The sequence below is a fragment of the Dermacentor andersoni genome, chromosome 3, assembly GCF_023375885.2.
Source record: "Dermacentor andersoni chromosome 3, qqDerAnde1_hic_scaffold, whole genome shotgun sequence".
In the NCBI taxonomy this organism is placed as follows: domain Eukaryota; kingdom Metazoa; phylum Arthropoda; class Arachnida; order Ixodida; family Ixodidae; genus Dermacentor; species Dermacentor andersoni.
Window position 1 is genome coordinate 40,772,839 of NC_092816.1, and position 559,707 is coordinate 41,332,545.

At 47.1% G+C, this 559,707-nt stretch overlaps 4 protein-coding genes and 4 long non-coding RNA genes across 10 annotated transcripts; 5 read left to right on the plus strand and 3 right to left on the minus strand.

The window, feature by feature from the left end:
* Positions 1 to 118,948: 118,948 nt before the first annotated feature.
* On the plus strand, positions 118,949 to 350,984 carry LOC126517357 (uncharacterized). Its single transcript, XM_072286816.1, has 125 exons — positions 118,949 to 118,994; positions 194,423 to 194,633; positions 206,261 to 206,362; positions 207,241 to 207,357; positions 244,272 to 244,403; positions 252,125 to 252,247; positions 254,044 to 254,298; positions 256,157 to 256,279; positions 257,245 to 257,367; positions 257,471 to 257,593; positions 258,124 to 258,243; positions 259,180 to 259,311; positions 260,675 to 260,794; positions 261,727 to 261,849; positions 262,452 to 262,721; positions 264,247 to 264,392; positions 264,922 to 265,012; positions 265,119 to 265,241; positions 265,727 to 265,855; positions 266,050 to 266,184; positions 266,817 to 267,074; positions 267,173 to 267,301; positions 267,389 to 267,526; positions 268,188 to 268,292; positions 268,594 to 268,707; positions 269,253 to 269,390; positions 269,488 to 269,568; positions 270,417 to 270,542; positions 271,730 to 271,852; positions 272,605 to 272,670; positions 272,763 to 272,873; positions 272,998 to 273,114; positions 274,185 to 274,310; positions 275,158 to 275,280; positions 276,258 to 276,446; positions 277,127 to 277,395; positions 278,328 to 278,385; positions 278,504 to 278,587; positions 279,645 to 279,767; positions 280,501 to 284,007; positions 284,651 to 284,815; positions 285,289 to 285,489; positions 286,048 to 286,179; positions 286,744 to 286,806; positions 286,916 to 287,029; positions 287,675 to 287,803; positions 287,975 to 288,064; positions 288,229 to 288,348; positions 288,591 to 288,653; positions 288,828 to 288,944; positions 289,703 to 289,771; positions 290,079 to 290,141; positions 290,263 to 290,328; positions 290,429 to 290,509; positions 290,918 to 291,043; positions 291,999 to 292,061; positions 292,687 to 292,929; positions 293,093 to 293,185; positions 293,792 to 293,920; positions 294,030 to 294,098; positions 294,803 to 294,928; positions 295,037 to 295,099; positions 295,645 to 295,764; positions 297,396 to 297,467; positions 297,567 to 297,629; positions 298,583 to 298,645; positions 298,820 to 298,882; positions 299,727 to 299,921; positions 300,493 to 300,618; positions 300,775 to 300,837; positions 301,293 to 301,412; positions 302,303 to 302,371; positions 302,483 to 302,545; positions 302,665 to 302,727; positions 302,824 to 302,886; positions 303,881 to 304,063; positions 304,607 to 304,789; positions 305,032 to 305,100; positions 305,792 to 305,860; positions 306,624 to 306,806; positions 307,889 to 307,954; positions 308,093 to 308,161; positions 308,719 to 308,898; positions 309,079 to 309,147; positions 309,597 to 309,869; positions 310,039 to 310,104; positions 310,245 to 310,427; positions 310,540 to 310,620; positions 311,279 to 311,458; positions 312,773 to 313,027; positions 314,051 to 314,122; positions 314,515 to 314,697; positions 315,864 to 315,944; positions 316,381 to 316,563; positions 317,001 to 317,075; positions 317,795 to 317,977; positions 321,979 to 322,053; positions 322,885 to 323,067; positions 324,016 to 324,090; positions 325,125 to 325,307; positions 326,582 to 326,653; positions 326,894 to 327,076; positions 327,648 to 327,719; positions 329,251 to 329,457; positions 330,541 to 330,660; positions 330,983 to 331,087; positions 332,144 to 332,272; positions 332,784 to 332,906; positions 333,466 to 333,549; positions 333,991 to 334,110; positions 335,136 to 335,243; positions 336,219 to 336,347; positions 336,914 to 337,132; positions 337,786 to 337,902; positions 338,516 to 338,623; positions 339,273 to 339,401; positions 340,187 to 340,309; positions 340,478 to 340,561; positions 340,996 to 341,115; positions 342,127 to 342,189; positions 343,021 to 343,324; positions 343,791 to 343,933; positions 344,812 to 345,050; positions 347,033 to 347,210; positions 347,747 to 350,984. The coding sequence occupies exons 1-125, from the start codon at positions 118,956 to 118,958 to the stop codon at positions 348,010 to 348,012; spliced, it is 19,197 nt and encodes a 6,398-aa protein (XP_072142917.1). The 5' UTR covers positions 118,949 to 118,955; the 3' UTR covers positions 348,013 to 350,984.
* On the plus strand, positions 318,240 to 321,063 carry LOC126517401 (uncharacterized). Its single transcript, XR_007596182.3, has 2 exons — positions 318,240 to 319,570; positions 320,955 to 321,063. It is a non-coding gene; the product is annotated as an uncharacterized lncRNA (long non-coding RNA).
* Positions 350,985 to 359,673: 8,689 nt separating the features above from the next.
* On the plus strand, positions 359,674 to 363,166 carry LOC140216344 (uncharacterized). The gene is made up of 2 exons (XR_011892988.1): positions 359,674 to 359,818; positions 363,000 to 363,166. It is a non-coding gene; the product is annotated as an uncharacterized lncRNA (long non-coding RNA).
* Positions 363,167 to 404,176: 41,010 nt separating this feature from the next.
* Positions 404,177 to 407,669, minus strand: LOC140216345 (uncharacterized). The gene is made up of 2 exons (XR_011892989.1): positions 407,525 to 407,669; positions 404,177 to 404,343 (listed from the first exon to the last, which is right to left on the minus strand). It is a non-coding gene; the product is annotated as an uncharacterized lncRNA (long non-coding RNA).
* A 7,178-nt stretch (positions 407,670 to 414,847) lies between these two features.
* On the plus strand, positions 414,848 to 457,911 carry Cpr (Cytochrome P450 reductase). 2 transcript variants are annotated; one of them, XM_050167062.3, is made up of 14 exons: positions 414,848 to 414,979; positions 424,101 to 424,305; positions 426,589 to 426,643; positions 427,548 to 427,676; positions 430,801 to 430,950; positions 438,896 to 439,020; positions 439,699 to 439,887; positions 442,157 to 442,270; positions 443,136 to 443,254; positions 445,757 to 445,938; positions 447,090 to 447,239; positions 448,334 to 448,598; positions 451,378 to 451,609; positions 452,337 to 457,911. In XM_050167062.3, the coding sequence occupies exons 2-14, from the start codon at positions 424,103 to 424,105 to the stop codon at positions 452,479 to 452,481; spliced, it is 2,058 nt and encodes a 685-aa protein (XP_050023019.1). In that variant the 5' UTR covers positions 414,848 to 414,979; positions 424,101 to 424,102; the 3' UTR covers positions 452,482 to 457,911. The 2 variants fall into 2 exon arrangements, with proteins under 2 accessions (XP_050023019.1, XP_054920378.1); XM_055064403.2 differs by lacking the exon at positions 414,848 to 414,979 and adding an exon at positions 421,520 to 421,615.
* Positions 450,467 to 465,551, minus strand: LOC129381518 (uncharacterized). Its single transcript, XR_008609694.2, has 3 exons — positions 465,321 to 465,551; positions 461,776 to 461,831; positions 450,467 to 450,711 (listed from the first exon to the last, which is right to left on the minus strand). It is a non-coding gene; the product is annotated as an uncharacterized lncRNA (long non-coding RNA).
* Positions 465,552 to 465,971: 420 nt separating this feature from the next.
* On the plus strand, positions 465,972 to 501,970 carry Fbxo42 (F-box protein 42). Its single transcript, XM_050167060.3, has 12 exons — positions 465,972 to 466,195; positions 466,836 to 467,072; positions 468,081 to 468,184; positions 469,795 to 469,970; positions 473,106 to 473,202; positions 473,927 to 473,983; positions 474,512 to 474,637; positions 475,983 to 476,119; positions 478,103 to 478,269; positions 482,488 to 482,695; positions 487,739 to 487,958; positions 492,843 to 501,970. The coding sequence occupies exons 1-12, from the start codon at positions 466,069 to 466,071 to the stop codon at positions 492,936 to 492,938; spliced, it is 1,752 nt and encodes a 583-aa protein (XP_050023017.2). The 5' UTR covers positions 465,972 to 466,068; the 3' UTR covers positions 492,939 to 501,970.
* A 17,922-nt stretch (positions 501,971 to 519,892) lies between these two features.
* On the minus strand, positions 519,893 to 553,428 carry LOC126517178 (high-affinity choline transporter 1-like). Of its 2 annotated transcripts, XM_072287127.1 has the most exons (9): positions 553,087 to 553,428; positions 543,688 to 543,795; positions 538,111 to 538,266; positions 537,154 to 537,302; positions 533,946 to 534,095; positions 532,013 to 532,142; positions 529,291 to 529,508; positions 526,165 to 526,363; positions 519,893 to 522,700 (listed from the first exon to the last, which is right to left on the minus strand). In XM_072287127.1, the coding sequence occupies exons 1-9, from the start codon at positions 553,307 to 553,309 to the stop codon at positions 521,790 to 521,792; spliced, it is 2,244 nt and encodes a 747-aa protein (XP_072143228.1). In that variant the 5' UTR covers positions 553,310 to 553,428; the 3' UTR covers positions 519,893 to 521,789. The 2 variants fall into 2 exon arrangements, with proteins under 2 accessions (XP_072143228.1, XP_072143229.1); XM_072287128.1 differs by lacking the exon at positions 538,111 to 538,266.
* Positions 553,429 to 559,707: the final 6,279 nt, after the last annotated feature.

Here is a 559,707-nt window from a genome sequence, read left to right on the forward strand (position 1 = left end):
CTTCGCCGCCGGCCTAGCCGAGCGCGAAGTCGTTAGTCGTATGGCCCGATCCACGCCGGCACTCTCTCTCTCTCTTTCTCTCTCTCTCCTATTCATCCTCCCTCTTTTACTCGACCGGCCGATTATGTTTGATCTCGCTTGCAGGCATTCCGGCATTTCCTATCGGGCCGAGTTTTACAACCTGACCGCAAGCTCTCTCTCTCTCTCTCCGTCTTCGCAAATTCTTTCTTTCTTTCTGTTCCTCTTCCGTTTACGAACGCGTTTCCCGTCATCTGCCTCTCCCTTTGCCTCAACTTTCTCTGCAGTTTCTTTCTTTGCAAATACTTTCTACCATTGCGTATGTTGTGGTTACATATTTTCGTGAGCTTCCTTTCTTTCTTTTTTATTCCCCCTTTCCCCTCCCTCTGCGTTTTGCAGTCTGAGTACACGCTCGCTTTCGCTTGGCTCGAGTCCTCAATGCGCTCGCGCGTAAGCCCATGGAATGCGTGCGCTTGAACTTGGGGCGGAGAAAAAAACTGGCTCGCTTCGCGTTTGGTCCCTCCGCCGTTGTGTGGCGTTTGTGTGTGCGTGTGTGTGTGTGTGTGTGTGTGTGCGTTTGTGCGTGTGTGTTCGCGGCGCGAGCTTTCTTGTTGAGGAGGACTACCGGCTTTGCAAGGGGAAGCGGAGAGAATTGAATGCACAACGCGGAGCGAAGTAATGGAAAGAGTGAAAATGTGGTTCCCGAAAAGGAGGGAGCGGTTCGACCCGCTCTTCGGCGAGGCAGCAAATGAACTAAACAAGGAATAAAGAAAGAGCCTTCGTGGATCGCGAGCATGTTTCTTGAGGAGGTAAACCGGGATATTCCGGAGGTCACAAAGAAGTCGCTTTTGCTGTCAAACTTGGGTCTTTTCTGCCGCTCAGCTTCGTCTTTCGTTTTATTATTTTGTTGCTGTTATTTCTTTTTTCTCCGGAGCTAGTAATCGCTACTCAGGTTCAATCCATTTTCCTTCCTATATACACACGTTCCGGCCATAATGACGATTCAGGCGACCCGGGTGGTGCAATCTGTTTTCTCTGCTATGTTTCATCTCTGATGGGGTTCCAGACGAGTTTCTTCTCTCTTTTCTGTTTATTTTCTTTTTCAGGAATGAACGAAGTAAGCATGAATAGAGAATAAAGTCGGTAACACGCGCAGTTTCTCGATCATCATCCTCACATTTTTCTCGGGCAAATCGGCCATCGTGTTTTCATTTACATGAAGCGCACATTTCCGGAAGCTTATGCTTTCGGAACTGTTACCATTAACTTACCTCGCAGAGTTAGAACGTCACCTTTGGATCGTTGCTCCCTTTGCTGGCCGCGTTTACATTTGACCCCATTGGTGACGGTGCAGCGAACGCACGACTACCCCGAGCAAGTCGACTGACAGTAAACAGAGAGAGAGACGGAGGAAAGGGGAAAGGCAGGGAGATTAACCAGAGGGAGAGTTCCGGTTTGCTACCCTACGCTGGGGAAAGAGGGGAGGTAAAGTGATAACAAAGTAGAAATAAAGAAAGAAAGGAGCACAGACATACAATCACAGTCGGTCACTGTCGCCGCATACTGTCACCGCACAGCACAGTAGCATTTGCAGCACTATGAACCATCTGTTCATGCTACACATTCGCGACACATTTGCGACACATTCGCGCGCACAGCGCCTGCTTGTTTGGCCGGTGTCACATGGTGCACGTTTGCTCGCTTGTAGCAGTTTTACGTTGCATTGCATTCCATCTGTCCTTGCAACTGAAACGTTTTTAGTTGCACTACAAAACTTCCAACCTAAACTTAGCCAGACTATCTCAGATTTCGGATTTTCAAATTTCATATTTATTTCAGTAGATTACGTGAAATATTTAGAAAAAAAGTCACATACAGTAGGAGGTCCCATGGTTCAAGAAAGGTAGGCAAGACCTCCTGGTAGAGCGACGATATGAAAATAAATACAGTGTACGTTAGCTTCGAAACGTTAGTGAATGGGAAAATACAAAAGAGAATTCCATAAGATCATAAAATAACAGATCAAAAAAGACGAAAGAAACAACTATACGTCAAATAAAAACGATCTCAGTTTAATCTTAAACACTGTTATAGATGTTGCGCTTTGGCATTAGAATCTAAGGACTTTACAAGAGATTGTTGAGCCTCGATATCTCGTAGAATATGTTCAAGCTGAAAACTAAGGCGCTCGGATTAGAGGAAGCCGCTTCGGTGGCCAAGCTAGGCACGTAGTACATGTACTATGACGATCCTCCGGCGTTCACTGCGAGATCCGAGTTCGTATCCAGGAACAGAAGACAGGCAACCCCACGAGAGTATGCTTACTACATCCGGATCTGCCCTCACCATACACAGTCAGAAAGCACGCGATTTTCTCCCATCTTTCCTTTTCTTTTTTTCTTTCACATTTTTTTCTTGGCGTGCGTTTCTTCTTCGCTCTTTCGTTCCGTCGCCGCTTCTTCGTCGGTCGCACGTCCGACCCTCGCGATAGCTAATTGCCGCGACCGCACGGCTTGCTCGGGGTGTCGTCTCGTCTGTTCCCTCTGCGAGCGAGCCGGCGCGGGAAGACGATGATACCCCCTTCGCGCAGGACGCGCCGTGATCATGCAGTCCGTCCCACCGCCGCGCCGATAGTCTCAGAGTTGGCCGATGCGCAAAGCACGCCGGCCGGCCACGTTTGCGCGCCACTTCTGCGTGCGTGTGCGCGCACCCTTTCTAGTCGGGGTGGGGCGGGGAGGGGGGGAAGGGGGGTGCGTACAGCCTTCCTTCTCTCTCTCGCTCTCTCTCTCTCTCTCTCTCTCTCACACACACGCACGCACACACACACACACACACACACACACACACACACACACACACACACACACACACACACACACACACACACACTTTTTCCTCTCCGGTTTCGGACCGGCCCGAGACTTTTTCGTGCGAACGCGGGAACCCAGAGGTTACACCGCTAGCGGCAGCGGAGGCCTTGCCGGTCCGAAAGTCAGCCCTGGCCTACAGGTGCTCATTTGTTATGTGGGATAGTGGTTGTTGTCCGGGCGGAATGATTGGCGGACTCGAAGAGAATCCCTGCCGTCCCCCTCACTACCCCCCCTTCCCCTAAAAAAAAAAAAAAAACCGTTCGCCTCCCTGCTTCTTCTGCCGCACGCCATCTTCGTGTTCTCGCCCAGTTCCTTCTGTACTGGTCTGTCTCAAAGGGCCACGCGCCACCAACATACCCATGCCTACCTCCCGCGAGCTGATCGAACTCAACTCCCTCCCCCCCCGCCGAACTCCTTGAAAAAGAAAAGAAAGAAAAACGATAAAGGGAACAGAACGGCAAGGACGTCAAACTGAATACTATGGCGGCTGCAGCAGCACCACCGGTGGGAGAAGGAGGGAGAGGGCGATACATGGCGAAAGGGTGAAGGAGAAGAAGGGGGGGGGGTGAGATCCCTGCGTGTGTCCATTTGTTTCTCGGAGCACTTCCGGCAGGCAGCTTGCGATTCCAGTTCGTTGCCGCCTTGGCGGCGCGGCGCGCTTTTGGCAGAGCGGCTTCTTTTGCTTTCTCTTGGGGGGGGTTTGGCCGTCTTTTAGTGTATTTTATTGCTTCTTTATCCTCTCTGCGTTTCATTACGTCTTTTCTTTTCCATTGTTTTCTTTTTAAACTTCGTTCCTGATGTTCATTTTCTTCTTGCTGCGGTCATGTTCGGTGACCAGCCCGCGCTCCTAGAGCGCTTTTGTTCTAGCCGGGACCCTCCGTATATGTAGTCCGTAGGGTAAACATGTACACCGTGTAAGCGGCTCGCCGAACGGGGCTCGGTCGTCCGTTATTAATTCTAGCGGGTGCCAGTGGACGTAACAACCCGAAAGCCATTGAGAGGCCGAGAGAATGTGTGCGTGACGATGTAGCTTCCGCGTACGTGTCTCGTCTCCGGGACCCGTGTGTTGTTTGCTCGGAACATTGCGACGTCATCCTGTGTCTTCGCATTGCTTCGCGCCTCACGCTCGGTTGTGCTACGGCTAAACAAGACGTACTACCGAAACTCAAAAGTGTTCGAGGAAACTCGATAAACTTCGAGTGCGATGTCTTTCGGCTTTCCTTGCGCCGCCCGCTGCTGTGAGACGGGAGCGGGTGACGGGACGATGCACTGGGTGTCTCAAGGGTCGTCGACCTTCTTCGTCCTAGACGCATGCGCAGCTAAAATATTAATACCGTAATGCTTTGGGTTTGTTTTGCGCGCAAAAGTATAGCCTATGCCAGCGGTGCATGCTTTCGATAATATATATTGATTTCGAGCTTATGCGATTGCATTCCAGTGATGCCCAATCTGTTCTGATGTCGAAGGCACACGTCAGATGCTTGTGCTTGCTCGTTACGCAACGAAAGCCCGACTTCCGTTTATCATCACGAGATGGACGCACTCCCGGCCTCGCCGTCTTGAGTGATCGGTTTTGATGTGCCAAGGTCAAAGACCTTTGTTTTCTTTAATTGGAGAAAGCTGCAGTCGATATTAATATGCACCACTTCTTCGTACCTCAGTCCCCACAAAAGTATCCATGCACTGACGCCCTTTGCATGTAATTTTCTCTGTAACATAGTGAAGCTGCTGTCACTGCAGGGAATCGAACTAGCGACCATCTTCTAAGCATCAATACACGGCGTCGCCACGATACTACCACCGTGGGATCAGCGATGCAGTCACCAATCAGATAACAGTGTATATATACTATGACGGCGACTAATTCTGAACGGTATCTCGGTCTATAGGTCAAGTATAGCTACAGGAAAGCCAGACCACGTAGTAGGAAATCTGCAGATGGATTAAAAATTGCGTTGGAGCACATTTGCCAAGTACATCTAACTCGTGAAGGAAGCTCACTGATATCCTAATTTACAAAAAAAATGTGTATAACCAGTGTTTTCTGCAACGCCTTCTCTATGCGGGCCTAAGGACCACGCAAAGAGGGATGGAACAAAAATGATCGGCGTAACGTTTAGAGACAGGAACGACAGCAGCGTAGAACAAAGAACAAATGGCAATAGCCAATATTTCAGTTGAGATTAACAAAAAAAAATAATAATGTAGTTAGGTAGGCCACCTAATGCGTGGAGCAGGTAACCGGTCGCCTATATTGGATCTACAGAATGGGCGCCAAGGAAAGCTCGGTTGGAAGCGGAAGATAATTAGCCGGAGTGAAGGAGGTTGATGAAAGTTTCAAGTCTACAACAGAGTCTGTTGATTGGGGACAGGAGTGACTGGAGATCGCTGGGAACGACGGCCTTCGTCCGGCAAGTGAACGAAAATGTGATAATGATGATGACGAATGAGTGTGACTGCGAAAGTCGGCAGAGTCGGCGTTGCGCAAAAAGTCGGTGAGACAGTTCGGGGTCTGGCGAATTATCGACGCGGGGGCCCACGGCTTGCCGCACTTCGGAACCTCAACTCCAGCTGCCTGCCTTCGTGGCCAATGAACCGCCCAGTGGCCGCGAGTACGCGCGCAAACGCAGCGGTTCTTGGGGCTATTCGAGTTTTCCTTTTTTTTTTTTTCAGTGAGGACAACGACACTGCGTCGGGCGCAGCGCATACGCGTGCGTGCACTCGCAAGAGCGCGGTAAGCGACGTCCGCTGTTTTTTTTTTTTTTTTCGTTATTTATTTTGCTTCACGCAGAGGTCTACTATATAGAGCTGCCGTACAGCTCGGCGACGTTGTCTTTTCTGCCTCCTTCCCAGTTCTTACGCCATTTTCTTTTTGACCGTCGGCGGTGCTCTCGTAGTATCTACTATGCGGCACAACGGCGACGTCGCAGCAGCAGCAGCAACAACAACAGCGTTGACGGAGAAGAGGAGAGGAAATGAAAGATCCGAGGCACCGGCGTCGTGATCGGACCTGACAGGGATCGTGAGCTGAGCACGAACTCCTTCCTCCACGCTTCCCTCGCAGCCTTCTTCTTCTTTTCTTTTCTTTCCTTCTTTACGCAACGGAAGCGATTGTTGGAAGGAAGAGGGAGAGGAGGAGCGCGGGGAAGAGGAGGGGGTGAATGGGCGGACGAGGGCGACGCGCGGAGGAGCGTCCTGCGTAAGAAGGGGGGTCGCTCGGCTTTTCCAGAGGCTTCGTTCGCCCCATCCCCTCCTCTCTCGCACGGTTTCCGCGCGGCGACCGTGACAGCGAACGTAGAAAGCGCAGCACGCAACCGACGGCGGCAGCGTCGTCAAATGGCAGACATCTCCCCTCCCTGTCGAAAACGAGCGAGAGAGAGAGAGTGATGGTATCCTCACAAGTCAAGGCAGGGCCCCCGGAAGGCAATCTGAGCAGCGCAGAGACAGAGAGAGAGAGAGAGAGATTGAAAGAAAGCCTAGTCACGAAGACAGTGGAATGGAAACTGCGGAGGAATGGCGGAGGGGATATGGGGTTCGGAGGACTGGGAAAGGGGGGAGAGGAGGTTTGAAGAGAGATGCGCAGGTTGCGTTACGGCCACTGTTTCTATTTCGCTGCGCGTGTCTGTCCAACACCACCTAGACTGTTGGTCTGTCTCGCTTGCCATCCCTCTCTCCCCTCTCTCTCACTTTTCGCGGCAGGTAGGCAGCGCCGCGCCACCCCCACCTCCTCGTCTCACTCACTCACTCACGACCACCTTGGTCTTCGTGTCTTGTCATCTCGACTCTTCTTCGTTCCGAGAGGTTTGTCTTCGGCGCGCGAGGTTTGTTCCGAGACCGGAGGAAGAGGACACGATGCACATACGGCGAGCGGGCGGGCGAGCGAGGGTGTTGTTGTTATTGGATGCCTGTCCCTCCGCCTGCTTTTGTCTTTGCGGTTGTGCCGCCTGTTTCGTAGTTGCGTATGTACCTGTGGCACGGGAAATCGAATCGTGACGGTACTTCCACTTTCGTCGGCACCGTGTCTGCCACCTTGTTTGAACGTTGTCATGGATCGACAGAGGGTGGTCGCGGAAATGGGGGGAGGGAGTTATGGAGGAGAGGCAAGGACGCTCGAGGGAATAGAAAGGATTTCGAAGCAAGAATTACGATATTGTTCTTCCTGCCTTCTTCGTTCACCGAAACGGCATGTCTGCCCTTCGTTCGTCGTGTTCTCGAGTGCGTGTGTGCACATATATGCAAATACGCCTGCCATTGCGTCGAATGTTTATACCGGCGTGGATCAATGTTGCCTGTCACGCCCCTATCCCGCCGTATAGCGATCGCTTTCGGCGGTAGGGGGTCCTCTTCATCGATTACGAAGCCCGCTTTGATAAAAAAAAATAATAACCAAGAGAGAGAGAGAGAGGATCGTGGTCAACACTGCGCGCCTGTCAAGGCCAATTCTGGTTGTGTGTAATGCGGCTGGCGGTTGTTTCAATCCTTGGCGTGCTCCATGACATGCCGTTTTCGTTTTGATGGTCACGTTCAGACGGCGCTAAATGATTGTCATAGCTGCCGTTGTTGTCGTTATTTCTCGTTTTACGTGCGCAGATTTCTTTCTTTCTTTCTTTCTTTGATAACATTGCGCGGGTGCCAAGTGAAGGACGGCGTCACTTTCTTTAAGCCCCACGTTGCTTCAGCTTATGTTTCGCGTCCTACCGTGCATGCTTCGCAAGAGAGAACGTGGCGCCGCTTTTTGTGGTGCACTTGCGTATGCTTAATATATATATATATATATATATATATATATATATATATATATATATATATATATATATATATATATATATATATATATCGCACTTACATATTGTACACCGCCTCTCCCATTCCGTGGACGTATATCTCTTACCCGACAGTCTATGCATACACGGGGACATAGCGTTGCTGGTCGCTCCGCAGTGACACGCTGCGTTGGAGGTATGCGCGTAGCCCCTCCCCCACCTCCCGCGAACTGAACTGCGCGCCCGTCAGCCTGGTCAGGTCTTCACTTTCCAGTTTCCGGCTTCACGCTGCGCTCGCTTTCGCCGCCCTGTTCTGTTGGAGGACGACAGCGAAAGGCATTCCTTCCCGTTAACGGCGTCCTTCGGGGCAGTGCGTTTTCGTTTCGGGAGGTTAACGCCCTCCGTGTGCGCCGATTGCCCGACAGTTGGAAGTTCATTTACCGGGCGTGGTATGTGACCGGTCGGGGCTGGAGGAAAGAAAGGATTTCGCGGACAAAAGCTCGTTTTAGAGAACGCGAGTCTTCGATATGAGCACGCCCTTCATTCGGTTCGCTCAGCGACGGAGAAATGTTTCGCTCGCACGTCGTATTCATCGGAGGATGTTATAATGACCCGCGTCCCCGTGAAGCCAGAAAGCGGAATAAAACTTACTTTTTTTCTTTTTCAGTTGATTGCGTTTCGTTCACTCATCCAAAGCGTTCGGTTCACGTTTCACGTAGGTGTTACCCGGCTCCTCGTTCAGTTAACGCGTTGAGATATTCATTACGCAAGACCAACTGGCCCTGCGAGATATTCTGACGAAGGCAATCGTTGCTGACGGACGCTTGTGGCGTCTGGATGAGAGCGATCGCTCGGAGATATGCGGTGCGGGAAGATGCAGCGGAGGAGACGGGATGGCGGGAAATGTGGCCGAGAGTTCGTGTACGACAGAACTGGGCGCATCTTTCGCGCACGACTTCCTTCGTTGATAATTACTGCAGCCGTCTCCTGTCATTCGTCAGACGATGCGGCAAGCGGTGTCCTTGCCCTTCGGCACCCAAAGCCAGACTTATATAGCATCTCGCGCGTAAGCTAATAGCTTGTTCTTCCGAGTGCCTCTCAATGACAAATCAATACGAAATGGAAATATCATATTGCGCATAAGCGTCGAAACATTCGGCGTTTATTTGTTCATTTGTTTTACTCGTTACTCGTTAATTACTGCGCGCCTGTTGTCATCCGTTGCACTACATGATGTAGGGTTCGTCGGCTTCTCAGCACCCAGAGCCACGGTGCCTATGGGCATCTATACGCTTGTAGCCAAGCCGCATCTAACCGACAGATACCTCAATGAAAAAATCGATACGGAAGGCAGGTGTCGTATCGAAAGCGAGTGACGACACATTCGGTGAGGTCTAATCCTCTCCTGCGAGTCGCTGGCGCTAGCTGAAAGCTTTGTATAAGGAGAAAATGGCCATAGGATGCTGTACCGAAACAAGGGTGACAGACTTCGCTTCGTGTGTAATACTGGACAAAAAAAAAAAAAAACACACGCACACATTGCGATTCGACGGGATTCTTCCGTGTAACTCGACCTCTCGCATTCTGCGTACCAAACGCAGACGCTGCACGTTAAAGAGTTCGTAATAACTCGCAGCGTCGTATAATGAAACTGCCGTTGAGAGAGGCGTATACGATAGGGCTCCGACAACGTGGCGCTTGATCGAGAGCCGTCTCGTATATTGATGGATTATTTAAGCAGTAATTAACTCCGTCTCAATGTCCCCGTGATCGTTCCGCTCTTTAATTGCGATCGTGGCGTCGGTGTCCCGCGTGAATGCGCGATAGCACGCTCCTTCGATCGACACATACAACACGCTCCGGGTATCGCAAGTTCCGTGCAGTGCAGCGTACGCTAAGGGGGCCGGCGTCACCCAATCAATATAACGAGGTCCTGCTGCATGTTCACGATGCCTGCCACGGCGGTTTAGTGGCTGCAGTGCTGCGCCGCTGTGTACGTGGTCGCGGGTTCGATTACGGACAACCGCATTCCTGATTGCAAAGACGCCTCGCGGGTTCCGTGCTCTTTTCTTTTCTCTTTCTTTTTTTTTTCGTGTGTGTGCACGCTGAAGAACCTCAGGTGGTGTCCCACACAACCCCACGCACTGTGCGACTGCTTTGAGGCGTAGAACATCGCAATTTATAGTTTGCGCTAGAAGAGGAACAAAGGGGGACTCGCCCATTGTTGCGCTACTGTAATACACTCGTTGAAGTTTGAACAGTGTCAAACGGGACGCGCGGACTTAAGAAAAGGACGCGCTGATCTGCAGTTCTGCTTGGCGCTGTTTTTTTTTTTTTTTTTTGACGCTGAACATTGACCGAACCACAAGCCCGAATTCTGAAGCCTTCAAGATGTGTTACTAATCCTTCCGCGAAGCTTCCGTGAAGTCGGTGTACGTAGCGCGGCGTGCGATCAAAGGCGGGCAATGGAAGATCCCTGTTCTTCTTGTTTTCACAATTTTTTTTTTTAAATTTCAGGTTGGCTAATACGGCCCCGTTATCTTTCTCTCTCCCTGTTATCTTTGCTTCCCCCTTCCCCATTCCCCCGGTGTAGGGTAGCCAACCGGACGTTATTCTGGTTAACCTCCCTGCCTTCTACTTATCTCTTTCCCTCCCTCACGGCGCCGCACAGAGCCGGTGAGATGCGGTACAGATTTGCGCGATCTAGAAAGCACGTCAGAGCTCTGCTATCATATACGCGCCGCATTTCCGGCCAGCCAACGCGTGGGTCTCGCAGGGTGATTAGCGCCAAGGTTGCTCTGTGCGCCGCGGCGGAGAGGCCCCAATTATCCATTGCCCGTCGAATGGTCCTTGCCGGGCGGGAAAAAAAAGAAACAATAAGAAAGCAAATCGAGGCGTTACGTGAGCTCTGTTTTCTTATCTTTATTTTTATTTATAGGTTGTTTTCTCGCTTTCATCTCGAAGAACGAGATACCTCTTCTTTGGCGCTTCCCGAATGTGCGGAGTGATTGTGAAAGTTATTTCACTGATCTCGGGCATCAATCACCCTTCTCACGATACAGATACGCCATCGGCAGAGAAAAAGGTGTGCTGCAAGATAGTTCGCCTCAGTTGAGTACTTGAGAAATTTGGCGATTACTGTATTCAGAGAAATAACGCACCAAATGCTACTTGTGTTACCAGCAGCTTCAGCACCCCTGCAAAAAAGAATGCGGGCACGCCTTCGAAGGATTGTCTTTATTACGTTAGAGGAATTGTGGGTCGCAATCACGACCATCGCAAATCCACCTCACCACTTTACACGATTATATGGCCGAGGTTTCTTATTTATTTATTTATTTATTTATTTATTTATTTATTTATTTATTTATTTATTTATTTATTTGCACCCTTTGATCACGCGTCTGCGACAACAGAAACGAGTATTTGTTGACACGTGTGTGTGTGTGTATAGCGAAGGGGGGAGTGGGAGGCGCAAGGAGTCGCAACGGAGCGTTCTGTTTTCGAACCTCCGCATGTATCCAAGCTCCACAGTACGCACTACACAGAACAGTCCGTACAGCGCCATGTCACCGATATCGAGTCCCGCGCAGCTCACGTGACCGGAGTACTCTATCGGTGCTCCCCCCCCCGCCTCTCCTCCCCCCCCCCCCCCCCAGAAATCGCCCCACATCGGTGCTCCGAGGCATGGCGGCGAAAGTCTCCGCCTCGAATTAGAAGCCGCCCAGCTGTGGGTGCAGCCTGACTCCCGCGCGACAGCAATCTGTAGCGTACATGCACGGAGGCTGGATTCCGCGCCGTCGAGCGCGTCGAAATAAATAAATGAAGAAGTAACAGTAAAAAAACAGTCTCCGAGACACTCGCCACCGACTCATGGGTGGCTGGCTTGCGCACGCTCCACTTTTCGCATCGCCCCCGGGTTTGCGGCCGAGCCGTTTCTTCGCTTTCGGTTGTCTCTCGCCTTGTTTCTTATTTTTTTTCTTTATCCTCTTCAAGAACAGCTTGTTACAGCTTTAGTGACCACTTCTCCTCCATCTTGTCACGAGCTTCCTTTCGCTGTCACTTTCCTCTAATGGCTGGCTTTATTTTGTGACACTTTTCGGGAGTTTACATTCATTCTTCGGTGGCTCTCTGTCTGAGTTCAGAGCGACCGAAGCGGCCCATCGTGTTGCGTTCCCCATTTCTTTTGCGGTTTCTCGCTCTGGTGGAACGAACACCTGCGTAAGCTGGCTCGGCTCGGCTTGGCTCTCTTATCTGAGGCGGATACTTTCTTTGGTCTTGCCCCGGAGCGGCTCTCGCGTGGGCTCGCTCTTGTGGCCTGTGTGTGTGATCGCATCTGTTCGCCATCACTTTTTATTGTCTGCGTTGCTTTATTTTTTTTCTCTAGTATGTGTGTGTTCGCGTGCGTAGAGCGAAAGTCAACCTCCTGTGCGCACACTTTGTACGGGGGCCTTCCCTTAGCCGTGCGCGCATTTTGGAAAAAGAAAAGAAAATTTAATGGCGGGGTCGTCGTAGGCCATTTTCAACACAAACGTTCTTTTCGCTCGCTCGGTTCATATGTGAAGTCGCGTGCGCTTCTCTCTTTTTTTTTTTTTTTTCGCGAAAGGAGATGTTGCGGCTTGCCAGCGGCGCTCGCATTCCACGATGAAACGCAGGAGCGCCGCGATCGCACAATTTGGCAGGTGTGCGTCTCTTGTGCAGACGCACCTTGGTGAGTCGCCGAAGACATTCAAACTTTGTCTTAAAGCAGTCGCGCCCCCTAACGCTGACCATAACATTGACCAACAGTCAGCCTCCGGCTCTCCTGGAACAGTCAGTCGCGTATATACGCGCGACTTATCCAACTCGGACGGCCGTGTAACAACCGACCGCGCGTGGAGCGCGACGTGAGGACAACCGAGGCAGTGGAGAGCGGCGAAGGATTGGCCGCGTTACAAATACCCCTGGTGCAGTCCCACCCCGGGGGCCGAGCTACAGAGCAGCTCTTTCACTACACTCGTCGTGGGAGCGTCCGCAGGCTACGAGTGTGCGCGTCTCGGGGCCGCGCATACTCTCCAAGGGCGCCCTTCTTTGCGACACAGATTTCTTCGTCTCCGCCTGGAGGCCTTGTCGAGCGTATTATGCGCAGCTGTGGGCCGCACACTGAGACTGGCGGGCGTCTACGTCTCGTAGCTGTCCATCCGAATGGCATATCGGATGTTCGCGCACGAGCGAACACCCTTCTCAAGGAGAGCTACTGACTCGATGTTCGGTACTGACTCGATGTTCGGTGTACTGACTCGATGTTCGGTACTGACTCGATGTTCGGTACGAGAAATGGGCACCGTGCGACGACCGTATGCGCAATAGCCGTATACAAATGAATCACTACGAATAGTCACTGCACCGAGAGGAAGCATTGGCGATGACATTGTTTTTAGGCGGCAGGTTTTCAGATTGTTCGTAACATCCAAGGAGAAGAGGTACCAGCTGATGAGGGGTCGAACATTGGAGGTCTGAATCAGTGGAACATGCCTCGCAGCTGCCGTCTTTCGCTGTTTCTCGGTTAGCCCTCTTACTGTGGCAGTGGCCTCGTTGGCTAGTGTACTTATGAATCTTGTGTGTTTATATATATATATATATATATATATATATATATATATATATATATATATATATATATATATATATATATATATATATATATATATATATATATATACATATATATGCAGTGTTATATCACAGCATCTTTGTGAAACCGTTGCTGAACTGGACTCACCAACGCAGCGCGCAGAGCCCACTCCTACGCGTGGGGAAACATACGTTGTGTTTTTTTTTTTTTTTCGACTTTTCGTACAAGTTCCGTGTACAGTAACCTTTCCCTTTTAATGTTATCAGGTGACTACTAACTTTGCCAGTTTCAGTGATAAACGTTAAAGAAAATATTTTGGATGCTGGGTGGCGACGAACATCAGTTTGCAAGACAAGGCAACGCATTATATTTACACGAGAACACGAGAATTGTAAGCTAAAGAGCCAAGAATTTGTTCTTCTATGCACAACAAATACAAAATACCATTCCAAACCACGAAGAATTATTCGAACGACAAGCAGAAAAGCAGAGTGTAAATACTTATAACCAAGGTCACTTAACCAAGGACGAGAAATCGTTAGAAGAATTACTACGACAGAAGGCTGCAACCGATTCCATTCACGGATCTGATTTTTAAAATATTTGATTTTTAATATATCTTCTGCAGCTCTTTCAATTATTACGCTTGTAGTAAACTGCAGAATGATTACTCGTGTGCATCATTCTTCCATCTATCAATGGCTGGTAATTATTTCTTTCTTATCTTTAGTTTTTTTTTTGTATGTCAAGTTCTTGTGTCTGTACGCGTGTGTGGCTTTGAGGTTAATTTTTACACTTATCAAATGCGTTTATGCAAAAGAGGTTCCCCTGTAACCAGCTTTATAGGGGGACCTCTTTCTGCATACCTTTATACGTAACACCATTGATGCGATAAGAACGATGTTATTGTAAGAAGAACGGAAGCGCAACATGATGGGGTGGACGCGCGGACACGATGCTTGTTAGCAGGCGTTGTTCAGGAGTAGGAAATTCGACAATATGGCATAGTTAGAAAAAGAAGAAAAGAAGAAAAAGACACTTTAATGAAACGTTGGAATAATGAGGTATATTGGACGCGAAACGACGTGTCATTCTCGTTCTCTGTAACCAGCGTCTTCAGGAGGGACATTTCGGTCCAAGAAAAAAAGAAGAGAGAGAAGGATGTTTTTGCGCTGCGACGCTCAAAAGTACCGGGACTCAAAAATAGCTCACCGAGAGCTTGTATGCTAATAAATAAGGAAGAGCCGAGAATGCCACCACTGTTTCTTTAGCTTCTTTTTGCTTTTCTTGACCAATTTCCTTTTTTTTTTTTCACCGTCAATGCGCTTGTGTCTGCACAGGCGCGCGCGACAGTTCATATTCAAATCAGCTCGGGACGAGAAGAGGGAAGTGCGGCCGCTAGGACCAGCACAATCGTTTGTAGTATGTAGTCTATACCTACATATACTTCTCCACCGTGGTGGCTGCGGTGGTCGCAAGGCGCTTGCTGCAGCAGCTCACGGGCCCTGCGCTCTCTCTCTCTTTTGGCGGTGGGCCATGCATGCATCGGCGGGCCCAGGCGCGTTCGCTTTGGCTCGACGCGAGAGAGCTGCCTCTGACGTGCCTCAAAGGAATCAGTTCACGGACGACTGAGCGGCCGTTCCCATTAGCAAGGCCGCGGGCGCGCCAACAATGAAGCCTCTTTAAGGCGCCGGCCACCAGAAAATTAGGTTGTGTGCCACCCACTTGCCCCACTCACTCGTTCACTCGGCGTGTATACACATCGGTGCGCGTACGTCCGCCGCTAGAAGAAGAAAGTTCGACGACTGCCGCAGGCAGCTGGAGAACCGTATGGACCAGAGTGGAGGGCAGCGGGGGCGAGCGTACAACGTTCTTTGCTGGCACTATATCTGTCTTAAAGCGACTGTGAATTAGAAGAAATCGAATGGTGGAATACTGGACGGGTGGAAAGCGGTGGAGAGTGATAAAAGAATAATGACTTGTGGGGCCTTCTGGTTTCACAGTAGTACCGACCACCGCGGATTCTAACAGGTTCGGAGTGAAAAGGGGTGAGGCGTACAGGGACGGCGGAACAGGTGAATGCGGACGGCGGAACAGGGACGGCGGAACAGGTGAAACAGGCCTGCGCAATGGCGCAACGGATTCCCAAATCCCCACAAACAAAATTAAATTATGGGGTTTTACGTGCCAAAACCACTTTCTGGGTTCTTTAACGTGCACCTAAATCGAAGTACACGGGTGTTTTCGCATTTCGCCCCCATCGAAATGCGGCCGCCGTGGCCGGGATTCGATCCCGCGACCTCGTGCTCAGCAGCCCAACATCATAGCCACTGAGCATCCACGGCGGGTAAATCCCCACAGACAAAAGCGGCACAAGTGAGCGACAACATTCCAGCTTAAAATGCATTTCGCACTAAAAATCGCGCTGCCGATGGCGTCGGCGGTGACGCATAGCGGATTTCACGGAATGTTGAATGGTTCGTCCTGTTTAACGTCTCTATGGCAACGCGTGGGCTTCTGAATCATTTTGACCGCCACCTCGGTTTCCTTAAGGTGCGCGCAAAGCTCACCGCACGATAATTTCTAGCTAAACGAGAGTCGATGGGCAAAAACGAAAAAACAAAAAACGCTCAATGACCAGCGTTTAACAAGGACGTATGCCCATGTGCGCTGTCGCAGACGTTAGACGAGAGGCCGCCAAGAATTCTGTCCCTCGGGGATTTGCAGGATGCTGACGACGACGCGGGGCGGTCAGTGATTCGTTTACCCTGCAGAACGTGCAGGAAAGACCGGAGCCGCGTATAGGCACGATCGCGTGTTCGCAGCAGACACTGCACTCCTACACACACACACCGGGAAAAGCAACTCTTGGGAATGGCAATGTTTGAAGCCAGTAATTTGAGTGCACGCACGCGGCCATCACTCCGCCTACAATGCGTGTGCTTCCTTGTCTTCGCGATCGCTGGCCATCGCTTTTATTTTTATTTTTTCTCGCGTCTTGTTTGCCTTTTCCTTTTTTTTTTAATCTTCGACATGCACTCGAGTGCGGACGACGACAAGCGCATTGTTTTCGACGAACAATACCCGGTAGGGGCCATATAGTCGCACGAGAAGAGGAGCTTTCCTCCCTCAAGGGAACAGGCCGGCGGCCGCCAAAGGCACGGCGGATTCTTCGACAGTCCAGTCGGTCAGGGTCGCTCGGCTGCCTGGCGTCCTCTTCCACACGGCGGCACGCATGCGAGAACGCGCACGCATGCACGTCAAAATATGAGCGGCTTCGAAGGAGCTTGGAAAACCGCTCGTTCGAGTCGCTTGATTATGTGCTTTTTAAGTTTTCGCCTTGAACGGTCAGCGGGGAGGTTGTAGGGGGGGGGGGGGGGGGGGGGAGGGGAGGTAGATACGTGAGCAGCGGTGAACGAAGATGACCCCCCGCCACGTATCGCGTGGCACGAGGTCATGGATGCGCTTTCACGAAGGCGATCTTCGACATAAAGGGGGCACGACATCAGATGTTCCTTCGCAGCAGCACTGTCACTCGAGCATATTGTTCCTCGCAGGACGTTCATGCTATAATCGAGCGAGACTCGAAAGTGGTGTTGCGAGAGCTACTACAGTGGAACCTCGATATAACAAACAAGTTTGGATATAACGAATTATCGGCTTTATCGGGTAAACCTCAGATGCTTCCCGCCGACGTCAGTGTGTAGCGGATATACGCTTGTAATGATTATCGGATATATTGAAGGAATTTCCGTGTCGCTTGCAACTTCGTTATCACGAGGTTCGACAGTTTATAGCTATATAGCTATGTTTTAGATCGACTGAAACTGCTCGGAAACGGGCTCCATGCGCCGGCTTGGACGTTCGAGTATGGTCAGTTGCCGCCCGATAAATAATCGCATGCAATAATGCATCTACCGGCTAGTCTTCTTTGTACACGATTCTCAGTAACTTTTTATCCTTTCTCTGCTTGTGACAGCAGACGGGTAAGCTAATCTTCCAGGACTATACAACACTGGCAAAACGTGACGCTTTTTTCCGAGGAAAGGCCGGGCATTGAATCTCGTCGAGCTCCTTACTCAGTCGTCGTCTTGACTTACGGCGGCGTCACTTAGACGTTTACGCTTGGAGCCAAGACAGTATACGGATACGCTGTGCCGCGCAACGCTTCTATACACGCTGTTTACGCGGCAGGCTTCGTAAAACGATGCGTTTTGGACATGCCACCCCTTTTGATGACGTAGTCCACGCGTTGCCTATACAGCGTAAACCTTTTCTAATGTATGATTTCATACTTTATACAGAGCATGTCCGCCGGCACCACGCCTTCAGCAAGCCTTCTGGCCTGTGGGTCAGACGCGCGGCTTGTCGTCTGTTCCGCAGAACACGCGCACATACCGACGAAAAACAGAAGACGCAACAGACGAACGAAGGGGCCCGGGTATCGTCCGTTAATTGGCTTTTTCTTTTAATGAGCCGCTGAAGAGCTCCCCCTCCCCCCCCCCCCTCCACTTCCTCGCCTTCTTTCGAGGGGGTGCACTTTAGAACGCCACTTGTCAAACCGCATGAAAGAAAGGTGCGCGTGAAAGACGCGCAGAGAGAACGAGTAAGAGTGATGCGCGCGCCATGTAAAAACTATAGGTTCTTCATGGTTGGGGGGAGTTCAGCGCACCATGATAGACGCATTGCAGGGGGTGCTGCTGGCCGACCTCCCGCTGTTCCCTTTCCTCCTGCGGGTGACGCGGAGAGTTGCAGTCCGTCTTCGCCTCTTATTTTTGTTCCCCCTTCTCCTTTCGTTCGCTCCACGGCTGCTTGTTCAGCCTTTCGCGCGCGTTGTTTTTGCGGATTGCGAGTTGCGAACGTTCACTTTCTTCGCGTTGTACATATGCTATGTAGGAATATACATGCACCAGCGAACAACTCCGAAGCGCGCGGGCCGCCCTTGAGAAACAGTCTGGGCGCCCGGTTGTCAGTTGTCTTTCTCTTTTTTTCTCAGGGTCCACGCACTTTTCTTCAGCGGCTGTCAGCACGCCGGACGTCCGTGGGGCGCCGACGAGAGGTGTACGCGAGCAGTGCGTAGCGAGTTGTTCGCATTCGCGCGCGGTTGCAGCTAGCCCGGTGTTTTTCGAGCAGGCGAAACCATTTGCGGAGACGAAATCGGAGAGAAGACGGCGAACGCTGAGAAGGCAAATAGGTTTGAGCATGTTTGGTTATTCATCGTAACACAGAGAACGTGGCGCAGTGTAAGGACAAAGGACGAGTCGAGACAGGACAAGCGCCGACTTTCAACTGAAAGTGGGCGCTTGCCCTGTCTCCACTTGAACTTTGTCCTTATACTGCGCTATGTTTTCTGTATTACGATGAGTGCTGAGAGTGGCGCTTCAGATACACGAACTGTGTGAGAGTATAGTGCTATGAGGTTTGCGAACTATGAGGGAACAACTTAGTGGGGTGAACTAGGTTCGCATATAAGATGAGGTAAACTATCGGGGGTGAACTCTGAGGCAATTCTGAGAAACTGTGGAACAAACTCTGAAAGATGATAACTTTCAGAGGCTATACTTACTACACTATGACAAATGAAATGTCGTAAGAGACGCAACCTGAGAAACGAATAAACCGAATGTTTTGCTGTGAGATGCGAAAAATAACAGATGGACTATGAAGGACGATCTATGAGGGTCGAATACTAACGGCTAACAGAAAGGAGGAGCGAACTCCGAGATATGCAGTATGTGAGGGACGACAATATCTCGTGTGAGAGCCGATACTGAATGAGAAACGACGGACGATGGAATGAGAAACGGACGATGGAAGAGGAACTATGTGAAGTAGTAATCCGTGCCAGAACGCCGAAATTCGCATCGCATATATGCGATGCGAATTTCGGCGTTGTGGTACGGATTACTATCCCTGAGCTATGGAAGGAGCAACATTTCGTGCTGAAAGCGCCAGTATGCTTGTGGTATTACCGAAGCAAAGTCATGTTATGCTTGGTTGTACCTTGAGAGGGAGACCTCCTGAGAATATTGAAAATTTCCTTGGGCCACGTGGTCATTCAAGTCTGTCCTTGAGCCTGACATGAGTGATTACGTCACTCGCTCTGGTCTATAGAGCGAAACAGTTACCGTGCCTGCGGCAGAGTCTATATATAGTCTATACCACCGTGCCGTATCCAGGACTGGGCAAAGATACTTTGCAATTCTATCGTGACACGATACAAGATACCCGGGCAATAAGTAATTGAGATGCAGATACAGGAATCTACCGGAATTGTTGTATCCGATACGATACTTTCCATTTGTATCTTAAGATACTTCGGTGCATTCGCAAATTTCTTGTTATTATAGATCTATATAATGTAGCAGCAAATGCGTATGCCCAAAAAATGTTTGCTTGGAAATTTCCCCCAAGGACCACCCGAGTCTAATCGCCTGGTCGCCCACGGCAACGCGGGCGACCAGGCGTCCCCGAACATGAACGAGGTAGCTCACTGCAGAGGGCGAGAGCTGACGGACCGCGTCCAGCCGGCCTCTCGGCAAGATCATCGAGCCGAACCAGACAGACCGACCAGATGCAAGTACATCACAAAGATGTACCAACAAGTTAGAAGAACATTCCCACCACCACACAAAGACCTCAACGGGGGCCCAAGCAGTGGCCCTAAGCCAACTACAAACAAATTACCTTCCCGAACCCGTTTCACCTTAAACGGATATTCCCCAAACTACACAAAGAAGACACATGTAAGAATGCAGACAGGACACAGCTACGCTCAAACGCGTGCTGTGGGAATGTAAGGCCCAACGTAAAAACGAGGTAAACTCCGAGACCCTATCGCTGAGGTAGGCCGCCGCTCTGCGCAGCTCCTTACCTCGGCGACCAACTCTGGGCCGTCCAGCAAGCCCGTGAGGCGGCGTTGGGGCAAGATCTCGACGTCCCGTTGTGGGAGACCTGAGCCCGGGTCGCCAAAAACCTGCAGGACAATTCAGAAAAGTTATGGCCAACCAACCATATTTCTTCACTCCGACCAACCTTGCTCGATTTGAGTGAAATGTCTGCTGGTATCTCAAAATTTTAGTCTTTCTTGCTCAAAGTACAATATTTACATTACGAAACAATTCATTTGGGTTGCTTTAGCTGCATAAACATGAAAGATCTTTATAAGCTGCGCTGTCAGCGGTTTTTGCTTGTCGCTTTTGTACAGTATGGTGGCTATGTGCAAATGTCATGGCACCGACGCAACTTAAAAAAAACAAACAAACAAAAAAGAAACAAGATACCAAAAGGTTGGCTACGCGCAGACGTTCGCGCGCTTGTTTTTGTCGAGACGGCGCGAGCGCCCCCACGTGACTCTGGTCGACCAATAGGGACGCGCAGACCTCGTCGCCTGCTCTCGCTGGAGAGCTCTGGCAGAAAGATAAAAGAATATGTCGCTGCCTTTAGTTTTATTCAGGTTACTTAGCGACTACAGTATCGGCTTGAGAAGCGGAGTTCAGCCAACATTTTAGTATCGCACGGTGATGTTGCGATAGCAATATCTCGTATCCTAAGATACACGATGTAGATACACGATGTATCGGAAATACAGGTACTGATGCTCGTCTTGCCAGACGTACCATTATACAGGTACAAGATGTCCAAAGAGTATGCAAGGATTCAAAGAACGCCACTGGGGAATCTGAAGATAAATTATACGGGCTTTCCAAATTCACTTCTATGTATACAGTACGCCTTCCCCTCCTATAGAAGGTGTAAGGCGCCGAAGGTTGCAGGTAAGCGACTTCAGACGCGGTCTCCACAGCGCTTCAAGAGAGTTTCTTTCGTCCGTCTTCGACCGCGGCAGCAAGTGCGTTAGCAAGACCGCGGCTCTTTTGCCGCGTATTAAACGAGGCGGTGGCACACGCGACCGTGGCTTTTCAACCTCGCGGTTGACGCAACGCGTATCGCTCGCTTCGCGCAGTCGCGAGGCGCGTTTGCGCAAATGTCAGCGCGTTTCTGCCCCGTCGAGGGGGTCGACCGCGGAGCCCACCCTGCCCCGTGGCCTGCCGCACGGCGCAGAAGAAAGCTGCGCGCCCGGGCAAACAAAGCCGACGCGACGCGGCGCTGTCGTCTTCGTCTCGTCGTTCGCAAACCGTGACGCTGAACTTTTTGAAGCGCGATGCTTGCGGAGTTGGGAAACGCGCGCGTTTTCACGCCCCGACGAAGGCGCGAAGGCTGTATGTAAGCAGCCGTTTCGCGTCGACTCCGGTTTGTTTTCCTGCTGGATGATATTGTTCGAGAGAAGGGGCCGGTAGTCCAAGCGACAGCGTCTGAAGTAAGGTACGTGTGTACCTTTAACGCAACCGGAACAGTCCGCGCCATTGTGTGTGCACGCGCAAGCGTTTTCACCGTTGTGTGGGCACATTCAGCTTCTTGGAATTGGCAAACTGATGACGATAGCTACGAGATTACAGGGGCTCTTGTTCTTGCGAGTAGCTTGTAACAGTGATCAGTGGCTTAACTAAGGCGAGTTTCTCTGCGATATAGGAACGATGAAAACTCGAATACAATTGAACCTCGATAAAGGAACGTGGATATAACGAATTTTTTTTCCGCCACGAGCGCGTGTACCGAGTACATGCTTATAACGAATATTGCATATAACGACATTTTTGTGTCGGATGTGACTTTGTTGCACCGAAGTTCGATGGCTGTAGTTGATCCTGGATCTCATTTATTTATTTATTTATTTATTTATTTATTTATTTATTTATCTATTTATTTATTTATTTATTTATTTATTTATTTACTTACTTACTTATTTATTTATTTGATTATTTATTTTTTATTTATTTATTTATTTGATTATTTATTTATTTATTTATTTATTTATTTACAGTACCTACAGCGCCCGAACGGCCATTATTGTAGGGGCGAGTACAGAAAAGCGGGAATCACATTAATCCGCACATGCATACATAAAAAAAAAACGTTTCCAGACACCGCGGACTCTGACAGTCAACAGCACTCTTCGTTACACATCTTGGAAAAATACAAGAATAGGATATTATTATACATATTACTATGCAAACTCTGAAAGACATAAGAAAATGCTGGATGATGTTGGATTGTCGTGACGTACTAGGATTGTCCTCGTACCCTTACCTAGCTTACACAGTGTGCTTACTCATTCAGACGATTCAGGGACAAATGATTGGGGCGAAGATTATGCTCGGCGCTGCAACCACATCGCCAGTTTTCCGAGGAGGCGCGAGTTCGAGATTGCCTGGGCTGCTCTGGCTGAAACGCTGCCAACGCCGCTTGCTGCTCTTGGATGAGAGGCCAGAAGATGTACAAGTTTCTGAGGTCTTAAAAGAAAAAAAGAGGATGGTTCTTTTCTTGAGAGACTGTCACGTACGCACTCTCGAGGCTTGTCCAAATAACGGAATCATTAGGAGCAGGGCTAACCAGAAACCGCGTCAGAAACGATAATCGGTTACACGTGAGCGGTTGACAAAAAAAATTCCCGCACATGCGCGTTCGTCTTCGGCTTTAACTTTGCAACGCGCGCAACCGCACAGCCAGCTCACGTTGCAAACGCAGACCGAAGGTAACACGAAAACTAACACGAGCAAAAAAATGAAAAGAATAAGGAAAACGATGGGAAGCGGCAGGTGGGGAATGCCCGCGTTGGGTCAGCGGTTGACTGTTTCGGGGTCGCCGCGGTTAGACGTCGTCTCCTTTTCCTTTTGCGACGTTGAAAAGGCGGGAGCCGATCTGGGCGCCGATTAGCTGCCGGCGAAAGCGAAAAAACAGGGGAACACGAGAAGTGTGCCACCATTGGCAGGCAGGCGGGCAGGCGCCGTAGAGCACAGTGGAGACGTAGTCGTCGTCGTGCTACCGAGCTGCGACATTATTTACGAGCTGCTCACGACATCTACGACACGCGACAACCATTTCGAGCGCGACCTATAGCTCGGTGGAAGGGCCGCGCTCGCAACGTGAGCACAGCTGGGGGAGAGACTTAAGACGAAGATAAGCTTCACGCGATTATTAAAAGGCTCGCGGGAAGGCACGGGGTCAGTGCACGAGGTGAGAAAAAAAGAGACACGTTGTAAGGCAGTGTGGACCGAGAACATCTTTTGACACCCGCTACATTTATTGATGACGATGTTTATTGTGCGCCTCGTTTCGATGCACTTGTATTCCTGCCCATGTTGCTGCGCGTATACGAACTCTTCGCGCTGCACCTCGTTTTTTAGAGAGTCAGAATTACTTTACGCACGAGGAATGTTGGACGTGAAAGAGCGCTATTTCTCGAATTCCGCGCATTCACGTCTTTCAGCTGTCGCGATCCGTGATCACGCGCATCCCCTATAGAAACTTTAGGTAATCTATGAAAGCTTCGTATTTTACTTGACGCTTTGCACGGAAATTGGAAAGGCTCGCAGATGTTGCCACCATCAGCCTACACGTGTTCGTCACACGCTGCAATTTCAATAATCGTTAGATAGTCATTAGATAATTAGGTTATTATGTAGAACGTAACCTCGACGTCGGCCGGTGGGTACACCCTCACCGATACGACAGGAAATATTTTGGTATTATAGCATGCCAACGCTGGCCCGACGCATTCATTATTGCGGAGAAGCTTGGAAAACGTGTCATGGCTATAGTCTTTGGTGGCAGGGAGTGTCAAGTGAATCCAAGTTTGATTAACTTGACAAGTCCGCGATTCCGCCGTCTTGAATGAGTCTGAGTCCGTGATTCCGTGAGTCTGAGTGGGCCAGAAAGCGTGATTGAATCCAAGTGAGCCTGAATTGGACCTGTGAATTTCTGGTGGATATGAGTCTGGCTAAGCCCAGCCAAGTCTGAAAGCCTGAAATTTAGTCGGCCCTAAGCTGAAAATATATTTTCGTCAGCGAGTCCCAGTGATGTCTGCTTATTTTACCGGCCTATATACTGGCCAGGACGCAAGTGAATTTACCGCCTGTACACCTCTCCGGGTCCCGATAGACGCTTCGGGGCAGTCAATACACCACTGGCCTGAGGACATCGGGAGTCTTGATCATCTGCATCGCGGTACATTCCGTGTGTTGAAAAGAACAATCCCCTAGGCTTATGCAAGCTGAACGCCAACTACACTCCGCTCGGCCTGGGAGGCATGCGCTCAGGGCTGCGCAAACCGCCGCCGGCTTACCTTGGACTGTATGTAGCAACCTCCGTGCATGTATTCTGGCCGCTTGGCCATGGACAGGAGTTATTCGTCGTTCAATCCACAGGGAGCGGCTGTACGCTATTCCGTGTGGTGTATGTCAGGCTGTACGCGGCAATGGGTCTTGGATATTCGAAGCGAAGTCTGGACCGGTGGCAGATCTGCATTACAAAGGACGACGAAATGGATAGCTTGACGATATTTCATCTGGCCGAGAAATAAATTCCTATCGTTGCAGAAGGAATTAGAAGCGAATTGAGGGAACCTCTATTACTATATTCACACGATTCACAGAGACAAATACGCAGCAGGCCAGTCGTACGTTTAGTAGTATGTACATAAATGTAGATTCTTGGGAAATACTGGCACCTATATACCAGCTCTAGGGGATTTCAGTGCAGCGTCGTCGTCTTCAGCACCGAGCTCGTGCTCTCTTTCCTCGTTGTTGTGCACAGCGTTTTAGCATTGTTAAGGGATGGAAAGACAGAACGCCGACCAAAGGGGTACGGGTAAAGGGTTTGGAAGACATGTTAAAGATTGGACAAGGCTTCCGTGCGGAAACCAAAACGTCATGTGCAACTACTTCAACCATACCACGGCGTCCTGCCTTTCTTTAACGGAACTATACATAGATGACTAATTAACGTTGCCTTCATCTTTTCCCGAGCTGATCCGACATCTTCATTCTCTGGCGTTATGGTTAGGGCGTTTGCTTTTATTTATTTCTTTCTTTATTTTTCTTAAGAAAAGAAGCGAATGAAACTCTTGCATCAAATAATCATGCTCGTATTGTGATACTGTTCGTCGATACACTATACCGAGTGCAACCGCTTACAAGGCGCTGCAGCAGCGCCAATTTCTGTCTCGTTATATGCGCGCCGATAGCGGCAGTGCAAGGTCGCACCGATCTGCGCACTATGCACACTCGAGGGTTAACGTGTACGCGAGCTCGCGTAGATGGAGTCCCCAAGGGAGAACCGTTCGGCCGTAGCGCCTCCGGGGCAGGGTAGGGTAGGGTTGGTCCCGTGGGCGCGAGCGGTATGCCGCCGCCGCCGCACGACCTTGGCACTGCCGGCACAGATTTCGTGCGCCCGCTCGGCTCGCGCCTCCTCCGTACGCGCCGCGTGTATAGCCCACGGACTGATGAACCATCGCGCAGGCAGCGAAGGTGTCTCGACCCGAACGCGCGGTGTGGGACGAGGCGATGGCATCCATTCTCCCTATATACGGACGGGACACGATGCGTTGTGTACTCCTCGCGAGGTCGACCTCGCCTTCGAACACCTCCGGCTCTTGGATCGATATGCCCGGGAATACAGTTTCTTTTTTTTTTTTGCTTTTACTTACGTTACGCATTCGTAGGAGTATAGTGTCCTAGAGTCCGTTACGTTTCGCGTGCCCGAGCCTCGTCATCTTGTGAACTGGTTTCTCGCGAAGCGCTCCGCAAGTTTACACCTTGACCTGAATGGAAAACGTAGACGTGATCGCGGGGAAGTTGAAGCCGCGGAGTGCGTCATCACTTACTGGTAGACGTGAGAGCAAATAAAATGCGCTTTTAATTTCGTAACTAAGTGGTAGTAATTCTCTCACTCATTTCAATGTGCCAGCGTTATGCTGGGGCTATCAGGGAGGATGTCATGGAGAGGGGTGGATGAATTAAGGTGGCCTTCGCGACTCGCGGTCGACGCCTGTCGAAGTTATGTTGCCTTAGCGCATGGCCAAACGCTTAGTTTAGTTCTTGGTTGATTAAAACTTTCTCTTCATCTCTCTGTGTAGTGGATTTTCTTGGCGGGATATTTTCGGCTGATGAAGAAACTTGCACAGTGTATTTGTTCGCGCGGAGTGCAACTTTGCACTTTGTTTCATCTTCCGCAAACAGCGGTCGTAGCCAATGATCGTCAGTGTTGGTTGCCTCTGAAAGTTCGAGCAGGTGGCATAGAACACGTACCGCTGTAGGAGACGCGTATAGCCATCGTTTGCAGAAACATATTTGGAGCTGCTCAGTGAATTTTGAGAGGGCTAGAGAAGCTTACTCGGGGTTGCACTCGCTGCAGTTTCATATAACGTTTCCTCTCTCCTTGAGGCTCGTCCTAGTAAGTTTTCCGTCACAACACGTTCAAACAATGAGCGAAATCACAACTGGAATCACCGCGCGTTATAGGTAATCACGCTGAATACACGGTCCTTTCATTTACGCGAGTCTGCGATGAAAGCGTTCGTCGCCGCAAACCAGACACATTAAGCCGCGTGCGCGTTTCGAACGCTGTCTACCGGCAATCAAGCCAAACATGAACGTTCCGCATCACGTAGCGAGCATTCCCGCTGTCGACAACGGCTCTGTAATGGAGTGCTCTTCGACTTATTATCGTGCATATAAAGCCAAAGACGGATTAGATTCGCTGCCCCGTTGGCCCGACCGCGGTGACCTTTTAACCGGCAGGGACAAGTTCATTATCTCGCCCCCTCCGTTCCCAAGATGAAGACCCCATCCTTCGCATCGCTTCCGGTAGCGCCCTCAAGGAGGTCCTCATCATGGCGGCGCCAACGTCAGTCGTCCGGATTGATAAGACGGATTAAGCGTTCCCCGCTTTCCATCATGAAGCGCCTTACAAGTCGCCGCCGGACAGCCGTTCCCTCCGATGGGCAATTGTTTCCGGGACAGTTTATCCCGTTACGTCAACGCACGACGGCCGCTTGCTTATTTGATAACTGTCCCGCCGAATACGTATACGTTCAACGCTGTCTGTATATTATTTTGCTGCCAGGATGAAAGGTGGAGGGGAGAGGGCGGCATGCAGGCACGCACACAGGCGAACGCATGCATTACACGTCTGAGCGCATGTACAGGCATGTACAAACACACACACACACACACACACACACACACACACACACACACACACACACACACACACACACACACACACACACACACACACACTCTCTCTCTCTCTCTAAACACACACACGCAAACACGTCATCAGCTGGAGGGGAGGGGTAACGTTGGTATATTCCGGCGGCAGTCCATGACTGCCAAGGACCTGGGCGTCAGAAGTCCATCTTATTTTGAATGTGGCAGGAGCGTCTGAGCTTTCGACAACTTTAGCAGCTGGTCAAGTCTGTAGTGCGTCACTGCTTATAGCAGAGCCGAAGGAAACGTTCGGGAAGAGCGCGCGAGCCGGGCAGCCAGCGCACCGCCGCTCAGCTGGCACGCAACAATCGCACTCGAGATCCGTGTGTGGAGGCAGCGCGCGACGCCCGCTTCTATCCCACGCGCCCTGGCGCGCGCGAGCGCGCACTTGAAGGTTGACTTCCCCGCACAGCGTGGGCCGCGCGCGCGCAAGGTAACGAGGCCGCGTCGCCCTCCCTCAACCTTCTCGCGCCGCGTTCCGCTGACGTCACATGGGTGCACCGGCAGCGGCGGTGGCGGCCGAAGGACCACGCCCGTGCAGCCGTGTGCCTAAGAAGGACAACTCCCTGCCCCCCTGCTCAATATAGCCACCCCCTGCCCCCTCCTGCCACCCCCTGCCACCCCTTGCCGGGTGGGCCGAGGGGGGGGGGGGGGGGCGGAGGGAGGCTGTAACGAGGCGGCGGCTTCCAGTACAGCCAAGGACAATATGAAACGGATGTGTCGCTTTCCATGCAGCGCCTTTGAAATCCAAAAATAGTACCTATCTGGGTCCCTTATTCGAAAACGCTTCGTGTGTTGGATTGTAGTTAGTAAGAACTAGTGCCAGGCAGTTATGATGGCACCGGCTAGGGACATACGGGTCTCGCAAACGAAACGCTTTGTGAATTGGGTCTCCAGTTCTCCATCACCAGCTCCAATTAGTAGCTATCAGTGAGGTGAGGCACCCAGGAGCTCCCCGATCCTGCGAGCAGCACTGTGTAGCGTTACGCGCAGTCCGAGGCCTGTTCTGGCGTTTGGCCCATCTGCATACGTGTGGGTAGTCAGTCACTTTCTCACCAGAGGATCTGGATACATCCCAGACCAAGTCTGTAATTAAACATAACTGCTGTATCTTTTCTGTAGCTGTCTTCGTAGACGGGACGGCCCGCCGTTGCATTCCTTTCTAACATTATTCCTTTGCCTCGAATAAAGAAAGGCAAGCGGCATCGATCGTCACGGTGTTTCCTTCCTTTACTTTCACTGCAGTGTACGCAAACACACGCACAGGCGCGGGCAGCAGCAACGGGCCTGTCGCCGCGGACACCGTTCCGCCCGGGCGTCTAAGGGGTCAATGCGAAGCGCGCAATCGCAATGTTTCTGCCCTACTGGCACGTTTATCCGTACCTTCCCTTTCTTTTTTCCTTTTCTCCGCGCTTCGACCCTCCTAACGATTCCGACGAAAGCGTGGAGCGTGAGGTGCCCCGTGGCATCAGCTTCGCGAGCGCGGTTGCCTCGAAGCGGCGCGACTGTCCTCGGCTGGCACCAGCACTTGTGTCGCTCGGAGCTTCGTGAAAGTGACGCAATCGGCACTCGGCTGCCGTGAGGACTGCGCGCAGCTAACGTCAACGTTGGTGTCGCTTTGTGCATAGAGAATCATCTCAAGTACCTCTTAGCTCACTGCAGCGTAAACGCTTGTGTCTGGTAGGTTTTATCTTGCAGCATATATAGCGGACCTATGTAGCGACGGTTTCATGTTCCCGGCACGCATGTACTTATCTGCGAGTCGCTGGTAAATGTGTTACATTACTTGGGAAGAAAAGCAAGAGGCGAAGCTTATAGATGTCGGGTTAACCGGAGCTGCTCGGTTCACAGATGTGTGGTACAGCACACCGCAGGAAAAAAGCAAATTGAAGCACAAAATTTGTAACAACAACAAAACGTTAAACTTTCTGACGGCTTCGCCACGAAGCCTTGAAGATTCACAGACGTGTGTGGTCGTTTTGCGGTGAAGTACCGTCGCGTAGAGTAACAACGTGGTTTCACTGTATACACATACGCTTGCTGTGGGGCTAATTGGTTAGTAGTGACTTGCCATGGCGTAAAATGGCGCGAAGTAACGGCAGGTCAGTCCTTTCGTACTACGCATGGGCTCGCGTCTTTCTGCAGCATAGCAATTTCACTGTTCAAGTTCGTGCGGGGAAGCATTCACTGTGGCATTCGAGAGCGGGTTGGTTGTCTGCAAAGAAATGACGCAATCTTTTTAAAAAATATTATTCTGTGCTTCGAAAAAATTAACGATTTCTATTATTATTGATGCGCATGAAAGCGCGAAGCAACGGGAATCAAACGGCGACAGCACTAAGAGACGAACATGCCTTCTCTGTGTGTTCGTCTGTTCTGCGCCGGTGGTAAAGATTGAATCAAATTATAATGTCATGAGTAGCCAACGCGGGGTGCACATGCCACAAGTATGCGATGCGGCCTTTAGAGCTCTGTCAAGCGACCTGTCCGGCGCTTGTTAGTATAGTATAGTCACGGTGCACGCACGCACGCACGCACGCACACACACACACACGCACGCACACACACACACACACACACACACACACACACACACACACACACACACACACACACACACACACACACACACACACACACACACACACACACACACACACACACACACACACACACACACACACACACACATACACACACACACACACACACACACGCACACACACACACACATCACCAGATCCTTTCTGTAGGTAGCTTGCCTTCTCTTGCCAGTGACGTTGCATGCTGGCACGCAAGTCCACAATTACTATAGGACGCAATCATTCATATCGTTTGCCCAACCTCCTGATCATACTCTCTTTACTTTGACGGAAGCGCTAAAGAACAAAAACCGAAACAATGCAGCTGCAGCTGCAGCAGCAGCAGCAGCAGTAAGAAGCAATCATGGAGGATCAAATGCATTCAAGCGTGAGTATGCATATATGTACGCCTGCAGAAAGCGTTTGGAGCGAATCCTCACATTGCGTCACATCTTTACCCCACAGAGGCACGCGCGCCTCAGATAGTCGCCAGGCGGGGGGGGACATCACGTTTGCACGCTGTGCTCCACAGCGTCGTGCTCAATTCGGCGCGCTGCAAGCGGGTCGTCCCAGCCACATGCGCCGCTGCGAGCGGCTCGCGCGTCGCCACGCGCCTTGGCGACGGCGGCGCGCTGCATGGAGTCCGATCGATGGCGCGTGCATGTGTGTGTGCGCGCGCGTGGTTGCTACAGCTTGCGCGGGGCCTCGCGGTCGCGCCTGAGCGGCTATCGGAAACGCATACGCGAGTGCCCACTTCCTATATCGGCGTCGGTTCGAGCGTGCTGCGAAGGCGGCCGCGACGGCGATTGCGCGGGTGACGAGGCACGTATACCGCGTGTGACGGTCATCCGACGTGACGACGGCAGAGACAGCGCGCGGCCGGTTGCGACGACGAACACCTGCGAGCTGTGTGTGCCTGCGGATAATGTGTGCTGCTGCATATTATGTGCAATCGGTCATTCGTTTGTCGTTTAGTTAACACGGGCAGGTGCAGTTTGCCGGGAACCCGCGCGCCTCTCGAGCTGCGTTCATCGAAACGCCAATATATACCGGTTGGAAATGGGGCCGCATGCAAGCGCCGGAGCCAGCCGGTGACTATATATCTATCCATCGGTAGGTTTACGGTACGCACTATAGTTGCCTATATGCTGGACTGTATTGAGCAGAACGAGGTGTACGTAACGTATGCATACACATGATCCGCCACCCGTTTCACTCCGCAGGTCAAGCGACGGAATTAAATAGAAATGTTACTGCCAGGAAGCATCAAAAGTTCCAGCTCGAGTACTAGTTGCAGCAGAAAGTGGTCAGTGTGGCCCAAGCACTCATGTGGAAACATCTGAATAGTACGGCCACATTTATTTGTTTATGGATAGTTTTCAGACATCAGGTACGTCCACCTGATCGCTCGGTAAGGTCTGTCATGGTGATAAAGGTCACTTGATCATGCGAAGCCCCCATGCAGCCCCCACCCTTGCGTTGCCTCCCACTCGCGTTCCCCTCTGGTATTTCCCATACGGATGAATCGCTCATTATATATACGGAGAAACGGATATATTGCTGTCTTCTTCTTTCGCAACATTATAAAAGTACGGAAACACTTTTTTTGGCCCACGAGCGACCACCGAGTGCCAGTATATAGCCGTAGAAATAACCTCGCGCGATTGTGACCGAAGTGAAGCCGTCTAATCCGGTCCGGTGCAATACGAACGCTCGCAAAGTGCGGCCGTGGACGTTCCCATTCTTAATTGCTCGCAAGGGAGGGAGAGGGGGAACGTTGCGCGGCTTCTACGCCGCCCTTCGCGTTCCACTTCCCTCCTCCAGCCCTTCTCGCGCTCGCTTTCCCGCCTTGCCTCGCTCTCGCAGAAGGCGCAAATTTCCGTCATCTACCGCGCTCGCGGAATCCCAGTTTAGCAACTGCATGAAAGCCACGCGCGCAGCGCTTCGTGCCCTAATCCTCTTCTCCTCCCCCCCCCACCTCTTTTTGCGTTTCTAGCCACCCGTTGCTTACCTCTCGATTGACCACAGAAAAAAAAAAAAATACTTCCTCTAAAGAGAATGCGCGCAAGCTATCCACGGTGCCAGATACACTGTGGGGGAGGAGATGGATGGCACCGCAACAAAAGCCTCCCGGTGAAGCTCATACATAGCCGTTCTTTCTTCGACGTCTCCTCCCTTCAAGCGACGAGAGCGCGCAGCGGCGACTCCTTTTGTTTTTCCCCCGCTGCGGCCCGAACCGCAAGCCGCGCCGTTTGAAAGGAAGGGGGAGGCTCGGCCGTGCAAGGCAGCGACGTAACGTCGAAAAAGGGAAAGAAAGAAAGAAAGAAAGAAAGAAAGAAAGTTGAAGACAAGAAGAGGAACGGAGAGGTTATAGGCGGAGAGAAAGGCGTTGTGGCCTAGTTTTAAAGGCGTCCTTCCCCGACTCTATTTCGGAGGTCCGTTGTAAGCGGGCGTCTCGTAACGCCGCTGCCACAGCCGTCGAGGCGGCGATTATGCACGCTTAAGAGTAACCGGAATAACCCTCCGCTCAGGCGCGCGCGTTCGTGCGTGCGTCAGCGTAGTGTACGTGCCGGCGTTCCGGCAGCAGGTCCCGCCGTGCGCGGACCGTCACGTGTGTGAGTGCGCGAGCGTGATCTTGGAACGGTGAAGGATAACGGGATTGCGGGAAAGGAAGCGGGCGATGATGACGTGTAAAATCGCGTGCGCGCGGTTTTCCTTGTTTTTTTTTTTTTAACGGACATTATCTACGGCGCGGAATTTTTACCTCTGGGGCCCAGAAGCTGTCGCCGTTTCTTCCTCTAGCCATGCTACTGCAGCTGTGTGCCATGGAGGGGGGGGGGGGGGAAGAAAGATACGCCCCGACGGGGACAGATCGCAGGAATGGCCTACTGTAATCCTGTAGTCCAGACTTGCACTGTTTAAGGAATTAAGAAATGCCCGGATGGACTGAAAACCAGTTTTAATCTCGCCAAGGACCTATACATACAGATAGCCTCCTCAGAAGATTTTTGAAAACGCACCACCAAAAGCCAACTTCTGACTGATCTTAATCGCATAGATGGGACCGGTGACTGCTTAAAGGAAAATGATATGAGGTGAAACGAACGCATAATTACTTCCCGCGTTCCCTGCAGTGAGGTTGCAGTATTCTGCTGACTGCGAAGTCGTGCGTTCGACTTCCGACAGCCTCCGCTGTATATGGCAGTCCGACTTACAAAAAGAGGCCGTCGGATGGAGACTTGGAAGCACGCTGAAAAAGCTCCGCGCGATCAAATTTAATCCTGTGCTTTTTGGATACGGTGCTAGGCATAGCTACGGCTATAGCTATCAGTTTACTCGGGTACAGTTATACCTCGAAGTCTTCAAACTCAATCAGTTAATAGCATCACGAAATCGCTGCGTGGACGCCTCCGTCTCGCGTTCGCGCCATACCGGAAAACCCTGCGACTGTCTTGTTCGCAATTACCGGGGCAACGAGAAAGGGCAGCTAGCTGGCCCGTAGAGCAGCGCTACAGCGACGACGCCCAACGGTCCCCCTAATCTAGACAAAGTGAAATTCCTTCACGACGCTATAAGGCATGCGGGCTCAATGAGCGGAGGACAGCGGCCACTCGTGAGAGAGGGGGGGAAATGTAGAAGCGCGCCATTCCTTGCAAAGCAAGGGCGAGAAAGGGGGAAGGCCAGGCGCGGACCGAGCAATGCTCGCAATGCTCGCGGCGGGACGCTCCGGTACACTTCGCGTGGCGCCTGCCTTGCAAGCACCGGCGCGTGAGCAAAGGCGAGGAGACGACGACTACGAGGGGGCTCCCCGGTAATGTTGCGCGAACGGCGGCGGTCGGTCGGTCGGTTGGTGCGCTGTGCGCCGTTCGGAAAGCGAGAGCGGGTGAACGTCCGGCCTTCCCTTTGCGCTTCCAAACCCGAGGAGAGCCGGCGAGCACAGCACGGCGTCGGCGGCGGCGCTCTACACAGCGCGACCCCCTTGTCCATCGGCCGCGGCGAGAGGACGTCGTAATTGCATGCACGGACGGCTGAGGAACGCCGGGAGAGCCCGTTTCCTGTTTTAAAAGAAAAAGAAAGCGCAGAGAAAGGGTAGTGCGTGAGAGAGAGGAGACCCCCGAAGGCAGCCGAGCAGAGTCTTCTTCTTCCTCCTTCTTCGCGTGCCGCCAGGGAAGTGAGTGACCCTGCCAGCGAGCAGTCGGTCCGCGCCAAGTTCATCGACTCCGCAGCGGCGGCGGGCGGCCCGCAGGCCGACCGCTCTCCTTGTCAGGCTGCGGCCGCGGTTGCGCACTCGAACACACGTACACACACACACGGCCAGGGGCAGAGCACGGCAGTCCCCGCCCGCCCGACGCTGCCGTTGTGTTCTTACCTTCCTTCCGACAGCGGCACGCGGGAATACCTGCCTGCGTTGCCGGCAGCAAGCAGCTAGCTCCCTGTGAGAAAAAAACAAACACACACACACACAAAGAAAGAAAGACGCTGACGCTGACGACGCCACAGCATAGCGCGGCTTCTTACCCGCTCGGCGGCTGGCACCCTTTCCTCGGAGGCTTCTGTGGGCCGGGCAACAACCGTCCTTCTCTTTCACTCCAAAGCGCGTGGCCCTTTGCCCCGATCACTTCTTTCATTTCTTTCTATTCGCGCGTCATCCCCCTCCCACCCGGTGATGCTGTCACTAGCCTCCCTCCGAAACGTGTTGTCACCGAAGAAGGAAGCACCCATCGCGCACTGGACGAGCGTGCGTGTTCGGACATTGCGGGTGACGCAGCAGCTCCGCGTAGCATCTCCATCCCCTCGTCCCCGGCACACCCTTTCACTCCTCCGTGCCGGAGACAATATGACGCCTAGTTCTTGCCGCGCGCCAAGCCTTCTTGTTCCTATTTCGCTCCGGGGCGATCGCCGTGCTGTCCAGGTGTCCGTAACGGAAGCACGCGCGCGCCTTGTGTGTGCGTTCACGCGCGCGTTGACCGTTGTGGACGTTCGGTTGGTAACCTGCGCGCGAACCGGAAGCGGCGTGCCTGCGCGTCCTCCTTGGCTCCCGTGGAGCTTTTCCGAGCCTGAGAGGCTCCGACGAAGAAAGGAAAGAAGGAAGAGGACCTTCCCCTCACCCACGCTCAGCGTTCTCATCCCGTTTTGCGGATCCTGCCATGTTATCTTTATGTGATAGCACGTGACAGAGAGAGAGAGAGAGTACTTTGCTTTCTTTTTTACGATGCTGAGAAGGCGGACGCTATGTAGCGGTTCTCAGCCGGCAGAAGCGACGGCTCTGCAAAGGGGCCCCACGGGCAGCCCGGACTGCGGCGGATGCTTCATCTAGTGGTATCGTGGTGAACGATAACGTAACCTCGACGGGGGCTACTTCGTGAAGCGGTAATGGAAAAGGGTTGCCTCCCACCGGGATGCGTGAGATGATAAAGAGGAAAACAACCGCGGAAGTGCCCTCCAGACAGGCGCAGGACAAATGAAGTCGTTCGCCTGCAGTTGAAGGGCTTCATTTGTCCTCCTCAAAGAGATTCGGACGGCACCGTTCTTTTCTTTTTCCAGCTCTGCCGGCCTAGTGCGCACACATATCCGCAACGAAGACAGCCGCTGTTAGCGCTCCGCAGAAACAAATGCTATGCCTTTTAACCCGGCACTGCAGTGAAGAGGACCTGCGTTGACCTCGCCTATGCAGTCGTCGAGCTCGCGGAGGGCGAGCGCCTTCGTCTACGTAGACACAGACTACGGCAGCGGCCGCGTGCGGTGCGGAACACGAGGGGTCGCGTAATATCGCTGCGTCCTGGCGACGCCTTTGCGCCCGCGCTACACATTTTGACCCTGCGGAGCGTTTTCTGTTTGTAGCGCAAACACGCGGTCGGTCGGTCGGTTCCGTTCGCGTCTTGTCACTTGATCAAAGTCGAACGCTGCGGAAGAAGAACACAGCGCTGCCGGCCGCGATAATCGCTGATCTGGCCTGTCGGCGACCTGTCTTAATCGCAGGAACAGGACACATAGTATATAGTGCCTGTAGAAAGACGACGTACCTTCCTATTCAGGCTCGCATGAAGCACCGTCGGAGGGGGCGTGTGTGTTTACCTGTTTATTCTCTACTCCAGGGCCCTAGACCTCCCACGGTGCTTTGTGTAGACGTAACGCACCCTTCGCTACACGCCCCTTCTATATCGTACATATTGCTGCCTGTCTCGTCGAATATTTTCCGGAATGAAAGAGGAAGGGAGGCTCAAAAAGGCTCTGGAATGTATCGATATGGTTACAGTCTGAGCTCGCTTTGCTTGCACATCTTAGTGGTGGTGTGTGGAAGACGTCTGGTGGAAGCGTGCCTGCTTCATCACCATTATTAGCTTGTTAAATATGGGAATTTCAGCCGCTGGGAGAGCCCGCCGTCCCCATAATCTTAGCCAAGAAATGCAACGAGAAGAAGGAAAAAAGAAAGAATTAATGGGGTAACCTTGAGGGATGGCAGTCGTTTTCAAGATTGCCGCCATTTACACATCTGTCTGAGTCAGGAGGCAACGTCGCCGTGAGGCTCTTCAGTCACGCCACTAAATCCACTCTGCATCGATCGCCTTCGATTTCGTTTGGCGCTGTTGGTTCGGTGATTGCTTCGGTTTTATTTTTTGGTGCACACGGCACAACTCTCGTATGTGCCACCAGCTCTGCCGCGACGACGACAATACGCACGTGTAAGTTCAGAATCGTGTATCATAACGCAAGCAACAATATTTCCAAGAATTTCGCAGGCGAATATCAATTCAGCGTGTATTATGAAACAGCAAAGAAGCAGACACGCCTAAAACATTCCTAGCGGTAATTTTTTCACCCTTTCCCCCTCAGTTTGTTGGTATTACGTTATCGCTGGCACATTCCTGCTCCGAACGATTCGTTTTCCGCTCTTCGGCCGTCCTGCTCTCTATTTGTTTCTTTCTTCTCACCGAAACTATAATCTATACAAAGCATGAAACCGACGTGACTTGGCGTCCCGCCTCGCTCATCCCTTCCTACACTGATATCTTAATGCCCGGACGCTTCGTGTGGGGCTAAGTGATCCGTGACCGTTGGCTTTCAGAAAGAAAGAAAAAAAAAGAAAGAAAAAATTCAGCGCCCGCAAACCGGCACCTCGGGAAGAGCATTAGGCGCTATCAAAAAGACCGAACAGGACAGTCCGAATACCGTCGCTGATAAGAAGCGCATATGACTAGGGCGAGGGTGAACCGAATGAAGCGTCGCACACGCGGCGGGCTAAACGGGGGTTCTGTCCTGCAGGATGCCTATCTCTTTCGGCCCGTCCGGTCCTCTTCGCGCACCCGCTATGCAGGCATGCGCTCGGAGACCTTTTCTCGAGCGACGTGCTCGAAGCGGGCACCGCTATGTATCATCAGCTTTGCATGAGGAACGACGGAGCCCGGATTATACGAAACCGGTGGATGGCTTGCGCGGCCTTCGCCTTGTAGATACGGTGGAACCCCTCTCTCCCCTCCGCACCTGTTTCTCTATCTCTCTCTCTCGCTCACTCGTCTATAGGCGACACCGCTATATATGCACCTCTTCCGTTGCCCGAGCCTGCGACAAGTATTCCCGGTACGGGCCACTCCTGCACGGCCCCGTCGCGACAGTTTTTTTCTTTTTTTTCGCCCGCACTCTTCCGGCACGCGTGCGCTTTCTTCTGCTTCGACCGCGTCTTCATCTTCTTCCGCGCTGATGCCGATCCTTGTCGCTCCTTATAACCGCTCGGCGCCCTTTACAGACCGGTATTCCGTCCACGTGGCTCCTATTCACTGCCCGGTCCCATTGGGAGACGAGAAAATTCGGACACCCGAGCCACACCGCGCGCGACGCGTATTCGGTTTAGGCGAACGCAGCGAACCAGCGGTGCACGCATCTTCCGGAGAAAGAGGCCTGAAGCGTGGTGCCAGTCCTGTGTGAAAATGCTTGTAACGTGGGTAGCAGGTTTTTTTCAGCCCATGCAGCTCTCGCAGAATCTCGCCGATGTTGAACGACGCTCGATCCGACGCCGCGTATCCGCCTTGCAGAGTTGGCTGTTGCGCGCGGGCTCTCGGGGAGAGATGCAGGTCCGGCGCCTTGCGGCTTCTATGGGACTGCCCTGATGCGGAATACGGCATCGTTTCCTGGAAGATTTCAGAGAGGGCATAACGGGGTTGGGGTTTTCTCAGTGGTGTGTTCTTGCCCGGCGTTGGTCCACAAAGAAAGTTCCGTAGCATGGCAAAACAAGAACAAAATTATCGCTTGTTCCTTACCGTCGGCTCAAGGGGAATAAAAGCTACACCTAACGACATGGAGCTGGCGGTATGCTGGCTGCTGTCAAAGAAGTTTACAGTAAAATTTAAGAAAGATGCGAGGTGCGGCAAACACCGGCTCTTCCAATATGCGATACGTTTTGCTTTCGTACGCTTAGTAGTACGTGTAGGATCCAGACAATGAAGAACAAGATGGCGGGAAATTGTGAAGGTGGTCACTTTTTCACCCACTCTACACACACTCCGCCTTTTCTTGTCTTTACTATATATTGACGCAACTGCAGAAAGGCTTCGCGAGTCCGAACACCGTGTCGCGCGTCCCGGAGGCGAAACCGCTAATCGTTTCGTCCTCCCTTGTATACGCGGTCTTCTGCACGCCGAGGAAACAAATCTCAACGGACATCCGAGGCACTCTCGTCTGCGCACATATCCAATGTGCACGCAGTTGACCTGCCACGGCCCATTACCCTTTCCCGCATAACTTGCGAGGCTCGGACGCGCCTCGCTAGCTGGACCACCCCGCGGTACACGTGTGCTGTCGAGGTGATCATCAAGATGGCCGATCGGACACGAGCACAATAACGACCATTGTGCACGGGCCCGGGGACACAAAAAAGCGGCCTCAATGTCGCTTACGGAATGTATGTGCGGGCGCGCTTGTGAGCTGCACGTCCGCCAGTGCGGAGATGTGCAGTAAATGTGCTACAGTTATAGGCGGCTTATGCGGCTGCATGCATGTTACGTGCGCAGTAATTCTTTCAAGCCTTTCCGCCAGCTCATGGGGAGGGTAGCAAACCGGTAATCTGGTTTTACATTCCCGCGTTTCCTCTTTCTTTCTAGCTACCTCTCCCACCCTCCTCGTAAGCTTTGTACGCATATCCTTAGGCTGCAGCCTCGCAGCATTTTTTTTTTTTTTAAATCTCCTCTCCGACGCTGGCAGATACATATCCTTGATCAACTGGGTCGCCAAGCAGGTGACGACGTGAAAGGACAAAGGAGAATAAGACAGCGGTCGTGTCGCGTACCTTCTGTGTTCTCTCGACTTCGCAGTTCACTGACAGTTTTTCCATAAATACACATTCCTGCGTGCTGTACGAACCTGCGAGGCCGTTGTGAAGCGTGCGACTTTGAGAGTGGTAACTCGGCGATTCCACCAGATGGCAGCTCGCGATCGGCGACACATTTTGGACTCTGCATGGCCTCCCTATTAGCTGTAAGGTCACTTTATTATGGAGCTGCATGCATCATATAGGCAGGTGGAGCCCGCGAAATGGCCGCCGTAATCGGTCAGTGTAATCTAGAGCACATACTTGAGAAAACAAGGGCGATGCGTGGGCGAATCTCTTTCCTTGGCCCGCCAAGTACACCGCTTTGTACCGGAAGGCACGCAGCCCAACTGCAGCACTATCGCCTGAGGTTCTATACGAACGAACCCGCTTACGGTCACGGCGTTTTCCTATGCTCGACAAAAAAAAAAAAAAAAAAAGTTATAAAGCAGCAAGCAACAAAAGGCGGATCGCGCGATTTCGGAAGTGTCTTTTTTTTTTTTTTGAGTCCGGGGGAAAAAGGGTGGCGTGGGAAGTTGTCGTCGCCAGATCTTTGCGTGTCCCCGGATACGCGTCCTTCGAGTGAGCACGAGTGCGAGCAGTAGCGCGCATATTTTAGGTGCATGCGTCGGTGGTGTCTCGCGTGTGCGCCAGTGGATGTAGAAGGGAATTAAAAGGGAGGGGGGGAGGGGGAAATAAGTGTAACGATAACGATGCCAGTCAAGTCTGCACCTCTGACCTTGACGGATGCAACGTAACGAGGTCTCCCCGGCGAGATTCATTTTGCCCCGAAAGACTTGTCAGCTCGCAAGCGCAATTAATTACGCGCGCTCATTTTTCATTGGCAGCGCGGCCGCTGCTTGAAGCTTCTTTTCAACTCCGGCAGTGCAGACACTGTGCGCGTGGCGGCTGCTGCTAGGAACAAGTTTCGCGTTTTCCTTTCTTCAGATCCGTGCAGTGAAGCCTTTCTTTCTTTCTTTCTTTTTCGATTACGCGCACGCGCTGACTCCTGTTGTGGTTCATATGCATATGCATGAACGCGCGCTGCTGCGCAGAGTCACCCATATGCCCGTCACGTCGGCTGCACCTATCCTACCTAGTTTAATTCTTGCTTACGGATCGTTGAGAGTGAGCTTTCTGCGCGTCGTATAACACTGTGACAGCCGAATGCTGACTCGGGAAGAGAGTCACTTATTAACTAGTTAACTAGTCACGAGACGAAGGCGTCTGCATTGAACGAAGACGTGCACAAACTAACTTTCAAGGCGATACCCTTTTTCCGCGTGATGGTCAAGAAGGAAATAGAAAACGAAAGACCGACGAGCCTAAACCGAACTGATACCGGTTGGCCACCTTACAATGGGCGAGCTAGGAGGAAAGGGAAAAGGAGAGGGATGAAGGTGATGAGATAGAACAGGATTTCAGTGTGCTGCAGACGCAGGCGAATTGGAATGTTAGTCACGTGATCGACGGTCGAAGCTCTCGAAGAGTGCCCACTCTGGAGGTGCGTCAGCAACGAGACTAACTTTGCACCATCTTTCACGATTTTTCTGGACCTTTCCATTTCCCCGCCTTCATTGCGCACTGAGATATGTGGACGGGGTGTTAACCTTGCAGAAATTTCAAAGCGCGCACTGCAACGCACTGCTGACGACCAGTGCCTCCTTGGTCATCACAGGCAACTTCAACGTGCATCACCAGCTATGGGGAAGCGCCAAGATTGGCTTCGCACAGCAGAATGACGGCAGCCCAGTTTATCGGTGGGGCGGTCGCTTGGACTTGACTGATTTCAAGGCGCTTTGCTGCGTGCACAGACAGTGTTCACTCTATCCCGCTTTCCTCTTTCTGTTCCCCTTTTCCCTCAGTGTAGGGTAGCAAACCGGACGCTCGTCTGGTTGACCTCCTTGCCTTTCCTCGCTTAGCTCTCTCTCTCTCTCTCGAAGCACGCGTAGCCGTCGCGTAAATACGATGTAGAAGTGTGTTCCGCACGACTTGTACTCTATATGCCAAATGGGGCTGAAGACAAAACGAAACAGAACACCCTGTGCTTCGCATGACAGACGAAACCAAATGCCGAGTGAGACGGAATACAAATGGCCAATGATATCGTCAGTTCGCCTCGTCTTCAAGACGAGCCGTAATGCCCAGGAAGACGAATGACTGCAGCTGGACCTAAATGTCCGAGGAGTCTAAACACTAAATATCGCACTATAACTGGCATGTCTAAACGAGTCGAAAATACCGAACCGTCTACATAGGCCTCCAAAAATGTTTAACGTGCCGGATTATCCAGCCGTTCTCGACATCCAATCCTTCGGCTCCAGTGGACACTTTTGGACACGCGGAGTCGCCCTGCTCCGTGTAGCGCCTCTCACTTCTCCCGCGAAAGTGTACTTAGTTACCGAAAACATCCTTCTCGGTGCCCACGGATAGTTGTGCGAGTCTGTGATGCATAATTAGACGCACAGCGCGGGGAACACGAGACGGACTGGAGGGCCACTCTGCCGCACGCCTTGTGTTCGCGAGCTGTGCATCCAATTATGCAGCGGAGACTCGCACAACTTTCCGCTCTCCGAAGGCACTGAGAACGATGCGCTCGGTGACTCGGGGATGGAAGGAAGCGCAGAGGCGTGAAGGTCGCGAAGCCACAACACCTCGGCACGCACGAACGCGAAGGTGTCAACGCTGCCTGGCAGTGTGTGCCGTCCTCGAAAGACCGCGCGCGGTTGCGGCACCGCCGTGCGAAGAGGACACAGCATGCGGCGGCGGCTACACAGAGGCGTTGTCGGCGAGATCGCGGGGGGCCCCCCTTTGGGTCAGCAGGCCAGCCGACCGGACACCAACCGCGCCGCGCGCGTACCACCGCCACCTCCACCACCACCTCGAGAGTACCCCTGTGGCACAACAGCGCACCAACTGCCGCACCCTCCACACCACTTCCATCCCCCCCCCCGTACACCTTTTGTCGGCTCCCACCTCCCCGTCTTTTAAAAGGGAGCGGTGATAGTGGCCGCGGCGGCCCGTACGCTACGCGCACGCACGCACGCACGCACACACACACACACACACACCATCGCGCGCGTCGTGTCCTGGTAATCGCGGCTCTAATTGCTGCTCGCTCTGCCCCTGTTGCTGCCGCCTCGCAAGCCAACGGCAGCCACGACCACTGCCGCAGCAGCAGCACACCGAAGTTCTGTTTCCCGCTGCCACTCCTCCACGAGCCCCACACTCTGCACCGCCGAGCGGGGCTTCCTTCCTTTGCCCTGTTCTCTTATTAATCTTTCCTTTTTCCTTCTTCTGTTTCCATGGGCCTCTTGCTTCGCACCTTCCCTCCTCAGAGTCCCCTCGGTTCCTCGGCTCACAAGTTACCGGACAGCGCCGCTCCCAGCGCTCTCTCTCTCTCTCTATTCAGCCTGTGCGCCGCCACCTTGCGGTGAACAGGAATGCGCGGTACGCGGAGCTCGTATACACACAAAGCAGTGGTGTTTGCAGCGTTCGAGAGTGCGTTCCTTCCGGTTTCGCTCTCGTCCTTTCAAACGTTCACTTTTCCTTTCGTGCCCGGCAAGGCCTGTGGAATTTTACCCTCCGCACCCTCCCCCACACCAACTTTCCTAAGTTCTTCATTTAATTGATAGCTCCGCTAAGGTATACTTAGTCCAAAGTTCTTAGCTTCCGTCGCACTTATCATCATTACGTTCATCATCATTATGTTCGCTCGGCTGAACGTAAGCCACCGAAATAAAGACTTATATTTGTCCTCGCGTTCGCTTTTTTGATGCGAAGGAACCCTCGTGCCGTCGTCGACGTCGTTGTCTTAGTCGTTTTTGCCATCCTTGTCGTTGTGATCGTCGGGCCAGATAGCTGTCTTGGGGGTCACTTCATTGGCGTTACTTCGAGAGGCAGACTCCGATTATTCTTTTTTATTTTTTTTACACAGTATAACCATATAACAGCATACGACAGTGTCAGGACATCGAGAGCGGCGATAGTACAAGAGCTACATTGAGCAGCTAGAGAGAGAGAGAGATGGTGTTTTCAGGAAAGGCAGAGAGGTCGACCTGATCTTGTGCGCTCTAGTCTGCTACTCTGCACTGGGGAAGAGGAAGGGGGAATCAAAGTATACAGGGATGAACGATGAACTGATGCAGCTAAGTTACGGCGCGCTAAGTCAGACTACAAGCAGCTGAGCAGCAGCAAGTATATAAAAGATTCGGCAACCGCGCGCGTATTTGTAAGCGAAGCACTTATTAACCGGTGTCGCCGCAGGCATGCGTACGGATCCGGCTTCATACCGAAACGCCGGTCAACCTGGTCACGCGATCGCGAAGCACGTTTAATCGTTCGAGCCCGAGTCGAGCCTGTTGCATTTCTATGACCCACCAATAAATCCCTAATCTTCGGTTTTTCTGTCTATGTTTAGAAACACGGGAAAAAAGTTGCTGCTATCCATTGAAGTTTCCGTGGTTAACCGAGAAGGCGCATTATACCTTGCGACGGACATTAGCATGAACAAGCTCTGTGGCTGTGGCGAGTCTACGCGGTTTCCTGCTTTGATGGCCGCACCATCACCTCGCGGCTAGTGCGCAAGTCGAAGCTATGTAAGTCTCCGACGCATGCTGAGGTCCCGAAGCAGACTGCGGACCATTTCCACGCCCTCGATGCCAACTGAGGAATGTTCCCACTTCGTTCGCACGCTTGTATCGCTAGACAGCGTATCCGTCGACCGAGCCGCGAAATGTTGGGCACAGTCGCCTGGCGACGTTCCATCGCGTTGGGGAGTCGTTGCGCTGGAAGAGGTTTGCGGCGCGTATAATATTGGACGCACTTCGCTGGCCCCGAATCGTAAGCTGTGCAGTTATTCATGTAGCAGGTGGCGAGGTTTATACTTCCTTGCATGTGGTTTGGGTAATATACAAGATACAGACCGAGGAAGGGCAGGCAAGTGAGAGCATGTATCGCACGAGATGGCTGAATGACACGTTTTTTTTCTCTCTCTCAGTTCTTCGCTCATCGCCGTTTTGTTTCGGTTTGGGTAGCGTAAGCTCACGTAGCGCCCGCGGAACGGAGAACGCGGAGTTGAATGTGGCTTCGGTGCTGCGTGAAGGTGTGTTGCAACGGGGCTTCATTCTCATTTAGGAAAAAAAGAAAAGTGCAAACGAGTATCGCAACACCACTACAGGGAGTTCTTCGTACTAAGCGGTGTTTATAGCATAATTGAGTAGTTTCATTTATTGGCGGCAAGTTGCGCGCTGTATCATTGTGCCAGTTTTGTATCTCATTTAAGTGCGCAGACTGAGCGCGCACCAGATAGCAGTGCTCGCGGTTGGAAACGTAATCACCCGGTAATCTGAGTAATCGCTCTTTCCCCTCTTTTATCTGCAACCATGAAACGCGTGTTCAATAAACGCCAATGGTTCAACGTTCTCTCGAGGCTTGATCGAGTCGCCGCACTTCTTTCGGCCAAACCACGACCGATACAAGTCCCCAGATGAAATACGCAACGGTGACAATAGGAGCTTCCAATGCGTCGCCTGCACTCTCGCTTTGTGCACAACGATAGCTCACGACAAAGTGATTTCGTCTTCGGTGAGGTTCACGTGACTTCTATGGCCATTCCATGTGTAGGGTAGATTTCACCCATACAGTGCGGGGCGCAGCAAAGGCAAACGAATAACGTACTAAGGTAGCTAATTTACTCGCGCACATCTTCTTGTAACAGTGCAAATCAGTGGCATATGCAACTAAGTGACAGTTTTGCTCCGGTAGTTCACCGCCAGAACGTGTCCGAAGAGCCGTGGACCTTCGGCAAGAGCAAATGCTCGGTGTCGCAGCTGTTGGGGATGTGGCTTTTAGAACGCTTTCAATCACGGCGTAGATGCCGAGGAAGGCCAGATTGAAGCCGGACGGGCCGGACAAATTCCACAACCGTTGGGTGACGGACAAGTCGCTACACGATAAAGAACGACTTTGTTTTTTTACTTCTTTGTATTTCTTTCCTCATTACGTATTGCAACTAACCACGAGGGTTGCAATGTAGGCTTGTTGGTAATGCATCTTCAAGGGGTGTACGGTAGCGCGATTACCGCGCTACCGTACACCCGTACAATCGCGCTACCGTACAATCGTACACCGTACACCGCGATTGTACACCGTACAATGGCGCTACCGTACACCCCTTGAAGATGCAACTAATCGCCCGAATGAAAAGGAAAAGGGGGGGAGGAGAGGAGGAGTAAATTTCGCAGTTTGCCTAGCTGTCAGCGCGACGAAGAGTGACGCGATTTAGGGGTGCGCAAGGTAGCAAACACTTTGTAAGCGCTACAGATTACCGAGAAGCAATCAAGCCCTGTCTCGAAAAAAGTAATAATAATAAAAAAAATTGAGAAAATAAATAAATAAATAAATAAATAAATACATAAATAAAAGGCAAGAGGAGAAGTAATGGAGAAATGCCCCGAGGTTGACGCGGTCAGTAATATAGTTCGCATCCTTTCTCCGCTTTCCGGTTTTCCCCTCGCTCCCCGGATGGACGACGACGAGGAGCGGGCGGGGGGGTTAGAGGCCTTTGCACCGCCGCGCCAGGAGAGAGCCAAGGCACCGGCGTCGGCCTGAATGAAAGCGAGCTCCTCGGCGGCGCGTTAGTATAGCGAAAGAGGGACGAAGATGAAAGCGACGGCCTCGAGTGATGGTCGGCCGAGAGACTGCTTGACCGGTGCATGTGTATGTATGTATACACGAGCGTGATGATCGAAGGGGCACCGGAGTACCAGTGCACACGGGCATGCTCGCGCATAATGGGCCGCTGCCCTTCTTAACATCCCGCCACTGTCCTCTTCACCAACAGACCTCGCTGCCTCGCTGGCCAGTCGGCGCGGCGGCAACGCCAACATCCATCCGTTCGCTCGCTGGCTTGCTTGCTCGAGTAATAGGAACCGATCCGTCTCCTGACAGCCGCCGCCGCGATTCGCGCTGGAAGAGCGCGCTTTCTTGTTCTGCGCGGAAGCAAACGGCCGGCACACGCAAGGCCTCGCGGGCCCGGAACACGAGGATTGCCCCCGCTGCTGCTATTTTCCACTCTGGCTTCTTCTGCACGTCCCTGCTGTTGCATTGCTCGGCGTTTGGCTGAAGTTACGGGTCGTTTTTCTCTCCGACCGCCGGCGCGTACGGCAAGTTTCGAATGGCCGAGCACGCAGGAGGCAGTGCCCGAGAGCGAACCTGCGCGCCGATTCTTCTTTGTTTTCTTCGTCTAGTTGCTGTCTTCTCCGTCGTGTTCCTCCACTTATGCTTTCTTTTTCTTGTTTCATTTCTTGACGTCTACTTCACGCACGTTACGCAACTTGTTCCGTTCAGGTCCTTGTCTTCTTCTTCTTCATGTTCTTCGTTCTGTGGCTGTCTTCTACTTCATGTTAGTCAACGTGTTCTCGTCTTGATGTCCTCATGTCCCGCAAATGGTTATTTTCGGCATCGTCATCATCGTCTTTTTCATCGCCTGTTCTCGTACTGTTGTCGTTTTCATGTTACGCAAGTTGTCTCGTTTATCGTTCATCGCCTTCGTCGTGATCGTCACCTTCCTGCTGCTGTCCCTCGATTTCTCTTCTCCGTCATGTTCTTCAACACCTTCCTGCCTTTTTTTTTCCCTCGCCTGCTGTCTTCTTCACGGTACGCAAATTGTTTCGATCATCACGATGGTGATTGTCATTGTTTCCTTCGTCTTCGTCTGGAAGGCGCTGCCTTTTGAGGCAACACATTCCAACAACAACAACGACAACAACAACAACAAGATACCGACTGAACGATAGATAGACAGCGCCAGCAGCCCAGCGCGGCGTCGTCATAAAGGTCGCCTGTCGGCCGACGACCGCCAACCGCCTCGCGGCACCCACTGTTGCACGCGCATAACAGGCATTTTAATTCGCGCCGCGGAACCGTGGTTCGGGCGTGTTTCTTTCGGTTACGAAGCGTTTCGTGGCCTCGACGCAGTATAGCCATTTATACGCGGCTGTAAACCAGAAGGGAACGTAATATAGAGACGTACGGGCATACAGAGGGGAGCGACACAGATCACAGCGTAATAGAGCGTGCTGTCGTCGGCTTGCCCGCTCTTTTAATCGTATACTTGAATATGCCCTGTACCGCTTCCACTGTATCAGCCAATCAGACCGCGTTCGCCGGGGATCGTAATCGGAATACGGCCCCCTATACCGTCCCCTCTGTTTAATGTTGCTCTCGCACTGGTATACAGCTTCTTCGCCAGTCCGCTGACACGAGTAATACCGCGTGCTCGTCGTGCATGGCAGACAGACGCCCTTCACTCCGATCGGCATCGCCAATATAACAGCTTTAATCGCCGTGCGCTCCCAGAAGAGAAAAAAAGGACCGACGCGCACTGAGAAGGGGCTCGATCGCTCGCCCGCGCGGACAGCTGTGTGCCCAACCGCCCGCAGACGTGGCATAGATTCCCCGCCGGAGGCAGGCAAGGTCGTCGCGCCTTTCCGAATGCTCGCAGCCTTCAGGGTCGGCGCCCGTCAAGTCTTCACATCGAGGGGGCCCCCTCGCAGCGCAGTGTCAAATCGACGTCCCGCGAACTGGACGACTGCGAAGGGCGCGGCGATTGAAAATGAATATGGGAAATCGGGCCTCGGTCAGAGCTGCTTCGACGCGCCACGTCTTGGAGCGGGACGGGACGTGCGCGCGGGAGGTCAACTTCTCGCTCGTCTTTCTGTCAACGTCATCCGGAGGAGACTCGGTTGTGGCGGGATTTCCTTAGCATTCGCGAAAATGCTCGTGGCTTTTTCCATTTTGAGTGCTGCGTCGTTGGAACATGGCCCGGCCCGTCGTCAGAAAAATTGTACTTACGCTAGAACTGTTCGAGCAGATGCTGCCGACAAACGGTGAGGTTGGACACAATATTATCGAAGTCAGCCCGGTCAATTGTTGGCCGCACTTACGAAGAGCTTTGTGAATTCCGCCCCTGAAATCCTCGCAAGGGTTTTTATGTCCAACGCGCTGTAAGCGCGGAATGCTTATCAATGTGCAGCGAAAATAGACTGCAGCAAGTCTATACAATAGAGGAAAAACCGCGCTTTTTATACAAACATGCCGTTCGCGGCGCATGTGAATAGCTTTCATATACGTGTATAGCCTTTCTAGACTTTGTGTTTAACTTATTCTTTTTTTTTTTGCCATCGTGAAAGGGTATTGTTACTTCTTTATATATTTTTGTCTTTATGCTTCGTTGAAAGTGCGATTTTGGTATAACGGGCTCTCTAAACAGCCAAATTTCTCATTTTGCCACGGTTATTAACAACAACCGATGCGACAGTAGATACTGTCTCCCCAAAATAAAAAATAAGAAACGAGAAAGAAACGAGCAAAAAAGGAAAGGATCGAGATCGCGCAAACGTCGCGAAGAGATCTGCTCTCAAACCTTTTAGCGACGTCAAAAGGTGGGTAACAGCTGGCGTGACAGTATATACATACAAGCCGCGTCGCCAAGAGAAAAGAACGTCGCCCGCACATATAAACGTTGCGAATACGTCCGCTCCCGGACCTCTTAGCGATGTCAGGAGGTGGGGGCCAAGTGCCCGTGCATTCCGCCCCTACGCCGCCGACGTTCTCCTCCGGTCGACGCGTATCCCAATGGAGCGAGAGACCGACCGACCCCTCGTCGTCGAAGGGGGTCAGGGTGACAGCGACGCGGCGGCGGTTCTCCCCCTCAGGCAACCCCGTTCTCCCCGAGCAATCACGCAATTGACGTCGCTGCGAACGAGGGTGGCAGCTGTTGCCGTACTTGTTGCTGTTGTTGCTGCTGCCGTTGTTATTGCAAGCATCGCTATATGGGTTCGCAACATCGACGCGCATCTCGTCAATCGCGCACGCGCATCGCGTGGACAGCAGCGCGGCGGCGCTTTGTGAGGTTCCTCGCGAAGGGGAAGCACGCGTTTCGCTCTCCGCGGTGACCCCGTTGACCCCGGCTGTCAAAGGGAAGGAACGTTCTCCGACTCCTCAATGTCGTGCACACACCGCGCCGCGGTGCGGGCGAAAGAACACGCGTACTGCGGCATGGATGGAGCCGAATATTCGAGCACCTGCTGATTCTTGACACCACTTCCTGCTGCTGCAGCGGCCGGCATCCTTTCTGACACGTCGCTTTCTCTGTTCGATGCGTCCCCCACCCCCCACACCTCTTCCCTTTGCCGCTTCCAAAAGCTGTTAATGGAAGGTTCATAGAAGAAGAAGGCGCTCAGGCATTAACCCTCCTCTGTACAGCGCGGCTTTTCGTGCCAAGTGTTGAGAGTTGAAGCAAAAATGTAGCAATTCTGGGCGCGTGCGTTGACGTCGGGCGCTGCCTCGTCCCGCGTGCAAGCTCTTCCGAGCGCCAGCAAATGCGGGGCGTGGCCGGATTTAATTCTAAACCGGGCCCGAGTTCCGGCACGAAGTATAGGAGGAGGCCTTCGAGGCACGTCGGGGTTATAGGCGTCAAGCTTAGCTTGGACATGAGGTGCGCGCTGCTTGAGGGATCATTCAGCTTCTGGGAAGCTTAGAATTAAGGTCCGGCCGGGCCTCGAACCACGGCGTGAACGAAAATAGGAGCGTCCGCGTTCCGTCCATTGCTTCCTTCAAAACCTTCACATGCGGCGTGCAGCCATCAGCTGCCCGTTGACAGGAGATGACTGGCCGCAGGAATCTGAATGAAGCTTGCCTCTCTGCATATATCTGCACACCTCGATGGCGTGGCAGTTATTACACGACGCGCAAAATACGCGTTTCCGTCGAGGTCGACGAATAGCAAAAGTTGTACGTGAGAGCTTCGCGTAGACGACTGAGACGAAGCTATAGAGCCGGGCGGGAAGGGACTAGCTTGGCTAGCCTTCAAAGTGAAAGCGACATCGCAGTTAGTCGGGGTTCGTGACTAAGCGTCGGCACCGTTTGGGATTAGTTATACGATACTATCTTAACCGCACCCCCTTGCGTGTTGCCAAGAAAGTGTACGCTGACGTCGTGGCGAAATTGTCTGCAGACTTCTCGTCGCAAATCTTCCGTAGCTCGCGAAGCAAACATTCATCGTTCCCACGCAGTGCGTCCAGGATGTGAATTAAGGTGAAGGGTTTGAACAAGCTGTCGAAGCGAATTTGCTTTCCATCGAGGTACATCGTATTCGTGACTATAGAGGCGTACGGTGGCTCTTTGGATTAGCTAAGATACGAACCTTAACTACGCTGTGTCTGCTGCTGTATAATATATACGAGCGTAGACGTTCACGTTTTTACTAAAGCGCGCAAACTGTCACTGCTATTCGGGTAACAATGTCGCGCACGCAAGTGCTTTAAGTTAAGTTTAAAGGGTTGCGACAAGAAGTTTGAGAGCGATTTACGCTCTCTGTCTCAAGCTGGGGCACGTACGTTCAGAAATTGAATCGCCTTTGAAAGCTCATGACAAACAGACGAAGCGGATTTTCCTCCCGCTTAAGGGCGCATAGTATTCGCTACGTGTATAGTAAGCGTCGGTGACTGCTTTTGGTTTTCTTTCTTTTAGGCAGGATACGGATCCTACGGATGTAACAACCCCGTGTGTTGTCAATAGCGAAGATAGTATAGACGTCGACGCTATGTGATGAAAAGCGTCTAGACTATACGGTCGGAATCCGCGTTGCAAACACATTCGCACGCGAGCGTTCAGTCGAGTCGAAAAAATTTGACAGTACTTGTGGGTTCTGTCGACAGCCCTACGGGGATTTCCCATCCCCTGTCTCAAGGTGACACCGCTAGCCCACGGCACTTCCACGGAGTAAGCCGAGTTTGTTAAGCCGAGAAGTATCGATCGCCATACTGCTTTGCGTGTGTTCATGTCTTCGGGATTATGCCACCCATGGAAACGATTCCACTGTACGGTTATGCTTGCGCAGTGGTTTCCCAGAATGGTTAAACGCATGTATCCGGCTACGCGTATACTTTCGCCGTGACTGAATGTCCTGGCAATTGCGTCACATACCTTTCTTTCGTTTGCATATTCGTTCGCTAAGCTCGCTTCACTGGCTCTTGCTGACTTATTACACATTCACAGGTGCGCGGACGTCTCCCGTTGTCTGGGAGCAAGCTTATCGTCTGGGTAATGATTTGTAGTTTTCCTCGTAGGTTTCTTTCTACTCGGAATGTATCGCGTTGCAGACAGCTTGCATGATTCAACGTCGCGTGTGTATATATATAGAAGGCCGCGTAGCGGTGATGATATACAACTCAATCTTTCCTCCGACAGCGCGTGTAATCGTGAAAGCCAACGGACGTCTGCCGTATAGCAGAGATGGAGCTGCAGAGTTTCAGCGATTGTCGTTACCCGTTGTTATTAATTGAGAGGTGCGGGACTGCAGCGCAAATCCTGGGGGCAGGAAAAGGTACTGCGAGTAAAAAATCAATAAAGCTTTCTTTTTCTGAAGGAGCTTACGGAAAACAACCTATGCCACTTGCGACTTTTGCTTGAGCAGTCACGAAAGTGCCCTTTCCTCGATGTATGCCGCAATTTCAAATAAAGCTTTTTCTGTACCTAAGATCTTTAAGAATAGGCCCGCAGACTTCATTATGCGACACTTTCTGGAGTATACGACATACGTGCATGCCTTGTCTTCCCTGTTCTATCGGTTTTCTTACACGGTGTGAATGTTTCCATCGTAAATTCGGCCCCTGGTAGCTGACCATTCGCTATAAACAGCTGCAAAGTAGGCTGTAACGTCGTCATCCCTTTCGACCCGAAGAGGGCCTTTAGTTACGCCTTCCTTTGACCACTAGTAGTGAGTCAGATGGGGCGGCGTTTGGCAGAGACCGAACGAACCGTCATCGAGTGAGAGAGCTCTTCGAACATGTCCCCGCGGGGCATATAGTGGCGTTTCCGCGTTACACTAGTAATTGACGCCTTGTATTCGCTCACGGGCCTTTCCGCGCTCCAGGCTGTGAAGAAAGCAAAAGGCTCCTGGAAGGGTCGTTAATCGCCTCGTCACGGCCTTGAGGCGGGAAAAGCGAACAGCTTACACACGACGCGTTGCAGGGCAAAACAAAATCGCGCCGTTGTTCGCCTTCCCATTACACGGACGATCAGGGAGCTATTTGTGTTCCAGCGGAAGGCGACGAAGCCCGTAAACGGAGTTCCGTACGACGCGTGTAACGTACTGATTCATACAGGAGGATGGGGGGGGGGGGGGGGCTGTATGTGTTGACCTCAGCCTGTCAACCCTGCCTGCCTGAGCGTAGCGAGGTAACAAGGCGGTGACGCATTGTGCGCGAAGAAGGAAAGTCGGGAAAATGGGGCAGCGGGACGGGGGAGGGAGGGGGAAATAGTTTGGCTTGCCGAGTTCGCCCCCCCCCCCCCAACGCTCAACGGGACACATTGTCCCGGTGTAATGCGTTCTGATCCCTAATTATCCGCTATGAAAGCGCTCGAGCGACAAGCAAGTGGAAGAGATAAATAAAACACCCCGTATAAACTGGAAATTGTGGTGTCTCACGCTGCATCATTGGAGCGGTTGGCCAGTATCGCGCGGAACAACTGATTTAGCCTCCGCGGTGATTCGGCGGCTGTGGCATTCCGCTGCTGAGCACGAGGTAGCGGGTTCGAATCCAGGCAGCCTTGGGCCATAGAGCGCGCGTTTAAGTTTATCGGACGTGCTACAGAACCCCACGTGGCGGGCCGTAGTTTATTGTGAGTCCCCTATAAGACGGCTTCTCTCGTACATAGCACGTGCGTGGCGTTGGAACGTTAAACTCCATATTTGACGTTTGATTTAACTTGAAGCCAAAACGTAAAAAAAAAAGTTCCTGCTTTTTTTCCTACTTAGATTCATACAGTAGAGAAAAAGAAACCGAACTTTCTTTCGGCATATCAGGCAGCCATTTCTGAGACCATGAGGTTTGAGATTTGGGTTTGGGATTTCGTTGCTTGGGGTTTCCCTTTCGGATTCGCGCCGATAACGGTGGAGCATATACCTTCCTGTGGGTGGAGCCACTGGACTCAGCCGACTCACGCCCTACGAGCGCAGTTGAAAGTCCGTTAAAAAGCGCAAGTCATTCAATTGTCACATCGGCGAAGCGTACGCCTCGTTTTATTTTTTTTTTCTCATTCAGACGAGTATTGCGTGCCTAATGTGACGTCATGTTACCCATAGCACTACTTATGTTGGGAAGGATGTAGTTTCACAGTACATATATTGTCGCATACCCCTGTCGTCAGCGTGAAACAGCATTTTTTTCCTTCACTTTCTCGCCCCCTTTTTCTTTTCCTGCATGTTGTTCGCGCTCTTCCCGCCCACGCAGTGTAGCTCTCGTAAGCGTCACACATGTATACGTTCTGGGCTTTCCCAGAGCAGCACACTTTCCCAAGCGCAGCTTCTGCACATGTCGCACACGTATAATGCAGGCGCCCCCCATCCGGAGACGGGCTTCTTTCTCCGGGAGGAAAAAAAAAAAAAGAATTGCGCCGACTCGCAAGAAACCGAGTTGACGCGCGTGCTCAACATCGTTTGCGCGGGAGAGAAAGTGGTGGAAGTTGCGTTTTCTTTCTTTGTCTTTCTTTTTCGCCCCTCCGGCATGCAGGCGGGCACCAGAAAGCAAGAGGTATCGCGCGCGAATGAGCGACGTCTTTTTTTTCCCACCAGAAACACAGCAGCTCCAACCCTCGCGCACTTTCCTTCCTATGCAGTGCGTATACGTCGAGCTTGGTCGGAGAAGCGTCGTCGGCGCGAAATTGCGGCTGATGGACGACGCGTCATAATTCCGCGCGCGCGCGAAGAACGCGGTGAGTGCACGGAAGAACTCAACAGTGTCTAATGTTCCAGATGACGCTAAGATTGTCCACGTGGTCCTCCTCCATTCTTTTTTTAATTTTTTGGTTTTCATGGAGGAGGCTACGTATTTGGCCTCCAGCGTCCTTTAGCCAGCGCCACGACGTCCTAATGATGCATCTTCGGGACGGTCGTTTTCGAGCGCTCTACCGAGCACTGATCCGCGATGGGTCTCTTTTTGAAACGAAGCGTTCGAAATGCATTCGCCTCGTGCACTCGACGTAATCGACCCAGAGAGAGAGAGAGAGAGCGCTCCGACAGATAATGGCGTCTTCGACTGATCGCTTCAGAGAGCTCCGCGGTGATGTTACAAAATAAAGACAGCATCGTCATTTCCACACGAAGGACCGGAAAGTGACACTCAGCCTTCGTCATTCGAAGAGAAGGTCCGTCCCCCCCCACCCCCTCCACCCTTTCTTTGTTTTTGTTTTCCGGCGGAGGAGGCCAGACAAGTAGTGAACTCGCTTTGAATATCCGGACGCGTACAACAATCCGAGCGTGTTAAATAAAGACTATGCAAAGGCGTTGTTCAACCTCCTGTATACTATACTTTACGCGTAGGTTTGATTTTCACAGTTGAGAAACAAGTAAGGCGTCTCAAACTCGCACTTGATTTCGCTTCATTTGCCGTCGTGCATATCTGCACCCAGAACCGCTGCCTGCAAAAGTCCTGTATGCTTGCATTTCCCAGTATCTCCCCCGCGAGCATGCACGACGTCCTTTTTTACTCCTGTCGTGGCTGCACATTCGAGCTCTTGCTTTCGGTCAAGCTTCCCAGGTTTCGGTCCGCAAACTTTCCACCATTACGTGGCTTTGACGTTCTAAGGACCAATTTCGGCGTACGCACTCGCTTCCTCGAGCAGACGGACACATCGCACGCCGTATAGCTTCGTTTACAGCGTTCCTTCGTCAAGGATCGCACAACTTCCAGCCGAGCAGGCGAACCCCTCCCTCCTTGCCTGCCATCAGCTATATACGCGAGCAACGCGAAGAGACAAACCCCGAGGCGACAGGAGCACAGGAGTCCGAAAGCAAAGAAGAAGGGGAGGGGGGAGTGACCGTTTGGCAACGCTTGGGCACCCCCCCCGGTGCGCGGTAGCGTGAACAGCGACGCTGCCAGCGAAGGTGATTAGGGCGGCCACGACGAGCTCGCGACTTCACCGGCCTGACCGGCGACGCATGCTCCTGTTGCAGCAGAAGCGGTAGGAACAGCAAGAACGCTCGAGGATTCGGTCATTCGCGGTTCTTTGTTTGAAGAATGGGAGAGAGTGGAATTGCGGCGATACTCGTAAATGTCGATCTGCGGTGAGGGCACTCTAAAAGCGATGCGAATAGGTGACTATTTATACAAGTAAAAGCCGGCAGCAGTCGAGAGTACATACCCGGAGCACACGAGGCAGCGAGCATTCCTCTGCCGTTAGCACGAGTATCCCGAAGAGGCGTCACGCAATCGTTTACTGAGTTGGGAAGACCTGCAGCATGCTCGCAGAGATAGAGAGATGACATACGAATTCTGCCAATCCGCTTTCCTTTTTTTTTTTCGTAATAAAGGATTTTGACGTTGGAAACAACACGATGTTCATTGCTGTGCGCAACAAATGCTCCCTTTCCCACATTCCACGTACTCGCGATTTCGGTCTTCACTTTCACGAAGTGTGCGGGTTTAAGAGGACTGTGCGATGCGCGCGAGCTGACAGACACTTCTATCCTCTGCGCGTTTCTGAGCAACCGCAACCTACGAGTCTCTCTTGCAACACCCTTTATTATATCTATACGGTTCAGATTCTCGAAGTTCGAAGATCCGCAGGCGCTATTGCGGACAGCTGCAAACCGCAAATTGAGCGAATTAATCGCCAGTGCTCACAAAATAATTCGTAGAAACCCGAAACCACCAATGCCCTCGGCTCGCCGCATTCGCCAGCGTCCTGAAGAAGCACCGCGCGAATTCGAAGCCGCATGCAAATCCAAAATGTTGAACATCGCGTTTTAGTGTACGGTGGAAGAAAAAGGGATATAATAGAGAGTTTTAGAATAGGGGCCCCAATATTTTGGAGCCCCAAAGAGCTTTGCGGGTGTTAGCGTTGGGGCACGCAGGAGTGAAGAGTTTTAGAATAGGGCTTTGCGTTTGCAGATAGCGTCTTGCGCTGACAGCGCCACTACGGCGTCTAAGAAAAACGATTAAAAATAATTAAATAAAATATACCATCTTATGATATGAATAGTAATTTTGACTTGCGTGTATTCGCGTTTAATTACAATTTAGAGGTTATTCTTCGAGCAGCAAACAATTAGTTGTGCTTAGTTTGGAGCAACAAAACCAACTTTACGTGCCTTCACCAGCCAAGCTTAGCCGTGTTAGGCCTACGAGCCATAAAATCCACACTCGAATTCGGAATCAGTGGCGTCTAATGAATCATTCTTCATAACACACGCTAGTTGAGAGAAAGCGATAACTGCAGTCACTTCTCCTAGCTTGCGAACTTCACGCATTACCGCGAATCGAACCCAGTTTGGTGCTAGGTTAGAGCCGTCGCTTCGATGGGTGCTGCCATGTTTGTTGACGCAAGGCTTTTTGGGAACGCTATTTGAGCTCCCGCTAAATCGGTGAAATAGCGTTCCCAACGCAAAACCCAAACGCAGTTTGCGTCTCGCGCATGCGCAGTGGCTTTGACGCTATTTCTTTGGGGCCCCAAACGTTTGGGGCCCCTATTCTAAAACTCTCTAATGTGGAGTGTGTCACGTCACGGGAGTTCAGTGTCTTTGCATGGTCACGTGTCATTGTACAGCAGCGGTGACCAATAGAAGACAAGGATATCGACAAGGGCACTTTTTCAGCGACATTGGCGCTCCACGTGACGGTGATAAAGAATTACCATGCAGTATGTCTTTAGTCCCTCGCTGAGCGGACCATCTGTGAAATGTACTTTTCCCTTTTTCTTTTTGCCACGTTTCTTTAGCGGCTACATTTGTACTTTCACGGGCAAAACGTATAAGACGTGAGAGTTTGTTTAGGAGGCTTCGATGGGGGCGGCAACCTTGGTGTCTATAGTATACAGCTGCTGCGCAATATAGACCTATAACACAGCGATTCAAAATGCAGATTGCACAGTGCATGCAGGCGTTAAGGAGGCATTGCACCTTAAGAAAGTGACCAATATTGGCATAAAACCAAAAGAAAAGAAAGAGAAAAGAAAGCTGAGCAGAGGGGCAGGGTGAGGGACGAACGAGGGAAGACATAAGGAAGAAGCACAGCGGGTTGTTCGATGAGCCACATAAAACCTCGCTCGAGTATCTATAAAACAGCCTGCTATCCGTGAAACAGCCCTTACACATATATAGCGGTGCTGGTCAAACGGGCTAGGAATATTCTAACGACTCATCAAGTGTCGAGGGTCAGAAACCGCTAAGCTCGTTAAACGGGACCAGTAAAACAAAAAAAAAAAAAAAAAAGACGCTCGCAGAGAACCGTGATGGACTTTGCCCACTCTTGTTGCGCAGTTTGGATCCGCGAGACGTTTGAACCGACCTGCGCTGCAAACTTTCTCACCTCCCTTCTCATCCTCCTCATCCTCTTAGGGGTGAAAGGGGGAGGAGAGTTAGGGGTGTCTGAACTTGGGCCCAGTGTGCGCCTTCCTTGCTACGCGCGGCTTTTCCTTGCTCACGTCGTTCGGTCGTAAAAGCCGTCACTGGCCGCGGCGGTGGTCGGGTCGGCCCCCCGTTACGGCGCAAACCAGCTCAAGTTCGTCTCTTCCTTCCTTCCTGCTTAACTCGCCCACCGGCTGCACGGTGCACGTCGTGGACGGGTGACGCGGAGGCAGCGAGTGCTGCGCGTGCTCTTTAAAGAAAAGACGGGTGGACCGTTCGCTGCTTCAAACTGGTCGGAGGGAAAGTTTCGCAGCACGCAACGTCTGTGCGGTCCCGGAAGAAGGGAGTTGGAAGGCGAGACGGGAGCGTCGCCACCAGCTGCGCGGTAAAGGTTATAACACGGCGCAGAGAAACGGAGCGCAAAGGCTGCAGTCCTCGTTGTTGTCCGGCCTCTCGACCACACACTGCTCGCCTTGTCCAAAGTGCGATGCGAGAGAAGGGCCGCGGACAAACGGGCGGATCTTCTTCGGCCCGGGCGTTGATAAAGGTCTTTAGGGGATTCCTCGGCGTGGCGGCGGCGTGCAACGGCGCCGTCGGTCGACATTCCGGTTGCTTCGCCCAATATCCTGAGTGCGGCTCTTTTTGCGTTTCCTTCTTTTTGCAAGTATACGGCGGTCCGTCCAACGTCGTTTCGGGCCTCGAATGAAGCGAAAGGGGAGGGCCGGGCAGACTTGATATGTCTTCCCCCCCTTCTCTCTCTCTTTTTCTCGCTCGAAGACTCTCATCAAAAAGAGAAAGTGTTCGGTTTCTTTCCTCTCTCGCCCATCACGCTGCCCATGCACTGATAGGGGAGACGGAACGGGCGCGACGGGTCCCGTAAAACGGCCGTGACGTCGGCGTGGCGGCGTCGACGGTGTTGGAAAGACGTGCCCCGGGCGGCGTCAAGAAATTCCCGTTTGGCGAGAAGAGGGCCGTATGACGGCGAGAGCCTCCGATCGCAGGCTGCTTGCTGCCGAACCGGCTCCCATACCTAGACGAAGACGCGTGTGTGTCACGTCACCCTGGAGAAAAAAAAAGCCTTTTCTTTTTGTCTTTCTTTCTTTGTTTTTTCTTCTATCTCGTGGGACCTGATTCGCGAAGGCGATGAGTGAGAGCTGAGGAGGAAGTGGACAGGATGGTCGGTCGCGGCAACAAGCTTATAGCACGCTTACCCTCACTCCCCTATTCTGTCTCGCGTTACAAAACGTGCCGACAAGAAGACTCGGCGATGGATGGGCAACGACGTGAACGGTTCGACCCCCTCCCTCCTCCCCTCCTTTCTGAAGTCGCCTCGTTCGAGCGGTTCGGCCCGCCCGCCACCACCTAGACGACGAAGACGGCGACGTGCCGTTCACGACCTCGCCCATTTCCATCTCCTAGCGGAGCGTTTTTTTTTTTTTTTTTTCGGACGCCTTATCGGTCGAATAGCCGGGGCCGACTTGTGCGACGGAGACAGCTGCGCCTGCCCGTGCGAGGTATCTGCACATCCGTGTACAACGGCTTTCGGCCATTAAATGAGAGAGAGAGAGAGAGAGAGAGAGAGAGAGAGAGAGAGAGAGAGAGAGAGAGAGAGAGAGAGAGAGAGGGGGCTGGAGATATAAAAGTTTCGGGAACGGCAACTTTCGCCTCCACGTCGTTCTGCAAGCGGAAGAGGTGTAGAAGCCGAGAGGAGAAAACGGGTCCCATCCTTATCTGGCGACCTGGACAGAAAACCGCTCGCTGGCCGCCACGATGGGAGCACGGAGAAACGGACACGACGCCTCGGGAGGAAGAGCCAGGCACGTCCGCCTGGTTCCCCTCACAATCGCGGTCCGCGCCGCGCATCGAACCGCGCTGCGCGAAGCAAGAAACCAAAGAAGCACGCATCTCTCTGGGGGTGACGCTGTGCGTCCTCGTCTTCCGCGGCACGTACTGAACGGCGACCTTCTTGTTAGTGCGAAAGGCATTGACCTCTTTGGCGCGTCACCTGTTTGCGGCGATGCGACGACTCCTTTCGCACACGCTCTCTCGCTTTCTCCCGTTAGGTTACGGTCTGAACGGTACGTAACGAGACTCGGATATCCACTGGCCAATTCAAGCAGGCGGTACTGTAGGAATCCCGGTTCTTCGAGCCACGACCCGACTTCTCGTGGTGGCCACCCGCGTCTTTCTTTCGCTCTCTGTATCATCGATATCGGCTCTTCCTGCGTCTGCAAAGAGTGATGTAGCCAGCCCGATCCGTCCTTAATGCACTTGCAGTTTTGCACCGCAGAAATGGGCAGTGCGACCTCTCTGAGTGCACGGCAACGTCCGATTGCAACGGGATTCTCTGTGACGTGGTCTGAAGAAGGGTTGGTGTTAGAAAGTAACAGCGGGATATGGCACGTACCTACGAAGATTTGCGACCAAAGGAGATAGAGAACGAAAAGTTGCTTGAGCAAGTCTCACGGCTATCTGCTTCAACTCTCTTGTTTTGCCTTTCTGAGAGATTTCAAGGTCACTAACAGTGTCCACTTTTGGTGGCAGTTATCTGTGACGTCCTCATAGACTGTGCAGCGCTATATCGGTTCCGGTTGTCCTTAGCCACAGCAGGACGATGCCTTTATGTATAACTGCTGCAAGAAGTACTTCTGACTTTAATTTACTAGCAGGTTCCCACGCTGTTTGACTATTTTTGTTTCTCACTCTTGGATCTATACACATGGATGTAACTTTGGAGCGTGAGATAATTAAGATATGAAAAATGCTGGCGAAGTTTGCGGGAAATTCCAACCAAATAGAAGAGACACAAGGAATCCAACTTGTGACATTGCGCCCCACAACGTAATGCCGTTTGCTGTCGAATAACAGTATAAGTCTATCTGCATGAGAATGGCAAATCGCTGCCGTTATACTCTTTCTGATGCCCAAAATTTCAGTCTCGGCTAGTGTTGACGCCGGGCACATCGTATGGAACAGTGCTGAGATCTTGCTTATATTATTTAGTTAACCACCACCGAGAAAGCGTTAAGAAAGTCAGTTAAGAAATCATCAAGAAATCAGTTAAGAAAGTCAGACAGAAAGAAAGTTAAGAAAGTTATCCACCGCCCCCAACCCCCATTCTTCTTTAGCACGATAACATCCACGCTGTGTTTCAGTAAGAACTGATTGGCGTAGAGAGATGCGAACTCTTCGGGCGGATATTAACTTGTGCTGCGCCGTATTGGTATAGCGCCATGGGCAGATTATGTCATTTTTGCAGATTTGTAGTTAGCGGACATGTATACTTACCGTGATAATATGATTACGCTTCCAGATTCACCTATAATTACGGCGTGCTAAAGACACAGTCTGAGCACAGAAACGCAGTTTGAAGCGATGCCAGAGAAGACGCGTAGCCGGTACTGAGGCGGTGCGCGCGAGGTCATGAACCGCGAATCATGAACAAATACTTCAGGATTGAACTGACATTATTGCACCTCGTTACTAAGCTTCTTACCCTCTTTCACCTGCGCAAGACATGGTAAACTCTATGCTTCATTTACGACTGGGATGCGAGGCTACGACGAACACAGGGACAGAGTCGCACTCGCGTAGCCTGTAGAGCCCACCGTTCGGACGCCGACCGACGGGTCACGAGTGACTGCGCTCGCTGCGACTCTCGCGTTGCCAACGCAAGCAAGCACGAAGCGGAGGAGGTTTCGCGCACTTCGGCGCGGAGAGGTGTCGACCGAGATTGCCTTTCCTGCGCCTTTCCGCTTCATCAGGCCGGCATCGCCGTTTCGGCGAAGCGATTACGCATGCTTTCTTCACCCCCAACTCAACAAGGATCCATTCTCCTCCCTCGGATGCAATGGCACCGCGCGGTCAATGTGGCAGGGTGTCAGACCCGCCGGGCGCCCACTTCACGACCCGAACTCACGAGCTCTCCTCTCCCACTTCGACTGCGGCATTCAGCTATATACAAACGCACCCGCACGAGCACTCCATTTCCACCCCTCCGACGCCGGCATCAAGACACTCCTGTCGCCCGGCCGTAGTATATATATACGGATCCCATATTGCACGCCTGCAATAAACGAGCAGCGCCGGAGAAGACCGGCTCGGCTCTCGCCTTATCGTCCCTCCCCGATGGGAACCGTAGTGACCGACTGCTCGCCGCTTCGCATGGCGCATGTCTGTGCTTCTGCCGCACTAGTTCTGTGCACTGGCTCTTTAAGGCTGACGCTTGCTAGCGTTCACTTGCTCTTAGGGGTGATATTGTTAGAGAGATAGTTGGATAGACTTCGCAAGAAAATAGATTGTCTGAGGTAAAGTTCCCTTATCCTGCTTCTGTGGGCAGAAAGAAGGAACATGAAATATGACGTATCGATGAGGAGAAGCTGTATAGAGCATGAATATATACAAAGTTGGGCCCGAAACGCCCGTTCACATGATCTGATTACACATAATCTATACTTGGAAGTTGCTAAATTAAAATAAATTTTACCAAGCGATGGCTCGTCGAGTTGCCCTAAGGCACAGGACAAGGTCCCATGGCACCTTAAGTCGACCTACGGTAAGTTGCGAAATAGCGAAAGTGGAACTGCGAATGCCTGCCTTCCAACAATCTCGCGTGCTCCGCGGCCTCTTCGACTCAGTGCTATACAGCTTAGGGACGGAGGCGGAATGAGGCGAAAGTGAGGAAAAGGCCCGAACCCTCTAGCAACCCCTGCTGTGGAAGCGACATTGCGCGTACTTTGTTTAGAAACGCTGCGAGATTGCATGGCGACCTGACTTCTCTCTCCTTGCAAAGAAGCGTGTCTTTCGCGTGACACAGCAAGGGCCTACACAGGTAGATTAAAGTATGACGCGTTTCGCACGCGGGCATTTGAAACTGTTGTTTCATGGTTCATGTACGAGAAACAGGCGGAAAACCAGCAGACACGCCATCACTGCGCTACTGAGTATATATTTAGTGTGCAGTGTGAGCTCGTCCTCTAGTTCCACCGGAAGGTGTGTCGGCTACGTCGGCTCTCTCTTTCCACACTGCACGGAACTTCCTTACCAGGAGCGTGTGCATGTCAATGCCCGGCGACTCATCATAGTGGCAAGCGCTGTTGATGGGCACGTGTATGTATGCGCGTACATACGTTATCAGTTACATGCGCGCCTCCTGGTGCTGGAAAGTGCATGCCCCTATGCGCGTGTACTAGGCGCCACATAGCTGGGTTAGCGTTGGATCTACGTGTGTGTGTGTGTGTGTGTGTGTGTCGCTAGTTTTGTTTCGCTTGCTTCCGAGACAAGCTACATGCGATGGTCGTGGTGTTGGCGGTAGGGGTCACGCCGAGATTGGGAGGCGTTATTTATCGGCTCGCGCTCCCGGATCTCTTCTGGCGCCGCCGCTGCGAGAGCCTGGCGCTGCGAGAGAGGCTTGAGAGCGCACCCGAGGCTTGTGACGCAATCGACTTGTGCCGCGCGCCGCACCGCGGCGCAGGCCATTTCTCGTGTACGAAACAGTGTACACACCTGTATAGGGCTGGGAACGCTCACGCCTGTAAATCTGCGCACCGAAAGTGGGCAGACACGCCGGTAATGAAGTTTACTTTATTACTACGTTTTCCAACTCCCCAGGCCCATACTGCAACTCTGCTCGCAGTATCAATGGTCTACACGTGTATAAGTAGGCGTAATTAAGGGCTATCTAACTAACTGCCTCAGGGTTCCCGAAAAGAATGTTTGTCTCGGGGTCGCTGAAAATGTTTCAAGAGCCCTCGGAGCACCATTAGGTAACGTCGCTATCGCGGTGTTCAGGCATGCATGGCATGCATTCCATCAAGGAATGCATGCCTGCGTTTGAGCGTTCACTCCACCGGAACGCTCGGTTCAAGCATTCCTGAGCGTTCGGGCAATGCTGAACGCTCAGCAACGCAGGAACGTTCGTGTCATACAGCACGGAAGGGGTCACTAAGGATGCTTAGACCTGCGCTATTTCAACCGCAAGATGCAGCATAAGCAGCTATATAACCACTTTAAAGAAGCCTGGTTGCTGCTTCCACCACCCTGGTCGCTTTGGTCGCTGTTACTGACGGGGACTGACGATCACGTGGAATGAAGGGCGCCTTTCACTCAATGGGCAGGCCAAGAATCCGGTTCGAGTGCTACGCGCAATAAGTGGCTCATGTGCAGTGGCCCCGGACTATAGCACCGAAACCGAGTTCCCGGTTCGCTGTAGAACACTCCCGATGCTCACCGCTATGGCGACTACCAAGTGTTATCGCACCTTTCTCCAAAACAACGACGGTATGTGCCTGGATCCGTATACAAGCCGACTGCGATTGGAAACCTTCCGTGAGCTTTGAGCATAACGAAACCGTCTTTGTGTGATATCCCCCCCCCCCCCCCGCACACACACACAACGAATGCGATGCAGCTGTTGAGACACGCGCAGTTTATGCTGCTGTACTGCTTGGAACGATGATCCATGTCCTCGTTGAAGGGTGCGTTCTGCATCGTGGCATCGTATTTCGTACAGGTGTGGTGAATCCTCACAGTCTGCTGTTTCCACTGCTCTATAATGTTGCCCCTGCTGTCGGTGGGCGTACACGAAGCGAAGAAAAGCTCGCGCACGGCTAATTCATGTCATCGCAAGTGCTCGAATTTGATTTGTAATATATATATTATACATATCGCGCGCGCACGCATATCTCTACATGCATTGCACACTGCTCGCGGGCGAGGGCTATACGCCTCTCAACAACACAACCGTATACGTATACCTTCGCCTACGTTCCGAAACTCTCCCTCTCTCTCTCTCTCTCTCTCTGTCGTCTCGCCACGCATTCAATTTCGCGTGTCCTTCCTTTCTCGGAACGCGCGAGTTGTTGCACTGCTATAGCATTCAACAGCCTCGAGATTCCACGTGTTTCTGGCGGGGAGGCTGCGGCGGTCATGCCCGATCTTGTGGATTACAGCTATTGCAGTGTGTTACTGCACGCGCGTCGGGGGTCCCAATGCATACGCGGCGGGCGGACGCGAAGCGCGCATCCTGCTTAGCCTGGCGGTGGTCTTGCCGACGAAGCCCGCTCGCCCTTAAAGAACATCCAGTGCGCACTGGAGATACACACCGCGCAGCTCCGATGAAAGGGTGTTACAAAAAAAGTGCAATAGCCCGCACCGTCGTGACGAGTGATGGAGAACGTCCGCACCGCGGCGCATTGCTGGGAGGATTGGGTTTGAAGTTTCTTGGCGTTGGTCGAGGAGGGGGGGGGGGGGGGGGGGGCGGTGGATACGGAACGTGGAGGGTTCGGCCGTCCTAAGTGTGATTGAGCTTCCTATACGCGAACACGGCTCCGATGTTCTCGGGGTATGCGAGGGGCGGTCTCGGAAGTCGTGCGGCCGAGAAAGGCTGTTTGGTCGCGCTCTCGTCTGTACCGCGCGTCTTGACGGAGGAGTTGTTGATGCCACCGCGAGGGACTGCACTGACCCGTGGCCGAGACGGTGTGTACCCGAGACGCGCTTCGTTCCTCGCTTTGTGGTTTGTGTATGCGCACGTCACGACTTTACAGTGTATGCCGCGCAGTACTACAAATACCTTACAAAGTTCCCTTTAACTTATTACTTCTCTAGTATACTACAGCGCCGACCACAGCTGAGTTTCGGCCGGAACAATCCGTGAACCAATTGCTGTTCACGTAAAGCAGTATACGAAGGACTTTTTCTTTCGCTCTGCAATTGAAAAAGCGCTGAAGCTGTACGCGGGCTTGAACATTGATGAGGTGAACCCCCTAGGAGTCGTCCATACATCGCTGTATACACAGTGAACAACACTATACAATATATGTAGCGTAGAGCTACAGCTATGCATCGTGCGCATGCCACACGACGGGCCAAACAAAGTCACCGCAATTCCAGCGAGTCGCGAACTAATCAGTTACGAAGTGTTTCGAGCTATTACCCACTCTCGATGCGTCCAAACTGTAATGTAAATGCAGTATTCATAGCCACAGCATACATTGTTGCACGCGCGACAGCGTCACCTCACTTTCTGCGCCGGCTGCTGCAGTATAGGGCGAGACAACCATTCTCCGTTCTTGTCACTACAGTTTGAGGAGAGAAAGCCGTGCAGTGAAACTTCTTACCGCGTCTCGAAACTTCCGTTTTATTTTCCTCCTTGCCAAGTATAGCGCTTTGCTGGGTCCATTACGGTTTACGTGGTAAGTTGGGGTTAAGAATTTTCCAGTTTCTATACTATTGGAAAGCTGCGCGCGAAGACGTGACAAGAAAAAAAAAACGAACCAAAAAAAAACAAAAATCACCATTTCGCTCTCTCTCTCTCTCTATTTATTCCTTTTCCTCTCACGCTCACCTGCTCTCGACGCGGCAGTCACATGTGTGCCGGAACAAGGTAATGGAGGAACCGTGCACGCAAGGAAAAGAAAGAAAGAAGTAAAAAAAAAGAGAGGGGGAGAGAAAGAAACAATATGAAACACAAGGGCGAGTGAAAACTAAGAGTAGATACAGAATGCAGACAGGAAGGGGGGAGCAGGAGAAATAGCCGAGAAGGTAATAACGAGCGAGATGGTTTGAACGCCACGTTCAGAACATTGCTTACATTTTTTTTTCTTGTAATTATTCTTGTTGTTTGCGATTGTGTTGGAAAATGGGGGAAAGGGGTGAAGCAGTGAAGGGGGAGGAGCGTCAGCTGGCTGCAGCGAGACAGTGTTTGCTCTACTAGTCTAGTCATCGTTTCTTTTCTTTTCTTTTTTTCGATGGCACGATTTCGCTGGGCTCGGCACAGCTAGGTTTCTGGACCCATGCGCACGCCGCACTCATCGCTCAAGAGCAAAATCCCTTTTCCTTTCCGTTTCGGCTCGTTTGGGGGGCACGCACCCACCAATCTGGCCAATTACGTCGCCCCTTCCGCCCCCGCCTACCGTCCATCAACCCGTTGCGTCGCCCCTCCCCCCATGTATAACCCCCCCTCCCTTCCACGACGAATGCTTGAGTGCGGCGTGACAGCCAGTGCTGCTAACTGCTCTGAGAAAATCAACGGGCTCGCAGGGAACGACAAACACGAAGAAGTGTGCTTCACGAAGGCAATAAACGCGCGTGAACAAAAGAAAAAAATACGCAAATTGCGTTAGGCAGAAAAGATGGCGCGGAACAAAGAGCGACTGCGCATGCTCTGTAATCTGCTCTCTTAACCGCGCTGTTTTCTTGCACGTATATATGCGGTCGAAACCCCTCAATCAGCGTCTCCCCTTCCTATCCAGATAAAGCCCTCCCTCCATACAAGCTCCCCCCCCCCCCCTTTATCGTCTTCCATTCTGTCCTATATACATATATATACTCTTCCCTTCCCACTGTTTCGTTCTGAGGTATTCTTGCAGAGGCTCAGGAAACGTCCCGACGTTTCGGCCGGAGAGCGGAAACTACGTCCCTCGAGTTGCGCCTGCGAGGAACGTAAAGCGCCTTCGCATTCGCCGAGAAGCGAGTCGGGGCACCGAGTCGGAATCCCCGTGATCAGTCTTAATTTCTCGGTCACGCCTCGCCGGTACACGTGCCGGCAGGGTGCGCTGGGGCGAATTTTGGTCCTAAACGAGGTTATGTATCCAGTTACTTGCGCATAACAAGAGGGGGGGTCATTTGCGAAATGGCGCCGCGTGTGAATAGCTGTCGCTTCTCTGTGTGTGATGTGGGTTTTCGCCTCGTCTACGTAATGTCAACGTCTTTTGTGCGTATTGTACGAGACGAACATTCATTGCCGTGGGTGTTGTGAGAAAGCGCTGTGTACGTAAAAGAAGTGCACAGCAGTTAGGCGAACAAGTTCTCAGAAAATTGCCAGGGTGACGTATACGCTTCACGCAAAGATACACTGTTGTCCACTTATCTCGAGCTCATGCATTGCTACCGAGGGAGGCCATTCTCGCAGATGACGGGCTCTTTGTTCAAGTACCAAGCCTCAGAGAGGGCTAGAACCCTTGCTTTGGTAAAAGGCCGATCGTCCCGTGTCTTTTCAAGGCAAAGCTTGCGTACTCGGAAGCCTTTTCGGCTACACTCCTTGGTCGCTCGTCGCCACGCTACAGGGAGCAGTTCTTGTCCATTACACGCAACGCAGGTCACTTTTCCTTTCTATGAAAGTTTGTATTAACGCTTTCACAAAATGAGATCTATAGAAATCTTCAAGGTATATAGACAAAGTTATATATAGAAAGTATATAAACAAGTTGAGAAAATGTGTAAAGCTGTGGGAAGTAAGTACCAGAAGAATTGAAGTTCGCCGGTGGAAATATAGCCCCGACAATGGTTCCGAAAATTCTCAACCTCTATCACGATACGCCGAAATCAGGGCCACGTAACGGATTTTGGCCTACTTACAACAAGCTCTGAAGGTGACATACGTGGCCAGGTACACTCGAAGGACCACAACTGTAACACAACCGCACGAAGTAGTCATCTGGTTTCATCGAGAAACAAACTTCGTATGTGGCAAAGCGTTCCTCCTCAGCCCGTAATCGAGCCAAAGATAATTCTCCTACCAAATGAAGGACCGTGGGCGTTTGCAAGTCGGGTTGTCGGTTCCCTAACTCTGCGGGATAGGTTCGTGGAAACGCCAGCAGGTCGGACCAGGGGAGGTTCGGGTCGGGTTGAGTCAGCCCGACTGCTAAGGGTGGGTTGGTTCGTTCGGCCCGCCCATCGAAATTCATCTGAACGCGGTCGGATGAGCCCGACTTCGAACTCGACCCACTCGTGTCTAGTTTATGTAAACGAAGTTTATGTAAACTTCTTTTAGCGCATTCGGGTAGAGCGACTATTCTGGTCAGGCGGTGACGTTATATGTGCACGCGTGCATCACTTCCGTCCGTATCCCCTTTGATTTTCGCTTTCTTCCTCCTCCCCCAGAGAGAGAGAGCATATTTAATGAGCCTAAAAACAGGTCCAACCTAGTAAACCTCCCTGCCTTTCCTTATCTCTTTCTCTGGTCAGGCGGTGATGCCTCCTCGTATTGGTCGCAGCATTCTTATTTTCAAGCGGATGATTCTTTCTTTCTTTCTTTCTTTCTTTCTTTCTTTCTTTCTTGTCTGTGTGCTCGGACAGAACGTCGTGCGCATGTAAGTGTAGCTGAATGGAGGTCACCATATGTAAATAGCGCTGAAGAAAAAGAGAAACAGAACTTTCAATAACCGCAGGCCCTCTCAAAATGTCGTTTGCCCCTGCAGCGTTTGTTCATCGTGTGTGCCGGTTACATCTAGGAACAGTAACTATCCCAGCCCTTCCGATGGCAACATCTGTTCATAAACGAAGAAGTAAAGGGCTGTAAACATTGTCCAACACTGCGTGAGAGCAAACGCATTATGCAGCTTCATTATGAATGATCAACCTGCCAACTACTTGCGTTGGCTCAGAGGCACATACATTTTACAAAGCACGCCTGCAATGAGTATACCTGGGCGAAGCTAATCCGCTCGCGTTCACTTCATCACCTCCCCCCCCCCCCCCCCTTTGGCTTTCTGTTCTCTTTCAGCATTAAGTACGGAAAACTTTGAACACTAAAAGAAAAATGAAGTGCACCTGAAACAGATAGCGTTGTCGTAACGCGGTGGAAGCGGAGCTGAAAAAGAAAGTGTAGCCTTTTCCGAGAGTGTGAGCCAAGATGATTATGATGATGAACTCCTGTCCTTCACGCTCTGTCTGGCGAATGTTTATTCCGCTCCGCTATTTCCCGCCCCGACGAGGACGATAGCGAAAAAAAAAAAAAAAACAAGAAAAGACGTAGGAAGAAGAAAGTCGGAAGGGGCGTCCCCGAAGCGAGCAAGAAGAGCTGACAGATGCGGCCAAACGAAAACCCCTCCTGCTCGTTACGCTCCCTGGTCGTGCCCTGAGCCAACACGGAAGTGAGCCGAGTACTACTGATACGTACCGCCAGGGCTCTCTCGCCGCTCTGGTATCGGTGCACACAACGCTCGTGAGATCGGTAGAAAACGAGGCGGGCGCGAAGTGGGCGGCAAGTTGCGCCGCCGTAGCTCCGCACTGTGCGCCAGCGCGAGCCATCTTCGATGACCGGCTTCACCAAAGCCAGCTAGGTGTCAATACTCTCATCAGCGCGACCTGGCTCGCGCGCGCGCAGGCGCTCGACGCGGCGCGACGGTCGTACGGGCCACGGCGCCTCCTCCTTCTCCTCCCTCTTCGTCGTCGTGTCGAGGCCGAGAGGAAGCGACGCGTTGCCGCCGGGTCTTCTTACAGGCGTGGAGCAAGGAAGCGAGCGAGGAAGCTGAGAAGCACGTGACGCAAGAAGAAGAAGAAGAAAAAAAAAAAAGAAAACGCGGAGAGAGCGTCTGAAAAGCCTCGCGTATACGTGCCGCCGGTTCCGCCGAAAACCGCGGCGGCTGGTCTGAAAGACAATGACGATGACGGCACGACGTGTATACGATGACAAGGTGAAGAAGACGCTTGCGACGCGAAGAAGGCGATGACGGCTTGGCGAAGATGCTAGCCGCATGACGATGAGGTCAAGACGAAGTCGACATGAAGAAGAGCAGAAGGGCGTGAAGAAGGTGACGCCTGCATCACGAAGATGCTAGCGGCATGACGGAGACGACGTGAAGACGATGACGGCAAGAATACGATGACGGCGTGAAGGAGACGATGACACGTGCGAGCCGTGGTCGGGCTGTCTCCAGTGTTATTGGTGTTGCCATCGCCATGTAAGCTTCGTCATGCTGTCGGCGTCTTCTTCGTGCCTTCGTCACCTTCTCTATACATACTTGCTGGATCAAACACGGCACGAATGGCTTGTGTCCGGGCGCCCGCCACTGGTGATAGCCATCGGCGTGATGACTGCGCGATCACCGTGGCGATGGGACCAAATGGCACTTACGTAAGATACGTTAGGCGACTTCTCTGGCGACTCCATCGGCCGAGCAAGCGTGACGCTGTGCATCGGTGACAGACGTCGTGAAGGATTGTTGACTGTAAATACAACTACACCACTGCGAAAAGAAGCGTACTCGAGGAGGCTGGCTAGGTCGTCCAATACACATTGTCGAACAGATAAAAGCGAGAGAAACGTGAGTATAACCCCTTTCTTTTTGAATCCAGCTTGCGTCAGTTTCTTCTTTCTTCTACACTCTCTTCTTCCTCTTGTTCGTCACATATACGGAGGCTTCGGGCTTCGCAACAAGCTCTATAAAAGCTACGCTGGTCGCCTACTTCCTCTTCTTTCCTTGCTTTCATTTTGCTTTTCCTTATTTCTCTTTCTCTTTTCTTTTCCCTGCAAGGGTCGTTGGTTTCGCGAGCACTTTGCGGATCAGCGAGTATCGGCGCTCGTTTGCAATTTTCCTCTCCGCGGCCAGCCGACAGACGGTAAGGGGGTGGATGTTGGGCTCGAAAGAAACCACACAAAAATTCCTCGTTTCTTCTGTGTTCTCCCCTTGAAACAACAAAGTTTATGAAAGCAAGCAATAAAGAAAGAAAGAAAGAAAGAAAGAAAAAAGATGAGGCCGACAACAACAATAAGAAATATTCTCGAGAGAGGCGGACGGAGAGGAAGAGCGAAAGGCCGCGCAGCTCTGAAGAAAATTCCAGAAGACGAAGGAGAAGATGATGATGATGAAGTTCAGGAGTGTTTTGCAAGGTTGACTCGACATCCAGCGCTTACGGCGTCACGCCGCGCAGTTTTTCACTGGCTCGCGTCGTTCTCTCCCTCCGTCTCCGCGCGCTTCTTTTCGCGCCATTTCCCTCTCCACCTCCTTCACCCCGACTATCCCAGCGTTGCGCCGGCATTGTTTCCCTCGTCAGAGGAGAGAGACGTCGTCGGCCAGCGTCGAAAGAGAGGAATGCCTCCAAAACGGCGGCGCCGTCCGTCCGTGCGCTTCGGTGGCTGGCTAATCGAGCCTGCCCGGTAGTAATCGAGTTGGCCGAGCCGAGGGCCCGAGCGGCAAGAGCATTGACACCATCAGCGCTGTTGGTGTCTTCCTGACGCCGAGAGAGAGGGGGGGGGGGGGGGTTGGATTGGAGAAGGAGTGGGGGTGTGATGACTGTTCACCAGGGCTTGGAGCGTGTGTGTGTGTGTGTGGGGGGGGGGGGGGGGGGGAGTGCGTGCTTGTGTGCGTGCGTGCGTGCGTGGAGGTCCGCACAGATGTACGGATATGTGCCGGTTGGGGGTTCTTGCTCATAGAGGTATAATTCTGTGTTTGTGTCCGCGCGCGCGCATTCACGAAGCGCGAAACTATGAAGGCAGTAAAATGTGTTGACTCTTCTCGCGTAGAGAATGTGTGAAACGAGGAGACGTAAGGAGGTAATGCGTGGTGCGCATCGCGCGACAGTGAACTTTCAACCCTGGAAAGAGCGGAGTCGTGGCAGGGGCGGCTCGTACTTGCGCAAAAAAGCGGCTTTAAGCGACGTACAGCCGCCCACGGAGATCCCGCGTCGCCGCTACGAATGGCCTGCGTGACCATGGATTTTGCAACGCGCGTTTATTTCTGTATTGGTGGCGCGCTAGAGCGATAAATTTATATTGTCGAGCACATTCGGCCGCTCGTATACTAAAGAAACTTACGGGGGTCTTCAACGCGGTTAATCAGCGCCATGGACAAATCGTCTGCAGAACTGCTTTCCGACCAAGGTCGCACTTAATTGTGAGACACGGCTTACTTTGCTTTCAAGCGAATCTCGTAAATCGCAGCTAGCTTTGGCATGCACGCTGTAAACGTCGGTAACGAAAATGAAGGACACTTTTTTTTTATCAAGCTGCAAGTGATGAACTGTAAATTTGCGACGTGGTTGTCTTAGAGGAAGCGTGAATCCCCACACCAGCTTGTATACATAGTGGCATTGCACGGACCAGCGCGACGAATTATTAGTTTAACTTGTTGGGCATGAGAACGTTTACGAAACACGCGAGATGATTAAAAATGGCTGCCGCGCACGGCTGCTTCGGGGCCCTAATAACAGACCCGAGAGACATCAATTTGCACGCATTCAGTTTTTCGTAGCCATGTCGCAAACGTAGAGGGAGCACTGACTTCTGCGATTTCGCCATCACAGCCTCCAGCACCAAGTATCGCTGAGCGGCAGCAACTTCTTTCGCCGCTCGATTCACTAGAGGATCGAGAGCAAAACAGCGAAAGCGAACCACCTCCACCACTTTCGACGTCGGTGGGCATGCGCTGTCGTCGCGGTCTGTCATTTTCCGCTGCTTCAGATTGTATGGTTGTCTGCAGACGACGAGTCTCGGTGATGAATGTCGTCTGCTGCGCCACGCGCTTGTCTCCGCACCTGTAGACTTATTACGGTCGCTGCTACAGTTAGGCCTAGCGGGAGGGTGTAGCGTGTGCCATCAATTATCGCCATTTGGGATCGGACCGAGCTCACCCCCACTCTGCACGGTCAGTCATCAAACGCAGAGCCGCGCAATTAAGCTGTCGCCATACGCGTTCGAGCTTCGTGGCATTCCTCTGCGCAAGGGCAAGCGCGCTCGTGCGATCACATCGGGACGAACACGGGGCTTGATTTGCTTTCCTCACGCTTTCGTTTCGCCGCACAGCTAGCCAGCCTGGAGCTCGGTCGTTTGTTACGCGCAATCAGCATCGACGACGAGTGCTTCTTGGCGCACCTGCGGTGTGTGCGAGCTGTAAGGAAGAGTTCGGGGTTCCTCACCGCCCTCTGGCGAGGGCTTTCGAAAGCGATAGGTTGGCGCGCCGGCGGTGCGCGCTGACACGCCTGTGATGTTAAGTGCAGATTTGTCCATGGCTTCGAACAGGCATCGCGCTGCCCGTGGCGTGGCTTCCCCGGCGAAGATGAACGCTCCTGAGAGGGAACTTGAATGACGTTCTTTTCCCGCATGGATCGCAGAGTCGCTCTGTAATGGCAGCATACCTTCAGTTACCCGCACTCTTGCACCGCTTTTGATTGGCGCGGTGCTTCAACACGTTATCGCCTGAGCTATAACTCATCCCTGGAACGACTCAATAGGGATCTCAAAGTCTTACGTTTGGTTCCTTTAGATATATACACCTTGATTAGCAGGGGATTCGGTGCTTTGCTCGCGATGATGCAGCGCCCTCTGCGGCGTCGTTCGCGTGTGAAGCGCAACCTCCGGTTGCCTTTAGCCGCTCTGAGTGTCATGGATGGATGAATACGCAAAGAATAACTTCTCTTGCGCCCGCTGACGATCTCCCGTTACTCGCCTCAGTTGCGAGTCGCAGCCTTCCGTAAGTACAGGTCTTATACAACGCACACGCATTGTGGTTTAAGTCTGATGAATCGCCCGCGCCGAAGGCATCGTCACGTTTCTCATGGGTGAACGTCCTTGTTATAGACGAAGCATCGCGGCGTCTATGCATCGTGGCGTGTATACGCCCGGCTCGGATGTGTACTTGTGAAACCGTACCGTGTCTCCTGTCTCGTAGATAAACTGTTCACTTGCGCTGGTCTCACGCAAATGACGAGGTAGAAACAGATAAAAGCAGGGAGGTTAAGCAGTGGATATCTCCGCTTGGGTACCCTGTGCTGGGGATGGGGGGGGGGGGGGGGCAAGGGGTAGAAATGTGAGAGAAAGGAAAAGAAGTGAAGTAGATCCGGATGAGCAATAACAAGATTGCGTGGGCGCGTGTCGATCACACACTCTGTCGACACTCTGTCATCGTCACACACAGTGTCAGTGTCAGATAGACACTGGTGCAACTATGACAATGTAACGCGTGCCGAGTTCGTGCCTACATTTCCCGTTGAGAATGCATGCAACCCTCAAAGTTCAAGCGGATTTGCCAGACGAGTATTCTCTCTCAACGACACGGTCTGCCTTCTGGCTGGAACGGTGCCGTTAGCGACTTAGTACAAACGCTCGCACAGTTGGGGATGCTGGGACAAGCGGATTTAGCCTGGATCATCCGAGGCCGGCAATACTATGTATTGCTTTTTCATTACTGCACATCCTGAATAGGTGTTTCTTCTGCGTTGTCAGGAATGTACTACATGAAGAAATGGTGTGTAAGCTTTAACCATTATTTAATTGTTTCGTAGTTGGTCGCGTAATTTTTTCTTGCGCTCGATTTCTTCGTTTCACCTGCTCAGATTTTCATGCGCTGTGCACCAGTTGTGAATGTCTGGAAAGGGAACACCAGTCCAATCAAGCTGGCGTATGGCGAACCTTCTGTTCCCGTTCGGTACATTTCTGCCGTTTTCGTAAAAACCTGAATAAATAAATATATTGGGAAAGCGCACCAGTTGGTCGCCCTCTATAGCGCCTATTTCAGTACGTGCGAATAGTTTATCGTCACGTGTCTGAAACTCCGCTGTCGAAGTTCGAACACCCGTGCTTAGTTTCGTGCGGCGGCCACATTGGACACCGTTTGAAATTCCTTCGCATATATGCGTGCTGACAGGGCGTTCTGTGTTGTGGTGCAGGGGGCACGGGCGCGCGCACGAAAGTGTCGGGGCCAGGTGAACGCGCCGCGTGCCAAAGGCGAGGGCTGCGGGTTTGACAGGAGGGGGGTTTGGCGTTTGAAGTAGGCGTGGCGCCAGGGGGCGCCCGTAATATCTAAACCGGAAGGGCAGGGTGCGCGTTTGGGGCCGCCAACCGCGCCTTTGCAAGCAGCAGCAGCAGACCCCCCCCCCCCTCTATCCTCCTGGTTGACTACGGATCGGCGACCTGTAGCTTCGGCTACTCGCGCGCGAACTCTCGGCTCTACACACGCACACACATACTCTCTCTCTCTCTCTTTCTCTCTATCTCTCTTTCCGAAGCCAGCGACTATTCCCGCGCATTTCCTGCCCGGCCCGCCTGAAGACTCGGCCCTGCCGAATTCCGACCCGGCGGCATTCCGATACGCATTTTTGCTTTTTTTCTTGCGACGATTGCGTGCTCGAGTCGCATGCAAATTTTGTTTCGATCGAGTTGAACTCTCTCGCTACGCTTTCCGCTGAGTCATCCTGGATGACTTCTAGAATCTTGCGTTCCTTCCGTAACCCTCCCTCCCTCCTCCGTCCTTTTGTTCACCAAAAGATGATCTATTGTTCGGATTCCACGTCCGCAAAGGTTTCTTCTCCAACTTTCCCAACGCTCTGAAAACAATCCATCGAACGAACGTCGAACTCTGTATAATACGCTCTACACGCTGTGTACGTGACGCAAGCCAAAGTTCTGTGTTTCTGCATCGGCTTCAGTGTCCTTCGCTGCGCAATGTCATGCTTGTGTCGATCCAGCTTAGCACGACAGCGTCACAAAGAGGCGATGCCTATATATATGACTACATCATTGCCGACGTGTAACTAACATGACTTCTAGGTTCGGTGCGCGGTAATTTCGTATCATTGTCTGCTTACAAATATAGTATGCGTCTTATCGTAATATAAAGGTAAGTCTTCTTTTCGCCATAAAAAATTTTTCCGGAGCGGCAGATTATTGCTTCCAGCAAGTAAAGTGGCTTCAGCAGACACAGCTGCTTATACAGTTTTTTCTTTCTCCGCGCGTCCGCGCTTCAGTGACGTCCCAGCGCTCTTGTTTACAAACACCAACGAAGTGAACAGTCTACGTGCGTGCTTTCGCGTTCTCTCTACCTGTAGACTACTCTATTAAGCGACAACATTCCCCGTAATGCCTGTTTGATGTCAGCAGTTAGGAAAATAAATTTGGACCATCTATAGATTGTCTATCGACTTTTCTTCGTTCTCTTCGATATGTTATGCCTATGCACTCTATCTACACTGCTCAGTTTTCTAGTAATTTCCTTTGGCCTTTGACCCATGAACAAGCCGTTTGCAAAAAAGAAAAAAAAAAAGGCTTAGACATTATCCGACGAAAGTTGCCGCCACGTCATGAGATTCGCATGCTTTGGAGACTGTCTAGGGAGAGGCTGGTCTCTTTCTCTCTAGGAACCGTCCACGTGTATTCTTTCGGGAATTACTTCTGCGCAAGCTCCTCCTCACTGAATGTGGAAAGAGCAAGGCGCAATAGACGAGCACAGAAGAAGAACACAAGCGTCAGGACCGGGCGCCGGTCCTGTCGTTCGTGTTCTTCTTCTGCCCTGTTCTATTGCGCCTTGCTCTTTCCACATTCAAGCATGAACCAACTAGCCCGAGCAAGAGTTTTACTCCTCACTGACGAGCCGCTGGAGTTTCTGGTTCGCAGAGGTCCCCGCAGCGTTGAGGTTCACGCCGAGCACCGCCCTGAACTGGCACCACCGAAGCACTTGGCTGCCAGACGCGGTTATCGCAGGTGAAGCAGCAAGGAAAACGAAGCCGCGAACCCGAAACGCCAATACGTTATGTAGTGTAACGTGCTCGCGTCCCTCCAATCTCCCTTCGCGCCGCCTCTGCGGGGTTCGAATTGCATTTGCATGCGTGCTCGAGGCGTGACGCCTCGTCGCCACTCGTGAGGGGACGGATGTACTTACACGCGGGCGCGTGGAAAGAAGCCTTCGTTTATGCAAAGTAGCCGGCGGCTTGGCTCGAGGAAAAGACGCGATGGACGCGGGCGCAAAGAAGAAGGCGAGACGTTAAGCGTGGAAGAGGGAAGACAAGGGCAAGATGAGAATGAAGAAAGAAAGAAAAAAGACAAGAAAAGAAAGACAAGACAAGTTAGTGAAAGCAGCCAGAAGGACTGAAATAGGACAGGGAAGGAGAAAACAAAGAAGAAATTGAATGTGAAGCCTAGGAAGACGAGGAAAGAAACTGGGACGAGATCGTAACGCGAAAGAAGAGAAGTTCGACGCCGAGCAGAACGGAGACCACGACAAGAACAAGTTGCGGAACACGGCGAAGGAGACCAGAACAAGACGGCAAATACAACTTGCGCAACCTGACGAGGAACAAGGCAATAACGTGGCGATGAAGGCAATGAGGCGACTATTCTGAAGAAAGAGAAGACATAAAACGTGATCGGAAGAAGCTGATGAACGTGGGCTGAGAAGGTCATAAGACTAAAAATTTAAGAGAGAAACAAGAACAAATTGACGAACATAGCAACAAAGAGAGCAATACGAGGAACGCAAAGGAGAAGAACTAGATTGGAACATGAACAGAAAAGAAGACGAGTAGCAAGAACAAGATTAGAAACAAGAAAAGCGGTAGAGAGAAAGAGCAAAACCTTTTATCAAAGCCCTCGGTCCTGGGCCAGCAGACAGAAAGGTTGAAAAAAAAAAAAAATAGAGGTGGACGGACGCGAGGAAGATCACAGATTTGGCCCCTCGATACAAATGACCAAGCGAGGAGCAGACAGAGGCCAAATGCTCGCGCAGCCTTGGATTCGTCACAGTGCGAGCCGCCACGCAACAGGTGGCTGCAGTTGCAGCCAGCGTCCGCGGTGGCGGCTCGCACGAATGCCTGTACGCCACAAGTGCTCGGCCACCTGCGTGCTCAGTCTAATGTTGGAAGCGATCCGATGGCCGTTGATGGTTTTGCCTGATTAAGACGCCCGGCTCACGGTTTGCGGCCGACCGCGGAAGGGGGGACCGAGAGCTGGCTGAAGTCGGCGCGGCCAAAGTGCCGAGTCTAATGGAGGGAATCCCTTCGCTGCGCGTGAGACGGTCACGGCGTTTTCTTAGCTTTCTTTTTATACGCAGAAATTCGAGGTTGAAAGGAACATACAGAGTAACTCGACGTCGTGAATGGATACGCTTCTTTTCTTTTTCTGGTTATTTATAGAAGTTATCCCTGAGTGTCTATAAAGGCGAGAAGTAAAGCGCAGAATATGGCGAAGACATCGTATTGATATGCGAGTCCTTGGAAAAACACCTGCCACTTGAAAGCAGCATTAGCGCTATTGCGGGGCTCAGCGGGCTCGCCATTTTGCTTTTTAAGGTTTTATTGTAACTATAGCTTTCGGGTATACGGGTTATCTAGACAAATACGTACGACCGTGTAGGATGAGGCCAGAACTTCCTTTGATGGCATCTATAAACAATGATGCGAAAGTGAAGGTTAATGAAGCGGAATGATAATTATAAGGGAAAAGCTGAGTGGTTCACTGAAACCTGTCTACTCTGGTCACCTTATACTTGGTGCTTAATTGGTTAAGGGGAGAGGATAACGCAAGGAAAAGTAGATAATTAATTAAGGAGATAGTGATGACGATTATTACGAGAGAGAAGTTTAGGCTCGCGAATATAACGAACAGCTAAAAAAAAGACACTTTTTATAATTGCACATCATGTTCATTCTCTCAGAAAAACTGCAGCAGCCTTCATCGCCTGACAAGCGAAGTCAGGGACCCAGGATAAACGCCTGTAGAGAAATGAATGTTCGTCAACACGCGCCAGGTATGCACTCGTTGGCTGTCTCTCTTATGGGTAACGCGTAACGCACAAAAGTAACGCAAGCATCACAGCTACAAATAGAATTACAGCTTACAAACAAGTGAACGTGCAGTACCTGTTCCGAATTCGCGCAATCATCCCTAACCCTGTGTCGCAGCTTTTTCCGCTTACCCTCTTCGCTTTATTATATCTGACTCGTTTCCGGGAGCTGTCCGAGGGGTTGCTTTTGTGTCCCACCTTGTCTCCACATGTGCTCAGCTGCGATCGCGTCTTTAGCCAGAGGCGATTCATCAACGCGAATGAGCTCTCGCCATCTGCGTTTAGTGTTTCATTCGACATACGTAAGCTTTAACATTTACATCGCTCGTTCGTTCGAAAAGAGCCATTGTCCAACAACAACAACAACAACGAAAGTCGAGGACGTTGATTGAGAGGAGAACGCTTTTCACTGGCCTCGCGGGCCGATGTTGATTCGACCCACAGCAGCCTCGTATCTGCGTTAGGCCGTCGCGCGATTCAGAATGCAAAACGGGATTCCAGCCCTGCCGGGGATGATGTATCTGCTCGAATTCGATTGCACGGGAGTCTCGACGATGACCGACACCCCGTCCCACGAGATTGAGTCCGCCTCTCAACGGAGCCGCTCGACAATGACGCCTATATAGGGGAATCAATCGATCACTCGCGTGTACGAATCAATTGTTCGGCGGCGCCGTCTGACGGCGTGTTGAAGTGCGTATTCTTATCAAACGACAAGTTCCCTTACTACCTATAACGCCTTATTTGTAAGTTTTAGTTTTTGAATCAGACAATCGTGGTTCTATAATAGCAGTTACACATTGTCTTGGCTTTTAAAAAAAAGCAGTGGTTGCGAACCGAGTTCGCACGGGATTTCTTTCGTGAGTGCTGTTTGTCCTTGGCCAACCGCATTTGCCAATAATTATGTCCAGCACAACGATTAATTGGCTGCCGCATGTGTACGAGAAAAGTTGGTGGAATAACTTTTATGTTTCTTTCTGAATGCTGTCCTTCAAGCCGCGCATACCTGATATTGAATGGCGAATTATCTGTTAACTCGCGAAAAAGTGCAACTGTCTTGGTTGAAGAAGTGCCTTTGAATTGATAAGATAAAAGTGAAAGCAGCGGAAGCGACACCAACAAAGACGAAGAAAAGGCCGAATATACCAAGCTCTGTCGCGTCGCCCATGTCAACTATACGCCCTGAAAGTGTTTATTAATCTTCAGTACTTTTAATTTAAGAAGATTATTGTGGTTACTATAAGTTCATAGAGCCAAACCCTGTTCAATAATGGATTGTAAACAAAGAAAATTGTTTCTCATTCAGCTGAAGTAACCTTATGTTTTCAAAGGGGGACCAAAAATAAAAAGCCTACCTGTTAGCTGCGCATTTGTATCGTAAACAAGTTTTTTTAGTAACTCGTGTGCTATAGCATCGAAAAAAAAAATAGCAGTAAACAACTACAAAAAAATAAGAATGGCCACACACACACACGCACACATAAACGCACACACACAAATGCAAATAATAAATTAAAGAAACACGTAGAACCACTCTTCGATTCATCATCCCAACTGCTCAATTCCTTCATACATAAGTAACAAATTACAATGCCGGAATAAAAGGAATATACACATAAATAATGTCCGAGAATAAAATTCCAACGTGCCTAGTACACCTGCATAGGAGCCAGGCGCGTGCATTTAATCTTCAAAAAGGCTTCGATCAAAACGTCAGATTACGGCATTCAAAGCTTACACGCTTCCTGCTTTTCGATTCTTTCTTTTTTTTTTAGCCTTTGTTTTTCTTCGTCCTTACAAAAAAAAAAAAAAAAAGAACGAGCCAGCAAGGCAGGCACTTCATTAATCATCGATGAAACCTGCATATGTGCATACGTTGAAGCTTGTATACGCACTGAGCTGATGCGCTTTTACAGGCAGCCACCGCACTCATACATTGGAGGCAGGGTTATGCAGTGGATACTGTGTCTGCACATAAGGGCGGCCACCGCCAGTTGCGGCTGCAGCATGCGCCAGTCATTATGTACTAAGAAGACGGCGAAACCGATCGAAATCTCTCTCCCATTCCTCCTTCGTTCTTTTTTTTTTTTATCGCCCGTAATGACCGCAACGCATGCATACAGTGCGGCGAAAATGATGGGCTGCCTGAGACACCCATTCGGGATCCGAGCTGCTCCGAACACATGATCAATCGCACTTTTGCGCCCGGGCTGGACGCTGCTTCCCAACGCATGCTGTGTGTATATGCAAGGGCTACGCAGTATGCATCGACGTGCTCCTACCGCGGTACTCTGGTGTGCATGCGGAAACGCAAGATGCGGTTACGCGTATTAGGGAGAAAGGGTTGGCTTTTGCGAGCGGCCAGATCTCTTTGAAGACGGCTGACTCGGCCGCATGGTTTTTCTCATCGAGCAAAGTGGGCAAAAAAGCGATTCGTGGGAGGTTATTTATCATTAGTGATGTTTATATTTTTTTTTAATGCGCTTTAAATTGTTGCCGAGCAGCACAAACGACCGCGAGAGCCCGAGTATATTTATGCTGGCGGTGAGCGAACGCACAGTGATCGGCGATCGAAACGCGATACTATAGGGCGGCATGGCGGCCAGTACCTTCTTTTCTTGCACCACCGGAGGAGGGCGTTGGCGACACTGAGCTGATGTACTGTTGTATCGCATGGAGGCGAGAGTATTTCTGATGCGTCGTGAATGCATTCGGCTTCCTGAGCGTTCGCCCATCGCTCACCGGGGGCGCAAAAAGCGCCGGCCGCCATGTTGTCCGATTGTCCCGTTTCGATAGCGAAGCACTGCGCACGCGCGCAACCACGGACAGCGCTGGACAGTGAACCGGATCCTGCATTCACAATGAAGTTCTTACGTTAGAACTATTCTTAAAGAACAGATGCCAGCCAGTTGTGATGTCAGGCACATCGTTACCTATGGCGGCCAGGCAAGAATACGTACGAAAACCTTTGGGAGTTACAGGCACCGGGTTCATACGTCTGGTAGAATGTTCGGCTGCGTACGTCTGTTCGGGGTCTCCGATGTTGGAAGCGGTCTGCATGCCTGCCTTCCTCACCGAAGCGACAGACGTGCCGTCGGTGAACTGGAAACTATGAGACGCCGAAGCAACGCTGACAGCTTGCCTGTGTTTTTCTTTCGTCTCGTGCACTTACTCCGCGGGTTCAGCCAATCAGGGGGCGCCGAAGGCACCATTTCTCGCTCTCGTCGTTCGAACTCCGGCGCCACGTTCCGCTCTCCGTCGTGGCAATCAGGAACAAGTCCTGACCTCGGACCCCTTGACATTGCTTGGTGCCCTCGGAAACTTGTATTCTCGGTCGCCCACTCTCAGTGATTTCTCTTTCGGTGAGCAAAAATATATTGCACAAGCCGGCGCGGACTCGTTGCTTATCGCTCCCATGAGACACGGCGCTGGGCATTAAGACCATTCAAAACTGAAAGTGTCGCTGAAAGCAATCGACCTACAGAACATGGTCCCAGGCAGCGGTCGATAAATAAAGAGCGTCCTATTCAGGTTCGTATTCCGTTGCGATACAACCACCGTATCGCATAAGCATAACATAGACGTGATCATACGCGTCGCCCATATAAGATGACATTTATATCTCGAGTACCCATCTATAGATACCATACCGCGAGGCCCAAGCGTATGGTACAGCTGCGCCTCGCAGGCGTTACAGATGACGCTCACGCCCGCGCGCCCTCTGTTATACGGCGCGGCGCGGTTCTGGAATTTCGGCCACCCTCGCGTGGCTGGCTGACACGATTTGAAATATCAGACCCGGTGCCCCTCTCTCTATTCCCCGCCCCGGTTGGCGAATAAATAACGCCCCATGCGAGCCGGAACGACAGTTTATATCCGCTCGGCCGGTTGGAGGCGCCACTGTCGCTTGCCCGCAGTTTGACAGAAGATGAACGCCGCGAAGGCCCGTTACGCAACGAGAGGAGACACGCTCGGCCACGTCGCACCGTTAATCTTTGCCGGGGAGCATCCGGAATGCCGCCGAAGGGCCGAGCGGTGTATTACGCGCCTTATAAAAGCTATGCGGCGCGCCCCGCATGACCGACAGCGCGACGTACGCCGGGCCATAAACCACGCGCGCAACGTGGCGGCGGAACGGGGCTGGTTTTCGCTTTTCTCTTAATGGTGTTCGATTGTGTTCCTTAATAGCTTTGAAACGTGTTGGCGTGATAGTGTAGAGAGGTTAACTCGAGAGCGTCTTGCTAATCACGCGTATTATGCGTTCAACAAAAGAAACAAGGTGGGGTGGGGCAGGGCAAAGGGGAGCGAAAGCGTCAGTGAATACTTTATCATATTTTCCTCTCGCAAAACGTGAGTGAGAGCGCGATTCATCGGCGAGAATTTCTTCTGCGATTAGTTTTTGACAGCACTGTAGGCAGATAGTCACAAAACAACCCGTGCCATATATGGTGACATACTTCTCGCTTCATACTTCTTTCCGGTTTAGACCAGAAATGAAATAATGACGCTTGTATATGCACCGTTGTACGTACAGTCGGCCTCAGGAATTCGCGGGGCTCGGGATTCGCGCGAAAGTTAGGTTTGTGTTGGGTTCTGGCACGGCAGTATCGAAATGAATGAAACACTCTGTGAGCTTCGCTATAGATCCTAACTACGAAATGTCAAGCTGAAATTCGAGGCTGCATGCACGCGGGCGTCACTCAAATTCGGCTTTCTTTTTTTTCGCAGATCCCGGCGTCCCGCTAAGCTTTCGGCGCTGTAGCTGGGATATATCTGCGTGCACTGTGAGGAGCCCGAATCTCGTGCTTGTCCAATGGCGGCCCTGGCACCTCAAGTGCCACTAAAGAAAATGAATTAATTGCGAGACAAAAGGGGAGAGCGATGAACTGTCATTTCTTATCACTCGGGGAAGAAGGCAATAGGCCTCCTTGTCGAAACGTCGGCTCCAGGACGATGCTTCCCAAGTTCGGCTATGGTTGTCGACTTGAAGTCTTCCGCGCGAACCCTTTGCAATCTTTGGATCACTACCCGATGGTTGTTTACGGGGAAATGGGAGGGAAAAAAAAGCGAATATGGATCTTGGAAACTAGGCGCCACCGGTTTGCCTTATCCAGGTGGCGTCAGCTTGTCATTCCCCAAATTGTGGTTACCGTAAAGTGCTATTTAAATAGAGGGTGGTGGAGGGGGCAGTTGCAAGCTGCAACCGTGGCCTTTTCTAGGTACCCTTCTCTCGGCTAGACGTCTCCATCTGTGATAAAACAAAAAAGCCATACGGATGTGCAGAGTTCATCCAGAGGCAATACTCTTTTGCTTGAGAGAGAGAGAAAGAGAGAGAAAGAGAGAGAGAGAGAGACGGGGGAGGGAGGGATATGTCTGGCGTTGCACGGAGCAACGCGGTCTACACGCACATGCCGCCGGCTGGCTGGCCGGCCGGCTGGCGTCAGTCTTCATTCGCATTCACTTCTTCCGAGCGGCGTGGCTTATGAATAAGCCACATTCTCGACGGCGCCGCAAGAGAGTCGCGGTCATTTTTTACGCGCGCCAAGTTCCACGACACGCGCAAGGAGCGTCGCCCGCCCCTGGTTCCTGCAACCTTTCTCCGCAGGGGATCCCTATAGCTGGAAGCCCTCGCCGCCGCCGCCGCCGCCGCATAAGCGTGTGCCTGCAGAAAAGTACGATGCCCCGCATGCATAACCAGAAGCCATACTACGCGTCTGGGAGTCACTGACCAACCGTCCTCTTCTGGGCTGTGCCGGAGACGCTTCCGTGTTTATGGTTTAGGCCCGCGATGTCGCTGTCTGCACAGCCGTGGACGCGCGGGTGCCTCCTATAGCGGACTCACTGGACACTTGGTGGTGAACCGCCAGTGTTTGCCGTCGTCGAGTGAACTCTGTTCGCGCCTATATTTGGGGCACGGGACAACACGGGCCGTTTAGTTAGTAAACGAATGCTTACTGCTATTTATACTGCCCTTAAAGAGAACGAGCTTTACCTCGTGTAACGGTCTAATACTTTGCTGCCGACGTCAAAGCTTCGCCTTTCAGGCGAAACGGTGACTTTCCGATACCGCACCCCTCTTCCTCCCTCATCGCTGCGCCACTGATGATACTTGCACGTCGCAGTACTTTTCGAACTAGAAATGCAGTTGTTTCAATCTCGGTTCTCGTCTGTTATCTCTTCCGAATGTAGAATATCACAGAACTTTTCGACACCTGGAAGTCACTGAACTGATATCGCTCAGCGTGTTTGCGTTTAGTAAACCTTGAACGATACATGGGCATGTGAAAATCACCAAGCACACTCGCGCTTTAATTTCAGTAAAGGTCCAGTGTGCTCTATATCGCGTACACTCATGGCCAGGGAAGTTGCGCATCGGTGCATCGGCACTTCTCTCATTTGTAGTGATTCTTAATTTCTCTATAGATCACCATGCGGGGTCAACTCCAGTTGACATCTACGTAAAGTGAAGCATTCTTGGTGTGGTTGGCCCAGAAATCATATATGTGCGTGCGTATGAAGTGTTGTTAATTGTCGAGGTATAAATATTAGTATTAAAGAGCAGCAGGTTATTCGAAGAAATGATATTATTTCCAGTGAATTATAGACAGGCTGCATAGTATACACGCATATTTACGTGCAGTGCGTCATACATACATCATTTGTTTAAATTTTCAGTCGAAATTCGTAGTCTCGCGTTGCACGCGGGGTGCTTGCGATGCGTCCTTTTTTTTTTTTTTTTCTACTGCAACTGCAGATTGAAACGCGTCAAGCGTCTCAACGCGCTCGCTTGCCCGTGAGAAAGGATGCTCCATGCCACTTGTCCAAGCATGCGTACGTGGCGTTCGGCGGTAGACATGTACGAAAAGGTGCCTGGAGCTCGGCAAGAAAGCTTCGCTTTAAAGAAGTGGAGCAGATCCGCGGCACTGTGGGAATCGATGTTACGAGAAGCGTTTTGCTGGTAGCCATTGGCCATGGCTACCCAGCGCCGTTTGGGATTACGCCGCGCGTCACTAGGTGGAGCGCCATGTTTGCGTAAGATAAAGGGCTTTAGCGTAAGACGAGCAGCTATGCTTCCGACGCGGGCATGCGTATGCGTGACGACGTCAGCAAGATGACGATGAACATGATCGGGTGACGGCGATGGCGCGATTTCAACTCCGGCTGTTCGGCGCGAGCTTGTACGACATGCCGATTGATGGGTCCTATATACATGGCTACTCGACGAACGTAAGCGAGAGAAACGCCGATTGCGACGTCATCAGCAACTACGTTCTGTACAATCGTACGCACCTACATCTATGTTTCTGTGTCAAAATAAGGGCGGCATTTGTACTCCGGCGATGAAACGCTGAATCCACCTGAACAGATCATGACGGCGGTGCAACGTTGCACAGCTTGAACATATAGCGTTAGCTGCAACGAGGGAAAGCATTGAAGGATGTGTGGGCCGATCGCGAAGACGGCGCAGTATGACACAGCGTCTGAAAGCGCTGCCTGTCACGACCAAAGAACACTATAGTATTATAACTGGCACGTGACGCATTCGTCAAGCGTCTCAAAGCGTCTATCTGGCACGAAAGAAAACGTATCCGTGCTATCGTGACCTAGTGGTTAGAGCATTGGGCAGCTGTGCTTGAAGGTACAGGATCGATTCCACTGTCGGTTCCGAATTTCTTCTTATTGTAGAGGTCCGAAACGAGGCGAGTCAGCAAATACCTACCGACCCGGCCAACCGCAATGTTCCTCAAGTGACGTTTAAACAGTGTTACGCATTAAAAGAAAGGCTTGTTATTCTTCCTGGAAAATGTAAATACTGACCCTGTTTATCCTGATTTGTGAGTGGCATAGTGCGTAGAGAGTGCGGCATGCAAGTTTTTTCGACATCATTGAAGAGTTGCGTGGGAGAATTGAAGTAATCGATCGAAGCAGTCAGCGCGGAGAGCTCTTTAAACCGGAGCCATTCACCCAGAATAATGCGGTGTACTCACGAGACGTGCTGAACCACGCTCGAGCCCTTTGAAATAAGATGGCCAGGACAAGCCACAAAGCAAGCTAAGCGAGTCACTAAATCCTTCAGCAATATGAGGACGATGACCTTTAGCGCATCATACATGCTAGCGACGATAGAGCAACAGGCGAAACCATTACGTAATGTCAACAGCCGGTTACAATGACAGTATACTATATCACCTTGCTCTGTTCGTAAGACTTAAAGGGAGATTATTCGCTACGGCAAGGCCGTAAAGAAAAGTCTCGGCACATAATACACACCTATTGACAGGGCCGGCGCGGTTCGCAGCCTGTCCATATTATGCATATACAACATCGCGAATGACGTCCCGAAAATAGCGAGCGCAGATGAAGAGTGCCGGCTTCAGCGGAAGAAGCCTTTTGTGGCCGCGCTGTTCACTTTGAGTAGTCGAAGACCTTTGCATTGAAAGGTCTAACTGCGGCGCGTCGTAAATAAAAGTCGCTCGGCGTCCTCTTAGTCGGCGTTGCCGCCCCAGCCAACGCCATGCTGCGTTCACCATACAGCACAGAATGCAGGCATACGAGGCGCGAGTGTGTTAGTACAAGCGCGTGCGCTGAATGCAACGTGTTCTGTGAGACCCATGCTGGCGTTGTGCAAGCGAAGAATGATGGGGTCGTGGTACAGAGCGGCATCGTATACGTCTACGCGCTATATATACCTCCGTGGACGCTTGCTCCTGTCACGTGTAGTTGCGCCATGCTTGGTTAGTGAAGGAACGAATGAGGTGTTTCACCGTGGGATAACGACATTTACGGCCTTGCCAGCCACCCTGTTTCATCCACGAGCTCAACTGGGCTTGTTACGAAACTTTCGGCGCGAATCACGGTATGCGCAGTTAGCCTCGTTCGGAACGGAAAGCTCATCCGAGCACTACTGCAGACAACGAAGTGATAATTGCGCGCAGTAGTAATTGTATCTCTCTCTCTCTCTCTCACTGCGTCATGTTATATCTGTTTCTATCCCTTTATTCGCATTCATCAATGTAAGGTAGCAAACAGGAAGCGCCATAATTGGCCTTCCTCTCATCTCTCCCTATCGCTGTCGTTCTGGAATTTCGTCGTAAACTCTCCGCTGGTTGCTTTTCCAACGCTTTACGCGTAGCTTTTGGCGCGACATATAGGTAGAGGCAACGCCCACTACGAACTGAGTAGTGTAGGCCTAACACAGGCGCCCAGTACACACGCATAATAACCAAAAAACATGGGCCGTTATACACAACTCTTGGCAGTGTTGATGCCGGCTTCCCCAGCGGGAGCCTTCTATTTGCGAGGCTTGTAGCCGCAGACAGGATGCACTCGGCGTGTCTGCGTCACTATACGCCAGGGCGTCGGCTCGTTTCCGACGGTGCCGGGGCAGACACACAAATCATGAACCTTCATTCCCCTCCCAACTTTCACGCGACGCGAACGGTGGGTTGGGGGACGGGTGGGGTTAGCAGAAGGGGGTCCCATATATGACGTGGATCCCCCCTTTCCTCCTGGCTGTCGCTGCTGGAATGTCACCGTAGCCGCAGCACAGAGTTGGCAAGCAACAACCGCCACCACCCTAAGTGCTGCAACTTGTAGCTTGTGCACACGAACAGACGACAGCGGAAAGTTGCAGAAGGCAGCAAACGGAAGCAGAAGGCAGCAGAAGGATGTCGGCGGGTCGCCTTGCTTCTACAACTCTATATTGTACACTCAGTCACTCTTGCTTTGGGCACTCGAACTGGATAGTACTATATAGCAACTGCCTCCCGCGGTACCACCACCAACCTCAACACCCTTCCACTCACCTTCTCCCCTCCTCCCTTCCCCTCCGATGCCTTAGAAGAGGCAAAAAATGAGGATGTGTAAAAAAAAATGAAAAAGACTGAACAAATGAAACGTGGCTCTCTCACTCGCGAAACAAGATGGCGTCAGGCGTCGGCTGCTTGCGAGGGCGGAGATACGGTTCGTATGTAGGGCAAAACGGAAATAAATGCGACTTGGTTTGGGGGTTGAATGAAACAGAAGGAATGAAAGTGTAGGGGATATAGGAGACGGACACTCGCGGAACAGCTCCTTGTGCGGTAATTCGCCTCCGTGGTGCATACGTTCAGGCTTGTCGTATAGGCGTGGGTACACCACAAATTCGGCGTTCTTGAAGAGGGCGACCACACCTGCCGCTGATAGGCGACGACGCGGGGTGTGGGCTTGTTGCTGGCTGCGACGAGCGTTTCGGCTTCCTGAGAAAAGTTGCAGCCAGAAATATGCGTCATGCAGTCTCTTGATAAAAAGGTTACACGTTACAAAAATAAACAAAACAAAAACTTCTTACTGGATCCCTACCCTTCTTTCTTCCCCCCCCCCCCTTTTTTTTTGATGGAAGAAAGTATATGTAGACGGAGAAAGGGTATCACGTGATGAGCTCAACCGACGCTTGACTGAATGAAGCGGGCTTGCATCTCTGAAAAGGACTCTACTAGACCATTGATTGTGCAAATAGAGCGTAACGTTTACGGAGTCGGCGGTAGTAGTTTACGGAGAAGTTTACGGAGTCTGTCGGTAGTAGTTTACGGAGTACTACTACTACCAACCTCAAGATGAAGTTACTGTTGATATCACGACGCTTTGATACTAGTCGTGGCGCCGCGCACTTCATCGCGTCGCCTGGCAGTCGACGGAAGCCCAGATCTCTCGGATTTGCACGCATACCCACTGCTTCGATCGACTCTGATCTGTATTTCCTCTTATAAAGGCAGCCATTGCCCTGTGCACGGGCGAGTTCATAAACAAGCACATCTTACCAGGGCACTTGTTCGAATAGAGACGTGACGTCTCGTTTCTAGGCAACGCACTTCAAACCGTAAGGTTGCTGCTGCAGAACGTTTCTTCAGCACGTTGAAGAGGACAGGCCCGCGGGCAACGCTGTTACTGTATTAGGCCCTCTGCCGAGCACTTGTTCTTTTTCTTTTTTTGTCTTTGTCTTGCGTATATCGCGTTTGCGCGATAACATTGCACATTCGGAGGTCTTCCGAGACTCCAAATGAACGTGGCTATGCAGACGCATATATATATATATATGTTACTGTACTCTGATGAAGGCTGGTCCACCAGCCAAAAACCGTTTAGTAAATAAGCCATCAAAAAAAAGATATATATATATATATATATATATATATATATATATATATATATAGAGAGAGAGAGAGAGAGACAGAGAGAGAGAGAGAGAAGCATATATTATATATAGAAGCAGAAAACAACGTTATAGCACCACCGAATGGGTTCCGAGTAGTTACACGAGTTGGTGCTATTATATAGAAGATCACACGGAATGTGCGGAAGCGTGTTTCGTGAGAACAAGAGAAAAAAAAAAGGGGGGGGGGGGGTTAATTGCAGGAATGCCGCGCCAGGTGGCGGTGCTATTCGCGTATAATCAACGCAATACGTTATACACGCCTGCGCGGGAGCGATCACGCAGTGTAAAGAGCTGCAGCTGTCTTAGTTGTTTAGCGGGAGACTGCACAGCGTGCGAACAGCGTCATTAGGAAGCAATTTGAATGTAACCGCTTCCGGGGAGAAAAAAAAAAAAAAAACGCCGTGCAGTCCTGCGAGACGCAGGCGAGGTTGCTGTGTCAGCGGCGAAGACGTATACGGTATACGGCTCGTTTAAAGTTTGATTTAACGCACGCGGGTAAGTATTTAGTGTGCGTGGGTCCCACCGCCAATCTGGATAAATGAACACGCGCTCAAGCGCATAGCGAAACGTACACACACCCGTAGCTGGCTCGCGCATTTATTGTATACGTCGGCGAGGACAGAGTTTCCTTCAAGAATGGTTAAACAGGCGACTCGGAGTCTGCGATCTTTCATCTCTGTACAATAAGGGTCATATTGTATCACATTGATTTGTGTAACCTCCGTACACTGTAATATAATTTACAGCCTCGAAAGTGAAGAAGTGGTGTAAATGTGTCTGTAACTCACACGCTTAGAATGTCGGTTATGGACACATTTACACCCCTCTTTTTTTTTTTTTTACTTCTTAGGGGTGCAAATTATTTTACAGTGTGTGTCAGTGGCTTCACACCTTCTTGTGACGTTGTTTGTTACGCCTTACTCTTTCTAAGTTTTCCAAGAACTCGTACTTTACGAAAGCAAGCAAGGCACGAAGTCTCTGCTAGCGCGCATATACGTATAACCATGGCGAACTGTCGTGTTTTCAAACCCAATGCGCGTATTGCTGAATATTATCAATTTGCAAAGTCACAAGGCCGTTTGAAGCCAGAAGGGCGAAGTTTAGCCAAATCCACGGGGTACTCATGATTTACATTGTTCACTGAACCGTCATACCCCCCCCCCCCTCCCTCCTTCGTAAACTTAATAGCGCCAGAGTTCGCTCTTGTAATTTTTGTAGTTAACTCTGGTGCCGAGAACAGAAAAAAAAAAAAACTGAAACGTGCAGTAGCACACACGGGACACCACGCACTGCCTGTCTTCTGCTGGCAGGGCTTGGTTCTGATGACGTCATCCAAAGTGGCATCGCGTAGCATTATCTAATTACAATTTAAAGTAAAGGGAGCGGCTTTACTATCAAGTATATACGTATAAGAACCGGCGTAAGAAAGAGGGTGCGCTCCCTAGCCGCAATTATACGCATAAAAGAAAGAAAGAAAGAAAGAAAGAAAGAAAGAAAGAAACCGTTTGTAGCTGTGGGAGAGGTCCGGTTATAAGGACTGCCCTATTATAGCGCACTCTGGCCACATTCATTGGTGCGCGGGAACGGAGACCTTATACACAGACACGAACATGTACAGATACAAACAGAAAAAAAAAACGCTCCCTGTACAAAAAAATACAAGAAAACGCGCAAAAGCACCGCACGCACACACACACAAACGCACACAACACTCACCTGAACGCACCACTCATACCAACGCATACAAAAAAGCAATCACACGCGCAAACGCATGCACACACATACACGAACACACACAGACACACACAGACATGTAACGCACACATACAAGCGCACGCACGCACTTAAGTACAAACACCCAGGCTTGCACACCGGCGTATGCATATGCTTTAAATTATACATACACGCACATTCGCACGCATAGTAGAGAGAAGAAGGATGCCGCGGTCTCCGACGCAGCCCGTTCCGTGGGTCTCTGCGCTGAGAGCGGCGCTGCGGTGAAGCGGGCCGCAAACGAAGGGGCGCCCGCGAATGCAATTACGCGGCCTCATGCTCACCCACGGCATCCACGCCAACGACGAGGGTCGGTACGCACAGCAGGGAGACCCTTGGGCGACGCACTTAATGTCCGACACTCGGGGTCGTCATTATTATTATACGCAGCGGCGGCCAAAGGGTTGTGGCCAACTCGGGGTGGTGGGGGCACACGCAGATTGCGGATGGCACCGTGATAACAGGACGCTCTCGTAATTGAGCTATACGTGCCTGGGACCCTTCCGAATACCTATACGTGGCTCCGATGATGCCGGCATTAACGGCTGTCTCGTAATAGATAAGTCGGGGTTACTCCAGGGCATTTCCTTTCCTTTTCGAATCGGACGCCTGTTATAGCGGATGCGAGGGGGGGGGGGGGGGGGCACGCCGATACGTACTCCTATATTGATTTACGAATCAAGACATTCGCAGTTTCTCCGCGGCCGTTCAACTCGCGACCGCGCTGGTCGGAATGTTTATCAATCTGATGTCTTGCCGCGAGCGCTACACTTTGGCTCCTTGTAAGACGCGGCTCTGTTTCGTTTTTTTTTTTTTTTTGCTGCGTGCCATTTTCTATTGCCTGCATTTTTGTTTCTTATAAGGCATCGCATCGACGGAGCGCTGCAGCGGCTCTTTGGATTCGTGACGCACGAGGCGGACGACAGGGGCACCGCACCGTTAATTCGCTCAGATTCATTAGCAATCGCTATAGGCCAATTTCTTTCTTTCTTTTTTTTTCATTTTCGTGCTTCGTTATTGCTCGTTACTATCGTCATCAATATGAGGTAGGCGTGTGCGCTGTGGCGCGGGAATTCCGAAGCATAAGAATGTCGATTTGCGAGTGAAAGTGACTGAAAGTGACAGTCAAGATTATGGTGATCGTTAAAGCTCACACACACACACACTCAAAAACGATCTTATGCATGCGCGCCCTACGCACGTGTGTGTGCGGCTGTGTGATGATTATGATGATGATGATGATGATGATGATGATGATGATGATGATGTGGCTTTCTCCTTTGTATCGGGTGGGTGCAAGTTTTGCACCCTAGTTAGTGGATGGATATATGGATGCTATGAGCGTCCCCCTTTGTAACGGGGTGGTGCGTTGCCCCACCAAGCTCTTGCTATTATACTGCCTAATGTACTACCTATGTTAAAAAGAAAAGAAGAAAAGCAAAGAAACCCACGATAGATTGCCATAACCAAACTTTGTGAAGGCCTATTGTGAACTTTCGTCTTACACGCCTCCGTTCTTTGTCGTTCCCCTACTTTTCTTCCACCAATCTTCACATCGCTGCTTACTAATCTCTACTGCGGACATGTTTACTTTCCCCCTGCTCTCGCTGAACCCAAGGGCTTCAAGGAGGCCAGAGATGCCTAAATTGACCGCTTGAGTGCGGCCATGGTATAACGACCTTCGTAAGGGCAAGAACGTCAAGAAGCCCCTGTCATTAAATTGTGGGGTTTAATGTCTCGAAACCGGGGGGTGGGGTTTGGGGGGGGAGGGGCACTGTGGATTATGAGGTACGCTGAGGTATAGTGGAGGACTTCGAATTAATTTCGACCGCCTGGTGTTGTGTCGCGTGCACAGAAATATAAAGACACAAGTTTTTTTTTCTTTTTTTAACATTTCGCCCCAATTGAATTGCGGCCGCCGCGGCTATAGGAATAGAACACGCGATCTCGTGCTGGGCAGAAGATTAACGCCGTAGTCACTAAGCCACGGCGGGGGGGGGGGGGGGGGGGGGTGTTATAGCGCTGTCATTGTCACTCCAGGCTCAAATGATATTTTGCTGCGAACGCATATACGAACAAATAGCTCGCTGTGTCCCCGAATCATTGGTTCGGGCACACTGTCGCGGAAGATTCGTCACACGAAACAGTTGGGAGCATGTCCAACGCCATCTCGGGTCTTTCTTGCGTGTAGAAGTCGGCGTATATATGCCACACTATTCGTGCAGACGGCGGTTTCGCACTACCACCTCAGTCGTCGGCACTTGCAGACGTTCTCCTCGCGACCGGTAATCGGGCGCAGTTGCCGCAACCTTTCCGAGCCTCTCTCGCATATCTCTATACGCATACGAATCTACCCGTCGAGCGCCGGAAAGCGAGCTAGGCCCGATTCGTTTCGATGGCCACAGCGTGGCTCGCCTCGCTCTTTGAAAGACCGCACGCATGGAGGATCGTGTTCCTTCTCTTTCGTCTCCAGACGGCGCGGTCGGCTCGGCGCGAGCTCTACGAAGCGCGTAATCTCATTGTATTCTTGACCAGCAGCGGGAATGAAAGGCGCAGGAAACCGGAGAAACCTGCAAGCTTCTCGAGCAATGGTTTGCAGCCGAGAATAAGCCACTAAAATGAATAAATAAAAAAGAAAGAACCAGCCAGTCGCGGTACTTCGGGGAGGACAAGAACAACGCCGCACGTAGCAGACGAAAGATGCCCCACGCTGTCTTTCACGCAAAAGCGTGCATCACTGCGGAAGCATATGCAGGTGACGGCACTTCTATACCCGTGGACTATAGACTGTCGTAGCTTTCCGTGTAAGCGCACACGTGCTAACTTTTGATTGGTTATCAGGAATGTTTCGGCGACCAATAGTGGTAGCCATTCGTAGAAGGTCAATCACGAATTGTTCTCGCGTTCTCCAGCGCAGCTGCGGTTTAGGCTCGCGATTGGCTAACGCTATAGCGCTAGCCTCCACGACGCTGCACGGATCTCAGCGCAACGATCAAGAGCCCAGCTCTTGAACTTGGCGCCGCGCTGCCAGGGAAAGGGTAAACGGTGATGGTCACTGCGCTCTGGAGCGTCAGCTCCGCCGCCACAGTTCTCCACAAAACGCGATATTAACCGAGAAAAGATGCACGTAGTAGGAGGGGGAAGGAAGAAGTGGAAGAGGCGGAACGAGAAAGTTGATCAAGTCTGCAGTTCTGTTCCACCGCGCCGTGAATCGTCGAAAGCAGCGTCGGCGTGTTCGGCTACCTCGATCCTCCTGCGCGCCGCTTAAATCGCGTCCGAGACGCGGTGACCTCTGGCCTGCCTCCTCATCTTTTCTTCGGTCGCTGGACTCCTTCCCTCAGCGCCTCCCTCGCCTGCTGACTTCGTTGCCGACCGCCTCTTCTCTGTTACGCAGCTCTTCCGGCTCCCCGGCTCGCCTTATTATTATCCTTTTTTTTTTTCTTCTCTCGTCCCCTTTCGTAATATGAAAGAGTGGCGTTGTCATTTGGCTCTACCTCGACCGGCTTAGTGAATGCCGCCGCTTCTTGCCTGCTCGTTTCCTTCCATTTTGCTTCCTATGTACGCTCGGTGACTTGCGCCATAGGGTTATGCGCGCGGCCACTGTGTGTTTGTGTACGTGGGACGGGCCCTGCGAGTTAGAGTATACGCGCGCAGACGCACAGCGCCGCGTTGCGAATCAGACGCCGGGATAAGTAGCAGTCGTGTGCAACGGATGACCCCCCCCCCCCCCCCAACCCACCCCTGAACGTGGTGGCACATGCAGATGTCCGTTCTCAGTCCGAACTGCAGGGAAACCGAGGAGACAGAGGCCTAACGTTTCGTTCTGGACTCCTCCTCCCGCAGCCACAGCATCGCAGCAGCGGCAACGGGCTTCCGATTCGCGTCAAAGCTACATCCTCCTGCGGTGTCCTTTAGGACCGAGACAACCGTGACCATATGCGTATATATACGACTACGTCTAGGCACTATAGGCGTAGTACACATTTGCATGCCCGCCGCATACCCCCAGAGTGCCGCATTTCTCTCTCTCTCTCTCTCTCTCTCTCTTTTATGCTTGTGAAGGGTTTGGAAAATCCCGCCATTCCTTCCTTTCTGCTTCTCCGAGACTTCGTGGTCGCGGAACCACGGTGAGCGTGTGGTCTTTCTAGGAACAATGCGAGACCACACGTGTACCGACGCGGGGACGTCCTGGCTCGAGGCTTCTTTTGACCACCAGGGCGGCATCACAAAGACAAGTTCAACTCCTTTCGGAAATACAGCCACGCTATATATATGTACGTGCGGCGTCGCGAATTTCGGCGCATTGCGAGACCGTCGGCCCAATACTGTGACGACGAGAGAAGCGCGACGACTCATCTACGTGACCGCGTAGACCAAGAAGGCCAGCAAGAGTGCCTGAGCAAGAGGTCATCAGACGTGTCCATCAAGCGCAGATGTCTACGGCGCTGCAGGTGGCTTTGCGAGAAGACCTACCCTTATGGCGTGGCCGCTATACAGAAGGAAACCTCCCGGAGTCCGATCCACAACGTGTGTGTTTCCAAAGGAGGAGTGGGGACAATAGAACCATCGGGATGTCACGCGATCTTGAGTGTGGCAGGCCGACAGACGCCGTGGCACGTTGTATATAGAAAGATGAACGAGTGAAAGCGCACCGCCTCTCAACCGTCGTCTGGACGAATGAGCGGCTGGTCAACGTCACGCGTTTGCCTCGACGTATATTTCTTCATTTCTCTTTTCTTTCTCCCCGGCGCTCGAATGCAAGCTTGCTTCGCAATTAACCGAAACGTTTGCCGTTGTAGTGGCGTCTGGCGTCTGCTCTTTAACTAGCGGGTTCGGCGACACTGTCCGGCTGTCTCTGCGCCTTTGCTGGATGATGTGATAAGGGGGGGGGGGACTCGTTGGGCGACACTAATCGAGGGCCGCATTGTGTCTCCTTTTGAGGGAGCACGCAATGCAGGGGCCGCGGACTGCCTAAGATGAAAACAAACAAACAAACAAACCTAAAAATATAAATTGTAAAAAGAAAGCAGGGCGTTGTCTTTTCTCTGTTCGCCTGCCGGAGAAAGCTCGCTGAGTCGGGCTAATCGCCGCTGTCTTTCTTTTTTTCCTTTTGCTGCCGTGATTACACCGCGCGCAGTTCTTCAAAGTCAACTTCACTGAAGAGAAAAGGCGCAGGCTCCTTTTGTTGCGACGATGTCTGGGGAGTCGTCACGCGGGCGCGGACGGTATGTAGTAGACTGGAGGGCATATACTATACAGTTCAAAGTAGCGGGGTCGAGATGCTCCTTGCTTGCAACTCGCGGTCTCTTATCAGTGTCAGAAGTGTGCATATACGCGAATGGATGGACGCACTCGGATGACCGCGGGCCCAACAGTGCGGGTTATCTCTTCACGAAAGGCGCCGCGCCTTGTACTCTATATACGCCGTGACAGAGTGGGTTAAACAGCCCACTCAGAGAACGCGTAGAGTGCGAGGTCGTATACGTATACGCTGCAACGGAAGCATACCGAAGGAAAATTCGAGGAGTGTACAAAGCACAGCTTTTGCCCTTTTGTCACGGTAAACGAGCATAAAGCGATTAGAACACGAAAACCGAGAAGAGAGCGGGAAATGCCTGTAAGATGACTTTGGCCATCTGACCGCTTGCTTACACTTGTGGCTTGCTCTCTTGCTGGCGGAGTCAAAAATAGATGGCACAAATTCGAGCGCTGCGTTCAAGTTTATTTAGATCGTTCTACATTGGGTGCATGAAAACGAACACGCAGTACAGAAGGAGGTCCGATAAAGAACGGAAGTGGGGCGGGGGGGGGGGGGGGGGGAGGGGAGGATGTCTCGCAGATTAACGATAACGAGAATCGAAATCGTCGTCATTTATGCGTAAGTGAATGCTTTCTTGCTTCGACGGTTGTCGCTTGTTGCTACGAAACTGCGTGGCGTCAACGGCGACAGCCGCTGTCATGCATTCGAGAAAGTACGCAGTGGAGGGACGGCCTGTATATATAACGACTTGTCAGTGCATAACGTTGCGGCGACGTCGAAGGCGCAGTAAACAATGCGAAGTTGTCTCCAATCGCGCTTAATTTTCTCCGAAATATAGCAGAACCGGTTAAGGAGTGAATGACTCGTGAACCGTGTTTGTCCCAACACTGAGTGGCATTGTCATTCGCTCCCTTTCTAGAAGAAACTATATGGGGAACTTTCTTGCTTAGCCGGGAATTATGGACGTCCCACAGAAGAGCTTTCTATTTTTCCCTATGTCCCGTGCGCCTTTCTCTTCTATCCTCCCTTCCCGTCTTTTACTTCCCTTCCCTATTCCTTTCTATCTGAGCACCCGTGACAGGCTTCCGAAGTTTAGTGAGACCTGCAGTTACACCGCGCGGTACGTGGAAATTTGTTCACTTCGCTCTTTCCCATATTTAATGAAGATTAGCGATTACTGTTGCGAGTGTACACGTTAACGCGCACTACCAGCAAGTTCTCTCTCTCTCTTTCCTCGAGAAGCCGCGACAGAAGTCGTCGGCGATGGTACATATACTGCTGGCAAGTCGGCTCGCTCTGAAATCACGGCCGTCCGCATTAGCTGTATACTACGGCCGCCGTATTCCCACGTCTTGTAGAGCGATCGTGAGCGGCCTTCGAGCGGGGACGTCCGGCGCATATACCAGCGGTTGCGAGCTGCTGTGCGGCGCGGATGAAAGCACGTGCTCTTCTTGTGCAATGCAGATGAAAGCAGACTGGAAACTGCAGCGGAGCGAAAGGGGAAGAGGGGGGGGGGGGTAGCGATCGCCCCAGGAGAGAACGGGGGGTTCGGCGGCAATGAGTGTGTCCGGCGTTCACTTCTTTTTTTCTTGGCCGCCGCCGCCGCCGCCAAGGCGGGCGAACGTGACGGGCAAACCAGTCGGACTGCCCGGCTCGTCCCGAACGGGGCCATGGAGCGCAAGGCCGAATATGCTTGCGCGCTGCTCTGATCTCGCTCGCTCTCGCTAATGTGAGCTGGGCGGTACGGCTCTCCTGCTTCTCTTCGCGTTCCCTTCTTTTTTTTTTTTTGCCGCTCGGTAGTGCTCATACGCGAAGCTGCCTGTAGTTCTGTGGTGTAGTACTACACCGACGTTGCGCATTGTTTCGAACGAAATGACGGTGCACGGATCTATCTGGCAGAGTTGAATTAAAGCTTACCATTGATCGGTACATAAGCAATGTTGTGTCCTTTCTGTTTATTGCTATTTTCTTTTCATTATTATTATTGATTGTTACCTATGTTTAGGAAGACGTTGACGAGCCGGCTACCTCTATTCCCTGGTTTGACTGACGTGCACGTAACGATTCAGACGTCTCAAGAAAAGAGAAACAACAGTACGGCGAGACCAGTTCCAGAGTTCACATATACGTACACGTACATAAATACCCAAATGCGCACGAACAAGTGTTCCAGCGCAATTAAGAAAAATACACATGCTCCTGCGGATGTGCGTACAAACGAAGTCTTTCGTGAGTGCTACATTTCCAAGCAAGGTGTCCCCGCGGACGCCGGCATAGCCGGGAAAGCAAGAAAAATAAAGTGAAACAGGGAAGCGTGCATACGTGCCAGTTCCAGAAGAAACAGAAATACATCCACGAATACCACGCTTCAACTCGTTAATGAAAGGCACAGTAATCCGATTCGGTAACCTCCAGATATTCCAGGTTACTCAAGAAAACTGTATGCTATTCGCCTTACTTTTGCTTTTTCTCTCGTAAGTGCTCTTTGCCATTGGCCGGCGGCCTTCCCTAATAACACGTCCGGCATCAGAATCGCCTGGCATTTGCTCGTACGAGCAATTATAGCGTAAGTGCCTTTTTTTTGTGTGTGTTTGTGAATACGGGTCCAGAAGTCTCGCATTAGGTATGGGAGAGGAGGAGAGCAGCCCCCTGCGTCCCGTATGCAGGCGCCAGTTCAAAAGCAAACGAGAGAGAGAGAGAAAAAAAGAAATAAATAAACAAAGAAAGACAGGCAGAGAAAGTACGCCAATCTGATATGCGCTCTCGTCTTTACGGGTCTTCCCTGTGCACCGTGGAGCTTGTTCGCGTCAGGGTCAGAAGTGGTTTGCTGGGTTTGCAGCAGACGGTGTTCGTCGGGGCAGGGTTTTCCGAAGGCCGCTCGTTATCTTCTCGTGCGATAAGAGGGTGCTTGCAGTGCAGCTAACTAAACGTTTATATCTCAGTCACGGTATTGTTCAATTACGATAGTGTTCGATATTGTTCGGCGTGTACGTACGCGGCCGCTCTCAGGCGGTGGCGTATTGCAAAAGCACTCGTGGGCCGCGCTTCGAGCGCACGTTATATGAATCACCGATAATTTGCAAACATACCCGGAGCCTTCCTCCACTCTACACCCTGTCTCTCGCAGCCCACAAGATGCTTTGTGACGTTAACCTGGTTAAAAAAAAGAAAAACGTGACTGAGTTTTTTTCTGCAAAATTTACTAGGGTGAATTCCGGCTCTATAGCGTATATGGTGAGCTGCAATTGCGGGGTTTAGCTATAGCATGGGAATTATGGATAGTATGCATGGATATGCCTCCACTCCGGCCTTTGGCTTTCGTAATGCTTTCTGGCCTCGCAAATTAATCATTTTTCAACGATCCTTATATTGCCCTACATACGCGAAAAAGTCGTGAGTATGCATCTCCGCCTGAAATTATTGCCTTCTTGCGTTCATAATGATATGACTGCGTGGAAACTCTGGAAGGGGGCAAAGCGTATGGCGTGGCGTCCGTATCGAGCCTTCGCTACAGCTTCCCCGCTATATTAGCACAAACCGATCTCGAAGGCTATGATTTTGCGAGCTGCGTGCGCCAGAAGCAATTGCATAGCTGGGAACACGTCATGACCACCTTGTTTTCGGCGTCACTTATACCAAATACCACGGCAAGAACTTCTGAAGACACGGGTACGGCGATTGGACAAATCCGTATACTATGCGGTTACCTATGGTAATTTTAATACGCAACTCTATGGGCGAAAGCACTGATCCCCACAATGTACACATCAGATCAGCAGGTGGTGAAACCCGATAACACAGTTACTGTTACTTGCAGGAGGGTAAAATAACGCTCTTAACACTGGTTCACCTGGCGTCAGCCTGATCGTATACATGTATGCGATACATGTATACGAAAGTTATCCTGCAGAATCACTCTCCTTACGATCGCGCGATACACTTTCTGCAGGAAGTTAGGGGCACAACGCCGACATCGTTCTCGACGCGTCACGAGCAGTAATGTCCGGGACGCGTGGGTGTATACCCGACGAGTGACTCAATTTTTTATCGACGATCGGGTTGTGACATCGGGAGCCCCCGCTGCCGGGGTAGCCCACCTGCGACGGCCCTAAAATTTCGCTGGGGGGAAGTTGGGGGGGGGGGGGGGGGGGGGGTGAGGTTCGACGGCATGCATGTGTATACCGCCGGCCTTATTTGCGAGAGTCCGTATACGTGCTTACAAGCCCGAGGCGCGCAGGTACGCAACGGCCGATTGTCTCACTCGTGCGACCCGTGCGAGTAGAAGGAAGGGGGGGGGGTGCAAAACGAATGGCTTCATTGTTCCGGCGTCTATAGGGGTGCGCTTGCCGCGTAACGCGATTTTTCCTTCCGCCGCCAGTGCAGTTGTTGAGCCCGCGTGGGCCGCTTCGTTCTCACGTGCACTGCTCGACCGGCTGGCGTGTATAACGTACAGAATTTCGCGCGCTTGTAGCGGACGGCGATGGGGGGGAGGAAGGGGTGTCTTTTTTTTTTCTTTTCTATTCGGGGTGGTTATAGAGTGTGGCTCGAACAAGACGTACCCCTTCAGTGCGTATACGCACCCGCGAGGCAGCTTCTCGTTCGGTGCGTATTCTGCGTGTATGCCCTCAGTTGAAGGGCCGTCCCGACTGTGCGTTGCTGGTTCGTGCTAACGCGAATAGTATTTTTTTTTTCGTGAGAACAACCACCCCTGTTTGTTCTGGTTACCTTCATGCCACCCATCGTGGGATCTCTGGCTGCAGCGAGTGTTGACTATAGGATTACTTTTCTCACCGTCTCAATAGAGGTATTCTTAAGCGGGGATGTATGCAGTACGCGGGTCAATCTGTATACAGTACAGACCGTTAACAAAATGTACTTAGCATTTGAGTGCTGAATAGAGCTCAGATAAGACGTGAAAGTTTGCTAATTTGACATTTCCTTTGTCGGATCACAGTCAAACGCCCATCAATAGCCAATTACTGTCTAATAAAACAGGTGATAGATTGCAGTAAACTTAGCTGGAACACTAAATTCGTTGTATCTTGTGGCCCGTATACTTATGCAGTGTTTAGGCGAGGGACAGAAGGGAAGAATAGAAATGAAAAAAGGTGTACAGACAGTAACCTAGAAGCGCATTCAGCTGGCTGCCCTATACACAGGAAGAAAAAGAAGAAAAAAAGAATGTAGAAATATGAAAGATAGAAAGTATATTACGAGAAAGGGAATGGTGAAGAAGAAAGTTCAGGCGTGCGAGAATAAACACAAGGTATACACCTCCAAAGACGAACATTTACATTCCTCTTCCGGTGTTGCTAATAGTTAGTGAAGGCACACGCGGTGTTTTCTTTTTTCTTTCTTTTCGCGTTTCGTCATCTTCTTCGGACGGGAACGCCCATTTGCGGCTTCGGCAGCTTGTTAATGAGGCCTGAGTTGCTGCATTTCTTTCCCCTTGCAGCGAAAAAAGAAAAAGAAAGGAAAACAAGCACGAAAGATCGTAGCAACGATAAAAAAGAAAGAAAAGAAAGCAGGCGCAGGAAGCAGGCAATAGACAATTTGTCCTGCGCCGTGCCGTGAGCCTGCCCAAGGGGCATCAATCAGTGCCCACGTGGGGTGCGCTCTCCACAAGTCACGTCACCCGAGCTACCTCGCGCGTAAGCAGTATAGGTAACGCTACTATATAGGAAGCGGCCGCACCACTCTTCGCTCTTGGGGCAAGCTGGCTGCGTACTCGCTTAGCAAGTGCGCAGGAGCATCCACGAGCAAGGATTTCAGGAACAGCAACGTACGGGCACCTTCGTGCCTTTGCCGCAGTGTCTGTCCCTTTGGTTACGACTGGCTATACCGGAGCGTTATTTTTTTTTATTACTTTTTACGAAGCAGTCGTCGACGTGCGCACGGGCAACGAACGACTCGGCATGCTCATCACGATTAATTGACCCTTACGAGTCCCTTGTAAGGCATTACACATGGGGGTTCGCGACTATACTTTTAACGGAAGAACTCGGTACTTTACATTGTCGTTTAGCAAATGTTAAGTCAAGGGCAATGTCCTATTACTGCAGCGTCTGCTCTTTATTTATTAGTGCCTCTTGAAGCTTGATATCACCGCTTGAAAAACAAAACAATAAAAGATGGCGTTAATGTACGCAAGGGCAACGGACTCCTCCACCTCTCCTCACTGAAGTTTGTGGTCGGTTCTACAATCTGTACGTTTTGTTTTTTAATATGCATTTGCTTATTAAGCGAGGAGGCGTGTCCGTTGCCGATCTGGGATGACAAACACTGCTATACTTATTTCAGAAAGGTGGCACAACAGTGGAGGCAACTAACACACTCACGCCCCCCAAAACATAATTACTAATTGGCAAAATTTGGAAATTAAGTCACTACGTCAATGTAAGCAAAAGCTGCGCGCATCACTTTTGTCTTGCGATCCACCGCGGTTAACTTGTCGACGCCATATGTGGAGCCGCACGCGCGGCACGGTACTTCGTGACCTCAAAAGGCTATAGATGGGCACTCTCTTCGGCGAGTGGAAAACAACGCACCGCTTCTCCGGTTGGCTCATCGGTCCTTTGGCACGCTATCGGGCCTGAGGCGAAACCGACGTTGCTTTAAAGCCGAGCCGCGGCGTACACGTCGTCACCAAGCGCCGGCGCCAGCGCGCTACACAGTTTGGCCCGCGTGCCAGCCGAGATTTATTAAACGCGGCTATAGTGGGAGGGGCGGCAGCTAGGGGGACGCTGCGTGGGGGGGCTGCGTGGCCTTTTTTTTTTTTTTTGGCTCCGGGTCTCCACCACGCCATTGTGTGCTTAAGCGCGCGCGTGCGACTAAGGCTACCGCGCGAAACATTGTCCCGCCGCCAGCTTGTCGAAGCCGAAGCGTGCGCGACAACCGCGGACCGACGTGTACGCAATTATACGCCGGTTCGACGCATGAAATTACGCGCACGCAATCGCACGAACGCATGTGAACGCCCACGAACGCACACAGACGCACACGGACGCACACGGACGCACATGAACGCACAGATGCCCAAGAAAGCGTGCGTGTTATAAAATACGTGTGAACGCCTTTGAATGGAAGCTGCGAGCCAACTTTGCGGTACAGGCGAAGAAGCAGTTCTTTATACCCTCGCGCTCTTTTCTGTATGTATAATGTGCCCTTTGCTTCGCGATGCAGCTGGCGTGCGTTTCATTTTTGTCGCGTCCGTGTGCACGCGAAGAGCTCGCGCGCTAATTAACCGTGCAGAGACGGTGATGAATTGCTCTGGGAACTGGCGACGATGCTGATGGACTCTCCCCCGAGGTTAATTCGCGACTGCGACGCGACGCCTCCTTTAAATGAAACTGCATATAATTAAGTTGCTAAATTATTAGTTTTTTCTTTCTTTTTTCGAGCGGCAAGCTGCACGCAGAAGCGAACAGTGCGGTCGCGCTGAGTACCCGGCGGTAAGTGCACACGCCACACACATGAAATATGCGTTGAGAACCACAATTCCGGTCCGGACGACGGTGGTTTAATTACGCGCTGTGAGCGGGGCGTCCCCCTTGACATGTATACTCAGAAGTGCTACACGGTTTTAGTGCATTCGCGGAGCTTACCGTGCGTGATTGCTTCTATAGATTCGCTGCGTTAAACAGCAGTGAATTGAGCAATTATTGACAATGCTATAGGGCAGAGGCTACATTAGGGTGTTCCAGCGACGTTAACACAGTGGCCCCTATACTTGAAGAATGCATCCCTTGTGTACTTTTCTGAATGTACCTAAACGTACGCAAGCAAGATCTTTTCACTGTGCTTCCGGAGCGTAGCGAAGAGTTTTCGGGCCTATAAGATCGTCCGCTACGGCACAGATTCTCACACATGCAGTTCACGTAAGTACCTATGCTGAATCTACGGTGTGGGGATCAATGGCACATCCACCGCGTCCATCGGGAGCGAAAGCGCTGTGTGGGTTCCGCACAGAGAAGAAGACAAGAGAGAGCGGAAGCTGGTTGGACTTCCGCGCGAGGGAGGTTGACAAGACGAGAAGAGCGCGCGCGACAGTGACACGCGGCGCCGAGGGGGAAGGACGCCGTCAAAAAAAAAAAAAGAAACGAAGGGCGCGCTACTTCATCGGAAGGCGTTCTTCAGGCGCCGAACAAAAGGAGGAGGGCGATCGCGACGTCGGCGTCACTGCTGTTGACCCAGATGCGGACGCCAGGAGCGTGACCCTCTGAACGGACCGCGGAGCGACGCCGCACTTCATGCACCGCTCGCGTAATGCGTTGCGCTGGTCGGGACCGTGTCTCGCTGCCCCTAACAAGAGACGGACCTGTGAGAAGAGAGGAGGAGGGTGCGCGGGTAACCGATTGACGCCTCGCTTAACCGGTCCGCCACCGGAAACGGTGCGCGGGCGACCGACTGGCGGGGCACTGAATCAGACGTCTGCGGTGCTGCGTAATGTACGATACGGGGTGCCGCCTGTTAGAGACAATCAACTTCATTAACCGACGTGTTCTTTCTCTTTTCTCTCTCTCTCTCTCTCTCTCTCTCGCTATATCTGCCTATTGCGTGGGAGGATCTGACCTGTCACGCTGGTGTTGTGCCGACATGTCCGAGCGTTTGACGCCGCTTTTAAGCTACGTCGCCTGCTGGCGAACAGAATGGATGAGTTAAAGAGAACGGCCCGCTGTTGTTTTCACTTCCGACCCGAAGTAGGTGGTGAATGTGTTAGTCGGGCGACATCCAGGGCGTCGTCCACGGCCTCTTCCCCAGTGTCTAAGGACGCTTTTCGAGCTGATCACCCACCTTTCCTTTACAATTATTTTTTTCTCTTTACTGCATGTCAGCTCTACACCTTTCTTATATAGTGTGTGATAGGTGACCTTGCAGTTGGATAAACGTAGCGACCTCCCACACAGTTGTGATTAGATCACGTCAAATGTATGCTCGATTTGATCTGCTTTGTCTCCGCTGAACGCATTAAATTGCGCAAACGTTACGAACTTGTGCCAAGATTCCTTACGACGAGGCCCCGCAGCTATACTGTGGTATTCGCGGGCCGCGGGACGCCCTGCATGCATGCGTGACGAATTCGGCGCACCTGTGGCCGATAAAACGGAAATACGTTGCAAGCGTGGCACGTCGAGTTTGGAATTGGAAAAGAACCAGCATAGCGATACCTGTATGCGTTGACTGCTGTGGCTGCGAAAATAAAACAGAGTCGTTTGTGAGACTTTTGAGGGCCGCTGTCGACGCTCGGGAATGCGAAACTTGATTACCCCCAAGGCACGAATTTTCAGTTTACCAGCATCGGAAGGAGAGAGAGAGAGAGAAAGAGAGTATGCAGAAATGAAGGGAGGTTAACCCCCGAGGTAGTTCTAGTTGGGCTACCCTGGCTGGGCGGATGGGGCCACGGAGGATAAACAGTGAAAGTAGCCGAAATAAAGTAAACTGCATAGCCAATCTCTTTAGACTCAAATTTTATTATGCATAGGCACGTCGACTCTAGGAATTTGACGAGCGGAGACATCACCTTCTGTGCGGGCGCAATCGGCTAGAACTTTTTGTTGTGATAATGGACGCTTGTCCAGTCAGTCTGTCACAAGCCACGCCATTGTCAGATGGCTATGCGACGCTACCTAAATGACGTCTCAGTACAAGATGTATTGTTGCAATATTGAATTATTATGTTATAGAGACACGTTATCATATGGTAACGACATGATGATGCATCAAACGATTGAGAAATCCTGGAGAGTACGACATTGGATATGCTACAGAAGGCTCCAGTTCAACAGCTTAACCCTGCTGAAGAATAGCAAGATTAATGGCTCGCCGATGCGTAATCTGGATGCCCTTTGTTTACCACCGCCATCGTAAGAGCGTCCTTCGAGCTTCTTCGAGATATGCGCGTTGAATATGCGCCATAGAAATAGCTGCTACGAGAGGCATAGGGCGACTTTCAGGCAGCCACGCCGCATGCATTTAGGCAACGATCGTTTTTCACGCGATGGCGCCATCTCTTCATCTCGGATGTGTCCTATGCACGCGAGCCGCGCGTCGTCTCATCCGGATATTGCGCGGTGCCAAGGTCACGTGACCTCCGCTATGAGAAATGATATCGATCAAGAAGAAGAAGAAAAGGAAGCAGGTGAAATTTCGTCGATATAATCAAAATTATTCGACTGCTATATGCTTCTCTAAAGGAGAATTAAACTGCGCATTGTTTATTCTATCGTACTATCTATGCTGTATCGAATGGCGAATGGCGCTGCAATGCAACGGGGCACTCAAGAGCGATGTGCCCCGAATTTTATTGCATTCTGTGCGGTATTGAGAAGCAGCATTGACCCTCTTAAGTGTAGCTAGTCGTGTGGATTACGCGCTACCGTCTTCTGCGGCGGATAACATACGACCAGACGTTCGGCGCACAAATGCACTACGGCAGTCTCAAGTAAATGAAAACGGCGTCGACGCGTAAACGTAAAAAAGAAACAAGAAAGAAAGAAAGTTCCACGTGCGCCTGACAACGAAACGAGAAAGTATAGACACCGTCCGTGCCCGCTATGTGAGAGGAGGAAGAAGAGGTTTTAATGAAGGTCGTGCGATCTTTTAATGCGGGTCGTGTGACCTACGGCCTATCGATGAACGCGATTTGAGATGCAATCGTACGCTCGGCGATGGCAAGTGATACTGTCGCCGACTTTTTGCCGCAAACATGGTGAGGGTCGAAGTCGTTGTGTTTACTGTTATAACGAATCTGCAGCAGTGGATGCGCAGTATCATATGCGAAAGAAAGCAGGAGGAATAGACTGAACAACGCAAACGAGCAATTAACGCTGCATGTCTGCGGAAACCGCTATGTGGAGGAAGCTTCACGAAAGAAAAAAAAGAAAAGAAAAATGCAATCCACTCGAGAGTAGCACGAAGCTGTTCCATATAATTTATTCTGTATTAGCCCCGAGAGAAAGTTTGCTTCTGATCTACAATTTGGAAGGGTACCGTAGGAAACCCACATGGAATTCTCAGAAAGAATCCTTCGCACTTGAGAAGAAAAATTGGTTCTAGTATGGAAGGCAGAATCTGAGACCAACTTAGCAACGACGAAGTTTTGGGTGTTTTGGGCTTAACGATAAAGAAAGCGTAACAGCTAGACTCGGGACAATGACAAAACCAGAAGAACGCTTTGTCTGCTCTTCGCTATTTGTACTTGTCCAAAGTGGCACTGTACGACATTTTGGGCCGCGACCAACGCCTTTGAGAGGCAGTCGCTTTACCACGTCAATTAACCGGAAGGCCGAATCAAATGGACAACTCGAAGCGCGGGAACAGCTATAGTGAATGCAGCAAATCACTTCTCTGGAAATGCGCGCGGTGGACGAAGTTTCGTGAAACACGGCGCACCGCGCAGAGGTCTATAGAGTGCGTCTTGAGCACAATTTTAATGCACATAAACATGTGAGGGCGGAGCGGAAGTGTGGATGAGCGAGAAGTGTAGGCGAGTGTGGGGAGCGAAATCACCATCCCCACAACATTTGACAACGTAGAGCCAAGGAGGGCTCTGTAGGATGCGTGTGCGAACCCTATAGCGTGCACGCATCCCATTGTGGCTGATTGTCGTGTCTATTACGTCCTACCCCGCGCATGCGGAGACACGTCGTTGTGGGCTTATGGTGCGAAGCCCATCCGTGGTGCCTCATAAGCGCCTTCGAAAATGACTCAATTCAGCACGCAATTCGCTACCTTGACGCTATAGCGGAAAACAGAAGAGAAGAAAAGAAATACGGGGTAGGGGGGTTAAGGGGGGTATTTTTAATGGCTTTTTTGGAGGCGCGGAACACATCAAGGCTTGGACATCATACTTCGTGGGGCACGCGAGCCTTGTGATGGAGTAGTGCGGCGAAGACGACTTGCGCGTGCTATTGAGAGAGCTTCCAGTATATATTATAATCGCGGTCTTCCACTGTATAGTGTATGCCGAGGATGATATAAGCAAGGGCCTTCTATTCTCGGCTTTTGGGCGACTGCTCCTAAGTCGACGCCTTGGGCACGAACACGCGCGTGCTAGCATCTCTGACCACGACGCACTCTCACGCTTCTCACTCATTCGTTTGTTTTGTTCGTTTTGCGTTTGTTTGTTTGCTTCCCTTCAATATACTTCCTTGTGTTTCATTAAGTTTAGCTTTGTTTTATACGCTTGGATTTAAAAATAAATCCCATAATCGAGTAGCAACAATCAAGGAAGAAAGTAAGGGCTTTCAACCTCTACGTGGTCACCCACGTGATCTACGTGGTCACCCAGTTAACCATACTGATATAAATTCTCATCCCCCCCCCTTTTTTTTTTTTTGACGTTCGGTGTTCACAGACCGTATTCAGGAGACCCAGTATTCGCGTCCGCTCCGCATTCGCATTGAAGACAACGAGAGAGAGAAAGAGATTACCCGTTCTCTCCTACTTGTATCGTACGTCGCGAACCTGAACAGCATGTCCATTGCCGCACCCATGGCGACCACCCACCGGCACCGAAACATTCGTCTTCATGCCCTGCCAACCGTTTTCGCGACAAAGCAGCAGGTCGACCTGGATACATGGCGCCATGGGGTGCCTTGTCCACTTCGCCTTCTCGATGTCATTCGAACGAGGCTAATCGCTTCGTCAAAAGGTACCCCGCGCAACAGCAGCAGCCAGGGTCGCCACTGTAACCCACGCCTCCTTGCATGCGCGCGCATAACTTTACGTCGAAATCCTTTCGCTGCCACTGCTCCCACGTATTCCAGCTCATTTTGCCGTGCCCCTCCTCTCAGTGTAATTCGGTGCAGCAACGCAGAAGGGGAGCTGGCTCTCTTGACCGCTGTTTCCTGAAGAAGGCACCTAGAGCATTTGCGTCTTCTGTCTGCTTCGGGGGGCGTCCTCTTTGAGAAACGTGCCGTGTTTTCTTTATTATTATTAGGTTTTGTACGGCCATGCATGAAATCACGTGGATAGAAAGGGCCAGGTATTCGCTGATTAGGCATCTAAAACCAATGACCATTTTTTTTGCCGGTGTGGAGACCCGAGCTGCCCGCACGTACGTAAGTGCGTCTTCGAGCATGAGTGGTAGAGCACGGAATTGTACAGTCCACCAACATTCGGCATCGTTCTGTCTCGATGTCGTGTCTAGCGGCGAGACAAGGTGTGTTGGGCATCTGCCTCGCGGACGCTGCAACGGAAGCAGTGAGCCTGCGAATAATGACGCAAAGAGGTCCCGGGAAAGGTCGGGCAGCTGTGAGAATCGGCGAACGCGTTGTCTCTGTAGTTCATGGTAATCTTACCCCGCAGTGATGTCGATCAACCCCCCCCCCCCCTATCCCCCCCTCCCCCGCAAATATATTTGAGTATTTAGAGCCAGTTTTGTGCAGCCATCGCACGGACATCGGAGACGTGATACTAGGCACTGGCGTGTCTTGCATGCTGTCTGGAATTTCCTTCGCTCTTTGATTATTAACGCATAGAAACTGAATAACTAGTTTAGTTTTACGTTTCCGCTTTCTTTACCGCTGCATTGAACCAGACAGTCATCGGCGAGGCACCATCGAAAAGCTTGATCGTGTTCTTCCAGCAAAAAATAATATGCGTGCCAGTTATGAGTTGATTGTTAACTGCGACAGTTCAGTATGCCGCTCACACATCCCGCGTCACTCACAAGGGGAGAGACAACCGTTCAGCCTACAAAACTAATAACAGTGTTTGATTACACGAACTCATCCACGTCATGGCGCGATTAATTCTGTCCTGTCCACTTCTTCTTTCATCAGTCCACGTACACTTCAAGGCACGAACTTCTTGTTTACTCGTATTAACGTTCTCTCCTTTTCAAGATGGCTGCGTCAATAAGCTGAAACTGAAGCGGTCTCTCGCATGTTGCGGCCTTTCCTTTGCGTCCGGGTCGCAAGAGAACTATGCTCCTATGACGCGCGGCGTGCAGTGACTGCCACGGCGGTGGGCAAAGCAGCCGGGCGGCCGAGCCCACTTCCACGCCAGCCCTGTGTATAGGGTTGTGTATACGCCGTCGTCTTGCACGGTGCGTATAACCCGTGCAAGACAACGCCGGCGTGCTCGGGCTGCACCCACGAGCGCCGTACAGTGCAGAGAACGTGTTTGCGAGGCGGCAGCACGTCATACGCAATCAGCCTAGCTTGACGTTCGGGAGAAATGGATTGCCCCCCGCCAGTCTGTATAGGCCTATACCTTTCGCCCGTTTCGCAGCCAGCTCGGTTCTCCCTCGCGTTCGCTTTTTTTTCTTCCTTTATCGCCGCTGTTGTTCGGTCCGGGGCCACTGGTGTTTCGCCCGCCGCGGCGAAAGGAAACGATTTTCGGGTCAGCCCGTGCCGTACAACGCGCACACGTGACCTCTCCTCGTCACCGGCTATTGTTCTCCTCGCGCGTGCGCGGAGCGTCGTGGCGAAGCTAAAGCTAATGTAACACAGGGAGAGAGTGCGTGCGTGCGTGTGTGTGTGTGTGTGGGCCGTGGCGGGGGGGGGGAGGGGCATATCTAACGAGCGTGTGCATCATTACGAAACTATAGCACGGCACGAAATCGAAAAAAAAGCGATGAAAGAGAGAAAGAAAAGGAGCTCATGAAAAGAAAAAGAAAGCAAATAAGAAAACTGAGAAGGGCACTCAAGCGCTAATGAAGTGCCACCATATAAAGCTGACGACGATGACGTCACAATGGCTCGTCGCACGGCAATCGAATCCATAGTGGGCACCCGACGGAGTGTGTTCGTTTTTCCTACAGCTTATTCTGCAGAGGAAAAGAAACAAGAACATTAAAGACATTATAGGGTTTTCCGTGCCAAAACCACTTTCTGAGTATGAGGCACGCCATAGTGGAGGACTCCGGAAATTTCGACCACCTGGGGTTCTTTAACGAAACAACAACGTTATGATGACAAATCTGATGCTGGCGTACCTCCGCCGGCAGACGCCACACATATTTGCAGAAGCATACTGTATATAGACCATCAACAGCTGTCAGCGTGATAATTTCTTCGCGGCTATTCTTGACGCGGTATTCTTTTCGGGTCGCCAGAGAGCGATCGAGACCCACCCCGGTGGCTCCCTGGTGGCGGGGAGCTGCCGCCCTTGGCCGGCGCCCCGGTGCCGTCCTTGCGGCGTCGGGCGCGATCGGCGCGTGTCCGGCGCGGTGGAAGCCGACCTTGGCCGTCTCCCCCTACGCGCGGCCGACGCGCCGTCCGTCCTTGCGCCCACGTCACACGCGCACTCACGTTTACCGCACAGCTGCGCGCACGTCGCCTCTGGGGGCTTGCTCGCTTCCTCACTTTTTTGATCGTAGCCGCTTTCCATTTTATTTTTTTTTTCTTTCTTTTCCTTTCGCGTTTGTCTCGTTTTACTCAACTTTCTTTCTTTCTTTCCTTCTTTCTTTCTTTCTTTCTTTCTTTTTGTTTTTCGCGCTGTGCCTCCCACCTCGTCATCTGCTGGCTCCGAGGTGCGACCGATTAGTGTGGGATGGCGGCGCGGCTTTAATCAGATCGCCGATGACGACGTTCTATACGAAGAAGTAGAGGAAAAGCTTTCCGGAAAACAACAAGGGGGGCGATCGTCGACAATTAAAACGCTGCCGAGACGTTGCGCGACAAAGGCAGCGAGCTTTCTCAACGCGTAGTCGCGGCCATCGAGGGAAGCTCTGTACGGACGAGTCGGTGGCTGGCGTTACGAAGATCTCACAGCCGTTGCTGCATTTCCAAAGTCCCCTCGCTGACAGTTACGCACCATGCCGGTTAAGCTACAGAAGCGCACCAGTTATCATAGCGGAGGTTTGCCGTTTATTGGCTGCGTTCCTCTCTTCTCCCTTTGTTTTCTCACTTCTTCAGCTTGACCGTTTGTCTGTCTCAATTTGATGCATTTTACTCTTCTACTCAACCGAAGTAAGTTTGAAAAAGCAGCGGCTCCGTTTAGGTTGAGGACTGCGGTAAAGAGGAAGGGGTGGGGAGGGCGCCTAATAGCCGCATTTCGCTCCCTCTGATCACAACACCGATCCAACCGCGGCGAGACAAGTATACTCACATTAGAACCGACAAATGCAAAACACCAAATGCTGCGTAAATCAACAGAAACCAACGAGAAGATGTTAGTAACCACTAAAGAAGGCAAGAAAGTTAGTTCCCGCCTCTGAAGTCAATTTCGGGACCTTCACTGCAGCTGCACGGAACAGCAAATCGAGCACTGCGTCGCGGCAGAGCAGCTGCAATGCAGGGGGCGCCGCTGAGTAACGCGTCTGGGTCTTCGTAGCCGACCCATTGCACTCGATTAAAGATTGGGGCAGGGAAAAAAATAGAAAGAGAGAACACCACCACCGAGTCTCGCAGCGTGCGATGCGAAAAGGGCGCGAATCCTTTAATGGATGCGCTTTGGCACGCACTCGTATTCGCTTCTCATCGGACGGGCATCCCCTTGGCGAGCAGCCACCGACTCCGCTGTCTTCGCTGTTCGATTGAGAACCAGACGCGGTTTCCCCCCCACCACTTCAACCAACGAACCGGTTCTCTGTAGCCGAGTCGCGTTGTCGGGATAGGAGGCAAACGATGCTAAACTCGCGGCCTGCAAAGTGGACATCTGGTCGACTTTCTATCGCGTAATGTCACGCGAGACACGCTGCGCCGTTGCTTTAGCGATGTCAAAGGGGGCGCCGGCTGAGAAGATGCGACGTGTGTGCTCTCTTCGACGAGTACTCGTCTGATAAGAACGTGGGATGTATTTGTGCAGCCCGTCGTTACCGTTCATATTAGGGCACTGTTTCGTATAAGGTCCTATCGCACTTTACGCGGAGTGTGCTGTTTCTACTTCTATATTTCTATGTGCTGGGTGTACTCTGTGTCGCTCGTCATAGGGTTCACGTCGCAACGCCCGTCATGATTTCACTGGCACAACAATTTACACTCGAAGAGAGGGTAGCCGACATATTTGTTGCCAACGTTTCCGATATCGTAATAAATAAATAAATAAATAAATAAATAAATAAATAAATAAATAAATAAATAAATAAATAAATAAATAAATTAGAATACATGTCTGGACGATGAGAAGTTAATTATTAAAGGTCGTAAAAAGAGCTCTCGGGGTGCAGATATGACGTGTATTCCGAGACAGATGTTCAGAGAATCATAGTAACTGATTAATGATTGCAAACCAAACACCGCGATCTCGCACGAGGAACGCACTCTGCTGCCAACACTGTTGAACAGGCAATCAAAGCACGGGAACAAATTTAAAGGCAAACGTCGCATGAATACCCGTAACTTCCTGATATCATCGGCTAAGGGTCCGCACTAGGCGCGTCCACCCAGTTTTCAACTTCAACCCGCGGACCAAAACGCGCGCGCTTATTCGTGGCGTACGACGATCGTCTTTCCGCGGTGTAATCATCGTCATACGACTGCGCTCGCGCCTGCAGATTCAGCAGGCGCGTAGCGAAGAAAGCTTGTTTGGCCAGCGAAAGCTTTGTGCTGCTCTGTCTCCATCTTGAAGGCATACGAGCGTGAGGTTTGCGGTACCGTCGCGGTCGTGGAGGAATGCCGTCACGCGCGTTGAGCCGGGAAGGACGGCGCGGACACGAGCAGCACGCGCTGCCTGCACCTTCACGACTCACCTCGTCTGCGCGCTCTCCCGGTGGGGGCGGGGGTGGGGGCAGGTCCCTCCCTCCCTACGTGGGGAAGCCGCTTGGCCCAGCAGCTGCCGCTTCCGCATAGTATAGCATATGGCGCGCACGACGAGAGGCTCAATTATGACGAGTCTCAACGAAACGCACGACGCCGTTGCTGGCAAGCAGTGTTGCGCAGTGGCTACTATGATCACTCGTACGAGGGGTTTGAACATAATTCGTCTTACGCACGCGGGCACCTTCTCATCAGAGCATCTGTGCTACGCAGTGAATCGCGCACGCCCTCCCGGTGCTGCTTTAGTTTCGCGGTTCAATATTTAGGCAACTCCCTCGGTTCTCTTCATAGTCGCGGTGAGATTTCCTTTTTTTTGTGGAAGAAGCTTCATGTGTATAGGGGTGATCTCTGGAATCGGGTCCAGCAGAAGCCATAAACAGGGATGGTAATGAGTTAACATGTGTCCGGCCAGTAGACCCAAGGTTCGCTTGCTTTCTTCTTTTTTCTTATGAATGAGTGTACGAATCTGTGTCACGATGACCAAGAACAGAAGTCAAAGGCGCGCGTACGACAGCAAAAATAGGTTTTGTAACAAAGCAGCGAATCGGCGCGGCCGCTGTCGTCACTATCCGCGTCTCGGTGTAGCCTCCTAACGCTCCTCTTCCTCAGACTTGAGCTGGCACTTACGAACTAGCAAGAAACAGTCGAGACCCGGCACCGCCCGCAAACAAATTACGCTCGCACGCTTCTCGAAGACGGCGCTCTTAACAAAACAGCCTTTAGTTCCAAAGACGATAATTGAATAAAGGTTCCACCACCAAGCTTGTTTGAGTCGGGGTCAGCTGGCAGGAACACAAAGCTACTTCACCTGCCTGTGCACTCGACGCCAGCTAGTTTCAGCCGGCTGTATTAATTAACGACGGAGACCGACACGCACCTCGTGCATCAAAGCGCAACAATCGGTCGCCTCGATAGGCCACGCGCTCATTAGCATATAAGCGCAGTCAGCAACAACGAACAACACCGAGGGCGTGCCAACGTCAGACACCTCACGAAACCTTGCCGATTCGCTCCCCAATCACTCGGCCCTCGGAAAAGGCTAATACCAGCCGCCTTTCTCAAAGGAGGTCTCGGTCAGCAAACGCACGAGCCCAGTGTGAATGCGTATGTACACGGGCTGTGCGCGTCTCTCGTGCGCTTTGTGACCGAGACCCCCTTCGCGAAAGGAGAAGGTGCTATGTACGGATAGGCGCATGCAAAAACGCACGCGATACGCCTTGTACGCTACGCGGACAGCCCGCACGAATGTGTATAACCTAACCTAAACATCGTGTCCACGTCAGCAAACTCACGAGTCGCATGCCACGTGTGCATCGTATATATCTACAGGGTGTGCGCGCCTGTCGTGCGCTTTGTGGCCGAGACCCCCTTGGAGAACGAGAAGCTGTGCAATGCACAGACATATATACATGTGACACGAGCTGCACGCACACAACCCGGAGGATGCATATTATAACCCAACATAAACAACGTGTCCGCTTACTACACAGAATTAACCCGCGGCAACGCTTGTAAGCCCGCCAGATGGTCGCGCCATCCTCGTGTTTTGACCGGTGGACCTCTTTCCGCTGGCGCTATTGTTGCAATCACGCCGCTTCCCCTAGGCACTCACGTAGCAATAGTCACTGCGTTGTTCCATGGTGAGAACGAAAATCAACCTAGACTTCTTCCCATTAACGTCCTCGCGTGAGGACACTGGACATTTTGGAGAGATGTGGTGTTTCGGCTTTTCCTCAACCATACGCAACACATATCCCGAGCGCTAATGGTGTAAAGCGTGTGTGGATGGAATAGGAGGCCGACGTGGAGAGGATGGCGCGCAGCCTGTTTCGCCCTGGTTTAAATACATCCTCGTCACTGTAGTGTTCCCTTGTGTATACCAAGTCTAATGTGACGGGCCATCACACCCTGTACTGCTTTTCATAAGTGACGTCCGGGTAAAACGATTGCCGGCAGGTTTTGCAAGACTATAGGGCCGTCTGCAGCGGGCAATTCTCCTCCTCCTCCTCCTCCTCCTCCTCCTCCTGAAACGTGAGCAAAGCGGTAATTCGGGCTATAATTTGGTCTCTTACATTGCGAATCTGAGTAGCGCTGAAATGACAAGGACGGACGTCGTGTATTGTCACATGTTATGTCTGCCCTCGCCGCTTTACTATATAGCGCTACTCAGAGGTCAAATTCACCAAGCGTTTCGTTCATGAGCGCGGTTTGCCGTTGGCCGGCCGCCTTCGCTAACGATATCTCTAACATCACGATCGGCCGATATCTGCTGTTGCGAACAATCTTGTCTTAAGAACTTTCTCGTGAGTACGGGTCCAGGGGCCGGATTCACAAACCAGTTGGTTCGTAACTCTTCGTTGTCATTGGCTGGCTGCCTTCGCTAATAATACGTCCAGCCTCTGGATTGGCTGGAATTTGCTCTTGCGAAAAAATTACAGCGTAAGAAGTTTTATGAATACGGACCCACATTCCTCGCACGTGTGGCGCTTCCGCCGTTTAGTTCCTATGAACATTGGCTCCGACGCCGCAGGCGTTTCGCAGATACGCGGCGTGTCCTGCGGCAAAACTTTCTCTGCCCTCTTCCAGCTGGTATACCGCGTGTGTGTTTTATGCTATACATGCACATGCGCCCGCCTATGTATACATACATGTGTGTGTACGCACACACACACATACGACGCGTCTTCGTGAAGGTCGCGGCCGGCTTCTGCATGGGGGCGAGTGGGCGTCCCAAAAGGCGGCAAATCGCGCGCACTCCGCACAACATGCGTGCGGGCGCAGCCGCACCGTGACTTCCGAGTTGTACACGCTTCGAGTTAGGAACGAAGGGAGGGCTGGTTGTAGCAGACGTCGTACGTCTGTTCCCAAACAGACGCACGCCAGCAGACGGCGTGCGTCTGTTACGCGCGGCGTACGTGAGGGTACTTCGTGCGTGCGCGTGCGTGTGTTGTATGTATACACTGTATGCGCAAGTGCGGCCTTGGCATACGGGAAGGACGCGAGCGCGCCCGCCGGGAGGAAGCCTGTCTTTTTTTTCTTTATTTCTCTTCGTCATTGCGCTAATTAGGGGGTAATTATGCATACGGCGAGCGCCGTTGTGCTTCAGGGAAAAGCAGATGCAATTTATTTATTTTTTTGTGCCTGGTCTCTTCCTACATGTAGCAATGTTTGCGCATTTCACCGTGCTTCGTGCATCGTGGGCGCACCGTAGCTAAGTGGGTGAGATTGAGTGTTAGTTGGTCAGTGTCGACTGTCAGTCAGTGGAACCAATTCACCCACAAGGCCCGGCTAGAGCCTTCTTCGAATGGGGCCGCAAAATGGAGTTGTGTCTGGGCGACTAACTTAAGCTGACTGTGCGGCAAGTTGGGAGGCCTGTGGCGCTGCTTGAGTTTGTGAACGTGTAATTTTGAGACGCTATGTCTTCTTTATTCTCCAACTGTTCTTTTCTTGTCGTCTGTGAGAATAGCATTTCTTTTTCGTGCTGAAATAACGTACATGCAGTGGGGTCTTATGTGTCTGAATTACTTTCCTCGCTACAAGTTGCTCGCTTAAAATGCTGTTTTAAACAGAGCGTATTGGCCGGTCATTTGAGCCTTTGGGGTATTAGTAGCTCTTTGAAGTTCAACGGGCCAGTGTGATTGTCTTTGACCATGAGTGCGACATTTGCCTCGCGCGCGCATACGACATGTGTTTCGGGGACCTTTTGTCTCTGTGTTACAGTCCTCCTCCTCCTCCTCCTCCTCCTCCTCCTCCTCCTCCTCCTCCTCCTCCTCCTCCTCCTCCTCTTTCCCCTAGGTAGGGTAGTAAGCCAGGTGCTGATCTGGTCGACCTGCGTATGGTTGACCTGCGTGCAGTCCTCTCTTCGCATTCTCTCAGTGTCTAGTGAGCGTGGAAATATTACTATCACTGTTTTTGACGCGCGGCAATCTTGTATGCCCCTACAGGCCTGCCGAAAATTCGCAGTCGTCCTCGCTGCGTGACGGCGCTCTCTTGCAAAAGCATGCGATGAAACGAGAGCCTGCGTATAAGGTCGCTGTTCATGAACGTTCTCTTCTTTTGCTCTCTTGCAGCGCCCCGAGCAGCATGACGGGCCTTGTCCTGGTGTTGGCACTCGCCACATTGGTAAGTCGTCTGTCCATTATACCTCGGTAACTTGTTCTCTATAAAGTGACATAGCTTTAAGTAGGCGCAGTTGTGTGTCACGCCTGCCGTATATTGGGAGACAGAAACAGCATTAGAAAAGTAATTTCTAACGTATTATGCATCGCGTTGAGGCACTGCAGCGTTGTCAAAGCTGCAGATGCCGGTGTTTGCACCTAATCAGGAATTAAATCTACAATGTTACGAGGCACTGCTTATCACTGGCTGGCCTTTTGACACTGTATCGCTGGCTACTGTTCTTGGACGAAACTATATATATATATATATATATATATATATATATATATATATATATATATATATATATATATATATATATATATATATATATACTAGCTGGTCAGTGAGGAACTGCAGGTGACGCGAGTTCTACCCCCCCCCCCCCCCCCTAGTAAGCAGGGCCCCATTGAAGGAGCCTTTCCTGCGGGGATCAGCAACCAACGATCCCAGCTCAGAACTCTGCCCATGAGAAAGTTCGTGTGACAGTGACAGAACTATAAAAAAAGGAAGAAAGAGGGATACAGATGCTAGCTAATCGTCATATTGGGCATACTATTAGCAAGAGCGACCAGCCAGCGACAAACAGCTGCTACGAACGCGCCCGCTGCCAGTTATAGCCTCATCAATAGGTGGAAGTTCCATTTATGTACGCTCAAGTCTACTGAACTCCTTAGTATCAGTCAAGGTAGTCGATACTTGAAGTCCTTGCTGTATGATATACACGTGTGCTGCACAAAAGGCTCCTTGATAAAGATGAAAAAAAAAAAATGTCCGCTTCGTCTGCGGTACCTCTTTAGAGCTGGACCAATGTATTTCCAAGTTGGTTCGAGAGGAACACTCCACCGGTACTGACACGGAAGCCACGTTCTCGACTTCTTGTACCTCTGTTCAGATTGTGCGTGCTCTTGATTGCGTGATGACGGAGGTCCCGCCATATGAAAGAGAAAAGGTGTCATCCACTCCAGAGTAGCACGAATCTATACAAAGGAAAGTCATACGGGTTTCTGAGAAGCAAAGCTTCACAGTTGAAGAAAGATTGGTCCTGGTCTTGGGCATCGAACCGGGGACCAAAGGTTTTATGAGGCGGTCGCTCTAAAGTTTGAGCTAACCAGGAGGCTAGCATATCGCCAGAGCAAGGCCGTATTAGTCGACAACTCGAAGCGCAGGGACACAAAATATGACAAATCGGCTCTGCGAATCCGTGTCATAACGGCGCCGTAGTCGGCAGGGCGGTGGCGCTGTATAGCACTCTCAGGGCTACGTAGCTGCATACAATATACGTAGATAGGTCCTGATGAGCAGAAGAGGGGGATGTCACGTGACTGCTGCCCCCTCTGTACAGCGGCTCAGTTGGCGAGGCACCGCATATACAAGGGGCGGATGTTGTCGGTTCGGACCACACCGGTGGCCTGTTGTCAGTTATTTCTACTTTCATTGTCGTTCTTTCTTTTCCCTTTGATTATGAATATGAACTACAAACGATCTAATACAAGAAAGCAAATGCCCGTGGTCCATCCTTCGCAATTAAACGCTCTTCGGTTTCCTCCGTGCGCTTTTCTTTGGTTTCGGTGAACGCTGCCCCCCCCCCCCCCCCCCTTCTTCGGCAGTTCTGAGAAACCGTGACTTGCATGCCACTCAATCATAGAACGACACGTCTGGGCGTGTTCTTCACGCTCGCGAACTCGAACACAGAGATACGATTATCTCCTCGGCCTCTTCGATCGCTTCTGTGTCCGGAGGAAAGAAACAAGCTATATAGCCGCCACTAAGCGGAGCCGACTGACCGGCCGACCGACCGAAGGGGCCGCACCCGTTTCTGCATGTGTCAAAAAAAGGAGAGCGCCCTTCCGGAGACAGTCTCGTCCCCTCTTAATTCGCACACAGTCGCCCATCTCGCAGAAATACCAGCCCCCCAACGCGCTTACCCTCTCTCTCTCACCTACCTCTCTCTCGCCTCTCCTTTCTGCCTTTCTATCAAAATACAGACTCACCCTCTTCATTCCTATCCGTGGACGCTTCCTTGTTGTACCGTTCTCTCCTGACAGCGATTTCATTCCTGCTTTCTTTCTTTCTTTCTTTCTTGTTTGTGTGCGTGCTTTTCGCTATCTCAACTCTCAGGTCATCGCTAATCGAAAACTCGTTTTCTGCTATGGGCGCTGCGCTTGCCTATATATATGTTTACATGCACTGCAGCAGCAGCAGCAGCAGCAGCAGCTGGTAACAGCGCTTTGGAATCGTGTTTCCTTTCGCGGGCCTGGCGGCCGTTCTTTCGAAACGGGGTGCGCGTACACCGAGCTCACCCAACCCTCGGACGGTGCAGAGAGAGGACGCTGCTGGTTCGGCAGAAGGAATGCAATTAGAAACCCAAGTCAGGCCCCTCTCCTCGGAACGTCGGCGAACGTACACACGAACGCGCCGTTTCGTAAGCGAGCAATCGCGTTTTGAGCGCCTCGCACTTTTGAGTCCCACGTCTTCCATGCCGCCGTTTGGCCTCGCATAGTTGACTGGACTGTGTCGCTCAGGAGCAGGCGATTCCGGACGTTTAAGAAAAGGACGGGCGTTTTTTTTTTTGTTTTTTTTTGCCCTTTGGGCTTCAGCTTGCAGTCGCGTGGCTCTGGCGAAGGTCCCCACTGTCATTGCGAAAAACAACAATAGTGCGCAACAGCGCACTTCGATCTTCCTTACTTCTCTACGGTCTCCAACCGGTCTCTATACGTTGCCTAGCAACCACGAACACACGGGTAGGTGTCGTGTTGCTAAGTGTTTAAACACATTTGTCAGCGAACATTTGCTGTTCGAGAGCCGGATGAAAGAAACAACGAAGACACAATGCAACAAAGACAATGAAGACACAAAGCAACGAAGAGGCACAATAATTGGTTGGGTCCATAATGTGGTTAAGTATGGTCTCATATCTCTAAGTCTTAGGGGAGATTGGACGTGGTTCTAGTTATGTGTTAGGCGACGTTAGGCATGCTCTGTGATTAGTTTTGATTGGAGGCTATAAGGCTAGTGGGTAATTCGTGATCTGCTGCACACAGTGCACACGAAATATGGGATACAGAAGAAAGAATGGCGCGCACACGTACGCAGACGATCTTGAAATACCAACTCGTCCAAATACTCCACGCTAACCTAATCACTGGCAATGCCTATTTAGCTAGGTGGAAAATTAGTTGATGTCGTCTTTGTGGCGTTTCTCAGAACACAATTGTTGTTCAATTACGGTTAGGTGTGCTTTGAACCAACCGGGTAGAGGCGCAAGAACTGTTTGGCGATGTCCGCCATTGTGGTTGGGTCAAACCAGACGCGCGGAATATCTTGCCTTCGTCGCTCTGTAAAGCAGGGTGTTTTTAGCAGTAACACACACACACACAAACACACACACACACACACACACACAATATATATATATATATATATATATATATATATATATATATATATATATATATATATATATATATATATATATATATATATATACCGCACGCCGTCGCCGTCGAGCATACTCCACGCACAGGCCAGGACAAAAGCCTCCACTGCAAGGTTGTACGAACACCCCACCGCGCGTTCTCGAGAACGACAACAACAACAACAAAAGAAAAAGTCAGCACCACCGATCTCGGGCGACCTTGGAATAATCGATAACGTGCTGAACGACGCTCTGGCCGGTTCAAATCGCCCGTGGCCCAACAGTCGCGTCGGCCTGTCCGTTATTATTTTGCATGCTCCGCGACTCACGACTGCACGAAAACGAACGCGTCGGCCGTGCTCCGTCCGACACCGGGCGTTCTTATCTATGCGCGCGCTTTGTGAATTACGCGATTATGCCAGTTCGCTGCTCAGTCGTATGCGCACACATGGGCGCTGCGTGCAAAAACGCGCGCTCAGATCGGGGTTACGTTCGCGCGCGTTCATTTTTAATGGCTCGCTCCGGTCATCGTAAACGAAACTGTGTGGGACCACCGCGGTCTCGCGAGGGGGAGCCTAATTACGGGGTTTCTATCGAACATGCGGGTCGACGATAAAATATACACCTATATATATTTTTCAGACAGCGGGTAATTGGGGCTGTATATCATAGAGAATGCTGCAAAAGTATGTCCATAAGCGAGGAATCGCTCGCGAGCCTTCTTCTTTCTTTTTTTTAAAACCTCTTTGGGTAGGGAGCGATGCGATGTGGTCGACAACCACGGAACATTAAAGACATAGTATATGGTGCATCTTAAATCAAATCCACGCTAATCTCGCAGATCTTTATAGCGTCCGGTGTAGGTGATGGAGGCGTGACTTCGAGGTAAGCTCGTATTATGGACAGAATTTATCACGTGATTTAAAGGAAACTCATTGGCATCTTTAAACGTTCTCCTTCTTTTTCCCCTTTTTCTATAGCACGCTGATGACGCGAGCAGTGTGACACATAAATAATTCTTGCAGCACTAACGCACATTTACCGCATTTCTTAATCAGAAGCCCTCCTTGTGATTTAAGGCCCAACTATGTGCCCTAGTCTACCGTACGCGACTGATGTGATGTACGTAGTGTTGAGCATTGCGACAAGTGTGGGAGCCGCCGCCATAATATATATATGGCAGAGTCGAACGGATGGCTGATTGACCGATTATCCTTTCGGCTTATCCGCCAATGAACGTAATACCGCGATAAATTTTCTTTCTTCATACCAGTAAATGCGTTTAAGCCAAGTGAGTCATAGGCAGGGGCGTAGCCTGCGGGGTGGGAGAGGGGGGGGAGGTATTTTCGTGTTGCAGAATGTCGCCTGCCCAGCCGATTAGTTGATTGCGCATTTAGATTTACCGTGCGATTAATGTCCGCATTTTCGAGTGGACCAGCTCAAGGACTAGAACTGTGCTATTTGTCACAGCCCATTAAAAGAAACTGCCTAGAGAATTCGTAGAAACAGCTGGCAATAAAAAAAAAAAAATACGTGATTTTAAGTGCTGAAACCGCGATCATATCATGAGGCAGGCCGTAGTGGGGGACTCCGAAAATTCGGGCCACCTGGGTTTCTTCAACGTGCACCTAACCCGAAGTACACGAGTGTTTTCGCATTTCGCCCCCATCGCGATGCGGCCGCCGTGACCGGGATTCGATCCCCCGACCTCGGGCTTAGCAGCCCAGCACCATAGCCCCTAAGCAGCTACAGCGGGTGCGGCTGGTACATAACGACAGTAGTGTTTTTTTTTTTCGTTCTTATCGATTAAAACGTGGGATTTATTAGGAGTGCTGCATGAGCGGCACGATAAATAAGTGCGCACCGACACACGTTGAAGGTCGCCTCCCACTCGAGGCGCTGTTAGCGTCCGCCGAAAGCGTACGCACGTTGGTGGACGCGCACTTGTCGTAAGAAAAATGCACGACGCTTTAGCAGTTCACCTTCAAGCGGGCCAACAGCTGAGGCTTCGAACGGGTTGTTGCTTCCCTAACGAACGCTATAAGAAACACAAGTGATGTCAGAGTGCATCAGCATACACTCTGTAGCAGACTTGAGTGAGTCTTTTCCTCTTTCTATTCCCCTTTCCCCCCACCCCTAGTGTAGGGTAGCAAACTGGGTGCTCATCTGGTTGATCTCCCTCTCTTTCCTGTCCTTGCTCTCTCTCTCTCTCTCTCTCTCTTTCTTTCTTGGGTGAGTGAGTGGCAATTTATTTCACTCTTTCGGTACCACGGCAAATTAAATCAATATTTTTCAGGCGTAGTAAGAAAAACGTACTCGATGCCACAGGGAATGTGTTGGCACATAATTCAGCAATATAAATTGTAGAAAACGAATGCTATTTCAAACTACATACTAGGTTTCAAGAAAAAAAAGCTTTATTAAATCATCTTTAATTCTCTTTAAATTTGCGACGCCGAATTATTTGTGTGTTCTTGTATAAACATTAAGAAATGGACACATCTGTGCATAAAACAAAGGTCGAAATAAAATCAAAATTTGCGCTGCGCAAATAAATGAACCAAGAACGCTATTGTGAAAAAAAAAAAGATATTCGGCGCACAACTGTTGTTCGGGTACAAAACACAATAAGTTTTATCATTCCGATGTCCATGCCATGCAGCGAAGCAGATCCTCTACTTCGCGAGGCGGAGGGAGACTGTCGATTTCTGGCAGCAAATATTCGTTTTCTATTGGACTTCGCGCTATAGATAGCAGATCTCACCAGTGCCTCGCATCTTCTTCATTTTCTTTGGTCGATGCTGAAGTTCTGGTACTTCTGCCTGAGTAAACAGTTCGGAATCTTCTTCGTGGAGCTCCATGCAGCTGCACAATCGGCTGAAGTTGAGCGCCTCTTCGAAGCTGCGATTATTCATCGTGAAAAGACGTGCCGAGTTTGACCAGAATCGGCCAACGCCTGCAGCACAGAGAACGTGGTGCACTGTTGCATGCATCGAGTTTCCTACGAAAATCGCCAGAGGGCGCTGTGGTGCTGCCAGGTGGCGCGACATACCGCCCCGTTCCAAAGGGGACGCTCATAACATCCATCCATCTATCCATCCATCCATCGTGGGTGCAATCTGTACTCGATGGCAACCAGAGGTCAGTTGGACGCCTCGCCTTGGGCGCTCACGGGAAGACTACAAATGAAGCTGCGCAGGGTGATATGGGCTGGACAAGTTTTGAAGCGAGGGAAGTTCAGAGTAAAATTGATTATGCAGAACGACTGAGGAGTATCGAAGAAAGTAAATGGTCGGGGACAGTGTTCAGATATTTGTACAAAAAATAATTGACTCACAGTGAAGGAAAAGAACTAGGAAGCTTGCCAGCAAGTATGCGACCGGTATCATGAGCAACATGGCAACAAAGAACGTGAAGCGGAAAGTCAGAGAAGCCGAGATGATCTCATGGGTGGCGGCAATGAAGAAAGGAACCTGCTATGAGTAACTACTTAAGAGGAAAAGCGAAATCAGGAAAGAAACAATTTACGATAGCTCAAAGGGAAGCTCATTGCTTTTCGAAGCGCGATCAGCAAGCCTGCTTTAGAACAAGCACTTATAAAGCGAGATACAACAAGGAAGAAGAAGCATGTGCTTTCTGCGGTAAAGTTAGGGAAACGATGGAGCATGTTTTGTTAGAATGTGAAGATATCTGCCAAGCGGTCAATTTAGGCATCTCTGGCCTCCTTGAAGCCCTTGGGTTCAGCGAGAGCAGGGGGAAAGTAAACATGTCCTCAATAGAGATTAGTAAGAGGCGATTGGAAGATCGGTGGAAGGGAAACGACAAACAACGGAGGCGTACAAAAACAAACTTCCCAATAGAGGTTCAGAAAGTTCGGTGATGGGAATTCTTCGTGAGGTTCTTTTTTCTTGTTTTTTTTAAACATAGGTAGGACATTAGGCAATATAATAACGAGCTTGGTGGCGCAACGCATCGCTCCGCTCCAAAGGGCGCGCTCATAGCATCCATCCATCCATCCATCCATTCAGCCACCATGGAAACAACGGGCAGTGTATGAATTCGTCTAATCTTCGCGCTTGTGAGCTCGCATGTCCTTGCGACGATATTTCTTACGCCATACCTTCCCAATTTTCCAATAAATCGTGCTTTTCTGAACATGGCAAGGCAATAAACATGTGCGCATGCGCACAATAATTGCGAACTGTCGCATTTATAGGAAAACGTTTTCTCGAAAATCCCCAATTTCGTAAATCGAAATGAGAAACTGTTTGACACCAAAGTGACAAAATTTCGGCAATTTCCTGTGCGGATCAGGACTCCAATGCTGGCTTAACCTTCATGCTTGCAGCTGCCTTAAGCTCCAGTGCCAGAGTTTCCTCTAGTGACCTTTGTAGGAAACTCTACGGTTAAAGGGCTGTCACAGCTATCAAGGACAGGAAGAGCAGCCACGGTGAAGCAGATATGCGTATACACTCTTAAGCGAAATTACACCCTTTGGGGTGTATATCTGCCACACAACGATAATCGCCATCTGTCTTGCTTGCGCTTCCTTTCTTGAAAATGCTGCGCTCGTTATTCTTTCCTGTCGAGAATGCTCTGTCACGCTGATAACTCGCATGCCGTTCGTGACTTGGAAGTACCGAGGTCGCAGCGTTAAGGAAAGGAAATGCGGACAAGACAGATGACGATTATCGTTGTGTGGCAAGATACGACCCAAAGGGTGTACATTTGTTTTAAGAGTGTAGTTTGGTAAGGGCCGCGCCTGTAGTCTTGGTCTGTGAACAATGTGCGCACGATTTGACCTCTCTTTATAGTGGGATTATAGCTATGAACAGTCATTGCACTCGCTAATTAGTTTGCGCCTGTACATGATGTGAGGCACTGCTGTTCCCGCTGCAGGAACGCCGCCGAGATAGGCGAGCCACATGTGTCAAACGGACTGCCCAGTGGGCGCCATGCATGCGCTGCAGCGTGCAGAGGGCGTGACGCGTGGCGAGATTTTAAATGAACTTCCGTGCCGATTCCACGTAGCCAGCCGTACACGTTCGGGCCTTCATCTCGAGTACAATTGTACGGAGACGTCGTTACGCACTCGCGCGATAAAAATCGCGCCTCTGGACGTTTCGCTCGTAAACGCGCAGACTTTATCAGACAGTAGTACCTGGCACTTATACTATGCGATGCGTCACTATCCCGAACCTCAGCGTTCGGCGATCCCGCTTGTATAAATTATTCAGCGACCAAGGTCACGAAAGCACATCATGATAAGGCAGCCTTAAAGAGGCTTTTCTAATCTCGCGTTCGCTTCTCCGTAGATTGTGCGCAGCCTTTCTCGTTAGAATGCGTGCAGGATATATGTTCATTCTGTCTTACGCGTGCAAATGTTCGTGAGCTCTAGCTCCTTGTTGGTGGTTGCCAGCTATGCTTGAGTTTGAAAAGGACTTGCTCCTAGGATAAATTGTAAAGGTGTGTCCAAGAAACTGTCGTGTAATTCGGACTTACTATACTCAACCAGCAGCGCGATAAATTGTGTGCATTCAAATATGCACACTAGCGCAAATCATGTGTTTTCGGTTCGCTTCGTGCATTAATCGCCATTCGTTAACATTCCCGCAACTCCCCTAAACCTCGTTCGTCCTGTCTTCTACCTTGGTGTCTCGTCCCTAGCGCAGTTTAACTTAACAAAATAATATGTCGTGCCAACTAGCCTCCCAAACACTCTCCTTGAATCCCCTAAACCTGCCTGCTCGTCTACAGCGGAGTGTAGCAGTATGTACAGTGCGCAATGCACCAGTTCTGGCCAACTACACCGCCGTTTTCTGCAAACAGATTCTCAATTTGAGTAAGTTTCTTATCAGGCACTGGCTAGACGCCTGCATGGTCAAGCGCGTTTCCTGACCTCCCTGACGTTAGTGAGCTCAGGTCTGGAAAGAATGCTGACACATCCTCGCCTTTGTGTTTTGTGCATCAGATGCGAGGATTCCGGGACCGCGCATGTGCGCATTCGTCGCGGGCGCAAAAAGCGATTCGCACGCTCTGGTATACTGCTCTCTCTCTCTCTCTCTCTCTCTCTCTCTCTCTCTCTCTCTCACTCACACACACACACACACACACACACACACACACATTTTTTTTTTTTTTTTGAAGTGTTCGTACCGGCCTGTGCGTCCACGGGTGGGTTGTTTTGACTGCCTTTATTCCACTCTTCCAAACCGCACGTATAGGGTAGCAAACCGAACGCTCGTCTTGTTGACTTCGATACTTCAGTTCTGCTGACTTGGTCTTTGTCACTAGCTCATTCATTGGCCAACTAATGAACCAGCAGCGAGTGCAGCCTATCCAGCCCGTTTCCTGTCGGATGGTGCATATCTAAAGCTTCAGTTCCTATAGGGCTTCGTTGCGCAGATATGTCCTATCGTGAAACCTCCGCCGCGCAGCGGCCACCTTTATTGCCTCGGAAGCCAATCGCGCTATCCACCCCACGCAATCTTTAATCGCCTTCTCGGCAGCTTCCACAGCGAATCACGCTTTATATAAGCAGGAAAGAGCTTCGCACAGCCCCTTTCGGGGATGTTCTCTCGGTGTGCGGCAGCCAGCGCCGCGGTGCGGCGCGAAGCCGCGATCGACGAGCCTCCTTAATCGACTCGTGGCCGAGCGAGATGGCAATCGCGCGTTTCAGCCTCGAGAGATTAAGCCACGGACGAAGCGATGAAAACAGCAGCGAGAAGGAAGTGCGCGTATACCTCTCGCGCTGCGCGCACGCGGTCATCCGTGGAAAGCGCGCAAATGCACATATATATCGCGCTTAAGAAGACCGCGCGTGCGCTGGCGCAGCCGTAACGACCTATTCGGCTGCCTTTATGTGACGTAACGAACGACTGCACTGCTGCAGTCTCGCCTACGACGCAGAAGAGACAGCGAAGCGCGACGCCTAATGGCGGTCGCGTTGTTTTCCACGCGGCCAAGGCGAAGAGGGATGAAGAGGGATACGCTGCAACAGTGCGCTCGTTGGATCGTCGCGCTCGTGACGTGTGCATTCGCGGACGCCCTCTATTAGCGCTTTCGTAAGCGCTCTCGCGAGAATGGTCAGCCGTCCGGAGGTGGGTACACGTTGGTTGAGTTAGTCGGCGTGGGTAGGTTATAACGCGCGGGTGCCGCGTGTGGTTAGGGACTAGATGCGAGCGTCTGCGTAACGCCGTTGACAGGTCGGTGGTTTGACTCGGAAAGTGTCCACGAAGCGCAGTTTGTTGGAGCTGGGAGGTCCTTCTCGATTGTCTCCGAGACTTTCCTCCCCCCTTCGTCGTTCCAACCAAGCTGGATCGTATAGAAGAAAGAGGAGAGATTTGTGCTGGGTGTTGCTGCGCACTCAGCGCCTGTTACGCTTGATAGTTCACGCGTAACCGAACCGAGCTTTTCTGTTCAAAGCGAATAGCTCTTCTCTTTTCCCGCCGCCCTTTCCCAAGCCTCTCCCCGTATGGCGGCTGCGAGAGAGGGCTCTGACGGCGGAAGAGGAGGATAGCAGTCGTCTATCCTAAGACATGCAACGCACGCATGACGAGCTGGTTAACGGTTTCATTCTCTACAGAAGTAAACAATGAAACGACAGACGGTACCTAAGTATCACCGCTATTAATACGCACCTCCAAGCTCATCATTACTTTATTGAAGCTAACAGCTTTCCAGAAGTGTTCGGGTGTTCGCTTGCAGTGACAATAATCGCCATTTGTTTCTCCACAATATTTTATCTTATAAACACCAGTTATTATGCAAGAGCGCTCCGTTCTATAGCATTATCAGCAAGGGATATATCTTCAGATGGCGCTTTTTAATCTTCGCTTAACACAAGGTATGACATCGCAGCGCAAGCGAAGAAACGCTGCAAAAGAGGGAAGAGAGCGTTTGATGGGATCATTTGTTCGTTTTATGCGCGATCTCGCACGCACACTCGAAATACTTTTCAGTGCTCAATACGACGTCTTTATCAACTGTGGACGTCATGCGCACGTGACAATGCGCGGATAACGGTGCGCTAGAGCTCGCAAGGAGAAAGTTCGAACCCACCGATACCTCAATGGGGATCTCGCATGAACTGAGGTTGAATGTCATGTACCATTCCAGCGATACGAAAACTTTCGTGGAGACCGAGAGGCATCCTTCACAAAATACCACACTATCCATTTAACCTGCATACCTGAGTGGCCTGCTAAAGGCTATATAGCAGAAATAAAACACTTCGTTATGGTCGAGCGAGGCCGAGCCTTAGTATCGTCGAGGGGAGCAAGGTTGAAGACGTGCAGAAACGAAGACGAAACTAAGCGATGGTGAAGAACTGTGTTGACTTTCCTAGCTATGCCCGTTAGATGCGATTGGTTGAATCATCTCGTTACGTTGCTGGCATAAAAAGGATCTCCAGTTCGTCAACTCCATCAGACCGATGCAATGTATTTGACTGAAATGCTCGCACGTTGTCCTTCATTCCTGGCTCTGCCTCCGGCCTCCTTCGTTGTAATGCCCCAATAGAGAGGATCCAGCGAACGACAGCGTCGGTGGGCGGCAGGTAAATTACGCGAATACATGGTGGCGCGGCATTGGCCCATTTGGGAAAACGAGCGATCGCGACGATCTCCGAGGAATTATACACGGCTTGTCGTCTTCGTTATTGCCGCCGAGACGGAGTATGGGATTGCGACCCCGTCGGCAATGTATACCCTGCCATTGGTCCACCACGAGAACACACGTGTGCGCCGTATATGTGCAAATCTGGGTCGTCTGCGCAACGTCACGCGTCACATATATACATAATGTGTACGTACATCGCAGAAAGAGCGAGTTAGTGACGGGCTATACCTTCCAGCGGCATGTATAGAGCACGCTTCGCTCTGGCGTGCAGTTCTGTGCAGCAGTGTTTTTGGATGGCGTGATTTCTCGACCGGTTCCGTGGCCTCGGCTAGCTTTTCTTACGGTTCTCCTTTCCTAAAGGCAGTAAATTTTCAGCGCCGTTCGATCGAAGACAGGAGCCGCGTCTATGCTGCTGTTAAAACTGCAAGGAAAGAAATACTCTTTTTTACTCGCGCCTCTGAAAACTGTATAAGCTGTTATTAGCAGAACTTTCTTACTTGTCGTGTGGTGATTTCACGTTGATGCTCATAGAGCGTCACACTATCGCACACGCCACCGATGTGACTCGTTATAATAATCTTAAACACTGCACTGAGCAATACAAGTCCTTGGGCCGCCATCAGAACACAGGGGCGTCCGCTTAGGAGGCTACGGATGTGCAGCTTCGCTTCTTGAAATCTATGACAGACCTATACGCATGATAGACATTGACAATGCTGCGTGCACTGGTCGGCGCGCTTTGCATTCTCTTTCTTTAGTGCCCTGCGTGGGGTTGTCAACCGTAACTATCTCTAGTTAAGCAAGACACTTCATTATAGCTTCTTCCTCGCTGTCCTACTCAAGGTGTTTGGTGCTTTAGATAAGCTCTCCCTGGTTTTCGCTAACTTATGACAGTGAAACTGACGGGAAGCACCACTACGCATATATAACTAATGAAGCCCAGTGACCTGACGTAAGTTTGACGCGACGTCAAGACCGCTGTACGCAAGTTCAACTCCAATACTCCCGAAATACTCGATCGTCACTCGCGAAACTGTCATGGACATGGCAGTTTGGCAATATGGCTCCAGTAACTCCGCATTAATGGTCCAACCTCGCGGTATCTCTTCGCTTCATGAAAAGTCGAATACGCTTATGTCTGTGTCCTCATCATCATCACCAGCCTGTCTTATGTCCACTGCGAAGACGAAGGCCTCTCCCTGCGATCTCCAATTACCGATCTCAATTACTTCTTTCAATCGAAAAAAAAAATATTTCAAAACACCGATACGCCCCTATAAATATAGTGTCGCAATTACGCCGCGATTAGAAACCGTATACGACCACACCGTCAGCCGAACGATCAACGTGCGTGTTACGTACGCATACCGCTCGTCGCACGTTGCGGTCTAGCGCCAAACGCGTGTGTACGTTCTTCTTTTTTACGTAGAATTCAGCTTCGTCAGCACTGCGCGTTACTTCGTCGCGTATAGTCGAGCCTTCCCACAGCTCTCTCGATGGACGGACGTCCTTGGACGCACCCACATACGCACGCATGCACTCGCGTGTCATGGGCAGTGGTAAGTAGCACATGCATTCATGCCTCTCGATGCCGATTCGCTTTGTTTGTTCAACCTTTCCACATAACGAGTGCGCCTGGCAGTCACGTCCACAGGAGGCGATTTGGCGCTTGAAGCCGAGCGCCCTGTGATTAACCGCTTCGTTGTGTATCTAAGCGCGACGATCACCGCTCGTCTGTCTCTCTCTCTTTCTCTCTTTTCTATAGAGACAGCCAGAGGGGGAAAAATGATGAGAAAGGTGCCCGTGCCACGTGATGTATTTATCCAATTATCCATCCCAGGCCGTCGTGGCAGATCCTTTCGTTGATTACGACCGTGCCTTGACAATCGGATGGGGCCCTTGTTATTAATATGACATCCTTTAGGCTCTCTTGCATAGATTCGTACGCCCTTACCTCGTTTGCTTAAGAAGCAGCGGAGACTCCTCCTCGACTTATACGCCTACCTACCTACCTAAAAATAGCTCTAACAAAAGTTCCGCTGACGTTTTGAAGTAGCTGCTGTCCGTTCAACGTCTTGCGCGGAATGGTTTCCTAAACTCTCCGTCAGCCCGTATCGAGAAAGTATATGGGCTTTAGCTTCCTTCAACAGTCAGCTATACGCATGCTTTCCGGCTTAACGTGAGTCATGGCCGAACACGATCGCCTGGCAACCTGATCTGGCATCTTTCTTGCTCGGGAGTGTGGCGATGCGTGTAATACTTTACTGTACAGAGCCCGCGTGATCTGTCGACAAAGTTTATTGAAAGAGGATGCAAAGGAACGTATCTCTCGCTATATATAGGCAGGAAGAAGGGCATGTATAATGCGGCAAGAAGCGGCATTGCTCCACCGCGCATCGACCAAGTTCCTTGTATCTTTGGTCTGAAGTCACGCATCTTGAGCACACATATACTCTCGAAACGATGTTATTATAGTTTCCAGCTTAAGAGGCAAATTTGCTGCGAGCGAGGTAAGAGAACGTCAGAGAACACCTGTGAAGTGTCGACAAGGAATGTTTTAGTAACTCAAGACTCGTCGGCGCGCACGTCAGCGATGAGCTTTTTCGTCTGTGCAACGCGTAATGATATAGGCATTGAAGGCTGTATACAGCGGGTGAGGAAACGCGGCGTGACAGGCATATTAGACAGAAAGACAGCGTTGTGCGCTATAGGTGACTGAATAGGTGGCACTAAAGTTATTGAATGAGGTGGCAGGAAAAGAATACACTCGTGATGGCAATAGATGATTTTGATGGAATGATGAGATGAGGAAATTTGAGAGCAAAGGGTGTTTCTACGGCTGACGCATAACGGGGATAATTGGAGGTGTTTTTGGGGAGCGACATGCGCCTGCACGCGGGGGACGTGACTGTTTGTGACGAAAAATGCCGACTACCGAGTAAATTACGACGCGACATCATTCCTCGTACGCGGAAGCTATATATAGTGGCCGATGAGAACAGCCTTTTTTTTGTGAAACGGAATCGACGACGGACGTGGCAGACAGGAATGTAAACAAAGCGACTCTTCCCGGGTCGCTGTATTTGCGTACTCGAAGCTCACAAGCGTGCGTCTGGGGTACACGTATATATAGGTGGGTTGGCGAGAGAGTGCTGGAGACCAGGATGTAAGTTGAGGTGTGCAGGCGGATGTTTGCTTGCGCAAACGGCGTTTATTACACCTCCGCTTTCTTAAGCGCCAAGTTAGGGGCGTCACCAAAACTGACCAGCCATTGCACTTCCCTCTTGTAGCTGCTGTCTTCGCTTCTCGAGAAGATTTTTTTTTTCTTCCTTTTCCGCGTTTTCCTATTCGCCTGTACGCCACGCGTTTGCGTTAATGTTGCGAGAGATAGGATCGAGCTTGGATCCGAAAGCAGGAAACAAAGCTTGGATCAAGGCTGAAAGGATGCGCGAGAAGATGACGGAGGCGTCATCTCGCCGCCCTGCATGACTTGATTGCATTCGCGTAACCATAATTGCGGCGTCGACTTGACTTAATCGCACCCTCGATTTGGCAAGCGGCTGACGCTCTCTGAAATTCGGGGCGGTGGCCAAAATTGGCGTCTTTGTAATCACTACTATATTAATCATAGCTATCAACACTGTATAAAGGCGTTGTAAAGCTACGACCAACAGGTCCTTTCTCCACTACCCCGTTTTCTTATGTTTCTTTCGTTTTTTGTTTTTGTTTTCTTCGCCGAGAATAACCAGTCTGCATAGTGCTGTGTAGCTGCACTGATGCTTTTTTTTTTTCGTGTTTTAGTTTCAAGATTGACGTTGTATGGCATCCATGCCGGACCGCCGTATATGAGACTGTTTTGTAGGTGTGTTAATTTTCTGCGTGCCTATACTGATACGTCCTAACAGAATATGCATTTTGTTCATCTGTTTCTTTTGTAGCGGGAACGTCTTAAACGTTTCACTGCAGTTTCATGAGTGTTGTGCCGCGCACTTAGATTTCTCTCTGGTTCCCTTTAATGTGTGTGGTTGCGCCTGCGGCAAGTGTTTATACGCTTTCCCAGCTCGTTCGGTGAAGTCTTAGTTACACTTTTCTTGTTATGATCTTCCTATGCTTTCTCACCTTAACAAAGCTCTCGTAGCACTTATGGGAGTTTTTATACGTTCATGTTGCTAAACCTTCCTTTGGGACAAACGGGATGTCTTGACTTTTTTGTTTCGTACTTGCATAAGGTACTTCACTTCCAGCATTTCTTGCAGCAAGCTCGCGTTTGACAGACAGGTCGTGATAAAGCAGGTCCATTCAAGATATCGCAGTACGCTCAGTGCGTTAATGCAAAAACTGCAGTCCATTCGGCGCGTGATGTATGTGCATGCGGCAGGCGTTCAGCCAGACGCGGATCCCTTTTCTCTATACCGAAACTAAGCTGTATATGCACTACTAAATGACCAGACCAAGGTCGCCGCGCCATACGCGCGTGGAAGACACCCTTAGGGAAAGCAGCGCTCAGCAATGTGATGGAGACGTGTGCCGAGGCCATTAATTTCGAAGCGGAATTCGCCTTTCTTTTATGTCTTTCTTCGGACATTCGTTTGCCCAGTGGACACCACTTGGTGTTTGTGTTGCCGAAGCTCCTCGACGGTCGCGGACCAAGAGACGTACGCGCAGAATGCTTCGCGGTGAATGATCGCCCTTTCGCGAGATCTCGCCACATCAGTTTTGCTGGATACGGCAGACACCTGTACGTGGAATTTCATAGAGAAGGGGGGGGGGGGGGGTGCGAAGAAGGGGAACGTCCTATGCCGTCTGCGCTCTCGACTGGATCACTAACCCGCGTTACGCAGAAAGGGACGTCGCTTAGCGGTTTTGCATAGACGACCTTGTCTAATAAAGTAATGCATATAGCCAGGCGCAACGATAAGAGCGAGAAACAAAACGACAAAATTATGAAAAAAAATTATAAACAAGCCTTTTTTTTTTCATTTACGCATCGCATGTCTGTCGTGCATGAACCCTGCGCGCCTTGCATTTAAGGCAAACGTTTAAGGACGAGGAACCTGCACGAAAAAGAAACTCGGCTCGGTGCAAGCGAACACATATGAAAAGACAAAAACAAGACAGAACGGAACGAAGAGAGAGAGAGAGAGAGAGAGAGAGACCGAATAGTCTCCGAGCGCCGCCGGCGCCACGTTAAAGATGCACGCGCTGCAAGAAATCCGGACCGCATGCATGCGTGCCCGCGGTGGGACGTCCCGTATAGGAACAACAACCCCTGAGAAATGCGAGGCCCCTGTGCTTGTGCTTGATTGTGCTCGCAGAGCCGTCAAGAGTTATGTAGCGCGGCATCAGGACGGAGCCCCGGAAAGGAATCCGCATTACGCAAAAGCCTTCCTGCGCGCTCGCCCCCAACTCTTTCCATTTCCTTCTTCCCAACATTGGCGTCTTTTGCGTTGCCTCTTCGCCTTCACGTTCTTGCCCCCCCTCTCTCTCTAGGGCGTATTCAATAAATGACTCTAGCATCTCTCCAGGATGCTTGCTTCTCGTACGTGAGGTCCAGCCATGCATCAAACCGCGGCGCCATGCGTGGACCTCGGGAGGCAGAGGAAGAGGCAGGCTCAAGCGGCGTGCGTGAGGCTGACTTCTCCTCTGGCTAAAGTATTATATAGCCGAGCCAAGCCCTGGGAACAGGCTGAATTGCTTAGGGCAGCGAGATATAGGTATAGTCTATGCAGAAGCGTTTGCGCGCGCACGCATTGGAGACGTGCTTTATATGCTGCGTGAGTACGCCCGGCCGAAACTCGGGGAGTATGCTGGCGCCGACCGACCGACCGACCCACACGTTACTCGCTGCTTTGCAAGCCTTTACGTGCATGCTCGTCCAGGCGTCTCCGTCTGAACGTCGTGTGCTAGCCTGTCGTCTGTGAGGCCACCTCCCTGACCCCCAGCATCACCACTCACATTTTCATGCGCGTCCAGGTGTATTTATCTGCACCGACACACTTTCTCCTTTCAGTCCTTTATTTTTCTTTTAAGCGTACCGTATTCGCTCGCGTAGGATACGCACTTCTTTTTTTCGTTTGGGCACTTTTGACGGGACATAGATCTTACGCGAGCCATGACTCTCTGCCGAGCTTTGTTAAGCTGCGTCTGCTGCACAGAATGTGCAACCCGTGATGATCCCACTAGGAGAATTTTTATTCATTGTCTTTCGTCCATTTAGTTGTCGCTTTCGCTCAACTGAGCGTGCCATGGTGCAGGCGTCGATGCGATGTGTCCTTTGACACGAACTTAGTTGCTTCTCTTTCTTCTTTATTTTCTTTATTCGCAAGCTCTTCGGCTGCAAACTGGGCAGGGGCCGGGGGCCTCACGCGAGCGTTGGCTTTACGCGAGGAAAGGCGGTAAATGTGGCTCGAAGTCTCCGCCTGCCGTGGTTGGCGGGAGCCCCGGTGAATGCGCTCGTAGGAAGTCCAGGCTGTGTTTGCGCCTGGTCAATAAATCTGTCCACCGGTCGCACGCGCCTCCGTGTGCCTAGCAGGCTATACGCCGTGGAAGCAGCAGCTATAGACTTTGCGCGAGGGAGGGCGAGGGGGCCGGCGAGCTGCCGAGTGTAAAGGTACAAGTGAAAGAAAAAAGGAAAGAAAATAAAAACGCGAAAGGGTCGCCGTAGGGGATTCAATGCGTTAGCTTCGGCTGCTGAGACTGCAGCGTCTTGGCCCACTCGGCTATTTACTTGGAATCGAGTCTGTCTTTGCTGACGGTGTGTTTGCACAAGCTCGCGAGTGTACGTCCTGTCCTAATGGCCGAGTGTCGTTGTAGCTGTAAATCACGCTTACTCGGAGACTGCGTGGGAGCCTTAAATCCTGAAGAAAAAGAAGACGTTAAAGAAACAAAGTGTGGAAAGCGATCTGCACCCGACGCGTGAGACCATCCCGAAATTACACACGCATAAGAACTATATATATTACGTGCCTATAACTCGAACGGAAGTGAAAGGAAGCGATTTATCGCGCCAGTTCAAAAGTGACTCGTTTCCCATCTTTATAGCTTGTTTCACCCTGTGTCGGCGCGTTCGTCTTCAACAGCATCCCACGGTGTCGTAACGTGTACGGGCTACACGTGAGGCGTGGCTCGTATGTCAATTCGCACGTCTGCAGCGAGCGAAGAGACCGAACCTCAAAGCGATATTTGAAGAAATACAGAAGAGGGAAATTTGCATGAAATATGCTTCCGGGCGTCTTCATATCTCATGACAGCAAACATATACTGGAGCAGACGACAAAGAAAAATTGAATAAAAAATATAAAGAAAGCATGGGAGAGAGAGAGACAGGACAAGCGCCTTGTCCTGTCTGCTTGATCGTCGTCTGCTCCGTTTTGTACGTTCCGTCCCTAACATCTACCAACTTATGCCTTATTCTTTGTTTTCTTTGTTTTGATATGTGCCGGCTTTTGATGCTGCCAGTGCGGATGGCTTTGTGTCCCACAATAGTGTTAATATACAGCATATCTTGAGAAAAGTAACGTGTTGCACTTGCTATTGCAAGATACTTCCAGGTGCATCCCTGATGCGCAAAACAAAAGCGGTGTGAGGCCACTCCTTCTCGCTTCCGATTTCCCTAGCTGTTGCGCTTGCGTGATGAATGCTGCAAGCAGACGCGGACCACCGACGACGGAAGTCGATTTCCACAACAAAGCGCGCCCTCAAGAGACAACTTCCTCGAGAAATGTCACGGCTGCTGATCCGTTCTGAACGAGCGGCTGTCGGTCACGACAATCGCGGCGCCTGCCACTGGTGGCACGACATCCCCGACTCGTCACTGAAACGTTACCAATCGCGGTTCGCTGTATTCTCGTATACGACTGAAGACGTTCTTCTCTGCGCTGTAACCGCGTCATATCGGTGATTATAACCTCGCGACTTCATGGAACCAGTTATGATTCCCGACGAGAACCAACTGTGTAAGACAAAGATGAAGAAATCGTCGAAAATCTTATCCTTCGCAGCTGATAACGTACAGTGCGCAGGAGAACGTGAGAGATGGGAACGCAAGCAATCTCAATTGTCTCAATCCGCGCTGTTCCTGTCGTGTCGATTTCACGAGGAAGCTATAGCAACAAACTTAATCCAAAGCGATTGAAGTGCTCGCCTTGTGTCTCGGCGGGAGAAGCCCCTATAGTCATTTCCGAACAACACGAAGAAGAAGAACACACATCTGCAATTTCGCATTATACTTCATCGGCTTCGCTACATCAAAGTCCAGCCCACGGTTTCGTCCCATCCCACTCCCCCTCCCCCTTTCTGATATATATATATATATATATATATATATATATATATATATATATATATATATATATATATATATATATATATATATATATATATATGTATATATTAACCGCAAGAGGCACTGCTAATCGCTCGACAGGTGAACGGGCCAATCTTCGCAATTTTCCTAATGTCCCAAAGCCCTCTCTCGCCGCCCGTACAAACAACGCTGGCTTTCCTCTTCGTCGCCAAGACACACACGCGCCCAGACGCTGGCACACCGAGCCTGCGACCGTGCCGAGGGCATCAACGACCAACGGGCAGGCGACGGTGTCTTTTGGTCGCACACCGCCGGGCGCTCCGATATATACGAGGCATAATGAGCTTCCTATCTTCCGCTGGGCGGGACCGAAGAGACACGACGCAGCTCAGCGCGCATTTGCGCGCCTTCGTGCTTCCTCTCCCTGCTCCCGAGAGAGGCGCGCACAGGAGCATGTGTTCCGCGCAGCAGCAGCAGCAGCAGCGTGTGTTTTGTAACCGGCCGGGCGGGCGTCGCCATTAACCCAGATACTGGCGCCGGCTTGCGGTGCAGGCAGGCAGCCCGCGAACCCACCCCTTGTACCCGCTTTGCTCGCTCGCATGCACTGCCGTCGGCGAGAGCTGCGGCCAATTAGGAGCGGAGAAAGTGGTCGAGCTGCGGATGCGGCTGCTACACATTTCGTTCCCGCGCTTGCCACCAGAAGGCGCGCCTTCTGCCCCCGCTTCAGGGCCGTCTGCACTCCACTCTTCTGCTGGTCTAGCGGTTTCGTGCGGAGGGGATCAGGCAGCAACGAATTCCACTCCAGTTCCCTCGGCAAAGCGAGTATAGGTATAGTGTTGCGTTTAATTGTGTGAACCTTTTGTTGCGTTCACAATGCTTTCTGCTTAAATGTGATCGAACGGCATTTGCAAGGTAAACGTTAATTTTCCGTCGACTCCGCCACCATTCGAACTTGAAGGGACTAGTAGAAACACTGACACAATTTACACCCGTGTATGACTGTTTCAAAACAGAACTGGCATTTCATTTTCTAGAAAAATAAATAAACTGCTAATTTTGAATGGAGAAATGTGTGGCGAAGCTTCTGCTCTTGAATTTCGTGATTTAAACGGGGCACCAATGACGTCACTTTAACTTCACGGATTTCATTATTTCCTTGGCATACGTCGCCACTTTTAGTTCAGGAGAAGTCCAAAGAAGCGTAGAGAATTGACTCACTTTGGAGTCAAATTTACTATTTGCAGTTTGTATTTGCAGTTAATGAAAAGAAGAACGAAAGTTCTTGTGCGCCAACACAACTGCAAGGGGCACACACAAGACGGAATGTACGAAATGAAAGAAGGGCTTCATTTTACCGCACTAAGGAGCAAAACATAAAAGAAATACTTACTGCGCTAGAAATGAGCCAGTAAACGAGCTATTTCCCTCGCAGCTGACGTCATTACGGTTTCGTCCTTGGCCGGCGTCCCAGCGCTTTGATCGCAAAGAATGTACGCGTTTACTTCAGGAATATGCTGCTTCTGCGCATCTTTATGTAATGTACAGCTGCTTTTTTGGTTCGTACAGTCACAAAATATAGCGAAACGCATATATAGCCTGGCGTATAGTGCGTATACCACGGCAACATTAAAAGCCACGCAAGGTCAATGCGAAGGTATACGGCGAAAGGAGGCATTTTAACGACCGATGAATTTCGTTGAATCACGAGATACCTTAAAAGGCGCCCAGCTTTGGCAGAGCTGCTCTGTCCGCCTGCAGGGGCGTGCTATAAGTGAACGACGAATGCAATCTGGTGGACGTCGTGCTGTAAGGCGTATAGAGCACAAGCGGTTCAAGTGACGAAGCATTAAGTGGCCTGTGTACGCTTTACCATCAGATACGAAGGGGAAAAAAAAGAAGTCCGAAACGAGGTTTTGCTGTACACATGTTGTGTAGGCGCCGTAACTATACCTCTACGTTAACTTCACGGTCGATAGTTCTTTATCAGAGACACGTCGAAAACAAAGAGAAAGAAAGAACAGAGAGAGAGAGAGAGTGCGTGTGTGAGGAAAGAAACAAGAAAAACAAAAGAGATAACGAGACATTTTTGACCGAAGCTCAAGACCTAATTATAGTGGGCAGAATTTGTTCGTAAACAGATCGCTGATCAAACGAGAATTACCTCGCCTTTTAGGGCAAATGTAATGGTGCGCCTTCCGTTCGAAGACCTTGCTAGAACTGCTCTTAAGGAAAAAGAAAATGAAAGAAAGAAAAACAAACAAGGAAAGAGAAGAAAGAGCACACGCTATAAAGCGAGAATTTCGGATCAAAGTTCAGGTATGTTTACGATCGCTAAATCATTCCGCCCGCTTAGGTTTGCCTCCAAACCAAATGTCCCATACATTTTTATTCTCGGCTCGCCCTATCTCCCTCTCACGGTCGGACTTGTTTTCATCACGAAAACCGAGCGCACGCGGCGCCTGATGAACCGGACGCTAATTTGCGCCGACCCGGCCTCACTTTCTCTTCCTTCATTCTCATCGTGATTGTTTTTTTTCTTTGCTCGTCGCATTTCAGCGCGGCAGATGCGCTGGGCTTGCGTGCAAGGTCGCGCGCGAGCGTTATGTAATGTAGAAGCAGCAGCAGCAGCGAAAGCGGAAGCCGAAAGCGCAAATTAAAAGAAGGGCACCACCACACACACACACACCGGCAGCGGGGCTGGCATTACGCTATAGTTGGGCGAACATCGCCTTCGCGGTCGCCGCGGCCTTGACACCGCGTGCGCGGACACCTTTCGCTTTCTATGCACTTACAAAAAGGCTCGCGCGCGTTGCGCCACCGCCAAGGGAGCCGAGCTCGATGAAAACACACGCACACGCACACACACGCCCCGGCGATGCCTGCCCGCTCGTCGCCTTCTGCCGGACGCGAGCACACCCACACCCACGCGGTGCATGTTTGCGCTGCGCCGCTGTCCACCCTATACACGGCTTCGTTGCAGAACTTCCGACGTCCTTTTTTCAAAATTGTTATTGAGTTTCTGACGTCATCGTAAGACATTGTTGCGTTGGTGCGGAGTTTCTGCCGACGTCAATTAACTACCCGACGTGTTTTTTTTTTATTATTATTTTTTATGCGTAAGCCTTTCGGTGCTTACGGAACGAGAAAAACCGTCCGTCCGTCCGTGCCGTAAGACGATCGCTTTCGAGATCAGGGCCCGCAGTCAACGAGATAATTGACCTTCGTGCTGCCTCTCGCTTCAGCGCGAACTGGGCGGCGAGAAAGCAGCGCGCACGAAGCTATCAGCGGTCGCCGCACTGTGCCCCCATCGCAGATCGCTTTCAAGATAAGACCCGCGCATATCTCGCTTCAACGCGAACTAAGCGGCGGGAACACAGGCCCGCGCGGCAGCGCCATACGCGGCCGCCGCCGGAGTACGGTTGGCGGCGGTTGATAATGGTTCGACGCGGATGGGTAAGACGATAAAGGGCGATAACGGCTTATAATGATCGGAAAGTCATCAGTGCACCTTGTGTCGCCGTGTGCAGCAGTTCGTATCGCTGCAACGCTGTCGTTTATGCTAGTTTATACTGGTCGAATCAAGTTTCGTAACATTGATAATGACACCGGGCTACGTGGAGGTGAGCAAGCGGCACAATGCTTACGCATGCTTCGACAACTACCAGAGGGATTTTCGCGTGAATTTATTTATTGGTTAAGTAGTAACCGTATTCGACTTCCTCTTGGTATATACTTGCGTTTCTTATTGTGTGTTCGGTATTTTTCAGTCGAAATCGTCTTCAGTACCACGGCACGGTTATTTTGCGAGGGTAGCTTCCCTTGGGAAGTTGAGCAGCGTTTTGAGTTAGGCCTGTTGCTTCTTCAGCAACCACAGGGGAAGAGCACAGGAATACGATGTTAAGGTGATGCCCCGAAGAAGACGCATGCAGCGTCACGTGTGTCTTCTTCGCGCCTCCCGCTGCCTTCGTCGTATTCCCCAGCTGTTTAGAATTTTTCAGACCGTGCGTATAAGGTTTATAGACGTATTCGATCGCGATGCTTATGTATTTCGATAGGCGGGCTGTTAACGTACGCCATGTGTACTTTCTGCAAGCGGGGACGCGCTCGGAAGTCTATGCAAGGCAATGGACCAAATGAAGTAGCCTCGCTCACAACATGGATTTGTAGACAGGACATATAGAATTGATTGAGTAAAGGTACTTTCTTGTAGGCGGGAGGAAGGGGCTTTTGTAGAGAGAGAAAGAAAGAAAGAAAGAAAGAAAGAAAGAAGTTGGGAGCGGGTGCAGCTCTTTCAAACTGTACTTGATTCGGCTATGCTTCACGTGGCAGAAAATGCATCATTACACCTACAGACCTCATCACCCATTGCAACCGCTTCCCACAATCTCCTCATCTTGATCATGAACAATTCGCTTTTCGAAACCTCGCCTGTAGAGACAGACGTCCCTTGTTCGACCACTTATCACTTCAAGTCTCCACTTTCCTGCGAGCCTGTGCATCACGTGGGTCCTTCTCCCTTTAGTGTTTTACTTCAGACAGAAAAGGAAAACATATTAAGTTCATCGATAAAAGCGTGCTTTGAGTGTAAGCGCCTTCCCAACAGCCTCAGAATCTTCGTTCTTGAAAGGAAGACACAATGTCTGTATATGTACAGACGGTCGCGAAGGTTTGGGGACATGGGTATTGCGAAAAAAAAGTGAATTCCGCTGAAGAGTGAGAACACAGGCTCGAATTAAGAGTTTCAGTAGTCTTTACGACATACGCAGTGATGAGAAGCGCCATGCCTTCTCAGTGCGAAAATTTGCACTCGCCGTGGAACCCGTTTCTCGTAAACCTTTGTGGCCAGCAGCACGTGCGCTTGAAAGGGAACACAACAAAAGAGGGGCTTACATTCGAATTAATGTGGCATATATCAATACAGTCACCGCGCCACCTACACGAGAACGGCGGCAACCCTTTTTTTCCGGGTGTCCGCAATGACGGTGTTTTTGCGGCCCTTGTTCATACCGCGCGACCTTGATTAGCCGCGTGAATTCGCCCTTTCATTCATCTTTCATTCAGCTGCGCCCTCTCGTCGCGCTCGTGAGGCATGCGTGTTCGAGCAAAGCAAAAGCGTCGTCGCTGCTTGTAGCTCTTCGATCTTGATGCGCGTGACCTCTAATAGGCATGCCCTGGCGATGCCCTTATATGCCAAGCCGCCCCGGCTTTAATTGGCCGCGCGTGCTTAAGCACACATGCGCGCGAGTGGCAACAACATCGCCCGCCGCGCCCCCTTGCGGAATATGCGCGCAACCCTTTCCCCATGGGGTGCTCGCGAATTCTATAGTGATGGGGGCGGCGTCTTGCCCTTGTTTGTTGCTCGCTGAGCGGCCTTCAGAGGTGACCTTCATTATCTGTCCAATTCATCATCTTGCGCGAGCTCTGCAGAACGGTGCTTCCTTGAGGCATCCGTCGGCTTCCGAGGCGCGCCGTCGCGCATGCGCTTTCGTGGGGCGGAGACGAGCCCAGCGTGAACGAAGGGGCGATTGCGTCGGCCGCGAATTATAATACAGCACGCGACATCGCTGTTCTCATTAGCCTAAGGAGCAGTTTATTTGGCGGAACTCGCAAGGAAATTACACGGGAGGGAGCGTCTCTGGCAGCGCAATTTTCAGTTTTTGATCTTATTTTGGGTTCGCTTCGAGGCACTGCTTGAAAACTGGCGGGCGTGTCCGTATGTCGCTGCGAAGCAAGTTACAGGCTGGAAGCCGGCGGCGACGTACCCTGGCGGCGATTTTAGCTTGTGACGAGGAGCACACTCATTTGCATTGAGAAAGCTGTATGAAGTGACTCAGCGTCTACATGCGGATCATAAGAGTCTTGTATCGGACAACAACGTTCAACGGGAGAGCTATACTTTGTAGCTTATTCATACGTGACGTTCAAATCGACATATTACAAGTAATATCGGTTTGGAAACAGACTGTACGATTATTTACGGCACAGCTCAAGTTGTATACGTGTGCCCTCTCCAGGCCGCTCATAAGTTTCCATTAGCCATAGTAGTAAGTTCTTTATCGCCAACCAAATCGACTGAGTGTAACGCCATTATTGCTTTTTTTAGCTTTCACTCCGATGGCGTCCTTCAGAATGACGGCTTGTGAAAGCGAAGTTAGAGAGTTCTCTCTTCCACGAATGCAGCGTTAGTTTTTCAGCGATGTGTTAGATATCAGGTCAATGTGCAAGGCCTTGCTTGTCATTTAGCCGAAACATCCACAGTTCAGCGAATTCACGAGTGTTTTCGTTCTGAAGTGCTTTCGTTAAAGTGCAACCGTCCAGTTGGGAATTATATGCCCAGCTTGACGGTTGGCTGTCATCTGTTCTTACGAACAACTCTATAGCGTTAAGAAGTTCATTGGGAATACGGGCACACGTGACCGTGTTGGCAAACCAGTTCGTACGTTCGAACTGCTCGTGATTCGATGCACAACGGTCAGTCATCGTATAAAACATATTAGCGAACGCGGTCATCCAGTGACAGACGCTATTCATGAACGAGAAATCGCTCGATTTGGCATCCATTTAGCGAAGTAGTGCAAAGGCAAGAATGCGCGTGCCTCTTGATTTGCTGACCACTACGCAAGCGCAGTGTTGGAAAGCCCGTGAGAACCAAGTGTATACCTCTTAAATCTCGAACTGTTCGCACGTGCGAACGACCGCCTGCGCAAATCCGGCCGGCCGCATGTGTCACCATGACCTTGCCTTTCCGAGTGTCTTTCACTTCGCCGTTACCGTCTTGCTTCTCGGGAGCATTTCCTAACAGCGCTGCTAATTAGGCACATGTACTGGCGGAATCGTGTCGGGTGCAGTTAACTCACGTATGCAAAGAAACCGTTTCTGTTTCTCTAACTCTCGATGTCTATCAATATCTTTCATCCATTGTTCGGTTATTGGTGAGTTCCTCTTTGCTTGCTTGTTGTCTGTCTGTCTGTCTGTCTGTCTGTCTGTCTGTCTGTCTGTCTGTCTGTCTGTCTGTCTGTCTGTCTGTCTGTCTGTCTGTCTGTCTGTCTGTCTGTCTGTCTGTCTGTCTGTCTGTCTGTCTGTCTGTCTGTCTGTCTGTCTGTCTGTCTGTCTGTCTGTCTGTCTGTCTGTCTGTCTCTCTCTCTCTCTTCTTACCAATCCTCGATTTGAGCATCCAGGGAGGAAACAGGAGACGTTTTCACGACATGTGCAAAGCGAGAAACAAAGCCCTCATATACAAATACAGAAACACGCATACACATGCTACATACATATACACGAATGCAAATACTATACAAGCACACATACACTAGGCACTCACTCACTCACTCACTCACTCACTCACTCACTCACTCACTCACTCACTCACTCACTCACTCACTCACTCACTCACTCACTCACTCACTCACTCACTCACTCACTCACTCACTCACTCACTCACTCACTCACTCACTCACGATGTTCGCACAAGCACATACACTACGCACACGCCGAGGAAGCGTGCATGCAATGAACGGAAGCGCCCCGTCGTGAGAACAAGGCCGCGGCAATAAACAGTACGCGCCATCTCCCGTATGCTGCCTTTGACCCGAAGAGGTTTTTAAGCAGGGAGATGCCAAACAGACGCCGCTCTCGGTGGTGCTGCCGTCGATGGCTTCGACGACGACAACAATGAGAAGGCGACAGCGCGGAGCCGAAGGAAGAATAAAGTACACGCTGCGTGCATCGAAGAAATAACAAGCCGAAAAAACAAAAACAAAAGAGAGATCCACAGATCTTTATTTTATTCTTGCCTTTCCTATCTTTCGCGATATCTGCTAGGCGCACTCTTCCCGCATGTGCGCGCACGCACACACACTCACTCCGTGTGACACGCATGCTGATGTGCGTAACGGGACTCAAGTTCTTAAGTTTCCCCGCAATTCGTCCTTTCTCTCTCTCTCTCTCAACACACACTCTCTCCCCGCGCGTCCGTTCCGCGGCGCCGCATTTCGCGCGGAACGCGAGGCGAAATCGCCCCAACGTGCCTTTCAAACTTCCAGCAGTCGAGGACACGGCAGCACACACACACACACACACACACACACACACACACACACACACACACACACACACACACACACACACACACACACACACACACACACACACACACACACACACACACACACACACACACACACACACACACACACACACACACACACACACACACACACACACACACACACACACACACACACACACACACACACACACATGCAAGCGGAGCGTGCCCGGAATCGCAACGCTCGGGTCACTACTCACATGGTCGCTTCCAGCAATCCCGCGCAAGCGCGTGTGATTAGGCTGTGCTATAGCCAACTCGCCACTTCTCGCAATCTTGTTTCTTTTGTATGCAGTCTACGTCCGAACGAGAGTCCCTCGCATTTTGGAAGAGAGGCGCGATTGCCTGTGTCGCTGCCGGCTGTCTTCAGGACGATCTCCGCGTATTCCGACGGGCCCTATGCAGGAACTGCGCATATAATTGAGTGAGCCGAGCGCGAATAGCGTATGAAGAAGAGCCCGAGTGCTGCCGCTGTGGGCTGGTGTATAGCTATTTCCCGATGGACGCCTCCGATAAGGACTTACGCTGGTGTCCTTTATAGAGACGCGGCGGATGTATTCCTTCTGGCGTCTATTCCTTTCTTGTTCTTTCGTTTTAAAGACAGTCGCAGTTCATTTGAACAGTTGCCCGTGAGTCTTGCGTCGGGAGATGTTGGCGTGGCTGGTTTGGCAGGCTCCTTTATTCAGGCATCCGCGGCGCACTGAAGTGAAAAATCCTGGCACTGCACGATATACTTTCACCGCGACGGCTGTGGATGCTGGATATAAAACCTGCCGAGCTGGTGGGAGTGCTCGCGCGACATCCGGCATTTCTATTTCCTTGTATAACTGTGTATTATATATGGTAAGGCGATGGGGTAGGTAATCTTTCGTGGTTTGAGCGTATTGGATGACATAACCAACGCCTCCTTCGCGCATTCTTACAAGTCGAACTTTCGAGACCTTGCTGAACGCTTTCTGTTGACGCACCCAAGCTACCGCGATGGAAGGGACGCTCTTCAAGAGGACGTGTAGAAGAGAGACCTGCATGCGTCCCTGCAGTACCCCGTGTTTCCACAGTTGTCTGTTATAACCCGCAAGGCAAACTTCATGTCCTCTTGTTGCAATCTTAAGAGACACTGATTCGCTGGACGTGTGGTGACACCTATACCCAGTGACACTGCGAGAGACGCTCAGGTGTAGAAATTGTCGGCCTTGATCGCGTGGCTAAACCCGCCTGCTGCTACAATCCACCGCCACCATCCACATCTTCAAACTTCATCGAAGTGTACATACGCTCGAGAATCATAGCAAAAAACTGGATTTCGCGATGACTCGCTTTCGCAAACGTCAAAGCAACCGAGCTTGCCCCCTCTTTTAGCTTCTTCGATCCCCCTTAAAAGCGATCGTCAGTGCGGCAGTTTCTCACTGCTGATAAAGGAAAGCATGTTCGCTAAGAAAAATGCGTGGCTTCCGCCCAGTGGCGTAGCTAGGTCGTCTGGCACCCGGGGCCCATAGGTCTTCTGTCACCCCCCCCCCCCCCCCGGTTGTAGCCGGCGGAAAGGGTGTCTTCAGACGTATATGACACCCCCCCCCCCCCCCCCGCCACTGGCCCCTTGCACCCGGGGCCCACGGCCCCCCGGCCCCCCCTGTTGCTACGCCACTGCTTCCGCCCCCGTTTGGTGTATGTGATGACCATATAGTTCACTTTCGACGATACTTCAAACTTTCCGGATTGTACACATTTACCGTCCGCATGCACAAATATTTGGCCTCCTGCACAACTTCCACAGTCGCGCTATACACTGAACCACTAAAGCAACTCAAGTCGATCATAGTGCTGCATTTAACTACGCATTTGCTTGAATGTAGCATATACCGGGCGGGGCTCAAGAGTCTCCTCGAGGGTGCGATTTGGCTGTATCTAAATTTGCACCGCTCTCCCAAATGACCATTTCCTCTGGAACCAGTTATCCTGCAGATGCAGATCAAGCTTGTGAAGTACAGCGGACGCTCTTGTTTTCTTTTCATACGCGTTCACGGAATAACTTCTCTTTTCATCTTCGTGGAGTAAGCACTGTGTCGACGCTCGTTAGCGACCGTATACTACAGGCAGTGATGTTCTTTTTTTCTATTGCTGTCTGATTCTGTTCTATATAGGTGGTCACTGTGGAGCACCGAGAAAGAGAACAGTGGTTCTTCCGCATTTTGCTGTTGCGGAGCCCCCGCTTGAAGCTCAAGACTACTGCGTTCGTTTAGCCCATTTAGCTGTATACCTATATGCCCTGTACACGCGGCTGTCTGCAGTCATCCCGTTTCTTTTTTCTATTCTTTCCGTGGCCTTATTGAAGTTTACTCTAAGTGATGCTAAAACGAAAACAAGTCTCTCCACTTCCCTGCACGAAGTGTTCATCTTCGTCCGCATCTTCGCGCTTTTTTTCTTTTTTCTTTTACACGTCACTCCAGAAGGCGTGAACTTTCGTCTCATCGCGTCTGTGTACAGCAGCGCGGCCGCTTATATATACCCTCGCGATCTGCGCGCCAGGCACCGCGGCGCTCGCTCTTCATCGCCCTCCTTGACTTACGGACCTGCCAGAAAAGACAAAGCCTTCTTTTTTTCTCCAGCTTGAAGGGCTGAACGCCCGCTCGCCGCCTATCTTCACGTCCGTCCCTTCGTTCCTCGGAACAATGAAAGAAGCGCTCGCGCCAGAGGCTGACCTGCGCGGAAGCACCGCTATGTGATGATGAAGAACTAGGTGGGCTCTCTTCAAAGCTCCGGTTGCTTGAACCGCTTAATTGCCAGCCCACGGCCGCCTCGCGGGCCACCGCCGTCCCGGTGAGCGGAGTTATAAGGCGTTTATAGTGCCGCCTGTAGCTGCTGCTCGCGTTGTACGTGTTTGTATAGCTCTCTCTCCAAGATGTGCTGCGCTTATGCGGAAGCGCTTCGCCGACTTTAATAACGCGGAGCCGAGGTGTACGAGTTCGGGCACTTTCGGTTCGGAAGGCACCGTAGCCCCGACCGCGTTCTCTTCGGGCCGGCCGAGAGAGCGTCGTTGAAGGGCTGTAGGCCGCTCGTTCCCAAGGTCACGGGTTGGCGTGCCGGCGCCGCGGCCTAACAAAGCCAGATGAGGTGCAGTTCGCCCCGGCTCTGTAGGGCAGTACGCGCGGCTCTGGAGGTGAGCAGGCCGAGTTCGCATGGAGGCGGTTATTATAAGCGTTAGTCGACTGTCAGTTCGCCGCGGACGTTTAGGGAAAGAAGGCTCGCGGTAATCGGCGCGCGGTGTTTCGGGGGGAGGAGGGGAAGGGGCGAGAAGCTGGCTCGAGCAACGTGCGGTCAAAGTAAATGAGTGCGTGTGCTTTGTGCCGTACGAGCAGGGCTTTCTTAGGCGGCTTCCTAGTTAGTATAGTTGCGTTGGAGTGTTTGTTTTTTGCTGGTGTTGACAAAACCTTAGACGCTCTTGCTGCTGAAACTGTGTAGCGCTTATACGCTTCACGAAATTATCTGTGTCCTATGCACTGGATATTCTGAGGCTTTAACCTACGCCGAAGAAGAGCGCTAAAGCAAAGATCGACTGGTAAAGCATTCTGTCAAAACTCGATTCTCATGCATCCGGCGAATAAAGGTTGATCACTAGATGCAGAGATCGAGTCACGACTCCTCCGGCCACGTTTCTTTTCTTAAATTTCGCGTCAAATGAAACCGACGTTGAGTTGGTATGACGTTGCGGATCCTAAAGTAGTAATCTTTCTTTTTTTTCGTATTTGGGCCGTTTTAGTCAGATGAGAAGTTCCAAGAAGTTGCTATTTGGTTCCATCACAATCCAATGTAATGTTTCTTTATCGGCATACGATTAATCAGATGCGAGCAGACCACGTCAAAATCATGATGCCACGAGGCGCTAGTGCGCTGACTTCGGGATGGCGTCGCCACCTGTCAACTTATTGCTGCGTCTTTTCTGCCTTACCAAGCATACTATTAAAAACGACATTTATGGTATCGCTGAAGCATAATTTAGTTATTGTAGCTTACCATACGTCCCTCTTAACCCCATTGGAAGTTCGACCACGAATCCCTTTTGCATTTCGGTTGTTCAGGACTATACACGGTGACCGCTGCGTAAGCAGGGTGAGGCAGCATTATTTATCGCGTTGTTACACCGTGCATTCAACTGCTAGCCGCCGACGAAGGTTACCTGTTTGGTATATTCCGAAGCCTAAAGCACTAACATATATCGATCCACAGTGTTCGAGTAACAGGTGTCGCTGGAGCCATGTCTCGAGCCAGCTGGAGCCAGTCAGGAGCCAAATCCTCTTCTCTAAGCGTTGGCATCAGCGACGTCCCTCGTCCGACCACTGCTCGTCACATCAAGTATCCGTCTTCCCGAGAACCGCTGTCTTGTTTGGATAACATATCCTACCACGTGACGATGTCACGTGGCGCGGATTATCGAACGCCACCACCGCTGCTGGCGGGACCTTACAGGAACGGGCTGCCACGCGGATCCCGTTCGACGGCGACTGCCCGGTTCCTCGTTGTTTTGGGTGTATACTCGCGCAGCTTGCAGCGCCGCAAGCGCTTATAGCGTTCGCCCTTGGAGCTTTCTTTATTTCTGTAGCGTTTCGTGTATAGCTCTCGCCAGGCCCCTTCGCGAGCGTGGGCCTCGCACAGAGGCTGCGCGCATAGCGGCGACGGGCCGGACCGCGCTCTCGGTGATCTCGAAACGAGATACCGAAGGCCCACTCGCACGCACGCACGCACCCTCCTCATTGCATAGCCCCTGCCGTGTAGCCACGTATACATACATATATGCAGCGTATACACACGCTCCTATGTGGCTACCATTTTGTGTGTTGTGCGCTTATGCGGCAGGAAGGAAGCGAAGGCCTTCTCGGCGCCCTGCATGCGCCGGGCCGATAATTAAAGGCAGCCCCGTTGTTACGCGCGCTCCCGTTATCTGTCGAGTGGCATTTTAAAGCGCGCCGTATTATGCTTCCTCTTTCTTTCTCATCTATTCTTCTTCTTCTTTTTTTTTCTATCTTCCATTCTTTTCGGTCTCGTGACGTTCGATAATATCGCCTTTCCCTCGCCAATGCCGGAAGAGAAAGTTAAGCTGGCAGGCTATGATTTGCCGCCGCAGTCTTTTATTACAACGTGTAATACAGTGTATGCGCCGGTAGCGCAATTATTCGGCGTTGCTTAATAACTTTTTAACCGTCATTTTCGCCTTCGTCGAGGATGTCTGGTTCTCCGTATACGCCCCTTTAATCCGCAGGTGCGTGTCTTCTTTTGCGTCTTGTTTTCTTACGGCAAACATATCTGTTAGGCCCAATATTTACGTCACGGAAGTTGTCCTTCCCAACGTTTATAGATACTTTTTTAGTTCCGGAACTGCGCCTTCCCAGGCGGGCGTGATTTCTTCCTAGGCGCTGAGAGGGCGCTGCGGTCGCGGGTTGCGCGGTGCCGGCGGCAGCATTGACGGCGTGTGCCGGTCGGCTGAACTAAAAGTTGCGGCACAGTTGCGTGTTTTCTGTGCACGATTCTTTTAGCCTGCGTTTGTCTTCACCCCTGTGCGAGAACCTTGACCTTGCAGTGCGCTCGGTTTGTGGGGCTATCGAACAGTGCGGCCGCGGACGGAAGCATTTCGTAACTCTGTCGATACGCTGTGTTTTCTCTGATGTGCTGGGCTTAGCGCAATGCCGACCTGCTACGCACCTGGCTGCACGAGCGGGTACAAAAGCAACACTCAGAAGCGTCACTTTTTTGCACCGCCATCGGATCCGGAACGTCTCAGCAAATGGAAAAGAGCTATTCCCCGCGCGGACAAAGAGCTGAGCAAAACGTGCAAGGTTTGTGACCTTCATTTTGACGAAGCGGACATTTCGAAGACGTTTAAGCATATTATCAACGGTGAAGTCGTCGAGATCGACCGGGCGTACTGGGCATTGAAGGAAGGTGCAGTCCCCGTTAACTTTCCCAACCTTCCCAGTTACTTGTCGAGAAAGCAGACTCGGCGGCGGTCTCCGAAAAAGAGAGCTGCAGCATCTACGCACGATGTGACCACAAACGAAGCACACTTGCCCACGGAGCGACGAGAGGAGCTGACTAAGCAAGAGGCGCCTGTTCCCCTGCAGTGCACCGATTTTGCTCAGATTGTCGAGAATAGTGCGACAGTTCGGCTCCCAGCCAACTGGACAACAGCAGTACTCGAAGAAGAACCAGGGCAGCGTCGGCAGATTGTTTTTTACGTGGCCGGAATGAAAGCGGGGGCGTACACAATCCTGAAGAGCGTCGTTGTGCGGGACGATATCACCTATGTTGTCCACGCAAACGTGGATCTCTGCGCGTATCATAAAGAAAAGAGTTGTTCCGCACGGCTGTGAGGAAATATCATACGTGCTGCAATAGATTCGCGCGATTGGCATGGGTAGCGAATTCGTGTGCACGCTTGACAGCCACTGATGCGCGAACGTTTATTTAAAACGCTGTTATTCTTGATATTTCCGCCACCGCTCAAAATACCTGGGCGTACACATTACTCCTTGCACAATACGGCCCGTTTCAAACAAATCGCGAACTGGAATAGCCGCAAAAAAATGCCGAGCAACTTCCCGAGAACAGTTATTTCTTCTGCAGTAGACTGCCAGAATTGGTGAGAACCTGAGATGCCGCAGCGGAACGCTGCCTGCTAGCAGACGACGCTCACTCTCCTAGCGCAACCCGTAACCGCAGCGCCACGGTGGCGAGAATCGCGACAGGCCGCTTTTTCTCTATGGGCGAGGCGGAGAGATACGGAACTAAAAAAGTATCTATAAACGTTGGTCCTTCCGTTGTCGCCACACATTCCAGTGACATTAAGACGTTCGTGATAACCACAAACCTTGGTGGTCAAGTGTAAGTTTACGTACCCATTACGCGCTAAAAACAATGACTCTCGGGAGTTACTAGACTCCATTAAAAAGTGCCGATATCTCGCTGTCGTCGCACCGATTTCAGCCGCGTACTTTTGAAATTAAGAAATTGGGAACGAGTTAAGGCAGCAGAATGACATTAAACAAGAGGCAATTAAAGATGTGTCAGCTTGTGCAATGCTTATGTAGACCAGAGGCCGAATTCACAAAGCTTTTCGTTCGTAAGTGCCTTCTGCCACTCTGCCATTGGCTGGTGGCCACCGCTAATGATATGTCCAGCGTCAGTATTGGCTGAAATTTTCTCTTACGAACAATTAAAGCGTAAGAGTGTTTTTTGCATGCGGACCCGGAGGGAACACGCTTACGCTAGAATCGTTCGTAAAATCAAACGCGAATAAATTATTCGCGAACACGCCTACGGTAAATAGCAAAACTGTACCAACGAAAGAAAGACTGTAAATTCGGGCCCTAATCTGAGAGGGGGAGTGGGGGGTGGGGGGAGGAGGTGCACCTTATCGCTCCAGGACAGCTCTGGCGGCGGGGATGTAAAGCGCATAGATTCGTCTAAGCTTTGTGTTCCTCGCCTCTGTCATGCCAGGTTTTTTTTTTCTTTTTTTTTTTTTACTCTTCCAGGAAACCCTGGTCGCCAGAGTCGCTAAGAGGACAAAGTTTAGGGGGCTAATCTATGCACCACGACCCCGTGAATGTCGCGTCGCTTCTATAGACGTATACCGGCGGCCCGACGCAGACGCCCTTTGGCTGGAGACTTTTTTTCCCCCTTCCAGTAATCCGCGTGTTGTCTTGCAGCGGTCTATACATGGAGCTATAGACGTCGTCGCGCGCTCCCCGCCGCACGACGCAACACAGTCAGCGTGGGCAAAGCGCCGGCGAGCGCATGTGTGATCTCGAGGCCTTCTCTCCCTGTGGCGTTGGCGCCAGCAGTGGAAGAGGGAGGGAGGGGGGGGGGGGTAGTCCGAGGTGTTCCCTGGCCGCATTTTCACTCCTACGCCGCCGTACAGCGTAGTATATAAGATAGGGAAAGAACAAAAAAAAGACCGGAGCAAGACGGGACACAGCTCGACCCCCCCTGCCACAGCTGCCCTTGGCGCCAGTTGCGAACGAGTTCAGTTCTGCTGCTGCTGCTGCTGCCACTGCGCGAGCGCCAGGAGGTCTCTCTCTCTCTCTCTCTCTCTCTCTCTCTCTCTCGGGCGCTCGCGTGGGACGTCCGAGGCCGGAAAGCAGTCTGACTACCTCCTTTCGTTGGCCGCGGTGGGCCGGCGCGCTCGCCAAGTGTCGCAGGGGGGGGGGGGGGGGGGGGGGTGCTCGAAGTGTGGTGCACTGCGGAAACTGGGGCCCCCGAGTGACGTGACGTGTGGTACACTGTGAATATCCTAACCCTTTAAATACTTTAAACCTTCAAAAACCCTTCAATACTTTAAACCTTAAACCGACTTGACTGGAGACCGTTCTCCGAGTCAAAGGTATACCCGGACCATGGCCGCGCCCGTCACTGGCACGAGAAGCCGGCTTGTAAGAGACCGTTTATAGTGTCCCCTTGTATCATCCCGCGTGCGCTCAGTGGTCCCTCTTTCTATTCCCTTTCCCACACCCCCAGTGTAGGGTAGCAAACCGGGAGCTCGGCTGCTTGACCTCCCTGCCTTTCCTGTCCTTGCTCTGTATCTCTGTCTTATCTCGGTTGCAACCTTTATACCACAGTGTGCTACTCCATCTGCCAGCCCCATTCTTGATTTGTGATGCACAGTATGTATGCAATGGTTGCCCTCAGAAGGGGGGGAAGGGGGCATCCGTGAACAGATATAGTGCGGCTTGGCTTAAGTCTTCAAGTTTACGAGCGTCGTTGCTGGAGTCGATTTGATTGATTTGGCGGTAAGTGGCCATCGCTATTAGTAAATGAAAAATGAAGGTCAAAATTTAGCTTCTCGAATTTTGTGACCGAACTGCAGCCGTTCGTGACGTTCGACCTATTACTAGCGAAGTGGTCAAACAAAAAAAAAAAACACTTATGAAACAAGCGCTTTGTGAACGCACCCCCAGGGCCCGTAGTCGCACACGGCTTTTACGCAAGAACTTTTCGAGAGAGAGCAATTGTCAGCCAATCCTGACTATGGGCATAACACGGGTTGCTCGTTTTTCAGTTTTCCGGAATTTTTAATGATCGCCTCTCGCAGATAGCGTAATTATTGTCCTTCAGCTGAATTATTCGAAGAGGAGTGGACGTTACTAGCGCGACAAATCGAGACACGTATTCAACAAATTAACAATAAAAATAAATAATTAACTTCCTAATTAATTACGTCAATACGGCACGTATTGCAATTTACGAATTCAAGTCAGTGAGCTTGCAAGACGTATCTGCGTGAAATTAATCTCTAGGATGACACCAGTGTCGAGATGTTCACAACGAGTTTCGGGAGAGAGCCCTGGCCAGCAACGGCTGATTGCGAGAGCCCGGGACGCGGCCCGAGCTCAAGGCACTTTGGAATGAGGACGTCTCTCCACAGCTTCGTTTGTGTAATAAACATTTTTATTCTCTCTCTCTCGCTCCCAGTGGGACGAAATACGTGGGGCGTTGCAATTGATAAATGTTCCACTTACTTTTGTGTTTCGATGCATGAAAGAGCGTTTTGTTAAGAGTGTAAGTGAAGCAAAAATGCATTCTTACGGGGCGCATATCTCCAACTTGGTGTGACTGTGGAAATTTATTCCAAGCTCACCGGCGATATGCAATATGTGCCGTGAATTAATTAATTAGGATAGAAATTAGTGATGTTTTAATTAGTGTTATATGCGTTTCGATTTCTCGCGCACGTGATGTGCGCCTCTCCGAGTAATCCAGCTTAAGGACTAGAATTATGTGATCTGCAACAGGCGATTTTCGAAAATTCCGCAAAACTTAAATGATGACCCCCCCCCCCCCCTCCATATATATACAGCGAAGTCAACGGGCCATTAGAAAAGAGCACTTAGGAACGGAAATCTCTGTGCATGCGGGCCCAGGTGAGTGAAAGGGTCTGCTCTCTCAACTACGGTATGGATGGGCGAGCAAGTATAACGTTGCCGGCTTTCGCAAATCGTCGATTTCGAGCGATTCGCTAATCCCGCGACTTATCGATTGCCACACGTCTTCACGACGAACATTTCACGCGTGGTTTCTTTCAAGACGTCTCAAGTTTCTCTTCTTTGTAGGCTCAACCTAGAAACCGGTTGCAGGAGGGACCACCGCTTTGTGCAGGACTATATATATAGGAAACAAATCTCTCAGACTGCACATATATGCCAAGCACATCCTCATAGTGTCGCAACGCTTTGCAAAGCTGCTTGCCCGCGAAGCCAACGGCAGGTAGTCACGCACTATTTTCAGCGGCGTATCGCAATCCAGCCGTGCGATGTCTCGGGCAAACTCAGCATGCGTCGCGGAAAGCGTGGACGTTTTGTATCCGCTCCTTATAGCACGCGCGGTCGCACTAACGAAAGGAAGCGCTATGTGCTTCGTCACTAAGAAACGAAAAAAGAAAAGATATTCCCTCGAAAGCTTATGTCAACCACGAAAGCAAACGGCGTTTAGAAACCGTTGGTAAGCGCTGACTCGACGATGGAAGGATCCGCGTTCCGTTCTCACAGCGTCTTCGTATGTACAGAGCCCACCCCAGCGTTTAGGAAAAACCGAGTATCGAAATAAGAAAGAAATGGAGAAGCGCTAACTGCAGCCATAGGTATATACGTAAACGATCCAATCTGCGTGGGATACGTGAGCGCGCGCCTCTCGCGTAACATTCGGCGCCAGCGTCGCAGCCTTTCTGCCCACGTAGGCTTCTTGTACACACGGCTGCCACGGTTTCCCAACCACCGTTGCGTCAGCGCACGCCGCACACTTAGCGCGGCCGCGTCAACATTGCTTCGCCGGTTTTCATCCCCGGCTTCCCGCATCCGCCTGTCTCTTTCATTAGCGAACGTTCGCAATGCCCGAGAAGGTTTCTTCGCGATGAGGAGAGAGCTTTTACGTAAGACGAGTAACATCTGTCTGTGTATAGAGGCGGCTATATGAGAATCTTTCGCGTCGTTTGTTGGCCGTCCAAACGATGGGAGTTGCTCAAGTTCGTACGTATCGCCGCCTCGCGAGTGGTTGCGGTTTAATCGAGGTATCGCGCCGCGGGTCCCCCCTCCCGAAACGTCCAGTCGCGATTCGTGGTGGACGCACGAGTGGCCTCAGCGTGTCGCGCAACCCCGCGGGGTCACCTCCTCGTGGCAGCGGGCCAACAGCTGTTTGTCGCGAGCACCACGCGGCGGGGCGTCACAGCTAAACTTAGAAACACGACTTTCGTGTGCCGCGTGCTCGTGTTTCTTCATAGAGGCCTGCTGTATAGCGCTCGCTGCACGGTTATAGTTTTCACTTTCGGACACTCGCGTATACTTCCGTGTGAGAAGCGGAAAACGAGAATGCGAGTTATAATGGACTTTATTTTCCCCCACACTCTCTATGTGTTTGTGTGTGAAGCTCGGGCTTATTCTACACAAATGAGCGCTTAGTTTTGGTGCCGTAGAGAGCGATTGGTGCCCGGTCGCGTCACGGTAACGCATCGCGATTCCTTATATATGATTAAGCATAAAAGTGTTCTATACTTCGTTTCTTCCATTTCGCTGTTTTTTATCCCGACGTGACGTTAGTGCGCGCACAAACACATGGACGCACGCGCGCAAACACACAAGCACGCACGCACGCACACGCATACACGCGCATAAACACATACACGAGTATAAACACACGCACGCGCGCACGCACGGACACTCACGCACGCACAGTCATCACCTGCATCATCATCATAAAAACTTTATCGCACAGACTGAAGAGTTTGGGGCACGCGCAAAACACCCTTATTGCGTCGTCGTTAAAACGCGCAGCGCCGATTGCGAACAAAACGAATTGCGCCCGAGCCAGCTGAATGAACGAAAAGCGGCGAACGTTGAAAGTGAAAAAGCGGCAAGGACGACGGACATCCCTCGCACAGGAAACGCGCGCTCTTTTGACAGCCGTTGGCGTCTCCGCGGTGCGCGGAGGATACGCCCCGGGCTCGGCACCTCCATGCTCGGACGTCGCGTCGCGTAGTCTCGCGGATCGCGGCGTTGAGCCGCGAATGCTCGAGCGAGGCGTGGCCCTCGCGCGTCTGTGTATACGTACGCCGTCGTGACGCTCACGTTTTTTGGCATGCCGTGGCGCATGCAGCAATAGCTCGACCCCTCCCCGTCGCCGACATGCCCGTTGACGTTTCTATTGCACGACAAACGCGTCGGACACCGATTGCGAGTGTCAGTTTTGGCAGCGAGCCGCTATACACTCTAAGCCAAAAAGGACTAAAACGGGTATGGCTGTTAGTCTCTTGAGGGACTAAATGACCTGCCACAGATTTTGAACCAATTTTGGACTAACTGCGGGAGCAAATGCAGCGGCCTAACTGGGAGAGCAACTACTGCAGACTAAAAGTGAGGGCAACTTTTAGACCCTCCCAGTTAGTCCCTAGAGGATCAACGGTTAGTCTGTTAAAGTTAGTCTACAGGAGTAACTGCAGGAGCAACTTTTAGTCCCTCCCAGTTGGTCCCTAGAGGACCATTAGTTAGTCTGTTATGGTTAGTCCACAGGGAGTAACTGCAGGAGCAACTTTTAGTCCTTCCCAGTTAGTCCCTAGAGGACCAACGGTTAGTCTGTTCAGGTTAGTCCACAGGGAGTAACTGCAGGAGCAACTTTTAGTCCTTCCCAGTTAGTCCCTAGAGGACCAACGGTTAGTCTGTTCAGGTTAGTCCACAGGGAGTAACTGCAGGAGCAACTTTTAAGCCAGGGAGGACCAATGGTTGGGCTGGTTAAATTAGCCCAGAGACTATCTGTTCGCCCTTCTCCGGAGAAATGTTCTTCCTTTCAAGTACTTCCACTAAACCAACAGTTGTTCCCCCAAGATTAAATGTTGCCCACCATAAAGGTAATGGTTATACCACCTTAATGTTCTTCTAAAGGCTAACGGTTCAAACAGGAATGATTAACATTCAATCCGAAACAATGTGTTTCTGATTGAATATAGTGTTTGGAATAAATCATACTTTTCAGTCATGCACCGAAATCACTTTTCCAATGATTCCAGGTTGCCATAGCTTTTCAAGCAAAAACAATGATCGAACTCAAGTAACCCATGTTTATTTTTGATTACATATTGCCACCGTCATCTTGAGCCACAATTCACAAAACAAAAAAAGGAATACTAGCATACAAATGCCAAGTCCTTGGTATACAGTAATGACATATAAATACAGGAGATAAAAAAAATGACTGAAAATATGCAGCAGTTCAAACAAAATAAAACAACTCCAAAGTATACAGCAGATGAAACGTGTCATAGCCAGAGTAAAATCATGAAAATAAAATTAAGTCAGGAGCAGTCACAGTCAAATATAAGTTAGAAGCACTCTACAATAATCCCCGAATGCAGAGATCTAACTTGGCTCGAACTTGACATCTGGCAGTCTCAAGACAGCTTCGCCGCGCGTCGTAAATCGTGCTTGATCTTGAGGACGACTTGGGAACGACTTGGCTCTGTCGAAGTCCGCTCAAGTTTGAAGTCTGCTCCCGGGCTAGCTTGAAACTGACTTCGTGTGTTATTCCAACATGGCAGCCTCCCGAACGGACGTCGCGCGGAGGTTAGCTGCTTTCGAGTTTGCTTGCTACGCCATGGATACAGCATTTTCAGAGGCGCAGCCCTTGCCGAAAATTCCGCGACCTACCCTACGTGACCGAGGGAATTCGATGGAGCTGTACGACGACAAACAATTCCTCGGTCGCTACAGATTCACGAAGAACGCCGTGCGACTTCTCGCTACGTTGCCTATCCGGGTAAGCGGGGACAATAGAGGACCGACTGTGTGCCTCCCATGCTGCAGTTGCTGATGGCTGTGATGTTTTACGGCGCTGGCACGTTTCAAACAGTCATCGGAGGTCCGGTCCGCATTCCTCAGTCAACAGTGTACCGCGCAGTAGGAAAGGTGACTCTGCTCATCGCGAAGCACCCGCGCCCGATGCTGGTGCGCTTCCCGCAGTCGCGGAAAGATTGATTGCGAGCGTATTTTCTCATCTCCTGTGGCTACACATAATAAAAAGTAGCCCAAATAAGTCAGTCATGCAGAACATGTGCGCTTACCAGTTTTGTGGCGCTTTCCCTTTTCTTCCGCAGCTTCCTCTTTCCGCTTTTGCTTCAGGTTGGTCCAGCATTTTTTCAGTTGCAGGTGATCGCGCCGCGTAATCCTATGGTTGGCATTCAAATGTTTTGCTATTTCTTTCCATGTCTGATTCTTCTTGGTCAACGACGCGACGCCAGTTTTCTTGCATTCCACAATATGCTTGTAGCCGTTCAGGAGTGTCGTCGGCAGGCTCTTTTCGTCTTCTTTAAAACGGGCTGCCGTCTTACGTTGCGGTGCATTCTCTTGGGAGGAGACCGTACGTGAGTGCGACATTTCAGCGTCAAAGCCTGTTGACAGAACAGCAATTTCGTACCAAATGCAGCGCGCGGCCGTCGCGCGAGCCCCACAACTTGTTTTCCTAACAGACGACACTTTCCTAGCAGACGACACGCACTGCCAATTTGCGATGTCTACGACGGTGCCGCACTCTCCCTCTCGTTGTTCTCGACAAACCCTCCATGCGAAGCAGACAAATCGTTTGCACGTGTCATTTTATTTATTTATTTTGTTTTTTATCGGGTGTTGTCACCCATATGGGTCCGGGCAGGGGACTCAACGGCGCTCGCTACTCTTCGTTCGCAGCACATGTTGCAGTTTTTTTCTTGTTTGTGACTCCGGCCTAGTGCGTTCGAATAGGTTGGCTTTTTCTTCAAAGGGCCACGTAGCCCGAGCAGAACACGGGCCGTCGCCTTCCTTCTGGAATGCCTATAGGCGAAAAGGGAGCGAGCTCCCTCAGAAACCGACCGTATGCCTCGTCTCGGCCTCTTGTATCCGGTTGCCGGCCCAGACGGCGCATGAACGCCTTGCGGCAATCGAGAACAAAAGCCGTTTAAAGACCACCATATGAACCAACCATTTCGTTCGCTTCTCTACGGCAACAAACATGCAACAAGACCTCTGAGTTAAAGATAAACTAAAACCAAAATATATGTGACGATAAAATTGATTTGCACTCAAATACACTGTCGCCTAAAAGTGTAGCGGCGACTTGAAAAGATGGTGAAACCTGCAACTCAAAAAGCGCGCCAAAACACCGAAACTTGAAGACCACTTAAATCCGCCGGGAACGCGCGCTTTCCGCAAGCAACACTACCCATCGCAGCGGCGGACGTAGCCAGATAGAATAAGTTTACGCAAACTATACTTCAGCACTTATGCCCTGGTGGAAATTTGGAAAGATACACACTTTTTTGCTGTACAACGTGCCTTACGCTAATAAATTTATTGTTAACCTCGAACACAGACGAGCAACCTGCTTTTGTATTGAAGCACAGTCTTGACTTGACGAAGCAAGTCAGCTTGAGCGTCTATGAAACGCGAAAGCCGACTTGGGCGTTTCGAAGTCCGCCTTTTGCTTCGGGCCGACTTCGTCAAGTCAAGTCCAAGCCCGATCCAAGTTAGATCTCTGCATTCGGGGATTAATATCCTGGTCAGATGGGCAAACTTAGGGCACCTTGAGTGAATTTAATTTACTTCGTTGAGTGTCACTTCAGCAGCAGGGTGCTAGGTGGCAAACCAAAGTGCTATTCAGGAATACTGAAAATGATGCTACAGTGAAATCTTAATATAGTAAACTTCAGGGGACTACAATAAATTGTTCGTTAATATGAAAGGTCATTATAGCAAAAGCCCCAGAATTAACAATTCCGTGCATCAAGCCATAAGTGTGTAAGTTTTGACTGTGTGAGCCATCCACAAAAACTTTATAGTTGGCCCTCTGCCTATTCTGTTGCTATTTTCCATTGACTCGGCCACCATATACCACCAAAGCACCGCGGCGCACATGAAAGAGACGCTGTCGACAAAACCACAGACAAGCTCCCAGACGCCTCCAAAGCACAATGTTCTTTTTTCTTCTTTTCTTTTTTGTCACTTTCATTGCCGCATGCGGTCACAAAACCTATTATGTCGTCACCTCCAGAAAGAACAAAAGAAAAATTTGTGGTCTCCTCGCTACGCTCACGGCGCGCACGCTCCGATTCCGCGCGCGCCGGACGACCACCGCGGGTTCGAGCACTCCGAGGCGCCATGCGTGCAGGGCACCGCGTCCGCGCCTGCTCCGGCCCGCTCCGTGTGCCGACGCGCAGCTGCGCGCGTACGCGCCCCGCCGGCCCCAGCTTAGGGGGAAGGCGAGACCGCGCGCGCAGCAAGGGAGACCCTAGGCAAAGCTCTCGAGAAGCCAGAAAGTACATTTATTAAAGTGGAAGTCAATACAAACATCAATTTTAACGTCCCGTCCGAATCTGAAGCTAGTTACACAAAACATGGCCGAATGGTCGCCGGTGGCCACTATCGGCGCACCGCGACAGAGAGAGAACAAAGAAACGAGGAACAAAGAAAAAAGAACCCCAGCAGTAAGAAGTTGCCTATCCTTCGGTGAGCGCCTGCCATCGCGCGCCCCACAGTAGAGAAAAGGGAAATAGAAAGAAACGACAGACGAACAGACGGGGGCACGATCGGCAGACGCTGCCTCAGGACATCGAGACGACGGAAGAGTGCGCGTGCGCCCGCCGAGGCCGGGACCCCGACGAGCCGAAGTAACCATCGGCCGGCGGCGGACAAAGGGGGCCGCCGCCGGCAGAGAGGAACACGTACGCACCTTCAGACGCCCCGATGTGGTCTCCCCGGGACCCGACTTGCGCGCGCTTACCCGGAGTGCACGCAAGCAGGGCCCGAATCCCGCCAAAATGCTAGCCAATGGCGAAAGCCTGTTGACCTTAGTGTGGGCGGGATGACAGCAGAGCGACAGTGTTTTATGACCCGCTGCCACCCCGTCCAGGCAGGGAGGAGAGGGACACGGAGCCCCCCTCTCTAAAGGGACTAAAGTCAAAGGACTAAATTGTGCCGTTGATCCCCACCGTCGACCGTTACCTTGCAAGGACGAACATTTAGTCCCACAAATTTGCGCACGACACTTCGCCTCTTCACACGGCACGCACGGTGGATTAACCGTTGATCCAAAGGTCCAACGGCTGCCGTTAGTCCCCTTTTCCCCGTTTTCGGCTTAGAGTGTAGCTTGCGAGCCGCTATAGCTTCCTTCCCGGCCTGTATAGAGCTGCGCGACAACGTGCCCCTCGGCGGGCGTTAGAATAGATGTTTCTCTTCGCCGTGTGGTGGCCTGCCGAGGTGTTGCTCGCCTCGTGAGACTTTTTTCCTAGACCGATTTTCCCGGAGCCTTGCGAGGTGCCGGTGTATGTCGTATACGTGACTGTAATGCGTCGCCTGTACGTAATGTGACGGAAACTATATGCGTATGACGGTATCTTCTGTAGGCGCTGTACATGTATAGTCTTTCATGTGGTCAGTGCGCGCATGTTCGCAAGCGCACCTAACGCTGCAGTAGCGAATCGCTCGGATTGGGATATAACTGACCTATAAGTTGTGTATATCTAAAGTAGAGTATAAAAAAGGTCTGCTGTATACAGTCCCTTCCCTTCTTTTTCGTGGCTTTCTTCAATAAGGCGAGAATGCCTGTCACGTGAGAGGAAAGGTTGAAAGTGGGGAAAACGAAGGCAGCCTAGAGAAAGTTTGACATAATTGAAAAAAAAAAAGAAAGTGGTTTGACAAGAATACGAGAACACACAACTTTACGCTCAACTTCGTTAATTCCCCATATATATATATATATATATATATATATATATATATATATATATATATATATATATATATATATATATATATATATATATATATATATATATATATATATATGAAATGACGTCAAATTAGTCTCATTTCCTTCTCCCAACGACTGTCTCGATACGAAACTTCTTCCGGCTTGCGTGGAGACCACTCGTGCTTGAGCTCACTCGCCCGTTCACCGTGAATCAACGGCATCAGCAGCAGCAGCACCCACGGCGGGCCTTTCATCACACACACCACATATATACATACCTCGTCCGAAACTCGTCGGCTCATCAACGTGGTGCTCGTCTTCGATGTGCCGTCGATCGCTGTTGCGCCATCAGTATGTACGCGCACACACGTACGTGAACCGATTGCCAGCCCCCACGACTGCAGGCTCACCTCACGCGCCCGACGTTTACGTAAAGCAGCGGCCACTTTCGCCCTCCCCGAAAAAAATAAAGCGAGACTACGCTGAAGGCGCGGAGGGGAGCAATCACACAGACTGCATGGGTGGTCTCGCCGGAAGGCACTTCCGCGGGCTGCGAGGAATCTACGCCGCGCTACGTACATACCGAGAACTGCTGCCGCTGGAGGGATCCGCGCTCGAATCTGTGCGCGCGAGAGCGGATCACGAAGCTGCCATCCGCGACACTCCATCCGGCTTGCGATTGCCGCTGCTGCGTGCGCCATTAAGCGTGTATTGCGCCACGTGTGTGTGTATATGCCCTGTACGTTAAATACGCGCAGTGCCATTGAAGCTAAGCATGTCGGCCAGCCTATCGGTTCACTGACGTATAGAGAGGAACTTAGGAAGTTCTTAAGAGCGGATTACGCGATTGGTCGAAGCGTTTGACGTTGAGGTCGTTCCGTTGCCCCGCGAGTCTGCAGTTCACGAACAGCTACGATACGCGAATTTAACAAGAGAGAGAGAGAGAGAGAGAGCGTAAACAACTTTATTTACGACTCCGTAACGAGGAACGAAATTCAGAGCAGAAATGACGAATGCCCGAAATCGTAAACATTTTTCGTTCTTAAGAGCTATTTTTCTGATTTGCCTCCTTGGCTAATAATAAGTTCGTTGTCACTATTGACTGGTTCTTGTTCTTGAAGTGAACATAACGAACTGAAGTATAGCGTGATAACACCTTCGTGAATATGGGCTGAGGAAAATCAACGCAGTACAAAGGACGAGCGCTGGTTGTGCGCTCGTCGGAGAAGCGCTGGTCTCTCTCTATATATAGTTGTGGATTTCATAGCACTGCACGCTATTGATTGAACACCAGAACGCGAGCACGTATATATACTATAATACGCAACTTGCGGGGCAATGGAAGGCAGGAAGAAGCGATTCTTCATACCTTCGGATTGATATAGAAGGAAGAAGAAAGAAAATCTCTGATGCGAAGAGAGAGTTCGGAAGAGGTGAATCCAAGATCGAAGGGAACGCGAGCGGAGTGCGCGCGGAGTTCATTAGCAGCGACCGTTCACCCCCAGGCACGGGGCGACCATGAAGCGGCAACGGTGGTTTCGGGAACGGTGGCGGCAACCGCGCGCAAAAAAAGACGGGGAATCGGTGCAAGCGCGCGCGCGCGCAATCCACGGCCGCGTCGAATTACGATCCATCAAGAAGAAGACGCCACCATCAGACCGCTGGGCCACGCAGGGAGAAACTCCCGCTGGACACGAGTGCCGGCCCATCGCCAACGTCGGCCAGCCGTGGAAAAAAAGTGAATCTCTCTCTCTCTCTCTCTCTTCGTCCATGAGAGAGGAGCGATCGCTCACTCCCTGTGGAAAGGGAATATATACATGCATGCGTCGTGTGTATGTGCGTACATGTTTGCTTCTACGGGGTATGTGTTGCCGCCAACAAAGCTTCCCTCCTTCCTTTTTTTTAATCTTCCCGAAGAGTGATCGCAGTTTCGCGTATCTGAAAGAAAGAGACAAGAACGAGAGCTTCCGTTTCGACGATGCAGAGGAATACTGCATGCGGCTCGCTATATCAACTCATGGTCGAACGAGGGACGACACAGCTTATCCCTTGATCGCCAACTGTTGATCGGTTCGTCTCCGGCTTCTCGTGAATTCTTCGTTTTGTTTGGATTGCGGCGACACGTGATAATGACGAGGGTAGAGTGACGAGTGTACATCTTACATCCGTGTCGTTGCGTTCTTGCGAAGCCAAAGCTTGGCGAAAACGCAGCGTTCATCGCTGCGTTCGATGTCGACCTTTGCGCTGCATTCCTGAGCAAAGTGATGCCTCGAGCTCCTTGTTAGTTATAGGTTCGCTATCGGAAGCAGCGCAAATAACACGTGCGAGTCACAAGTGAGACAATGACGTAACGCTCGTGTCGTCTTCTCACTCGGTGCGTCTTTTGGGCTTTTATTCGACGTGGAACTGCATGCTCGTGCGTTAATGATTGGAACAGTCGATCAGGCCTGGCCAGATGCGGTCAAAATGACCGTATACAACCAGGTAGGTCTCATCGACTGTTGGAGTTCGGCAATCAACTGCTACGTTTTCTTCCGCAGCAGCAGATTTCGAACGTGGCATCTTCAGTCCTGTATCTTGTTTCGCACGTTCCTATTCCAAATTGCGTGTGGCAACCACTTCATTCGTGTCATCCGCACCCTCGTTTACCCAAGCCGCGTGGTTGCGCAGGGCAAGTGCATACCACGAACTGCTGTCATTGACTGCTTTATGCAATGGCTGCGACGGAAGTCAAAAGCTGAAAAAATGGCCGACACCCAAGAAAATCATCAATGTATACATACGTTTGCACCGACATAGGGCGTTCGGGACAGTGCCAGCAATTCAAAGTGCGTGACCTCATCCAACTTTCTTACAAAACCGTTTGTCTGTCGGTTTGTGCAGGGTTCTTTTTTTCTGTCATTTGTGCGTGGACAGTGAAAGCTGGTTCGAGCGAGCAGTCGGTCTTCCCACGGTCTTTTAACGGCGGCTCTTTAGCAGGCACGCGCAAGGGGGGATGAAAAACGCGAGCCGCGTCTGGCATACTTCCAGGCCGTGACCTTGCCTTAGAAAAGAAGGGCGGCAGCCAAGGCCGAAAGGGCCACGGTTCAAGTCGTGCATGCTTTCCTTTCTCGCAGGGCTCGAACACACAACAAAGGCTTTCGGAGACTCTTTCCGAGCCAAGCAAGCCTGCCCTCGCTTTTCGTGATTCTTTCTCAACTTAAAAAAAAGAAAAGGAGCGTCAATTCTCTTTAGGGAAGGCCGGAGGAGTACCCATGGTCGTCGAGTCCACATGGCCAATATAGTTCGTTCGCTAATGCCGGCGAATGCATCCACTATGGCATCTGGTGCTGCGGAGTCTCTTCCTCTGGCCACGGCCAGTATAAGAAGAGCCTGCGCCGTCTATACAGAAGCCAGAAAGGGTATATGGGAAGCGCGCATATACGCGACCTGTTCTATAGTACGTAGGCGTTGGCCGTGCGACCTCGGGCGCACCGCCCGAATCCTGCAATGGCTCGTCATCAAGGGCACCATTCTCTTACTGGGTGGAGTCTCGTCCCCGCGCACAAAAGCACGATAGAGAGAGAGAGCGTGCGAGATCATTCCGCGAAACGTTTCTTCGCGCTCACAACTGTTTCGCACGGGCGCATCTGTAGCACGCGCCATGGGACAGCTAGCCGGCTTGACTCGGGGCGACTGTGTGCCAGTTCCTCCGACGTCTTCCGGTCAACATCCGTAGGCTGGCGTCCTTTCGCGCTCCTTTTGTTCGCCGAAGAAAGAAGCTGGACTGTCTCGTTGTGCGGGCCCGCTGAAGAGAGAAAAGAGGAGCGGGCGAGAAAAAAAAGCGAGAAAGAGACATCCGCAGTGCAGTTTCGGTCTGCGGAGAACAATCGGACGAGAGGGACATCTCGCCGCCGTCGGCAGTCACGAAGTCGCGCTTGTCCTATAAGAAAGAAAGGAAAGACACGAAGATCGAGGCGACCGGCATCGAACGGATTGGTCTTTCGTAATTCTTTCGTTACTTTCTGTTTGTTTCTTCGTTTTTTTTCGCAATTGGCGGGTGCCACCGCAAGGCAGTGTGCTAGTGGACAAGGGGGGCAAGCTAGAACGTCCCATCGGGACGAGCTCCGGTGACCGGCTTCGGGGTTGGGGGAGGCCTCCCCCTTTTGTCCTAATGAGACAGCGCAGTTGAGCAAAAGCTTCTCGAGCCGAGGCGTGGTCCAAAGACAGCCAAGCGAATCCGGGAGTGGCCGGGCAGAAGCGCACGCCACAGCGCGCTATTTGAATAACTCTCCTTTTCGCGACGTCACTCGCAGTGGACAGCCTTCCACCGGCCGAGGCCCGCTGCACGCACACCTTTTAGCTCCGAGAAAACAATAGGTCGTGTCCGCCTTTCTCTACATCCTCGCGACGAACATGCGCATACGTGCAGCGCAGTATAGACGTCGCTCGCAACGTCCGAAAGACGTGAAGACCTCGTTGCCCCAACGCACTGACGTCGCTAATCCATCAACTTTTATTCCCGAGCGAGATACAATCCGGTCGAAGAAGGGCTTGCTCGGTCATTTCCAAGGACGCATTAGCAAACGCGTACACGCACGTCGCATCCAAGGCCCCGGCCCAGGGCAGTTCGTAAGGTCGCCAAATCTTTCTTCTTCTTCTCGGTCACGTGGTCATCGCCTGTCACTTCTGCGAGCGCGAGGTGCCGGGCGCCACCTCGCCCTGTATACGGCGAATGCGAAACTGGCCGAAGCAGTCCGACCGCGCTGCGGCGGCGAATCCTATTGGCAGACTAATTCTACGTGTAGCGGAAACGGCAGCGCCGACCTTTCACGCGCAACCAACCGACGTGTGTCGGCTACTGAACGGCACGCCTCGTTCTTTGCCGAGGAGGACGCGCGCTCTGCCCCCGAGTTGACCGACCGCTCAGGGCAGATCGCCGGATACGAAGATGAACGAGCTCCGTTTGCCTTGCTTGGTATACTCGGGGCTCCCTCTACTCCTGGCCCGAAGTTTTCTCCGTGCCCTTTCAGCGTTAGACCCGTCTTATAAATGCGCGACGGTTGCCGGGCTTCCACGAAGACGGGGACAGACCGCCGAGAGCGGAACGGAACGGATTGGATTGTCAGGAGGCGGCCAGAGCCCTCGTCTCCTGTATGCACGAGCGGGGTCTCGCATGCGGGGCGCGTCACAGCCGAACCGCATGTTCGACAACTCCTCGTTATTCGATGCGCTTCTTATCCTCTCTTCTCTCCCGTCGTGGTTCTCTGCGTTGACTTGTCTCGCCCGGAGGCTTAGGGCGATGCGCCTACCGCGACGTGCGTGGATGAGAACATTTATTATCGTTAGCGCGAAGGACTGGCCAACCGACCGACCGGCCGGCCGACCGACTGACTTACCTCACGAGTACTTTGCGTTTTGATTAGTCGGCCGAGGCCACCGCTGCCAAATGCTTATCGAAGACGCGCCTGTGCCCGAGAGCTCAACGAGGGATCGTTATCAGGTCTAGAGACCCGTGGGTGGCAGTGTTGGTTTCCCGCTGCGGGCGCTATTTGCAGGAACTCGATCGACTGCATCTGCGGCAGCCCAAACGGGCGCCTAATTTGCCTCGAGTTGGCGTCAGTGATTATGGATGACTTCTTCACGCACTTCAGTCGATGTTTGCAACGTCGCCGGCCCCGTACGCAGCAAGAAGTGCACTCCATAACATGAATGCATAAGCTTCTCAGAATCTTCTTTTTTCTCTCTCGTGCGCACGAAGTGAGAGAAAAATCACACGGAAAAAAGAACGTAGTTCGAAGGCAGTTCAAGGTCGCACTTGATTCCTCGGAATTCGCGCATGGTGGCACGGGCTGTAGAAGTTTGGGTCGAATTCTAGGACGGCTGAATCTGCTCGTGATTGAAAACTCTTGTCACCTTCCCTCTATCCTCGGCGCTTTTGGGCACGTACTGCACACCGAAAATAGCACACCCTGAAACGTAACGGCAATCACACTGTCTCCATCTCAACCTTCACAATGCGATCGCGTTAAGATGCCATGGACCGAATTCACAAAGCTTTTTATTCGTACGCGCTCTTTGCCATTGACTAGCTGCCTTCATCATATGTTGAGCATCAGGATTGGCTGGAATTTTCTCTTACGAACCTTTTGTTCGTGCCCCTACGTGGTTGTCTCGTGTCTCTTTCCTTCGTCCGTTGTCTTATTTGCGCCTTCGTTGTAATCTTACGAAGAATTGTAGCGTGATAGTTCAATGTGAATACGGGTCTAATTAAACTTTGTACGCTTTCCCACATTTTTTCCCCTAAAGTACTGGCTGCGAGCAAGCCTAAGTTAAGCCTCGTGCCTTTTGCAAAACCGACGCGGATGAGCTCCAACTCCTGTGCACAGAACCCCCCCCCCCCCCCCTTACTTCGCCCATGCCACCGGCTTACACGCCGTGTTTTAATACCTCTGTCTTCTTCCCTAGGCCTGCGAGGCCTTCATTTTATAGACATCAATAACGAGCCCTTAACATGCGCGTGGTCCCAATACTCCTGTGCTGAATATATAGGCATTCCACTTTCAGGCTGACCGACAACTATATGTTTTTTTTTTTTTGCGTGGTTTTCGTATTTGGATGAAACGGTCGTTCGCTGCTAAGCGAGACGCCTGATTAATACTCAGTGTGGTACCACAACGTTATCATTTCTGCCGATTTATGAGGCAGAAGTGGCCGATATGACGCTTTAAGCAGCTACGTATCTGCTAATGAAACATCTATATTTGTTTCCCCACGTTTTCCTCTTGGTTTCTCTCTCTCTCTCTCTCTTGTCTTTGTTCTTCTTTTCCTTTAAAGTTCAGACATGCTAATGAAGTGTCCCTTCTTGTGTGAGTTCAATGTCCTGTACGTGCGGTTATTCACTGGGGCTTATTTTTTTTGCCTCACTTTTCTTTCATCTTATTTATCTGCAGGAAAGAGGGAAGGATGGTTTTGGATTGCCACGTTGAGCGAGAGCTCGAGATCCCGCGCGCATAGCTTTCTCCGTGCTCGAAGCCGCCACTCTGTAAAAAAAAAACGCGGTAAAGGATCTGCGTATTATACTCTTCCTTCGGCGACAGGGTATCGCGAGAAGGAAACCCAACCGTTATACAACCTCGAACGCGGGAAGCGACGACACAATCGAAGGTTATCTATCGCGCGCGCATAATCGACCCCGGCGAGAGGCGATCGGGCGGACGGACCACCTTTGCGTCCAACTCACCGAGCGCCTTTCGGCACCCCCGAGGAGCCTTTCTTCTTGGACCTCCCTCCCTCCCCTCTCGCCCTCTATCGCGACCGCACGGGGGGCGCGCGCGATCGCCCCGGAGTCCTCTAATTACGTGCCACCACGTACATACGCCTCGTGCCCGCTCGGCATCACCGTTGTTCTTGGGCGCCCGAGCCAGGGCGCATTCTTTGACGCGCAGTGTAATCAGAAAGTTAGGAAGAAAGGACGGACGGCTGCGAGAGATAAAAGAAAGGCTGTCCACTCGATCTCTCCCCCTCCCCTTCTCCGTAATAACGGGTTCCCGTGTGGGGTCCGCATGGCCTCCTCCCAGTCGAGCGGCGCCAGCATGGAGCGCGCCGCCCTCTTGTGCGCACTGTTTCGTTAAAGCTATGTAATGCAGGATTGCGGAATGCAAGCGATGGGCGTCCGCAAAGACATTAGCTGTGGGCTCTCTCAAAACTGCTCTCGTATTTTTATGACCGATTTCGTTATTCGCTGGCGGCCCGCGCATTGGCAGGCACAATAGCAAGTTTGAGGCGCCGGGAAGTCGCTGACCGTTCTTATTATGCGTCGGAATACCTCGGTGGATTTCGACCTCTGACAGCGCCACCTAGACACGTGAGCGCCTTATCTAGTGAAAGAGAAATTGTTTTTCTTTTTCTCGCAGCCTGTTTTGTCTTACTGTATTCGCCCTCTTTTCATAGAAAAACAATGTATCGTAAACCTACAAGTCACGAAGAGGTAAATTTCGGCCTGTTTGTCGTACACAAAATTCTGACGGTGTCTTTCGTAGACTATCAAACAGGCGATGGTCGGCGAAAGTTTAGGTACCACGTGTCCTTAAGATGTCCGTAGGTGATCTGTAGACTCGGCGGAAAACTGCCCGTAAGATCTTTAAAACAGGCTTTGAAGGCGACGTTTTCGGTACAAACAAACTATAGCGACAGAAAAATCAATCCGCTGCCTCGGTGTTTGCATGGCGGAGTTCGCTTTTGATTGGCACGACCTCTAGGCCACTGAAAGTGACGCCGTATTTGCGAGCATTATGGACTTGCCTCACCTTTAGGCACGGTTTCCCTTGGACTATACCTCACATCAGTCGTCTGTGTGGCAATCATCACAACTCTATTTACTGTAGTGATTAGGTGGCTATAGTGTGATACTGCTGAGTGTAAAATCGACGGTTACCATAGCCCGTCTCAGTGACTGCACGATTATCGGGGTGGAGTAAAAAATGTGCCTTTGTAGGGATTTCGCGGTGTGTCCAGGAATCATGGAATCAGATAAAACCGGAAGACCCGCAACATTGCGCGCACATAGCTTAGCTTTGAAATGTAAAACGTCGTCGCAATCGACAATATCAGTGACGACAACGAGAAACGTTCAGGATGGTGACTAGTTTTGTACATGGCGCGCGGTGGCGTGGCAGCGACGTCCCTCCTTTTACTCCCCCCTCCCCCTCCCCGCGCAGTGCTCTTGAAGTGACCTCGCCCGAGAGTCAGTTACGGCGCTGCACTCATCTCTTCGCGTTTCCACTTAAAGATCACTCACACGCATGGCCAGAGCTCGAGCCAGTGTTCCAACGCACACCATACGCTCACGTACGCACACACACACAGACACGTAAGCCGTGGCACACGTTGCAGCGCGACCTCTCGAGGAAGAGACAGAGGGCGCGACGCGGCGTTGACACCGGTGGCACCCTGGTGTCAGCGTCGACGTCTATAAGCGCTGCGGGACGGCGAACGAGCGAAAGCTGGGTAACAGTTGCCCCCTGGCGGTAGACGTCCTGTCTGCCGTGCAGTCCTGGCCGTCCGCGCGTTTCCTTCCGGGTTTTCTTTCTTTTTGGCCGCGTCTCTCTAAGACGGACCAACCGACGACTTCCTGGAAATTAGCCGCTGCCACGTCCCTTTTGTCTTTCCGCAGCGGCTGCTAGCTTCAGAGTGCGTGTGTGTGTGTGCGCGAGAGAGCAGCAGCGAGATAGACAATGGCCCGAAGGAACGGCGGTGTGCGGGAACCGCTCCCACGAGGGCTTTCCGAGCTCCTCCGCGACCCGCAGTGCATGTGCGCGATTGTAGTTCGTGTGTGCGTGCTTACGCGAAGCAAAGGAGTAAGTAAGAAAGGAATTGGATGGAGTGCACTGCAAGCTGTACTGGCCGTGGTTTGCGTTTGCATTGCTCTGGAGCGCGAACGGCAGCCTCCTCGCTAGTATACCGTGCAATGGTTTTGGAAGTTGGAGATTCCTTAGCGAATCGGGGGGACCGGATTTGAAAGATCTCTGGTTGTGCGTTGGAGAGGATTCACCCTTTGCTGCAAATGTCTCCCCAGAGAATATTAGAATGTAACAATCTGCAGGATGTCTAGCAGACGTCTTGTAAACTAATTTGTCTTCCTAAGGATGTTATTTTTTTTGTGTGTTTATGATCAACTTATTGGTCTTCTACAGGTAACTGATTACCAGCGTGAGAGAAGGATCCATACTTCTCTCCGCATGTCTTTCCAAACAAAGATATACTGATACGCCTTGTAAGTTGTCTAGCAGACGTCTCGTAGACTACCGTGTCTCACAGGGGACGTTTTTTCTCCTATACACGTAAGCTGTAGATACTCTGTAGACGAAAGTTGATTACCAGTGCGAGGGCGTTGTACCTAGACCACACGAAGACCTTTATTTTGTGCCACTCGATGACATATAGTGACGATAGTCTAGACACTTGTTATAGACTTTTTTTTTCTCTTACGTAAGCATAACGTATACGTAGGCATTCTGCTAACAACATTACAAAAAAGAGTGTAAGCCCAATGTTCCAGGACTAAGCAGTATGCACACGCATAAACAAAATAAACAACCATAAAAGTGAGCAGTTTCGACGCCTGTTACCGTGACAGGGCACCGCAATGCAAAGTGAACACGGCGGCTTGCCAGGAACTTGCGAGCGGATTTGTGAATTGGGATCATCAACTGGTTAGGCCGGAGATTTGGGAGGAGGAAGGGGGGAGGGGAAGCCGGCCCTATAGCTTCCGCGGTAGTGCACGCTTTTAGCGAGGCTGGCAACAACGCAGGCGAGCGCGTCAGGGTTCCATAGCGGAAGGTCAGCAGCCGGCCATGGCTGGCAGGGGGGCGCCATTGGTGGGGACACGCGCCCCCTCGGAAGACGTCGTTTGTCTCGAGCACTTCCCGGCGAGGACGCCGAGGGTCGCGCGTGCTTTTGGCGAGGGACCTTTTTGCTCCGGGTCTCGGCTTCGTGCCCCAGAGGCAGTCGTTTAGTGCAGGGTGCGAGAATGTTATTGTTCGCCGGGCCAGCACCCCCATTTAGTCGCGTGCCCTTGGTAAGGAGCGAACCTTTCTTTGAACTCCCTATAGCGGAGAACTGCCTCACTTCCTTGGCCAGCAGAAAAAGGTGAAATAATAAACTAATTTTTGGTAAGAATAATATGTCTAATTATTTATTCATCATTGTGTGTGTGTGTGTGTGTGTGTGTGCGTGCGCGTGTGCGCGTGTGTGTGTGTGCGTGTGTGTTGATCCTATGTTGGGTCGCATTAACCCCGCAGGGCCTATATTGGACTCCGCTCTGGTGCTATACCGATTGCAATCAAATGCCTGCTAACACGTTCTACCATAAAATCGTGGTACGAGGAGCATTTAATACACGTTGATGACAACCTAATTCATGTGTGCGTTTTATGTGTGATCGTCAGTATACCTACAAAACTCGCTACATGCTGTACACGAAGAGCCGCGTACAGTGAGTTCTCTGCGTTGTTTTCATAGCTGCCCTCGCGATGAACGTAAACGTTCGTGGCATAGCTCATGCCGCGCTGTCCGTAGACTTCTTCCCGCGCGCTCGTATACCTGCACGCAAGCACAAAACACACGCGCGCGGTATTAGGCCAGTCTATCGGCGGCGACGTAATTAACTTCCGGAACAGTGGAAGGCTAGCACACGGTGGCAGCCGCTATATCGGCGGCTTACCCGCAGAAAGCAAGGAAAGAAAGATAAGGAAGAAGAAATCGAAATCCCTCCGATATTGCGGGGCGCCCCATTCAGCTAGAGGCGCAACCTCTTTAACGGAAGAGCGCGCGCCAGCCTGGGGCAAAGGGTTGGGATCAAGGGCGAGCAGCTTCGGCCGCAGTGTGCTCTAGCGGCTTATCGAGACTGGCGCAAGAGGTGTGCGAAGGGAGCCAGGAAAGCGGTTCGGCGACGACGAGTATGCGAGGCGTCCACCTTGAAGCTTGCATATGGGGTGCTCTCGACTGCGGCGCTTTCCCAGAACGACTGGCAAAAGAAGAAAGAGATACGAAAGCCGTGTACGGTACGGATTCTGTGCGTCTCAAATAAACTTCAAGAGAGAGAGACAGAGAGAGAAGGAGCAGCAGTGGCGTGATGCGAAAAAAATCTACGCAGGATCGGTCGTCTTCATATCCCGTTCTATAACCGAGCAGCGTGAAATAAAGCAACGCAGGAACAGCGATAAACAGACGCGGACGAAGCGCCGATAATTTCCAAACAAACGGTGAATTCGGGGTATTTTACGTGCCAAGAAGGCGTGCCGTAGTGGGGGAACTCCGGGTTAATTTTGACCACGGGTTCCTTAACGTGAGTGCTGATGCACGGTGAAAGCGTTTTGTGTATTGCGCCCGCTTCAGAATGCGATTGGGATCGAACCCGCGACCTCGTGCTCAGCAGCGCAACACCATAGCCACTACGCCGGCGCGGCGGGTGAATTTCCAACAAACGCTCGTTTAAGTCGCGATTCGTGTACACGAAGGAAAGAAGTCGTAAGTTCCGCCACGCACCCTTATTTATTTATTTCAGTATTTATTGCTTGCATTCAATTTCTTTCTCTCGTTCTTCATGTCTTTTCCTAAATCTGACATTTCCTTAAAGACCCACGCTGGAAACTGTGCAAAAGACACGAACAAACAAGAGGACTCCTCACATGTACGTTGCGTCATTTTCAATGTGGCACCTGACCAACTAGACCAAGTCAACATCTTACTGAATTCTCTTATGAATATTTAGCGAAAGAAAAGAGTAAAGGAGCAAAGAAAGAAAGAAAGAAAGAAAGAAAGAAAGAAAGCAGAAGGAAGTGAAGCGCACTGGGCATGGAGAAACGTGTGTGACGGTATATGTCGAAGAAGCCAAGGCGAAAAAAAAAAATAATAAGCTCGTCTCACTTCGACGCCTTCATCCGCATTGTGCCCGGCATGCCATATATATAACCGCTCTGCTGTGGCGCGTATGGGCTCCCGTCGAACTGCGCATGCGTGCGTGCCAGACGTCCGCCGAGATCGTTACGAGCAGAGTCCGCTCGCCGTGCAGGCTTTCTCAGCGGCACCCGCTCCGCCCCCGGCAACGACTGATCTGCATTCCTGTGCATAAAGGAAAAAGAGACCGGATTGCGCCTCCCTCCCCCCCTCTCTCACGCCCTTGGACACAGACGGTGACCGCATACGCCAGGAACATGGCGCGTGTGTTACTGTGTTTCCTTCGCATGATACAGACCGCTCGGGCAGATGCTAATGTGCGCTATACTTTTTGCCAAAACGTCAGCAGCAGCTTATTTCTTTCTTTCTCTATCTCTCTCTCTCTCTCTTTTCGTATTGAATGTAATAATGAATGAAGCAATGGGTGATTATCAGAACTAGAACTTAAGATACCTGTTAATGCGCACAATGCTTGGTTACTGCAAGGGCTGCTTATGGCGGCGGTGCATGTGAGTTCGGCTTCGACTTGCATACAATGAGAGCTGTTTTGGGTATAGTTCATTCAGTTGTCGTGACGCATGACGCAGGTATCGACGTCGTGTTCACCTTCACTTCTTCTTAGGAGGAACAACAGGTCTACATAAAAGGGAGTTCTTTGTAGTGAAAACAGCAGCAGCAGCAACAACAACCGCAACAAGCGCTTTGTTAGTGTCTTTATATGTGCCCGTTGCCTTGTGCGACTATACCTATAGCGACCGTCGTGTAAGTATATATATACAGATAAATCAAATGAGTGCACCAAGTGTAGTAAGGACAAGGTACACTTAGAAACACGCGCTCGCGTTGTGTGCAGTATACCTTTCTCCTACACCGACCGAAGCATCTATAGGCGAACCTGTGGAGGTCGATAATTATCGTGAAAAGTACCATCTGACTATTTGCCTTTCCGTGCGCGTCCCATAGGCATTCGAAGAGGCACGTTCCGTTTGCCTTCAAGGAGAAGCGATTTCGGCACCGCTCGAAGGTCGCAGTTTGCCACGTGCCCCAATGCGGCCATGCACTGCTCGGCGGGTGTTTCGTGTCAGAGCGAGAGGGAGAATAAATTTTATTATTATTTTGCAGCATGCAAGCTTTCGTTTCACATCAGGAGCGAATATGTTAATTTTGTATTCAAACAAAAAAAAATCACACGATAATAGTGACACATCCTGCTCGCGAGAGAGAGAGAGAGAGAGGGAAGTGTGGTGCAGAATACAGGGAAGTTTACCAGCAGACATGCACCAGGTTTGCTACCCTACACTGAGAAACGGGTAAGGGGAGACAGAAAGATGAAAAAAAAAAAAACAGAATATGCACCTCTATGGTGCATGCGTATCCTGCTGGAATAAGGCATGTAGTATGTGCGCACGGCTGGGAAGCCGAATGATCAGTAAAGCATCAGTATACCGGCACACTTCTAGCGTATAAAAAAATGATAGGACCCATCCTAATTTGAAAAGCTCTCCTTCAGAATGCATTTTCGTTGTACCCGGTAAAGCGGGATTTCTTTTTCTAAATATCTTCGGAAAAGCCGTGTTGGTTAAAGAACGAAAACCAAATTTCTTTTTTTCATAAGCTGTTGGATAATGTTTGCCAGAAGAACCCCAGGCGTCACAAAAAAAAAAAAAAAGCGCGCACTCCAACACAATAAAAAAAGAGCCCCCCCCCCCCCCCCCCCCCGGCACGAGTCGGCCAAGCCGACAGGGAGAAAAAAAAAAGAACACTAGAGGAATTGGTAAACCAAACAACAATAACAGCAACGCTGTTGACAACGAGTATTATTACACCAGTGCGTTGACTTTTCCGGCCGCGGCGCCGCGTCTAGATCGTATAATATACGTGGCGCCCCGCGTGAGTGACCACATTTTCCGGTCGTTCACTGCAAAACAAAAGTCAGTCCAGCGGCAGCAATGCGGCCGCAGAGAACTAACCTGCGCCCGTTGTCAACACGGCAGTGAGATACTCTTAACGACAGCGCGCTCCGACGCCGACCACGTAGCAATGAGATCTCGGTCGCTCGCCGCAAGGCTTTAAAAACAACAAACACGCGTGAAGGCAGCGGCGGAATACGTTTACTGACTTTCTCTTGACTTTGCCGGGACATGTTGACGACTTTACGTATGCGTTTTTTGTTGTCTTTACTTTTTGTTCACTTATCTCAGGCGGTGTCTCGTTAGACGTGTTTCCGCCCGAACGACTTTCTGTTGATACTTTGTTGAGTGCTTGTTAACCTTATGCATATGTTTTGTTGCCTTTTGGCATACTTTACGTTGGCCGAGAACGCTATCGCCGGACGGCGGAACATTGGATGTCCCCCCCTCCGGGTAATCGACATAAGAAACACGGTCGCATCAAGACATCGTCGCGCCGGAGGGAGGGCACGCCACATTTGCATGGCTGGCACTGCCGGACCTACTAGCCTCCGGCGACACTGCATTCAAACCGGGTCGCGGCACTCGGTCCGACACGAGGTCGTTTCATGGTCTGCTTGCTTTGCATCGATGCCGCAAGTCCAAGGATGCGCCGCTGTAAAGATAAAAGTCGGACTCTTCCTGCCAGGTTGTGTACATTTTGTGACTACGGCACGCGCGGCGTTTATCTATGAGGGGGGGGGGGGGGGGGGGGAGGGGAAGAGAAGGGTGCATAAGAACACCCTTCAGGCAGCAAGGTCACTCAGTGGCCGGCTTCGCGAGAGGGAGGGGGTCAGTAAGATGAGCACTCGAGAAAGAAAAAAGAAATGCTTTTTTTCGCGTGGTTCAACCGTATGCAAAAGAGCAGGACGCGGTAAACGCCGAACTTGGCGAACGCGCAAGATTTGTTTGGTCACGCTCGGAAGAGGAGGAACGCGCTGCCGTCGTTAAAACCTTTATTTATTTATTTTTTGGCTCGTTTTGAATGAAAGCGCAGCAGTCTCTCACGGCCCTGGACTGTATGCAGCGAGGTCCGCCAGCTGCCCACATTCAAAACGAATTGCGTTGCTACTGCAGTTTCCGCGCGCGTGCATACACGAACTCGACGAACGCGCGGGTACACACTCGTATATTTCGCCTTCTCGCTGGAAGAGGCACAAAATGTGAGGCCGGTTAAGGAAGCGTACGTGTGAGTTTAGCGGCGTATGCCGCTGCCAACTGTGCACAACCGTTACCGCATATAGTGAGTGGTCGACGGAATCGCAGTTGCTTTTTTTTTGTTTCTCTTTACCTTGGGACGAGCTTTAGGTAAACGAGTGTTGCGCGCAAGCTTGACTTATGGGTGGCGTTGATGTGGCTAAGGGCGGTGTTAGCCTTGCGAGCCGGGCCGGCGATTTCCAAAGCAATCTTGGCTTATCGCGAGGGGGGTTCACTTATAGGTACCTTACTGACGTGGGGGCTTCCAGTCCTGAATTTGATATATCTGTGTCCGAAATGCAAAACGTGAGTGTTGTTGACTGGCTACAAAGCGCATTGGCATCATGACGCAGGTTACCGAAACTTGTGGCCTGTTGCGCCTCTTTTTTAGGTGCAACCAAGTCGAATAACGCGCATCGGCTGCAGACGTGCGCATACGCATACTCTACTGTATGAACTGTTCGTGCTGCCGTCTGTCCGATATCAGTAGCTTATCTGGTTGGTAGATTCGTACTTTACAGCGTTGACGTCTTCCCCGTACGCGGCTTCCTTTCCGAGCCTTGCATGTACATCATAAACGAAACGTAACGATAGAAAAGTGAAAAAGAAAAAAAAATTAAAATTCCAGCTCACTGAAAGCGCGCTTGTAATTCACCCGCGCCTCTTCCGCGCAGACATCCGCGCTTCTGGCGCCTTCGGGGTCGCTCGAGCACGCTCGAAATCTCACGATGCAAGTCATACACGTGCAAATACGCACGAACGCATTCTCACTCATTCACACATGCAGAGAGAGAGAGAGAGAGAGAGAGAGAGAGAGAGAGAGACGCCCACGCGAGGCAGATGCACATGCACACAACGAGACCCGGCTGATCTCCGAAAAAAAAACAATAGGCACAGATGTAGACGCTAGCGCACGTTTTTCTTCCTCTTTTCTTCTCGTTTATTATTTTGTTTGTTTTTAGCGGACGAGAGAAAGCGGACTTTTACTATGCGTGGAGTACCCTGCGTGCGCACGGAAGCCGCAGACCTCAATACTTTTCCTTTCTCGTGACGTCACAAGCGCCGAACTCACGGCGTGTCCTCGTCTAGGCGACACCTCAGCCAACGCGGTCCCGGCACCCACGGACCTTGCGGCGCCTCCCGTGCGCTATGTGTATTCAACGCGTGGGCAGAGCGGGCAGATTTGCGGCAGTCGTGGTGCCACTGCCCGCGTGCATGCAGGTCAGCCTCCTGTCCACGGTTGTGCTATATATTCGCATTGATTTGTGGCGCGCGGCTCCACACTCGCTTACGTCGGCTACGCGAAGCACCTCGGTGGCCTCTCGGTGGCCTCAGCCACGCCGTATGCGTAAAGAAAGGCGTGGCCCGAACAGAGCAGCGTCGTCAACGCGGACCCGGTTTCATCTAAACGCGATTCGCCTCTCCGCAGTGCGGGAGAAGGGTGATAACTTCGAGTGGGCATCAGCTCCTTTCGGAATGCGAAGCGAGCTGTGCGTGGGGAAACGTCATAGGTGAGGAAATGCAGGGGTATCTCGGGCGATATCAGTATAACGCAGAACAGTATAGCATCGCCGCGCGGTTCGTACACGTGTCTAAGCTCAACAGTAAAATCGAAAGCCAAATGATGTCGAGCATTGCAGTGTGGTTCGAGGAAAAAAAAAAGAAGGACAGGACGAAGGGAACAAAGAGGTCGGAGACGCGAGATTGCACGCAGTCGGCTCTGATCTGCCGAGCGATGCAGACATCTGCGAAGCAGAGGCTAAGCAAACACAGCACTGCGTATATGTACGATGTGTCGTGCACGCCCCGACGATTGGAACGGCAATAAAGCCACGGCCAGCCACAGCAATCTACGTTTTTCTTCTTCTTTTGTTGCTTTACGGCGGCCATATCGGCTACGCTCACTGGCAGACAAAAAGTCGTTCCGTCCCACGAAGCTTCGAGAGAACGCAGTGCCTCGCCCTCCGAATCATCAACGCGCGCGTACTCGGGTGATCGTGACTGCACGGCTATCGCGAATTGTATAGATCACCACTTCTCGTCGTCGAATCGAGATCGTGTGCGCCGCTCCCGAGCTGTACGTGTGTGCGTCGCGTTGTGTGCGCCACATGTGTAGTGCACCACTGTACGAGGTGTGAGTACACCATGCGCGTGCGCGGGCGGAGATTCCAGCCGCGCAAGGGGTGAGCTGGGAGTGAAGTACACCGAGGGCGGCGCCGAGTCACCGTCGTGGGTGCGCGATCACCCCTCCCCTCCCCCCTTACGGCTACCTTCCGTTCTTTTCTTTAATGGACGTTTTCGTCCGCAAACACACGTAGTCAACGCCTGCGCGTCGTACTCTCATTGAGGCGCGAAGTTCGTGTTCCCTGTGCAACCCTGACGAAAACTGCAATGTCCATCCGGCGCCGACGTAAAGTCAGGTGAAGAATGGGTGAAGGAAAAGCCTCTCATGTACTGTTGGACTGTATATTTTTTATTGATCCGGTGTTCTACTGAGTGTTATATTTAGTGTCGCTATTCTCCCTTTTTGCGCAAATTTGTTTCGTCAGCCAAGTGACAAGGAGTAGCCGGTGCCACCACATAAAGGCGCCAACCTCTCCTAACATTCACTTCAATAAAAAAAAAAGCCTCTCATTTTGGGAGCTCTTTTCGTGTCATTTCTTCAGCCGTTCTGCTCTGGTTTCGTTTCTGTTTTTCGCGTCAAGGTTCAGGTCAGCGTCCTAGGTGTCGATTAGGTCGCGTCCACGGGGAAGTTTATCGACAGTTTTGCTCCAAGCTCCTAAGTGGTCGATTGGTCGGTTACGTCGGTTCACAGCCACTAGGGCAACACTGCACGTACACTATGCATTAAGCGGCAGTCACGATACGTGCCTTTCAGACCGCATCCTCGACGTGGCATCGACGCGTCCGTTTAACGCTGTGCGCTGGTCACGCATCAGTCCTCGCCTTGACGTTTAATGCGACTACTGCTTGAATGTACAGCTTACCCGCAGCATTTTTATACGTGACAGCAGCGCGCTGCTGCCACCTGGTGGATGCGCCGACGTCGAGTCGAGGGGAGTAGTGTGACGCGCTCGCTTTTCGCCTTCGACGTTTCCGTTGCGTCACAGTAGTGTGTGTCCTTCCTTCTGTGACGTCACAAAAACGGACTGCACTGCACTCGCCGGAACTTCCAATGGAGAGTCGCAGCCAAAATAGGTCCAGCATAGAAGAAATGGCAGTCTACAGCCACGAGGACGACGGCCTGTATTCTTTTGCAGCAGACTGCACAGCCTGCGCGCTCGTCGGCTTACCCGCTGCGTCATTATTTCTTGCTTTCGTTTATTCTTTTCAACCTGTTTGTCAGCACCCCGGGGGGTGCTTGCAAGCGGACCTGCAGGCGAATGTCCTCGCGTATACGAATAACGCTATGTGGTAACACCTGCTGAGGCGGCAGACACGCGCATGCGCGGTCTCCAACTCGGCGAACTAATGGCCGCCATTCGTCTCTCCGCGAACCGGACCCACTGTGGCGAAGCTCGCGTGCGAAGTCGCGGTTATCATAATCGGAACGAAACGGAACAGCGCGCTTCGTGCGGTGCCTTCTTCACACGTACGCGAGCGAAACAAAAGTGTGATAAACAAATAAAAAAAGAGGAGAATATTATAGGTGGAGCCGGTCCGCATGAGTGCGCTGAATGACCTCGTATTGCATGGGCAACACGTATGCAGGTGAAGATAAGGAGGGAGAGAAAAACGAGGCCCTCTGCGAAACAGAAACATAATAGTCGATTAATCCCTGCCGCCCGGGTTCGCGCTCTCCCGTCGGACACAATTTTTTGCCAAAACTCCAAAGGCGGGAAATTTTAGCTCCGTAGAAAGGTCAGCAGACGCGTTCGAGTTTACAAATACTCGCATTGCAGGTATCTTCAAAGCGCGAGCAGTTCGCTGCTACCTCAGATAAGACTCGCACCTGTGCACGTGCTCAAGTGGGGCGCTGCGATCGCATTACGTTTGTATCCGCTCCCGAATGTGAGCGCCTTGCACACACGCGCACGCTCTCGAGGAACCAAGTATACACAAACACGTGCGCACGTTGAACTAGAGAGGAGACCGCGGTTTTCACGCGTCGCTGGACCTGCGCAACTTGTGTCCTTAACGCTACGCGGTGAATGGCACTCGAGTCATGAGAAGAAGCGGACTTCTTTGCCTTTTCCCCCTGTTTTGCTCGTTCTCGCTCCTTGATGATCTCTGGGAGTTCCTGTGCGCTCTCCCCTATTGTCTGTCTACGTCCAGCGTCCGCGGATGCCCCAGCATGCCTCGTGCGTCCCTTTTTGCGCGTCCCGCGAAGGGCTCACTGAAGTGGCACGAAAGCTTCACTTGTGGCGCGGCGCGAGTTACGCCCGAAGGCGTCTACCTGCACTCTATAAACAAAGGAAGTGCAAGTAACTTGCCCTTGTTACTTTCTTATTGTTTTCTTCTTTCTTCTTTTGTGGGTATAAATGCTTATCTTGTTTTCATCGCTTTTTACTTTAGAGCTCCGCACTATACACTGACAGAGTACGTTTGCTTTCGCGCACATGCCGAGTTAAGTGTATCGCACAGGGAAAGTGTAGTTAGAGAGCGAGATGCATCGAACTAAAGGAGAGCCTGGATAACGGCCAGGCTCACACAAACGCACAAGCAACACATATGTATGTGCACGCGCGTATACCCAGCGAAGCTATTCATACAGCTACTCTAACTAGTCTTTGTGGATTCAGTACAGAAGGCATTTCTTTTATAGTGCTGTTAACCCGTTTCTCGTTTGTTCTTATTGCTTTCTGGCCAACGCTAGAAGCCAAACGATGCCGTTTGACTTTAGGCGTATCGCCTGCGGTAAGAAGGCGTGTATAGCTCTCAGTCACCGGCGCAAACGTTACGACCGCAATACGAAACTCGGCACTCGCGCATTATAGAATTGGTATGCCCCAACATTGCAGCGCGTTCGGCGCATTTCAGTCGCGAAGCCGATCACGAACCTCCTAGCTACCGACACGCACGCATTCCCACGCTCACAAACTCGAAAGCTTCTACGGTCATTTTGCTGGGAGGGAAAGGTCGGAAAAACAAAGCGCTGTTCTGTAGGCGCCACGCGACTGAGACTGTATAGTGTACGCTCTCTCCGATTCGTCCGCGAAAGAGACGAAACATTCATTCGACGGCGACACACAACACACTCGCGCGCACGAAGACGCTGGGCTATAGTCATGCGGCCAGGTGCAAGCGGTAGCGCAGCCAAGTCAAAGAACACGGAGAAAAAGAAAAAGAAAAAAGGATGGGATGGATGGATGGATGACTAGGAGGTGTAAGGACACGCGGTCGGTGACGTCAACACAAATATACACAAATACACACAGACACGTTCGCGGAGCGTGCGCCACGCCCTTCTGTTTCCAGAATACTTTTCTTTTTTTTAATGTTTTCCTCTCTCCAACACTCTGGCGCTTGCTGTAGGAGCGAAGACGCGAGGAAGGCGACCCAACGGACGCGCCCATGGATGAAGAACAGCCGAAGAAGAAGCGGCACAGGAGGGGGTGTTCCGCAACGTTTTGGGCTGAAAATTGGGGGGGGGGGTGGGGGGGGGGGCGAAGCCATCCGCCGGATATGGCTCAGTGGCGTCCGTCGCAGCGCGCGCCTCGTTTAACCTCGGTCGACGACGTTCGCAAAGCCTGCTTTTTCACTCCGCCGTTGGCGGCACACTCGCAAACGTCGAAGAAACCAGCAACGAGAAACGACAGCGCTTTGTAACGCTGAGGTTGCTCACTGTGTTTGTATTTACACGCGCACTCGCCCACTGCTGCTGCTGTCACGTTTGTGTTTCTTTGAAACGTTGCAGCTACGCGAAAGCTCGAGCAGTTTGTCTTCTACACTCAGTTCTAGAATTGTGCATAAGCTGGGTAAGAATTCCATGTAATATACGACAGTTCTCGTGAGGATAAGCTGCGTGGCGCTCAAGAATTCTTAACTCATCTCCGGCCTACTGCATTGGCGTTTACTATATTCACCTGGCCGTGAAACACCGCTTGATCGAAGAGAGAGAGAGAGAGAGATATCGCAACACGTGATTCGGTGGCCTTTACATTGCCACACATTGCTTGGCACGCAACGTCACTTTGAACTAACTATTTATATTCACGTTCGTGAACTATCTCAATATCCCCGCGCCGAGACCATGCTCTAACTTGAATGAAACTTCGCGTGAACAGAGTACTCTGGCGTGAGGAACGAGTTTCTTGCGGCCCCTTGCAGTGCATTTACATCAAGCTTTTACTGTATCCTTGACTGACCATCCCACACACGTGTGGGTGTTTTATATTATCAGCGAAGCCTACGTTCTTTCTTCCACGCATTTCCAACTCGGGATTCACTGCTGTGGGTGACTCTGAGCACAATGTTCGCACAACAACGTCTGCTGAAATTGGTGTTTGCTGCTGCGACATCCTGCCTGCAATTTCCAGCCCCTATATAGTGAAGCTCGCCACTCGTAAAATAAGTTGCAAAATACTTTCCTCGCGGTTTCAGTTTATCGCACGTGATCACCTTCGCAGATGCGGTGAACGCATAATAATTTGCGCCTGCTTTCGTCACAATATCTCCCACAGCATTGCACGTTTTGGGATAGACAAGAAGAGCACCGCACTTTCGCTGCTTCTTGCCTGTGGCAGCGTCACCGCGTTTTCCACTCGCGCCAGCGTGAATAGGAGCGTCGCCAGCTGCTGCCGCTGCATGCTACCGTACCACAGAACACCTATACCGTACGTCGTCGTCGTGGCGTTAATCTTGTGACGACTTGGCGTGTAATTTCTTTCACTCTACTTTCCTTTCTGTTCCCTTTCATTAGCGACGGAGACACGGCTGAGGGAATTACTCTTTCTCCGACAGCGCTTTTCTTCCGCTTAAACTGAGACCCCATGGGGGAAGCCACATCCGCCGTATACGGATTGCGCCTCCGGGCTTCCCATTTCCAGACCATGTTCCGTACAAGCGTTGCTTGAGAAGACGACCGCAAAAGCAAGTCGCGCCGTGACTTTCCTTCCATCGCGGCGGAGAGAGAGAGAGAGAGAGAGAGAGCAAGGACAGGGAAGGCAGGGAGGTCAGCAAGAAGAGCACCCGGTTTGCTACCATACACTGGGGGAAGGCGAACAGAAAGATGAAAATAGGGAGAGAGTAAGCACTGAGTGCGTGTGGTAGGGACACTGTACACAGGGACACTATAAACGGTCTCTTAAGCCGGTGCACTTCAAGTATTTTACTAGTGCACGAATCGCTTTCCGTGCCAGCGAAGGGTGTAGCCACGGTCCGAGTATCTTCGACTCGGTGAATGGTCTTGAGTCTTCATCTCCCCTGTGGTGCCTGCGACAGCCGCAACTGAATCACGGCGGAAGTGCGTACTATATATGCGGAGAATGTGGAGAACGCCGCGGATTACGTTTCGGCAGTGGCTGTATACGTACAACACGGCAATCGCGCAGCATAAAACGGACGTTCCGATCAAAAGCGGGCGACGCGATCGACGGGCAAAATACGCTGGAAAGGAGCTCCATGTGGTTGCCGCCATGCGAGCGACAATGTGAGGACCCGTGCTCTACGGATTGTGCAGAATTGTGTGCGTAGGAGTTTTGGCCGAAGGGCAAAAAAAAATCTACTCTCTTTCGCTCTAGCACAACTACGGACCGCGTTATATTCAAGATCGTATGCTAAATTGGCGGTAACAACAACAACAACAACAAAAAATAAGGTACCCAATTGGCTGCCCCACATTGAGTGCCAGCTTTAGGGAAGCCGCGGCCCCGGAGGTTCGTCCAGCAGGCCCCATGCCGTGCCGCAGAGCGTTCCTCGACTTTGTTCACGTCCCAATTATGCAACAAGGGCTGTGTGCCGTCTTAGACTTAGCTCTGAATCCTAAAAAAAATCAAAGTGATAATGCTTAATGCGTGTGGCTGCGCTTCGACGCAGCCACACGCATTTTGGGCAGCACTGTTTGAAGAATAGGTCAGAGCGGAGTCCCCTCTAATCGCAAACTCATCAACCCCACCTTTGGAAATTAATTTTTCCGCCTGCACAAACTGCTTCAGGAGCGTACCAAGGACATTTCACACGCACGTGAGCCACTCAACAAGGGGCGCTCGTCATCGTAGCGTTGCCAACGAATCTTCATCCTGGGAGAATTGGGTCCCTTTTTCACCAAATCTACGACGGCAAGCCATAGTGATCCAAGTGTGCTCATGTCGAAGATATTTTTTTTTTAAATCGGACGATGACAGGAGAGTTAGAAAGAGGGAACTAAAGCAGGACAAGCGCTCGTAACGTTTAATATTCATCTTCTAACCTTCTTGTCTTTGTAGTTGCGCTGCTTCAGAAAACTTCACAACATGATACGCCAACCAGCTGTCTTTCTTTACTAACTCACTAGTACAAAGTTTTGTTCTTTCGTATACTGAGACACGACCGCGCTGGAACGCTACGTGGCAAAGAAATCCCAATCCATATCGTGAGAAGCTGCATATATACACTTTCTAAGCGTGCAAGGCCTAAAGATGATATTGTACCGGGTGTTTCAGTTAACGCTTTCAGAAATTTTTAAAAATTGCCTGTGGCAGATGCCATAATTCTAGTGCATGAGCTTGTCTACTCAAAGAGGCGGCCATTGCTTGCACAAATAATTGAAATGCATAATCAACTAATTAACAAGAAATTACTAATTTACTTTTTAACTCATTACCTTATGGCACATATTGCAATTTACAAATTGTAACCGTGGAGTTCGCAAGGCGGATCCACTTGGAACGTATTCTCAGGATGACACCCCTTTCGAGATATTAATTTCCGAGCTTTGCGAAGAAATGCATTGGCCTTCCAGTTACTTTTGTGCTTCAATGCATAAAACTACGTTTTGCTAAGAAAGTAAGTGGAACGACAGTGCATTTTTACCGCAAGTTTGATGGCACATCCCTCCTAAACGGTACCATGCACACAATTATATTCAAGTGGATGTGACTTTCAGTCTCACCCGCTGGAATGTGTAAATTGCAATATGTGCCATAAGGTAATTGGATAAAAGCTTAATTAATGTGAATCCTGGTAATCAATTAACATTTTTGTGCAAGTAATGTCCGCTTCTTCGAGTACACCAGCTCATGGACTAGAATTGCGCTATCTACCACAGGCGTTTTTCTTTCTTTTTCTCTCTTTTTTTTTCTTTTTTGAAAGCGTTCGCTTAAACACTCTGTATGCGCTTATGGTATACGTGCTCTTCGGCCGCGTTCTTCCCCCCGGAACAAGTCGCCAGAAAGCTCAAACAACGCTTTACGTCGCGTTAGCAGCGATTAGTACGTGCTTACGTGCAGCGACGCACGTCCTCCTTGTGGGGAAGCAAACAACAAAGTACGGAAGGAAAAGAATAAGAATAAATAAACAAATACGAAAACTAACAAAAAGTGTAGGTCGCAGGCCTGTGAAGAAAGCACAAAGGAGAAGAAAAAAGAAAGAGAGAGCATCGAACAATGATAAGAGCTGTTGTCGGCCGTTAGAGGACGTTCAAAAGATAAGAACGGTGGGGTAGTGGTAAACTACAAGCAATCCAGGCGGTTGAGCCGCGTCGCGCGAGCGACACGCGAGCGAATCGCGGGTGACACGGAATGCGAACGGGACGTGTCAAAAAGAAACTACTACACACGGAGAGGGAAGCGGAGAGAGTCAATTAGATAGTAAACTGGAGAGGTGGGGAAGCGTGCGGAGGTTTAGGAATGGTTAGGGGGGGGGGGGGGGAGAAGAAGGAGGAGGCGATCGGGAGGAACGTGCGCGAGACTTGTAAAAAAAAAAAAATGACGCAAAGCAAACAGCTATAAAGAAGGAGAGGCGCGGAAAGCACGGACGTCGAGGCAGGAGGGGGACGTATCGCGACGACGCGACACGGCGCGTATCGGGGTGGGCTGGCTGTCTCCCTCGTCGGGCGACCCAGGGGCGACCGAAGCCGCGGAGTCACCGCAGATGGACGAACACGTCCCCTCCCCCCGCGCACCTCAAAACCGCGACGGACGCGTGTAAACTGTTGCGTCGGTCGGGGCGTCGGGGCCGAGGTGAGATAAGCGGCGGTCGCACCGCGGCGATCCCCCCGGTGAGGTGCTGGCGAAGTGGTGTGCGCGAATGGAGACGCGCGCTTTGGTGTGTGTGTGCGTCTGTGTGTGTGTGTTCGTGGCGGGCCACCACCTATGCACGGGAGGTTTGTGCGTTCTTCGCCGATCCTGGGGGGCGATTGCCGAAACGTCAGGTCTCGTCTATCCGCTCGCTGCTGGAAGCGCTAGAAACGCTTATTCCGGAGTCAGCGGAGCCCCTGCTTGCTCTGTGCTCTTCACAGCGAGACGTGCATTGTTCGTTAGCGAACGAGAAAGAGTACGTGTGTGTGTGCGTGTGCGTGTGCGCGCGCGCGTGTGTGCGTGTGTGTGTGTGTGTGTGTGTGTGTGTGTGTGTGTGTGTGTGTGTGTGTGTGTGTGTGTGTGTGTGTGTGCGTGTGTGTGTGTGTGTGTGTGTGTGTGTGTGTGTGTGTGAACCCCTCTCGGCGTATATGACGTACGTTTACAGAGATTCCCTGCCATATATCTTCAACGCACGCACGCGCGTTCCGTATACAAAAAAAGGAAGAAAGGACGTCAAGTGCACTCAACAAGTCCGTTCGCATTTCGTTCGCATGCCGCCAAAGCGATATTTATCTCAGAAGAATGGCGCACGCGGTCCGAACCTAGTCTTCTTACGGACGCACGCAGAACAACTCGCCCTCAGTGCACACGATTACCAGCTGGTTTACGGAACGCAAAAAAAAAAAAAAAAGATTTATCTTCCTAAAGGGACAGTAAGAGGAGAGTCGTTCGCCGCATAGGCGAAACGCAGTGTCATCCGCTTCAGACACAACGTGGGCCCAACGGACATAAATTAAGAGGAGCGCGGCAAGGAGAGTTTGCATGAAGAGAATCTTATTGCCATGCGCGTATTCGAAACCCCCCCTCCCCCCCTGGTGTGTTGTAGGTCAGGGCTCGCGGTGCACCGCGTAGGCAGGCAGCATACGTGGGCGACGCACCGACCGGTGATGAACGGCGCCATCAATACAACGCAAACGCGATCTCGAGGGCAAGGCCGACGCGGTTCGGCGTTTTTATCGAAGCCGCTCTCACTTTTAACCGTGCCGCCGCCTGTATACCTACGCATACTATACGCGTATACGCCCCAGCAGTTGCGGGCCCCTCGCTTTCTATGTCACGGTAATGGATGTAATCCCTCCGATGCGACCGGCACGCCAAACTATTACAGCGCGGTTACGCATCGCAGCGAAACGTGCACCATCACTGCGCATAGAAAAAAAAAACCAAAAAAATAACAAGAGGAGTATCCCTCTTTTATTCCGCGAGAACTCGCTTTCGTGCAAGCTATTAAAGAGAGGCGAGTCGAAAAGGCTTTCCGTGGCCGTGACCTCACATCTCGGTTTGTCTTTGCATTCGTTTACAGTTCGCGTGCTCCACTTCGAAAAAATGTGCACGTGGTTCGTGGAAGCAGGGAGAACAAGTATGGATGCCCTTTTCTGGCCATCCAGCAGTGTGCACTGTATTGGGTATAACCGCGGCCTTTTCACCGGCCGTGCTTTTAATCTGTGTTAAAAGAGCACTGGTTTAGCATATTGGGCGACGTTAACGCGACCACTGTGAGAGGCGTACATCATCTACAGCATACTGATCGAAAGTCTGTTTTTTTTTTTATCCTCCACCTTCGCCAGCGGCAAACTTGAAAGCTGTGAAAAGAGCATCGACATTACGTCAATGATATTTCGTCCGTGACGTCACGTGGTTAATCCGTATGCGTACCTTGACTTGCTATAGACAGTTTACGCCGTAATAGAAAGCCCCGAACTAAATTTTGATTACACTCGCGATCATTTAACGCGCTCCTGCGTACACGTGAACAACTTTGACGTACTGCTTTCGTAGTGTAATGGGGCGGCCGGGATTCGATCCCGCAACCTCGTGCTTAGCTGCAAAACGCCGTATACCTACTGGACCTCTGCGATGAACGGAGCGAGTAAGCCGAGCCGTTGGAAGGAAAGTGCAGCACACACTCGCAACTGCGTGTACCATCGTACGAACGATTACTTATACGATGCGTTAGCAGCAAAGCTGTTAACGCCTCGTAACGGTGTCGACACCGAAAGGAGTCGCTAGTGGCGCCAGTTAGGAAGTGACTGTCCTCAAAGATACTGGATACACATCTGTCTCGAATCCGAAAAGAACCTCGACAAGAACGCGCGCGTACCAAATCTGGATCTCTCTTGTATACAACCCACGGCACTCGGCTGACAATGGTCGCCATGCGAAGCACACACCGTGTATGCACGTATCGACGCATGCACGCTGTGCACGCTGGCCGCATCGGATACATCGGTGCATGGGAAGAGAGCATCGGTTGACGGCGGCGCAACGACCGACGTCGCGCGCTGTTATCCGTGGAGCGGCACCCGCATTCTGCACTATACAGGCCTTGGGTCAGTGCCTTCGGAGGGTGGCACCGCTCGTGGCGTGCCTGATGTATGGTGAGAGGCGCGGCCACCAGAGATTACAAGGCGGCGCCCCGCGGGACCACCGAAGGCTTCCGTCGTGGCGCCGAGGAGATCTGATTGAAGCTAATCCCGGCCCCCTGATATCCGTGTATATCCCGCCACACACACACTCTCTCTCTCTCCAACTTTGCACCGGCCTTTTGTTGTTGTTGTTGTTGTTGTTGTTGTTGTTCGCGTCCCGTCTCAGACGTATGATCATCGTTATTATTTCACCGTATGACATGCACGTGTCCCCGGCGCACGTCAAAAGACTCGCGCTGTTGTCCCGGCACGTCTTGAGTGCTACCGGAAAAGCGGGTACCTCGCCGGCTTTTTGTTCGATGCTCCTACCTGCGCCGACGGCTGGAGGTAACGGCTGTATAGGAAACAGCAGCAAATGACGACTGGGACGGCGAATGGCGCGTGTCTTGCTTCGCTAAACGTCGTCATTTCCTCTATCGTGTCGAGTTCTCGTCGCATAAAACTTGACCATATGTGTTGTCCGTTTTTTGGACGACTTCAGTGGCCAGGACCAGCAGTGGTCTCCACCGACGTCTATGGTATTCCAGCGCTGACCGTAACTCATATGCCAAGCTGCATCGAAATTGCGAGCTTTCACGATAGCAAGACCAGCGCGTTCGAGGACAAAAGAACGCTGACTTTCTTTTGTCCCCCGATACCTGTTGTTGTTGTTGTTGTTGTTGTTGTTGTTGTTGTTGTTGTTGTTAGTGTATGGTCACGTTGCTTCTGCTTTCATGACGACACATTCATGCATGCTTGCAAACATCGCGAGTATAAATATATTCACCATACGAAATATCGTTAGCCTTTTCTTTATCAACGGAAACGGACGAATGTGGAAGTTCTAAGCTTGACTTGAATACTGATCATGTGTCTTCTCTAATTTGTGCCTACGCTGCATACGTAAACGTGGCATGAATCTTATTTTCGCTTCCGTACTTCTTGGAGTACTCGTCTCAAGTTTCTCTCTTTCTCCCTCTCCTTTTCTCCAGGCGAGTGGCCAGTACCGGCCCAAGTTCCCGAGCCCGTACCTACAAAAGGAGATATTCGTGCTGAACCTGGAAGACGGCTTCTTCGGCTGCCAAGTGAACGAATCCACGGAAGTGCTACAGCTTTTCGAGCTGTCGCAGCTGTGCGATGGCGTGCCCCAATGTTTCCAGGGCTCGGACGAACTGGCCAGGGACCTCAAGTGCACAGACAGGAGTGAGTGTCGCAAAAAAAACTCGGCTATGTATTCTCCCTTATAGAATGAGCCTCTTTTCGCAACTGTAAAACAAGCTTTCCCGCAAGACAGGCTTGCAACGCTAATGGCAGCACAGTCACTTTACCGATCGGGGTTATGCATGATGAGGGCAATTCGTGCATTTTATGACGAGGGGAAAGGTACACGCACGTGGCTCGCGTGATTGTAAACAATGTGCTGTACACAAGTCTGGGCAGCTTCATTTTAACCGCGACCAATGACTTTTCTTTTTCCTAATCGTAAAGCTAGCTTTCGTAATTGTGGTGCAGTCACCACGCACTTCCGCGATCAATGTGGTGTACGAGCGTAGCTTGGGCAATTTTTATGACGCGGGAAGTGCAGATGTGTCTGTCCTGATGAAAACTGCGTGGGACAAACAAACAAGCACCAGCATGCGCAGCTAGCTAGAACTTAGCCTTCGTTTGAACCAAAATATGAACCATTGGCCAATGCCGCCATTCTTTGGGGGGGAAATTCACGATGCAGAGAAGCGCACTTGAGAAATTGAAAAACGGCTCTAAATGACAACGTCTCGTGTACAACTTCCTAGCTTTTAGGACATGTTGAATCACTGCATGCTCGGCGTGGCGAGTTTTTCCCAGGTAATCGTCACTACTCATAACGCCTTTCAAAAATCAAGAGAGAGGGCACAGGAAGGAAGGAATACAGGGGGTACACGTGCACAAAAGTATATACCAGTCATGGTGCTTGAAACACAAGAAAGCTTGAAATGCGGTATTAGTTTGACAAAGCTGTCACGACAGCCGGTATATTGGTTTCAAGGCACATGCATTCTGTAAACGTGGCAGAACATTCAGCAGTCACACTTGTAAGTATCAATCCCGTAAGGACGACATGGCGTAAAGTCAGGTGCGTGTGTCCTATACGACACCTTAAGGTGGTACCTATACTTGCAGGCAGAAGACAGCGTCAAACTTTTGCGGAGACATCCTGTAATACAGCTTGTTGCAAGAAAACTACAACCAAACATGCACACAGCATCTATCAGCCAGACTTGTATACGCCTGACTCAGGTTGTTGAAACCCGGTATTTCCACGTAATCTCACGCGTGGTCTCACCGAGATTAAGCTTAAGTTTAAACGCTAGGCGTGTCGTGTTGTACGTCTCATGCCTGTTGCTTTCGAATTCACCGTGAGCACAGTTAAAAGCTTGAAGCGTTATTCAACGGCGGCGTAGAGTTCCAACTACTCCATGCTTACGGCGTTGGCGTATACAGACGCCGAGCTGCTGTGGGAGCAACGCATTGTTAAACGCGTATCGGGAAATGCTTCCTATCATACTTTTTAAGGGCATCACACACGCATAGCAGCACTCCTTTCCATACGACTATCGCGCAGCAGCTTGCGATGAGATACCATGATGGTATTCGGGCATCAAGCAGTAATAGTGCGCTTTCGAAATCAACCGACTCGTGGCTGTTTCGAGGACGATTTCAAGAGTCAACGCCCATCCGAAAGTCCGGCACTCAACTCGTGCTCTCCGTGCTGCTTCTTCTTAGTATTTTTCTTTTTTTGAGCGGCTGGCGCCATTTAAGCAATAAAAGCCTACCGGCGCTGGCTTTACGACCTCAAATCAAGCGCCAACTCGTTCTGGCACGACGATATAAAGCTACTTTAATATTAAATTCGTGGGCCAGAGATAGAAATAAGTCGTTTCCCGAAATAGATTGTCTCCTGCAGCAGCAGGCTGCCTCTGCCTGGAGTTCCGAGTGTACCGCAGGATAAGCACTCTCTAAAAAAGCCTCCCCCCCCCCCCCCCCCCCTGCGCCGTAAATACAATAACGAATAAATAAATAATAACGCTTGGCGTAGCTTTGTAGCACACACGACACATCTGCCGGCCGTCAAGCGCAGAGTAAGTTTCGCATACATGTTATGGAGTTCCGTCGATGGCCGCGCACGCTATCTTTCAGCTTTTGCGATGTCCACATTGGCGGTGTGTTGTCCCTGAAGCTCCGCGACGTCATTTTCCATTCAGAGTGGGGAAAAAAAGAAGCCACAAACACCATCTAGTAGTTCTTGCTTCTTTACATAAAAGTATACAGTATATAAAAGGCATACGGCAGAGATAATATGCTTTACGTAATGCTGGAAATTATTCTCGCATTTCACTTTTTTTTTTAACGGAACTTCGCCAACACCGAAGAAGAAGCTTGAGTTCCGGTGGTGCTCTTATTTATTTTACTTTTTGTTATAGGTACCTGCCTGAACACGGAGTTTCTAACTGTACAATTTTACCCGCGTTCGGCTTTTATCAGCCTGTCGCAGTAATTGGTCCAGGAAACGAGCTCGAAATAGTTAAGTGTGTACGTAGCCAGTTTTTGTCAAAGTATCTTAAGCCATTTCTTGCTTATTTATCTACTCTCGATTACGGGAGAGCCAGGATTTTTTGTACAAGTTAAGTTCCCTTCTAGCAGATAGTCACTTGCACATAACCTTCACCTGCTTACATACATTCAGGAACATCTATATGTATGTTGCAATTAGATTATGTGTAGAAATATACCGATCTAAGCGGAGCATGCCGTAAACGCTCAGCTATGCAACTCTCCACTGTGCTTGTGATCTCTCTTGGCCTAAGCAGCAGTGTTATAAGGTCGCGTGTATACTCGGACGCGCACCGTGTATGTAGTTCTCACGTGCTCGTATAATATCGTCCTTTTGTTCTTGTGCCGTCATCGTGACCCACAAAGTGCGTATCGTCATTAGTCTTGGGGGTGGGTAGGGGGGGTGGGGGGAGTGCGAGTCATTTTCTAAGCAGCAGAGAGCCTCGTTTACTTTTTTTCAAATCGAACTCATTGAGAGCGAAACTAACGCTTACGTGGTTCGCTTAGCGGTCGCCACTTTCCCAGTGGTTGGTCCGAGATTATGGGGCATGGTTAAGGTCGCGTCGACGTCATGGTGTGATGCGAAGTATCGAGCTCGGAGCCCCATCAGCTGCCGCATAAAGTTGGCCACACTCTAGCAACGACGGTTGAAAAACTGGGATCGTTGTGCCGTCGCTGTGGACCGCTGGCCCTATACACTGCGGAGCGACTATGCAGGCATCGAAAAAATACAGGACGATATAACTTCACCAAGCTGCAAACAGGCGTGGTACCTGGGGGCCTAGCTCTGTACATATTGTACACACAAAATGAACAGACTGCTACTGTTCTTCCGAGCTGTGCACGCTTTGAACAATAACCTCTGCCAAGAAACTATTAACAATTCGATCAAGTTTATGAAAGCATTGCCTTAGGAGAAAAATTCACGCCATTCGAGTCCCCAGACAAAGTGTAGCAAACGAAGTCGCAAGAACGTCTGAAGCCAGACGCACGAAGATTAGACAAGTCCAAGTTCTACTCATTGTTCCCAAGATCGTTACCACGACAGTCGAATGATCGTAGCTTCAGAGTTCCGTTTAGCAAATTTTTGCGGGCAACCTAATGGCACTTCAGCCTTAAATGCGCGGTAAAACCCGTCCGTCGCACCAGGCGTGCCCGTAACGTCGCGCTCGCGTCACATGACCTAATCCGCCTAGACTACGAGATGCGCGGCTTGGCTGAGACCACTTTTATTTACTTTTTTTTTTTTAATTCTTCTTACCAACGTGTCTTTCTCAAAGCTGCCAACTTTATAGAGAAAGCGGCATTTTGGGATTTCCGAGGACACCCTCGATGCGCCATTAGAAACTTCGAGACGACTGCACAAAAGGGGGAGGCGATCTCTGGCATTCGTCGCGGCAGGCAGGAACCGATAGCGATCTCCAAGCAAACTCCGCGGGGCGCAGAGCAAATAGTTCGTCCATCTTCATATGTACGAAGAGCCGTCGTTTAACAAAGCGGATCGCTGGACGCGGGCTTCGCGGAAGACGCCGAGGGGGCACCGCCTGCGATTTATGGTCGCCAGCCCGGGCTACGCACGCTCGCCGCTCCATTTATCACAAGCCTCGCGAACCCCTTTCCGATCGACGTTAAAGAACGGGAAAGAAAAGAAAAATCTGGAGGGGTGGAAGAGAGAGAGAGAGCGTGATAGCGATAGCAGCAGCAGCAGTTGTTTGGTCGGATGTCGACCCTTTGATGCACGACTTGTTTAGGAGCGAAATAATCGGAACTAAAAAAAAAAAAAAAAACAAAGCAAGAGACACGACAAAGATTCAGCACGGTGTTACCGGCTATGCTTTCTACCTGCGTCCGAGTGGCGGCGGGGGAGCAAATGGATGCTCCCAGCAGTGCATTGAGTAGGGAAAAGAGGAACAAAACATCTTGTGTTGTTGTTGCGTGTGTGTGTGTGTGGGGGGGGGGGGGGGGCTTTGTATACCCATGTGTACGTATGTACGCGATCCGGTATGCCAGGTATGCTCGCTCTCCCCTCGATTGCCATAGTGAACCGGGGAGAGGGGGGGGGGGGAGGATGTTCCCAACAGCGCTTAGCTGCTATTGCTCGCTAGTTTCTTTATCTTCTTTCACTTAAAACACGCCGCCTATATGTAACCGTACCCGAAGGCATGCCATCCCAATTGCCTCATCTCCGCCGCCTGTCGTGAGGGCAACGATATATATATCCTAATTAATCGCATTCCCATCCGTTGCGCAGTGACCGGCGGTTCTTTAATGCGCTTGCTTTCCCGCGCCAAAAAAAAAAAAAAAAAAGAAAAATGAAGCCTATAACGCTTTAACGATGACGTGCGCCGTGGCCGGAATCAAGCAGTCACCGGGACACACTACAGTATTCTTCACCCGGCGTTTTCTCCTAAATTCCTGACCCCTGGCGGAGCTTCGCTCAGTCGCAGGGTCAATGTGCATGAACCGTATACATATGCAAGGACAAAATAGGATGTCTACATTTTCCAGCTAGCATTCTTCCAAGAAGACCCCCGCAGGCTCTTGCAATCTCGACTTTTCTTTTTCCGTTTCTTTTTCTTTGTTTCTTTTTTCTTTCTATTTTTAAAAACGTGGGCTGGAGCTGACTCGCTGTCTTTCTGCATTAACCTACTACACGCCTCAAGTGCGCGGAGGCAGGCTTAGAACGTGTAGTTTTCATTCCCTTCGAAGTCATTTTTCTTCGCTCACCTTAGCTTAGGCCTCTGTATATGAGAAAGCGATCTCTCCAGAGGTGGCGGCCTTATTGCGAAGATCGTTTTTCACATCGCGGAGTCAACCGTTCCTTTCGCCGACTCTCTCGGGGAACACGGAGTTGGACTGACCCAAGAATGGCGTACTGACCCCGCTGCGGATTTAGTAGCGTGCGTGGTATCTGTACCATCGTATAGGCAAGTAAAAGAAGATAGTCCAATTTGGCAATGCCTGCAAATGCAAAGGGTGTGCGATAACGCACGACACACGTGACTCGCTCACGTAAACACACGTGACTCGCTCACGTGTCTCTCACTTCACGGCCCACTATATTTTCTTTCGGTAATGTTGCTTAAGGTCCCGAAACTTGTTGAAGTTAACGAACTGTAGAGCTATACCAATTTACGTAGATCTTCCCGAACGTTGTGTGACATTTCGAATCGCACCAGCTTCTTTTTGACGCCCTTATGCAACATGTATAGTGGCAGTATATATACGGAGTATAGAGTACCTGTTGCCCAATCGATGTCAACAGCAAATACAGATTTCTATTTTCTGCGCACTCTGTGTGGATATCCTATACGAATTAATGACCTTACACATTTAATGAACTATGGCTATATCACACACGTGCGCTATCATTAAACAAAACAATAAAATGTACAGGGAGACGAAGCTTTCTGCGAGACGTTTATAAGCTGTGGAAATGTAATAACATTGAGGAAAGGCATGTCGGGGTCGTAGCTTCGCCAAAGCCTTAATATATCGGCTGTCGGGGCGCGTCAGCGTGGCATGCTATATATGCTCTGCGACCACGCTCAATAGTTACCGCGATAGCGTCATATCGCGGACGAACGCGCATAAAGTCAGACCTCAGCTTGGTACACAACGGTATCTGCAGGTGTAGCCGTATCTATGGTTCCAATCTTCAGCAAACATGGTGGTTTGCTCAGTTTGGTGTTGCGTTTTCTACAAAAGAGAGCGCAAGACAAACCTGGACCAGAGAGTAAGACGTATTTGCACACACACTTGCACGGGTCTTCTTATTCCTATGACCTTACGCAGTACTTAAACCGACGGACCGAATGATTGACATGTGAAGATGCAGCAGCGACCTTGGTGTTTACAGCTTTGTATCGGCGTACTAAGTCACGATGTTCTTAGCGACGGGCCTGTCGCTTCAACAACACTGTACGTCGCGATGGAAAGGCATCGAAGGAAGGGCACTGACCACGCATTAGACTTTCTTTTTCTCCATAAGGTGAAAAGAAGAGAGTCACATACAGTAGCCCATCTCCCAACCTTTCATTATTCCCATTCAAGGCATCTAACTCGGCCTAGTCAAACATATATCTCCATGTTGTGTCACCTTAAAACGTAGATGAAACTGTTCATCGACAGACAACTCGGCCACAAGGCACCACTTTGTAGCAACATACATGCGGCATCAGTGTCAGGCAGTCATGGGAGAGATCCCTTTGGCGACGCGATTGTAATCAGCGATTGTAAATTTCTTACCTTTGAGCGTATTCCTGTTTCTACGCGACCTCTCTAAAAAGGCCACTGGTATCAACAGACCCCCCGCACTCTGGTTGGCCTGTGGAATTTGCTAACGCACCTTCCCTGCAATTACGCTGTTGAGCGCTGTAATTTTCCTAACGATGCTCTGAGAGCCGGTCTGTACACGTATGGTATAGCCGAATGCCCGCCGGTATAGTAGTGTATACGATGTACATCGCGACTCGGAAAATCAACGTAAGCAGCGACGAGCGCGAATACATCGAAGGTCGGGGACATTAGCCCTAGTAAACTGATTACACCGGTATTTAGGTAATTGGGTGATAACGTATTCTACGATACCTCCTACTTGAAAAGAAAATAAGTGCGCTAGTGCTATAAGTGGTAACCGAACCAAAAAAAGAAAAGATGTCGTCGCCGCGGTACAACAAGCACTTCGCGATATACTATAGGTTCTGGCGCAAAACAGGTTTTAAATTGCCCAATTATATGCCCCCACCATCGGTTTATTTACCGCAAGATTAATCACCAATTAGCGTTCTACAAACTGACGAGAAGGAAACAAACCAACAGAAAAAAAAGAAGGAAAAAGATGTGCACGCTATGCAAACGCGGGAACCGTGGTGTAAGAAATTACCGGCTGCTTGCTCGCCGAGGTCTGGCGTCAGACCAAGCTCGGAGGTCCCGGCCGGTTAGGCTGGTCGGCTAACCCTTCGACGCCGCCGAGGCCCTCTGTGGCAAGTTTGCGAGTTACCGGCTGAAAAACACACACGCGCACAACGTGAAACGAATGTAAAGTTACTTCTGCTGTCACTGGCTGGTATTATTTGGCGTCTATACTGTTGGGCAAAGCGTGAAGAAATGGTCGTAAAGGAATATAATAAAACTTCGTGTGCAATTTTACGTTCATTTGCATGCGAACGTTTGTACGTGACTCCGCTAGCTTGCAACGCATTTATTCAACGTATAATCGTCTGAAAGCTACGCGAAACGTGACTCAATGCTTGTCTCAAACCCAGCGTTCCTCTTTCTCAAACCTTATTTTCTTAGCCTGAGGGGCAAAAGCTTGTTGACCTGACTTCTAGCACGTTCTTGACTAATGTGTTTGCCAATGCTCACTGATGTACGTAGTATCTATCTATCTATCTATCTATCTATCTATCTATCTATCTATCTATCTATCTATCTATCTATCTATCTATCTATCTATCTATCTATCTATCTATCTATCTATCTATCTATCTATCTGTCTGTCTGTCTGTCTGTCTGTCTGTCTGTCTGTCTGTCTGTCTATCTATCTATCTATCTATCTATCTATCTATCTATCTATCTATCTATCTATCTATCTATCCGCCCGTCCGTCCGTCCATCTGTCTGTCTGTCTGTCTGTCTGTCTGTCTGTCTGTCTGTCTGTCTGTCTGTCTGTCTGTCTGTCTGTCTGTCTGTCTGTGCCGTTCAATACTCTTGCTACCTTCTTTTACTCTTACTCCATTCTTACTCCCTTCTTTACTCCCTTCGAATACCTGGCTAATTTCCAAGCGTGTCAGGCTCTCACTCTCCGTTCTGCTCGACAGTGCAATGCTTCTCGACCTGCCAGGAATTTTCATCGAATCGCTCCCGGAAAATTGCTCTCCTGGGCCCTTGCCTTAATGGGTTGCGGTGATCCATTATTGGCGCGTGTATGTATACGTTCGCTCAGGCTAAAGCGACTGGGTGCCGTGACGTCGACATCGCTCCCTCTCCGGCCTAAATAAACTCGATTACTTGTTGATACACGAAAGTGCGCACTCCATGCAGGATACGGTGGAACGGCAACGCCGCGTGGCCAGCTAGGCGTATCCGTCGCAGCTCGTATACGCGTAATGAGAGTCTGCGGTTTTTTGGAAGCTTATCATTACGTCGTCATCGCGCGTCACGTTAATTCTCTGGCCCCCCCACGTGACGCTTTTCTTTTTCTGCTTAATTTATACCCACATTATCTGCGCTGCTCGTTTCGTGCAGTTTATTGCTCTTTCTCCGGCTTACGAACTATTATTGCAGTTTATTTGAGGTTTCGATTCGTTTGTTTTGTTTCATAAGCAGGATACGGACGCGAGCTTGTGCAGTCAGTGATCGGCGGGTGTTGCCCAATTTTCTCACGCCGTTGCAGAAATTTAGGCGGAGTATTTGGAGAATTCGATTGTGGCCGGCATGTGTGGAAGGGAGCGAGAGATAAACAAAGGAAAAACAGTGCGGTCTACTCTGATTGGCCAAAAAAAAAAAAAACGTCCATTGACTCCACCCTTCGCGTCTGAGCACATTGACGCCTCGCCTACGTCGCAACTCCTTCGCGAGAGAGCCGTCCAGAGCCCTCGGAACCGCAGCAGCGCCTCAAGTACGGGGCCGCCGTTGCGACTGTTTTTGTCGCTGAACACTCGCACTTAGCGTCGCGTGCACCGTGAAGTCGTCGCAACGCAGCGTCCTTCCGGGGGCAGAGGGAAAAGAAAAGTTCTGTGCTCGAAAGCGCGTGAGTCGCCTCTGCAAAGGCCGTTGTTTAAGTTCAGATCGTTCTTTCTTTCTTTCCTTCTTTCTTTCCTTCTTTCTTTCTTTCTTTCTTTCTTTCTTTCTTGCTTTGTAGTAGATGATAGCTGCCGGAAGAGGAGAAAGAACCACTCCCGTGCTATTTACACGCCTACACGAGCACGGCCTCTGCAGAAGCAGTCGCGTTCAGACGTCGACAGCTGTCAGCGCGTGTGCGACAAATGGCCCGAGGCTATATGCTGCGGGCCAGAGCAAGAGAAACAAAGGCCACACGAAGAAACCTAAAAGAAGAAGTCGGACGTCGCAGGTGCACGGGTTGCTGAGGCAAGCGAATGAGCAGAATAAGAGTATGCCGAGAACAGCAACACGGCACTGAGGTCCTGGCGAGCAATTAATGTATGTCCCGATCCAGTGATCTGGACATCTATCCCTGACCTATAGGTTCGCAGGAAACTGCCTTACGAGGCACACTTAGTTCAGCGTATCAACCTAAGCGCTCGGCGTTGAATTCAAGCACTCGAAGCTGCGGTATTCGGCGTGTGTCCTCCATCGACCACTCTCGCGCAGCTCAGCAAGTTGGTTGCGTCGCGTGAACTCGGAAAGGTCGAGGTCCGCCGGTGTAACGCTACCGAACGCGGTTCCCCGAGGCAGCCGAATTTTTCTGAGCTCGATTCGTGGATACCTGCGCTGCCGCTGTACGCGCACGAGGCGTAGAGGCGTGATCCGAAGCTCATGAAGACGGGGTGCTAAGCAGTATAGTGAAATGCTTCGTGTGAGGTCTTAAACAGATCCCAGACCTAGAAGAGGGGCCTTGCGTCTTTCCGCACACACATACACACACCGGGTAATTTCGTTCCCCGAAGAGTTCTACCATAAATGCACCTAAAGAGGTCTACTCACTGCCCCCCCCCCTGAATGCTGCCCCCCCTCCTACTATACCCGCTTCTATGCGCACTACACACACACACGTCGCGTGCGGCGCGAAAGAGTTAGTCGAGCGCAGGCGTGGTGTATACATCGATGGGGCAGCGATTGCGACAGCCCGCCCCTGGCCTCCGTGTCAAGATGGAGGTGCTTATTACGGGAAGAGTGTTTACATTTGTCTCGCAGCTTCTGCGCGCGTCTTGCACGTACGCGCTGGCCGCAGAGGTGGCGAAGTGGGGAGGATGGCGTATAGGTTGGCGAGGCTGAGAACTGAGGCGAGGAAAGAGGCGCCGCTAATGGATCTGCGTCTCGACTTTTGCGCCGCTTTCCTTAATAACAGCGTGCGCCCATCGCGAACGGGGTAACCTCATCGAAGCCGACCAGTGCGCGTGGGCATGCAACGCGGCTGCGCGCATTTATCTACACCCGCGCACCTGTTACGATTCTTTGGCCGCGGTGTTTCTTTCTTGTGTTGCTCAAGCGGCTCCCTAATATTGATTTCTGCCGCCTGTAGGTCGGTCGGTCAAACCACTGCCCAGAGTGTTAATGGTTTGCGGCATGCAGGCGTGCGAACTGATTTCCTCGGAGGGCGCGCGTTTCGTTTGCCTTTCGAAAAGGCGTATGTACCCTTTGGAAACGAACCACATTCCTGCACGGCACATTGATCGACGAGGTCGCATATACGTACAGATATGCCGGTCTCGGTTGTCGTCGCCCGTGTTTTTCACTTTGTTTGCCGTAATGCGGCCTCCCTCCATGTATAATAGCAAGGACTTATTTTCCAGTTTTATAAAGAGCTTTATTCTTCTCTCCCCCCCCCCCACCCCTCCCGTCAAATAAATAAATAAAGAAAAAATCTCTGAACCACCCAACTATGCAAGGAAGACAACTTAACTGAGCGACCACTTCTGAATAAGCGGTGCATGCTCTCGCGCCTCTATGAGCGTGAATTCACGTGCTGTCAGTTCCGCTTTTTTTTTTTTTTTTTTTACTTGCGATAGCAAGTTATACTTAGTGTTTGCATTGGCCCGTGAAGCCTCCTGTTTGAAGCTTCTTATGGGTCGTACGGGCCTCCGAGATGTGCAATCACGCAAAATTTTACTTGCAATGTCAAGGCACGCTTACTGTTTGCACTGTGTGGTTCGTGTGCAGCTTGTCTGACACATGTAGTGCATATTATGTCTAATTAACTCAAAAACTAATCACGAAAGCTGTACAAAGAGGGAAAAGACGCACAGTTGCGCACGGAAGTCTCGGAGGCAACAGCTGTCACTCGTTCAGTGCATACTAGACGGTGCCACAGCACTGCGCCGCAACAAACATAGCGTCACTAGAGCGCGTAGCATCTCAGCCTTGCGAGTGCAAGTCCCTTCAGACGCAATTTTATAGGAAGATTCTTTAGTTTCGTTTACTTTTCTCTGGTCCCCTTTCTCCCTTTCTCCACTCTAGGGTAATAAACCAGCTGCAACTCGAATAACACTCCCGCCATTTCTGGTCTTTCTCGCTTGTCGCTGACCCAGGCGCTGTCTTCTTTCGCTTCTTCGCAGATCACTGCCATCCCAAGATGCCCCGGTGTACGAATGGTGCCTGCTTGGACAACCTGTGCTACTGTAACGACGGCTACGGAGGCAAGGGCTGCGAAATGCCAGGTGAGAAGAGCGACCGCTGTAGTGAAGTGCAAGCATATATTGTACTGCCACCTGGCGTTGGCGAGACGGTACACTTTTCTGCGTTTCACACGTATTTGAAGAAGCAATGTAAGAGGCAGGCCTTTTTCGAATTGACACTGTATTATCGTAACCATACTATTATACATCGGCCAGTCAGGCCTATATATGTGGCACCGGCCACGGTCCACCGCCTTGGTAGGCCAGCCGCCTTGATCGGGAGAACAATTTTTGTATGATTAATTTCCTTGCTGTGTTTAGAATAATATTTATATAGTTCGAGATTTATGCCCTTTGATAGCAACAATAAAGCTTGAGGTCGACACATACTTTTTTATCCGTTGGGAAAGAAATAAATGCTTCAAATAGAGCAATGCGATTCTCCATGCATGTGAGTTACCTGACATACTTTGACTTGATTCCCAAGTACGGTTCTCTTTTTAATTTTTTTGTCGGTGAACAAATGCAACCATATTTATTTATGGTTGAGTAAATCACTTGAGACTCCGTATTTTGATGCCACTTCTCTTTTTTTTACCCTTAGAATAGTGCGTGAATATGAGATACCCCAATCTGCTTTGCCCTAGAAATACTGCTGTAGCCGGAATCCAAAAAGGAAGCTAAATATTTTATTATCAAGAAGGCTGTAACCTTTATGTTGACTATGCTAGTAAGTAATCTAGCGTTTATTATTATTTTTTGTCTACCTGCCTGCGCATTTTCATCGCGGTGTTACAAGTAAGAATACGTTCTTCTAACCCGAACCCATTATCCCATGCTCGTCACCCTTGTTAAAAGCAGGCTGTTTTTCTGATCGGCTTTTCTTCGCACGCTCTTGCACGCATGGATCGCGTCCGCAGACGAGAACGAGTGCAAGTACAGGCCGTGCGACGTGTTCTCCCACTGCACCAACACCATGGGCAGCTTCTACTGTTCCTGTTTTCCCGGCTACGAGGGAGATGGCTTCGACTGCCACGGTGAGTCGACGTCTCCTTCTCGCTTTATTTCAGCTGCACCGTCGAGCTATACAACGTGTGGTGACGATCGAACTGCCACCGCTGATCGTCTTCAGGTCGAGCAGTATCGCGGGAAGCTGCGCCCGTCATGCACATACTGCGCTTAGTTTCAAAAAAAAAAAAAAAAAAGAAAGCAAAGCGCTGTTGTCATCGGTCGAAATGTGGATCCATGGCCTCGGCTCTTAGAAGGATGCCGATGTTTTCTTTTTTTCTTTTTCTTTTTTGACGAGCTGGGGGGGGGGGGGGGGGAGGGGTTTGCGCGCGCGCGCTATCGTTGGGGCCTTCGTCGTTGGAATAAGCATAGTGACGAAAAGACTGCCGATTGGTGGTATACACACGGCTGAAACTGGAAGAGAACTCGTGGGGGTGTAGACAACCATGTATATATAGGTATGCGAAAGACGAGAAATATATCATTGGTCTCCATATATCGTCGCGCGTATCCTTGTCTTATTAAAGTAGAGCGTAAACTTTTATTTTCAAATCAACGAGATTCGAGTCCGGCGTCTCTTTAGTGGGTCTGGGCACCCGCACCCGCTTGTCTCGAAGCGGCTTCCTCGGCTCGCGGGACCGCTCAGAGTTGTGCTGTCAGGTTCGAGCTGAGCAGTGCGGTCTTCCAGCGGAGAACGAACATTTTGAATGTCACTATAGTTCGCAACGAAGTTGGCTAGATTGCACCTGTAGTCGGAGCGTGTAGACTTCTGCCGGGAGCCTAAATTTGTCGCTCTTATAGGTGGTAAGTTGTATATATCTGTGTCGCGCAAGAAAGGCAGGACCGGTATAATTTCACGATATCTTTTTCTCCAGATAACATTTTCTTTCATATTTCCACCGCTCCTGTACCAGTCAGTATTGGTGATAACATAGGTGGTGTGCGCCACTCAGGTACAGCGCGAACAGGTACATGATAGCAGAAAATTCGTTGCATTAACTGCGGTCAGACTTTCCTCTACACGGGCCGTTTCTGGAACAACCGCGCGCCAGCCGGAAAGAGGGGCACGGAAATCGACATTTTACGCCCTTTCCGAAGATGAAGGCGCTCGAACGCTATGAGGGTTTAATGCGTACTCGGCAACCGGGATCGGGCGCGGAGGTCGAATTACGCGATAGAGCATTGACTCGCGGCACGAATTATGGTCCACTCTTCGAGGACGGTGAAGCAGTAACTCAAGCGTGGTTCTCACGTCGTTCTCGTCCGTTTGAACGCTATACGCAGCTAGTGGATGAGCACGCTGTTTGATTTGTCGAGGTCAGATTCGCGCTGTTCGCAGCACTGCACGCAATTAAACGAGTCCCGGCGGCGCGTATGGATAGGTGTACAGCAGGCAGGTGACGAGAGCGGGGGTGCATGGAATGCCTAGATTGCAAGCCGCACCTCACAGCGCGCCAGCGGCGGTGTCATCGCTAGGGCTTCGCCCGCGTCATGAGGATTGAGGGGGCAGGGCCTTGAACTTGTTCTTGTCCAAAACATCTCCCTCTCGCACGCTGCCTGCGTACCGTCATCGCGAACTCAAGTTGACGCGCCCCCTGTCAAAGGCGCGGTGTTTCTTTTCTTTCTTTTTTTTTACAGCTACGCTATAGTTTGTGAAAAGTCTTCGCTTTTCTTTTTTTTTTCCTCTCTAGCTCTCCAATCCCTGCGTGAACTGTACATCACCGCATTAATTATCAGCCTGCAATTAACACTGCCTGCCGGGAACGGGCGCGGACGGGAATATGTCAGTAAAACTTCTGTAGGGGCGAGTCGGTACGTGTCCGGGTAAAAGAGCGCAAACCGGGACGACCACAAAAAAAGCGCTTCTGTGCGTTTCCCCGCTCACTTTTTTGTGGTTTAAGCTATTCTCTTTTACTGGGAATATGTCAAATCGATGAAATCGAGGGTCTGACGCAGTATCGTCTTGTCGGGAAGGGTTACACACAAACGCTATACCAAGGCCAGATTTGTTAAGAAATGCTTCGACTCCGATACGAGAGCCGAAACGGGAAGCTTTTCAACAACAACAAAAAAAAGTCTTTTGACAGTATTTGCCTTAATTAGCGCTGTGTCTATACATGCACCACCAGCGTATTAGATTATTTAGTATACTGGCACGTTGGTTTACGGTCACTTCAGCACATGCCTCAGCGCCGTTATATCTGTGGACGCGTGCGCAGCCTTAATGATTTGATAGCTACGCAATAACCATGGGGATGACAGTGGCCGCAATGAGAATAGTCACAGTAACTACGACAACTGCGACGAGATGTGCGCGGCAGCTGTTTTTGGACTGCGACGTTTACGGCTGGCGGTTATAGCGCCAAGCCTCGTAAAGCCGCTTCGGCTTGTTTTACGATGTTTTACGAGGTAACGGCAATAGTTTTTTTAAAGCACCGGCCATCGCTGCAATCGAAACAAGCAGAAATTGAACAGCTGGGAGGAAGGAAGGACAAGTTAGCGTTCTTAGACGAGTGCATTACCGTCTATCCTTCGCAAAGCGCAAGAATTTGGGAACACACAGTGGCGACGTATCCTTGCGGCCGATCGTGTCAGGGTCGCGGTCGACGAGTCGCTGATTGCCTCGCGTCTCGTCACGAGGTGGAGACTGACGCTGACCGCGTCGACCGGCAGCTCATTTGCATTCTTCTTTTTGCGCGACCACGCGCGGAAGGACGGGGCGCTGTTACTCGACTGCACGCGCGCGTGCTGTCGGCTCGCCCAGCTTCAATAAAGCGTTCGTTACAGGCACGCAAATGAAGGACTTCGCGGAGGCTGTGTCTTGCCTCGACGCGCTGGTTAATACGCGCCCGGTGTTAACCGCCGTGTCAAGGTCGCCAGCCGCGAACCGTTTGTCGGAGCGCTTAGCCTCGCCTTAGGCTCGACATTGACGAACGTTGAAATGGCTTCGAGTGGCCGAGCGAATGGGTGACGAGTGGGCGGGTTGGCCGAGTGTGGTTATTACTTGACGACTTGCCTAATTACTCTTTCTTTTTACGCAGTTTCCTCGTGGGTTAATTAGTTCACCATCCTGCTAATCAGTGGGTAGTTCAGTTGTTTGTTTGAAAAATATGTTTGTAAGTGTGCCATTTAGGCTACCCAGTTAGTCGTGTTTAGTTTTCGTGCTTGTCTATTATCTAGTTATGAAACGTCTGACTGGTCGTTTCAAAGCGCTCCGGCAGCGTTTATAAGGCCGGGTAAGACAGCAAGTAAGCTTTATTGCTAACATAACTGTCTCGCGTAGAGGTAATTAAGCGCAAATAACTATATTTCGTAATGAGCGCGATTCTCTTATTACATATTTTTAGACAGTTGGTTAGTTAGCCAGGTGGTTACTTAATTGCCAATCAGGCAGTCAGCTAGGTAGGTAGTCATAGTTAGGTACTTATACCTAGTTAGTTAATTCGTTAGTTGGTTGAGTGATTAGTTAGTTAGTTGGTTGATTAGTTAGTTAATTCGTTAGTTAGTTAGTTAGTTAGTTAGTTAGTTAGTTAGTTAGTTAGTTAGTTAGTTAGTTAGTTAGTTAGTTAGTTAGTTAGTTAGTTAGTTAGTTAGTTAGTTAGTTAGTTAGTAAACGAGCACGTTGCAAGGAAGGCGTTCACGCCCTAGTGGGTTGGCAGTCGGCTGTCGCAACATAGAAGCAAGCCCCCCCCCCCCCCCCCCCCCAACCCCCACTCCCGCAGCAGCTTAGCTATACGCTCCCTTCCGCTTGGCTTGGCTCCTTCGTCGAACGTATAGCGATCGCCGCACTCCATCACGCGGATCGGCTAACGCCAGCTCGAGCACGCTTCGTACATTACGTTCCTCACGCCTCCGTCAGCATTCTGTTTTTTTTTTTTTCTTCCTTCCTTCGTTCGCGGACCGTGATGTAAGCGGCATGCCGGAGCGCGCGCGCGCGTGCGCTAATACAAAGTTTCGAAACAGCACAGACCGCCATCACGCCGAAGCACGACTTCCCGCACCTCCGGTCGGCGCAGCGGACCTGCTACCTATCCACACTCGGACAGCCTCGCAAACGAGAGACAGCCAGGTATACACCGGCGGTTATATACGCGCGTACAGTCGTGCCGCCTTGCGTTACGCACGCACAGATTCGGCGTGAAAAAGTGTCCCGCCAAAACGGATGCAAAGTGTGTAACCATATGTAGGAGGCCTCTTCTCTCTCTCAACTGTCTCGCGCCAGCGCGCGCGTGGCCGTGTTCGCATAGCTCATCTCTTGTTTCTCCCGGGTGTTGCCCAAGCGGGAAGAGGCGTTCCTTCGCGCCGTCTTCGCCCCCCCACTCCCAAGGTCGCGGATGGTTCGTGTCCGCGTACTCGCACGTGTGAAGCAAGAGCGCGGCAGGAAGTAGCATCATGCAACAGGCTGCCGTCCGGAAAACGATAGCCACAAGTATCTCCGAGATCGACGCTGCAGTAATAACGATCAATCTGGGGCAAGTGCTTCCTCGTCTCGGGTATAGGTCCGAGCGAGGAGCTTTATAGTAGAGCAGCCGGGGCCCCGGCCGACGTGGCGTATCCGGTGGCTGCCGGGAATGGCGCCGCAGAACGTCTGCGCTGCATTCAAAGCGCCCCGAGTGACAATCAACGCACGTGCACCTACCGTCGGCGACGGATCACCTTTCTCGCGGGGCTGTCTATGCCTCCCACTATGCGGAGTCCGGTGTCGTAACCGACCGCAGCTTGAGACAGGTCATCAACAAAGACGCGCATCTCTTTATCCCGACCTCGGCGCCCTGCGAGGCGCTTCCGCGTGCCGTAAGCACCGCCTGCGTGCACTCGTGTACTGCGGCGAAGAGACAGGCGGCGGCGACTGGGAGAAGAGCCGTTTGTCGTGGCTGTGGGCCACATATCTCCGGCTGAATAACAGGCTCGCCAGTGGCGGCATGAGTGCCAAGTTTTTTTCTTTTTTCAATTTCTAGCCGGTTGTACTGCCTCCGCACAGTTTGCCGTGAGCCTATTAGTTTCTTCTTTTTTCCCCACTCTCTATTTCCCTTTCTCACAGCCCTAAGTCATTTCTCGCGTCTGGAAAATAATGTACTGCACTCCTACGCAACCAAAATTGAATCGTACTGACTTCTTCAGGAAAGCTTAACATTCTCTAGATTTAAAGAAAGAAATGTATGAATAGACAGTTCGTACGCCTGCAATTGTGGCCTCTCGGGAGGTCCGGTTGCGACACGTTGGGAAATGCATCTTTGCTGGCTCGTGGGAGAGGCCATCGGTGGTTCCCAAAGAGCGCTTGTTTAAGCTTCACGGATGCGAACACGTTGTGAAAAAACCCGTGCGGTAGTCCTATGGGATGGGCGTTGGTGCGTGCACACTTCTTGATCGGGTCGTTGATTGATTGGTTTATTTGGATGAAATTGAAAATGCTGGCAACTATTATACCACCGGCTTCTCCACAAGCAATGAATTATTCATTTATCAAACAGTGATAACACCAAGGTGATATTAAACAAACCCGGCTGTAAAACACGTTTCTGAATCTTGCTAAACAATCAATATAGAAGAAGAAAAAGACGCAACAAAACGCCTGTAGTTTCTGCAATTAGACATAAGTCAATCAATCGTGTGAACCGAATAATACAAAATAAGTAAGAACATTCAGATATTCCCTATGTGTTAACACACAACTACGGTATTACTTTCATTGAAGACGTTTCTTTAAGGCTCTTACAGTAGCTCACTGTAACGACGCCGGGTCGTTCAGCTATGTTATGTTTAGGTTAGTTATGTTTAGTTTAGTTACGCGTCGGACAGAGCAAGAATGATTGGCTCTAATTAAAGAAGCCGTCTTTAAAACGTCACGGTGAGTTCTTGTTTCACGCAATAGAACCGATAACTGGGCGAAGTGACTTTGAACCGTGGCGAAAATTCTGTGCCCCCAAGTAACGGTGAACACACGGTGCTGTGATGGATACACGTACCGACTTGTTTGCGCGACTCTGCTTGTGTCTGTCGTCTTTTCTGCCAGCTGCAGCTTAGTCGCGAGTCTTTCGTGCCGTAACCTTGACGAGTCTCGACTGCTTAGGCAACAGCCCAAGCTTTATCCTCGTATACGGTACAGACGATACGGTGAAAAGTGTGTGATAGAATTGGAAAGTTCTCTAAACGACCGCCGCATTTTGCGACTCGGGAGATGCATCGGAGACAGGAAAAGCCCACTCATTCCTCTTTCTCTCTCTCTCCCCTCCCCTCCTTTATTGAGGATGGGGAGAACGCCTTTTCCTGTCACGCGTAGGCTGCAGCACCGCGGTGTGGCTGCAGCGACTTTGACCGACGCGTCTGGAAAGGAAATGAAATGCCAGACGACACCCCACGGAGAGGGAGAGGCGTGGTCATGTGTGTGACAGCTCTTTTACTAATGAACAGGATACGGCGGCATATAAAGGCTCGACGGAGTCCCTAGCACCAGCAGGTTTGTCCAAGACACGTGTATTGTTGAAAATTACTGGCGCCGCGGGGGCGTCGTGGAAGCAAGACGAAATGCTCGAACTGACGCGAGGACATCAAGAATCCGCGTCCGTAATCGTCTTTCTTTTTGTTATTTTGGACCTCACTGCATTGGGATGACGGTAGCACGCCTGGGTGAATCGATTACGACCGTGACACGCCGCCCACGTGTGTAGTTAATGCGGATATATAGTCGTCGCCAGTACAGCGCAAAACGTTACGCGAGAGGAAAGCAAGAGAAACCGCTCAAGACGAGCGCTGCGTTGCTAATCTATGCTGTAACTACGGAAACGCTGGTGTGCCAAGCTTCCTGGTAGTGTATTGGATTGAATGCGTAAGCACTTCTATGCCTACCCAACGAGGAAACCCGTCCGTCCGCCCGTCACGTAAGGCGATCGTATTGAAGATAGGGCACGCGGCAGCTAGCGAATTGACCTTCGTGCTGCCTCTCGCTTCAACGCGAACTAAACGGTGAGAACAACACAGCACACAAGAAGCTATCAGCACTCGACGCGCCCTGTCCCCATCGCAGATCGCTTTCAAGCCGCGCCATACGCAGCCGCCACAGGAGCACGGTTGATAATGGTTCGCATCGAGAGGAAGCAGTGTCATCGAACACGTCTGCGTACACGGCATACCAAACGTGACACTGTTCAATTACGTCACGTACTACAGCAGGCATCGGCCAGTGCTCATATTCCGCGAAGCAGCGGCATCGTCCAAACGCACCGTTATCCAATTTGAAGATAAAAGAAGAAACGCAACAGGGAGAACCAAGCGAAGGACAGTGTATGCATATTAAATCCGTATATTTGCTGCATTTACAAAATCTCGCTCGTCTTTTCATCTTACATCCACATCCTCTGGGAGTTATCTATAACTTGAGTGAACGTTGCTATATATACTACTCGCCTCTTCTTCGTCGTCTCATGCTGGTCTCGGTAAACAAATCCGTTTCAGTCCATTCAGTGTGGTCAATCCCCCTCGTGGGTACGAGTCATGTGTTGAGGCAGCAACAACGACATTTCGGTGTTGCAAACGCGCTTCTCCGTTTCACGATTCTTTCTAGGTGTTTCTCGCAATTATACCAAACACAGCAGCATGCTACGACGAAACACCACGGTGAATAGTTGCAAATGCTTGCGCATCACTTAGATAACTGCCACAGGAGACTATGCGTGTGATCTTGCATGAAATTGTGGCTCGCCGCTTCTTTTAGTCGTAGTTTTCGGTACTTGAACGGCACCGGTACGCGGGCGGGCTGCCAGTCCTGTCCGTATATCCGCGGCTTCCACTACGCCATTCGGTAATTGCTGAGCAACGAGTGCAAAATACCTGGCATCGAGCGCATGCTGTGTCACTGTCGTTGCCTTACCGCCACGCGGTCAGCAGCACGGACTTCAGTTGGTGTACAAGGACAAATACGGGTTAGGGATTTCATAGGGACCTGGGACAGAAATAGAAACGCGATACGAGTTACGAATACCCTGCCGTTGTATACTTGCACCGTTCAGCTATTGTAGACATACTTTAACATTTTGTTAGTAATCTCATCTGGTCTCGATTTGCTTATGCATCTCTACATTTTTTTTTCTTTTTTGCGTTCGTCTCTTCCTTTCTGCTCTTCGTGTCATCTCAAACACCTCACCTGAAGTAGCAAAGCCTGCGTATGGAAGGTGACAGATGAAGTAGCAAGCCCTGTTTAATGGAAGCTGACCACGTCAGCCTGAGGACTAACGTCATCAGATTCAATTGAACATACTCTCTCTCTCTCTGCTTCCGGACGCCAGCCTCAACTCGATGAGCTATGCAATCTTCCCAGTACGGTGCGAACGTTACCCGTTGCAGCTGTCCGGTGGCCAGACCGTGCGCTAGTGGAAATATCGGGCACGGCATAAATGCGATGTGCCGGTGAAATACGGCTATATATCGAAAGCAGGATCATATAACGCGGCAATACGTATATCGCCTTGCGGTAGAACACACTAATTACCTTAAGCATCATTTGTCTGCCGTGACTGACTGCGACGTCGGTGGTTGACTGAGAATTGATCCTGTCGTTTCCAATGATCCTTCTTCCTGTGGGCCGCTGCGCATGCCTGTTGTCTGTGCCTCACACACGTCTGTCCCTGGCTTATGGAGAAAATGTCGGCTCTTCTGCGTTAAATGGTAAGCTGGTATCTTTACTCACCGGGACTTGATGCCCCGGGTAATGAGTGAGTACAAGTCGACTGTAGGGTCAGCGTCCTCGCCTTAAGTACCTCGCGTTGCGTGTGCGTAACACAGCCGGGAACGTACTTCAAAGGTTAAGGCGGGCGGGTCACGAAGGCGCTGCCTATTTAACCCCACCTGCCATTTCCTTTATTCTGCTTCTCCAAGTAACTTTATTGGCATAATGCAATTGAGGCAAGTTTATATCATCCTCTTTTGTATTTGTGATAACGTTGAACTTTCTCATCGGGCGCCCACCTGTAATCCTCGGCTGCTCACTAACATTCGGAACAACAACAACAACAGCAACAACAGCAACAACAACAACGACAACAACACTTTATTGATTTCGACGTCCTGGCATCGAAGCCAGAGAGAATATAGCCGCCGATTCGCGTCGACAAGGAGGCGGGGTGAACTGAAATACGCAGCCACAAGATTTGTTATGTCGACGCCCCTAAATCTTCGACAGCTTTGGCCCAACTATGCGGTAATACACGGCTGTAATTGGAAAGAGCGGGAAAGAGAGAGTGAGAGAGAAGGAATGGCTAAACCCTTCACCAGCGTTCCCCTTATGCAGAACTCACAAAGGCACCGCCTTTTATGCAGCAGTGCCTTCCGCGGCGGCCTTCTTTCGTATACGAGCACTATACCACAGCAGCGTGCTGGCACGCTGGCTATAGTCGTAAATGGGATGGGACTTTCCTTCCTTCTTTTTTCTTTTCTTTACTCGCCCCCTTTAACAGCGCTGCACCCCTGGTCGAGAGAGAACAAACGGCGGAACCGCGTCGACCGGCGGTCGTGTAGGAAGAGGCGAGCAAATAAAGAGCGGAGCTGCCGGCAGTGTCCGGAGGTGGCGGCGGCAGTGACGTTCGGCGCGCCTTTTCGTTTTTTTTTATTCCTCCTTTCTTCGCGCTGCACCGCGAGGCTTTCGAGCCTTCCGCACTTCCGGGGCCCGCCGGCGCCGTTGGATTTGTCCCGAGGTGGGGGGGGGGGGGGGGGGGGGGGGTTGCAGGGCGGCGAAAAAGGGCGTAGACGCGGCAGCGAGCGGAGAGACCGGTTGAGGGCTCCCGGCGGCGGATTCTTGACCGCCGTCGCAGCCATTGCGTGCCCGAACCCGTGCACCGTGCTCGTGCCGTGCGGGGAACGCTCGTCGTCCGTCCCCCTCTTCGTTTTTTGTCTTTCGGTCAGGGCTGCTCGCGGAAGGGGTTTACCAGCGGCAGCGGGGGTACGTGTGTTCCCAAACGCGGCGTCGACAACGCGATGCACGGTGGACAGCCGTGCGCGAGATCATCGGCAGCGATGATTGATCGAAGGAACGCCTTCATTAACGTTGTCCTCGAGCGAAGCCGGCGGAGACTCGCCGATGTATATGCGACCTCTCAGTCTAGCGATGGACAGAAACGAAAACGGTCGAACGGTATATCGCGTTGCTCTTCGTTGCTCGCCAAACGAGCGATCCCGCAGTGGCATTCGAAGGACGCGGGGTTTATTCATTAGGCCGCTGTTGCTTTGGGCCATCCCTAAGCAACGTAAATCATCCCCTTCGATGTAGCCTAGCATCTGTAATAGAGAGTACGCATATTATAGGCTAAAGCGCCAGGTGCCTACGAATTAACGCTGCTTCACCTGGAACCACGGAGAGACATTGGCAATTCTTGCCCTTACATGTCTGTAAGGCTTTATTGTGCTGACGCCGCGCGGGATGTAGCTGGTATTTTTATTACTCTTAGGGAACGGGCCTTGTATTCAGTCAACGTAATATTCACTTGGCGCAGAAAAAAAAAAAAAGGACAGTCGTGATGCTTGAAACAATCGCGTATTAATTGATTTGCGGGCGCTATTCACTTCCAAATTTAAGCACCGCCACCGCTTGTATAAGACTGAAGTGCGCTATGTTTAGTACCGGGTAACCTGTCGTCCGCAATAAGGAAATACGACTCGCGTTATCATTCTATCGAATATATAACTCGGAATTTATCAAAATTTATGAGGAGAAAGGAGGCCCGCATGACGTGCAAAGTAAACGTCAGGAAAAGGGGGGTTAATTCTACCAGGCAGTAACATTACAAATGAAAGCTGACGGGGGCGCCCGAACGTGAACGAATAATTGCACACTGAGGCTGGTATATATAGCGGCGCTAAATTGCTAACGAGGTGTTTCGCTTATAGCAGCGGGCGGCCCTACTATGCATACGGAGCACCGGTCGTTCATCCGCTTTCTCTCGAGTGGACTGCGCTGAAGGGATCGAACCTCGTCGGAACCGCTATATACGAGAGTCGTCTAAGTGATCGGATCACGGTCATCGCAACGGTTAGAACGATATGCGAGTTCGGGCATCGGTAACGCCTGCAGAGGAGGCTATACCGCCAGACCCATTCACGCACATGTGTGTGTGTACACACACACACACACACACACACACACACACACACACACACACACACACACACACACACACACGCACGCACGCACGAACGCACACACACACACACGCGCGCATGCACACACACACAATTCACTCGCGCCGGCCGCCGCGGTGCCGACCTGCAGCGCTTATCCGCCCAAGGCGTATACGTGTGTGCGACTTGAACTATATTTTCGCATAACTCATCCACAGACGTCTGTCTATCGTTCGTTGGCCACGTACGAACGCGTTCTCTAATCTCGTCCCTTCCTGCGGTTCACTAAAGGCGGTGATTGCATCCCGAACGTCGTGACCACTTCTTGCGTTTGACTTCGTGCGCTGGCCTCGAGGAGCGCGCAACCCGACCCGCATGATGCGCGACCAGTGTTTCGATTCGCGAGATGCATCAATCACGCGATAAGAAATCGCAAGTGAAGCTAGTTCTCTCGCGCATATATATACCTATATAAGTTTGCGGGAGCAACATCAGTTATGATCAATCGCGAAGCGCTTTCGTAACGCGATACATAATGGCCTGACGTGTATACGTTCTTCTTCCTCGCCCCCCCCCCCCCCCCCCGCCCTGCCCTGGGGTTTCTCTCTGGTTGATCGAAGAAGCTGCGCCGTCGACTTGCTCGTATACAGCAGCGCCGACCCGTTCTATTAAAGGGATCGTTTCAAGCTCGATGGCTCAGCCTCGCCTGCAGGAGCGTGCTTCAGCCTCGGTCTATCGCGCTGTGCCTGTAGCCAGCCACATGTATATATACCGTTCGGGAACCACCGTGCCCGCGTGCCTATGGGCACGTAAAAAAAATTCCCGAATGCGCGCTTCCGGAAAGACGAAGCTGCGTCCAGTCGCGCAGGACCGCTATGCGCACATCATCCTGCCACGGGGATATCCCCGAGTCACGCGATGCAAGGTAAAAAAACAAACAAAATACAACACCAGCAACAAAGAGAAGAACACAGGTAGGAGGGAACAGCCGAGCTCATCGAGATCACGCTCGCGGAGCCGTTACGCACTGGCGATCTTTTACGGTCCCGTCTGCTCCGACGGGCGTCTCCTCCTCCTATTAGCGAAAACAAGAGCTGTCTAGTAGCGCTCACGCGCGCACGAAAGTTGCAGTTATGAGGCATAGCCGTGGTGGCTGTTGCGCACGGCAGTATTATGTATGCTCGCGCGTGCGGTGCACCTAATTGTTGCGGCGAGTGCAACGAGCCCCCTTCCTAATACACTGAGTGCACCGTCGCTTATAGCATGCAACCTGCGCTGTATACCGTGCAGTGTATTCGCACATGGCACCTTGCATACTATACGATGCAGTGCAGTGCGCCGTATTGTAATGCGTTCACCCTGCAGATATATGCTATACGATGCACAGTGTTTTGCACCTTGCAGCTATGTTGCACTGTTGCACGGTGTACCTGCGTGCATCTTCCACACAAGAGGTGCGGTGTACTGCACCGCTCGCCATCATATATCTATACACTAGTTGCAGGTGCGCTAAACGGTCCACTGCACCGTAAACGTGCACACAGTTTGCAGGCATTCGTACCTTGAATATGCCCCGTAAGGCCCACAGCACACACTGCTCCCTCATCTCGCTCGCTCACCAACTTTGCAGGCATACGCTTTGCAGACAGGCAATGCGGTGCAGTGCACCGTGTGCTTGAAATGCGCACCTCGCGGTTATAGTGCAGTGCACTGCGGAGCGGAGATGGGTATAGACGAGAGGCAGCGGAGTAGGAAGCACGACTGGGGCTTCGGAGAACAAGCAAGCAGAAACCCCCGACGACGGCAGGCAGGATAGAGTCCGAGACGGAATCGACTTAATCTCCCTCCCTCCCCCCCCCCTCTCTCTCTCTCTCTCTCTCTCTCTCTCTCTCTCTCTCGGACGCGGTGCACGTATAGATTCGCGAGGAGAGAATAGTACTATACGCGTCGGGCACCGGCCCTGCCCGGCTCGCCGGCACGCAGCGGCAATTTGGGCGCGAGCTGTGTGATAGAACGCGTTGGCATAAACTCTGACCCACACCGCACCGCGATCGGCGGCGGAACGGCGGAGGCCCGCGAGTTTGCGTGTCATCAGCGCCGGGGCTTTCGCCTGTGTGTACGCGCGAGACCATGGAGCACGTTCGGGGATTATAGGTGCGCCAAGCCTGGTCCGTCTGTGTAATGCTTATGTACTTCTCCTGTGCTTGTCCTTGCTTTACGCATTTCTTTCTTTCTTTCTTTCTTTCTTTCTTCCTTTCTTTCTTTCTTTCTTTCTTTCTCTCTCTGAGTTCGTGCGTCTTCCAGTAGCACATTGCTCAGTTCGTTCGTCCGGCAATGTGTAGCATGCTGCGAGTTTGCTGCGGAAACGGCTTCTTTGCCGACGAGTACGTGCACGCGGCTTCCCGCGTGCTCGTCTCCCGGACATATGCGTCTACTGGCGTGCGTGCTCGCGGTCATCACTAAAGTGAAGACGAGCATATCCTCCAGGTTTCTAAGCGGGCGTCGAAGCGTATTCACTCGGGGGCTCTCGTCTCTGTCACGCCTTCCGCTCCGGCCACGTGGTTTGCATCAGCGCCTGTACACAGGGACCAGTTATAGTATAGTTTAGCGCGCTGGTCACGCAACGTCGAGGCGTGCGTCGTAATAGTATAAGCGCGATAACTCGCTATAAGTGCATAGTTGCCAGGCTGTGGTTGCCTGCGCACTGAAGCTGACTCCCCCGTATACTATAACGTTTTCGCGCAACGCATCCGTTCGTCCTCCATGCGTGACGAAGAACTGGTGCATTGTCCGTAACTTTTCAAAAACGTGCGTTTCTTTTTTTTTCTTTTTTTTTCAGGCTCGACCGTAGCTGCTACGTTCGCCAGGATATCATCTAAACATTTCTTTCTCTTTCTGTTTATTTTTCTTCGAGAGAGAGAGCTCGAGAAAAGCTGCCTTGAGAGATAATAGGAAAACAAGTAATGTTCTCCCGAACATGGGTACATTGTCACGAATTGTAAACCATGATTCATGGAGTCGCGCCATTCGCTACGACGTATCAGTACTTATACTTAAATTTTTAATAATTTTCTAATTAAAAGTCTATTTTGGCAGATCTATACCCCGTAGGGGGCAAGAACAAAAACAACAGCGTTTCATTCCTTCTAGTTACGCAGATTACACCGTTGTTCGCACACTTGCGCCAACGTGTAGGTATTATAAAATCTGTGGAATTCCATAACAGCTATTGTAGAAGAAAACGTTCGTGAAGGACGTCGCCCGTTCTGGATCGTGTTAACTGACGAATTCTGTTCGTCGGCGACGCCTTGCTTCGTCAAACTGATTCTGTGCCTTTTGGGTCACAGTGGCGCGTACCCACTCCGGCGCATTGGCCTAGAATGTGTGCACGCCCAGTGACACATACCGAAGGGTTAAAGCAAAGAAAGTACGGTAAATCGCCCTACTAAACCAAAGAATCCGGCGAGTATAATGCGTTATTTCAGCTAAGATATCGGTATGCTTTACAAATACGTAGATGAGCCGGCATTGTATGTTCAGGTTTTATGTTGGAATCCGTTTTATTTTTCTTCTTTATTACGTGATCCAGCTGGCACTATACTTTCTCGGTCAGCACACAAGGGTTACGTAAGGCCCTCTGCTGGTAATTGCATTAGGTGCACATATAACCTTCGTATACATATACTTGGCACATGCACAAGTAAACCCGCCTACGTGTCGACAGACCCCGCTGAGCAGGCGTGCCAAACCTGCGAAGGTATGTGGGCAGAGAAAGCTTCGCTCTAAAAAGAAAAAAAAAAGAAAAAAAATCAACACTGAGAACGATGACTTGCACATGTGCACGGGTGTAGTCCGCGCACGGCGAGTTCACCGAGTGACGTATGCTCCAGTCACGTGATCGCAGCGGAGCTCGGCCATCCACGCGTTCTGTGCCGCAGCTCTTCCCCCGCCGTCTGATGGCCGCCGATGTGTGCACACGCCCCGCTGAGAAGCTATACAACGCTTCGTCTGTCGGGGCCGTTCGTCTGTTACCACCGATCGGGGGACTTTCCCCGAGGTGGTAAGCGAGTCATTCGCATACCTATACGGGCGAAAAAGAAAAAAACCAAAAACAAAAACCAAAGGGAATAAGATACGTTGTCTTCGTTCTAGACTCATTGTCCCGACTTCGGGGAAATAAGAAAAAAAAAAAGAAACACTTGAAAAAAAAACCAAACCCGACGTTAACATTGCACGTTTGACGACGTGGACAGGCTTTCGTAGAATGTTCTCCTGTTCGAGATACTCGGAAAGCACGTAAAGCGCACGCGAGAGTCCGGCCTAGGCGGTATAAAGTTTAGGTAATGTCCAGGTGCCCGGGAAGAAAATAGCGAAACTCCGCGTTTCCTTGTGTTCTCGTGACCGTCTTTTCTTTTTATCTTGTCAGAGCACCGTTTGCTCTGCGAAACGCTGCACTTCGAGGGAAAGCGTAGTCTGCGTTAAGAAACAAACGAGTTTAGGGTGTTTTCGGCGACAGATGTTTACCACGAAGCGTGACGTTTCGCGGGCTGTATAGTCAAGAGCCGAAGAAAACGTGTTCGCATTACGGCGTGTTGACCAAAGAGACGCGAGTTACTTGCGTGCATAGTGACGTCTTCGTGCCACCGAGATACAAGCAGTGCATAGTTTTCTTTTTTCTTCTTTTCACAGCCAGTTCTTTCGCATGTACGTGTTAGTCCGCCGTGGTTTCGCGTTCCTTGTTTTCGTGACTTCTATCAAAGCCTGCGAAACAGGCACGGCTATCTCGCACCCGTATACTTGAAATACCTGAAAAACAAACCGGTTAGTATATATAGAGGGAATAGAGGTGTTTAAAATTCAATAGCTCGTACTTTTTTTCTTTCTTCTTCGTTTTTTTTTTTTTTTTTTTTCAGAACTACTGAGTGTATAGAAACTGCCCTTGCCGGCAGTGAAATTGAAGGTCCGTGCCATCTAGTCCTGCGAGTGTGGCCGACAGGACAATATATATGTACGAACAGGACATCTGTCCTGTTCGTGTACATCTATCCTGCGGTCTTCCGCGTTGCTCGCCATATCTAACCAAAACTCAACAACCAACTAACCTTGTTTAGAACATTTATGACATGCGAAACCATCTTGGGTCTGGACATAATCTCCAAGTGCGGCTGACTTTAAATTCACTCGCAAATAGAATCAAAAACATGGAATAAAGATTTATTGCATTCTATAGCACTATATATACATACATACATACATACATACATACATACATACATACATACATACATACATACATACATACATACATACATACATACATACATACATGCATACATACATACATATATATATATATATATATATATTTGCTTCGTCATTGAACCACGTCGCGTCGCTGACGGTCTTTCCGCCGAATGTGTTCGCATGGTGATCCAACGTATAAGTGACATGCATATATAGTAGAATGGTCTATAGTCTTCGCCGTTTTACGTCCCATCTCCCGTATTATAGACGCTTTTTACTTTCGGATCTTATTCGCCGCCATGTTGGAGCTGTTATCCAAGCAACTTTTATATATATATATATATATATATATATATATATATATATATATATATATATATATATATATATATATATATATATTTATATATATATATATATATACTTTTGGGTGCAGTGACGTCAATTTACCACGGCCGTTGAACACGGAACGGACCTGCGCAACAGTTTTCGTGCTACATACTACTGATGTACATGTATAGCACCTTGCGTTTGGCTGTAGCAATTACAAAAAAAGATAGAAAAGGAAATAAATGCAGCGTTAACAGACAAAGATGGCGTCGCTCGAACGCTTCCCTAAAATACCCTATAAAGCGGCATCGCGCTCTTGGACAGTTCGACGCGCGCAGAGATCGCATCTCCGCAGCGATATTTCCATATGCGCAGAGACATATATACAGACATCACACGCGGGTACAGCCGCGCAAAGATGACGGCGACTGAAACAGCATCGGCAGCGGACAGGTCCGACGCGCATTTCGTGCGACCATCTGGCGGTTCGCTTTGACGAAGGAAGGCCGGACGCTTGCCGCCGCCTCCCCGCGGTCATTGTGACGGCTGACGCTCATCACACAACGCGCCAGCAACGCGTTAAGAAAAAAAAAAAAGAAAAATGCAAAGAGAGGCATGGCGAGTTGACCGCGACCTCTAACGCAAACGTCCAAGGTCGACCGACATAGAAAACTCGGCTCCCCCGCCTCGAACACATAGAGACGGATACGAGCTGGCTCCAGTACGAAAAAGCAATAGTAATAAGAAAATATAGAGTGAGAGTGAGACAATCATCCACACGAGCTGCTGCTGCGCCGTGATGACTCGTCTTTTTTTTTTTTTCACTTCTCTGAAATGAAAGTGAAAGGAAGCTCCCTCGCTGTCAAAGTGAGAGGAAAACGTACGCCGCGCGCTGAGCGTATCGTCTAAATGTGCGTTATCCTGGCTCGCTTAACGTCCTGCGCCCGCCGAAGAGAATGGCGCAGGCTGCGGCGATGTGGGTTAGGCGCATCTGCTTCGTTTTTGCTGCGTAGCTCGGCAACTGACGCGCGGTCCAGCTCGGGACGCCCGGTAACGCGGGCGGAATTGCGGCAAAGTTTCGAAATCGTCTCGAAACGATTCGATAGCGCTTGGCTTTAGTCGAGAAACGTCGCGTTTTTGTGCCGGCTGGCACTAGGATGACGCGGAAAGCTGCAAAGAGAGGGCATCGGCGCGAGATCGAGCGTATGCGGACGAGCGTCAGAGCGTGACGTCAGAAAGATGCGGCGGCGCTACTATCACATTCGCTGCTGGTCATATTCACTCTGTTGGCGTCGCATTCACTCTACTGGTGCGAATTTTGTAGGAAGCCACGCTTAATAGATGGCACCAAATCTCCAAAAGTTATTTTTTAAATATTGTTGTTCAAAGCAGCGAACACGGAAAAGCATAAGCGTCAACATAGTCGTCTGCTCTTTTTGCTTGCATATCATGCACGTTTGCTCAGAAGCATGCAACTGTACTTTCTGTCTCGGTCACCTGCAGGTATAGTCAGCCGTGTAATTAAGTAACCACAAGTGATTATTGTTATCTATCTATCTATCTATCTATCTATCTATCTATCTATCTATCTATCTATCTATCTATCTATCTATCTATCTATCTATCTATCTATCTATCTATCTATCTATCTATCTATCTATCACGTTTAGGTCTGGATGGGATATCACGAAGCTGTAAAAAGTGCTCGCGTACCATGTTTGGACAGCTGAGTTCAGCGATAAGCTCATCTGCTCCTCCAACGTATTGGACCCTGACACGTGTGGCGTATACCTCTTCGGGAGCGGACAGAGAAACGCGCGTCTGGTACTGGGATTGAACTCACCGCGGCGCCACTGTCATTCGTTTGGAATGACGCTGCGAGTGCTTAACAATTGCGCTGTGTGAAGGTAACGCACGGCCAGCGCACTTGCCATCTGCGCAATATACCTTTCCTCGATAGCTGCGGGCTCCCTTTTCTTCTTTTTGTCGTCGTCTGTGTTGACTCAGCCGTCGCCTCACTCCACCTATACGCCCCATCTTCGTGCCAGTATAAATCCGCGGCTTGATGTCGTTTTCCGTGCGTTAGCGGCGTTTACGATGTCACGCTCGGTTTAAACACATTGCCAAGTTGCCATCAAGAGGCGGATCTAGCTCGACGCGTCTGCCACGAATCTCGGATCGTCTGCAAATTGCAGTGTCGCGCCACATGCCTGCCGTCTGTTCCTTAAAAAGAAGAGCGACTTCTTTGCCTTTTCTCATTCTCTCTCGCCGTCATTTGCGTGTCTGTTTTTTTCCTCAAGCCGGTGGTGTAAGAGTTACATCAAGTTACTCGTCCATCCAGCTGAATATGCCTCCCTCACATTCGCCGCACAACCGTGGTTGTGCAATAACTCTTTTCATTTCTGTTATTCTCTTCTTCTTTTGTCCGCTTTGCCAGTCTTCGTCTGCAACTTTTATTTATTTTCGTCTGCTACTTCCTTTCGTCTGCTTTCCCGCTGTATAGCTTCGTCTGCATTCCCAGCATTACCGCGTGCACTTTCCCACACGGCGCACACATGTCAGTGTTCTTCGGTCCATCGAGGAAGCACAGCGTCGCCGGTTTCCTTGTTTGCGCTGCGAAAGTACTTCTCTCGTCCCTTTGTGACGGCACTATCTGCCCTTTTATACCGTCTATGTCTGTCCATCCTTCTTTCTTTTGTAACTTACCGGTGAGTCTTTCGTTATCCTGGCATTCGCATGCCGACTCGACGGACCGAAACCTCCACGGGTGGGCCTGGTCGCCGAAGAAACCCTCGCCACCGATCACCATTCCTCTATAGCACAGGAAGAAGATGCGACCATTGCCGAGCTCATGACGCTGGCGCGCCTGCGTCCACATAATGCGCACGTGCATTCCTGCGTGTTATATTATAGCGCGGAAACGTTATTTGCCGAGGCCATCTCACCAATCTCCTGTAAGCCGCTGTAACGGAACTTACGTCGTCGTTGGCACACAGCTGAATCAAACAGGGATTCCCATAGGAACAGGCTTCCATTTAAGGACGGCTCCCAGTCGCATATACCGTGCAGTTTTAACTGCTTTTCTGGTGACGGAACTGAGCAATATTTCACCAAGAGTTCGCTGCTTCATCTTTCTTTCCTGTATTGCACCTGCGCTTGGCCGTTGTATTATCTTCGTGTATTCAAATTAGCGCCATGAGTGATGAAAGCGATGGTCATAGTCCTCGGTCAGACTGGCAGGAAGGAATTGCCGCCAAGTGTCCTAAAAAATTCTCGTCAAGTTCCACAGCTTGCGCATTTCACTTCTCAAACCCAACAGCCCTCGCCTTATTTTTATCAGTGGTACGTGCGTTTTGTGGAGGAGGGGGAGTAGGAGAGGGGGCAAGGGGGATGAAGACGGATGAATTCACTTGAGAGAACGACGGTTTGGCACACACATTTTGACTTCCTACATTGGTTTGAAACGTATGTTGCATGACAGCCATAAGCTGAGGCCTGTCGAGTAGCCTTTCGTGACAAATCGATGCGAGTCGAGTTGACATCAAATCGAACTTTCCTTATATAAGAGAAGTGGCTCAGAGGTAAACACGAGAGTTGCTGGTGCGCTATAGGAGTTGTATCAGAGAGCATTTTCGCGCGGTCATTGGAAAGAATACGTTGATTATGATTCGCTAACAAACCCCTGCCTGGGCTGATAACTCCGGCGGCCCGTGCCACACAGCGTGCCTGTAATTAATTCACCGAGGTAGCAATATCTTACCAATCGGGAGTGGCATTTACAATGTGCATAGTTTATTATAGTAGATAGCACGGGTGGTAGGGCTGTATAGGTGCCCGAAGTAATTACTTATACGCTCTGCTCAGGTTGCGAAAGGACACCGAATACAACGCTGTTAAGAAACGCGCGGCCTTCTCCGCCTTTTCTCGCCGCGCCGGTAGCAAGGCTTACAACAGCGTCCCTAGTTTCGCATGCACCTATTAGCACCACCGATCGTATCTTATACTTTACCGAGCAAAGCGTTGTACGTAGGCACATGCAACACCTTGCGCAACCATTTAAAGGAAGGCTCATGCCTGGTTGCCACCGGCGACCACCTTCCTCGTTGCGTCGGTGGGATGCGACCCTGCCCGATTTAGGAGCTGACATCACTTTCTCCTTGGCAAGGTCAGTCGTTAAGAAAGCAAACTATAGAGATGGCCGTTCTCGTCGCAGCTTGTCCTCCATCATCATCACCACATAGCGCGCGCTGTCCTTTTCGTTGCTCAACGATGCGTCCCACCTCGCAAAGCCTCTGCTGCGAAAATAGTCCGTGCCGTGCCCCTCTCTTTCGCGAGAGAATGTACGTACGCTTTCATTTCGCTCGGCCGATACGTGGTTGGAAAAAAAGAAACACCTTGACGCAGCGTGAACGCTTCCTCCACCGATCCGTGCAAGAAGTTCGTGAGCGTGTGCGTATGTGTGTGTGTGCGTTTCTCGCAGCCTTGAACGCCTCCGTATACATACCTGCGCACACATGGCGCCGCGATTGCGCATGCGCGGATCGGGGAACGTGTGCCTACCCGCGCCACCTACGCGAGCAGCGAGCGCGTCTCGGTTTCGCACACTTCGCCTCCTGGTTCCTCGGCATTGCACAACGTGTCGCAGGAGCTGCAGAAGGTGCGGTCAAAGCAAACAGTGCGCTCACCGTGTACCATAAGTCCTCCGCAAGGTGTCCCTCCAGTCACAAGTTGTCGTCCTCTGCCGACTAAAAAGCTTCGGAGGTTGTTACTTGCTCAGCAAACTCAAAGCGAGTTGAGCTCGGAGGTGAAGTTGCGCTGCCAGGCCATATTGCGGATGTATAAGGGACAGTCTGCGCTCGTGTAGGAAAAAAGTATACAAGTGCCGTGCGATTGCACATCGGCACATTGGAAGAAGAATAAGAAGCTTATTGATTCGTTAGTGAAGGATATATACACGAATGTATGCAGTTGGGACCCCGGAGCTTAAGTATGAGTTGTGAGAGGGGTCCTTGGGTTAGCAGTAATGATTAGCCAAACCATTGACAAATACGATGTAATAGCACAATTACAGTGTAGGCACACGCAAGGTATAAGAAATATTTACAGCATATGACCATTTAACATAAGTTCAACACCTTTGGGTACAAGGTAGGAAAAGAATAGGGGAACAAATGACGTTTTTTTTTCCTATACATCTCAAGCAAACTAGTAAAGCCAAAACGCAGGCTTTTTTGATAAGAGTGCAATGTTCGTGAGTAGGAATGTACATGTTATCGATGAATGTTTATTCAATGCTACTGGTATGCACGCGAAGCTTCTGATTTAGCATACAGGGCGACGTTGCTGAAGTTATCTGATCAGGAAGTTAATTGAACGACTTAGAAGCTGTGTCAGTAAATGAAAACGGGCCGTAAATTGTTCTTATACTTGTGGTAAGTTCAACAACTAAGAAGATGTTGATTTTAGCGAATGTGTTTTATTTTGTTTTATTAATTTTATTTCCGACCAGTAAACAACTTCATGCTGTATATTATAAACCCTAATTAGCAATATGGTATTTTAAACAGGTCGTGAGAGACTGAATGTTTAGAAGGTGAGTAGGCAAACTAGGCAGGTCATGTAATGCGCAGCTTAGATAACCGCTGTACCATTAGGGTCACAGAATGGGTACCAAAAAAAGGGAAGCGCAGTCGAGGACGGCAGAAGACTAGGTGGGGCGATGAAATTAGGAAATTCGCGGGTGCTAGTTGGAATCGGTTGGCACAGGGCAAGAGTAATTGGAGATCGCAGGAAGAGGCCTTCGTCCTGGAGTGGACGTAAAAGATGATGATGATGATGATGATGATGATGATGATGATGATGATGATGATGCAAAATTCACAAAATTATGTCTGTGAAGAAAGTAATTGCGCGTAGCGTCGTGTTTATTGCAACCTTTATCGGGATTACATTACGCCTTTTAAAAACATTAACATGATGGCGCGCCAGTGTACTTGGCTCTGCTTCTAGCTGATAACAGAACTATGCCCCGCTTATTTTTCGTGCTCTTATAGACGTAAGGTGAGAACCTTCATCGTGTGCACACGCCTTAATTTCCTCCGCAACCTTTTTAAAGAAGCAAAGCGATATTGACCAACACAACCGTGCTGAAAGAAGAGGCCGGGCTTTATCCAACCTTCGTCGCAAACACAAACGTTCTCTGCATGAGCCTACACATGTGAATGCCCTGCGAAACACGGATCCAGGAGAGATGCGGTGGGGGACGGTGCTAAAGCCTTCTCTCGCCAGGTTTTACACACGCCTAAGTTTATCTTAAGTTAATCTCGTAGTTTCGTTATCTGACACCAAACTCTGCGTCGTGACGTTGCTTCCAAAGTAGCCGCATACACTTTAACGAAAGTAGCAGTGTAACGTCAAAGCCTTATCAAAAGTCTAGCCGAAGTCAACATTCGCCGCTTAACTTAGAATGTAAAAAAAAAAGCACGTAGAGATAGCTGAGATCGAGGCGCCAGGTTGTGTCAGAAAGCGAAGTGTGAGACGCGAATTATCACAGCTCGTTCGAGCGACTCGATCGACAAGCGGCCTGTGCCTCTATTTTTCTTCCCGCCTGGCAGTTACACGATACCATCGCGTACACACACGCTACAGGTGTACAGCATCACACGAAGCGGTGTAGGTATAGCGAGGACGTATTACGCCGGCGTGTTGTAGGCGCGGTGCTCTCTTACGTAACTTCGTCCCACGGACTCGAATTGTGCGCTCAAGCTTCTTATCGAGACGCGAGAGCGTGTACGCGCGGTGGGCACCACGGCAGATGGGAGCTGCTGCGTTAGGTTTTCTCTTGCTATTGTTTCTTCTTCTTTCTTTGCACTTCGCGCGCACGTTTTATTTGGCTTATAGCGCCGTGCAGCCTGCGTAGCTGTCGCCTAGAGGTTCATGAAAGAAGAAATTGCAAAGGGCGAGTTGAAAACAAACAGCTGCAAGAGAGATATGTCGAAAGACAAGACAGTTTACCCCGGAGTTGCGCCACTCATTCTGGTTTGATAGTCCATTAATGGTGGCTTTGACGATAAAGACACGTGGGGTGTGTTTGGCTTTGAATTACCATAGGTATGTCTTGCGCGGGCTGCAGCTCGGTAAGTGCGATGAAGAGGCCACGGTGGTGTGCCGCCGTTTTTTCTCCCTTCTTTTCTTTAAATGATTCTTTATTACTTACACACTCGATGGAGCTTGTTTTGAAAAACTAATTCGTGCGAAGTATCACTGTTACGTCTAGATAAACACGTGCGGCGGAAAGCAAAGGAAAGTTGCTGCGCGTAAGGGCAAGCTTCGAGCAAGCTCGCCTGATGTCGCTCTATACTTAACATAGTGAGAGGTTGAGAGAGGGACTTCGCGAGAAGTGTATAGATGACCCTTATGAGACGCCGGCGTTCTCACTTAATGACTCGTTCCGGAATCATTTCACTCGTTCTATAGTATGTGGAGCCGCTTTGCTTCGTAAGTGTCGGCGTTCGTGTCGCAAGAGCATAGATAAGGGACGACGTGATTATGAGTGGTGATGGATGAAAGTGGATTATTCCTTCACACTCTATCACAAGTGGTGTCTTACTTTTTTTATTTTTCGAAGACCGTGAACACGCGTGTCTTTTTAGAACGTCGGAGAGCGAAAATGTTCCGCCGATTCGAAGCGCTTACGGCTCGTCGATGTCTTGTACAAAGTTACCTGTTACGATGCGAAAACAGGTCATTAGTATTCAAGAGCTCATAGAACCCTGAATTTGGGTTCGAGGGTTGCCGGACTAAGCTTTCATAAGTAGGTGCGCGCTTGATGCATCATCATCATCGTTGTCGTCGACCTATTTGAGTTCACTGTATAGGAAATAAGTATCTACCAGAGATCTACCAATATATTATCCCCTCCCTATCCCCCCTACCCCCGCTTCCCGTGTTAGCAAAGCCCTTCGTAAGCGGGCGACTTTATTAATTTTGTCCCTTCATACAGTCATTTGCTGCCCTGTAGACTGCGTTTGACTCCCCCCCCCCCCCCCCACCCCACCCCTAGAAGGAAGTCAAGAGTTCCTTCGCTCCACGGTACCCTTTGGAGGGAACTCTAGTACTGCGTTCTAGTAGATACTAAATTATTACTACTAACTACTAGATAATAATTCATGTAGGAAAGTTTGTGGTCACCATTTATCTCCTCTATGCATTCGTCGCATCTGATGTCTTGCCTCTCTCTCCCTCTCTCCATACAGCCGCCTTCGCATCTCAACGTTAGGCCTATCAGTTAGCGTGTCAGGTCGGTGATATTTTAGCCATGAAGTGTAACAAATGCTAAGGTTATATCAGACAGAATACCAATATGGCATAGCATTCGTAAGAGTGCGCCAGCATTTATATTGAAGCCCGTTGTGGTTTATGCGAGTGAAATGTTGTTATCCTGCATAATTCTGGCGCATACCCACGGTGTACAATTGGTCATGAATCAGCTAGTTAAGAGGAACGGACAAAAAGAGGAGAATGCAAAAAGAAAAAAATGAACTTGTCAATTATAGCCAAAGAAAGAAAAAAGGAAGGCCTAACGGAACCTTTTCCTTCATGCCTTCAGCTTCATCCCTAGCATGTCTTCCTCGCAGTTCTTAAAAAAACACCACTAGACGGCGGCACCGTATTAATCCCAGCCGCCAGGTCGAAGCGGCATACTCTCATCGCTGCATGCCAGGCAACAACCCTGAACGGGCCCCCATTATAAACTTTTTTTTTCCTATTCGTTTAGGTTTAGCTGTGCAAACTTTCATGCATTCAGGGCGAGAGGGTAACACGAAGCGTTCTGCCCGCCGCATCGTCTGTACGCACATTCGCGACCGTTATTATTAATGCAAAATAGAAAAAAGAAACAGCGCAGCCCGGAGCAGGAAGTGGAAACAAATCAACCGGAAGTGCAGTCATGCGCGCCAACGCATAACGGTTCGTCCAGATTACGCAGCAGACGACCTCCAAGGCCAAACTCGCACCGGTCGAAGCGACTCATCCGTGGGCCGTGCACTTTACAGCGCAGCTCAAGCATGCCGACAGAGCGAAAGATATATATAGAGCACACGCGCAGCAATATATATATACTCTGCTCGTTGTCTATACCGCTGTGTGCATGCGTTGATACACACAACTCGCGTCATTTCATGTTGTACGTCTGTCCTTGAGTATGCACGAACGGGACAAGTATACTACAAGTGAAGGACGAACGCACTGCACCTTCATCTATAAACCGAATGCACACAAAGAAGAAAGCCGACCTTGCGCCGTCTGTTCACATACGTTTGTTGCCCTTTGCTCTGCGTCGTAATTTCTGTGCGTTCATTCGGATAAGGTGGTTACGTTGTCGTCTGTTCGGACTCGCGTACGTAAACTGCGTTCGTGACTGTATACTCAACGGTGACAGCACCGGTATCGTGTGCGTGTGTGTGTGTGTGCGCGCGCGTGTGTGTGCATACTTTTCCGTACATTCCTTGGTCTAAGTCGCCTGTTTATAAGTTCCGGGAGCCCCGTCGAAACCCGTTGCCATCGTCTCTACACGACTGAACCAGCTTAATGCCGCAACGGCGGCAGCGATGCACCCTCGCTACTTTACTTCCCGTCCGACTGCGACAGCTTCGGTCCGAGAACGTTGTCCAAAAGCGGATCAATAACGTACACTTCTCTCTCCGCAGTGCACGATTTCATCCGAAACGCATTCGCCGCTTAAGCTTACAAATTCTTCCGCGCTCATCAGAGATGCACGGTGTTTCTGGAGCAAGTTCGGCTTCTGCCCGGTGACCTTTATGAAAACGAGAGAGGGGAAAGAAAGAAAAAATTAAGTAAAATCCGGCCTCTGTACGGCGCGAGTTACGTCGCGTGCGTGCAGAGGGATACGCTTCTTCCGAGACGGCGGGAAAGCCTAGGAAAGCGAGCCGCGTGGTCGCTCCTCCTCGTCGGGTGCAAGGACCCTCGGGGTCAAGCGAACGCGAGAGCAATCTGGCGGCGGTGGCGGCGAGCCGTCGTTGTTATACCGGCGAGCATTATTTCCGAGCGGTCCGCTACTATGCCGGCCGACGCGGATGGCTGCGTTGCGCGGCCGAGAGAAGAAGACCAAGAAGATGAAGAGAGCGAAAAAGAAATGAACAAGATGGCGGCCACGGTCTGCCGGGCACAGCGCGAGCTCGCCGTTCCCTTTTTCCCTTCCGCCGCGAGAGTGACCGGCCCGCTGCTGCTGCTGGCTGACCGGCCATCGGTGTGTGTGTGTGATGCGCGCCCAGTGGGACCCCCCCCTCTCAGGAAGTGAAAGACTCGGGCGTGCGTGCATGCGTCACTTCCGGGAAAGGGGGTGGGTGGGAGATTGGCATTGGGAAACTGCGTGGGGAGGGGGCCTGCTTGCTGGGGTAGAGGGTTATGTATAATCCGTCACGAAGCGATTTTGTAGTAAACTTGACCCGCGTGCTTCCAGCGTTCGTGCTGATTGTGTGATAGAATGTGTGATTGAGAAAGAAACATTAAACAAAAAGCATGCAGAGCTTCTTCGTTCGCTTTCTCACCCAAGAAGCGTACCACTAATACGGGAATTTCTACGGCATTGCTGCCTATTAGCGTCCGTACTTGCATCCCTTCCTTTAGCTTGGCGGAGGTGGTGGTGGTGCCGTGAATTGTAGCTACACGCGAATTTAGCCCGGCGATCGAGGGACACCGCCAATTGCTCCACCTGAGCGCCTCCTTTCGCTGCCACTGGGCTACCTACGACCTGTCGTTCAGTTCAGTGTCTCTCAGGAATGTGAGAAGAAGGCTCGAGGCTTCCTTGCGGGTGGTAGCGAATTATTTCGGAAACACAATGTGTTGCAGACATGCACGTGGGACGCCTTTCTTTTCTAAGTCCTCAAGAAGACCTCTATACGACAGATTCCATGTATTCTATATATAGCTTCTTAATTTAACCGTAGAAGATATAATGAAACAACAGAGCTAAAGCAGCATGTATAGGAAATAGCACAAGCAACATTGCAGCGAAAGCTGCAGAAATTATGAAGCAAAATCAAAAGTTGCTGTAAGCTCTTGCACTGTCGCTTCTGCATAACTTCTGTAAAGCTGTACCTTACTTTCTATAGCGTTTTCTAACTTTAGCTTCCGTAGCGTAGCTTTTGAACTTTGACTTCGTAGCTAAACGCAAGAACTGCAGAACCTATAGATGAAATTTCAGCTCTTGCTTTTACCTAGCGCTGTGTAGAAACCAAAGTTATGTGCTCGAAGTTCTACAGATAAACTTATAGCTGTACAATAGAATGTTTGAGGCTGTCAGCATGCAGCATCGATCATTAGTTCGTAGCATTAGCCAGGTGGAACTTTATTTTTTTTTTTTCGAAACTCGCGCGCTTTCTTTGCAGCTCGGAAAATTTTAAAACCGGAGCAGCTATCATCAGGGAAAGAAATTATTTCGATATTTGTCAATATGTGGGCTCTACAACTTTTCCATCGAACACTCTAAGAAAAGTTTGCACCCTTCGGAGTGTATATTTGCCACACAACGATAATCGTCATCTGTCTTGCCCGCATTTCCGTTCTTGAAAACGCTGTGCTCGTTACTTTCCTGTCGGAAATGCTATGTCATGCTGATAACGCGCATGCCGTTCGTTACTGGAAAGTACCGGACTCGCCGCGTTAAAGAAAGGAAATGCGGACAAGACAGATGATGATTATCGTTGTGTGGCAAATCTACACCCCAAAGGGTGCAACTGTTTTTAGAGTGAAGGTGTTGAGTTTGAAGCAACGCCTTGAACAGGGAGCTTCGGTAGCTACCGCAGGTTCGGTAGCATCGGTAGGCCGGCTTATATAGTATAACCTGTTCGTATACACTCTAAAAAAAGTTTACATTCTTTGGGTTGTATTTTGGACCCAAACAATAATCGTCACCTGTGTTGCCCGCATTTACTTTCTTTAACGCTGCAAGCCCGGTACTTCCTATAGCCACGAACGGCATGCGCGTTATCAGCGTGACACAGCATTCTCCACAGGAAAGTAGCGAGCGCCGAGTTTCCAAGAGAGGAAACGCAAGCGAGGCAGCTAGTGACGATTATTGTTTGGGGAAAAGATAAGCTGCACGGGCTGTAAACTTTTTTTTTAGAGTGTTCAGTCGAACACCTTTATATAGCAAAGTGCTTGGGGCGTCCGAAATCATTCTCTATACATGCAGGTCACTTTTCTTTCTTTCTTTTCTTTTTTTTTTTTTTGACGCAGGGACCACATTATCGATCCCTCTTGGACTTCATTAGATCAGCAAATCTTTTTTCATTCATTTAATCATTCTTATTCACCCCCATCCCATAGCCCTGTATGCCCTGTGGCATTAATTACCCTCGCATTAAAAAAATATGCAGGTCACTTCGTCGCAAAGGTCGCGCACCGCACACCTCACAAGAGAACCGGGAGAGAATCATTCCTCCGTCATACAGTTCATTTCGTTCTACAGAGGCGCTCGAGCGTGCTTTGCTTTTTGATCTAACGGTTTCTCTCAGCTTCTATAGCTACCTACGTAGAATTGCCTGCTATGGCACGAGAGTCCGCCCCGTGTGACGGCCATGTCCTCTCGTGAGAGCGTCACTTCTCACCGCCAACCCCTCGCCGCCCTCCCCCCTTCTCCTATTTGTTTTCTGTCCTTTTTGGATTCGCACCAAACATGGGGTACGCTGAATGAAGAGGAGGGACAAATACAAATTTTATACATCCTATTTTTTTTCGTGTGGTGCACATTCAGTCTACACGCAACACAACATGTCTATAAAATAATAATAATAATAATAATAATAATAATAATAATAATAATAATAATAATAATAATAATAATATGATGATGATGATGATACCATACGAAAGTCGATTAGACGTTGAAAACCATCATATTGCACTCCTCTTTTATTATTGTTGCTGCTACATTAGCAGCGCGCGCCGCGAATGGAAAGTGCGTCAGGAGTGGGCAAAGCTAAAGCAGGTCACGTTTAACCCTACGCACCCCTGCTGCTATATGCAGAACCGTCTTATACAGTCTCCTAACGCACGAGCCAACGCAGCTTCCACTTCCACCTGAGAAAAAGAAAAAGAAAGCACAGCGACGAAAGTGTTCGAGAAGGCGCTGACGCGGCAGACTCTCCAGGGTGGAGCAGGAAGAAGGGACAAGGAAGGAAGCCTTCCGGGGCTGTGTAACACCGCGAGATCGAGTCGCGCGTGCCCAGTTCGCGCTAGCGTTCGTTGACCCCAAGCCCCGTTCGCGATCGTCCCAGCGACCGTGGCCCCGTATACGTATGTATGTCTGTCTGGTGAACCGGGCATCACGTACACACATCTGTCTGTTCGCGCGCTCGCCTCTATCTCCTCCCGCATTGATGCCGCGCGCGTCGTACACACACAGCGCCGAAGATCGCGGCGTCCATATTCAGCGGTGGCCTCGCCCTTCAATGCGCCGCGCACGCCACCCGTATACACGCTCTCTCTCTCTCTCTCTCTCTCTAAGTCTCGTGCACGCGCAGTCAGAAGAAGCTCGTCGGAAGACGTGCCGTGTCCCTCTCCTCCGTCTCGTCGTTTCTGTGCACTGCACACTGAAGGCTGCCGAACTATAGAACTAGTTCTATAGAACTAATCAACGGCAAAAATCAACTGCCGCGTTCCAGATAACGGAGGGGCGACGACGGCTCGCCCATTGTGCACCAGTGATGCCTTCCGCAAAACTATTCAGTCGGGGCCACGCGGAGGGCGATCAGCTGCTCCTTCCGATTCTCTCTTTGCGACTGGCTGACGCGAGTCCCACGGCTTCCACCGCACTGCGCGGGATTCGTGAGGCGAAGCATCACAGAGCCCCCCCCCCCCCCCCCCCCCCCTCCCGCGCGCCGGTGTGTTTCGAGAGCATTATATACACCGTCGCCCGCACGCGCACTTTCAAGCGTATACACCGCGTGTATATACATTCGCAGCGCCAGCCGCCGTTATACCTGCGTCTAATCACGGCGCTGGCATCTCGGCCTCCTTATCTTCCCTTCCCGATGCCAGCAGCCGCCGCCGCACGCAGCCCGGAACGCGAGACTCCTTTGCGTGCCTCTAATGGACGGGGTCCCCTTCGCGAAACCGGGCCCCTCGGCGAGCTGCAGGTGTATACGCCACGCATAGGGTATAGACGCGTGTACGAGTCACAGTGTATAGCCGTACATCGAGCGGCTGCGCCGTTGCTACGGTCCGTTAGCCGAGGGAGAGGGAGGCAGAAGAGGAGGGGAGGATAGTGTCCAGGACAATGTCCACCGCAAACGACGTCCGCGCAGCGTATGGGCCCACTCGGTCGCACCGCGTCAAGGGCGGCACGCCAGAGATGACCTTCCGTCCTTCGTTCGTTCCCGAGCACCTCGCTTACTTTTTTTTTCTCTATCTCTTTTTTTCCCCCGTTGCGTGTGTTGTGGAACGACAACCCGTGCATAACAGTACCCCTCGGTATCTCCGCGCATGCGTTTGTATATCGACGTGACGAACCGAGAGCGGGAAACTGCACATGTGCCCGTCCGTCGCTCGACCCTCTGTGATGATGTTCCCACCCTTCCTGTCGTCCTCGTCTCTCTCATCGCTATTTTGACGTCTTGTACAACCCCCCCCCCCCCCTCCGCCCCACCTTTCTTTTCTAACCAGCCCTGGGGAACGTTTTATTCTCTTCGGAGTAACACGCTACGTATCAGCGAGTGAAATGAGTCAGCGAACTCACGCGAGCAGACGTGACGAGGCAATTATATTCTTTTTTTGCGTGCGTGCGTCTTACATGAATGCACGCTCGCATCGTTGCTTTCCCTAATTAAGTAACGAGGAATAAGCGGGTCGGCGAAAATTAACTCAACATTGTGTGTACACTGAGAGAAGATTATTTGCGTGCAGTGCATAATGCCGTTGTGAGCGTACGCACTGGACGGGAACGCCCCTGGCTGACTAATTCGCCGTCCTCAAGCGCACTTTGTTGAACCGTGGCAAGAGTTGCCAGCCTCGCATTGCATACTATGTGCACTAAGACAGAAGCCAGTAGTTGCGAATATGTTGTTGAAGACCTGAAGCTACGGTCTTTTGCGTTGACATCTCATTTGCGTTGATATCGCTCAACTTAAACGGTGAAACGGTCCCGTTAACGTCCCAAAGCTACAACTGAACTATGAGAGATAGGCAGGTTTGTGAGAACTCCAGGTTAATTACTACTACCTAGGAACCTTTAAAGTATCCGCACAAATCTAAGAGCGCTTTCGTTATATGCTCCATGGCCCCACCCTCGTGTCACGTAATGGTAAGTCGTGTCCTGTGCAAGCACTACTTCGTCTGACGACTGCAAAAGCGACTTTACGTATTGGCTATAGTCAGAAGTCAGGCGTCATGACGTTTGAAGACCGAATGTCGCGAACTGGACGCTATTTGAGCAGGCACAACCGAGTCGATTTAAAAACGCGCTGCAACGTCACAAAGGCACATGCCCCCGTATTCGCTGAATGTATAATAATATGCCTAGTAATGTATAATGAATGTATAATAAGAGGGCGAAGGGTACCGTATAGAGGTCGGGCCCTGTGCTGATTTCTGGCTAAGAACATCGCTTGTGTAGTCGTCAGCGTAAGCTGTGCTCGTACGGGCAATAATAATAAAGGGAAAATGAAATATCCACCCAATCGTAGCAACTGCTACAAAGGAAACCCGTGCGGGTTCCTCGAAAGAAAGAAAGCTTCGCAGTTGAAGAAAAATTCGTCCTGGTCCGGGACTCGAGCCCGGGACTCGAGCCCGGGACCACCGCCTTTCCGGGGCAGCCGCTCTACCATCTGAGCTAACCAGGCGGCCAGCAGGTGGTAGGGCGAAGTCGAACTCATCAACAACTCCGAAGCAAAGGCTAGAGTTTGACGTAATAGTTCTGCGGAAACCCCGCAAGGTGGAGGGAAGTTATTAATAAAGGAGAAATGAGACATCTGCCCAATCGCAGCAACTGCTACAAAGGAAACTATTACGTTGTGCGGCATATGGTTTGTAAATATGCGTCCGTGGGGTCGAACTTGTGACATCGCTGTTTGGTATGTTTAGGATTTTAAAGAAAGTATCAAAATATAACTAACGCATGAGCGCGTGCCTATTTGTTTGTTTGTTTGCTTGTTATTGTTCTTCGTGTGCGTGCTTGCATGTGCGTGCGTACTTGCGCGCGCGTGTGCGTGTGTGTGTGGTGCGACTGAAAACATCCTTATCGCATGTAGATTTTCTTGTTCCTTTCTTCTCTTCTTCATCTCCCATTGATGGCGCTTTCCCCAGAAGGAAAGTATCCGCCCGTCGACCGCAAAGACCGCACATCTGTGCACGAGCTATTTCCACACTCGGTGACCATTAGCTGCTTGGACGCTTAACGAGGCACGACCATTATCGGCCTGTTTATTTTTCAAGGACTGCCTCCGTACACTGACGCGCATGGGCCAGGAAGCTCCCTTCCTCGCCGGACAGAACAATGGGAACATTTTTCAGTCCGGTCTAAAGAAATACTGCCGTTTTCCTTATTACTCATTTTTAACTCTCTCTCTCTCGCTTGGGCTAATCGCCTCTACATGCAGAGTTGGCAGTAATTCGCGCTCAGCGTTGCCGTGCCTTCCACGTGCACGATCGTCAAGATGGCGAGTTGTTACTTGAGCGTATGACTATGCATATCCTGTTACGCAGGTGCTGCTGGTGCGCGTAGGTAGTTAGCGTAATTAGTCCCTTTAGCGCTGTTTACTTACAAGTCCGCCACACACTGCGGTGGCATCACTGCCTCGAAAACCCACTTTGGCAACCTGGGTTGCAATTAAGTTTCTTTTTCTTTTTTTTTTCTTTCTTTAGCGTCGTGTTCGCGGTCAAGAACGTATACTTGAGTTGGTTTCTGCACGTGTTCATTTTCCTCACTCTTTTGTGCGTGTACTTTGGCCCCCGTGGTGAGGCGACTCGCAAAGAGAGAGAGAGAGAGAGAGAAATTGAGAGACGAAAGCCGGAGAGGTTACGCGGAGTAACCGTTCGGCAGGCTACTGTGTGCACCTGAGGAAGGGGAGAAAGTCAGTAAGTCAAAGGGACAATGAAATGATTTTGTTACGCTATATAATAAAATAGTTTGTCACGCTGTATTGTTAAGTCACACTTCGGGCGGGCCACGTTGGCCGGCCTTAACTCAAGTGGTAGCTTGGTAAGGAACATACATAGCACGAGTAACTTGCTTGCAAGAAATCACTATACCGGTTGTTGGTATGTAGCCAAGGCTGGTTACCACGTATAGTCCCCTCAGTCACTATATATATATATATATACTGAGAGAGAGCGAACAGCAATCCGTCTGTGCGTTTTGTCACTGCGTCCGTTCCCTCTGTTGAGTCCCCAAAAACTCCATTTCTCCATGTGTGCATGGTTTTGCGACTCACACACATGCACGCGCACGCGCGCGCATCTATACACACGGGTGCGATTATTTGCGAGCTCTATGGCCACTGGCGAGTATACGTAAACTTCGTATACAACGGTCCAACCGGGCATCGGGAAACGGTTGCGTCACGTGCGGTGTCGTTAAGTCAGCGGTGTCGCCGAGTTTACAGGGCGGCCCAGGAAGAGGCACCAAAACTTACGGGCCAACCGGTTCCGTCCAGGACTTCCGGGCCGGGCGCACGCGTTGTATGGCAGCGCGCCTCTTATCCTAATCTCACCTCTTCATGGTGCGCGCGAAGGGGGGGGACGTGCGAATCTAACCGGGGCGCATTTTCGGGCAGGAAAAAAAGATCGCGCGAGCGGCAGCTCGCGAAGAAGCTTCCTCATAAAAGAGCGCGAGCCCTCCCCGTGAGAGTTGCACTTCGGAAAACCGTCACTAAATTAAAGAAAAGAAAAATAAAGCGAAGAGCGAGATAGCGGAAGAAAGAAAGGTGCACGGAGAGCCGATGAAAAAAAGAAAAGAAGCTCGACGAAGAAACGTATAGGATTTGCGAAAACGGCGATTTGGGAGCGCTCGCTCGCTTCAGGTGTGCGCCGACGACGGCTACGCGTAATAGGCTATATAGTGTATACGCGGCCGCTGTCTTGGCGGCACGCGCTGCACGCATGCGGACTCTGGGCGGCGTGTGCTATAACGGGGCTTATCTCGCATGTACCTTCCGAAAATCGTTTCACGGTCGGCCGTCCTCACGCACGCACCCGGAAGAAGAAGAAGAAGAACCGCGCATCGGGCTGTGTACGTACGGCCACGCGCGGATCTCTTATATCGCCCGCTAACCCAAAGTTCAACAGAGTGAGGCCGGCGAGAGGAATCACTGGCGCGCACAACAACGGTTACCAAAAAGGATGCTCCCTCTCTCGCCGTTCATCGGAGAGGTCGCGCCATCCTTGCGTTGCCGAACCGCGCGGTGTTACTGCGCAGCAGCGGGTCGTCTGGTCAACGAGTTCTTAGCGCAGGCAGGCGTTGCCGTTATCTGCCGATGCGCCTCGCGCTGTTGTTCTCTCTCTCGGGGGGTGCCACGAGCGCGTTGTTGTGTGTCAGCCGTGTGCCGATAGGGCATACGCAGTGCAGAGAGAGAGAGAGAGGTCGGGTCTCTGCGTGGGACCGCCGGCCAACGTTTTCCTTCCGTTGCTACAATGATGATGATGATGATGAAGCCTGCTGCGCGTGTGAGGCTGAAGAGGCCACGTTACCTTTACTTTTTTTTTCTTTCTTTCTCGGTCGCACTGCGGGCGCTGCTCCACCGGCGGTGAGAGTCTGACCTTGCGCCGGATGGGAGGAACCGTGCGGAAAACGAGCGCGCCTGTTTTTGCGAACGGAACGTGTCGCGACTGTCTTTTTCTCCTTGTTCGGCTTTTTCTTTGCGCTTGTCTGAGAAAGGGTTCGTGCTTTCGAGTTCACGGCCGTACGCTGCGGAGACGAGTGCATAGTTAGAAACAATGCGCTTCCTTGACTTTTTTGCCCAGCAGTATTGCTTCACCCGACGTTACCATGCATGACCTTAACGTGAGAGCATTCTTTACACGCTGTTAATGCGTTTAAACATCCCTCTCTTTTTATTTATTTCTTATTTTATTTTTCTTTACTGACAATTGCTTGACCTTTGGTATATCGTTACCTGCTACTATCCGTTCCTTTCATTTCAAAGCTTTCTTTCCGAGTTCAACAAAACAGACTGGTGGGCTAGTTGGCATTGCATATGTTAATAGTGTTTAGCGCCAAGAAACGCACGACGCATGCAGGAGAAGGCACACAGGACATAGCGCTGTGTCCTTTGTGCCTTCTCCTGCATGCGTCGTGCGTTTCTTGGCGCTAAAAACTATCAACGTTCATCTCCAAGTAGGCTGACTACTTAACTGCCCTATGTCTGTTCTTAGTTTCCTGTTTCAGTTTATTATTTTCTGATTATTTGTAACATACGTTCCTGTTGAAGTCTGAAAACCTCTGTTCGTGCAGATGCACGTAGTCAAACCGTATTTCCTCTAGTTATATACGTGTAATCATTTGTTTTGATGCTGATCGGTAATAGCTTTCATATTGTACATTGCACGGTTGCAATGTCGAAGGAACTGTCTGGCACGAGATGTAAATGCACGTGTGCGCTCGAGAATTGACTGATTGTCTATTGACATGTTGATTGACTGCGAAAGCTTTTGGCGTTATAAGTTCATGTGTACAAGATTGTTTGACTTAGTTGACTACAGCAGTTCAAAGAAGGCCAGTCTGCAGTCTCTACGATGTTATCGACACCTCGCGCCGGCCAAAAAAAAAAATAAGAAACAAGAAACACATACGCACACACACGCACGCAACGTTTAGACATTCATAGCAGCACGTGCATACAGGTTACATTGATGCGGCGTACTGCGTAATCGGAACTTCCTGTGCCGATATAGGCAGAAGAGTTCCTCAGTAACGCTTCTTGCGAACGTAACGAGTGAAGAAGGCACGACTGTAAGGTGCGTTATTGAGCTGCAAAGGTGGAACACAAACCGGCACGCGCGGTTCGTGTGTGTGCCAGCGTGGCAGCTCAACGATACACCGTATACGGTCGTGTGGTGCCAAATAGCCCCAGTCGAAACACCCCTGAAGAAGGCAGGCACGCTTTTACAGCGTCTATAGTATAAACGAACGACGTAATCATATATTGCAGGCAAGCTTCTCGCGCGAGAGAGCAATAAGCGACTGGAACACGTGTACACGCAAGCGCTCCATACGTAACGGCGGCCTCCTGCTTGTCTCTCTTCGCAGACATCAACGAGTGCGAGATCCCTGCGCTGGCTGCCCTGTGTGTGGAGAACGCCGAGTGCTGCAACCTGCCGGGACACTACGTGTGCAAGTGCCAGCGAGGTTTCACCGGCAACGCCACCGTGGCCTGCAACGGTAAGAAGGGTGTTCACACCATGCGCGTGCGGTGCGCGCATATACAGCGCTCACGGAATCAAATGCGACAGGCAGCCTTTAGTAGAACCCCGCATTTGTGCAAAGTACTCTAATGTACCATGTCATGTCGCCGGGAATCTGGTCACCGAAGGTGACGCGGACTTCGATCTGAGTGCACGCGCCAAAATTACGTCGATGCGACGCGAACTGCAGCCGGTGGAAACGAAAGTATGCGCATTAGCTAGCCCTAAATTGACGCGTTTCCTTCCGTGAGCACTGTACATGCATGTATGTTCGTGCGTATACACGTGTGCGTTGTGTGGTCCGACAGCCGCACTTGGTGTCTCGGCCCCTGTGGGCCAGTGTTACGACGCCTGCGGGGCACGTGGCCCTACGCCCGAAATCGCCGTGTAACAGGTTTGCGGGATGAAGAGACCACGCTTGGCTATCGCGGAAACGCAGACACCGTGTAGCACGCGATCCAACGCAAACGAACTCGCGGTATAGCTTCGACGGCACTGAAGGCGACCCTCGGCTCTACGTAAAACGATGTGTGATGAAACCTCTTCATCCGGTCATGTGCGACTCCCCCCCCCCCTCTTCCACTTTCTCCCTCGCCTGAAAAAAAAAAAAATTCTTGCTATGCGCTATACTGGTCAGCGAGCGAGCCCATTGTGGGTATCTTGCAGCAACACAGCAACGGAGCAGGTTGAGACGTGTCTTTCCAGCAGCGCGCTCTGCACACCTCCGCGGAGTTCCTGTTTCTATCGACGCGTGTGTTCAAGCTCCAGGTTGGTAAGGTATATTTTAGGGAGTTCATGTGACGTCACGAACACCGTATCGTGGTCATATGCACAGGTATCTACGACGTTGCCAGAGATAAGCAGATGGAGGCAAAGCCTAGTTTCTCTCTGTGCCATATGTGTGCAACAATTTACGGCTAGGATGACGTCAGTGCGCGAGTCTTTTGATCGATATATAAGCTGCAGGCACCATATATACGGTTCTCCATAGAAAATGTATGCGAGCTCTATACCCTGTCGCGTAGCATGGTCGGCTCAAAAACGTGCAAATCTTGTTGTTTAGGACGCATTGTTTCATCCGGAATCTGAAACCCACCAGAAAACGGACGTGCGAGAAAAGCTATAGATGCACAATACGACTCCGACAACACCGGCGGTTGTCGTGCTTGTTTGGGGAGTATATGAGATTGTGCAGTTGTCAGACTTGTCCAGTTTTGTGGACAACTGACAGCTGTCGCGTATATCCTTTTGCGTATGTCTCCGTTTCGTTATAGTCCTTCACGCGTTGCTTGATCAACTATACATCGTCGCTTTCTGGGGCGTTTTGCAAGGTCGACTCGAGAACCGCCCAACAGCTCCAAACAGCGTTACCATAAAGAAAGGAAACCGTGCAGTGCAAGGTTCATGCTAGACAAAACACAGATAGCTTGTCCACCTCGTCGCAACTTTCTTTCTCTTTTTCCCCCGCACGCCACGCGGCCAGGAGTCATCTTCTTGTCTTCTCGCCTCGAAGCTTATCGCAGCACGTTCGCGAATGTCGGCGTGCTCCCCCCAACGAGGGACGAAGGGCCTCAACAGCACGGCCCTAATAACGTCGTCAGGCCACCGGGGGGGTGTCTCGCACACCGCTCCCAGTCCACTGGCTTCTTCGTTCAAGGGCACGTCGGTTGTGTCGAAGACGTGCAGGGACGCACGGACAGGGGAGGGTGTGGAGGTGTATACGCCGCTGCCCTGTGCGAAGCTGGGCTCCCCGGCGCCACCGAGCAGACAGTGATCGATACGCGCCAGGCGCGTACCACAAACACGCGCATAGCACACGGGATCAACGCTTGGAGTGTGACTATCTTGTGCGTGAGGAGAGCCCGCCGTGTTATATATGTATATATATATCCACCCACCTGCCTATCTATCAGGCGCGGGAGGAGTTGGCAGGAGGCGCACGACACGTGCTATATACGTAGCATAGATGCCGCGACACACACACACACACACGCACGCACACATACTACTATACTACACATACTGCCAAATAATCTGGCACCTGCGTATGAGCACGCGCCGGCTTGGAGCGTCGCGGGGTCGAGGATTACACGACGCGCCTCCCGGCCCGTCGAAGCCGCCACCCGAGGAGATGCCGGCGAGCGAAGATGTATATGCGGCGAAATCCCTCCTCGTCGTGTTTCGTTTTTCTTTTTCTTTTCTTTTTCTTTTTTTTTTTTACTTCGTATTGCAAATCGCTGCATGTTGCAGTGTATGCGAGTTCTCGGTGTGTTTTCTTCCTTTTTTTTTATTTTTGGCAGCCTGGTAGCTGTCAAGGGTATACTTCATCCAGCATTCGTGGCGTCTTCTTATTCGTAGCACGTGTCATCGTCGTCATCATCACGTTTGCCGCGCAGAAGCAGTTGCCAGAGGACAGTGCTTATTGTATACTGCAGAATTGCAGTCCCGCGTCCCCGACGTGTGAGACACGCGGTTTCCTACAGAAAAAGAAGAAAAATTACAAGATGAAACTCTGGCTCCGCGATCGCCGAGCTATACCGTGGGAATATATGATAGGTGCATGGATTGTCCAATGTTCGTGCGTGTGTCTTCACTCGTTCTTGCAGCGTTACTTAATGCGCTTTACCTTTCCCACATGTGGAAACAATCATATCTTTATAAACGCATGAAGGCAAATAATCTTTGCACACATGAATAATAACTGCTAATCGTTGCATTCGTAAAGCAACGCTTTTATTGCGATAGCAATTTATAGACACTCCAGGCGAATCTTCGCCGTCCTTGTATACCTAGGTATATGTGTGCTGTATCTTTATGCATGCCGTCTATGCAGGGTAGACGATATACTATTCAACCGCCAAACTTTCTCAAACTACATCTTACGTTCTTGGCTGAATTATCTTCAGATTTTTCTTCTTTAGAATGGCAGCCCGCATACAAATGTCGTGAACATAACATCTACAGCACATGGCTTTTATACCAATTATTCTCAGACTATTAAATATTAAAGGCGCAAAACGATATCAATGCTCAAACCTGAAATTGATGTAATTGTAACTGGCGCTGCTCCTTACGGGCAGCGTTGTGACGCCTGTGCAATGCCATTACAGGCCCTGCACGGCTTGTTAAGGCTTTTAACGCGAAAGGGTTAAGGGCTCCTTGTCGCAGAAAATCCGGCGTTGGCGTCCCGCGTCCAGCGTCGACCGTCTGTAAGCGACAGAGAAGCATCCCGAACCACGCATGCCCAACCATGCAGGCCCTCCGTGTAGCGCAAAGACATTACTGAACTAATTAAATTTCTGAAAGTAAATGCGTCATACAAATCGTAAAGCACAACTTGCACACAACCTGCAGACATGGTAGCGTCGGTTTTTTTCATTTCAATACATGAGAAACTGACGTACTTTTGTTTCGCAGAAACTCAAACATAAACGCATTTTTCAGCGTTTCTACCGTTCACAGAGTGGCGCGCCGAGCACGGTTCCTCGCAACGTACAACACCAACCAGATGGCGCTCGCCTCCGCGCATTCGCGGCCCACGCAAAAGGCGGCGTTTCTACCAGAGAGCTCGCCTTCGTGCATAGCGTTCGTCGCCAGCGTTTCCCGGCAAACATTACGCTTACATAAGCTGCAGTTGCCGGGGAGCATTGTGTGCCGGGAAGCGTGAGAAGCATTCAGGGATCTTTGAATGCTATCGCGTTCGAAGCCTAAGCGTCCTCCAAATTTATGACGCAACCGCGTGTGTCGGACTCTCGTCTATAGTTCGAGCTCCATTCGAGGGGCTCAACGATCGCTGTCAGCGCTTCGCTCTTCCAATTCCACACTTCCAATTCCTTATTTTTTTATACGATCAATTTGCAAAGTCACAAAGCAGATCGAAGCCAGAAGGACGACATTTAGGCAGATTCGTGTATAATGCTTATCATTCCCATGCTGGCTAAAAACCGCAATGGTTGCGGCATTACCGTAGACACAATAGCGCGAAAGTTCCCTCTAATAATAATTTTGTGTGTGTGTGTGTGTGTGTGTGGGAAACTGTGGTGTGAGGCAACGTGCCGTCGTCGTCGTGGCGCAGTTGTCATCCCGGTCCTGTCCCGATCGTCCGACTTACGGGCCAGTGGTTCAGGCGTAAAGTGCGGAATGTATGGCAACCAACGGACACACGTCGTCTGCTCGACGAACAAGTGAAAGCCAGACGGCGGGACGCGCATCCTTGAGCCTCCCCGACTTCCTTTCTGCTATCCCTCTCCTCTTCTTTGTCTGTTTTCTTTTTTCCTGCTTTCTCGGGGATCCGTAGCCTGCCACCACCGAAAGCTTGTTTCTTTTCCTTCGAGGAATAACGCAATAAATAAGCCTGAGGAAAGTGAGAGGGAGCCAGGGAACGCGCACATTCTTTGTCGTCTGTTACGCGAAACGCACCTGTGCACCGGCAGCAGCCTCGTCTATATCATTCTGTCGTCTCCGACCCGGCACCACGACCGCCTTACCCGGTTCCTCTTCGCTTGAGGTGTTTCTTTTTGGAAATGTCTTCTCGGAATTCTCGCCACCCGTACCGCGAAAAAAGAAAAATGGCGTTTTCGTCCCTCCCTGTTGTTCTATTCTACTTCTTTTATTCCCCCCCCCCTTTCATTTTCTTGTTTTCCTTTACCTGAAAGCTCGCAGAAACTACGTAACAGCATAGCTTCCGATAATTGAAGCGTACGTTTCCGTCCGTGGGTCGTTACTTTGTTTCTTTCTTTGTTCGACTGCGTCGGCGCCAGCCATTACCGAAAGTATACACACAGCTGAAGCATTTGTGCGGCTACAAGAAAACAGTTGCATCGGCGACCTTGTTCTTTCAACAGGAGACGGAGTCCACGTAACATATACGTCTCTCTTCTGTTTCTGCGTCTTTAATCGTCTGCATTCTCTCGCGGTTGTATCTGCTTGCCCGTCCACATCGAGCGTTTCTTTATCGTCTGCTCGCCGTTGCCACCATCGCTTAGGACGCGCGTGGAGCATGCGGTTTCCCTTTCTATCTTGCTCAAGGTCACCGCGAAGCACTCTCGCTTTAAGCCGCGAGTAGCGAGACAAGAGAAAGATGAGGCGGGCGTTGCTACCCGAGACGAAAAAAGAAAAGGAAACAAACTAAGCTAACAGTGTAAAAAAAAAGAAAAAAGACTGCGGCCGATTTTATCCGCTTGCGGGCAGACGCGTACTGTACCAGCACACCCCCCGCTGGCGTTCGCACTCACCTTACACACCTCCCGAAGCGAGACGTCGCCGTTTCATATTTCGGCCGCTCCGATCTGGTTCATAACCGGCGAAATTGATTTTCCGCGAAGAAGATGGCTGAGAACGCGAAAGGTGCGACCCTCTGACGCCGCGAGGACGATGCTCGTGTTATTGAATTCGTCGGACAGCCCTGTTGCCCTTCCATACACTTGCGCGCGTACACACACGCACACTTTCTCCCTATCTCTCTTTCACACATACACAATCCTGCCTCACTCACAAACACGCGAGCGCTATATAGAGAAAACAGAAGAAGAAAAACGAAGAAGCGCGGGAAAGCATCTCGCAGTTTCACCGATGCAGAGTCGGATCACTCACCTCCAAATGCGTAGCGAATGTAGACCGCGACGCGGCGTTGTGCGTTGCGAAGGCAGCTCAGGGAGAGAGAGAGAGAGAGAGACGACGACGACGACGACCGGGGCAAATCCCGCGAGCGCTCGGACGGAAACGATTAAAAGAAAAGGGAGAAGATGGAGGGGTTACAAAACAATGCGCGGTGTGGTATAAGCGAGCAAATCGTACGCTCGTTCTCAATGTGGGAGCGCGTTACTCAAGAACTGCCGCGCCGCCGCACGTAAACACACAAACGTACTTACGGAGACAAATTGCGCTCTTGCGCAACGTAACCGAGACCCACCGGCAAGGCGAAGACTCTTTTGTGAACTCCCACACAGACGCGCCGCCTTCTTTTTTTCAATTGTTCGGGCCTACAACCGCCACAGCGCTAGCAGAAGGTTGCACTGAGAGAAACGAAATAATAATAAAGAAAATGCACGGGAGAGGCACACACGCGCGCTTTCAAGGCACGTCTCCTATTCTTCTTTGTAATCGAATTTCACGGCGCGAAGCGGTGAGTAGAGAATTTTATGCGCTCTCACTTTGAGCGTTTTTCCTTCTCCTCAAATTATGCACGCGTTCGAGGTCCGAGCTCTCTTGCGTCCTTCCCGGAGGACGACTTTTCGTCGGCGCTTTTGTTCCGTTTTGCGACAAAGCGGACGAGAGTGAGTGCGTCGTTGTTTTGACACGAACGTGGCGCCCGCTCCGTGAGGTCAATGAGCCTGTCCTCCTGGCGTCGTCTTCGAATGCGTCCAAATGCGCTCGAATGCGTTCTCGGACGCTTTTAACGGTCCACCAAAGGGTAAAAAATAATTCGAGCCCTGTTTGTAAATTACCGTTTCACAGTACAAAAAAATAAAGCGTGGGGGTGGGGGGAATCTTACCGTGCAAAGCGGGGCGATCTCGCCTTGAACTTCCCGGTCGTGTCGTACAGATCACTGTGACGTCATTAATTTCGTCAAACGTCTATTCGGGCCAGGTTCATTTTTTTTGTCGGTAGAGGTGGGCTACGTTGTATCCTATGTAAGAGACCCGATGACCAAACTTCGATAACCTTTACTGATCTACAAAGGCCCGAATACAAAAAAAAAAAAGAAAGAAGAAACTACTTTTAAATTAGTGTACCGGCGCAAAATTACTTTCACTTGCACTTTCTTTTCCGATAATCAAACTATTACAGCAGAATTAACGAAAATAGAGTGTTAGAACAATGCGTTGTCATCGTAAACTGATTCAGAGTTTTCATTTAGCGTCCTTTTAAACCACTTCACAAGTTTGTCACGCACTTTAAGGTCCCAACCCCCAGACAAAGCCCACTGCGACTAACAACGGCAAGCGATGTTCAGAAAGAGGAAACAGTGTGCTTCGTATATACTGGTCGCGACACTCCGAAAACTTATGCTGTCAGACTGCAAGAAAGTTCGCAGTGATTCGCGCATGAAGTGTGTTGGGGGGAATTATACCACAAGCTGTCTGTGTAGTCCGTATGATTTCTATGCGCACATTAATGGCCTCCCTACTTAATCTGATTATTTTTTCATTATTTATCAGCGAAAGAAACGATCTGTATTGATGCAAAGCGGTCGGTAACGTGTCCACAGATAGCCTTTAAAAAACTGCCAAAAGCTGTCTCAGTTTATCTTTACGAGAGCACGTCTGGTGCGATCATTGGACGAGGACGCGGGATGATTCCTTGCGTGTCGGCAAACCATTTCTGAAGCTTATAGTGCAAATCCAAGCGAGGTCGCCGACGCTTTAACGACGAAGATAATAAATAAACTGCATTTGTTTAATCGTGCATCGTCGTCATGACGAGAGACACGAAACACAGCAGGGGCCTTCGCGACTTCGGCCGGTTTCGGAATGCATCAGCTCTAGAAACGTTTTGCCAACGTGCCCCATGGTGATCCGCTCTGTCGGCTACCGTGCGTCTATAGTGAATCACAAATTAAGTAGGCTTCGATGCCACTCAACGTGTTTACACAACAAGAGTACGTAATCTGTCACTGACACGACGTATACGCGTCTGTTGATCGTTTCTTTTCTTTTTTCTTCACCTCCCGTGACCCCCTGCACGTTTCCTGGCAGACATCGACGAGTGCCAAGACCCCAACGCGTGCGGCCTGCACGCCCAGTGCCACAACGTGCCCGGCAGCTACAAGTGCGTCTGCCCCGACGGATTTACCGGGGACCCCACGATCGAGTGTCACGGTGGGTACTCACACATTGCCGTATACGACGCGTGTACCCCGGTGCTGCACCGTATACTCTACGGGCGAGCATGTGACGCGTGTGACGCGTATGACGCAAACATACGCGTCATATACGCGTCCCTTTATGTGACGCGTATGTTTCTTTACGCACATGTGCAGGCATTCATTGGTGTTGGAAGGAAAGGTTTTTTTTTTTCTTTCGTTCTGGTTTTGGTTTCGTTCCACTGAAAAAAATGTTGCGTTCCGTATCTGCTCCGAAACGAAGAAACAAAAAAAGACCCGACGATAAGTAACGGTTCATAACAGTTTTGGGTCGCACGAAAAAAATATTCGAAGCAAGGTAAAGATAAAAACGTAGTATTTATTTTTGTCAATAAGTGAGTTATGAATTCTGAGATCATGCACAGTGCCTTGAGTCAAGGCACCAAGCGGAATCTCAGAAGCAGCAGGTCGGTCATTGAGTGTACTCGCCGAAATCCGAGACCGCCGTTCCGATAGAGCCAACTTAAACGAACATTAAACGAACGATCAAACTTCGTTAAGAAATCGTTGTACCCGTAGAAAACGAAACGATAAGCTCTTCAATGCGCAAGCTCTGGGTTTTGTTACGATGTCGATCTGCTGGGGCACCGAGCGGCAGGATTAAATTACTGGAGCTACAGAGGCTAGAAGGTTAAAACCTTGTAGACTCTATAGTGGAGCGCTCGACCGGCTATCACTCGCATTATCCCTGTCTGAGATACGCGCTTATGCGGACCCTTGAGATACGCGCTAGTTCTGACGTTGCCTGAAGTCGGTTGTCGTTGCCTCACTTCCTTGGACCGAAAACAGATAAAAATATTTCGGTTTCACTCCGAAACAAAATAATAAATAACGTTTCGGTTACGTTTTAGTTCCGGTCAAAAATATCGTTTTTTTTTCGTTCCGTTCTAGCACACTGCACGCTTCTGTCGCCACGCGCAGTTTCAGAGGCAATTGAAAGCACAAGACTCGAAATCCGCGAGCCTTATCGACTGCTTCGCACAAGCTCGCGGAAGGAAACGCCAATGGGACTCGCTGATTTCAATTATCCTCGGTTCTAATGCTTGTTGAAAGCGTGCGCGTGAATGAGGGTGTGTGAGAAATTCGAAGCCCCCTTTAAAAAAAAATTAAATTATGGGGTTTTACGTGCCAAAACCACTTTCTGATTATGAGGCACGCCGTAGTGGAGGACTCCGGAAATTTTGACCACCTGGGGTTCTTTAACGTGCACCTAAATCTAAGTACCACGGGTGTTTTCGCATTTCGCCCCCATTGAAATGCGGCCACCGTGGCCGGGATTCGATCCCGCGACCTCGTGCTCAGCAGCCCAACACCATAGCCACTCAGCAACCACGGCGGGTCGAAGCCCTCTTAGCTGCGCCTTTTAACAGTGGTGAACGTGAAACGCAAATCGATAGAACATTTTGCTTATTAAAGCCTGCACGGTGCATTTGCTTTAATGTGCGATAGCTGGGATACCTGGAGATCGCTGACAGAGTCCTTCGTCCTGGAGTGCTATGCCGGTAATCGTCAAATTCCGCCATATTGTCGAATTGTGCAATGGCGGCACTTCGGGCCAATCAGGGAGGGTGTAGCAGCCCTCCGGGCCAATCAGCGCTCACAATATGGCGGAATTTGACAATGTCCAGGAGAGTATCCTCGCAAGGGTGGCTAGAATTCTTGTCACCCTATCCCCGCAGTCGACATAATGATGATGATGATGATGATGATGATGATGATGATGATGATGATGATGATAATTCATGGCCACAGACGTCGACGAGTGCCGAAACGACCCGTGCGGTGCCAACTCGGTGTGCCACAACCTGCCGGGCGGCTTCGAATGCGAGTGCCGGCCGGGATACAAGCCGCTGCCCGGCCGCGCCCACCACGGCTGCGTGGACGTGGACGAGTGCCTGGACCCGCACTTCCCGTGCGGCGCGCGGGCCACGTGCGTCAACGCGCCCGGCAGCTTCTACTGCCAGTGTCCGCCCGGCTTCACCGGAAACCCCAAGATCGCCTGCCAGGGTGAGTTAAGCCGCCCCGGTCCAGCTCCTTTTATAGTGAGTTGACTTGGAAAGAAAAGTATACACCGGCACATCTTTTTCGAAGTTGTAGAAACTCTTTACACCACTAGCTTCCGGCACGTATAAGCAGAAGGCACTTAGCAAGTGTCATCATCATCATAAAACTTTTACAAGTAGAAAATGTCGTGTCAGTGCTTCTTTAAAGATCACAAACATTTATGAGATCATAAACGCACTCTTCGCTGAGGTTTCATTGTCCGTCGGTTTGTTTGTCAGCAGAAATGATATTGAACAGACGAAAATACTTCTCCCGCAAGCGCGGTTTGAACTCGCGCCCTTCCCTCTCGCGAGTCGAATCCCCGGTGAGGTTTTTGAATAAATGCGATGCACGAACTCCATTTTCCAGCTGGTTCGTTTCGTTACGTTCACGCAGGCACGCAGCGACCACCGCATACAACGCGGGGCGAGCCCTGTCGTAGCAGACGGAAGCGCACGACGCGTTCACGCTTGGTAGCAGACGACGCGGTCGCGTGTGTACATCGTAGCAGACGTATACGCGGTGTCCCGCCGCGTTGCCTCCCAGCTCGAGCGGCTCAAGGCCTGTTGTACTGCGTGCGGCGAAGATGGCGTTCCGCTAACAATGGGAACGAAGCGCATAACGAACCTCGCCAATCGGGAAAGCGAAGAGAGGACAAAGAAAGCGCACGCGCGTAGGAATTCCCTCCCGCGTTAATTGGAGCCGGCGACCGCGAGACGAGGCGACACCCGAGAAGCTGAAAGCGAAAGCGCGTGTGAAGTTGCCGCCATTGTTCCGTCGCGCCTCCATCTGCCAAGCAATGGCCAAGCACGCGTCACGAGAGCCGAGCCGCGTCGGTCTCTCTAGCGGCGGATGCGCGCGTGATGCAAACTGTTTTCTCTCGCTCAATTTCTAATCATTTTCTTATTTTTGTTCTTGTTGTTGTTGTTCTTCGAGGACACCGTATGTAAAAGAGAACGAGAAGCGATGTACGAAGAGATGCGAAACACGTCAGAATGAGAAGGAACGTCGAACCACTATCCGATGGTGGTGCATAATACGCTATTACAGAGTTCGCTTGTGCTGAAGGTGTGGTGCGGTGTGTCTTAATGAAGTAGATGGGTTGTTGAACAAAGCACGTGTGACTTGACTTGCTTCGCGTGTTATCTTACCGAGTTTAGTCACCTGCGTGTTGTGTAGCCGTGTTATTTACGTAAGGAAAATCGTTTCTCCTGTGCGCAATTTCATCTATAGTTTAGTATCTCAGTAGCGGCTCGTGATTTTTTCCTTGGCTAACCTTATTTACCACACTTAGACCTAAATTTCTTCGCTTTAAGGATCCCACGCGCACCTTAACGAAGAAGAAAAAAGAAAACACGGCGTCTAAACTGACAACTCACTTCTTTCATTCCCCCCCCCCCTTTTTTTTTTTTCTCATACCATGTCTGTGAAGCTTTGAAAGAACAAAAAAAAAATTATGCAACTTTCGGTTCTGAAACCACAAATTATTTTACCTTACGTTATATCCGCCTTACTTAGGCTGCTAGTCAAGCATCATTACTACTTACCAATCTTATCATACTTTGCACACATCTTTTGCCGCTCCTTGGGTTATACCTTACCTTAACGTAACCCTTGCCTTAGCTGTGTATCGAATTTACTTAGATTAACTGTTTCTTAACTGAAGTGACAAATTGTTGGGGAAAAAAAGGAAAAGAAAGAAAGAAACTCTCGAATCTATAAGCAGGCTTCCAGATAAGCACTCTTTAACCAGGGGCGTCGCGCACACGATTCGGGAGCCGCTGTATGTGCTGAAGCCCTGGCTTCGTTTCCTGACATGCAGACATCAACGAGTGCCCGCACGCGTGCGGTGCCAACACGGACTGCACCAACACGGAGGGCAGCTACTTCTGTCGCTGCAAGCTGGGATACATCGGCGAGGCACAACTGTCGGCTGGATGCCACGGTGAGGAAGACGCGCCGCTGCACCCACTGCTCTACGTATGGACACGCAAGCGCGTTCGCACATGCACGTTGATAAGGAATGTAAATCTTTTGAAGCCCTTTACCTCAGGAAGCCGGCTGCAAAAGAGTCGTGCGACGCGCGTGGTGGACAAACTTCGTTACAGCCCCGTGTAGCGGAATTTTTACTTATCTACATAGACACAATCGTAGCACGAAGTTTCACAGCGTTAGCGCTTTAACCAGCGTGGACGGATCCCGCGACATTCGGGAACTCAAATCAGTATACCGTTATTTGCATGGGAGACTTCCCTCTGTCGATCCGCACCTAAAGCCCCACTTCTGATATTTTTCAAGCATACTTTTAGAAGTTTATCCTTCCGGTATACAAAGCTTGCCGTATGTGACTGCCTTCTACGATTGGCAATTCCTGCGGCGGTCGTCTCCTTATCACGCTTATCGCTATACCGTGAATGACGCACGTCCAAACGCCACCCAATCAGGAAATGCTCTCGCGTAAAATAAATTTTGTGGATACTAACCTTGGTCTATCGACTATACGACACCGGCAGTATCGATGCGTTTCTTTTGGGAAACGGTTTGGCCAGGTCTACTGTGTGCGTGTTCGCCATGCGCGCCGGGAGCCGAATCCACCATGATTTTTGTTCGCAAGTGCCGTCGGCAGCGTTCGATAATTACATATCCATCGTGTGATTGGCTAGCATCTGATCTTACGAACAATTCGAGTGTAAGAGCATTTTTCTTTTACATACAGGCCCAGGCTACCAAAAATCGAAACTTTACACGCTGCCCTTTTGTGTTGGCATGGAAATTAATTGACGCGCATATTACTCGCGCCTACGCTAACAAGAGCCATCTTAAATAATATTCCGGCTTAGAAGATGCGAAAATAGATAACTCTATAAACACCGCCACCTCAACCTTTTTCTTCCCTACCCTGCGATGCAGACCTGGACGAGTGCTCCAGGCCAACCGCGTGCGGCCTGAACGCGGTCTGCCTGAACGACGTGGGCTCGTACCACTGCGCCTGCAAGGAGGGCTACTCTGGGGACCCAAGGATTCAGTGCCTCGGTATGTGCGCGTCACGTTCCGCTCTTTCGGAATCGCCGGAACCAACCGCGTGCTCAAATGTGCTTCGCCCTTTTTTTTTCTGTACTCCCTCACCCGAACTCAGACGTGGACGAGTGCGCCCAGAATCCCTGCGCCATCGGAAGCCTGTGCTACAACAGTCCCGGGAGCTACCGATGCGAGTGCCCCAAAGGTTACACCGGCAACGCCTACCAGTCGTGCGAGAGGGGTGAGAGACACTATAGCTTCTCCCGTGCTCTGTGTTACGCTAATCTCGTAGTATTAGCACTTTATTCTGATGGGAAGTGTACGCAGAAAAGTATGTGCAATGCAATGATTTGTGTTGTTGCCATGTCATAGCGCTTCTCGTGACATGTCATTTACGCCTGGCGGCTCAGTGAGCTGTGTGTCCAGCTGGAGAGCCTGTACTTCTGGCCGGCTAGAAAGAAACGCAAATCCTCTCTTTTTTTACATATTCTTTATATATTTCCTATTTTGAATAACGCGTTCTGGTACTCGTGCCGTTAAGTACATATCCACAGTCCTTCACTGGAATACCAGCTCCACGGGAATAGTTCAGAAACGATACCGTTTCTGTTGCCGCAGTTCTTCGCAGCGGGAACAGGCGTAGCACCGGAACGCGACGCTGTTGCGTTTGTTACTCTAGCCACTTCAAACTATACGACACAAGCTTCACTTAATTGTTTACATGTTTCTCACTTCTTCGTTCGCGTCTCACACTTGCGTGACCTTCCGCAGATATCGTTGGCGTGGAGTGCACGACGTACCACGACTGCACGGACAACGCCGAGTGCGTCAACAACTTCTGCCAGTGCAAAAAGGGATACCAGGTGTCGCCCAACCAGAAGGAGTGCATCGGTGAGCAGACGTCCGCTGCGCGAGCTTTGTTAGCATTACGTGGCACAACGTGCCGCTTGGTACTACGTGGTATTGTCGCCTGGTACCGTACCGTACTGACTACTAGACGCCGGGTGTGCGCGGGCAGTCGCCCCGGCCCACAGGCATGGCTCAACGGCGCAGCTCATAACGCGTCGCGCTGTGTTCAGGTGTTGGTATGACGGGTACTTCCGTGTCGTTATCGTTCGCCAAATGTTTCTTCGCCGTCGGACGCAGTTGAAACAGGCGAAGCCCACCTACAGAAGACGAGATTCTGCTTTTGGGGTTTAGCGCTAACAAGTAGCAAGAAAATATCTGAATTTCGTTCCTAAAGTTTTTACAGCATATATACATACCGTGTGGCTCCTTCACATTCTATTTCCACCGTGTACTGTTTATGTGAACTTAAGACGTGTTTTAACGATCAAGTGCTGGCTAGGACTTTCGGAGTGCGCAAAAGAAATTCGGCATTTAATCTCAATAACGACAAGTAAAAAAGAAAAAAAATACGTACGCGACGCTATTATAAAAAGTAACGTTTTTGTGCTCTGCCGTCGATTTTCACATTTATGTTTAGCTGCTTACAACTTTTTACCGTCTCAGCTAGAGGTTACCGGCAAGCTGGTTTCACTGCAATATGACTAATGCTGCAGCGAAGCTCGCAATCAATGAGGCGGGTCGTTGGAGGATAGAGCTGTTCGAAACGGGGGCCTCGAAGATGAGGAGCACGGAACAGACAGCGATGCGTCACCCGTTCACGGGGCTTGATTTTGCTTCTTTGAAATCCGGGATACGTACTTTTCGGGCGCGCTCGACGGAGTCACCTGACAACGTGTCGCGCGTTCGCGTCATTGAATGATGTTGAGACTGACCTCATTACTATCACGTCAATTCTTTGTCTCTCGATTATTATTTCAGATCGAAACGAGTGCCTGTCCCGCGGTACTTGCGGTCGCAACGCGGCGTGCGTTAACACCGAGGGTGGATTCCTGTGTCAGTGCAAGCCCGGATACGAGAAGATACACGCATCGCCGCAGAGCCGCTGCCGAGGTACGTGTGGCGCAGGCTGGTTTTTACGATCGACCGCAAACGTTTACGGACCGCGGAATCTCGGGAAAACGTTGAATTTTCCGAGCAGCACGTGGCAGTAGTCAGTAGAACCGTACGTCACAGCGTTGATCGCATATTACGTAGGGGAGGCTGGAAATGCGAATATACCAGGCTGTGTTGTGAGGCTGCGGTGACGTTCGGCTTTCTGTCCGATCCCGTGGTCCGTAAACATTTAGTGGTCGACTTCACATACCGCCAAACACGCGCCTTTGCAAAGCAGGAACCTCTTTGACGGTGCTTTGTAAGAACGCTCAGTTCCGCTTTATTTTTGCCTTGAACTGTACGTGGAATATTTCGGTGAGCGGTCGCTAAATGATGCAGTTTTGCTTATTACTTTGCTCATCTGAAGTTTTGTTGCGCTTATCATTTCCTGTTATCTTTCTTTTTCAGGTTTGACAATAACTTTTAAAGGTATCATTTACTAATATGTATGAGGCAATGTTAACGACACTATCGGTGATTTTTCGGTGCGACAGGTTCTTGCTTTCCTGTTGAAGTGACAACGCAGGATTGGAGAAAGCGAGAGCTTAAGTTTTGGCTGACCCTCGAAGAAGTGGGATGCGTTAGGATAACACTCTGTTTCAGCCACGCCGAAAGCGACGTTTACTTTCAAACTGCTTGCCTCCGGCCTCACGAGTAATCCGTTTACTAGTTGCGGGCTATAGTACGGCGTTTGTAAACTACAACGGCGCGCTGTTCTTATGCGATAGTTAGAAAAAAATTCACTCCATCGAACAGCCAACAAAAGAAAGAAATCGGTCGGCAACTTTGTCTGAGATATTCACCTTATTGATTGACCAATTAGGTCTTTCCACTGACGCAGATCAGCTGACAAGCAGACCATATAAGTACACTCTAAAACAAAATTATGCCCTTTGGATTGTATCTTGCCGCACAACAATAAACGTCACCTCTTTTGTCCGCATTTTCTCTCTTCAACGCTGCGAGCCGGGTACTTCCCTGTAACGAACGGCATGCGCGTTATCAGCACGACATAGCATTCCCGACAGGAAAGTAGCGGGCGCGGAGTTCTCAAGAAAGGAAACGCAAGCAAGGCAGATGACGATTATTGTTGTGTGGCAGATATACACCCAAAAGGGTGTACTTTTGTCCAACAGTGTAGTGCCAGAGTCATTTAATACTTGTTGTAATATCCGTACGTTTAGTCTATACGTGCCCCTTTTTCCTCGAAAGACGTGGAAAGGTCTGCCCTGACGCGGTGTGGTGTTTAACTAGCCAACCGGAGGCGTCGCAGCGGCAACGCACTTCTAAATGCTCATTCACTTTGCGCGCATGCACGCAGATGTCAACGAGTGTGTGACCAACCCGTGCGGCAAGAACGCCAAGTGTGCCAACACGGACGGCAGCTACCGCTGCTACTGCCCCGAACACCTCATCGGCAACCCCAAGGAGGCGTGCGTCTGTGAGTGTGCATCTTTCGCTAGTTGCGCGCAGTATACCCCGAGAGTAAGCCTATGAAAACAAAAAAATTAACCGCGCTGCAGTCTAACTTGTTTGGCGGATTCTCAAGCGGAAAGTAAACAGAATGTGTCCTCACGGTGCCCTGAAGCACGATCGTAGCGCTGGTGGGCTCAAGCGAGAGCCGCAGAATGCGTTTTATCAGTGAAATCGCCGCGTCAACGCAATGAGAATCTCATAGGTGCATGTTATGTACATTAACTATTCAGGCTCTTTGCATATACCCGTTCAAAGGAACAAGTGATCATAAAGTCGTGAATAGCATGCGAAGTGTCATATATTATCCATTTCCGTGCTCAGCCATGTATACGAGGCGTACAATCAACAAACTATACATTTGCACTGTAGATTTTTTCTTTTTTTAGGCTGCGATTTGTTCGAAACTAACTGCAGTAATTAGGTGACACCTCGCTCTGTAAAAACAGAAGACGGTGTGGGTGCGTCGTGGTGGATAATGCGATTCGAACTGGAGTCGGCCGCCTCATTGCGAGGGAATGGCATGTTATCGCATACTTATATCTCATTTCGTGAGAGCATTTGTTTACAAGTGCGTTCTTTAGATTCAGTTGTTGTCCAATCGCGTGGCCTCCGCGGTGTAGAACATGCCAGAGTTTATCTTTAGAAGCAGCTGCTCAAACTTGCTCGGATTAGTAATGTGCTAGATTCACTAAATGTTTATCTTGACGTCAATTACTTTTTTTTGTATCAGTTATATGTCACGAGCACGCGACTCTTACAGAGGACGCGTAAAAGAAAAGAAACTTATGAACGGAAGCAAATGCCCCTCGGCATAGCGTGCCTGGCTGTGCGCGTGTGTTCAAACACGAGAGAGAAGTCGGGATAGACCTTTCTTGACGCCTACCTCCTTCTTTGCAGCGCCCTGCGACATGGTAGAGTGCGGCCGCCACGCCACCTGCCAGGCCAACGGCAAGGAGGCTGCCTGCGTCTGCGAAGTCGGCTTCACCTTCAACCCGTCCAACATCCGCGCCGGATGCATAGGTGAGCCCGCGGATGAACCGCTTGCAGTTGCAATATAGGCCCTCCCGAGATGTGCCTTAATTTCGCAGCTATGGAAGACGAAGTGCACGAAAGACCGCACGAACCGTAACGGGAGACCTGTCCAGTAGTAAGCAGGGTTGTAGAGGTTTGTAGAGGTTTGATGGGATGTAGAGGTTTGTGATTGCGGTTGCTTAGCAACCGCTGCACAGTCTGGCTAGAGCGTCTGCGGAAAGAAGAGAGGAGGGTGCGATGGCGGGTGGATATGTCTAGGTAACCATTGCTCCACTTATTCACTTCCTTACAAATTTCAGCAGATGGATGAACATTGGCTAATCTACGACCGTACCATCAAGATCTCCCTGGTCGTCGCCATGATGTCTTCTAGACTGTTTCTAAGCACACGCTATACTTCCGAGAGGAGGCGCTCTCTGCCTACAATGTCTTCCTCTACTGGTCTATACAGCTTGTTGTCTAGATTGTTTGCATAGGGGTGGGCGTGGGAGGGGAGTGAATGCGAACTTACGGAAACACCTCAGCGGGGCATTCGAGCACGCTCGGCGTACACTCGACTGAGTCCTGCGTCGTCCCTTTCCGCCACGCAGACGTGGACGAGTGCAGCGTTCATCAGGGCCCTTCGGGTCTGTGCGGCCAAGGCGCGCTGTGCAGCAACACCCCGGGCAGCTACCGGTGCTCGTGCCCGCCGGGATTCACGGGCGACCCGTTCCGCTTCTGCGAGGACGTCAACGAGTGCGACAGGCTGCTCGGGCCCAGCGGGCTCTGCGGGCAGGGCGCGCTGTGCGCGAACACCCTGGGAAGCTTCACCTGCTCCTGCCCTCCGGGTTACTCCGGCAACGGACGCGTGCGCTGTCACGGTCAGTGCGCATGCGCGGATGTACACGTCGCGACGTTCTAGATGCTAAAGCATTTATTTCTCTTGTTGTGCCCCCAGTCTTGGCGCACGTACGCAACATTTCCTTGAGGTTTCTTTTGGAGGCCAAGTGGCGAGAAAGCCCTCCGAAAAAATGAGAGCGTGTATAGAACCCCTCTCAGCGCATGAACCTGACACCTATTGTCTGGAAGCCTATAGTGTTTTGAAAATAACAGCGCGCTATGACTGAAATTAAATCTTGCGGAATTCCTTTGTTGCTTCTAAGGGGCGTTTTCGCTGCGACGACATTGAATACCGAACAGGGCCCTTAAATGCCTATGTTTCTCGTGGTTGATGGTCAGTTTTATTGCAGTGTACGACGGCTAGCTGGAAATATTTTTTTTCGTTATTATTATTATTATTATTACTTCTTTCTTTCTTCTTTTTTTTTAACGGAAATTCCTCGTACACTGGGCAAGCGAGCTCTGCAAGCGAGCTTCTCCACAAAGCGATGCGGGATTTCGCTCTGCGGTGAAGCTTACTCGCAAAATCTCTCATTGTTTTGTTTTTTCGTAAGACAACATTATCGCGATTGTTTCAGCTGCAGAGCGCACCAGCAAATAATTTTGAGCATTGTTTTCTATTGTTTTCTGCGAAAAGTTAATTCGTTTATTCGCCCTATTTCGAGGTCACAAGCAAATGTCTTGATTCGTGTCCGACACCAACGGAATCTACGGGATCGGCTTTGTTGCGCCACTTTGATGCGGCACACAGACGGTTGCTTTAAATAAAGAAAAGAGGTTTTGGGCCATAATAATAAAGTACTTTAACTCGGCGTATTACCTATTATTCTATAGTCCTAACGAAGGAAGTGTACTATTTCTGCTGATGACGGAATACGTAAAACCGTCATGAAACAATGTGCCTGCGACGAATGGCTATGGTGGCTAGAATGGCGGCGTAAAGTTTCGCTTCTTTGCAACAATTTTTGCAAGCTTGGCTTTCGTGTTCGTTTGGGCCCCGTAAAACAGGCAGTCGCTGTTTCTCTGTGCGCCTGCGTGCGGTACTGTGATACTCGAATCAATGGCTGTCCTTGTAAGTAGTTAGCACTTGTTGCGGATCGCAGTACTCGTGCCCTGCTCGTGCAGTTTCGTTTTTCCCCCTTTGGGCGGGCTAATTCGAAGTGCCGTTGGTATCTCTGCATAAGGTTACCCGTGTGGTTTCATGATGCTGGTGCGTTGTCATGCCAGTGTTCAGTTGTCGATGCCACTTCGCCTACAACGGAAAACTCTTGCTACCGGTTGCTTCTGTGCTTCGCATCTGGTAAAGTGTAGTCACGTACGGCGCTGATTTCACGTCGCCAGCCCAAGCCATCTTGTTTCGATCCTGTCATGGATGGATGGAAAAACTTTATTGAGGTTCTGTCATGGCTAAATAAAGTGTGCATTTCTTGCCCACGATGAGTTGGCGCCGGTATGCCGTACGGCGTGAAGTACGCTGTAATAATCCTTTGAACGCGTGATGTGCAGATATCAACGAGTGCGCCCAAACGTTTGGACCGAACGGCAAATGCGGAATATCGGCTGTCTGCACGAACACGCCCGGGAGCTACCACTGCAGGTGCCCACCAGGAACGTCGGGAGACCCGACTGCCCGTTGTAAGCTATTATGCACCGCTCTTTCTTTTTGCAGAGCTTTGTGTTTGGTGCACTTTTTGCTACAGCGTAAACCGACGTTTAGCACACCCGTGGCAAGATCCTGTATATTGTGAATAGAGCAATGAATATTTCAGAACGAAACTGTTTGCTTGGCCCTCCAGCAGGTCAACTTATTGTAGTTTATCCGTTGCTTCCATTTCCATGTGGGATCACAGGTGTCATCACTTGTGTGTCATCACAGGTGTCAGGTGTGGGATGGGATCACAGGTGTTATTCCTTTTTTTTGCTTTTTTAGTTTCTTCACCTTGGCACCGATCATTTGGCCACTTTGTCCTCAGTTTCTTGTCTTCATTGTTTTTGTCATCGAAGGACTACTCTCTCGATTGTGGGCTGCTTTGGACATATGAGATCAAGAAGGATTGTTATTAGATTCGGAATAAAATGCAGTGCCTGCCAGTTAACAGCTCAGACTTTCGTAAGGAACCAGCTCAAACCTTCTCTTTTTTTCTTTCTTTCTGTCTTTCTTCAGGTATTCAAGTTGTCCAGTGCGATCGAGACGATGCCTGCCCCAACCACGCAGTCTGCAGGGACCACCAGTGCTACTGTCCGTCACCCAACTTCGGGAATGAGTGCCGACGTAAGTTGACGTAAAATTATCTTTTTTTTTTCTTCTTGATATTTCAAAACACTTTATAGAAGCTGTTTTCATACACACATCCTCTTCTTTGTTCTCCTTTCGACAGATCCCTGCGAAGACATCTTCTGCGGCGCACACGCGAAATGCCAGCTCGACCATGCAGGCGAGCCGATTTGCGTCTGTGCTCACGGTTTCACCGGTCAAAGCAACAGCCTTCCTGGTTGTGTGGGTGAGTGGCTTTTCCTTTCTTGCTGTGGCTGCTGCTAACTCAACTCTGTTAGCTTAACTCGGTGTCTGTGGAGGGCTGCTGCTGAGCAGCATGTGGTCACAGGCTCGATCCTTGGCAATGGCCGTCACATGCTGATAAAGATGGAGCATAGTAACACCTACATCCATTATGGTTTGGGTTCACGTTAAAGAATTTTGGGCAGCGGAAGATAATTCAGAGCATCTCGCCCTGTGTGTCTAATACCGTGGATGTTGCTTCTGGATGTTAAAACCCATCTGTTAGTGACAGTAAAGAAATTAGCTGACTACGCCGTAGATTCCTTTTATCCCTTTGACAACTTTGCAGCTTATGGGCGTTGGTATCGAAGGGATGTTCCTTCTGGTATCTTGAACCAGGGCTTTTTAAGGAAGTTGGCTGGCTGTAAAGACTGTGTCTTTTCTTTGAACGAGTTGTCAACAACCAGGTCGCAAATTCTCTTCATACAGACGTCGATGAATGTGCTGGAACCCAACCTTGTGGCCAGGGCGCCCTCTGTCGCAATCTGCCTGGAAGTTTCGAGTGTGTGTGCCCACATGGATTCGAAGGTGACCCCTTCAGAGGGTGTTTGGCGAAAGGTGAGGCGATTTGGCTCCTTTAATTTCCGTCGTTATGCTATTCCAACTGCGGTCACATGTAACTTGTTCCTAACTTATTGTGACTACCTGTCATAACTCTATCAAGAGATGTGACTTGGCAGAACGTGCTTTTATGTTGGCACATATTTCAAACATTTAACTGGAATTTGCTGATGGTGCTTGTGTTTCTGCAGAACAACAAGTCATCCACGGTTGCTCAACTGCGCGTCCGTGCCCTCCACACGAGGAGTGTATATCGGTGGATGGACGTAGCCAGTGTGTGTGTCGGCGAGGCTTCACGTATGACACGTCGATTGCTAGATGCAGGGGTAAGTGAGAGTAGTTTTGAGTACAGATGTCACAGTCCTTGAAGCACGTGGTGGTCACCTAGCAGAGGAATACTGATGAAACATAAAATATATGCATAATTTATAGCATGTTGCCTATGAAACTGTAGCAATATCTGAAATTTCTAACCGTATAAAACTGAATTTCAGCAACCTTTTCAGTTCCATGCTGTTAACCTCAAAAAGATAATGCTCTTTTCCTCGCTTGTCAGTGAACACAACACACAATCAACAAGCATTGTGTGCCTTGTTGACAATGTGCTGAACACAGAAGTGCCAAAGCTTGGGTTAATATAAACATTCCTTAACTGCTGACTGTCATGACAGTTAATTGTAGCAAGTTTGCCACTTTATCTCAGGAAGGAAAAAAAGTGAATAAATCTCACAGTCATATTTATGCATACCATTTCTTCTCTTAAAAGCAACATGTAAAGACTGACACATAAGAATATTGGTTAGGTTCAGCTTTTGTTCTGAACTCTACTTCAGCATTGTCTCACATTTGCGTGGTTGCTTGCTTTCTCTCACTCTCTCCCCCGATCCCCCCACTGGTAATCTTACCATAGATCTCCATTTTATCTTTAACTTAATTGTCTTTCAATATGTTGTTGCAGATATCAACGAATGCTCGGAGTTCAGAGCCAGCTCCCCTTGTGGCCTAAGCGCCTTCTGCATGAACCTGGAGGGCAGCTACCTGTGCCAGTGCCCACGCGGTCATGTCGGTGACCCATACACCTCCTGCTACCCGGAGCAGATCGATTGTCAGAAAGATAGTCAGTGTCCTGGAAACACCATCTGCATCAAGGACCGTTACCAGAAGGGAGTCTGCGGGTGCAAGCATCCCTTTGTTCAGGAGGGAGAGTACTGCATTAGTAAGCGCACGCTTGTCATTTCAAACTCAGTGCTCCGTATTATTAACAGCTTGTAGATGTTGCAAATAATGCTTACATAATTCATTTCTCATGCACAGTGGTCAGCCGAAACTGCTCAACCACAAACCCGTGCCCTGAGAATCAGGAGTGCATTTTCACTGGCCCGAGCTACGGCTTCTGTATCTGCCCGAAGGGATTCACTCTAGAGGCCACTGGGTTTTGCCGAAGTGAGTCACAGGGATACCAAAACTTTTTCTCATCACACCTACACGAGAGAGTACTGCAGAGCTGACAGTTTCTCGCTGTGCTTCCAGATATCAACGAATGCGAAGAGATCAGCGAGTACTCGCCATGTGGCGCCAACGCCCAGTGCCGCGATGCGGTGGGAACATACCAGTGTCTATGTGCACCGGGATATACTGGAAATCCTCGACAAGGCTGTTCACCCATTCGTAAGCTTCTCTCATGCTTTCTTAAAATTTTTACAAGGAGTGAAAGCCAGCACATACGCTGTCATTGCTAGTTATTAGACATATTCAACTATTCCCTAGATTTTCGCTAGCCCAATATGTTTTCAGTGCATTTTAAAGCCACGCCAAAACCACTGAGGGCACAATCATGAGCCATCAATAGTCAAAATGTACCCACGTTTTACATTCAGGCTGTTGCGTTACGTTGACGGGCAATGCTACTAAACTGACATTACTGTCCTAGTCATGCAATTGCGGATGCAGTTACTCTGTCATTTCTGTCATATGTGGAGCCCAGTGGTGACCAGTCATAAATTGTTTCGAATTGCGTAACATTGTTTTATTTATGTATCTGTTCCTACAATGTCCCATAGTTCTCTTTGGACATTAAGTAATGAAGCTTCGGTTAATTGAAGCTACTGATCATTCAAAAACCGGTTGTCCCTGGGGGTTTGCATTGACTTGATTCAAGTGTATTGATTTAAGGGGAACACAATTTCACCTGCCTCACTGCATAATTCTGTGTACAGTCTTCGTTGTCTTCGACAGTGAACAATGTCTGTTGTGCTTCTCTTTCGCTATAAAAGATGTACACATGCCCCATTCTTCAACAACGTCATCAATGAGCTGTTTTTCACTTTAGGAATTCGCTGTCGGAACGACCCAGACTGCCCGTCGAACGAAAACTGTGTTCGTGGACAGTGTCAGTGTCTTCCCCCGTACATACTGGAAGGCGACTCTTGCAAAGGCGAGCATTCTTTACTGTCTTCATCTTTTTTTTATAATCTGGCACTTTGCCCATGTGCTTTGTGTTATTGACAGTGTCACCTACGAAGCAATTTGTACGAATGACAGAACAACCAAGATGCATTCACTGAAGATAGTGGTAATGTGTAAGCTATGGGGCTATGAAGACGAAAACCATACGAGAAACAAAGTGTTCCTATTCAGTGCCATATCGCTTGCTTCCATTCTGGTGCACACATGTGAGCTGCTGAGATTGAAGCGTGAGGAGAGCTCCTTCATTGGAAATCTTTCTCGCCATACAGATCCTTGTGCTTGGATCCAGTGTGGCCAGTATGCGACATGTGCCATCACGCCGGCAGGACCTCAGTGCCAGTGTAACCCTGGTTGCACTGGTAACCCGCAGACTGGCTGCTGGGGTAAGTTTGACACTGATTACACTAGTTGCCTTTAGTGGAGTTAACTTAACAAGAATCTGTACTGCTCGCCAAAATATACCATGTGATAGACAATACCCTTATATGACCCTCTGGTGCTGCAAACTGAAAGAAAAGGGGGGGGGAAAAGAAAGAAAAAAACATGCTCGTGGTTTTTAATGTAGCAATAAAATAAGTTGTCGGGGTCTCTTGATATTTGGTAGTTCAACATAGACAAGGAAATGCAAAAGCAATTGCAGAAATATGCAGGTAATCTCTGTTTTTTCCCTGATTTCATTTTGCTGTTTGAATGAGCTAATAAGTGCTAACTAACTTTGCTATCACTCAATTTATCTTTTCAAGTCTGTCACTGGTTTTCTCTTCAGGATTTAGCATAAGTTTCACTTTGCAGCTAGAAAGTGGCTGCTTAAGTAAAATTGCTTTTATTTTTATTTTTATTTTTTCTTGCACCCACAATTATTTGTCTTGCTTAGGTTGTCTTCAGAAAAGGCTCAAGTTCATTATTCCGGCCTTGGCATTTTTTGCAGATGTGAACGAATGTACGTCAAACCTTCCAATCGACCCGAACGGCCCATGCGGAGTTGGAGCCATCTGCATTAACTTCATCGGTGGCTTCCAGTGCGAGTGTCCACCGGGAACCACAGGCGACCCGTTTGGAGCTGGATGTACGTCAAATTGCTTTGTCGCTGCTCTCCATATCGCTCAACCCTGTGCCCTGTCCTGAGCTTGACTTGCTAAAACGGTGGCATCTTTATTTTGCAGGCCAAGGATCCGCTGCGTGCAGGTCGGACGACCAGTGTCCTCGCAACGCTGTCTGCGAAGCGAAAGGGGCCACTTGCTATGGTGAGTTACTTCCCTTATTTTTACACAGTGACGCATTTGAATCCAGTTTAGTGCCTGATTTCCATACGTGGGATGTAGTAGAACCCTGTTGTCGGTGCGATTTAGGATTTGCAACATTGAGGGCTTTCTTTTAAGCAGTCACTTCAGTAGCCTAGTACTTCAGCAACCAGATGACTTCAGTACTGAACTTCAGGCTGTTGGCAGCGTGTTCAATGGGGCTGGTTGGTTGTTGTTGGTTGTTGTTTCTTTATGCTCATAAAATGGCATGACTCCAGGTGTATCTAGAGACTAATTTGAACAAATTAAGTGTCTGTTTAAGATCCAAGGAAGCTTTTCCTGTTGATAGCAGGTGACTCAGAAGTTTCCCAGAAGAACAGTGTTGTGTGTGCCTGCAAGCTATCCCCATGATGACAGAGAACCAGCAGTCACTCATGAGGCGCTTTTCTCACACATAATAGCACTGCAAATGTCACATACTAATCTTAGCTTAATAGGATTATCGGGTTTAGACATTCACTACATCAAGGTCATTTGCCTTAAGAGCATACATGATCAATCAGAAGTGGTACTTTTATATAATTCAAGCCTAATAATTGTGCCAATTATATTGTATGAGCAAGTTATGCCATGGGGGTTCAACTTGCATGCACCAACAGGTTAACAAGGAAGTTCAGTTGAGTTTTCTTGCTTTCAAAGTACGTGAGATCCCTCTCCACACTTACATTTTATATATAGAAATATACCACCTTGTCTAATAAAATTCTGATTTTAATCAGTTTTCAAATTTTTATCGGAGGAAGTAAGTTGTGCATGATCACGTCATTGTGTTGCCTTCCATTGCTCTTCAGATCCTTGTGTGACATCCGAGTGCGGTCCAAACGCTTACTGCGAACCGAAGGACCACAAACCAACGTGCTGGTGCCGGCCCGGCTACGAAGGTGATCCCTATGACCTTGAGAAGGGTTGCCAATCACGTAAGTCGCAATCTAACCAGTTATGCTTGGGTTATAGACTTCTATCCATATTACTGTGTACTGTATTGAGGACTGACAAGTGACGATTTAGAATGCAGAATAATATTCCATAAAGAGGGGCACATAGTGTTCTGCACACATATGGGCATGTGGCAACATTGTGTTGTGTGTAAAGCAAGCTACAATAAACTTGCTGTGACCCAAGCTTGGAGATTTCAAAATTCTGTTTAACTTAAGCTAGTCTCAAAATCCTGATTGGCCTTCTATGTTTCCAGTGCATCCTAAACCAGCGTAATACAAATAAGTGAAATGTATATTTCTTTTAATTAGAACATTTTGACTTCTCAAGTCAGAGGAGCATGGCCAGAAACTTCAAATTGGGACACTCGTAAGGAATTAAGGGTTCAAACATGCCCACATTTGATATTCACGTTGTCGCATGTGTTGGCGGACGCCACTACAGGATAGTGTCACCAGCCCATCGCAACTGGGGTGGTGCGTCTATAACAGAGTAGGTGCTCGGACTGGTTGGTGAAAAGTTCTTTCGTCGAGGAAACACTCTGTCTTGTTGCCTTCTTTCTTTCCACATGAATTGTGTGCTAAATAAGGCTTTTCTTCGTCAAAAGAGTGGTGTGTCTACATCTGTTTATAAAACTGTTTCTAGTGATGTATATAATCTGTTCTAGCATTGCTGGGCGCACATACCTGTTCATGTTACAACCCGTTATTCTGTTCCGGGTCATACCTTATGCAACTTTAGATGAATCGAACATGGTTCAGAAGTCTCTAGAAAGTTTAGTTTAATTAGCTAGAATTGACTTAAATTGTGAAGTTTATGCTGCATTTTCATAATAGAGCAGTGCCGACCCAACCTTTGTGTCTCTGCAGAAAGATATGTGCGTGGCTTTGAGATCAGGTTATTCTACTCGTCTTGTGCATGTGATTAGCCATGCATCATGAATGTATTGTACAATCATCATCATCATCATCATCAGCCTGGTTACGCCCACTGCAGGGCAAAGGCCTCTCCCATACTTCTCCAACTACCCCGGTCATGTACTAAAACATGACCGGGGTAGTAATAGTACTAGTATCGTACAGCATAGGTGACTAAATTGGAATTGATATTTTTTTGTGTCTTTAGCCCTAATCACTCACTGTGCCGCCTCTTTCTTTAAAACTCTCAGCATGCTCCAAGGTCTGGTGTGGAACCAACGCACACTGCATTGTCAACTCGAGAAACGAAGGCGTCTGCAAATGTTTCGAAGGCTTCCGCGGAAACCCCTGGGAGGGAGGAGAATGCTCACCTGGTACGCAAGTCATCATTTTAAATAAATCAGTCCATCAGTCAATCAATCAATTAGCTAGTTTTATGAAGCCTTTAAATGTTCAGTTGGCATCAAAAGTTCATGGGCCGTGGGTTTTGCAGAGAGTAGAATATCCAAGGAGCTTGGGTCCGCAGGCAGTAAAACCATACAATATTATGTTCTTTGCATATACTTGCATACGCTGGAAATGGAAATTCCAGGTTGCATAGCCAGGCTGCAGAAATGCTAAGTTTTCTATACAGTCCCATGGCCCATAAACTTTTAACAGCAACCCTATGCATTGTGTGGAATGTAGATGTAAAAACTAGCTTCTGAGAACCATTACTTATTTAATGAACCTATAGAAAGTACTGCTTGCTGCTTCATTGTAGCAGGTTTCAGTATTTTGCTAAATTTTAATGCCTAGAATCATACTGAAGAATATTTTGTTTTTTAATTGTGGCAGTTATTACTTTCAGCTGTTCTTACTTGGGCACAAATAAATTTCTAGGGTATTTTAATGCACATGTCTGTTTCAATTACACTGTTAGCAATTTTACTCACATTGTCAGTCACATTGACACCCTGGTCACTATTGAATAGTGACCAGGGTGTTAGCTGGCATCTGATTCAATGAGGTTGCCAGAATGATATCTTTAACCATTCTATTGTGTGACTGAAGCAATGTCAATCATTGTAAGCTCTTCAGTATGCGTGCAACTTAGATTTACTTTTCAATTTTCTTTTATACCCAGAGTCGCACTGTTCAGAATCCAGGCCTTGCCCCAAAGGCCAGGAATGTGCTGCTGGCTACTGCATAGGTTTGTTGACACTCATATGACAGATTTTCAACTATTCTTTCAATTCACTATTACTAGAAAATGAGTTGTTTATCTTTGTTCCTCTTCATCAGATCGATGCAAGAACATTCAGTGTGGCATTGGAGCACGCTGTGACGAACAGACTGGTACCTGCGTCTGCCTGCCGTACTTCCTGGGCAACTCGGAGGTCATGTGCGTTCCACGTAAGCAAGTTTACCGTCTTCTTGTTGATGACTGTGAGTTCAATGAGGAAGTGTGCAATATGGAAAACTGATTAGATTAAAGCAGCTTAATAATATATTTACCACATTGTCTGTTTCCCCGCAGCTATACTGCCACCTACGTGCAATCCGGGATGCGGAGTTGGGGCACACTGTATGTACGCCGTACACAACAAGTGTGTATGCAACCCTGGACTCTACGGAAATCCGTACACGGGCTGCAGTGAGTGCCTACCGCAGTTTACCTTGGACCAGATCATTGTGTTTCACTGTCCAGTACAGTACCTCCGTAAGACGTTACAGCACACGAGGTTGCAGTGTTTTAGCTGGGATAAGCGACGACACTTCACTGCTTGGGAGTGTAGCTGTGTGATGTTATCAGGGTTCCGCCTGCCAAGAACTGGCCTGTGTGACCAGTACAAGTCGCAGTATGAATCTTAGGGCTGAACTGCTGCAGAACCTTCTTGATACATATTCGCAAATAAATGTGAGAAGAAGCCCGCCACAGAATCTCAGTGGCCATGGCATTTCTCTGCTGAGCATGAGGTCACAGATTCAATCCCCGGTCACGGTGACCACATATTGACGGAGGTGAAATGCAAGAACGCTTGTCTACTTAGATTTAGGCGTACATTAAAGAACCCCAGCTGGTTGAAAATAATGTGTGGCCCCCCGCTAGAGTGCATCTCACAGCCCTTTTTGTTGCCGTGGGAATCGATAAACCAAACAGCGAGAAGAAGACTCTTCAGAAAAATGTATTGCATTATCTAATCGAATCAGGTAGCTTAGATATTGTCCACCACCATGAATGTGTCCGTGAGGTTTTACTGTATTCGTAGAACCTGTTCTTGTTTTGATATCGAGTACAGAAAAGAGTTCTGCACTATAGCTTAACTGTGGGCCTTAAAATCAATGTTTTTGATCTGTATTTTGGGTTTGGCATTGTATCATCATATTTTTGGTAAGAGCACAACATTAACACGGACAAAAGGAAGACATACACGACAACACAGCACTGTGTTGAGTTTTTCTTCCTTGTGTCCGTGTTGCTTTTGTACTCTCACCAAAAGTACGATGATTCCCAGCCAACTCGCCCACCTTGCTATCTTGCTCTGGCATTGTATAACCTGGAAGGATGCTCTGTGTTTCTGTGTAGTGCATTTGTGTTGAAGGCTTTGAGCCAAGCATCTCAGGAAGTTACTGAAGCAGTGTTAGGTCACCTACGAGATGCAGTGCGTGCCAGTCTTGTGCATTTAGCTCATCGTAGTCACACACAGCCAATTGTGTTTTCAGCTCAAGACAAGCCACGCTGCACGGCCACCACTTGCGGAAGCAACGCCCAGTGCCATGAAACGGGTGACAAAGTGGAATGCCGCTGCCCAGCGGGATTACAGGGAAATCCATTCACTCGGTGTGATGGTGAGTGTTGTGGATGCTACAGTGATCTGCAAATACTTGGTACTCTTCAGATAAAATGCATTCTTAAGCACTCTGGACTTGCATTACTCATTAGGAAGGAGTTCGTATTCTGGGTTCGACCATCAACATGCTTGGTATGAGCATTAGGCTTAGTATTAGTGTTATATATATATATATGTATATATATTAGTATAGGCCTAGTATCAGCATTTTCTTAGTATCAGCTTTATTAGGCTTTGCATTAGCCATAGCTTTATTACTCAATTTAGTACACTGCACTCAACCATCAACAGGTTAAGAATTAGGTTTGGTATGGGGCATAGCATAGGTATATCTACCAGAGTTAGCATTCTGGTTTCAACCAGCCATGAACAGGTTTTGACTTGGGAAGTGGCATCAAAAAGTTGCACTAGCACATTTATATCCACTGTTCAAATCTTTAAGTGAAGCTGCGCATAGCATGGATCCTTTCTATTCAAATTTCTTATTATGTTGCCTCAATGTAGAGAGCACCTTGTAAAATTCTGTGGGCTAACGAGCTTGCACGCAAAGCACGTCTCTACATGCATGTGCAAGGGGTGCAAGCCCAGTACAGCTGGGTACAACTTTTCACTAAGAATTTCTTTATGTTTGCTCATTGGTTAAAGTCAGTGGCCTATTTCTCATTGTTATGCTTTCTAGGGGCCATTGGTCAGTAGCTATAACAATCACAGCACCATATGTGTAGCATAATTACTCCATGTCTTTCTAGATGCAGGTGCTTGTCAATTGAGCATTGTAGGGCATGGCAACGCGAATGCAATAGCATTGTTTCATAACTACAATGCTTAACCCTCGCCTTTTTCAGACATTGATGAATGCCTTGGTACTGGCAGCGTCTGCGGCACCGACGCTAGTTGCCTCAACACCTTTGGCAGTTTCAAGTGCATCTGCCCAGATGGAATGATCGGAAATCCACTGTTCGCCTGCAGTAAGTTTTGTTTTTCTCCTTGTTTTAATATTTTTTTTTTTGCCAGAGCTCCGTGAGCAACACTTTGAGGTATAATAATTTATGGTATGCTTGAAACTGAGGATCTCACAAAAGTCCCATCTAGTCGTAGAAAAATCGCAGTATATATTTTTAGTTAGGCAATGAGTATTTCGTCCCACTTGCCTAGAGCCTGAACTTTCCCAGAAAAAGACACTAGCTCTAAGGATTTTCTTGCTTGAAGTATTCATCTTCGAGCTTCGTTTATGTCACTTGCCATCGGGTATACGTAAGTCTATATAATGCAGCACAATGAATTTTTTGTAGAAATTATGATGCACGATGTGCCTGTTATAAGTTTTAATTGTCTGAGGAATAATTAATTATGCATTGATGCAAAAGGACTAGTAACAGACTGTCTTTTGCTCGCCTTTGCTCTTACTTCGACATATGAATTCACACTTGACACTTGGCATTTATTCATTTCAAAAGTGCACTATGTAGAATAAAAGAGCAGACAAAGGTAGTGCAACACATCCAGTATGAATTGCTCACGTATCATTATAATCCCTTGTTCAACCTCTGTTGGTAACTATAGTTATCATGTATCGGAAACGGTTGGCTTCGAGGACATCCTTTCTTCAACTACTGTGGGTCACCTCAAGCCTTCATTTTCCTGGGAACTTCCAGCTTGTTTTAATTGTTTAAAATTACTAGTACTATAATGCGCACAATATCTGCTTCACGCTGTGTGTACCACGCTAGTGTTGTGTCTGTCTAGACTTGTATTCCACAAGGCGAACTTTTCAAAACGAGGTCATACCAACTGGCTTCATTCACAGCAATAACATTGTTCTTTCATGCTGCCTTCGTGCATACTTCAAGATGTACGCCGGGTACGTAGGCACACTAGAACTGTTTCAGTAGCACGGGCAAGAACACGGGGAACTGATCCCGTGCCTCGCTGTTTATCGATTCAGCTCCTCGGGGACCGGATACGGTGATACCGGGAGGAGGTGGCGGGGACGTACCTCCACCGCCAGTGCTTCCACCCGTCCCGGTCACGACCTTCACTCCTCCCATTCCACCTGTTGTCTGCAACACGGATCACGACTGTGGGCCCCTCAGTGTTTGCGTGCCTGGAATCGACAACCGCCGACATTGCATCCGTGAGTTGGCTGCTTGTGTGCCTTGCGGAGGTAAAGATTTGCCTCTACTGCAGTAGTACCTCACTGCCGTTAGCTTGAATGTAGAACTCTGATTTCTGCATGAAAATATCTGAATAATGGAGCTTTGAAAACAAACTGACTTCATAGGTGAACCTTCTTCCCCTTTAGTAAGTAAAGAACCTTTTTTTTTTCTTGCATTTGTCAACATCTGGCACTTATTCAAGGTTTTGTGCTAATCCCACCACTATCACCTTTGAGATTACTTGACGCTAACTACTATTCGCTTCAGTGTTGCTTTGAACCAAGAAATTGATATTTGCACAAGCCTAATAAGCAGCTATGACAGCACAGTTGCTCTAATTCAGAATTGCCCTTATAATTTTGGTCTGGCACTATACTGAAAGTGCCATGTTGCATTCTGCAAACATGCCTTTTTCACATAAGATTTTTCTTTTAATTTGCAGATTGCTGCCAATCTCTCAGAACCTTTCTATCATAAATTGTCCGTTATGTCATGCACTTATCTTCAGATGTTCATACAGCATTCTGTGTCAACAGAGGGTACAACAAAGTTTTGTTTTTTAAAAAAAAACACCTGGAGAATGTGGACTCTGTTATCTTGGGATCCATGAAAGGGTTCGTTACCCTCATTTGAGCCATCGGTAAATTCTCACTCGTAGGTCCCTGCGAAGACAGAGTTTGCGGGCCAAATGCAGCTTGTACAGTGGAGAATAGGGTCGGCGTCTGCCAGTGCATACAAGGATTCCAAGGCGACCCTGGTGACTTGGAGACTGGCTGCACACCACCAAGAGGCAAGTTGATGCCTCTCACAAATGCTGGCACAAGATGGCAAACCGCAAACCGTAAATTCTCTCAATTAGCCATTCAGCCTGCGCTGCAATGTACGGTAATCATCTGTGACACAACTTTAACTCGGCAAATTCAACAAGTGCGTTGTTCAACTTCTAATGCTTGTTGAAGTCGTTTGCAGCAAAGCAGTTGGACAGGCGCCCGAGTTTCTCTGGTGTATTTGCTCTGCACCGTGATGGCTGCATAAGTTCTATACTGAATGAATGAATGTGTGTTGTTTAGTGGCACAAGGACCAGGTATGGCCAAAGAGCGCCATGCCAGTGTTAGTGACTTCGCAACGGAGTGATGAGTTCTATGAAGTTGACGTGACGTGGCTGTAAAGGGGCCTTAAAAATAGTCGGTGTTAAGCTCTTAAAATCTATGTGTGATAAGATTATGGCAATGACTAAATTGTGTACTATGAGCATTAAAATGCATTGCAAGAAAATGATACAATATAGAAAATATGTCAGATGCCAAAATTGGTTAGGACACTACCATCTCACTAGAGCCCTTGAAACACAAGAAATTCTATACTGTGTTTCATACTTAGCAGGCAGTGCTATGGAAGCTGTGCAAGTAGAATGATCACGGCATGTGCATTTCGCACTGCAGTTGTTTCTAATCCACGACACCTCTAACGGAATAACTACTTCCTATATTACAACCACAACTTGCGGACATAAGGTTACATCAAATTACATATTGTTTGACCACCTTTATGCTTCCGCTATGTGACATACTACACTATGACAAGCACTGCACTGTGACCGTTAGTCACAGAAACATGTCAATTCGCTTGTTCACAGGCAAATACGTTCAGATCTGCAACACCTTTAATCTAATAAATACGTATGTCATATTTTACAACATAAAATTGTGAGACTTAATGTTACATCAAGTTACATGATGTGTACCTATATCTTTCTTTCTTATATGATGCGCTGTTTTCTTGCTCACAAATGTGAACAATAAGAGGAGTCTCTCTAGCCATCGTAGCGTTGCCTGCAATCTATGTATGCTCTCTGCAGGTGTTTGTAGTTAAAACTTGCATGTATGAAAAATGCAGCACAGTTATTTATCAGCAGGGTAAATTTAACAGGATTAGATTTATCCAGTCCTGCCCAACTTACTGATGCTACAAGCAAACCTCCGGCAGTTTTACTAACTTACACCTTTTCTTTTTCTCTGTCTTTTATTCAAACAGCTGGAACCGTCTGTGAAACGGACGATGCTTGCAATCCTAATGCTGCTTGCGTGGTCAGCCAAGACAACACCCGCAAATGCCAAGGTACCATTTTCTCTGCATTTGTGTTATTATTTGTCTCTAGGTATATAAGTTTAGGTTGCAAAGTAGCAGAGACAGTTAAGCACTAACAACGACATGTCATTTTTCTAAGTAGTCAAAGCAGTGTCGCCTGTAGAACACCGATACACAAGATCATAAGTGCCATCGCGCCATGAATAATCAAATGCAATGTGATTTTTACAACACTCTTGAAATATTAGCCTTGTTAGTAATGAACACAGTATGGTTTTACCTCATGGTTCAAAAACAATATTACTTAACTTTGCTTTGACAAGATGGAAGGCACACCATTTGCCAGCGCCTTCACCACAAAGTTCAAAGAAAGAGAGAGCAGTTAACAGGAAATGGTTCACCAGAAGCTGTTTGCAATTATTAAACACTGGTGATTCAGGCCAGATTGGCAATTGTTGCTTACCGAAATTGATAGCAGTGGCAGACATCAGAAATTATACTGTGACCTATAGTAAGCTCTTTAATTAACTAATTCTAGGTAATTAACATTTTAAATGACATTACTGCACACATTGCATGTGTTTAATCAAAGCCAGTAAGTGTCTAAAGCATGTCCATTTGGCAGGAATACGGAGACTAGTGCTAGTTCCGAGAAAGCCACACTGAACCAATGGCTAAATGCATTGGCATTCCATGCAGTTTCTGACGAATCCTCCCTTATATAAGCACTCCAAGGCAGAACAAAGCACCAGCATATTTTTTCGCTGCTTCTCAGGACGGACGTCTCAAAACTGGTGCTAGTCTCGTGAATCTCACTTACTGGATGCGCCTCGAGTAATAACCAGCCTCAATTCACTTTCAATCTTATTTTTCTCCAGATTAATTATGGTGTACTTAAAACCAAGAAAAGAAATTCCTACCTGCCACCTAGCATTTTTATTTGCCAAAGAAGACACAGGTACACGCAAGGATTGTGTACTATGCTTAACTTAATTCACTAAGTTTGGAGTCTCTATATCTTTACGGTCTCGTTATATTTATTTTGTGCCACTGTGTTTTATAGCATCAACTTCGATCCACTTTACAGATGTCTGCATCAACACTCAGTGTGGTCCAAATGCTGTTTGCCATGCCATTAGCCACAGAGCAAACTGCATTTGCAAGGATTCCTACTACGGTGATCCCAACGATCTTATTCGTGGCTGCACAAGTAAGTTGACTTGGAATGCACACATTTTGCATTTCTTGACACTTGCTATGTATTTGCATTATCTGTGTAGCAACCAACGTGAAGATCTTGGAGATAGTTACGACATCTTATTCAAATACTTCATTTATTTATGCGTTAGAATAGTTATCAACTGTGTTAGTTGATCAGCCATTCGTTAGCCTGGGCCTGTATTCTGGTTCATCAGTACTTTTGGAGTATAGTATCACTTTCAGTGAACCCTGGTTGGCTAGTAGAATGCCTGTTTCTGAAGTGAGGTGTTGCATGACTCCAAAGTAAAGTTATCTTCAATGTGATCATTTGAGAATACGACCCCTGCAGTGTAATATGCATTAGTAAGTAAGAAGGGTAGTATGCTAAATTATGCCACGTTGTGATAAGCCCTTTGCTTGTATTTGTCTAACACTATCTTGTAATAGGCCCCATACTTGCTTTAATTTCTTAACATTGTGCCGTTTGCTGTTATGTAAACTTGGAGGTAGCGTGAAAATCTGGCATAAAACTAAGTACCAAGCATTCAGTGTCACAAATCTTGGTTGGAAAAAATGTCATTTAATTGCATTTAACTTTACTTGCCTTTTGGGAGATTATCTGGGAAGCACTGTTTGCAGTTTTTCAATGAGCAAACTCCTACAGTGTATTCTTTGAAAGCAGTGAAATTACAGACACAATGAATAGAACCCTGATCCTAATCAATTATTCTTGCTTTTTGCAGCCAAACCACAACACGAGTGCTTGGAAAACAAAGATTGTGGCGAACGTTTTGAGTGCAAACTTGGCACTAAGGGAGTCAAGCAGTGCAGAGATGTCTGCGAAGACAAGACCTGTGGCAAGAATGCTGTCTGCTTGGGAGAGCATCACAAAGCCATCTGTGAATGTCTGCCAGGCTTCATTTATGACGGCACAGGCTGCCAGGTGCCCGATGACTGTGCGGTTGACCCAGACTGCCTTGAGCACGAGGCCTGTCGCCACCAGGCCGGAGGAAACAAGTGTGTCGACGTCTGCCTGCGACACGCTTGCGGTCCGAATGCAAGGTGTGTGGGACAGAAGCATGTCCCAACGTGCTTCTGCCGAGAGTCCTTCTTGGGCAACCCGAACGACCGCATCAGGGGTTGTCAGCCGCTACTCGACGTCTGCATCCAGGATGCTGACTGTGCGGAGAGCGACCGCTGCCTACCTGACTCAAGAGGCATCAAGAACTGCACCAGAACCTGCATCAAGACTCGCTGTGGCCCCAATGCACACTGCATTGGTAGGCTTCACAGGCCTGTCTGCGAATGTCGGGAAGGTTACAACGGTAATCCCGGTGATGTTGCGCAGGGCTGCACACCCATAGCTCGTGACCGTTGCCACAGCAACCATGACTGCAAGGGATACGAGGTTTGCAAGATTACTCCGGTGGGAATCAAGGACTGCATTGAGCTTTGCCTCGACTATGAATGTGGACCGAATGCAAACTGTATTGCCATGGACCACCTGGCAGCTTGCGAATGCCTTCCGGGATTCGCCGGAAATCCCCACGACCTGCGAAGAGGATGCATGCGACACTTGTGTGAGCAGGACCACGACTGTTCTGACTCTGCCGTATGTTTGTTGACTCGAGTTGGCATCAGGAACTGCACCGATCCATGCTGGGACAGGCGCTGTGGTCCCAATGCTGACTGCATCACAGTACACCACAAGGCCACTTGTGAATGCAGGCCTGGGTATGAAGGACTCGCTGATGACAATCGAGAGGGCTGCACTCCTACTCCGAAGTGCCGAACGAGCAGTGACTGCAGGGATGACGAGATTTGTGCCGTTGACCGCAACGGCATCAAGAGTTGTCTTCCAGGTTGCACTACCACCTTGTGTGGACAAAACAGTGTCTGCAGGACAGAGAATCACATAACTATCTGCCAGTGTCGCGAGAACTTCGTTGGAGACCCATACAATCGTGAGACTGGATGCTATGTTCAACCTGAACGATGTTACAGGGACAACGATTGCCCTTCTATTGCTGTCTGCAAGAGGGTATTTGATGGCAAGAATGATTGTTACGACGCCTGTGAAGGCCATAGTTGTGCTCAGGGCGCTGTTTGCCAGGCGGTTAATCACAGGCCAACTTGCGTTTGCAAGCCGGGCCTCGTTGGTGACCCCCTGGCGGGCGGTTGCCACATTCCGGACGAATGCCAGATTGACGAGGACTGCAGAGAGGATCTCATTTGCCGACCCGACACGACAGGCCTGAGAAAATGTGTTTCTGTGTGTGTCTACGAGAAGTGTGCGCCAAATGCTTACTGTACAGGTGTGCGTCACAAGGCTCAGTGCATCTGCCCCCCTGGCACACAGGGGGATCCTTACAATCCTCACATAGCTTGCTTGCCAACTCAGCCTGTTGCCGAAGGTTGCACCTCTGACGATGAATGCGCCTCTCACGAGGTGTGCATTCATGGCGACAAGTGCACCGACGCTTGTGAAAGAAAACAGTGCGGCCCCAACGCAGTTTGCCGTGTGCACAACCACCGGCCGTCTTGCCACTGTCTGCAAGACTACAAGGGTGACCCTGACAACCCAATAAACGGATGCCGGCCAAAGGACGAGTGCCAGATTGATGAAGACTGCAAAAGGCTGACTGATGTCTGTCGAACTGACAACACAGGCAGCAAGAGGTGCTTTGACGCTTGCCAATTCAACAAGTGCGGGCCAAACAGCGTCTGCGTTCCGAGGCAGCACTCGTATGAATGCCAGTGTCGACACGGCTTTGTTAGGGATCAAGAGAATGTGCTTGGCTGTGTCGAGCGAGAGCACGACGAATGTCGCAACCACACTGGCTGCCCCACTACAGCCGCCTGCATTCCCAACACCATTGGTGTGATGAAGTGCGCTGAAGTTTGCATCAGTTTCAGCTGCACACCCGATGCAGACTGCATTGCATTCAACCACAGGGGCCGTTGCACGTGCCGAGAAGGCTATACCGGAGATCCCAACAGCAGAGGAGGGTGCCAGAAGATTCCAGAACCAGAGTGCATTAACCACGCTGACTGCCCCCACCCCAATGAGGTTTGCCAATTTGATGAAGCCTATGGCGAGCGCAGATGTCAAGATGGCTGCAAGTTCCTAAAGTGTGCCCCTCGTGCTGTGTGCGTCGTTGACAACCACCTACCCAAATGCACATGTCCAAACGGCCTCTACATTGGCGACCCTTACGACCAGCGTGAAGGGTGCAAACAGGTGGAGTGCCTCAAAGACGAAGATTGCCACATCACCAAAGCCTGTTTTCCAAACTTTTACTGCGAAGACCCTTGCGTAGATGGCTGTGGAGTCAACGCCGGCTGCGTGGCTCAGAACCACCAGCGTATTTGTCACTGCCGTCCTGGCTACACTGGCGATGCCTTGGTTCGATGTGAGGAGATTCACTATTGTGATTCCAACCCGTGCCACTCTTCGGCAAAGTGCATCGACGTGCCGAGCGGCTACGAGTGCGTCTGTACAAACGGCTTCATTGGGGATCCATACCGCCAGGGCTGTCGCCATCCCAACTCTTGTCCTCACGGTAATGGGGACTGCCCTAGTCACCTTGCCTGTTACCCCGACCGTCTTGGTCAACCAATGTGCCAAAACCCCTGCGACCATTTCAAGTGTGGCTTGAACACCGCATGCCGGGCCGAAGGCCACGCTGCCACTTGTGAATGCCAAGTGCACTTCAGGGGAGATCCAGCTGTGGGATGCAGTCGTGAGTCTGTCGTCTGCCTGAGCGACCACGACTGTGCGTCTGGCTATGCTTGTGTCGATGAGCAATGCCGTCTTGTCTGCACCCGAGAAAGTGACTGTGCTGCCGGTGAGAAGTGCATCAACAGCCGATGTGTCCAGCCTTGCTTCTCCCACACAGATTGTCCTCCAAAAGAAGCATGCCTCAGCGCTGGTTACTGCCAAGTTGGTTGCAGAAAGAACAGCGACTGCCAGCACGATGAAACCTGCTCACAGAACCGCTGCCAGAATCCGTGCGAGATCAAGGGCTTGTGTGGCCCCAATGCCATTTGCAAGGTCAGCAACCACGAAGCCAACTGCAATTGTCCTGACGGCCTTACCGGAAATCCAACCCCTATCATAGGCTGCAAAAGGCCGGTGGTTACATGCACAGGATCTTGTCCCAAGGGCTTGTCATGCATAGAGAACAGGTGCCGAGCCGTCTGTAGTGGCTGCATCATTGGAGAAGCCTGCGTCAACGACTTTTGCATGTGTGAGTTTGTGGATTTCTTTCATTAGTAAGTTGTGAATGTCCTTACCACAAAGTGAACAATTGCTAAGTAATATATAACTTAGGTGGTGAACGCATTCAAAAATTATTTGTTTCTTTCTTGCATTGGGTGTGTGCAGCATCACTACTCTAGTGTTCCCTGAGCTTCTAGCTCAGTTTCCTCAAGAATAAAAAGGAAAATGACTGACGTATGATTCATCCTGGTAACACTGTTTTTAATGTATGAAAGCACGACTTCCTCCCAGTATAAAGTTTTGGACAGTGAAGCTATTCGTGTGAATTTGATTTTCATTTGAGACATATCTTCACTGGCAGCAGCTGGTGATAATTGAAAAGGCATTGGAAAATTATGCCAATACTGTCTAAGCTAGAGTTGCTTCAAATACAGTGTTTGTGACTGCGAATTACAACCATGAATTCATAAAGGAACAGTACCAAACTGGGGGTACTGTATATGGGGACCGTATCATTCAACCTCTCTCAAGAGCAGGCTGCCTGTAAAAACATCTCTTCCTTTGTTTCTTTTTCTTTTTTTTTTTTTGCTTAGTGTGAATGCAGTTTGTAAGCATTCGACACAGATGTCCCTGGGCAATAAATAATTTCTTTCCCCTCTCTTTGTTCGTAGCGGCATGCTCTGGTGACAGTGACTGCCCAGCTGGAGAGCTCTGCATCCACGGCTACTGCCAAGTAGGCTGCCGATCAGACAGTGACTGCCAGGTGTACCAGCTCTGCTCACTTAACCACTGCTCCTGCAAACCGGGTTTCCACACAGTGGAACATGGCTGTGAAGGTGACTCACTCATTCTTTCCCATCCTAGCAACATGAGAAGATGTGCCAATGTAGGGCCCAATGTTGTGCCACAGTAGCCTTACAGTGGACAATGTTGGTGCAGCATTGGCTCTGCTTACAGTGCTACTTGAGATCTGTGCCTTTAACACATACGTATGTCTAGTGAAAGAAACGTGCCACTTTGTTATATTCGATCCTCAATATAAACCTTTATTCATATTGATAAGACGCTTTACGTTTACTTCATTTTCAAATAATTGCTATATGTGTTTTTGTTACATCAAGGTTCAACTGTGTTTCACAAGCTTACATTAGCTGGGTCAAATTCAACTAGTTTTCAGACAATCGGTTCATGCCAAGAAAGAAAGCAGCAAACACACTTTGATAGAAGCATTGATATGACTCTACTGCCGATGATTTTATTTCTAGGATATGTCAATGAGTTTGTCTCTTCTTTTTGCCCCTCTTTTTAGATATTGACGAATGCCTGAACAACCCATGCCATTCCACCGGCATCTGTGAGAACACCATTGGCAGTTTCGTGTGCCGTTGCCCCGAAGGATTCATCGGAGATGGCTTCTCGGGTTGTACGAATCCTGGCGAATGCCCTCGAGGCGATTCGGATTGCCCGCTGAATGCTGCCTGCGACCAGAATGGCGTGACCAAGTGCATCAGTATGTTGCTCATTCATTATATTAACTGTACAGTGGAGCATGCTGTGCTAACTCACGTTTAATCTCATTCAAAGGTCATCACAAGCAATGAAAATTGCGTGGACATAGCTATTGAATTGCCTATAAGTTGTGATTAAAAATAAGCTTTGTGTACCGTTTCACCTCTGCTGTCCTCTCTTATGCATGTCCACCTTTTAAAACACTAAAACCAAAAAATATTTTGAAAAGCTCGATGGATAACCATTATGATGGAAATTCTGTTTAACAGCTTCCAACTAAAAGTATGCCTTTTCTAAGCAGTTATTACATATTTCACCTTCTGAGTTGTCATCAACGTGCCACTGTCTTTTCTAATGAGGAGCAACACTCTCAGGAACACCTTCGATAATTTGGGAAAGAGCCATGGTAACATTATACAGGAAACGGTGCTAGTCTCAAATGCCAACATTTTAGCTTATGACTGAATAAATTACTAACTTTTGTCAGTTTGATTGCCAGTTGGCAGTCTCTGTTTGCTTGCTCTCCCAAGACTAACTTGAATGTTCGCCATGTCTCCAGATCCTTGTGAAGAAGAGCCTTGTGGACCAAATGCAGCCTGCACTGTGGTGAATCACAAGAGACAGTGTGCCTGTCCTCGAAGTGCCCTGTACACCGGTGATCCTTATGACAAGAACAGAGGCTGTGTTCAAGGTACAGTGTGTTCACCTCAGAGGTCTTATGCGTCCAGCAACGATCTTCTGCAGTCGACTTCTGTTGATTTGACACTAATCAATTCAACATTCTTCTTAATTCCGATGTGTCTTGAAGTACCAGTAGGCGCCCATACCTTTTAAAGCCCTTCCTTTATTCTGATGTTAGGAAACTACTTTGAACCAGTTTTGCATGTCTTACTGGGGTCCAGTTGATGGAAGTTGACTTAGCTGATACAGTACCATTTGTTTGCCTTCTAAAAGCACATAGTCACACTCCTGCAAATTTTATTGCAATGACATTAACCAAACATTCTGTTTCCTGCTCCTTCTGTGCATACTTGTTTTTCCAAACAAGAGGAACCTTTTATATCTTCTATTTGTTTATTTTTATGTGACAGTTATTCGCTGAGCTGTGCAGGATTATTGATGCCAGTAAATACTGGTATCATCCGAGTTCTATCATTTTATTCCTAAGTGTAGTTTAACCACTGATAAGATTAGGATTACATCATTGATGAGCTGCAGCATGATGCTTAGCAAATAAATGCTGTTTTTCTTGCAGTGGACTGCCTTCATGACACGGACTGCCCAGTCAACCAAGAATGTGTTCATTTTGTTTGTGAAAGTAAGTGTACCAAGGACTGAGCCATGTATTAACGTATCGTGTCTTGATGTCACTTTCAATCTCAATACTGCTGTTGCGTTGCTCAAGGCATGCATGTATTCCATTGCAGGCCCTTGTGACAGGGTACAGTGTGGACCTCACGGTACCTGTACTGTTAAGGACCGCCAGGCTTTCTGTGAATGCAAGCTGGGCTACGAGAACAACGGAAGACTCAACTGTGTTGGTAAGGCTACAGGTCACTTATTTTGCTGTGCTTCAGATCAAGGAACTCTAGTTGTTATTGTTGTATCTGCGCATACTGTTATGATACAGCCTTCTTCTTGTGGTGCCACATTTTTGCAAATATAATGTGATACCTTCTTGTAAAATTATTCGTCTAAGCATGAGCATTGTCATCAAAACTGAGCTTTAGGTATATAGCACAAGATATTTGCCCCCCTTTACCCTTCAGTGCATGCTGGGATTAGCCACCAGGCAACTGAGCTGTGCAGAAAAGCCAGCATCTCAATGTCAGTGTTAATATGGGTGGGTACCCATGTATTGGAGAGGGCGTCCCTTCAAGGAATCTAAAGTAGAACATGGGGAAATGATATGATGGAGCTTAACAGTCTGAATACTTGGTTCACATCTATGATATGGATGGATGTCCTGCCACACTTTGCTGAAACGTTTTATTTTAAACCTAAGGTTATGACTTGTGTCAGGATTGCAACACTTTTATTTCTGGTTATAATTAGAGTGCCCCCTGGGATTATGTTGTCATGAATATAACGCTGTAATGGTACTCAGAATATAACGGCACTTAGTATGTGTGCGTCCATTTCTACATTCACATTGGTTTTTTTTTTTCTTCTCTTGTTTCTTTTAGATACGGATGAATGCAAACAGCACCCATGCCACTACACTGCTATATGTGAGAACAATCCGGGAAGCTACATCTGTCGATGCCCTAGCAATTTGATTGGCGATGCCTACGGAAAGCAGGGAAGCGTTGGATGTAAGTTTGGCATTGTTTGTTGGGCTATGTGCTTAAGCACTTTTGTGCCCAATAAGGAGCTGCTGATCAATTTCTGTTAAACCTTTTCACTTGTTGATGACAGCACATATTAACCTGAACTTTTCCTTCCCCACCTCCCTTCTCTTTTCTTTTTTTTTCTTTCTTTTGCAGGTCATGATCCAAACATCTGCTATAATGGAAATGCTGATTGCCCTCCAACATCTGCTTGTATTGACATCAATGGAACACCATACTGCAGAGGTTTGTAATGGCCTTTCAAGGAGGTGGCAAAGAGTTGACTTCAGTATTTTTTATCTTGCTCTACATACGCTAGTAGTGACAGTCAAAAGGATAACAAATTTGTTGTCATTGTTTATCTGCACTGCCTTCTCTGTTTAAATGCTTCTTTACCTCAACATTTGCAGACTTGTGTGAAGACCCAACGACATGCGGTATCAATGCCAACTGTAGCACTGTTAACCACAGAGCTGTTTGCTCTTGTCGTCCTGGATATACAGGCAATGCAAAGCACCGCTGTGAGCTGGGTGAGTATTAGTTGCTTTAACTATTAAACAAACGCGAGTAAAGTGAATCGGTAATTGTGGTCTCCTACCAAACTATGGTCAAAGCCAGTGCTTCGTGTTTCTCTTTCTATAATTCTGAGCATGAAATATTGCACGCTTATTACACACAGAAATAACAAACCTGTGGCATGCAAAGTGCTCGATGTCACATGCTTCATTTCTAACACTGCTTTCTTTTTTTTTTCTCCACGGTGATTTTCCAGTTGAATGCACAAGGGATGAAGAGTGCCGCAGCACTGACATCTGCATCCGAAACAAATGCGTTGGTGAGTTTTCTTGTAGAATGTAGTATATATATTTACAACATAATAGCAGGGCTCACAGTTCCACCTGAACGCTCTTAATTCAGATGTTGTACACTGCACTCTCGTTACCAAATGCCAGATGTTCATGTGAAGACTTGAGCTCCCTCTCACGTGCTTTCTGCTCCTACATTGTAGATTCGTGCCAGAGCAACGCCAAGTGTGGCGTGAACACCATCTGCGTCTCTCAGGACCACCAGGCAATCTGTCGATGCAGGGACGGTTTCCGTGGCAACCCCAGCACGGGATGCATAAGTGAGTATGGCTGTCCGTTACTCAAAACTGGAACACCGACTGTTGAAATGGCTGCGTGCAGTGCGACACGCCGTCACTCTATACAATTTAGTTCGTTTGTTCATTGAGCATCATTATTGCTGAAACTGTTAGCTTGCTTGGAAAAAAACGAAGTACAGTAGGCTCTCTCGAGACAAAAGATCAACATGAAAGAACTTTGGTAATCTGTTCATCCTACGAGAAGCTTAGCTCAGCAGAAGCGCACTACTTATGGGCAACTAAACTAAGGTGCGTTAACTATTGAGCTTACCAGACACTTTATTGTAACAAAGCTCGTCTTGGAGTGACTGCACTGTATCACTAAAGTCATGAAAATGCTGCATCTGCCATATGTTGTGTTACAAATCTTGTTACTCTAGGATTCATCTAGGTAAGGCGGGGACAATAAATTTTAAAAAATGTAAACAGATGCTGATAAATGTGAGGTTTAAAGGGAATTCTTGCAGCTCTTGGTATTAATTGCCACGGCGCATCAGTAAAGCGAGTATCTGTGGATCCATTGAAAGCTAAGGCCTCTGGAGACCTGTGTGCATGTGCGCTTGAACCTGTGTGAAGTAACCCGTGCACATCTGATGGGAATATACTTTTTCTCTGCATTCTTGTGTACGTGTATGCAGTAAACTAGGTAGTCCGACTTTGCGCTGTTATTTCTTTGCGCTATCTGCTGTCCACATTATTACAACTTCTCAGTGTTTATTTATTTGCCTCTTTCATCGTAGAAAATATTCCATGCTCAACCGACAATGGATGCCCGATTGGAGAATTTTGTTACAAGGGGCTCTGCAGAGGTAAGTCTGTACAGCTCATTTACTAGCTACAGGCTTTCAAGTTATTTTAGGTGGTATACATCTGTGCTTGTCTGGTTCATTCAGCAGTGTTGTTCTGTTCATCCTTTCGGTCACTGAGAGGAAAGAAAAAGATATCTCATTTTTTGAACCTAGAGAATTGAAGCCACAATGACCTAATGTCTACAAATACTTGTTTCGTTAGTCTTGACCCCATTTAATGAAGCAAATCACAATTAACGTGGGCTCATTTTCTCACTAGTACTCGTGGCCTAGTTTTCACTCACTCAAACCTTGGTCTCTTTTTCAGTCTATTGCCAGTCGGACAGAGAGTGCGGCAGCAACGAAATCTGCGAAGATGGTAGATGCAGAGGTAAGCACAACGCACCTTAAATTCTCAAATAACATTGCGTTTAATTCCCGAAGAACTAGTGGCCATCAGCAAAGGCCATCGGGAAAAATTTTAATTACAACTGCCATCTCATTCGTTGCAGAAATTTGCCGGTCCAACAGCGACTGTCCTGACCAGTTCCGATGTGTTACTGGCAACTGCGAGCCAGGTTGGTTCAAAGATAATTTCATAAACGATTTGGTCGGTCTTGAATGGCTTAGGATTGATCACTGAGCTAATGTGCGTGTGTTTTTTTTTTTTTTTTTCAGTTGACAGATGCTTTACCAACACCGAATGCACTGAAAACCAAGTTTGTAGGTCAAGTGAAAGAGGCTATGACACTTGTGGAGGTGAGTGAGAAATGTGGCAGCCGGTGTTCACAACCAAAGTTCATTGCATAATAGAGACAAAAACTGCTTCTCCAAAGTCAGGAAAGTTTTGACTACTATCTCTTTCTTTTTGTTAAATCTAAGGCCATTTAAGCTCTCTGGCCTCATTTTAATGTTTGTTGCATGACTGTAAATAAACTGCGTTTTACTTCAGCACACCCAAAAGAAAATTGTTTTACTTGAAGATACAGACTGTCATGTTGTTTTTGTTGCTGATTATTTGCATTGTAGCTAACAGGTACCAATCTTACCTTTTGGGGGTGAAGCTTGGAATGACGGCTGCTTACTGCATACCACAATGTGCATAAATTGTCAACTGGCATGTTAACCTGCAAACACTTATTCAAGCACGTTTGGGCACCATTACAGATCCTTGTGAGAACATTCTCTGTGGTAGAAATGCCATCTGCATCTCCAACAAGCACAGCGCCGTCTGCCAGTGTCTAGATGGATACGTTGGCGATCCTCTTGATCAAAGACAGGGCTGCATCAAAGGTGTGAAGTATTTCCTTACTCTGTCTGTTCCTAACTGGTATTCAAACGCTCTGACATTCACACCAATGGTACTTTTACTCAGTCATTTGCTGAAAGTTATACATGAATAGTTGTACTAGTAGCAACAGTGATGGTTAGTTCCCAGTCCAATATAGCTCAGGCTTATTGGACTGGGAATAAAGGGTAGCAAATCAATCTTGACGGAGGCTGCGATTCACAGTGCATCACGAAACATGCACAGTAGTTATATGCCGTGATGACAATAAGTATAGTTGAGGGACTGTTAACCCCTGTATGAAACAGTACTAGCAAAGAAGTGTTAAAGTTACTATATTTAAAACAGCCTAGCATGGACTATGAAATATTTTACACGGCAATTTCAGGATTGCTAGCTCTTCTTATTTTAAGTGATAAACTGTTCTTGATTTTTTTCACCACAAAATTCAACAACCTTCTCACATTGTACGCAAAAGATGTTTAAAAAACAACCAGGTGAGCTTTTCTGATTGACAAACATTTCTTTCTTGACCACTGCAGTAAAGGAGCAGTGATAAAAATAAAGTGCAGCACTGATATACTCTGTTCTACCATGACGGAAGTGTCTGCATGCTTGGTGCTTAAAGGATGCCGCACTGCACCTAATTTGTGCCTTGAGGATGAACCGCACTGTCATGATGGATTCTATTCTGTTCAGGGAAGCTGTCCATGGGGGCGGGGGGGGGGGGGGGGGGGGGGGGGGGGGGGGGGGCTTTGCGAAGGGTTCATTGTTACGATTAAAAGGGTTGAAATTTCTAAAAGTTGCTTGCCATGGATTCTAGGCCAGTAAAGAAAACAGATTCAATGAAGATAACAAGTTAGCATTGATGAGATTGTTTACCGGCGAAAAAGAATGAATCACGTAAATGGAATCAATTTTATAACATGTGCGACTTGCTATGTTTCTGTTTACTCGCAGCCGACTGCTTCAAACATGAGGACTGTCCGACGAGCAGGATCTGTACTGAGCACAAGTGTGTCGGTGAGTGTGTGCTCTCCAGAGATTTACTAACATTGACATGTCATAATGTGAATTTTATAAAGAGCTAACCAATCAGATTACAGGGCAAATGATGCTTTGTGTTAAACCCCTTAAGCTGGAGTAAATTGGTAGTGAGCTGTTGTTGGGGCTTGTACAAAAATCAAATTCTATCACACTTGATTCTGCCTGAGTCATCGCCACACCTATAATATGGAATAGGCAAAACATAGCATACCAGTACAGCAGTTAATTATAGTACTTGGATGTAAGTAAATGCCCGCAGAGATTCTGGAGGTGACCACGTGATGGTTTATTCTGCGGTAATCAGGATATCTTGTTGCAGGGGTACGCTAGTTGACATAATAAATTCAGACATATGTGATAACTCAAACACACTTCAGCTCTTGCAGGGAAGAACCACATAGAGGCTACCACCAGCAAGGAATGGGCAAATTAAGGTTGAGAATGATACCTGTCTCAGCATAAATAGTAGACTAAAATGTCTAGCTTTAAGATGATGTTTAACAACAGCATTCGTTCATCCCACTCTTGAAGTTTTGCTGTCATAAAACAGCAGGTTAAGCATTTTTCCACTCATGAATTTTCACATTTTTTCTTTCCCAAGATCCGTGCATAATGAGACGCGGCTGTGGGGCCAATGCGGTTTGTGAAGCGAGAAACCACGCTGCCATCTGCCGCTGCCGAGACGGCTACGAAGGCGACCCCGTGACTGGCTGCCAGCTGATTGACTACTGTCTGAAGCAGAATCCTTGCCACCCTACGGCAATTTGTAAGAACAAGTTTGGTGGAGCCACGTGCGAGTGTCCACCGGAAAGGCACATCGGAAACCCCAACAAAGCCCCAGGATGTGAGTTTTCCTTGCAACGCATTCTTCGTGTGTAAACGTTTTAGCTTAGGCACCATTCTCGTCTTTGGTGGCAGCATTTTAGTTGGTAGACAGGAATGGAATGTGCATTTAGTAATAGCAGTGGGGGTGTTGATTGACTTCCTTGTTTTTTTTCCATCGAAAGGCCGGCATCCGAATGAGTGTCCCAATGGAGATTCAGACTGCCCGCCAACTGCGGCTTGTCTCTCGGATGGTGGTGGACCGCCAATGTGCAAAAGTGAGTGGTTACCACTGGCAATCTTTTTCATATGTCAGTGACCCTTGAATCTTTTAAACAAGTGGTGCAAAGGTCCTTCTCTTTACCGGTTTGTGAGATGTTGCAGGAATAAGACATCTCTGCAGCTATTTTATTTAGAGTGGACTCAGTAGTACTTCAGACACACATAAGTGCTCTGTATTGCACATTTTCTGCCTGCTGGATTTGTCGTGCGGTTTTTATTTTTGTCTTCTGGCATGAACACATTAGAATACTGGAAAGGTAGACATGCAAAGCACCGGTTACCCTAGCTTTGAGTCGAGAATCAAGTGCTTTGTGTATCTGCTATACTTCCACATTCTCTTCAGCTTAGGTATTGGTCAGCATTTTTTTTTAATATTGAGGCAGAATTACACGCTACTAATCCAAGCACTTCACAGCCAATTTATACTCGACTACTCATCCGGGCGGATGTCCAAGCACCTTGACACCTCGGCCTCACGATGCAGCTTTTTCATTTCGATTTGATGCCTCCCATAGGCCACGTTTAACTCCAGTAAAATGAGGATGATTGTTCATGTGGTCACTATGCGCATCACAATGGACCCTCGACATCACTGTGCACAGGTCCCTGCGGCCTCCCCAACACCTGTGGTCCCGACGCCATCTGTCGGGTGGAGAACCACAGGCCCAACTGCTTCTGTCCACATGGTTTCACTGGGCAGCCCTACAACAATCTACAGGGATGCGTTCGAAGTGAGTGCTACCTGGAAGGTTCCCAGAACTCTTACAGTTTGGCATTAAATTTTAAATGTTTTGTCTTATTTACTTTCGTATCACTCACATGATGTTTGGTACGTTTCAGTTCCTCCATTCTGTGATGATGACAGAGCGTGCCCAGCACCCATGGTCTGCGAGAAACGCCGGTGTAGACGTGAGTTGAGGTTTTTATTGTCAGAAATATTGCTCAACAACTTAAAAATGAAATTCCTGGGTAGTCTTTAAATGCAGCATGAAAAGGTACTTATGCACTTAATTACTGTACATAGGGGTCAAAATCTGAAGGCACAAAGCGCTCAGGTGGTTCACTTAAACACGACACAGTTCCTGTGTCTGAAGCCTCTTCTTCCCATTTCCTCAACAATATATACTATACTATATGACTACTTACATAACAGTGGCATCATGTTAGCTTTCCCATATTTCCCCATTCTTTGTGTTAAGCGCTTTTAATACCTTCATGGTAAGCAAAAAGAAAAGCAATTTCTGGTTAAAACTTTATGTAAAGAAGTCTTGTTAAGATATACTTAATTATACCTGTGGGGATTCAGCTACATGTACTACATGTAGGGTCTAGATAAATCAGAGTGAGATTAAAACAACCCAATTACATTTTGTGTACATAAATGAAGAAACAAGATTACGTTGTGGTATTGGATATCGTCAGGTTGATGCTGTGGTATTGCTGCATTGCTCTAGCATTGACCTAGCGGCAGTAGTACTGACATATGACCATTACAGTGTACTAGTCATATTCCTTTTTTGGTTCCCCGGAAAATTTCAGTGAACTCTTTAAAAACAAAGTGGTTTGCCACGCACCTTTATCTGCGTCATTTTTTTTTTTCCACGTCTCTACAGCTCCCTGCTCAAAGAGGGATGAATGCGCAGCCCGTGAGCTTTGTGTGGATGGCCACTGCATCCAAGGCTGTTTGCAAGACAAGGACTGCCTTGACAAAGAAATCTGTTTGGACCGAAATTGCATTGGTAAGTGTTTTGTGCAGATTGCTTTACAAATTAGTTATTAAAAACAATTATGGAAGTGTTGACATTACAAGGAATAAAAAAAAAACTATATTTTTTTTCTTCTTTCAGTTGGTTGCCGGAAAGACGAAGACTGCCGCTACAATGAAGCCTGTGTTCTGAACAGCTGCAAGAGTAAGAATAATTGTGCCGTCTATTCTTTATGTATCACTTGAATCTCTTCTCTTGGCATAGCTTGTTATCAAGATTTATCATTCAATTAAAAATTAAACAAATTATTTCAGTTATTGTTTATTCATACAATGATAACAAAAAAGGAAATTTGTTTAGGAGGCTGATAAAAAGGCATGTCTGACATTGTATGAGATCCCTTTCCCATCTCAGGTTCAATTCAACTCAATTAATTTTTATTTCACCATACACATGGTTGGAGCTATGGCCTTCAATCTTTGATCTGGTTATGTTTCTGCAATGCCTTTTTGTTCTTCCAGCACTATTTGGCAAAGTCAGTAAATTATATGAGCAGAACTTGTTCGTAGTTCAAACAATGCATAAGACATTTCTGGAAAGGAAGTCCTCCCAACTGCCCGCTTGAGAAAGGAGAATGAGCGCCCACAAGCTTGCTTATGCTATCTAAGTTGGAGGACTTGTTTGCTGTTCCTGTCACAATGCTTTTGTGCTCGTGACCACTGCAAAATTAATTGCATTCTGGGCTGCAGACCCTTGTGACAGTCCAACAGCCTGCGGTACCAATGCTGAGTGCCAAGTGATCAACCACAGGACAGAATGCCACTGCCCAAACAGATTCACTGGAAACCCTCACATCTCATGCCAGCGAGGTGAGTTGTCAATTGTAGAAGCAACTGGGCACCTGTCCTGCTTTCCAGGCTACATGATTACAACTTGGAAATGTATCTGTTGTCGCTTATGCTGTCAGATTTCTTAGTGAGAGTATGCAATGTCAGAACACTGAGGATGGCAATTGTAATAAACAGGGAGAAAGAGACGTGAGGCTACGCATACCTGTTTGACATTTCTGTGGTGCCGGTAATCTTGTTTACAAAAGCGATATTATTGCAGCAGGCATGTGTGGGACTATGGTAGGACTTTATCAATATTTTGCCTGTTTGTACGATTTCCAGATTGGAAGCTAAACATTTTTGGAGTATCTGTGTGTGTGGTTGGGTCAGTACATTAGAGTATACAGGGTGCGTCAGCTAACTTTAGCCAGAGTTTAAAAATGTGCCGATGCACTCTAAGACGACGTGACCAAATGCATGTTGCTCACTTTTGTATGTAGTGTGTCCCACTATGTTTTGTATTTTACTTAATTAGATTATTAGTCAAGATTGATTAACCAACTTCTAAAGCAACGAAGCTAGGAAAAAAATTCCAATTAGAAAGTTGCAGAGCGGTTTGCAAAACGTCCAAATAAATAGTTTCTGTCTTTCTATCTGTGAAGTATTGGTGTTTTTCAGCTTACCGTGGATGCCCGCGAAATACAAAAAAACACCATGTGGCATGCCCACCTGCGTGTCGTGATTACACTGCTCCCAAGCATCCCGCGCACAAACGAACACAGCATTTAGCAGGGTGTGCTGCCACTGCATCTGCTTATCACTATCATGAACCACCGCGAGGGAAGCACATCGCTGGCATAAATCGCATAGCCAACGCCTTCGTCACTGCCCTGTCGCCTTTTAAGCGGCAGCACGCCCTGCTAGATGCTATGTTCGTTTGTGCGTGAACAGTTTACGAGTGCTGCAATCATGGCATGCAAGTGGGTATGTCACGTGGTATTTCTTTGTATTTCGCGGACACCTGCGTAAGCTGAAAAACACTAATACTTAGATAGAAAGTTAGAAACTGTCTAATTGGATGTTTTGCAAAGCGCTCTACAACTTTTTAATTAGAATTTCTTGCCTAAATTTGTTGCTTCAGATGTTGGTTAATTAATCTTGAATTATCATATAATTAAGCAAAATACAAGAAATAGCGTGACACACTACATACAAAAGTGAGAAACACGCATTTGGTTGTGTCGTCTTAGAGTCACATTTTTAAACTCTGGCTAAAGTTAGCTGAAACACCCTGTTGATGTTGTCTCCAGACAGAACTTCTTTATTGTACCTGACTTTTTGTAGCCAACTGGGTTCTTTCTTCAAGGGTGAACAGGAACTTGTTCATTGTCAATCCCGAAGAAGGAACCAAGCTAGCTCCGAAATGCCGGGTATAGCAAACAAGTTTTCGTTGGAGACGTTTATCCTCCAAGGACTTACTGATGTATTTGCTTGCAGGCCAAGGACATAAAAAATGCACCTTTTGGATGATACCAGTCAGATCACACGTTTTATTCTTTAAAGGCATAATTTTTTTTAAATAGTTCCCATGCAAATGAGGTCGTACTGCAGTCATAGACTGTGCCTGGCAGTGTTGCATGAATTCTAACTTCGTTTGTCTGGTCCCCTAGTGTCATCGTCATGTCGAACTACGAGCGACTGTGGTGGATACAACTACGCCTGCGTTGAAACAAGGTGTAGAGGTGAGTTCTGCTGCTAGTGTAGTGTGCGGCTGCTTGATACAGTTTGTTTTTGTCCTATAAAGTTCAACTTTGACGACATTTTTCGATGTAACATTTCAGTGGAGTGCTCTTCCGATGGTGACTGTGCGTATGGAGAACGCTGCTTCAACGAGAACTGCTATGGTAAGAACTACATGCAGATATCACTTTTAGTACCAACTAAGCAACTATATAGTGGAAAAGTGCGTTTTGCATGTTCATGTATTGGTTGTAACGTTTAACGACTTCAGGCACTATGTGTGTATGACCTGCCAAGATACTGCCTTAAAAACAAAAGTTCTAATGAAAATGTTGATGCCTAAAAGGTGTCGCCTGTTTCTTGAGACACATTCTATTGGACTTTTGCGGCAAAAATCGCCTAATATCTGTGTTGTGTTTTAGAAAAAGGACTTGAAAGATAGATGTCTGGGTGCTTGATCTAAGCACCATACTAGTATATAGTATGTGTTAACGAGTTTGCTTCTCTATTGTTTGTGACAATGTTTCGCAAAAGGCAAATTTCAGAGCAGGCTGTATAGATGTTTTCTGCTAATACTGCACACAGTGGTGCACTGTCAAGGGCGCTGGGGTGAGGGTTACAAACTGTCCTACTGCTCAACAGACCCAGCCTCCCCCCTCCTCGCCCCTTTTTCACAAAAGTTGTCTTTGGGTTAGGCTTGAAGAAAGGTTGAGCTTGAATTTTACCCCCCTCCCCAAGGCAGAAATCCTTAGTGCTTTAATGACTGCGCTTGTAATAGTTCATGTGTGTTTTTTTTTCCTTATCTGACGTTCTTTTAGATACACCCTGCATGGAATTCACACTTGTGGACTCCACAAAACTCACTGAAGAATTACAACTGTTAATATGCTCTGCTCTGGCACACTCAGTCTTGGAAGAAATGTGGGGAATCTAAATTTTCACTTGTCCGACTTGCTTGGTGTCAGAAGGAGTTAAAAGTCTCAATGTATGACCTGTAATGTAGGCTGAGGAGTAAGATGGAGGAGATAAGACGCTGACCTCAGGTTCTAATTTTGAGCGGTCCTTGAATAATTGTATTCGTGTTAAGTGGCTTTTTATTGCTTTGTCATTCTTCTAGCCCTCTGCCGATCAGACAGTGAGTGCCAGGAGGGAGAGGTGTGCATTTCCAACAGATGTCAAAGTAAGCATTTCTTGATGTCCTCTTCATTTTGGTGATTGCTTTTATGTGTCTTATCTTAATCTGCAGGTTTGGTTTAAATTTTTCTTCGTTGCCCAATATTATATTTTTGTTTGTTTGTTTCTCTATTTAGTCAGATATGTGCGACTCATCTAAATTACCTCCCCTTTTTTTTAGTTGGATGTCGCACTAATGAACAGTGCTTGGACCATCTCGCCTGTGTCAGCAACCAGTGCAGAGGTAAGCTTTGTGATAAATTAACTTTGATATAAATTGGGGCTGTTCAAATAATAACATTCTTTTTAATTGAATCTGAATATTTTCGAAAAATGTGTGCTTCAAATGTCAAATAAAACACCTGAAAAATACAAAGAAAGTGAAAAAACAATTATGGTTTTGGTCAACATATTCATTTCTGTGTGGAAGTTCATTGAGCTGAAGCTTCTAGATTAGAATAACATGGAATGTCATCACAGTTGCCCGTTAGCTTGAAATGGGCAGTGAACCATACGCATGGGTCCTCTTCCATGGCATGCAGGATTCAATAATCATGGTTCCCTGTAAATTTGGCCGTAATTGATTATTGAATAAAATTAAACATCAAGTTCTCGAATCAAATACTTTAATTTTGAAACAGAAAATTTGATTCATATCCAAACATTGCAATATTTGCGCACTAAAATTCTATACAGGCATAAATCCTGCTCCTGCTATACATGCTAGATAAAAAAAGTTCAGCACACGGACAACAAATTCTGCCACTTTTTCGTCGTGCATAAACACAAACAACCAGAAGGAAAATTGGAAAGCACCAACCCAAAGTACTGGGACGTTCTGTAGTAGCAACAATTTCACCTGACCAAATTGATTCACTTTGCTGGTAAAACTGAACTGGCACAAATGTAACATGGCATAGATTCTCGCTGGCATTGGGCGCTTGTTTTGTGGTGTGTGTTGCCGTTTCATCATTTGAAAATTTGCTTAGCCTTTTTACGTGCCGTCTACTTAAACTGTTGCGCCTTTCCTCTGTTGCTATTTGATTCCTCATCTTTTCCTTCTTTCTCTCTGAACTCCCATCTCGCAGATCCGTGTGAAGGCAGCGCCACCTGTGGCCCCAATGCAGAATGCAAAGTGGTCAACCATCGTGTCGTGTGCAGCTGTCCAGCCGAATTCATCGGCCGTCCTCATGCCAATGTAGCTTGCGTGCGGAAGCCGGTTCGTTGCACACACAACCAGGAATGCACCCCCGGACACATCTGCTACTTGGGCTACTGCAGAGGTGGGCACCATGATATAAACATTGAGAAATATTAACTCAAGAAATTAACAGTGCACAAGTGGGAAGTGGACAGTCAGAGCAGTAATGAAGGGATCACAGTTTAGACGATAGCAGTGAAATAATAATATTTGGTGGTGATGCTGCTTTATTTTGACACAAATTGATGTGAAGAGTGCATGAAGATCACATTCCTCCCAGGCTTAGCATGAACATCTCTGTTATGAAAAGGAAGTTTAAAGCAACGTCATGTCGCATTACAAGATTTCATTCCCCAGCAGGCACTGCAGCACATAACAGGCAACACCTTTTTTTGTATTTCAGAAGCGCACATAAAACGTTTGAGATGTCGCGCTGCTTTTGATGTTGAAGTTAATATTAAGTTTCTTCTACTATATCGGAACAGTGGGCCATTTAAAACACAGTAACAATAAATATTGGTGAAAATTTTTGCATTTAGGGAATGAAAACAGTGACAGAAGTGATACAACAATATTCACACCTACCGATTCTTTATGCATGCCAATGTTCTGTGTGGTTGAGAGTAAATCTTTATCTCATCAATCAATTACAGTGTCATGCAGCAGCAACCAGGACTGTGCCTTGAACGAAAGGTGTGTGGAAAACCGGTGCCATGTTCAGTGCCATCGCGACCGTGAGTGCTTTGACTGGGAGATCTGCGAGAACAACTTCTGCAAAGGCAAGTAAAGTGCCTGACCCAGTGGTCATTGTGTTCTTTGCGCAGCACTTCTTTCTATAGAGTACTCAGTACTATAGTATGTTTAGGTTGGTTGTGAGAGACATCTGACTTGCTCTTTTTTTTTTCCGCTGTCATCTCTATCTCACAAACTTTCAGTTGGTTGCCGTGCTGATACCGATTGCCCTACCGACCAGTCTTGCATCAAGAACCATTGCATCAGTAAGTGCCTGTCTAGAAGCTACTGTAGTGAACGAATGGAATTTATTGCAACATAAGACGACCCTGTTAAAATAGCAGGTACCTTCTGTAATAGCTATTACACTCCACTACCATACAAAGAGCAATTACTACTGTAAACAAATGACATTTGTGTGTAACATATTTTATTTATTGTAACACAACTGCTCTCATTCATGATTTTGTTGTTTTCTTTGCTTTATCTTTGTTTTAGTCTGTGCATTCAGCCTTCAGAGGGTCTTAAAGGGTTGAACATAATCCACCAAGCCACTTGAATGTGTAACAATTTCATCATTGAAGTTCTTTGTTCAGTGAATTCATTCCACCCACAACTCCTTCTTGGAAGTATTATACTGCTAGTATAAACAAAACGACCCTGTGCATTGTGTAACTACACAAGTCTTATAGTGCTTATAGAGTCGCACATATTATTCCAGATCCCTGTGAGGCGCCCACAGCCTGCGGAACGAATGCCTTGTGTTCTGTTCGAACCCACCAGGAGATCTGTAGCTGCCCGCCCGGCCTTGTGGGAGATGCACACCTTGAATGTGTCAGAGGTTCGCACTCTTGGACTCCTTTATTGTTTATGTAGATTTCTCATTGAAGCAGGAACTCAGCTCTTTTCTTTTTCTTTGTAAATGCTAGTGTAACAGCCCATAATTTCACGGTCTCAACATTTCACAGAACAGTCAAATCATGTATATTTGCAGACCTGCCATGGTGGCTATGGCATTCTGCTGCTGGACATGAAGTTGAGGGTCTGATTCCCACCCCCAGCACCCACATTTCTGTAGAATTGGAATGCAGAAAACTCTTGTGTGCTTAGATTTACGTGCGCACTAAATAACAGTAGGTGTTCGAAATTAAAATTTGGAGCCCCACCTACGATGTTCCTCATAGCTTGTGTGCTTTTTGGGAACAGTAAACCCTGCAATTTGACTTTCGATTTGGTGCATATTTGCAGGGACAAAATTTTCTTGTTTTTCTGATAAAGCCTGAGGTGTCGACTGTGGCTGATGCATATTAATAGATAGGAAGGTGGGAGCGTGGAACAGAGATCAAACATGGGTATACATATTTCAGCTGAGGTTAAAAGGAAGGAAGGAGCGGGGTTTGGCGGATGATGTAATGCGTAGAAAAGACAACTGGCGGTCCCTTAGAATGCTGAATAAGTGCCAAAGAAAGAGAAACGCAGTTGAGGACAACGAAGGATTGCATGGAGGAATGAAGATTCGTTAATTTGCAGGCACTGGCTCGGTTTAGTTGATACAATGCAGTGATTACTTGAGATCTTTCAGAGAGGCCTTCATTCTGCAATGGTCTTCACCATGTTCATGGTGAAGTTTCATCAATTTTTTTTTAATGCCTGAAATTCATGAAGCTATCATAAATGGAAAGATATTTGCAGCATGCAGGTTTCAATGCCGGCACTTGCTTTATCTTTCAGAATCAAAGGAATGCCATGCAAATGATGAGTGTGGTCTTGGAGGTTACTGTGAAGCCACTATTTGCAGAGGTAAGGCATCTGCAACATGAAAGCATTTATGAGGAATGTGCAAAAGTTGCAGCTTTGAAAAAATCAGTGGTTACTCACCCATTCTTTTTCTCTCTTTCTTTTTTTATCCAGTTGCATGCAGCAGCGACAATGAGTGTTTCAACAATGAACGCTGTGTGGAGGAGAGGTGCAGCTGTGAGTACCAAACTGCCATGTTGATAAACGCTCTCAGTGAACGCAGCATCATTGAACCTTTGGTGTAATATTTTTGCCAATGTTGACGTCATTCTTTATTTCTCTCCTTCTTCTTTTAGTGATTTGTACAACTGACACACTGTGTCCACGGAACCACATTTGCGAAAGAGGATTGTGCCTTCGTGAGTATCACATCTCGTATTAATTTCTGATTCAGTGCTGTGGTATGAGTGTGGCCTTAACAGTTCGTGCTTGATTCTCTATTGTCTTGTGAACAGCCGGGTGCCGATCGGATCTCGATTGTCCAGCTACGGAGACCTGCATTAATCGTCAGTGCTTGAGTGAGTACTCATCAATTGTACTGTTACTCACAAGACATAGTTGCGGGTGTAAATTGCTTGTATATATATATATACCGTATTTCCTCCCGCATTAGTCACACCGAAAGTTCAAGATGTCTAAGTACAAAGCAAGGATGTTGGTCAAACGAAAATTTTACCCTGCTCTGCTGCTTCACGGCAATGTGGGCAACGCTGCCGTGAAGCCGCACCGCATTTGAACCGTGAGCATCAGTGAGAAAGTTGTGATCATGGAACATATAAACAGGGTTGTTTCCAGAGCTTTGCTTTATGCCAGTAATTGTGCAGGTTTGTTTTGATAAGCATGTAAAGCATTTTTGTATGTGGTAGTTCGTGTGATTTATACATGCTCACTTTTTATTTGGCCTCTGTTTCAAACAAGCAGCAGCGAATGAAAGGGGCAGGCTGTATTCTTGCAAATGCAGTAATTTTGCTTTTACAGGTTTGTAAGAAATAAAACAATTTCTGGTACTGGCATCAACTAAGCTAGGTTACAACGACTTAACACATGATCGGCACAGCTGTCTTCATGGCTTCCTGCAACCGGCCAAAACAGCATAAATGTGCAAATAAGACTGAATGGAAATGCTGTTTAGTCTAGATCTCAAATTGCTCAGTTTTCAACGTTCAAATCCACAGGTGAAGTCTGTGGCCAGGTTTGGCTTGCTTTAGACACACGTGCAAGTGTGATACCTTCATCTCAGCGTGGCTTTGCATTCTCATCTTCACTACTGTGGTGCACTCCCCCCCCCTCCCCCATTGTGCTGCTACAAGCTTTGTGTTTTTCCTACTGTTGTTCCACCTGCTCGCATCCAGTTTCATGCTCTAATAGGAGAGCTTAGTCAAACCTTGCTGACTTTTACCCTCCACCTAAGCATGTAATTCAATATTCAAATTCAAGCATTTAAATTCAGTTATTCAAATTCAAGCATGTAATTCAACACATTGTGTGTGTGTTTGTGCTGCCTAAATGCAGACCCATGCGCGAGCCCCACAGCGTGTGGACCCAACGCCCAGTGCCAGCCGGTCAACCACCGCGCTTATTGCACCTGCCGCTCGGGCTACACTGGTGACCCCCACGTAGAGTGTTCCAAGGTGGAGTGCGTGATCGACTCTGACTGTGGTGTCGGAAAGATCTGCCAGAACTACAGGTGCATTGGTGAGTGTGTTCGTTATGTACAGCACTCATTATCTCGTGCCTCACATGGTGACCTAAGCTTAGGCTAATTGGACACCCTAGCCATATACAGCATGCTAGGCTGGTAGCACCCTTGCTGGCAGAACTTCTGTCACCATGCTTCTTTACCTTGTACTATCAGGCACGTTGGAACTTGAGAATCTTGGAACTGAGAGCTTAGTGCTTTCCCGTCTGAGCAAGAGAGTAGGCCCCTGTCATTCATGTGACTGGTTTATAGATAATTGAGAAGTTCATAGTGTATTTTGGCATTGACCTTCTCAGTAACAGCTTCGCAATGGCGTGATCCTAAGCTGTTAGCACAAAAAGCTCTCTGTTTGCTTTGCCGAACACCGTGACCAGCCTACAATTCTAAAAACAGTCGCACAGACGATTTCGCATCTGCAAGATGCCACTGGTATGGTGAACGTGCACTGTTCGCAATCATCCAACCTCGATAAAAGTCGCACCAAGAAAATCCTCTTTCACATCAGCCTAACACATCTCGTCACGTTTCTTCATGTTCAGAGGGCTGCCGGTCGGACGTCAGCTGCCCGGATGACATGACGTGCATCAGCCGCCAGTGTCAGAACCCCTGCCAGTTTGTCGGAGCCTGCGGCTTGAACGCTCAGTGCAAGACGGTCAACCACCGCCTCACGTGCACATGTCCAACGCAGACTCTGGGTGACCCGTACACCGAGTGCTTGACAGGTTAGTGCACAAACGGGCACTCACCTGCACTTCTTGTGGAGCAGTTATGCGAGACTTCTATGCCTGTTGCAGTCCACTTATGAAAATGTTTGAAAAAAAAAAGATAATAATAATCTCATCATTAAATGTGATTATGGTCGTATCTGGACTGATAAACGTAGCAAGGCATAGCTGATTACTGTAACATCTCCTGACAAATTAATTGAATTGTACTAGTGCTAAAATCTTAATCTTTGTTCCAGATCCCGACATTTGCAGCCGGGAACATGACTGTGGTCCAGAGAGGGCTTGCGATAATGGAAGATGCATAAGTGAGTGTAAAGCAGTACTTGCACCTACTGACCTTCATAATTCTTAAATGAAACTTTTTTTTTCGTTTTTAACAGTATGTTCATTGCATGTTGCATACCAAAATGTGATTTAACGCAAGAAATCCCAAATTTCATTGCGGGTATCGTTGATACACTTTTTAAACACACTTTGAAAATAATTGCTCTGAATAAGCAATAAATGAGCTGAGGGTCAGTTTCATAGCATAATTGGTTTGCCAGGTGCAGCCTTGAGCAATCTTTATTGAGTACTTCTTTGCAGACATTGTTCATGCACTTGTATAGATGAATATTGACTCTAAAGCGATAGGTGATCTAAGGGTGGGTTTCATGGCACAGTTGTTTCTCCCTGTATATTTCTGAGAACATTTTCTCGAGTACTAATAGACATCTGCAACTTTCAGTGTTAAGTACAGTGCTAATGTATAGTGTGTGCTGTCACAATAGAAAAGTGTTTGCAGGAAGACTGTTTTGCATTGGATGTGGTAAATATAAGTACATACACGCAAGTGAAAGCTTTCTTAACTTTACATGCCCCACTTTTGCACCTCAATCCATTCCAGCACATACAAAATTGGAAAATTGATCACATCTATTAATAGCATCTTGTTTTTGTGTGTGTGGGTGTGTGCATATGTGTGCCGTCCTGACGTTTTTCTTTTCTCCCACCTAGCCAAAGTCGAGTGTACCACTGATGAAGAATGCGCCCTTGGAAAAGTCTGTGAATCGCATCGGTGCTTCGGTGAGAGACAAGTTGCTCTTATAAACACGTCCACTTTTAGGCCCAGCAAAGCTAACAAATCTAGCTGCCGAATTACCCTATGTCGAATCATGTTTTAAGAGACGTAGTAAAAAAAAAAAGTAATTTTACATGTTGAAATAGAAGTCTTCCAAAAGTGCTGACTTAATTAAAGATGTGTTTTTTTTTATAACAATGATTGCACATGAGAACACTTTAAAAGACTGCTTAAACAGATGATGTCTTTATTTTTATACGAATTTCTGGTCTAGTTATCTTGCAGTTTACAGTGAAATGATAATTTTAATGGCATTTGATTCAGGCATAGTTCATTCTTTGGCTTGCAACAGTTCCTTATGTGTATTACATTTTCGTAGCAGTATATCATTGTGAGTACCAAGTTTTGATTTTTCTTTCTCTTGGCGGAGGTGCAGAGATATGTGATAAATTTTTTTTTAATTCTGGGGTTTTACGTGCCAAAACCACAATTTGATTATGAGGCACGCTGTAGCGGGGGACTCCGGAAATTTGGACTACCTGGGGTTCTTTAACGTGCACCTAAATCTAAGTTTGCGGGTGTTTTCGCATTTCGCCCCCATCGAAATGCGGCCGCCGTGGCCGAGATCCGATCCCGCGACCCCGTGCTTAGCAGCCCAACACCATAGCCACTAAGCAACCACGGCGGGTAATGTGATACATGTAGATGCTGCATCTTTGTGTTGTAAAGGCGGCTGGATAAAAACTGCATCACATTTACCATTTCCAGATGGTTGCCGTGGCGACCACAACTGCCCTGTCAACCAGGGATGCTATCAAGGCCAGTGCCAGAATCCGTGCAGCGTTCGTGGAGCCTGTGGCATCCACGCTGACTGCGTTCCTGAACATCACCGTCCGCACTGTTTTTGCCCAGCCGGTTTCAACGGAAATCCTCAGTTTGAATGCAAGAAGAGTAAGCAAGAATGCCAGCCTTGTACATTGCGCGGCAGCAGTGCAAGCTTCTTCTCTTTTTTTAGTGTGTTTAAAGTAGCAAGTTTTGCTGCCAGCTCCCTAGTAGGTAACTTATGATGCTCCTTTCTGTTTGTCTGAATGTGTACCTCTTGTCATGCTCATACAGATATCATTACTCACTATGTAGACCATTCTTGTGTTCGATAATGGATGTAAAGTTAATTCACAATCTCTTTAACACATGGAATGCCGAGCAGCATAATGTAGTTAAATAAATATCTACAAGCCTGCTTTACGCAGCAACTGCACAAGTGTCTTGTGCAATTCATCACCCACGATTTGCAAAGTTACAAAGTGACGTGTGAAGAATGAGTCATGTTCTTGCATAAAATGTAGACTGACATGTTGAGCTTAATAGCAGAACTTCAAGATAAGTAAATGTCGCAAAACAGATGCGTACAGAGAAACATGTACAGCAGGACCGCTGCCATCTACGAACTGAAGTTTATGACGGAAAAAGACAGCGCATATACAACATTTTCACAAACACATGCACAAAAGGAAAAGAGCGCGCATACGTACAATGTCGTTAAAGCTGGTCATAAGTGTGCCAGTGCACCATCACATGCGACCTCCTGAAAAATCAAAGAAATAAATCATGTTCCTACAGAATCGATAGTGACACTTGGCATTGCATGCATGCACGCTTTTATCCTTATGTGACCTTGTATACGAAAGTGCTGTATAGGCGCTGTTTTTTTCTGTAATAGACTTCAGTTGGCTGTTGGCACCTGTACCGTTGATCATGTTTCTCCATCCGCGTCTGTTTTGCACCGTTTATTTATCTTGAAGTTCTACTTCCATTTATTTTTCCTGAAGCATGGCACACCACCATAGCTCAAACCAAGGTCCTACTCTAAAAAGGAAATAACAGCTGGTGTTCGGTGCGGACAGATTGTAGCTTAGTAGACAGTGGTGACAGGGAGCTGCACATTAAAGGTGGCAGAATCAGACCACAAAGTCAAACTACTCCTGTCAGTAGTGTGTGCTGGTTCTCGCTTCTTCATTTTTACCTTTTTTCAGGTCAAGGCTGCCGTGTGAATGAAGACTGTTTGCCTGGTCTGATCTGCCTTCGCGGCCAGTGCTCTCGTAAGTTCGAAGTTTAACCTACATTAGACCGAACATACTATACTCTGTTTTGTAATTGTGGGATTTTATACTAAAGCAATGAGCAGGTTTTTTGTGTGTATGACAACCTTTTCTAACATTACTTTTGTCTTTTAACAGCCTCCGATTTCTGTGCTTCCGACAATGACTGCAACAGAGGGGAGATCTGCGACAATACGAGATGCGTTGGTGAGACTCACTTGACTCTAATAATTAAAAAAAACACAGTGTTTTTTTTTTTTTTTTTGTCATTGATGTAGTGCATCTAGTGCAACACATATTTTGGTGGAAGATGGCTGCAGCCATTGTGCTGGCATGGTGTAGGGAGGCCATATATCTAGATAATCAGCTACATATAGTGCATTAGCATAGCTAAGTACAGACACATTTTCATTTTCTTTTAATATTCACAGCTAATTTAGTATGAGAATAACAGGGTCATTTACTGGGAGTGGCAACAGACGCAGTGTGATATTAAGGGCACTCACAAATACAGTTTTATCAATGGACTGAGTGCCACACTTTTGTTTGTCTTATTAACCCTAGTAACTTCAACAAGTTTCCCAACAAAATGATTAATAAACTTTCTTAACGAGAAAGATGCGGCCAGGGCAGCGAAAGAAAGCCAGAATACACAAAGGCGCAAGACCAGTTCTCTTATTTAAGATGCAAAAGTTACTGACTGAGGTCATGCTCGCTACGCATTGTCTAGTTCTGATATAGACGTCTTGCGTTTCCATTCCCAGCTGGTTGCCGAACGCACAGCGACTGCGACTTCTTCTTGGAATGCCGGGACAAGTTCTGCCAGGATCCTTGCAGACCGGGTGTCTGTGGCGTCAACGCGCACTGCCAACCCATCAGCCACTCGGCCGAGTGCCGGTGCCCGGCAAACTTTGAAGGAGACGCCAAGGTTCATTGCAGGGAAGGTCAGTGCTCTCGCCCATGTGCTTTTTGCACTTTCATTGTAGCTACGTTTGCTGACAGTTCCCGTTATATGGTTATATGGTTCAACAACAGTTTGACAATGTCCTCACCGTGATAGTGAGTGAGAGAACGTGTTACTGAAAAACTTGATGCCCTTTCTGTCCGGACTTTCCTCTACGCAGTGTCTGTTGAGTGCCACACGGACAAGGACTGTGGACTTGAGAAGATTTGCATCAGCAACCGCTGCATTGGTAAGATGCCGTACTCCTTGCAGTATGCAATTGTAATGATTACCTTTGCAATGGTCTCGTACAGTAAAACGTCATAAAAAGGGTACTTTTGTTCCTTCCTAAAGCCTTACTTTTATAGGGACTGGGACTCTGATATATCTACAAAACTATTCTTACACAGGAGCACTTCTTTATTCACTGGCATACAGTTAATTGACACTCACATACGATACCACTGCCACTCACATAAACTATCACTACATCAATGCCCAATCCCAAATTATGCTTATGTACAACACAAGCTTTGTGAGTGCAGGCCTAAATGTGCATCTTAAAACAAAAGCAAATTGCATGTGACAGTATAATTGTTTTTAAACCACATAAACACTTGACGAAAACCGTAAAAGAAAGCCAGTCATTCGCATGTCACAGCTCAGAAACGTGCCATTTTGTTTTTTTATTTTCCTTAGTTGGCTGTCGCATAGACGAACACTGTCCGTATGACAAGGCCTGTGTGGAAGGTGCCTGCCGCAACCCGTGCTACCAACGGGGAACCTGCGGGATCAACGCCCTCTGCCGACCGCAAAACCACCGGGCAACTTGCACGTGCCCCAGGGACAAAGTGGGTGACCCCAGAGTCCATTGCACCGTACAGCCACCGACAACATCCGTGGTGCGCGTCGAGTGCAGCGTCGACGAGCCCTGTGCAGACGGATACATCTGCCGCAACAGCGTCTGCGTCCGTGAGTAGCAGGCAGCTTACAATTAACTGCGGTTATTCTATGTTATTCTATGGGAGTGTTCACACATTACTAAAAGCCGAATGTTGTTTAGGAAATGGGGTGCAGTAACTGACTTTAGCTGCTGTTCTATCTTATCTAATCTCTTCTCTCGGTGGGCTTCACTTTCCAGTTTATGGCTGCTCCACTGATTCTGCCTGCAACCCTGGAGAAATTTGTGAACGGAGGAAATGCGTTGGTAAGCCCTGCTCAACCTCTTAAACTCATCAGATATGCATGCATGTTTTTATGAACGAGCATGGGGAAAAACTGAAATCAACGTGATGCATATGTAGCCAAAATCTTTAACGCAAGTTTTTCTTCCATTTTTTTGTTTAGTTGGATGCCGCAGTGACTCTGACTGCACCTTTGACAAGGCATGCGTTAATACTCAGTGTGTCAACCCTTGTGACATTCAAAACTCTTGTGGCCGACACACCGACTGTCGTCCGGTTGTTCATCGACCACACTGTACCTGCAAGCCTGGATATGAGGGCAACCCATACGACTTCTGCAACAAGAGTAAGCACTAAAAAGCCATGCGTCTTAGACCTGTTGCAAACCGAGTACATGCCTCATTTTGACCTCTGCTATCAATCAATCTCATTTGCCTTGAATCTCATCTCTCTTGCAGTCGAAATCAGGCCTCCACCGGAATGCATACACGACCATGACTGCTATGCCGGCAAGATTTGCGAGGCACACAGCTGCATAGGTAAATGCAGGCTTTCAAATTTTTTTGCAAACTGGGAAGAAGCTGTACCAACTATGTACTGTTTTCTGCATTGATGAAATTAGGAAAAAAAGAATGCAAGCTCGAAGCGTTCTTTTTGTCAGCAGACAAGGGTATCGTAGTGTTGCGGTGTTAGTTTTCTCATTAGGCTGATTCATTGCATTCACTGTGTGGCTATGGTATTCTGCCACTGAACGGTAGGTCACAGGTTTGATTCCTAGCCACAGCAGCCACATTCCAATGGGGATGGATTGCAAAACACTCGTACACCTACCTTTTACCACGGGTGCATGTTAAAGAACTTCGGGTTCTCTAAATTCATCCGGAAGCCTCCACCAGAACCTCTCTCGTAACCCATGAGTTGGTTCAGAACGCTGAACTTCACGATTTAATTTGATTTGGGTCTCTTCGGTTGAGTGGAAGCAACTGTACTCAACACGTCTGTGTGCGTCAATTGACGTGTCGCTTCTTGCAGTGTGGACAGCAGGTGAAATGTACGAACTGCTATACTAGTTTGATCGCTTTTCAAGGGCGCTGATTTGGGAATCTCACGGATGCTAATGTCAAGAGCCATGCAGTAGGCTAATCTGAGTCTTGCATTACATTTCTGTCCCTTCCTTCCCTCTTTGTACACGAACAGAGGGATGCCGCGGCGACGCTAACTGTCCCTTCGACCGAGCCTGCATTGGGCGGCAGTGCCACAACCCATGCACGCCGGGAATCTGTGGCAAGAACGCCAGGTGCCTCCCGATCAGCCACAAGCCAATCTGCGCATGTCCGTCAGGACTCAGTGGCGACCCCAACATCGAGTGCACTGTGTGTAAGTATGATTTCTTTTTCCTTTTTTTTTTTTAAGATAATCCATCTCTCTGCCAGATCACAGCAAGGGCTATTTGGTTACTTACATCAGGGCAATAAGCTTGTATAACATGCTATTATAATATGACATAAGCTCTCGTTCGTTACACTTTGGCGCATTTTGTTTGAATATTGTCATGGTGTCATTTATGTGTTATTATATTTTATTGTATATGTAAGTTTATGCTGTTGTGTTTCTTGCAATCATGCTTTTTTATGCACTTTTAGTGTGCTATTGGTGCCGGTGTACCTCCTATGTGTAAAAAAATCTGTTTAGATGCACGCCAACTGTTCTGCCAAATTTGTAAAGGAAGGCAGGCTTGAAGCTGCATCTCGACACAGCGTTTTTCATGCTTTCCTTTTCACATCATCTACGTGGATGTATTTCTTTGTGAGAAAATAAGTCGTATCGAATCAAGATCACTCGGTTCGCTATACTGGCTTCCACCCAATAGACAACACAGTTGTTCGTCCTTGTCTTTCTTGGTGCTGGCTTTTGTGCGGAAACCAGTGCAATAAACTAAGTGAATAACCAAATAAATGAATAGCAAATAGATAAGCACAGCTTGCTCATAATTCAGTTCATTAAGCAGCTCATCTACGGAATAATCATGATGGTTCACTGAGGCAGCTACCATCTGAAAAGCTTGAACATGGACTTTACACATTGTTAGCTTTATATTACTATTGTTATCTTTACATATTGTTAGCTTTGTAGCTATCGTTAGATAATGTGTTGGAAACATATGGTTTAATGAGTTTGTAATTCTACTATGTTTGTGTTAATGTATGCATTTTATATTTGTTTCATGTGCTACACATTTATGTGCTTTGTTCCCACTCCTGCTATGATTTGCAATGAGACAGCAGCCTCTATACATTACTGGGAAAACATAAATGAGAAAGTTGGACCTGATGAACTCTGTTCATCGTATGTTCATTGCAACTCTTCCTAGTTTCTTATTTTCTCTTTGCACATTTCAGAGATGAGTTAGTCTTTGCTGCACATTGCTGGATATGTCGCAATCACTGTCTTTCTTATTATTTTTTTTTGTTAGACAGTGCACATCTTATAATTCTCTGTGTATTATTATTATGCAATTGTGAAAAAAGGGTAAAAGAGTTAAATAAAGTCACATAATATTATGGCAGTAAGGTACCTCAACTGGTGCTTGAATGGCAAATTTTATAATGTTCTTTGCATTTCTGCGAAGGGTGTTTGTCCAAATCGCTTATCAAACCACAGAAAATCACTCCTTATCTTGCATGCTTTCAGCTCGGCAAGAATTCTGCTTCCACGACAGAGACTGTCCCGTCGGCCGCATCTGTGAGAAGGGAGCCTGTGTCGACGCCTGTCGCACCGACGATGCCTGTGCTTATGACAAAGCATGCATTCGCAACCGCTGTCAGAACCCTTGCAGTTTCACGGGTGTCTGTGGCGCTAACGCCGACTGTCGTGCAGCGAACCATCGCCCTGTTTGCTTCTGCCTGCCGGGCCTGACTGGAGATCCTAAGATCCATTGTGCTGAAGGTATGTTTTGAACCCAATTGCATGGTCACAAAACTTTGCATGTCATATGATGTTTTGCCACCTCAGAATTGCTTGTCGATTACTATATTTGGGTGCCAAATATTTTAGTAGTTTGGGCAGTATGAGTGAAAGAGCAAGTATCTTTACATCGTATTATCTTATAGATAAATTTTTCTTCTTATCCGTGCCACTATTGTGCCTCATTATATGCGAGTTGTGTATTTGCTATTTAGTAAAACTAAAAACATTGTTCCCACTCTTTATTTTTTTTACATGAGTTTCAGTTATAAGACCGCAGTGTTTATTGTTTGTTGAGGATTACGTTCATGTAGTGAGTTAGTGTGAAAGCTAGCCACTACTCTCAAATGTTCAGCAAACACACCGCATCAAGCATTATGTCAGAGTTCTCGTAAAAGTTAAATATTTATGCTTAGTTGTAGTGCAGCTAAAAAAAATTGTGGTCTAGCACCATTGTCTTTTCAGTGTTTTCTAACATGGCACAAACAGTAACAAAGGAGCTCCAAACGGAAATAATAAACGTACTGGGTTCTGTCAGAAAGGAATGAACATAACAGCAGATGTGCCTGGCACTGACCGCAGAACCTAACTTGGCAGGTCGCAGCAACGAGAGCTCAGAAGCAAGACACTTCAAAGGAGTCTTGCCTGCAGTAGAACCTGATTGGCATTCATGGTTTATGTAATTTCCTCGTATATATGGCCTCTGCAGAGAACATTGAAAGTGCTCTGTTCAGATCGCACAGCCTGCACCATACATTTTTTTAGAAATGCAACCAAAGTAGCCCCGCAAGCAGGACCAATAATGGGCCAATGTCGTCCTACACCATGCCAATGCCACCCAACGTAGGGTTAGAGTAGTCCAATTTTGGGCCTACATTGACCCTGCTTTCTGTGCTGCTATAAATGTTTTTCCCTTTACTTCCTTTTTTAATGCATCAGTAGCACTTTGCTACAGCATTAATTGCATTTTTCTTAAGTCAGTTTGCTTTTTTTTTTTTCTTTCAGTGAGGGAAGAAGGTTGCAAGCGAGACAGTGAGTGTACCTTTGGCCAGATCTGCGAGGATGCCTGCTGCATTGGTGAGTCTTGTCTGCTGCTTAGTGTCATTATATTGTTGAATGCTGCCATAAACACTTCCGACCAGCTTCACTAGGACTTGTATCCAACGGGCAGCGTTTATAGTGGCATGCTGAATTATCCTATGGCAAAATTTTATGACACTCGGCCATGCAGTGTGCAAGGTTAAGCTATCATCAACTGTCCCAGTGATAATGACCCCACATGTCAAAACCTCTGGTCATCGTCTTTATTCTTTGTGAACTGTACATCACATTACACTGCATCTTAACTAAGTACATTATTGCTTGTAATATGGGCTTGGCACCTCGTTGATATTGTACTTGTATGCCTAGCCTGCCCAGAGCCTTGTCCAGAGCTAAAAGCATACAATGTCAAATCTCCACTTGTCTAGACGGCTGTCGCACGGACGACCAGTGCTTGCCCAGCCAGTCTTGCCACCACAGCAAGTGTGAGAACCTCTGCCATATTCCTGGAACCTGTGGCATTAATGCACTTTGCGTCATTGCCGCTCATCGACCAGTCTGTTCCTGCGAGAGGGGCTTCATGGGTGACCCCAAAATTGAGTGCAGGCAAGGTAGGTGCATCTCAAGCTTTATACATATTCGGTTATATATGCCACTCTTGCCGAATGGCCCATTGGCTGTTGTTTTATTGAACAAGCACAGCGTCTGGAGCACCTAGTCATGATAATCTTAGCTAAATGGCTGCTGCACAATTTTGAACAGGGAACCACTCTTAGCCACAGTTCTTGCCACCTATGCCTACAGAATGGTACTTTGCTGAACCAGTCGGCTCCTAGCTTAAAGCAAGTTTAACGGATCAAGGAAAGCATTCTTGTCTCGTTTCCCTTCTGTCCACGACTGTGACAATGCCAATAATTTACCATTTGTAGCTAGAACATTGACGATAGCTGATGAAGGTGTGCCAAATTTATACAATGAACATGGATATAACAAATTATCTGATATAACAAAGTAAACCTCAAATGTTTTTTACTGCTATCAGTGTGTAACAAAGATATGTTTATAACAAATATTGGATATAACAAATTTATTTTTGTGTCTGATGCAATATTGTTATAACAAGGTTTGACTGTACTAGTGAAATCAAAGTGTCTTGTGACAATGAGCCAATCACAGACCAAAATTGAGAGAAGCTCTGTTCTGATGTAGATAGGTCTTCAGTGCAAGCTCCCACACACCCTGAAGTCTTTGGAGACTAGGTGCACATTTCAGTGGGTGTATGGAGCAAAGGTAGGGCGCAGCACAAATTTGGATCAGAGTTTTGCTGCTTCATATTTTATTGGCTGAGGTATTACTAAACAATTTCAAACTGGCTTGAAATAGATTGTTCCTTAGGGAGCAGTTTAACAATTTAAGTTAGAAGCAAAAGATCATCTTTGAGAGAGCATCATTCAGAAGGCTACTAACAGTATCTGTGGACCTGCTCATTCCTTTAATGATGCTTGTCTTCAGAAGCTTTCTGAGCAGTGTGCATTACTTGCGTAGTTCTTAAAGTATGACCCACCGTGTGTTGCTTTCAGAATGGGAGGTAATTGTTTATATCCATGTTCAATTGGTCTGTTTTGCAATAGCATTTTACCGTCTGTGCAATCGTAGAACCACTTTAACACTCCCTACTGGTGACTGGTAGACAAATAGCAACAACACATACTGCAAAATTGTAGAACCATATTCCTAGATTAGATAAAAAAAATTTCTTTTATATTTCTATTTACAGTTCCAGCTGAGCCTGTGAAGGAATGCCATGTGGACACCGACTGTGCCCTGCGCCATGTGTGTGAGAACCACAAGTGTATCTGTAAGTACATATGCTTTGTCAGATTTTCTGTAGGCACACTGCTAGATTATATGCTCCACAAGCAGTTCAGATTCACAAAGCAAAAAAAAAAGTGTTTGTATTTAATGTAGGATCATGGTCATATGTTCCTCCGTATTGCAGCAAGTTAGAAAGTGGGTGGCGTTTCATGTCATATATATTCCTCCGTATTGAGGTGAGCTAGAGAGCGGGTGTTGTCTTATTACACCTTGTTAGTAACTGCGTTTCTTACTTGCTGGCACCTGCATAATTTCAGTGTAATGACGAGGAGATTAATCCAGTGCACTTTGCTGCGGCATCTCTTCTAGAGCACATGTTGCTTTAGCACGTCAAACCCCACGATTCGATTCTTTTTTTGACAGCTAAATCTCTTTGTCGACGTAATGTGTTAACGTTATGCATGTTGTGTGGCTTACAGATGGTTGCAGGTCTGACGAGAGGTGTACAACCGACGAAGCATGTATTAATGGCATCTGTCAGAACCCGTGCGGCGTTTATGGAGCATGTGGCCGTAATGCCCTCTGTCGCCCCATCAACCACCACGCCGATTGTTCTTGCCTGCCTGGTCACCGTGGCAACCCCAACGTGGTCTGCTTCAGAGGTAAGCATTCTGATTGGTCGGTGTCGGTTAATTGCCTTTGCACATATCTTAGACATCTTTTAGTCATATCACATATTTTAGCGCATTTGTAATGTTCATGCTGTATGTTACTTTTGCAGCTGATGGTGTACTGTTCTCTATTGTAAATCTAGTAGTTCGCATAGATTTCGTGACTTTTGTACCAGTATAGAAATAAAAGTACAAGTAAAAAGAGCAATCAATCTTGGCAGAAATTTAGTTGTGATAGTGAAAATTTGCATTAGCTCTTGTGACGTAATGCTGCTGTTATGGTGAGCACTAATGCAGTTGTCATGCAGAATAATAAAAGATTAACATTCGTGCTACTGAATGATGTGAAGATTCCAATTATTTAGCAGTGTTTTCTTTCTAAATTGTCTGTCTACATCATTCATTGCTTTTATTTTTTTAATCTTCAGACGAGCCAAAGCCTGAATGTACAAGAGACAATGAATGCTTGCACGGATTCATCTGTGACAACAACCGCTGCATAGGCAAGTATATTTTTCTTTTCAGTTATGCTTTGTGTGCACAAAGCTTTTTTGCTGTCGACATTTTAGCAATGGGAAATACGGTAAAGTGGTGAGCCATTTATGGTAAAGTAAAATGAGTCAGCACAATAAGCCCTTATGACATTTTCATTATTGCTACACAAGAAAAAAGAAAAGTGTTTTTACTGATGTTAATCTATGATAAGTGTGTTTTTGACATGCTTGTAGAGAACAAGACAAAAACGAATGAAACAAAAACATGGAAGTAATTCTAGGCACGTGCTTCAAACTGACACTAGCCACCATACAGTCAACAGTATCTGTTGTGAAAAGGAAATTCGTCATCCCCTCGAGAGTAGTATCAAGCTACAAAGGAAGCCCATATGGTTTTCTCAGAAAGAAAGCTTTACGGTTGAATAAACATTCATCCTTGTCCGGTGATCAAACCTAAGACTAGGGCCTTTTCGGGGTGGTCACTCTACCATCTGAGCTAACAAAGAGGCTAGCAGATTGTAGAGCAAGGCTAAATTGATCAACAAGCCAAACCACAGGGATGCAGAATGCTTGTCGAACGTCTGAAGAGTGTCTGTTGTATTGCTTTTCATCAACTCGCCTGATCTCAAATAAGTTGCCTGTTAGCATGTTTCACGTATGCAAGCACTTTGCATATCTGAGCAGCCTGTTCTAACATGTGATATGCTAACGTCTTGCACTGTTTGCAGAGGGCTGCCGTCATGACAACAACTGTCCCAATGAGAAAGCCTGCGTCAATGGACAGTGCCACTACGTGTGTAGCCTGCCAAATATTTGCGGTGTCAACGCGGACTGTCAACCACGCAATCACCGTGCGCTCTGCTCGTGTCCATCGGGCTTCCAGGGCGATCCACAGATTGAATGCAAAGAGAGTGAGTCGGCTTTTATTTCATCATCTTCTTCGTACTCCTTCCTTGCTTTGTTTAAGCACCGCCACTTAAATGTGAAGTCTGATGAAAGCTTCACTGTAAGATGTAGTGACTTGAGTTTTGCTGGGATAGTAAAGTCTGGCGCTTGTTAAACACGGTAGCTGTCAAAAACTATCTTTTAGCACTTCTACTAAGGATTTCTATGTTACTACCCATGTCCAAATTAAGCATGCACCTCTGTCAAAGTATTTCTGAGTAGCATTCCCACATGAAAATGGGCTCTGAATTTCTAGCTGGAAATGGTCTTCCCAGCCAGGTTTCCAACTGGAATCAGCCCTTCCAGATGGAAATTTTCCAGAGCCAGCTGGAAATGGCACTTTCCAGCTTGAAGTGGAATCCACCTCAGCTAGTTTTCCAGCTAGAAGCAGCACTTCCAGCTGGAAGTTTTCCAGCTTCAGCTGGAAACAACTGGATACAGCATTTTTTAGCTGGAAACAGCGCTTCCAACTGGAAACAACTGGATGGAGCATTTTCCAGCCGGAAGTAGAATCTATCGACTGGAAAGTGGAGCTTCCCACTTGCATTGACATTTTTTGTATCTGCAACATGTCCATATTTAGCCCTAGGTGGTGTTTGTATCAGAACGAAGAGCTTTTACTCTTGCAGCAGCAGCAAAAAAAAAAAAAAATTTTTATTCGTTTGTGTTGTGACAACAATCGTAATTAATTGCATGAACTGCATGGAAATGCTCGTCACTCAGGGTACCTTTTGATCGCGATCGGGCTCGATCGGGATCGATTGCAATCGAAAGTAGGAGTTGCCAAAAAATATATCTCCAGGAAAACTGCCACTTTTATTGAACCTTACTTGTAGTAGACAAAAGCGACGCGCTCTTGATCGACACTGTGTTATCTTGCTACACTGTCGACGTCGTCTAGCGAGGAGCTTGCCCGATTGGTCATGATGAGCCGTTGCGCTAACGGCTAGTGTTTACAGCATAGCAATTCCTTCCCTAACAAAAAAGAGCCTTAACATGTGGCACCTTCAGCAGTTATCAGGCTGCAATGAACGCTGCTCCTATCTTTTCCTTCCTGCACGACGCCGCTACAATCGCCGCCATTTTTGTTGAATGCTTAGTAGCTTTAGTCTCGTATCTTGTCTTGATGTGCTCTTTTGACACTAATAATAAAATAATAGCCTGGTATTGCAATATAAGCATTTCTCGGAAAAGCTTGGATTTTTATTCGCAGCAAACAGCAGCATTACAGATGCAGCCCGAATATAAAAAATATGACGACGCCACAGTGGCCCTAGTTTCGTACAGCACATGGCGGAATCTGTCACGGCGAGGCCGGCGAGGCAATTTTGTGAGACAACGAGAGTCTCTTGGGTGTGCGTGTGATCAAGTTTTTGTGAGGAACCTGCATGATCTTGCGCATGAAGTAAATATTTTTGGACAGTTTCTTCTCTGGACGGCGTTACAAGTACAGGCAAGCGGGTATCAACGGTTGTTATTGCTGTACTTTGTGGTGTTGTGATTCACCAGTGCGGATCGAAGAGCACCGTTTTCTCCAGCCCGGATTCTACAATTTGGAGGTAATTATTTCACTTGCTTATGTTTTGAGCGTAAGTTAATGTTTGTTTTTATCCTGAATGTTGGCACGCTTGAGCATGATGTCATAGGTCCCTGCTGTACGTGATGTTCGTGTACAGGTTGATCATTGTTGTTTTGCGGAATTTGTAGAAATGGCCTGTGGCAGATATCATAATTCTTGTCGCTGAGCTGAATTATTCGAAGAGGTGGACATTATTAGCAGGCGAACTCGAAAGACATCTTCGAGTAATTAGCAAAAATTGACAAATTAACCTTGCTGCACATATTGAAATTAACGAATTGTAGCCTGTGAGTTTGCAAGATGCATCCACTTTAAATGAATTTCCAGAATTACGCCAGTTTCGATATATAATTTTCTGAAGTGCGAGGCGAAATAAAGGGCGTTCCAGTTACTTTTGTGCTCCAATACATAAAAGAGCGTTTTGTTAAAAAAGTAAGTAGACCAAATTTTACGGAGAGTTTCGTGACACATATTTTCAACTGGTGTCATTCTGGAGAGTAAGTCCAAGTGGATACGCCTGGCAATCTCAATGGCTACAATTCGTAGATTGCGACATGTGCCGTAATGTAATAAATTAGGAAGTTAATTATTGAATTTTTTAAAATTAGTTCAATATGTGTTTCGATTTTTCGTGCAGGTAATCTCCTCTGAAGGACCCAGCTCAAGGACTAGAATTACGGTATCTTCAACAGGCGATTTGTTAAAAATTGCATAAAACTTAAAAATTATCACGCAGCATATGTGAAGTGCTTGCCAGTTTGCGTAAGCCCCTTTTGTCTCCAATAGCCCATTTGAATATAGTGCCGTGCAGTGTTTGTGCCCAATGTTGCACAAACGTCTATTAAATACTAGTGCGTATATGTCAATCTGCCCAACGCAATAGAAGCACATTTATGCTGTGCTTTCACTGCAAGTGCGTGCTCGCAAACACATAGCCTCGAATGGCAGGCTTTTGAATTGGTGCAAAACAGCAATAACATTAAAGACTGGCCCTCAAGCTCTTGTGTTATTCAGCAGAAGAATGCTTCTTGGGAGCCTGAGTTACATCACACACCAAGTTCAAAATACAAATGAGCTCATTTGAATTCTATTTAGACTAAAGCAACACTCAATGGCGCTAAACAATTTAACAATCATTGCATAGCTCCTGCAGATCAGGTTGAGAGCCTCGTGAGAGCTCAGGTTGAGGCCTTGCGCCACATAAACTGTAAAAGGGGCTGTGATGAAGGTACACTGTGGTACTGTCCAAAGGCTGTTGATACAATCCACGTGATTTTGGTAAAGCTCACTGTTTACTAGAACTGAGTGGATTGAAGTCATGATTGTTTTAAATTTCACTCACTATGCCTAAATATTTCTTTCAGATGGTGTACAAGGCGATGTGCAAGTGCATTTCACACCTTGGGGAGCTGCAAGATATGCTTTCACAATCCTTGCTGCAAGTGTTCAAATAAAGGGTTTCAAGTTTCAGCACCATGCTGTTTTGCCTGCATGTATTTTCACCGGACCAGTTGGTCCTGTGGCCAGTCACATTAGGAACTAACTGTGACTTGCGACAGCAAGCTGATCCATGCGAGTTCTAGCCAGTTTGTATCCTGCTTGATGCGAGGTTACACCCTGGGATTTCACCTGGGCATGGCTCAACACCATGGCGACCAGTGCTGTGTGCCAGCCCGGACTGTGAGTCTATAGGTGCAACTTCAAGGGGAGTATGGTAGCGCGATTCAAAGACGGGACAAGAGAAGACACAAAGGGACACACACAGCGCTGTGTGTGTCCCTTTGTGTCTTCTCTTGTCCCGTCTTTGAATCGCGCTACCATACTCCTCTTGAAGATGCATTACCAGCAAGCCCACATCGCAACCCTCGTGAACTATAGACGCAAAGTCCGGGCTGGAGATTCTAGCTGAAACCTCTTCCAGCTGAATTACAGCTGGCATTTCTTGCAGCTGGATCCAGCTGGAACCTCTTCCAGCTGAATTACAGCTGGCATTTCTTGCAGCTGGATCCAGCTGGAAGACGTTCCAGTTGGGATATATTCCAGCTGGATTATAGAACCGGAAATTTCACCCAGCTGGATTTTTTCCAGCTGCCTTCCCAGCTAGAAAAGTATCCAGCTGGGTGAAATTTCCAGTTCCATAATCCAGCTGGAAGTAAAAACATTTTCACCTGGGTAAGCTGCACTACATTTAACAAATCGCTTCGCTTATTTGATCTAAGATAGAACGTTGCAATCACAAATGTTGTTTCCACTTTTACTTTCTTCTACCTCAAAATTCACCAACAATATACTGGAACCATTCTTCAGTATCTGCCTCATATGTGCATTGCTGTTTATCGTGTTTTGTCACCTTGGAGCCATTGAAAATTCGTTTCCTTTGCTTTTCAGTTCGGGAGCCAGGCCCCTGCTTCCAAGACAATGACTGTGCTGTCGGGAGCATTTGCAGCACTGGCAACTGCATTCGTAAGCTCTCTGTTTTATTTTATTAATCTTGCCAGCTTGGTAGCATTTCTCTTTGTTCTTGAAGCTGTAATTAATTTGTACGCTTTCATTAATTGCAAGTTTATCACATAAAATGTGAAAGCATATTGTATAGGTGACAACATTGTAACTGGATTTGTTCTAGTTCCGGTTCGACTGGTTTATTATTAGCCAATTCTAGAGCAATACTGAAATGAGGTCATGGTTATTGTTGTTGAGACCGACTTGGGCATATTCTGGAACATTCACGTATTTTAGGCAATACTTCAGATTTTGCATCACATGGCATTGAGGGCAGCAATTTGAATGCTTAGAAGACATCAACCCCGTGCAATGTGTTTGACTAAAAGACTGAAAAGCTAATGGGAAGCATGTCTGTTAATATGTTATTTTTTATCTCTTGCAATACTGTAGTACTACACTGAAATTCAAAAGGTTCTCTGCAGAAACTTATTTGAAGTTATTTTGAAACGGGGGAACGTAAACTCAATATAATGTCAACAGGGATCTCTAGAAGGCTTCACAACCACTTCTATTGCTTTAGAAACTAATTATTGCACAGTCAAAGCGATGTCCTCGACACATCATCCCTGCATACAGCCTGACAGCCTGTATGGGAATCCAATAGGAATTACTTTAAACCAAATACAAACCATCTGGCTCCCTGCTGGCACCATTCAGAAACTTATTAATACCTAGCGACTAAATTATACTGTAGAATTAACATTTGCAGGATTTTCACCTTGGCGAGCATGGTACAGAATTTGTCATCTACGTACTCCTCAGCCTCGTTGTTTCTCCTTCATTTTCCAGCTGGCTGCCGCAACAACGAGAACTGCCCATTCTTAGAAGTGTGCATCCGAAATGTCTGCCAGGACCCTTGCCGGGTTTATGGGGCTTGCGGCATCAACGCCGTATGCAAAGCTATCAACCACGACAGAGTCTGCGCTTGTCTTCCTGATCACACGGGAGATCCAAAACACCACTGTGTGAAAGGCGAGTGTCCCACATGGCCCCTGCCTGTCCTTGCAGAAGTGTGTCGTGCATAATGACGTTTACTAACTTTACCTAAACATTCTAAAACAAAGACTGTTGCTGCATGCTATTGAGTCAGAAATAAGTGTAACCACATAATGTAGATTGTAGATTGCATCTACATGTAGACTCTACATGCACATATACAAACATGTGATGGAATGTTTGATATGACTGATATTTTGACTAGAAAGATCTTGCCTAGTGCAGCTTCAGCAATTAGTGACACGTTGCTGTTGCATTTCGATTTGTTGTGGCCAAAGAGTATGCAAAACTTGTTTCTCAACATGTTCCAGTGTAATTCAGATCATTACAATTGTCACTTGATGTGCATGTGGCATGTGTGCTGAGTTAACATTAGCAAAGTTGTTACATTTTTGTGCATCGAAATTTGCACCCAGGAGCATAGCACGTGAATTTTTTTTGCAAGCTTTGGAGCCCATGTACAGAATATCTTGCCACAGCATCATAGTTGGGCAGCTTGTTGAGTGGCAAAGGGGAAATCTGTGCCCTCGTTTTTTGAAATTTCTTTCTTGACATTTCGAATAAATCATATTGTTGGTGCTGCAGCATTTAAAGCCCCTGATCTGAAACCTATTTAGCACTTGTTTTAGTGTAATATACTCGCAAGATATTTTCTTGAACTACAAACCAGATGTAATACAGGAATAGTTTAATTACGACCACTTGCTGGTTCATTTGATGGGTGCCTTTGTAGCTCTCACTGACGCTTCCATTCTTCACTACTACTGCAAAATTCAAACAGCGCTCAACAAACATCACTTTCATTTTTCGTTTCTCAACTCTTTGCTTGAGATGCTACTAAGTAGCATTTAATTCCTCTTGTTCAAGCACTGTTCCTTCAAGGTCATCCTGTGTTAACCTAAACTATTTGTCCTTCATCAACAGTGCTACCTCCACCTGAATGCACAAGAGACGATGACTGCTACTCCGGCCGTATCTGTGAGCTTTCCCATTGCAGAGGTAAGTGTGGACATTTTTTTAACGTGCAACTCGACAAAATAAGCGAATGGCAGCACAAGTCAACTCGACCAACTAGCCCAAGTATCAGTCTTACGAAAAAATAAGGCCTTGGTTCGGTTGTTTGCGGATTGTTTTAGTGATGTAATAACTGCATAAGCATATGCAAATGGTACTGACCATCGTCATAAATCCTTATGTCCTGAAAATAAATTGAAATAAAAGTTTAAAAAAATCAAGTACGCAACATGCACACTGTGAAAACACAACGTCGCACTTGTTCTTTATGCAATATAGTCAATATGGGCACTATCCAATAAAGCCATTGCTATAAAGTATCACTACTTGTTGCTGGGCTAGTTGGTTCACACTTATTATGGTATAATGGTGTAATAGTGTAATTGGATGTAAAGCAATGTGAAGTAAGACCATGGAAGACAAGAAAGAACGCCTGCCTTTCCTGTCCTGGTCTCCACATTGTTTCACATCCTACTGCACCATAATAAGCCAACATAGCTAGGCTGGACCAAGCTGAATAACATAAATTGAATGGCAGTTTGTCTAAAGCGTTATTGCCTTGATGTTAGCGTATTCAAAGAGGCCCTCTGGCACTTTGTCATAACTGCAGCTGCGTCTCTATCTCTAAAGATCTCCCCTTTCTTTCATTCTTACAAGCAAAAATAGATGACAAGGGTGTGGACCATATGCAACACACTGTATGCCTGTACTGGTCAAGCATAACCACGCTGAGTTGTGCACTCTTAATCTACCATTTTGCTGAAAAGCTGGTGAACATATGCCGTTCTCAGATGCAAATAAGCTGGTCAGTCGTGGCTATCATCTTTTGCGATCCCTTGGAAATGTTTACTAAGTTGAAAAATTGTATGGAGAGAGGAACAAGCATGCTTTGAAGCTTCCTTTAATGTGGGATCTAAAACTCCCGTGCTCTCATGCTCTGCATGTGAGCATTTGGCTTTCAACATGCACATTGCCTCAAAGTCCTGTACTGAAGCTTTGGTGGACATTTCATTGCTTAGTGGGCTGCCGAGCGGACAACAACTGCCCACCAGACCTTTCCTGCATTGACGGACAGTGTCAGAACCCGTGCCAGCGCAGCGCTGTCTGTGGCCGAGACGCTCACTGCTCTGCAGTCAACCACAGAGAACTTTGCTCCTGCGAGCATGGCTACACCGGAAACCCTGTCGTGGCCTGTGAAAAAGGTAACACCGCGTGCCAGCGAATCTACTGCCTGACTGCTTGACTGTAGTCACTAATTGTTCTGACTTCATAAGCTAAAGGTTTGTATTCGTGAGCCGTGACGAAGCAACGTAAAATGCAAATTTCTCGACTGTCGCTCTGTTAATGAGAGAGGCTTCCTTGCGTGATAAGCCACCTGGAAAAGGCAAACAGTACTTATTGTTCACTACTTTCCCTTCAGTGAGTTCTTAGTTCAACTGGGGTCGGTGGCTTTGGTTTATTGTTCTTGATCCGCATCTTGACCTCTTACCTGACTTCATGGCTTCACACAGTTCAAAGAGCAATTGACGTACATGCTACAGACAACAACATATGCTTGTGACTATCTATTTTCATCTATGTATGTTGTACTTTTTGCACTGCTTGAACCTATTTGTCAGTTGTTGCTCACCCCCACGTACTGTCTTCATTATGTTCTGGCTTCGCCAATGTCCCTGACAACCACCTGCCACCACTCCAAGACCTAAGCCTTCATGCCATGAGTAGTTGTGCCCCGTGAACTTGCCAAAACTGAAACGTTGTGAACTCATACTGCTCAGTGCTGCATTATTTATCATCTGCTGAAAACAGTGTGGATTACATTCATAAGCATGTACATGCCAGGCTTAAACTGATCACGACCTCAGATATGTTTAAGCTTGCCACTATTACATGGGTGCACGTTATTCTTCCTCCAGTTTTCCGGTTCAACAATAACAGGAGGCCCTTTGTCTAATGTGTTTCTTACTTTTTTACTTTGTCTTCTCTGAGAGAAGCAAATTGGCAGAGCCAAGTGAGCATAAATTCTTGCTTGAAAATAGTGCAGTCGTTTTGTTCTTTGTGCACAAAAAAGAACATTATGAAACAAGTAAATGGTACAGGTAAAGAGACTACACTATTTCCAGTTATGAGCAATAATGTAGCATGGTGAACTTGGTTTTTTGTTATTTGTTTCAGTTGTACTGCTAGAAAAATAGCTATTTGTCGTTGGTCGCATAATACTCACTAACAGAAGACCTGCACAGCTACTGAGAACAATATTCCTCGTGTGCTGGGCTGCTCGGTTGTGTGCTTATGTTCGATGTTGTTTCAGTGTGGAAAAAGATGATTAGCAGATATCCTTATTACATTCACTGTTGTTTTATTCGAACTTCATGCAAGAAATCTGTATCCTATTGTGGATAAGCCTTTCAAGGCACACTGTTGAGCTTGCCATCCACTATTATTATGCATTATTCATACCTAACATTCTTTTCAGTTCCTGACGGCTCATGCAGAAAGGATGAAGAGTGCGGGTACGGAGAAATCTGTGTATCATACAGGTGCATAGGTAAGTGAATGACAGTTATTTACAGTAAAGGCAATTAGGCAAACCAAAATTTATTTTTTAAGTAAATGCACGGAAAAAGACAATGGCCTCTGCATCAGTGAGAGAACATTTTGAAGCTTTGATGTGGTTCAGCCAATTGATCAATCAATCAAAATCAATCTATGTGTTTACATAACGCATCAAAATGCATTCTTTATTTTTCCACTCAAAGTTCATGTCTTGTCCTTTTGCAAATTCCAGATGGCTGCCGTAACCACGACAACTGCCCGTTCGACAAGGCCTGCATCAACGGACATTGCCAAGACCCGTGCAGCCTCGGAGGCATCTGCGGCATCAACACCCAGTGCCGAGCTCTCTACCACGAAGCTTCGTGTGAATGCTTGCCAGGTTACACCGGGAACTCTAAGGAACGCTGCAGTTTGAGTGAGTACGCACGGTGATTGTACAGTAATGCGAGGCTGTGTTCTGTAAGACTTTCCGCTGGGATTTCTGTAGGGTCTCTGTTGAGTTCTTTTATGGGCTTAGTGTCGTCTCTGAGTAAGACATGATTGAAAATGATTTGTCGAATCCTGGCAACTTTTGTAGAGTAACCCTTGCACCAAATCAGTATTACATTAAATACTGTTAATGCGGTTAGTGGTTAGCTAAGTAGAGGACTGTCTGTTATATGAATATCTTCATTCTACAAGTTTTGATACAGAGCCAGCTTTAATCTTGTGAAATTTGTTGCACTGTGTGCGACACTGCTTTTATAGCAACGTCCCTGCCTTTTCTCTCCACTAGATTTGACTAATACTGGTTTGAATCATGAGCAACTAAAGCAGTTTATACTTTGCAACAGCACAGCTTAACTGTGACACTAAGTCAGTGATGTGAACCTCACTGTAGAGTTGTTTGCAATGTTTCAGTGCACTTGTTTGAGGTTCATATCAGTGTCTGTGGCGCATTCGTTTCCTCAGCAAAACATCTTTTTGTGTGTGTATTGTCTTGGCAGTTCCCCTTCCTGAATGCACCGATGACCATCACTGTGGAACTGGATATGTGTGTGTCAACTCAAAGTGCAAAGGTGAGTTCATGCAATGACATTCTTATATTTGAAGACGAGTAGCACTAAATAATTGACAGTGTTTTACCAAGGCACATAATTATACTACTTTGAACATTCCTCCGGGCACCTCCAGTAATACATAGGAGATCTCAAGTTTGTTTACATCTTGAGTGCAATGTGCTCCAGTCATTTGATGGTTGTGCCTTTAAAGTCGGTTAACTTAGAGACTCTGACATATTTTATAAAGCACTGTTGTTGCATGTATATTGTTATATTATATTACATGACATATTTTTTGTTATTTCCTGAAAGATGACATGGTAGGAAGCATTTGTGGACCTTGGCAACGTAGAAATACAATATACATCATATCATAAGAAGCCAAGAAACACTGACACCAAGGTCAACATAGGGGAAATTACTTGTGCTTATTAATAAATGAAATAAAGAAACGACAAATGAATAGGAATTAAAGTGGATGAAAAAACAACTTGCCGCAGGTGGGAACCGAACCCACAACCTTCGCATTTCGCGAAGGTTGTGGGTTCGCATTTCGCGTCTCGAATCCGGCAACATTGATGCCTTCAGGTAGCATGTGTGAGTTTATTGACTAGTTGCCTTTACCCAAAAAGATCACGTCCTCGTGACGCCTGTGGCAAAAAGGACGTTCCACGTCCGCCGCCAAGGTATGTGAGTGGTGGCGTTGGCTAACACTCCCAGGGTTCTACTAGGACACATAAATACCCAAGAAAGTGGATGGGGAAACAGCGCCGCGGTAGCTCAATTGGTAGAGCATCGCACGCGAAATGCGAAGGTTGTGGGTTCGGTTCGCACCTGCGGCAAGTTGTTTTTTCATCCACTTTAATTCCTATTAATTTGTCGTTTCTTTATTTCATTTATTAATAAGCACAAGTAATTTCCCTTATGTTGACCTTGGTGTCAATGTTTGTTGGCTTCTTATGATATGACTAATAAAAAATCGGGCGCCTCGGTTAACCCCCTCTTTTCTCGTTTAAAATACATCATAGTCACTTTTTGCTCTTTATCTAAGTTGTCTATTGGTACAAGATAAACATTTCAATGTTTCTAGAAGTGACAAGGTGTTTGAATTAGGCAGTCACGCTAAGAATAAAGGCAGCATTTCAACAAGGAGACTTCTTCATCAGAGCAACAACATGGACAATTCTAGCCTAGTCGCACACATAAAACACATGGAAAGTATAAAGATATAGACAAAGTACTTTATCTTAGTTTCTTTAGTGTTCTGTATATTTTTTGTATCTGAATAGATAAAGGTTTAACGCCAAACTAACATTTCTTCAAAAAATTCAAGTCCCATAGTCGAAACATTGGCTCCAGCCTAAGACATCCCTTATTTGGCCGCTGTTGACCACTTCACGTCTCTATCTTCCTGCAAATGTCTGTCTTGTTTTAATAGTTCCAAAGCGGTAACCTAACAACCTACAGATTGATTCAGTGTTTGCCTCTCGAGTTTGTTTAACATGCACACTTTGTTGCCTGCTCTGAAACCTTTCTCGGCCTTTTCTAGACATCAACGAGTGTCTGCACGGCCGCGGCCCATGCGCACACGGTGCAACGTGCACAAACCTGCCTGGCAGCTACAAGTGCAGCTGTCCTAGCAACCTGGTGGGTGACCCCTATCACGGACGTTGCCGTCAGCGCATCCAAGGCTGTACACGCGACACTGACTGCAAGGACAACGAAGCATGCAATACTCTTACAGAGCAGTGTTACGGTGAGTATCACACTCCCACTCCGCCATGGTGTGCGTGATTTGTGCTCAAATCAGCCTACTGCATTGTGAAAGGTATTTGCATGCGTCTGATCTGCGGGCGCAGGGTTTTTGTTTAAGTAGCACAGTCGAATCTCATTTTAACGGGAGTCACATCCAACATTGAAATTAGCTTCGTTGTATCCTGTGCTTGTTACGAGCATATGTTTGCTACATGCTGGTATCAGTGAGAAACATTTTAGATTTAACTTCGGTATAGCTGATAGTTTGCGATATCTCCATAATACATCGTCAACATCACCACTTGTCATGGCGCTCTTTGGCCACACCTGGCCCTTGCGCCTTTAAACACCACATATCATCATCATCATCCATGTTCAGTATATCAATGTTCAACTATAGTAATCAGTGAATTTGAGGCATGGCAGCCACTCTGTGGCAAGCCATTGGTGGCAAGAAGCCTTTCCTGGTCAATTAAGGTTTTGAAATATTCCGAGTTCACTGAGAAAAAATTTAGAGATAAGGAGAGGGACATACATGGCGCCTGTGTCCCTGTGCCATGAAATAATTTTGACTTAGCAATTGTAATTGTTTGAACATATGTGAGCTTCAGTTAACATAGCTTTACTGAACATCAGGCACATGGCCTCCTCTGACATTAACATCCAATCACAATGAACAAAGCTGACTGGCAGTGGTGGCTTTGGAATGTTTTGGTTGATCTAAAGACCTAAATTCTAGAAAGGACTTCATAGATCCACAGCAGTGACTCAGTCAATATAAATTTCTGCTGTGGAGCGCGAGTCCAAGGCTGCAGGTTCAATTCTCGGTCACAGTGGCTGCATTCCAGCAAGGTCAGAATGTTGAAACAGCCACGATCAATTGATCATTCAATCAATCAGAGAGTGTTCATGGATCCAATAATCTAGACTTTAATTTGGGAGCTAGTGCAGTGAAGAATATGTGCTCTGGCAGACAGAATATTTTGCTTTCAGAGCTGTTTTTTTTTTTTTTTTTTTTTTAATGTGTAGCATGGGTGCTGACACATCTTTTGACTTTTTCCCATTGCTCTCCTTGGGGATGCAGATGCTTGTCTCAAGCCTGGCGTCTGCGGTCGGGCAGCCGAATGTCGGGGTGTCGACCACCGACCTGAGTGCTTCTGCCCAAGTGGACTTCGAGGGAACCCCTACGTTGAGTGCACTATCGGTGAGCAGCACAAAGACAGCAGTCCTCATTCTTGAATTTCTTCCTGGAGTTCCTGTGTTCTTTTCACCATGTAAAACCTAGGAAACAGTTCATTCCTTGTCTTTTGTGACAGTCTGCCCTCCTTGGTTACAAGGGCACCAGCTGTATTTCTTATGTATGCCCATTGTTTGTAAACTAGTAGCTTAAGTATTGTGCTTACGTTCATCTGCCATTTAGTATGCTCACAATCTACCACGTTTGTCATGCGACATTGGCATTGCTTGTGCCTTAATGCACGCAAGTCGTCCTCAGTCACGATTCCTCACTTTTTGTTCCTGCGCAGCTCGGCCTTGTGCCCACTACCAGGAGTGTCCTGGAAACCTGCAGTGCCTTGGTGACCGATGTGGCTGTCCACGACCCTTCTGGCAGAAGAACTACTTCTGCATCTGTAAGTTGCTGGTTAAAAACTACCTACTACTTTTTGTAGCCAAACATCAAAGAGCTGCGAATGCTGGTTTCGTTCCTTTGTTTGTCTGTTTGTTCTTGCTGTAGGCAGAATCATGGCCAGGCCTTTCTTTTGTTTACTGGCTTATTAGTTTTGTGCATTTAGATCGGAGCACTACAAATGAGCAAAAGTCACGTGAAACACAGTGTATACAAAACACAAGGTAAAGTGAATTCATAATATAAAAGGGAGGTTTACTGAATGCGCTTGTGGGAATGAAGGAAAAATAGCATACATGCATTAAGCAATAAGGTGACGACACTAGCACAATGAGGAAACAAGATATTACTGCACCTGTGAGAAACATAAGAGCTCATTGAAATATTGTTAAGACAAAATATTCGTAAGTTAGGCAGGCCAATAAAGTTATACACGGCTTAGTAAAAATGATAAGAACATTTACAGGCATTTTGTGGTAAGTTAATCAATCAGGTTGCTCTACAGCTGGCACGATACCACAGTCTAAGGTGCAAAGTAGCCCTCCAGAGTGTGCACACAAGTATTTGTGTGGGCCATGGAGGTAACAATTCGTTCATACCTGGGGCAAACTCATTTGTAAAGGTAGTAATTGTAATAGATACTATACTAATGTGCTTTATTTTATTGTATTCAAATGATGAGTGTAAGTATTGTAGCAGGCGCTTCTATATCACAGGATAGTGCGACTGCATAACAATGCCAGAGCAAAAAAAAGCGCCAATCAACCATCTCGGCTATGTTTGCATTGTGTGGCTGGTTCAGAAACGTTCTATTCACTTTATTCTGGTGCTTGACTGTGTTGCTGTCACTTGTATGTCACTCTTTGTCATTATGTAAGATTAAAATTTGCCCCAAGTCATTGCATAGCTGTATATCTTGTTGCCAGTCTGTCAGAGATCTAGGATAAACTGACATCGCAGAACCTTAGCCACTGCCCTCGTAGTTACAGTTACAGGGGAAGTAATGTCACAGGAGACATTGTAGCATTAATTGCTTGTTTTCTTTTCTCTGTCCTTACAGTGACGAGTGTCAACTGCTCCACAACCAATCCATGCCCTGAACACCAAGAGTGTGTGTATGAAGGCAGCTACACAGGCTTCTGTGTCTGTCCCAAGGGATTTGCTCTCCTGCCTAATGGAGTGTGCAGAGGTAAGGCAAAAGTGCTAGCAGACCCTGTGCTGAGAATCACACAAACATGTCAATGTTGTTTCGAGTACAACGCTTTTACCTCTTTAAACATTGCTCATGTGCTGTTCATCTTTTGCAAATTTCGCAGGCATCTGTGAAATGTTCTCTTGCTTAATGTCTGGTTTGGACACGGAAAGCTTGCGTGACCACGAGTTATGCTTTCATTTCCTCCTTTTGTTTTTGTTATTTCCTCCTCTTTGTGGCTAAGTGGCTGTAGAATTCTGCAGCTCAGCACGAGGTCACAGTTTTGGTTTTCAGCAAGAGCAGCTGCGTTTCACTGGTAGCAGTATTTGAAAAATGCTCATTTCGTACTTAGATGAAGTGCACGTTAAAGAGTGCGAAATGATGAAAATTAATCTTGAGCATTCTGCTTCAACATCGCTCCTAGCACCTATGCTGCTTTGGAATGCTGAACTTCATCAATCAGTAAGTCAATCAATCAATCAATCAATCAATTTTTCTGTTTCCGCAGATATTAACGAGTGTGAGCAACATCCTTTCCCCTGTGCCCACGGTGCCCAGTGCTACAACAATGTGGGCAGCTACCACTGTACGTGCCCTCCGGGAACTACGGGAGAACCCTTCCATGCTGGATGTAAGTGCAAGCCTGTGTCAGCATCGTTTACGAGCTTGTTGTAATGAGCAGCAGCTGATGTCTAGAAACATTAATGCAACATTGTCTATTGCAGCGGTGGTTTAGTCCAACTGTGGATATACGATTCCTTTTTTGCATTCTAATCAAACTAGTGCTAACCCACACACACCGCGGAGGCTTAGTTTCAATGGCTTTCTGTTGTTGAGCGCAATGTAACGCATTCAACTCCCAGCCACGGTGACTGCATTTCAATGGGGCGACAATGCAAAACATGTTGTGTACTTGCATTATTGCACGCATGTTGAACATCCCCTAATAGTCAAGCTTATTCTGAAGCCCTCCACTGCCATGTCCCTCATCAGCTCACTACACAGCTTCAAGGCACACAAGAGAACCAGTTAATGAATAAGCTTCAATGCACAAAATTAACTCTGCAACCTTCATTCTTGGTAAATCTTAATGTTGATACCCTCCAAGTAGAGGGTATTGGTACCACTTGCAGGTACATATTTGATCATCAAATATTTGTTTATTTATTGTTTCTTCCTGCCCCTCTCAGGTGAGCCACCCAAGGGAGAATGCACTCATGACAATGACTGCCCCAACAATAAGGCTTGTGACATTCACATGCTGAAATGTTACGGTGAGTACACCAATTTAATAAGAGCGTGCAGTTTAGGCTTATCAGCCATGGCTTTTAGAGTATATAACTTTTTCTGTCCTTTAAAAGGAGTGGGGCTTCAACATTGTGTTACGTACCATTCCAGGTGCATTTTTATGTAATGGACTTTAGTAATGCCATATGTGTCCTAGTAATGTTTGCAAGCTTATTTGAAGCTAAGGAGTGAATGTCTCATTGTGGTTTCTTAGAGGCTCAGAATGAGGTCGCATGTTCAACGCACAATTGTCACAGCTGCATGCTGATTGGAATGAAGCATAATAATACTGGTATACAGAGCCTTGTCTACGCATTAATGAACCCCAGGCAGCCAGTTTGCTACAGTCTCAAGATTATAGCTTCTGTTTTGCTTTGGGATGCTAAACCTGATCAATCCATATCAACACTGAATGTTGTCATCCCCAGATCCCTGCCTGGTGCCTGGAGCCTGCGGAGAACACGCACGTTGCCGAGTGGTCAACCACAAACCTACCTGTGAATGCCCTGCAGGATACAGTGGAAACCCACGCAACTACTGCTTTAAATGTAAGGTTCTGTCTATGGCGTTACTTTTTTCTTGTCATCTAATTAGGTAATTTATGCACAGTTTATTCCTTTGTTTCAGTGACCATCCTTATAATTTTTGTGTGTGTTATAACATTCTTGAATCTGCTTCAAACTGTAACTCTTGAATGCAACAAGGACGAAACATAGTATATAAGGAGACGGGGTAAGATAGTGCTCAACGTGACTACATGTGGTACCTTGCATCACAAGAGATATCACAACCTCATGCATAGAAATGATCCACCTGCACTAAAGCCTGTTGCTTGGATGATGAATTATTAACACACCTATCAGCATACCAGTGCAGTAGCATAGCACCCGCACTGTGGTCTCCAGTGCGCACATGACTGGAATCCTCATTGTTATGAAACATAGGATTTTACAGGAGCATCTGTGTGTTTAATGCTGGGCAAGCAACTTCCTCAATGGGACAGAGAAGTTGTTTTTAAAAACTTTTCTTAGTTCCTCTGGTGTATTCCTCATACAAACTTTGTCTGAATTTTGTCTTCATGTGACTGACTATATTAATAGCTTTAATGCCGTGAATACCCCTCGTGCCCTCACATTCATCGTGACCATTGTTGCATGTAACAATTTTTTTTTTTCTAAATTTTGGCATCACCAAGGAGGTGGGCTTGTCAGTGAAAATAGTTTACCTGCCGTGGTTGCTTAGTGGCTATGGTGTTGAGCTGCTAAGCACGAGGTCGCGGGATCGAATCCCGGCCACGGCGGCTGCATTTCAACGGGGATGAAATGTGAGAACACCAGTGTACTTAGATTTAGGTGCACATTAAAGAACCCCAGGTGGTCCAAATTTCCAGAGTCCCTCACAACGGCGAGCCTCATAATCAGATTGTGTTTTTTTCATGTAAAACCCCATAATTTAATTTAATCTTGAAAATCGTTTTGGGAAGAGCCATTTCTGCTTAGCATACATAAATGAGAACAGTGAACAGAGGTGTGATGAACCATTTAACTATTGTCTGTCCTTTTATTTTACACAGTGGTTGGATGCCCCCATGAGTTCCACTGCCCTGGAAACCTGCTTTGCATGGATAGTGGCTACTGTGGCTGCCCACCAACTTTCCAAAGGAAATACGACTTTTGCATAGGTAAGCTGGCCAACAAAACAGTTACATTACAACAGCAACTGTCTTGACCGCATCCCTTCAAAGCTGCCAAACTGTAAAAGGTCACCAAATTTGGCCTTAGATGTATAGGCCATTTCATGGTTAGTCTAAGGTTGCCGAGATTCTCAATTGCACTAAATTTCAAATGTGGCACATAAAAAGTTCTTTTGTTTCAGTGAAGGCTCGTCGTTTATTGCATAAATGGGACAGCACTCATCCACATATGGGGTTGCTTCTTGTTGTGGCATTTTGTTTCCTAAATGCTGATTGTGTCAATGCACTTAAAGGTCAGAGTGGTGAATGCTGCTTGAATGAGCCTTCCAGTTCAACAAAGAATTCCTTTGTTTTCATTCAGTCACTGTAAATGGATAACATCCAAATCTTGTAAGAGAGAGAAGGGAGAAAGGAAAGGCGGGGAGGTTAACCAGACTGAATCCAGTTTGCTACCCTACACATGGCGAGGGGGATCGGGAGTGAGAGAGAGAGAGAAGACATGAGTCTATATCGCACTTTAACATGCACTAAGTTAGGTGCAGGATATCTACAGTTGGGCACTCAAGTCTGTTGCCTTCAGGTACTGAAGAAGTGCTCAAATGGCTTTCTGGACTAATAAACTGTGAGGCCAGGCTCCCAAGAACTTTGCTTTTTTGAGTGGCCTATCGTCCAGGCCGTCATGCCAATGCACATGAACCTAAGAAGTGACAGGTGCTTGAATGAACCTTCCACGATAACAAGGAATGCCTTTATCTCTCATTCATTGTAATTGCTGTCTCAAGATTAGACTATTACAATATTTCATGCAAGCGTTGTCATTTTTGTACTGATGATATTCAGTGCTAATATGGTGAAACTAGTACATACAAGGTGGAATCATTACTTGTTCTTTCCCACATTGATGTACAAACCACTCAAAGCCAACTGAAGGTACTTACTACTTAAATGTTGTGACCTTTCCAGCTACCAGCCGGAACTGCTCGACAACAAACCCTTGCCCGAAAAATGAAGAGTGCGTCTACACCGGCAGGCAGACGGGATTCTGCGTGTGTCCTCGTGGCTATAGGCTGTTGCCCAACGGTGTGTGCAGAGGTGAGTGCAACTGCATGATCACATCATCGTTCAAGGATAACGAATTGTTGCACACCTCACAACAGCTTCAGCCACTTATATTTAGTGTGCTTTACTGTTAATGATGGTAGTAGTGGCAACCTCACTGCTCCTGCCTGCTGTGAAAAACACTGTCTCAACACTACGTTTGCAGTTATGTAAAATTTCTTGACCTGTGCTACTAACAGGCTTCTTGGTTATCCATAGAGCAGCACTCTCTAAGAAATGACACACACAAACTAAGGATAGGCACAAAGCTAGCTGCACAAAGAATTGTTGCAGTTCAGTGCTTCATGCCTGTATTACTATGGGTGTTTTGGTGGTTGTTATGCATGAACATTTGTCACGCCTCTTACAAATGAAAAGCTTCGTGAATGTTGCCCCTGGTTCTTAAGTACTAGTATCTTCCTGTAAGTCTAACCGAGAGGAGTGGCCTATGTTTTGGTGCCTGCCTGTTCTTCTCACCAATGTTGAGCAGGTTTCTTTGATTTGTTGAGAGCTTTCTTTCTTTCAACATTTTGTTTATTTTCTCCATCTTTCTCAACCAGACATTGACGAGTGCACAGAACTGACACCACCACCCTGCTCCAAGACTGCAAGCTGCATAAACTTGCCAGGAACCTTCGAGTGCCAATGTCCAGAGCTGACCCACGGAGATCCGTACAGGGGAGACTGCTTGCCCAGGGAACCACCCAAGCCTATTTGCACAACGGACGAAGACTGCCCCTTACATGAGGCCTGCGACCTCGGAAAGCAGGACTGCTATGGTGAGGCGTTTTGCTTGTACTGGGGACAAGCACTGCTAACAGTTGCCAGCTTGAAACATGACGAGGAGTGACTGTGACTTCCCTGTAAAACTTGAATGATGCATAGTTCTAATGAATATGTGCAAGCACAGGAGCTGCAATCTGGAATGCCTTCTTTCCTTCCGTCTTTTCTTTATTGCTTCTTTTTTTGTTGTTATACTGCCTGTATTTAACCGGCAGTAGCTGGCTACAGTAATGGAACATCCTCATCATTGGTCTTTAAGTGAAAATGGTTCTTTATCAAAGTGGTGTGGGCAAAAACATTATTGTGCCAGCTCTTGCCTGTGGACAGAAAGAAAGAGTGCTGAAATATTGCTTCATGAGCTCGTTGACCATGTTGACGCAGTGTTGGGATGGCTGTGGCAAGTGGCACAATGTGCCGGTCAGGTGCTGTCCACACGAAGAGCATGAAAAAAAAAAATGCACGGCAAATGCGCAGATGCGATATCCTGTAACATCCTCATTTTCACGCATTAATTAGTTCCCATTTCACAGCGATGCAAAGCTAAGCTGAATGGATCTGTATGTGACTATGAGAGTATAGAAGCTCAAGGTTGATATGCAGTAGTAGTACTCGGAGGTGCTTATTTGTTTTTCTCTTTCTCTCACCATAGATCCATGTATCCACGATCCCTGCGGGTTTGAAGCTGTCTGCCGGGTTGAGAACCACAAGACCGTGTGTGTTTGCCCTCCAGGCTACACTGGCAACCCACTTGCACGCTGTCTGCGAGGTAACCATTGCTAATTACCATTAATTGCAATAATTCAGAAAATCCAGCAAAGCCAAACAAATCTCAAAATTTTGGTTGGCCTGCTATTTTTTCAATATACTTTGAAGATTTCTGCGTATTAACGAACATTAAACATTGCCAGAATGCAGCAAGAAAAGGCTAGAGGCTGGCAAAATAAAGGGGAAGGGTGCATTACTAAGGCATGAATACTCAAAACTTAATCCATATTTGATGTTGAACTAGGTGTGTATTGCAAACGATACCATCATATAATGATGGTGTGGTGATATAACTCATCACTTTCGCAATGAGCAAGTCCTATGTGTGTCTGTTCACATACCAATTCCGATCTTATTTCTATTCAAATGTGACCGTGTCTGTGTATCTGTACGTGTAATTATCCATGATTCTGTCTAGGGGTGCTGTTTATTCAACTTCGTATGCCTCGAACTCTGAATAATTCAAGCAAAATTCCGTTGTCCCCAGAAGTTTGAAGTAAAGCAAGTAACGACAATAATAAGACTGTAATTAATGACAACGACAAACTGACAATGACAACGACAACTAACGACGAACTAACTAAATGCGAGAATGTTCATTCTTTCTCCTACAGTGGAAGTTTGTGGTGTCGACTACAACTGCCCTGGGAACCTCGTCTGTCTCTCAAGCAGCACGTGTGGGTGTCCACCAAACTATGACCGTGTTGGAGAGTACTGCATCGGTGGGTATTTCAGCTTATCATGATGTTTCCCTGCCGCTCTTCTTCTGACTTTCCACTAAAGCAATCGCTGAATCATTCTGTGAGCACAATTAGTACGCACTTGGTTTATTCCATCTTCCCTGCGCTTTACGTGGCATTCCAGCATGTAATGCACTATGTTAAGTCATATTTAGTCATGCAGAGGTAAATGTGACCGTGGCTGTTAGCATTGTGATTCTGTTAGCAACGTAATCATGTATAGCTAAACTAACCTAATAGGACCTACAAGAGATTGAAGTGCATTGAAACTTGTTAATCAACATTAACATTTTGTGACACATGCAACCATGATTTTATTTAGCGAGGTGTTACCTGTGTGTTCTGAAAAGTAAGGAAACCAGAATCATGGATATGTTGATCCACTATTAAAAATTGTACAAGTACAAAAAATTTTGTATAAAATCTCTTGTTGTTCTTCTGCCACTCACTGTTTTACTGCTGTGATATATTCTCGTCAGGGAAATGGCCACAAGGAGGATGTCCTGTTTTTCTAAGTGCTGTTCGTCTTACACTTTGTTGGCTACATGCAGGGTTTTTTCTTTGTACTGTTAAGTAAAAAAGAAAATAGTTTTAATTCTAATCTCTGTCCTCTTTTTTTTACACCCCTCAGTGACAAGCAGGAACTGCACGACCACTAACCCGTGCTCTCAGAACGAAGACTGCATCTATGTCGGCCCACAAGAGGGCTTCTGTGTGTGCCCACGAGGTTATGAGCTCCAACCTAACGGAGTTTGTAGAGGTGAGTGAGCAACACGTTCTTTTGCAAAAATACCGAATCATTGTGCACTTTTCTAATGTGCACAATTCATAAGAAACGGGTAGATAGGCAATGTTTTGGTGTTTAGGTGCAAAAAATGTTAATCATCGAGGCATAAAGACACATGCATGGCCACTACAGGTGTCCCTCTGTGCCATTATATCATGCCCAGCATGATATGATATCATATCGGACCTCGCTGCAACGGAACCGCATTCAACGCAGAAATACCTTCGTTATATCTGATGTTATTACACACATATATTCGTTACATACTGATATCAGTGAGACATTTGTTTTTCTTCCTATCTGATAACTTGTTATATGTTATATTATGTTTATTGTACTGAGTTTGAACTGTACGTAGATACACTTGTGATCAATAAGCATAGATAAAATACAACTTTGTTAGCTGCCATAAGGAAGCCATAATATACATGGTTAACCTCCAGTAATGCATCAGACGATCATGAAGTGCCAAGTCTTTAGGACAAGTGAGCAATCCCACAGTGCTATTCAATAAGTTAATATTTTGCAAAAACAAGGATGTGGTGTTGGCTTAGGATATTACAGCATGCTTATATTAATGATAGTAAAATCTTGTTGAATGAAACGCCTATAATGAACGGAGCTTCTTGCTTTCTTCCACTTCAGCGCACAGTGAGATAGAAAAATAACAAGGACCTAACATGCCAGCATTGTCTGCTATACACACATTAACTCTTAATGTTTTCTTTACCTGCTTTTCTTATTTGCTCATTTTTCAGACATCAATGAATGTGTCACGATTCACAATCCATGTGCAACCGGAGCGAAGTGCGTCAACCTGCCAGGAAGTTATGACTGTGTCTGTCCCCCCGGCACTGTTGGTGACCCATTCATTGGCGGATGTAAGTAATCACAGCACTGGCATTTGATTTATGGCAGGTGTTACGAAGCTACTGCTTTTAATGAAGTCGTTGCTCTTCAATTGCAAATGCCAAAGCATTGTGTGAAGGACAGTGTAGTGAAGTAGTTGACCGTGTGCAATGAAAAACCCTGTGCTTTTCTTTTTCCAGGCAAACGCATTGAAGAGGAATGCCGTACTAACGACGACTGTCCTTTGGACAAGGAGTGTGATGTCAACACCCATCAATGCATACGTAATTATCTCTTTGTTCTCACTAGAAAGTAACAAGACAAAGCTTTGATTTCCTTATCCTGCCTTCAAATGTCACTTGAATCAGTTTTACACTGGTGTGGCACTCATTTTGTCAGTAGTTCTGAAAGTACTGAACATTACTAGTGCGTATTGCAGGTCTGCAGAGCTTGTTCATGATTTATTGCATGAACTGCCAAATTAGCATATTTTGCAGTAGTGCATGGTTCATTTCACATAATAATTGTGATAATCAATGTGTAAGGAACTAGGCCGGAACTAACTGTTTAGGTATGCGATAGCCTACTTAGATTGCGATGATTGTAGCATCGCAACAGCTGCACGCGTGCATCACGGGTGACCTTAGTAATTTGCTCAAGTGAGTGCTGTTGCCCAGCTTAACTCATCAATTCGTCTTTGTTTGCTTCTCACTTACAGCGCCTTGCCACGTTTGTGGCCCAAGTGCATTGTGCACAGTCACAAACCATGTCGCCATATGTGTCTGCCCTCCTGACCTTGTTGGCGATCCGTTTGACAAGATCCATGGCTGCTACAGAGGTACGTCCAGAAGTCCAGCCAACAGCATATCGGACAGTGACTTCTCTAGGTCCTTTTAAATCTGCAGATTCTGTACTGTACCCTTGTCTTTGAAACTGCAGACCATGTGCTCTCTGCTAGCTCTCGGTACGTGCACAATTGGCAGGTGTTGGCCACTTATCTGTAGTTTGTTGCCATCAACTTGTTGCCAGAGCACTTTTGTTTAGACCCTCAATGGGGGCCATAAATATTACCAATTAACAATGTTCAAATAGTGAGAAATTTCTAATCAACTTTAATATGAATGGTGATCTTTTTTTCTAAATGTAGAAAAAGAAATGTGGTGAACAAATGTATAAAAATATTCATCTATCTTGTAATGCATGCATCGATTCTTGGGAGCATATTCAATTGAACAACTTGTAAATTGAGTTTTAAAAAGAATGACAGTTCACCACATTTTCTGGCTTGCTTGTAATGAGCGCTTGAAGCAGTTGATAAACCATATGCAAAAGCCCATATGCAAAAGCCCATCTCGACAGCATGCAGGCCCAGGAACCAGAATAACACTTCATATTCAGCCGTAACTGAATGTTGGAAGAAATTGAATGTGAAATTCTCGAATCAAGTGCATACTTTAATTTGAGATAGAAGTGTATTTGTATTAAAAAATTTCAGTATTTGCACATCCCTAGTAAATGCTGTTTGCTGACCAGGCACGCCTAGACTCATGTAACACCCAGGCTTAAATGCCAAAGTGTGCAGCTTATAGAGAAAAATGCTGTAGCCCCAAAACTGTACATCAAAACCTCGCTCTTGCAAGCTTCAGAAACACTGTCAAATATGAAAACACAAAGGCATGTGCTAGTTTATCTTCACATCTTTGTGTCTCAAATTATGCCAGCAATAAAACTGCCAATCTAACCTTGCACATTCAGTAGATCAAATGCATTTACCATGTTGTGATTTTCCTATTATGTAACATAAACAGTTTGAACGTGAAGAGTAAAACGCATTTATTTTGGTCCGCAGGAGTTCCCCCTCCACCTAGGACAGAGCCTCCCGGTCCAGATATTCCTCCTGGTGGCCTCGATGGTATGACAGAAATCTATGCGTTTATATGTTTCAGTCGGGTCTTACGATAACGTTCGCCAGAGGTAGCCAAACTGCGGTTTTTCTCAGATCTACTTGTGGCTCATGGCCAGCTACTCAGGCCCGTAGTTTCTCTACTTTGATCTAAATGTGTTCAGTATGCTAGCTCTCGTTTGAAAAAGGCTTTTTAAACAAATTTGTGCATCTGCCATACTTGGAAACTAAGACAATTCAGTTTAGAAGTGTCTCTCACCAAAATGTGCAAGAAAATACCTTGCTGTTTGGTCCAACAGTGCACAAGGGAGGAGTTTTGGTAAATTATTCCTCAGTGACACTGTGATGATGTCATGCTGATGTCACCATGATGGTTTGGTCCGCTATTTAAGCCACCTATCACCAGCAGTCAAATTTATAGAGGCCTAGTAAACTGCACTATATCAGTCTAGCGCATTTTGATGTAGGAGCAGATGTCATTCCAGAGGAGATGGCTGTTTCAGAAGTGTTAAGTTCATTCACGTATCGGTCTACTATTGACATTTTCAGCATGTCATATTACAACACTCTATCAGCTTTATAACGTCGCATGAGACAAGATTAAAGCCACTTTGCAAGGGTAAGCAGATTCTAAATGCTATAATCAGGCCTTGTTGTTCATATTAGAGCCGGTTTGCTCTCGTAATAAAGCTTGCATTTCCTCCTTTACACACCCTCCATAGCAGTGCCGTAGAACTCCAGAACAACCAGCCTGAAATGCCATGTGATGCATCAATCAGTTGGCTGGTTCCATTCCTGCATTCTTCTCATACTGTCGACTGCACGCGTCTTTTCCTGCAGTGATGTGCTTAGCCGACGGGGTTCAAGTGCTGGTTCAGCTGGACAGCTTCAATGGAGTCATCTACGTGAAGGGTCACAGCCAGGATGCCCAGTGCCGTCGCCTCGTGACCAGCAGTGAGCGCGAGACTGTCGACTTCAAGGTGCTCTTCAACACCTGTGGCCTGGTGCACATCAACGGAGAAGCCTCCTTCGTGCTGGTCATCCAGAAACACCCCAAGCTTGTAACATACCGCGCCCGGGCGTACCACATCAAGTGTGTCTACAACACTGGCGAAAAGACTGTGACCCTGGGATTCAACGTCAGGTACGTCGTCTACTGCGTCGCATTGGACTCTCTTTTGTTTTTCTCCTTCTCACCTCAATAAGCATGAAGGGTGCTGGCGCAGTTATAAAAGAATTCTTTTTTTAATGTGTGCATGTGCCATTAAAAGGAAGAAATTAGTTTAATTATCTGCAACAAAATCAAACGAAAATTATGAGAAAAAAAATGTTATCAACTGACATCATGGTTCTGCATTTCTGGAGGCTTCTTGTAAAAAAAATGTTTCTAGAAAACTATTACCATTCATGCATGTTACCTATATACAATTGCTTGTGATTCAGCTGCTAGACAGTCCAGCACCATTTATTAACATGAAAAAAGCAGCTTATGCTTGCTGGAATGCACATACTGGTGCTGTATTTTGCTTACACAGCTATTGCTCCATCCCTATTGATCTCCAAACCATGAAAACTTAGCATACTCTTTCTTTTGCATCTCGTTTTTGCAGCATGATTACTACATCTGGCACAATCGCCAACACGGGTCCGCCACCGACTTGTCAAATGCAGATCTGTACTGTGGACGGCAAAGAAGTCAGCAGTGCCGAAATTGGAGATGACCTGCTGCTCAAGGTCACAGTACAGCCACACGGTATGCCTTGCAGAACTATATATCCGCTTGAGCTTGCCATTCATGTGCAGACATGCTGAACCAGAACACAGAGTCAACCGACAATCTAACATACGGGTGCAAAGTGCAGTTTAGATCTGGTGTATCTGCACTTTTTATACAGCCAACCCTCAATGTAACAATCACGGACATTATGAACATCGAATACAACAAAGGAAACACACAATTTGGTTGCCCTAGCTTTACTTCAATGATTATTCTTCTGCTATAACAAAATCAATATTGTAAGGTCTAAAACAGTAACTGCTAGAAAGGCTAAGGTTGGGGCTGGATGGTTGTCCTTTTCATAGTTCATTCTTGTGCCTCAGTTGTGCAGTTCACTTCAACTGGACAGTAACGTTTACAATGAAGAAAATACTTGTTTGCTCAAAGTAGGTATTCTAGTAGAAAAATGTTAAACTAGCCCAGCGAGAGCAAATTGAAAGAGCACATGCTGGACACACATGTGCGTTTTAGCCAACGACTTGGCTGGCTTGCAGCCGGCAAGCCAGCTAGCCGATTCCGTGTCATCACACCAATCTCAAGGGTGCATATTAACATTGGTGCAAAGCGCATTTGTGGTTAAGTGTTGTTCATATGCCATGGCGAACCACCAACAGGCCATCAAATTCAACAGAAGACCCCCTTACTAGACTAATGCATTTTTTTTTTCTGATATAAGTGAGTACATTTGTAATGAATATTGTATATGGTGAAGGTATTTTTGTGTCTGACGAGACTTTATTGCAACATAGTTAATATAGTTTGTCTTTCTTTTCCTTCTGAATTACGAGTCTGAGAAAGCATGCCACGTTACATTTGAAAACATGGCTTATCGCTTGACATGCCGCCTCTTGCAGAGATCTATGGTGGCTTTGCACGTGGATGCATTGCTAAGACAATGGACAACGAGGAAGAGACCCAGTATGAGGTGACTGATGCCAATGGCTGCGCCACCGATCGGTCGATCTTCGACAACTGGGAGTATGATCCAGAGAACAAGGTGCTAATGGCACGCTTCAATGCCTTCAAGTTTCCCAGCAGCAACAATCTGCGGTTCCAGTGCAACATTCGAGTCTGCTTTGGATCGTGTCCACCCGTAAGTGCCGACACCAGATGCACTCTCAGTGCCACTTGTTTGTTCCATGTCCACCAAAGCTGGGATGTTTTAAAGCCGGTGAAATGCCTTAAATGTTTTGTAGACGTTCCTGTAGTGATATTTTAGTCTTCAACCATATGTTTAGCAGTTAGGGGAAAAAAAAAAGTCGGCAGAGACACTTAAGCCAGCTTACATGCAGGAATGCAAAAGCGATGTACTGTTTGTAGGCCTTGGAACATCATGAGTGCGCTCATTGCACGCTTCAACGCACTCATGAACACACACACTAGGCACACCTTTTGTCAGCCAGAACCGTGGAGCTGCCGTGACGTCAGGGAATTGTGCTCATCTCGCGTCCCGGAGGCCCGACTTCAATTCCCGCCCAGACCAAAGTGTACCAAATTTTCTTTTCAAAGCAATTAATTTACTTTGCTTACAGCAACTTCGCTGAGAAATTTGATGTCAATCCGAGCATTTTTTTACGTGTTTTTAGTCTTTGTGCAGTCGGCCATTTTCGGTACCATCTTGCAGTCATGCGGACATCGATTTTTGCGTGACGGGGGCATGTAATGCTTTTGCATTAAAGAAACACTGTTAATGGTGCAACTTCAGTAGCAAGACCGTGATAATGCTATAGGCACCTCTTCAACTTAGCTCAAGCATTACATCAAGCCATAAGTTGGCCATTGGTTCTACCAATTAAGGTCAATCAGCTTACTGTGATTCAACAGCTATGGCGTTCTGCTGCTTGGCACGAAGTCACAATTTCATTGCCCAGCCACAATGGCTGCATTCCAATAGAGGCAGAATGCAAAAAACACTCGTCCACTGCACTTTGTGTGTTCGTTAAAGGTCATCAGGTGGTAAAAATTAATCTAGAGCATTCCACTACAGCCTCTTTCATAGTCCCTATGTTGCTTTGGTATAACTCAATCAATCAATCAATCAATCAATCAATCAATCAATTTGATTCGTTACAAGAGCTAGCAGCGAAGCCTTTTGCTTGCCCAGCCACTCGCTAGTGCATATGATGCGATGTCATTTTATTCAGCACTTTGGGATTAATGATACTTAAATGAACATGTAACATGCGCAGCATTATTCAGTACACTGTGCATTATCTTGCCATCTCAGTCAATGCAGTGTCATTCACTTCAAAGAAATAATTAGCTGGAAACATTTTCTAGTTCAGGAAGAAAACGCATTGCTATCTCATTGATGTGGACTGGTAGAGACTGTTTGATACCTGAAGGCAGTGCAATAAATTGTGGTAGCACAAAACCTAGCACCAATATTTCAGTGCTTTTCTTTGTGCGGTAAACAATCTTTTGATGAATGATTTTCAATGATGAATGTTTTGGAGACCACTAGCACACCAACAATCGAAGTAACGTTGGAGACCCTGAGGAAATTGGTCAGAAGTTATTAAAAGGACAAAAAGCAGGCGGAGTGATGATGAACTAAACATGTGTTGACCAATTGAGTGGAACAGTCTGAGGTGCATTGCCTTCCTTTTTTTTTTTTTTTACTATTTAATCTCCCAATTTGTGAATGCAAGGCACACTGCAGCACTGCATTATAAAGAAACTTCTCTTAAAACATCTATAAGTGCGGGAAATGTGTACTGTATTGAACCACTTGTCAAAGTTGTCAAAGTTCATTGGGCATAGGTGAGATATTGGGTGTGCTCAGCCATCCATTCAAAGCGTAGGATGGTTTGCTGAAATGTGAAGGCTTTGCCAGCCTTTGTGATGTAACATTGTAAACAAGACTGATCTCTGCTCGACATTGCCCAAAGTAGGGCCAATGTTGCCAAGATTGGGCCTATGTTGACCACACTTTCTATGCTGCTAGGGTCCAGGCACATTTGTGAACCCCAAAGGCTCCACTGGCCACCGTACGAAAAAAAAGACTAAAAAAAAACTCCTTTTTCTGATTAACGGCACTACATTGCTGCAACTTTCTTTTGTTATTTTTATCAGGTACACTGTGACGGTGTCGATGCCTTTGGCCGACGAAGGCGTCGTCAGGCACCTGGCACGGACCTGCAACTGGGCACTTCTTTCCAAGAAGGGCAGCTTCGAGAGGAAATCATGGTGCAGTCGAACGCCATCCTGACCTTTGAGAAGAAAGAGAGCCAGGTGGCACCCACTGCTGAAGGTGAGGAACTTGCAGTCTTCAACACAAGCAGAACTATATAACAGCATTTTACTGCTGGACCAACACAGAAGGCTAATGTGAATACATGGGTCAGTTGGTGTGGCATATTAAATTGGTGGTGCGAAAGCCAGAACATGAAATGAAGGTGATGTTTCATAGTCTTTGAAAACAGCGTTAAGATAGCACCACTATGTTCAGTTATTGGTCTGCACTATGCATGTGAAAATGAAGTAAGGCCACGAGGTAGTGCCACATCATCACTGGATGCCAAGTTTAAAAGACGCTTCACTATTCGAACTCTTTTTTTTTTCTCTGTTCATTTTATTCCTTTGCACTTTCTGCTGACAAGGTTTACATTTCAGGAAGTTACTAGAAGAAAGAGTGCCACTAACCTGCACCTAGTCTAAGGACATCTTGATGCCTTCTCAAAGCAGAGGAACAGCCATAAGTGCCACCAAGATAGGAATGACATAGCGTACAACATCTTGGCACATTTGTCATAGCTGTGTTCCTTCCTACCCTTCCCTTGTTTCCAGCGGGTCCAGAAATCGAGGAGATTGACAGTGTCTGCCTGCCCAAGCTGGGCCTCATCATCTCCCTGGTGATCACCACGCTGCTCGCACTGGTCGCCGTGGCAGTGGCCATTTCTTGCTGGCTCATGGCATACCGACGGCGAGCCAAGGCAGAGGGTCCGCTGCCGCACCCACCAGACTTTCCTAACCCACTGTATACGACGCCAGAGCCCGTGGCGGAGCCCTCGCCTGACTACTACCAGTCGTCAGTGCCCCCCAGCTTAAGGTAGGCCCGTCCCGGGGGCTCCCGTCTCTCCTCGAGAAGACCTGCCTGCGAAAGAGAAGCAAGCAATCCAAGGCCCCCCCACCACCCCCTTCCAACCAGGCCAAGTCATTTTTTCATAAACCCCATCCAACAAACACCAGCCCACCCCCATCTTTATGTCATGACTGACCGCGGCGCCAACCTGCTACTCGCAGTACCTCCAGCTACAAGAGCAGCACGTACACGTTTGGCACCGTCGGGCATTGCCGCTGCTGTGCATTCACTGCCTGTCACCGCCCTTTCTTCACGGCCCCTCGTCAGCATCGTCGAGACCACAAGAGCATTCCTGCAGCGTAGTAACTCAGTGGCAGCCGGACTGCAGTTTGACGGGGTGTCGCGTGGCATCTTTTTAAGGCGGGACTTATCACAGCAGAGCAGAAACCCTCCTCCTACGAAAAGTGCGTGCCAGGTGTTCACGGAGAAGGCAGGTTTGGCAGCGGAATCAGTCGTGGTGCATTACCCTACGGCACAGCGAGGTCGGGAACCGCGCTTCCCTGCACTTTTGTTGATTCATGGCAGCTACCCAGAGCAACAGCAACAACCTTGTGTGTGTGCAGGGATGGACTCTAGATTTTTGTATGTTGTGTGCTGATGATGATTGTCAGTGGCGGCGGCGACGACACTGGTGTCTTGCCTGCCTATAAATGAAACCATGTGCGGCGCCTGCCGGTGTAACTTCCCAAGTAACTCAGTTTCACAGGGTGCGTGTGTGTGCATGGAATTTGTGTGTGTGCATCTTATGTCTTGCAGATGCGGTGCATGCCTGTGGCGGTACAGCGTCGTCTGCATCGGGTTCACTGATGTGCCAAACATCCTTGCTACTACAGTTATATTTTTTGTCCTTGCGGTCAAAGGGCATGCAGGCAGCTTTAACGGGCCCTTTGCATTTACAGATAGCCATTATAAGGTGCTGGACATCTTGTAGAAACATTAATATGTGTTTTTGGAACTTTGCGTCCACAACTGGTTCAGAAGTCTTTTTGTCTTCTTGACAGCGATTTGAAGCTTGCTAAGTTGGCCTCAGACTAGCTGAACCGTTTAGTCTCCTGTAGTTTTTTTCTTCTGAAGGTATGCCTTTTGACTAAACCGATGCGGCAACAGTCACTCGGAGCTACCACAAGTGACAGACATTCTGGTCTCTCCTTTCCGTGTCGTCCAATAGGATGCGAGCATGAGTTTGTGAAGCTGAGTTACTCAGGAACCCTGTGTCATTCTGGTTGGAAGAAAAATAACGGAGATGGTGCTTCCTTGTTTCGAGTGTATTCTGGGGACAGGGTGACACTTTCACGTGTTGCGTGCTTCTCTTGTGGTGCTGGCTTTTCGAATGTGGCTTGTCTCCCCACCATCACTTTAAAAACCATGCCAACGTAACACCACTTCCTCGCAAGCAGTCACAAGCCCGACAAGCTCCGGGCTTTTAAATGACCTTGTAATGCATTGCACTGCGTGGTCGGTGGCTGTGATTTGCAGCTGATCTTGAGGCGTTCCATTTTTAAGTTTCGGCAAGCAGCTATGTGGCATGCATATGAAGTGTATAGGTTTTAGGCTTGTCACTCAAGTTTTCAAAGTTGCACTTCACAGATACTGAAATCTTTGATAAACCCACAGAATCAGTGTCTTGTGACTTTCATTGCAGCATCGACTGCCACGCCATAGCCGTGCGCTTTGTGATGTTCTTGACGCACGAACTCAAAGGGTACTGTTAATGTGTACTCTGTTGTAATCTTTTTCCAATGCTTGCTATTGTATCAACTGAAATCGAGGAATCTTGCTTCTTACCACTTCGTCATCGTGTCACGTCGGCAGGTTATTCTGCCAGGGGGACCCAAGCCACATTTGACGCAGCCCGTCGTCTGTTTGTTATAATTGCCATTATGTGTTTACCCTTTTTTTTTTTTACCATGTGTGTGTAGATCGTACTTGCGTGTTTTATTTAAATACTATTTGAGGATATTAACAACAGACGACAACTAGTACTGTTCCTTTGAAAGACCTTGGTCGTGCTTTCTCTATGTGCATTTTTTTTTTCTTCCACTTCCGTCTTGAATCAAACGCGCACACAGACACACAAAAACGGTGAACAAAGCGAAGAAGCATCATAGAGTAAATGCTATTTTGCTGTGATAAAGGATCCTGTGTCTTCTGCCTTTTTTTCATCTCTCTCTTTGTAATGTTTTCCCTCGTTTCCCAACTTTTCGTTTAATAATTCTCGTTCTACACAGACTCCACAACTGCCAGCTTTCACTCATAATATTTTTTGTTTTTCTGTTCTGTTGAAAGCTATTGTGGTGACTCGGCTACATTATATATGAACAAAGACAAAAAAGGAGTAGGGACTGGTCCCATCCTTTGGCAGCTATTTTTTGTTTGTATATTGTGGCAAAGTTACCGGTGACGTTTCACGACTTGTAAGTCATAGGCACTGAGAGACTAGGAGCACATCTTTGCACTACTCTTTTTCTATTAACTGTGGTGCCAAATTTGATTTTTTTTTTCTCCCCAAATTTGATAGATTAACTTTCTTTTCTTCTTGATGTGTATAAATAGGTTGCATGAAGTGCCCAATTTTTGACAATTATAGATGCTGTTAACAGAATGCGAACCTTTTAAAAGGGCTGTGTAAATATGTGTTCTGTCTCTCAGCAGTAATCTCATGTTTCTTTTTGTTTGTTTTTTCCTCTTTTCTGGTGTGTACGATCACGATAGCGATGTCACGTCTAGTTCTTTCTTTTTTTTTTCTTTGACCTCTAACACACTGCCTGAATGCTTGTGCATATCATCTGCTTAAAAATGGCACAGCAGCCTTGTCTTTTTTTAAAAAAAGCAGCCTTACAGCAATGAAACGCCATTTTTACATGCCTTAAAACATTTGCTGTTTTACTTTTTATCTTCTGTGTATTTTCACTTCTGCAATAAAGCACATAATTTTTATTATGACTCTGTGCTTTTTATTTTATTATATTTCCCAAGATAGGGCAAGCCAAGGAAGATGGCATGTATGACTGTTACAAGAAGTTAAAACGATTGAAATGAAATTGATTAATGTCACCAAATCATTAGGTTCTGCTTACGATTATCAACTGATGTGTGATGACTCTGTTATAGTCTGTGCGAGAAGCCACCTCTGTATCGCTGTTACTGGTTAATACATTGATCAAGTGCTTGTAAAAGTTTGGTTGATGCTAATTTACTAAATTATGTATAATGTTAAGTGCTGCATTATTGACTCTGCAGTAACAATATAGCATGAGCAGACGCCCACGATACATAAGAAGCACAAATGCAAGAATAAAAGGTGGGTGCTTAAATGAGTACTTGCTGTAGGCTTCTGGGGGGCAAACTGATATGAAAGTTGGTGCTGCACGTCTGTTTTATCAGAATTTGGCATGTAAATTGTTCACTGTTTTCTCGCATCAGTTTCTCGCATCATTATCTATACATACATCCACCCCAATTCACATGCAAGCTTACGCCCACTCTATCGCCAATGTACCAGGGATAAGCAAATGGGCACACACTTGAATCAATGTGCCTAAGCATGGTGACGGCGACCTCACTGACAGCACACGAATGTTCGAAGCTGAATGTTTCCTGACGGTCCACAGGAGTAAGCAAGTGATTAGCAATAACACGTCTTTGCTACAATTGAGCTATAGATATTACAAAGTACAGATCACCTACGTCCCAAGCCTTGCGCCCAGCAAGAACAAGTAGTTCGCAGCTGAACGCACCCGCGAGCGATCAGGCAGAAAATCAACAATCAGATAGTGACTGCACCGGAGAACTTAGCTGAGCAAGAAACGTGACAAGCCGCTGCTTCAAAGTATTTGTCAAATAAAGAGCAAAACACACTGATCTTGATTCGATTTATAAGTGGAAAAGTTTGAACAGCGAATACATTTTTAGCCCTCTTTTAGTACAGACACCGTGTACGCTGCTTGCGCCATTTAGCCAAAGCGTAATGAGCTTCGTGTCATCCACCCAGTCGGCCTCTACGATATACAACTAAGGGGATGTTAGCAGAGCTGCACCAGGGGTCTGAGGCAAGCAGTGGATGCGTCACCATGTGATCATACAAGGCAGTGCCCACGGGATCCCCGTGAAATGGGCCTCTAAGTTTTGAGAGCACCAAGCAAAACGTGGGCGGTGCTTCCAGCACTGCTTGCACACAAGGTTTCAGTATCGGAGAGAATATAGGCGAATTTGTGTCGACAAATATATCAAGAACGGATGGCATTCTTAAAAGTGCGTACATTGTAACTTTGGCGTTAAAGCCACTAATTAATATCATTTTACAAGTAGCTGGTTACGATGTCAACCCTGCACTGGTGCGCATTGACCAGCTCTTTGATTCTCTCAATGAGTCAGAGTAGTCGCTCACAATCATGGAAGAGCATGGATTTGTCTAGCTGCTCAATCATTGCGAAGACATTCCTCTTCCTTTGCGCCCAGTAGCCTCTCAATAGTATATGCCATCCTCAACCTGCTCAAGTAAACCCTTGAGGAACGCAAAGTCCAAGTTGGCGCACTTTTCGAGGGAGCTGTGGACCTCAAATAGCATTTTTGTGAGCCTCAAAAGCCTGGGTCGTCAATTCGAGTCAGATGACACAACCAAGCTGGAGTTCGGCTCAGACTCCATGTACAGTACGAAAAAATTCACTGACTATTATGCTACTCCCTTATGTGAAATTTGAGTGCAGCTCTATACCTGTTTTCATTTCGCCATATATTGAGGTAGGAATTTGAAAGAAACGTGTAGCACAGTCAGTGATCGTCGAAAATCTGGTTTGCAGGTCAAGCGCGTCGCCTTTTACACATGACTCGTCGAAGGTTCCAGTGTAATCTCTGGTGCCGCGTGGCTTTCAGAAAGTACAACACAATTCGCGTCGCGCATACAATCAGATTACAAAACAATCGCAAACCATGACAGTCGAAACAAGTGCAAACGAGACCCCAAACCAAGCAAACTAAACAAGTGCAAGCGAGAGCTGACGCGAGCAGACGATAGTACAAAACGAGCGGTCTGGCTGAGAGCAGATACGAGTACGCATCGAGCGGTCGGGTGTGGGTCCTCATGACAGCAGTTTGCCGTGCGCGCGTCACTGAAGGGGCCGCTCTCACTGGTCTCCGCTGTTTGGGGCTCTCGTCTTTCATCTCACACTCCACGTTCAGTCTTTCATCTTTCGCTGTGCTCGTTCACTCAGTTATGCCACCGACGCTCACCACAGGAACGGGAGCTGCGCTCTAAACGCTAAAGCTGTATATACGCTAACAAATGTAGCATATATACAGTAACTCTACTAAAGACAGACCTTGGGCGCTGTGAAATTGCGGTGCAAGTGTGGGGAGGAACAAGGAGGCGGCACGGCACGTCGCTGTTCAGCGATCGAATTTCAACACTCGTGAGAAACTTGCTTTTGAATCGCTGTTCGTACGGAGGAAACCACCACCCGGTGTTACACAGCTGAGGCGCCCGTATCTTCTCAAACCTGCTCCCCTTGTGAGAAGTGAGAAGGAAACTTGGCATAGGACAAACCAAGATGTATGCACTGAAAGATAAGCAGGGTAATATCATCAGCAATCTCGAAGGTATAATAAAAGCAGCAGAATAATTCTATACTGACCTGTACAGTACCCAGAGGACTCAGGAGTACTCTATTCAAAACAATAAAGAACAGCGTACAGAAACTCCTTCTATAACTAGAGATGAGGTCAGAAGGGCCTTGCAAGGCATGAAACGGAGAGAAGGGTCCGGAGAGGATGGAATAACAGTCGATTTAATCAGATGGAGGATACATAATGCTAGGAAAACTGGCGGCTCTCTAAACAAAGTGTTTATCGACTGCAAGGGTCCCAGAAAACTGGAAGAATGCAAACATTATACTAATCCACAAAAAGGGCTACGTTAAAGAACTGAAAAATTATAGGCCCATTAGCTTACTCCCAGTCTTATATAAAATATTTACCAAAATAATCTCCAATAGAATAAAGGCAACATTGGACTTTAGTCAACCAAGGGAACAGGCTGGCTTCAGGAAGGGATACTCTACAATGGATCACATCCATGTTATTAATCAAGTTATCGAGAAATCCGCAAAGTAGAATAAGCCTCTCTATATGGCTTTCATAGATTACGAAGAATCATTTGATTCAGTAGAGATACCAGCAGTCATAGAGGCGTTGCGTAATCAAGGAGTACAGACCGCTTACGTAAATACTGTGGAAAATTTCTACAGACTCCACAGCCACCTTAATTCTACACAAGAAAAGTAGGAAGATACCTATAAAGAAAGGGGTCAGACAAGGAGACACAATCTCTCCAATGCTATTCACTGCGTGCTTGGAAGAAGTATTCAAGCTATTAAACTGGGAAGGTTTAGGAGTAAGGATCGACGGCGAATATCTCGGCAACCTTCGGTTTGCAGATGACATTGTTCTATTCAGCAACACTGGGGACGAGTTACAACAAATGATTGAGGACCTTAACACGGAGAGTGTAAGAGTGGGGTTGAAGATTAATATGCAGAAAACAAAGATAATGACCAACAGCCTGGCAAGGGAACAAAAGTTCAGGATTGCCAGTTAGCCTCAGGAGTCTGTGAAGGAATATGTTTAACTAGGTCAATTACGAACAGGGGACTCTGATCATGAGAAGGACATTTACGGCAGAATAAAAATGGGTTAGAGCACATATAGCAGACATCATGAGCTCCTGACTGGGAGCTTACCGTTATCTTTGAAAAGGAAAGTATACAATCAGTGCATATTACCGGTGCTGACATATGGTGCAGACACTTGGAGACTGACAAAGAAGCTTGAGAACAAGTTAAGGACCGCGCAAAGAGCGATCGAACAAAGAATGCTAGGCATAACTTTAAGAAACAGAAAGAGAGCGGTTTGGATCAGAGAGCAAACGGGTATAGACGATATTCTAATAGACATTAAGAGAAAAAAATGGCTCTGGGCAGGTCATGGAATGTGCAAATTAGATAACCGTTGGACCATTAGAGTGACAGAATGGGTACCAAGAGAAGGGAAGCGCAGTAGAGGACGGCAGAAGACTAGGTGGTGCGACGAAATAAGGAAATTTGCAGGTGCTAGTTGGAATCGGTTGGCACAAGACAGGGGTAATTTAAGATCGCAGGGAGAGGCCTTCGTCCTGCAGTGGACATAAATAGGCTGATGATGATGATCATTAAAAAATATAGCGATGACACCATTCAAAAAGAGACTGCTCCCCTCTGACAGCTGTCAAGTGAGTATTTACAACTCTTTAGTCGAATGCTTAACATAAACATGATTAATAAATAATCTCTGCATATTAAAGAAAATAGCGATGACACTATTCAAAAAGATACTGTTCCCCAATGACAGCTGTCAAGTGTATATTTATAACCCTATAGTTTCTGTAATGCACACATCATTGTAAGGACTGATTCCATGCTAGTTATGAAATTACAATATTTTAGGACCTCAGTTAACACTCACAATGCATAGTTGCTTGTTTTAAACCTCGCTCTCCAGTAGCTGTCCTCATAAGACCATAATTAAGGGACCAAAAATATAAAAGTGAAGGCATAGCATAAAGCCAGAAGACTGGTATAATTCACTCTATAATTTAAAATGTCTATTCAGGATCACCCAAAGCATCTCCCATGCTCTTTTGCTGCTTGGAAGTTAAAAGTTATTATAGCTTTCACTTCCTTTGCACCTTGTTGGCAAGCGGCCCTGAACACCAATTACAACTGCAATAACTGATGTCTTGCACTACTTGGTGTTTGCAAAATTTATTATGTCTAAAGTAGAATATACCATAATCTATACAAGTTTCCGTATGGCCATAGTAAAGCATGATGTCACAACAGCCTGCATAGATGGTCCTTGGATGCTATCTGGACATTGTCAATAGGTACGTATTTGAAGACTACATGTGACAGTTGATGTAAGCAGAGTTTAGGACCCTAAGACAAAATATTAATCATATACCATGCTCTAAATTATTATGTAGGACCAACAATCAATTTTATTGAAATGTAAACATGCTACACAATGCTGACGTGGTCAATAGCATTAGTGTAGTTTAAATTTCTGAATAAAAACTAAGTGAACAATAAGCATAAAATAACATGCCAACTTCTTACCCGCTCACAAACTGCAATTCTTCAACCAGGCTACTGCTGCTTGGCAAATGGCACGGGTCGTCGCATTTTCCCATGTGGAATAGCTTGGAATACCAAACCATCTAGTCAAACAATGCAAGCAACGCAGAGTGTCAGCAGTATTGGCTGATATTCGAACCATTGTTACATACAAACAGTTCTGCAATTAATAAATTAAATTTGTGGAAACTCAGTTTTATGGAACTGCTAGGGGGAGGAAGTTTTATATAAAGATTGACATCTACCCAACTGTAGCTACACTGGGTGCATGACAATTTTCTCTTTAAAACGTGTCCACCAATTTTTGTTTCATTCCAAACACCATGAATTTTGGGAGTAAGAATCATTGCACTTATGCCTAGTCAAACAACAGCTTTCTAAAGTTACCTTCAATGACACTGTAGGCATGCAGCTAGGTCCGAGGTTCCATTTCTGCCACTGGCCTTGAGTGCTGGAGTTTCCACCCAAGCTGTCTGAAAATACTGGGTAGGATACCCGGAGTGAAGAATCTTAAGTCTCAGCCCCCCATGAGAGCCGTCATGTCTGGAAAAAGAAAAAAGAAACACAACAGCAAAAAGAACTTAAAGCTAAAAACACTTGCACAATGTGGCTATTGCAATGGCTGCATTAAGGCAGGAATGAAAGCCTCAGAAAAGGCAAGGTAGAACAGGTAATTACGACTGGATTATGCATTTCTGAGAAATTATTATTGTAGCAACATTTAAGCACGAAAACTGCAAGATGTACACAGCATAAGAAGTTATATCTATACCTACTGTGCATACAACTAAAAAACATGAAGCCATGAAATGTCAGATAATGCCTTCGGGTAGCATGTGTGGGTTTGTTGACTAGTTGCCTTCGGCCAAAAAGATCACATACTCATGACACCTGCAGCAGAAAGGATGTTCCACATCTGCCGCCAAGGTTTGTGAGTGGTGGCACTGCCTAACACTCCCAAGGTTAGCTCATATCCCAGAAATGGATGGGCAAACAGCGCCGCACAGCTATTGGTAAAAGCATCGCATGTGTAGTGCGAAGACGTGGCATTGTTCCCCACCTGTGCAGCCAGCTGATTTTTTCATTAATTTCCATTAATTTATCATTTCTTTCATTCATTTAGTAAGTACAAGAAATGCCCCTATGTTGTCCTTGGTGTCTTTGTTGGCTTCTCATGATTAATAAAAATCAAGCCACTCAGTTTCCTTTCTTCTCGTTAATAAAATAATGAAGACACTTTAACATGCGTACCACACTTTTATAACTCATGCCAGGTGTAATTTTTTAGTTACACCTGGCACAAGTTATAAAGGAGTGCTCATATTCTAAATTCATAACGCTTTCGCTTACAAGGTGACATTGAAAAGCCGGATCGGAGCTCAACCTGGATTCTAATGTGGTCACATTTTCCTAGTTCTCCAAGGGCACCTTGTAATCGGCCATTGCCATTCTGCCAGTTTCATTGGGAACACTGACAACTGCTAAGAGCTTTTTATCTTGGTGTCTTACAGTCTTCAGTCTTCCCATGTCTTTAATTAGTATGCAAGTGTCTAAAAGCACTTACAAGAGACAGAGGGGAATCATGAACATTTTGACAGCTTGGACGGTAGCTAACTATGCATGCATAACTATGCTCCTATACTGCTGCGCAGGTTCGATCCTGGTGTCCCAAGCTCTTGGGAACTAGTAGTCTCAAATTGGTGCAAGCTGGCTCGAGGCTATATCACTGTGGTTCGTATTTTTCGGTGAAACGCTTGCCTCGCTCCACCGGGCAACATCAGTCCAGAGGAGGAGGAGGATGAAAAGGAAGGAAGGAAAGGTAAGAAGGAAAGGAGTGCTTCTATTGGGCAGGGTGTCAAACTTTAGCTGTTCCAAGGCCACGCGTGCTAAAAAAATGCATCGAAGTGTATTTATACAACGGGCGACAACAACGCTCACATGAAGTCTCACTTTGTTGTCCTTTTGCGCTTCCTAATATATAGTTTTGTTTTCCTTTTGTCACTGTTGCTGAACTATGTAGGTACGTTGAACAATTGGTCCCGTTACTAGCCAGCAAGGCTATGGGACTAAAAAAGTTTTGCAAAGTTTTCTGTAATGTGAAAATCAAAGTGACAAAAAAAAAAATTAACGTAGTGGACACCGTGAATGTACGTGCTTACGTGTTGGTGCAATTAGTCAGAGGGACGCAGATATATTATTCCCATCGTGATGCAGTTTTCAGACTGTCAACGACGTAATACATGTCAATAAACGGTATAGCTCACGTTTATATAATTACAGCACTAGCTTAAAAAGTTGCCGATTTTAGGCTATGAGGAAACTACGCGGGGACTCAGCGAGAATCGGTTCCCGATGTAACAATTTTAACATGGAGAATCGATACTGACGACATTGAGTGAACCTACATCAATCAAAATGTAATATCAACTAGACGAGTTATATTAAAGCGACACTTAAGGCAACTACTAAGTCGACGTGGACTGTTTAAATACCATCCTAGAAACCTCGCAACGCTTGTTTTGTGCCAAGAAATGACTTAGTTTACGAGAAAATTGCATCTGAAAGGTCTGAATGTCTTTTTTTTTAATTTAAATCTCCCGCCACCAAACGGGGGAGTGGTGACGTTGCATACGCCATCACCACCCTTTGCTGCCTGCCATCGGTGAGTAAAACGGTGCCCGACAGACGGCGGTACCGAGTCAAGACAGAGCCAACAGAGCGGTGGATTCGCCGCTGCAGCTGATTTTTGCTCAAGTGGCGTGGACCGTTCGGGCATCCCGTGACATGAAATGGAAGTTGAATTCTCAGCTGCTACTTGCAGTTCGTGCGAGTTTCGCGAGCCAGCAAAACCAGCGCAGCACTACGCGATAACGAAACTACTGAAACGCGAAAGCGTGGGCGGCGGTGAGTCGAGCGCAAACGAAACCTTCCGGCCACCCGCGTCGTTGTTAATGGCAATTTCAATTAGTGTTTTCTAAAAATAAAATACAACAGGACAAGCAGCATGTTATTTCATATTATAATACAACACAAGGATGTTTTTAGCAACGAGTAGTTGAGCAATAGTGACAGAATTTAAGTGAGGAGTGCTTTTGTCATCGGGCAAGTGCTTGAGTGTCCCCGGAGGAGTCTCTAATCATGTCCTGCAGTTACCTCAATTTCTCGATTATTAAAGCTCCGTTCGCGATAATATTGACACCTTAGAGATTCTCGAGCACTAATCTATCGCTTCAGCTTGACTTAGTACTTGCGTTTAGTGTCCCTTTAAGTTGTATCCGCGACATTGGACATGCCGCAAGGAAATTCGAAACAATAAACGACATGCATTAATTGATGTGAACAAAAAAGTTTGTCACGGTGCTAAAATCGCGCAACAGAGCTTTCAAATGAGGTAAAAAGTTCGATCACTTAACCAAATGAAGCTGCGCCTCGTAATGGCCGTGTCTGCTGTGCCCGGGGCACAGCAGACGAAAGGTGCCCGAAATGTCTACGTTCACCCATGACGTCACGTCCGCTATAACCCATGATGTCACATCCGCTCATTTTCATGGCGGCCGTCTTACGGAGCCGGCTGCGCTGCGAAACGGTCCGTATTCCGTGCCCACTTAGAGCGTGAGTAATTCATCTTTCCACGCTATATGCGTGTAATAAAGGATTGTGGCTGTGAGCAGTTTGATGCGTTACCATTAGGCACCTTGTGCGCATATTTTGCCTCCTGGCCGCGTCAAATTGCAGCTGGCATGTGGAATGGGCCGTGGCATCTTATATGGAGCTGCTCATGTGAGTGGTATTGCCTCCGTCAGGATCGTCAGTGCGTGCACAGAACCATTCAGTAGCCTGGTTCAGGGGAGGATGCGCGAAAGAACGAGGACGTAAGAAAACACTGGCATGACGAGCTGTTCCGTCAGATCGCGTTACATCGCGCTTTCTTTTAAGACCATCTCGCTCGAGCGAGAGGATCTTAGAACAGCATTACTACTGCTCTTTTACAGCTTTGCTGCGGCTCATTTAATCATCACCTGCATTCTTTTAATAATACAAATGACATCGCTGGGCGGAAGAGCGTCTCTTGAAGTTTCCAAACAAGAGCCAATGCTGCCGTGCCTGCTGCATGCATACACGCATGCCTTTCCTAACGCAGTTAAGACGCGGCACTAGCTCTGCTACTGCGTGATACAGGGTCACTGTGATAAGAAAATTAAAAAGAACAAACGAAATTAAGGCAGAAAATGTCAAACGTCGCCAAGCGTGATAAACGGACCTGCCTCGCTAGATGAGTTGAAGTCGGCGTCCTGGAGTCCGCTTCGCCGCAGTATACTAGTGTTACGCGCTGAAGCATGTCAGAACTGAAGAGTGACCGCTTTCACCGACATGAATAATATGTGTTCCTTAATGATGTACGCGTGCACCTGCCGTCTCCTGTTACATTACGCGCGCCGAGGCGCCTAAGTGTACTGGCCGGCCTTCAGCGCTATTTCGGACGTGGCTGTGATGCTTTGAACCGTTGGTTTGTCGACCTCGTAAGCCAGTTAATGTTTACACGGCCATTTTTTTCTGAGCTGTTGATTTCTTCCATAATAGCTACGTAATTTCGTAGTTTCCTGTTCAACTGCTTTGCGAGTCAAGGTTGTTCTCTTTAGCCGAGCGCAGTTTTCGAAAGCGAAACGACGCTTTTGCATCAGCATATAGTGCCGTCGCCCATTTACAACACAGTCAATCAATGTAATTTTGTATGTCACTGGGAAATCGCCGAACGCAGGGAACTCACTCGCATGCGGGGAACTGCATAACTAGCCACGGGATTACCGTGCCTCTTGGGAAGTTGCTTTGCATCAAAGGCTAGGTACCCTTGCTATGATTCACCGCAACATATTTTGTATGTCTAACCGCTTAACATATTTGTATTGCGGTGAAGCTAACCTTACGGAACCGAATTTCGCAACGCTTTTTAGACTCCTGCATCTCTACCAGCCACTACCAAACGCTTGTCGGTACGTCTCTTGGCAAAGGTCCAGGTAAATCTCCCCTGTTGGGAGTTGGGGGGACTCACGTGTATGAAAACTGCCAAGGAAAGCAGTTGCCCTGATGAAGGCACGCTCCCCTGTCGAAACATTTGCACCAGCCTGTTCGACCACCGTTATCACCGCAACATATTTGTGTGTTGCGGTGAAGCATGTCGATATTGGGAAAGATGTACGTGAATCTGGAATGTATGGTTTCTGTCAGCGACTAACCTAATGTTCTACTCTCATGGCAGGATGCATAATGTCTTGAGAACTTTTGTTGGCTAAAGCCATACGTGCCAGGTTAGCTCTTGTCACAATAATACGCTTTACCGCAATACACAAGAGGCCCCGCTGCAGGACACGCCCGCCGTAGTTTGCCAAAACCTTATGTGATGGTTCACTGCAAAACACCTCCTGTATTGCGGTGAATCGTAATAAAGCACATTTGTCAGTTTAGAATGTAAAGACCCTTGCCCTTCGCTTTTGTAATAATATGACTCACTTTAATGAGAACATGTATTCACTGCTAAAAACATCCACATTGAGTAAAACTCTTGCTTGGGCTAGTTGGTTCATGCTTGAAGTAGGTAAAGGCAAGGCGCAGAAGACCAGGACTTAGGAAGAAGAACACTATTGTCGTTTGTGTTCTTCTTCCTAAGTCCTGGTCTTCTGCGCCTTGCCTTTACCTACTTCATCCACATTGAAATGGAGATATGAACACTGATGGCAGCCTGTGTGATGTTTTATCCCTTTACATTTTTGTGTACCTGTCACGCTGCCATTATTAAATTTTCCTGTACTTCGTTAGGTGCTGACGTACATAACATTACATCACAAAGAGCCACTGTGTAATTAGTGTTCAAGGACCAGTGTGATGGCTTTACTCAAGAAAAGTTTGGGTTATGTTGTTGTGAAGGTTTTTTTTGAGAGGTAGCTTTCTGAGAAGAAATCAGATGTCAGGAAATAGATCTCAATGGCACAGTAATCTTGGCTGCCTTTTGCTCAGACGTGCCCTAGACATAATTGAGTGATTTGCACTTGCAACTGGACAGCAGCCGTAGCTTGGGAGACCAGTGATATGGCATATTTTATCAAACTAGGGGACACATAGCATTACCAGTCCGAATAGAGACCTGTTTAAATGTTTGTCACCTTTAACACCTAGATTTTCGACCATGAATTCAGAAAAATCTGTGGCACATTTAGAACCTAGATTTTAAATGCTGTATAAGTTGGCTTCTTGTTCACTGTAGCTGTGCTCGGCTTCTGTCCAAACGGGAGAGCACTTCTGCACAGCTTATTAGGGAATATTCTTATTTACATACCTTCTTTTTATTTATCTCGCCTACAATCACAATCAAATGTTTATGGCACATGAATGTGCTGTGCATGAATCTAACTTACAATGCCATGTTCAACAGCACAGTGCATGTAGCTTGTGTTGGTTCATTCAAGCTAAGCATTGCTACAGCCTTTAACTGTAGGTATCATGGTATGAGAGCAGAGAAATGGATATGCAAAGACAGTTGGGCATATTGAGACAACATCTTTGTTGTGTGTGAAAAGGTGACAGATACACAATATGGGGAGAACGCATGCACTTTCATATTTTCTCGCGCACAAAAAAAGCCGGAGGAATAAGGTTTCTTCACTGTGCCATAGAAACTATATGTTTGCTCTCAAAGGTAATTCTGATTCATTGGATATGTTCCTGTGCTGTGTTTATTTTCTTGAGTGTGCTTTAGTTTTTGCACGTTAATGTTTCAAACTCGTTTTTATTTTCACAGGCTGAACATCCCACGTCTTGGTTTGACTTCCTGGTACAGGATACTTGCACTTAGCATGGAGTGATGAAGCAGAGCAGTGTACTTTTATTAAATGTGCAGATTTTAGCAGTATAACAGCAGTTCATTAAAAAAACATGTGTGCTGAAAATAAAGTGTTCTTACCCACATTCCTCGTCTATTTATTTATTTATTAATACTGTCAACTCTCATAGAGGGTCATAACAGAGAGGACAATACAATTACATAAATCAAATATGGACAATGTCAATGCACGTAAAGTTGCTTAACACTTGTCAATTCACAGTTAATAATATGTTCACTTGAATGCTGTTCAGCACACTTCTGACATTTATCAAAATACGTACAATGAATATCAAGTCGCACATATCACGTGGCACTTCAAAACTAAATCGAAAACTCCCATAAATATGCCTCAGCAGCATTTTCAAAGTCGGTGACATCTTTTAGGCTAACAATAGCGTTTGGCAATTGGTTCCACATTTCTATCGCATCCAGGAAAAATGAGTATGGATATGTATCACTGTTGGTATGGTCCGGCTTTATGACGTAGTCGTGGTTAGTTTGCGGGTATCTTTTGCCTGGAGCATGTAGATATTTGAGCTTATCAATCTTAAGTTGATCCTGCATTATTTGATAAAGCACCTTCAGCCTATATTTTTTCCTACGTACCTCAAGAAGATCGAAGTTGCAACGCTGTAACATAAGCGTGACCGATTCCTTCCTTCGGTATGTCGAACAAATAAAACGCGCCGCCAGACTCTTTCCAACTTCCTCTTAAGCGTCACTTGATGGGGGCTCCAAACAACGCTGAATATTCTAGTATCATCCTAATGAAGGCGGTGTATGCAATAAGTTTTACATTACGCGATGCACGTTCCAGTTTTTTTTTCTAAGAAAATATAACTTTTGATAGGCAATTATGCAGACGTTATCTATATGTTGGTTCCATGTCAATTTTGCTCATATTCCTGTATTCTCTTCAGCAAAACCACTTATATGGGGAACTGATCATGATAAGTGCTCATGAGCATTTTAAAGAACAGCCTTGAACCCTACTCATGCACTGGTAAAATGTATAGATGCAGTGAAATTGAAACAGAAGGCAAAATAGCAAGCATGATGCAGTATTTGTCAGACAATTATGTCAGCAATTTTTGCATAAAACGATTTACTTAGAGCATACTAGCACTACAAAGCACCCATCTTTCTTGTTAGGCATACATTACTACAAGGTCTTTAAAGGTGGCCACAAGAGAGATGCTGGCTTTAATGAGGAACTATAGAGGTTAAAGGCAGCCATGGAAATGTATTAAGAAATTATGCAATGCATAGCATTTACTCAGTTCAAAGAGCTTCCAAAGTTGCCATAAGGCCTTGATAGCTGTGGATGAGAGAACAGTTGTAGCCCTATTTGGAGCATGAGAAATGAACATTAAGATCGAAACATAAGTAACAACTCGTAATGCAATTAAAAAATCTTGCTATACTTTTAAAAAGACAGTGAAATGAAATTAGTGACACAATTTCCTTGTCTTTTTACTTCATTTAGGTTCAATATACTTATTTTAGTAACACAAAAAAGTAGAGTGGTGAAGCACATAAAAAAAATGCTAGTCTGTTTTTATATTCTGTTTTCTCTAAATTCAAAGTTCAGTAAAGTTAACTTAGAAAGCTACGGTGAAGCCATTGCTTCAGCCTGTATGGTGCATAACAGCACCAATTGCCAGCCTAACTGCTTGGGTTTACAGTGCCTTATTTGTATTGTATACCTTTTAAGTGCTGAGCTACTGGAAGATTGATTAAGGTGACCAACATGCTGAACCAGTAGTTTACTGAGTAAAATACATGGAGAAGGGTGGAAAGATAGGACAGAGAACAGGGGATGTATTCTGTGTCCACCTAGTGGAAATGTCCATTCAATCCGCTCCTGAAGTTCTGATTGGCTGGGCTGGCGTATGCATGAGAAGGAGACATGCTCCCCCAGCTACTTTGCACTTCAGCAGAAGAGGATATGGACATGTCCACTAAGTGAATACTTACAAAGCTATTTAATAAAGTATTTCTGTAACCAACATGCCTGCTATGCCATCCTTGCTTTCTATGTCTGTCTTAGTAAAAGTGTGAAATAACCAGGTTTGTGCATGAAAAGTTTTCCTGAGGGTGTGTGCCTTGAAGCCCGTAGTGGTAATCACAGGAAACGGGGGTGGATCCAGAGTAGCACCAAAGGGCAAGCCTTCACCGAAAAAATATGGAGGGAAGTGACTGCATGCTCAAACTTGTCAGCTCACAAGTTTGCCAAGACCAAGTGATATCAGAAGTTGATGAAGCCTACATGGTTAATGTATAACCGCTTAGGCCAAAATTATTTAGATACTTTTTATGAGGACTACATATTTACTGGAAATCTCAAAATAATTATGTTAGTGCAGAATACCTTCCACTAGCTGTGACGTCCTTGAAAGAATGAAAATGTTTGAGTTGTACTTGTGTGGTGCATGAAGTTACTTTAAAGAACAACAACTCAGCAATGGAAACAAAATGCAAAGAGTAGTATTCGAAATAAATTGCCACCTCTTTAGGGCTAGATGAATTCAAATAATAATAATAAGCAAATGAAGAGGGGCATACAGGATAGATGTTTCGGCTCCCACTTGAAAGCTTTGTTCACAAAGATTGTAAACAAAGCTCCAGTTGAACCAGTTCTTATTTTTCCTTTTTATGGTTGGCATCTAATCTTAAACTACTTACCGTGCCTCTTTTGACCAAACCAGACAGGCTGCCATCAAATTCTTCACTACTTCAATGCAAATAATTGGAGGTTGGCAAATAAATTTTTCTAATAGGAATAGTAGGTAACGAATAGTCAAACACTGATGCATACAGTTACAGCAGGCATATTTATCTTGGAATTAAGCACCATGCTTATATTGTCTAGTAAAAAAAAAAAAAAGAGGACAGCTATCAAGGAAGATTAGGATTATTTTTAAGCAAAAGTAATTATACCTCATATACTTGAAGCAGATGTAGTGCTTCTGAAGAATCACGTCCAAACTGCACAGCCTAAAACATTAAGCTGGGATATTCAAAAAGACAAGTACATGTTTTGCTCACCAAGTGACTTTTAGTGTGCTCAATTATGTAAAGTGTGCTATTATACGGTTAATGTAATTTGCTAATGTAAAGAAAGAACAAGCCAGGATCTCTTGCTTTATATATATGCACTGAATCAAGAAGGTAATTAAAGAAGAAGAACACCAGAAATAAACACGAATATTTGTGTGCTTTCTGTCATAAAATAATTATCATGTAAGCCACATAACATGCTTTCCAAAGCATCCCCTACCTTAACTTACAGTTGCATCACGTGAAGGCACTTTCTAAGAACACCCATGCTTCATGATCATTCACTATGTTAGTGACTCCCACTGAAGTAGACTGAGAACATATCTGGGCATTGCATTCAATAGCTGATGTAAAGTGAAAAGACTGCTGCTTGTAGGTATGAATGAACCAAGTGAATAAGAAATATAGGTTCTCAAACTTCTAGTAGTAAGTGTGGCAGCACTTAAGAAAAACATATTGCAACTAAAAATTGCAACACATGATGAAATAACTGAAATAGCTAGTGAGAGTTTAATAGACCAATAAACAGGAAACTGCAAATTCCCAACATTTCTGAATACTTTTCTTCACATGTACTCACATCATAAGTATGACTTCCCTTAATGCTCGAACCTCTGCCTTAATTTCATAATTCCCCATTCTCACTGCTTCGCTCATGCTGATTGACATCTAGCACAAAGGTTGGCGAAAGTAGCTGAGCATGTGCATGTGTTGTGAGGCAAGCTGCCCACATCTGGTAGCCGCATGCCAATTTCTCAGAGTAGATGAAAGGGAAGCCTTGAGGGTAAACCATAGAGAAGACGGATACCAATCGGTTCAATGATAACTGAAAACACCAACATGAAAAATTTGGACAGCCCACATAATCAGCAGAATTGGCATAGTTTAAAAAAACTGAAAAGATGCATTATGATATTTATGTTACACAGGTTCCAGTCAAGTTGAAGATTTTCACTGTCTAATAAACTTATAAGACAATACATGACCAGCAATACTGTATGGAACCTAAACAAGTTTAATAATGTCACCTAGAAGTCAGGATGGAGAAGTGACTGAATTGAGGATGCTAAAATGGATGAGGTGGAGGCAGATTGTGAAGACAGGTCTTAAAAATTAACATTCAACACACACTTAAGTTGGCAAAGATTGGACTGAATGTTCAAGAAGAAATTGACTAAGATAATTTATTGGTATACGTACATGAGAGAGCAGCAACAATACAGCAGAGATAACTGTCATGCAAGAGAAAAGGACGTCAGTCTAAAAATTAACATTTGATCAGAAGAATGGTTATGCATGGGCTCAGGCTCATGTACAATTCGGTATGGTACGCATGATGTCAGAGCTGCATAGCATAAGGAACTGTGGCCTTAGATGCCTCGATTATGAAATGATGTGGGCCAAGAGTGGATCAAGGATAGCATCAAAAGGGGGCCTCCTCCAAAAGGAGAACCGTAGGGAAACGGGGTGAGAGAGGTTTCCTACGCAACAGATACAGAGTCATATGAGTCATAGCCATAGAAACCATGACCCAAGGAGCTGCACAACAAGGTATATAAATGCAAATCTCTATACAGTTAAACCTCAGGATAACGAAATTCTCGATATAACGAAGAATTTAACTTTTCATAACCTCTTCTCCATAGAACACCATGCATTTAGAGCCTCAATATAAAGAAGTGTGTTTGTGTGCAATTTCAATATAACCAAATTTCGCTTCTGCCGCAGAGGAGTGCCAATTGAGACAATCAAGTATCTTCCGTGGACGCAGATAGTCAAATTACTGAATTACAAGCGGCTCCTTGCAAACGCACCTCTCAAACTGCGTGCAGCGCGACAAGAACAACAGCTTGGAGCCGCATCATGTTCCGTATAAATTAAGTCCAAGTGCGATCAGATCCTATCGCGCACTTGTGCTTTAGGTGCGAGTGAAAGTGTGCGAGGGTGAGACAAGAAAGATGGTGGCTTCATAAGTGCGGCCTTCCCACGCGAGCAATGGCAAAGTGGGGAAGGAAAGCGAGCTCGCGGTAACGCGATCAAGCGCGCGCGAGGGGGCGGAGGGGGGGGGGTAAGTTGGCGCGCGTCTCGGCCATGACTAGCCGAGACGCGGCTGAGTGCATACGCAGCCGCGCACCCTGCTCTAGAGGTAATCTGCTGCGTGTGGAAAGAGCGGGCATGTCAAGACGGCGTGGCACCATGTAAGCTGTTTTCCCGCACGTTTAGTATTGAAGGTTGCGCAATCTCGAGTTTTGATGACCCGTTGGAACGAGAAGCAGACGAAGCATTCGCTCCCAGCTGCCGGCGCTTTTCATGATAGCGTCGTCGCAGTGCGACCGGGCGACGCTTTGGGGGCGGAGTGCACGCGAAAGCATGGCGTCACTCAATTCGTACCGCTGATGTAAAGATATCAACGTGGCATGAAACCGTATCATTCATCGCTGACTCCTATATTCGTCAAAATAAAATGTTTTCTCATTCAAACTTGCTTTTTTTATTGCCCAATAATTCGGAAAATTGCATGGCCCCTTTCCATGCAACAAAAATCGATCGGCGACTGTACTCATTTGCATAACAGATCGAATTTCAATACAAGGAAATTTCTATATAACGAAGCGAATTGCCGATTTTACCTACTTTGTTATATCAAAGTTTAAGTGTATAACGAAATTTCCTGTTCTCTACACGGGGGCGGCATGTGGGCTTGTTCGTTGATCATCATGGAACAGCATGTAGTGTAGCGCAGCAAAAACAAGAACACAAGAAGAAATGAAACACAGACACAAGCGCCTAATTATGTCTGTGTTTTCCTTTTTCTTGCGTCCTTGTTTTCGTTGCATTACACTACATGACATTCAATACTTTCACTGTCACATTCATGAGCACTGAAAACCTAGAATCAACTAATATCTTGCCTGATTTGTCATAATTAAAAAGAAAAATGTGGGTATAGTAGGTCTAATTGAGTTCTGGGGATTTTAGTATCACTGACATATAGCTTTTAAGAATGTTTAATCGTTTCTTCCGTTAAGGCAGAGTACATGCTAAACTGCTACAATAAGTGTGAACGTAGGCAAAAACGACATTTTTGGCCCTTGCAACAATTTTATGGCATGTTGCGTGATCTAATCAAGTGGTTTCAATTTGACGAAGTTCTCGATTTAACATAATAAAACCTCACATCCCAATAACATTTATTAACTAGACTTACTGTGCTTTATAACCAAAGTACTGTATAACTATAAGCAGCTACAGCCGCCATGAGTGGCGAGCAGAATTGAAATGAAATTGCTTTAGTTGAAACACGCCGAGCGCTACTGCTAAAGTATGCGCCGCATGCATTGGGCAACTCTGGGAACCGCGGTACCACACGCAGTCATTCAAAGCAGCACATAAAAGTGCCGTGGACTCGAATTGGTTAGTAAATGCATTCGGAACCAGTCTTTCGATTACTCAATTAATATATCAGCCACACACTCGCATAGCACGGCCACGTGGCAAACGCGGCCATGCGGACGCTTCACTATGCACGGATCGGCTGGTTGCAATATTGGGGCACTCTATGGGTGCATGTTTAAAGCACAGCGTTTTTTGCCTATCGCATCATCATGGCGGGTGCTCCATGGCTGAGTGTATTGCATGGTACAGAATTGGCCCCAGTACCAAAAGTACACAGGTAGGGCGGTCCGTGCAGATGAAGCGTGAACGCGAGCTCAACATAACCACGTCGTCATTATTCTGTAGCGATTATTTATGCGAAAGCGTCAAATGGCCCATTGAGCAAAAAAGCCGGCGTCTGTCGTCTCAGCGAAACAGCGCCTCAAATCCCATTGGCTGCGACCACGTCACGAGCGCGCCTCGACGAAACAGAGCGGGTGAAAGGGTACACCTGCTGTCGCTATAGTGCACCAGGTGTTGCGTGAAGGGAGAGGGCATCGCCGCGATGCCACGTCATCCTTGCTCTCGCAAGCCGCCGCCCGGTCCGTATCTCCCCCCTCCACTGGGCTTAGCTGCTGCGCGTGCCTGCCGGCCTTGGTGGCCACTGCTGTTTCCTGGTCTCTGGTCGTGCAGCACGTTGGTGGCATGCAGTGTTGGCACCGCAGGCTGCTGCTGCTTGCTATCTCGGGCCCAATGTAGCTCTAGGGTGCATCACTTGCAGCGTAAAACTCGAAGGACTGCTCAGTGGCGTTCAATTGGGCATTAATGCTTTCGCAATCACAACTCAGATAAGACATGCTTAGCTGTCCTGATATGTTTTTCTTTAGTTGCCAAGTGGACGCATCATTGTTCACCATTCACAGTCTTCAATCTGTCGTCATCATTGCATTGTCATTTCAAATTAGTTGTAATATCACGCCGTTGGATGCTGCCGCCTTCACGCTGTGTAGTAGATACGCAGTCATTGCCATGCATGCACTCATCATCCCAAAGTCGTTATGCATCAATCGTGATGACTTTAGAATTGTCATCCCATCGTCGATCGTGCCATCGCTGTCACCGCATCAGCATCATACTGTTGTCGGCATTCGACAGATGCATTACACAGATTAGCATTACCTTTTCAGCTTCTAGAACAGAATGCACGTGGTGATCTGCCGCAGTAATATTATGAGAGACACTTGGGCGGAACAATTGCTGGCCCCAATCGCCAAGCCTCCCTAACATCATTTATTTCAATCTCCATAATAATCCTAAATTGTGTCACAAAACTTCTATAACAAATGTCAACATGGTTGCCATAAGACCTTGTCTCGCATGAAAAACATAACTATATTTTCATGTTCACTAACTTGATCTCCTCCATTGAACTTAGTTCTTGCGTTGAATGGATGCTTCTAGCGTTTTAAATTCTGCTACTTTGTGCCACTGCCTCCCTCTCCTGAATAAGCTAACTTAATATTGATCCACATGCAATTACTAAAATTCACTGAATGCTTTCTTCATGACTAAACACAATTTGTATGTTAACAACTCCAATTCACAAATCTGTCTTTTGTCACTTCTGGCATGCCACAATGCTGAGTGTTTAGGCCCTTGATTTTTCTCATTTTACATCTCGCAAGGAACTTAACATAGAAAACTAAACTTTCTGTTGATGACTGTGTGTTTTGTCGTGAAACAACCAAACTCTGGCAGGTCCGTTTCTGTTCAAACAGACTAAACAAATGGCCCACTGAGTAAAAAAGCCCGCGTCTGTCGTCTCAGCGAAATGGAACCTCAAATCCTATTGGTAGTGACCACATTGCGAGCGTGCCTCTACGGAGCAGAGCGGGTGAAAGGGTACATCTGCCATCACTCTAGTGCGCCAGGTGTTGCGTGAGGGGAGAGGGCGCCGCCGCAATGCCACGTCATCCTTGCTCTCGCAAGCCGGCGCCCAGTCCATATCCCCCCCCTCCCACTGGGCTTAGCTGCTGCACGTGCCCAATGGGGCAATGTGTCTCCACTAATGTCTCTTAGGAGTGCCATCACTAGTTTAAAACCTAATATCAGTACCCTAGCAAAAAAAACTGATAGAAATTTCTACAAGTCTCTTAGGAATATGTATAGGTTGTATGGGTCCTTCTAAGAGTGATATATATTCCTACCTGAGCCATAGAACTCTTTACCAGACTGGCAGGCAGCAGATAAATCTCACTGTGCTGCCTACAAGACCAAATAGCATGATGTATCAGTCTTTTAAACCCACATAGAGATCATCATATGACATACAGGAATCTGATTGAGGCACTGATAAAGCATGTTAGAAATAGCACACATGCCGGTGCCCACACGCCTGAAGAGACGTTTTTAAAATGAACTGAATATACAACCCTGAATGCATTGCCTGCCACGTGAACAGATTAACAAACACAGTTGGGATATTAGAGTATCAAATAAAAATGAAGCGTGTAAACTGTGCAATTATCAAAACTTTTTACAGCTTGTATGCACATATATTATCCTAAACATGTTTCAACATAAATTAAAGCACACGTTTTCAAAGCACAGCAGCGTTACTTAGCCTGTGAAACTACATTGGGGAAGTTGCATGAGAAATGTATCAGTCCATCTTTGTAGCAGGTGTGCTCCAGTTCTTTTATACAAAATTACATTTACAAATATTGCGAGACGGATGTGCAACATTTAATGCATATCCAAAACAGGATTACTGTCATCATCATCATCATCATCATATTTATGTCCACTGCAGGACGAAAGCCTCTCCCTTCGATCTCTAATTACCTCTGTCCTGCGCCAACCGATTCCAACTAGCACCCGCAAATTTCCTAATTTTGGCGCACCATCTAGACTTCTGCCATCCTCTACTGCACTTCCCTTCTCTTGGTACCCATTCTGTCACCCTAATGGTCCAACTGTTATCTAATCTGCGCATTACATGACCTGCCCAGTGCCATTTTTTTCTCTTAATGTCTATTAGAATATCATCTATACCCATTTGCTCTCTTGTACAAACTGCTCTCTTTCTGTCTCTTAAAGTTATACTTAGCATTCTTCGTTCCATCACTCTTTGCATGGTCCTTAACTTGTTCTCAAGCTTCTTTGTCAGTCTCCAAATCTCTGCGCCATATGTCAGCACCCGTAAAATGCACTGATTGTATACTTTCCTTTTCAATGATAATGGTAAGCTCCCAGTCAGGAGCTCACAATGTCTGCCGTATGCGATCCAGCCCATTTTTATTCTTCTATGAAGTTCCTTCTCATGGTCAGGGTTTCATGTGATTAGTTGACCTGGGTAGACGTACACCTTCGCAGACTCTAGAGGCTGACTAGCGATCTGGAACTCTTGTTCCTTTGCCCGGTTATTTATCCTTATCTTTGTCTTCTGCATATTAATCTTCAGCCCCACTCTTACACTCTCCCTGTTAAGGTCCTCAATCATTTGTTGTAACTCGTCCGCAGTGTTGCTGAATAGAACAATGTCATCGGCAAACCGAATGTTGCTGAGGTGTTCGCCGTCGATCCCTACTCCTAAACCTTCCCAGTTTAATAGCTTGAATACTTCTTCCAAGCACGCAGTGAATAGCATTGCAGAGATTGTGTCTACTTGTCTGACTCCTTTCTTCATAGGTATCTTCCTACTGTTGTAATAAAGTTTATTTACAAAAGCAAAACAAAGCACTTTCAAGACTGTGAATACTAACTGTAGCTCTAACATGTCAGGCTGAGTTTGTGAATGCCATAAATTAGACACTACCAACGTGATTTCATTAAAGCTACTTTCTGGGCTAGTTGGTGCATACTTGATTTGAAAATTATGACAACGCTAATGCATCCATCCACAAAGGAACAAGGACAAGACACAAGCAACATGACTACAAACATGACTAGGGTTTATTTTACACTCCATTATCTAAAGAATAAGCAAGCAACTTTAGCCACATTTAAACAAGCACATAAGAGGAAGAACACAGACTGAAGTACCAACTTCACCATGCCCATTTGTGCTCACAGATGCTGGATAGAACACCAGGTCTAATTGGCACATGCTTTTATCATATTACAACTTCATATGAAGCTATTTTCTTCAGACTATGCACTTTTGCATTCATCCCAAAAGTGTTGTGATATGTGACAGAACACAAGTGAGCTTGTGCAAAAAGAACAAACTGGCATGGCACACTGACAGGAAGCAAAGAAACAGGACAAGCATCGCTATTGGTACAAGATCTACAGCAATATATCAGAACATGACAATACAGAAATATTATTTAAGCAAAAGTGAGTACAGATCTGAGAACTTATTCAAGTAAGAACATGGATTTACCATTTTTAAGACCACATATTCATGAACAAAAACAGCTAAACATCAGTGCACATATTGCAAAATCAGAAGACACAATTCTTCACTGGGTGCTAGTTCAACCACCGCACGTCGAAATGTGTAAAAGTAGTTTAACCTGTGTAGCTTTCAGCACGCGACAGCAAAGAAGACTATCAGAACAGGCTTCATATATAGTGTTGGGAGTCTTTGATTCAAACCGTAATACACTGTTAAAATAAAATTTCAGAGTTTGCTTGTTTCATTCAGAAAAAAGATAGTGTCTTAGTCATGCCGCCACAGTTAACGGATTAACTTGCACCAGCTACATTGAGTCAAAGGAGAAAAGAAGTGAGGAAGACAGATGCATGGTGTGAAAATGTTGCTGTTGTATCAAGTAGCATAACTGCTCACTTAACATTCAGCTGCTTTCTATGCCTCTGCATACAGACTGAGAAGCTTTACCTCTTCACCATCTGCTAGTGAAGCACTGTTTGTTCACTGTGATCACCCACTCAAGGCAGTCACGTGGTTAAGTAGGGCCCTTCACTACATGTAAGGACACCGACCCGAAACTGTGCATAAGTCCTGTAAAATATTGTCATGTTTTGGCTACTGCAACTGTTCATCAGCAGCTGCATCACTACTGCCAACATGCAGACCATGCAATTCCCCAAGCACGTTTCTTGCATTTCAGAATTATACAAGAATTCGCTCCAGTAAGAATTCTACAAATGAGAGAAAACGCACCTGAGAAGCTGACAAATGCACTGTTTTTAGTCTTTATAGTTCAAGTGTACTGGAGAGAGTGGAATGTTTGTTGGTTGATGACCATTCGGTAATATTCAGTGACACTTGTTGAGTCACAGCCACGGTTGTGGACTACAGCCTGTTTTTCACTTTCATCCAAGTTCAGGCACAGCTTTCCCGTGCCTAACAAAACTGTCTGCTGACCAGCTCTCCTCTCCTGTACACCAAAAAAACTCACTGCTTCTGGTGAAAGATTTAAACTAGCTTTAGCTGCCTGTAACTTTCGAGCAAGTACATAACATTCCAATATTTGTAAAGGAACATCATTAGCTCCGCGTACCAATTTCACAAGAAGTTCATTTCCGCCTTCAAATACAAATGAAGAATGCAACCAATGAGGTCCTAGTTTAGCCGCACCTTTAAGAAGATGCAGGATTTGGTGTACATTGTATGTCATTGCACCCAATCCATACAAAGACTGTGCTCTCACAACAAACTCCGAGAGAAGATCAGATGATCTCATTATGGTCATCTGAAGTGACGGTGTCCAGTAGAAGTATTTAGACACCCTCCACAAGCAAACTGGAATGTCTGACATACTTATCCGGCAAAAAGCCATGAAGGCATGGTAATGAATAATGAAGAACCCACCACTTCCATTCACTAGCTTTCCAGATTGTGAAGTCTGATAATCTTCATGGTGTACGTGTGAATCAATTCGGTGGCTTGACTGCCAATAACCTCCCGTCTAAAGAGGCTAAACTTTGTTGTGAACCAATGTAAACATCTTTTCTCTTTTAAATGTGATCACATTTTTATTCTTTTTAAGCTGTTGTATGGTGTATAGTTGTTCCAACAATCCTTCCTTTCTGAATCCTGGGCTTCATATTTGATTTGTATGTATTGTCTTTTGTGACAATATAAATGCATTATTTCTTACTCATTTTTGGGCAAATGAGGAAGCTTGCTTCTCCTTGAAGCACATTACACCTATACAACACATATAGATACTGATAGACTATAGATATGGCAAACTAATATGAATACATTATTACACTAATAAAAAGAATACACTAGTAGACTAGTACAAGCAGAACAGCACAAATACGTCCAGAATAGAACTAAAAGTAATTTTATCAGTGTATCAGTTGTATCGTTTCATAATGCAATAGAAAAAAACTGATATAATTTTTATTAGGTTGCCCTATCAGATTTTTTGCTAGTGATCTTTCAGTGTAAATGCATATCAACTTTTTGACTAATGCTAATAACTGAACACATGGCTTTTTGTGCTGCAAGTTTTCTTGGACTCCTGCTTCCCTTAAACTTATACTGTATAATATGCTTGCAAGATCAAAACTGGAGTATGCTTCATCAATCCGGGATACACCGACAAAAAACACAACTCTCATATTTAGTTGAAGCCATACAAAACCAACCTGTAAATTTTATTGTAGCTGCTTATTTCCATACCGCAAGCATATCAACAATTAAAACTTGCCTTGATTGGCCAGGCTTGTCAACAAAAAAACTTACCCATTTATTTCACAAATTCTCAATTGAAACATATGTTATTACCTCCTTGTATCTCATTGAGAATGAACTACAACCTCAAGGTACAGGTGCCAACTTGCCAAACCAATCTTTACTATTCCTGTAAAATGCAGCCTCAGAACACACACACGCACACACACGCACACACGTATATATCAATGAGCTACAAGGAGGTAATAAAAACATGTTTCAATTTAGAATTTGTGAAATAAACAGGTAAGTTTTCTTGTTGCCTAGCCAATCAAGGCAACTTTTAATTGTTGATATGCTTGCGGTATGGGAATAAGCAGCTACAATAAAATGTACAGGTTGGTTTTGTATGGCTTCAACTGAATATGAGAGTTGTATTTTTTGTAGGTATATCCCGGATTGATGAAGCATACTCCAGTTTTGATCTTACAAGCATATTATACAGTATAAGTTTAAGGGAGTCCAAGAAAACTTGCAGCACAAAAAGCCATGTGTTCAGTTATTAGCATTACTCAAAAAGTTGATATGCATTTGCATTGAAAGATTATTAGTAATATGAATACCTATGTACAAGGTGCTTAATAAGAGCAGGGTGTTTCATTTTGTAGGTAAATGTGTTAAAAGGACTAGTCATGATGTGAAAATCTCTTCATTTTACTTTTACCACCCCACCTTACCACCATTTTACCTTTACACACACACACACACACACACACACACACACACACACACACACACACACACACACACGCACACGCGCACACACACACACACACACACACACACACACACACACACACACACACCATGGCATCCATTCCGTAACTCTAATGCTCCATACGATAGAAAATACGATAGAAAATTGGGCAAGTTGTTGAAGCTTCATGGCAGCTCCTGCATGACAGATGCCGACAAAAGTAATAGAACGGGACAGGATACAGCACTATCAAATGAAGTTTATTAAAAGAAAACAACCAATATATAACACACATCACGTGACCAACACCCGGCCCCCTAGCATATGCAGAAACATACCAAAACAACCTTCACATCACCGAATGCACATGTTTTGACGGCAACACACATGTCACAGCTGATTAATCAACGTAAAAAAACAATTACTAAGGCACAATGCAACTCAGTGGCTTTACTTAATATCTAACACGGCAACCTCGCTATCTTGCAGCGAGATGGATGGCTGGCTAACACATAGTGAGCCTTTCTTTCTAATGTGATAAGCCTCCATTATATCATGTGAGAGCTTTTCACAGTGTGTGAACAGCAGAATAGTACTTTCAAAAACTGCATGATGCCCAATGCTGCAACAATGCACAGAAAGGTGTGGATGCGCAAAAACCCTTAAAAAAGCTATGGTACTTCCTTAGTTGAATGTTTAAGCACCTTCCAGTCTGACTGATATATATTTTGTAGGCTTCAAGAAAAAGGAATCGAATAAACAACATTTTGTGTGCAAGATACAAACTGTATGCTATATTTCACTTTGCAGTCCTCCCTGCTCAGACACCCGTTGTGAAGAATGTGCTTGTTTATTGCTTCACATATTCCCTTCAGCTTATCTTTAAATGAAAACCCAATCCTCTCCTGGAACTTGGAAGCCACCTTTTTCTGCCTGTGCGACAATTAATAGAGGGGATAATGGCAACTTTGATCCACTCTTGCTCCTTAAACTTCTTCCACCCTGGTTGCACCTTAAGTTCCTTAATTAACGTGTTTCAAGATAAAAAACCACTGAAACTGAATAACCTGCCTCATTAAGCCTTGTCACCAGATTCCTTACACTTTCAAGGATAAGGTGAGGATAGCTCTTGGTTGGGGCATCTCTAATTGTGTGAGTGGCAATACTGTACTTAATAAGTTTTGAATGGCTAGACCTATAATCAAGAAGGGGCTTAGAAGTTCTCGACTGATATCCCCAGCATACGTGATCCCACATAAAAGTAAGCCTGATATAAGAAGTTGCAGCATATTTTTTTTCTGGAACTTCTAAAGTGAAGTTGAAACTTTGCTATTGTTCTCTAAATAGCTTCAGTACTTCGATGACAGCTCTGCGAAAGTTATCATTTGCTCATGAAAAACAAATAATCATCCACGTATTGGAAAATTTTAAGAGTAAGCCCACTCAGGTTTTGATTATTTTCTGGTCAACATAACTTAAAATATTACTGAGCACTGGTGCAACACCGGAACCTATGCAGATGCCAGCATTCTGGACACATATTTTACCTTCCCACCAGACCAAAATTGACCTTAAATAGAAATCAAGAAGCTCCAGAAAGTTTGCAACAAGAATTTTGCACCTTTCAGCAAATTCCAGCTAACCTGTTTGATTGTGTATGCAGTCCTTAACAAACTGCAAGAGACGCACCTGCGGCAAAGAATTGTATAGATCTTCTGCATCTATACTAAAGCCTGTCCATTTTCCCAGATTATGCTCCTGCAGGAAGTGTACAACAGTCTGAGAGCTGGCAGCAAGAAATTGGTCGTTGATTCCCAGCCTGTCAAGGTGTGTCTGCAGAAATTCTGAAACATGAAGCCATGATTTATATTCCGACAAAATGGTTCTGAAACGGATTCCCTAAGCTTGTGTGTTTTGCACTGAAGAAGGCGCATAAAAGAAGACCTTTTTCTACCTTAACATCATTTGAGACTGTTGTCAAACTAAACTGATTCAACTTTGTGACAGCTCAACATTTTGTCAGCTATATTGGTATAAATTTCATTAAAATTTATGTCAGTGGCTGACACACCCTCCTCCGGAAAAGTGCTTTCCAACATGACAACACAATGCCCTTTTTTGTCTCCAAGAAACCTCCAAGTTTCTGTCCCATACGTTAGCACAGGTAGAAGGCAATGATTCTATGCTTGATTGTACACAATTATATATATATATATATATACTTTGTATTCACCATCCAAGGCCAGGGAACAAGAGAAGCCAGACACCACTGACCAATTTCTGACTAAAAGAATTAATTTTTGACCTTATACATCTTGTTCTTACTGTACATGTCCCTCACCTCCATCCAGGTTCCCAACATTTATATCTAAAAAGATTGTCTATCACCACATACAGGGTCTGTCCTGAAAGTAATGTCAGTAAATTTATTGTGATGTGACTGTATGTCAGAGCGGTCTAACTGGTTGAAACTAGTAGTGACAGAATCCATCTAGGCACTATGTCGCGCACCACACATCACACAGCGGTCCGTCACTCACTGTGCTCCGAACATCGGAGAGTGTTGGACGGGCCTGTCCGTGAGAGCTGTTTTTTATTCTTGTGCAAGTGAAAATGCAGCGCTCATTAGAACAAAGATTTGCGATGAAGTTTTGTGTGAAACTTGGCAATACCGCTGCGGAAACTGTTGCTATGCTCAAGACTGCTTATAAAGAACATGCCCTGTCAGATCGACAAGTGTTTCGGTGGCACAAGGCCTTTTGGAAGGCCAGGAAGAGGGCGACGACAAGGACTGCGCTGGATGGCCATCCACGACCACTACGACTGACAATGTGACACGAGCGAGGGAATTGTTGAACTCAGACCAACGATTAAGTGTTCGTTTAATGGCCGACATGTCAAACGTTCCGAAAACTCAAGTTCATGAAATTGTTACAAACGATATTGGCATGCAGAAGGCGTGCACAAAAATGGTTCCAGAAGTGCTAACTGAAAACGAAAAGTCACGCCGTGTTGAAACGTGCCAAGAAAATCTCAACATGTGCAAACGTGAGCGAAAATTTTTGGACGTCATTACAGAAGACGAGACTTGGGTATTTGAATATGACCTGGAGACCAAAAGGCAATCATCTGAGTGGCACACAGACTCGTCCCCTCCCCAGAAGAAAGCCAGGATGAGCAAATCAAAGATCAAGATCATGCTCATCATTCTTTTTTTACATCCACGGACTGGTTCATCATGAGTTTGAAGAACCTGGAACCACTGTGAACTCCAAATTTTATGTGGATGTCCTCGAAAGACTGAAACGCAGGGTTCAACACATCCGGCCGGACATTGCACACAACTGGAAGTTGCACCACGATAATGTGCTGGCCCACAGTGCCTTCATCGTCACCGACTACCTGGTTAAAGCAGGGGTGCCAACGATCCCCCAGCCCCTGTACAGCCCGGGCTTGGCTCCCCCCCCCCCCGACTTTTTTCTGTTTCCATGCCTCAAAACACCCCTGAAAGGCAATCATTTTGGGACAGCGGACGTGATCAAAGCAGCTAGCACCACAGCATTAAAGGCCATTCTGGAGGAGGACTACCGCAACGCATTTGAGAGCTGCAAGTCTCGCTGGAGCCGATGTATTGATGCAAAAGGAGAGTATTTTGAAGATTTTTAAACTTTTTGTAACAACAAATTCAATAAATGATTTTTAATCGCCTTACTGACACTACTCTCAGGACAGACCCTGTACATGCACCTTGAAGGTAAGTATGTGGAAAGCATTTCAACCTATGCTTGCTTTTCTGGCACGGAATAAAACGGCCTTTTGTCTCTAAACCACTTACTTTTAAACTATTCCATTTGGTTCATTTTTCTAACTTCTGCAGAGTTGCATTCACAACTTTCATAGTTAACTGGCTCCGTTTTCATTCTTGCTTCCTAAAATATGCCCTCCTGTCATGCATAATTTGGAAGGCCTTCTGTTAGCAATGGGTATTGTATTTCAAGACTATCAGTTCAATGTTGCATGAAGAAACCTATTCTTGGAGTGAATTATTGTTCAGCTTGATATCATGATACTGCTGCATGGTTGTTATTTAACTCTGCAAGAGAATGGTCCTGCCATCCTACCAAGAGTGCATTTCATGGGTATTACTCTCTTTCTTTTGACATTAGTTTATGAGGCTCACAGATATGTATCTGTGTCAACAATAACACCTGACATCTAATTTTGTGCAACATGCACTACATTTAATCAGATAAAAGTTGCATGTTTTGTCTCTTGGACCAGTCTGCTCAGTGGTAGGAGGTCGAGACCACAAATGAGAATGGCTGACGAAGATCTGTGGTGTATGTCCCGTGTTATGCATCTGACAAGATTTCATGGTGGCAAGAAGACATGTCAGACATGATGTGATCTTTCTAGTTATTGTGCACAGAGTTATCAGCATGATAATATCCTTAATGCTATAAAGAGTACCTCTAGCAAGCAGTCTATATGCTTATGCCTTTTTGTTGCTTATGGCAACAAAATCCTACATCCTTTGAAACATGGTCACTTGCTGTCTGATGCACAAAATGAAGAACGCTGCCTTCTCTAAATTTATTAGCAACAAGAAAGCCACTCTGGAAGCAATTATATACATACACAGCAACACACACTAAAACCTACAAATGGGAGAAAAAACACAAGCTAGGCTAACAATAAAAGAAACCTGACTCCCGAGAAGTGTTACATGTTACTCAAGTATGCACATTCAACCTTAGGGTCTGTTCGATTCGCCTGCACCACTGTGAACCAGTTCACGGCGGTTCACGAGAAGTTCAAAAACTGTGAAGCTCGATTCCGGAGGTGCAGGCCCAGTGAAACACTCGAAACGAATGCAAAGGTGCAGACGCGGTGTAGATGTTATGCTATGTCAGACTAATGCGCACGGAGTGCGTAAGTTTGAGAGGTCCTGAACTGCAGGTATGATCGGTTTCTGGGACGTCAATACGCACTACAGTTGCGTAGACACATCACACGTGTGTAAGCGGGCGTTTTACGGTGCTCGCGCCCGTGTGCTGCGTCGTCTGCTGCGTCGCACCTGTATGGCTGCACCAAGTTGGCACCGACAGTGGAGCGGGTGCAGCAAAATCATAAACCAGCCCTGCACCTTGCCTGCACCTTTTGAAACGAACGTCGTGGTTCTGCGGCCGCCATTGCTGCACCGCTGAAACGAATGGCAGGGTGCAGCACCTCGTGAACTGGTTCAAGTGGTGCAGGCGAATCGAATGTACCCTTAGTTAGAGAGATAGATGGTCGACTCCCACACTCCTGTGCATGCATGTGGATATGTTAAGCCTCAGCTACTCTTTCTATATAACTATCCCCATGTTTGTGAAATCTGGTGTACAACCGCAAGAACAATGATGGCTTGACAGGTGGTTCACCTTTCAATGAGTTCTATAAGGAGGATGCATCAACTCTTCCAGCCAATGTACACATTACCACATGAAAGCAGCAGCTTATAAACATGCAGCACAACACCATACAGCACAAATTATATATTTGCCACGTGTTATTAAACTTACATCATTAAAGTACATTAGAATTGGTGCTAAGGCTGGTGCACAATATATGCATATACTTTAAACAATCATAAATAATGCAGGAGCTTGGAATATGGTTGACTATTCTCGGAACTGCTTTGATAATACAAAAGTCAAGGCTTTGTTTTTGGCATCACCCACTCCAATTCGTTTTCTATTTTTTTTTCCAATTGAAGCATTGGCAAGGTTTGTGCCATGCGCTTCGACTGTGATTCTTCCTTGTTTGCGCACGGCCCTGATCATAATACAAGAAAATCGCCCCAGTAGCGCAGTGGTCCCTGCCTACTTTTTCATACACTTTACCGCAATACATTACGTATGCTTCACCGCATAACATGACTGTATTGCGGCAAAGCTGATTTTATGGAACTGACATTATGTAACGGATCTTTTGTCCTTCTGCTGCTCGCATGAGCATAAGCTCGAAAAACCACAAAATACAGACTTGGTTGCTGCTGGTTGATTTCTAGCTAACATTTCGAGACGTCCACGTTGTTTACAAAAAATTCGGTGAAGTTTCTCGCGCTCGGACGCGCTTCAAAAGGCAGCGTGACCACCTATAATTAAGGCAGTCATAAGCGCCAACGAAATCCACACAAGGTACATCAACTTCCACAAAGCTACTGCGCAACGCCATCAACAACTGGCACAGGGGCACCCAGGAGCTGGCAAACGCTGCGATGACATCCACACAAACCACGTCGCTTTCCACAAAGCTATTGGGCAACACGATCAGTCACAGGCACAGGTGAAGTCCGCAAAACACTACATGAGCAGAACAACTACGGCCATACTCAATGACTTCGCCACAAGCTCTCACATTTAACGACATCAAACAGCTAAAATCACTTCTCCACAGCCACGGACACAAGCGAAGACCGCACTATACCGCACGGGTAGAACGGAAGCACCGATTCAAGGCTCTCGTCGCGTTCATCGCTTTAGCGCCACCTATTTAAAAATAATATACGGAGCCAAGCCAAACCATTATTTAGCGTCTATTTGGGTGAACCTAACGCTTTCGGGCCCTAAGCGTTCGAACGACCAGGGCACTATAACGCTTACCCCCCCCTTTCCACTCCGTCGACCGGGTCGCAGGAACGGCGGCCTAACTTCAACGCAGCAGGTGATGCGCGCACGATCAAACCCGCTGAACACGTTATAAAACGCGGTCAAGCGGCCAAGCCACAGAAGCGCACCTGTTGTTGCGCCGCGCCATGTTATATTAGCTTGTAAATCTTCACTCAAATATTTTATTAAAACTTTTTTGAATTAAAGAATAACCTTACAAAGCTTTATTGAAAGTTTTTGTTGTATTGTGATCAAGGACGGCCGCCGTTCCTGCGACCCGGTCGACGGAGTGGAAAGGGGGGGTAAGCGTTATAGTGCCCTGGTCGTTCGAACGCTTAGGGCCCGAAAGCGTTAGGTTCACCCAAATAGACGCTAAATAATGGTTTGGCTTGGCTCCGTATATTATTTTTAAATAGGTGGCGCTAAAGCGATGAACGCGACGAGAGCCTTGAATCGGTGCTTCCGTTCTACCCGTGCGGTATAGTGCGGTCTTCGCTTGTGTCCGTGGCTGTGGAGAAGTGATTTTAGCTGTTTGATGTCGTTAAATGTGAGAGCTTGTGGCGAAGTCATTGAGTATGGCCGTAGTTGTTCTGCTCATGTAGTGTTTTGCGGACTTCACCTGTGCCTGTGACTGATCGTGTTGCCCAATAGCTTTGTGGAAAGCGACGTGGTTTGTGTGGATGTCATCGCAGCGTTTGCCAGCTCCTGGGTGCCCCTGTGCCAGTTGTTGATGGCGTTGCGCAGTAGCTTTGTGGAAGTTGATGTACCTTGTGTGGATTTCGTTGGCGCTTATGACTGCCTTAATTATAGGTGGTCACGCTGCCTTTTGAAGCGCGTCCGAGCGCGAGAAACTTCACCGAATTTTTTGTAAACAACGTGGACGTCTCGAAATGTTAGCTAGAAATCAACCAGCAGCAACCAAGTCTGTATTTTGTGGTTTTTCGAGCTTATGCTCATGCGAGCAGCAGAAGGACAAAAGATCCGTTACATAATGTCAGTTCCATAAAATCAGCTTTGCCGCAATACAGTCATGTTATGCGGTGAAGCATACGTAATGTATTGCGGTAAAGTGTATGAAAAAGTAGGCAGGGACCACTGCGCTACTGGGGCGATTTTCTTGTATTATGATCAGGGCCGTGCGCAAACAAGGAAGAATCACAGTCGAAGCGCATGGCACAAACCTTGCCAATGCTTCAATTGGAAAAAAAAATAGAAAACGAATTGGAGTGGGTGATGCCAAAAACAAAGCCTTGACTTTTGTATTATCAAAGCAGTTCCGAGAATAGTCAACCATATTCCAAGCTCCTGCATTATTTATGATTGTTTAAAGTATATGCATATATTGTGCACCAGCCTTAGCACCAATTCTAATGTACTTTAATGATGTAAGTTTAATAACACGTGGCAAATATATAATTTGTGCTGTATGGTGTTGTGCTGCATGTTTATAAGCTGCTGCTTTCATGTGGTAATGTGTACATTGGCTGGAAGAGTTGATGCATCCTCCTTATAGAACTCATTGAAAGGTGAACCACCTGTCAAGCCATCATTGTTCTTGCGGTTGTACACCAGATTTCACAAACATGGGGATAGTTATATAGAAAGAGTAGCTGAGGCTTAACATATCCACATGCATGCACAGGAGTGTGGGAGTCGACCATCTATCTCTCTAACTAAGGGTACATTCGATTCGCCTGCACCACTTGAACCAGTTCACGAGGTGCTGCACCCTGCCATTCGTTTCAGCGGTGCAGCAATGGCGGCCGCAGAACCACGACGTTCGTTTCAAAAGGTGCAGGCAAGGTGCAGGGCTGGTTTATGATTTTGCTGCACCCGCTCCACTGTCGGTGCCAACTTGGTGCAGCCATACAGGTGCGACGCAGCAGACGACGCAGCACACGGGCGCGAGCACCGTAAAACGCCCGCTTACACACGTGTGATGTGTCTACGCAACTGTAGTGCGTATTGACGTCCCAGAAACCGATCATACCTGCAGTTCAGGACCTCTCAAACTTACGCACTCCGTGCGCATTAGTCTGACATAGCATAACATCTACACCGCGTCTGCACCTTTGCATTCGTTTCGAGTGTTTCACTGGGCCTGCACCTCCGGAATCGAGCTTCACAGTTTTTGAACTTCTCGTGAACCGCCGTGAACTGGTTCACAGTGGTGCAGGCGAATCGAACAGACCCTAAGGTTGAATGTGCATACTTGAGTAACATGTAACACTTCTCGGGAGTCAGGTTTCTTTTATTGTTAGCCTAGCTTGTGTTTTTTCTCCCATTTGTAGGTTTTAGTGTGTGTTGCTGTGTATGTATATAATTGCTTCCAGAGTGGCTTTCTTGTTGCTAATAAATTTAGAGAAGGCAGCGTTCTTCATTTTGTGCATCAGACAGCAAGTGACCATGTTTCAAAGGATGTAGGATTTTGTTGCCATAAGCAACAAAAAGGCATAAGCATATAGACTGCTTGCTAGAGGTACTCTTTATAGCATTAAGGATATTATCATGCTGATAACTCTGTGCACAATAACTAGAAAGATCACATCATGTCTGACATGTCTTCTTGCCACCATGAAATCTTGTCAGATGCATAACACGGGACATACACCACAGATCTTCGTCAGCCATTCTCATTTGTGGTCTCGACCTCCTACCACTGAGCAGACTGGTCCAAGAGACAAAACATGCAACTTTTATCTGATTAAATGTAGTGCATGTTGCACAAAATTAGATGTCAGGTGTTATTGTTGACACAGATACATATCTGTGAGCCTCATAAACTAATGTCAAAAGAAAGAGAGTAATACCCATGAAATGCACTCTTGGTAGGATGGCAGGACCATTCTCTTGCAGAGTTAAATAACAACCATGCAGCAGTATCATGATATCAAGCTGAACAATAATTCACTCCAAGAATAGGTTTCTTCATGCAACATTGAACTGATAGTCTTGAAATACAATACCCATTGCTAACAGAAGGCCTTCCAAATTATGCATGACAGGAGGGCATATTTTAGGAAGCAAGAATGAAAACGGAGCCAGTTAACTATGAAAGTTGTGAATGCAACTCTGCAGAAGTTAGAAAAATGAACCAAATGGAATAGTTTAAAAGTAAGTGGTTTAGAGACAAAAGGCCGTTTTATTCCGTGCCAGAAAAGCAAGCATAGGTTGAAATGCTTTCCACATACTTACCTTCAAGGTGCATGTACAGGGTCTGTCCTGAGAGTAGTGTCAGTAAGGCGATTAAAAATCATTTATTGAATTTGTTGTTACAAAAAGTTTAAAAATCTTCAAAATACTCTCCTTTTGCATCAATACATCGGCTCCAGCGAGACTTGCAGCTCTCAAATGCGTTGCGGTAGTCCTCCTCCAGAATGGCCTTTAATGCTGTGGTGCTAGCTGCTTTGATCACGTCCGCTGTCCCAAAATGATTGCCTTTCAGGGGTGTTTTGAGGCATGGAAACAGAAAAAAGTCGGGGGGGGGGGGAGCCAAGCCCGGGCTGTACAGGGGCTGGGGGATCGTTGGCACCCCTGCTTTAACCAGGTAGTCGGTGACGATGAAGGCACTGTGGGCCAGCACATTATCGTGGTGCAACTTCCAGTTGTGTGCAATGTCCGGCCGGATGTGTTGAACCCTGCGTTTCAGTCTTTCGAGGACATCCACATAAAATTTGGAGTTCACAGTGGTTCCAGGTTCTTCAAACTCATGATGAACCAGTCCGTGGATGTAAAAAAAGAATGATGAGCATGATCTTGATCTTTGATTTGCTCATCCTGGCTTTCTTCTGGGGAGGGGACGAGTCTGTGTGCCACTCAGATGATTGCCTTTTGGTCTCCAGGTCATATTCAAATACCCAAGTCTCGTCTTCTGTAATGACGTCCAAAAATTTTCGCTCACGTTTGCACATGTTGAGATTTTCTTGGCACGTTTCAACACGGCGTGACTTTTCGTTTTCAGTTAGCACTTCTGGAACCATTTTTGTGCACGCCTTCTGCATGCCAATATCGTTTGTAACAATTTCATGAACTTGAGTTTTCGGAACGTTTGACATGTCGGCCATTAAACGAACACTTAATCGTTGGTCTGAGTTCAACAATTCCCTCGCTCGTGTCACATTGTCAGTCGTAGTGGTCGTGGATGGCCATCCAGCGCAGTCCTTGTCGTCGCCCTCTTCCTGGCCTTCCAAAAGGCCTTGTGCCACCGAAACACTTGTCGATCTGACAGGGCATGTTCTTTATAAGCAGTCTTGAGCATAGCAACAGTTTCCGCAGCGGTATTGCCAAGTTTCACACAAAACTTCATCGCAAATCTTTGTTCTAATGAGCGCTGCATTTTCACTTGCACAAGAATAAAAAACAGCTCTCACGGACAGGCCCGTCCAACACTCTCCGATGTTCGGAGCACAGTGAGTGACGGACCGCTGTGTGATGTGTGGTGCGCGACATAGTGCCTAGATGGATTCTGTCACTACTAGTTTCAACCAGTTAGACCGCTCTGACATACAGTCACATCACAATAAATTTACTGACATTACTTTCAGGACAGACCCTGTATGTGGTGATAGACAATCTTTTTAGATATAAATGTTGGGAACCTGGATGGAGGTGAGGGACATGTACAGTAAGAACAAGATGTATAAGGTCAAAAATTAATTCTTTTAGTCAGAAATTGGTCAGTGGTGTCTGGCTTCTCTTGTTCCCTGGCCTTGGATGGTGAATACAAAGTATATATATATATATATATAATTGTGTACAATCAAGCATAGAATCATTGCCTTCTACCTGTGCTAACGTATGGGACAGAAACTTGGAGGTTTCTTGGAGACAAAAAAGGGCATTGTGTTGTCATGTTGGAAAGCACTTTTCCGGAGGAGGGTGTGTCAGCCACTGACATAAATTTTAATGAAATTTATACCAATATAGCTGACAAAATGTTGAGCTGTCACAAAGTTGAATCAGTTTAGTTTGACAACAGTCTCAAATGATGTTAAGGTAGAAAAAGGTCTTCTTTTATGCGCCTTCTTCAGTGCAAAACACACAAGCTTAGGGAATCCGTTTCAGAACCATTTTGTCGGAATATAAATCATGGCTTCATGTTTCAGAATTTCTGCAGACACACCTTGACAGGCTGGGAATCAACGACCAATTTCTTGCTGCCAGCTCTCAGACTGTTGTACACTTCCTGCAGGAGCATAATCTGGGAAAATGGACAGGCTTTAGTATAGATGCAGAAGATCTATACAATTCTTTGCCGCAGGTGCGTCTCTTGCAGTTTGTTAAGGACTGCATACACAATCAAACAGGTTAGCTGGAATTTGCTGAAAGGTGCAAAATTCTTGTTGCAAACTTTCTGGAGCTTCTTGATTTCTATTTAAGGTCAATTTTGGTCTGGTGGGAAGGTAAAATATGTGTCCAGAATGCTGGCATCTGCATAGGTTCCGGTGTTGCACCAGTGCTCAGTAATATTTTAAGTTATGTTGACCAGAAAATAATCAAAACCTGAGTGGGCTTACTCTTAAAATTTTCCAATACGTGGATGATTATTTGTTTTTCATGAGCAAATGATAACTTTCGCAGAGCTGTCATCGAAGTACTGAAGCTATTTAGAGAACAATAGCAAAGTTTCAACTTCACTTTAGAAGTTCCAGAAAAAAAATATGCTGCAACTTCTTATATCAGGCTTACTTTTATGTGGGATCACGTATGCTGGGGATATCAGTCGAGAACTTCTAAGCCCCTTCTTGATTATAGGTCTAGCCATTCAAAACTTATTAAGTACAGTATTGCCACTCACACAATTAGAGATGCCCCAACCAAGAGCTATCCTCACCTTATCCTTGAAAGTGTAAGGAATCTGGTGACAAGGCTTAATGAGGCAGGTTATTCAGTTTCAGTGGTTTTTTATCTTGAAACACGTTAATTAAGGAACTTAAGGTGCAACCAGGGTGGAAGAAGTTTAAGGAGCAAGAGTGGATCAAAGTTGCCATTATCCCCTCTATTAATTGTCGCACAGGCAGAAAAAGGTGGCTTCCAAGTTCCAGGAGAGGATTGGGTTTTCATTTAAAGATAAGCTGAAGGGAATATGTGAAGCAATAAACAAGCACATTCTTCACAACGGGTGTCTGAGCAGGGAGGACTGCAAAGTGAAATATAGCATACAGTTTGTATCTTGCACACAAAATGTTGTTTATTCGATTCCTTTTTCTTGAAGCCTACAAAATATATATCAGTCAGACTGGAAGGTGCTTAAACATTCAACTAAGGAAGTACCATAGCTTTTTTAAGGGTTTTTGCGCATCCACACCTTTCTGTGCATTGTTGCAGCATTGGGCATCATGCAGTTTTTGAAAGTACTATTCTGCTGTTCACACACTGTGAAAAGCTCTCACATGATATAATGGAGGCTTATCACATTAGAAAGAAAGGCTCACTATGTGTTAGCCAGCCATCCATCTCGCTGCAAGATAGCGAGGTTGCCGTGTTAGATATTAAGTAAAGCCACTGAGTTGCATTGTGCCTTAGTAATTGTTTTTTTACGTTGATTAATCAGCTGTGACATGTGTGTTGCCGTCAAAACATGTGCATTCGGTGATGTGAAGGTTGTTTTGGTATGTTTCTGCATATGCTAGGGGGCCGGGTGTTGGTCACGTGATGTGTGTTATATATTGGTTGTTTTCTTTTAATAAACTTCATTTGATAGTGCTGTATCCTGTCCCGTTCTATTACTTTTGTCGGCATCTGTCATGCAGGAGCTGCCATGAAGCTTCAACAACTTGCCCAATTTTCTATCGTATTTTCTATCGTATGGAGCATTAGAGTTACGGAATGGATGCCATGGTGTGTGTGTGTGTGTGTGTGTGTGTGTGTGTGTGTGTGTGTGTGTGCGCGTGTGCGTGTGTGTGTGTGTGTGTGTGTGTGTGTGTGTGTGTGTGTGTGTGTGTGTGTGTGTGTAAAGGTAAAATGGTGGTAAGGTGGGGTGGTAAAAGTAAAATGAAGAGATTTTCACATCATGACTAGTCCTTTTAACACATTTACCTACAAAATGAAACACCCTGCTCTTATTAAGCACCTTGTACATAGGTATTCATATTACTAATAATCTTTCAATGCAAATGCATATCAACTTTTTGAGTAATGCTAATAACTGAACACATGGCTTTTTGTGCTGCAAGTTTTCTTGGACTCCCTTAAACTTATACTGTATAATATGCTTGTAAGATCAAAACTGGAGTATGCTTCATCAATCCGGGATATACCTACAAAAAATACAACTCTCATATTCAGTTGAAGCCATACAAAACCAACCTGTACATTTTATTGTAGCTGCTTATTCCCATACCGCAAGCATATCAACAATTAAAAGTTGCCTTGATTGGCTAGGCAACAAGAAAACTTACCTGTTTATTTCACAAATTCTAAATTGAAACATGTTTTTATTACCTCCTTGTAGCTCATTGATATATACGTGTGTGCGTGTGTGTGCGTGTGTGTGTTCTGAGGCTGCATTTTACAGGAATAGTAAAGATTGGTTTGGCAAGTTGGCACCTGTACCTTGAGGTTGTAGTTCATTCTCAATGAGATACAAGGAGGTAATAACATATGTTTCAATTGAGAATTTGTGAAATAAATGGGTAAGTTTTTTTGTTGACAAGCCTGGCCAATCAAGGCAAGTTTTAATTGTTGATATGCTTGCGGTATGGAAATAAGCAGCTACAATAAAATTTACAGGTTGGTTTTGTATGGCTTCAACTAAATATGAGAGTTGTGTTTTTTGTCGGTGTATCCCGGATTGATGAAGCATACTCCAGTTTTGATCTTGCAAGCATATTATACAGTATAAGTTTAAGGGAAGCAGGAGTCCAAGAAAACTTGCAGCACAAAAAGCCATGTGTTCAGTTATTAGCATTAGTCAAAAAGTTGATATGCATTTACACTGAAAGATCACTAGCAAAAAATCTGATAGGGCAACCTAATAAAAATTATATCAGTTTTTTTCTATTGCATTATGAAACGATACAACTGATACACTGATAAAATTACTTTTAGTTCTATTCTGGACGTATTTGTGCTGTTCTGCTTGTACTAGTCTACTAGTGTATTCTTTTTATTAGTGTAATAATGTATTCATATTAGTTTGCCATATCTATAGTCTATCAGTATCTATATGTGTTGTATAGGTGTAATGTGCTTCAAGGAGAAGCAAGCTTCCTCATTTGCCCAAAAATGAGTAAGAAATAATGCATTTATATTGTCACAAAAGACAATACATACAAATCAAATATGAAGCCCAGGATTCAGAAAGGAAGGATTGTTGGAACAACTATACACCATACAACAGCTTAAAAAGAATAAAAATGTGATCACATTTAAAAGAGAAAAGATGTTTACATTGGTTCACAACAAAGTTTAGCCTCTTTAGACGGGAGGTTATTGGCAGTCAAGCCACCGAATTGATTCACACGTACACCATGAAGATTATCAGACTTCACAATCTGGAAAGCTAGTGAATGGAAGTGGTGGGTTCTTCATTATTCATTACCATGCCTTCATGGCTTTTTGCCGGATAAGTATGTCAGACATTCCAGTTTGCTTGTGGAGGGTGTCTAAATACTTCTACTGGACACCGTCACTTCAGATGACCATAATGAGATCATCTGATCTTCTCTCGGAGTTTGTTGTGAGAGCACAGTCTTTGTATGGATTGGGTGCAATGACATACAATGTACACCAAATCCTGCATCTTCTTAAAGGTGCGGCTAAACTAGGACCTCATTGGTTGCATTCTTCATTTGTATTTGAAGGCGGAAATGAACTTCTTGTGAAATTGGTACGCGGAGCTAATGATGTTCCTTTACAAATATTGGAATGTTATGTACTTGCTCGAAAGTTACAGGCAGCTAAAGCTAGTTTAAATCTTTCACCAGAAGCAGTGAGTTTTTTTGGTGTACAGGAGAGGAGAGCTGGTCAGCAGACAGTTTTGTTAGGCACGGGAAAGCTGTGCCTGAACTTGGATGAAAGTGAAAAACAGGCTGTAGTCCACAACCGTGGCTGTGACTCAACAAGTGTCACTGAATATTACCGAATGGTCATCAACCAACAAACATTCCACTCTCTCCAGTACACTTGAACTATAAAGACTAAAAACAGTGCATTTGTCAGCTTCTCAGGTGCGTTTTCTCTCATTTGTAGAATTCTTACTGGAGCGAATTCTTGTATAATTCTGAAATGCAAGAAACGTGCTTGGGGAATTGCATGGTCTGCATGTTGGCAGTAGTGATGCAGCTGCTGATGAACAGTTGCAGTAGCCAAAACATGACAATATTTTACAGGACTTATGCACAGTTTCGGGTCGGTGTCCTTACATGTAGTGAAGGGCCCTACTTAACCACGTGACTGCCTTGAGTGGGTGATCACAGTGAACAAACAGTGCTTCACTAGCAGATGGTGAAGAGGTAAAGCTTCTCAGTCTGTATGCAGAGGCATAGAAAGCAGCTGAATGTTAAGTGAGCAGTTATGCTACTTGATACAACAGCAACATTTTCACACCATGCATCTGTCTTCCTCACTTCTTTTCTCCTTTGACTCAATGTAGCTGGTGCAAGTTAATCCGTTAACTGTGGCGGCATGACTAAGACACTATCTTTTTTCTGAATGAAACAAGCAAACTCTGAAATTTTATTTTAACAGTGTATTACGGTTTGAATCAAAGACTCCCAACACTATATATGAAGCCTGTTCTGATAGTCTTCTTTGCTGTCGCGTGCTGAAAGCTACACAGGTTAAACTACTTTTACACATTTCGACGTGCGGTGGTTGAACTAGCACCCAGTGAAGAATTGTGTCTTCTGATTTTGCAATATGTGCACTGATGTTTAGCTGTTTTTGTTCATGAATATGTGGTCTTAAAAATGGTAAATCCATGTTCTTACTTGAATAAGTTCTCAGATCTGTACTCACTTTTGCTTAAATAATATTTCTGTATTGTCATGTTCTGATATATTGCTGTAGATCTTGTACCAATAGCGATGCTTGTCCTGTTTCTTTGCTTCCTGTCAGTGTGCCATGCCAGTTTGTTCTTTTTGCACAAGCTCACTTGTGTTCTGTCACATATCACAACACTTTTGGGATGAATGCAAAAGTGCATAGTCTGAAGAAAATAGCTTCATATGAAGTTGTAATATGATAAAAGCATGTGCCAATTAGACCTGGTGTTCTATCCAGCATCTGTGAGCACAAATGGGCATGGTGAAGTTGGTACTTCAGTCTGTGTTCTTCCTCTTATGTGCTTGTTTAAATGTGGCTAAAGTTGCTTGCTTATTCTTTAGATAATGGAGTGTAAAATAAACCCTAGTCATGTTTGTAGTCATGTTGCTTGTGTCTTGTCCTTGTTCCTTTGTGGATGGATGCATTAGCGTTGTCATAATTTTCAAATCAAGTATGCACCAACTAGCCCAGAAAGTAGCTTTAATGAAATCACGTTGGTAGTGTCTAATTTATGGCATTCACAAACTCAGCCTGACATGTTAGAGCTACAGTTAGTATTCACAGTCTTGAAAGTGCTTTGTTTTGCTTTTGTAAATAAACTTTATTACAACAGTAGGAAGATACCTATGAAGAAAGGAGTCAGACAAGTAGACACAATCTCTGCAATGCTATTCACTGCGTGCTTGGAAGAAGTATTCAAGCTATTAAACTGGGAAGGTTTAGGAGTAGGGATCGACGGCGAACACCTCAGCAACATTCGGTTTGCCGATGACATTGTTCTATTCAGCAACACTGCGGACGAGTTACAACAAATGATTGAGGACCTTAACAGGGAGAGTGTAAGAGTGGGGCTGAAGATTAATATGCAGAAGACAAAGATAAGGATAAATAACCGGGCAAAGGAACAAGAGTTCCAGATCGCTAGTCAGCCTCTAGAGTCTGCGAAGGTGTACGTCTACCCAGGTCAACTAATCACATGAAACCCTGACCATGAGAAGGAACTTCATAGAAGAATAAAAATGGGCTGGATCGCATACGGCAGACATTGTGAGCTCCTGACTGGGAGCTTACCATTATCATTGAAAAGGAAAGTATACAATCAGTGCATTTTACGGGTGCTGACATATGGCGCAGAGATTTGGAGACTGACAAAGAAGCTTGAGAACAAGTTAAGGACCATGCAAAGAGTGATGGAACGAAGAATGCTAAGTATAACTTTAAGAGACAGAAAGAGAGCAGTTTGTACAAGAGAGCAAATGGGTATAGATGATATTCTAATAGACATTAAGAGAAAAAAATGGCACTGGGCAGGTCATGTAATGCGCAGATTAGATAACAGTTGGACCATTAGGGTGACAGAATGGGTACCAAGAGAAGGGAAGTGCAGTAGAGGATGGCAGAAGTCTAGATGGTGCGCCAAAATTAGGAAATTTGCGGGTGCTAGTTGGAATCGGTTGGCGCAGGACAGAGGTAATTAGAGATCGAAGGGAGAGGCTTTCGTCCTGCAGTGGACATAAATATGATGATGATGATGATGATGACAGTAATCCTGTTTTGGATATGCATTAAATGTTGCACATCCGTCTCGCAATATTTGTAAATGTAATTTTGTATAAAAGAACTGGAGCACACCTGCTACAAAGATGGACTGATACATTTCTCATGCAACTTCCCCAATGTAGTTTCACAGGCTAAGTAACGCTGCTGTGCTTTGAAAACGTGTGCTTTAATTTATGTTGAAACATGTTTAGGATAATATATGTGCATACAAGCTGTAAAAAGTTTTGATAATTGCACAGTTTACACGCTTCATTTTTATTTGATACTCTAATATCCCAACTGTGTTTGTTAATCTGTTCACGTGGCAGGCAATGCATTCAGGGTTGTATATTCAGTTCATTTTAAAAACGTCTCTTCAGGCGTGTGGGCACCGGCATGTGTGCTATTTCTAACATGCTTTATCAGTGCCTCAATCAGATTCCTGTATGTCATATGATGATCTCTATGTGGGTTTAAAAGACTGATACATCATGCTATTTGGTCTTGTAGGCAGCACAGTGAGATTTATCTGCTGCCTGCCAGTCTGGTAAAGAGTTCTATGGCTCAGGTAGGAATATATATCACTCTTAGAAGGACCCATACAACCTATACATATTCCTAAGAGACTTGTAGAAATTTCTATCAGTTTTTTTTGCTAGGGTACTGATATTAGGTTTTAAACTAGTGATGGCACTCCTAAGAGACATTAGTGGAGACACATTGCCCCATTGGGCACGTGCAGCAGCTAAGCCCAGTGGGAGGGGGGGGATATGGACTGGGCGCCGGCTTGCGAGAGCAAGGATGACGTGGCATTGCGGCGGCGCCCTCTCCCCTCACGCAACACCTGGCGCACTAGAGTGATGGCAGATGTACCCTTTCACCCGCTCTGCTCCGTAGAGGCACGCTCGCAATGTGGTCACTACCAATAGGATTTGAGGTTCCATTTCGCTGAGACGACAGACGCGGGCTTTTTTACTCAGTGGGCCATTTGTTTAGTCTGTTTGAACAGAAACGGACCTGCCAGAGTTTGGTTGTTTCACGACAAAACACACAGTCATCAACAGAAAGTTTAGTTTTCTATGTTAAGTTCCTTGCGAGATGTAAAATGAGAAAAATCAAGGGCCTAAACACTCAGCATTGTGGCATGCCAGAAGTGACAAAAGACAGATTTGTGAATTGGAGTTGTTAACATACAAATTGTGTTTAGTCATGAAGAAAGCATTCAGTGAATTTTAGTAATTGCATGTGGATCAATATTAAGTTAGCTTATTCAGGAGAGGGAGGCAGTGGCACAAAGTAGCAGAATTTAAAACGCTAGAAGCATCCATTCAACGCAAGAACTAAGTTCAATGGAGGAGATCAAGTTAGTGAACATGAAAATATAGTTATGTTTTTCATGCGAGACAAGGTCTTATGGCAACCATGTTGACATTTGTTATAGAAGTTTTGTGACACAATTTAGGATTATTATGGAGATTGAAATAAATGATGTTAGGGAGGCTTGGCGATTGGGGCCAGCAATTGTTCCGCCCAAGTGTCTCTCATAATATTACTGCGGCAGATCACCACGTGCATTCTGTTCTAGAAGCTGAAAAGGTAATGCTAATCTGTGTAATGCATCTGTCGAATGCCGACAACAGTATGATGCTGATGCGGTGACAGCGATGGCACGATCGACGATGGGATGACAATTCTAAAGTCATCACGATTGATGCATAACGACTTTGGGATGATGAGTGCATGCATGGCAATGACTGCGTATCTACTACACAGCGTGAAGGCGGCAGCATCCAACGGCGTGATATTACAACTAATTTGAAATGACAATGCAATGATGACGACAGATTGAAGACTGTGAATGGTGAACAATGATGCGTCCACTTGGCAACTAAAGAAAAACATATCAGGACAGCTAAGCATGTCTTATCTGAGTTGTGATTGCGAAAGCATTAATGCCCAATTGAACGCCACTGAGCAGTCCTTCGAGTTTTACGCTGCAAGTGATGCACCCTAGAGCTACATTGGGCCCGAGATAGCAAGCAGCAGCAGCCTGCGGTGCCAACACTGCATGCCACCAACGTGCTGCACGACCAGAGACCAGGAAACAGCAGTGGCCACCAAGGCCGGCAGGCACGCGCAGCAGCTAAGCCCAGTGGAGGGGGGAGATACGGACCGGGCGGCGGCTTGCGAGAGCAAGGATGACGTGGCATCGCGGCGATGCCCTCTCCCTTCACGCAACACCTGGTGCACTATAGCGACAGCAGGTGTACCCTTTCACCCGCTCTGTTTCGTCGAGGCGCGCTCGTGACGTGGTCGCAGCCAATGGGATTTGAGGCGCTGTTTCGCTGAGACGACAGACGCCGGCTTTTTTGCTCAATGGGCCATTTGACGCTTTCGCATAAATAATCGCTACAGAATAATGACGACGTGGTTATGTTGAGCTCGCGTTCACGCTTCATCTGCACGGACCGCCCTACCTGTGTACTTTTGGTACTGGGGCCAATTCTGTACCATGCAATACACTCAGCCATGGAGCACCCGCCATGATGATGCGATAGGCAAAAAACGCTGTGCTTTAAACATGCACCCATAGAGTGCCCCAATATTGCAACCAGCCGATCCGTGCATAGTGAAGCGTCCGCATGGCCGCGTTTGCCACGTGGCCGTGCTATGCGAGTGTGTGGCTGATATATTAATTGAGTAATCGAAAGACTGGTTCCGAATGCATTTACTAACCAATTCGAGTCCACGGCACTTTTATGTGCTGCTTTGAATGACTGCGTGTGGTACCGCGGTTCCCAGAGTTGCCCAATGCATGCGGCGCATACTTTAGCAGTAGCGCTCGGCGTGTTTCAACTAAAGCAATTTCATTTCAATTCTGCTCGCCACTCATGGCGGCTGTAGCTGCTTATAGTTATACAGTACTTTGGTTATAAAGCACAGTAAGTCTAGTTAATAAATGTTATTGGGATGTGAGGTTTTATTATGTTAAATCGAGAACTTCGTCAAATTGAAACCACTTGATTAGATCACGCAACATGCCATAAAATTGTTGCAAGGGCCAAAAATGTCGTTTTTGCCTACGTTCACACTTATTGTAGCAGTTTAGCATGTACTCTGCCTTAACGGAAGAAACGATTAAACATTCTTAAAAGCTATATGTCAGTGATACTAAAATCCCCAGAACTCAATTAGACCTACTATACCCACATTTTTCTTTTTAATTATGACAAATCAGGCAAGATATTAGTTGATTCTAGGTTTTCAGTGCTCATGAATGTGACAGTGAAAGTATTGAATGTCATGTAGTGTAATGCAACGAAAACAAGGACGCAAGAAAAAGGAAAACACAGACATAATTAGGCGCTTGTGTCTGTGTTTCATTTCTTCTTGTGTTCTTGTTTTTGCTGCGCTACACTACATGCTGTTCCATGATGATCAACGAACAAGCCCACATGCCGCCCCCGTGTAGAGAACAGGAAATTTCGTTATACACTTAAACTTTGATATAACAAAGTAGGTAAAATCGGCAATTCGCTTCGTTATATAGAAATTTCCTTGTATTGAAATTCGATCTGTTATGCAAATGAGTACAGTCGCCGATCGATTTTTGTTGCATGGAAAGGGGCCATGCAATTTTCCGAATTATTGGGCAATAAAAAAAGCAAGTTTGAATGAGAAAACATTTTATTTTGACGAATATAGGAGTCAGCGATGAATGATACGGTTTCATGCCACGTTGATATCTTTACATCAGCGGTACGAATTGAGTGACGCCATGCTTTCGCGTGCACTCCGCCCCCAAAGCGTCGCCCGGTCGCACTGCGACGACGCTATCATGAAAAGCGCCGGCAGCTGGGAGCGAATGCTTCGTCTGCTTCTCGTTCCAACGGGTCATCAAAACTCGAGATTGCGCAACCTTCAATACTAAACGTGCGGGAAAACAGCTTACATGGTGCCACGCCGTCTTGACATGCCCGCTCTTTCCACACGCAGCAGATTACCTCTAGAGCAGGGTGCGCGGCTGCGTATGCACTCAGCCGCGTCTCGGCTAGTCATGGCCGAGACGCGCGCCAACTTACCCCCCCCCCTCCGCCCCCTCGCGCGCGCTTGATCGCGTTACCGCGAGCTCGCTTTCCTTCCCCACTTTGCCATTGCTCGCGTGGGAAGGCCGCACTTATGAAGCCACCATCTTTCTTGTCTCACCCTCGCACACTTTCACTCGCACCTAAAGCACAAGTGCGCGATAGGATCTGATCGCACTTGGACTTAATTTATACGGAACATGATGCGGCTCCAAGCTGTTGTTCTTGTCGCGCTGCACGCAGTTTGAGAGGTGCGTTTGCAAGGAGCCGCTTGTAATTCAGTAATTTGACTATCTGCGTCCACGGAAGATACTTGATTGTCTCAATTGGCACTCCTCTGCGGCAGAAGCGAAATTTGGTTATATTGAAATTGCACACAAACACACTTCTTTATATTGAGGCTCTAAATGCATGGTGTTCTATGGAGAAGAGGTTATGAAAAGTTAAATTCTTCGTTATATCGAGAATTTCGTTATCCTGAGGTTTAACTGTATAGAGATTTGCATTTATATACCTTGTTGTGCAGCTCCTTGGGTCATGGTTTCTATGGCTATGACTCATATGACTCTGTATCTGTTGCGTAGGAAACCTCTCTCACCCCGTTTCCCTACGGTTCTCCTTTTGGAGGAGGCCCCCTTTTGATGCTATCCTTGATCCACTCTTGGCCCACATCATTTCATAATCGAGGCATCTAAGGCCACAGTTCCTTATGCTATGCAGCTCTGACATCATGCGTACCATACCGAATTGTACATGAGCCTGAGCCCATGCATAACCATTCTTCTGATCAAATGTTAATTTTTAGACTGACGTCCTTTTCTCTTGCATGACAGTTATCTCTGCTGTATTGTTGCTGCTCTCTCATGTACGTATACCAATAAATTATCTTAGTCAATTTCTTCTTGAACATTCAGTCCAATCTTTGCCAACTTAAGTGTGTGTTGAATGTTAATTTTTAAGACCTGTCTTCACAATCTGCCTCCACCTCATCCATTTTAGCATCCTCAATTCAGTCACTTCTCCATCCTGACTTCTAGGTGACATTATTAAACTTGTTTAGGTTCCATACAGTATTGCTGGTCATGTATTGTCTTATAAGTTTATTAGACAGTGAAAATCTTCAACTTGACTGGAACCTGTGTAACATAAATATCATAATGCATCTTTTCAGTTTTTTTAAACTATGCCAATTCTGCTGATTATGTGGGCTGTCCAAATTTTTCATGTTGGTGTTTTCAGTTATCATTGAACCGATTGGTATCCGTCTTCTCTATGGTTTACCCTCAAGGCTTCCCTTTCATCTACTCTGAGAAATTGGCATGCGGCTACCAGATGTGGGCAGCTTGCCTCACAACACATGCACATGCTCAGCTACTTTCGCCAACCTTTGTGCTAGATGTCAATCAGCATGAGCGAAGCAGTGAGAATGGGGAATTATGAAATTAAGGCAGAGGTTCGAGCATTAAGGGAAGTCATACTTATGATGTGAGTACATGTGAAGAAAAGTATTCAGAAATGTTGGGAATTTGCAGTTTCCTGTTTATTGGTCTATTAAACTCTCACTAGCTATTTCAGTTATTTCATCATGTGTTGCAATTTTTAGTTGCAATATGTTTTTCTTAAGTGCTGCCACACTTACTACTAGAAGTTTGAGAACCTATATTTCTTATTCACTTGGTTCATTCATACCTACAAGCAGCAGTCTTTTCACTTTACATCAGCTATTGAATGCAATGCCCAGATATGTTCTCAGTCTACTTCAGTGGGAGTCACTAACATAGTGAATGATCATGAAGCATGGGTGTTCTTAGAAAGTGCCTTCACGTGATGCAACTGTAAGTTAAGGTAGGGGATGCTTTGGAAAGCATGTTATGTGGCTTACATGATAATTATTTTATGACAGAAAGCACACAAATATTCGTGTTTATTTCTGGTGTTCTTCTTCTTTAATTACCTTCTTGATTCAGTGCATATATATAAAGCAAGAGATCCTGGCTTGTTCTTTCTTTACATTAGCAAATTACATTAACCGTATAATAGCACACTTTACATAATTGAGCACACTAAAAGTCACTTGGTGAGCAAAACATGTACTTGTCTTTTTGAATATCCCAGCTTAATGTTTTAGGCTGTGCAGTTTGGACGTGATTCTTCAGAAGCACTACATCTGCTTCAAGTATATGAGGTATAATTACTTTTGCTTAAAAATAATCCTAATCTTCCTTGATAGCTGTCCTCTTTTTTTTTTTTTTACTAGACAATATAAGCATGGTGCTTAATTCCAAGATAAATATGCCTGCTGTAACTGTATGCATCAGTGTTTGACTATTCGTTACCTACTATTCCTATTAGAAAAATTTATTTGCCAACCTCCAATTATTTGCATTGAAGTAGTGAAGAATTTGATGGCAGCCTGTCTGGTTTGGTCAAAAGAGGCACGGTAAGTAGTTTAAGATTAGATGCCAACCATAAAAAGGAAAAATAAGAACTGGTTCAACTGGAGCTTTGTTTACAATCTTTGTGAACAAAGCTTTCAAGTGGGAGCCGAAACATCTATCCTGTATGCCCCTCTTCATTTGCTTATTATTATTATTTGAATTCATCTAGCCCTAAAGAGGTGGCAATTTATTTCGAATACTACTCTTTGCATTTTGTTTCCATTGCTGAGTTGTTGTTCTTTAAAGTAACTTCATGCACCACACAAGTACAACTCAAACATTTTCATTCTTTCAAGGACGTCACAGCTAGTGGAAGGTATTCTGCACTAACATAATTATTTTGAGATTTCCAGTAAATATGTAGTCCTCATAAAAAGTATCTAAATAATTTTGGCCTAAGCGGTTATACATTAACCATGTAGGCTTCATCAACTTCTGATATCACTTGGTCTTGGCAAACTTGTGAGCTGACAAGTTTGAGCATGCAGTCACTTCCCTCCATATTTTTTCGGTGAAGGCTTGCCCTTTGGTGCTACTCTGGATCCACCCCCGTTTCCTGTGATTACCACTACGGGCTTCAAGGCACACACCCTCAGGAAAACTTTTCATGCACAAACCTGGTTATTTCACACTTTTACTAAGACAGACATAGAAAGCAAGGATGGCATAGCAGGCATGTTGGTTACAGAAATACTTTATTAAATAGCTTTGTAAGTATTCACTTAGTGGACATGTCCATATCCTCTTCTGCTGAAGTGCAAAGTAGCTGGGGGAGCATGTCTCCTTCTCATGCATACGCCAGCCCAGCCAATCAGAACTTCAGGAGCGGATTGAATGGACATTTCCACTAGGTGGACACAGAATACATCCCCTGTTCTCTGTCCTATCTTTCCACCCTTCTCCATGTATTTTACTCAGTAAACTACTGGTTCAGCATGTTGGTCACCTTAATCAATCTTCCAGTAGCTCAGCACTTAAAAGGTATACAATACAAATAAGGCACTGTAAACCCAAGCAGTTAGGCTGGCAATTGGTGCTGTTATGCACCATACAGGCTGAAGCAATGGCTTCACCGTAGCTTTCTAAGTTAACTTTACTGAACTTTGAATTTAGAGAAAACAGAATATAAAAACAGACTAGCATTTTTTTTATGTGCTTCACCACTCTACTTTTTTGTGTTACTAAAATAAGTATATTGAACCTAAATGAAGTAAAAAGACAAGGAAATTGTGTCACTAATTTCATTTCACTGTCTTTTTAAAAGTATAGCAAGATTTTTTAATTGCATTACGAGTTGTTACTTATGTTTCGATCTTAATGTTCATTTCTCATGCTCCAAATAGGGCTACAACTGTTCTCTCATCCACAGCTATCAAGGCCTTATGGCAACTTTGGAAGCTCTTTGAACTGAGTAAATGCTATGCATTGCATAATTTCTTAATACATTTCCATGGCTGCCTTTAACCTCTATAGTTCCTCATTAAAGCCAGCATCTCTCTTGTGGCCACCTTTAAAGACCTTGTAGTAATGTATGCCTAACAAGAAAGATGGGTGCTTTGTAGTGCTAGTATGCTCTAAGTAAATCGTTTTATGCAAAAATTGCTGACATAATTGTCTGACAAATACTGCATCATGCTTGCTATTTTGCCTTCTGTTTCAATTTCACTGCATCTATACATTTTACCAGTGCATGAGTAGGGTTCAAGGCTGTTCTTTAAAATGCTCATGAGCACTTATCATGATCAGTTCCCCATATAAGTGGTTTTGCTGAAGAGAATACAGGAATATGAGCAAAATTGACATGGAACCAACATATAGATAACGTCTGCATAATTGCCTATCAAAAGTTATATTTTCTTAGAAAAAAAAACTGGAACGTGCATCGCGTAATGTAAAACTTATTGCATACACCGCCTTCATTAGGATGATACTAGAATATTCAGCGTTGTTTGGAGCCCCCATCAAGTGACGCTTAAGAGGAAGTTGGAAAGAGTCTGGCGGCGCGTTTTATTTGTTCGACATACCGAAGGAAGGAATCGGTCACGCTTATGTTACAGCGTTGCAACTTCGATCTTCTTGAGGTACGTAGGAAAAAATATAGGCTGAAGGTGCTTTATCAAATAATGCAGGATCAACTTAAGATTGATAAGCTCAAATATCTACATGCTCCAGGCAAAAGATACCCGCAAACTAACCACGACTACGTCATAAAGCCGGACCATACCAACAGTGATACATATCCATACTCATTTTTCCTGGATGCGATAGAAATGTGGAACCAATTGCCAAACGCTATTGTTAGCCTAAAAGATGTCACCGACTTTGAAAATGCTGCTGAGGCATATTTATGGGAGTTTTCGATTTAGTTTTGAAGTGCCACGTGATATGTGCGACTTGATATTCATTGTACGTATTTTGATAAATGTCAGAAGTGTGCTGAACAGCATTCAAGTGAACATATTATTAACTGTGAATTGACAAGTGTTAAGCAACTTTACGTGCATTGACATTGTCCATATTTGATTTATGTAATTGTATTGTCCTCTCTGTTATGACCCTCTATGAGAGTTGACAGTATTAATAAATAAATAAATAGACGAGGAATGTGGGTAAGAACACTTTATTTTCAGCACACATGTTTTTTTAATGAACTGCTGTTATACTGCTAAAATCTGCACATTTAATAAAAGTACACTGCTCTGCTTCATCACTCCATGCTAAGTGCAAGTATCCTGTACCAGGAAGTCAAACCAAGACGTGGGATGTTCAGCCTGTGAAAATAAAAACGAGTTTGAAACATTAACGTGCAAAAACTAAAGCACACTCAAGAAAATAAACACAGCACAGGAACATATCCAATGAATCAGAATTACCTTTGAGAGCAAACATATAGTTTCTATGGCACAGTGAAGAAACCTTATTCCTCCGGCTTTTTTTGTGCGCGAGAAAATATGAAAGTGCATGCGTTCTCCCCATATTGTGTATCTGTCACCTTTTCACACACAACAAAGATGTTGTCTCAATATGCCCAACTGTCTTTGCATATCCATTTCTCTGCTCTCATACCATGATACCTACAGTTAAAGGCTGTAGCAATGCTTAGCTTGAATGAACCAACACAAGCTACATGCACTGTGCTGTTGAACATGGCATTGTAAGTTAGATTCATGCACAGCACATTCATGTGCCATAAACATTTGATTGTGATTGTAGGCGAGATAAATAAAAAGAAGGTATGTAAATAAGAATATTCCCTAATAAGCTGTGCAGAAGTGCTCTCCCGTTTGGACAGAAGCCGAGCACAGCTACAGTGAACAAGAAGCCAACTTATACAGCATTTAAAATCTAGGTTCTAAATGTGCCACAGATTTTTCTGAATTCATGGTCGAAAATCTAGGTGTTAAAGGTGACAAACATTTAAACAGGTCTCTATTCGGACTGGTAATGCTATGTGTCCCCTAGTTTGATAAAATATGCCATATCACTGGTCTCCCAAGCTACGGCTGCTGTCCAGTTGCAAGTGCAAATCACTCAATTATGTCTAGGGCACGTCTGAGCAAAAGGCAGCCAAGATTACTGTGCCATTGAGATCTATTTCCTGACATCTGATTTCTTCTCAGAAAGCTACCTCTCAAAAAAAACCTTCACAACAACATAACCCAAACTTTTCTTGAGTAAAGCCATCACACTGGTCCTTGAACACTAATTACACAGTGGCTCTTTGTGATGTAATGTTATGTACGTCAGCACCTAACGAAGTACAGGAAAATTTAATAATGGCAGCGTGACAGGTACACAAAAATGTAAAGGGATAAAACATCACACAGGCTGCCATCAGTGTTCATATCTCCATTTCAATGTGGATGAAGTAGGTAAAGGCAAGGCGCAGAAGACCAGGACTTAGGAAGAAGAACACAAACGACAATAGTGTTCTTCTTCCTAAGTCCTGGTCTTCTGCGCCTTGCCTTTACCTACTTCAAGCATGAACCAACTAGCCCAAGCAAGAGTTTTACTCAATGTGGATGTTTTTAGCAGTGAATACATGTTCTCATTAAAGTGAGTCATATTATTACAAAAGCGAAGGGCAAGGGTCTTTACATTCTAAACTGACAAATGTGCTTTATTACGATTCACCGCAATACAGGAGGTGTTTTGCAGTGAACCATCACATAAGGTTTTGGCAAACTACGGCGGGCGTGTCCTGCAGCGGGGCCTCTTGTGTATTGCGGTAAAGCGTATTATTGTGACAAGAGCTAACCTGGCACGTATGGCTTTAGCCAACAAAAGTTCTCAAGACATTATGCATCCTGCCATGAGAGTAGAACATTAGGTTAGTCGCTGACAGAAACCATACATTCCAGATTCACGTACATCTTTCCCAATATCGACATGCTTCACCGCAACACACAAATATGTTGCGGTGATAACGGTGGTCGAACAGGCTGGTGCAAATGTTTCGACAGGGGAGCGTGCCTTCATCAGGGCAACTGCTTTCCTTGGCAGTTTTCATACACGTGAGTCCCCCCAACTCCCAACAGGGGAGATTTACCTGGACCTTTGCCAAGAGACGTACCGACAAGCGTTTGGTAGTGGCTGGTAGAGATGCAGGAGTCTAAAAAGCGTTGCGAAATTCGGTTCCGTAAGGTTAGCTTCACCGCAATACAAATATGTTAAGCGGTTAGACATACAAAATATGTTGCGGTGAATCATAGCAAGGGTACCTAGCCTTTGATGCAAAGCAACTTCCCAAGAGGCACGGTAATCCCGTGGCTAGTTATGCAGTTCCCCGCATGCGAGTGAGTTCCCTGCGTTCGGCGATTTCCCAGTGACATACAAAATTACATTGATTGACTGTGTTGTAAATGGGCGACGGCACTATATGCTGATGCAAAAGCGTCGTTTCGCTTTCGAAAACTGCGCTCGGCTAAAGAGAACAACCTTGACTCGCAAAGCAGTTGAACAGGAAACTACGAAATTACGTAGCTATTATGGAAGAAATCAACAGCTCAGAAAAAAATGGCCGTGTAAACATTAACTGGCTTACGAGGTCGACAAACCAACGGTTCAAAGCATCACAGCCACGTCCGAAATAGCGCTGAAGGCCGGCCAGTACACTTAGGCGCCTCGGCGCGCGTAATGTAACAGGAGACGGCAGGTGCACGCGTACATCATTAAGGAACACATATTATTCATGTCGGTGAAAGCGGTCACTCTTCAGTTCTGACATGCTTCAGCGCGTAACACTAGTATACTGCGGCGAAGCGGACTCCAGGACGCCGACTTCAACTCATCTAGCGAGGCAGGTCCGTTTATCACGCTTGGCGACGTTTGACATTTTCTGCCTTAATTTCGTTTGTTCTTTTTAATTTTCTTATCACAGTGACCCTGTATCACGCAGTAGCAGAGCTAGTGCCGCGTCTTAACTGCGTTAGGAAAGGCATGCGTGTATGCATGCAGCAGGCACGGCAGCATTGGCTCTTGTTTGGAAACTTCAAGAGACGCTCTTCCGCCCAGCGATGTCATTTGTATTATTAAAAGAATGCAGGTGATGATTAAATGAGCCGCAGCAAAGCTGTAAAAGAGCAGTAGTAATGCTGTTCTAAGATCCTCTCGCTCGAGCGAGATGGTCTTAAAAGAAAGCGCGATGTAACGCGATCTGACGGAACAGCTCGTCATGCCAGTGTTTTCTTACGTCCTCGTTCTTTCGCGCATCCTCCCCTGAACCAGGCTACTGAATGGTTCTGTGCACGCACTGACGATCCTGACGGAGGCAATACCACTCACATGAGCAGCTCCATATAAGATGCCACGGCCCATTCCACATGCCAGCTGCAATTTGACGCGGCCAGGAGGCAAAATATGCGCACAAGGTGCCTAATGGTAACGCATCAAACTGCTCACAGCCACAATCCTTTATTACACGCATATAGCGTGGAAAGATGAATTACTCACGCTCTAAGTGGGCACGGAATACGGACCGTTTCGCAGCGCAGCCGGCTCCGTAAGACGGCCGCCATGAAAATGAGCGGATGTGACATCATGGGTTATAGCGGACGTGACGTCATGGGTGAACGTAGACATTTCGGGCACCTTTCGTCTGCTGTGCCCCGGGCACAGCAGACACGGCCATCAAGGACACACGAAACTTTGGACTGGCTTTAGTTTCCGATGACGCGGTAAATTTAAATTGGGAGATATTGATACGTGCGCTGTCGCCGACAGCGGTCTTTGCGAAATCGTCTTGTGCATAAGCCTTGCACTACACTGCTTGATTATTCTATTTTGCGGAGCGCTGTTATATGACGATAACATACCGATGTAATCATTCCACCGACTGTGTTGTCGAACGACGGATGTCGAACGAATTGTTGCAAGCCCGAGGTAAAAAAAAAAATGCGCGCAAATTTTGCTTGCAAGACTTGGAGATCGGCTTTAAATACGTACTAGCGCGTTTATGTCTTCATTAGATCTTACAGCAGAAGTCTTGAAGACGTATAATTTGGTGCTTGACTTAGCGCTAGCCGGGCCAAGCTGGGTCAAGCCGAGTCTGGAACTCCGGTAGCCGACTTTTGCTTCCTGGGGCGGTATTCCGCCCTATCTTCCTGCGTTTAGCGGAATACAGGACTCGCTAAAACCGCCTACCTACTAATTCTACATGCATATTGGTGCATGCACGCAATATCAGAGTAGTGCATGCGTCATTCACCTTCATTTCCTAGCTACCTGCTCTCAAGGTGGCTAACGTCAACGCTTGATCACTGGTGAAGAGCTTTTAGCTTTCATTTGAGACGAGGCCATCAGCGCTGGATTAGGGGGGGGGGGAGCTAAGGGGGCTGCAGCCCAGGGCCTCACCTCGGACAGTAAGAGAAGGGGGCCTATTTATTCTAACCTGCTTAGTATACGGAACCATGGGCAACGGAACTTCGAGCGACATGTATGAAGCGAGAAAAAGAGAACGAGCAGACGTAACAGCTAGCATGCGTTTAGCCTGATCATTTGGGGAGAGCTTGTCGAGCTGTAAAAACAGGAACCCCCGCCACCCAGGCGGGGCCCTCTTTCTTACGAAGCTAGGTGCGTTTGCTTGGATGAGTTTTCTGGTTTCCTATCAGTCCGTCTGTCCAGTGTTGTCTGGAGTGGAGGGACAAGGGGAAACACCTAAAACATTCAATGTGGGATGAGGACCTAAATCCCCCTTGCCCCTGTCACCACCACGCCACCCTCCACTTCTCAAATAGTTCCGCCGCTGTCCTTCTCATAGAAAGGATGTGCTGCAGTACCCAGCAGTGCCCCCCATATTCGACTATTCTTTACCGTCATGGTAATTTGGGCGGGGGAGGATGAGTCGATATATCAGCTGACGGCAGAGTCTAGGCAGGAAAGGAAAAAGAAGACGTCACACGTGCTTTTGTCCGAGTGCCGTGGTTCTTTGAATGTTCACTGTTCGGGCCAGGGTTGTGGAAGAGTGAAGGGTAAAGTTGGAGAGCTGGACACAAAGGCCTGTCTCCAGGGCCCATTCCTGCCTAGTGGCTGCATGCGTACTCTCGCGCGCGCTCGACGGAAAAAGTAGGTCAGACTGGCCGCCGAACTTTCCAGAAAGAAGTCAAAAGAGATGACTCAGAGGCGACGGAGGGCGCGTAACTTCGCCCGCGCTAGGAGTCGCCCTCTCCCCTTCGTTCTCGCGCTCGGAGTCGACGGGGCAAAAGAAAAATCGAGAACCTCCCAGAACAGACGATTGCTCCTAGCCAATAGAAAGACGAGACCGGAACGGGAGAAGGAGTGAGTTTGTACGGAAAAGGAGGGAATTTGTACAAGAAACTCTATGCGTATGTGAACGCCTGCTTTGGAGCTAGTAACAGACAGACGCGGCGTGCGTCTATAAAAGGAAGTTGATCGCGGGCTGCGATTCAGCCCGGAGCCACCGGTTAAGCTTGCATAAGCCCGCCCGCTGAGGAGCTCCCGGGGGACGCACCACTCGGCCAGCCATAGACCATCCAGGCAGTGCGCGACAGTCATTGGGATGGCCACCGTTGGACACCTGCGGTCGCGCCGGACTGACCAAGTGCCCGGTGAACAAATAGCACCCATTCACGCGAAAATGCTCGGTAGGAAGCATCAAAGTGGTGCGTCTAAACAAAAGGCAAAGTTAGAAAGAGAAGAGGGTGGAAAGAAGCTACCAAAGATGACAAAGTACCTACTGAATGCAGCTTCTGCGGAGCAGTATGATCGCTCTACCCAGAGTCCGTGTCAAACTCCCAATAGTACCGACTGTGCTTCTGTAGAGGACTTGCCAACTCCATCACCACGGTTTCCTGGCAAGAAGCAAGGTTTGACTCATCTTGGTTGTCTGGATCCTGTGAAAACGGTGCCAACCTCGGTCGTCCATATTTCTGAGCGACCGATGCTAACCGAGCCCTGTCCTGTTCCTGAGTCAGCAACGTCTATGCTGCTCGGCCGGGCCCCTGCCACAGAGCTCCAGGTGCCCGGTCCGCCACGCCCGATTTCTGCTACTGCTGATCAACAGGTGCCAAACCTCCCCGATGAGCCTCCTTCTACTGACGAGCGCCAGGAAACAACACTCCAAGAACCGACTCACTTGTTTCCTGTTAGTTTGGCTTCAAATAATCATGTTCCCACGCACGAAGTGTGCCTCGAGAGGACGAATGAGACGGCTTCTCGTTGCGGCAACAGAGAAGTACAGACAGAAAGAGGTACGTTGCGAGATTCTCCGAAGTGACCCTGATAAGTGGATGGACGTTATTACTGACAACTTTCAGAGTGTATGCCTTGAGAAAGGGCCATTGTATCTTCAAAATCGGGCAGAAAATTTTCCGCCTTCCGAAAGGCAATACAAAACTCAGAAACGCTATATGTCACCTCATCTTTTCGTGTGAAAGGCTGTAGATGTGGAGGCATACTTTACTGTTTCATGTGTAAACCATTTTCGATTTCAAGCAACCCCAGTGCTTTCACCACGCACAGCGTTTCTGATTGGAAAAGAGCAGCAGAAAAGGTTTGCGCACATGAAAAAAGCGTCGAGCACCGGAACTACGTGGCAGCATGGCTCGCCACTCTAACTCGAGCAGCACAATTGACAAGGAGCTGGTTAAGCATCTTGTCACTGAGACCGCTTACTGGACAGAGGTGTTGAAGCGTGAAGTCGTTGTAGTTAAGCTTCTAGCTGAGCGCAACCTAGCGTTTAGGGGCAGTGAGGAGATTTTTGGTTCACCGAGAAATGGCAATTATATGGAAGTGCTTGAGGCCATTGCCAAGCTTGATCCCTTTCTAGAGGAGCACATCAAATGCTACGGGAACAAAGGAAAAGGTCACCCATCGTATCTGTCAAAAACCATTTGTGATGAATTTATCGAGCATATGGCAAAAGGCTGTTAAGGAACATCTCGCTGATGAAGGAAAACGCTCAAAATACTTCTCTTTAATTGTTGATTCGACTCCAGACGTTACACACATTGATCAGCTGCGAGTTGTTTTACGATACTATTTAAATGGGAAAGTGTACGAACGCTTTCTTGGATTGGTTCCAATTGAATCGCATACCGGCTTGTATCTTTTCGATACCGTGATGCCCCTCTTGACGACCAATGGCATCTCAATTAAGGATTGTAGGGGCCTAGCTTATGGTAATGTGAGTAATATGTCAGGAAAATAGAAAGGACTGCAAGCTCAAATCAAACACCTGAACGAATTTGCAGTCTACGTCCCATGTGCTGGTCATTCACTGAACTTAGTTGGCATGTGTAGCGTTGACAGTTGCCTTGAGGCAGTCAAATTTTTCACTATAATTCCGAGACTGTATGTGTTCTTTGCTGCCTCACCTAAGTGATGGAGGTATCTTTTGGACAGCATGGGCGGAACTGGCCAGCAGCTTGTTTTGAAAAGACTCTCTGAGACCAGGTGGTCAAGACACGCTGAATCACGTAAGGCCATTGTGAAAAATTTCAAAGCAGTCTTGTGTTGCCTTGAAGCTATACCAAGGAACAAGGAAGAAAATGGTGACACTAGGAACGAAGCGCACTCTCTCTTCAAGAAAATTACAAAACTAGAGACTGCATTCATGGCGATTTTCTGGAGTGAAATCTTGGAGCGCTTTGACAAAACGAGCGTAACACTTCAGAAACCAGGCCTAGACATTTCAACTGCTGTACACCTGCTGAGCTCTCTAGAAGGCTTTGTTAATTCTTTGCGACCTCTCTTTGATACCTTTGAAGAGAGAGCACGCACGCTAAGTACCAATCAATGTTATCAGGATGATGGCAAACGCATCGTTTTGAGTAAGCACCTGGAAGGAAAAAGCGATAGTGCGCTACAAGGTAGAAAAAAGTTTATCGTAGAGACCTACAATGTTGTACTTGACAGTCTAGGTTCTGCTATGCGAGTGTGAAAGGCTGCCTACACTGAACTCTGCGAAAGGTTCGGATTCTTAAAATTGCTGACAGAAGTTGGGCGCGAGGCCTCTCTGGCACAGCAGGCTGAGAAGTTGGTGAAAACTTACAAAAATGATTTGGAGCCAGCATTTTCTGCTGAAATCGTTCAGTTTGCGAACTTTCTGCACAACTCTGTGTGCCAGGACACGAGTCCCCTGGGAATAATGAAGTTGCTGCACGAAAGAAAGCTTATTGATGTGTTCCGAAACTTTCCATGCCTTTGCGAATGGGCTTAAGCATACCCGTGGCAAACTGTGAGACTGAACGATCGTTTTCCAAGTTGTCGCTGATAAATAATTGCCTTCGTTCGAGCCTCCTTGATGACAAGGTGAACTCGCTTGCTATCATGTCCATTGAAAGTGACCTCCTTGGCAATCTATCCTTCGAACAGACTATATCTGATTTCGCCAAAGCGAAGGCACGAAAGATGCCATTTTAAAAGAGGACTGTTTGCGCTATACATGAATAGTTCCAATAAGTTCGTTGTGTCGTCTGCCAGCTTCCACGTTATGAATGAAACGCTGAGCAGTGTAATTCAAGATATGCAAATCTTCGTTGTTCGTCTCTTGTTTGTTCTTCTTGTGATATTTAGCGTGCTTATAAAGAACTGTATTTCTGTTGTTTTCGATAGTGCCACGTTTATTTGGTGTCGTCCTTGCTTGTCTTACCTTAAATGAAAATATTTTCAAATAATGTTTTGTAATTACAGTTGGTAATTTTCATCTGTATTCTAGTGCATTTTTATGGTGTTTGTATTGCCTTAAGTATTGTACATATCTATTGCATATTTATAGAGTAACGTGTATAACGATTACTGCAGTCTGATGCTTGAATTTTAATAAAGAATGTTTTGGATACAACCATGCGTCTCCTCACGGGATTAGACTTAGTGATGCAAACAAAGCCTAGCTTCAGAAGGATCGACATCTGAGCTGTGTTGTCTTTTCTACGTTCTTGTTCGTCGTGAGTGCACTTAACTTTTCCTTAAAACCTAGCTTTTGCTGAAAACAGTATGGAGATTAATCACAAGGTGAACATATGTGTTGGTGTTCATAACAGCACGTGTTTCAAGCAAGTTTTGTTGTTTTCCTTATAATAATAATAATAACAATAATAATAATCCCATTGATTGCACTTCGTTCTTTTTAATTTGGTGGAATTGAAATGAAACGACATATTTCCAGTAGTGTAGCAGGTGACAGGGCGGGAGGGGGGGGTCTGTATAGGGGTAGGGGGGCCCTCAAGGGGGGCCTCCAGGGCCCTCGTTTTTCTTAATCCTGTCCTGGAGGCCATAACAACAATAAGACAGGCAACGACGACAAGTATCTTTTCTGCTCACATGTGGCTATCGCACCTGTAAAAAATATAACAGCTCGTTTACTGTAGTTTCTGTGATTAGGCACTTAACCTGATTCACGCAATAAATGCCGACGTCGCGACTGCCACGCGGTTATTCTATAGCCACACTTGAACGCGGCGGCGAGGTCGTCGCGGCCGTGATCCCAAAACAGACTGCGACGCTGGTTATCGTCTGCTGCGCTTACAGCGATGACTATCGTGCACGGTGTGCTATCGTGTGTCTAACAGCTGTTTGCACCAGAGAGAGGCACCGGAAATGGGACAGCCTTTATACTGCTTTCCACAGTGCTTATAAAGTCTCCTTTTGCTTGAAGGGAGGGAGGGGGGAGCTGCCGCGAATGCATGGGCTGCTTGTAAGCTGTGTGCGTGGCGGGGGATGCGGGCTATGTATCTGTACATGTAAAGCTGATTCTCAGCTAGGGAAGCGTGGGCCGGGCCCCCCATTAATTGTCCCCCCCCCATTACTTTAAGCCCCGGCCATTCTTATGATTAACCCTTTCTGTTTGTGTTGAAAACAGATATAATCTGACAAAAATGACCCCGAAGGATGTCAGAAACTGCGCGCCCTCACGAGAGAAAACTAAATATCAGGAACCGAACATACTCTCTCAGAGGAAACTGTATATGTATTCTTTGACTGTATCACAGACAGTATCACACATAGAGTTTCTCAATATAATGTAGTGAGAAATATGTATCACATGTTTAAACGCAGACCGCTTCGGCACGTGACCACGTGACCCAACTTTTTGCCGGTGGCAACCGCGATACGACGCCACAAAACGTAAGCAAAAAAAAAAGTGTGTTTGTTTTTTAAGTCATTGCACATCGTTAGCGAATATATACATATATATAAATGCGGCGACCACGCGTCATTGGTAGCTGTTGGCGCCCGCAGTATTGCAAAAGTATATCCTTAGAGATTTTGCTTTTGCAATAGCTGAACTCTGAAATCTTGGAGGCTACGCAAAACCCAATGCACATTCTGAACGTTGTCGCAGCATTATTAAACTGGACAGTGTAATGCTTGCTGATGCTTACAATATAACTTTCTTACTTGTTTTAATACAGCAAGCGAGTTATCTCGGCAATGCAGAGCCGTTCATTCATTCAGTATTGCTCATTTTGATGCAAAATGAAATATTGCGCGTCATAAAAGCGTAAATTTTGCTCATAGTTTAAAGAGAGTCTTATTACACCGCGATGTTTTTTACCTAATTCTGCTCATACACTATCCTAACTGTCTCCCTCGAATTAGTACAACAGCTAGCGTCATCTACTGTCAAAATAATCGACGCACGAAAAATTATAATTTTAAAATACGAACACATGTTCTTACTTGCAACTATTTGCGTATATTCAGCATATTTATAAGAATTTGGTAGTATAAGACAAGTAAACGCTTTCACAACAAAGTAGCTGTAAAGAAGGTAAAAGCACATGGTGGCGCTCACGTCGGCTCCACAAATTTTGCTTTTACTTCATCATATCTGTGATGTTGCAGCCGTACAGCTGACGGAGCCGTGGCGGTGCGGAAAGGGCCTTCATTAATGAAAGTTAAACGCTGGGCTTTCTACAGGACTAATCAACTTTGCCACGACGTAAGGTACGTCTCATAGAGCCCTAGTAGGCCGAGATCGCTCATTTATTTGGTGTTTCATAGGCCTAACCCGCATATTTTTACCTCCGTGGTGGTCGGAGGGTGAGGGGGGGAAAGGTGCTCTAGTGGGGGACTTCGGTATTTGACGGTGCGTCGCGAAGCGACGTCGTCGACTCGGCTTCAAATATTATTAGGCTCGTCTATTCGTTCCGTGGGAACACAGCACGTAGACCGATTCCATCGTTGTCGAAATCCCACCGAGTCTCCATATGATGGCGAATCGAGGGTGCGTGGAATATATTTCAAGGTCAATATGTTGCAATTCCACCGTTTTTTACCTCTAGGGAAGGCCGTCCGTTTTTTGCTGTTTGTCCCCGATTTCTGCTTTCGCTGAAGATCACCACCAGACCAGATGCGCGGCAGTTTTACGAGGACGTTGCTTTGTGCCGTCGACGGAAACTGCATGTTGCCCAACACTTGCAATCTCTTGGCCCATTTTTCTTTTGATCTCCCCTCCTTTTTTTTTTTTTTCACCAGCGGTAAGCGTGACGTGCAAACACCACTACGGATTGCGTGCGTATATGCGTACACACCGTACGCCGTGCGAAAGCGAAAATAACTATGCACAAGTGGAAGTTCTGTCTGCTCGAAACTGGCAACATTCCTGCACCTGCTGCTATTTGTGCTTTAATGTGTGGTTTCGCGTCAAGTCGAAAAAATGCCCGTCGTCAGGATCTCCGCGGCAATGGGTGCAGTCTTCGGTTTGGGCTATCAGAAACAACTCCGCCACATTTCGGCATCTTCTAGGGAGGAAATACACTGGTTGCTCAAGCGCTCAGAAGTCGATCAGCGGTGTCGTTCACAGGTGACGTACAAGTCGAACCGCAGCGCGAGGTCATTTAAACGAATAAAAGTAAGTACCGAATAACTTCATAAGTCGTACTCCTGACGGGCACATTTTTTTTTCCTTCCTTGTAGACGTATTACTCATTCGTACAACACAGCGAGCTTTTTATTTTCCCCCTTAAATTCCTGTCGCTTCTTTTCTTTTTCTCTCTCTCTTCTTTCGTGTAGTGTCAACTGTTTGAACGCGGTCATCCTAATAACCTGGTTAGTCTGTGTGCCGCTCATTTATTTGACTGAGCGGCAGATAAGTGTGCTGTAGTTTCTCGTACTGATCGCGCAGCGGAAATGCCCGCATCGGTATCGTTCGTTTGTAGGAAGTTTATCAAGACGCTGGCTAGTTTAGCGTTACTAGTCCTCGAGTTTAGAAGTCTGGGGAGAGGAGGAAAGAAACGTGTACTATGTTGCCATGACGCCTGCGCGTGACGCCGGCTTATGTACGCCTGTCTCCGGAGAGTTTTCCCTTTACATTTTTGGGCACGTGCGACCCTGACGTCACACTGAAAAGGAAGAACAAAAGGTAATTTGCCCCTGGATGTCGCAAGGTAGCCCGAGCAGTTGTATCTCAAGGCAATCAGCGAGGACCGCAAACACTATCCGGCGCGCTCTTTTTGCTTGTCTTATGTGTGCGTGCCTTTTTTTATACCGCAAAGGTCGTGCCGTGTCTGATAGTTCCCTTTGTTTCCTGCTTACTTTATCTCACCTACGTCACAGCATGCGGCCGGATTGAGGCTAGTGGGTGTCTACTACAATTTGAAAATACTTCTTGTAAGGACATTGGTACCCCGTCATTTCTGTCTTTACGGTTGTGTACTCGGGGTTTTTTACAAACTCGTAAAGTTGCTTGTTGCCACATATGTAGAAAATCTTTTCGTTTAGCTCTTAATTTACAACTGCTGCTTATGAAACCTAGAGAAAAATTTGTGTCTCCCCTGTTTCATTGTTTCTCGTGCATCTTGAGGAAAACGGAGAATGCATGTACGTTCGTTGTCTCACAAACGCGCACATTCTTTCTTTCTTTTTTTTCCTTGGAACTGTGAGTGTCTTGGTGGCTTGGCTGCTTCTTTCGTGCTGTAGAAGGGACGGTTGGATCCAAGTGACAGGCGAGAGGAGAGCAAAAATGCTTAATGTCTCTACGCCAGCCTTGTCACAGACGCTTTGTCGCAGCCACAGTGCTGTGTGGTGCAACGTTAATCAGAGTGTTGGGGTGCCGCATGGTCTGGTGGCTGCCACACGCCTTATGTCACTGCGTTTTTTCGGGGAAATCCAGACGTTGTTAGACCACCATCTGGAAACCACGCTTGGTTTACAGCTCCACTATATAGGTCTTCGTGCTCCAAGACATTTCCGCAGTTTTGTGCAGGTCGTCCCGACGGGCGTAAGTGATCTTGTTGCACTCGGTTCTGTGTTCCTTGTGGTTCGAAATGGCTTTCCTGCAGTGTCACGCAAACAGTTCTAGTAGCACTGGACTAGGTGAAGTTACATATGTGCCTGCGTCATCAGCTGCATGGTTGTTCGAGTTCGGACAGTCGGCCATTTACAATTGCGTATTGCCCATGACAGGTATGTTCCATGAGAGCGCCCATTCGCTTAGACAAGCTGGCTTAGTTTATTTAATTACATGCCCTGCAGCATTCCATTATGGTTAGCACTTCTGGCTCGTTCTGCAAATGGCTTAGTTCAGTTTGTGGGGTCATTGAGTGCTCTTACTGGGAAGATGGTGCATCGTTGGGTACTAAAATTATCTATGGTATTCACTAGTACCTGGCATTTTGATTTTGATCTCAGTGTAATTGGATGTAGCATATAAATAATGGCCCCATTTGCTTTATTGAGCTTTCTCTTAATGGTGCTTGCTTTAGGTGTTTGCTTAAAGAACGTTTGGAACTGTAACAAAAGTTCTAGCGTGAGTGAAAATGTTTGTGGGCAGTGGTGAGTAAATAAGCTTAAGAGGAAGCTTTAGCTCGGGTGCTCCCATCTAAATACATGTAAAATGAGAATTCATTTCTCTTCGCAACCACTGCACCAAATTTGACTAGGTTTGTTGCATTTAAATGAAAAACTTCAAATTTAGTGACTGTTGGTTTCAAATTTTTTTTATTTAGGTCATCAATTTTCAATTAAAAATTGGCAAAAATCAAAATTTTTCAGAACACGAAGCTATCGGTTTGCAAACTCTGTAACTCAACAATGAAAAATTATATCATAATTATGTGAATTGCATCTAATAGTACATCCAAAGCAGACAAAATTGATGTTACACATGAATCTCAAAAAATTTAGTAATATAGAAATACAGCTTTTGCAGAACCCTTGTACACAACATAACGAATTCATGAGATGAAAGGGGGTTAACCGAGGGGCCCGATTTTTATTAATCATAAGAAGTGAACAAACAAAGACACTAAGGACAACGTAGGGGAAATTGCTTGTACTTGCTAATAGAATTAAACAAATAAATTAATGGAAACGAAAGTGGATGAAGAAACAAGTGGCTAGTTGTTTTTTCATTGCCATTAATTCATAATTTCTTTTATTCAGTTAGTAAGTACAAGTAATTTCCCCTATGTTGTCCTTGGTGTCATTGTTTGTTGGCTTCTTACAACAAATTCACGTAAGATATAAATTGACATTGAATTTGTCCTCTTTGGTTGACCTAATGGATGCCGTTTATAGAACTGCGATATCTGTTGTTGATGCAGAGTTATTAATTTGTAAACTTTGTGCTTCTATTCTTTTCAAACGTTCAAATTTTTGAAAATTCCTTAAACAAAATTCAGGCCTTAAATAGAATTTCGCTTCCAACAGTCACTAGAATTTACCTTTCTCTCTTAAATGCAACAAATTTCATAAAAATCGGTCCAGAAGTTATCTCAGAAAAGCGTTTTTGCATTTTACATGTGTTTGAATAGGCTGCATCGGAGTTGGGCCCAAGCTAAAGCTTCCTCTTAAGGAGATACCGCTTTTTTAGGCATACCTCTAGAACTCTCTGGAAACTGGCAGAAAAATAAGCAAGGACAGACAATCCGCTTGCACCTGCTAGAAACACCATTTCCAGGGGATGTGACACACCTGCATCTGCGCTGTGCTCGTTTCCGCCACATGTGTCGAAAAGGCAAAAGGGTAACAAAAGAAAAAAAAAAGAAAGAAAGAAGAAGAAAAAATGTTCATCGGCATTTTACAACTAGTTGTACCACGAGCAGAACAAGGTGCATTTCTCTTTGTTGAGAGCAGTGTATATGTTTAGCTCACTTTGATTCGGTGAAGGGAACATTTCCTGAGCTGACAGTTTGCTGTTCCTCATTTGAGTCGTTAGGGTCAATCTTCTTATACCTTTTCTATTTATTAATTTTTTTCTTGAACAGTACTCATCTGAGATGACAACCTATTACTCCAGAGACTTCCTGGACACATTGCTCTCATTTGACTGATAACTTTCAAGCGGGACATTGTAGGCTATCAGTGCTACTATCAGTACTTATCCGAAACGATTTTATTACTTCGTACTTCCTGGACACAATGCCCTCAGTTCACTGGTAATTTTCAATCCAAGAACCATTGGTGCCACTGCCAGTAACATGTGGTCACATTTAATTTAACAGTGTTCAGTATCATTATGTGCAGAGGTTTCTTATATTCATTGCTTTCCTTTCTTTTCTTTTTTTTTTTTGCCATTTGTTGTAATTGTAGAGGTACTGTGTACACTACATTGAGTTTCCTACTATTTCAGAAAACTCTGGCATTAGTGTCTACAAGTGGCATTGGTACAGTGCTTAATCCAGCATTGGATTGATGGCTAATACATTGACTTGTCTAAACTTCGTCCCTCTGGCTTTGAACAGCCGTGTTACTCACTGTAGCCTAATACTGTCATCTCATACTTGCTGTATGACTATGATAAGACTCAAGTGCCATCTAATTTCTGCTTTAGTACTGTTGCCAGATCATTACAAATAAAGACTCTTTGAAATATCTAGAACAGCTGCTAATTGTGAGCCGCTGACTTTTGCCATCCACGTTCAGTGACATGCATAAGACTTACTCATGCAGTTGAAATTACATAGAATGAAAGTCATCACAATGCATTCCACTGCTCTAAATAAATATCCAACTAGTACGCAACACAGCTGAACCACGGAGAACAATATAAAGAGCGGCAGCCTGCTTTTTGAATGAAGCCATGCCAAGTCTTAAAAAAATTAATCTACCCATCATTCCTGTGCTAGTTGAATGACTGAAGTCCCAGATTTTCCTGTATTATCTTTCTTTCCTGGGAACTCCATGCTATATTCTATGCAACACTAGTTAAGGTCAACTGTACCTGGATAATGCGTACTTCATACTCTGCTTGCGACACACTGTTGTGTCGCTTATCATGTTTTTATCGTCACATGGGAACACCCGGATCGTGGACATTGGTCTTGGTGGACCGATAAGGAACAACCTAGCTCAGATAGCAGGAATGCAAGTAGTCTTCGAAACTACAAGGCTGTGACTTATCATTGTGTGGGCAGGTGACCTCTTTTTTTGTTGTGCAAGCAGAAGCTGCATTCAGTAGTCAAGTTTGTCTTGTGTAGATTCTAACTTTTAGCTGTTTCAGGCAGCTGGACACTGCTGCTTAAGGTAAAGTCAACACGCTGGACCAAATCAGTTCACTCCTTAGAAGGCTGGTTCATTCAGAGCTCAGCCGCTTTGAATTTCGTCATGCATTACGATGCTCAGGTGAAGTGTTAGTGGAGTGCATTTGGCCCACGGAGTGAATTGTTAGTTTGGTTCATTGCTTGATCTACCCTCATTGGTTGCAGGGCTGCAACAACCATGTTATACAACATTTTTTATTTCACTTGAAGTTTCTTGGCTTCGCCAATTTGAGTGCAACAGTGGGATGTATTTTTGACCCACATTTTCTTTCGAGTATTGTCAACATTGTACGGCAGCTGCAGACAAACTGCACACAATGACGCCATGAAGATGTGACGGTACTGTCAGGTTACATATAGGCAAAAGGCACTGCTGTACTCTTGAGTAACATCTGCCCGTGAGCTTATTACGACTTAATTTGGGGCGAGTTGTCTTAAGAGACAAAGTTAACACATTCATTTATTTGTTCGTGGGTAAGCTTTTGGTTGAGAAGTGACCTGCCAAATATTTATTTTTTAAAGTGGCCATCAGGATGCAGTGGGAAGTCTGCCATTTTTGCACTTCTTTACCCTAAGCTTTGCAGCACTCTCTTCGATTGCTTGCGCATGCCCTATCTATATTTTCAGAGAGAGAAAGAAATCGTATGGCTGGTAAAGCTGTTCTGTGAAACATTTATTGTGACATCTTAGATGGCTTCTGCTTTTATTTGCATGTGTGTACTTCAAAATTCTAAGCAGCTGTCATTTACATGTTGCATAAAAATCTAATCTTTTGAAAAATTTTAGTCCGCAGACTAGGAGCATATTAAAATTGGACTCCCCTAAAGACAAATGTGAAGGGACTTCGGAAACTTGTTTGTCTTGTCAGACAGCCAGCTTAAGAATAGTGCACCGAGTTGTCTACATATGTCTCTGGAGTGAACAGTGCATCAGGGAATTTGTCTTGGCAGAGTTGGTCTGAAACTGAGTGTGCTGTGTAGAAATGTACTCAAAATATTTTTTATGCAGGTCTTAGTTGTGATGAGCTTAGCTTTCTGGTGTGGCTGAGACAGAACAGAAGCGAATGTTGATCTAGGAAAGTGGCTATGTCATATGTCAGGTAAGCAAAGGTTGTAGTGGTTGCATACACTTATATTTTTTTTCTTTGAAACACACAGTTTAGTAATCACTTGTTATAAAGCTAAATTAGCATATCAGAATGAACTACAGATAACCTCAGTTCAGTACGATATGTAAGTCTGCCATGCCTGGAATAGCTAGTTATGTCCACATTCCTGCCATTTTGTTGTGCAAAGATTTCATCGCCATGTTCTTCCAAGGGGCAGCTTTCTTAAGAACTTGCAAATTGAATGTGTAGGAATATGCACAGTTCAAACATTATTGGTGCATGTTTTATAAAAAGTCTTTCTGAAGCCTTGCCTGAGTGCCTACTATGTATTTATAGCATGCATTGTAGCATTTTGCCACGAGCGCCGTCTTCCTATTCGATATGCTTGTAAAGGCCAAGTCTTGGTTTGGTTCTGGCCACTCGGTCTGTTCTCAGCCATCAACCCGTCCGGCACTTGTGTAACACGTGTGTCAGCGCAGCGCAACTGTTGTAAGAGTCTGTAACCGTGGCTGAGCTGTACCACTCTGAGGTGTCCTCACTCAACAGATGGAGTGACAGGGTTGTATTGCTCAAGTTCCAAATGCCTCAAGCTTACATCCAGAAGGAAAGGTTGTGGTACAGCAGAGTGTGTATTCTTAGTCGACCCTTGTTCTGTCTGTTTCACTTCCTTTTGCTGACGTGTCTGCAACTGCAAGGAAAACTTGTGACAGGCAGGGTCTAGAATTTTCTTTTTCTTGCCTCGTTCTCAGCTTTTCCATGTTTCTTGGCTACTGTAAATAAATTGTGGTATTTCAGATTTCTAGCACGAGGTTGTAAAAGTTTAGAAAGCAGCTTGCTGACGTGCGTACGGTTGTGTGTGGTTTTCCTTATTTCTGGCAGCGTTCCCTGTATTGTCTGAATGGGGGGCTTTGTGGACGTCACAGCTTGTTTGCATTATGATGAAACTCTCAAAGCTATTTTTTTTAGTTGTTCCAGCGGGTCAGGGTAAACTCCAAGTAGCACTCAAGGTCAATGTTACAGTCATAATTGTGTCCTAAAAGCATTCTCAACGACACTTGATCATGTTTTCGCTGTTTTCATTTGGAGGGGGCAAGCTGTTTTCTTCTTAAGAGAGTAAATTGCAGCTAAAGTTTGGGTTGCAGATAGCGTCTTGCTCGTTCATGCGTTGTCTAGTTATGGCAGCTAGGCTTGAATAATACCATATCTGAAGGAAGTAACTAGCCTAGAGTGAAGCGCTATGCAAGCATGTTGGCAGATGTTTTTTTGAGGGTCTCTTGTTAGAAAGTTACACTAATTGCAAAGTTGCCCATCTGCTTGCCATGTTTTTTGTTTGTTGGTTAGTGTTATTTGGCTTTGTTTTTGATTGCCTGCATCCATCAACGTCCTTTGTATCGTGGGCAGTGAGACAAGAGTGACAAGCATGCAAAGGTGTTCAATGTAGCTTACAAGGCCTTGCTTGGATAGAAAGTTTGCAATAATGGTCAGCTTCATGCTTCCTTGTGGTGTGATAGCAATTGGCAAATTTGTCCAGGTAGATCCTGTGTGGAGGTGCGTGCCTATATTGGGCATAGAGACTTGGCCATTATGGTGAAGTGTCACATGAAGAATTGACTTTGGCATTGTCAGTGCCACGCTGGGTGCATCTGTCATTAGTTGGGCTTGTTTCATTTTTGTTCGCTGCAAGAAAGGTTGGTTGTGTGCAAACAAGCTCCTGCCTGATTGGCATTGTTGTTTGCCCATTCTAAGGCCTGCCTCGTATGAATTGCTGTGCGTAGGCCCCTGGAATCTTTACACATTAGTCCTTTATCAAATTTTAGTCTTTGTTACCCCTCTGCTATTCAGTTTTGTTGTCATGCGTGTGCTTCGGTGACCTATGGCTGCAGTGCTATATAGCTATTAGACAGAAGGAAGAACTGAACTGTTTGATAGCAGGGGATTGCCAGCAAACAACAGAAATGGAGGGGAGGAAAAACCTAGAGAGGAAGAGCAAGTGGAAGTTGGGGCACGTGTGTGCGTCTTCCTTTTCATTTGCTGGCTCAAAGCCATATACCACTTTGCCCAACAAGCTACCCTCACGCACAATATCGCAAATATATTTCTGCATATTGCAGAGAAATAGTGCCAAGAATACCTGAAGAAAAGCTATGAAGTAACATTGAGAATACGCATATTCTTGAAACTATTAATAGCAGACTCATTGCTCCTTAAAAAATGTAAGTTGAGAAATATAAATATTTCTACCTCCATCACATTGTTGCATGATCATAACCATGATTTACCAGAGCACCAAAGATCATTGATATGTGTATGTATTTTTTGTTAAGCCTTCTTTCTTAAGCAAAACTTCTATAAAGTTTTCGATAAAACTGTCATCGCCAGCAGCACAACTTTTGCAAAGTACCCTAGAAGAGTGCGACTGTGTGTGCAGCTGTATTATTGCAGTGCCACATGTTGTGCCTTGTCGCTGTGCATGCAGCCATGGAAGGGACGAGCCAAGATGTGCCGCTGAGTGTCGACAGCAGCCCACTGGGAAGTCAGGAGGAGGAGGAGACACCCCTGTTTGGCCTATTGGACGTGCTGATCCTTCTGGCGTTGCTGGGCTTCGCCATCTACTGGCTCTTCCTGAGGCGCAAGAAGGCCCCCACCTTCGATCCAGCCGCCATCAAAACATTTTCTATTGAGTGAGTGCCTTGCTGCAGTTGCTTAACTCTCGTTGCTACGTCTATAGAAATCGAATCAATTTGATCGACAAATTTTCTACGTGTTGTTATGCATTTCTGTTAGAATTCTTTTACCAGCAACACCATGCACTGTCTAAAATAACAACTTAACCTCAACTATTTGTCAGATTTGTAAATTGAAATTGAATGAAAGAAACGGAACAATGTTTTACCACCACAACTGATGGATTTTTCACAGAACGTATTCTTGCATTGGGAGCCAGTGATAATATTCAGCAAGAAGAACGAGGTTGGTTGTAAAGATGCCAGTGTCGCTTTTCGACTTCATATACCCTTCAGCTGCTAATGTTTGGAGTCCTTGTTGGTGGCTGTAGCTCCAGCTAAACCTTTGGAGCAATGCTGAGTGGAAGTACTTGTGAGATCTATCCGCACATTGAGGAAACCGAAAGTGACTTTACTCATACCTCAGAACACACAGCCTACTTGTAGCATCCTGAATTACTTTTCACAGCCACCTTGAAGCTTGAGGGCTTCTTGTGTTGCCCTATTTTCTTCAGAATTTCCACTTCATGGCTGGTGACATTTTTTTACCTTGTTTGCCTTCCTCTTTCACTTTGTGGTAATTCTGTCACTCTTGGCAGGTTGACTCGGAAGTCCCGGTTGCACTTGCTTAATGGAAACTTATTAGTATTTGCAAGCGGCACAAGCTAAATTGCAGGCAGCGCTGCTGTCCTCAAAGTATTTAGCGTGGGTAGAAAGCGTGCTTTAGTGTGACTATCTTCTTTCTTTTGCAAGGTCGTTGAATGATGAATTCTTATGACTTGCATGAGGAAATGCTGTGCGAGATAGAGAAGCCCCCTTCTGCGTGTCAAAAAGACAATGTTCTTGCGGGGAGGTGCTTTCTTAAACTTTTGCCCATTTGCAAGAAAAATGTGAATGTTCCAAAGTACGGTCACACCAGGTACTTTTCATTCCGCATGTGTCTCTCTCTTCATTGTTGTGTGATTAATATTAAAAGCATGAAGTGTGTAGCTTGCATTACGATGACAGGAAGACACAATTTCCTCATCACGTGATTAATTTTAGAAGCACGAAGTGTGCACTTTGGTTTATGAGGGCAGGAAGACACAAGAACTTGCTTGTTCTGGACAAATTTGAAGAGTCATTTACTCAGTATTGAAACTTGATTGGTAATTTCAGTTCACCCCGTTGATGTCCCTTCGTGTGGTTTGCACCCGCCATGGTTGCTCAGTGGCTATGGTGTTGGGCTGCTGAGCACGAGGTCGCGGGATCGAATCCCGGCAACGGCGGCCGCATTTCTATGGGGGCAAAATGCGAAAACGCCCGTGTACTTAGATTTAGGTGCACGTTAAAGAACCTCAGGTGGTCGAAATTTCCGGAGTCCTCCACTACGGCGTGCCTCATAATCAGAAAGTGGTTTTGGCATGTAAAACCCCGTAATTTAATTTAGTTTAATTGTGTGGTTTGTGCTTGTGTAGTCACCATCGTTAACAAGAAGGTGCCAATGTTCCTACCGAGATGTCAGGAGTATTAGAGTAGTTTAGTGAAGTTTAATACAGGAATGCAAAAGCCATAATATTGTATTTGTCTTTTTTACTATTTTCTATAGAAGCTTGTCTGTTAGGCCGAATTAGTTTCACATTGTAACATTGAGCGTTCTTGGCAGAGGTATACTATTGCTGCTCACACCATTTGTCCTTGGGTTAGAGGTATAATGTTGTTGCTTGCACCATGTGTCCATGTGTAGCTTACTGCACCATAGTTTTCGTTTGGATATGAAGCTCTGTGTTGTAACACCACTCCTTTATCTGTACTCATTGAATCTTTCAGGGCTTATGCATATTCAGACGCAAGTGCTTGCTGTTAAATTCCCTTAATGTGTCTCATAGCAGTGCTGGAGGCTGAATGTTTTATTCTTGATTTCAAGTGCATAAGTTTGGGAATCAGCTGTAGTTACCGTGGCTTCATTTTTTTTGTTTGCTATTCTGGTTCACACTTCCATTAATCTTCTCAATTGTTGCATTGCAATGTTCAAAGAATGCATGCAAGTAACTTTTAATACTGTCTCCCTTATCTCCAATCTGTAGCAGAAGTGCACCAATCTGAAACAAAATCCTTGTGAGAATTAATATCACAGTTTCATGTGCAAAGAGGCACAGCGGAATTTAAAGTTTGGAAATTCGTTGCTCTAGAATGCAGTTTGTTTAAAAGCAAGACCTCTATGCTTTATGTTCCTTTACATTGAACATGTCTCTCTTCCAGAACAAATATACAGAAGGCTGACAACACAAGCTTTATCGGAAAAATGAAATCAACGGTATGTTGCATTTGCTCAAAATCTTGCATGGCATATAGCTTCTATTTCTTTACTGAAATTTTAAAAGTCTTGTTTTAGCAGAACCCTTCAGTACAGTTTACCTATAAGTTCGGAAAAAAGCATAGTGATATTAAATAGTCATTTTGTTCTTGATTAGATAAGTGTATGCAGTCTGTGAATGTTGTTGCAGTCCACTGAAAATAGTTGTGGTAAGATGTGGCTTTGCCTTGGGGCTAACTTTGATTTGAATTAGTTTCGCTGTGTTTGAGAGAAAAGGCTGAATTCTACCGGCTGTAGGAAGCATAATGACAATTTAGGGCCTCATAGTTTTTACAGATATTGTAAAAGATTGTTTAGGTTCAAGAAAAGTTGAGGCACAAAAATGAAACATTTATTATTCTGAACCAAAAATAGACATCGCGCTTCTGTAAACTGCATCTGTTAAGAGCATCTGAAGTGGACACATTAGATGTACGAGTTTACAGCTTACATTGGCCCCGAGGGTTTTGCGAAAGTCTTGCTTACAAAATAGGCCTATGTTTCTGAGCAGTGTATAGCACATCAATTTGGCCCGCTATAGATATCTCAATAAGTCCAAACGTTATGGTTCTTAAAAAAATTTTTTTTGCCATTAATGATTATAAAAAGAAAATCTGCTCGCTACAGTTGGTCATTATTACCATTTTCTTTTATGTGCAACAAACTTAATCGAACTTGGTTCAGTGGACCACAAGAAGAAAAAAATTTCTTTGTGTATTTAGGTAGGAGCTCGTAAGGTAAAACTTCTTAAGTGGCATGTTAGCTGCTGATTTGCTGAAAACGTCAAGTTGTGCAGAAAGGTGTGCTCTGCTTGGTTTTTCCAAATATAGTGACCGAGCTCATGATTTTCCTTCCCCCTGTGCAGGGTAGGAACATAGTCATATTCTACGGATCACAGACAGGCACAGCAGAAGAGTTTGCTGCTCGTCTGGCCAAGGAAGCCAACAGATTTGGTCTCAAAGCTATGGTAGCGGACCCTGAGGAGTGTGAAATGGTGAGTCTAAAATACAGCTGCATTTATACCTGTCTAAGTTATGTAATTAATTATGTGCACTTATCATATTCTGGCCAGATTGCTTACAAAGTTCGGGCATGGGTTATGTGGCCTTGTGCCTTGCCACAAAGTGAGAACCATAGTCAAAATTACTGTACTGTGCTTTGGAAGCATTAATGCGCTTGAACTGAGAGTTGCAGTGATCGTTTTACATACAGCAGGGGGGCTTTCTTCCCTGAAGTCTTGCTTTGGGTACCAGTAGTGTTGGTTTGCTTTTTTATAAGCGTTTTAAGAATGTTGATTATTTGTTTATTTATGCAGGTTTTAAACATAAATAATTTATATAGCGTTAGTAACTTGAAATCGCAGCCCGAATACTAAATTTTGAGTGAGAGTCCTAAATTATGATGGATTAGTCAGCATTATGTCTTTTTATGTTTTAAATGTTCCCAGACGTTTTCCTTGTTTTTTGAACTATAGCTTTAAGTTATCTCCTGTGGTGGCAAGTTAGCGTTCGGAATGGGAAACTGTTTCTAGTTTTCTCAAACTTTATCCTCTCTCAAAATTGTGTTTTGCCTCGAAAAGCATCTTGGAGGTAGCCAGATGGCTCACTAATGAGCACTTAGGCATATCTTTAGAAGCAGCGATAAATGGAAGTACACGCATTCCCCTTGGGACAAGACGGTATGAGGCATTGAACCCAGCCTGAAGTCCCTGAGGAATTTCATGAGGGCAATTAGCTAGCTAATGATGTAAAAAAGAAAAAGAAAGAGTCACTAAGCCTCTGGAAAAGCCAAGTGTTCATTAAGCTGACTAAAAACTTGCTAGATTTAGTGACTTTCTCACTATGTTACCAGCACTGTTTTTCTGATTTCCCTTTTCTGAGGGTTGCAATTAGGTGTAGGCAAGCTTGTCGGCACTTGTCCTATTAGGAGTGCCAACGGCTGTCCGTGCCTTTTTCTTGTGACGTTGGAAAGTGACGTTGGGCAAGCACTCTGACGCACGTTCCTTTCAAGAACGCTTGTTGCTGACACCACCTCCGGCTCCATAGCACTTGGCAGCAGCTGCTTATGTTTGCTGTCGCAGTACTTGTGTGTGCTTGCGTGTGTGTGTGTGTTATTCCGCCCTGATTGACATTGATGAATCCCTAACTGGCTCAAGTGGGCCTGCCGTCTGCACGTGGCCCCTTGTGTCACTGGGTCAGGATGATTGCCAAGGATTTCACGTGGTGTTGAGGTCGTTGCCCAACCCTGGCGGCAATGTTGCCATGTGTTGCTAGAGTGTGCTATAGGCTAGTCATAAGGTCATGTTTCCCTAGAAGCTGCATTAGCTTTTATCATGTGAGGCGTCAGATTTCGTAGTTGCAGGGAGTTTAGGCTGTAGATCAATAGGCTCATGTGCTTTGAAGAGGATGTATCTCTGTGATTCAGCAATGTAGTAGCACAAAAAAAGGCATTGCCTACAATTGCAACTCTGTTCAAGTTGCTTCTTGTCATTCTAATGCATCAGTGTATCTGCGAGAAAGATGAAATGTTGCTTCAGTTATTAGTGATGTGAACACACACTTTTTCACAAGGAAAACTGCAAAGGTCTCTGATATGTCTCCTTTCTTCTGTTTTTCTTATTTGCCGCAGCTAGATAATTCTCAGTGGCTTTAACAGCATGTGCAGTTGTTAGCTGACTTTTAGTTTTGCTTGTTCATTCGTGCTTGGCAATTTGATGCTGTTGACCTTAAAAGGAACACTGAAGAGAAAAATAATTTGAGCTGCATTAGTAAATTAGTAAATACCAGAAAATCCACACTAATAGTGAGAAAAGGCTTTGTAATTCATGAAAGACACAAAAATGAAAGACGGGTGGGGATGATTGCTTGAGGTGGCCGGATTTTGACAGCACATGCTCAAAGACTAGTCAACTTTTATTGGTAAAGATGGACTGATGTGTTCCAAAAGAGCCAAAGACGGTAAAGGTTATTGCAACTGAAAGTTGCAATAACTTTTGCTGAGCCACAATGGACCAAATACGAAAATTTATTTTGGAGTTCATTATGTCATACTAACATGCTGACGCTGGGGTTCTGCTGCAAAATTCTTTAAAAAATGGAACGTTGGCATTAAATTTCTATTTTAATAATCAACTTACTGCCATGAAATTAACACAAACAGAATATTGAAAGATAACTTTATTAGTGTAAACTGATTTCACGTTTCTCTTTAGTGGTCCTTTTAATACGAAAATGAGGCTGTAGGAATGCTGGTATGGATGGGCTATACTTTCAGCATGCATGTGGAGCGCTGATTGTATTAGGAATAAGTATGCCTGTACCTCATATGTGGGCAACACTAAAAATTGTAAGGAACAGCTTCTAAAATTCTTTTACCTTGTTGTCTTGGCTGTCCCACTATCAAAAGGAGGAATGGACTTAAGCCTATTGCTTTTATTTGGGTTGTGTGAACAATGATTTTTGAGCCCGAATCCAATATGAATCGAATAGTGCTAGAATCGAATATTGAATAGCTTTCTAATAGCTCTCAAATAATGAACAGCTGTTATCACAATTAATATAAAACGATGTTCACATCCTAGTATCCTTAAAGTGAGCAAGCTTTTGCCATTATTATTCAAGCTTCTGTTAGTATATATGAAGCATTGTTTATTAAAAGCACAAATAGAGCATTGGGAGCAAAGAAGTTGTTTCTTCGCATGCACAGGACTCTTCAGAGAGGGCGCTGTGTAGCCCATAAAGTAACAACTACACAGCCTGCTCCAATACACAAGCCCTCATGTTTTGTGCCGACACTATGCCCGTAGGGGTGAACATTTACCATACTTTTGCTCAAACGTGATGTTTAATTTGGCACAGTTGGCGTTTTCAAACATTTGAGAAGTATTAGAAAAATATTTTCATTTACAATTAGCGACTATTCGATTTGTTATTCGAATGTTCCGAATATTCGCACAGCCCTAAATGTTTTTGTTTGTTTGTTCATGCTTTTATTACAACATGGTAATGTTCATGTGAATGTTGGGTTTTTCCATGTAACTGTGAAGTATTTAAGCGACGTGGCATGTGTAATGAGAAGCGCACTGTGTTGATTGATGGATGCTTCTTCGCAATGTGCAGGAAGACCTGACCAAGCTGCCAGAGATCACCAACTCAATGGCCATCTTTTGTATGGCAACGTACGGTGAAGGAGACCCCACAGACAATGCGCAGGACTTTTACCAGTGGCTTCAGGACGGCAGCGTAGATCTGCCTGGAGTCAATTATGCTGTGAGTAGCGCACTCCAGAGGCTTCCATGTGCTACCATGCCATAAATTGCTGTCAGCCAGGTATTGCAGTAGCTCTGTGTCCCCAGGGGCCTTCTCAATAAGCATGATGATGCAAATCGCACTCGTGAAGTTTGTCTTCTCTGGTTGGGAACAATAATGTGGAACGAGACCCATGCCAGCCAAGGCTGAAAAATTATTTCAAACTTGGGATATTTCTGGCCCCGTACAATCTAACCGCTGTAGGGTCTCAAACGTGGTCTTGGGACAAAGGAACGATGACACAGTAGTGCAGACAATCGCAAGGGCATTTATTGCGCCTTTCATACACCAGTCTAGCCAGCCAAATTATTACCAATAGAACATGCCGATGGGTGCATGACAAACAGAGGAAGTTCGACTCACTGTGACCGGATAGTGAGCAAATATGTTTGCTCCCATGCTGGACACCAATGCCTAATCGTCTGCATGTACGGTCATGCGAGCGGTGGCGCGTTCGAATGATCGTGTTCGTCCATTCCGGTGTCCTGCTCCTAAGCCTTTCCCGGGATGGTTCGCGAATGGCCAGCGAGCGCACGATACGTCCATGCAGCTGGCCGACCCCAAGACAAAGAGGAATAGGCTACTACTCCCTTTTGCCCCCGAGTAACCCCGCCGTTAGGTGGCATTAGCAGACACTCACGCCATCTCTCATACTAGTCTGCAACCACACTGACTGCCATCAGTGTAAAGCCACACGGCGAAGCCAGATTACATTAGACGCGAGCCATGTGAGAAAAACAACATCAGGAGAGGCTTCAGACTCGAATGTCCCCTAACTGTGAACATGCCTCCCCACGTAAGGACTGAAACATGATTTTTGCAGCTTGTTAACTTAGGTTGACACCTTACGTTCTTGTGGGCATTAAAGACATCATCTGGTTGTGCCATAACCAATTAAACTCCTGGAGAGAAAATGGCGAATACTGTGTACAGTTGTGTAAATAGACACACTTTCTTTTGTGATTTTGACGAGGTGTGGCTCTTATGTAAAGGTGGCCCACTTAAGTAAAATATTTCTGTGTAAGCGTAATCCCTGCAATCTATTGTACCAAAATAGTAAACGCAACAGTTCTCATATTGCATACATTTGCTCACACATGCACGTCACTCACCTGGTGCCCATCTAGTTTACGCCGCTGTTTAGCTAGAGGTTTGACAGCATAGTCGCAGATACAGTTGCTCTCTGTGCCTTCCATGGCATTAGATATGACTGCGACTTTAATGCTTTTCACGAGAATGTGTGAAGAGACCGCGTGCCACATGTTTAGGATCCAAGAGCAGACAAGGTACAGCGACACTGCTTTCAGTGGTCCAGGCAACATTCTTGATGTTTTATTTTTCAACTTAAAAATAATTTTTAGCACCCAATTCGAGGTTTCGGCTCTTACATGAGCGTAGCCCTTACTTGAGTGTATGCAGTAAGCATCACGAGAAGAAAATGGCAAAATATTGAGACGTTAAATCATGGCTCAATCGTTTTCACTTCCAGGAACTGCTTATCTCATACTGGAAGGTAAAGTAAATAGTGTTACTCTTTCACTAAATTCATCCATATTCACCATATCATATATGCCATGAACCATTTGAAAAGACACGAGAAAGCAGGATATCGGGTACGTCTTATACTCATGAAGTTTTGTGCCGACCTGCTTGGGCTTCGATATCAGAAAGCTTGTTTTGGCTGATGGTGCTTCTCGTCTGCCCCTGTGCTGAAGGAGCTGGGGATGCGGCTAGTGTACGAAAATGCACGCCGCCCGTGACCAGCGAAAAGTTTCACATGAAAAACAGTATGGGTCGCAATCATGAAAACGGTAAGCTAATGTACGTGTAGCCATTACTCAACCAGTGCATTAATATCAATGGCCTAGTTAGAACACATTGGTTTTGAGCTGCCACCCAAACATATGATGGAGTGAACACTGGCTATGGCTGTGACGTCTTTGCTAACTGCAAGAAAAGGAGATATCACCGCATATACGTGAAAGGTGTGAAAAGGGATACCACCAGAGAAGGATGAGCCAAAAAGGCACCGCAATGTGCGGGAATGAGTGTCCACAACTTGCACTTAACACGGTGCAGATAGCATGCACGCATGAGAGCGTGGCGGGTTGTTCACGACCGGGAAGAAGCCTTCACAACACACGCGCACGCACACACACACACACACACACACACACACACACACAATACGTGAAATGGTTCGCCGCCGCTCATTTCGCACCGTTTCGCAACATGGAACAGTGCACTAGAACCTTAGAAAGATAATGCTGGAAGTAAGGAAATCCAAAGGTCACCATAGTCATGCAGTTGGCTGATCGAGGTAAAAGTCAAGTGGCCACGTTGAAATCTGTCAAGTTCCCACAAAGATGGCATCGAACACTCTTTGCCTCTGTTTGTAGTCTGCTAGCCAGAGAACTTTCAGAGAGCAGCCCGACCAAAATTGTCCTGGCTGGTTCTGGCAGCCCACAGCTAGCCAGAACCATCCAGCCCGAGTAAAGCAAACTTGCGATGGCTGGAGCAACCTGAGAAAAATAAAGGCACTCTGGCTGGCTATGGCAGCTCGTGGGTAGCCAGAAGTGGAAAATCGAAGAGGCCCACTGTCTTATTACAGGGCCAGGAATACTGTTGCCCATCGACGCGTCTGGTGCTAGTCACAGGAAATGTGAAAGTGAAAGCATCTTCGAAAGTGATCGTCCGAGAATGTATGACCCAAGTTTTTCTACATGTTGCTGCACGTAAATATGCTTACCTGCGATCTGGTCAGTTCATATCTCAACCATTATCATACTGTTGCCACATACAGATGAAATTACAGTCAATGCATGCGCCTAATCTTCATCCCCTGGAAACATAAACAAAAATTGACTGCTCTGCGATAGCCGAATGACCATGGCATTTTTCGCAAGTCATTGTTCAGTGCTTCCCTCACTTAATCGTCGCCTTCATCGGCGCAGACATAGAGGGCGGAATTTGCACTGCTTGAATCAGCTAGAAGAAGTCACTTTGACTGTGTCGATATTTAACACATGAATGAATAAACACTGGATGCGCAGAACCAACACTGACAGAACTGCAGCTTTACGCTGGCTTGGCAGGCTTGGCTTGCTTTGCAGTTTGGGCGCAGTCAGTGCTTTGCTAGTTTCAGTTTTGAGGAGGCGTTGGCAACATAGCCGACGACCATGCCGGTGCGTATCAAAGGCAAAATATCGCTGTTTATGCTAGAGGTCAGGTTAGCACGTAGCCCTGCAGGCACAGTGCAAAGTTTTGGACGGCTCATTGCTCTGAAGTTTCTTTAATTTTGGGTCGACCTTATGCATTTTTTTCACTGAAGCAGTCCGAATTATTGATCAGCAAGTTTACTACGTTATTAAGGCTCGGGATCTGTACATGTAGTGTACGAGACATTCACTTGCTTCCTGTAAGGGTGATGCGTTTTCCTGCTTCCTCAATTTTTGTTTTCTGCAATGTTTAAGAGAACAACTGCCAGCTGTACAGGAACTGGGTGTTTAATTGCAACACAGGAAGAGCATGTGTGTGCCATTGACGCAGGAACACGACAGGTGTTTGTAGAATGGATGGTGCAGATGCGTCCAGTGTATTGGTCTTGTTTGGATAGATTTTATGCTTTTGCTCTTTTTCACATGTTTGACTTTGGTATTTGTCATTCATTTTTTTTTTTTCATTCATTTTTTGACTCTGAATTGAATTTACCATTTTCACTTCGCCTTCAACAGTGTGTGCTAAGAAGGCGCCGGAAATATGCGCTTAGTACGCAAAGCTGCACAGGAAACCTCTTGTGCATACCGATAGTCATCTGTGTTACTTATTTTTATTACATCTGAAGAGGTTCCGAGGGCTCTTATTTAGAGACCTGCTACAGTTTATAAATTGTGGGAGATTTGTAGAATGACCATAGAAGCCACATTTCACCACCCTCTGCCTATTTATGTCCACTGCAGGACCAGTGCCTCCTCCAGCAACCTCCAATTACCCCTGCCTCGTGCCAGTTGGCCTGCAAATTTCCTAATTTCATCAGCCCACCTAATTCTTGGCCGTCCTCGACTGCACTTCCCTTCCCTTGTCACTCCTTCTCTAATATCATGTAATGTCAAAACTGCATTTGTGTGTGGCTAAAGTTCACAGGCATAAATTTTCAGGCATAAGATGGGGTCAGCTATCGTAAGACAGGGGTTATTGTTGATCGACGGGAGAGGCCTTTATCCTGCAGAGGACATTAAAAAGGCTGATGATGAAAGTTTACTGGTGTACAATTTAATATTTTGTTAACTGGTAATGCATGTGTTTTCATTGTGACTTAATTGACTTAGTGGTCGAGCCTTGATGCACACGGCCTGTTAGAAGTCGATGAGGGTAGCTACATGCGGTTGTTGTTATGGCCTCTTCTACTTTGTTGTAGTGCAGGCAAAATGATAGGAACACAGAAAGGCACATTACACAAACAGACAGCGTGGTTTGTTTGTCTAATGTGCCTTTCGTGTTTCTGTCGTTTTACCTGCTCTACAACAAAGTAGAAGATGCCTGTTACAAGGCCTACCTATAAAGCTGCTTTGGCCATATATGAGGTTAAAGAACTTCCCTGCATCATAAATGTTCTCCAATGTTTCAAGCTTCTTGTCATGTTCTCCAAACAAACAAGTGTTTTTTATACATCAGCAAATCACAGAATCATTTGTGCAGTCGGCGACCGATAAATCGAAGACCAATAGACTGAGCATGCTCCGTAATTCAAACAGCTTTGCGGCACTGCCAATGGCTCATAGACTTAATGTGTAAAGACAACCAATATTTCGGAGAGCCGCCAGTTCTACATTCGATTATCTGGACTCCGTCCGTGGCTGTAATGTACGCCAACTCTGCCACCGTTATCTCCTCTGGCAACCTCGACGAGACATCAAGTATAACCTTGGAGATTACACGCTAGACGGTAATCTCTAAGGCCTTGCCTTGATCGCTGCTCTATGCCTCCGAGATTTAACTACAACTGCCCATCTTGGAGGCTTTGCCTGAATTGTGAGATCGCATCAACATAGCAGTCATCACATCCTTTTCTGGCACCCCCGCACCTGGCCTGCTATCGCATTTCTGTTTGTTGAATTTGCCTTGCGCACAGTGTTCTGCCATGCTGTGCTTGTTTGTTTAGTTTGCATACCACACAGCACTCTGCTGGCTCGAACAAGTGTTTCTTGTGAAGTTATAGATAAGATAGGCCACGTCAAATGGCACAAACGGTGCCCTCGCAGTCCGAATTAGCCCGACTCCACAACTGAAGAGGCTGAGCTGCTGCCTACCACAACGAAGTCAGATGTGGACATCATCGATGACCTGCTGGGCTGCGGTGTGCCGATTCCTGTCGCCGTTAAATTTCAATTCAAGACTTCGCAGACGTCGACAGTGCAGTTTCGTTGTGTGCTGAACTGAACGATGACGAAGTAATTGAGCAAGTTCTCCCACCGTCAAACAGCGACTCTGACTGGGATGATGATGTGCCGTGTGCTCCAGGGCCTTCCACATGCGGATCTGACTCAAACCTTTGCAGTCCTTGCATCGGCGTACAGAGAAATTCAAAACCGGCAGAAATACAGGTGGACTTGGTTGCACGTAAGCTGAAGTGCGTACAGCAATGCGGTGACCACTTGTTCCGTGCACAGGGACCTTAAAATGTAAATGAAGTGATCATTTTTGGATACATTAGTTTTTTTTTTTTTTTTCCGGACATTCGGTAGTTCAAACTTATTTATGTTTCCCGTGGAGTCCGAATTATTGGTTCTCGACTGTAATATGCTTTGTTCCTTGAATACAAAAATGATGATGACAATTGAGATTTATATTTTGAAGTGGTGCTTGAAGGCCTGTTAGGCTATCTGGGAAAGTTGGGGCGCACTCAGAGCAGTCGTAGGAGCTGTGTATTCTTACTGAAAGCCAAAAGCTAGTCCAGTGCCAGGACAATGTAACATATCTACTCCAATTCTCTTCCTTCCCATGCTTTGTAAGAAGTTTGAGCGGTGCTCTGCCTATGTTGTTGCCAGGATCGGGCTATCTTAAGCATTGGATGACTAGAAACGAAAGAAATCAAGCAAAAGGAATGCTTACATTATACCAGCCCAAGATGACCCTGTCAAATTCCCATTCCATTCTTATTCAGATAGGTGTGAAATGAAAATGCTGGCTCGTTTCACAACCACTTGGGTAATTTGAGTGAAATTTGTCGCACTGAAAAATATAAATTCTAGTAACTACTAGAAGGAGAGTTTTGATACAACCCATGAACATACTTTTTAACCACTATATATTGCAAAAATATAGAGAAAGTTCAAAACATTTCAGCATCTTGGTTACAACTTCTCAACTCCGCAGTAAAATTGGATATCGTGGTTCTTAAAGGGTCCTGAACCACTTTTTATTGAAGTGGAGAAAGGCATTTGAAGTGAAAATAGGCTATTTAGAAATACTTTGCCGTAATAATGTGTTCAGCAGAAGTGGAGTCAAGTATAAACCCCATGCAAGCGATCTAGCACGCGACAGCGACAAGCGACGCAATGGAGATGGCTGTCACGTTCGCTCGTCGCCTACAAGTTGCACCCCATGCAAGCGATGACTTCGAGTGTTGCCGGTATGTGGGCAGCAACATAGGCGCCGAAACTAGTGTGACGCGTGCTTTATTAACTTATGTTGATGTATTTTACTGTAAAAAGCAGCATAAAATATTTCTGAAAGTCTTGCAGTAGGTTCTTATCCTTGCACGTATAAAAATTCAATCGTTTGCTCGTTCCGTGCAACAATTGGAAGTACTGGAGTTATGTACATCCAGTTCCAGCTTTGCGCTATTGGCTAGTCGCTCATAGCACTTCCGGGCGACGAGCAACGAATTCTAGATTTGCAGAACCGAGCGTTCGCGCGACAAGACCAAGCGATCTGTTCACGCGACGGCCCGATCCGTCGCTCGAAGCCGTCGCTCGTCGCTGTCGCGCACAAAAGCGCGCTCATGGGGTTTAGCCTTTAATGGCACTCAAACACGGCCTCCGCTGTGCTCCAGTTCCTTCTTCAGTGCCTTGCACTGCGAAGGCTATGGCGGAACGAGGCATGCCCACAACGCTCTGCCTTCTAAATGTCACCGTGGTGCGCAGTTCGAATTTCCTTTTGGATGTTAACTTAGATGCCGTGACTTCCACCTTTGTTCCCTACGACGCGCTAAACATAAGCCAAACGTAGTTGTCCTCAGCAAGCCACAGTGCGCTTAGTCAGTGGACTCATGGCAGCACTCCACAGTGGCTGTATTATCTATGCCATGTAGCCGACCGCAGCTTGATGTCAGCTATCTGCCAATTGCAGCCATCTAAGGGAATGACAAAAAAGAGTGACAAAACAGAAGGGAGCGAGGGCAGGGCCTTCTGTTGAAAAGAGAGCATTTGAGAGAAAGGTGGCTTCGCGATCCGCTTGCGAGCTCCACGCACTGCGTACAACAGCAAAAGTTGGCTGAGATATTCAAAGCAGGTTATGCTAACTGCGGACTATGTTATTTCACCAAGCCTGAGGGGTGGTTCAGGGCCTCTTTAAAGCAGCCAGTAGTTCTTCTAATAGATACAAGTGTTCTATTAGATGCGTGTATTTTATTAAATGCCATTGTTTTGCTCATCTGGCAAAAATAGTGCCATTTCTTTGGCCTTGAGTTTTCGAATGTTGGGATAAGTTTTCAAACATGGGGGAAAAAGGGCATTTAGTAACACTAGTCAATTACATTCTTTTCATTGAGCAGCTTCCTTGCGTACCAGGAACGACTCAAGCGCTCTTCATTGTTGTTAATCACTCGGCGTAATGTGATGTGTTATCACAAGATACTTGAGAAACTGAGCAAAGTTTTTTTCGCTTCTTTCTTGGTTGTTTGCAGGTGTTTGCTCTGGGAAACAAGACCTACGAGCACTTTAATGCGATGGGGAAGTATGTTGACAAGCGCATGGAGGAACTGGGGGCCACTCGTGTCTTTGAGATGGGCCTCGGAGATGATGATGCAAAGTGAGTTTCCTCGTGGTATTGTTGTTTATCATTTGTTCTGGATCTGGATCCTGAGAAAAAAAATTGATGGAAAAAATAAAAATGGGTAGGAGCGTGTACAGCAGGCATTACCGTCAGTATTGATAGCTTACTGCGACCCTTGAAAGGGAGATTGTGCAATCATTGCATTCTGGTGGTGCTAACATGGGGGCGGAAACTTCGTGGTTAGCAAAGAAGCCTGAGAGGAAGCTGACGACTTTCAGTGAGAGATATAACAAATAATGATAGGTGTAACAATAGAAGATGAGAAGGTAGTGGTGTGGATCAGAGCAAACAGGTGTAGCAAACATGCTAGTTGAGATCAAGGGAATGAAATAGGGCTGGTGAGGCCACATTTTGTGTAGAACAGATTACTACTGGTCTATTAGAGTTATAGAATGGACACTAAGAGAAGGGGGAGGGACTAGAGGACACTAGCAGAGAACTAGGTGGCATGATGAAGTTAGGAAATTTGTAGGCATAGGATGGGAGGAGGGTAAGCTGGCAGAAAACAAGTAATTGGAGATCGCTTGGATAGGCCTTCGTCCTTCAGTGGGCGTAGAAAGTAGGCTGATGATGGTGATGATGAACTGTTGGTTAATCACTTCTAATTACTTGTGAATCACTTGTGAATCACTGAATAATCACTCATCACTGCAGCATTGAGGAAGACTTTGTCACCTGGAAAGAGCGCTTCTGGAATGCCGTTTGTGAGAACTTCCACCTGGAGATCTCTGGCGAGGACATCAACCTGCGCCAGTACCAGCTCATCGTACACACCGACCTTCCTGATGAGAAGGTCTTCCACGGAGAGATCTCGCGCCTCAACTCATACACCACCCAGAAAATGCAAGTAACACCCTTTACGAATCTGATGTTCGGCAAGCCGCGGAAGGTTGGCTGTGCTTCTCCCACGTTAATTTGATGCACTTGTCAGGGTTTTGAATGAAGCAGGCTCACCTGCAGTTAAAATGTGTTGAAGGGTCTTCAATAGTAAATAACATACCCAAATGGCAGCTTTACGAAAATGGAATCTTTGTAAGGTAGCAATTAACATAAATGCAGGAAAGGATTGGTGCTGCCACTGAAAAGTACATCACTGTCTCCAGCAACGTAATTGCTGTCTCCATTTGTCACATGTAAGTTGTTTTCAACCAATGGCAATAAGGTTAATCCCATTACATTTCAACATGAAAGAAAATGCAGTTTGGACATAATTTTCTAGCAGATCCTGCTGATCAAGCCTTGGTGCTGCTGCATCTTGGCATAGCTGGTTACAGAAAACAGGACAATAAAAACTCCTTTATGTGAACTGATGTCATAGCATGTAATGCATAGCACTTGATAAAATAAATTTTGGCTTGCATTGTAATGTGAAATGTGGTGTACATTAATGGGAATAAGTTGTTGGCATGACTAAGTGATCATGGGAATTTGCCTTGGACACCAGTCTCTTAAAAAGTGTAGATTTAACTGTGTCATACTATAAGCATGTTTTGAAGTAAAACAGATCTTTGCATCACGTTTGGCTTGTCCTCGAGATAGTCAAACCCATGATAACGAAAGCCCGAGACGATGAAATGCTCGCCACAACGAAATGTTTTCTTATCCCCGGCGAGCGCCCATAGGATTTCATATCTCTCGACAACAAAATGTCACTAAACTGCAGTCCCACATTAACAAAATTTGCCGGAACATTACTCCTCATATTATCTGCCCCTGTGACTCTAACATTGTACAAAAAGTGCTCAAATTCATTTTTCTTTTCACTTAAATTGCATAAATTATCGTTGCAGCATGCTTGCAAGGCTATTGCCTTGCAAAGTGCAAGGAGCAAAGTGCTGGAAGTGATTGCTGGCACTGCAAACACGTTGTAGCTGCCATTTTGTTTCTGATTGTCCACTTCACGTGCATGGCCACTTAACAATTCTAGCCTCTTTAGCTTTACCATTGGCCTCTACCAATTTATGACCACAATCTTTTTGTTCTATGCGCAGCTTAGTGTGCGGTACATAATTTGAGATTCGGTGAGAAGACAGAGTGCAGCAAAAACAAAGAAATTCATGTCCTACCAATGTGGAGTTGCTTATGGCGCTAGAAATGGTGGTTACAGCATGGGCTGCCAAGCATCTGGCCGGGATTGAGAACTGGGGCCGTACAGTGACCCTGAAAGTGATTTTCTGAGAATGCGCATCCCCGGTTTCAAGTTACGCTGTTTGGTACCCCCCAACAGGCACTGTACGTAGATTTGGTGTCGCATAGATTTGCCTGATGGATCCATAGTCTTGGTCATTCGCTTTCGGGGCTACGATCACTTGCCTGCGATTTTGTGCAACTCGGCACCTTATGCGTCGGCGTCTAAGAGTTGCTCGTAGATGCTAACATGTTCAGTGTCTGGTGAACCGAAAATTTCACAAGAGTTGTCATATAAGTGCTGTTGCCCCTCTACATGTCTGGTGCCGAGTTACTCAAGATCTCGCGAAAGTGATCATATCAATGCTGTCGCTCGCTGTCGTCGTTGTCTGGTGCCAGGTTACGTGAAATGTCGTGAAAGTGATTGTATCCCCAAAAGTTATCAGTTGCGCGTAGGGCACACTTTGTGATGTTGGCAGTGCGGTTCTGTAGCCTCAAGCAAGGCTCGCCAGTGTAGGCTAACAGAATTTCGACAGTAAAGCTTTATTTTATAGGGTATTCCCCTCCCCGTCCATGCTGTCTAATTTTGCAATAATGAAATTCTCACGAAAGTGAAATTTCTCACTTCCTCCACTAATTTCGTCATGGTGGGATTCATCTGTATTGCTATTTTGCTGAAAATATCAGTACCAGCTGGAACCACTTGAACAGGTAGTCTAATAAAACAGACAAAGCGTCCTGACATATGATGTCATCTTGTTTCATCTTTTCTGTGCATATCTTATGCCAGCTTAGGCTCTCGATGGCCTTTGTTTCCACACAAGTTAATGAAAAGCGTTTTTACATACTATGTCAGTCGTTAGTATCACTGAACGCCATAGTGTGTTAATTGAGTTAAGTAGTTTTTTTTTGTTAGCATCGTCAAACAGGGCTATAGTTCGATTAGTAACTCAAGGAAACTTTTTTTCTTCTTGCTACTCTGCAGGCCTTTTGATGCAAAGAACCCATTCCTGGCACCTGTCCGAGTCCACAAGGAACTGTACAAGGGTTCACGTTCATGCATGCACATTGAGATTAGCATTGCTGGTTCCAAAATGAGGTGAGGCCTCTCCCACTGTCTCAGATGCTATGTGTTGGGGCTCACGTTTCTGTCGGCACATTCATAGCGTGCTGTTATCATAAGCAGCTCTGGAGTCACTTTAATAATGCTTCTGTCCTCTGTGTTTGTTAAATGAATGGTGTTTTGCAAATGCTTAGGCAATTACTTGTGTTATGTTGAAGTTTATTGTCACAGCATAAAGACACAAGTGCCTTAGTATATATAAGTGCTACAGGAGGAGATCCCAAAGTAAAACTGTATTACCATTGGTAAAACATTAGCGAAACCTCCTATTGGTATGGCATTAGTTTAATACAGGGCAGGCGAGTTAAAAAGCAGTAGGCATACAAATTATATTAAAAATGCATGATGGAAACAAGCAGTGTGAACAAAAATAGTACGGTGAACATAGGTTGAAAGGTTTAGTAATAAATGTTCATGCATCAAAAAAAAAAAAAAAATAAAAGAAGAAGCAAAGGAAAAGAAAGCAAACTATACATATGCACTGGTGCTTTAAAATCGTATGTCAGTGACATTTAATTTTTATATGGCATTGCCATTTTTGAAGCGTTCCTTTCACCTCTGCATTATTAATCTCGTTAATTTAAAATGCACTTAATGTCCTTACTGAAAACTATATAATTTATTTAACCACTGCAAGACCTTTATATGACAGCACAGGCAGAATCGGTAGGCTTGCCAGGCACCCCTGTTTCTTGAGGTGGCATTATTTAACTGGTCTGATGTCAAGCTTAGAGGATGGGAAAAGATAATTCTGAAGCTTAAGCTGAAGGGTGCAGTCATGCTGAAGTGATGCAGAAGTTGGCCTTATTTCTAAGCTTGTGATGTGCATGTGCTTCCAAAGGTACGATGCCGGAGACCATGTGGCCGTGTACCCAATGAATGACATTGCCATAGTAGAGAAGCTGGGACAAATGCTCAAGGTGGATTTGGACACCGTCATCACACTGAAAAACCTTGATGGTGCGTAATCTGGGATTGTTGTCGTCTAAACAGCTTGCTCAGAGTGCAGTCTTGTTTTGTGCACTTACCTACTCATCATGAAAGCTGCTTTGAGAAATAAACTTTGCAAGTTCTTTGCACTGATAGTTTGTCAGAGTTTGTTATGTGAAAAGGTGGCAAGCAAAAATCCTGGGCACTTTTTGGGCGGACAACACTTGTGTAGTTGACAGCTTGGTTTAGTTTGAAAAGTTCTTACATTTGGGCATTTGCTTTGTACGTGTCCAGTACTCATTAGAGAACTTTTTTCCTCAGTGGCATTTGTTGTATCGAAGGTATCTGCCTGACAGAAGGGAAATGGGCATGCTTCTTCCTGTGTCTCTCTGGTGCTATTTCGTGTTGCGTGTGCACAGTGGTGCAGCAATGCCTGTTTGTAGTAAAGCCAAACACATCTATAACAATAATCAAGTGCTAAAATATCCTATTGGTATAACTGTTAACCAGGTTGCACGAAAAAAGGCAGAGAGGACAAACATTTAAAGTGGACAGAAAGGTACATTCAGACTGGCGGGTGTGAGGAAACGGCTCGCATTTAGAACATTTTATTTTCCGACGATTTTGCGTTCTTTTTCCTTTCGATGCACTCATCCAGTAGCCAGATTTAGTTGTCATAACTGGTAATGGGGCATGGGAGCATTGAAGTAAGCTGTTTATTTTACCATAGAACACATACAAAGGTTGATGGTACGTCAGCTGCTCATTGTTTTATCTGATACATTGTTATAAGCGTGTTCGACTGGTATGTCTCTTGCATGTGGTGAGAAAAATGCACAGAAGCACAGGGCGGTGCATGAAGTGTGCCAGCATGTGTTGCTCACCCGCTGCGTCCCGTGGTGTGGTTCGTTGGCTGTGATGCAGCACCGCCCTCGTGACAAAGCGCAGTGTATGAAAATTTGGTAAAAGCTTTTTGCTGCAAGAAATTATGGAAAGTTTGATGATCTCGGCATGGGGAACTTGGGGTTTTAAATCAAGGCTCGTCGAATATCTGCTGTATCGTTATAGGGGTTGTTTCTCTGAGCTGACCAGATGTTTCAGTTGTCATTACTGAGAGATGCTGTGGCCACATGTCACTCCAGTGACCCTACTTTTTCCATTTGTGAATAAGGGCGAGGTGAATTTGCGTGGATAGTGAGACGTTTATTTATTTATTTATTTATTTATTTATTTATTTATTTATTTCATATACCCTCAAGTGCCAAGGCATTGCAGAGGGGAGTGGGGTACAAGCGCAAAGCAGTAACAACAATTACAACAAATTTACATAATGCAAGCCACATGTGCAGTAGGCATATCATTTAGAAATCAACGAACAAAGATACTATGAAGTTCAGTATAAATAAACATAGCGACATCTGAACTGGACAAAATGAAAATACAGCGCTACAGTGCATGGGCAAATACAGCGCATGTGGTCACGTGGCCACAGTTGAAAAAAAGCATACAAGGTTCGGCAGAAAAGTGCACTGTCTTCGATTGACACGGTATCATCGGGAAGGTGGTTCCAGTCGTTCGTTGTATGTGGAATAAATGAATATAAAAACCTGTTTTTGTCACAGAAAGTGCCTCTTACTTTACGACGGTGATCAACTCAAGATGACAGATAATTAGGTGCTAGAATGAGCTCACTGCTAAGGATATGATGGTGAAATACTTTTTGAAAAAGTCACAAGCAACAAGCCTTTCTGCATAGTGATAAAGATGGTAGGCACAAGTTGTTTTTCATGGAAGATATGCTAGAAGTACGGTTGTAGTTTGAGTGAATGAAACAAGTCAAATTATTGTGAGCCATTTCGAGAGAATTAACCAGAGTACCATTGTAAGGGTCCCAAATAGCAGCGGCGTATTCCAACTTAGGTCGAACTAGTGTTTTATACAATAATAGTTTCAGTGATGCAGGGGATTTGCTAAAGTTTCACCGCAAGTAGCCTAACATACAATTTTCATTGTTGATTATGGAGTCGGTTTGACATCTACAGGATAAGTCCTCCAGTGACCCTGCTTTTTCCATTTGTGGATAAGGGTAGGGTGAATGTGGGTGGATTAGTGAGACGTGAAGCCTAGTGTGAGTCTGTTCAATGTGGTTGGCCACACGCTGTACAGCGGAGCAATGTTGGCATGGTATAAATGCATACGCTTCCTTTAAGCAGTGTTATGGTTTAGTGGCTGTAGTGTCCTGTTGCTATGTGTGAGGCTGCACGCTTGACTCCCAGAGATGGCAGTCACATTCTGGTGATGGTGTAATGCAAATGCACTCATTTACTGAAATTGAAGTGTACGTTAACGAACCCTAGATGGTACATATTGGATCTCCAACAATGCAGCACAGTATCTCGTATATACAAGCCGCATGTGGCTCTGTCTTGTGAACTCGGTGCTTATCTTCTGTGCTCTTTCGCCTTGCTCCAACTTGGGAATTGAGGTCCATCTTTGACAGCTCATCAATTACTGCCGTGCTCTGCTTTTCAGAGGACAGCTCCAAGAAACACCCCTTTCCATGCCCATGCAGCTACAGAACTGCACTGCTGTACTACGTGGACATCACCACTCCCCCTAGGACGCACGTCCTGAAGGAAATTTCTGAATATGCCAGCAATGAGGAGGAGAAGAAAAAGCTGAAGCTCATGAGCTCTTCTTCTGATGAAGGGAAGGTAAGCGTGGAGCAGTGTTCTTGCTCCCTTCTCCTTAATAATGGATTTGCAGCATTGAAAGCAATGCATAGTGGAATCTCGTTAATTTGAACCCCACTTAATGTGAACTTACAGTTTGTTCGAACACATAAGCGCTTGGGACAGTTAATTCAAACGTACCGTGCTGCCGACCACGCCCTGAGCGCTGTGCCAACTCAAATGACAGCACTTTCGACCCGACAGTGTGGCTCCGTGTCGGCTGCTGCTCCTGTTTCCCGTTGCAAGTACCTCACTTTGGCGCATATACAGTAAAGTCTCGTTCATATGTTCTGGAAAAAAAACATACTAGCCAGGAAAATGTATCATCCGAAGTCATTAAGATATTCGGCCGACTCAGTTGTAGTTGACATCTACGTAACGTGAAGCGTTGCGATAACCAATAAGCTGTTGCGAGCACCATGAATGCAGTTTTTATTTCATATTTGATTGCACTGCGCAAGCGAATTTTGGAGCAATTTTCTTGGGGAAAAAAAGGCACACATTAGATTCAAGTAATAAATGTAATCATTCATTGTGAGCTACCATTTTCGCTTGAAGATTTTCCTAGGGAAGACTGAACATAGATGTTTTCGGTGCGGGATGATGTATCTTCACGCATACATGGTCCCCTAAGCTGTGTCAAGACGGACGTTGCTGCTAAAGGGGCTGCTATTAAAATCACCATTGGGGTCAAGCACACGCGTGCCAACCAGTCAAGTTCGAATGGTCCATCCAAGGCCAATTTTAGGATCGAAATAATAGAAGTTTAGATCCATAGAAATGTATGGGCGCCGGCCAGGGCCTCCTGTCATGATCGAACCTAATTAACTGAAGTCGAATTAGTCAAAAGTCTACTGCATAAGAAAAGGCTACCATCACTTACAGATGTAAATGTAAACAGCAGAAATAAAACGCAATACAAATCAAAACTCATAGCCTACATTGAAGCTAGTCAGGCTGAATGCAGTCTGGTCAGTTCATGCAGTGTGTTGGGGTGCACCTTTCATTCAAGAAGCTGTTGGCTGTTACTTTTGTGACCGCTTGTCATCGCCTAGTGGAGGTGCTGTACATGGTGCGCCTTGGCTACTTGTTTGACAAGGCCTCTCCCCCCCTGGGTGAATGTTCCTTTGCAGAGCATGTACAAGCAGTGGGTGCTCAATGACTGCCGCAGTGTCGTACACATTCTGGAGGACTTGCCATCAGCACGTCCCCCACTGGATCATCTTCTGGAGCTCATGCCCAGGCTGCAAGCTCGATACTACTCCATCTCCTCGTCACCAAAGGTAGGTTGCGCCTGTGGTGTTGCAGCATACTGCTGCGTACGAGATCATGGGTTTTATTGCCAGCCATGAAGATGTGTTTTGATGGGAGCATGGAATCCAAAAATTTTTGCGTAATTAGGCGTCTGTTCATTCTGCCTTCTTCTGGTGTTGTCTGTGATTTCATAATCATTCTAATAAACTATGCACAATGCTTGGGAACAGTTTGAAAGGGAGTTGAGGGACAAGAACAAGCATCTTGCAGAAAAAAAAAAAGCATTTCCAAGTTTTTACAACCATCATGTTTTCGGGAATTTGACTCTTACACATAAAGAAATGCACATTGTTGCCATTTGCAGCGCTCACATGTGTGATGAACAGAGGTCATATCACAAGTTGGTGCAGTCACATTTTAAAGCGTTAAGAATATACAAAAACACAGTACTGTGTGTTTTTGCTGATAGTATGTCAACACAGTAGTTCAAACAATCGGAGGGGCATTTATTGTACCTTTCATATACTAATGCCTGCTAGCCAAATTACTATCCACCGAACATGCCACTGGGCGTGCGACAAAGCTGCTCATCGACCCCAAGCCCCGGAGGAAGTGCCTACTCCATGTCGCATCCAAGTAACCCCGCCTTTAGGTTGTATTAGCAGCGCAACACTTGAGCCATCTCTCGTAGTATGCTGCAACCACACCGACTGCTGCCGGCACTTAGCTACGAGAAGTGGGATTACAGGAGACACCAGTGCCATGTCGGGAAAACAACACCATTGGATGCGTGAAAGTCGAGCATCCCCACAGGTAGCAGCTTTATATAACACACGGGCAGCTTTCGAGCAAGGCCAGGATGCACATTCTTTGCATGGTGCTACATATCTGTTTATGCCATTTTCAATAACCCAATTTTTATGTATTTAGTCACTGAACTGTTCTAATATGTTTTGATAGGCTTGTCTGAAATTTAATCTTAGTTTGCATTTTTCTCAGACACTAACAGTTTATATACAAATTATTACAGGATGACAATTCAGCCAAGTAAGCACTTTTCACAGGCTTTCCTTACAACCTTATCGGCTAGAACTGTGCTCATAAGCTCCTCCCTGTTACACAGATGCACCCGGACAGCATCCACATGACAGCGGTGAAGGTGGAATACGAGACGCCGACCAAGCGCATCAACCACGGTGTTGCCACAGGCTGGCTGGCACTCAAGAGACCCGACAACGGCACGCAGCCCACGCTGCCCGTCTACGTGCGGCGGTCGCAGTTCAAGCTGCCCTCGCGGCCACAGGTTCCCATTGTGATGGTGGGGCCCGGCACGGGCTTGGCACCGTTCCGCGGCTTCATCCAAGAGAGGGATTTCCTTCGCCAAGAAGGTGGGCTGTGCCCTCGCCACTCTTGTATTCCTTGACCCCAAGTGCAGATTTGTTCAGCTTATATATAGGAGCCCTTACAGCCTTTTTTACACCCGCGCGACACAGGCGAGAGACATGGAATGGACGACACAAGCGCTAACTGACAACTGAAAGTTTATGACAGTCAAATCTCGTTAATTCGAACACACTTAATTCAAATTTTCAGTTTATTTGGACTGACGCTGTTGTCCCGTCAAAGCTATGTGTATTCCAATGGGCGAAAATGCCTGGTAATTTGAATGCACTAGCATTTGTGACGATTAATTCGAATGTACTGTGCTCCGACAATGCTCTCAGCAGTATGTCAAATCACGCGGTGGCGCCTCCGACTAGCATTCCTCTGATGCCATAGCCATAGAGGAAAAGCTTAGGAGAGACTTCTCAACGCCGGACGCGAAGAAAAGAAGCCGTGGCGGAAATTTGTGTACAGGCGTGTGCAGGCGTGCATCACTGATTACTTCTGTTAGTGACAGGTTAGTGACTTCTGCTAGTGACTTCAGTTAGTGACTTCTGTTAGTGACTTCTGTTAGTGACCTCTGTTAGTGACTTCTGTTAGTGTTGCGGCACCGCCCCCATAGAGTCAATGTATAAGAACGTCTGAAATTTCGGGCACCAAAAGCCTTCGCCGTCTGACTTTCCGGACTTTTTGCCATGCCCACAGGTCTGAAACGGTATTAATTGAAGCCACCACCTCCGCCATTTCAATTATTGTGCCGCCTCGAGCTGGTGCTCTAGCACACAGATCCACTGGCAGCCGTAGCCACACCACGGCAGTGCTAGGCTAGCTACTTCGACGTTCGCTACCAAGCTTCTTTCTGTTCGGTGCCATGTTTTTTATTGAAACGATTCACCGCCGTTAGCAATGGCGCCGACTCCGCCTTTGTAATCCTTGTCAATGTCTTCTGAGCGCAGAAAGCACTGCGTGTTGCATAATGCGGGTTCCTGAAAGCCAACTTCCCCCCAATACAGCACTTTTTCGCGGTGAAGCATACTAAAAGTTCGATGGTGCAATTATCATGGGACATACGCTTCCTTTTACTATACACGCCTGCACCCGCCGCCTCCTATCGCAGTACGAGCACCGATATGCCTAATGAGTTAATGTAATCTGTAAATACGTGTGAATAAATCTTGTGGAGCTTCCCACTCGTGTTAGCTCAGGGCACATGGCCAGTGCAGGTAAGTCCTCCATTCAATTAGCTTCCGTTAATTCAAACTTCCTTTATTTCGAACAAATTTTCAAGCACCTTCGAGTCAGAATTATCGAGCTTCAACTGTACTTGGCAAACCATTATAGACACTTTGGCCACAGGGTGCATACAGATATGCAAGGGTACTTTTTTTGAACAGTGTTCATGAATGGAAATCAAACAAGCCAAGGCATAGTCTAGTCATATCACATGCACATAGATTCTGCCTCATGTGTTAGCCAAACATCTATTTCATTGCATCAAAAATAAACAGAATTTTGGAATGGCCCGATTTCTTGGCACACTTGCATATCTGGTACACACCACGTGACCTAAGTTTTTATAATGACTTGTCATGCAATGAACTTTAAATAGTCAGTCACCGCTTACGTCATCCATTCCTTGTCCCTCGTCTGTGTCGCACTGCACATATATGTAAAAATGTTGACCTACCGATTCACCCAGCTTGCTGTGTATGATAAACAGCAAGCTGTGTATGCTGTGTTATTGCTTGTTGTGTAAACAGCAAGCAATAAACAGCTTGCTGTGTATGGAGGGGTTTCTCCAGTCACTATAGAGCTGTCATGAACAGCTAAGCCAAGTACCATATTTACGGGCATAATGCACGCACCCGCCACATTGGCCATCAAAAATTCAAATATTTATTTTAACTAGAGTAATCATCACACCTTGTAAAATTGCTGCAGCAACTGTCATCTGCTTCTTCTGGCCGGAGATGATGATGATCTGTTCATGGTTTGGCACGGACATCAAGGTCGGGCACCACGTGTGCATGAAGTAAAGCCCTGTCTTGTATTCGGTTTCGGGGCCACTGTCAAGCCACTGACTGCAGCTTTTAGCCCTGGAAACCATTCCAAACATGTCTGGAAAAATAATGAGTATGAATTTGAAATTGTGCATGACATCCGAGTCAAGTTTCCCGCCATTTCATTTTCCAAATCTTTCCCTCCATAGCAGCATACGGGGATGGTTCTCATTCTGGAAGGAGAACTTCCGATACACGACGGCTCCATTTTTCTATTTAGCATTTAGGACATTCCCTTGGATCATTTTCCCCTGTAATATTGCACCCCCCAACTTCAGATCAGTTTTCTGCTAAAGGAAGTATGAGCATTATGCGAGTAAATACGGTATTATTCATGTACATGATGTAAGACAGCTGACAATTTTGCTTAAAGGACTGGTTCCTTTTCCTGAAAGTTCCAGCCTCTCTGCATGTTTATTGTAAGGCATTGACAAATGGGATGTGTATTGGCCAGTTCTCACTCATGGTGGAGTAAGTACCACTGTGCCAATGCTTTGGTCTCCAGAATTGGGTGGCGTATGTGGCAGGCTGATCCTGGAGGCTATGTCGTTAACGTAGTTCAGCACCATAAAGATGGAGCAATGTTGGTGGACTTTTACACTATTGCATTTGACATCTGGCTCCATACCTTCTAAACCTTCCATTTTTGTAAAAATACATGTAGCAAGACATGCGTCCATGTTAAAAAATGCCTAATTTCTTTGAATGTGCTTGGACAACGCAGGCAAGCCAGTGGGTGAAGCGGTACTCTACTTTGGCTGCCGAAAGAAGGAGGAAGACTACCTTTACCAGGAGGAGCTGGAAGAGTACTTGGCTAATGGTACACTCACTAAGCTGTACCTGGCCTTCTCGCGAGACCAGCCACACAAGGTGTACGTGACGCATCTCTTGCGTCAGAACAAAGACGAAGTCTGGGACCTCATTGGCAAAAAGAATGGCCACTTTTACATTTGTGGGTGAGCAGACGGCTTTTTTTTTTTCCCTCTTCTGCATGGCATTTTAGGACTGCTAATGGAGCTTGAGATGTTTCATGCCTGGAAATCTCAGCTTTATCACATTGCATGCATGGACTCTGAATGAAGCAGTGCTGAATTCTTAAGGTTGTAACACTACCTTTGCCCTGTTGTTGAATTGAGTACAACCTGTTCTTTGTGCATTGGTAATATGCCTTTCCTGTGTGCTCATACGAAATGTAGTGTGGAAGTCTGTTGTATCATTCGGTGGCGTGTTCAGATTCATGAACAAGCACTGTTTGCAAACAGAGCACTTCATCGGGTTTGCTTTCACAATTGGCAATGTGTGATTTACATGCACCATAGAGTTTACATGAGAAAATGGGCTGCACAGCGTGGAAAAATGCTGTGACTGCTTGCTATCCTCTCAGAAAAACTCAGCAGTCATTAATGTTTGAGGGCATTCTTTCCAGAGCCCTGCACCCAGTTACCATCTTCTGTATTTATCTCTTATGTGTCAGTAGCTGGCCTTGTTATCCACATACGTTAATATGCTTTAAGTATGCATGTGAAGTTAAAATTGTGGCTGCATATGACAGAAAAGTGGAGCGTCTTCAGTGCATCAAATCAGTCTGTACTCTCTCCAAAGTGAAGTGTCCAGTAGCTGGATAGCACCTCACGATGTGTGCATGCTTCTGATGGTCTGCCTCCTTCATCTCTCCTCTTGCAGTGATGCACGTAACATGGCGAGGGACGTGCATGAGATCCTACTAGAGATCTTCCGCGAGAATGGCAACATGACAGAAGACGAGGCAGTCTCCTACCTCAAGCGCATGGAGTCGCAGCGGCGCTATTCGGCTGACGTCTGGAGTTGATGCCGCCCAGTGGCCACCCTAGCAAGTCATTACCGGGCAGAGCGGGGCGTGCCGCTGCCCGCCATCGCCGTGCCCTGCTCGTTGTCGCGACGAGGCCTCTTCCTGGCCTCCGGGAGACTGTTGCCCTGGGACTCTGTGGTGGCGGGGATGATGACGCGGGCCCCTCTCTGCTCCTCCGGTGACGGGGCCCGCAGTCTCTCCCTGACCCCACTTCCCTGCGTTCAGTGGCTTAGTGGCATTGGTAGTCAGTTCGCAGGCGAAGCCAGTGAGAGTGGTGCACCGCACTGTCCGACAAGCCACAGCTCTGGCAGCAGCAGCAGCGCCCACGCACATGAGCCCACCCCAGTTTCACGCACACATTCCCGGTACCACGCTGGTCGTGTCCCATTGTCTTGTCGCAGTGTGGCGTTTGTGCTTTTTCCATCCTTGCTTCTTGTCCTGACCTAGCTGCTGTCTCTGCGTCGTTCCTGTTTGCTTTTGTGCAGTATCAAGTGCTCTCTCCTCTTGTTCTTGTTGGAGAGTAGTTGTTGTTATGCATTGCTTACGAACTGCTTGGGCGCATTGTCATTTGGTCACTCTCTTGTTGACCGCATTTTGCATCCACCGCATTGGTTGCTCGCAGCAGCAGAAAGTAACTTGTGGGTGTGCGCACTTGGTGTCAGTGTTGTTTTCACATTGTGACACTATCGAGTAGTACAGGGTCTTGAATATTTCGCTGCGCGTGTTCAAAAAAGGTTTTGTGATCACCGCTCCACTGTTCTTGCTCAAACTTTGCTGAAAGATCACATTTCGGGGTCTACGTCGTTTAGTATAACACTTACCACAGTTAATTGCCTGGTTTTTAAGAAAGTGTGCAAATTTGCCTGTGCTTATGGGGATGCGAGCTGCTGCTGCGACGGCGCAAGCATCAACTTATGTCGCCAACTGTAGTCATCTGCAGAAAGCAGCCTTTCAGGGAGGGCTGCCATGCGTTGCCTATTCCTGGAACAGGCGACTTCCCTCACTGAAACGCTGGTTTCTGTAAATGACGACAGGCGGCAACATAAGTTTATGCTTGTGCCGTCGCATTAGCAGCTCGCATCCCCATAAACACAGGCAAATTCGCACTTTTTTCTTGAAAGCCAGGCAGTTAACTGTGGTAAGGGTTATACTAAACGACGTAGACCCCGAAATGTGATATTTCAGCAAAGTTTGAGCAAGAACAGTGCAGCGGTGAGCTCAAAACCTTTTTCGAACACTCGCAGCGAAATATTCAGGACCTTGTACATTGACGTGATTGGACAAGTAAAAGTTGTGATGTCACGGAATGCCTCTTGGCTACAGTGAATCGCTGCACCTGCCAAGGGAAAGTGTCGCTGAAAGTGATTGATCGGGAATGCAGCTCCTGAACACGCTTTGTGGTAGTTATGTAACATAGTGGCCTGTTGGAGGGAAACATGCTAATTTTGTCATAGTATTGATTGTCGCTTGCTTGTAATATATGCTTGCTGAATGCCATGACCTTCAAAGAATATTGTATTTACATAGCCTGGTGCTTTTTTTGCCGCGTTAATAACATTTGAAAGTGGTGAGCATAACTCGAGTCGTTACTGTGAGCATTGGAACAATGCTGTAAGACTGCTTCAGCTTTTCTGTAAGCATTCGATTACTTTTAGTTATGTTAAGCCCTGTAGGTATGCTAACCGATGATGTATAATTTACTGCTCTACATTTAAATGCAGGAAATAATTATATAGGCCTGTTCATTATTGTAAACACAGATGGCAAAAATGTTTATTTTGTTTACTCTCACGGATGCGTGCCATTTTCACGCATGTTTTTGAAGAGATGCTCTGGCATGCCTTTTGTGCTAGAGCACTGCAGCTCGAATAATAGGTGAAATTTTATGCTTTGTAATTTGTTTTAACCATCCTGTGTGCTCTTTTCTTTTTTACAAATGAAATGTTTACCCTTTCACACATTGTCAAAGTATCATCAGTCAATCCCTACTACTAGCTTTGAGTGCAAGCCAGTGTGTTGCATATGTTTTTGTTGCGACATGTAGGCCTACGTTGCAGTGTAAGAAATTCTGGTGTATGTTGGTACATTTGCAGCTTTGCAGTAGATAAGTTTGGCTTACTTCAAATGCCTGTGTCATGTTTCTCACTAAACTGCAGTTCACATTCAATAACGCTTTGTTACATTATATGCGTGCACTTCGAATGCTTGCCATGCAGCAGTGCAACAACTTTTTAGTCTTCTTCGGTACATGAATTTCTTTTTAAATGTTTGTTAGTGAACTGCTGAGTATGTAGTGCGAGGAAGCTCCTTGGTGCGATTTAGGGAAATGTATCACCTTAAAAATGTTGGATGTTCCCCTGGTTGTTTCTGCAGAGTGCCTTAGTACTTGGTGCATATCATAAAAGGAGTAAGACAAGTTGCATTTGTCATTCTGTGCTGACAATGTTAACGGACGAAGTGTTAAACACTAGTAGAACCCTATCTTAGTATGCTAGTACAGTGTACACAATAAAGAAGTAATGGGACCACAGTGTGCAGACTTGCAAGGCTGTAGAGAGCTTTGCAAATCATGTACGCTCATCAGGTTTTCTTTTTTTTAAGTGTTCACCTGTGTTGGTAGTGGAAAATGTTGGGGTACGCAGAGCGCCATCTTCAGGCTATGTTTCTTGTAGCTACATAAGTTTCATTGCAGTCACAAAGTGTAACTGTAAAATGCTCTTTTACTCGATCTTATGTAACTTTGAAAATAAGCCATTAGCATCACTTTGTTTTTAGAACATGCTCCCCATTTACAGGGTCCTTAACATTTCGCTGCGCATGTTCGAATCCGCTCACTGCTGCACTGTTTTTGCTCAAATTTTGCAGAACGATTGCATTTTGGCATCTACTTTGTCTAGTGTAACATTTACCACAGCTAATTGCCTGGTTTTTAATAGAAAAAATGCAAATTTGCCTGCGCTTATGGGGGTGGAAGCTGCTGCCCTGACAGCGCAAGCATAAGCTTGTGTCGCCACTTGCCGTGATCTGCAGAAAGCAGCGTTTCAAGGAGGGCAAATTCGCACTTTTTTCTTAAAAACCAGGCACTTAACTGTGCCAAGTGTTGTACTAAATGAAGTCGATGCCAAATGCAATTGTTCTGCAAAATTTGAGCAAGAGCAGCGCAAAACCTTTTTTCAAGCATGCACAGCAAAATTTTCAGCACCCTGTACACACTGTTAAGCTTAGCTAGGCCTAGTAAGGGATCATACCAGATGGCACCACACTTCTAGTGTTGGCCATACAAAACACACTGCTAAAAGCCTCTACGAAAAGCATGTAAGAGGCCATAGCATTTCTGTGTTTGGCCACGGAGATAGCCCAAATGCTTTTCTAAAGCTAATGTGTCAGAACATGTAAACTGCTAACATTATGTTGAAGTGTAAGTGTAAGTGTTGAAGCTCTTGAAGCTGTATGCTTGAGCTTTGAACTGCACTTTTACAAATAATAAATGTTGCTAGCTTTGCAGGCAGTGAAGCGCATAATTTCAGCAAATACTTCAAGGTTGTGGGTATCATGCCTCCTGTAATATTTGGTATCACAGCCTGTCATTCATTGTTTCGTCTGTAATGAGATTGCGACCTTGAACGTTGGGTGCGATGTGAAACTGTGGTGCTCTCTAAAATGTGCACCTGTTGTTGTCTTCGTGTGTTTTATCTGTTAACGAACTGTTATTAACAAAGTGCCCCTCCTGATTGTTCTTTCTTACTGTTCATCTTGGATGTACGTCTTACCGATTTGGCTATGTGCAACCTCGTAGAGTGTACTGCACGATGAGAGAAGCGGTGATTGCGGCAGCGTATGTGTGGCTTCTTTTGGCCAGGGTGCACATTCCTCCGTTACACTCCATATTTATTCCACTGCAGCTCAAGTCTTGAAGAAAGTAGTGTGGTAAGGAAGCACAGCGTTGCCAGTGGGCTCTTTCTAAGGCAAATTGGGCATTTCCATAGCGCAGCTGCAGTGTACTGAACACGTTGCCACTTTGCTGGGAAAATGTGTTTCGCCCTTTTTCTGTGGCTTGCACTGTCCGAAGCCAGAAGCACCTCCCTTCATCATTACATTTTTTTTTTTTATCCAGTATTAAAAAAGGGAACGGCTGCCTCATGTGCTGACACTGGGTTTAGCAATTTGGGGGAGTACAAAGAGAAAAAAGAAGAATTGGCATTTCAACACCATACAGAATTACGTAATAGTCACACCCTCAGTCTTGAAAGAAAGACTCAGAGGGATGTTTTTAGATTTTACCCACGTACAAGTAGCAGTGATTGCATTAGTCGTAACTTAGGTAGTCATGAGTGCCACCTTCCAACAAATCCAGTTGTAGCTCCAAGTTGTTTCTTGCAGGACACTTTTTCATGCGCTAGTTTGTTCAAAATTGACAGTAAGGGTACTGCACGAATATGCAAAGACAAAGAAATGCATAAACGCATGACGAGAACTACGTGGACACACCGAGAATACATATTTCCTTTGTCGTTGCATATTCAAGTAGTAGCTCTACCTCAAAATAGCGCTGTTTGAATTTTATTGTTAGAAGGACTGAGAACAGAGCAGGTACACAAAGAAAAATGTGTACCTCGTTTTTGTCTTCATGTATTTGGGGAGCAGCTTCGCCACCAAGTTCTGTGTCTTCAAGCTGCTGTGCAAATGCGTGAAGTCAATGGACTTAAAAATTCAGGTGGTCAAAATCTGGAACCCTTCATTACAGGGTTTCTCATAACCCTTGAATTGCTTTACGATGTTAGATCCTATTGTTAAAATTTGTAAATACGTTTAAGACAATGGACTGTGAAAATTTGCAGAAAATGTGTACTCTGTCTGTGTTCACACAGCGGCTTTACAGCTTTATTGACTGCACCAGGATGAAAAACACTGGCTTGTGGTTGTGGCACTCGGTCCTTCCAGTTTGTGTTTCATGTCAAGACAGGCTTCCCATTGCACATAGTAATCATTGGGGCTGTTTGCTGCCCATCCAAGGGCTTCCACTTCGAGTGCCTTCGCAACTCTGCCATTGAGCAGTCCACTTGCTGTTTCGACAGCCACGTCCTGAAATGTGCCTCGGGTTCAACTGTCCCATGCATGCGCCGAGATAATAAATGTTGATGGTGCACCGCATGCGTCTGCTGATGCATGTAATTGTTGTTGCCAAATGTTTTTTTGGCTCCTAGAAGTGAGGCATTTTTTAGAGATGTATTTTTGTACCTTTTTTTTTCTTTGAAGACCTGAATGGCTTTAAGAAAAACCTACCTGTTGTGTTTTTTGGTCTTTCATGCTGACATTGCAATATTAAATTTTTTGAATTTTATATTTGCTATCATGTACAAAATGTTTTTAGGGAGAAATATATTTTAAATTTGGTCTGGTACATTGTTTAAATAAAGCCCATGCTTCTATTGCGGTGAGTTTTCTTTCGATCCTTTTTAGCACACATGCCCGTGTTTTAAGACGATTTCATATCTAACAGACTTTTATTTAACAAAGATTCACAGGTGTCTAGGGTACTGGCTAAAAGCTCAAAGATTAAGCTTGACAGTGAATGTGCAAATACTCATCATCATCAGCCTATTTTATGTCCACTACAGGACAAAGGCCTCTCCCTGCGATCTCCAATTACCCCAGTCCTGCGCTAGCTGATTCAAACTTTCGCCTGCAAACTTCCCAATTTCATCATCCCACCTAGTTTCCTGCTGTCCTCGACTGCACTTCCCTTCTCTTGGCACCCATTCTGTAACTCTTATGATCCACCAGTTATCCATCCTACGCATTACATGGCCTGCCCAGCTCCATTTTTTTCTCTTAACGTCAATTAGAATATTGGCTATCCCCGTTTGCTCTCTGATCCACACTGCTTTCTTGCTGTCTCTTAACATTGCACCTGACATTCTTGTTCCATAACTATTTGCGCGGTCCTCAACTTGTTCCTGAGCTCCTTTGTTAACCTCCAACTTTGTGCCCCATATGTTAGCATCGGTAGAATGCATTGATTGTACACCTTTCTTTTGAATGATAGGGGTAAGGTACCTGTCAGGATCTGGCAATGTCAGCTGTATGCACTCCAACAGATTTTTATTCTTTAAATTTCCTTCTTCTGTGACTAATTGACCTAAGTAAACATACTCCTTCACATACTCTTGTGGCTGACTAGCGATCTTGAACTCTCGTTCCCTTGCCAGGCTATTGGGCATTATCTTTGTGTTCTGCATATTAATCTTCTACCCTGCACTGACACTTTCTCTGTTAAGGTCCTCAATAATTTGTTGCAATTAGTCCTCAGTGTTGCTGAACAGGACAATGTCATCTGCAAACCAAAGGTTGCCGAGATATTTGCCATTGATCCTCACTCCTACGCCTTCCCAGTTTTATAGCTTGAATACGTCTTCCAAGCATCCAGTGAATAGCATTAGAGAGATTGTCTCCTTGCCTGACCCCTTTCTTTATAGGTATCTTTCTACTCTTCCAGTGGCGACCCATGGTAGCTGTGGAATCTTTGTAGATATTTTCCAACATATTCATGTATGCCTCCTATACTCCTTGATTATGTAGGGCCTCTGTGACTGCCGATATCTCTACTGAATCAAAAGCCTTTTCATAATTTATGAAAGCCATAGGTTAATTATACTCTGCAGATTTCTCAATTACCTGATTGATGACATGGACGTGATTCATTGTAGAGTATCCCTTCCTGAAGCCAGCCTGTTCTCTTGGTTGATTGAAGTGTTGCCCTTATTCTATTGCAAATTATCTTGGTGAATATTTTGTACAATACTGGGAGTAAGCTAGTGGGCCTGTAATTTTTTTATTCGTTAATGTCTCCCCTTTTGTGGATTAGTATTATGTTTGCATTCTTCTGGTTTTCTGGCACCCTTGAAGTCAATAGACACTTCATATAGAGAGCCGCCATATTTCCAGGCATGATATCTCCTCTATCTTTGGTTAAATCCACTGTTATTCCATCTTCTCCTGCCGCTTTTCTCTAGTTCATTTCTTGCAAGGCCCTTCTAACTTCATCGTTAGTTATAGAAGAAGCCTCTGTATCCTGTTCATTACTACTTCGAATGGAGGTATCGTGGCTGCTCTGGGTACTGTACAGGTCAGTACAAAATTATTCCGCTGTTCTACTGTATCTTCAAAATTGGTGATGACATTACGCTGCTTATCTTTCAGTGCATACATCTTTGCTTGACCTACGCCAAGTTTCCTTCTCACTGATTTAATGCTGCATCCATCTTTTACTGCTTCCTCAGCCTTTCTCACGTTACAATTTCAAATATCCCTTGCTTTATCCTTCTTGATCAGTTTTGACAGTTCCGTGAATTTTAGCTGATTGCTTGAGTTGGACACTTTCATTCTTTGTCGTTTCTTTATTAGTTCGTTACTTAGAAGAGCTTACCTACTTGTTGCCTTAGTGAACTACCTCCCACTTGCTGCTTCTGAAGCCAGCCTAGTTATGGTTTCTTTCATTACCTCTCATCTTAATCTCGCTGTTCTAAAGCTGCATATTTGTTTGCAAGTACCAACCTGAATTGGTCTGCTTTTTCCCTTACTGTGTCTAGGTTGGCCTGCTTCTTGTTGACCAATTTCTCAACAGAACTGCTTGTTGGCCTAGCTGGTGCTTGCTAAAGGACACGTTTTTTGCTGCAAGTTAAAACACACAAAAAAGGAAGACGCATAGCTGTGTTCTATGTGTCTTCCTTTTGTGTGTTTTAACTTGTGGCAAAAAATATGTCTTTGACCAATTTTACTCTTTCTCTCTTCAAATTGAGGTGAAACCTAGACCTGACCAATCTATGATCACTGCACTTTACCCTACCCAACACTTCTACATCCTGCACTATGCTGGGATCGGCAGCAAGTATGAAATCAATTTTTTGTTCCACCATAGGGCTTTTCCCGGTTCACTTTTTGTTACTATGCTTTCTGAAGAAGGTGTTCATTATTCGCAGCTTATTCCTTTACGCGAATTCTACCAACATCTCTCCTGTAGTGTTCCTAGGATCAATGCCCTAGTTGCCAATTGCTTGTTCACCAGCCCGCTTTTTCCCCACTTTTACAAGTCGCCCATGACTACAGTATACTGAGTTTGCACTGTTCTTATCACTCATTCAACATCTTCGTAAAACTGTTCTATTTCTTCATCATCGTGACTGAAGGTTGGAGCATAGGCTTGTATTACCTTTATTCTATAACTCCCATTTAGCTTTATTACGACTACTGCTACCCTCTCATTAATGCTGTAGAATTCGTCAATGTCGCCTGCTATGTCCTTATGGATTAGGAATCCTACCTCGTATTGCTTCTTATCTGGGAGTCCTCTGTAGCAGAGGACGTGGCAGTTAGTCGGCACTAGTTGCATACAAATACTAGTAGGGTGTATGGACAGACCAGCGCACAGACTAAGAACACTTAATTATGAATGACAAGTTCCGCAGGCCACTTGTGCAGCTTCTTCATGAAGGAGGACTGCACGCATTTATTGAAACACATAGTATGCCGTATGGCAAACCATACGATTAAACAAAAAAGTATGTGTATCACATACAGTTAATTCAGCAAAAAATGAACAGCACATGTCTCTGCGATTAAGAATTAATTGGTAGTGTAAAAGGCAGCAGAAGGAATGCTCGGCAGTGCCATTAAAAAAATGTCGATTGTAGAAACCAACCCTATGGTAGAAAAGAAAAAGAATTTGTAAAATGCAGTTAAGACGGGGCATAAAAATGTGTCCTAATTAAAACTAAAAACATGGAAATTGAGAATCTTTGGATTCATGTACTTTTTCATTCTTGCAGGCAGCATGGCACACTCTTATTGGTTGGCATCAATTGAATACTGTTTGCTGAGTGTAGCTCTACATTTGACGCCCATACAAGGAATATAACACTTGTCAATGTGTCTTGCATCGTACACTGAAACATTTTTTGTTAGGTTTACTCTGGTAAACTGAATTTTCAAGTCAAGCAGCCTTTTGTAGTCGGCAGTTTGAATGAAATGAACAAATTCTGAATAGTAATAGTGGGGAGATACAACTGCAATCACTTTGCCTCAGTGTAATGACCCAATGTACCGAAGGATGCCATACAGTATATTGTACCAGGTTGACAATCCGTTCCAATGAATGGTTGTGTGCCAATTAGTGGACAGGAGATGCTAATCTGTACATAAAGTTAGTGGCTTATTTTGCCATGCTGCTTACTTGAATGAAAACTTCTTTCAGAGTGTATCAAAAGAGGCAAAATGATGGTATTAGTTGATAATTACGTGTTTAGTGTGCCCAGCACCACATATGGGATCTGCACTCCGCTGCCATTTTGCATCTGTGGTGAACAGAGAAATGCCAAAAGGGAATTTTTAGAGCTGTGGTTTCACTTTTCTTTGAAGGCATGCATGAGATGTGGGCTGGGATAACGTAACAATTCCATTTCGATTGATTTTCATGCCTTGTCAGTGATCTGAGTGGAACTCTGGCCGTGGTATCACTGGTTGACTGGAATTGGCCACTGAATTTGAAAAGCAGGTGATACAGAATAGAATTGAGCAAAAGGATTCTCTACATTACGTAGGCTATGCTTAACATTACAGTGGACACTATTATTAGGACAAGATCCACAGCACAGAAGGATAACCATTTCGGGAACACTAATGGGCAGGTTCACATTTGCTGTGGTCACAAGGAAGTTGGTAGATTCATGCACCAAAGCTTTTTCCTCCCTGTTCAGGAGGCATTGCATCTTATTTCTGTAGGAGTTCCATGTCGGTGGATAATATTTCACAGTTCAAAGTTATTACTGCAAACACTAGAAGTTGAAGAGTGAAGTACACAATTAAATAACTTGATTGTATCTTTTGCATGCAGAAACACATAAAAGAGGCCCTGACACTTTGTTCCAGTAGACTCCCAACTAGCCACAGTGGTATTTCAGACAATAGGCCTCTACTGAGGTAAAATGTGCCCATTTCGATTTTGATTTGACATGAATCGCTTACTCGAGACATCGTGTCATGGAGTTGTTTTCTCCTGCATTTCAAGCAGCTCCAGGTACCATTTGGCAATACTAGAGCGTACATAGTGACCATTGTCATTTTATGCTAGATCTACACCGTTAAGGTTCCATATTTCAGTTAAACTGGGATGAAGGCATGGAAGTGTGTTGGCTGAGATGCAATGTTCACTCACAGGTATCTATGTAAGGTAGGCTGTGAAGACCCCATACTGACATATGTTAGCTTTCGGCACGTATTCTCTACATTTGATCTAAATATGATAGAAAGCCAGTGACTTGACACTATGTTTTTTTTCTTGTTCGTACATTTTTTTTTCTTTCAATGTGGAAGATTCTCAGAGCCCAGACTAACACCAAAAGTGTTCAACATGTAACGAGGACCATTGGCACTGACCACAAGCTCATGTGCCGATAAAATGTTGACCGCTTGCAAGGCCTCTGTGTCTATTGGATATTGTGCGTGTATATTCCGGTACTTTGCAAAGCCATATTGAAATGTGCAATGGACTTTGAAAGGTCTACATTACATGTGATTCGTTTTTCTGGTCATCATCATTGTTACCTTCTGGCTATATTTACGCATCAGCAGTAATGGGAGGTGCAGAGTAGCAGGGAAGGTAATGTAGAGCACGTTTTCCTTCCTGCACGAGATAATGAGTTTCCTACAATATGAATGAAACTCTATGCCTCCTGCTGTCCTTCCACCTTTTCTCTCCCCACGTCTCACCCGACTAGATTAATCATTGTTGGCATTGAATGTGTGCGAGACCGCCGCAGAAAAAGTGGCGGTCATAAAAAAAATATAACAGAACAGAAAAGGAAGGAGCTGGACTTGATGAAAGCATGAGATACTCGACTTACGTGGAATGTAGGGAAAGCTGGTTGCTGGCAGGGTCAGATAAGAAGCGGTGAGATTGCACCAACTATTTCAAATGCTGTCGAAAACCAGCAAAGACTCATGCACAGTGGCGTAGTAAAGGGGGGGGGGGGTCATGGGCCCCGGGTGCCAGGCGCCAGCTGGGAGTAGGGGGGAGGTGTCAAATATGTCTGAAGACGACCACCTTTCCACTGGCTTGGGCGTAAATGATAAAGAATGCTCCAGTAACCAGCAGCCCGAGCTGTACATGTACCCGATGTACCAGATGTGTAGTGCCACAGGATTGTCGGCTGCAGCTTTATTAACTGCCTACGTAACAAGTGTACGAATGTGCAGTGTTACGATTGGCCAGTGGGGGTAGTGACCTTGTAGCGTCTCCTGCCCCACTGCGGCAAATCGCTTTGTGAAGCTAGCAATGCATCCCCCATGGACAGGCCTGCAGTGACAGCAAAGTGAGACACATTTGGCGGACCGAGTATTGTTTATTGGTTCACTGTAGCCTTCACGGACCAACGGGGGCAAGAAAACTTCTGGAAAAGGGTGTTCTAAGGCGTTCCCTCACGGACTCCGGTGGGCACCACAATCGTTTGACAGATGCTTCGTTTAACTGCGGGGTCATCCCAGGAACCAGGACGCGCAAGCTTGAGTCAAGCGTGGCAATCTCTGTCTATGAAGCTCTCCTCCTTTCTGTGTGTTCCGTGAAAAAGGTGATTGTGCGAACCCTCGCCCTCAACGCGGGTCCTTTGACGAATTTGGACGGCCCGATTGGACAAAGGGGGGCAGCAGTTTTCCCTGGCCTAGGGATCTAGGGAGGACAGAGGGGGTTTACGCGAACCTTTTTGGCTCCTCAGTGTGCTTCACTTCAGTCATGCTAGACTGATGAGATGTAAGGTTCTCCACTCTTCATGTAGATATCGTAAATAAACCAAGCACTCGAGCTCGTTCTGTAAGAGAACAAGTTCCTCCCTTCAACAACGTCCTTAGTGTGGATTAGTCGGATGACGGCATGGGCCAGCTACCCCTTTTTACATGCCCAACCCCAACCCTTATGTCTGGCTAAAATATTTAATTCGCCAAGTGATTGCTAAACTACTCGCTTTAGTGGAATGTTTCATGTGCAGTGGGCTCCTGCTCTGAGCGGGCGTTGCTTAACATACCGTCTGGTGATGTGGCTCTTGGGTCCCGCTTCCATTCAGTCCGCGCTATCTTAAAATATCCTAACTAACTGCTTAAATAGCAATTATAGAGGAAAAATTGCAATTCGGGAATTGAGGACCCAAAGTCATATTATTAACTCAATAAAATCTTCTTTAAACAAAATCGTCTTGGATGCTAAAGCCTGCAGTACTTTGGCACTGCGAGCGGCCCGGTATAGCAGTACACTAGAAGAAATGTGAAGTAGTGCATGAGTGACGTCGATCTCTCTATCCACCTCCATTGCGAGTGCAGACCAACACTAGCGCAAGCTTTCGTTAGCACGGGCTTCTTTGCGGCCTTCTCATTGCTTTTTTTTTGCATCCGATGCCAGGAGTCGACGCAAAACACACTCCGTTTCGTTCTCAACCTTGTGGCTGTACCGCAGCTCATATAATCGCATCTGGCAATAGCAGCAAATAAAGAAATTTAAGGCTTTATGGATCAGAGTGAAGCGAACTCACAATTGTCATAGCATTGTCGCCTGTACAGCAGGGAAGCAGGTGGTGTTTTCTAATAGTGTGGGGATGTTGGCATCTCTGAAACGCTATATTTAATTTGCATTTGGGTTCAGGGCAGCCCACAGCCAAAATTACACGCCATAATACCTACGACGATTTTTGTAAAGTTGTTGGACAACATATGACTGTCGGGGTTCAATTTTGCAAATGAAATATTGTGTCTAAAATCGCTGAATAAAACTTAATTAAGATAATTTTGTAAATTGTTACCTGTGAGCCATATTTTCCACGATGCCGCATCTGTATTAGCTGCCAAACCTTACAGTCTGGCAGCAGATGTGCAAATCGGCTTATCACAACTTATCAGTGCAGCACCCTGTATATTGGTGCAGAAAACAAAACAGCTTGCTACATTCGCGATCTCTGGGAACGAATGCGAAGGGAGTGGGGAAGGGGAGGGACATGCGCGGTATCCACGGCGGCTGTGCTGGCGCTGAGATATCCCCCCTCCCCTCCCCGGAAATTTGCGATATCCTCGTCTTCCTGGCTACACCCGGGTGGGGGAGGGAGTGACAGAAGACCTATGGGCCCCGGGCGCCAAACGGCATAGACCAAACGGCCCAGCTAACGCCACGTCTCCTTTATTCTATGACGTCTCGTGCGTAGCTTTTGTAGGCCCGCTAAGGCGCTTACTAGTTTCAGTGTTGCTGAAAGAAAGTTTTGTTTTCTTTTCAACAAAGATTTTTGGAAATATGTGAAATTATGATCAAGTTGGTGGTGCCGGCCACAAATGAAATGCTACTCGCTTCTAGCCGCCTAGCTGTTTCTTTTCTCTCTATGTGGGCTTTCAGCATTTAGCCTCATGTCATTGTCTATCCATGCCTATTATACAGTACTTCCCTCCCCAATGCTCCCCATCGTTCTTCACCCCTCCATCCGTGAGGCGAAGCTAAATCTCTGCAGCTTTCGCGATGGTGCACAATCGGATAATTAAAATTCGTAGCTTCTAAGCCACAAGATGAGCACGTCATGCATAGAAGACCTCCCGGACGTTGTGTTAGAGTATATATTCTGCTACCTTTCGCCATACAGAGACTTCAAGTCGTGCAGACTAGTCAACAAAGCTTGGTACGCTCACGCTAAAGGTAGGTCCGCTATGTTTTTGGTTTCCATTTCATCGAGCGATTATCAGTGTTTTTACTGTCACGGAAGTACCTTTCTCGCCGGCTGCTTGAGTTTATGTTCGCTATCTCAGTGTTACGACTATTTGTTAACTGTTTTTAGTCTTGACTGCGGCGGTCTTGAGACTCTTTACGGTTCGCCACTTTGCTTGACAGGAAAACGTCGCTTCTTTTACTCGCCACACTTTTCTCATGAAACAATATCAGTGAATACATCTAAATAACTTTCAATGAACTGAGGCAGATGCATTTGAATGTATAACCCAGACGGGTCGTGCGTGCGGATCCGTTTTGTTTCGCGGTAACATACTTGATTGCCGCTGTGATGCTGCATCCGAGAAACTAGCAAGAACGTTTGTTTTCTTGCAATCGCTGTTGTCAGGAATGGTGTGCCTTTTCGATTTGTTGAGCGTGAAATCTCACTACATGGTCTCACTTTGGGATAACCAAGAAATGTCACTTATAACTTTAAAAAAGAAACGTTGCTGTTTACGGAGCTATTAGAAATGAGGTCTTCGGGGTGCGAGTTCTAGTTTGCAATCTGTACTGGCACGCTTTTACACCTTCCCGTTCGTCACCTTCCCGCACCAACTTGTCTTTTCAGCTGCAGAACGTAAGCTGCGCAGGGACTTCCTAAATTCTGTGTCGCTTCAAAATGTTGTCTGGTGCCAAAAGCCAACAGAGTCGGGGCCCACCATTTCAAAGCGCTACTCCCACAGTGCCTGTGTGCTTGGGGACTCGATGTACGTTTTCGGTGGTTGCACGACAGCGAATACGACGTTCAACGACCTTTGGCGCCTTGACCTTGCTACCCGAAGGTGGATTCGGCCACTCACAATGGGTGAGAAATCGCTTGTGCTTTAAGATGTGACATAAGGATGAAATTGTGTCTCATCGTCCTTTCTTTATGATGTCTTCACTTACTTTGCTCTATGGGGCTCTCCATTGAAAAAAAAAGAAAAAAAGAGGTTATGGATCACAGTAGCTATGAAAAAGCTTACACATACACCCTTCAATAGCTTTTTATTTCTTTTTCATTACATTTCAACTGAAGCTTGTTCACTCTGTCATCCATTATCCACCATGATACTTTGGCTGTAGCTTCTGTCTGCTAACCACTTACCATGCAAGGTAAAGACTAATTAAACATCACATTATCTGCATAAGCTTTTGTCAGGCTTTGGATTTGAGGAACCACGTTTATCAGCTATAAGCAAACCTCTGCTAATATCACCTGCTCTCTTTGGTTTATATAGAGCACAAAATATAATAAAGCTTCAGTTGGCTGCATGAGGATGTACGCACATTGTTACTGATCCTTTAAACAGACGAAGTTTCAAAACTCGCGTAGCACTGTTTGTAGCACTGTACTAGCGCAGCACAAAGTAAGCAAAGGCCAAGATTGGAAATATTTGGGAACGATTCCTACACTGAATTGTAGGAAGAAAATGCTGTAAGTGAAATCTGGTGTGTTGCATTTACATTATTGGGTGCCATGGCTTTGGCGTAAAGTTGAAAGAAAGGCGTTTGGCTTTTATGTTGTCCGCTAATGACCACCCCTTTTCCTTTTCAAAGAACTCCAAACTTAGCTTTGAAAGAATTCCAGCTATTCCATATTGATGTAATGTTTGTTTTTGGTTTACCTCCAATGCAACAACTGCTGTTCGTTGCTGTTCCAGTAGCTGCAGTTCTCTCAAGGTATTGATAAAATTCAGTAGCGTAATAGTGTTGTAGCAATAGTGTATCGATGTGTATTCAGATTATCAATTGTATGTAATCATTGCATAGTGACTGTTCTGGCTTTGATGTCCCATTCACGTCATGAATGCTGTTATTCATTCCTCTTCAGGTACCTACCCTCCACCAAAAGCATGTGCGTCACTTGTGCCGTACAAGGAAAACCTGCTGCTTTTTGGGGGGTGGACGCACACGTCTCCATACCCGTTACATCAGGTATGTCCGTCAAACTCGGGCATTCATGTATTTGGCCTTAAGCATGCAACGAGTTTTGTGGCTTTAGCAGAAGACAGTAGAATGCTATTTTTTTAAAAAACAATATTAACTTGCACCCAGTGGCATCACTAGGTAGAGCCGGGGGACTACCCTAGGTGCAGTGGTCAGGGGGGTGCAGCTGGGCCGTGAAAGGGGAAGGAGAGGTGAAATGGCAAAGAATTATTGGTCAAAGAAGTAAAAAGGTGCCTGGTGCCTTTCGCTGAGCGGAACAGTAGCACTGTATGCTCACTACAGCAAAGAAAAAAAGAATAGAAATTTGTAGGAGGATGCCTTATCAAATCATTATATAATCACTTAGGATGCTTTAGCATGTAGAGTTAAAATGAAATATGCATTTAGAGACATTGCCCATGATAGGTGCATAAAATGTGATGTTGTGCTGAATTGGGAGTTGTGTGGTGCACAACTCCCATATGGGAGGTGCACCACCTCCATATGGGAGGTGGCAGGTTCAAACACCTTGCGATGTATATTGTGAACCCACTATCGGTGTAATCGCGATTACGTGCAGCTGTACTTTGCGTCTCTTCACGGAGTGTGTAATTAGCCGCATAGTGAACTAGCCCTGGAGGTAGTTGATGATTCGTTAGCTACAGAACAAGCTGCACACTGAAGCAAGGCATTAGGATAAGGTTGGGCTTCGTTGCTTGAAACAAGAATGTGCAGGGGGACATGGTGGCCCAACGTCCCTGGTGTCACCGACCCTACTGACGCTGCTACTTGCGCTGTAATTCTCATCAAACACAAAGCATTTTATTTATTGTCTTGAGCAGTTTGCACCTTGTTCTTCTTTACAGGCACTGTGAAGTGTGTGCCTTGTGCAATTAGTGCTCTCTAATGCTGCCTATTTTTTATTGTACAACAGGAACTCACATTCTTGACGGGAGTTCTTTTTTTAATATTTGGGTGTCTTTGAACATGCTTGCCCATCTTGTGAGCATTGTGACTACTACATTTCAGTGAACTGTAAAGACACACTAACTATAACACAACCTATCGTGGTAGCTCAGTAGCCATGGCATTGCACTATTGAGCTCGAAGTTGTGGGTTCGATCCCAGCCACGGCAGTCACATTCCCATGGAGGTGTAATTGAGAAACAGTCTTGTACCGTGCATTAGGTGCAGGAAAGCCCCAGATGGTCAAAATTCATCTGGAGCCCTTGTTTACAATGGTCCTCATAATCCGCTGTGCAGTTTTGAGACGTTAAATCCTAAAATTTACAATGTAAGTTTTAACTATACCATGTACTATATATATTGCTTAAAGCTAGTTTGAAAAAACCAATTGCAAAGTGTCAACGAAAGAGAAGTTCGCTGCCACTGTCAAAACTGGAAGTTATTTGTCAGCCTAGCTTTGAGCTACACGTAAGGTTACCATAGCAACTAAGCAATTATAGTGACTAAAATAAAGATACTAGTTGGGGGATTAGCCACTGCTGTTTATAGTGGCACTGAGTTTTGGCTTCAGTGACCCTTTGTGATTGCTGGGCTATAACTATGCGCACTTGTACATACCTCTGGAAACAACGAGCATTGGCATTGTCGTGCAGGCATGGCGCATCTTCCGCCACCTGCACGTGTACAACTGTAGCGCCAACCGGTGGACCCAGGTGAGCACGGTCGGCGGCTGTCCCTCCATGGCGGGCCACTCGGCCACCATGCAGGGCCACCTCATGGTGGTCTTTGGCGGGCTGCACTGCGCCAACCCGGTCGGGCCATTCTCCAGGTAAGTGCAGGAACAGTGTGCAGTTCACGCGAGCTACAGTGGTACTGCATATAGACTGAACGACTGATTATGCATACACCGAGACGCGCATTTGTGCACCGATTTTTGATTTGGCCAGAACAAGGTCATCTTAGTTTTGAGTTCTCATTAAATCTCGTGAACAGTGATTTCCCCAACTACAGAGTAAACCTCAACTTTGAAAATGAAATGCCATTATTAAGTGGAATGAAATTAACCAAGTTAAAGGAAAGCCTAAGTGATACTTCAGTTTTAGACTGGTGGATTGTGTTTCTTTCTTTTTTTTTTTTTAGAGCTGCATGTGAATTTATTTGACTGAGAAAGGATGAATATTAGTGGAGGGAGTACGAAACTTGTGACTTTCAATTTTTCTACCAAACCTCAAGGCAAGCTGTGGCAGTCTGATTATGGATTTCTGTGTATTATTCAATTATGAGTCCATTTAGTGAATGCTAAGTTGACTGCTTGCTTCCTTTTGAAGGTAAGGTACCTTTTATTTTATTGATAAATGAACAACAATTTTCGAGGAGGTGCTCTTAAAATTGCCGATATCTCGGGAAGCTACTGCATGAGTGTGGGAGTAGTGCTGTCACGTGCCCTTCGTCTTCCGCATCATTTCTGACTTGACAAACCTCTCCTCGCATGAAGAATGAACCATTCACAATTGCAGGAATGTGGTCTGCCTACCTAGCATAAAAAAACATTTCTCTTTATTTTCCCTTTAAGCACTTCAGATGTGTTTTTTTAGTCACGTAAATTGTGTAGGCTCAGCACATTCTCATGGTGACAGCTGGTGACTACGAGCACTCTATGACTTGCGGTTTGGAAATGATTGGTTTTAAATTGGGGTGTCACTCTGTTGCCATGCCAACTGATATGTATAGTGTCTGCCACTGGCCCTGAGGATCACTTGGCATGAAGAGCCTTCTCTCTATTTTTCCTTTAGCCGCTTTGAATGTGTTCTTTTATTGAAAAATTACATAGTTGGAGCACATTCTCATAGTGACTGCTCGTGACCACGAGCATCCATGGATTTGCAAGGTTAGCACTTGACTGGTTCTAGGTTGGGGTGTGGCTTCAACGCCATGCCAAGTGAAGAGCTTAGTGTCAGTCAGCCTGAAGAGCAACTGTCACAGAAAGCCTTCTCTCCTGGCAGGAACTGGCACTGTCATGGTGGCAAAACAGGACTGAAAATGGCTGTGCTATCGAGGCCTTCAACCTGAACTACAGTAAAACCTTGCTCATTCAGAGTTCACGGGTCCGAAAGAAATGGCTGAATTAACCGAATTTCAAATTATAGAGGGCGTCAAGAAAATGATAAGTAAATGCTTGCTATGTCAATCTGCCTTTATTTACTGAATAAATTCATGACCCTGGTTTCTACTTCGTGCTAAATCAGTGAAGTGGCAATCCTCGTCTTCTCGTCACTTGTTAGCCCTCACAGTGGTGAGGGCCTCGTGATTTCCTTCACAGTGCAGCCTGTTTGGCCGTGGCACAAGATTCAGTTCTTCATCCGAGTAGACATGCTTTCCAGTACCGCGTGCACATCCGAATTATTTTTTCACTCTTGAGCTGATTGGCAACAGATTACCGTCCATTGCGATGTAGCCGCGAGTTTGGTGCCAGTGTGCGGGTCATGGTAGAACACAGCTTCCACAGTCTTTCTGATGTGCGAACGTTGCACTGAGCCAAAACAGTACTGCTCAGCATAACCGCTGTTAAAAAAAAATGCGGTCGCCATTTACGTGATCATGCACGGTGACTGCATAGATCTTAAGGCATGCGGCCAACTCGTGCACCGAGTCAAAACGAAACTACTCTTTGCCGCTACCGCTGCAGACAAAACTGTGGTCATTATTGCAGCGATCAGTGATGGTAACTACGCAGTTCTGGAGTCATATGTGGTCATCGCGGTTTCATGTGGGGTGGTAAATGGATAAATACACAAATAGACACGAAGTATTCAGCGTTTCTGTCTTTCCCCTATGGTTTCCGCTGATGACTGTGGTGATGTGGACTCGGCCACTTTATTTCAATTGGTCGCTTTTGCTTTTCACGTTCTGCACTCGCCGGGCTCCGAGGGTTGTCTGAATGAACCTGTGTGCGACTAAATACGTCCGAACGAATGAGAGTTTGATGTCATTGAATAATGCATATGCATGCCGTGTCCAAAGGATAAGGCCAAATTATCTTGTTTCCCGAATTATAGGGTTGAATTGACAAGGTTTTGCTGTATGCCCAGTCTTTTTCGGCTTTGTATAGTTTTGTTATACTATATATATCTTTTTAAAAGTTGGGGTGGAAATTTTTCTGGCATCAATGTTGCACTCTTTGCCTGAAGTGGTATAGCTAAATGCCATTGCTTACTGGCTGAGTGTTCAGAATCTGAGGGCACTGGCTCAAACGACTTTGTTCGCAAAGGCACTTTGCGTTCTTCCAGTCGTCGGCTTATACAGATGCCATTCTTTTCTCTACTGTCTTCGGCCTACGCAGGAGATTTTTAGTGTAGGCTGTAAAGATAACTGGCTCGAATTAGTAGCTTGCTTCAATGTCAGTCTTACAGTGATGGCTGTTAAGGGCACTTCATCCAACTTTTGTGGCATTTGTTGCAGTTATCGTGTTTATCGTCTTCACTCTTTCTTGGCAGAAGTAGTTGCCAGTAGCACTCTATTTGTCTCTACTCCTAAACTTAAATCTGGTTCTGCAATATGGAAGTCATCATGCTTCCATTGCTGGCATTGTTGTTGTACCATTATTGTTCTGCCACCATTGTCATCACGGTTGTTGCTGTTGTTGGGCCAGCAACTGCTTTTTTTTTTAGTACTTAACGATTTTTTTTTTTAGTGACACACTACTTTTTGCCAGTCGGCGTATGTCTATTCGGCTTCTGCTTGCAATTGTGCATTGCAGTGCCCATTATTTCAAGTGGCTAAGATTAAGTAGATGTGTTGTGCAGTCAGGCTGCTCTGTATTTTATTTAAGGACGAAGGCGATGTAGATTAAAGGAAACTCCTGTGCTTTGTTAGCTTGTCAGACACTTGCTTTGTCTTGGGGAAAATGGTAGCATTGACAATGTCTGGGCGAGCGCTGTGACCTGTCTTGTGGATGTGCTTGCAGTTCCAACGACATCTGGGTCCTAGATCTACAGAGTTATGTGTGGAGCAAGCAGAGGACAACTACACCAAAGCCCTGGCCACGTTATGGCCATTCACAAGTTAGTGTTGTTCCTTTTTTTTTTTATGCAATCCACGTTTGTTAGGGGCATGCACTCTAAAGTACTTAAGGTTTCATGTCCACTCACAGCCGTTGATATGAAATTATGGCTTCTGTGTTGGCTGTTGAAGTTTATTGAGTTGCTTTGTTGGGGATAAGAAGGAATGAGTGTGAGGCCTTCAGATAAGCATAGTGACTGCGGGCTAAGCAGAAGTGATTGTCGCAGTGTTGCGAGCTTGTTACCGCATGTTTGGTTCAGATGCCCTTAGCTGTTGACAACAGAAAGGAGCCACATGGCATGTTTTTGTGGCAAGCTGTATAAATGTGTTTCAGATTTCCAGAGCTCTCATTTTAGTTTTCTTGGAATGCCTTGTGTTTCTGTTTTGTTTTAATGGGTGCCATGTTCTGTTCTTGGCGCCAGTAATACATGTTCTGTATGTGTTACCAAACTTTCACTTTTCTTTATTTCACCACCTGAAGCGTGATAGTCCAGAAATGTGCAGGCATAAGATGAAGTAGACTGACACATGTCAAGGGTAACTGAAGATTGTCGGGAAAGGCCTTTGTCTTGGAAACTTTCAGCCTTTCTTTGTGCATAATTAATGGTTTGTAAAAGAAGTGCTCTTTTGTTTAAAGCTTGGTTGCTCTATACCATAGTAGAGGCTACAGAAGCAAAGAGCTTTGCATCTGTAAATGTAACTGGTGTTTGGAATTTGTTGTTTCAGATTCCCTTGGATGAAAAACACATTCTTGTTGTTGGAGGCTGTGGTGGCCCTAACATGGTATGTATGCGATGCTGTGCTTGTGATGGGCACATTGTTTTGAAAAAATAATGTGTTGCTGTTCATTGCATATGAGCACATTGTTTTCCTGAAGTAGTCCATTCGTGGTACTTACTTTTGATGGTTTGTGATACGATACTTCCGATGGTGATGAATGATGGTTACTTGTGAGCATTATTACCTGAAACAATAACTTGGGGCATTTGTTTTGCAAGAAAATCTATTGCGGAGCCAGGTTTTTGTATTGAACTGCCAGAATGTTGCTCAGTAAGTACATAATGAATAAATCTAAATAAACAAAATAAACTAGATACTGTCTTACATTGTGCATGGTGCCTTTCTTCTCATGGTTGCTCTAGAAAAAAAGATACTGCTATGTTTACCAGCCTGTATTTTTGATGTGCTAGTGTATATGTATGGGCTATAGCCCAAAGTAACTTTCATTTCCACACATTGTTTGTTGCTGCATTGGGATTTATTTGGATTGCACACATCACTTTTCTTGCTACGCATCTTTCCCACTCACAGCTTTTGAATGACGTCTGGCTGTTGGAAATTTTTGACAACCCTGAAACGCCATGGATCTGGAAGGAAGTGACGGTGACAAACAAGGAGCATGCGGCACCGCAGCTCTCATTCCATCCTGCATGCAAGGTCAGGAACGTGCAGCAATCCTAGATGCCTAGTGTCTGTTTCGTTACGTTGCTTGAATGGTGACATCAAATGAAATCGAGCCAATGACCGTCGTGTTTAAAAGAGTGTAGGAATGTGCACGAAAAGTGGCAGGGACTTTGCAAAGCTAAACGAAAGGGCAGGTAGTCTTTCGGTTGAAATTGTAGGCTTTCCTGCTGCGAGTACTGGGATGATGTTAGGTTGACCTATTTGCGACAGTACTGTAAAAGTAATGCTGTTACACAGGTTTACTACCTCCTTCACTCATGTTCTCAGCACAAAATTAAATTGAACACAAAAAGAAGATGCAGACACCACAAGTGCAAGATCAGGAAGAAGCACACAGCACAAAATTAAACAGGACAGGAAGTTTATATAAGATTGCTTCTTGCTGGGCTAGTTGGTTCATATTCATAGAAAAGATTAATGAGCACAAAATCAACATGAAGATATGGTTAGAAACAAATTCAAAAACAAATGGAAGTGAGAATTTGTCTCTTCTATGTGTTTCTAACCTTGCCGTTGTCTTCCATTTCATGCTCATTAATAACCTTTTCTGTGGACCTAAAGAAAAAATACGCCTCTTTGTCCTGTTATACTTTTCAGCATGTAATGGGAATGAATGAATGGAACATGAATGGAACATGAATGGAACATGAATGGTAACAAGTTCAGTAAACCACTACAGTCAGGTACAACTCAAGAATAAGAACATATTCTGCCCATGAAGACGCAGTGCACCTTCCATTCACTTCTGAAAGAGAACCGAGCCAGCTGGAGTTGCACTCACGGCTTAATGACTTTGCTCTGTTAATGTAATTGGTAGGCTAATTATAGAACTTGCTCGTTCTTTTTTTTTTTCAAGCTAAAATATTACCATTGGTCGAGAGCTGATATAAGGATTCAGCCATGAATTTGCCAAGGCGTCGAGGTTCCATCCTAAAACCAATGACACAAAGACTGATCTGTTCATAGAAAAAAAGGCGCTTTAAGCATTGAAAACCGCTTCATGTCGCAGTAATAAGCGAACCTAATTGGATGGTGCATCTGTGCCAATTGTGTTTAAGTTGTACAGGGTACATATAACCCTTTATATTTAGCTTGTCACCTACTATATCCTGTCTAACATCATTACAGTTCTTTCCAGTGTTTGCGGTGTCTGCGTCTTCACTTTGTGTCACGTTTAATTTTGTGCTGGCAGCACTTGTCAAGGATGGGACAGTATTGTCTGTCATCCAAGCCAGTTTATTTGCAATGCTAAAAAAAGAGGGTTGCAGGGTTCATTGATACATTGTTCTTGCCATTCTGACTGCCTCTTTCGTCGCAGGTCGGTGATCGGGTGGTGGTGCTGAGCAAATCACAGCGAGCGTATGCCACGCCCTCTGGGTTGCATCCAGCCGGAATGATGCGAGTGCGGCCGACACATCGCGTGTGGGTGCCTCCAAGCCCTGAACAGCCAGCCAGGTAGGAGAACCTTAAATTGGACTTCATTAATGTGATTAGCATTCTTTGGGAACATCACATATTTTTAGGGTGCTATCGACCTGCTTGTGTCTCTGACCGTTTTGTTGCAAACTTGAGTCAGTGGTCACGGTGTAGCATTGGGATGCTGTGCTGAGGGAACATGGTTCGAAACCAACCTTCGGACTAACTTGGGTCACTGTGTATGTGTAGCTGCGTATGTGCCATGCTTTATTTAAAAAAAAAGGGGCGGGGGGTGTTGTGCGAAATGAAACAGGCAACGTATATATTAAAACAGCCTTGTCTGAAAATATAGACTTTGTGCATGGACTTCGCAGCAGCACCACTAGATGGCACAGCATGTTCATTGCAAAACACAAGAGGAACCCGGCAGCATACACGCCTTAAACATGACGCTTTTCGGTTGTGGCAATAAGCTGTATTTGCTACATTGCTTCAATGCTAATCACATTAACGTTGACGTTCATCATGAGGTGTGTTCTGCCGGAATTTATTTCTTTTTGTTTATTTATAGCTGTAAAGAGATTCATTCTATCAGTTTAACTAAAATTTGCACTAAAATGCTTATTGTATATGATTTTTGGACCACTTCAGTTCACAGTGCAAGCTGTAAAGAACGCGGGAAGCTGAGGGGCTCGATTTCTTGTGGAACAACTGCGTGAAGTCAAGAAAAGCATTGGGGAAATTAAGTTTTCTTAAATTGAAATGTAGAAATAATAAGGAGAGGGGGATCGAAAGTGGCTTAAATAGACAACTTGCCACTGGTGAGAGGTGAGCCCATATCTTCTGCATATGATGCTCTACCGCTGTGCTACCGTGGCAGGACAGGTTGGTAAAATTTCTCAAGGTGGGAATTGGCATGTGCGCTGCAAAGTCGCAAGCAAAAATATTCTGTAAGATCTGCTGAACTTTCAGCAGATTCTCATTGTAGACCACGGACGACTGTGAACGTTACTTCTTTAGTGCCAGTACTGATTTATGACTGCCTTGGGCACCGTGGTTCTGTGAGGTTTGATGACTGTGCTGCTCTTTTATAGAAGGCAAGAAGTACTCTGGGAAGGACAAAAACTGAACATGATCAATGCTAAGTACTGTAAAGGTGACTCTTCACTGTTAAACATTGAACAAAGCATTGTATGACATTTGAAATTCCATTTATGTCATAGATTGCTTCTGCAGGTTATGTGCTGGCACTGCAGAAAAGTCACGATGATCAAGTGGGTCTGAAAAATTGTTTGGCAGCTGTGTGTCAGACTGAAGGTGTTTGAGCGCAGGTAAACAAGCGCCTATGTGTCCATGTGCCTTCTTTTGGCCTCGTGTTTCCCTCTGCTCGACCAGCTTTAGCCAAGATGTACTAACAAGCCCACATCACCACCCTTATGTATCAGAGTTTCTTTTGCTGTATGCGACAGTTCTAAATATTTCCAGTCATTTTCCATCACCTTCCTATGAAATTTTGCTATCATGTATAAGTAATAGGACTGACTGCATAGCTAAATCAGCATTCTCATTGTTCATCATGAATGTAATGTCAGAGCAAAAAGACTGACACTGTCTGCAGTAGTAGCCAGGCAAGTCGTGCATGACTGTCAAAGTTGTGGCGAGTGATTTGTACTGTCTTCTTGACTAACGGCATGGGGTGTCAATGCTGCCCTTCCAAGGTGTTGTGCATTTGCAAATTTAACCGTTTAGGGAGCATTGTGAAAGAGCTACAACTAAAAGGGATTGTCTGGACTCTTGTGCGTGTACCTGTCTAGATATTCTGAAATTTCTGGATAATCATAGACACATATAGTTTATAAAGCTTTACAAATGTTTTTTCAGATTTCATTTGATTTTTACAAAGACATAGAGCCCAATACAAAACGATCTAAGTTTTATTGCATCATTATTACTTGTTCTTGCAACGTTTGGGCCTTTTGCTTGAGGAAATTACCTATCTCATTTGTCTTTCTGTGTTTCCAGGCCTCAGCCGAGCGATACTCAGCGGGATGCGTGCGTCAATGGAACCCGGGGTGTTCTGAAGAGGCCCCTTGAGTCACTGCCTTCATCGTCTTCCTCACCATCTACCTCATCTTCACCTAGCCAGCCCTCCACGTCAAACCAGGGCCCATCAGATTTTGCACTTCCTGGTCAGTGCCCTTTCGTTATTTCTCATAAATGCCATCCATCCGCTGAAACGTTCAAACTACAGTGAAACCTTGTTAATACGTACCCACTTAATGTGTAATTGTGGTTTAAACGTAGTCGCGGAGATTCCCCTACCCAACCCCCATTGAACACCATGTATTGGCTGACAGCTTAAGCCGTAGTCGCTCAGTGCCCACCAAACAATTAGTGCATACTATTTTCTTTCTTGTTCTACACGTACAGACACAAAATTGGCAAAATCTAATGTGCACAGATGTTTTATTCTTGAGTTGCAACACCCAGATGACAGCCGCCAGCGATAGTGACATTAAAACATGGCCACTATAACTTCTTGCCCGCTCGTACAGCTGTTGCTGATTGCAACACACAAGAGCATGGCTCTTCGAGATTGGCTTCCTGTAATGCGAAGAAGCTGCCAGTAGGGGTGCAAATTTGCTGTCGTCGTCGAACCTAATCCAATCCAATTAAAATAGTAACCGCGCAAAAGCACATTTAAACAAAAAATGCAAACGCATTTCTATGCTTACCCAACGAGAAAAATGTTTCTCTGTCTGTCCGTCCTGTAAGACGTCCACTTTCAAGATAAAGGCCGCAGCAGCGAGCGACTGTACCTTCAGGCTGCCTGTCGCTTCAACGCTAACAAGGCAGCGAGAACACAGCGCTCACGAAGCTCTTGGCACAAGCCGCACCCTGCCCCTTTCGCAGATCGCTTTCAAGATACGGGCCTGCGAACGCAAAGTGGCGAAAACACAGCGCGCGGAGCTATCAGCAATCGGCACTCTGTGTCCACATCGCAAATCGCTGTCAAGATTCAGTCCGCTTGGCTGTGCCATATATGCAGGCACCGCCGGTGCACGCTTGATCATGGTTCATAATGGTTCAATGCGATGGATAAGGCGCTAATGAGCTATAATGGCTTATAATGTTTGGAACATCATCAGCGCACCGGACATCGCCACCTGCAGTACTTTGCCTGCGTTATCAATGCCCCTTGCGCCGCCACCCGCACCAGTTCGGGTTGCCACAGCGGCGTCATTTGTTTGTACTGGCCGGATCAAGTTTCATAACATTGATAATGACATTGGGTTGCGTGGAGATGAGCAAGTGGCACAATGCTTACGCATACTTAGACAACTCCCATAGGAGTTTGTGCGGGAATTTTTTTTCTTCATTCCACCAGTCTGTTTGCAGTCGTGGTGTTGTGGGGTTCAAAGGTTTTTACTGTGGCATGTCGTGTTTATGTTATCGAGACGATGAGGTTGTTACATCTGCAGAATTCTCGGATAGCGACAGTGTTGCCACCATCGCACCTCGCCCATCTTCAAGCGAAAGTGATGTGGAAGTGGACGATGACCCTTCATTATCTGACGCGTCATGCAAGGTTTCTCAGAGAAGCGGGGCCTCGTGGACAAACTCGCTCGTGGCCTTACCGAGTTCGAAGGTTAATTCGCACATCGTTTAGTGCGCACCTAAATGTTGTTCCCGGCCAACTATGTATTAACAAGGTTTGACTGTACTAAAATTCTAAACTGACATGCTGAATGTACTGGAGAAGTCATCAGAACAACAGCGAAAGTTGTTTATGGTAGGGTGAAAATGAAGCTGCAATTGGGACATGTTTCCACACTAATGGACATGTGACTTTGTGAGTTGGCTTCTCTTGTGTGTGCTCTGACCTCTTTCATCCTGAAACATGGTCACAACTGTCGATGCCCATTGTTTATCCTGTGCCATTGCATGTTTGCGTTTCGACTTTTTTAGCATTGTAACAATGTTTCATAATGCCTTGAACCAATTGCCCATCTTTAAGCAACAGTGACATGTTCATTCTGTTGACAGTGTCTGTCAGATAGTGGACTGAGCTATTGATCTGGGGAACAAATCTTTGCATGTAACAATGTCAACCCTGCGAATCTGGTGCTTTAAAACTGTCTATAAAGTACCGTATTTACTCGCATAATGATCGCACCCCTGAATTTTGTTGTCAGAATTCGATTTTATGTCTTTCCCGTGTAATGATTGCAGCCCGAACTTGTTGCAGCAATATGTCGTGTGCCAAGTCTAGCTAACGATGATCACGCTTACCATTTGTTGAATGCTGTCAAATGCTACGTGAACGACTCTTGAAGACATACCAAGTGGTCTGCACACACCAAACATTCTTAAGCAGATGCCCCATTTCATTCCTTTCATCACTTTCCGCACTTCCATGAAAAAAAAGAAGCTACAACCAAACTTGCTTTGGCTTTATTACTTGTAGGTTTCATAATGGTTTTTGGCCAACAACGATGAAAAAGTCGCCTTTCGATTCTTCTTGTCTGCACTCGTTGGTGGGCACGCAACAAATCGCGAGTGGCAACGATAGTGGCCGCGTTTACACTGATATGTTAGAAGTGTACCCTACTCATACGCCGACGCTTGTAACACAGCTACGGTATTCGCCCACCCTTATCGGAAACATGCCATATTAGGATAGTAGTGAAGACAAATGCCACAGTTTCCGCAGCATGCCCACCCATCTCTGTTTCTGTCCCCTCAAAGTGGACATGACTATGTTATTGTTGCAAACTTGCCGATATTAACGATATTACTCATGACTGATATGGAAGAAACTGTTTCAATGCGTGTAATGTACTCACAAGAAGAAAAATTAAATTGGAGGACGCTTAAGCTTCGCCTTCAAGAGTGGAACGCGACAGCGTTCCCGTCGACCCGCCAAGGGGTGTAAGACAATGGGCTACGGCACAGCGACTATGCGCCCCGCATCGGACGTGGTGAGCGTCGAGCAACGCAGCATTCGGCGCGGCAACGAAATGTGCGCCTGAGCAAGCGACGCACGCCTGAGCCTTAGAAACAGCTCGTTTCTAAGGCAACACCGCATTCACTAGAGGCGCTTTTGTACCGCTTTGAAGCATCGAACTCGTGGCTGAGTGGTAGCGTCTCTGTCTCACACTCCGGAGACCCTGGTTCGATTCCCACCCAGTCCATCTTGCAAGTTGTTTTTTATTCATGAAGTGCCTGCTGGGATTTATCGCTCACGGCCAACGCCACCGACGCCAATGACACCGGCTTTTCTGCGACACGAGCTCCTTAACGCTATTGCGTTAAAAAGTCAGGTTAGCACATTCGGCTTGCTCTGCCAGCAGCCATTTTTGTTTTGGTGTCCCACACTAGAGTGTGCTATAGTGTACTGTTGCGGTTACTGAACGTCGGCTACTACAGCCCGTTTCCCTTTTGCGTCGATGGCTTCGGAAAGCACAGCCAGCAAAGCAAGCGGAGCCTGTCGAGCTGGCATCGGCAGGCTTGTGTGTGTGTACAGGTCTCGGAGGCCATGCTTTGGTTGGGATAGTTTTGTTCATTCCCGTGAGGTGGCGCTGCAAAAATTATCGTTCAATGTTAAAAAATGTAATTTTATTGTTATTCCTCCATGTTATGGTTTACTATTTCTTGCATTACATAGCAACGGAAGCAAGTATTAAGCAGCAGTAAAAATAATATAAACATCAATGCATGAAGTATTAAAAAAAAAGATAAATACACTACCCCTTGCTGATATTCAAACCCCGGTCTTTTGCGTGGGAAGCAGACATTCTACCTCTGCACCGCACCGCGTGAGTGCTACCGATCACAGCGTCCCCAACGGCGTTACGGTTGTTTTGGCTTCACTTTTGGAAGCTCGTTCCGGGCCCCCCCACTCTCCAATTCGAGGTTACTCTACCTGCACTACAGCGCAATTGTACAGCTGCAGCCACCTGCTTGACCCATTGTCATTCCGTAGCAAATGCTGGGTGAAAAAAAATTTTTTTTTCGCTGGAAATTTAACTCGCGTGATGATCGCACCCCTGAATTTGCGTCAATTTTTTTGACAAAAAAGTGCGGTCATTATGCAAGTAAATACGGTATGTGCTTTCAAGTGAAGCTAATGGCCACCATCGCAAGACTTTTCAAGTGAATGAAGATTTATTTAGCTGCAAATTCTGAACTTGTCACATCTATCTAACCTTGGATAACTGATTTTATGCATCATGATGAGGTTTAATTAGTGGAAATGTACTATAGTAGGTTGGAGTAAAGCTCTTAAAACAGCCTCTGTGTTCATGTTTTTTCTGCTTCCGTGTCTCTTTCCTAACCAGTTTGCAAGGTAACCATATCTTGCATTCGTCAATGTAAAAGCATTTGTAAACGATTCTTGCACACAGGCTCATCTACAGCCAGCAGTTCCAGTTGCGATGAAGAGGATGAAACGAGTGATGATATGGCAAGGAGGTTGTCCTCAAAGAAGACGGCTATATCCACAGTCGGCAGTGCCCGCCCATCGGTACGCCCCAATGCCCGGCACAATCGGCAAAGGCAGCTGGAGTTACTCGACCGTATGGAGCAGAGGCTCAAGGCCCTTAGAGCAGGAGGGTGAGTACATCTAGTTCTCAATGCCTGCTGACTGGCCCCTCTATAGAAATTGAGAAATGTTAAACCCATTTAAAACCATAATGCATGTGCACATTTGAATATTGCTCAGAAAACAATGCATCATTTGTTGCAGCTTACATAACTTTTATCACTTGTGCATGTACACAACCAAAATCCCCTTAGTTATATATATGCTCATTTGTGAAACAATTCAGTCCTGTTTGCTGCTACTGCTGGTGCATTCTACAGACTAACTGTGCAATCATAAACCAAAAGGGATGCTTAAATGCAAGTTGTATACCACATTAAACGCTATGGTGTAAATTTTGCCTGCATCTCAAATGGTGTAACTTAATGTGTAAGCAAAATTTACACCTTAAGGTTAAATTGTGGTACAGTTAAATCTCGATATAATGAAGTCGGTAAAAACAGAAATTTGCTTCTTTATACGGTAAAACCTCGTTAAATTGTACCCGCTTAAGCAGTAGTTTCGCTTTAAATGTAGTAAAGTCAAATCCCCAACTCAGCGGCCATTGAACGTAACGTGTTTTGTATCTGCATAAACTGTACCAGCTTATTGCGTACGTATCGGTTAGCAGGTAGTGTTTCCACTTTTTGCCGCGCAAACACGGCGGTGCGTCGTCTCCATCGAGCGGCCCGGCAGAACAACTAGCCTCAGAGATCGGAACAATGGCCTCCAAGCACCCTGTGCATTTGTGCGTGAAGCCACATCAACATCAACATCATTTCGGCGGCGTGCCAGAGAGCATTGCGGCGTCACACAAGCGAGGACTCGCGTCATGCCGAAGCTCGGATAAAAAAGATGCCAGATGCTCAGCATAGAAGAAAAATTAGACATCGTTCGTGCTATCGAACATGACACGAAGAAGTCGGCGCTGGCACGTGACAGGAATCTGCTGTTGACTACAGTGTGTGGCATTTGGAATGCGAAGAAGTTGCTTGGCAGCACTGCTGCGACCGCGAAGAGATGTCGGCTGCAAGGTTCGACTTTTCGCCATCGTTGCCTCTGTTGTTGCCTAACTGTCGGCTGGCAACAGTGATGAGGACGACACGGGAAGCGACAGCACGGGTTATTCAGGCCCGACAGTGGCAGAAGCTGCGCGTTACGTCAGCCTCATGAATGCAATCATCGCGACGAGAACAGCACCCCGCAATGAAAAAGGTGCCCCGCAACTTCTGCAGCGCTACCATGTGCGTGTATGGAAAATACGTAGCGCCAACAAGGAATCTGCCATGAACAAAATATACCCAGAAAGATACAAGAGCACATGTCCTCACTGCAATGCACTAGGCACCCTTCGGCACGTCATAGGAGAGTGCAATTTTTGCATAGACCACCCCCCACCTATACCCATAACTAGCCCCCTTGCTATCCCCACCCTTTACTAGCGATGGGAGATCATGCTCTCCAGCCCCGCCCTGCAAGACCAGCTCCGACTGATCCACAGGGGCCAGGCGGCCCTGGAAGCAAATGGAGCTCTTGAAGAGGGAGCCACCCCATCAGACGCTTAACACGTTCCATTTAATAATGGACCAGTAAAGTTGGTTCTCCCTCTCTCTGCCATGCGAGTGTTTGCCGAGAAGAGGAGGCTGGCTGAAAAGCTGCCTCGCAGCTTCAGTAAGTTTGAGGCCGCTGTTGCTGCTACGCCACCGCGCCATCAAACGAAAATAACACTTGTTGTGCGAAGTGAATACATACTGCATGTTTTTTTCCCCTTTCATCGCACCCTCTCTGAGTTCCGTTTTTGACAGGTAAGTGGTCGATCTCATGCTATTTTGGTTAAACAGTACTACTGTTTCGCACATACTTTTTCCGAGCTCTGGCCAACTACAGTTTAACTAGGTTTCACTGTATTGAAATGACGTATTGAAATTTGACATTTTATGCAAATGGGATTTTTCTTACATGAAAAGGGGCTGCATAATTTTCCGAATTATTGGGCAATTGAGAAAAGCAAATTAGAATGAGAAAACAATTCATTTTGATAAATTTGGGAGTTTGCGACGAATGACACAGTTTCATGCCATGTACGTCGACAATATCTTCCCATGGGCGGTATGAATTAAGTGAAGCCAGCCACGCCTTTGTGTGCACTCCGCCCCCATGGCTGATAGTGTCGCCCTCACTGGGATGGGACCGTCATCAAGAACACCAGCAGTGGGGAGCAAATTCTTCGTCTGTGTCTCGCTCCAACGAGTCACCGAACTTGAGATTACGCGACGTCCAATACTAAATGGCATGCCCACAGTACAGCATATTCACTTTTACCACACATGGCATGTTACCTCTAAAGCAGCGTGCGCAGCGGCGTATGTGCTCAGCCGCACTTACAGCTGTGTGCAGCCACGGTCGAGACGCTCGCCAGAAATCATGAGCATGCCAATTTACCCCCTTTCTCTGCCCCTTGCACGCACTTGATTGCGTTACCGCGAACTCACTCTCCTCCCCTTCTTTCCCTCTGCTCGCACGAGAAGGCGGCACTCGTGAAGCCACCACCTTTCTTGTCTCACCCTCGCACACTTTCACTCATACCTAAAGCACAAAGTGTGTGGGATGCTATAGGATCTTATTGCACCTGTAATTTATAGGGAACGTGATGCGGCTCCACTTTGGCGGTCACTCTTGTTGAGTTGCGCACGATTTGAAAGGTGCGTTTGCAAACAGCTGCTAGTAATTCAATCATTTGACCATCTGCGTCCGTGAAGTTTCCATTTATTGTCTCGGCATTCCTTTGTGGCAAAAGTGAAATTTCATTATGTTGCCACCAGGTGTTTTGAGCCAGCGAACAGTCAGCATTGCGCGCCCAGCAAAACGGCGAAGAAGACGACGAAGTCAAAGATCCCGCGTCAGCTGGAGAACCGTCGCTTAGTGTCTGGCATTTTTCGTGTCCGGCTGCTCGTACTGTTACTTACTCTTGCTTAAGCGCGTGACAATATTGAAATCGCATACAAACACTCTTCGTTATAGAGTTGAACCCGGTTACATTAAACTCTCCAAAAAATGCCTCTCAGTTCGATATAGGGCATGATTCGATATAAGCCTGCTGAATAATTGGACGTCATAAAAGCACATACCATTTATAAAAGCACTTTATTGATGAAACTAGCTTAGTTTGGCATGAAATAGTCCTGTATCTTCTTCCGCTTGAGCAACTTCGCTGCCTCTGACAGCACACGCTTTGTCTCCACATTGTCTAAGGAGTTGGAGCAGCTGAAGCTGCAACCTTCCACATTCGCACAGAGCGCTGGACTAGTGCAAGTGCATCAATCACCTCGGAAGATGTGGGCAAAGGATCGTCATTGCTTTCCTCATTGTGCCTGCTTTCACTTGTGTTTGGTACGATGTTGTCAATGTAGTCTGTTTTCAAAGCTCTCTCGTGGTCGCGACACTACCAACCGCACTCACGAACTCGTCGACCGTTGATCCGTCAATGGCTTCCGGAAATTGTGACAGCTCGCTCCAAACTTCGGTTGCACCGGCAATGGCTTCATCACACTCACAAGCATTTTCAGAGAAACTGGCACGCAGAACTGACGCAGAAACTGGCACGTCTGAAGCAGTTTCGGATGAACTACTTGTACACGGCTTGCCTCGACATCATGGCTGTGTGTACGCGTTGGGCGCCACGGCACCATGTCGTTTGTCCGCTTTATCCCTAATCTCCCCCTTATTCTTCAAGATATTGCTGAGAGTGAACCTCGGAATCTTGTACGCTATGGCAACATCCGACTTCTTACTGCATTCAACTCGATTTATGATTTCGAGCTTCATGGCGAAAGGCAAATTCATTGCGCTTCGCACTAGCCATCATGGCAACACTGTGGGAGAAGGCCCACAAGGTGCAAAATAACAAATGAGAAAAGCAGCGAGGCAACTCAGACTTGCTTGCACCACCTTTCATGACGAGTGCACAAGAGCCTCTGATTGCCTGTCTGAGCAAGCGCTGTGGGCGGGCCAGGATCATTTTTGCAGGGGGGTTGTCCCTGACTTAACCGATGCGACGCGGTCACGGTAGGGAGAGCGGGTGGATGTAGCTGCGCCGCTGGGCTAAACCATTTTTGTGATGTGTCGGCGGGTTTCCCCGCCGCTGCGAGGTAGAGCCAACTTCTGGGGTCACTTTTGCGCCACTTGACGTTCGATATATCGGGCGTCGCTGCTATTTTTGTTCGATGTAGGCGTAATTTTTGTTATATATGCTCGTAGTAACTATACCATGTTCACAAATTGTTCGATATACAGGATAATTAGATGTAAATGGGTTCAATATAGCCGGGTTTGGCTGTATTGAGGGTACTGAATACATGATGTTCTATGGACAAGAGGTTATGAAAAGGTAATTGCTTCATTATATCGAGAATTTCTTTATATTGAAATTCGTTATATCGAGGTTTAACTGTATACATTTGTCTCAAAGCACCCCTTTGGTTTACAAATGTGTTGATAGTTTGTAAAGTGCATAGCAGTTGCAGCTGACGGCTGCATTGTTTGGTACATGGGCACTTTTAGCTACAGTGTTTTGAATAATACTGCATATACAGCCTTGCCCAAAGTGGTGTAATTTGTGTAGACAAAAGAAGTAAATTAAGAGCATGATGTTCAGCCTCTTTTTGATATCCATTAGCTAGGTTGAACAGTGCCTAGACCAGTGGTTCTCAAACATCTCGCCGCGTAGATCCTTACTTTTTTGCTTTTTGATTATAGTCTTAACACACTGATTTGGACTAATTGTGTACAAGTTTTTATGAACCATCACCTGTGCATTGAGTGGCATGCTCTTGTGTGTGAGGCTGGCGCATGTCTTCTTCAGTGTGTCCACTTCCATTTCCTTCACTTTATAGCCACCCTTTTTCTTTTATTCTCTCACTTCATTCATTCTCCTCTTCCCCTTTATATATCCCGTTCTTCAGTTATCCTTTTTTCTATGTGTTGTTCTTTCTAGAACAGGCAGCTGTGCCTCCCAGCTTGCTCTTCTCTCTGCGATTGTTTTAATGTACACAGACCCAATGGTTGCTTTTTCACAGGGCATCGTCTCTGCCAGCACGGAGGCGGCCAACTGTGCCTGTGTGCCCCATGCGGCTGTACGTGCTGGATGTCAGTCAGGTGGCTCAGGAAGGCAAGGCATCGTGGCTGCCACTGCAGCCGCAAGCAGCTGCAACTAGCACTGCTTCCATGGTTGAAGAGGTGATCCTGTACTCGCTGGTGCTTGGACGTGGGGAGCTGATCCTTTTCGGTGGCATTCAGGTGAGCACGAACCTTCGTAGTAATGAACCAGGCTCTGTTATTGCGGCGGGTAAGGCCTTGGGAAGAGCAGGGAGAAGATTGTCAGCTTGTTGCAGGTTTAGTCCTTTCGACATGCATCACCTACACGCTGCATGATATGCATACTTCTCTTGACCCCTTGTGATACAGTAGACTTCTGTTAATTTGACGCGGGTGAATTCGATCCCGACCGAAGGTCCCTGTTGGCACCGGTGCATCTCTATGGGCTGAAACTTTAGTTATTTCCATCCAAAAATTGTCCTTCACTGTATAATTTAACTTGACCAGCCAGCATACAATTGCATGACCCCTATAGTGACCCCTATAGTGACCCCTATAGTGACCCCTATAGTGACCCCAATAGCGGCCCCTCTTAGTGGCTCCCTTTAGTGGCAGCATGTCTCGTTGAAGTGTAGGTAACAGTGAATTGATTGAACACACGTGATCTCCCCTCGGAAATGCCTGTGTTTAGCCTTCCCTAGGAAGATGTTGAAGCAATAAGGGAAGCTCGCAATGTTTGACTTCCTTAATTATCGAATTATAATGTGCACCTTTTTTTCCAGTTTTTTTGTTTTAATGAAAATTGGTCTGGAAATCTCCTGCGCAGTGCAATCGAATTCGAAATCAAAACCTTGTTTGTGGCATTTGTGTGCTCTGCCGCATAACACAGCTGTATTGCGGCGAAGCTGACTCAAGAGAACTGGCTGTCATTGTACAACACATCTTGTATTTGGACGATTCTACTGTGCCACCAATTGTAACATGCAGTTATTACACCGCCCAAATATCCTCCCAAAATAACTTGGTGCCAATTCTAACGCGGGCATCAAGTAACGAAACCTGAGTCTATGTGTACCGTGTTGAAATGATCTTATGTATACAAAGGCAACCAGACATCTGCACAGCTGAACCTTAGCGGCTAGTTGCTATTGGAGTCCAACGACACCTCCTTTTCACTGTCTGCCGACCACAGAAAGTCATCTTCTGTACCGTTTAATGCATTAGAAATGCCACACTTGTTGAAGGTTTGCGCAACCATAGTCTGCGGGAGGGCATTGCACGTACCCTAAGCCCACCTTATGATGTGTCTGAGCGTCGCTTTCTTCAGACGACCCATTCGATGGCATTGTTGCAAGCCAGCTTGCATTGAGCTTTCTTTTAGTAAGAATTGGTTTCGTTTTTGATTTTGACTAGAATTGGTTACGATTGTAGTGCATGTGCAAATTTGAACGCACCTTCTATTTAAAAAATGGTGCATGTTAGAATCGTGCAAATGCGGTATTAGACCCTTGCCCATTTTTCTTCCTAAAAGATCTGGTGCGCATTATACTTCTACTTTGTTTAGGGGCTTCAATGTCATTTATATGTTAGTTTTATACTTTGAACAGATAAAAGTGGGCCCACATTTGATTTGGGGGTGTGTTAGAACTGAACAAATACTGCCAAATGAATCAATGGTGTGTTTTGGTGTTTCATCTGGATGTTGTTTAAATTGACCCACCGGATAATTTGATCAGTTTTGTTGGTCCCTGTCAGGGTTGAAATAATGGAAGTCAACTGTGCCACTTACAGGGCTAGATATAGAACACATACACAAATAGATGGTGGCCAAACTGCACCTCCAGTCTGGAAGGCCATGCTCTTCTGTGCTAGCAACACCAAAGGTATTCCATGCGTAGTGAGGAACATGCGAATTCGACTGCAGCAAGTTGTCTTTTCCTTTTTTTTTATTTCTACATTTCAGTTAAAAATAACAGCTAATTTTCCCTATCCTTTCCCTGGCTTGATTGCCTGTTGGCTTCGTGGGATTGTAACAAACAAAGAAATCGAACCCCTTGGTTCCCATTATTCTTCTTCCTCTTGATGTCATTGTCACCTTTGACGATTGTTTTCAACACTGGTTGAACAAGGTGTATCTCAGGTCAGTGCTTCGATAAGGAGGCTCATTTTCATCATCAGAAAAACAAGATATCTGAGGCTGGAGCCATTGTTCTGACAAGCAGACTCCTCATCATCAAGGCAACAGTGTTCTTGCCCTGACATGGACAAGTCCCATTGTCGAAATATTGGATACATTGGACATTCTTTGCTAGACCACTGTTTGTCGCATCAAGTGATTTTCACATGCCAGCCACATATTCTGTGTTAAACTACTCGCTTAATAACTCTTGCATATCCTGTGAAACATGCTACAAATACATCAGTGTATCTTTAACACCAACTCTGTCCTGAAAGCTTCATGTAGACAAAATTGGTCCACAGGCATCATGCATACTTGGATACTTGAAGTGTACTTAAAGGATACTTAACCCTTTCAGGGTCGATTTTTTTTATTGCAGATTTAAATTCTGCAGACAGACTTATTTCAAAAAAATTTACTGTAATTTTTCTAGGGTGACCCTAAAGTGAGAAAAAAATATTTTGCGTTGGTATATATGTACTGTTTATTCATGAATAACAACAATAAAAAAAGGAAACAAACCTATAATAATTAGAAATTTGATGCATTGTTATACACATAGTTCAAGGCTTAGAAAATCCACACACGAAAATATTTCGCAAGTCTCAAATGTTCCTGCTCTTTCACTAATATTTACGTCCGTAGCGTAATTGAACTGCGTAGGTGAGCGCACTCAAGAAAACTGTGTGGTTGTGTGCACGTCAGAAAAGCAAAACGTATGACAAACTTAGACTAATCTTCATCTTATCGCCAACCAGAGGCGATTAGTTTTCGCGATTCTCACAAAAAAAAGAACGGAAACGCATGCATGGCGGCATCCTTTGTATGCGCACCCCTGTGAGCAAAAAAACGAGTGAGTGACAGGCGATCGCCCTTTGAGTGATTAGTAACGACAAAGCCATCAGTTTTATGAGCGCAAGAAGCCAAAACCGCCCGCGGAGCAAAACCTAAACAAACCGCTGCCTGCCAGCTCGCCAGCGTGCCAATGTGAGAGTGGTAGTTTAGAGACACGTCAGAGCAAACAAAACCATGCAACGAAAACCGAGAGAGGTAGGTGAGAGAGAAAAATTCCTTGTATTCTCGCATACTGGCAGCACATGCCAGGAAAGAAAAAGTTAAGAAATTAGCGCGCTTTTTAAATGTACAGGTGGCGCTGTAGATATACGGCATCGATTATTTTGGTCTCATGTGCGGCGCTGTATATTTACTTCATTGACCTTGAAAGGGTTAAAGGATACTTCATGGAGTCCCTTCTTCTACCTGCAAACTCGCCTATCAAACATTTATTTGTTCTCGCTTGGAATATGCTTTGCCAATCTGGATGGTCACTCCATCAACACTATCTAATCCACTCACTTGAAGCGTTCAAAACCGTGCTGTGTGTTCCAGTGCCAAAAACTACAACTGCCAATCCAGTATTTTTAATGTCAAGTATTTTCTTTCATTTCCTTCTTTGGATTCGCACAGAAAGATTACCTTTCTTTGCTACTTCGTAAGATAACCTTACCCTTTCCCAGCCACTTCATACTTCGTGTCGTCTGCATAATTGCCAATTGCCAATGCACTTTCAGATGCACAAAAGTGTTTAATTGATCAGCACTCCCACGTGTCATTGAACAGTGTAGTAGTCTTCCTGCTGACACTGTCAACATCTGCGACCCGGTAAAATTTCGATCAGAGGTGACTGCTATATTTCCATTATTTTTTTCTCAACTTGTTTACTTTATGCTAGTCCTTGCTAACTATTCTATAACTGTTATTTTCTGCATTTTCTCGATGATACAATGTTAGCCATGCCTAGGTCGTTTTGTATAATGACTATTGCTTCTCCTTTAATCATACCTTGTTTTCCCCCGCATGTAATGCTCCAATCAAAGCTGTGAGGCCCACGAATAAATAAATAAGTCTTTACCTCCCTGTCATTCCCTTTCTTATATGAGAAATGTTTGTGGCAGACAATGCTTAAAGGAGTACTGGCACGAAAATTTGGTGTCCCGCTTATTTTGCTTCTTTAGGTAGCTATTGTCGACTCCAAAGTTACAGTACAAAGCGTCTATTTTCTCAAGCGTGCCAAATATGAATCATTGCAACACCTTTTGTACGACCCGTACAAAACTCGTGTCAAGCCCAGCGTGGCTTCGAATGGGAAAAAGACTTATTATGTCGGCAAAATCAGAGATGGCAGGGTGCGGTAGTTGAAGGGCACACAATGACTGTGTTGGCGAAAGCTGCCAAACAGCCCTTCCAATTGCTCACTTCTCTTGGAAACACAGGACGACCCTCTGTCCCTTCTTGTCCAGTTGAGTGCTGAATCGACTCGCCTTTAGGCAACACGACCACAGTTTATAAGTATGCATCAGTGATATCTGTTACCACAAGACCACCACAACAGCTTTCGGTGATGTTTTAAGTAATTTTTTTCACATCCGAAGCCGTGCTGCTTCTTGAAGAAATGAGCCTCCATAATGTAATTACTGGGTCAAGGACTACCCAATGAAGTAATAAAGACAATACAAAAAGGTTCTGTCAGTACTCCTTTAAGTGTTTGACTGTTTGTTCCCATTCATTGTTCAGCTGGGCTGGCAAAGCTGGGTACTGTAGCGAAAACTAAAGAATTGCCTAAAGTTCAAAAGCACTTCTCATAATGGTGAGCTATACAGAAAGGTTATTGACGAGAGTAGTTGTTACTGCATAACTAAATTACGAAAGCAAGTCACAGAGTTTTTGATGTTGATATGTGTAAGTTGTGTGCATCATTGAATGTCTTGCCAGACCCGCTTGAATGTTCGATTATTCTACAGAATGGTTTCATTCATACTGCATTGAAAAAACAATAATAATAACACAGTGAACATACTTAAATTGAATATACATTACACATACTTTGCTTGCTTGAACATCCACAGAAGGACCTCGTCAACAGGCAGGAGGACACCGATGGCACATCTGAGGTCGTCTCAAGCTCTCTGCACTTCATCACATCCAAGAGGGACGTCATATGAGCACTTCATGTGCGCCGCCTGCCGAAGTGGCTCAAATGTTGCCTGGTTTCTTGGATGGCTTGCACGTGCACTTTTGTTGTTGGAGTTGCTGGAATGTTCCTCTTGTCCTGGTCATCATCCCACCACGCACCGTGCTGTGCTAGTTCACAGTTTTCTGTTTCCAGTGAACGCCCGCAGCGCTCTGCATTTCAGAGAGCGAGCCGAAAAGCAGATGTGATGTTTTTGTTGTTCCACGTGCACTGTCGATGTGTTTTGCAGTTTCTGGCCTTTATTTGGCTGGTTTGCAGAACTCTGCTTGCTGTGTCAAGCAAAAACGAAAGCAACTATCCGAGTTGTGAAGACACTGCCGCACGTGTGCTAAGAAAGCTCTTGTGCAGACTTGTCAGGCTTCGAAATATTTTTAAGGAAGTGTTCATAGCAGGAAGAAATTTTTCCAAATAGCATGAGAGCGAGGTGCATAAAAGAAAGATAGAAGTTGATTTGTAATTTTGCTTGAAATTTCATTTTATTGCATTATTTCCTCAGCTTTTCAATGCAGATTTTTTTTAATACTAACTAACCATTGCAGCTAACAGAAAGTAGAATGTTTCTGTACATGTGATTATGTGTAAAATTTGGAGAGGAGTCAAAATAACCAATGCCACAATTTGGGCTACTTAGTTAGCCTTAATATGTAACTGAGCAGCTCGAAGAAAACACCAGAGATATGTAGGACAACACATAGTGCACATAACATTGTGTACTGTCGTGCAGTGTAAATGTGTCTTTTTCGTGCGCCTATGGTTCGCATTGTGCATAATGTTGATGACTCTTACATGTTCGACGTTCAACCACAGTTCAGTAATCCGATACGCACAATGTTGTAATGTATATTGCCCTAAATAGCTTGTGCAGGTGGAAGCCTGCAATCAAGGCAGCTGCAGATGAGTGAAATGCCATTGTAAAGCTTCTGAGTGGATTTCTAGCTTGAACGCTAAAGTCTTCAGTTGAGTTCTTTGCTCATTGAACACAGATTTCAGGGTGTCTATATAACATGGGCTACTGTGTGTTGCCACATTGTTCTTCCACGTAAGCACACTTACTAGGTGCTCTCATTACAGTTTTTGACGCATCCTTCACATTATGATGGTTGTACAGTGCATGCTCAGATTTGAGCATCTGATTTCTATTTATGTGAAATTACCTACTACACTGCATCTTTGTTCTCATTCTTTTTCGAAACTGGCTGGTATTATTCGTAAGCCTGTTATTCAGAATTCTGGTTAACTCTCTGTCACTTGCCATTTTGGGTGATGAAAAAAAAATGCTGCGTTTAATGCTACAGTTATACAGATACAGTCAAACCTCGATGTAACAAAGTTCAGTGTAATGAAATTGTTGACGTAACAAATAATTTTGATTTTCTTAATTTGATGTTCATAGAACACCATGTATATTTAGCTTCAGTATAACAAAGTAAGTTTATCCACAATTTCACTGTAACAAAGATTTCCTGTTGCTGTGAAGGGATACTGAGGCATTAAATGGAGACTGCCGCAGAAATGATTGGAGTCGGGTTTACCGAAAGTCTGCTGTTACAAAATGAAGTCCTCAGACATCGCTACACACTTTAAGCTGTGCAGTGAAAAAAAAAGCCCTACTGGGGTTTTTGCATGAAAAATGGATGGAGTGTTTCAGCCAGTAGACCCTGGTTATAGTTTAGGTGGCATGGGAGCAATAAAAGCTCGCTACACAAATGTGTACAATATACGTATGAAGTGCCGAATCCGTTTGTGATGCATGCACATTCAGGGTGGCGTGCACTGGCAGGTGTCGCCTACAGAAAGCAATGTACTTACATTGCACATATACTCGCTTTCAATGTGTGTACACTGGGAAAAATGCTACAGGGCAAGCCATGGGGCACCTGAACAAGAATTTTGTATTGATGCTGAGCTTCCCTCAAACATTCAGCCGTAGAAACAGCAGAGACTGATACACCTCTGTGCACTGCAACATGAAGCGAATCTTGTACGTGGGCTTGGCACAAAAACTACCGAGGTTGTCATGAAACACAAACAGAACGTTGCAGCCAGAAATACCCACATACATTTCAGGTGGCATGGGAACGAGCTATGGAAAGAAGAATGATGGGTGTAACATTAAGGGATAAGAAAAGAGCAGATTGGGTGAGGGAACAAACGCGAGTTAATGACATCTTAGTTGAAATCAAGAAAAAGAAATGGGCATGGGCAGGACATGTAATGAGGAGGGAAGATAACCGATGGTCATTAAGGGTTACGGACTGGATTCCAAGGGAAGGGAAGCATAGCAGAGGGCGGCAGAAAGTTAGGTGGGCGGATGAGGTTAAGAAGTTTGCAGGGACAACATGGCCACAATTAGTACATGACCGGGGTAGTTGGAGAAGTATGGGAGAGGCCTTTGCCCTGCAGTGGGCATAACCAGGCTGATGATGATGATGATGGGATTCATAAAAGCTTTCAGCACAATGAAGCACAGAAGGCGTTAGTGTGTGGCGCGTAGCAGCAACTACTGTCTACAAAAAGCAATGCATTTGGAAAATGCGACTGGACAAGCCACAAGGCGTTAGGAAATGAATTTGATTATGGTGCCAAAGCTTAAGTCAATTAGCTTCTTGTCAACAGAATGTCAAGTGCAAAAACGATTGTAGAAGGCGCCGTGTTGATACTGTGTGGAGGTAACCCAGTGCGTGCTGCATGGCATTGGCTGACGATGCATGCGTCTTACGAAGGGGTGTGCAGCCCATTCACAAATAATTTATGGAATTTGTTTTGTCTCGAACACTATCAATGCGAAACATTATGTGCCCCATTATGCGAAAATCCGTCGTCGGTTGCATGACCGAATAATCGTACTAAAATGTCCGACAGCGCAAAGAGCAAAAACACGTCAAAAAATGCTTGGATTGATGTCACATTTCTCAGGGAGGTCCCTGTCAACAAAGTAAATTAATGGCTTTGAAAAAAAAAAAAATTTGGCACATTTCGGTCTCGGTGGGGATCGAACACGGGCCTCGGCGGCTCCACGGTTCTGCTTGACTAAAGGTGTGCCTGGTGCATGCATCATTGCACATGCCATGTCGCAGCCATGGGTGTATAGATTGAAAAGCATTAATCTCCATTTGAACGCTGCGGAACAGTCCTTCGAGTTATGAAGTCCTCATGGGCAAGCGAGCATGTTAAGACGCACTTCGATTTGGCCTTACCGAGGTGAAGTTACAACGCAGACGAGAGCTTGCATGGACAAGGAGTGCTCAGGAAAAAGCATTTCACCAAAGCGACAATCGCCCCTTCAGTCATGAATTATGATATTTTCCAGGGAGACTTTTAAAGCTTGCAGGCATGTATTGATGTTTTAAGTGTCCAGAGTGTGAAGAAAAAGAATTCACCTCTCTAGGACAGTTATGCAAATTCTTTTCACGTCCTCATATGAAGACATCGTGACACAATACTAGCTTTTTTTTTTCGCAAGTACGCTTTGGCAGCTTACAGGAAGGAGGGAAATTATTTATTTAAGGTTGTGCAAATGTTGCAGCAACGAGTTCACAGGTTGTGATACTGGAGGAAACAGTCCTAATAAGCTGCACTGCGCAAGAAAACATTGTATTTTCGGCAGCAGACCATGGTTTTTGTCGCACACTTCTTTTACTTGCCCCGCTGCTGAAATGGCGACTGGACTTGCTGAAGCCAGTGGTCTTTTGCAACGTACCTTGCGTTTAGAGCAAGAACAGTGACTTGAAATGAGTTTTTGAAGAAATACTCTAAAAAAAGAATGTTAAATTGTAGCGCAGACAAAATTCTCAAGTACAAAAATGAACAGCCTGGGCTGGTTCGGCAGGTTTGCTTTGCCCAAATAAAATTCTATTGACCTGGCATCAAACTAGGAGTCACTGATGTCCAGACAACCACTCGAGGTGTGCGAAATAATTGCCAGACCAATGTAGTTTGCTCGATAGTCCAAAAACTAGAGTGTCTAGCATCTTCACAATTGAACTGTGTTTATGGCAATCTTCATCCTACATTTAAATATTTCTTCCACTCGAAAATGAAAAGAATGCTCAAAAGACAATTTAATTCTTTGACAGTGAACTAGATGGCGCAACAAGTTCATGAAAGCATTGGTAGTTTATATTTTTTCGTGATGTGTATGGGTCACCAGCATGGTAAAGAAAGAATGAGTAAGTCATGGTGTCTCCATCTGGAGACACAGATCAAAACGGGGTCAAACCTATTCAGTAACAGAACCCTGAGTATTGAGTAACTGTTATTCATAAATCGTAGCTCTTTCTTTACATAAAACGGGTTTTTAACTGTTCTGAATGAGTGAGGCTGCGGCAAGAGAGAAATCTTGACAGCGACTCGCAGGAGCTCCCGTAAAACGTGGAGACATCCACCTTGACACATTTTTATCTTCAGTAGGGTTTCGCTGCTTCATATCAGATGGTGCTCAATACATTTATTTGTGAACAGTAAAACAGCGCTAAACAACAGGACGAGGACAAGGACACAGGCACCAGGGCTGACTAACAACCAAGTGTCTGTTTACTGTTTTTACTGTTTTAACCAAGTGTCTGTTAACTGTTTTACCCCTCGTAATCATGAACCAACCAGCCCAAATGCGTACTCTTCTACATTTATTTGTGTCTTGAATATTAGTCGCACCAGTGTGCAGCGTGACTTCCTCGCATTTTGATGAAAAAGGCAATGAAGAAAGTTGAGTCTCCATGTGGAGACATCGTGACTGAAAGGGACAATGCTTTCGCACTTGCACACATAAGCAGTCTTAGGTGCCTCTGCCAAATATTTGCGTTCAAATTTAGGGGTGAAACCCTTACACAAAAATATACTCTATTTTTGTGTAAATAAATTTCGCTGTTACGAAATACTGTGCCATTTTTAAAGAGAAGCTTTCTTTGCCCCTTCTCCACGCTTTGTGACTACTGGCTCAGTAGACGCAAGCTCATTGCTGACTGCCACACTACCAACTAGGTCACTACCCACTAGGCTTGCCTCTATGTGATGCTAATACCCCATAGATGGCACTACTGTGTTGTCGTGGCTTCCCACTTTCCTCCTTTTGCCTCCTCTCCCGCTATGCTTTGCTGTCTGGCCAAGTATACTCAAGTCTACCACCCACTCTGCTAGTCATGCCTCTGTGTGATGTTATGGTCCCATAGATGGCACCACAATGCTTTCGAGACTTCCCACTCTTCTTCCTTTCCTTTACCCCCAACTTTGCAGGTGATGGCTGTCTTGCCAAGTAGGTGCAAGCACACTACCGTACTACCCATTAGTCTTGCCTCTTTGGTGCACTAGGACTCCACAGATGGTGCCACAATGCTGTCACGGCTAGAGTCCCTGTATAGGCTCCCTTTAGGGAGCCAGAGTTACGGCACTGTTATTAGCGCGCCGCTATTTGCCGAGCGCCATTATGTGGTCAAAATGGGCTACACTGCATTGCGGAGAAGCCAACACTTTGCAGGTCACACCAACACTCCACAGGAACCGGTGAAATCGGAATAATAACAGCGGCACTTCTATTATTCTTGTTGCATGTTCCTCGATGGTGCTGGCTGAAAGACGTGTTTGCAGGTGTTTTCTTGGCTTAATTGAGGAATCAATCAATGTCACATTACACACAGACAGCTCTTGAAGTAGGAAACGGTTATAAAAAAAAATCCTTTTCTTTTTTTTCTGTCTAAGCATGGCGCTGCAGAAGTTGCACAATTCAACATACAGAACGAAAACTTTATTTGTACAATAAGCATAACACATGCAGCGTTAGTCAGTGCATTTGTCTGCTACATACGAGACCCATAACGTTCAATATGAGGGTCAATGCAAACAAAGTACGAGTGCATGCAATTTCTCGCATCATTCACCTGGGTCATATTTAGCTACCTTACCTTGCATGCAAGGAATGTTGGGCGCAACAGTGCTGTTGCTTAAGTAGGCGCATTCGCGTCTTTCCACTGTTGTGAGCCGTGATCACATGCATGCCTAATAAATATTTGAGCTAATCTATGAAAGCTTAGCATTATATTTGATACTTTGCATCGAAATCAGCAAGGCTCATGACGTTGCCACCAGGCATTGGTGTATGTGTTCGTCGCACGCTACATTTTCAGTAATTATTAGATGAAAAGTTACACCAGCATAAAATCTAGGCTCATAATAATGAGGTAAGCGATGAACTTGTACTTGCAAAAAAAAAAAAAAAAGAAACAAAGCATTGCAGGCATGTATGTGCGCGTGCGGCTCGTACACGTACAGGGAGTTGCTTTTCCACATAACTTTGGAGCCCTAGTTGGTGCACCATGGTGCAACTCTGGCTCCACAAAGGGAGCCTATGCAGTAACTCTAGTAACGGCTGGGGTGCTTCAATAGTCATGGCTTTCAGTTTCTTGCAGCATGGTGCATCGCGCTCTGCCTTCACGTCAAGGGTGATAAACACCGAGGAATGCAGTGAACATTTAATCCAAAAATGCGAAATGGATCAGTGTTGTTATGCAGGAGAATATGGCTTTGAACACGAGCGTACGTTTTTGCATAAACGAGAAGCGGTTCAGCGTTGATACACAGTGTTGAGACAGCAGTGTAAGTGGACTGTGTCGTTTACATATGCAAGCGAGTACTTTGAGAAATGCTTCGCACAGGATATGTTAATTTTGGTGTGAATTGGATGCGGTACATTCTGATTTCAAGTAGCCATATCTGCAGTGTTGGAGTACCTTTCATTTATGCTGAGTGAGATGTTTCCCAGTGAAAACGTATCCAACTTCGCCGCGTGCTCTGTACTTGCAAAATGTCCCTAAACAAGAACAGTGTTCCTTGCAAACGACAATGAAAGCTTTGATTAATCGAATTCCCACAATGTGTGGGATCCACATCATGATCTTTATGAATTATTACTTTGTTATATTGAGGTTTAACTGTATTACAAGCGACAGTAAAGGCATACCTAAGTAGGTAACAAAAGAATGTGTAACAGTGTATTGACAGCAATTATGTCTGACATTCAGCCACATGTCACATTAAAGGAGCCCTGAAACACTTCTTGAACATAGTTAGAAAGCATTGCCAATGTGTTAATGAGGCTCCTGTGAACATGCGGGTCAAATATTATTACACTGCATGCAGCAAGGAATTTACAATCTCGTCAAAACAGTGAAAAATCGCTTGCTCTTCCTTCCGCAATGTCGTCGTGCAGCATCATTGCAAGCAGCTGGGCCCACAACAGCTAGACTGATTTTGTGACCGCGAGAACATTCTCAGTAATACACTTATTGCTCAGTTGAGTTAAATGAAAAATATACGTGTCTGCGATCTCAAAAAGAAAGAAAAACCATTTCATATTTGCACTGTTGGTCTAAACACGACGCTTGCGTGTTGCTGCATCTGCTGCGAGTGTAGCGTAGATACAGCGGCCACCACAAGGTGCCACCGCAAGCTGTCTCATGTTCAACCTTTGGGAGGGGCCAGCGGGGCATTACTCCTGCTTCCAGCGTGCCAGTGAAAATGAAACGAGACGGCAAGCCGCTGATCAGTTGGAAAACTATGTCTAACTACGTTTGTGCTTCAAGGATTTGCAAAATTTTTACGGCAGGAGATTTGTGGGCCGACCTAATTTAATAGTGATGTAATTCTATGATTAGTTAGGAAAGTGTTTCAGGGCCCCTTCATATGTGCGTATATGTTGAAAGTGAATGTGAAAGTTTGCATTATCATTGGGTTTTGAAATGGCAGCTAGCAGCTTATTTTGCACCTTTGTTGTTTTGATCCAATGTTGCCTTGATTTAATGGAAAGATTAATGGAATGAATCTGTTTGGGACATAGCTATGCTGGATTACTGTGTTGTACTAATTTGTTTGCGTGTTCTGCTTTCCTAGAACTTACTGTGTTGGTGTTGAATATTTATTTTTTGTTGCAGTCATTGAAGAATAGTAGGTTTTAGTGATTTTGGTTATGCTTTTGAATATAATTTCGGGCTTATTTTAAATGAAATCCAGCTATTTGCATTCTTGTACAAATTAGTGTGATAGTGAAATGGCTGCAGCTCAAAGCTTGGCCTCATCATAAACAAAAGTGACAGGCTTGTGAAAGGAATGTCTTCCACGCTTATTACCAGGCCATGGTTTAAAATATTGCCAAGCACAGCATTGGTCATTTGGGTGCTGTTAGTTACTTGCTTATGCTCTAAGGCTATCTCAAACATTGCTGTTGTTCTTTCTCTGAATATGTTCCATTTCAGCTGGCCATGGGCTATGCTCTCTTAATGTAATAGCATTTGTGATGGCTAGGTCTCTTGATGAGTTATTCCTGTCAGACATCTGTAACTGAGCTGAGGTCACCAGCGTTACACAATTGAATCGTTGTGCAAAAATAGTTAGCACAGTCTCTAATTAGTACCTCGAGGCATACTGATAAGGCTCGTTGGGTGCAGCTGGTGTGTTCACCCGTTAATTTGGTTCTTGAATCAAATATGGATTTTTTTTTGTTACATGCCACTTCTGCTGTTCTCGGTATTGCATGCCAGGTTTGCATTTAGGTCATAAATTAAAAAAATTTTTGAAAATCATTAAATTAAATGTAGATATGCCGAAGCATTAAGCTGATTGTTCAACTCACACAAAAATAAAAAAACCAATATTGCATATCTGTAGACTGCACACTGCACCTGTGGAGACATCTAAAACAAACAAGATTGATGTATTATACAATGCACTGAAATTTACCATTTTTTCTGTAGAACTTTTGTAAAACACTCATAAACATTGTAACAATTTCATATGATCTGTTAATTCGTGCATCAAATTTGTCCACTTCAGGTGCTCTTCTAAGTGCAGGTTACGGGACTGCGATATCTGTTTTTAGTGTACAGTTAACAATTTGTAAACTCTGTGGTTCAGCATTTTTTAACTCGCCTAGTTTTGGTGATTCTTGTATGAACTAAGATGTACTAAATAAGAATTCTGCTTCGTGCAGTCAATAAAATGTAGCTTTTTCTCATATTTGCAGCAAATTTCATTCAGATCGGTGTGGTGTCTAATAAGAGCATTTTTGGGATTCACATGTATCTGAATAGGGTAATCAGAGTTGGCCCCGAGTTAAAACCTCCTTGTAACAGCCCGTGATGCTAGCACCTCGAGTTCAGTTACAGTTGTTCACAGAACTTTATAAATAGTGGTGCTTGTTGTTGATCCTTACTACAACATGAGTTGGTGGCTGCCAGCCAGGATGTTTTTCCTTCATTGCTTTCACTGAGATTCACTTCCAGTGTGAAGTTGAGTTGATTGAAGTGATGAAATAATAGTGCTTGTTGGTATTTTACTTGAGAGGTGACATTGCAAGCCTGTGGAAGTTTAGCAACATAGAATGAGCAAATAAGTGCTGTGGAAATGTGCAAAACGAAGTAAGTTTTGTGAAAGGGAATAATTGTCCTTCACGCAAAAGTACTAGCTTGAATGCTACAAGGCAAACCTAAGCGGGCTCCTCTCGGAAGGCTTCCCAGTTCAAGAAAAATTCATGCCGGTGTGAAGATTGAATGGAGTGCTGCTGCCTTAACTTTAGCAGTCATCGTGCCAGTAATGCTAACCAAGAAGCTTCAGCTAGTAGAGCGAGAGCTAATTAATTGACAACTTGGAAGTGCAAGAGCATTCAATAAGCAAATGAGTAGCGTGGGAAGGTTGAGGATGCTTCGTGAAAGGGAGAATTATAGTCTGCCTGAAAGTAGCATGAATTTGCAAAGAGAGCCCTTTGTGAGCTATTTTCTGCACAACACGCTTTCTCTGTCATGTGGTAACATTGCTTTCTTTTGACGTTTTGGGAACAGATGTGTGAGTGTCCACTGGAAACACTGGTTGAGGTCTTCTGAATGAAACCAAGCACTGCAGTCAACTCTGGGCGAGTAAGGGAAGCCTTAGCCTGGAGCCAGTGTAGGGCATTTGTCTACATTTTCCTATCATAGTGTAAACCAAACAACTACAAAGCAAAGGAAGGTAAAAGAAGACAATACGGGCACTGTCTAAGGAGTTATTCTTCATTGAGAAAATACCAATTATACAAGCACATGCCTGTGCTTTACACGTATGCCACATCGCTTCACAGTAGCGCATCGCTCACAACTGCCATCTGTGTTCGGAAAGTTCTGTTTAACTATCTAATTGTGTTTTGAAGCTTGGCTTATTCATTTATCACCGTTCTGGTCCATAAAGTAAGCTTCCGTAATCTCTTGGTGCATGACATCGCTGTGCCAAAGCAAAATTGTGGTTTCATGAAACAATGATTTGCATGCATAGTCCCGGCAATGTGTTACCATATGTGAGGCTGTGAAACCTCTCAGATATTTTTCATGGTCCCGTAGGCACGTGTTCAGACTTCTGTCTGCCAGACCTACGTAAATACATGTCCACATGTGAGACGAATGCCAGGAACGACTGCATATGCACACGACACAAACATGACCTCATGCCTGATCAAATGTGCACCTTAGCCTTTGTGCTTGTTTCTGAATGGATGCACACAAACTAGCTCAGTACCAGCTAGCTCTATTCAGCATATTTCTAAGTGCTTGTAATTTGTCCCCATTGTTGAAATGTTGGCTTCAGGCTGAGGCTTCTCTTGTTTGGCCTGCGTTGGTCTCCACGTTCCTTTGAACTTTATTAGTGGCACGAGCATCGAGTGACACTCTTGTTTCTTGCGCAGAACTTCAGGTTCACTTCCTGAGACGACCATGGAGGAAATGCAAAATAAATCAGAAAAGAAAGAAAAGTGTACAGTACTAAATTCATCAGTTTCGTTATACATATGATATCAGAGCATATGTTCAGTTACAAGTTGGGTTACTGAAGTATCTGGAATAATTATAATTAATTAGAAATCACTGAGGTGACCAGGAATGAAATTCAGAATAAATCAGCATAAAAAGAAACGGTGCAGTGCAAAATTCATGGGTTTCATTATAGATATGATATCAGAGCATAAGTTGTTACAAGTTGAGTACTGAAGTGTCTTAAATAATTGGAATTAATTAGAACTCACTGAGATGACTGGGGACTAAATTCAAAATAAATCAAAATATAGAAAAAATATAGTACCTTACAAAATTCATGGGTTTCATTATATATCTCAGACCATAAATTTATTTACAAGTTGAGTTACTGAAGCGTCTAGAATAATTAGAATTAATCAGAAATCCTTGATTTCCGCACACCAAAGCACGGAATCGTAGACTTTAAGAGACTCGCTACATGAGCACGACTTGGGCGCAATTCCTGGAAACCTGGAAGTAGAAAGCGGAAGTAATGATGTCAGACGGAAGGAGGTGGCATGATATTTAACCAGCTAATTAATGGAAAACAGTTGCCTCGGAGCTCGCTTCGTGTGTTGCATTCGCCTAAAGTTAACCTAAAGAACACTAATGCCGAAGTGCAAGTGCCACTAAGAGACACCCAAGTCAAAGATTAGGGTCGCCTAGCTTTATATTTTCTTCATAGCGACTGGGCTGTTGTTGGCACTTTGGGAATGCAAAGTATGGTTGAATGAGTGAAAAGCAGAGGGGTAATCTCCAAGCCACTATTCTGGTAAGCAGTGATGGTGACTTAGTGAGAAATTAGCTAAATTTAGCAAGTTGCCTTTTCGGGCGAAGAGCAACTTTGCCTTTTTGTAGTCCCTTTGTAAAATTTCTAGCGATATCTTTTAATGAAGTAAATAGCCATTAAATTGCCTCGGTAAAATTTCTCAAGACGCTTTGGCTTAGTTCAGTGCATCGCTCCAATATACCGTGTGTTTCAGCGAACATTTTCAAAAGTCTTTAAAAGTGGCCTGTGGCAGGTAACAATTCTAGTTCATGAGCTGGTCTACTCGAAGAAGCCGACATTACTTGCGCAAGAAATTAAAATGCATAATCGAATAAATAACAAAAATTCACTAATGAACTTTTTATCTAATTACCTTATTGCCCATATCCCAATTTACAAATTCTAGCCGTGAGGTTCGCAAACCGTAACTACTTGGAACAAATTATCAACACGACACCAGTTTCAAGATATTAATTCCCGATCTTTGCGGGGAAGTATGTTGGCCTTCCAGTTACTTTTGCGCTTGATTGCATAAAACAACGTTTTGTTAAGAAAGTAACTGGAACATGCATCTGTCTGCAAAATTCAGGAATTAATATCTCAAAACTGATGTCATCGTGAGAATTCGTTCCAAGTGGATCCGCGTAGTGAACTCCACGGCTACACTTTGTAAATTGCAATATGGGTCATGAGGTAATTAAGATTTTAATTAGCGTTTTTGCTAATTATGTGATTATGCATTTCAATTTTTTTTGCAAGCGGTGATCACCTCACGAACTAGAATTGTGCTATCTGCCACACGGAACCTGTAAGAATTTTTTCAAGTGTTCGCTGAAACAGCCTATATGCCAAGGGGGATGAAATAGTAAGAAAGTCATCCAGGAACAATTTAGATATAGAAGAGACAAAATTTAGAGCAAGTCGTCATCATCACTTTGCAACTTTTCGCTGAAGGCGGAATGCCCAGAGCTACACCCTGGTAAAAAAAAGTTTGACACCACTGCCTAGCCACAGAATGTCTGCAGAGGTGATTGCCTTTGCAGACAAGGAGTAATGACATACCGAGCCATTCGCCCCGTTTCCTCCTTTCTCACGTCCATATTGAAATCGTCATCTCTGGACAAAAGTTCCTCAGGAAACTTGCAAGCTACAGTTAGGAGGCCCCTTTTGCTTTGCCTCGTTAAGCCACTTGCCTACTGCCTCTGCAAGATGTATCTGGCTGTTGGTTGCAGCAAGGTTTCAAATTGCTGGAGTGGCAGCCTCCGCAGCTTCTTAGCAGCAGAGGTGGAGCCAGTGCTTGCCTGTACACCGCCTCTGTAAGAGAGCCCCACCAACTGAACTCCGCTCACAGATCAAGTGTTCTTATTCGTTGAGTGTAAACTGTAGGACAACTTAAAAATGAAAGCTTGTTGTTTCTGCCTGAAATAGAGCCTTTGGCAGAATATTGATATGGTTCCCTAGAAAATTTGCCAAGGCATTCAAGTTCTAAACTAAAGCCAGTTACACGAAGGGGCACGTCGAAAAACATCCACAAGGTGAAATAAGCCAACTCCAACCCACAAAAAGTGCGTAGAAACTGCTTTCTGCATTTACATTATAAGCTAATATTTTTTCATGCCTATCGTAGGATGGCAAGAAGTCCAGCTTCACTTTTGGGATGTCATTTTCACTATAGTAAATTTATTCTAAAATGCACTTTGTAGCCAGTACAAATGCGACTTTGTTGCAGGGCGGTGTGCTAAATCAGCCAATGAAGAATGCTGTATAGAAGAAAAAGCCAGTTTTCCCAAAGACTTATATAGGACATGCACAAGTGATTGTTTTCGTAGCTCGACATACTGTGTGTGTGTGTGTGTGTGTGTGCGTGTGTGCGTGCTAGCCCTTTGAGCACCACTTCTAAATCTACCTGTGCTTTTGTTCTCTTCTAGGTATTGTGCAGACTCCCGTTATGCTTGTTCATGTCACGATCTAACAAAATGTTTGTGTTAGAAACTATGTTGCTCTGAATGCAATTTGTCATTTTTTATGGCTGTCCCTGTACACCCTAGCATGGTTTTCAATGTTAAAATGGTTTTGCAGCCTTTGGGGCGTACTTTTGCACCATAACGGTACATTTGTTCGTGGAGGTGCTAGGACGGATGACTGCAGACTTATGAGCTGTAAATAATGGACAATATGTTCCAGAATTTTCTTTACGAAGACTGCTTGCATGCTCTTAATTATGTTATGCTAGGTGGCAACCACTGCAGTGAAAGAGGTCGTGGTTCTCGCGAGCATTTTATTTCTTCAGGTGTACGTGCTTAGTATTTTCCTATCAGAAAGCCCCAAGCATACACAGCATAATGGCGCGTGGCCAAAGTACAGCCCAAAAGTTGCAAACATTTTAAAGAGTGCATAACCAGGCTGATGTATGTGCTTCTTGGAGTGTTGACGTAAAGAAAAGAAAAAAAAATTAGGAGTGAGCATGACATCTGGCAGTCGGCCTTCGCAAGGCAACCTTCTTTGACGCCGTTGTTTTCCTGCTTTCACTGATTGTCAAAGCACACTTTGCACGTCGAATCTTGGAAACAGCATACCATTTGCCACTTGGTTTGTGGTTGGCTGGAAATTTTCCACTGGCCACTCGCTTTCTGTTAGCTACATTAAAGGCATTGATGCCTGGGAACATCATCGGCATTGCAGCGGCAAAACTAGCTCCGGAGTGTCCGCACGATTAGCCCCGCATTACAACTCCCGAACGTCACAGCAGATAAGCACTCGACGAACCCGACACGATGCCATGTGATTGGGTGCTTTTCCCGTTATTCCTTTGTTTTATTTTTAATGACTAGCCGTAAAAAGTGTCACGTGATGCTCCCTCCTAATTTTTTGCCTATTTCCTTCTTGATTATTACATACATCGGGGATTGCGCTGGCCTGTAACGATTTACTGGGATGAAACTTTATAATGACTGCATTCTGACACAAGTCATTATATAAAAAGTTCCAAAAAGTGCACACAAACTATAAAATTTCGTGCATTGAAGTGTGTAAGAGATCCTAACGAAATACAAATAAAATGACTAAATTTGCAACTATGTAGTAGTGTGTCCCTTTGTCTGTAGCATTGGAGTACATAGCAATAGGAAAATTGTCCCTACTTCCCATGGCTTATGAATGGTGCAGTTTTATTATTTTTTTAAAATTCTTTGCATTTTTGAAAGCCATGCCTTCATAAGTGCAGAACGAGTGAAAGAATACAGGAGTGTTGTGTTTATCATCCAGAAACAAATAAACCTTTGACGAGTTATCACTGTAAAGTTATCTTCGCGCTTTTGGCTTCAAGCAGCTTTGTCAAATTTATAGTGTTCGACAAAATCAACATCATCAGCCTATTTTATGTCCACAGCAGGACGAAGGCCTCTCTCTGCGATCTCCAATTACCCCTGTCCTGCGCCAACTGATTCCAACTAGTGTCTGCAAATTAATTTCACCACCCCACTTAGTCTTCTGTCGTCCTCGTCGACTGCACTTCCCTTCTCTTGGCAGCCATTCTGTAACCCTAATGGTCTACCGGTTATCTAACCTGCGCATTACATGACCTGCCCAGCTCCACTTCTCTCTCTTAAGGTCAATTAGAATATTGCGTTATAAATCCAACAATTCGCAGTTATTGTGCCTTGTGTGGAGAGACTTACTGTGCGTCTTCGTGTTTAGAAAACTGTGTTTTGCTCGGATATTTAGACAAAGTGTAAAGAATAGTGCCACAAGATTGTCTGAAGCCACACGTACAAAGGTTAACGCAGATCCACTCACTACACATCGTCTCCATGGTATCTGAACAATCGCAGCACCAGAGTATGCACCATTAATTTTTTGCAGAAAACTCTTACTTCTTAAAGTGATACTGAAAAGCAACAATGAATCAGTCAAGAGCGATAAAGTTGTCTTTCAAAAGTGTATTCTCATTCATTTCACTGAAAAATGTTGATGACTGCTGGAGAAAATGAAGACCAGGCTTCCCTGTATTAAAAATTTCATGGCTAAACTACAGCGTCTCGACGTCAGCGTGACGTTACAGATTTGACGTTACGATCTTCTTGTATCTGAAAATCCAAACAAGGCGCCACAGGTTGATGGAAATTCAATGCCAAACAGTGATAACCAATTCCTCGAACCGTTTCGCTCAAGCCAACGTTTCGACAAGGTCTATTGTCACCGTTTTTCTTGGTCGAAACGCTGGCTTGTTCTGCCACTGCTCCATTTCTTGTTCCATTCCATGAACATTCCTTGTTCTACCATTGTTCATCACTTCTCGTATCTGGGCCGTTCTGGCTCAGGAAAAGTTCTCGAACCTTGCTAGAACGACCCTTAGGTTCGTTACAAATGAAATGAAGTTTATGGATAAGCAATTAGACACTGTCGAAATCCATGGCACTGCGGCGAGCCAGTGCAGGAACCTTAAGGTGGTGTCACCACCAGCGATTTTTTCATTTATTTTCACCCTGTCTGGTTTACGTTTATGTCAAGAAAGGCTGTTTTGCTCTTGCAGAAGCGTGATGTGCAACTTAACTCGATATCAGTTTGTGTGGCTTTAAGAAATGGCACTAATCACCGTAGAGTGTCCTACTAAAATTGTCAGAGGGAACTCTGGTCCAGCCATCGTTCAGCTGCCATGGGAATGATGGTAGTATGCATGAGTTTGATCTTCATGAAAGGAAAAATTGCCATTCACTCGTATGCTGCACGAAGCTACCAAGGAAACCCAAATGGGCTTCACGGAAATGCATCTTAGTTTATACAGTTTACCCGGTTTATTACGCTTTATCTTTCTAAACTACAAAGGAATTTCGCTTTTTTATACCTATGAAGGCAATACGTCTGTGTACGATGCACAATCAACGCAGACGTAGGTGAATTAAACCGCAATACATTCAGCTCACGTACGCACTACCTCCGAGGTTCCCTGTAGTAACTTTTTTAGGAAAATTTTGCCACTCCCCATATTCCACGCAAATTAGAATGCTATTCAGCTGGACACTGTCAAAGCTCCGCCGTGTTCTCGTATTATGCAATGGCGGCGTTTTGGACCAATCGGAGGTGCCGTAACAGCCCTGTAGGCCAATCGGAGGTGACAGGATGGTGAATTTGACAGTGTGACGCAAAATCACAATCTCCAGAATACCCACCCCGGGTCTCGAGTAGAAGCCCCTTGTCGACCCCTCCGAATGGAGCACAGCGCCATCCTGTGACTACAAGACTACACACAGATACTGCTCGGCGCGGCAGCAGCAGCTATCGATTTGACCATGCTGTGTCTCGCTTCAATGTGAACTAAGCGTCGAAAGCACAGTGCTTACGAAGCTACCAGCAATCAGCGCACTTTGTCCAGATCGCAAATCAATGTAGCTACCGACAGCTGCTACATACACCGCGTATGTAGCAGCCGCCGGTAGCAGTAGACTAAGTCCCAGTTTGACCTTGGCTGAGTTCGAAGGTCAGATTTACGAAACCAGGCATTTTCTAGGTTTGTACCTCTGTTGCTCTAAAAATATATATATATATATATATATATATATATATATATATATATATATGGTGTCACTCAGTAATCGCTGTGGAGTGTCATTGAAGCACAGTGTGCACTTCAGTAACGGAGCGGCGTTGTCATCCGCTTTCTGAGGCTAAAATAAAGCAGTCCTCTGATCGCTGGCTCTCTGAAGTTCACGATGCAACTAAAGGGGGGTCAAGAAAATTCTGGTAAAGCGAATCACAGAAAGCAGGAACAGATTCACGATGCCGAGGGAAAATGTTTAGAGGGAGATGCCGCTGTGAACTGCATTGGTTCAGTTATTGCTGAGTCATTTAGGAAAGACTATAGGGTAATTGCCCCAAATGAGGGAGCAACACAGGATAGCACAATAGAAAACAGCTTAGAACTGACCAATCTTAACTGGAAAAAGGTGGAAGCAGATGTTCCAAAATGCATGTCCGCAGGGATAGACGAGATTCCAATCAAGTTAATTAATGAACTTGGCCCAAGAAGCAGAGAAACGCTGATAAAAGCATTGGAGGCAGTCATAACAAATAAGCAGATTCTGCACAGCTGGAAACAGAGTAAAATTAATTTGATTTATAAAGGGAAAGGCGATAAGGCGAACATAAGATCCTTCCGACCAATTACAATAACATCACTTATATATAGGCTAGTGATGCAGGTGGTGAATTTAAAAATGCAGTCATGGGTAGAAAATAATAGAATACTCGGAGAGCTTCAGAATGGGTTCAGAAGTGGTAGGTGCTTAGATGATAGCCTGTTCGTGCTTACCCAATGCATAGAAATAGCTAAGGCGGAAAATAGACCTCTGTATTTAGCCTCCCTGGACATAAGCGGTGCATACGACATCGTGAACAGGGAACTCCTGTGGAACATTAAAAGATGAAGGTATCGGTCGTAAGGTAATTGATTTCCTACAGGAAATATATCGAGAAAATAATGTTGAAATAACATGGGAAGGAATGAAGAGTACAACAACTGTCGAGGTACACAAAGGATTAAAGCAAGGTTGTCCTCTATTACCGCTGCTATTCATGCTTTATTTGATAAATATGGAAAGAAGGCTACAAGGAAGCAATCTAGGGTATAATCTGTCGTACAGTTAGGCGGAAAGGTTGTTGAGCAACGACTACCAGGTTTAATGTGTGCAGACGATATTGTACTGTTAGCAGATAGCCAGGAAGATTTGCAAACTCTGGTTAATTATTGTGGAGACGAAAGAGAGAGTCTAGGTTTTAGTACAGCTAAGTCCAGTGGGATGTTTTTCAACGATACAACTGATCAGGAGCTTACAATACAAGGCCATGAAATACCCAGTGTGGCCGCATACAAATATCTCGGGGTATGGATAAACAAAGGGCAGATGTACACGGAAAAGCATGAACAGTCTCTCATAGCAAAAGGGCGAAGAGGTGCTGGGATAATGAAACATAGGGCATTGTGGGGGTACAAGTGGTATGAAGTACTGAGAGGTATTTGGAAAGCATTAATGGTACCGGGTCTTACTTTCGGGAATGTGGTCCTGTGCTTAAGGGCAGAAGTTCAGTCGAGACTAGAAGTAAATCAGAGAGCTGTTGGAAGATTAGCACTAGGTGCCCATGGGAAAACCACAAATGAGGCAGTACAGGGGGATACGGGCTGGGCATCGTTCGAAGCACGGAAAGCTCAGAGTAAAATCCTATACGAAAAACACCTGAGGAATTTAGACGATAACAGGTGGGCAGCTAAGGTATTTAAATACCTATACAGAAAGAGCATTGACTCACAATGGCGGAAAATAACTAGGAAGCTAACCAGTAAGTATGCCAGACACGAGGACGGAGAAAGACAGCATTGAACGACAGGTTAAAAATGCAGAAGGTAAAAACTGGACACCTTCAATGGAAAAGAAGCATAGTGTTGAACTATATTGATACTGGAAACAGCAGATCAGGAAGGAAGCGTTTTATGATAACTCAAGAGGCAGTGCCCTACTCCTTGAAGCTAGGTCAGGATGTCTTGGAACGCGCAGCTATAAAAAGAAATTTAACGAAGAAAAAGACACATGTACTGTGTGTGGTAAATCTGTAGAAACAATAGAACACCTCATACCAAAATGTGATGGTATCCATCCCGATGTCGATGCGGGCACAGTCACGCTTCTCGAGGCCCTAGGGTTTAGAGATAACAATAGTCATGTAAAGAAATATGCGGTGGAAATGAGCAAAAAGCGATTGGAAGATTGGTGGCTCAAAAGCAGAGAGGTGACATAAGGTTAAAAGTGTAGGAAAACGTATTTAAAGAAAATAGTGAATTTTAATAACTTACAGCACAGTTAAAGAAAAATAAAAAGCTGAGCATGGTGGCAACTGCCATCACCCCGTTTCAAAGGGGATGCTCCTACCTTCAATCCGAAGTAAAAAAAAATTATGCAGATCCTACGCACTGCGGGAATCGATGTAAGTGAAGCTTTCTGTGTTGTTTGCTTTGATTGACCATAATCAGTGGTGAAATTGACGGCGAATGTTTAATTTCTGCAACATTTTGTCCAACACGAGAGTGGTGAGTTGATGTTAAACGTTACCTTGCGAGCACCACTGCTGTTGGTCTGCGTAGTACACAAAGTACAAAGGGAGAGGTGTTTGCTTGAGGCATTGTTGTGCACCACATTTCATAACCTCTGAGAGGGTTGAGCATTGTCATTGCCTCGCATGGCACATTGCATCGCGGCAGAATCATTAAACTTGAATTAGATTATGGGGCTGTACGTGCCAAAACCACAATCAGATTATGAGGTAGTGAGGCACTCCGGATTAATTTTGGCGCCCTGGTGTTCTTTAACATGTCCCTAAATCAAAATGCGTGAGCGTTTTTTATTTCATCCCCGTCGAAATAAAATCCTCGAGCAATGCCATAGCCGCAAAACTACAGCGGCGGACACAGAAGTGTTGATTTGACATGTGGCGGCTTCCGTTGTGTCGCCTAGACCCTGTGGTGCACTTATTAATGCGGGTCGGCTTCTGCGTGCCCTGCGTAAGTCGTCTGCAGACATATTTGCATGGTTTTATTTTTCAGAAATAGCAGAAACGCACCGTACCGTACTTAAGCTTATCCAGCATTTCTTTGCCTTCTCACTCCCCCCCTCCCTGTATTTGTATGGAAACTGCGACCGAGGAGTGGCAAGTCTGTTATTCATTCGTTTTGCAATTGCCGTTGGTTCTACCCATTCTCTACCTGCCCTCGCCCACCACTCTTCCATTCTATCTAGCTTCCCTCTGGACTTGCATGTTGGTAAAAAGGTATAAGAGCTTGCAGGGGGTCACGGATAATTACAGCTGTCAACAGGCTAGTGTGGCGACAAACCGGGAGCTCCAGAGGGCATTGTGCACATTCGACGCGGTGCGGTCCAAACGAGTTCCTCGCGTCTCTTTTCTTCTCTGCCACGCTCCTTCAATGTATATACACGCTCTGAACCATCCCCCGACGCGGTGTGCCAGATAGCAGCAGCAGTGGAAAAGGCAAAGAAAGCTTGCGGTTTAAAAGTAGCACCGCTCATGCACCCCGTACCAACGTTGCCCCGTACAGATGGTAAACCAGCGGAGCTGAAATGTGCGGCCCCGGTGTTTATTTTGACGTCGAAGTTGTCGCTGCTCTGTCTCGCGGGCCCCAACCGCCGGATGCTCGGCCCGACATCGCCGCTTTAGCTCTGCTTCGCGAACTAGCTCGGCCGCACGAGCCGCCGGACCGGCCCGACATTGCGCTCCGCATCGCGGGCCCGATCTTCTGTCGCCGAGGCGTTGGCGCGACACCGACGAGATCTCTCCCGCTCTATATACTCTCGGCGCTGTTGCCCGTGGAGAACGAACGATGCGTGGCCGTGCGGTCACGAAGTCGGAGAGTGACTGCTGCGCGAGAGAAACGACGTCACTGTCGGAGAAGCCAACGGTGCGCCACACCTTCCGCCGGAGGGTTTTTCTGGTCGGACCGCGAGTGTTTCGCCTAGGCATATCGACCCTTTCCGCTGTAATTTCCACTGTAAACACCATGTACGAACAGAATATTTTTAAATATATGTACACGACAAAGCTTAATATATCTTTGAAAGAGAAGGAGGTAGCCAATTAAGAATTATTTGTCAAGGTATGGATAGCCTATCTCTAAATAATGAATATGTTGTTGTATGCTAACCTCGCCTTAAGTTGCTTTGCGTGCTTTTTTGACCCTGAAAGAAAGCCTGCAGACTTCAGGGGCCCCTTCAGCAGACTCTTTTATAAACGGCGTGTGAAAGTCACGTGAATGATATTTGTCTCAGTATTGCTTCTCTTTCCAGTAAGTAATACTTACGACTCATGGAAACAAAAACAAAAAAAGCTCTTCTAATAGTTTGCAACATTTATTAGGGATGGAAACATCGCTACTTGCATGCAGAGGTCATAAATATATACAGGGTGTCCCTACTATCATGCACCAAGAAGCCCGCGAATACATGCAAAGTGCCTCGAGCGGCCAGTCGCGCGGAAATTTTGCGTGCATTTCCGGGCATCTTTCACGCTCGGAAAAATACTGTTATGTAGCACGTATTGAGTAACAGAAAGCTTTATCGGGAGTTTTTCATGTCGCTCTACAATTTTCTCATTGATACTTTTCATCTTGTTATAATATTTGAGAACGTGCATGGTTTATTAATTAAGAATAATTATCTAACTAGGCGGAATGAAAAAAAAAGTTTGAGTATCTCCAAGCGACGACAAACATTACCTTGGTACTGTACAGCTACGTGGCATGCGCATATCTTTAAATTCTGGCTAAAGGTAGCTGGGGCACCATGTATGTATGTATGTATGTATGTATGTATGTATGTATGTATGTATGCGTGTGTATGTATGTATGTATTTGCAACATCCATTCATTCTTTTAAAGCTTACAGCTTGTTTGCAACCACACTTTAAAGACGTCGGGAGACTATATTCCTGCAGTTCTTTTTTTCAATGGTAAGTACTAATTTTGTGTTTAGAACTGATCCTAATTGTGCCTGATAGGTAGCAGTCTTTTCTTTTTCACTGGTGAGTACAAGCGTGGTATCTAACTACATGGGGGCAAATCTTCCTGTTGTAAATTTGTGCGTCTGCGTTTGAATATACGGTATTCGATTCGATATCCGATACTTACTATTCGTATATTCGATTAGAATTCGAAAAATTCGGTTTTCGCCCACCTCCAATGCTATAATGCATAGGAATATGTTTTTAGAAAGGCGCCAGCGCCACCAACCGCCAGTCGTTTGATGCAAGGCAGGGCAATTCCACTTGTCAGAAGGAAAAGTTCGCGCGTGGCCTAAGCTCAAGTGTTCTGTCGAACGCCCCGCACTAGAGACGGGAAGGAGCGACTGCAATATTTTTTGGTATAAAAGAGTTTGTATTTTCATAACCTATGCTCGTACGGCTTACGTCGTGCAATGCAAGTCTATTCGAATGTCGCTTAGCACGCACACGTGACCCGCACATAACGCGGAGAGGTAGCCGGAGGCGTCGAGCGCCTTCCGAATTGCGATTCCGGGTGATCGCTGAAAGACGCGACCAGCGAGGAAGCCAGGACGGTGTCGAACGTGGCATTCGCCTACCACCAGGACATCATCAGCAGTGACCACCATCATCACCAGGACGCAGTGGAAGAGCCTTGCACTTTTTTGTAGCACGCGAGGACCGACCTTCCTCGTCCTGGCTCGAGCGACGAACCCCCGAAAACGTCGCCTTCTCGGACGAGACAACGCGCGACGAGTTGTCGCGTCGGGACGGCGGAGTGTGCTCGCGCAGGAAGACATCGTGTTGGCGTGCAGACCTGGAGTGGTCCCCGGGTACTGTACCCCGTGCGCGCGTCACGGTGGCTGTAACAAGCTCCAAGTCCGGCTGGAACCTGTGTGGCCAGCTAAGGATGAACAAAAACGGTTTCGTCTGAGCTAGTTGGCGCAGGATTACTGCAGCGTACAGAGCTTAGTTTACAGACAGAGCAAAGAAGATGCAACGCGACAAATGGCACAAGTGATCGAGGACTCGCAACAGAGCCACGTGTCGTGTTCCTTCTTTCTTTTTTTTTCTCTCCTGTCCGTAAACTTATGCTCTACGCTACGGTAAGCAATGAACAATGTCTGCAGAAACAACGGGAATCCAGAACGTCATTGAGTCAACGCGATTTCAAGTTCTCCGTCCAATTCACGTGAATCCGAACTCACGTGTACGATGGTTGTCAGCTGAGCTTGTTGGCTCGTACTTTACGGGAAATCAGCAATTATTTCCACAACACATCGCGTGGCTCTATTCAATCGTCTGACTGCACTTTCCACAACTTTCATCAGCTAGTACGAGAAAAGTTGCGGGCGATATGCCGATCCGCTTGTCACCAACGGCACTGTGGAAGCACACCATGGCGGTAGTAACGTGGCGTGAACGTTCCCTAACGCACGTGGCACTATTCCGCCGCATGATGCTCCCAGTATAAAACAAAGCCGGCATACCTGAAGCAGTGACGCCTCACAAGGATGAACAAAACGGCACTTTTCATTGATGACTACATCTCCTCTACATATCCACGAAACAACGCCTGGAGTGGGCTCAGCTTTGGAAAGTGCGGTGTCTTCTTCGCATCCACGTTGCACGTGACCGAAGTATTCAACAGGTGACATGTTTCGATGGATGGCTCCGATGCGGGACTGTAACGCGGTTCGCATGCACAGAAAACTCAGTGGTAAGAAAGCGAAAAGCAAGCGGCACCGTAAGCCCACGCGGCTTTTCTTCTTCCTCCTCTTCTGTGGGACTGAACGCGGTCGGCGTTGCGTCTTCTCGGTGAAATTTCATCCAGCCACCTTGTTATTCGTGCACGTGGCACTGACGTCACGCCAAGGGTATCCAATCGGCTATTCGAAGTCATGAAGAGAGAAAGTATGAAAGAGAGTATGGCGTATCAGGCAGCTGGCCTCGGCGAGGCAATCTAGCTTTGACGCCGCCCCTGCCCGTCCATTTGGATGCCATCAGCGCGATGTCTCTTTTGATGATGTCCTGCATATGGTTGCCGGACTCTCCTGGCTGTGTTTAGCTCATAGTAGCTATTGGTAGCTTCCGTTCCATGCTCTCTCCACCACTGTGGAAGGAAAATTCGGCAGATCCCATCTCACGGTGAATGTCGACGTTAACGCGATTTGCGTTGACGCACTGCATCGACACACCGTAGTGCGACCGTTGTTAAGAATGGCCATACGGGGTGGCAACGTGCCAGCTTTCAGCCCGCTGCACGTGTTTCAAGCCCACCAGTTCGGAGAACTGCGAAGAGCCGACAGCCACGAGGCGGAAATTGGTACTTGGCCGCACCATCCGGGACAAAGCAGTTCTACGAGGCCCTCTGACGTCGGCACCTAAGCTGGGCAGTACCGAGAACTGCGGATGACCGGCAGCCACGTGGCGCGCGGTCAGCTCAGGCATGTGGCACTCCGCCGCGCCACACCAGACGGAGCAGTTCTACGAAGCCCTCGGTCGTCGACTCCGGAGCCTTTGTGTGTATGGTTTCGCACCTGTGTGTTTGCGTGTGTTTGGGCGATAAACGATAGTGCGGGGCGGCGACAAGTTTACAATGCTTGGACGAACCTTCCCGACCATTCCTGCTCCGACCCACCTCATCCTCCAAGCCGGCACACCTCACCCTCCATTCCTGCTCCGTCCTCGTCCGAACGATGACGTCGAACTATGACGTCAAGCGGAGAGCTTATAAGCAGCGTTTGCCGGCTGCTAGGGAGTGCTCGTGTTGTGATCGTTGTCGGGAGCTGAGTGCTCTGTCATACTAGAAATGTACTAGTGAGCTGTGTGCTCGTAAACTGTTTGCTGTATGTTAGTTTTGCGGGCTCCATATGGGAGTCGCGCTCGGCAGCCAATGTATGTCCTGTTTTAAATGTAAATCCTGCAATTAAAGCCTACTCGCCCAGTCCTGTCGTCCCAAGTTCATCTCTACAGCTACGTCTGCCAAATTCTACACCGTCCAAACGCGTCACGTATGAGGCGCGTATGCAGAAAGAGGGGCCCCCTCTATCGCGCGTTTCTCTGCGCACGCTGCGCCATCTGGCGCCGCCGCAGCGAAGTTCCCGAGAGGCGCGTGTGTGAATATACAGGTTATTTCAGCGAACACCTTCAAAAATATTTAAAGGTTGGCAGATATCACAATTCTAGTTCATGAGTTGGTCTACTCGAAGCGGCGGACAATATTTGCGCAAGAAATTGAGATCCAGAATCGACTTATTACTAAAATTCACTAATTAAGTTCTTAATTAATTACATTATGACCCATATTGCAATTTACAAATTCAAGCAGTGGACTTCGCAAGGGGGATCCACTTGGAACAAATTCTCAGGACGACACCTATTTCGAGATATACATTTCCGAACTTTGCGGAGAAATGCATTGGCGTTCCAGTTAATTTGTTAACGAAACGTAGTTTCATGCACTGACGCACGCAAGTAACCGTGATGGGGAGACACATATTATAGATGACATCGGAATAACCTACGAAGCACAGCATGGGGTGCGGGTAGACATCTCAAGGAAAATAAGGGAACATCTATCAATACCCCCAATCCCCAGAAACATGCACCCGGAGTTTCAGCAAGATCGAAGAATCGCAAGAGCGAGAGCTCTCTACGAAAGATTCCGTAATGCCAGGGACGTGGTCTATGTGGACGCGGCGGAGTACGCAAGTAGACAGAGTATGTCGATAGTTGGTACGAGTCTAGAGGGTCACTGCAGAGTTAGTGGCACGGTAAAAACAGGGAAGGCGGAGGTGGCGGAGGAGGCTGCCTTAGCACTGGCAATAGCCTCCACGGAGGCTAACATCGTAGTAAGAGCCTCCAAGACAGCCGTCAAGAACTATGCAAAAGGAAGAACCTCGCCGGAAGCGCTGAGAATTTTAAACAACTTTCGTGAAGATCGCTACATTCACATTATATGGGTACCCGCACACTCCTCCCTTCACGGGAACGAAATAGCGCACAACCTGGCTCGATAACTGACGGGCCGAGCAGGTGACACGCAACAACTACTGGGAACGGAGAGAGACCGGATGACCAGCTTTAACGAGATCACCAAACACTATAAATTGGGAAGGGCCCATTTCCCCCTGGTACACCCCTCGCTGAGTAGACGGCAAGCGACGGCATGGCGCGTCTTACAAACAGATACATATCCGAACCCGGTGGCCTACCACCGCTAATACCCGGACCTTTACACGGATAGATGTAGGTTCTGTCAAGAAAGGGCGGACCTACAATATATGGTTTGGCCTTGTCCTCGGACACCCACACAGAATAAAATAAACAAGACCAGAGAGCAGTGGGAGACCGCGTTGCTCAGCTGTGCACGGGAAGACCAACTCAGGGCAATCCAGCACGCCGAAGATGCCGCCAGGGCCCAAGGGCTCGAGGCCGTCGTCTAGGTAGAGAGGCCTAGGTCTCAAATCTGCTGTGCAAAAATAAAGTTTATTCCTCCTCCTCCTTGAAGAGCGGCACGTACCCAGTCACACGTGCCCAGTTGCCAAAATGTCTGCATAAACATTAGCGTTAGCTTTCCGTCTACGTGTTCATTCAAATATAGGTCTACTTTTCTTTTTTCTCCTTTTAACGTTGCCCAAAATGAGTTATCGACCTGTATTTGTGATCGAGGAATTTCGACCTATGTTCGTGAACAAACTAGCAAAAGTACCGAACCAACGGAGTTTCTCCGTCACGCCCGTCGTTAAGCCAGTCTGGAGATCATCCAAACTCTGGCCGTAAGAAATTATACGTACCGAACGCGCTCGACGACACCGACGACGACGTCTCGTGGAAGGTCGAGTGCGCCTCCTACGGAGCACCCGGAGAGGACGACTTCTCAGGACATTCCCGACGAGGATGCGACTTGTGGCATTGACTAGCGGGCTTTGGCAGCCGAGCTTACGGTAAGTAAAGATGAGTCATGTTCAAGGTGTTTTTTTTTTTTCGTTTTTCGAAAAATGCAGGGGTCTAGAAATGAATCTATATATACATATTTAATTAGAATACAGATTTATTTCTTGGCGAGTTGATATACAGAGGTCGACCTATATTTATGTTTGGCCTATTTTCGAGTAAATACGGTTTAAATTTTTTGTAGGATACGCCGTGTCTGTCGCTGCCAAGACATAAAAAAAGCCCAGTTTGTATCCCCTAAGCCAGTCCTGTGTGCACGACCGTGCGCATCAAGATAGTGCATGAAACGCAAAATCCCTGATGAAAATAATTGTGCTGCAAACATCTTGGAACACTTCTCATTGGACCTACACTGCAAGTATGAATAATGTGCGTAAAGTTTTTTTGGTAAATCGAATTTAAATGTAGACAACCAGGTGTGCACTCTCGATATCAGTATTAAGTAACTGTACTGTTGCTTTCTAGGTATGCTAGTTTTTAAATATTTAATGTACTCGTATCTGACGTTCCCGCAGAGAGTTTGCGCACGGAGTCCACATACTGTATTTTTCGCGATTTTTCATTGAATAGAATCGGTGGCTGAAGGGGATATTGCATGCTACCTGTTCCAACAGTCTTTCTGTAGATTACCTTTGAGAAAGACAGTTCTGTTCAGCCTTCTCAGATAGGTTTCAGAAAGAGGCAGAAATAACCTGCATAATAAACAGCGATGTTCAGATAGCTATTTGAACAGATTCAATAATTGACTTTTTTATTATTCGCTTCAGGGCACATTAACGAAGTTGTCTCCGCTGAACAAAAAAATACTGAGAGGCCAAACATTGTGTCAGTGCTCTCTCACCCCCCTTTCTCCCATTTACAGCAGCAATAAATGCAGTCGTATATGCTGTCCCAGCTGAAATGTTTCCAGTCACTGCTGGATTACTAGGCACGAAATATCCGCCAGCTGAAACTTTTTCCCATCTGAGATAATCTTTCAGCTGGCAATCGTAATTGTTTCCAGCTGGTAAACGTACTCATTGCCAACTGGAAGAATGTTGAATCCCACCTCAAAAGGTTCACCTACCCACTGCACGACCTGTAAATTGAGCTACACTAAGCGAAAAATGGCATCTGGAATCAGCATTGAATCCGCTGGAGTGTTTCCACATTCTTAAGTAGCAGTACTGGCCAGTTCGAATCACATCCAGGGGTGAGAACACGCTCCGCTTCAGAATTTACTTTCTGCGCCGACCAATATGTGCTCTATTCTGTTTCCAGCTGGCTCTAGAAATTTTCAACTGCAAGTGCTAAATACACTGAAAATCTGGCTGGAAACCCTGTTGGAAATTGATATGCCATTTTTTCATGCGGAACTGTTAGCAACTTAAGGCGCGAGTAAAAGTTAGTAACATTTAAGTCGTTTAGGGCAAGGTTCAGAGACCTGGTGAAAGCGAACAAACCAGAAACGCTATTTGACATCCATGTATATGTTCGCCGAATCGGTCAGCAGAAAGCATTCTTTCTTTAACGAGAAATATTGGCGATGGCCACGCGTACACGTACTCCGCCTCTTAGATGTGAGCCCGGCATCGTCCGCTCAAAGCCGTCGTGCAGAATGCGGCTAACGTGCCGTCCTCGCAGCAGCCACTTCGTCCTTGTGCGCTATAGCTACACTAAAATACGTAAAGCCAAAGAAAAAAAAATAGCGCGACCACCTATAAGAAGAAGGGACGCTTCGGAGCAAGCATCGTTGGTGAGGGCTGCGGGATGCTCCTCAAAGTTGCTTTTCTCGCGATCCCCCTTCTTGGGGCGGCTCGCCGTCGCTCTTGGAGACGCTAGCCGCCGCCGGCGTCGCCGCCTCGGTTTTGGCCCGGCTCCTGGAACGGCGCACTTTGAGGGAGGGCGCCTTGGTCGGCTCGGTGGCCTGACTGCCTTCCGGCTTGCTCTCCGACGCCTTGGAGTCGCTCGACAAGTCCGACTTGGCGGAGCTCGGGGACTTGGCGCTGTCCGTTCTTGACGGCGCCTTCGCCTCAAACGCGCCGGGAGCTACGAGGTTGTCCGGCTGGATCGCGACGTCCGTCGCCGTAGCGGCTCTTCTCGCAAGCTTGCTACTCGTTTTCCTTTTGGTCCTCGAAGAACCGTCGACGTTGGACGTCGACGGTTGCACGTCGACAGTGGCCTTCAGGGAAGCGTCGGCGGTGCTCGCTTTCATGGTTTTCGGTGAAGCGTCGACGGAGCTGGGCTTCTGGCTCCTAATTGAGCCGACGCCGCTATCCCTCAGCTTCTGGAAAGGGTTGACGACGCTGCCTTTCCAGAGCTTGTATACGTCGTCGTCCTTGGCCAACGGCGGTTCCTCGACTTCGTTCTTCATGTTCGATTCGCCGCCGGGCTGCTGCGCACCGATGCTCTGCTCGCTCTGCTTGGTCGCTTGCCTCGATTCGGAGTGGCGCAGCGAGACGAAGCAGTTGAAGACGTCGAATCTCTGCGGCACCCAGCCACTGCGGAAGGCCAAGAAGGCGCCGTACGAGCCCAGCAGCTGGGTGAGCAGGCCGAGCAGCATGCAGGCGAGCCGGAAGGGAAACTGCTGGCCCAGCTCCTCGTCGTACATCGGGAGCCTGATGGTCACCGGCACGTTCATCGACGGCTCGCCGCACAACCCGCGAAAGACGACGCTGACGAAGAAAGCTGCGAGTGCGCGCGTCAGGCTCAGGATGGATCTGCACTGTTCCTGAGCGCGTACGGAGCTTAACGGTATATGTCTATTGGCAACCACTAGATGTGTCCAGAACTCGCGCGCGTTATGCAACTGCATGGGATATACGACATGAACTGAACGGTACTGCACGCCTGGAAGGTGCGTCAATTAACGATAGTGCACAATCTCATAACTGGCAAAAATTGAATAAATATGCGCGTCGTAGCATCGGAAAACACATGCGAGCACATACATGCATACACACGCACGTGCACACAACGCGTGTTAATAGTACGTAGGCTCGGTTTCGAGAACACCTTTCTTGTCTCGACTTAGCACAATGAGGTTCTCACGCACAACTGTAACTAAATGGGCTGCTTTTGTCATTGAGGAAAGAAAAAGAAATTGGCTGAAGGCTTAGCTTGGTTAAGCCTGGAAGATTGCGAAAGCAATACCCTTGGCTGCGCCTTGGTTCGGCTGATGGTGTGGACATGGTTGCCCTTTGTTAAACTTATGGCTATACATCATCCGACTTAGCGCAAGGCAGCGCGCCGACCACTGCGAGAAGCCGAGCTGTAGCCCCATTTATCCTCCTAGCGTGACGTCACACCAGCGAGCGCCCTCTCTCGGTAGCGCCGCAGCAGCGGCGCGCAAGGCTTCGCCTCCACCATCGATGCCGCGAGCTGGGGCCCCGTCTCTCGGTCTGGCGTGAGGTCACACGGTCACGTGACGCGCAGCTGTGTAAGGAGGCGCCACGACCACCGATGGTCCGAAAGTGCGAGCAGTATTGCTTTCGCAATAATAACCTAGGAGGTAGCGTCACGTGAAAATCTTGAAGCCTATTCTTGAAAATTAAAAAAGAAGGGAATCATGAAAACAGAAACCAAGCGCATGAAGGCAAGCAGTGTTTTCTAGTCACTCAGAGGGACTGCGCTGGATTCTTCGGCTGCTACGACTGCTGCAGCCATCAGAATTTGTAACAAGCGGATAATCGTGCGGATTCACCGGAGGTAGTGTTCCCATTGCAACGGCAATCACGTTTTCTGGTATCTGGGCCGAGAACCAATCGCACCGAATGCTGCTAGCGAGCGGCACGGCACAACGGCGGCTAGTGGCAATCAAACTTACCTTGAACCAAGCCGCGCGGCGTGCTTCCCAAGATTAAACGCGCGATGTGCACATTTCCCATGATTCTACAGGGAGAGACAAACGCGTCAGAGGAGGTTGCCTTGCAAAGGCTAGATGCCTTACGTCGTGCTCCCTCCAAGACTTCTTTTTTTCTTCGTGGCTTTTGTTAATATTCATATTACTGCGATTAGCATCCTTAAGATACTTCACGTACTTTCCGGTAGTTATGTCTGCGCCTGCCCCTAATCGTTTTCCCAACCAGTGAGTGACCCAAGTTGTCTACTAGATTGGGTCACTATAGGTATGTACTCGTGTTCGTCACATGATCGTCATCCAAGCTTCGCCATCCGACTCTCGGCTGTCGTCACGCCTTCGCCGTCGTCCCTTTGTCGTGGTTCACCGTCACGCTGTCGTCGTACCATCGTGATCGTTTCAGAAACACACTTTCTGCTGCGTTTGCGCCCTGACCTACAAGCCCTTTAACAAAGGGATGTCAATCAGGGCCACACTGCCGCTGGTGACGCAGAATTCATGTCGAATTGTCGTCATGCCGTCGTCGTCACATATGCCACACCGCCTTCGTCGTTCAATCAACGTCATTCAGCGCACAGTTTCGTGTAACAGATTTAGAGACCCGCGCTGCGTTTGGAAGCAAAAAAACGACGAAGTCAAGTGGACGCAACGGCACGACCCGCTCAATCGCCGCTCTGCAACTGCAGCCAGGTCAGCTGAGCCGTTCTACTTTCCGCTGCTGGCGTGAAACGTTGTCCGAAACGAATTGGCATGCCTCCAGCGCAGATGTTTGCACACCACATCGTGGTCCGAGTGGTACGGACGGTAATCGTCCGGCTAAATGTAGCCAATCCTTTTACTGGGCGCTGTAACAGTTGAGGAGGAGTTTGAGATGAAAAAGTTGGAAGGTTTATTTAGATTATTTACAGTGAGCCGACCAAGAAATTAACAGTCATAGAAGTTATTACGGGCCGGCAGCAACTCGGACGCTGCGGCCCGTGGCAAGAAGCTCGAAAGAGATGAATTAAGGAATGCTCTCGGAATGCTCTCTTGCTGCTCCCCGTCTGCGTCTTTTAAGCCCTTCGGTGTCTCGAAGACACGTCACATTCGGCCAATGGGAGAGCCCGTTCAGGTGACGCCATTTTCGGCCAATCGGCGAGGGCTTACTTCTCCCTACGGTCTTGCCTTGCTGACTTGCAATGCGCCGTCACAATAGATGGATGGGGGCGACGCCGCCAGGTTTTCACGGCGCATTACAGCCGTCTTGCTTCGGGACCCACTTTACCCGCCACAGTGCCAGGCTCTCGCTTCACTTTCGGGAAGAGTCAAGCAGTGAATAGCGCCACCGGCGGCACACGAAGTGGGGGCCGCCAACTTGTTTGCACGTGTCGCACCTCAGGAATGTGGTATCCGTGCTTATGGGCTCCTTAATTAGCTGTGGTGCGATTCGATGTGGTCTGGGGAACTCGAAGTAGGCTCAGGAAACGGCCCCGTATCTAACAGCGCGGACAAACGCCAAATGATTTTCCGTCGGTCTCTCAGTCTGTCGCACCATCGACGTGCGACGCTTGTCGCGCTGCTGCCGGCGTTCCTCGTCGCGTGAGCGTTGTGAGACACCTGGTTACCTGCCAGGGGCGATGTTACTGCAACAGGTTGGCACGAGTGCGGCGTCGCGCCGACACGTCGTCTCCTTGTATCGTCAAGACAGCGTCCGAGGTTAGCGATCATATCCGAGGGAGAATAAATAAAACATTTATTCAAGGAAAATGAGAAGATACAGGCTTGGCTTACGTGTGTGGAACTCGAGCGCGGTGATAAAACAAGCTATCGCTTTCAATTGTTCGCCTTCGGGTGAAACCGCCGTTATAAAAAATAGTGACATGGCGGGGTACTGGTCTCACACGACAGCGGGTCTTTTCCTCGTGTAAATGCGGTATTTTGGAGAGCACACTGACATCTCAGTTCCTAGTATACCCAACAGCTTCCTGCGCTCTTCCTGCGCGCTTCCGACGTAGCGGTTATCTTGGTGTGGCAGGTTATAGCGTTCGCTATCGGGTCTCGGGGCCACCTCCCGATATTGATTTAGGTCGTGACACGAATGGCACACACGACTTGTGGCACGCAGTTGTGCCATATGTCAAAATTTATTTACTTCACGGTCACGAGATAATCCCTAGAGAATGTAAAAAGCATCGTCTATATGCGCTACCTTTAATTTTTTTCCCCGATCGAGTCTCCTCCACAGCAATTCATAATAAAATTTACGTAACGCCAACACATTTGTCGATAGTCCATCATACAATTTCTGACTCACCCAAGAAGGCGCCGTACGTGTTGCAATCTTCGAAGTAGAGGACGCAGATCAGCTGCGGGAACAGCAGCACGTAGACTATGTCCGAGCAGAGCAGCCACAGCTCGAACACGGAATTCACGGACAGCGCCAAGTAGGTGGCCCAGGACCCGATGGCGAACACCATGACTCGCAGCACCAGGGACACCTCGACGTCGGAAGCCTGCAGAAAGCAGTTGGATACTCTCGGAACGGACGCCAGAGTGCGCTCTTCGACGTACCTTGTCCTCGACTTTCTCTTGACTTATCTTTACTGGCGCTCTTGCAGCCATGAATTTATACCAACTCTCCCGGTGAAGGCCGAAAGAAAAAAAAAAACCGTGTGGCGTGCCTTGCGCGCACCTTTAAGAGGCCATGACTTCGGACGTCCGACTATTCTCAGTTTTTTTTTTTTCAAGCGCTAAGCTCCCACGGACAGCGACCACCATTTTAGCATCAATTGCGTGACGTCAGGAAGTGTGGGGCCGCCGCTTTGTTGTGTGCTCCGAAACAGTTCCGAGAGAGACGCTTTGTTCCGCATGCTCTGGCACGCGATGGCGCAGCAAGGGCGTCGCCGTTGAATTGTGCCCGCAATTCCTTCGCTCGCGTGGTAAAAAAGCGGCGGTGGACCGCCAAGAAACATTTACCAAAATGACGCATGAAGGCTACGACGCATTTCTAGCACCTGCAATCGCTTTCGGTGCTAAAGCGTGGCCTTTGAGATCGGCATCCTTTACACCACGAGGCAGACGTTTCCGGGGCTTCGTTTTAATTCGTCACCACTCTGTACGGTTCGAATACGACTTTTCTACAGCACTGAATGCGCTCAGATCTTGCGAGCTTGGTGTGAGATGTCTACGGTTTAAGGTGCAATGCATAATTTAAGCTCGAAACAATGGTGTTAATAATAAAGGGGAAATGAGACATCCGCCCAATCGTAGCAATTGCTACAAAGGAAACCCATAAGGGCTCCTCGAAAGAAAAGCCTCGCAGTTGAAGAAAAATTCGTCCTGGTCCGCGACTCGAACCCGGGACCACCGCCTTTCCGGGACAGCCGCTCTATCATCTGAGCTAACCAGGCGGCTAGCAGATGGCACGGCGAAGTCGAATTTATCTACAACTCGAAGCAAAGGCAAGTGTTTTTAAGATGTTTTGCATGCCGCTACCGTAGTTAAACCGCAGGTGGACAACATTAATTCTGAGAACTACGGCGTCACTCATATCGCACTGTGCCTTTTCGCAGCGTTAAACTCCACACAATTTTAGTCATAGTTAAGGAGTACTGACATAATATTTTCGACTATTCATTTCTTGCGTTAAATGAAGGTTCTGGACCACTAAGCCCTAGGAAGAACAGCGCCAAGCCTGAGAGGCACCGCTAACAATTTGATACAATAGCTTTTATACAGCCTGTTGCGGTTTTATTTCATGGGATGGTACTGTGTCGTAATATCATCACACAGTTACGTGGCCACGTGGTAGGAGGACATTGCGACGTTCTGACCTTCGCTTCGTCATCCTAGCTCGGTCGTCCGCCATGCTGCCACATTGGCCCTGACACGAACAGCAGCGCACGAAGCCACCGAGCGAGTGTCAAAACGTCGCAATGCCCTGCTCCCACGTGACCACATGCTGTGCCGTGACGCCACAACACAGTTACACGTGTGGCACCTGATGTGCTCTTACAGCTTGCATCACAGAGTCTCAGACAATTACTAGATGAAACTGTGGCGCTAATGTCCACGGCAACTGCAAGCAGGGCAAGCTAGTTCAGCCAGTTTGGCAATAATGGGTAGTGAGTGGAATGAAATTATTCGATGGCTGGATTCGAACCTTTGCACAGAAGCCCGATAGTGAAACCATTACGCCACGGACCCACGCACCAGCGGAGCCACTGCAATCAGTAACGATTATACGTGCTTGCAGAGCTCTTACTAAGTGGGTCGTTGCAATGGCTCATACCGGAAAAAAATGGCGACTAGTCGGGCGAGAGAAAAGAAAATTTCGTCATCAGGAATTGTTCATACCCCCGTAAGCAAGCAAAGATGCAATGGCTGAACATGAATGAAGAAACGAAAGAAACAAAGAACGAGCGACTTGTCGCGGACACGCGAGAAATTTGCCATCGGGCAGTCGGAACAAAGCATGACATCGTATTTCAATGGTTGTCAAGTCATTGTGGCCTCTTGGAAACGAGCAGGCAGACACAGGCACTTGATCTTTACATACGAGTGTCGATTGCGTTGCTATCCCGCTATCAAGAACAGACGCAGCGGGAAAGCTCCGTGCGCTTGATCGCGAGCTTACCTTGGCCCAATGGAGTTCGGCACGCGTTAGAAACCAGCGCCTTTCTTCCCTATCCTGTTCTGAAGCTCCGCATTCCACATGGCTTACCACAACGGGAGGTATATAACTCTCATCTGTCGCCTATGGCTTGGGGTATCTTTTACCAATGCGTACTCTTACCTCATCGGAATGGCCGCAAGTCCAGATTGTAAAGTTTGCGGGAGCAAAGAGACGATAGCGCACCTTATGTCGTTTCAGTGCACAAATACAAGTCCTCGGCACCACGCTCGACAGGATAGACAACCGTCCCCTTACGGAAGGCAAATTCTTGGACCCTGGTCCCAGGTGACGTCGGCACGAACTTCTTTAAAAGCGCTATAATGTGCTTTTTAAAGGAAACATGACTCATTGAAAAACTACAGTATGTGCAAACTGAATCTTTTCTGCTCCTTACCCCATCCTCCTGTGTGGAGTAGCCAACCGGACCCTTATTCGTTAACCTCTCTGCCTTTCACCTCCTGTTTTCCTTCCTTCAGGCCTTTTTCAGTCTACAATAAATTAAATTAAATTCACAACGCCGCGCTGCCGTACCGGAGCTTCGGTTTCGGTACCAAATGCAAGAAACTGAACTGCAGCTTTCATTTGTTCGTCCAAGTCAATCTCTTAGCGTGAAAAGACAAGTAGAGTTATGGTGGAATAGTGTAAATAAACCGAGAATGTTAGAAAACGATTTCTTGGGTCTAAGCTAATTAAGTGTCTAGAGATACGAGCGAAACTGAGTTAGTGCCATCTTAAGCGAAGTATTTCTAGAGCCGCATACGATACCATGGGTCGAACGATGGACTGGTAGACGTTCTTGGTGATCATGGAGGATGCACTGAGCATGGAAGAGTCCGCCGACGACATGATCGCAGCCGTGATGCCGACCAGGCCCACCAGAGGGACCAAGCCGGTGGTCAGGTAGCGTATGGAATACGGCAGCACCCTCACGATGTCCTTGTCGCGCAAATGGTACGGACCAGGATAGCCGGCCGCCGTAAAGTCTGATAGGGTGAAGAAAAAAAAAAAAGCGCGTTCCCTGGGCCCATATACACGTAAAAGATTAACGCTAAAACTGTTGGTAAGATTATTATTATTTTTTTTTTTTTGATGCGCGACGACAGAGACAGCAATATAAAACACGTTCTATACTCTTCTCTCTCTCTCTCCCTGTCGCCGTGTTTCGAAAAATATTCAGCACGAGAACCGACCAACTAGTACGCGTGTGTGACTTTTTTTAGGCTGTGGCGCGCGAAATCAGTGATGACGATGAGCCATAATAAACGGGAGTACGTTTTTAGTGAGCAGAAGACCCTAGCTGACGGTCATTCCTCGGCGGATCAATCAATCAATCAATCAATCAATCAATCAATCAATCAATCAATCAATCAATCAATCAATCAATCAATCAATCAATCAATCAAACACTTACTTGATTGATTACTTTATTCATTGATTAATTGATTAATCAGAACTTCTTATTGGGAGTTGGGTCACATTAAAAGTATTTAGTATGCAGAAAAGGAGGTCCCATAGTCAAAGACTGTATCGGTACCTCCTGTACAAGAACAATTATGATAGTTAACAAATCTCTGGGCCACCTCGCGCCGGCCGCGAGAAATCCGAGCCACGTGCCCGCTTAGCTTTCTGTCCCTAGCCAGCCGCCGTCCTCCTCACCTTCCTCGACGTCGATGCCGCTACAAGACCAAATCAAACACTGCTAATAGCGAATCTGATCAAATCGAATCTCAAATACTTTTGGAAAAGTTTTCGACTAATTCCTTTTTCTCCATTAATATTCATACGCACGTTCATGGAAAAGGTCGCAACGCAGTCGTCTCGACGAAGAAGACGCGCACGCTGTTAGCTAGACTGGCCAGAATTGCAATCCGCTGTGTAAATACACTGTGTACAGCCTTCCGTGTCATCAGTGCTCCATTCGCGTAACAATATGAAACATTGTTAACGTCACAGCATTCGTTATATTAGCAAGTTCCTCTCATTACATTTCACGTTATGAGTACGCTTCATCAAAAGCTGGAATGGAGCGTTATGAAGAAATAATAAGCTTAAAAAGCAGTCTTGTGAGCAGGTTAGACCTTAACGGAAACGCGCGCTGACTGCAGCGATGGCAGAGAGAGAAAAAAAATTATTCTCTATACAGTGAACTCTCACTTGAGTGAACTTCAAGGGACCGAAGGAAATAGTTCACTTAACTGAAAGTTCACTAAACTGAATATTTGCTAGACCAACATAAGACATGGCATACAGAGTCGAAAGTTTGAAGTGCAAATCATGGAGCAAAAGTACAGAACACTGTAAACAAAAGACATGGCATCCATAGTGTTAGAAATGTGTTAAATGGAATTTGTACATATTTGGCACGCGAATTGCCGTTGTTACTTAAAAAATGGAAACTTAACGGAGCCGATGAAAAACACACCACGTGGGTCGTTTGTGTGCACATGCGGAACCGACGAGACTGGAAAGAAAGAGACGACGACCGTGCCACGACTAGCCGGTCAGAAAAAAAACACACACCACGTTGTTTGTGGTGTGACAGATCGCCGCTTTGCTCTGGCAGCGTTGTAAGCGCCAGCGATGTTACTTTGTTCATGACCTCCGAGATTACATGCTTGCTCGTTTTGTGCGGGCTATCTTGGAGGCCATGCCTCGTTGTCGTTCGTTTTCCGCGCCGCCGCTTTGCCCCAGGGACGCTGTAGCGCCAGCAACGTTACATTGCCGCTGGAGCGGTGGTTTGATGAGGGCAGGCATCGGTTGCGCCTGCAGTGCAGGGCGCAAAACTTCGTTGAACTGATCGTACAAATAAGCCTTGGTCCTCTGAGTGAGTTCGTTAAACTGAAATATTCACTGTTCCGAAGTTCGTTTAAGTGAAACATTTTTGCATAGAATGTATAAGAAAACTGCCGGGGATTTTTAAAAAGTTCATTATTCTGAAATATTCGATAAACCGACGTTCGTACAACTGAGAGTTTACTGTAGTTACAAATGTCGCTGCGGATGGTGCCATTATTCAGAGAGAAAATGCAAAAAGAAAACACACGGTTGTCGCACGGATGAAGAGTACCAAACAATACCCATTGCCGAATGTCATGCATGAGCGAAATTTGAGCGCTAATGATTGCGATTTAGCTGGGAGAGTTTGGCCGCTCGCGACGCAGCGTGGTCACGTAGGTTCCCGTTCCTTATGTCCACGTGGGACAGGGGTGAAATTTGTTTTATTTTTGCTTCAGTTTCATAATCGATCGGACACAGCTGGCAATAAGAAGTATTCGAAAACTATTCGAAATAGATTCGTGTTTAACCTATAGCGACTATGGGGGGGTTCCAAGCTAGGTCACAGGCTGTCACTCGTAAATGTTGCTTATGTATCCGCTTTTGACTACAATACCGAAAGTTACTGTACGGCTAGGGCGGAGAGCTGCACAGCATGCGCACGCTTGCTTTCATGCTCATCGGTACCACCTGCAAGTCAAGTTGCACGTACTCGCGCTTTTGGCCGCTGCGCTGATCGCTGCAGGCGGGACCGCCAGCACGATGCAACCCACGGCGGCCAAGTACGAGAGCATCCGGGCACCGAAGTCACTCTCGCAGCTTAGCACGCGCTGGAAGTACACCTGCGTCGAACACAGTTGCGCAAGTTATCCCCGTCGCATTTGCGCTCATGTACGCGGACTGACGCTCGGTCGAGGCCTCGCGCACTGCCTGCGCATCAGTTTCGGCGGAGCGCCAATTTGTTGATCTGCTAAACCCTCAACTACATAGTACTAAAGCCCGTGAGACAAGCCCAAGTACTGCTTAGGGCTGAATTCACTTTGCGCACCCCACAAACAAACAAACAAACAAACAAATGCGTGCATGAAAGTATGGAGGGAAGAGTTTTTTGTATCACCTCGAGGTGGGGAGGGGGGAAAGGAGGGGGGGGGGGGGCGTTGCGCGAGTATGTAAGCAGTGGACGGGTTTCGAAGCCCGGCCTCGAAGGCTGCGTACAGCCGTCGGGGACGAAATGTTTTCTCCGCGTTTCTCTGCGGACACCCACTGCAGGATTGTACATAATGCTAATAGATAGGCTAGAATCAGGAAAAAAAAAAAGAAGATATGCACATCTGACGCACGCGTCGGTATCTCTGTAAAAGGAAACTTTCGGGAAACGGCTTACTAAATTCGATGCGCGCAAGTTTCTTTATTGTCATCTGTACAACGTGTAATCCTACGCAATGTTTATGCACCGCACAGGTCACCGATTTACGTCACGTAACGTCTTATGTTTAATGGCTACTTACGCCGTTCACAATCTAAGCCGGAATGGAAACAGCCGTTCATGCGAATGCACTGTGAGAAGTTCAAGCAGTGATGTCACGAGGACATCATGTTTAATGTTTGTCGAGAAAAAAAAAAAAAAAAGGTAAGCAGAGGTGTATACATGCAAAGAGGAGTGCGACGCGAAAAAATGTGTTGTTACGGTTGACTGGTGGTTATAGCGTCAAGATCTTGTGCTGGGAGAATCCGAGGTTCGATTCCACGATCGTACACTTAGTTATTCTCATTTTTCCGTATGCGAGCTATTCGGGCAAGAAAGTAGCAGCCATGTGGTAAGCTAAAGTCCGGGGAGAGGGTTTGCAAAAGAAAACTTCGCTTTAAGAAAGCATGCGAATAACAAAGCACGTACACCAAAGAGGCGAGAAGTACAACGCAACGTCAATGACGCCAGGTCTGACGCTACGAGAAGACTTCAGCATCAAATTAGGATACCTCACGAGTGTCTCCGATCGTTCATGCAAGCTGACTGCGATCATTTCACTTGCGAAAAGAGGGTGGCAGAGTTTCTACAACTTCAAAAAATATGTCAGTACTCCAATAAGGCGCGGTGCTCTGGGCATTAGATCGCGAGCCACTGCAGAAAGCTGGCGTCCATCTGACAAGACATTTGCAGCGCTGTGGGAGGTACGAGATGCACCCAGGCAATATCCTTGCGCAGCGCGATGTAGTTCCAGGCGAAACTGTCTAATTAATGGCAGTATTAGATAATTAGTTTTTGCTTAGTACATGATGCATTACAGCGTTACGTGACAGGTTGGTACTGTTGCGCATGCACATCGTATACCGCAAGTAGCCGAGCAGACGACGTGGCGCGGATGAACACATGTCGAGGGGGGCATTCGGCCTTCCTATTGGCTACGAAGTCCTGCAGCTTCCACAATGCCGCAAACGACTTGCGAGATGGAGTACATGCATACGTTTACGCAAAATCGATTCGTGATGCTAGCAATCGGGCTTGCAGATCTGCTAAGAAAATGTCGAGTGCATCTTTCTTGACAGCGAGTCCAGTTTGTATCACTCGTGTGCATCGATTTCTCAAGCACCACAGAAAGCAATATCCACAAAACACGTTTCCCGGTGGTTTTGGTGCTTTTAATTACCTGCCACGGAATACCTCCGAGCGCGGTCATCAAGAAGGCGTCGAAAAGCTGGCTCACGCCGCTAGACTCGATGGTGCCGACCCAGTCATTGTGCGGAGGCCCCATCAGTCCGACGGCGTGGTTGCTTAAGCAGAAGGGCACGCAAATCCACTGCACGAAAGCGTTCACTCGTGAGAAAAAGTGTGCAAGACGAGGAGATGGTGGGGCCTGTAGGCGCTCCCAACTATATAGAAGCCTAAAACGAAAAATAGAAAAAGAAAGAATGCAATAACAGCAGTTCTAAAGATGACACACATACACACAACGTGTCTATATATATCTATATATATATATATATATATATAAGCAGAAGCATACGTTCCCGAGCAGTTCGCAAAATGCAAGTGTTCATAAAAATATGCAAATTGCGCCGCACGTTGGTGGCAAACGCAGCACTCGCTAACACGCGCACAAGCGCCGCAGGAACGCGGTAAGAAAAATTAGAGAATTATGAAAGCACCAATATGTGCAAATACAGAAAAAGAAATACACCCAGAAATACAACGTTTTCGCGTGATGAAAGTTACAACAATGTGATTAAGTAACTGAAACATTGTAGATTCTTCAAAAAACTGCATTAATGCTCGTGCTCCACTGTGTTGCATTTTTTCTTATGGTCATGCACGCAATATTTCACCTATAGTGGTGACTTCGGCGTGCTATCCAGAGCATGTATCTTCACGAAAAGTCCTAACGGTGAGTATCAATCTTTGCAGTATAGATGTTCTATGTCTTCTTCAGCCTCTTCACAAGAGTACACGACGGTATCAGTTTTCTCTATACTTTAGAAGCTTGCATCCGAAGCCTATCGATTGCTGTATCGATTGAGCGTCTGGTTTTCGTTGGTGTAGTGAATTGCATGTGAAGGTCTACCATATAATTTGAAGCTTTCCGCACCATATGTGAACGACATTCGGACATACAGTTGGTTTTAAAAACAACGTACATAATTGTAGCGATAGTAAACGACTCTGGCGAGCTGCGCGTGCCGATGACGACATTTTCTGTAATGTCGCAATGGCTTGGAATCCATTGCAATATGTCATGAAGAGCCTTTGCCCTAATCTAAGCTTTTTTGTATTTCCTGTATTAACGTTTTGCTTAGTATAACGAAGCTCATTCATTTTATGCACAACAATGAAGCTTGCGAATCGTCAGAATTAATCCTCGAAATGACCCCGGCTGTCAACATATGAAAGCGTACCGTGTTGAGCTGTGCCGTCGTAGATATTAAAGGGTTCATGAAATGATCTGAACATTTTTTTTAGGCGCGTAAGGTACAGCTACAGTAAAACATTCGTGCCACAATTTTAAGCGAACCGTCTCACATTAAGACAGCTACGGACTATTATAAGTTATCCTCCTCCCTAGCCATGATTTTCCTCCTGAACTCGTTCACCGACCGATCAGGGCTAAGCTCCGCCTTGTCTGGCTATCCGTCATGATATGACGCTGTGTAGCCTACTCCGGGTATGTTGAAGCCAGCGCACGAAGCCTCTCCAACCTCTCCGCTGGCGCATGGTCTTCGATCCCCAGCGAGAGCTATCCAAGCACCACGCGTTGCGAGCGTTCTGTCGCGGTAAACGCAGGCGAGCTGGGCGTTTTGACGTATGGGTGGAAGCTTAAACGTGAGCGGCCTAAGAACGGCCTGCACGGTGCAGCCATCTGGTGGCGCAGAGCTTAACCAGCCAACCACAGAGCTAATATTGCTGTAACCAACTGAAAAGAATTTTAAGCATTTAAAAAGAGAACGAGCCCACGATTACGCTGCTGTCTAAAACTTACAGCAACAAAGTAGCATTATTGCTATATTAACTTTGCGTTTGTCTCGTTGAGCTCTGCCTCTGCATCACCGGGCGGCTGCACCCTATAAACCGCTTACGTTCGCGCCTCCACCCATCCGGCAAAACGCCCAGTCCACCTGCATTTACCGGAATTCTGGACGAACTAGAACTCTCTATTGTGGCAGTACTACTCCGGCGTGAAGTGACGGCCGCAAACGCGCAAATGCTGGCGCCGATCCGATACCGACAGCCCATGGGCTCCAGCCGCTCCGCTCGCCTGTTGCCTTCCAGAGGGACACGATGTCGCAGCTTGACATCGCTATAGATTTGCAGGCCACAAGGCAACAAGGGCGAGTTAGGATCCTCGCAAAAAGAAACCTCGAGACCAACACTGACAGCGCCGCTCGCATCAACACGGAGCACGTTGTAATGCAAACAGACGCCACTGGCTGTGGGCCGGAAGTGCTTGAGCTGCAGCGTTATATTGTTCTTGTGTATTTCCTTCATTATAGCTTTTATAGAAATGAGTAACCAGATAGTTCGCCCGACAGACGTCACGTGCACCCGCTACGTAGGTGGTGACGGGGCGGATGAAGTCTGGGGAGCGGCGTCGCGGCGATTGGTAGAGATGTACATTGTTAAGACTTTATAATAAATTACACGCTCTACGCGGCGGACCGCTTAAATGTCTCATTTATTTATCTGAAGGGCGTATACCCTAACGACCGAGTACGTTTCTACAAAATCGTCGAAATCGCTTAGGGCCTCGTTATGTGGCACAACCTAAATGTTATTCGCTTTTGATTTGCCGATACGCCGACATTTAAAGCTTCCATTTTTGCATAAACCATATGTGTGTATACTTGAATACGATCTCGGTTGTATAGCTGCCACAACGTTAATCGTTTGTTCGCAATTACAGGTTAGATCGGGAACGGAAGTAGCGATATCTAATTGGGAGTAGGCAGCGCGGATGCGAAACGGTTACAGGCCAATCATTCATAAACTGGTAGAAAGTTTCTGCAATGTACTTCGTGGCAGTGGGCCACGTTTAGATTCTGAGTGGCTTGACTAAGAGGATTATTGCCATGTTAAGTGGCCGAACGAAAATAGCGGCAACATGCTTCAACAAACCTTAAATGTCTGCAAAGGTGGCTCGCGAGACTCGGTAATCACCAAAGCGCTGGCAGATGCCCGAAATACACATAGACATATTCAGAGGATTCTGGCGAGTAGTCGTAACAGAGTATCCTATAAAGTATGTGATAGCCCACGATACCCATGAAAAAAGCTTCGTTTTAAACCCCCGCTCTTGGGATATTCGCATGATTTTTTTTTTCGGCGACAATCTAAAGGGCTGCAGACAGATACGCCGCTTCACTTGCCAGGCAGACGGACATGCTGACAATCTGGAAGACGTCGGTGTGTGTGACCACGTAGACGCCGCCCAGCGATGTGTAGAAGAACACCACCAGAGCGGAGGCCAGTATGAAGAAGCGTGTGTCCACCTCTATGATAGCGCCGGCGGTGTCACCTGAAAGAAAAAGATTTTGCGTCTCCGCTGGCACTTAAGCATGGAAGCTACATAGACCAAAATTTAGGTTGCAGACCCTCACGAGACTACGGGAGCGCCACTGTCAAGCATTGTGCATGGAATGAGCTATCGATTCGATACGTCTGGCGAGGCTTTGCGTAACCATACGGCGCCCACAGCGGGCTAGACGAAGTCGTAGTGAAGCAAAGGAATTTTTATGTTGGAACACACTTTTGAACTGCCACTATCGTTAAGTAACCATGCGTCAGTGTCTATCTTTCGTTCCGGGCATAAACATCACATTTCTCCCTCATCGGGTAATCTTCCGGTCTCATACAAAAGATGTATGAGAAATATTCACGTGCTGTGACCTCGGCTTGACGTACGATATTTCTATGTTCGCCTTTGCGCCAGAAAAAAAAAATCTGCGTTAATAACACTCGCGAGGCATCAAGCATGTCGTGCCTTTCGATCGGGCAGCACGCCCCTCGCTGCCCGATCTCGGAGGCTATTCTGAGAGCGCGGACTTTTACCGTAATCTGGGGTAGTGTTTTAATGAACAGTGTAGCCCTTTTATAGTATAAATGTTATCCTGAGAGGGTACGGTCATAACCGCTCGCTCGCGCGGGTGGCCAGACTGTTTTGCGGCCGTAGCATAAGAAGCGCTGATCGCATGGTCATCTCGCACGTTGTCACTGCAACATAGCCGAATTGGGGAGCGGTTTAGCTGAAGTCGATTTTTTATATCTGGCTCCGTTACGTTACGCAATACATATTGAACGGAGGTGGCCAGACTGGCGAGACGCACCAAGCGCTGCCAAGATGGCGGCAGTCCAGAAGACTTCGCCGACTACTGCTGGGAAGCAGAGCAGTAGCGCCATCCACCGGCCGTAGCGGTTCTGGAACGGGTCCAGCATGGTCAACGGCTTGGTCGCGCGCATCTTGCTCGAGAAGAAAGTGCCGCCTGCGATCAGTGACGTGCGCCCACATCGTCAAAGCTGTCGTCATGTTGCACGGCTAGTATACGGTAGTTGCACAGCGTTATCTCCAGAAGCATCACGAAATGACAGGGCATTATTGTACGGCGTCTGTGACACCGCACGAGAGGTGTACAGCTACGGACAGCCGGACAGGCCGCCATTGGAATATGAACCTGGCAACGTTTAACGCTAGAACGTTATCTAGAGAGGCGAGTCTAGCAGTGCTATTGGAGGTATTAGAGGGCAGTAAATGGGATATAATCGGGCTCAGTGAAGTTAGGAGGCCAAAAGAAGCACATACAGTGTTAAAAAGCGGGCACGTCCTGTGCTACCGGGGCTTAGCGGAGAGACGAGAACTAGGAGTCGGATTCCTGATTAATAAGAATATAGCTGGTAACATACAGGGATTCTATAGCATTAACGAGAGAGTGGCAGGTCGTTGTGAAACTTAATAAGAGGTACAAAATGAAGGTTGTACAGGTCTACGCCCCTACATCCAGTCATGATGACCAGGAAGTTGAAAGCTTCTATGAAGACGTGGAATCGGCAATAGGTAGAGTGAAAACAAAATACACTATACTGATGGGCGACTTCAATGCCAAGGTAGGCAAGAAGCAGGCTGGAGACAAGGCAGTGGGGAAATATGGCGTAGGCACTAGGAATAGCAGGGGAGAGTTATCAGTAGAGTTTGCGGAGCAAAATAATATGCGGATAATGAATACCTTCTTCCGCAAGCGGAATAGCCGAAAGTGGACGTGGAGGAGCCCGAACGGCGAGACTAGAAATGAAATAGACCTCATACTTTGCGCTATAACCCTGGCATCATACAAGATGTGGACGTGCTAAGCAAGGTGCAATGCAGTGACCATAGGATGGTAAGAACTCGAATTAGCCTAGACCTGAGGAAGGAACGGAAGAAACTGGTACATAAGAAGCCGATCAATGAGTTAGCGGTAAGAGGGAAAATAGAGGAATTCCAGATCAAGCTACAGAACAGGTATTCGGCTTTAACTCAGGAAGAGGACCTTAGTGTTGAAGCAATGAACGGCAATCTTGTGGGCATCATTAAGGAGTGTGCAATAGAAGTCGGTGGTAACTCCGTTAGACAGGATACCAGTAAGCTATCGCAGGAGACGAAAGATCTGATCAATAAACGCCAATGTATGAAAGCCTCTAACCCTACAGCTAGAATAGAACTGGCGGAACTTTCGAAGTTAATCAAGAAGCGTAAGACAGCTGACATAAGGAAGTATAATATGGATAGAATTGAACATGCTCTCATGAATGGAGGAAGCCTAAAAGCAGTAAAGAAGAAACTAAGAATTGGCAAGAATCAGATGTATGCGTTAAGAGACAAAGCCGGCAATATCATTACTAATATGGATGAGATAGTTCAAGTGGCTGAGGAGTTCTATAGATATTTATACAGTACCAGTGGCACCCACGACGATAATGGAAGAGAGAATAGCCTAGAGGAATTCGAAATACCACAGGTAACGCCGGAAGAAGTAAAGAAAGCCTTGGGAGCTATGCAAAGGGGGAAGGCTGCTGGGGAGGATCAGGTAACAGCAGATTTGTTGAAGGATGGTGGGCAGATTGTTCTAGAGAAACTGGCCACCCTGTATACGCAATGCCTCATGACCTCGAGCGTACCGGAATCTTGGAAGAACGCTAACATAATCCTAATTCATAAGAAAGGGGACGCCAAAGACTTGAAGAATTATAGACCAATCAGCTTACTGTCCGTTGCCTACAAAGTATTTACGAAGGTAATCGCAAACAGAATCAGGAACATCTTAGACTTCTATCAACCAAAGGACCAGGCAGAATTCCGTAAAGGCTACTCAACAATAGACCATATTCACACTATCAATCAGGTGATAGAGAAATGTGCGGAATATAACGAACCCGTATATATAGCTTTCATTGATTACGAGAAAACATTTGATTCTGTCGAAACCTCAGCAGTCATGGAGGCATTACGGAATCAGGATGTAGACAAGCCGTATGTAAAAATACTGAAAGATATCTATAGCGGTTCCACAGCCACCATAGTCCTCCATAAAGAAAGCAACAAAATCCCAATAAAGAAAGGCGTCAGGCAGGGAGATACGATCTCTCCAATGCTATTCACAGCGTGTTTAGAGGAGGTATTCAGAGACATGGATTTGGAAGAATTGGGGATAAAAGTTAATGGAGAATACCTTAGTAACTTGCGATTCGCTGATGATATTGCCTTGCTTATTAACTCAGGGGACCAATTGCAATGCATGCTCACTGGCCTGGCCGGAGAGGCAAAGCAGAAGAGTGGGTCTAAACATTAATCTGCAGAAAACTAAAGTAATGTTTAACAGTGTCGGAAGAGAACAGCAATTTACAATAGGTAGCGAGGCACTGGAAGTGGTAAGGGAATACATCTACTTAGGGCAGGCAGTGACGGCGGATCCGAATCATGAGACGGAAATAATCAGAAGAATAAGATTGGGCTGAGGTGCGTTTGGCAGGCATTCTCAGATCATGAACAGCAGGTTGCCATTATCCCTCAAGAGAAAAATGTATAATAGCTGTGTCTTACCAGTACTCACCTACGGGGCAGAAACCTGGAGGCTTACGAAAAGGGTTCTACTTAAATTGAGGACGACGCAACGAGCTATGGAAAGAAGAATGATGGGTGTAACGTTAAGGGATAAGAAAAGAGCAGATTGGGTGAGGGAACAAACGCGAGTTAGTGACATCTTAGTCGAAATCAAGAAAAAGAAATGGGCATGGGCAGGACATGTAATGAGGAGGGAAGATAACCGATGGTCATTAAGGGCTACGGACTGGATTCCAAGGGAAGGGAAGCGTAGCAGGGGGCGGCAGAAAGTTAGGTGGGCGGATGAGATTAAGAAGTTTGCAGGGACGACATGGCCACAATCAGTACATGACCGAGGTTGTTGGAGAAGTATGGGAGGGGCCTTTGCCCTGCAGTGGGCGTAACCAGGCTGATGATGATGATGATGACAGCTACGGAGGAGCTACGCGAGATCATGATGTCATGGCCAATCTCTGCAAACCAACTTATACAGACGCTTTTCGCCACGCTCCCGTGCGCGCCGCCATGTTTGTGCACGTGGTGACGCATCCATCGCTTGCCTCAGCCTGCCTCCGCTGCAACGGCAGCGCACGACGCCGGAGCGGCGCAGAAAGTCGCTGTTTCGGCGTTTGTCGCGGACAGCAACGGCGTGAATGACAGGAAACTTCAGAAGACACGTAAATGTCGCATATCCATTCCTCCGAGCTCATTACGACTCGTAAAATGGTGCGCTATAGCTTTGCCGTGCGGTACGCGTACCAGAATGCAGGACTAGAAATAGTTTTGCAAAACATAGTGGTACGCGTACTTTCAGCAGCTGTATTACGTCAGTATTACTGTCATTCACACATCGTTCTTTTTTATTTATTTACTGTCAATGGGCTTGGAAGCCACAGGTTTTAATGTTTTTGGTTCAGTAACGATTTTTTTTTTGTTCTATCAATATTTATTTTCTATGTAATCCATCGCGAACGTGTCAGTTGCGCCAGATTTGCTTACACCGCGCTTTGAGCCTAAAACATCCATGCTTTGAAGTTTTGCATAGTAGCTTACAGAAAAGACCTAATATCGTTCGTCACTCGGTTGCGTTGCGGCTGATGACGAAACACTTAGCTCATGGAGCATTCTTACGTAACATACTTAAACCCCACTCGTTGTTCGGCCTATTCTCTAACGAGTGCACTCGTATTTAATACGTGATTGTGAGTCTCCGCGAGTCTCCGTGAACGAGGCTGGACGTTATAGTGAAGACCAGAAAAATAATATTCACGAGTGCGAGCGAGTGTCAGCTCAATTTGGGGCGTTATCTGGCCACCATATCTTTTAAAGTCCTCGGAGAAGTACGTGCCTTCTCCCCCCCCCCCCCCCCCCCCCACCCCGAAAATAATTTCTGGCTACGCCGCTGGCTGCCGCACTCGCATTGCGATGAGAACGACAAGTGTTTGCGTTGCAATAAACGACCGGAGTTGCACAACCATATCGGGAGAAAACACGCAGAGAGCGATTGGCAAAGGACGCGAATAAGCAAGCGTCAATCAAAATCCGCCACGAACCAAGCATACATGGCCCGAGCCCGATGAGCAGGGTCGCGTGTCGGGCCGACTTTATGAGAGAAAAGGCGAAGGGGACATCTTCACGGAGATATGATGGGTAGTTGGCTTTCGAAGGCTTGATTAACCTCCGTATTCAGAAATGCAACTTCACTTGAAGCTCATGCTCGACTTGATGTAAATGACGCCTGGTGCGAAAGCGCCAAAGACGCTCATTGCGTTTCTTTCGGTGCGTTGACGACAGGCATCGTTTAAACCAAGTCAAGCATGGGCTTCAAATTAGGATGTATTTCTGAATACAGGGTTAAGGCTCACTCCTAGTGCTCCCTCCGCGTTTTCTTGTGGTATGCTTGGGTAACTTTATTCGTTTTTCTTTGCTATTGTTACCCGAAGTATAAAGGAAGTTGCGCGAAGCCGTGAAAAACTAATGAGTGGTATACGCGAATGCGACCAGCTGGGTATTTGACTCGCTTCAGCAACTCAAAATATCTTTTACACGAGCTTAAGACATCATATTAAAAACTCAAGACCATTCCGCCCTGCGGTGGCGGATGACCAGAGGAGCTGTAAACATCGAGGTAAGAAAACTTGTGATTAAGATTTTACTGGCATCACTCATTCTCAATAACGACGGTCGCAATGGCTTTGTGGTCGCTGTGATATGCACTGATCGGCATACTCGCAACTGCAAACACGTTCTCTGATAACGTCAGATCGATGCACGTATGCCGCTGAGTGGTCGGTTGGGCCGGATCGGTGTGGCATCGCGAGGGATATGTCTGCAACGCGGAACGCGTAAACCGCTCCCTTTTCGGTCCCGACACATCCGCAATGAAATCACCGACGACCACAGGGGCAGTGTCATCGCAACTAAGAAACGCAAAGCGAGTCACCATGAACCTTACGTGGCTATGAGCCATCGCTTGCGGGGGCATATGAGCCATTGATGATGACAATGTTGTGTGCGGACACGAAAATATTATGGCACGCAAGCCATATACAGCTCCACTAAAATTAACGAAATTTTAAAGGTTTTCTGAAGCGCAATACTTAATTTCACTGACATTGTACATCGTATATTGTATTGATAAATGTGCAACTGTTTTCTTTCGATGAAGTTAGCTGCTGTCGTTTTGCTTTTTCCGGGCTAAAAAAAAGCGCGCGAAACCTGGAGAAGTACCATGTGACCCGTGCTTACGCGCAGTGACATCAGTGCCCTCAAACTGCGCCTATACGCAGTGCGGTTTAGTGGGCAGAGCTTGCGCTAATCTGTGGCTCACCTAAAACCAGGCTGACCGCGTAGCCCAGAGGGGCGTGGCAGCGCAGGATTCCGTGCCTGTAGACAGCCTCCGCTGTTCCGTTCAGGTAGCCGCCGCCCACCCAGGTCGCTGAAAAGGAAGTCGGAGATACAGCCAGATATCCAGCGCTTCTGCTTATCTAGCAGTTCATGTGCTTCCTCCTCTTTATGGAAGTCGCAGTTTGGCCCGAAAGGCCGAAGCATTGACAGCGATAACGAGGTATTTGGACATTACACCAAGGTTCGTAGTCTTATGGGCAGAGTAAATTTCAGGCTTAATAACTAAACGCGCCTGGCACAACGCGCCCTGAACGCACACACGAACGAAGTTTAGTACATCGCCACCGGCACTAGCTCTAGCGGTCAAGACACTGGTGTCGTGAAGAGCGCCGGCAACGGAAAGCGCACGCGTTTGTTCCAGTGCGAACGTTCCGTGCTGCCGCTCCTCTTACTGTGCCGCGCCTCGAACTCTGCAGATCAGGTGACCTCCTACACTGGGCGCACCGATAGGCAGCGCGCATCAAGGCATCGTGCCTACTCCTCGCTGTCGCCCTTTCCCTCTCGTCCTCACCCGCGCAGCAGATCACTTGACCTCCAACCCAACGAACCCATCTTGATGTAGAAGAGGGTGTAAAAACCCACCAACTGTTGCGCGAAGATTCCGCGTAGCTTTTGTAGACCCAAGTACTCGCGACTTCACTTACGTTATTCCACAAAGCTGCCGTAAATGGAAATTTAAAAAAAGAAAATGTTAGAGTTTGGAACGCTAACTCCGAAAACAAAGAAGCAGATATAAACACTTTCTTTAAACTTGATTATTTTGGACGGCCAGATTGGTAAAATTCGGTACATTATAAATTACCCTTGAGTTTGACAATAATTTGCGAATACGGCTTTTCGAAAAACTCCCATGAGAAACGTTACCACAGTAAACTCTCAGTTGTACGAACGTCGGTTTATCGAATATTTCAGAATAACGAACTTTTTAAAAATCCCCGGCAGTTTTCTTATAGATTCTATGCAAAAATGTTTCACTTGAACGAATTTCGGAACAGTCAATATTTCAGTTTCAGTTTCAGGACCAAGGCTTGCAATGCACTGCACTGCAGGCGCAAACGATGCCCGCCTTCATCAAACCGCCGCTCCAGCGGCAATGTAACATCGCTGGCGCTACAGCGCCCCTGGGGCAAAGCGGCGACGCGGAAAACGAATGGCAACGAGGCATGGCCTCTGGAATCGTTCGCACAAAACGAGCAAGCATGTAATCTCGGAGGCCATGAACAAAGTAACATCGCTGGCGCTTACAGCGCCGCCAGAGCAAAGTGGCGATCTGTCACACCACAAACCACGTGGTGTTTTTTTTTCCGACCGGCTAGTCTGGGCATGGTCGTCGTCTCTTTCCAGTCTCGTCGGTTCTGCGTGCGCACACAAACGACCCACGTGGTGTGTTTTTCATTGATATGTACAAATTTCATTTCACACATTTCTAACACTATGGATGCCATGTCTTTTGCTCCATGAATTGCATTTCAAACTTTTGACTCTGTATGCCATGTCTTATGTTGGTCTAGTGAATATTCAGTTTAGTGAACTTTCAGTTAAGTGAACTATATCCTTCGGTCCCCTGAAGTTCACTCAAGTGAGAGCTCACTGTACACTGCTGTAATTGATTACACAAGGTTTGTCAATGTTAAGAGCTTGAATACTGTTTAAAGAATTGTAGTACTTCAAATATGTGAACAGTATTCGAAAAAAAAAACAGGTTAAGTAAGAACATTGAAGATTTTCCGAGAAGATACCCACTCCTCCATGCCTTTTCAATAGTTGTAAGCGTGGTTGTTGAACTCTTTCGATATTTATGGGTTTTGGGCATATCTTGGGAAACGTTAAAGTTTGTGCTTTTAGCTGTTTGCAGAATAACTTTCGCTCTTAAATGCACGAAATCTAATTGAAATTGGTTCAGCGGTTGTCTCAGGTGAGGGGCATCTCTGTGTTTCATAGATACATTGCAGTTGGCCTTGCCGAACCAGTGTTGCCATATTAGAGATTTCGTCATTAGCGACTTTTCGTCCCTTTAGCGACACATTTTTCCAATTAGCCGCCGGTGATTTCTTTAGCGACGTCACAGAACAATCGCCCATATATGCACTACGGCTGATTCGTGGGCTCCATGACCATGATGAAAGAACGGTTGCCTTCACATCGGTGGTCTTCATACTGCTCCACAACACGGTGGCCTTCACAGGATTCACAGTTAGCTCGCAAAAAAATGATGTGTTTTGTTTGTTTGTTTGTTTGTTTATTGGTTCGTTTGTTAGTTTGTTTCGTTTAGTTCTTTATATATAACGTGTTCATATATGGTTACATATAGCCTAGTCATACAAGCTCGGTTTCGCAGCGCAATTGTATTTGACATTTGAAGATTTACGATTAAAGCTTGTGAAAGTAAGGCTGCGTCAAAACGCGTGTTAGATGTACGCTTTTGGGCTTCCGCTATGCGACTTATGCGCTGGTGACGAGCGCGCAAACGGTACGATGTGATCGCTGGTCGCAGAAACGCTCCGCCACTCGGCTTATTCGTTGGCAAATATGTCGAGATCCGCGACAGCTTCCATTGCGACCTAGAAGTGTGAGACTTCTTGCTGCATCAAATTGAATGATGGGAATCTACATTTTTCCCCCTTCTATATATATATATATATATGTATATATATATCATCAGCCTGGTTACGCCCACTGCAGGGCAAAGGCCTCTCCCATACTTCTCCAACTACCCCGGTCATGTACTAATTCTCATCCGCCCACCTAACTTGCTGCCGTCCCCTGCTACGCTTCCCTTCCCTTGGAATCCAGTCTGTAACCCTTAATGACCATCGGTTATCTTCCCTCTTCATTGCATGTCCTGCCCATGCCCATTTCTTTTTCTTGATTTCAACTAAGATGTCATTAACTCGCGTTTGTTCCCTCACCCAATCTGCTCTTTTCTTATCCCTTAACGTTACACCTATCATTCTACTTTCCATAGCTCGTTGCGTCGTCCTCAATTTAAGTAGAACCCTTTTCGTAAGCCTCCAAGTTTCTGCCCCGTACGTGAGTACTGGTAAGACACAGCTGTTATACACTTTTCTCTTGAGAGATAATGGCAACCTGCTGTTCATGATCTGAGAATGCCTGCCAATGCCTGCCAAACGCACCCCAGCTCATTCTTATTCTTCTGGTTATTTCAGTCTCATGATCATGATTATATATATATAGAACGGCGTGCCTCATAATCAGAAAGTGGTTTTGGCACGTAAAACCCGATATATATACACACACACACACTGGTCAAGTGCACTGATTGCCCACATTTCTTTTCAATGATAGTGGTAAGCTTCCACTCAGGAGCTGACAATGTCTGCCGTATGCGATCCAACCCATTTTTATTCTATGAATTTCCTTCTCATGCTCTGGGTTCACTTTGATTAATTGACCTGAGTAAGTGTACTCCTTCACAGACTCTAGAGGCTGACTGGCGATCCTGAACTCTTGTTCCCTTGCCCGGCTATTCATCATTGTCTTGTGCATAGTAATCTTCAACCCCCGTCTTACACTCTGTTGAGCGAGAAGAAAGGGGGTTAACAGAGGGGCCCGATTTTTTTAAATCGTATCATGAGAAGCCAACAAAGACACCAAGGAAAACACAGGGGAAATTACTTGTGCTTACTAATTGAATTAAATGATAAATTAATGGCAATGAAAGTGGATGAAAAAGAAACTTGCCGCAGGTGGGGAACGATCCCACGTCTTCGCATTACGCGTGCGATATATATATATATATTATATGCCAGGGCCGCACAATCTCCGAGGTCATATCCGTACAGCAGAGCATCCTTGTGCTAGCACCTGGCTACGTACGCCTTTTCAAACCATCTATATATATATATTATAATACCGAGACCGATCAAGTTGTCCAGCACTGTTTATTCCAAAAAAGGCAACGCCCGCAGCTCACGCGCGAAGAAGTCGAAGAAGAGGGAAGATGATGATGGCTATGTACAAATGAAAACGACGAAGTACGTTAATAGTGCTTACACTAACTTCCCCCCGTCATGGAAGCGGCCAGCCTGGCCGCAGATTAGAGATTATCTAAACGGGGAGTGAAGGGCTTCATCCGCGACACGTGAACAATTTCGGCATTCCGGCGGCGCCGGTCAGTGACGGAGTGTACTGGGCGGACGAGATAGTTCACTGCAGATGTTTGCTGCACAACGGTGTATGGACCAATGTAGCGTGGAAGGAACTTCTCACAGAGGCCTGGGGTGCGGACTGGAGTCCAAAGCAGGACTTGGTCTCCTGGGTGAAAACGTAGGTCACGGCGTTTGTTGTCGCAGTAACGCTTGCGCTCAGCTTGGGTAGCTTCTGTGCTTTGCCGGGCGATTTGACGGCAATGTGCAACTCGGGCAGCAAAATCTTCTGGAAGCGACGCGTCAGGCGAAGAAGGTGCGAAAAATAGTTCTCTGTCGAATATGGTGGAAGGAGATCGTCCATACACAAGGAAGAAAGGGCTGTAGCCGGTAGTCCGTTGAATAGCAGTATTATATGCGAATGTCACAAAAGGAAGAATTTTATCCCAGTCAGTGTGGTCAGGACGGATGTACATGGCAATCATATCAGACAGCGTACGGTGGAAGCGCTCAGTAAGGCCATTGGTTTGCGGATGATAAGTAGAAGTAGATTTGTGGACGGTATTAGTGGCTCGAAGAACTTCCTCGAGAACTTGTGAAATGAACGCCTTGCCACGGTCACTGAGAAGAACGCGAGGAGCCCCGTGGCGCAAGACGATGGCGCGCAAGAAAAAGTCGGCGACCTCAGAAGCGGTACCGGATCGCAGAGGGGCAGTCTCGGCATATCTTGTTAAATGGTCGACCGAAGTGACAATCCAACGGTGACCGGAGGGTGTCAACGGCAAGGGACCATATAAATCAATGCCAACAAATTCAAAAGGTGCGTCCGGGCAAGGGAGAGGTTGTAGTAAACCGGCAGGAGGGGATGTCGAGCGTTTGCGGTGCTGACATGACGCACAAGAGGCAATGTATTTGGCCACCGTTGTGGATAGGCCAGGCCAGAAGCAGCGGGTCTTTATGCGGTCGTAAGTCTTGTGGAAGCCTAAGTGGCCAGCCGATACATCGTCGTGAAGTGCCTCTAATACCCGCAAGCGAAGGCAGCGAGGTAGAACTGGGACCCACCGGTGACCTGTTGGGTGGTAAACGTAGCGGTGTAGCACGCCACCTTGAAGGCGGAATTGTCGAAGTTGGCGTCGCAAGCGGCTGTTGGGTGGTTCGGTGAACCCACTAAGGCGATCCATGAGAGCTCGACAGTAGGAGTCGGCCCGCTGAAGCGAGACGAAATCAGAGCGTGATGAAAGCGTAACTTGGTCCAGGGGCGTTATCGAGAGCTGGTGGGAGGCAAGCGTAGCATCGGAACGACGTGGTTGGGAAGACGACGGCGCGTTACCGGGAGAGAGTGAAAGTGGGCAGCGAGACAATGCGTCTGCATCATGATGGCGTTTTCCAGACTTGTATGTTATAGTGAAGTCATATTCCTGCAATCGCAGTATCCAGCGTCCTAAGCGTCCTGACATGTTTTTCATTGATGACAGCCAACACAGAGCATGATGGTCGGTGACGATGGTGAAGTGGCGGCCGTAAAGGTATGGGCGAAATTTCTGAATCGACCAAACGATAGCCAGGCACTCTTGCTCTGTAATGGTGTAGTTCCGCTCAGCTGGAGAAAGTGTTCGGCTGGCATATGCTATGACTTGCTCTTTAGATTCTGTATTACGTTGCAGAAGTACTGCGCCAATACCTTGTGCGCTTGCGTCAGTATGGAGTATGGTGGGGGCACGATTATCGAAGTGGCGAAGCACTGGTCCAGAAGTAAGATGCCGCTTAAGAGCTTGAAAAGCCGACTCGCAGTCGCTAGTCCACGTGAAAGAGGCACCGGTAACCAGTAGCTTGTGTAGAGGAGATGCTATTGCTGCGAAGTTGCGTATAAATCTACGAAAATATGACGCCAAGCCGAGGAAACTACGTAGATCTTTCTGTTGCTGGGGGCGAGGAAACTGAAGAACGGCACTAATCTTTTCGGGGTCAGGCTGGATGCCAGCTTTTGAGACGACGTGACCCAATACTTTTATTGTTTTGCTTGCAAATTTGCATTTTTTTGTATTGATTTGGAGACCAGCATTCGCAAGGCACTTGAGAACTTCGTCTAATCGATGAAGATGTTGGCTGAAGTCAGACGAAAAGATGACAATATCGTCCAGATAACAGAGGCATGTCTTCCATTTTAGACCACGAAGGACGTTGTCTATCATGCGCTCAAATGTGGCAGGAGCATTACAAAGGCCAAAAGGCATCACGTTAAATTCATAAAGGCCATCCGGTGTAGCGAATGCGGTCTTTTCTTTGTCAGTCTCGTTCATCGGAATTTGCCAATATCCTGACCGAAGATCAAGGCTGGAGAAATACTCCGCCCCTTGTAGTGTGTCCAAAGCGTCGTCAATTCGAGGTATTGGATATACGTCCTTGCGTGTGATCTTATTGAGCGCTCGATAATCCACGCAAAAGCGAACTGAGCCATCTTTTTTCTTTACCAGGACCACCGGAGACGCCCATGGGCTAGATGAAGGTCGTATTATCTTCCGCGCAAGCATGTCAGCAACCTGTTGTTCAATGACCTTTCGTTCGGACGGCGATACACGATAGGGGCGTCGTCGTATAATAGCGGAACCATCGGTTTCGATGCGGTGTGTAGCCGCAGGAGTTTGGCTCAACACAGGGGAACAGCTATCGAAACAGGCTTTGTGTTTTGCCAAGACCACCATTAGGGCTTCGGACTGCGCGGCTGTTAGGTCAGAACCAAGAACGGCTGGAGGAGGGAAAGAATCATCCAAACCTGAGGTTGGGGCTGGCGATGAAGAAGGGCAAAGCGCGACTAGAGAGATAGGTTGAGTGTCGGCGAGGGTTGCCACAGTCATCCCTTTGGGCAGCATCACAGGATCTGGGGTCGTGTTGCAAGCAGACAGAAGGGCGCGGCCGCGTGAAAACCGGACGAGACAGGTGGCAATGAGAATTCCGCGAGAAGTACAGCGGGAAGAAGGGGCGACTAGGGCGTCTCCGTCGGCGATCTGACTGGATGTTACGGCTACAACGTCTTCGTGACCAGGACGCAGGACGTAGTCGGCAGCGATGGTCAAGTTCACGCATGAAAGTGAAGAGTCCGCAACAGGTTCAAGCTCTGTATCCGTGATGTGGACAACTTCCTCTCTACATGAAATGACGGCTGAAGCAGAATGTAGGAAGTCCCAACCCAGTATAAGTTCATGGATACACGTTGGAAGGATGATAAACTCGATGTGGTGGCGTATGCCGTCGATGAGAACACGAGCAGTACACTGTCCGTCAGGGTGAATGAATGCATTATTAGCACCACGCAAAATAGGTCCAAGATAAGGCGTTTTTACTTTACGGAGCCGCGAACACAGATCACTCCGAAGAACAGAAACGGCGGCACCGGTATCGATGAGAGCTGACGCGGGAACACCTTCGACCGTCACAGAAAGCATGTTGGCCGGGCGAACAGGAGGAATTTTTGAAGACCGATAAGAAGCAGTTTCCCCTCCAAAAACTGCAACAGTTAGTTTTCCGAGTGCTGGTCGACAAAATGGGAAGTGGGGCGAAGCGGTGATGTAGAGCGCCGGTAAGGGGATGGGGAACGACGTCTGGCCGAACGGGAACTATGAGGCAGATTGGGAGCAGCTGGTGGAGACGGAGAACGCTGTTGCGGGGACGAGTACGGTCCGGGATAGTAGTCGTCTGATCGGCGAGTGCGGTCTCTTTCGTGCTCAGCATAGCCTCGCCTTTCATCCTGCTGGCGCCGGCGACAGAAGAGAGATATATGGCCGCGTATACCGCAGTAAAAACAAACTGGACGAGGTGGACGCCACTGAGGGTACGATGGCGCAGCAAGTGCTCTGGTTCCCATCGAAGCCAAATGGTCATAGGAAGCGCCAGTAGGCACGGAAGGCACGGTAGGGGTGGGTAGCGAAACAACATCCGCGTAGGTAGGTGTGGAGCGCGCTACCGGAGCAAGATGCGTCATGGGTGTAGTCATCGCTGTCAACTCCTGCTTTACGACCTCGCGCAAGTCGAAGGCGGGGGTTGGGGCGCAGGCAGCAGGTGGACGCCTGAGGTCTTGTAGTTGAAGCTCTTCGCGGATGATGGTGCGGATAAGAGCACGTAGATCTGGAGAATGGGGAACCTGAGGATCGCTGCAGTCATGTGGAAGACGAATAGACTGCAGCTCGTCGAGGCGTTGACACGTTGAAGTGATGTCTTGGGCAGAAGCTGGATTTTGCACGATTAAGGCGTTGAATGCGACAGGCCCAATGCCTTTTAAGATGTGGCGAACGCGTTCGGCTTCCGTCATGCTAGGATTCGCACGGCGGCACAGAGCCAAGACATCCTCTATGTATGAGGTGTAAGACTCTTGGGGAAGTTGGCGCCGCGTTCCCAGCTTCTGTTTGGCGACTTCTGCACGGCCAGACGAGGAAGCGAAGATTTGCCGCAGCTTCGAGGTAAACGTGGACCAATCCGCGATGTCGGATTCGTGGTTGAAATACCACGTCTTTGCAACACCGGTCAAGTAGAAGGCGACGTGCCTCAATTTCTGGGTGTCGTTCCACTTGTTGCAAGAACTCACGCGGTCGTAGTGGTCGATCCAATCGTCTACGTCATCACCGCGGAGTCCCGCGAAGACAGGGGGATCGCGCTGAGGGCTCGTCACAGTCCAAGAGGGCGCCGCAGGCGGGGTCGTCGGTGTGGTAGGGTTAGAGGCGCCGGAAGGGCCGGGGTTGGAAGTGTCCATTGTTGTAGGGGTAGCTGGGTGCAGGCGGCGACCGGAACGGAGCTCCAGGGAGGACGGGAACGCGAGAGGACGTCGGGATCTTGACGTACCTCCACCACTTTATAATACCGAGACCGATCAAGTTGTCCAGCACTGTTTATTCCAAAAAAGGCAACGCCCGCAGCTCACGCGCGAAGAAGTCGAAGAAGAGGGAAGATGATGATGGCTATGTACAAATGAAAACGACGAAGTACGTTAATAGTGCTTACAATATATATATATATATATATATATATATATATATATATATATATATATATACGTAGCCAGGTGCTAGCACCAGGATGCTCTGCTGTACGGATATGACCTCGGAGATTGTGTGGCGCTGGCGGCATAGAGTTTATGGCTGGCGGCAACCCTTCTCCGCGCCGCCCAATCTCGGAGGCTACGACGCGGGAGCTCGGGTAGGAAGCTGCGAACGTCGCTCTCTCACCGGTCATGGAGCCGACGCCCATCCAGAGCGGCAAGTGGCGGTTGGCTATGAACAGCTTCATGAGGACGTGCGCCGCGTCCTGCTTGCGGCGAGTTTCGACGCTGAGGCGCGACATCTGCAGGCTGCGATCCGCGTTCATCTTTCGGGCCGACCACACGCCCACGGACACCACGGCGCAGTAGTAGAAGCAGATCAGCAACACGGCCAAGATGTTCACGGCCATCTTCCCCTCGGGAACGTCGGGACGAGCTCTGCGACGTACGCTCGAACGCGAGGTATGCCGCGTGCTCAGCCACGATGCTCGTGCAGCTTATGATGATGATGATGATGATGACGACGACAACGACGACGACGCTGATGATGATGATGATGGTGATGATGATGATGATGACCTCTTGTTATGGCTCATACCCACACTGGGGGATTGGCCAAGAATTGCGTGCCGAAACGATTACCTATTCTTTTGAAGTGTTACAAATTCGATGAAAAAAATAGAAAGAAAAAGAAACATACAAAAGCAAACAAATTACAAGAGAACAATAAAAAAGTTATTCGTTTTGTTGATTGTATGTAACTGCAAACGGCATCAAACACGTCCCTGTGGCTGACCCCTATAATTGACGCACCGAAAGATAGTATGATTTCTGATGATAACATTAACCCTAATTTAGCAAGCGGAAGTTCTAGATGTCTTTTTCTTAACAATTTGTATCGCCGACATACAAAAATATAGTGATCTAGTGATTCTGTTTCTTGGCAGTATGGACACAGAGGCGATAGCGTCAGACCAGTCCTGTGTAAATACAGGTTTAATGGAGGGACACGGCAGCGTAATCTCGTGATGGCTACCTCTCATTGAGTTGATGGACACCACTGGATTTTCCACGGAAATTTTAGGTGCTGATATTGTGTCCATGTTGTTATTGATTCATTGACATCTCTATGAATTGAATATTTTCTATATCTAATTGCTGTTGCGTGCGCCACTAATTGAGGAACCGGCCTTATAGGTGCACTCGGGGATGCTCGCGTTAATGAGTCTGCCATTTCATTTGGATGTAAGCCACAGTGGCCAGGTACCCATAATACTTTTAGAGAATTCAACTGTGGAGGAACTAATGTTAGAAACGTCCTTAGAGTTGGCGAATTTTGTGAAGCTGTAAGCGAAGTATACAGACCGAAAGGTAATCTGTTATAATAACCGCACTTAATGAGTTCGAAGTGAGTTTCCGAAGCGCTAAAATAATTGCTAAAATCTCGGCTCAAAAACGGGTGTGAAATCTGGCAGTCTCAAGGAGAACGACCAGCCAAGCGGAAGCGAGAAAATGACCACGCCCGCCTTTTCGTTGTTCGCAGAAGCATCTGTAACTATTATGTTGTTCGTTTGTACGTGTGCAAAGTAATCTTGCAATAGGTTATTTAAATAGTGACTGATTGAAACTTACAGTTTAGGGGGGAAATGTCGTCAAAATCTATCTTAATATTCTGATTTGATTCGGCTGGTGGAATTACCTCACGAATGCTCACATTGAGGCTAACTAATTGTTTTTGTACATATACAATCTGTGGAGTGTGAAAGCGAGGCCAATGAGCAAGAAAGAAGGAATTCGGATCACTAATTAAGGCTTATTCAGATCGTCTAAGCGGCAAGCTGTAAAATTTGATAAATGCTTGAATTGTTAAGATGCGAAATCTGCAGGGCAATGCTGGAAGACGCGCTTTTTGATAGATAACATTAGTAGCCACAAACCTAGGGAGTCCCAGACACAGGCGTAGGGCCTCACGCTCCAAAAGAACCAGAGGCTTTGTTTTATAAGCAGGGCCGCCTGAGAGCAAGACACACCAAATTCCAATATGGGGCGCATATACATTTTATAAATCACCATCAGTGAATATCCCTACGCAGTCCATATTGTCGGTTACTCATTCTGCGCAGTATACCTAAAGCACGTTGTGCCTTACACGCTACACTTTCTATGTGTGGAATCCGGTTGAGTTTTCGATTATATATGATCCCCAAATATTTTAGAGACTCAACCTGTGGATTATAGTTCTTGCTTATAAGCTATAGAAATTGAAATCGGATCCATGACCGGGAACACTAAAATTGCGCTTTTGCTTACATTTAATGACATACAACTTGTCTGAAGCCATACCTCAAGCATACTCATGTATCTTTGTAATTTTTGGTATAAAGCGTTAATGTCACTGTCAGCCGCAAAGCATGCAATGTCATCTGCATACACGTAAACGTGCACGTCCTGACAAGTGGGGATGGAGCTCATTAATATATAAATAATATTGGGGATAGGACTGCTGCTTGTGGAACACCTCGAGTCTGTCTGAATTTAGACGAAAAACATATATCCGTCCTTGAAGCAATAAAATTCTCTTGATCGCAAAAATTCTGCCAACCACGCGATAACATAGTTTGGGAAATTACGACGCTGCAGAATACCCAGTAAAATTGAATGTTCAACGCTGTCATAAGCTTTAGCTATATCTAATTTCACTAAAGCAGAATATTGTCTCCTTTTCCGGGCAAGTTGTATACGGCTGTCTAAATCAGCATGGGCACACCATATTGAGCAATTAGCTCTGAAGCCTATTTGATTTGGACTTAATATTAAATTCTCCGTCATCCAGATAGTAATTCTGCAATGTAATACCCTCTCTATGAGCTTGACCATATTAGAAGTAAGAGAACTAGGTCAGATGTTTTCTATGTTATAACCTCAGTCAGTCAGTCAAGAACTTTATTGAAGTCCTGAGGAGTTTCAATCCGTTGGAGATCCCACGCGGGGAACTCCTCCGGCAGAAACCGTAGGCGACGCCCAAGTAGGGACAGGAACGTGGTGACGCTCCGCCAGTTCTTGGGCCCTCTGGACGGCCTTGAGTTGGAGTTTGAGGTCCGGGCTTTTGAGGGCTTCTTCTCATTCGGGCTCAAGGGAGAGAGGGCCCTTTGGTAACGCGGTACATTGCCATAGCATGTGCGAGAGTGAGCAATAAAGTTATAACCTACTCCTTTTTTTTTTTAGGTATCGGGATTACTTTAGCTACTCTCCAATCGTAAGGCATCCAGGCTTTGTTTAAGGAATAGCTTATAACGTTTAGAAGGTCTCCAGGAGATAGATGGAATAAAATTTTTATCATGTGAACGGTAATTCCATCAGGACCAGGGGCTGACAAGAGTAAGTTTCGAATCACGTGAGCTAATTCAGGCAATGTAAGTTCAGCAAACACTGATGTTGGGGCTGATTTTTGCAAATTATAGGACATCAATGACGGGAATCTACTCTCCAAGACTTTAGCAAAGAGATCAAGAGATTTTCCCATTTCATCGGAAGACAGATTGACATAATCAATATTAGTTGGCGATGGCAGAATTGTCCGAAATTTCATATATCTAAACAACAATCTTTTGTTTTTAGATTTAGAAAGGAAATCGTAGTGTTTCCTATCATAATCTTCTTTAGTTTGAGCAACTGTACGTTTAGATACAGCAGCGTGAAATTTGTAATCAGACCAATTTTTTGGGCACTGGTTGTAAAGGAGCTGCTTCCAAGCTGCCTGTCGGCGTCGGTGGTATCGCGTACAGTCTGTATTCCACCAAGGGTTATAAGATGTTTTCTTTGCAGATGTAACACTAAATTCAGCCTTTTTGTCTGTTCTCCTAATTACCGCACAAAGTTTCATAGCCTTGGTGTCTTCGTGCTCTTCAGAATAGGAAGCAAATGTTATTTGTAGATTATAATATACAAATACGCGTACCTGAGAGCATGATGGCAATATCAGGCAAGCAATTACAAACATTCTTGGAAAGTGGCCACGGTTGGTGGCACAGTCCAAGGCTCCCCAGGATGAGCTAGTGAAGGACGAACTAACAGAACTTAAATCCAATGCGGAGCGAGACTGTTTACAAATATATGTAGGAATTCTAGAGTTCAGACAAGACAGATTATTATCGATTGTCCAATCCCACAAGCGTTTGCCACATTGGTCAGTTCGAAAGCCCCAGCACATGTGATGAGAGTTGAAATCTCCAACAAGAATTTTGTCCTTACGCCATGAAGTCACTGCTGAATCCAAACACCGAGTGTTCTGCACAGCCGCAGGAAAGTATAAATTTACTAACGAGAAGGGTAGACACCCTGGTATGGTTATATCTAATGCAAAATTTTCATTTTCTGGAGACATGTATTTAAATGAAATCTTTGCCTTAAGACTAATTTTGTGAGTGATAAAGAAAGCTGGACCTCCGTCCTTCGATAGACGGTCCAGTCGGAAAGATCGGTAGTTATTTAATTGAAAAGATTAATGTCCTGAAAGCCATGTTTCTTGCAAAGCAATAATATCCAGGGAGAATTTCGATGATAAATACAATAAATATGTTGCTGCAGAGTGTATTGATCGGCAATCCCAATGAAGAATTTTGAGCAGACCTATGGTTGCGAAAGTGTGGACTCAGTAAATGCCTTACTTAAAGTGTATTCCTTTAAGAAATCTTCCTCTGTAAGGCTGTGTTTCAGATATTTTTTTTTTTGTCTTTGACTGAGTTAGTGTCGTAGCTTTTTTTACAAAGGGGATCTACATCGTTTTAACGATCGAGGATCCATGTCCAGTTCATCTGCGCCCTGTGTGTTATCATTGAAGCCTGCGCATTGGCTCTGGTCGAGATCGACGGATGGGCCTATAATTTGGGCATGTTGGGACGTGAAATTGGCGGTTACTTCTTCATTTGAAGGACGTGAACAGTCAGTTGTTTGAGAAATTATACCAACTGCTGTTGTTGTTCGGAATATCTGCGCCATCTGGCTAGTTAGAATTTGTGTCAAGGACTCGCAAAGGTTTCCAGCTTGGCGCTCCCTAGCTTTTTCCATTGCCCTTTCGACAGCATCAACAATTGAAAGTGAAAGAGACGCATCCGTTGCTGCCACTTGGCGGGCTGTGACACCAGCGTATCCCTGTGTCCTAGCATGAATTTCAGTTACGGCTTCTCTACGGGAACAACGTCTTCGTTCAACGATTTCCAGGATTTGAATTTCCCGTGCCTTTGCTGAGCAATTAGACTAATCAGCTGAGTACGCGTCATTGCAGAGGCAGCACCTTTCTTCCTTGCTTATGCACTCGCTAGAATTGTGCTCGTCACCACAAATTCGGCACCGGGGAGCAGATCTACATCATTTTAAGGTGTGTCCATAACGCCAGCACTTCACACATTGGAGGGGACAAGGGGACAGAGGTTCCACTCTGTAGATTAGAGGTCATGCCTTAATCTCTGATGGTCGAATTGTCCCTGCAAATGTGGCTATGACCGACTCAGTAGGGATCCTGTTTTTCTCGACCACACGTCCACACCTATAAACTGAAATTACACCCGCCGGTGAAAACATCTCTAATACTTCTGCCAGTGTCATGTTCACGTCGACGCCGCGGACAAGCCTTTTCACACGTGCCAAGTGGGGAGGAATAAATGCGCTCCGCGGATTGGCACCAAACAGCGAACACTTGTGTTCACAAAAAATCATCATCATTATCATCATTATCATCATCCTATTTTATGTCCACTACAGGACGAAGGCCTGTCCCTGCTATCTCCAATATTACCCCTGTCCTGCTCCAGCCGATTCCAACTAGCACCAGCAAATTTCCTAATTTCGTCGTAGCACCCAGTCTTCTGCCATCCTCTGCTGCGCTTCCCCTTCTCTTGGAACCCATTCTGTCACCCTAATCGTCCAACGGTTATCTGATCTGCGCATATAAACTTAAACAAGCCACGTAAAAGCCAGGCGATCACAAGCTCCGCTGTTGACTCCAGCTTTGCACCACTACTGCAAGCTGCGCAAGTTTTTATATTATAAAACTGAATATGCCTGTAACTGGAATGTTCTTGTTCAACATTGTGTAACGATACGTATATGGTGCTATTAATTGGTGCTATTAATTTATGAAAATAGCCTTTGTTGTCTTTTAACATTCTTTTAACTATTTGTCCGCCGATGTTCTTTTAAGTGCTGGTGTTTGATTCAGTCTCTTGCAACTGTCGTGTCCTTGCAATTCAAGAAAAAGTAATAATGAACCTGACGAGATTTCATTTGAAGGCTCACTCTTTCTTGGCACCTGCAACTCCCACCTTTTTCGTGACTCCCCCCCCCCCCCCCCCCTCTGTCCTCAATGCCCGAAAATCCCATCCTCCGGCGGCACAAAACTGACCTCACTCCCGCCGTGTGCTGCAAGGTTTTTGAGGTCGTTACCACTTCTGTCAACCAGATGTAAGATTTGGAGACGATCTCGCCGCTGCCACCATTTGTAAGGTTTGGAGTCAGGCTTGTAGGACGATCGGAGGAACTTGGGGCGACAGGACGAGGCGAGCAGGGTTTATTTACATATGAACATTTTGAACAAGAGATACATTTACACAGTCTATGCGTGGCTCCCAAATGGAGCCCGCAAGACAAAGCATACGGCAACCGAACACACAGCTCACGAGTACATTTCGAGTACGACAACGAGCACACCCTAGCAGCCGACAACAGCCGCTTATAACCACTCCGTTCGACGTCATCGTTCGACGTCATCGTAAAAAGTCCTCGTGGTCGCCTTTGTGAGAAGAGGGTAGGG

Excerpts from the sequence above, each read along its gene's own strand:
- LOC126517357 (XM_072286816.1), top strand. The coding sequence starts at position 118,956 with ATGACGGGCCTTGTCCTGGTGTTGGCACTCGCCACATTG. Across the intron at positions 300,619-300,774 it reads CGAGAACAACTTCTGCAAAG|TTGGTTGCCGTGCTGATACC; the intron begins GCAAGTAAAGTG and ends ACAAACTTTCAG. Across the intron at positions 332,273-332,783 it reads GCCTAATGGAGTGTGCAGAG|ATATTAACGAGTGTGAGCAA; the intron begins GTAAGGCAAAAG and ends CTGTTTCCGCAG.
- Cpr (XM_055064403.2), top strand. Across the intron at positions 442,271-443,135 it reads ATTGCTGGTTCCAAAATGAG|GTACGATGCCGGAGACCATG; the intron begins GTGAGGCCTCTC and ends GTGCTTCCAAAG. Across the intron at positions 451,610-452,336 it reads GGCCACTTTTACATTTGTGG|TGATGCACGTAACATGGCGA; the intron begins GTGAGCAGACGG and ends CTCCTCTTGCAG.
- Fbxo42 (XM_050167060.3), top strand. The coding sequence starts at position 466,069 with ATGAGCACGTCATGCATAGAAGACCTCCCGGACGTTGTGTTAGAGTAT. Across the intron at positions 476,120-478,102 it reads AGCCCTGAACAGCCAGCCAG|GCCTCAGCCGAGCGATACTC; the intron begins GTAGGAGAACCT and ends CTGTGTTTCCAG. Across the intron at positions 478,270-482,487 it reads ATCAGATTTTGCACTTCCTG|GCTCATCTACAGCCAGCAGT; the intron begins GTCAGTGCCCTT and ends TCTTGCACACAG.
- LOC126517178 (XM_072287127.1), bottom strand. The coding sequence starts at position 553,309 with ATGGCCGTGAACATCTTGGCCGTGTTGCTGATCTGCTTCTACTACTGC. Across the intron at positions 538,267-543,687 it reads CGCGGTCAGCCTGGTTTTAG|GCGGCACTTTCTTCTCGAGC; the intron begins GTGAGCCACAGA and ends CACTGATCGCAG. Across the intron at positions 532,143-533,945 it reads TCGGAGGTATTCCGTGGCAG|GTGTACTTCCAGCGCGTGCT; the intron begins GTAATTAAAAGC and ends TGTTCGACGCAG.